At 38.1% G+C, this 433,272-nt stretch overlaps 1 protein-coding gene and 4 pseudogenes across 6 annotated transcripts; 4 read left to right on the top strand and 1 right to left on the bottom strand.

The window, feature by feature from the left end:
- Positions 1–5,872: 5,872 nt before the first annotated feature.
- USP9X (ubiquitin specific peptidase 9 X-linked) lies at positions 5,873–399,031 on the bottom strand. Of its 6 annotated transcripts, XM_037165301.2 has the most exons (46): positions 398,907–399,031; positions 146,029–146,176; positions 99,100–99,353; positions 94,653–94,798; positions 90,672–90,751; positions 89,610–89,722; positions 87,937–88,155; positions 85,929–86,044; positions 85,252–85,503; positions 84,819–84,957; positions 82,473–82,625; positions 80,987–81,091; positions 76,977–77,183; positions 75,521–75,657; positions 73,645–73,793; positions 63,774–63,861; positions 60,917–61,259; positions 58,038–58,133; positions 57,359–57,570; positions 56,133–56,373; positions 55,615–55,764; positions 54,733–54,853; positions 46,207–46,337; positions 45,743–46,021; positions 43,813–43,938; positions 42,351–42,476; positions 40,702–40,868; positions 34,348–34,456; positions 33,972–34,118; positions 33,288–33,434; positions 32,513–32,735; positions 29,777–29,997; positions 27,460–27,650; positions 22,320–22,493; positions 19,759–19,900; positions 17,847–18,600; positions 17,349–17,472; positions 16,298–16,523; positions 15,674–15,803; positions 13,589–13,774; positions 13,140–13,360; positions 12,962–13,050; positions 11,594–11,750; positions 10,996–11,256; positions 10,579–10,674; positions 5,873–9,117 (listed from the first exon to the last, which is right to left on the bottom strand). In XM_037165301.2, exons 3-46 carry the CDS (start codon positions 99,193–99,195, stop codon positions 8,980–8,982), a joined length of 7,728 nt encoding a protein of 2,575 aa, XP_037021196.2. In that variant the 5' UTR covers positions 99,196–99,353; positions 146,029–146,176; positions 398,907–399,031; the 3' UTR covers positions 5,873–8,979. The 6 variants fall into 6 exon arrangements, with proteins under 6 accessions (XP_037021196.2, XP_037021204.2, XP_037021187.2 ...); XM_037165309.2 differs by lacking the exons at positions 146,029–146,176; positions 398,907–399,031 and adding an exon at positions 125,922–126,178; XM_037165292.2 differs by lacking the exons at positions 146,029–146,176; positions 398,907–399,031 and adding an exon at positions 124,876–125,548.
- LOC119063815 (small nuclear ribonucleoprotein G-like) lies at positions 9,582–9,811 on the top strand (annotated as a pseudogene).
- LOC119063635 (cytochrome b-c1 complex subunit 7-like) lies at positions 48,419–49,296 on the top strand (annotated as a pseudogene).
- LOC119064114 (uncharacterized) lies at positions 94,977–95,075 on the top strand (annotated as a pseudogene).
- Positions 223,330–224,096, top strand: LOC119064072 (40S ribosomal protein S3a-like; annotated as a pseudogene).
- Positions 399,032–433,272: the final 34,241 nt, after the last annotated feature.

Here is a 433,272-nt window from a genome sequence, read left to right as displayed (position 1 = left end):
TTCATTGATGTGAAAGGCTTATTGTAAGAGCAGTGCTGGAGACCCAGTGAGTGGCTGGTACTCATATGAAATGTTCCTGATCTTTCCTTTTTTTTTTTTTAGATTTTATTTATTTTTAGAGAGAGGAGAAGGGGAGAAAGAGAGGGAGAGAAGCATCAGTGTGTGGTTGCCTCTCACCTGCCCATCACTGGGGACAGGGCACAACCCAGGTATGTGACCTGACCGGGAATCAAATCGCTGAACTTTCGGTTGACAGGCCGGCACTCAATCCACTGAGTCACACCAACTAGGGCTAATTTTTCTTTTTTTCCTTTCTTTTTTTTATTTAATTATTTTTCAAGTACAGTATTCTGTAGGGCTAATTTTTCAATTTTAATTCTAAGCTGAGATTTTACTGGTTGCCTTGCTTTAAACATGAAAGTTGCTTCCTGTAAGCCAGCTTTTCTTAAAAAGGCAAAAGTACATCTGAAAACCGCCAGCAAGGACATGCACACCACTAGCGTTTCTCTGACAGAATACAAATGACTTGTACACGATTAATGATGGTGCACTTGGCAACCAGAGACCAGAGCTTTCCAGTGACCCAGTTGGGACCCAATCCCCCATACTCAGATCAAGAGAGCAACTGTGATGGAATGCAATTTAAGGCATTATCAAAATAATTTAAGTGAGAAGTGTACATCATCCATAGAACTTGTGCTTCAGTTTTGATAACCATCCTCGCCTCCTTTATTTCTTCAGTGCCCAGAGAATCTTTGCCACATTATGCCCGAGTGATCGGTAGAGCAAAATTAACTTCTGATGGAAACTCATTTTAACAGACCAGAGTGAAATGCGAAATGAGAGAAATTCCTGCCCTGAGGATACCAATGTGCAGTTGAAACTCAGACCATTTCAGAAAGCTTTATAAGGAGATGCACCTTTAATCAAAATTACCATGGTAGCATTTAATGTGAATAAACAAGTTATTTTTTAGACACTTTTAAAAAAGGTTTATTTTTTTGAGAGAGAGGTAAGGGAAGGAGAAAGGGGGAAACACCAATGTGTACCTTTTGAACACACACCACTGGGGATGTGGCCTGCAACCCAGGCATGTGCCCTGACTGGGAGTAGAACCATGATCCTTTGGTTCACAGCCCATGCTCAATCCACTGAGCTACACCAGCCAGGCCAAGTTCTTTATTTTTTAATGGAGGAAAACATTCATTATGGAGATCAAACTCAAGAACCATAGACGGGTAAGTCTGCCTCATTAGTTCTAGGCATTGGTATCTGACTGGGGCAAGAACACCGAGTTCACAGGCCCCATTCCATTGGGTTGCCATCCAACTTTAAAGCTACTGAGGAAACCACATGGATTGGTGCTAGGTCAGGTAGGGCCTATTGTCACCTGAAAAAAAGAGTTGCCATTTTCTTTTCCCCATGGACCTGTGTTTTTGGAAGAGCACATCAGCATTTTTTCTTCTCGTTCCAAGTAGTGGCTACAAGAAAGCCCTTGTCTGAGCTACTTTTCAAGGTACTTATTTGCAAAATGGAGCTAAAAAAAGTTAAAGGTGTATTTCAGTTTTCAAAGTGTGACTCCACATCAAATTCATCACAAAAGCTGTTCCTCAAATGGGAGCTCACACTACGCCGATGGCAAAGAACTACTGCACTGCATGTATTGCATAATTTAAAATATGGGCTAATGTGTTATTTTAGGCAGCTGGCTTTTTAAGTCTAGACATAAAAATACAACATTTCAGATTTAACATAGACATCCATAAACAAATTCACAACACAAAAGCAAACCTTACTGGACACCCTGCCCCCCGCCCATTTACTAGCCAAATTTAGAAGGCCGAGTTTTAACAACTGCTTTTAAACCAACCTAACAGCAAACTTCAGTATCGAGTGGAAAAGTCAGGTAGGACATTATTTATGTCTTCTTTTGGTTCTAGCCTTTTATTTGCAGTTCATCCTTGATTTTAAAGTATGCATTTAATGTGAACATTCTAGTGTTAAACCAGCTTCCCTGTGATCTAAATGATTGATTACTCCTCTTACTTTAACCTCAAACTGACTTTGCATATTTTGGCACGGTGCAATGGTCATTAAAAACTTCAATGTGAATTGCATACTAATAAATTATTACTGCTGAAAACATCTGAAAATCTAAATGTTGCTCTTGGTTACCTGGCATTGTACCTTTCTAGAGGCAAAAACACAAGAGGAACAGCCTGTAGCCATTTCTGTCTTATGACGACCAGTCAAATTTTTTCCTACAATGCATTCTCCAGCCTGCCATTTCACAAGTGTATTTGGATTCTTTTCCCTGTAAGAACAGACGATCTGCTCACCTCAGTGTAAGAAGCCTATTTCAAGTACCTAAGGCTGGGATGAGTAAGTACCAAACAAGAACCCACTATGCTGTTATGTAGCACTTATTAGCGACAATTATTAAACCAAGTTTCCGTGGCTACTAGAAGGGCAAATGTTCATATTCTACTGCAAATCTGAATTTTTGGTTTTTCCTTTTTAATGAAAAAAATCCCAACCTTGGGGCAACAGAGAAGGTTAATAACCAAACAGCTTGGTATTCAAACCTTAGTAGTTTTAGCTCATGGTCTTAGTTTTTGTCAGAGTTCCTAGAGACAGGTTAAACAGACTTGGGAATCTGTGTAAGATCAGTTTTGCTGAGAAAAAAGATGGTTGAAAGGAGTCATTACTAGCACTTTGGATTAGTATTCTGAGAAGATACTCATCCAATTTAAGCAATCACCACCTAGATTTCTGATTCTGAAACAGCTTGAAAAAGCTATTCCCTGTTCACACAACAGAACACACACATTTACATCAAGAACTACGTCAGAGACACATCCTAAATGGATTAGCAATGAAGGGCTTTTTCTCAACACACACTGAGCCCTGAATGTTGACTTGTTTCCTTGGCTGCCTGCAGATGCTTCCTCTTGCTCACGGCCAGTTAGGCAATATGTAGGCAGGTCCAAATGGAAGATTCTGAACCTTCATGATGCAAATGATTCCATCTCTGGTCTCACCTAAAACACAAGATTTAAGACCCCAAACTATCTTTAATTCTGAATTCCGAAGGTGAACTCAGTGTTTTAATGGGTGGGGAAGATTAGAACCTGACAGAATGGCAGATGACTTAACAGCAATACTGTGAGAATACACTTTTAATCCTCATGCATGTAACTCATGGAAATACTTTCTAGTACCAAAGCTTCCATTTTGAGTATTTTTACATCTGTACAGTTGAGAAGTAGAAAATGAATGCAACTCTTATCTTGCAAAGCGGCCCTCACTCTACTTTTGGGGAGGGGGTAGTGGTGGAAAGGGGCAGGCCAGTTGTTATGCTCCTAACACATGGGCAATAGCTGGGACAGCTCCACTTTCTGGTGAAGCCGGAAGTGTCCTAACTTACTTAGTGTTCTAACTATAATGGATGGCAAAACTGGAGGCTACGACACAGAACTTTCTCAAGAGGACCCCTTATATAGGGTACTCCGTTAATGGTTTGACTCCTCAAAGGTTTGGTTCTATCAAGCACTGGTAAATGGCCAGCTTTGTTACTAATCATACATAAAAATAGGGCTTTTGTATTCCAATGTTAATGGGGGAAAAAAAGCAATGTGAGAAAAGCCCACAATGAAACACATTTCAAGATACAAAAAATATTCATCATGACTTAAGTTACTACCAAATGAGATCCCCCACATTTCAATATCCCTGTAAGTCAGTGATTTTGCTTACTGGAGCACCTTATAGATGGTCTGACTGGATTAAGTGCAGTATATTTTAATACTGATGGAGCAGCCCTGGCTGGCATGGCTCAGTGGATTGGGCGCCGGCCTGCGAACCAAAGGGTTGCTGGATGATTGCCAGTCAGGGCACATGCCTGGGTTGCAGGCCAGGTCCCCAGTAGGGGGTGCATGAGAGGCAACCACACATTGATGTTTCTTTCTCCCTCCCTTCCCCTCTAAGTAAAATCTTTAAAAAAATACTGATGGAGCATAAGACATTCGCAGACAGCTAAGATTATTCCCATTTTAGAGTTTTGTGTATTTAAGTGAAATGCCTTTAAAATAATCAACTGATTTTTATATGGGCCTGCAACGTTTTATGGAGGAAAGTTTTTTAGGGTGGTTTCAGAACATTTCCCTTGAGACTTTACATCCCTAAAAAAAAAAAAAAAGTTATTCAAACCTTTTACGTAGCCCCAACTTTGAGGTATACAGATTTTTAATATCCTCACCCCAGGATGTTTATTGATCTTCAAGAGCAGAAGGGAGAAACATTGGTCGGTTGGTTGCCTCTCCTATGTGTCCCGACCAGGGACAGAACCCATGACTTAAGCATATGCCACAACTGGGAATTGAACCTCTAACTAGGTCACATCTGCCAGCCTTGTATATAACTGTCCATTTTTAAAGTCTACTTATAAATGATCAGGTTACAACAAAGCAGTTCAAAATACTGGTGGCCATGTAAATTTTCTTTCAGTTAAGTGTATTCATATAGCTTAAAAAAAAAAAACAACACCTTCGAACACTTTAATCCAACTGGAGTTTCCCAAACTGCAGAACACCACTGTTACATACTGGTCTTTTGATTCTGTTTCTATAAAATACAAATAAAACCTGCGATTTCTTTAGTAGTCCTTACAGTAACACAACTTTAGGGAAGCACCAAACAGGTTTCTCTGGAAGTCACATTTCTTTGGAACAAGGGAACAATACTTTTCAGATACTAAAAAGCAGAGCAGATAGAATTTGCTAAAGAATTAACTAAATTTTCACATCTTTAACTTCCATCGAAACATACCCTGCTTTACTGCTCATTATTTAAATAAACTTTAAAATTCCAAAGTGTTCACTGAACCTTGACTTTAAGAATGAACAGATAAGCAATTAGATCACAACTCAATTTTTGAATTTAGATGTGAATATGCTACGAATATACAAAGTGAGGGCATAATGACTTGTAAACATTTCCCTTTTTTAAATTCTGTTCAAATCTATTAATACCTCTAATTTACCTTCCATTTAAAATTCTTATTTTAACAAATAAAAGGGAAAACCGAAACTTAATTTATAAAGTTTTATTTCTGTATATGTGCTAAATCTTAGGAACTGGACAATCTTCAGTCAGTCTTGGCTTGTAAAAGGCTGAGAAAGTTTGTGATTTGGGTGGTGAAATTTCCTTTTGAGACTCTGAATTTCAAAATAAAAAATTTCACTCATTTCCAAGTTTAAAACATGGAGTACCTCCCCCCCCCTTCTTTATGCCTATAGATTTGGGGGAAAAGTGCTACATTTTGCCAAAAATTAAATCGTCAGAAATACAATTGGCAGCAAGTCAATACATTTAGCACTTTCGCAGTGAATTATCACACCCCAAACCTTAGTTTTAAACACTAAACATTCACATAGGGGCAGGACCAATTTCGGTTGAGCCCTACTATGAAACCAGTACTGAATGGATTTTTTCTGTAACACAAAACTGGGGGCAGGAGAGTGCCCTCCTTGCTCGGCAGTATGTAGTACCTTCAAACTCGAGACCAAAATTGGGCACTTATAATGAAAAGGCAATTTTCTTATCCAGTTATAATTCTAAATAAGGCAGGATATATCCACCAAATTAACCACAAAATTCAGCAAAGAGTTCATGGGAAAACGTAAGCTGGAAAAATACTTAACCCCCTCCCAAACAAAAAAGAACTATTTTGGAGTAGTCATCTGAATATTCATAGACTGCTGCTTTCGTTTACAAATGTTATTCAAATAAAAAAAGGAGCCTCATCTTTTTACCACTACAAGTATTAAATACCTAAGTTGTTATCATTCACTAATAAAAGTTAATCATGAAAAAATATAAAACATTTTAATAACTCTAAATTTGTATACATAAGAGCTAAAAGACACAATGTTGGGAAATTGAGAGAAAAATCAACAAGACAAAAACCCCAAATATGATCATGTTCTTACTTCTGCCTCTACAATGCTGAAGATGAAAATTTGGTTGGTGGAGGGCTTAGAAACAGCAGCAATATGGTTTTTACGAAGCTGTACACTAAAATACTTAGATCCAACAGGGCAAAGCCCTTGTTCACACAGATTAACAATGAAAATATCTTCGGTCTTTACGTTAACAGATACTACTGTCTTCTCTAAAGTAATCATGCCATTTAGAATTCTGGGGATACTTCTTCGAAAGGAAGACTAGCGATTCCGCAACGAACATTTAAAGTAGGAAATATTTATATGGCTCAAGAAATCAGTTGAGGGATAAATAATCTTTAGGCACTTTGAAGACTTTAAGTTTAAAATGTGCCATTTATGTTCAGAAAAAGACCTTAAAATCATCACTATGTTGCTCTTACAATAACATGCATCTTAAAATTTCTGGTTATACATTAATGCTTGTTTAAGAGCTAAATATAGAAAATAATTTGCACAAACAAAAAATAACTCTCTGTTCACTCTCCCTTCAGCCTGGTCACAACACAGACCACTCTTCCTCAAACAAAGGGGAAAAATGATTCAAAAACCCTCTCCCGGCACAAGGGGACTTGTAAATTGAAAGCAATCAAGGTGGGATCTCTCCCTCTATGGAGAGAAAATTCACAGCCTATTAAAATGTCAAGTCATTAAAGTTCTATATTAAGTACGCTACATTTATTAAGAAGTGGGAAATACAAAAAAAATTCACCTCTCAGATGGTGAGATGATGTATGTATTTAATGATAGCAACTTGTCCAAATAAAGTTAACCTATTTGCTTACTGTTAAGGAAGCTTGGAAAACTTTTCAAATAAAATTATCAATTGGAATTGCAAGCGCTGTGTCCAACTTTCATTCAAACTTAAATTCAGATGTAATATACTTAAGGCAAAAAAAAAAAAAAACCAAAAACCAAACACCCAAAACAAAACAGCAAAACAAACAAACAAAAAACCCCCAGGACCTATTTTGGTTCAAAATTTCCTAGTATTACAGAAAACCTAGAAGCATAGGTGGACTACACAGAGTACTGTGAATAAGATACCCAAAGCTTTATCTGAAATACCTGCCCCTTTTAATCACAAAATAAAGCAATTTTCAATTTTGTTTCTGCTTTGTTCAGTTCCAACTACAGCCTTATTGACAAAACATTTTCCTGTTAACTGAACTTTAAAAAAATACAACCAAGCTTGTGCTCATTAAATATACATGTATATAAAAACATACAAAAAGTACAAGATTGATTATGTTAGGAAATGTTTACAGTGTCAACATCCTGTTTTCTCTGAATCTTTAGTAAAGGGCAGAAGATCAAATCTGTCTTTGCACAAAAACTCAACGTGACTAAGTCCTGAATTCTGTGTCATGCCTAGGCATGCTATACACAGAATTAGTTTTAATATGCAGTCCTTCTGGAAATTAAAACAAAACAAAACAAAACAAAAACAAAACAACAAAAAAACCCAAAAAGAACAAAAAGTAAGTAATCAAAAAAACCAAAAGACACCACAGGACAAAAAGTTCTTCTTAAATCAACTTCTATTTGTGAATCCAGCAAAATAATCTCTATAAAATAAAACAGCAAAATATTTAAATAGAATAGGGTGGACTGTGTCTGTTTGCAGGGGTATTTGGTTTTTAGACATGTTCCAAATAATTACACACATTCAAGTTACCAATTATCTTTTAAATACAGTATTAACTGATGAGCTCTTTGTCTTTAATTAAATGTTTATTCTGAAATTATGATACCTCAATTATATTAACTAACCAGTAGTTTCCTTTTTGATTAGACCCTGCTTTAATTTTTTTTGGAATAATGGAAAAGGAGCTAGGGACAACTCTTGCTTTCAAGTAAAACTGTGACTGAGTGGAAACTCAGCCAGACATCTTGGTGTAGTGGTGCACCAAGTACTGTGGGATTCTGAGGACTTCCACTTCTCTGGGATCCAGCAGAAGGAAAGTTTTTAGAAGATTCACCTAATAAGCTCTACCAAAGAAACAAAACAAGCATACCAAATACAGTCTATTAGGTTCCAAGCATCCTGACATAGCAAATTTTTGCATATTTGTTTTAAATCTTTTTAAAGTCCCATTACTGATACTTAAGATTCTTTATCCCACCCAGAAATTCAACTGTCAAACATTAAATGTAAGCAACATATGTGTAAATAACTGAAAACCGCCTGTCTGTCACATTTCTCCCCTTGTTTTCTATTTTATATTCTAGGTGTAAGAAGGAAAAGCTGAGCAATACAGCTGTCACACTGGGACAACTGCTGTCATTATGGTAATTTTTTCCTCATTGGCTACACTAACCTGGTGTGAAGCCATGCTAAATGTTACAGCATAACTAGAGCTTCAAAATGATTAACCTAATATCAGAATAAAAAGGCAATGAAAAAGACCTAGAAACAATGTTACATCACCAATTTTCCACATCAACCAAATAATTTAAAGGTTACCAGTCTTACATTGATCATAATAAAACTGACTCCAGTGGCAAAGAATTAACATGAAACTATTGGTGTGGTTGACATGGATGGGCTCTGTTTTGTTGATTTATTTTTTGTTTTTGTAAAGGAGTTGATCCAACTGCCGTGAGGCAGGCAACACTGGCTGCAGAGTGCAATGGGTATAACAAGAAAATTAACTTTTGTAGTTTTTGTAGATTTGTGAGTTTCATCAAGAAAAAAGTTTCTTGCTTAAGAATTAACAGTCAAACATTAATATACTATATACACCTTTGCCATTTACACATTAGCATCAGGCCATTTATTACAAAACACTATACACTTTCCACTGCAGGCGGGTTATATATGGACAGCAAATTTCTGCAGATAAGACAGTGAATAAACTCTCCACTCCATGTTGATTAGGAATAGTTTTTTTTAAATATTAGCCAGACACAGAAAAAGGTTGGACTGTAAGGCCTGGGTGCACAGTCTTGATGGAACCAGTTAATTATGTGCATTTCACTGATCCTTTGTCTGAGGTGGGGATACTTCTTCACTGCCTTCATAATTTTCTTGTGCTCGTTGGCCAGTTCTCTGAGGGTTGTTCATGTGATGTGCTGCTGGGCCTGTATATGGCTGTCCATGCACGTGGTTATTCTGGGAGGAAAAAAGATAGGCAGATGCTTGGATGTTAAATCTTTTTTTGGTATTAATCTTAAGCTTATATAATCATGGGCTACAGTTTGTGAAAATGTGATCACTTCCTTCATTCCCAAGACTTACAAGTAATAAAAATGGTTGGTCTAATGGTAAAAAACACTCCCCCCAAAAGGGGGTCTGAAATAGAGAAGCTAGCCTAAATACAAATGCCGAAGCTGCAAATAAGAGCAGTGAAGGTATGTATAAATCTGTGGCCAAAGTGACTTTTAGTGCCAAAAATTTAGATCTAAGTCTGACAAATATGGGATCACAGCCCATTGCTGCTTGTGGTCAGACCATTCACAATGATTTGTGAGCCAGAACACATCTATGCTACTCTTCCAAGCACCTTGAAATTTTCATATGCTTAAATCTAATAATCATATGAGGGGAGGTATCTTTGAGCTCCCTGAATAGACACCATGAGCAAGTCTCATCCTCCTGAGCTAAAAAAGTTCAGACAATTATTTTACCATTGAAATTAAATGGTGGCAAACATGTCCAAGGAATATTGTGGGGACTTGATCCCTTTATGAATCTTGTGATAGATGAATGTGTGGTGCTGGCAAGTAGTAGACAACAGAATAATACTGGAGTGGTGGTAATATGAGGCAATAGTATCATCATGTTAGAAGCCTTGGAAAGAGTATAAAGAACACCTGTGTTCACCAGAGAGATCAATTGCTTCCACATCTCCTGTTTTACTACAATATAAAAATCGAGTCTTGTACATTTTCACATTGAACTTTGTTAAATAAACTTTTGTATAAAAAAAATTAATCATGAGATCTGCATGAGCAATAACCCTGAACACAGCACAATGCTAACAAAAATAAAACAATGTGGAAGAAGCATGATTAATACATGAGCTCTCAGTATGAATTTTGTTCCTTAACCTTTAACTCCTGGACCCTCACTTTTCTGTACACTCCCATAAGCCAAGATATTTGCATTTACATTTTATAATTTGTATTATGAAAATAAATGTCAAAGGTGTATCTTTCTAACTATTCAACATACTTCTATTTTCACCCTGAAATAGAAGAAATATATGGCTATCTTAGCCTTACAGACTAAGAGTAACAGGAAATGTCATAATCTTTGTACTAAATAAATACCATCATTTTATGCTGACATGAATTATCACAGCTTCACCAACTTTCAATAGTAGTAAAAGAGGAGCACCTATTTGACCAGGAAAACACCACAGAGGCAAATTGAAACATAATGACTCCACTCTAACCATTTTTTTAATTATGCCCCCAAAACTAGTCTAGGCAATCCCTCTATTACTTTATAGGCGCACACACACACACACACACACACACACACACACACACAGAGAAAAACCAGCCATTCTTAAAATACAGCATAAAAATTGGTTCTAGGGAATAGAAACACAAACTGACCCCTATTTACCTGTTGATACTGAGATCCCGGTGAATGGGGGTATAAGGGGGCATCTTCAGGAGGAGGCGACTCATGCTCATCTGGGGCATCTTGGTCGTCTGGCTCCTAATTTTAAATATTTCAAGATAAAGAATTATGTAGGCAAATTCAAGTTTATTTTAATTTTTTTCTATTTGAAATAAATTTTTAGAAATAAACTAACAACTTTTCTTTTACTGCAGATAAGTTAAAGCAATTGAAAAAAAATCCCAATTTGGGTTCTCTTAGAAATACTTATGTCAAGCAATTTTACAGAAACTTGAAGAAGGCTCTTTCAATTAAGATCACCATGTAGTAAATAAACATTTAAACAAACAACATTTCAACATAATTTTTTACACTATCATTAGTACATAATAAACACTGGCCTATAAAGTAAAGAATTACTTTGCTTTCTTCCATTTCTATCTGCTGCACACTGGTGGCTTTTTTTACCTCCTCTGGACAGAGTTCACAAGCTTTTGCAAGTGTCATCCTAGCACTATGTGATCTCTCCAAGAAATAACCATTTGACGTTTCATTGCTTTGAACTGGAGGAGACCAATTATTGTAAGTATACTGAGGATTGCCAGTGTATGGTCGTCTTTCAAGTTCATCTCCAAGCCATTCCACGGCCCAGGTCCACTTTCTTTTAAGATCTCCATTGCCCTTCAAAAGAAAATAAAACTATATATGCAAAAGGTTTCAGAATAATTTTCAAAGTTAATGTAAAACAACTCCAAATTCTCATGGTAGGAGAAAGGATGGGCGGAGGGAGAAAGAGAGGGAGAGAAACATCTGTTTCCTCTTGTACATGTACCAATTTAGGATTAAAACTGCAACATAGGCATGTGCCCTGATTGGGAATGGAACTGGCGGCCTTTTGCTTTGGAATAATGATGCCCACCCAACTGAACCACACCAGTCAGGGTGATTCTATTCTTTTAAAACAGATTCCTTAATCCTGATTCAGATTTCCGCAAAATTATAAGGAAAAATCCCTCACCTGCAAAATCTGGTAAGCCACAGGACAATTGCTAAAGAGAGCCACCATACATTTTATACACTGGTATGCTCTTTTTTGATAGTGATTCTTAGAGCGCTGGATTGTGTCAAACAGCCCATCTCGATCATCTGGGATTCCTTTAAGTGCATTATGAATTCTGAAAGAAAACCAGATGTAAAATAAAAACTTCTAAAATCAAATAGCAACTAACAATTTATTGAGCACCTACTATGTGCCACACAGTATCTTTGATGTAGTCATGTAATCTAATGCTAGAGATAATTTGAAAATATGAATTAATGAGTTCTGGCATTTGCAATCTCCATTAAGACTTAAAACTCTATTTTAAGCATTTTTCTTATTAGAGAACCTGTTTTCAAGTTCGCTTTAATTATTATACTGAGAATTGATCTTGGATTGTTTCCCCTCAAAAAAACTATTATGCTATTGCCTATGTGGTAGGGAATTGGTAAGATCTGGTGGAGTTGTCAACTAATTGCATAGTTCATCACTATTGTATAACTAACTCCTGGAATTGAAGATGATGTATTAAGCACTTATGGTAAAAAAAACAAATAGAATAATTCTGGAAGAAGCTTGAGGGACAGTTAAGGTGGATAAAAGTTCTTAAAAAAAAAACCCAAAACCCAAAAGACCTCCAAACTTTTCACATACTGAAAAACTAATTAGAGTTGATGCTCATTCATGGATTCCACATTGGCAATTTGGCCTATTTGCGGAACTTCGTAATGGGGCAGGGGGGAGACACCCCCCCCCCACCACCACCACCAATGAAACCCCACAGAGCAAAGCCCAAAACAAAATGAAATGACACTCGTGGTGCTTTCGGGGGAAATGAGCAGAGTGGCAAATAAATTAATTTGCCCAACACACATTCCCAGCTGAAGTGGAACAAAAAGACACTGTCTTGTTTTATGTAACGTAAACAAGTGTCCTTTTTACCGTCTACTTAGTGATACCTTTTTTTGTTGATTTCACTGTGTAAAACGACTTCCAAATGTTATTTTATGTGACTAATCCTAAAACGCATATAATCTAGTCCTAAAATAAGCCCAGGGAATTATTAACAAAATTAAAATATTTACCAAACACTTATGCTAGTTTTTATTAATTAAAAACAAATCAATTCAAAGAAAAAAGTCAGTATATTAAGTATTCACATTGGGCAATGGGACAAAAGCTTAAAAGTGAAATAAAATGTAAGAAAAGGGGAACTTTTATTCATTCTTGTCTTATGTTTGTTAAAATAAAGCATTTATCAGATCTCTAAGGTGTAAACAAAATACGTGTTCACTAGCAAGTTAAGTTAGTCTAAAAGCTGGGCAAGTGACAAAAAAGGGTATCTACCTGTGAGTCTGCCAAGAGTCCTCAATCAGTAAGATTTGCAAAAGCAGATCCAGATAGGGCCGGAGTTCGTAAGTGTAGGAATATGCAACCTAAAAACAGGTAAGACACAGTGAACAACCTCTTAAAAAGAATAACAAATCAAATCATAAACACATATAGATGTTTATTTTCTTTTAACCTGCCAGAGAAGTTCACTGAGGACAGTAGATGAAAACTGAGGATTCTCCCAGCAGCAAAAACGAAGCAATTTGACGGTTTCCTCTGAGTTACTGCAATCCTCAATGATTTTCTTCACATAACTTGTTCTCACAAATAAAATGTCTGCCACATTCTGCTGAATTGGCATTATAGGTTGTGATAAATTAGGATCACCAAAAGGATTGGGCAGAGGAGGATTACCTAGAATAAAGATTTGCCATCAATGAAAAACTAATAGGCTCCTTCACAATAATACATAGCTTCCAACATACAAACACAGCTTATGGATTTTTTAAATTCTAGAAAAACAGCATAAACCTTTAGGGTCTTGTTTTATATTTAAACATCTTCAGAATTACTTTTAATCAGGTACTATATATGCCCAACAGTATTTTAAAACCACTGTAAAGAATGGAGCATTTGACTTACCATTGATTGAAGACTGCATTCTTGATGAGACATTGCAACAGCGGATCAGCTGTGACACGACTGAGTATAATTTGCCTAATTCAGCATATTGGTATTTGATTGGAGGACCTGGGCCTTCATCTAAAGACACAAGCATGAAGGTGGCAGGTACACTCAATTTCAGAAGCTGTGTCTTCTCTGCCACACCTACAAAGAAGAAGAGGGAAGAGACAAGAATTATATGAGGAAAGAGTTAAGATGTTATGGGTTTCATAAAAAGTAATTATCTAAAATATTTCCTGTAATTTTTTTACATAAGGGATTTAACCAGAACAGAAAATCTACAGAGTATTGGTTTTAAGAATTAAAATGGTTAAACAGTGACCATGACATTCGAATCACACTGGGCATAAAGAAGATAAACACTTTTTGTATGTATGGCCTGGAGAGTCTGGGGGAGTAGGGAAGCTTTTAGGAAGACGATAAAAACAAAATAAATAAATGCTCCTCTAAGTTCCCATGCCAGGTTATCTTCTCAAACTGTATGCCTCCCCTAGATAATCAGACCCACTCTGATGGCTTCAAGTTCCAGCTACTTCCATTCAGATAATTCCAAAATATTTCCAGAAGTATCTTACTGTCCTATCGAATATCTCTATTTGGGTGTCATATAGGCTTAAACTCAATGCCCAAACTGAACTTATCATTGTACTTTCCCTGTCCATGTTCTTCCTCCTATTTCCCCTTACAGTACAAAGCACCACTATCTGCTCTGTTTGTCAAACTGGAATCCTAGGTACCATTCTTAACTTAACCTCTTTAAGGCATTCCCTCTCCTGGATAGCCAAACACCAAATCCTATCTTAAGTAAAAGAGAACCACAACCTGTCCACTTCTATCCACTTCACTGCCAGTCTCCCAGCACAGGCCACAGCCATCTCTTTCTTATAGATCATTTTAACAATCTCTAGTCTTATTCCCATGCAATCCATTACCAACTGTATCCAGAGTGATCTTTCTGGAAAGTATGTCTATTTAAAACACTGCAATGGCTCATCAGTGCTCTAAGGATAAAGTCCAGAATCCCTCACACAAGGCTTATCAGAATACTGCTTACCATTCCTGACATCCCCACCTTACATCAATTTTAGTAGGACTGAATAACTTTCATTGTCTCCAATGAACCACGCTGAGTTTATTACAAGTCTTTGCATCAGCTGTTCACTCTGGATGGAAAACTAAACAAACCAATTTTCACATGAACTTCTCCATGAAGTCCCGTGTATTCCCAAATCTGGTCAGGTAGCCCTATGATACACTTTCCCAGCACTATGTACCTTCCCTATGATAGGTAGTAACACACCTTTTGGCAGTTACCATTTTATTTACTTCTATGCCCCATTAGGCAGTAGACTTATTTATAGTCATATTCCAAGGAATATAATAAATACAGGCTCACAATCTCCTATCTGAAATCCTGAGATTCAAAAACCTCTTATAAATGAATAAATGGATTAATGGAAAGTATCAAAATGTGTTTGGTGGAAAAAATCTGGCCTGAACTGACAAGAGGCTATGTACAGTCTTTACTTATCCCTTCCCAGTGTGACTATGCATGTTTCACTGTAGAAATATTAATGTGTACGATTAAGGTACTGTCTTGGTGCCAGCTACAGGCATGTTACACAATGCAGGTTATATGCATTGCCTTACCTTTCTTAAATCCAAACCATTCAGACCCCTAAAGCATACATGGCCTTAGGATTTCATAGTAAACTTTTAAATCAGATTACATTATGAACCAATGATGCGTGCTTTGTGAATGGACAATATCTAAAAAGGGAGTTAAACAAAATAAGGTTTTTGTGACTGCCTAAATTTGCCATTTCTAAGTTTGAAATGTAGATTCCACTTATGCTTGTTTGTATTATCTTCCTCCTCAACTACAAATAATCAAACATCTCCAGTATGGAAAGGTAATAGAAAATATGCTAAACCACAAAAATAGGAAGTAAATGTTTGACTGAATTATATCTTATCACATGACTTAAACAACTTTACCATTTAATACATTTAAATAGAAGTATGAAAAAATTAAATCCTTACCTAAATTGGCATACATTACAAACAAGTTGAAATACTGTTGTAAATGACGCCCATGCTCTGAAACTTCCCTTCTCAAGAGATTTAGTACTGCTCTTAGTAAGTGATCACTCAGGCTTAAGTTGTCATAAGCCTGTAAAGGATAAAACATTAGTTATTTTTCAGAAAAGATTCAGGTATGATGTAATTCTGTTTGCATAAAAAAGGGATATGCACATATAAATGTTGAATACAGGCATAAGTTTCTAGAAAAATTAATGACAAAAGTGATTAAAAAAAGTTGCTTGTTAGAAAAGGGAATGAAGACCCAAGGTAGATTTATTCTAATTCTTAAAAAAATGTTAAGAATAATCTATGTAACATGAAATGTATTATTAAGCCACATATGTAAATGAATCAACAGAGAAAATTCCGGTTTTTAAAGAGCCAATAATTACTACTCATTGCTATGAAGTACTTAATGGAATCCACAGACATCACACTGCATGGTATGTGTGCACATGTATACATTTGTGAGGTAAACATATAAAACAAGTGCACATATATTTGTGACTTCAAATTCCAGGGAACAAAATTAATTTTAAACATTTAATCATGAGGAAAAACAAAACAAAACTGGGCAATTACCTGACTAGAAGGTCCAGGAGATGCAAAAGGTGAAGGACATGGCCCATCTTGCAAGGAAAAATGTGCAATAAAAACGATAAGTTTTGCAAATGCACCCCTTACTTCTGCACTAGGGCATTCCAATAGATATTCAGAAAAGCGATTTGACACATTAAAAAGGACATTATGAGCAAACCAAAAACGTACATTCTTGCTGTGACGAAGAAGAATACACAATGCATCATACCTAAAACAAAACAGAAAAAAATCTATGAATATCATTTCAGTAATGTTTCCTACAGTATAGGGATGGGTTTCTACAAACCAAATAAAAACTAGTACTAATATTAGAATGACAGGTAAGTACTATGACTTGCTTTATTCTCAGAGTGACAAGAGACAAAATCTTGTATAGTTCTCTATAAACCTATTACCAAACACTTTCTAGGTTGAATGACAAAATAATACCTGCCGTTCCCTTAAGACATCTTACCCCTGGATAAGTAAATAAAAATTGTTAAATCAAGGTATTATAGCAGCCTTTACACTTTCACAATTAGAAACACAAAAAACTCATTTTAATTTTTTACCCTTTTAATCTATGGCAGAATTTAATATAGAAAAGTTAAAACGTAGCATTTTAAAAAATTGGTTGTGCTATATATATATTTATTTAAAGATTATCTATCTATCTATCTATCTATCTATCTATCTATCTATCTATCTATCTATCAGGGGGAAGGGAAGGAGAGAGGGAGAGAAGTATCAGTGTATGGTTGCCTCTTGTGTGTCCCCTGCTGGGAACTGGCCTGTAACCCAGGTATGTGCCCTGACTGGGAATTGAACCTCAATCCTCTGGTTCTCAGGCCTGTGCTCAATCCACTGAGCCGCACCAGCCAGGGCTAAATAATTATTTTAATACAATTTCTATTATTACTTTGAAGAGATTTTAAATTCTGTATTCCAAATCTGACAGAAGATTATCATGGCTTGGGGAAAAAAATAAAGCAGTATATTAACAGCCAAGCTAAATGCTAAGTATAATAGAAATAAAAAATCCAAAGCAACATACCAATCACTGGCAGAGCCTCGGACTACTTTCTTGGTGTGAAATCCTGTGGTAAAGAGGAACCTAGCAGCAAGCTGAATACTAATCATAGCGATTTCTTCTGCTTCAGGCAACAGGTGATCTTGTCCTATAAATAAAATGCAGGTATAAAAATCAAACTAATTTCTATATCTAAACCCCATTTTCAAACATGTTTATATTTCCAAAATCCAGAAGTCCCAACTTAAAAAAAAAAACCCTATTAGGCTAATCATGAAATAATTCTTAATAGTTCTCTAAAGCACATTTGAAACTAATGCTTGAGTCAAAATCAAATTGTTATGATAAACAAAAGCTCCTGTTCTCAAACAGCAAGACAGTATGTATGGCTCAAAGATAAGTCTTCTAAAATAAGACTTTAAAACAACCAAAGGTAAAAAACATGTTAATACCTGCTAAGAAATCCTGCAATAAAGTAAGAGTTGTGCTTTATTATTAAGAAGCTAAAGTTTTGATACTTACCTGGAGGAGGATTTAGGTAAACACTATTACATGTAAGCAGTTTTTTCATAAACTGAAAATATTCCAGACTGTACTGCATTCGGTTATGCATGAACTGTACATTCTGTTTCCGCACACTTCTCTCAATGGCTGATGGCATAACAATCTGATGGGGTCTTGTGGCGACAGTAAGCTCTGATATATATTTTGTCAACTCATCACCTTGGTCTATTGTGTCCAATCGCTCATAAAAAAGTATATAAGCATTCCACCACCTTTTCTGGCGCCTATATGACATGCGTTTCATCATGTGATCAAATACTTCTCCCATGTACTCTCCACCAAAACACTGGTTTTTCATTTCTTCGTCATCATCCATTTTGCACTCTGTTACATCTCCATCATCAAATTTATACCACCGATTTCTCTCACCATCTACACCATTTCTTTGAATGATATAAGAATAATAATGTCCCCCACTTGCTTGACCACTGTGTACAAGTACACCGACAAGCCTGTATTTCGTGCTTCCTGCTGTCTCACTTTCAGACTGCTCATTCTGTTGTATTAACTGACTCTCTGGATTTACATTATCTCCTTCCAACTTCGCAACACCTGCAACTGTGTAAGGTTCCATGTCCAGTTCTCGAGGAAATTCAAAATAATCATTGAACTTGATTGCACATTCTCTTTCCCAGTCATAGTCAAATCGTTTTAGTTGAATAGCAAGAACAGGAGGTAACTTTTTAATTAGCAACCGCTTTACAGTATCAACCTAAAATAAACAGAGCAAGTTACTAGATGCTCTTATAGTCAATCCGCTGGGAAAAAAACAACAACAAACTTTAAAATAATATTATTAAATTCTCTTAAGACCAATCTGAAATTTTAAGTGCAAACAAATAAAAATCAGAAGGTAATTCTGTCACAGTTGATATTTTAAAAACCATTAGCTTAAAACTGATATGAAAATAGCTGATGCCATGTTATAAATTGCAAAAATGATACTGTTACTCTAATAAAGGTGTAGTTTTCTGCGGGTGAACTGAAGAAAAACAGGAATAATATTGGGTAATTAGGTACTGCCCAAGTATTACAGTAACATACTTAATCCTCACACCCTCTCAGGTAGATACCCTTGAATCTTAAGGATGAAAGTTAGGAGCAGAAGAGAGATTGCCTCAAGTACCAGAGCTGTGGGTGGCAGGCAGTTATGACTTTACAACTCACCATCTCAACCTCTAATCTTTAATACCTTTCTAAGTGGTGTGTAAGATAAAAAAAAAATCACAGGTGAGATCGATGTGAGAATGTTCGGAAGCCAAGAAATATACAGAATTACTGCATGTATGTATGCATGCATGCATGCATGCATGCATGAATTATCTCTCCCAAAAAGATGGTATTTGCCCACAGATAAAAACTAACCAGGTGAATATAAAATTTGATCCAAGTGGTTTGAAAACACAAGTGGTAGAAGAAATCTTATGTGGCTAATTAGAGTAATTAACAATTTTAGCAAACTTCTTGGTCTTGACAACTAACTCTGGACATGAGAGAAGAAATGATAGGTTCTACAATTCCATATAGCTTCAAGGATTTCAACAGCAGTATGGTTGAGTATGATAAAAAATGCCTGTGTAACTCAGACAAGAAAATGTGATATTAAGCTATTAAGGCTTCTGAAATGAGTCACTCTTATCTTACTTACCTGTTTTTCCTAGCCCTCTGAGATTACTTTCTCTTAATATTCTTTCCCTGACAAACCTTTAAATCAGTTAACATCTCAACTACCCCTCTGCTACTACTATAACAAAGCAGGGTAAATAATAAAAAAGAAGGTGAATTTTGAGGACAAACAAAAAAAAAAAACACCCTTCCAAATCCACTAATGTAATCATAATGACTATAAACAAAAATGGACAATTCATACCTTTTTATTGCATTTTTCACAATGATATGCATTTGCACCTTCTAATAAATCTCCTTTGACATACTGTTCCAAAGAATCAAGAAGATTTTGGTGATTTCTAATGTCTACATTCAAAGTTGTAAAAGATTCTTCACACTCGTATCTAAAGATATTATTTAGAAAATGATAAAAAAATTATTCCTTAGTTTTCTAAACATTTCGTTATAAACATTTGTAATATTTACAACAGAACATAAAATCCTTAAGTCATCAAATATCACCAATAAATGACAGTTAACATTTAACTGTATGTGTAACATACAGTAACATTATCCAGTGGTCAATTATCCTGTGCTGAGCACGACATTAGGTTGTTTACACACTATTTGTACTAGATTCTTTGTTTTCATGACAAGCCTCCTAAAGAAATACCATCACTTACACTACAGAAATGAGGGAAATAGGGTACAAAAAGGTTAATTTGGCCAAAATTACTAGGTGAAATGGTGTTTTGAAGCCAAGTCTGGCTTCACAGCTTATGTTCTATGCAAGGGTGTCAAACTCATTTCCACCAGGGGCCATATCAGCCTCACAGTTACCTTCAAAGGGCCAAATGTTATTTCAACTCCTTAACAGTTAGGAGTAGTTACATTTACACAGTCCTAAAATTACAGTCAGCCCTTTGAAGGCAACTATGAGGCTGATGAGGACCCTGGTTAAAATGAGTTTGACACTCCTGCTCTATAGCCTACCATGCTGCTGCTTTCACCTGTCATCTGTTTAGAAAGCAGCAATTCATGCCAAAGCATTTATTAATGGCCTGAACTAAAAAATATTCCTTTTCTTTAATTGAAACCTTATTAAAGCACAAGTTTGAACGTACAACTGAATAGGGAATAAGCAATCTGAGTATGAGTCAGAACCCACCACTTAGCAATTTTCTACTAAAGGAATCTTTAGATTTGTGATGAGACATTCATAACTTTCGAACATGAGATATGGAGAACACATTATTAATCATTACATTCATTCATTCAACAAATATATTGAGAGTGCACTGTGAAAAGCACTGTGGGACAGTCAATGTTTAGGACAGTCCCTCATATTTAGGGCTTCTCAATTTTGTTAGGGAAAAAAGACAGGAACATAAATAAAAGCATAAGTGACATGAATGGAACACAAAGTAGGTATTAAGCAAATTGCTACTATTATCGGAGAATAGCCCATAGAAGAGGAAAAAAAGTTAGTTCGTTATGATTCCAGTGAAAAAGTAGGACATTCTAAGTTGAGAAGTCAGCAAATTTTTTCTGTAAAAAGGCAGATAGTAAATGTAACAGGCTTTTTTTGGGGGTGGTGATGGAGGGGGTGGCGAGGTGCTGTGAGGTACCTATGACAATTACTGAACTCTGCTATTATAGTGAAAGCTGCCAGCCAGACAGTAGGTAACTTTACAAAGACAGATGCAGGGTTGGATTTGACCTTAGGGTTCATAGTTTGTTAACCCCTGTTCTAGATAAATAATGCCCTACAACAGAGATAGGACTCTTTATATAAACTCCTAGCATGTAATAAGATAACAGTAGTTTAGTTGTGGAGCAGGTATTTGAACTTGAATGATCTTACCTAAAATCATGCTCTCAACAGTTTTACTGAGCTAACACGCCCCCCCCCCAAATTTCCACATAAATCTGAAAATTGTCTAAAACAAACCAAGAAGTAGTAGTAAGAACAGATGACTAAAGAGGTGGCTATTTCATCAGCAATTAAAAACATGTAGTAAAAATGACAGTGCTATTGTCCATCTAATATAAAACATCTTTCAAAAAAAACCAAAAGATGTCCAGGTTATGTAAACAATTATATATCCTTGATCTAAATGAACGGTTTGACCTAATAGAAATTTCTTATTCATATAGTATTACTCTCCCCAGTCATTTCCATATGTTAAAAAAGGAAGCACTCCTCACCAACCATGTTCAAATACAACCCATGACTATATGTAATACTATTTGGGCTTATAGAAAACACTAACTTACTGTGATATTTTGGCAAAAACAATCTCAAACCAACATTAATTGATAATATACAAGAGAAATTCCAAAGCAGAACTTCCATGTAACAGGCATAAGCATTATCAGTAATGAACTATTTTCAATTAGAGCCCTAAACAATTTTGCTTTTAATATAAAAAAACGAAAACAAAAGAAAAAAACCCCTAAAACATTTACTCAACTCTTATGCTTCGTGTGAAAAACATACCTTAAGGATAACAACCATAATCAATGCTATTTTAAAATACAATTATTTCATTTGTATAGGAAATACAGCTTCATGTCTGCCACTTTCTAAAGTTATTGTATGAAATACTAAAGAGACTAGAAAAGGAACCAAATTATTTGATAACAAACAAAAAAATTCCCCAAGTAGTGAGGTTTACACAGTATACATTTCATCAGTATCAGGTATTTAGTAATCAGCGGCACACTCCAGTTTTATACATAACAATTAGTAAAAATTTTATTTTTTAGTAAAGATACAGTGAAACATCAACTTTAAATGTTTAAGACATAACTAACACTTACCTGTGCGGACAGCCTTGACAAATCTTCTGATCAGCAAAGGAACCTCCTAAAACTTTACTTAGCATAGCAGGATGTCCTAAGGCTTTCAAAGCTTCATCTAAACTATCCACCAATGAATTAAAAAATTCTAAAGCATCATGTTGTTCACGTAGATTAACAGGCTCACCCCAAAGCCTAAGAAATGAATGGAATAAAATATGTAATGTGTGACACTCCCAGAATAATATATACAATATATTTGTTAGGGGGAAAAATAAAGCAATACAACTAAAAAAATGACAGCATATAAATTGAGATTTTATTCCTCAACTATGTGAGGAAGTAGAAAGAAATACATGCTCTCTAAATACAGCATGCAGTGGGGAAGTGAGGCTCAGAGTAAGAGTGGTAGCTCAGTGGAGAATTAGCATGAAAGTACTGGTATGGCTGATGCAGTGCAAAGATTAAATCTATTTACTCTTAATTTTAAATTGATTTTTCCAAACAAAAAGAAAAAACCTTGACTTGTTTTAGAGTTGATCTCTTTTGAGCAATTTAAGGACTTCAGTTAGACAAATCAATCCAGAAAACAAACTATCAATTGTGTATAGCACAAAATGACAACTGAGACTGCTAAAACAGGGGGCACTGCTGGAAACTATCATTGACAACTAATCTTGTATTTATAGATTTGTACATATAGACAACATAAATGAATTTGTTGCTTTTTGTATGTAGCAGGTAATCTCATTCCAATTACAGAGTCAACTATTAATTATAAAAGGGATAAGGTAACTTTATAATAAAGAGAACTGTTAAGATACTAAGAGATCAAAGCTATTATCACCAATAATTATATAAACTGGTAACATGTGCCTCCCAATGCAATGAGGAAAGCAAAATATTACCCATATAGTTTTCTTGCTAAAACAACAACAAAACTTTAAATCTAATCATGAAGAAAAATAATCACAAAAAAATCAATAAAGTGAGGGACATTATGCAACGCAAATGGCCTAGACTCCTCAAAAATTTCACTGCCAGAAAATCATGACAACTTAGGGCAATTACTTTAAGAATGACTAAAAAGGTTGAAAATTTTTGTGTTTCCTGCCCTGGCTGGTGTGGCTCAGTGGAATTGAGCACTAGTCTGTGAATTGAAAGGTCACTGGTTCTATTCCTGGGGCCAGGCCCCCAGCTGGAGCATGTGAGAGGCAATGGATCAGTGTTTCTTTACCTATCTTCCCCTCTCTCAAAAAATAAATACATAAATAAATTCTTTTAAAAATTTTTATTTTTGGCAATTTCTTCCAGCATGCCAAACTGTAAGTGGGGAAAAAAAAAGAAAAAGTCATAAAAGTATTTCTGGGAAATTAGAATACATACTGATGAATATTAGACATTATTAAATCAATATTAAATTTCAAGGTTGTGATAACTGTATTATACACAATAGGTAAATGTCCTTGTTCTTGGAGGACACATGTTGAGGCATGTAGTAAAGTGCCACGTTTGCAAACTATTATCAACTGGTTTAGAAAAAATCCAAACAAAAACAAAACTCAGTATAAGCATAAGCAAATGGGAGAAATGTTAAGAAGTGGTCAATCTGGGTAAGGAATGTAACACAGAGGTGATTATTATAGTACTTCTTTACCTTTTCTATTGGTTTAAAATTTTCCAAGCTAAAAATTTAGGGGAGACAGAGAACATAGGATGGTATTATTACACATCTTAAGTGTGCATAATCGATAAGCCTTATGACTGAGATGGAACAAGCTAGGGGAAGAAAGAGAACTAGAATAGTCAGAGAGGAAGTTACAGGGTGTATGCCAGGTGATGGGAGTGAAAAAAGCAAAAGCAGAGCTGGGAAAAAGGGTGGTGCATGCAAGCCAATACTAGGGGGCCTAGTTATGACGATCAGAGGAATTTTATATGGTGAGTCACAGGGAGCTCACTGTACTATAAGGGAGTGGTTTAGAAAGAAATCTAAGTAGTATCCTCCTAGGGAAAAGGGATGTTGCTCTGATTGAAGCAGGGAAGGTGGACCAGAATAACAGCAGTCTGGGAGATACCTCAAAGGGATTATAAGGAGTTTTACTTAACAAATCCACTGTTACAAAGGATTATAGCCTTTTTTATACCCAGTAAAGAGTTATGTGATGGGAGAAAAAAAGGCAGAAATCTGTACTTGAAGAACAAGTAAAATAAAAATTCAAATAAATAAATTATGATTTCTGCCAAGATGGAGGTGTAGGTGGAAACACCTTGCATCCTTGCAAAACCAAATCTAAAAACAACAAAGTTTTAACAACAATAAATGCAACCAAACCACAGAAAATCGAACAATACAGAGTCCGAAAACAACAAAATGCTCAGCTAAACCGGTAAGAGGGGCGAAGCCAGCAGCAGAGCGGGTTGGCCAAAAAGATCCCCGAACGGGGTGGTGAGCAAGCAGCCGAAGGCACGGATTCCAGGTGCAGGCTAGCTATGGGCGGACACAGGGAAGAGGCGCTGCTGGCTGTCTGCGATAGGTCAAGCATTTGCATGCAGATAAACCAGTGAAGAGGCGAGCGAGCACTGAGACCGCATGGGGCAGGGTGGCAGGCTCGCACATTTCCACTCAGATACACAGACCGGGGCAAGCGGTGGGAGGACTGGATGAGTGGAGAGGACCGACATTGCTCCCTCTCTGATCCCCCCCCCCCACCAAACCAGCGACCTGGGTGGCCCCGCCCTGGTGAGCACCTAAGGCGCCTCTCCTCCTACGTAACAGGCACAAACAGATCAAAAATGGCTCAAGAACAACTCAGAGCCCCAGAGCCAATAAATCTAAGCGATGAAGAAATAGCTAAACTTTCAGATGCACAGTTCAAAACACTGGTGATCAGGATCCTCACAGAACTGGTTGATTTTAGTCACTAATTAGAGAAACATATGAAAGCTAAACGAATTGAAATGAATGGTAATGCACGGGAAACCAATAGTAATGGAAAGGAGAGTGGGACTCAAATCAAGGGAGTAGACCAGAAGGAAGGAAAAAATGACCAAACAGAAAAATATGAAGAAACAAGAATTCAAAAAAATGAGGAGAGGCTTAGGAACCTCCAGGACATCTTTAAACATTCCAACATTCGAATTATAGGGGTACCAGAAGGGGAAGAGGAACAGTCACAAGTGGAAACCTTATTTGAACAAATAATGAAAGAGAACTTCCCCAATCTGGCAAAGGAAATAGACTTCCAGGAAGTCCAGGAAGCTCAGAGAGTCCCAAAGAAGTTGGACCCAAGAAGGAACACACCAAGGCACATCATCATTACTTTAACCAAGATTCAAATGAAGGAGAGAATCCTAGAAGCAGCAAGAGATAAGGGGACAGTCACCTACAGAAGAGTTCCCATCAGACTGTCAGCGGATTTCTCAAAAGGGACCTTACAGGCAAGAAGGGGCTGGAAAGAGGTATTCCAAGTCATGAAATCCAAAGACCTACAACCAAGATTGCTCTATCCAGCAAAGTTTTCATTTAGAATGGAAGGACAGATAAAGTGCTTCTCAGATAAGACCAAATTCAAGGAGTTCATCATCACCAAGCCCTTGTTATATGAAATGTTAAAGGGACTTACCTAAGAAAAAGAAGATAAAAAAGATGAACAGTGAAAGGACAGCAAACTCACAGTTATCAATAACCATACCTAAAATAAAAGCAAATTAAGAGGACAGCTAGATCAGGAGTGAACCATAGAAATGAAGATCACGTGGAGGGTTAGCAACAGGGAAGTGGGAGGAGAAGGGGGGAAAAGGTACAGAAAATAAGTAGCATAGACAGTAGATAGAAAATAGATAGGGGGAGGGTAAGAATAGTAGGGGAAATACAGAATCTAAAGAACTTGAGACACGTGTTCATGAACTAAAGGGGGGGAATGGTGGGGGAGGGGTATGCAGGGTGGAGGGGAATGGGGGGGAAGAGAACAAATGTAATGGCATAATCAATAAAAAATGTTAAAAAAAGGTTATGTGGTTGTACTGTGGTATGCACAGTACATGACACATGATAAGCAACAATTTTTAAAAAATAAAATGAAATCGAATTACTTGGTAAGGGTAAGTTTCCTATATATCTATGCTAGCTAATAAATGGAAGAGTAACAAAATTAAAAATTAGCCCTGGCTGGAGAGGTTCAGTGGAAGAGTGCTGGCCTGTGAATCTAAAGGTTACTGGTTTGATTCGCGGTCGGGGCACATGACTACGTTGTGGGGCTGGTCCCTGGTTGGGGTGTGGGAGAGGCAACCAACTGATGCATCTCTCACACATTCATATCTCTCTCCCTCTCTCTTTCTCCCTCCCTAAAAATAAATAAATAAAAATCTAAAAAACAAAAAACCCTGGTCAATCTGATCAAGACTCTATCTAGGTCTCACTACCTATTTAAAGGAAACAGGAAACTGAGGAAAACAAACTACTAAAATACCACAGGGAATCCTATCAACAAAATCCAGACAGTGGGAAAATTTACAGGGTAAACTACAATATTTTTTTCTTCAACAAATAATTATAAGGGTGAAAAAAATAAGGAGAGATTCAAGTCATAGCAAAATTTTGGTATTTGTGAATCCTAATTTAAAAAAACATATAGTAAAAATCAATTATGAGATAACTTGGTAAATTCAAACAATGACAAGGATATTAAGGAATTTTTAAAAGACAGGGCAATAGTATTATGGTTGTATTTTTAAAAACACATCTGAGATTTGCCTCCAAACAATTTGGTAAGAAGTAGATGGGAATATAGATTGAACACAATTGGTCATGAGTTGACAACTGTTGAAGTAGGGTAATGTACACCCCTGAGGGTTCATACATACTATTTTCCCTACTTCTAAAAAATATGAAGTTTCCAAAACAAAAATAAAAAATTATTAACATCTTCAAAGACTAAAGAATCCTGCCTCTCCTTACTCTATGACACTTCCTACTACCTCTTTTGAGGACAATGTACCAAAAAAACCCCACAACTAAAAAGTAAAGTTTAAACATTACTACTGCTTAAACACTGAACATAAATATGCCTTCTGATATAAATTTTAGAAGTTTAATGTAGTGTACTGAGATGTTCACAAAGGTTTAAGCAGTTATCCCTATTCTTATCCATTAATAGTATACCTGAACTGTTTCCAAAATCCTCTGGGCACATAGTACTGTAGTCGAGAAGCAGCTAAGTGACCAAAGATGACCTGAAGGTGTCTTAGAACACCAATATTGTACTCTTTCCTATCTTCTGTTTTACTTAATGCTGGTTTGTCTTCAAATTGTTGAGGATACCCAAACACATCATCTCTGGGATCAACATTGCTCTAGAAACAAAAAAACATCATTAATGTATAATTTAAAGTATAATAAAATATGTTGAGACAAATGCCAAACAGTTAGTGAACAAATGACCTGTTATGTCTAGTTATTTCCAAAGCATTTAACTTTTAATTTGTAAATTTTAATTTATAGTAATACTGTTTATCTCCAGCATTTCATGAGGGTTGTTTTAAAGGAATAACCCTATGTATCCAACAGGTAGATAACAGATAATACAACAGTGTAGTGTAGTGATTGTGTTAGACTGAACTGGACACACAAATGCAGGCTTTGTACTTATAAGCTAGGTAACTGTGCAAGTAAGTTACTCAGCCTTCCCAAGCTTCAGTTTTCTCATATGTAAATCAAGACAGTACATTCTTCATATAGCTGTTGTGAGGTTTATATGAGGTAACTTTTGTAGAAACCCCCCCAAAACAATCCTTTGTACACATCTGATAAGAATCTAAAATGATGTAGCCACTGTGAAAGAGAACGCCTTAATAATTAAAAACAGAATCATCACATGATCCGGCAATTCCACTTCTGGGTACACACCCAAAAGAACCAAAAGAAAGGTCTCAACATGCTTAGGTTGCAGGTTTAATCCCTCATCCAGGTGATATTTCTCTTCCTTCCTCTCTAAAAGCAATGGAATAAAAATGTCCTTGGGTGAGGGGAAAAAAATAAAAGTGAATAAAAGAAATGGGATATTATCCATACAATGGGGACATCATTCAGCCTTAAAAGGGAATGAAATTGACACATACTATTGATATGGATAAACCGGGAGGACAGTATATTAAGTGGAAGAAGCCCATCACAAAAAGACAAATATGGTATGATTCCAATTATGTCAGGTAACTAGAATAGTCAAACTCAGGCAGAAAGAGACTACTGGTTGCACAATTGTGCCTGAGACCTTTATAATACAGAAACAGACTATCTCTAGTCCCTGCTCACAAAAAACTTACAGTCTAGGGAAGTAAACAAGCACATAGACAGAAACACAAAGCAAAAACCCAAACCCCCAGAGTGAAGTGGGGTGCTAAGACAACATGAAGCAGAGGGTACAGTTTATTTGAAGAAAACAAAGGTGGGAGATATCTTATTAAGTGTATCATATTCTGTCCGCCTCATTTCCTTGTTGCCAGTATAATTAGGTATCTCTAATTGTGCTTAACTCGAGATCCTAGAGAACTAGAATATGTATTTCAATTTTTACTCAGCACAGTGGTTCTTAACCAGGTATGGCTGTAAGTAGAGTCTATGAAGCTTTCCTTTTTAAAAGGTAAAGCTGCTCAGACCCCACTCACTGAATGATGTGATTCAGTAGGTCTGGGGAAGAGTTGAGGCAAGTGTATGTTTTGGAAACCCTTAAGTGATAAAGAACTCTAGAGCAAATAGTTGTGGTGACTGCAAAGAACCATTCAATATATTTACTACAATTTGAACACACTCTGGCTTCTCCAGTTCTCACCAACACTATGAACAGAAAAAAGTAAAATAAAAAAGAAATACAGGGTAGATAGAAACATGACCACGACTGAAGTTTTACAATCTTCTCTTTAAAGAGCTATGTATGCCACAGTCACGTCAACTTCTTTGCCATTGCAACCCAACTTTTCTATAACTTTATTGTGTGTTGGATGCTCAGTAGGCAGCCTAAATTTTGTCACAAACACCATGTAATGTTTAAAGTACAGAGAAATTTGTTGCCTAAGAAGGGAGAGCTAGATTCTAGGAAAAAAGTAAAAGTGTCCTAAAGTGAGCATGGATAGTAAAACTGGAATACCATACAACTTGGAACAAATTAAGAGATATGTATTAAAAATATTAAGTAGAAAAGTGGAAATATAATTTAAACTATTATTAAAAAATGAAGATCCTTATCATTATACAAACTCCAGATTAAACACTTCACAAAAAAGTTGAGTACATTAATTGTTGCTTTAAGTACATATAAAACTACAGTAAGAATTAACTCTAGTTTTTAGTCTATGCCAGGAGGTTCTAGCTTTATTATAAAGTATGTCAATAGGTCCAATGGAAGTACAACACTCAATAACAAAGAACAGTATCTGGTATCAGAACTTCTAACTCAGAAAACAAAAAGGCTAAATATATTTACCTCATTGTCTTGCTTCTCATCCCCAGACATATCATCATCTACATCGCTACCTGTGCCTTCAATGGCAAGAATACCATTCCTGATGGATGGAATCATGTAGAGTTGCTGAATCACAGAATTCATGTAACAAGTAGCACCAGCATTTTTTAGCCCCACAAATCCTTTTGGAGGGCGGGGCCCAACAGGTGGCAGATATTCCCACTCAGTAAGTGCTTCACACGCTGAAAGAAGATTAAAAGATTCTTATAGTATGAATACAACCATTTTCTCCACTTTTAACTCTAGTAAGCTAGTAATAAATTAACATTAGTAACAATCCCACCACTTTTACAGCCACCTGAAGGCCTGCTCCAAGTTTGCAGTTCAACCTCAACAAACCTAAAACACACAGGAACATGTTATCACTCTACAGATTCTTAACCTGCTACCTGCGAACCCATGTTTCTAATCTGACATTACTTCCTTTTTTTTTAAAGATTTTATTTATTTATCTTTAGAGGGGAAGGGAAGGAGAGAAATACCAATGTATGGTTGCCTCTTGTGAGTCCCCTGCTGGGAACTGGCCTGCAACCTAGGCATGTGCCCTGCCTGGGTGGGAATTGAACTGTGATTGTCTAGTTCGCAGGCCTGCGCTCAATCCACTGAGCTATACCAGCCAGGGCTGATGTTACTTCTAATGGCAGTCTCAGTAGTCTCAGGATTCCTACACACTAACTTTATTGTTAGCTTTATAGTTTAGTCATTACGAACTTTCTACACTTGTATGTCTTTACAAGTACTTTCAAAACGCATTCAGGAATAAAATGTTATATAAACACACCAACATATCACAGCTTTAATACTAACATCCTCTGGGTTCGCATCCTGGTTCTGATGCTTACCAACTCTTTCACCTTCTTTAGGTAAGACTGCATCCTTCCTAATAAATGTAGCAGTAAGAGTACACTTGCTTTACCTAAATCTACAATGTTATTTTGAGGAGCAAAACAACAGTGAATTAGAAAGTTCTGTGAAGTTGCATATCAGCATATATCTGCCCCTCTGCCTAATACAAACCTGAAAATAACAACTATCACTGTCTATGGGATGGGTAAGATACACTGTAATATACTGAACTGAAAAGTATACAGCCAATAAATGAAAATATGTAAATATTTATGTTGATAGGGTAGAATCACAGAAATATTAAGGGGAAAAAGTTCTAAAGAACATCATTGTGTACCACATGCCAATCTGTTAAAAAAAACCAAGGAAACCTTTGTATGTGGATTTTGTATACACAGAGGTGCTGGAAGGGCAGACACAAACTGACCACAATGGTTGCAGCTATACAAGGAGACCAGGAGACTGGACTGTGCAGGAAACATACTTTTTAGTACACACTTTTCATTTGGTACTTAAATTTTTTTACCATGTGAAGAAATGAGTGACCTTTCTCTTTCTGCCATTTTGGAACATGTGGAGGTGTACTGGGAATAGGACTTCAAAAATGGACAATACATCTGGAAGGTTGTGGTCCAAAACTATTTTTTGCTGGCTACTACTGGAAGAAACATGTGGCTTCTCTTCTTAAAACCGAAGGTACTTATGCTGGAGACAAAAGTGAATTCTATTTGGGCAAGAGATACACTCATATGTACAAAGCAAAGAACAAGGTTGACTCCTGGAGGCAAACAGAACAAAACCAAAAGCATCTGGGAAAAAGAAACTCATGCTCATGTGGCATCGTTCATGCCAAATTCCAGAGCAACTTTCATGCTAAATTCATTAGATGCTAAGTCCACATGATGCTGTATCCCTTGAGGGTTTAAGCTTATTAAAAACTAAATAAATGAAAGTGAGAATTTTTTTAAAAAGCAAACAAACAAAACACCTCTTGTAAGTTATAGAAAAACAAAGCAACCAAAAAAATCTCTGCCTTACTATGCATAGGTTTGATAGAAGAGCTAAAGGTCTAACCTTTAAAGCAGTTTCATCAGAATCTCCTAAAATGTTATTTAAAATGTCACTACATTCTGAAATATAACATATAAAAAATAATTTAACATGTTCTTAAAAATCTACTAGAATTGATTATATTCTTTAACTTTATAAACAGTGGTTTTTGCTTAAAAAAAAAAGACAACTTTTGTTTGATTTCTTATTTCTTCTTTTCTGGTCATTTTTTTATTGCCCTCATCTGTGTTGAACTTCAGTTCCATTTCTGTAAGATCTGGAGTCTATAGTCTATTTCACAGGCTTCATGTAAGCATTAACTGAGGATATAAAGTGCATGAAAATGTTATGCTCTCACATTCTAGTCTTTAAAACCAAATTTTTCTTGGAGCTCATAAGAAAATAACATTTAAGGGCTTCTAAGAGATGGCCTGAAAAGTTTGCAATACATGAAATTTGTGTTTTAAGTCTGGCTTTTATTTTGACTACTAATTACTCTAAGGTTTGGATTTTATTCCAGAACTAAGATAAAATTTGTTTTGCTAAATAGTTACACCACTTATAGGAAAACATTTAACAAACATTTGAGAACTTTTGCATCAAGGCTCTTTGCTTTTAATGGCCTTAAATCCATTCACTAAAAATGTGAAACTAAACTAGTTGCTGGGGAAAAAAAAAGCAGCATGAGTTGAAGATGTTTACTAAAAACAAAACAAAACAAAACAAAAACAAAACAAAACAAAACAACACCACCACCATACAGGAAAACAGTTATTAAGACATTATATTTAAAATACTTACTAGTTATTGCTGTGCCAATGTAATACATTTCAGTCAAAGAATCTACTATCTGTTTGAGATTCCTCACACAGCCAACAGCTAATGCTACAAGTAACTCAAAACCAGCATTAATGGTAGGTGGTGAACTACAGACTGGAATAGCCTGTTCAGCTGGCAGTTCTCCATTTCTCATATACTGCAGGTAAACATTGGATGCAGGGAAGATGAAATCATCAATTAATTCCTATGAGAGTTGAGAATAAAATTATATATTAGTAATGATACAGTACATATATTTTTATGTATATATACTAAAGTATATAATATGTAGCTATAAATACAAATATATCATATATACTTGTGTGTGTGTATGTATGTCTTTAAAAAAAGAAAGGTCTCCTGTAATTTTGGAAGAAAATAACATTAAATTACTTGTCAGAACTCAAGATCTCATTATATCTCAGAAAACTCACTTGGGTTTTCTAATAAATAACTATGCACTACAATTAACCACACCCCAATTCAGGTTAAAATTCTTTTAAGAACCAAGAATGAGCTGACACTAGCACTTAACAAAATTTACATATAAAGTAGGTTTATTTCTTTAATCATATGAAAACCAAACCTTATTTTGAGTATCAGTAAAATTCACTGAAATTTTCCCTTGATTTATCACATCCTATTGATAGAAGAAACTCATTAAAGAAATGAACAAGATGCAGTTTTACAAAATAGAAAAATTAAACAGTGCTTATTTACTTTACAAATACATAGTAAAATGGAAATTTTAACTTACTTTAATGAGATTAGCACCTCCCTTTTCACAACCAATATGATACTTTTTCTCAGGAGTTTGAAAGGCCAATAACTCTTTTGTTACCCCAAGGTGGCCTTCCAAGATGGTCTCTTCAACACCTGTTTCACCTGTTCTCTTAACATCATCCTGCCAAAGAAAAACATATCAAAAGCCCAACTTATGAAAAGGAGGGATGACCTATACACAAGAGAGGGCTGAACAGACATGAAGAAATTCCCCCAAACCTTTCTGCTCTAAGCAATTTCTCTTCAGAACTTTCTAGAAGTAGGCTTTATGAATTTAAAGCTAATAGGTATGAATCTCTTCAGAAATATTCCCTTATGCTTTTAAGTATCAAGAATTAAATTAAGTGCCAGCATATTAGACGCATCAAGAATACATTTCAAAAGAAAAAAAATACTAAAAGGGCCCAAAATTCTAAAATGAAAGAAGTGGAAAATCAGTATTCCAAGGCTCAAGCACAACGAAGCATTTTACAGAAGAACTAGTAATGCACTCATCCTGCTATTCATGAATTACTAGTATCCATCAATGCAGAGTATATTTTTTAATTCTTTTTATTACTCTGGTGTTTTTCATTTACCCAAAATGCTCAAAATTATAAACTATTAATAAATTACACCATTTATTAATATGGTAAACACTGTATTAAATGCAACTCACCCTAATTCTTTTAAGCCAATCAATTTCATTATTGAGAAGAACTTCAGCATTGGGTATATTAATATTACTATTGTAAGCGTAATTAAGAAGGTGCCTTAAAAGAGTGAAGTAGTCGCCTGAATGTTTAGCTCTCTCTCTGGCTGTGCTCTGAAACAATAAAGTAGAAAAATACAAATTTACATGTCCATGCTTAGAATCCAGTTTTAAAAACTCAAAGTTAACTATATTATTAAAATAGTATGGAAATTAACGATATTTTATTAATTAAATTACAGATAGACTGCTCCAACTTTAATATAATCTAAAAGAACAAATTCCTGAATGTCCATTTTTTAAAGAACAAATTGCATTGATAAGCATTTAAAAAAAGTCTCACCCCCAAAACGGTAAAGAGCAGAGTAATGAAGAATAGCAGAGGCCTGTGTCCCATGCAACATCTGGTGCACATTAAAAAGAACTGCTCCTGTGCCACCTGGCGAACAGTTCTGAAATAAAAATGTATCACATTTAATATATTATTTTCATGAAGAAAAAACAGGTTACAATGCTGGTCTATCTTGCGGGGCAGCGAGGGGGGGTTAAAAGGGTAATTAAAAAATAAAAACACAAGTACACAAGGTTAATTAATACCCCTTAAGCCAGCAACACAGATGAATTTCGGCTGTGTGTAAAAAAAAACTACAACGTCGAATTGTCACTGATGAGTTTGAGAGACAAACCCTAAACATCCCTTTTTTTGAGAAGAAAAGACATACTCTCTTCAGATACAAGATGTTGAACTTCAGGCCAAGATGGAGGCATAGATGGAAACACTATACCTCCTCGCACAACCAAGTTTAAAGACAACAAAGTTTTAGTAACAAAAATGCAACCAAAACACAGAAAATTGAACTGTATGGAAGTCCAACAATAACGAACCATTCAGCCAGACTGGTAAAAGGGGTGGAGTCAGCAGCTGGCGGAGCCAGGTTGTGCAGGAAAAAGGGGTGGACCTACAGGCGCGTGGGCAGCAGTTGACAGATCCCAGGTGTGGAGAGGCAATAGGCAGACCCAGTGAGGGTGCAAGGCAGCTGGATGACCACGGTCACACAGACTGAAATCTGAGAGAGCGTGGAACAAGCACCACTGCCCCTCTCTGACACTGCCCCCAACATACTGTATCACAACCAACGACCTGGGTTGCCCTGCCCTGGTGAACACCTAGGGCTCTGCCCCTCCTGCGTAACAGGCAGGAACAGATGAAAACATTATGGCTCAAGGAGAACTCAAAGCCCCAGAGCCCATAACTCTAAGTGACCAAGAAACAGCCAAGTTATCAGATGCACAGTTCAAAAACACTGGTGATCAGGATGCTCACAGAACTGGTCGATTTTAGTCACAAATTAGAGGAACAAATGAAGGCTACACTAAGTGAAATGAAGGGAAATGCACAGGAAACCAATAGTGATGGGAAGAAAATTGGGACTCAAAATCAATGGAGTGGACCAGAAGGGAGAAAAAAATGACCAAACAGAAAAGAATGAAGAAACAAGAATTCAGAAAAATGAGGAGAGGCTTAGGAACCTCCAGGACATCTTTAAACGTTCCAATATCTGAATTATAGGGATACCAGAAGGGGAAGAAGAAGAGCAACAAGTGGAAAACTTACTTGAACAAATAATAAAGGAGAATTTCCCCAATCTGGCAAAGGAAATGGACTTCCAGGAAATCCAGGAAGCTCAGAGAGTCCCAAAGAAGTTGGACCCAAGGAGGAACACACCAAGGCACATCATAATTACATTAACCAAGATTAAAATGAAGGAGAGAATTCTAGAAGCAGCAAGAGATAAGGGAACTGTCACCTACAAAGGAGTTCCCATCAGACTGTCAGCTGATTTCTCAAGAGACCTTACAGGCAAGAAGGGGCTGGAAAGAGGTATTCCAAGTCATCAAATCCAAAGACCTACAACCAAGATTGCTCTATCCAGCAAAGCTTTCATTTAGAATGGAAGGGCAGATAATGTGCTTCTCAGATAAGATCAAGTTCAAGGAGTTCATCATCACCAAGCCCTTATTATATGAAATGTTAAAGGGACTTACCTAAGAAAAAGAAGATAAAAAAGATGAACAGTGAAAGGACAGCCAACTCACAGCTATTAACAACCACACCTAAGACAAAAGCAAACTAAGAGGACAGCTAGATCAGGAGTGGAACCACAGAAATGGAGATCACATGGAGGGTTAGCAACAGGGTAGTGGGAGGAGGAGAGCGGGGGACAAGGTACAGAGAATAAGTAGCAAAGATGGTAGGTAAAAAATAGATAGGGGGAGGGCAAGAATAGTATGGGAAATGTAAAAGCTAAAGAACTTAAGATACATGGACATGAACTAAAGGGGGGGGGAATGTGGGTGGGAGAGGGTGTGCAGGGTGGAAGGAAATGAAGGGGGGGAAATGGGACAACTGTAATAGCATAATCAATAAAACATTTTTTAAAAAACATGCTCCACAGTGAGCCTTCCACAGAATTTTATTCAACTGTGCTCTGGAGCAAACCCTGTAGGAATTCTGTTGCAATTACAATAAGGATACTGCTGTAGATGTCCTTTATTATTGGTAGTTCCCAAAGTGTGGTCCCCAAATCAGTAGCTTCTGGGACTTGTTAGAAATACAAATTTCTCAGGTCCCTTCCCAGACCTGCTGAATAAGAAATACTGGAGGTGTAACCCAGCAACCTAAAATTCAACAAATCCTGCAGGTGATTCTAATGTGTGCTAAATATTGAGAACCACTGTACTATATTATATTCTATGATGACCTACGAGAAAAACTTGTTTCTGGTTTCATTACTGAGAATTTTACCCTATCATTATGGATTAAAAAAATTTACATAGATCTCTCTCTAGAATAAATGCTCCCAGAGGGTAGAGACATCATTTATTTAGTCTCCTAGAATAGTGCCTGGTATATAGTAGGTGCTAAAACCCACTTCCTAAATGTATACAAGGCGGTGCTCTGCCTCCATTAGAAAGTATGCTCTTTCACAAGGCCTTGCTTTCTTGATGAGTTTCTGGTACCCAGAACAATCTATGACATATGAATCTGCTAACTAAGCATGTGTGTACCTTACAGACAGACTACATTTTGTGGATAACCATCGTATTTCTGTGTTTGTGCTAGCTGACAGAAAACTTAGAATCAAATTTGTAGTTCACTATGAAGAACTTGGCAGCATAGGTTCTGAGTACTAACCGGTCTCCTGGATGTTTTTAGGTTTCTGAAACCCACGCATGGTAAAATTAATCAGAGGGATTTTAGAAACTCCGTGAGTTGAGTTTGGCAGAACCCATGTTAATTCAAGTCAGGAATACCAATTTTCTGGGAGAAGGTCTGTAACTTTTATCAGGGCTTCAAAAGTATGCCAATCATGTTGTCTTAGTTTATTTTTTTAAAAAGTTATGTTGCCTAAATAGAGTAGAGGAAGGGGTCTATAAAGTTGGGGCCTCTCAGTTCCTAATGAAACCTCCTTCACACTTCTGTAATGCTTCAAAAGAAACCTGTTTATCAATAAACTGTTACATCTTCACAACATGATCAAAATCTGATCATTTCTCACCATTTCTACACTTCCAGTCCCTGTCATATTTTATTTGAATTAATGAAAAAGTCTAACTCTTTTCCTGTTACTATATTTTCTTTAACATATCTGGCATGTTCCTATCTCAGGACATTTACATCTCTTGTTCCTGTGCTTAAAACGCACCTTGCCTATTATCCACACGGACCACTCACTACCTTACTGTCTCAGAGCTGATTAGTGGTCACCTTTTTGGGAGGCCTTTTTTGACTATCCTATACAGGCATACCTCAAAGGAATTATGGGTTTAGTTCTAGACCACCACAATAAAGCAGGTCATAATATTTTTGCTGGTGGAGGATCTTGCCTTCCATTTGTAAAAAACATCTGTTAAGTGCAATAAAGCAATGTACAATGACATGAGGCATGTCTGTACAAAACTGAACTCCATGACTTATCCCTTTCCTTGTTTTATTTCTCTCTGTAGCATTTATTACTACTTAACATACTGTATTTTCCCCACATGTCTTCCCTTTCCATTCCCTATTCTCTTTAGTATATAGACTCCAAGAATGCATTTTGTCTGTTTTGTTTATTGCTATTCTAGTAGCTAGAATAGTGAGTGGTTCATAAAAGGTACTTGTTGATAAATTATTTACCAATGAGACTAAATGCCGTATCAAAATTTAACACTACTTAGACCTCAGCATCTAAGGCCTTCTATAAAGTGACTCCTACTAATCTCCTTTACAGTATATTATCCTACTGCTCCTCTTCGACACATGAAACCAGACTTCTCAGCTCTGCCCTGAAAGCACTATGCCAGGAGTGGCAAACTCAGATGCCTCCATGAATTAGAGACATGTGTAACATTAAGGAGTTAATAAGGCAGCGTATAAAACAAGAGGTGCTGAAGAGTGCTGGAAAAAACACATTACCTAAAGGAAATTAAATGCAATCCCAAGTGATTACAAGAAAATAAGATCAGTGTTATGATGTGGAAGCAAACCTTATCTAATGGGAATAGAGGTCTGGGAAACCTGATCTTAGGTACAGAGAAAACTCAGTATAAAATGTGGCACTGAAGTTGAAATTTATGAGTAAGCAGAAGGGCCAAATTGTGGAGTACTTATAAACCAAATGTAAATGTTCAGACTAAATTAAAAGGCAGTGGGAAGGTATGGAAAGATTTTAAGCAAGAAAACCAGACAATCATATTTTGCAATGGCTACTACATCTACAGTGTGGTTGACAGATTATAGAGTAACACCTTAGTGGAGCAACACTGGGTGTAGAAAGATTAAGGATATCGCAGTTGTCCAGGCAATGAATGCTGGTTTTAATAAAGGGCAGAAACAATATGGAGAGGAAAAAAATATACGAAGTCAAAAGATACAGGAAGTAAAAACAACAGGGAGTGATGGTGAAAGGGAGAACCCTGCCAATGCCTGCCCAGCTTCCATTTTTATACACATATACATTTTACCCAAACAGCTCACAGAATACACACACACACACACACACACACACACACACACACACACACACACACATCTCACACAGAAAGAGAAACATCAATGTCTGGTTGCCTCTCATGTGGCCCCTACTGGGGACCTGGCCTGCAACCCAGGCATGCGCCCTGACTGGGAATGGAACTCTTGACACTTTGGTTCGCAGCCCGAGCTCAATCCACTCAGCTACACCAGCCAGGGAAGTCTTAACACACCCTTCACTTTCACTCCTTCCAAGTAAAAGTAACTGATTCCTCTTCCCATTCCCAAGTACTACTTTGCTTTTTATGATACTAATTTCTGTACCAGTGTTCACTGAGGGCAACTATCTTATTTGACTTTGAACTCATTGCCAAACACATAGTAGGGACCTACATAATTTGCTGGTGGATTAAAACTACAGAGAGGCAAACTATGTAGCAGAAATAAGTTGAAACTCTAGAGAATCCTGTCACTTAAGTTTAGTTTTAGCTCCTCCATCAGCAAAGTCTACTTCTGAATTGTTGTACAAATAATGTTCAGATCGAGCTTGCTGCCTAATTCTTACAAACTGGAAATAAAGGATTTTGAACCTGCAATAGGTACTTAGCTACTTATAAAATGGAAACTGCAGAGCAGGGTGACAGTACTACAGAAAAAAAATTGCTATCTCCAGCTTTGACTTCACAAAAACTTTCCTCCCTCCACCCAAGGAATGATTGAATGGGACTAGACTTAACCTATTTATCTTTAACGGAGTTGGTTCAAGGATGATTAAAGTCTTTCCAAAAAGAAAGCAAGCTCAACCGTATTTGGGGGAAAGGGGACTCCTGTCAAAGGACTTTCTGAATAGGCTGAACTAGATGTCTTCGAGAACATTACACCAAGGAACTTCTTAAAGAGCAGTCCATTCCACTTGACCTTCTCTAACACTTTATACACAGTATCCTACTCCATTAAATCATGTACACATTAGAAAAAACAAAAAAGCTTTATCACTAGGCTTCATTTCATTTCAGCAAACTGCTTATTCTGACTTTATAGTAACTTTCCATCAGTTAACTTCTGTCATTGTTGAATGGCATGTGACAGAATAAATAAATATCCTGTGTCTTTTCACAAAATGTATCTAAGACAGATTAATTATATATAATATGGTCAGATTGAGAAAAGGTGGAAACCAACAATTTCTACAAATCCAACTGACTCACACAAAAAGCACAAAACATCACTGATTAAATGCTCTTCAAATGCAAACAAGAACTTTGTAGTCTTTATTCTCAGTGTAAAACACAAAACTTCTTACCACAAACCTGCCTTGTGATTTTCATAGCAAATTAAATGCTCCCGCATGCACCCCCTCGTAGCTAGGTATTCAAGATAGAAGTCTAATGTACCATTTAATTTTTGTAAACCAGATTTTTAAATTCAGCTAATGTATACCTCTTACGTAAAACTAAATTCTGATATTACAGAAAAATTAATTTCACTTTGAGAATGTTGGCATTTTGCAAAGACTAAACCCAAACAAATCTAGGTCAAAGCAAAACAAGGTTAAATAAAATTTTTCTAAATATTAGCATGCTACAGAGACAATAAATATTTCTGGGATAAATTTTACCAGCATAAATTATTTCTGCTTACAAAAATGAGATAAAGGTTCTTACAATTAAAAAAGATACTCACTTGCTGTGACAGTGCAATAGTAAGTCAATAATGAAAGTCTGCCAAGCCTTTTCTTTACTAAGAGCATCTAAGGCTGTTGGAATCAAGGCAAAACATAGGGTCATCACTTCCAATGCTTCACAGCAAACCTGTTCATCTTCCAAGTCCAGCTCATTGCCTGCATTGGACTGTAAAATGATAGGGACAAATTATCTAAAAATGCATTTAAGAAAAAGTTCATACAACTTCCAGCTAGTGCTTAAAACTTACCTACTGAAACAATTTGGCCTCAGCCTCTTTTATCTGCAACTCTTGAGGACCCTTGGAATAGTACGGAAGTGACTATAAGAGACAATGAAGTCTAATTCTAGTATTTTGCTACTTCCCAAGGAGAGCTGAAGGAGTACACTGACCATATCACCATGGGTTTCTTTCTCCTTTAGGTTCCTAGAGACCTTCTGATTTGTGTGCTTCTTCACCAACAATCATTCCTTTCTCAAGAGCCACTCTGGCACTGCAGTTAGGTACTTCTAACTAGTTCCATCATGTTGCTTACCTATAGTGCCATTTTATTCAAAATCAATTGTTTTAGACAATTGTTAAAAAAGGTTTTGAACATTTTACAACCTAAAATATGCTTGGGTAGGTAGTTAATAAATTCTAATCTGACTTTATAAAAAATTAATAATTACAGCATCTGTCTGGAAAAGAACAAGCATTCATACATTATATGAATGAATATCCAGCACTGTATTAGACAGATACTATAAGATATCAACATACATCATAGGCAAATCAGGGTTATGCTGGCCACAAAAGGGAAGCTCTACAGAGCCAGAGAACTTCCTATAATTTAGTTTCCTCTTCTAAATATACAGAAGTGGCTATCAGGGACAGGTACAAATGACAGGAAAAAAAAAATCAAAGAGTCAAACACACCCTCTCTCTTCTGTAAATAATTTATTTAACCTAATGGAGGGTTGAGGATGATACCCAATTTGCTGACATTCTTTCAACTTCTAACCACTTTAAGAGCATAAAAGTACTTAAATGCAGTAACACAATTGACAGCTACCTAAACCCAAATTTACACAGGACAGAAAGGAGATGAAAGAAGAGGGAATAGAAACAATCAAACCCAGTATGAGACAATTATATCTGACCCCAATTTAAAGTAGAAAAAATAGCTTTTTATTAAAAAAATAAAAAGTCATATACAGCAGGATTCTGAAGCCCTTTTATCCCCCCCACCTTTTAATGCCACCCTAGGATATGTTTATTGATTTTAGAGAAACTCTGAGGAGGGGAAGATAGAGGAAGAAAAAGGGAAGAAGAGAGAAGAAAGGGAGAGAAACACTGATTCGGATTGCCTTCTGTATTACCTTGAAGGACAGAACCAGCAACCTAGGTTATATGCCCTGACCAGGGATTGAATCTGCAACCTTTTTTGGTGTACAGAATGATATTCTGAGCAACTGAGCCACCTGGCCAGGGCTATAGAATTTTATTTTCAAAGTAAAATTATTCTCACCTTAACTATAGCTACCAGTTAATTTTCAACCTACTGAGATGCAACTGACTGGCTTTTAAAGATAGCAAGACATAATTAAGCCTCATGCACTATTAAATGACATTTATTTAAAAGAAATATATTTCTGTGTAATTCTTACCTTCTCATAAATTTTAGTGATTTCTTCATTTGGGCTAAACACTAGTTGTAATGCCCCACATCCTGATGCCCAGATAATTTTTTGTATAGCTCTAATCACACAAATATCAGGCATATATCGTGAAGCCTGCAAGACAACGAGTAATTACAACTATTTTTTTAATTTAATTAATTTTATTTAGTTATTTTTCAAGTACAGTTTTTTGTCTATTTTTCCCATCCCAGCCTCTCCTGCCCCTTGCTCCCCACCTCCCTCCCATTTCCACCCCCCTTAGTTCTCGTCCCTGTGTCCTTCCTATTTGTTCCTCCGTAATTACAACTATTGAAAGAGTATTTAGAGTGGCATAAACACTAAAAAAGAAGAAATGTTTTTTCCTTGTAAAGGAGTAGGAATGGAATGAAGCAGTAGAATTGTCTTTAGGTTTCCACGTTGCCTTTGTCCCAGGTTTTTGTGTAATAGCAACACCATAAAGTATATACTCCAAGTTATTATCTGGCCTTATACCGCTTTCAGAAGAATCTTTATTTTTTTTTAAGATTTTATTTATTTATCTTTAGAGGGGAAGAGAAGGAGAGAGGGAGCAAAATTTCAATGTATGGTTGCCTCTTGTGAGTCCCCCACTGGGAACTGGCCTGCAACCCAGGCATGTGCCCTGACTGGGAATCAAACCACGATCATCTGGTTCACAGGCCTGCACTCAATCCACTGAGCTACACCAGGGCTCAGAAGAATCTTAAGAAGACTACAATGGTGATCTAATCATTCCACTCCTAGTTTTTTTTACCCAAGATAAAAACCTGTGTCCACACAAACAGGTGCACAAAGTGTTCACAGTAGTTTAATCACAACCAAAAAAGGGAAACAATCCAAATGTCCTTTCCCAAGTATATGGATAAACACAATGTGAAATACTCATCATGGGACACTACTCAGTAATAAAATGGAATAAACTAATGATGCACACAGCACAGACAATTTTCAGTCATTATTCTGAGTGAAAGCCAGACATGAAAGAACACACAGTACACAATTCCACCTGAAATGTGAAAACTAGTATATAGTAATAAAAAAAATCAGTCATCACCTGTGGCCAGGGGTAGAGAGGAAGAATAAACTGCTAAGGGCACAAAGAAAGTGTGATAGAAATGTTCTGTGTCTTGATTGTGAAGGAGGTTTCATACATATGTGCATTTGCCAAAAGTCATTGAATTATATACTTGAAAAGCATGCTGTTTACTGTACATAGAGATGATTAAAACCAGAAAGTACTAACAGTATTAGATAAAATTCATGTTAATAAGGGAACTTTATGTACACTGAAACAATCATTAAAGTGAGTGGGTATAGGAAAATTAAGCCCTAAATTGTGACAAGGTTTATTTCTAAATTAACAGAGGATCGAAAGTAGAAAAAAAAAACAAACCTTCTAGTATTTCAGAGCTTTAAAACTTTTAATACTCACCTCATCAGATATTTGCTGAGCAAGACGAATTGACACATTTCTAAGCATGCATTCAGATGATGGATTAGGAATGCTCTGAAGGGCACTTTGTAGCACCACTGCTTGATCATGAGTAACTTGGCTGACCTGAAAAAAAGATAACCATTTAACTTGGAGTAAATAATTTATACATAACCAGACCCAACCATTTGCTCTCCATCTATCACCACTCCCTCAGGATTACCTCCCTTCCATATATATACTGTAGAAGCTGTGGAAACTCACGTAAAAAGTACTTCACATTTCCAATAGTGGGGGGGCTTCCTCCTGTGCATCCCTGTAAATCCCCCATTCTACATCAGTCCAACTCATTGTTTCTACTCTGGGCTCAGCATAACTAATAAGGGTAAACAATAAACTGAACCAGCAGGTTTCAACCCTATCTAGAGACTTAGTAAAGTATTCTACTTATTTTACATGCATGTACCTGGGTAGATCCAGCTTCCACTCACCAGGGTTATCAAATATTTTTTGAAAATTAATAAATATCAGTAATAAAAGTACAAATGTAAGAAAGGTAACTGTTTTACTTTGTAATCAAGTTTTAAAAAAGATTTATTTATTTTCAGAGAGAAAGGAAGGAAGGGAGAAAAAGAGGGGAGAGAAAAATCAATGTGTGTTTCTCATGTGGCCCCAACTGGGGACCTGGCTCTCAACTCAGGCATGTGCCCTAACTGGGAATGGAACTGGCAACCTTTCAGTTGGTAGGCCCGCACTCAATCCACTGTGCCAAACTAGCCATGGCTTATAAGTGAGTTTTTAAATCCCTAAGAATGGTGATTGCTGGGGGTGAGGGGTTATAAGGGGACTAAAAGATGATGTTAAAAAAAAACAATAAAAAATGAATAAATATTGGAAAAAATCTAAGAAGAAAGTATGCAATTGTTTCTGTGCACCTCATTAAGAACCTGTGCCAGGGATCACGATAAGAATGTGTTTTATCTGAATAAGAACCACTAATTACAAAACAATATATGACTTAGGCCATGTAAGACTAATGTTATAAATTTCTAAAATACACAGTTGTTTTATTTAACTACCCCCTACCACTTTCTATCTCTTCCCTACCACCCCAGGATTATTTTGAAGCAAATCCTTGATATGTAAAGCAAGTACTTTTAAAAAAGGGGGTGAGGTAAAGAATATTCCTTTTAAATGTAAGCACAGTATTATTATCACACCTAAAATAATTATGAATACCATTATCTCAATTATATGTGACATTATATAACATATCTAATCAACAAACATGCCAACCTCCCTGATTAAAACCTAAGCCATTTCTAAAAAAGAGTATCTATATTCCTAAGCTTTTATCTTTCATCAATAACTTAGTAAACCATCACTTACGATGCACGTTAACTCGAATTTTACTCAAAATTTAAGTCATAGTTAGACTTCTAATTAAATAGGTGTTAAATCCTGGCATGTCTTGAGAACTTTTGGTGGATCAAGGATGTTACGAAGGCCAAGAAAGACACTGAGTAAGCTCAGAACTGGAAGTTAAGACTGTTAAGACGACAACAGGTTAAACTGATTACATCTTTTTTTATTACCACCTGTGTCTTTGACATTATGCCAAATACCAGTTAATAAGTGATTTATATGGATACTTTGTTAGGTTTAAAATAACTAAAACTGAAACATGATTTAAGGGGCACAAAGAAGTATCTTCTCAAGCAAGACTATAGTCAGTGAAAAGCATTTTTACTTTTAATACAATTTAATAGAAGAAAACTCCTAAAGTAAATCATTGCTGGAAAGGAACCTGAAACAGTTTAACTTTGAAATTTATGCTTAAGAGATGCCGAAAAGTTAAACTTTAAAATTACCATCTATTATTATTATTATTATTATTATTATTAAAAGATTTTTAAAAAGTCTGTATTACCGATGTCATAGGACTGCCGCCTTCTACACCCGGCTGAAAAGCTTCTGCCACAGCTCGAACATGACCATAGCCAATGGCAGTTAGCAACAGTTTGGCTATTTTAAGAGCATTGAGGTAGGCACCCCTTCGAGTTTCCATATCCGCATTTGGTAGGAAGTTATTTCTAGTTAGCATACTCAGGACGAGGGGTAGGCCACCACTTTTCAAGAAGTGAAATTGAAAATCAGAGGAATCATCAGCCAGAGGTGCACCAGCAGGCATTAACAAGGCATAGACTACCTGGAAAAAAGGGAGGAGGACTGTGTTAAAAGGTTTTTTAAAGAAAACTATTTCCCCCTTTACCACTGCTAAAAAATTATTTTAACCACTTCAAAGATATTTCATTATAATGTTATGTTCTCCACATTATCTTAAAAAGGTCTAATTAAAAGAACATGGAATAAATTAAAAAGGAAAAAACAAACCTCTGTTAGGTATAGCACTTGTGAAGCTGAAGGACCAAAGAAAAGCGAGTCAAGAGATGGACTAAGGCTGCTTTCTCCAAGTTTGGCATGGTCTAAACAAATAGCTCTCAATTTTTCTATTGTTGTGCTATCTGTGAGAAGAAAAAAAGAGGCAGTGTAAGATGACACATTATTTGTGCATTCATAATATTTCACATTTGATATTTTAAAGACCTTTTTATTATGAAATAATACTTCAGTTGAGTTATAGGTTCAAACTCCACAAGACATAACCCAATCTGGATTGATTAAAATACAAATGAACAAACCAGGGCTCTTTAATCAGCCAACCCAAACACAAAGGAAGAGTCTATTTACTCAGACTTCAACTCCACACTCCCTCCCCACCCTCCGGCCACTGGAGACTGAAAAAATGCAATATACTTCAAAAGGAAGCAGTTCTTATAGAAAATAATGAACAGGGGAAAATGACAAGCTCTTCCCTTCAATTTCTCTATTGTTAGACTGCATGACCCTATGCATTCACTGGTTTGTTTTACTGATTTAGTAGTATCCTAGAAATTGAACCTTAAAAAGGGGATGGAGGCAGGGATCATGCCTAATGCTTACCTCAAAGTAAGCAGAGCTTTAATTTTTTGATCATATTAAATAATAAGTTTATCTAAATCACAGTGTAGAGATACCAAAGGAGAGGGTCCCCAGAATACAATTGTAAGCATTAGCTACCACTAAGATTTAAGAAGTGAATGAACTTTTAGAAAGCACTTTGATAATAGAATTATTTCCAACATAAATACCCTATGATCAAAACCTCACTTAATAAGACTTTTTTTAAGCAAAAGCTCTTTTCAAAGAATAAAGATAATGAAAAATTATTATAACTTGAATAGGCTAATTTTTACAGGCCTAGAATCAGCCTGGAAATGTTTTCAAAGAAATCTTCAATTTGTGTAAAATTGTTAGTTTTTCCTACTCTGAAGAAACACTGACACATAACTAAATGAAATAATTAAGTTATCCCTGGTATCAATTTTAATCGATGATTAAAATGACACTGTTATTTTACCAGTATAATCTCTATTACTAGCATTTAGGTTTTTTCCCCCAAAACATTTTTTACACTAAAAATCCCACCAGTCAAATATCTGCAATTATTTCATCAAGAAAAAAATACTACATACAGAAAGAACAGCAAGGTCTAAGACCTCTCATATACATACCCAAATTACTCTCTAAAAACAAACCAATTCATATGATATCTAAGAATGTCAAGGTTGGTTAAAAAATATGCTGAGCTAAGGATGGAAGCAAAACAGAATAGGAGAAAAAAGGAACAAGAGCTCTAAGAAAAGGTAGCTGTGAATTCTAAGCAAATCACTCATAACCTTGTTACCCAGATGCAGTTAGGATTTTAGGTTTTATTAAAGACACCTTAAGTCCAGTCAATTATATGATTATAGCAACATATTATTAAAAGTATAGAAAAGAGCCCTGGTTGGTGTGCCTCAGTGGATTAAGCACCAGTCTGTGGACTGAAAGGTTGCCAGCTTGATTCCCAGTCAGGGCACATGCCTGAGTTGTGAGCCAGGTCCCCAGTTGGGAACATGGGAGATGCAACCACACACTGATGTTTCTTTCCCTCTCTTTCTCCCTTCCTTCCTTCCCTGCTCTCTCAAAATAAATAAATAAAATCTTAAAAAATATATAGAAAACAATCTGCAGCAACACACAGGTTAACAGTACAAACTTTGGAGCCCAACCTCATACTTTTGAATACTAGAACTGCTGTTTAAGCTGTGCGTCCCTGGTCAAGTAACTAAATCTTTCTGTACCATAGCTTCCCCATCTTTAAAACACAGATGAAAATAGTAATTCCCTCATCAAGATGTTGTGAGGTTTAAATGAGTTAACAAGTGGGAAGTACTTATAAGAGACTTTAGAATATTTTAAGATATTAGTCGGAATTCCTAGGGAAAAAGCAGCTCTGGCTTAAGAGGTAGTAAAGCAGTATACATTTAAACTACACAGTGTCATGCAAAACTCTGTTTTCCTGATGCATGTAAGTAAGGAAAGGTCACAGAAACTCTTGAGTACAGTCTAGATTACAAGAGATTAAATGACCTACAGAGAAGAATGTAGAAATTCTAAGTTTAGCAGCAAATCATAGCAGCAAATCATAATGAAGGCACTTGACTTCACCTAAAGATTCAGAATGAAAGGAGGTGAAGGCAATGACTAGGAAAAAAAGCTACGAATCCCATCTTGGTTTTCCTCCCTTTAAAAATATACGCACATGTGCACATACACTAAATGATTACCCAATGTTTCACAGCTAGAAATAATTTATAAAAATTTCCTTTTCTTAGAGCCCCTGCTTCCCTTCTTAAAGTGTGAGTGTGTATGTGTGTAGCAACCACAGTGACAGAGTAAATTAACATTTATTAAATAATGATTAAATACCAGTTACTAGACTAGGGATTTTCCATATATCAAATAGTTTTTATTAGCCCAGTTTTACAGATCAGGATTTTAAGTCAAGTCTATTTGAGTTCACAGTCTCTAATTTAACTACTGTACTACAATTATTACTGGCCTTTTCAAAGTTAGCTACTTCAAATATAGGCACTAATCTTTGATTATATAAAACATGAAAAAAAGTACCCTCAAGTTTTCCACTTGGAGCTCCCTGGCAAGAGCTCATTGTCGCCATCTGGTGGCACTATGCTCAAATCACAAGATCAGGGATTCTGGAGTCTTGGGTCAAAGTGGCAAACAGGCCTGCTGCTGTTACAGCATGAAGCTGGTGGCTAGAGGGTGTTCAAATATGGTATTACAATGCTGCACGATTCTGTAAACCAGGGTTAATGTGAGACCATACAAGACATGTGGATGATGATGTAAAAGAAACCATAAGAAGGCTTCCTGAGAACCTGTAATAATGACAGGGTGTTTCACATTGAGAGCATTGGACCTGTCCATGAAGCAGATCTTGACTAGTAGAAAAACGAGGATAATTTCTACCTTGAACCATATGTGAAAGAGGTTATTCCACAAGGGAAAAAAAACAGAGAAGAATGGGCAAATAAATAATCATGTAATCAAAATCTGTGGATGCATCTGCCCTCAGTATTTTAATGATGATGGTTAAAATGGAAATGTACAATGTAGAACCATCTGGGTTGCAAATATATTACTTTAAATAAATATCTATTATAACTTAAAAACAGATCAGGGATTCTGAGAATTTGTTTTAAAAAGTTGTAAAGGTTGCTTTATCTACACATAAAGCAACAACTGTTACTCAATACTTAGTAAATAAAAAATACAAATACTAAACAATATAACAGAAGGGTTAAGGGAGGATTAAGTCATGGAGAGAAGGCTGTTAAGAATCTAATATTTGAGCTGATTATGAATGATCCTATAGGAATCAGGAAACAAAATGAGAAAGGTCAACATGGTGTTTACTTTACAAAAAGGAGATAATGGAAGCACAAGACAGTTTAAAAAATTATCTGGGCCAATTCTTGAACTGTATTATCAGCGATGTATCTACAAACCCACTAAAAATTGAATAACTAGAAAATATATAAACTGAATAGGACATACAAAGAGGAGATGAAGAAGGAACACTAGAAAAATGTTAGTGAATTATTGAAGGTGCAGAGGGGATGGAAGATAGCTGGCTTAGCTGAACCAAAAAGTGTTTGTGGAATAAAAGGGAGGGGAAGAAGTTCCTACAAAGTCAGCACCCCACAGATTCCTAAATAAGCTAAAATTGGCAAAGTAGTGTCAAAGTGATGAAAGTCAAAGACAGAATGAGGAACTATTCCAGAAAAAACTGAATGAGAGATGTCAACTATATTCTTAAATTTATTTATTTAATTGTTGTTCAAGTACAGTTTTCTGTCTTTTACTCCCATTCCAGCCCACCCCCCAGTGCTCCCCACCTCCCTCCCACTTCTACCCCCTTAGTTGTTGTCCATGTGTCCTTTATTCTAGTTCCTGTAAATCCTTCCCTTTTCCTCTGAAATTCCCTCCCCTCTGGTCCCTGTCAGAGTGTCTTTAGTTATATTTTCAGTGTCTTTAGTTATATTTTGCTTGCTTGTTTGTTTTGTTGTTTAGCTTCCTGTTAAAGATGAGATCATATGGTATTTGTCTTTCACTGCCTGGCTTATTTCACTCAGCATATAATGCTTTCCAGTTCCATCCATGCTGTTGCAAAGGGTAGGAGCTCCTTCTTTCTTTCTGCTGCAGAGAATTCCATTGTGTAAATGTACCATAGTTTCTGGATCCATTCATTTACTGCTGGGCACCTAGGTTGCTTCCAATTCTTGGCTATTGTAAATTGTGCTGCTATGAACATTGGGATGCATAGGTTCTTTTGGATTGGTGTTTCAGGGTTCTTAGGATATACTCCTAGCAGTGGAATTGCTGGGTCAAAAGGCAAATTAATTTTTAGTTTTCTTAGATCATATTTTGCCACATACAATACGCATACATGGTTTAGTACTAATTTCCATGTATAATTCACACTATATGTGGGAATTAGCACTACCCATGTATAAAAGTGCATCCTTATTTTCCCCCCAAAAAATGTGGATGAGAAACTGCACATTATACAGGGCAAAATACAGTAAATGTGATACAGAATTTTGTATTGGATTGTTTTGCTCTAAAACAGATTATTATAGAACTTTGGGGACTGCTGATTAGAAAATAAGTAATGAATCAATGTTAATGTTCTAGTTTAGATGGTTGTATTTTAGTTATATAAATATCCTTATTTGTTGGGAATATACAATAAAGTATATAAGGGTAATGGCACATTAGACCAGCAAATTCCTCTCAAATTGTTCCCCAAAAAGTTCTGGAATTATACTTTAACTTTTCTGTAAGTTTGTAAATGTTACAATTAAAAATTTTTTTTCCTGTACAGGATTGAATAATCTACCAAACTCCCTTCTGTCCTATACAAGATCTGTTCATTTTGCAAAGCATTGAGTTTTAGAGGAAAACAGATGTTAGAGCAGAAAACATTGAAATATGTTCATGAAAAACAAAATCCTCTGGAAAAGGATCACTAAGCTGGAAAAAGTTAAGAAAATTGACCTCAAAGCTAGAATTAAATGAAAGGAGAAAAAGAAAATCAGATTCACTAGATTCAACACCAGTAACAGATTTCAAAGACACAAAAAAGCAAAACAGGAAAAAATTAGCAAAAAAAAAAAGTACAAATCTTTTACAAATTAGGTATCTCCACGTACAGAATGTCTACCACAAAAGAGACCAAGGCACCTCATCACAAAATTTCCAAACTCCATGACAAAACCAAAAAATCACATACAAAGAAACAGAATTGAGAAGAGCTTTCTTCTTCAAATCAGCCAACAATGCCAGCTACCCAGTACATTTTCAACCTAGAATTCTATATCCAAACTACTAATCAAATGTGAGGGTTTAGCTGCATTCAGACAAATCATGTCTCAAAAACAAAAAACAAAACCACTTCCACATACACTTGCCAAGACATGTGCAGGAGGGGATGCTTCAACAAAATGAGAGGAGCACCTCAAGACAGGCTTAAGGCACAGAAGAGTGAATAGGAATCCACCATAGGAAAGCTGAAGAAAGTAGTCCCGAAAGGGTAGAAAACAATCAGATGACAGAAAAAAAAGTTGTAAGACAATCATGCAGCCAAAAGATTATGTAATGCATATAATAATGGAAATTTATTTTGAGATTATTAGACAATGTGTGGGAAGAAGTAGCAATAGATGCATAGAAAAATCAAGAAATGAAAGAAAATTATTAAATGCAGAAAACAAGTTGTCAGAAATCCAGCAAACTGATTTTTACTCCTGAAAATATACACGCTGACTATGAACTTAAGTAAAAATTGGAGAATGTGCAAGAGTTTTCAGCTACACAATAAATATCTGAAATTGACAAAGAAAGCTCTAAAAAATTGTTTACAGATGCATATACAAAAACATAAGCTACAAGTGGGGTTTTTTTAAAGGAATAAAAAGGAAACGATGCTATAAACACATGGCCCAAAATACAGTCCAGGGGTATAAAAGATTTTTTGTGTAAAGTGCCAGAGAGTAAATATTTAAGACACTGAAGGCCGCATGGTCTCTGTCACAACCACTGAACTCTGCTGTTAAGACAAAAGCAGCCACAGACAGTATGGAAATGAATGAGCATGTCTGTATACCAATGAAACTATTTATGGATACCAAAATTTAAATTTCATGTAATTTAGTAAGTCACAAAATATTATCCTTTGATTACTTCTTTAGCTATTTAAAAATGTAAAAATCACCCACAGCTTTTAATCTTTGCAAAATCAGGCTGTGAATCGGCCAACTCCTGTTTTAGTCTACCATAAAGCATGCTCCATGTAGGAGCAGGATTTGCTAATATATCCTGTTATTGTCCATTATGTACATCATCAACATCAATAGTTTTTAAAAGAAAATCCTGAGACTTCCGCCAAGATGGAGGATTAAGGTGGATGTGCCTGCCTCCTCTCACAACCAAGTTTAAGGACAACTAAATATTAGCATCAGAAAACACAACCAGAACACGGAAAACTGAACTTTTCGGAAGTCCGCTAACAACAAATTCTCCGGCCCGGCCGGTAAGAGGCAAAACCGGCGGCGGCGGGCTGAGGAGTTACAAAGGAGAACTCGTTCGACCCGGGCGCGGGCGCGGAACCCAGACGCGCGACTTTTCGGAAGTCCGCAAACAGCGAACTCTCCGGCCCGGCCGGTAAGAGGCAAAACCGGCGGCGGCGGGTTGAGGAGTTACAAAGGAGAACTCGTTCGACCCGGGCGCAGGCGCGGGGCGCGGAACCCAGACGCGCGACTTTTCGGAAGTCCGCAAACAGCGAATTCTCCGGCCCGGCCGGTAAGAGGCAAAACCGGCGGCGGCGGGTTGAGGAGTTACAAAGGAGAACTTGAACGACCCGGGCGCGGGCGCGGGCGCGGAATCCAGTCGCACGGGTTCCAAACCCAGGATTGGACCCAGTGAGCAGCCCACCGGGTGAGTGACTACGGAGGAGTCAGTGGGGAGGCGGTGGCAGCGAGTTGACTGTGGGTGCCCGGTTACGCGCGGGTGAGGGAGTGAGCGGGGGACCGGCGGCGGCGCCATTTTCCCCCCCCCCCCCTCTGACCACGCCCCCACATACAGCGTCACAACCCAGCGACCTGGGACTCCAAGGCGCCGCTTCTCTCACTTAAAGGGCCAGAACAGACCAAAAAATGTCGCAGGGGGGACCTCAAAGTCCCGGAGATAAATCTAAGTGACGAAGAAATAGCAAATCTCTCAGACGCACAGTTTAAGACACTTGTCGTCAGCTTCCTCACAGATCTGGTGGACTATAGCCATAAATTAGAGAAACATATGAAGGCTAAATTAAGGGAAATGAATGGAATTCCACAGGAAACCCATAGAGATGAAAAAAAAACTGGGACTCAACTCAATGGAGTAAACCAGAAGGAAGAAAAAAATGATCAATCAGAAAGGAATGAAGAAATAAGAATTCAGAAAAATGAGGAGAAGCTTAGGAACTTCCAGGACATCTATAAACGCTCCAATATCCGAATTATAGGGGTACCAGAGGGGGGAAAGACACAACCACCAGTGGAAAAACTATTTGAACAAATAATAAAAGAAAATTTCCCCAATCTGGCAAAGGAAACAGACTTCCAAGAAATCCAAGAAGCCCAGAGAGTACCAAAAAAGTTGGACTCAAGAAGGAACACACCAAGGCATATCATAATTACATTAGCCAAAATTAAAACGAAGGAGAGAATCCTGGAAGCAGCAAGAGCTAAGGGGACAATCACCTACAAAGGAGTCCCCATCAGGCTGTCAGCAGATTTCTCAAAAGAGACCTTACAGGCAAGAAGGGGCTGGAAAGAAATATTCCAAGTCATGAATTCTAAGGACCTACAACCAAGATTGCTCTACCCAGCAAAACTTTCATTTAGAATGGAAGGACAGATAAGGTGCTTCTCAGATAAGACCAAACTCAAGGAGTTCATCATCACCAAGCCCTTATTATATGAAATGTTAAAGGGACTTATCTAAGAAAAAGAAGATAAAGAAACATGAACAGTGAAAGGACAACAAATCCACAGTTATTAACAACCACACCTAAAACGAAAGCAAACCAAAGGACAGCTAGAGCAGGAGTGGAAACATAGAAATGAAGATCTCAAGGAGGGTTAGCAACAGGGGAATGGGAGGAGGAGATGGGGGGAGAAGGTACAGAAAACAGGTAGCATAGACAGTAGATAGAAAATAGATGGGGGGGGGGGGAGAATAGTTTGGGAAATTTAGAACCTAAAGGACTTGAGACACATGGACATAAACTAAAGGGGGGTAATGGTGGGGTTGGGGGGGCAGGGTGGAGGGGAATGGAGGGGGGAATAGAACAACTGTAACAGCATAATCAATTCAAAAAATAAATAAATTTAATTTAAAAAAAAAAAAAAAAAAAAAGAAAATCCTTACCTGGTGGCATAAGTTTCATAAGTACCCTTGCTCCATCTCTAAGAGGTGGCATATTTAAGTTGCTACCTAAGTCTGCAACTTGCCAGAGGAAAGAGATGTATCTGGGATGCAGTGACATTATCTAGAATACAAAATACACAAAACATTTACCTGTAAACTATACCTCCCCCAAAGATCCCCAAATAAATCTGTTTGTCAATAACCACACTGTTGCTTATGGCATGTCTATTCTTTAAAATAGCCTGCCTTCCCCATCTTCCCACCTTTACAAATCCTTCATGATGCAGATGGAATATACTATCCAAACCACCTCCAGTAATTTGTGTGACAACTCTTACTATTTTGTTAAACTATTTTTCTCACACATGCAAGTTAGACTCTGTACAAATAAAAGGCTGCCATGCTCACTCACAGTGGCTGGTATTGCAGCCATTAAAATTGTTGTGGGGAGGGACAGAAGGAGAAACTAAGGGAGGGAGGAGTCACTGTTTCTTTAGATGCAAGTTACATTGTGACAATCTGAGAAACAGTGCAGATATTTTCCTATAGAAACAGTTCTGAAGGAAGGATTCACTATTATGGTATGAATATACAATATGGTGGTAATTAAGTTATAATTAAGTGTATAGTGGAATAACTTTATAAAAACATAAAAAAACAATACTATATCTGTACGGGAAATGTTTTAAATTTCACGCAGTTACAATCACCTTTCAGAGGGATCCGTTATGAAGTTGATGGTTAACTATATAGTTGTTTGATATTTTGCCACATTAAATTATAAGCTTCTCAAGGGGAAAAAAACTGATTCAATATACTTTTTTATTCTCAAAGAACCTAGCACAATGCCTTGCATATAGTAACTCAAACCTATCTACTTACCACCCCAGGCAAACAGCTTTCCACTTCTGGATTGGGACCATCACTGTAATGATTACCATGGTTTCCAGGAGATCCAGTTGAGGAATCGGAAGAGCTATCTGGGCTTGAAGGCATATTGGAACTTATTTGTGTAAGTTTGGCTGTAATTAGCTGAAAATGATATATTGTGTTAGCATCAAAGACAGGGAAAAATACACAAGTTAGTGACACACTAACGAAAATCAAAACCTACACTCTATACTTTTAGAAATATAATTTATAAGTATTATCTAAAAATAACCACTTAGGGGAGGTCAGGAAAAAAACCCCACTTAATTAGTTTTGCTTTTAGAACCCCTTTTCTTTTTCTCTACTTTATTGTAGGTAACATTGATGTCTATCTTATTGTTACAATCTTAACACTTAATACAGAGCTTCACACATGATAGATGCTTAATTAACATTTATAGAACAAAATGCTGAATAATGAAATGAAAAACAGCCTCGGGTTTGATTTTCTTGAAGAGATACATACTTACCGATTTATCTTTTAAGTTTAATTGTCCAATCAACTTTCTATCATCTGCAGGATCTATCAGTTCACCGCCCACAAAGAGCTCAATTTTTGTATGGGCTACATTGGCTTTAATACGATTGAGAATGCATCGTCGTACTGAACCAATTGTGTCATTTGTATGAGACCATACATCCAAGTCATCAACCTGCCTGCCCTGGTTTGGAAATCGAACTATAAAAGAGAGGTGTTTACCACGAAAAGCTCTGGGGGAAACAAAAACCAGAACATCACATTCAGCACACTTTTAAATTGTGTTGCAAAGAAAATAAAGCTAAAAATCTAATGTTGAATATTTTGTTATAAAATAAGATAAAGTAAGTTAAGGCTACTTATATTTAGGGTCTTGAAAATAATTTACTGCTCATTTTAATTACAAATATTTTAAGTAATCTTCAAAACATATTCCATTGCTGCTACTTTTGTACCTGTGGTTACAGAAAATAAGGTGTCTAGTTTATAAAAAGTTAACACAAAAACATGAGTAACACTTCATTTTTATGCTATAAATTCCACCTCACTAAGACTTTTTAAATATGAAAGATAACTTTATCTTGAGACTAAACAAAATTGTCGAAATGTACATTTTTCTGAAAAACTTAATATAAAAATTCACCCCTGAAAATAATATTTATGTTGGTTTAAGTATTACTGCAGATAAAATACAAAAAATAAAAATCATATTTAAGGAGTAATTTTAAATAATTTCATGGTAAACAAGGAGAAATCTTTTAAATTAAATACTGATGACACTCATTCTATAAACATCTCTAAATTATAAATAACTATTTGAATTACCAAATGGTGAGACCTTTACAAGAGCTGTTAGCACATTTGAAAATATTTCTTGCTATTCTGGCTATCAAAAAGGAGTTTTTAAAAGTTATTTCCAATTACTCTCCAATTCTACTATGCTATTATTTTTAACAGTGTATATAAATGTGTCACCCAAACACTTTAACTGCACAATATCCCTGTAATACTTCCAAGGCAATAAGTCAATGGAGAAAATAATTAATTAATTAAAAGAGGAAATTACTTAATAAATGAGAATGGTCTACCAAAAACCTAAAACAAATATAATATCCTTACTGTTCCTCACTTTTCCTATACATCACTTAAAAAAATTAAAAGGCTAGGAAAAGATCAAGTGATTAAGAAATAGCACTAGTAGATCAGTTATTCACAAACCTTGACATAGGCAGAATTGTTCTTTCCTCATGATAATCGCTGTCACATTCATTTATATACTCTCGCAACACAGTTAATACTCGAACCATTCGTACAGCTTCCTGTCTTGCACAATTAATACTGTCTTTGTCGCCATCCAAAACACATAACGTGTCATAGGACGCTTTCAAACGATCAAAGCAAGACTGAATGAAGTCTTCATGGATTACCACCTACAAATAGTGGGCCAAATAACAGTTCATACTGCTTTTGAAATGTAGAAACAATGTATATATAAAAATTACTCCAATTAAAGATAGCAACAACTAATTTAAAGGTAGCCCTCAATTAACCAAGATCATATTTAACCAGCATCTATAATAAATTATAATAAAATAAAGTATGTTTTGTCAAAGAAAGCTAGAGTTCCCTAAGTATAGATATTCAAAGAAAATTTAGTCAAAATTTCTTGCCATAATTATACTCAAAATAATAACTTCAAGATCATTATTATGACAAGATTCATCCAGAAAGCATTTTATACAAGAGAAATAAGAACTAAATATTTTAGGTTAATTTTAATGAGTTAACACAAAGAAATTCCTAGTTAATTCTCAATCAAAGAAATATTCTTTACAACAAGAGAGTTCTTTGAGCAGAATTCTAATTTATGCAAATTTTAATGCATGTCAATCCTCACCTGATTGACCTGTAGCCTGGGACCAAGGTTTGTGTATATCTCTTTAAGGAGATCTATAGCTCTGCTGGCAATATCATCATTACTCTGAATCACGACCTAGGTTCAAAAGATTCAAGCATAAATACCTTCCAAGAAATATCTTAGTTGGACATTTCAACTCAAACCATACCTACACCCTGTTATTTTTAATACAGTATTCAGTAATTTCAGAATACATCGAGACAATCAAGAAAACCAAGTAAAACAGAAAACAGACCAAAAAAAAAGAATAATAAATGCAAAACCCAAGTTTTGAATAAAGAAATTTGTTTAAGAGGAGACACATTTTACTAAGGATATAATATGCTTTGATCACTACTATTATCAGTATTTTTAACTGACACAATATCCTATTTGTTTCAGGTGTACGTTATAGTGAGTCAATATTTATATACATGACAAAATGACCTCCACAGTAAGTCTAGTTGCCATCTGCCACCAAAGTCATCACAATACTGACTATTCCCTATGCTATATGTTAAATTCCTGTGACTTCTTTGTAACTGGAAGTTTGTACCACTTAATCCTCCTTCCCTATTTCATCTCCCTCAACCTCTCCCCACTCTGATAACCAAGTTTGTTTCCTGTATGTATGAGTGTTTCAAATATTATTTAACACTGCAATTTAACATCTTGATAATCAACTTGTGAAACATATTACATGTTTCACGTTTTAACTAATGTGAAAAATTCAAATTAGTTAAAAGGCAATAAAAGATTACATGAAATAGTTTAGCATAAAGGGCTACCCATTTAATTTCTACAGCTCTTTATCACTCATTTAATTGTATCAGTGGTGTTCAATTAAGAGCAGAACTCTAGGGCTGACCCCTATATAACAGGCTTAAAGAGACAGAAAGGGGAGAAACACAAGGCGAGACTACAAAGAAAAAATAAACAGGCTTCCCTAACTTCAACTAGTTTTATATCTTGAAGCACTGTGTAAATTTTTATTTTTAAAAAGGGTTTCTGCTGTTTAAAAATGTTGGAAACAGCCCTGGCTGGTGTGGCTCAGTGCACTGAGTGCTGGCCTGAGAACCTAAGGGTTGCTGATTTGATTCCCAGTCTAGAGCACATGCCTGGGTTGCTGGCCAAGCTCCTGGATGGGGGTGTTGCAAGAGGCAACTGATCGGTATTTCTCTCTCTTTTTCTCCTTTCCTTCCCCTCTCTTAAAAAAAAAGTAGAAAAGTAATCTCAATGGCAGTAGAAAATTAAAAATTATTTACAAATGTTAAAAATTCCTTACTTAACAAAAAAGTCTGAACAATCAAATACCACAGTAAAGATCTTAGGCTATCTACGGTTGGCAGAAAAATATTTCATATCGTATACTGCTGCAAACAGGTGAGACTTAGACACACAGGACTGATTGATGACTGCCAGAGGTAGGGTGGATAAAATGGGTGAAGGTGGTCAACAAGTACAAACTTCCAGTTACAAAATAAATAAATCCTGGAGATATAATAAACAGAAAGTTGACAGTAGTTACTAGTAGTATACTGCATATTTAAACGTTGCTAAAAGTAAATCTTAAAGGAGTTCTCATCATAAGAAAAAAAAGTAACTAAAAATGGTAATGAATGTTAAATAGATGTACTATGGTGATCATTTTGCAACAGATACATATAGAATCATGTTGAAAACCAGGAATGTTTTCAAATTACATCAATGAAAAATATGAGGTCTGGAAAAAGTCCAGCTTCTGTTAATATAACGAGATTGGTTTACATGACATTGATATCACCTGGCAGCCAAGGAGAGTGGAATAGAATGCACATGTGTGAAGTGGCTTCGCTGTACTAGTCAGAGGGGGGTAGTAGACGTTATTGAGAGAGCATGTGTACTGTGTGGCCACTGCATTCAAAATGACTGAGCAAGAATAGCAACAATCTGCATTAAATTTTGTGTTAAGCCTGAACATTCCTCCATGGAAACTATCCAGATGATTCAGAAGGCTGCAGCTTTGCACAACTGGTGATTGGCAGCTTCATCATGATAACATACCTTCATGCATCACATCACTTCTCATACAGAGTTTTTTTTTTTGAGAAATATCAAATCACCTGGATGACTCTACTCCACTACAGCCCAGACTTGGCGCCCTGTGACTTCTGCCTTTCCCCCAAACTAAAATCACTTTTGAAGGGATTTCAGACCATAGATGAGATCCAGGAAAATATGACAGGGCAGCTGATGGCAATTGGGAGAACTATGTGAGGTCCCAAGGTGCCTACTTCAAAGAGGACTAAGGCGTCACTGTCCTATGTACAATGCTTCCTGTATCTTCTTCAATAAATGTCTCTATTTTTCATATTACATGGCTGGATACTTTCTGGACAGACTTCGTATATTAAGGCTCAAAGGTGGAAAGATTAACCTTAAATAGACAATGATGTTTTACTCCCTCACTCACTTAAAAGATTACAAGTTAATACATTCATAATCCCTTCTACAGTGTTCTCTTCTGTCCTCTAGTTATTTTAGCACTAAATGTATAATAACATAAAATTAACACTGAAGAACAACAATCTACAACTGAAAAATAACTTCCATGGGGTGGGATGAAAGATCTGTTTGGTTAGTGCACTTATCTACACATGTGGATTCTAAGCCAAAACAAAAGAAACATCAGTGGCAGAAGGAGTGGGAAGGGAAGGGAAAGAGAAGGAAAAAAATCCAATGACAAATAACATATTAGTAAGATAAAGGTAAACTGTCAATACCCCCCAGAACAAGCACCAGAGAATTATACATACATAAAATTTATATGCAAAACTGTGATTCCTTATTTGAAAAACTGTGTCACACACAATGTTTGTAAGTTCCTACTTTTCACTTACCCTCCATAGGTAGTCTAACCCTATTAACTCCAAATCATCCATCATATACGCTCTCCTTTTTGCTACTAGTTTTCCTTCTCGACAATTCACAGCTTTGAAGAATCGCTCAAAACATTTCATCCCATTTTCAGTTAACAGGGAAGGATCAAGCTGAAGCACATTGCTTTCAAAGAAGTCCTTATTAATATCGGGATCCAAGTCGGGTTCATCCCCCATCAACTTGGAATACCACTTAAAACAGGCTTCACGGTCACAAAGATAAACTGCATTCTCTGCTAAGCATTTCCATATTTGTTTTGCCTGAGGAGCACATAGCCACAGTTGGCCATCCTTCAATAAAAATCTTGGAAAAAAACAAAAAAAATTAGTAATTAGATCTACATAATTTTTATCCTCAAATGCAACTATCTTTATACATAAGAAATCATCCATTTGTCCCAATTACATTTTAACTATAGGTAAAAAGATGTCAGTTCCTATTACATCATAAAGAAACTTATCCCTCAACTTTTATCTGGCACTAAAAAAGACTAGCTATTTATTCATCCATTTAACAAGCGCATATTGGGTACTTATAATGTGCCAGGAATTCTTCTAGGTGATTGGACTTAAAACTGAATAAAGTATTTGTTCCCTGAACTTTAAACAGCTTAGTATGTTTAGCAGTTGAGTTCTAGCATTTTGCTTATATGGCATCACTGGTAAATGAGGTATTCTACTAAATGACTTCCAGAGGTAACCAATTCAATGACATTTATTAAGAGAGTTAACATTGCTGAAATGTTCATACTTTCTATTGATCTATACTCACCACTCAGTACCTGGCCATATTAAACAGAATAACCTATATATGATTTAAACTTTGTATGTCAATATTCAACAGGATGCTTATCAATTAGTCACTAGTGTTCTCTATGGCCATTTTTTTTTGACAATTGGTTTGGTCGTTTACACAAGACAATAATGAAGGTGAACTCTGTTACAACTAAGTAAGTCTCTTCAGTTAGTTTTGACAGAAAGGTAACACTTCAATTTCATTCCAGGCAACATAATGGTGGCTCCATGACCAGTTACAAAGTATGGTAGAGTATTTTATGTCAGTAGGTTCCCTCTTCATTTCAAAGCATTTTAGGGAAGTTAATTCTAGGGTTTTTTGGTATTTCCCTAACATTGCTGATCTTAAAGAGAGGTTTTAGCACCTAGTCCTTCCTAGTTCTGGTACCTCTAATTTATATATATAAAACAAAAGTCAAATGTGATAAAATGCAGTTATTTTCAAAGTTTTGTTTTTTTTTTTTTAAGACAATAGCAGAAAATGTGTTCCAAGTAAAATTCCATTTGGAAATCCCATGTATAAAATGAAAGCAGAGCTGTTTCAGCTGCTGGGAGGATGAAGAAAGAATAGGGATAAAACATCCACTGGTGGTTCAGGAATCTTGGAGTAAGCTCCTCAGAAGCTCTAAAGCTCCAATGTAGGTTTGAAAAATCACGGGTCTAACAGAAAGAGCAAACTTTGAAGTCATACCTAGTTGAATGTGCAAGGCCATTCAATACTGGCTGTGTGATTTTAAACAAGCTAGTTTAAGCCTTGTGAATTTTGGTTTTCCTATAAATCAAATGGGGAGAACGCCTGTCTCATGGCATTGCTACAAGAATTAAATGTAAAGTGTTTAAAACGAGCCGAATATACAGTGGGTAAACTTAGGTTTCTTTCTCTCTACAGTGGGTAATGCTTAGTGAGTTGCTATAGGTCATGGAGATATAGGTGTTAATAGAACAGGGACTAGAATAGTCCTGATTCAAAACTTTGAAATAACAAAAGGGCTCCTAACCACTTTTCTGATCTAGGAAATCAAGGGATAGAACACACACCAATAAAAAAGGCTCACTAAGGTAGGGAGTTTCAATCTGGGGAGGCACGTCTTTCTATCCAAATGGTTCAAAAAAACACTTCATTTTAAACAAATGCCAAATTTCTTAAAACCTGAAGGCCCGAGTTTCTCCTCAAGTTAAAAATCATTATGTAACTACTTAAGTGTTTCCCAGTATAAGCAAGCACATAGTTCAATAAACATAATTAACACAGCCCAGGGGAAAATTCCCCAGTGTATCAAAATAACAAATGCAATTGATTTTTCTGAAGCACTGATAAAACCTTGGCATTTCCCTTAGCACTTAGGATCTGCATATAACTTTTTTTGTTTTGTGATGTGGTTGCGAATTCACAAAAGTCCATCATCAAAAATTTCAAATCTGTAAGTATATAAAGTCACTAATAACTAAGTATCAATAAACAAATTCAGCCTTGTACTAATTTAGTTTTGGCTTAAATAAATTAACCTGTTTTTCTCAACCCCAGCAGAATAATGTTATTAACATGAGACTGAACTGCCTTTATCAGCCACTGCTAGGATAAACAAGGGACCAGAGGACTCAAAACCATTTTTTGAGGCACTGGTCCAACAGCCTTTTGTCTCCATTTCCTTAGTGTCTATGATAACATTAAGGTCAGTATAGTTTTTCTAGCTGGTTGTATCAAAATATGGCAACTTGTTCTTTAAAAATAACCCTATTTCCAGCATAAACAAATATAAAGAATAGAATTCTATACAAAAGTGTACATGTTCTCTTTAAATACTGCAAAGAATTAAAACTCCGACAATTAAAATTCTAAATTTCTAATACATGAACACATAGGGAAATACTGTTTGACTTTCAGATAATGATTTCCATGGGGGATGGGTGGGGAAGGTGGCAAGGGGAACTGGCCATCTAAAAAAGACCTAAGCTATATAGCATATTAAGTTGGCATTCTTTATCTGTGTCTTAAATAGAACAGTAATTGTTTAAAACAAACCTAAGGAAATTAAGTCTTTCTTGGACTTCTTGAACATGACTATATCTGCTTCCCAGCCTCACAGTTTGTGGGTCATAGTCTTCATGGTCTGCAAATTAAAAACAGAATCATGCATTATATAATTAAATACCTACATCACTGATGGCTTTAACCAAAAAGAAATTAAGTCACTCAAAAAGTCATTAGTTTCTTATCATGAAAAGGCACCCCGAAGTTTATTAATTACTGGTGATTTCAAGTCATCTCCTATTTTTCCCACAAAAATAAATTTTCCTTTTACATAACCGAAAGTATCTGTTAAATGCGCTACAAAAATGATTCTTCATCACAACCCCTTCAACAAATCTTCATACACAACGAAGCAATTTCTGATTACAGCCTAAGACTAACTTGAGTGGTCTGTGAATGAGACCACTCAATTTCTCTTTAATTTCCTTTCTGTTACACTGAAAACTGTATTCTTGGAGAAAAAATATTGTTATAAAAAAATAAATTACATTACTAATTTCTGCCTAGAATGTTATAGTAATACAAGATGCTACTCAATATAATGAACTTAAAAGTTATCATCATTAACATGTTATATAAGAATAGTCTCAGAAATTCAAGAAAACTTACCCATCTATCATAACTATGGGTTGGTATTGGTTCCTAGGCCTAGCTTAAGTTGGACATTTTTTTAAAAAAAAGAACTAAAAAACAAAGCTAGGAAACTCTGGTTTTACTTTTATTATAACATACTGTGGGTGAAAAAGTCTGAGTGTTTGCAATGAAAGACCACAAGAAAAAAAATCTTACAAAGCACCTACTATTCTAAAAATACCATTAACAGTGGATTTTTGTTTAAATTTTTATTTTTTATTTTTGGAAAAAAGCTATATAACCTGGAAATGATCAAGTTAATTTGTGGCTTGGAACAGAAAACTGAAGGAAATGCTCTGACAAGTACCATTAACCACTTGGGAAATTGTGCAATTTTCCTTTAGCATCATATACTGGTATTTCTATATCAGATCCTGGATCTTATGGCATGTGTGTCCTAGTACCTAAAAAATTCTAATTGTGTGAAACCCTTTAGTAATAGTAAAGGTAATCAAAGTGTCCAGAAATAGTGTGATTTCTTCTCTGAACAAAATCTTGACATGTTGTAATAATGGAATATTTACTATGTTTAGCAACACCTGCTTTTGATGCTTTGAAGAAAAAACCAATGATATGACTACCTGCTTTCTACTCCCAAGCACTATTGTTATCTACCAAAAGTCCTAAACACTTATTTTTCTACTTCCATGAAAGTCATTTTTATCAGGGTTCAGGACTGAAAATACTACACTTCAAGAGGTTTTTCTAAAGAAACTAGATAGAATATCAAAGTATCTTCTATAATGTTAAAATTTTCTTTTATACGTCACTAGTCAAAGTATCTGAATAATGGACTACAGGGTCCTTTAAAAAAAAACAACAAGATGTTTGCACAGCTTTGTGTACTTGGCAGGTTCCTTTTAATAACTTGAAACTTAAGTCTCAAAAAATAATATAAGAATTCCCTTATCATCTTTACCCATATTTACCAATTATTTACATTTTGTCCCATTTGCCTTGATCACCATGTATGTGTAATTTTTCTACATCATTTGAGTTTAGTGGGAGACATGTCCCTTTACTCTTAAAGACTTCAATAACTTCACAAAACCAGTAATAATCTCTTATATAACCATAGTACTTATCAAAACAAACACTAATGGAATACTATTATTGAACTCAAGATTTCTGAAGAACACATTATTGACATTTTGGACTAGATAATACTTTGTGTGGAACTGCCCTGTGCATTGTAGGATACCTAGCAGAATCTCAGACCTCTACCTACTATATTGAAGGGGGACCCCAAAAAGCCCAGAATTTATAAAAACTTGTGTTTATTCTTACATGTTTAAACTTCAGTTATCTTCAAAGTACTTTCCCCATCTGATGCAGTACACCTACTGAGACTTCCCCCCCGCACTGCCCAAAATATTTTCGAACTCATTGATTTTGATGCCTTTTAGTGCTTCTGCCATGTTTTTATTTCACTTCTTCCACAACAGAAAACATTTCCCTTTGAAGACTTGTTTCACCCAGGGGAACAAAAAAAAAGTCACTAGGGGTTCATGCAATTTTTGGTCAAGTACAGTGTGGGCAGTTGTACCCACAAATCACCATCATGAAGTGGGCAAATGCACTAAAAGAGTCTTCAAAACAATTTCACTGAATCCAAACACAGCCTCTTACAACAATGCCAGTTGGCACACTCATAAGGGGTTCCTAGACCACTCCATCTAGCTGGGGAAGCCCCTCCAGAAGGCAGTTTCAGTTTTTTGGCCCCCCCTCTTGTGTTCTTACATTATCCTTGCCCAAACCTTCCTCTAAGTTAACCAAAAATATTCTCCAAATCCAGGATTAAACGGTTCCCTTTAGTTTACACATAAATACATGCCTTTTTATTCATTAATCTGGAGAACTAATCATCCCTTGTGTTTCTTGACCTTTTAGAAAACTGTTCTAATGTGGTTGCATATCACTTTACTTAGGGTTCTTTGATGCTTTGTGATTCAGGCTAGGCATTTTGGCAAGTACCACAGAAATAACTGTAGGTCCTGATTGTATCATTATCAGAAGAAACTTAATGTTATTTGGTGGCACTATTCATATTAACTAATCACTTAGTCAAGATGCTTTGACTAGGTTTCTCCACTATCAAGTTACTATTTTTCTCTTAGCAAATAATTTGTGGGGAGATACTTTAAGGCTGTATAAGTATCTTGTTCTAATTAAAATTTTACACATTAGTTTTAGCGTTGCCACCCCCCCTTTTAAAAACTCAGGTGCCAGCACTTTATTAAGAACTGAAACCCAAGGATCAAGAAAAGTCAAGAACTTCCCTGGCCAGGTGGCTCATCTGGTTGGAGCATTGTCCCATACACCAAAAGGTTGCGGGGTCAATCCCTAGTCAGGGCACGTACAAAGGTTGTGGGTTGGATCCCTGCTCAGAAAGCATACAGGAGGCAACAGATACTCTCTTTCTCTCTCTCAAACCAATAAACATATCATTGGGTGAGGATTAGGGAAAAAAAAAGAAAGAAAATTAAAAACAACAACAAAACAAAACAAAAAACAAGATCCTTCTATGCAAAGTAATGGAGAGGTCCTGTACTTGTGTACAAAAAAGCTTCTTGAACATGAAAACAAAGATGGGTTGGTGGTTTTCCTTGTAAACATTTAGCCCCAAACAAATACTGTAGTTAGCAATCAAAATAAGATAACCTATTTTTGACTCATGCTGCTTAACTATTAGATATCCCACTGAAAACAGGAGAAAGTAGATGAGACTAAATTAATTCATGTGTGTCTGGCTTAAGGCTAACATAAACTGGTTCTTGTCATCACAAACTACAAGTTGTCTAGAGGTCATTTCAGAACTCAGTACAAGAAAGTTCACTTTTAAAAAAGCGTCTGTAATTGAGACATAATTGAAATACCATAAAATCCACCCACTTAAAATGTATAACCCCATGGTTTATAGTATAGTCAAAGCTACAAGATTTGACTATTGCAATGTGTCATCACATTTTACTTTCTTAGTGATTTTTTAGAAAGAGAAACATTGATTTGTTATTCCATTTATTTATGCATGCATTGGTTGATTCTTGTATATGCCCTGACTAGACAGTGAACCCACAACCTTGGGGCATTAGAAAGATACTGAGATACCAAGCCAGGGCTCTACCATCATATGCCACAAAATTTTCATCACCTCAGAAAGAAAGCTTTCTTTTTTTAGCCCTTAGCTTATTTTAGACATTTCATATAACAGAAATCATATAATATGTGGTCTTTTCTGACTGGCTTTTTGTACTTAGCATATTTTTCAGGATTCATCCATGTTGTAACATTTTTTATTGCTGAATGTCTATTCAATTATATATATATATATATATACACACACACAACACTGTTTACCCATAAAATGAAGAATATTTCGGGTATCTCTACCTCTTGGGCTGCTATGAATTCATGTTCAAGGTTTTGTATGGATCTATGGTTTAATTTCACTTAATTATATAACTAGGAGTAAACTGTATGGTAAATTCTATGTTTACCATTTTGTGGTACCACAAACGGTTTTGTCAAGGTGGCTGTACCACTTTACAATCCCTCGAGCAACATACAAAAGTCTAAGCTTCTCCACATTCTTGCCAACACTTGCTGTTATCTTATTAATTCCTGCCATCCTAGTAGGTGTAGTTTCTCATTGTGGTTTTAATTTTCATGTTCCTAAAAACTAATGTAACCAAACATCTTTTTATGTGCCAATTAGCTGTTTGTCTCTTTGGAGAAATGTCCATACAGATCCTTTGCCCATTTCTTAACTGGGCTGTCTTTTAATTGTTGAGTTATAGGAGTTCTTACATATTCTGGATACAAGTCCTTTATCAAATATATATAATTTGAATATATTTTCTTCCATTCTTGGGTTATCATTTTAAGTTCAATAATATCACTTTTCCCCCAAAACAATTTTGCTTTGCCTAACCCAAGGCTACAAAGCTTTACTCCTATGATTTTTGTACCTAGGAGTTTTATTTATACTTTTAGGTCTATGGCCATTTCCACTTAATTTTTGTGCATGGAGTGAGTACTTTCTTTACTTTCTGAAATTAGATGTTCGAGGATGATCTTGTAATCACCCTGCACCAGTCCTGGAAATAGCCATCACTCCAGAGAACTATAAACTGTTAATGAAATGGACACTAGCCTATTTTTTCTTTAAATTATAAAGAACCCACTCAGACTTAACAGTACTTCACAGCTAATTTAAGAACGAGCCAGAGCTACTGAGAAAATATACGCTAACACAGAAAACAATTTGTGAATGACACTAAAAAAAATCCTTTCAAAAGGGGGAAAAAGTTATTCCTAAAACTGTCAGTTTTGAGTTTAAGAGACTGGGAAGAGTTCATTGAAGTGCCAGTCCTCAGAGAACAGAATGCAAAAGTGGGATCTACAATGAAAACGAGTCCTCCAACTCTATCCAGAAACCAGGAAAAATGGTAATTTAAACTTTTAGTTAAGTGCTCAATAAATACAATGGCAATCCTACCAATGAGATAAAAGTTTGAGTGAAAATTAAAAGGTGGTTTTATACTCTATTGTATAAACATTATTTTTAAAAAATGACTTGTTAAATAAGCACCAGAGCCTGAAAGTACAAGTAGCAAGAACACATGACTAAATATTGTTGAGACTTTTAGTAGGCTTATTACTTTATCTAAATAATATTAAAAGAGGAGGTAGAAAACAGTTAACTATACATACTACTGAGGAAATGTTCTCTTCCAAAGCTGAAGATGCTAGTGATAACATATGGGCAGGACAAATGCTTAATATTGGTGAAATAATTATCAGAAATTGAGAATATCAGTGAACTGTGGAAGCCTGATGTTATCCTCCTAAATATGTCTCACACTTAATGGGATCCATACAACATTATTATATAGAGGCAAAAACTGTAATTTACTTTAAAATTGCAAATTCAGAAATCAGTGGTTGATGTGATATTACCACAGATGGGATTTAGTCATGTGAAAAGTTTATTTTAATAGGAGAATTTTACTAGCTTAAAAATACTTTCCCCCCATATTTGAATAGATTGCCCTGGTTGGTGTTGCTCAGCAGGTTGAGTGCTGAACTGTGAACCAAAAGGTCGCTGATTCAATTCCCAGTCACGGCACAGGCCTGGATTGCGGACCAGGTCCCATGCTGAGTGCAAGAGACAACCACACATTGATGTTCCTCTTTTTCTCCCTCCCTTCCCCTCTCTCAAATAAATAAATAAATAAATAAATAAATAAATAAATAAATAAATACCTATACACTGAGCAATATTAATAAGAGCACTGTGATGGAGGAGAAAAAGTTATGAAAACTAGGAGAAAACAAAAGCTATGCTGTCAATAAATTCAGGGGAACATACCAATAGCAACAAATACTTTAAGAGGTTACTATGTGCCAGGCTTCATTCTAGCATAAGGAACTTGCCCAAGGTCATATAGTTAGTAAGTTCGGGTCAGGTTTCAAAAATCTAGGCCATATGACTATGCAGATTCACATCTTTTACTTTGTAGAGATACAAACAACATGAGGAGAAATCCAAGACTTAAATCATTCTTGTGACCATGAAATTGAGATCAACAATTTGACTAAAATGGAGCAAAAAACTTTAGTGAGTGTGAACAGCACAGACTCCCATCTTCTAACTGTCCTAACAGCAGGGTTTTCAACCTCTGACAAGGAAATTAAATGAAACACCACATGTAAATAAAGCCAAATAAAAATTAGCATTCAGAGCTTGTATGATTTACATAGCTCCATTTTGGGGAAAGGACTGAACTGGCATCTATGAGGGTTGTATACCAGCAAAAAACGATCATAACAAAGAATCAGAGTTGTGTTAAACCAAGTCCATATGCAAGTGCTTGGATGTACTACAGGCAAACATCTTGTGCCTCTCTGAAGATTTTTATTGCATTTTGCACAGAACATAAGTCATATGGTCACATGCAAGACTATGCTGACCTAATTGTCTATCACGCTGTTTAAAAGGAACTTAGGCAGTGGATTGAGCACGGGCCTGCGAACCAGACAATCGCGGTTCGATTCCCAGTCAGGTCACAGGCCTGGGTTCCCTGCAGGCCAATTCCCAGCAGGGGATACATGAAAGGCAACCATACATTGATGTTTCTCTCCCTCTCTCCTTCCCTTCCCCTCTAAAGATAAATAAATAAAATCTATAAAAAAATAATAAAATAAAATAAAAGGAACTTAGGGCTGAAATGATGAAAGATCATTGCCCAATGAGTATCAGCTCCCTGATGCTTAGACTGCTTATGTAACTTCTTAATCTACTGCCTGGGAGGACTTAGTTGGCCTACAGAGGGTAAACAGAGAGTCAACAAAATCAGTAATGGGTATCTGAAGAACTGCTTAATTTCTCAATTATATTCACCTAAATTTTATATGGGAATGTATTTAAGTGTTAAGCAAAAACCTCATGTTTTGTAAGCATGTTGGGATTTTACGCAATGCCAAGAGTCTACCTACTCTACTCTTAAAATAACGAATATTAGAAATAGCCTAATTTTTAATACATACTATGATAGGCTTCTATAGAGTGTACTATAAAATGTTAAGATTGGTATGTTCAGACTTCCACCAAGATGGAGGTGTAGGTGGAAATACTTTGCCTTCTCATACAACCAAATCCAAAAACGACAAAGTTTTAGCAACAATAAATGCAATCAAACAACAGAAAATTGAACAATACTGAGTCTGAGAAAAAGAAACCACTCAGCTAGTCTGGTAAGAGGGGTGGAGCCAGCAGCGGAGCTGGTCAGCCAAAACAGATCCCCCACCAGGGTGGTGCACAGGCAGCCAAAGGCGTGGATCCCAGGTGTGGGGTAGCGATGGGCGGACCCAGTGAAGGTGCAAGGCAGCTGGCTGACCATGGTCACACGCAGATAAGCCAACTAAGGAGTACTGAGACGGACCACCAGGCAGGCCCCAGCGCAAGGAGGCAGGCTGACCGCAGTCACACATTTGCATACAGATAAACTAGTGAAAAAGTGAGCAGTGAGACAGACTACTGGGCAGGCCCCAGCGACCGGAAGGAGCAGAGGGGACCGCTATTGCTCCCTCCCTGACTCCGCCCCCACCTACAGCATCACAAACCAGCGACCTGGGGGGCCCCACCCTGGTGAAAAACTTAAGGCTCCCCTCCTCATACCTAACAGGCGCAAACAGATCAAAACATGGCTCAAGAACAACTCAGAGCCCATAAATCTAAGCAAACAAGAAACTGCCAACCTATCAGAGGCACAGTTCAAAACACTGGTGATCAGGATGCTCACAGAACTGGTTGATTTTAGCCACAATTGGAGGAACATATGAAGACTAAACTAATTGCAATGAAGGAAAATGCAAAGGGAACCAATACTGATGGGAAAGAAACTGGGACTCAGATCAAAGGACTGGACCAGAAGGAAGAAAAAAAATTACCAAACAGAAAAGAATGAAGAAACAAGAATTCAAAAAAAATGAGAGGCTAAGGAACCTCCAGGATATCTTTAAACGTTCCAACATCTGAATTATAGGGATACCAGAAGGGGAAGAGGAACAGGGACAAGTAGAAAACTTCTTTGAACAAATAATAAAGGAGAACTTCCCCATTCTGGCAAAGGAAATAGACTTCCAGGAAATCCAGGAAGCTCAGAGAGGCCCAAAGAAGTTGGACCCAAGAAGGAACACACCAAGGCACATCATAATTACATTAGCCAAGATTAAAATGAAGGAGAGAATCCTAGAAGCAGCAAGAAATAAGGGGACAGTCACCTACAAAGAAGTTCCCATCAGACTGTCAGCTGATTTCTCAAAAGAAACCTTACAGGCAAGAAGAGGCTGGAAAGAGGTATTCCAAGTCATGAAATCCAAAAACCTACAACCAAGATTGCTCTACCCAGCAAAGCTTTCATTTACAATGGAAGGACAGATAAAGCACTTCTGAGATAAGGTCAAGTTAAAGGAGTTCATCATCACCAAGCCCTTATTATGTGAAATGTTAAAGGGACTTATCTAAGAAAAAGAAGATTAAAAGTATGCATAGTAAAATGACAGCAAACTCACATTTATTAAGAACCACACCTAAAACAAAAGCAAACTAAGAGGACAGCTAGATAAGGAGCAGAACCATAGAAATGAAGATCACATGAAGGGTTAGCAACAGGGGAGTGGGAGAAGGAGAAGGGGGGAGAAGGTACAGGAAATAAGTAGCATAGACGGTAGATAGAAAATACATAAGGGGTGGGTAAGAATATTAGGGGAAATATAGAATCTAAAGAACTTAAGACACATGGTCATAAACTAAAGGGGGGGAATGGTGGGGGAGAGTTGTGCAGGGTGGAGGGGAATGAAGGGGGGAATAGAACTGTAATGGCATAATCAATAAAATATATTTTAAAAAATAAAATAAAAAAGGACATAAAAAAAGATTGGTATGTTCAGTAACCATTATGTTCAATTCTATCTCTAACTCTTGTAAATGTACAATTTCCTTTCTATGGCTATGGAGAACAAACTTGAGCTTACAAGACAGTTTTTGATTTTGTGTGTGGGGAGGCTATGAATTTGGCATGAGAGGAATATGTACTAAGAACACATACTCTGACGTACACAGACTCAAACATAACTATCAGAAGGGAAAAGAGAAAACTGGCTGTTAAAACAGGAAACTTTACAGCAACATATTTCAACAAATTCATACTTTAAAACCAATGTAAACATGTGAATTTTTATTTTGTAGCCTTGCATTTCTCTACTTGTGAATTTTTAAATCCACACTTATAAAACTTGGGCTTGGGATTATAAGAGAACTATCATATATGTAATAGACTTAGAAAAAAAGTTTTTTCTTGAAAAGATAAAGGTGGTGGTAGTTACAAAACAAAGGTGCAAAATGAGTCAAGTACATACCTAAGAAGGCAATAACCAAATGTAGTATAAGCAAGCAAAGCCCCCAGGAAGGGAAGAAAAAAAAATCAACTTAATAAGGAGAGTGGGGAAGGCAAGCACTGACTAAAGAGCCCTGAAATGCTGACCAGGAGTTTTAAGTGTGTGTAAGAGTTAAGAGTAATGTGAAAGTGGACCATAAGCTGAAAAAAGGAATCTAAAATACATTTGTTTTTATTTCTAAGGTAACTAATGCCATCCCCTGCCCAAAGTAAAGCTGAGAAGGGAAATGCTATTATTTCTCATAATCATGTTAGCTCATAATACATACCTCTGGCATACAGCCTCATGCTTTCCATGTAAGTTGCAAGATTTTCTGCTACCAAGGTAACTAGGGCATGACTGTGCTGAAGTTGATTGATTAAGTCATGGCGATAAAATACATGGGGACTTCTCTGAGTTTGACTGAAACGAGAAGAACTTAACAATATAATTAGGCAATTAATTCTGTTGGAATCAAAAGAGCTGATATAACTAAATTCTTAGCTACTAATTTAAAAACTTAAAATGGGTTCTTTGATAACAGAATCACACTTTTGGCCATTTACTTTAATGACAAGCAATTTAAAATTAAAATGAATGCTTCAGAAAATAAAGACACTCCATCATTATGTTACACCAAAAAATACATTAATATTTTCCAGTGTCACATCAATATAAGTCTACTTAAATAAACGATTTCTACTTCCATACTATAGTAGTACCAAAGCACTTATTTTAGTTTACATAACAATTTCTAGGACTATAAAATAGAAACACTCCTTGCAAGATTAGAATCACAAAGATTATGCTGTAATTATAAAGAACTTAATTTAAAATGTTTTCAGTAAAACTTTAATAGTCATTTAAGGTACATTCTAGGATAGTTTCTTTGAAGCCAAGTTTGCCCATAAGTTATCACCAGAAATAAATCTAGTTCCTTTCAAACCTTTCATGCCACCTTCATTGAAAGTAACATTCTTACAGCCATTAACTACTGAAGTAGAGATGAACCCACTATTCCTTGGGAGAATATATAAACTACTGTGTCTATATAATAGTAAATCAGATGAAGTCACTTAAAAACGCCAGAAGGTGTTATGTACAGTTACAGTGGGCTGAACAATCAAAATATGCCCCTCAAACCAATGGTACTGTTAATTTTATATATATATATATATATATATATATATATATATATATAAAATTTCTCCAGTTTATCCCTATAGCTTTTCTGATTTCGTATTATTTTTCTAGCTTGAAAAAATCAGACAGAGGTCAATTGTTAAAAACATGGCCTTTTCCGTGTTAGGCATAATCATAATGATCTGGTGTCAGAAAGGATCTTGGCAATCATTTAATTTTATACATATAAGAAAATAAATTTCTTTAGTTCAGAGAGTCTTCACAAAATGGTAAGACTATTTAGACACAAGGGTCATAACTCAGGAATCCTGATTCCACTGTGAATATTCTCAGCACTACACCTAAAGCTCTTTTTCCCCACATTATTTTTTCCTTTTCATATTACCAGTTCCAACTCTAAAACCGAACAGTACGAGGACAAATTTTTCCAGTAACCAGAACTTGGCAAGTGAAATTATACATTTAAAGACAGCTATTGAACAGAAATTTAGATAAAATAAATCAGAAAATTTAACTCTCATTTTCTCATTTCATTAAACATACTTGCACAGTCTAATCTTTAAATTAGTAAAAAAAAATAGGTTTAGTATACTTTGAAAACTTCTGTAGTATAATGTTTCAAAGTTAATAAATTGTTAAATATTTCAGAGTGAATAAACTAAGGAAAATAATAAGGTCTGTAAGAAACATATAATATGGTCAAAAAGAGACACAAAGCTGAGAGGAAAAACTGAAACGAGAAATGAGGTTGATACAGCATATACCATGAAACTATCTAACATACTTGCTGAAAATAGATAATTCTGAACCAACGACTTGAAAGCAGTATTACTGCCCTGATTCTGATACTTCCTCATTAATAAAATTGAGGAGGTAGATATAATGAAGAAATTTTTCTGCCAAATAAACCGTTCTCTTAGCTTATCGCCTCAGTCTAATTTTCTTATTTAAGTTTGCTTTCACCAACTGACAAATAAAAATACATAAATAAAAATATTAAAAGTTTCTGTTAAAAGCCTTACCTCAAGTTTTGAGGTGCTTCACCAAACAAACTACAAATTTCTCTAATTTGTTTCAGTGCAGGGATGACCCATTTGTCATTTGTACGAAGTTCTTCTATAAAGCGATCTATCCACTGGCTCTTCTGTGTGTCACGGTCCTTAAACAATTTCAATGTTTTATATAGGTCAATATTTAAGAGAATTACACTTTCAAATTATTTTGAGAATTACAAAAATAGAGGTTCACTTCAAGTATATTGTAACTCCACATTTACTAGCAAAATTCCAAAAAGTAAAACACTGTTGTAAAAACTCAACATGACATGGACTCATATATAGGTACACAAAGGCATACATACTAAGCATTAAGCACACTTATAGAAACTTTGATTTTAAAAATTTGCCAGAAAGTGGGCATTTAGCTTTACTCAGTATTCCAGAGATTCTACCACATAATGAAATTCAGCAGTAACATATAACCCTGATAGTTACACTGCCCAGGGTTGTTTTTGGTACACGGGAGAACGTACAGAATTTATATTTTTACCAAGAAAATAATGGCATGACAACTGAGTTAAAAAGGAAATCAACAAAAATCAAAAGAAGGATATGTCCGCATGCACACAAGGAGAGAAAGGTTACAAACATGTATAAGCAGTTAAGAATTAACATTATAAAGTCAAAGTTATTTCATGTTTGATACTTTACTTTTCATACCTTATTTACTTTATTCCTTCCCCCAAGTTAGTAGTAACTAGAAAAGCAGGTTTAAATTCTTTTTTTTGGGTATGTCTCTGTTTAATGAAATAATTTAAACTCAAAGCCCACATTACTATTTGCTATGCTAAATAATGAACTGTCATGAGCAAGTATAGTCAAAACTGAGTAGCATCTAAATCATATATACCTACCTGAGCTTATTAGCTCTTGAATTTCAGTTCATCAGTATAGCAAATACTTTTAAATAAGTGAGACATTAGTTATTCAGCAATGTTCATACATGAATTAAAAGGATATACATGCTAAAGTTAAAATGCAGGGAAGCTATTGTGTAATTTGTTCACAGGGAAGACACTGAATGTTTTACTACTTAGGAAATTTTATTAATTTTTCTTAACTACACTACAAGCAAAGAAAACCTAACTTCTCTTACCTATAAAGTCCCTACACAGTTCTAACATCTCATATCTCATCTATTTGAAACTGGTATTTCAGAACCATACATTTAACAATACTAGCACTATATAACCTGTGTTGGTCATGTCGCCATTTCTCCTGAGACTAAAATGGTTTTCAGATGAAAACAAAGCTTTGAGAAAGAGACCGAAGAAGAGGAGGCAAACTTACATGAAGAAATTAAGTCAATCCTTCAGATCACTTCCAAAATAATGTTGAAAAACCTGCAACTATTCTGTACCTACGCCATTCTAATTGTGAAGAAGGGTAACAAAGTGTGAGCAAGGCTGCACACTCTTACCTGGGAACAACTGTAATCTAGTATTTTTATGTGGGCACTGAGAGCCAGGTCCATGATGTCTACCGGCACATCATCACTGTGGGCCAGATTCCACAGGAGGTTCAACACTTTGTGTGCCATCACACCATCTTTATCATCTTCTGCAAGACGACGTATCAGCTCAAGGAGCTTCTCACGTTGCTTTTTACTTGCATTTGTCCAACTTGCCTAGAAAAATAATTTAAATGATATGAAAACAACATATATTTCTCACTGCTTAAATTGTCACCAGATTAACTGTATTCATCAGAAAAGCAACATAGCTGAACACAGAATTATTCAAAGTGATAACTGAGAAATAAGGGAGAAATATCTTAGATCAGGGTTTGTCAACCTCAGTATTACTGATATTTCAAGTCAAGCAGAAAAATTATTTGGGGGGGGGATGGCTATAGCACATATTGTAGGATGTTTAGCAGCATTCCTGGCCTCCACCTACTTCTAGGATCCAGTAGCAACTTTCCCTTTTCCTGCTGTGATGACCAAAAATGTCTCCAGGTATTGCTAAGTATCTTTGGAAGGAAGAACTGACCCTGTTGAAAACCACTGCCTTATATTTGTGTGTTCATTGTGACTTTAAAATTTTATTAAAAGGTGACAACTTAGGCCCTGGCTGGTGTAGCTCAGTGCATTGAGCATGGGCCTGTGAACCAAAAGATCGCAGTTTGATTCGTCAGAGCACATGCCTGGGTTGCAGGCCAGTTCCCAGCAGGGGATGCACCAGAAGCAACCATACATTGATATTCTCTCCTTCCCTTCCCTTCTAAAGATAAATAATTTTTTTAAAGTGACAACTTGATATATAAAAATTTTCAAAATGAAAAATGCCAATTTAGAACAGTGTGCATTACACATGTGAAAACAAGTATCTGTGACAAAGTCTGTTATTAACCAAGAAAAATAAGTCCTACCTAAACACAGAAATAGTAATATAATGCTATTTTAATTAAGATAAAAGTATGCATTTCTCTAAAATGGAAAAAAGTCACTAAAATGGTATTTAAAAAATGCCTAGTTTATACAATGAAGGGAGACGTGGGGGGGTTGCTGGTGGCATGTAGTGGGTAGAGGCCAGGAACGTTGTTAAACAATGAGAAAACTATGTATAAAGTTTGGAAAATAAACTGACTCAAACTAATAGCAAACAGAAGGTTAAATTACAAAAGAGCCTTTCAATGAAATTATTACACATGTTTACAATGTGATAAATATGGAGTGTCTTGAAAGACAACTATCAGGAAAGAAAAAGATGAAGAGGGAAACTAGATTCAAAGAGACATGAAAGACATGCAACCAATTACAAAGTATGGATCCTGATTCAAACTTCAAAAACAAAGTGTAATCTGAGAAAATTCCAAGTCTTAACACTATTTGTCATTAAAAAATTATTAGTTGTTACTATGGTAATGATGTATTTTCTTCCTGTATTCACCTCTAAGGGATATATCCTAAAATTGCCTATGAAATTAGTTAATAATGCCTGTCCATACAAAGCCACCATAAGGTGAAAGACAAATTATTTGGATGTTTAAACTGATAAGGACCAGCATTCAGAATATGTTAAGAACTCCTACCAATCAGCAAGAAAAATGCAAAAACCCAGCAAGAAAAAATTGTCAGAAGACTTAAATAGACATTACACCCCCCCTCCACCCACACCAGCATCAGCTGGGTTGCTCAGTTGGTTAAAGAGTAGTCCCCAGTATGCCAAGGTTTGATCCCCAGTCAGGGCACATACAAGAATCAATCAATGAATGCATAAATAAGTGGAACAACAAATCGATGTCTCTCTCTCCCTTCTTTTCTCTCTAAAATCAATCAATAATAAATAAAATAAAGGAGAACAGAACATTATAAAGTTTAACCTTATTAGTGATCAAGGATATAATAACCAGTACCAAAATGGTGAAACATTTCACAACAAGCCAACTGTCAAAAATCTAGCTCATAAAAAGATGTGCAGAAAAGGATGTGAAACTCTGGATGGAACAATAAATTGGTATAACCACTTTGAAGAACAAGAACTTAACTTAGAAATCAAACAATCAAAAACTATAGCAGGCAAGTACATAAAGTCTAACAAACCTAAAATCATTTGGCTGTAGACCTCAAAGAAGAGCAAAGTGACCTGGGCTTTATTCTTCCTTTGAATCATTTTTAGTAGTAACTTTCAAGACACATTTCATAAGAATTGCTAGTTACCAACACTTCAAAAAAAATCATGCTCGTTACCAAATTAACAAGTACTCAATAAACATCTGTTAAGCCAGAGTGAGGGAGCAGGGAGAGAAGAATAGATAATGGGCTTTTATGGATAATGGATAATATACATCATAGATTTAAACAATTCTGTATTTAGGCCATCCTTAGAAGAGGAAGATCCAGGAAATGTAATCACAATCAACCTCCTTTCCTTCTCCCATTATGGGAGTCATCTGTCATGCACTACCAAAATTCAAAAGTCATCTCTAGATTAAAAATGAGTGGTAATTAACTTTAGAGTACCCATGAAAACGGATTTTATTTCCTCAGCTGCCTTTTGTGTACTCCAATAGATGAAAAAAGTATATAACTTTTACTTCTGTATGTATAAAAAGTATTAAAGATGCATAAAAGAGTCACTCAATACTTTGTTCCCCTCAAACTAAATTTTTTCCTAAGGCAGTGATTTACAACTTTAATGTGCTAAAGATTCATCTGAGAATAATGATTAAAATACAGTCTCCTAGGTCCCCAACTAGCAATTCAGATTTAATTGTTCTAGGGTGGAAGCCAGTAACTGGTATTGTTTTCCCACTATTCTAAAGTACATATCAAAAAAGGTACAAATATATACTATTATTACAGAACATAATGTAAACACCTATGTAACTATTACCAGAGTCAAAAATTACACATCGTAGTTAAGTAGCACTCCAGAAGCCAACTGGCCTCTTGCTCAAGTTCACATTTTTGCAATCAAGGTGTATGAAATCTTGTGACTTTGTTTCTTTCCATAACCTTCTCTTTAGGCTCATTTGTGTGGGTGAGTTGCTCAAATGTGCTCATTGTCATTATCGTAAAATATTTCATTTTATGAAAATTCCACTATTTATCCACTCTATACAGCAGTTTTTTGCTATTACAAATAATCCTCTTACATATGTTGACTGTGTATCCTGGTGCACATATGCATGAGTTTCTCTACAGCATATATTTGGAAGTCAAACTGGTGAGTCATGATAATCTTACACTTTTCCAAACGTACTGAACTATTTCCCCACCTGGTTTCACCAACTTATGTTCTCCCAGCAGTCAGAATAATTGTTATTTTTTGACATGATGCCTTTTGGATCTAATGTCAGTTGTTAAAAGACATCCCTTTATGTTCACTGCCATAAGGTGTTGTGTTCCTGACCCACAAATTTAGCAATCATCTGACTTTTTATAAACCCAATACTAGCAACTGAAGAGAGACCACTACACAGTAAGGCCTTTAAACATACATGATAACAGGTACGACTCTAGAGGCTCCTGGGTTATCCTGGAAATGACATTTCCATTAAGTCCGTGACTTAATTTCCAATCTGCCTATGTATATTAATCCTAGAATGCCAAAGTATTTATTTGTATTTGTAATCCCTTGTAGTCAGCTCTTATTTTTCACTACAACCAATCATCCTCCCCTGCAGTCCAGTAGTTCACTTGAATCTATAATAAAACCAGTAACTACTAGGGGAAGGGAATCCAAATTAACAATCTGAGGTATTTGTTATTTTCAAGGGAAGGGGGAGAAGATTCCTTATTCATAGGGGCTCTTATTATAAAAAAGGAACATCGGGTTCTCACTGGAAAAGAAAACAATGGCAGATTCCCACACACCAGAAATTGTTTAATTCCTACCTAACTATTTATTGGTTAAAAACTCGCAGACCTAATAAATTAAATCTATTAAATATAAAATAGTATTACTTCACTATGTAAAATATTACCTTAAAGCAATCAAAAAGATGATCAAGTTGTTCAGGAGAAAAATCCCACGCCAACTTTGCCAGTAGGTCATGTACATTCTTTACAATGGCTTCATGTTTTCCAGCCTATTGAAGAACCATAAATGAATGAATGAATGAATAAATAACGCATGCTAAAATTTGAACAGCAGGTTCAGTTAGGTATACTGTCTGCTGATCACATTAATTAATAAACCATTCTCATCTTCATGCGTGTAAACACAAACAGAAAAATTTATAACATTTTAAATGTTTTGGGAACTGCCATATAAAACCTGACAACTCAATTTCTTTTAACTTTATTTTTATTGTTTACACTATTACAGTTGTTCCCCTTTATTCCCCCTTTGCCCACCTCCATGCAGCCCTGGACTCCTCCCTTCCCCTCAGGCCATCACAGGGACTTCATGTAAACCTTTCATTATTGAATTTAATGTACTGATTTTAACATTGCAAGTAGGAGAAAAACAAGACACACCAGTGGTACTGTTTCAAAACTGAAACCTTAATCACTTACGGGCAAAACTGAATGTTTTCCTGGTTTCTATAGACTCAAAAACCAAAGCATTGTAACCTAGACTTTCATAGTATTTCCCAAGTGTTGTATGAGTAGAAACTTGTCATTAAGATAATAGTTTTCCACCTCTGAAACCAAAAAGGTTACTTCTCTTCTTTCTGAAAAACTATAAATCATTCAATTACAGATTTAAAAAATTTTTAAAGATTTCATTTATTTTTAGAGAGAAGAGAAGGAGGAAGAGGGAGAGAAACATCGATGTATGAGAGACACATCTATTGGTTGCTTTTTGCAGGCCCCCAGCTAGGGATGTGACAGCAACCCAGGCATGTGCCCTAACTGGGAAACGAACCAGAAACCTTTTGCTTTGTGGGACAATACCCAACCCACTTAGCCACACCAGTCAGGACTATTATTTATTTTTAGTGCAAGGGGAACAGAGGGAGAGAAACATTGGTTGCCATCCCTATGCTCCCTATGTAGGGACCAAAACTCAGATATGACCTGACTGGGAATCGAACTGGCTACCTTTTGTTTTTCAGGTCAACGCCCAACCATACTGGTCAAGGCAATTATAATTTTATACAAATAAAAATTTTATAAATAATCTAGTGATTTAACTCCCCTGCCCTGAGTTTTTTCAAGTTTATGAAGAAGCCACTTATTGATGTCTTGTATTCTTTCAACAGATATTCCTTAGTATTTTACTGTTTGCCTCTTATTTCCAATCACCTATAAATTAACAAACAAATCAAGTAGATAATGTAATATTTTTATCTTGAAAATGTTACTGGTTATTTAAAAAAAAATTCCTGACAGGATTTCTATAAACAACAAGCATCTGAACATACTAAAAGTCCTATCATATAAGCCTTAATCTCATTTCTTAACACCTAGTGTATTTCCTTAGTTTTTTAAAAACCCAAATAGTCATTATTTTAAATTCCTTACCTGTGCTGCCCAGATATTATCAAGATCTTGTAAGGTCAGAGCTTTTTCTTTGATGACAAAACGGAGAATCTTCTCCAGCTTCTCTACATACTGAGGTTGATGAAGACTATCTCGCAAGACTATGGATAAGATATTGTTCTGCTGTATCCATTCCTAAATATAATTCAGAAACTTGTTTCAAAGCAGAAATTAAAACACAGAAGCTTAAAAAATATATATCATCCATTATTCACTTTTAAACATTAGTAGGAATTAAAAACCACAACATAACACTACTGGAATATGCTTTTGTGTTGTTTTAATGCAAAATTATGAAAAATAATTTCATTTGCCATAAAGAAATGCTTCCATGTGTTATAAATAGTGAAATCATTAAGAAGATTGAACTCCAACACTTATTCAGAAAAATGTTATTTAAGTACAGCAATCACCATGGCTTAAGTAGGATGGGTACAGAACTCATTTTAGGACCTTTGGATTCCTTATGCCAGTTTTCATTTGGGTGAAAAGATACCCTTTTTATGTTTTTCTTTTATTTATCAACATGTTATACTATCATCTCCCTATCCACTAGGTTTAGTCCAACTAATCCTAATGTGGAATATATTATCCTGTTACAGAAAAGTAAACAAGTTCAGAAGTGTTGGAACTGAAATCTGAATCAAAGATGCATGCTTCCCATGTTTGTGTTCCTGTAACAAACACCATGCAAGGTTTCTTCACTGGCATTTATTTACTATCTATACCAATAGGAGAAAACTCCAATTCGTGATCCAAAAAGTAACAGTTAACACTATATGATTTTACAGTATTCCACTTAATAAGAATGCAAAGTATTTAGCCCCAAAATGTGCTAGAGAAGTATATTTCTCAGCTGGTAAAGGTCCATTTCTAATTCTAATCGGTTGCAGGCAGATATTTTTGTAAAATATCATAAAAATGTGGCAATATCAAATTGCTACAAAAGTTTTGTGACATTTATTGTCATTTCCTATACTCATATAGGACTGACAACAGTTCAAGGACCAGAACCAGACCTTAAGCCACACTCTTACGTAGCTCTATGCTTGAATTTCCACAAGGTGGATGGACTAACAGAAACAAAACCTTTCATCTACCATCTAAATCCCTAACACAGGGTCAATGTTTAGGCATCCTCTACATACCTTTTATCACATTTTAATCATTTTCCCCAATTAAACTGAGGTGACCCCGACAACGAGGACAGTTGTTGCCAATACTGTCAGATGGTATGCACTAAAGTTATACAACCAATCTTTTGAAAGTGGCATACTTCATTTTAAAACTACAATATAACAAGAGCAAAAATAAGCAAGACTACATCAAACCAAAAAGCTTCTACATAGAAAAGGAAACCATCAACGAAATTAAAAGGCAACCTACTGAATGGGAGAAAATAACTGCAAATCATGTATCTGGTAAAAAGCCAATATCCAAAATATGCAAAGAACCCAATACAATTCAACAGCAAAAAAAACAATTCAATTTAAAAATGGGCAGAAGATCTGAATAGACATTTTTCCAAAGACAATATAAAGATGGCCAACAGGTACATGAAAAGATGCTCAACATCATTAGTCACCAGGGAAATACAAATTAAAACCACAATGAGCTATTACCTCACACCTGTTAAAATGGCTATTATCAAAAAGGCAACAAATAAATGTTGGCAAAGATATGAAGAAAAGGTAACCCAATCACACACTATTAGTGGGAATGTAAATTTGTGCAAACAGTATGGAAAACAGTATGGAAGTTTATTAAAAATAGAACTACTATACAATCCAGTAATCACACTACTGGGACTATATCCCAAAGAAGTGAAATCAGTATCCCATTAAGATATGTACACTCATGTTCACTGCGACATTATAATAGTTTCCTATACAAATAGTTTCCTAAACTTTCAATGTCAAAATGATATAAAGTGCTTTAGTTCTTAAAATGATAAAACATTAATTCATGTAGTTCCCAGCAATTATATTTCCCATTTTAAAATCTTTAACTGGAATTGGTTAAAAGAACAAAAGGCTACTTCATTCATTCGGTACCAAATATTGCCCTATTTATTCCCAAGATCGTCTTTAACTACTTCATTTCAACTAACTCCACCCACAAGCTAATAACTACCACAGATGTGCTAAAATAACCAAATAATTAATAAACTGTTATTACCCAAAGTTCTCAGGATTAAGAGTCATAAATCAATCCAAACACCACATAATTTCAAGATTTTCTTTGAAATGCTGTTACTAACTTTGAGTAGAGTCATTCTAATTTTTGCCTTAGGTAGATTCATGAAAGGAAAAAAATCAAAGGACTTACCGCCATTCGTTCAGCTGTAAGCCACTCTTCTTCCTCAGGGTTACCATGACGATGAGTGTAGTATGATACACTAGATATCACCTTATTAACTTCATTCAGTGCATTCATCTTTCCATTGAAAGAAGAAATTTGCAATAATCTGTAAAAGAAAGTCAGTGTTAAATATGATTCTAAGCATCCAATAAATAATTATTTCAAGCCCTGACTGGTGTAACTCAGTGGATTGAGCATGGGCCTGTGAACCAAAGGATCTCAGTTTGATTCCCAGTAAGGGCACATGCCTGGGTTGCAGGCCAGTTCCCAGCAGCGGACGCACGAGGGGCAACCATACATTGATATTTCTCTACCTCTCTCCTTCCCTTCCCCTCTAAAGATAATAAATAAAATCTTTAAATTTTTTAAAATAATTATTTCAAGAGGTAAATAAGCTTACCTAAGTATCATTTTTAACCTAAATATTTCTAAATTTTTTACAGTTTCTTCTTGTCCTGGAACCCTTGATGCTAAATTCTTCAAAGATTTAATAATCATTGAAAGGGCATCATTTTTGGCTTCATTCTTTGCTTCTTTTTTCAGTTCTTCATCAGTTAAGTTTTCTAAAAACTGTGGAACCATTTCTATTATTGGAAGAAAGTACTTTTTCACTGTGTGAAGAGTGAGAAACTCATAGCTTTGCCCAAATGGTCTGAAATAAGAAAGGTAAGTATTATTCTTGATATACTTGATTTCTTATCATCAGCTAGGATTGAACTCAGAATAATCTATATTAACTTTAAAAATTCAAGTTATCAGGCCCTGGCTGGTAGCCCTCAGTGGACTGAGTTCTGGCCCGTGAACCAAAAGGTCGCTGGTTCGATACCCAGTCAGGGCACATACCTGGGTCCCAGGCCAGGTCCCCAGTTGGGGGGCAAGCGAGAAAAAAACTGATTAATGTATCTCCCACATCAATGTTTTCCTTTCTTTCTCCCTCCTCTCCCCTCTCTCTAAAAATACATAAATTTTTTTAATTAAAAAAATCCAAGTTATCAGTTAAAGAAATTATACTCAAACTCAATTTTTATCTAGCAATTTCTATAATTCACTGAATATTCATTTTAAAACTTAACTTACTTAATAAGAGCTGCGATTATTTGAACATTTAATGCTGATCCACTAATAAAACGATCATGCAAAATCTGGAACCCATTTAAAGTGCCGAATTTGTTGAGAAGATCCACTAGCCAACCCTGCAATACAGTTAATGAAGAAAGTTAACTTCCTGGTTTTGGGGGGGGGGGAGTACTACATAAAGTTATTTCTTGACTGAAACATACTAGAAACAGGCAATTCATTAAAAGAAAATTATGTAAAACTATCTTTAAAAAAGGAACAGAACAAAATATTGCATTATGTTTACAGTAACCCTGTCTGAGGGACATAAGCATTAAGTAGATATACAGATGAGGATAAAAGACCCTTTAAAAAGTAAAAAGATATTCAGTAACTAAGATGTTTTAATTCATTTTGTTATAGTTAACTAGTCCTTGGTATTATATTCACTGCTTTTAACTAGAACATGCAAGTTGATGCTTTTACTGACTCCTGTAAAAGCAGCCAGTTCTCATCCTAGAGGTACCACGGTGCAATAGTACGAATTATCTTTCAACAGCTTCCCTAAAGAAATAGCAGTAATTCAAAACACAATGCAACTAGGATAGGCAACAATTTGTGTAGTTAAGGCATATTTCCCTATAAAAACTTACCATGAATTAAAATATTATAAAGATTTAAGGATCAAATGTATCTAAAAATTTACATACATGTGACAACCTTTTATATCTTGCCTCCTAAAAGGCCACATTTTAGAAGCCACTGAGGGTAAAAACGAGGCAGTTTCTCTACTAAGCCTTAAGCAAAACTAATTCTGCAACTACTGAAAAACAAAAGACACATCTAAATTAGAGGTAACTGCTTTAAAGAGACAATATACTGTCTTGAAGTTTTGATATGATTTATGAGAATCTAAATCAATTAAATTCTATAATAAATTAAGTACCCTATTTCTATAAATTCATTACTTTTCTACCTTTTCATTCAGTCCTAAAAAGCTAATACAAAGCTAATAAATTCACCAGGTCCTTTTTGGCATCCAGGAATTCTAAGAAAGCACGTATTTATGAAATGTATTTTTACATCTCCTATAACTGAAATTAGACTGATATAATCTTGCCATATGCTTTTATCTGCAGTGTATGTTTATGCAATTAGGAATGCTCAGTAATTATTAATACTCAAGAGCTAGGCTTCTAAGAAAGATAAAATTTATCTTCAATCAGAAACCAATGTAAATCAAATTGTTCCCTGAGTCTCTTAGAGATTATTGACCTATACAGAAAAAGATAAAAACCAACCATTATATGTATACACTGAAGTTTTCCTGGCTGGTTTTTCCTTTTCATAAGGCCCATAATATTAAAAATGTCTCCTTAAATTCTAAAATTATAAACTATATTGTTAATTATATATTTATAATTATGTAAGTTATAATTAAGATATATTTTAAAGTGTATGCTGTTTAGGATGGTATAAAAGTTTACAGTGGACAATTTTTACATCATTCCATTTATGTATACTATGTATTTCACTGATAATTTGTTTTACTACTGCTTTCATTTATAATTTCTGGGATTTTACTTCTATGACACATTAGACATTTATAGGATATACTTGATCTTGGAGTCACAATGTTGGAAATGATTGTGACCTTGATTGAAGAAATAATCTCCTACTCTTACATACTAATCCAAATTATCACTATTTCCCAAGAGGCTGGGCAGAAGATAATGGGAACTAATTACACAGTGAAAGCTTTAAAAAATTTATGTCCAAAAATACCAATATCATATTTCACAGATACAGAACATTTCAAAAATAAGAAAAAATTTATAGCCCCAAACTATTTTATGGATTATACCTCAATAAAGTTGAAAAAAAAAACCCTCAAAACCAAAACAATGCAGAGTTCCTTTAAGAGCAGTATGAAATTATTCTTCCCCATGCTGATAGGTTTAGATTAAAGTGCTGTGACATAGCAAAACAACGGTAATTATTTAAATTTGAAAATAACAAACCAACGCACTTTTGGTGAACGAGGGTCTGGAGAACGAGCAAAAAGTTCATCCTCAGGCAACTGAACACTTGAGGAAACGGATTCACATGGACGTGTACCATTGTAGATATGGAATTTGCAATGAGGATTTAAGGCCATGGAGAGAAGTTCTAGAAGTGGAAACCAGTCTTGGGACAACTTGGCCACACATAGCTCCACCAGGCGATGAGTATTATTGATAATACACCTCTGTTATATATAAGAAGGAAAGGTGGTTTATAAGAGCAAAACAATGCAATTCAAAACAGAAATATTTTCCCATCTTAATTATATATTTTAATAAGCTTTCCATTTTTTTATATTGATTATTTGGATGTTTCTCTAAAAATGGAATCAAACTGACATATCGAAAGACATTTACATAATACCAACTTTTTTTTTATGAGTTAAATATAGTTTATTCAATAAATGGTGTTGGGAAAACTAGACAGGCACATGCAGAAAAATGAAACTAGATCACCTTTGTACTCCACGCATAAGAATAAATTCAAATTGGATTAAATACTCAAATGTTAGACATGAAACCATAAAAATCCTAGAAGTCAGCAAAATCCATAGCCAGCAAAATCTTGGACATTCCTCAGAGAAATTTTTTTTTATTTTTTATTTTTTTTAAATTTTATTTAGTTATTTTTCAAGTACAGTTTTTTGTCTATTTTTTCCCATCCCAGCCTCCCCCGCCCCTTGCTCCCCACCTCCCTCCCATTTCCACCCCCCTTAGTTCTCATCCCTGTGTCCTTCCTATTTGTTCCTCCAAATCCCTCCCCCATTTTGAAAAGCCATTTGATATGGCTTACAAAATGAAAAAGGCAATGCTCTATGTCCAGACAAGACGCAAATTATCACTGTTTTCTCTTTGGAATTTGTATGTGAGAGGCAGCATTTCTAAAATCTAAACAATATGTCAATTATCCAAGATGAAATAGATTTGCTAGGCCTCAATGCAATATTTTGACACCACTTTCAAAGTTTCCATTCCTATACTTACAGTGCATTTTCCTAGACTGAAGATCTATGTAGCGGATTTGTTTGCTACTGCCAGTCTCTTGGTGACACCACTAATTTGAGAACACTTTAAATTCTCCATTTGAGATTTTTTTTTATTACAACTACAATTTGAATTCAGACCACAGATATGTTTGAATACTGGCTTGTGGTTTAAAATTTCCGTTCTTACCTCTACCGCATGCCAAGGTTGAGGCATGTAGGTTTCTTTGCTGTCTCTGTATGGTAGATTTATTTCTCTGCCATTAACCATTTGTGTCCCAGATACAGATTACCCATCTTGGGTATTTTTCTTCTTAGTGGTACATGAAATGAGCGGTGCATCTTGCAAATTATAGCATCATTATTTTCAATAAAGTGTGGTGACTTGCCTAAAGTGGCAAGGCACTTGAGAACCCAGGAGACAAATTAAACCAAAATTTCCTAACTTTAAATCTTGCACTCATTTAAATGATCATGCTTCCTTCAATAGAAATTATAATTTACAAAAAGTATTTTAAAACTTTAGCATTTTCAGACCTTTTTAATTCAACCAATATATCAAATATATAACCCAATACACATATATGTGTGTATGAATGAGAGAAAACAGTATCATTATGTAAATCAGATTTTTAAAAGTCAAATGCAAGACTCACATGAATTTCAAACTTCCAGCCACTCACTGCTTCATCTGTAAGGATTTTAGTGAATGATATTGTTAGCCCATCTCGAAAAAATCGCTGACAGGCTTCACTTTTAACATCAAGGCCTAAGAAAAGGGGAAAAATTAATATAAATAAAACATTTCTTTGGTTGTCTTACAATGTCCAATTATACAATAAAGGGTAATAAATCATTGTAAACTTTTCACTGACAGCTAACGAATGCAGACTAGCTTTGAGGTTTTAATTATAGAAGATATGACATTTAAACCCAGTAGAGTACTTTAAAAGAAAAAAAATGAACCTTCCCTAAAATAACCCTCACAGGCCCAGATAAAAAATAGAGAGGTAGAGGAGATACATGTTCAGTGCATGTCAATAATATTTTACATATCGATGTATAGTCGGGACCTAGACCATGTCAAGGACAGAAGTCTTTAAAAATTTGCTAAGTAAATGTGTAAATGAACAAGAGGTTTGAGCAATAGAAAATAACTATAACCTAATAATGCATTTTCATAGGTTATTAGATTTAGGGAAGGTACTAAAAATATTAACTTTACAATTATCAATTGTAATAATGCCTTCAGATAATTAGAACATATCCATGGCTACACTATTTTAGAAACTGAAATGTTACTGCCATTTATTTTAATATCTAATTCCTGAAAAATGAATAGAGAATACAATACTCATCCTTTTGCTACAAAGATGTCAAGTGTACCTAAAGGAGACCAAAGTCATTTAAAAAATGGTTAGTTCCAGCCTTAAGCTTTTACTTCTGGACAACAAAAATAAAAAACAGATTCCTTTTTACTAGCGTATTGATTTCATATGTAACTTCAGAAAGTTCATGCCCTTAAAGGCTGTCCAAAGGACATGAATCCTTGCTCTAGGTATATATGATAAGCCATGGCACAAAATCTTTTGTTAGATGTTCTTGTCTAGAAATATACATTAAATGTTCATAAGAGAGGAAAAGAAAGTAAGTGTTCAGAGATAAAGTGAAAGGATACATAGTAGCCACACTACAGAAAGCCTAACATCAAAACTTACCTTTTTTACTAAGATCAATAGCAGCTTCTAAAAGCACTTCTAATTCCCCTTTTGGCAAAACTGGAACCACCCATCGAGGCCTAAGAGTTTTAAAAATATAAAAAGATATTTATTAGTGCACTAAAAGAGGTACTATATAAATGAGATGCTAATTACAATTACATCATGAAAATATTAATATTAAAATAACATTAAAATATCAAAACAAGTTTGGCAGAACATCTGCTTTGTGAGACTAAGTGCTGTTTTCTCTAGAAATAACAAGGAACTGTCAAACAAAAGACAGCTTTGAGAGAGAAAAAAATTATTTTAACAGAATAAAAATACTATATAATAATCAAACGTCGATTAAATAGATAAGCTATTGTTAAGGTTCACAGGAAAGTACTCTTTCAGGATTCAGGTGGGAAGACATTATTATGAACCACTTAATTGTCTTCAATTTCCTCATAAAGAAGAAAATAAATTGTGGCAGTGACTGATTTCTGCCTCAATTCATCATAGTTCATCAACTCTTCCTGGAGGCTAAGTGAGAGGTGAGTCTCGAAATCTCCCTCCCTCAAACAAGAATGCAGCAAGCATGCTTCCTTGGTGGTGCTTTCTCTGGTCCCAGTGAAAGCCCAACCATCTAGGATCCTTTATCACCCCTTTCCTCCTCACCCCTATCCAAGTCACCCAGGAGACCAAAAACCCCTGTTCTCACAAAAAGTAATCCATGACCACATAATCCATTAGAAACAAATGTATACCACCTTTGCCACTCTTTATTTATATTTAAAAACACCATTTGTATTTCTCTTCCCTTGAGAACTTGCAAATACGTAACTCTGTCTTAGAGTCTGCATAACAAGTATATTTATATTTTACTAAGAGTCACCAATCACCTGACAAGTATCAAAAAGCCAATAGTATGACCTTTTGCTGTAATGTCTATGCTGTAGAGGATGGTCAGAAACATTACAAATAACTTTATACAATTTTTGTTTGACTATAACTTACTGTATGCCATTACTATAGGCATCTGTCAGAATCTCACTTAACATGCTCCTTCAAAAATACCAATAAAAACAGTAAGTTAAATATATTAATATGAAAAATACTCAAGATGAAGTTAAAAAGTTACAAAATGATATAGTAAGAATCCCCTATTTATGAAAAAATCAAATATATATAGTACACATGATAGTAAATGCAAAGATAATCTGAAGACTGTACTCCTGATTGTTAATACTGATTTTTGGTTAGGATGTATGTACATAAAAAGGAAATTAAAGAACTTTATCAACATAATATTTCTATGTTTACAAAAGCATAATTATATTATTTATGTAACCAGAAGTTTCATAAAATACAAAGGGTTTCTAGTACCCCTGCCATTATACACATAATAGTGTTCACTGATTTTTAAAAAGTGAAGCAACAACAACCACAAAAAAACATTTTTTAGTAAGGCAAGTGCATATAAATATGTGTGTGTGTTCCTTATGTTCCTTTTTAGGGTTTGTCACATGTCCCCAGCACTTGCTTGTTGAGCAGAGTGAATTGGGCAGCCACATGGGGTTCCCCGATATGATCTTCCCTTATCTTCTTTAAGCCTTTTTCTTCCCTAGCTTTAAACTTTTCATTCTCTCAGAGTTCTCCTCCAAATAATCAGGAGGTTGGAGGGGATATGTTTATACTACATGTATGAAAACTTATACTCTGAACTACCCACTGAGATAAGGATCAAGAGAAACAAAGAGCTGAGACTGGTCAAGGGATCACATGGGGCAGGCTCTGAGGAACTCAATCTCTTTATGATCTGGTTTACCTCAGGGCAATGCAAAAATTTCTGAAGTCATCTAGCAACTCTAGCAACTAACATACCAGTGAGAAAAAAATCTTCATAAACTCTCAAAAGGGGAAATTAACTGAGTTCTACTTCAGAAACACACCAGCTATGGTTATCATCAATCTGAAAACTACTGACATAACTTCCCCTAATTTAAAGTCCATTAAGGGACTTGCGCCAAGATGGAGGCGTAGGTGGAAACACTATACCTTCTCTCACACCCAAGTTTAAAAACAACCAAGTTTTAGCAACAAAAACGCAGCCAAACCACAGAAAATTGAACGATATGGAAGTCTGACAACAACAAACCATTCAGCCAAACCTGTAAGAGGGGCAGAGCCAGCAGCAGAGCGGGGTCGGGCAGGAAAGATCCACTGGACCAACCCGGGCGCGCCACCCAGGTGCACAGGCAGTGGGGCAGATCCCAGGTGTGGAGTAGCAGTGGGCAGACCCACTGAGGGCTGACAGCGGTCAAACATTCGCATGCAGATAACCAGCGAAGGAATGAGCAGTGAGACTGAGACAAACTGTGCAAACCACAGCAGCGGGAAGTAGCAGAGAGGACTGCTGTTGTCCCTCTCTGACCCTGCCCCCACATACAGCATCGCAAACCAGCGACCTGGGTGCCCCCCCCCCCGAACACCTAGGGCTCCGCTCCTCATACCTAACAGGCACGAACAGAGCAAAAAAAAAAACACCAGGGCTCAAGAAGAACAGCTCAGAGCCCCAGTGCCAATAACTCTAAGCGATGAAGAAACAGCCAAACTCTCAGATGCATAGTTCAAAACACTGGTGTGATCAGGATGCTCACAGAACTGGTTGATTTTAGTCACAAATTAGAGGAACATATACATGAAGGCTAAACTAAGTGAAATGAAGGGAAATGCCCAGGAAACCAATAGTGATGGAAAGGAAACTGGGACTCAAATCAAGGGAGTGGACCAGAAGGAAGAAAAAAATGACCAAACAGAAAAGAATGAAGAAACAAGAATTCAAAAAAATGAGGAGAGGCTTAGGAACCTCCAGGACATATTTAAACATTCCAACATCCGAATTACAGGGATACCAGAAGGGGAAGAGGAATAGACACAAGTGGAAAACTTATTTGAACAAATAATAAAGGAGAACTTCCCCAATCTGGCAAAGGAAATAGACTTCCAGGAAATCCAGGAAGCTCAGAGAGTCCCAAAGAAGTTGGACCCAAGAAGGAACACACCAAGGCACACCATCATTATATTAGCCAAGATTCAAATGAAGGAGAGAATCCTAGAAGCAGCAAGAGATAAGGGAACTGTCACCTACAAAGGAGTTCCCATCAGACTGTCACCTGATTTCTCAAAAGAGACCTTACAGGCAAGAAGGGGCTGGAAAGAAGTATTCCAAGTCATGAAATCCAAAGGCCTACATCCAAGATTGCTCTATCCAGCAAAGCTTTAATTTAGAACGGAAGGGCAGATAAAGTGCTTCTCAGATAAGATCAAATTCAAGGAGTTCATCATCGCCAAGCCCTTATTATATGAAATGTTAAAGGGACTTATGTAAGAAAAAGAAGATAAAAAAGATGAACAGTAAAAGGACAGCAAAATCAGTTATTAAGAACCACACCTAACACAAAAGCAAACTAAGAGGACAGCTAGATCAGGAGCAGAACCATAGAAATGAAGATCTCAAGGAGGGTTAGCAACAGGGGAGTGGGAGGAGGAGAAGGCACAGAGAGTAAGTAGCATAGACAGTAGGTACAAAATAGATGGGGGGGTCAAGAATAGTATGGGAAATACAGAATCTGAAGAACTTGAGACATGTAGTCATAAACTAAAGGGGGGGAATGGTGGGGGAGGGGATGTGCAGTGTGGAGGGAAATGAAGGGGGGAAACAGAACTGTAATGGAATAATCAATAAAATATTTTTAAAAAAAGAAAGAAATGCAAAAAAAAAAAAAAAAAAAAAGGTCCATTAAGAAATACAGGTTCTAAGCCTTTGACAGTGACTAAGATGTTAAGAATACTAAGGAGGCAATGTGGTTACTGTGATATTCCTGTCCACTCTTGCTCTTTCTCTTTTCCACTACCAATCACTGTGCTGAGAAACTTGGGTTGCTTTTCCTGTGTAATAGGCATGTTAGAAAACAAAAACAACAACAATCAACTCACCTATTGATCATGTCATCTAACTTTGCCAGGTCAGTATGTGGAAATGCAGGTTCCTCCTCTTCAAGCTGTGGGGGAGCATCGCCCTGACCTTGTTCATCTGGGGGAGTTGCCGGGGAATTTTCATTGGAAGAATCAGGCGATGAAGTCTTAATTAAAAATTAAATATTCCATATTTAGATTTCTATAATGTATGTACATTTAATAATTCAAATACCAATGCAAATTAGGGGGAAACAGCATCAATTTTTAAGGACATGATCACTGTAAGCTGATAATGTTTCAGGCAGTCTCTGTGCCACTATACTTGAAAATAATTTCATTTAAATGCTCACTTTGGCAGCACATATACTAAAATTGGAATGATACAAAGAAGATTAGCATGGCCCCTGCACAACAATGACACAAAAATAATTTCATTTAATTCTCAACATCGTAAAGAAGCAATGTCATTTAATAGATGAAAAAATAAACTCAGACAATAAATTAACTAGCCCAAGGCTGCAAAGCTCCAATTCTGTGGTCAGGATTTGAATCTAGATCTAATTCTAAAGTTTGTGCTCTTAGTCACAATGTATACTGCTTCTCTGCTTACATTTCCCACCATGATAGAAATTATTATACAAATGGGAAATATCACATTTTAAAGATTAAAAATTTTCTGATTTATTGCTAATTTTATTCTTTCATTATTCCTTTTTAGTACGTGTCTCTCCCCCCCACACCTTAGCTGTGCATACTTTCACTGCTTAATAAACTTTTAGGATCTTAAATCCTAATTCAGAAAGATGGTATTTTCCACTTTTAAATGACAACTAATCTAAATTCTAAGCTATTTACTCATCAGTGCTTTAGTTTTTCTATCCATTGGAAGTTGATGGCCCTTTTAGAGAATGCCCTTTTCCCTATCATTTTAGCACTTACTGAACAGTTGTATAAGTAAATGCTTGTACTGAAGACGTCTAGGTACACTATCATTAATATGGTTTACTTACAGTTTATATATGAACTCACAAAAACAATTTGCAAGTAAACAGCAAACTTTTATACTTAAGATGGCAAACACTGTGCATACACTATAGAGCTAGACTTAAGGCAAAAAATAAAAATCTATATGGCAGGAAATTTAAGTGGTAGAAGCCCAATAGGAATATTTGCAATGGAAATATCCAGCTTGGGAAGTCTGGTTTACTATTTTTTTTTAAATCCACTTTCTCCTGATACATGTATTATACAAGAGTGGGCTAAAGCAGACTTAACAGCTATTCATATGCAGTTCATATGGAAAATAGTATAAGAATAAACCATGTTTGGAGTACTCAAAATTGTAAACCTACTTTTGCCCACCCCTATGTACATGCTCAGAGAAACTGTAATGACAAAAATAACAATTAAAGTACCTATAAATACCACATCAACAGGCAAGCACCAATAACATTTAAAATTATTTCCTTGCAGTCTTTATTCTATAAACAAAAAAATCCTGTGTGTGTATGTATAAATTTCAATAAAATTAGGATAATCCACTTAAACCTATGTCCTTTTCCATTGGACATTTGAATATTTTCCTATATCATTAAGAATCTTTTGGCCCTGGCTGGTGTAGCTCAGTGGATTGAGATCAGGCCTGCAAACCAGACAGTCGCGGTTCGATTCCCAGTCAGGGCACATGCCTGGGTTGCAGGCTGGTTCCCTGCAGGCCAGTTCCCAGCAGGGGATGCGCAAAGGGCAACCATACATTGATGTTTCTCTCCCTTTCTCCCTCCCTTCCCCTCTAAAGATAAATAAATTTAAAAAATAAAATCTTAAAAAAAAAGAATCTTTTATAAGTTAATTAATGCCCATACACTATTAAATGAATTAAACAAATTAAGGGACATGAAGTATTTTGCATTTTTATTACTAAGATAAAGAGCTGCAATGAATCTTTTTACATATAAATCTTTGTGTTGAACTTCAATCATTCCTCAGGATAAGTAGGATCCTGGACATGTAATTACTACAACAGTATGAACTATTTTTTTAGTGCTTACTGACATATATATTTCCAAATGCCATTCTGAAAAGTCTGCACCATCCCAGCAACAGTACCCAGGAGTGTTCACCCACAGTGCCTTTGCCAAGGCTATTTCACATATCACTGAGTTATACTATATAATACCAGAGCCCAAAATATTCCCCTGTGGGAACACCCGTTTAAAAAATATTGTACGTTAAGTGGGAAAGTCTGACTGATTTTAGAAATTCCAAAAGAAAGCTTTAAGTTGGGAAGTGATTAATGCTATAGTTTTTTCTTGGTCCAGTCATGTGAAATCTTGTGAAATAACTAAAATTCTAACATTAAAAAGTAACGAATAAGAAAATGAAGGAGGAACTCTACAGACAGTTAAGAATGTAATTTATTTTGTTCCTTTGTTGTTTAAATCACAAATCACATTCCAAAATGTAAAGATCTATTAGAACATAACGTACATGTATAATATTAAGTTGACTATCACAAACCCCAGAGCTCTAAGAATGATCAAAAAAAAAAAAAAAAGTAAGGTTAGAGTAGAGGTTTAATTTTGTCTACAGTCAGTTCATGCAAGCCAGAAACACTGCAAAAGGCATTAGGAATCCATGTAAAACGTAAGTATAAAACTTGGGGGGAAAAAAAGAAAGCAAAAGATAACTGCAACTTTAACTACTAGCTCTTGGTTTAAAAATAGAAATTTTTGGCATCCAACCTTAGACTGTGTTTAAAGAAACCTGAATACTGGCTAACAAATTTATGACACAGGAAAGACTTAACTCTTTCCAAGATCTGTGACCACATACTTAAGTACTTTTATGTCTTAAAAGTGGGAACTGGAAGGAAAAAGAAATAAAGTCCACACACTTATTTGGAAAAAAATTAAAATCAACTTGCTCACTTCTCTAAAATGGCAGGAGAGGAAGAAAGGGAAGGGAGAGGAGGGGAGGGGGCAGAGTGCTTACACAGCTCTTCTCTATCATACTCGTAATAGAGAATTATCTAATCTATTACAGCCAGACAATTAGAACTTATCCCCAAATGACAGATGGAAGTACACACCCAACAATAACAATACCTTTGCCTAAAAATTTACCCATACACAATTCTACATAAATATGTACCAAATGTAAGCAGCATGTTTGTGATTCACATGCATATCACAAGTTTTAATGTTTGTCTTATTCAGATTAACATTTTCCAATATAAAACTGCATACTTTAAAAAAGGCTGAAAATCAATTATTTAAACTTCCATTTCAAGAAATAAGAAAAAGGACAGCAATCCATATCCGAAGTTAATTCAAAGGAAAGGTTAAAAGCATACAAGTGGAGAGGGGGAGAGAATTAAAGCCAAAAGTTGGTTTGGAGAAAGTTTAATAAAACTGATAAATCCCTAGAAAAGAATGATAAGGAGATGTCATCACCACAGACACAAAAATCAGAAAATTCTCCTATTAAAGAAAAAGTTGGATGGATCTGCAATCAAAACCTTTCCACATTCAGATCAATATTTCTCTCCCTCTCTTCCTCCCTCCTTTACCCTCTCTCTAGAATCAATCAGTCAATAAATAAAAATGCCCTGGCTATTGTGGATCAGTTGGTTGGGCATCGTCCTGCAAACTGAAAGGCTGTGGGTTGAATTCCTGGTCAGGGCACAAGCTTGGGTTCCAAGTTCGGTCCCCAGTTGGAGCTATGCCAGAGATAACTGATCAATGTTTCTCTCTCATTTCAATATTTTCCTCCCTCTCCTCCCTTCCTGCCCCTCTCTCTAGAATAAATAAAAGAAAAAAAATTTTCCCCCAAACCTTTTTACAGATACAACCACAGGCCAAATGGTTAACCAGTAAAAATCTTGCAAATGATTAAATGAGTAACAGAAATCTTACACAAATTCATCCAGAGAACATAAAGAATATCACACTGTGAGTTTATAAATCAGCATAAAATCTTGTTACCAAAAATATATTTTAAGCTCTTTGCAAATATTATTTCACTCTTTTTAACTCTATGAAGTACTTATGCTCTTGTTATCTTCATTTTACAGGTGAAAAATTGAGGCTTAGAGGTTACGTAATTTAACCACTTATAAAGTGAGTATGGTACAAAGCTAAAATTTCAACACAAGCAGTATGATTTGAATCCATGCCCTTAACCACAGGCTACACTGGATGACGTGGTTCTTTGCTCCAGAATTGACAGTGTTTTAAATCATTTTAATGATGGCTGACAGTTAAGATACCAGAAAAAGAGAAACTATTAATCAAGCGTTACCATCTAACAACACTCAAGCTTTCTTTTTATTGTGTAAGACAGTAACATATTTACTTTTCTAAAATAAGTTTTATAATTATTTCACAAATTATTCAGAACATGCTCTATTATTTAAACATCCCATCACAGACATACCAATGTAACTTTAGTATCTTAAAAGTCCTACCTGATTCTGTTGGAGGGGGGGCTGGGACTGTCCATCAGGAGCCTGGCCCTGGTTGTCATTCCCTCCTACTGGAGAGCCACGAGTCGTGGCTGTCATACTCGACACAGGGCAGATCTTTGCAATTTTGTCTGCTTATGTAGTTGTCTTGAGTAAAGAAATTATAGTCCACTTATAGAAGATGAAGTACCAGCATTTGCCAGTCTTAGAAAGCTCCAATTCAAGAATAAAACATCTTGCACAGACCATTGCATAACCTACAAAGTAGGAAAAAAAGTACATTTGTTTTAGATTTAGGAAAAAAACACGAATTAAGGAACTGTTCAAAACTTAGTATTACCAGTGAATTTAGTCAGGAGAAGGTTGCTATATAAATGAGAGGGAAAAGCGAAAAGCTAAAGTTTCATTAATATTATATTCAACTTAATAAACTGGTAATAGCATATCAACTGTTAAAGAAACATTAAAGTATAACCTTATGATATAATAATATTTCAGTTTTCTCCAAGGATTCCAAAGACACTGCCAACACACTTGGTTCATCTGGATTCAATCAGGGAATGGCAAAAACTGTCTTCAATTTGCTAATGCCTTAAATACACTGTAAAAGTGTATATACTCAAGACAAAGGTAATAAAACCTGATTTTTTAAGAACTTTTCAGGAAGCACTGCACAAGTAGCATTCATCACTGATACCAAATGGTTTTGAAACAAGCTTACAAGTGGTTTTAACAGAAACTTTAAAACTTTGGAGGAATTTTCTTTGGAGAGGGTTCAAACTATATGCTATTACTCTAATACAATCGAATCTGTCAAGCGACCAAGAGTCTCCACACTTTTGGCAAGGTTTTGGCCACAGGAACTCCCACAGCTGTGACAGGGCCATAGGGCTATAGATCCCAACTGTACCAACTGACAAGGTAACGGGAATGGCATCAAATCCTCAATTCTGTATTCATTAGACTACTGGGTCTCATCCTTAGCTGCACAGTAAAATCATCTGAGGTACTTTAAAAAACACAGTGCTGATTTCCAAACTCCTCTCCTGAGTCAATGACATATATAATACATGTGAGTCGAGCCTAGAGATCAGTACTTTAAAAAAAAATAAAAAATAAAAACCTAACCTGGTAATTGATTCTAATGTGCAAACAGGTTGAGAACTTCAGCTGATTGGTTATAAGTATATATTTTGTGATATGCAAGGTGACCAAATTCCTATTTACTACAACAGTCCAGTGTTTATCTGAAATTTAAATATAATCACTTAACACACAGATGGGGTTCTAACAAGATTTTGTTATCAACGCCCTGGCTGGCGTAGCACAGTGGATTGAGCTCGGGCCTGTGAACCACAGGATTGCATTTCGATTCCCAGTCAGGGCACATGCCTGGGTTGCAGGCCGGTTCCCTGCAGGCCAGTTCCCAGCAGGGGACACACGAAAGGCAACCATACATTGATGTTTCTTTCCCTCTCTCCTTCCCTTCCCCTCTAAAGATAAATAAATAAAATCTTAAAAAAAAAGATTTTGTTATCAATTGTGTAACAGGACAAGTTCACAACTGATAACATGAAGTACTGATGAGATTAAAAAAATCTTTTATACACGAAATGGAAAATCAATTAAAAGATTAAATGATTGAGCAGCCTTTCACTTTTGCTTTCCATTTTTATACACCCTACATTACAAAAGTTATGCTATGTAGACAATCTTAAAAACCTGAAGAAACTCACCTATCTTTAGTAATTTTGGGTCTGCTGACAAATTATGTGAACAATTTTTTCTTACCACTCCAAGTATCAGCTAACCAATTTAACTTCGTTTTTTCTCTACTTCATACCTGCTCCAATCTCTTCTCTCTGCTCCCCAACCTGGCCTCAAATTCCCACTGCATACTTTCCCCCAGTGGGTGACGCTCCAATCACCCCCTTTATCTTTTCCTAGATGCCTTGTTCTTAGCCTATAAATATGCTTGAATCTTTCTTACTGACCTTTTCTCCAAAAACCTTCAAAATGAATGTCTTTGTCTCCCCTTTCACTTCTAACACTCTCTCACCAGCTGCTGTGTCTAACCTACCAAAATTGCTTAACTAAAGTATATGGATGGTTTGAAGATTAACTGCCACAGAATTACTTGCAAAGCTCTGTGAAGATGTACATTTGATGGGGGGCGGGGTGGAGAATGGGGAGAAGGTCTGATCCACAGATCATCAATGCTCTACTAACTGACAAATCAAATTCCTGCATCTTGCTCTTCTTCATTCTCAGCGTAAAGATAACTAACTGGCTGTCAGCACCCCAGTCTGTCTTATGCAGTTCTGAGCTTCCTTGGCTTATACAAGTCAGGTTTCCTTTCTACTTCTTTTTAAAGGGAAACAGGGAAGGTAGCAGAGTGAATATATTTGCTGGATAGTTGACTCTACAAGTCTGGAACTGAAGCAAAACTTGGGGGTCTTGAAAACGATGCTAATTATTCGCAAAAGGGTGGGAACAGATGGATTCATTACCATCACCTGGGAAGCCCTCCCCAATAAACATAATCTCTACCCCTTACCTTCTTCTGAGAGTTTGAGAAGTAGCATATATATTTCCAAGCGTGGGGTAAGTCCAGGAGGGTGGGGGGGGGATGAACACTGAGGCACACAAAAATTAAAGTGGTATTTTTAAGTTAAGTCTTCACCTTAAAAAAATAGTTTACACAGAATTTGGGGTATTTTCCTATAAATTAGAAAACCAACACCCTAAATGATCTGACCAAAGCACGGTATTAAAGTTAAAAAGTCTAGAATTAATTCTATCACTGTGTCCACTAAACCAACATTATCTCTTTAAAAACTCTTTCCAGCCCTGGCTGGTGTGGAACAGTGGATTGAGTGACAGTCTGTAAACCAAAGGGTTTTAGGTTGATTCCTAGTCAGGGCACATGCCTGGGGTTACAGGCCGGGTAGGCCAGGTCCCCAGGAGAAGGTACACGAGAGGAAACCACACATTGAAGTGTTTCTCTCCCTCTCTTCCCTTCTAAAAATAAATAAAATCTTTAAAAAAAAGAGTCTTTCCAGAAAGCAACCCAAGGACAAATGAACGAATAAACAAAATTAGTATATACATACAATAGAATGTTATTTAGCAATAAAAAGGAAATAAGCCAGCCACAGAAGGACAAATAGTCTGTAATTCCACTTACATGAGGGTACTTTATCCTCAGAGACAGAAAATAGGTGGTTATTATCAGGGGTTGGGGGAAGTGGGGAATGAGAACTTATTGTTTAAGGGGTACAGAGATTCAGATGGACGGTGGTGATGGTTGCATAATAATGTTAATACCACTGAACTATACACTTAAAAGTGGTTAAAACAGTAAATTTTGCTGTAATATTTTCCCCACAATAAATTTTTACATATACAGCACTGGCTGTTCTCTTGTTTTACAGTCCTTTAACATTCAGAGAACATGAGTTAAAACATCTTAAAATTACATTTTCATGTTTTGTTTATTTATGCTTAACATCCTCCCACTTACATGTATCCCAATAATCCTCTACCTATAGACAAATTAAAAACCAGGAGACAAATTATTCTACACAAAAGTATTCAGGGGATTACTTGGGGACTATCCCTTCAAAGGTTGCAGTTGAGTAACAACCCCTCTCCACTCAAACAAAATACCTTTTTCAGACCACAGAACTAAATCATTTTCTATTCCATCAGCAAAGCCTCAGGTTGCTTGCCATCCCTATCTCTTACAGAATTTCACCTTAATGTCTTTTGTTTTCTAGATTTCTATGTCTGTCAAGTTCTCCACATTTTTAGATTTCCATTACTACTGGGTAGGTATATGCCAGGTCTCACCACAGCACGCTCTGCTAGTTGTAACAGCCAACTCTCTCTATTACCACATAAGAATTGAATATGTTTTCCTCCATATGTTGGGCTAGGAGATTTAGAGTAAGAAATTGGTATGAATCAATTAAAAATGTATGGTGTCAAATATATAACTTGTTCAAAATCCCACCTCTGGCATTTACAAGATGCCTATATCTTAAAGGTCAGTAATAAGCACTCTCAATTTTTTTCCAGGTCTTTAAAACTGAGGTTACCCACAAAAATGCCATGAGAATTTTAGTGAAGGTTTTGTAAATACCAAGCACACAGTAATTTTTTTCCTTTTTATAAGTACTATGAAGGATTCTTGAATATTTAAAGAATCTGAATATTTTAAAATATAATTTGGGAAGGTTTGAATAGAAAAAAATTGTTTTTTTAAGTAACTTCTTAAAATTCCTATTTTAATCCAAAGATTAAAAGAAATGCACTGGATTCCCAACTAGAATCAATGCTTTAACTTGATTTGTAGAAGCAGTCTCAAGGCTCTAACAGGAGTTGTAACAGTGAATTTATGCACACCTAGGCAAGCTAGAACAAGCTTTCTACCAAGCCAAAGCAGCAGTATACTACACAGAACTAAAGAAACTCAGTGATTATTCAAATCATGTAAAAATCATGTAAAAAAACCACTTCCTATAAATACACTTTTAGAAAAACAACATTACTACTCCAAGGGTCGCTGTTCTCACCCCCTCCCCCGACACTCACATTTTATCAGAATGGATCTTGGATTTTCTGCTATGCAATTACTAAACTGCCTTTCAGAATACACAGCATTTTTTCATACCCAAACTTAGCATCTCAACATCCTCCAAGATGGGAAAAGCATCACTTTTACCTGGATGAAGATTGGCATTATGTTCTTTTAAATAACTTCGTATTCCATAAGCAGCACACCACTTATTAGTTATTTTAAACTTTACAGAACTAAATATTCTAGCAGCTTTCAATGGGAGGTCTTTAATACCAGAGAAACCTCAGGACAAAGAAGAATGCACCTTCTCTACCCAGTCATTTTTCTACCTCTGCTCAAATGTTCCCCATAGTCTATAATCTCTCTCTTTTTATGCAGCACACTAAAATACTCTACAAGTCCATATATATATGATACTAGCACACCAAGAATTACTTCTCTTTGTAAATTTTTCCTTTGACCCAAAAAAGTTTAAATAAAAACTCAAAGCTTAGTCATTTATGAAATTCATGCTGAGCACCTACAATGGGCCACATTGTTTTAAATAAGGGAATATTACACTGCACATCTCTCTGTTCTTGTGGAATTGACATTACAGACTGAGGATAGAGACAATAAGCAACAAGTCCAACACTCCAAAGAAATTGTTTATTTCCTTTACCAGGCATCGAAATGAATTGAGTTTCTTAGAAAACAATTTTATAAACCATCCTTAAACTCATCCATTGATATTACCTTAATATGTAAATTTTACCTATTTCTGGCTTTATGTGCTAAAATCAAAGGGAAAATTACTCAATTATATGTCTTCCTTTCTAATGCCTTTGTATCTCTGACATCCATGACCCTTGTTTTTTCTTAAAATAATTGACTCACCAGAGGCAAGAGACTAACTCTGAAACACAAGCTGTGCTTAGCTTTCACCAGACATTAGACGTCACTACTTTTTGCTGATGACTACAAAATGAAAACTAATTACAACTGTCTTAAGCAAACTGTTATTTTATAATTAATATACTAACATATAGAAGTATTTGAGTTATGTAGATTTACATTTTAATGTGAAATGCATAAACTTTTTAAAAGACTTTATTTATTTTTAGAGAGAGGGGAACGGAGGGAGAAAGAATGGAGAAACATTTACTGGTTGCCTCTGGTACCTGCCCTGTCCACCACAATACAGGCATGTGCCTGGTTGCCTCTGGTACCTGCCCTGTCCACCACAATACAGGCATGTGCCTGGTTGCCTCTGGTACCTGCCCTGTCCACCACAATACAGACCAGGAATAGAACCAATGACCTTTTGCTTTGCTGAAGGATGCCCAACCAACTGAACCACAAAGGTCAGGGCTGTTCTTTCTCTTAAAAGCATGGTTACTGTTAAGACTGCACCCATCCTTTCAATTGTTTTACCTTTTTGCATTAGAAATGCTCACTATAAATCTTAATAAAAAGCGGACCACATCATGTCATGGCCCTGTTTAAAAATCTTCAGAGATCAGAATAAAAGACCAAACTACTTCTCACTCAAACACCTAATTCCAACCTCAACTTGCAACTACTCGACCCAAAACTTGTTTTAATTCCAGTTTAATTAATTTGCCTTCTTGTTTCGTTAAAATGTCTCTCCATGCTGCTGCTGGGGCCTTTGCACATGCAATCTGCATTAATAGCCTGCAACTCTCCTAACAGAATTCATCAAGTACAGTAGAAGTCCTCAACCTCGACATCATTTCCTTACAGATGAGATACCCAAGGAACTTATTTGTATCAATTAGGCTATGGTAAAATTGGGTTCAGTTATAAGTCATTTTGCATGAAGTCGCAGAACCTACCAAAACCGTTAAGTGAGGACTTACTGTACATACTCCTATGTGAGGCTATTTTCTTTCATAGCATCTGTGTGATAATCTCTCTTCCTACCAAAAAACAAAAATAAAAACAAAACAAAAACTCCCTAAAGAAAGAGAGAAGCTATTATAAACTGTTCATCACTGAATCCCAAGGATTCACTGGCACACAATAGATAGGTAGAAAGGTGTTCAAAACTAAAAATGGGGGCTTGGGGTCGGTAGCAAAAACAGCAACAAAGTCACACCCCCTCCCGTCTCCATCAGCTCCTCTTTTATGATGGGTTCAATGTTACCTTTTCCACTCCCATTCCTACCACTCTTGGCTAGATTCCAATTTTAAGAGAATCCTGGCTGGCCTCCCCAGTACCAATCCGTTCCACATATTAATGCTAAACTAATCTCCCAAAACTTTTAATCTCTGAAACAGTTACTGGCTTCCTCCTCTCCATTTCTACCTCAGAGTATTTATTATTCAGTCATTCACAATTGGCCCAAACTTATTTTTTCAACATTGTCTCTCATTCCCCAATGTTAATACGACCACAGCCAGGCTGACATACTTCAAATTCTAAATAAAATTTTACTTATTGAGTGATTATAATAGGTAACATTTGAGTGCTAACTTTGTGTCAGACACTATTCCAAGCAAGTTGTATGTATAAATTTATTTACTCCTCAGAACAAGCCTATCATTAGCCCCATTTCAGGAGTAAAGAAACTGGGGCAGAGTAAATAAGCAGTAAGAGTAAATAAGCAGTAAGAGTGGAGCCAGGATTTCTAACCCAGTACAGGCTCTAAAGGTCTTCATTTTTAACTTCCTTGCCATACATTCATAATGTTGGAAAATAAAGAGAAAAATACCATCACTCTCACCATATCCCCACTTTAAAGATAAACTCTATTAAAATGTTTTAATGCAGAAACATACTTTATAAAACTAAATTTGTGGTTTTTCACTTAATTTATAATTTTCCAATGTTAAATATTCTGTCATCACTAATGACTACATACCACAGGCTTTTCTTCTAAAACACAAGAGCTGTATTCCTGCAATGTTAAAATGTGGCCTTTGCTTAAGAGTAAAGGCCTGTCTTTTCCAAACTCCACCAGCACTGCCATTATCATTAGCACAAGACTTGTCACTGTTACTACACATTATGATAAATTATACACAAAACCAGTCAAGGCAGCACATTAGGCACAGCACCCCTCTTCTCAGTGTGATGCTAGTTCACATCCAATCAGTGACTCAGGTTAATGCAAATGAAGATGTTTAATTAATCTTTGTTAAACTCGAATATATTACTTGAGTTAAAAGCCCATATTTTATAACTACTATTAACAGCCCCTCCAATTTTTGCCACTAAATCACTATGTATAGCCACTGCCACTTCCTATGGATAACTTCCTAGAAGTCATAACAAACAACTGCATCCTGCATTCTAAATTCTTTGTGGCAGAAGCTTATTCATTTAGAAATGCTTGGTAATTGGCCAAATACTAATTCAAAATTTCTCCATACTAATTGTCAACTTGTCTGTACACAATTAGGATATCAGAAGCTTTTATATGTATTGGGTTGGCCCAAAAGTCTGTTTAATTTTTTTTCTATAAAACAAAAAGACTCATTTATCATTTTCACCAATAACTTTATTGATTTGGATATTCTGAGTATGTTGGCTATCTCCCACTATTGGCTTCTAGCGGACAGACACCAGGGGTGCTGCCAACCATCTTCCAATACATGACAGCCCCAGGAAAGAATCATTTAGCCAAAATGTCAATAGTACCAAGAAAATTTGCAAATAACTTTTGACACATTTGATTAGTCACAGCAACTTCTCCATACACGGCATAAAACATTTTTTTGGTGTTTCAGTCGGGTTTTTACCTTTCTGGAAATAATAAAGCATAATACGCTAAAAATTTTCCTTGTTTTCTTCCATCTTCAATGTTAAAAGATGTGTACACATACACAATAACCAAAATTGCTAAGTTTTTTTTTTTAATGTACACTGACATGACAGCTATCACTACATTCTAAGAAAATTGTTTGGAATGAAGTTAAAGACAACTAAGCGCTACTAGAGCCATCATACAGAAAAAAAAAAAAACTAAACGAATTTTTGGGCCACTCCAATACATAAAAGCTTCAATACACTCCAGCACTTTACAAGGCATTCACAAACACAAATTCATTAAGTAGCTGTAGAAAACAAGTAATTTTTAAAATTAAAAATGACTTCTGAAGCTTTGTGGATACTCTCCCTAATTAAACAACAACTGGTGAAAATTATTTTTAAAGTCTTTGATCTAAAACACTTAAAAAAACAAGAAAAAAGCAAGAAATTGTCCTAAAGGTATATAGCAAACAAAGAAAACACTCATTCAAGAATATCTACTGTATCTCAGTTAAAACTGGCACTTTGAGTCAGCTCAGCAAGACAGCTGTTCCATTCCAGGTGGGTATAGCCAAGAACACAGGGCTCTTTTTACCCCAAGCCCCCAGTCAAGGTATTTCCCTAGGAGGGGAAGGGAGCTAGCATTTCTCATTATCCCCAAGTCTGAGTTGCAAAGGCTCTAATGTGGGCAAAAGCAGCTGAGAGTTCTGGGCTCTTCTATCTAGGCCACACTTGTGGAGCAGAAGCTGAACCCAGGTTCAACGCGGAGTAATGTGGTCCCAATAATGGCCCACACTCCGTCTCATTCACGGAGCCAAGGTTCCATGCCAGAAAACAAGTTGAGAAGACCAGAGACTGCTGCTCCCACACAGTACCTGCTCAAGAAGCAGTGTAACTCTAAGAGAACTAGGTCATTCAATGGTGTCAAGGTTTGGCCCAGAGGGAGAGGCAAGCCATAAGAAAACTCTTAAGTTCTCTCAAAGTGAACTGACTTATCTGAAACACAGTACAGGGAAGGTCAAGCCAAAGGGTGTACTAGAAAACAATGGAGACAGAAGCAATAAGCAATTAAGAGGCTGGATGTCCCATAAGTGCTGGCAAGAAGCTAAACTTTAAACCAGCTAGCAGTTTACCAAAAAGAACCAGAGAAGAGACAGCTAAAAAGAGATTTCCTTGAGTCAGAACAAACCTCAAAGACTAACCTCTAAGATTAACCCCTGGAAGCAGAAAAACTGAACTGAAACAGACCAAGAGGCAATTAAATCCCAGGGCATCATCACCTAAAACAGAGCAATTAGCCAACAATTAGTGGAAACTAATATGTGTGTGTGATACAAAAACAGAGAAACAGCTGAATAGAGTTATCAGGGAAACACACAAAGAAAGCCTTACTATAACACCATTGTCATCCCAGGGTGACAGAGTGCATGACTAAGGTTGTGCCCTTTGAAGAGGAATCACACAGAAATAAGACTAAGTAGTACCACCAGTCACTAGACAAATAAGCAAGCAAATAACTAGACCCTGGAAACAGAAAGTAGTGAAAAATCAGTTTCAAAGTCGCTAGATCATATGAAAGGTCCAGTTTACATAAAAAATATATATATATAAACAAAATAACCACCCCACAAAAACAAACAAACAAAAAAAAACACCAAGATGTGAAAAAAGGAAAAAAAAGTGACCACTAACATTAAAAGAAAAAAAAACCTGGCTGGTGTAGCTCAGTGGATTGAGCACGGGCCTGCGAACCAGACAATCATGGTTCGATTCCCAGTCAGGGCACATTCCTGGGTTGCAGGCAGGTTCCCAGCAGGGGATGCACGAAAGGCAACCATACATTGATGTTTCTCTCTCCCTCTCTCCTTTCCTCCCCCTCTAAAGATAAATAAAATCTTCAAACAAAACAAAACAAAAAAACACCCTCAAGAGGATACACATGTCACTTAGCAAAAGAGGTCAAAACTATTATGAGTGTGTTCCAAGAACCAAAGGTAACCGACTTAAAAGAAGTAAAGGAAAATATGCAACAGTTAGACTATCAATAAAGAGATATTAAAAACTAATAATACAGAACCAAATGAAAATTTCAGTCAAAAAGTACAATAACTGAAATAAAAATTTCACCAAAGTGATTCAACAGAAGCTATAAACTGTTGGAACAAAGATCAGCAAACTAAAAGATCAACAGATTAAGCAACTGAAAAACAGAGAAAAAGAAAATGAGAATTTCACAGAAATGTGGAACACAATTAAGCAAACTGCTGTATACATAATGAAATCCCAGAAGAAAAAAAGAAACAGAAACATTCTCCCCAAATGAAAAACATTAATCTATAAATTCAAGAAGCTGAATAAACTCCAAGTGGTATAAATGCAACAAACCAGACTGAGAACCATCTTTAAAAAATGTCAAAGCCAAATACAATCTTGAAAGCAGCAAAAGTAAATCACATACAAAAGTTTCTCTGTAAGAATATAAACTGATTTCTTATCAGAAAACATGGAATCAGAGTCAGAGGGAAGACATATTCAAAGTACTAGAGTGTGGGGAGGGTAGAGGAACAACACAAAAGTCTTTCAAAAATAAAGTCAGAGGTTGACTTCCTCCACGACAGGATAAAGAGCTTGCAGACCCAATCCCCAGTGGAAAAGCACTAGCAAGTATAATTACAAAAACAGTAGCCCTGGCTGGTGTGGCTCAGTGGACTGAGTGCTGGCTTGTGAACCAAAAGTTTGCAAGTTCAATTCCTTGTCAGGGTACATGCTTGGGTTGCAGGACAGGCCGCCGCCTACTTGGGTGCATGGGAAAGGCAACCAACTGATACATGGCTCACACGTTAATTTTTCTCTTTCTCCCTCCCTTTCCCTCTAAGAAGTAAATAAATAAAATCTTAAAAAAAAAACAAAAGAAACTTTATAAATGCATTTTTTCTCCTTTCTTAACTGATTTAAATACACCGAAAAGCTATGTATACACAATGTGTGATTAGGTCTATTACATATAGAAATACACTTCTCAATAAAAGAATAAATTTAATTCAAAATTGATCACAGACCTAAACATAAAATCAAACACTATAAAATTCTTAAGACAAAACATAGTAGTAAATCTGCATGACCTATGATTTAGCAAGATTCTTCCAGATATGGCACCAAAAAGAGGAGCAACAGATAAAATAAACATCAAAATGAAAAATGTTTGTTTCAAAGAGCACTATCAAGACAATGAAAAGACAACCCATGAAATGTGAGAAACAAATGATAAATCATGGATATAAGGGGCTCACATGCAAAAAAACACAGCAAAGGCAATAAAAATAAAAAGGCAACCTACTGAATTGAAGAAACTATTCACAAATCATGTATCTGATAAGGGGTTGATATCCAAAATATAAATAAAAGCAAAAAACAAACAACCCCCCCCAACCCCCCCCAAGATTAAAAAAATGGGCCCTCGCTGTTGCAGCTCAGCGGATTGAATGCTGGCCTGCGAACCAAAGGGTCATTGGTTGGATTCCCAGTGTAGGGCACATGCCTTGTGTTGTAGGCTAGGTCCCCACATTGATGTTTCCCTCTTTAAAAAATAAATTTAAAAATATTTAAAAAATAAGCTGATACGAATAAATATTTTCCAAAGAGGTCATACAGATAGCCTACAGATACATGAAAAGGTGCTCAACATTAATCCTGAGAAATCAAAACCTCAAACCTGCAGAATGCCTATTATCAAAAAGACAACAAATAATAAGTGTTGGTGGGGAGGATGTGGAAAAAAGGGAACTCTTGTGCACTGTTGGTGGGAATGCAAATTGATTCAGCCATTAAGGAAAACAGTATGGAGGTTTATCAAAATATTCAAAATAGAACCACCATATGATCCAGCAATTCCATTTCTGGATATTTATCCAAAGAAAACAAAAACATTAATTTGAAAACATATACAGGATGGGGGTAAAGTAGGTTTGCAGTTTTGAGTACACAAAAGTTTATCCTTGTATTATTAATTACTTATTATTTTCCATACAAACTATAAATCTACTTTTGCCCCATCCTGTATATATCCCATTATTTACAACAGCCAAGACATGGAAACAACTAAATGTCCATCATTAACTGGGTAAATAAAATGTGGTTTTTAATATCTACAATGGAATATTATTTAGCCATAAAAAAGGAAATCTTGCCATTTCCAACATGGACAAACTGTGAAGGCATTATGTTAAGTGAAATAAGTTGGACAGCAAAAGATAAACACTATATGACCTCACTTATATGTGGAATCTAAAACAAAAACAAAAAACTCCAAGCTCACATATACAGAGAAAGGAGTGGTGACTGCCTTAGGCAGGGGATGGGGGCGTGGGCAAAATGGGTAAAAGGTGATCAAAAGGAACAAATTTTCAGTTTCAGGTCATGGGGATGTAATGTACAACATGCTGACTACAGTTAATATTGTCTGATATACGAAAGTAGCTAGGAAAATAGTTCCTCAAAGTTTTCATCATAAAGAAAACATCTTTTTTAATTTTGTTTAATTTTTTGAGAGAGAAAGGCAGGGAGAAAGAGGGAGAGAAATATCAATGTGTTGTTGCCTCTTGAGCACATGCCCTACTGGGGATCACATGCCCTAACTGGGAATCACACCAGCAACCCTTTGGTTTGCAGGCCAGTGCTCAATCCACTGAGCCACACCATCCAGGGCAGGAAAACATTTTTTTTTTAAACAACGTATGGTAATGGATATTTATTGTACTTACTGTGGTGATCATTTTGCAACATATACGAATATCAAATCATTACACTGTACACCTGAAAACTAATATTATGTCAATTATACCTCAAATTAAAAAAAAGAACAAGACTTTAACAACACTATGCACACATCAACTAGATTATAGACATTCATAGAACACTAACAAAATACAGCAGAATATACATTTTGAGTGTACATGAACAAAATACATGGACTGTTTAAGGCTATCATAAAAATGAAAAGAAAACGTATTTGTTTTTAAAAGAAAATACTTGTTTGAACTTGGGCACAAAAGAAGCAACAAAGAGATACTATGAAGGCCAAAACCTTTTAAGGAAATGGGAGATAGGTGCTCAATAAAGATTTGGAAATTAACTGCTCCAAATGTAGGTATTTCTACATCTAATCTACCCTTGAATGTTTCCTTATACAATTTTTTATTTATTGATTTTAGAGAAACATCAATTTTTTGTTCCACTTATTTATGCATTCATTGGTTGCTTCTTGTATGTGCCCTGACCAGACAGAACCCACAACCTTAAGTGTACTGGGACAATGCTCTAATCAACTGACATACCCTACCCAGCCAGGAACCCCTTAAATGTTTTTTCTGTTACATTTGTGAAGCCCACTGAGTTAACAAGGAAGGTCTCGCCCTGGCTGGTGTAGCTCAGTGGATTGAGCGCAGGCCTGCGAACCAGACAATCGCGGTTCGATTCCCAGTCAGGGCACATGCCTGGGTTGCAGACTGGTCTCCTGCAGGCCAGTTCCCAGCAGGGGAAGCATGAAAGGCAACCATACATTGATGCTTCTCTCCCTCTCTCCTTCCTTTCCCCTCTAAAGATAAATAAATAAAAAAATTAAAAAAAAAAAAAAAAAAGAAGAGAAGAGGCTTCTCTTAAAAAAAAATAAAAATAAAAAAAAACAAGGAAGGTCTCTCTTCCTTTCAAAGTTATTTTTATCTTGTCACTGATACCTATATTGTTATAGTTCTGATCACTGAAACAGAAAGTTAATATTCACAATTTTCTACACTATGACACCCTCCAAATTAGGAATGTTTAGTGTAGATACAACCAGATTGCTTTTCAAGTGGAAGGTATACTTGTACTTAAATATTCCTTTATTAAATACTTACAAAGGGTGCAAGGTCCCAGTAAATTCCAGTTCCTAAACAAATCAACCTAGTGATCAAGTGAGCAATGGTGACTTAAAACATTAGACACAATGACATACCAAATGTCACACAAGATACACCTGTGTTAAATGAGAGGTTAACAACTCAGTTATCTAATAACAACTCTTATCAAACTTTATCACAATCAGTTGACACCATTAGAAGTCAGCAATCCAATCATGAAATGCTGATATAATACTCAGAAAACTAAGACCTCATTTCATTTAGTCAACATTTTAAGCAAGACAGATCATTGATAATCATCATTTTCAATGTGCATCCAGTGGGTACCCTTTTTAACCTGATTTTCCAATTAGTTATGTAAAAAAGATAACTTGAAAAAGAAACTGAATTGGAAATTCCTTTTAGTCAATGAGATTATTTTCAATTACCTATAATTTTAAAACAACAGCTTTAAGAATTCACATTACTATATAAAGTATATAATGTTTTTAGTTTATTCAATTGTAAGTTATCACCACAATCAATTTCAGAATATTTTCATCACCCCAAAAAGAAAACCCCATACCCATTAGTATCAACCATTCCCCAGTCTCTCTTATCTCACCCCAGTCCCAATGTAATCTACATTCTATTTTTATAGGTTTGCCTATTCTAGGCATTTCATATAAATGGCATCATACAATATGAAATCTTTGATGACAGGCTTCTTTCACCTAGCATGATTGTTTGCAAGGTTTATCCAAGTTGTAGCATTTCTTTTTATTGTCAAAAATATTCCATTGTATGGTACACATTTTATTTATGCACTCATTAGCTGATGTGCATTTACGTTGTTTCTGTAATACAACTTTACACATGTGATTCCATCGAGAGTGATCGAAGACAAAAACTAGCCTTTTAAGCCTGTCCATCTTCAAAATAACACTGCACTATACCATGATGACTAACACTCAAATCAAAAGAAAAATAAAAAGTGGAAGGTATACACCAAGTTACTGCTAATGAAATTTTAAAACAGAATGTTAAAGCAAAAATAAAAACTCAACATTAAAAATTTTAGAGTAGATACAAAATTAAAAAATATATAATTCAAGTATGGCACCCCCCTTATTATATTGAGACACTATTATTAAAGGAAACATCCAAAGATCGGTCATTTTTTGGACAGATCACAAATGAAATGATGCAAGAGCTGAAGGGAAGGTAACCTCATTTTTTAAATGAGAAGGGTATATTTTATGAAAGAATAATGCCCATGTGCTATTGATAAATTGAAAGTAGTAACAGCACTCATTCCCTCAAGACATTGTATAGTGTAATGGTTAAGAGTACAGACTGAAGATAAACTGCCTCAGTTTGAACATCTGCTCTGCCACCTACCTGGGTGTCCAAGCCTGACTGACAAGTTCTTTAACAGCTATACCTTGGTTTACTTATATACAAAACTGGGATAGTAGGGGATAGTAGTATCTACCTTTTAGAACTCTTGTAAGAATATAAAGAATGTATTAAGTATATGAAGCAAGTACACAGTTCCTCACATACAGGTGCTAAGTATTAGCTACTGATGTGAGAGGTTTACAAAATAGAATAAAAAATATCTAAGAACTACATTAAAACCCTGTAATTTACAACAGAGAAAGGCAATGAGAACACCAACGGAAAACATCTAAATTGGACTGGAATATACTGACATATTTTGAAATGCTGCCTAGGATTTGTTTCAAAAAAGAAGGGGTACATAAAAAAGAACAGCCATGAAATAAAGTTAGTTGACGAAAGTTTTATCTACATCTGTATGTTTGATTTCCTTAACAGTAAGTTTGGAAAAGGGGAGAAGTAAGTTAAATGAGGATAGAGAATACCTACACAAATTTCTCAGAACATTAGAGTTGTATCTTAAAGGATAAGGATGAGTAGTAGGCCAAATAAGTTTGGTAGGGATAAAGGAGAAAAGGTGTGAGAAATGGAATGGAATAGCCTTAATACAGTAAATGTAACAGTAATTTAGAATCCAACCAGCACCAGTCACCTCATGTGGCATGTATAACTTCGTTTCTCCTATCTTTTAACAGCAGGCGTTAAATTTTAACTGAGAATATTTGGCCTACTCAAAAAGTTCACCAATGATGAAAACACACGCAATGTTATCAAAACAAATCAGATATACTTAAGGATATATAAGGGTTGTTTATGTCGTCAATTCCTTAAAACATGTTTATATGGGTGAAATCTAGTTAAATTAGTTATATAATTAAAGGCGAGTAAAAAAATATTTATGAAAAATATAACTTGTTCCCCTTCACCCCATCTCTCCCCAACCGGTCTCTGGAAACTAACAATCTGTTCTCTGTATCTATGAGTTTGGGTTTTTTGGCTTGTTTGTTTTTTTTTTAAGATTATGCCTATAAGAAACATATGGTATTAATTTGTCTTTCTCTACTTCACTTAGCATTATGACCTTGAGGCTCACACATGTTGTGACAAATGGCAAGATTTCAATTCTTTTTTTATAGCTAAATAATAATAGTTATATATGCATACACACACCATAATTTCTTTATCCATTCATCCATTATCTTGCCTATTGTAAAATAGTGCTACAATGAGCATGGGGGTACATGTATCTTTTAAAGTTAGTGTTTTCATTTTCTTCAGATAAATACCCACAAGTACATTTGCTGAATCATATGGCAGTTCTACTTTTTAATTTTTTGCGAAGTCTCCATATTGTTTTCTACAGTAGCTAAACCAATTTACATTTCCACTAACAGTGCACAAGGGTTCCCTGTTCTCCACATCCTTGCTAACACTTATTTCTTATCTTCCTGGTTTATAGCTGAAGGCCATATTTTAGTCTGAAGTATTGAATCTCTCAAGAGCAAAGATCTTTCCAGACATATTCTAAAGCCAAAAATGCTTATTTTTAAATTAATACATTTAATCCCTCTTATCCCTAATAAATCGTTAAGTTCATTTTTTAAATCTCTTATTTCAAAGAATTCATTCGGCTAGTGATTTTGGCTGTAAGATTTAACAGCTGCCTACTGGTCAAATTTCAAGTTTTATAGGTAAGCAAGAATTAAATACCAGAAACACCAATAAACACATGCAAAGATTCTAGACATCATATGGCCAAGCCACAATTAGATATTCCTAAATCTCCATCAAAATGGCTACAGTAAGTGTTGATAAGTAAGAGCAGCGTGAACTACATTGCTGGTGGGATTCTAAAATGGCACAACCAATTACTTGGGAAACCTGGTTGGCAGTATCTACTAGAGCCAAACACACATACCCTATAACCCAGCAATTCCACTTCTGGGTGTGCACCAAAAGACATGTACTATAATAATCATGGCAATACTCTTTATAATTGGTAAAAACACAGTAAACAATCTGAATGTCCACCAACAATAGAATGAATAAATCATAGTATATTTCATATAATTACTACCCAGTAATAAAAAAGAAGAAATTAATCATCTTAGGTAAAAGAAGTGAGACTCAGGGATGCATTCTGTACTATTTCATTTAGTTTAAAACCTCCATGGAGTTTAAAATCAGGCATAACTAATTAATTGAAAGACAGAGTTCAGGATACTGTGGCGTATATTTTTTGGTGGAGGGAGAGGCATGAAGGAGCCTTCTGGGATGCTAGAAATTTTCTGTATGTTGATCTAAATGGTATTTATACAGATGTATACATTTGTAAAATTTTCTCAAACTACACACTTAAAATTTGCAGGCTTGGTGTATGCAAGTTATATCTCAATTAAAAAGTAAAAAATAAGCCCTGGCTGGTGTAGCTCAGTGGATTGAGCGCGGGCCTGCGAACCAGACAATCGCGGTTCGATTCCCAGTCAGGGCACAAGCCAGGGTTGCAGGCTGGTTCCCTGCAGGCCGGTTCCCAGCAGGGGACGCACGAAAGGCAACCATACATTGATGTTTCTCTCCCTCTCTCCTTCCCTTCCCCTCTAAAGATAAATAAATAAAATATTAAAAAAAAGTAAAAAATTATAGGAGATAAACCACTCAAAAGATAATGCAAACTTTCCTTGAGAATTTAAGGCATTGTTTCTCAAAGTGTGGTTCACTGATGCTTGTTTTAATTTCTAATATAGTATCACTGGATATAACCCCATATAAATAAAAACCTTTTGGGGCCCTCAATAAATATAAGGGGTCCTCAGACCAGTAAGTGTAAGAGTAACTAGCGGAGTGACATACAATTAGAAGTGATAAGCTTCTTTTGCTACTTCTCTTAGTGATGAACAACAATGATCAACATTTTCTCTGAAACCATCTGTGCCAAACAAAATTACTGCTACTAGATTTATGTGCATACTTTCATCCTCAATCAGAAAAACAATTTCCCCTGAATATATTATTTTTCCTAATAGGCTACATCACTTTTTAACAGCAGTATGTTCTTAAAGCTTAAGCTAGAATTCAGATGAAAACTCTGAAATAAAATATTGCAAATTAATAAAATATTTTGATAATGCATTTCTCCAATTTAACTTTGCTTTAACATGAGTATCAAACACCACTGCCCTGCTTTCAATACAGTGCTGTCTCAGACTCTGGCTAAAGAATTTTTGGAAATTGTTTTTTAAACTTACTGTAGCCTATGACAGGGACGGTTCTGTTTTGCTCACCTTGTACCCATTACCTGGTATAATACCTAGCACATAATATGCATTTAACATGTAACTGTTGAATTTTAAATGAAGTACAAAATTTTGAAAATCAAGAAAAATTAGACAAAGTGGAAAGCCTAAAGAAAAGTAGGTACGCTAACATTCATGTCTAAACCAGTAATTTTCCAAGGGTGATTCCATACTCAGGAACTTGTCAGAAATGCCTATTTTTTAGAGAGAGGGGAATGGAGGAAGAGCCTCTTGTACATGCCCAGACCAGGGATGGAATCCACAACTCACACGTGCTCTGACCTGAAATCTAACAGGTGACCTTTCCATATGTGGGGAAATGCCCAACCAACTGAGCCATACTAGTCAGGGCTAGAAACGCGTATTTTTGAGCCCCATTCCAGTTACTGAATCGAACTCTGGGGGCAGGGTCCAGCAATTTGTTTTAACTCGCCTTCCAGGTTTGAGGAACACTGTTCTAAACCAGGTCTGGCAAATATGGTCACAGACCAAATCCAGCCTCCTATTTTTGCACAGCCTACAAGCAGAGAATGAATTTAACACAGAAACATACCATCAATTTGATGACAAGGAACACTAACTTTAAACCCCAATCTGGCAAAATACTATTTTAATAGGCCCCCTGAAAATCTATCCTTATTAGACCCTAATTACCAATAATTTTACTGATTTTATTTTGAATTTCATCAATAAAAAGCTTACTTAATATCATCAGTTTTGCCTCTTAGAACACAAAGCCCAAAATAATTATGATCCAGTCCTTTATAGAAAGTATGCTGATCCCTACTCTGAACCCCTGGAGGTGCTATCAAGGAGAGCAACCATATCTTTCGTAACTACCTTAGAGATAATACCACTAGGTAAAAGATGATGGGTCTAATGCCTTATATAATAATTTCCATGCTCTCTCGGATCCAAGTTAATTGAGTACACTTACAGTTAGTAACTAGCTCACAGAAAAGGGATGTAACCAACAACTAACACTTACAACTCTCAATAACCACCAAAGGCAACAGGAAGGAAAGAAACATAAGTGGAATAGGAAAGGGAAAAAAGTCAAAGACCCTTTTTATTCTTCCTAAATTTTCTTCTCTTCCCACTACACAGGCTTTGTGGCTGAGGATGGGATCCAAAACTATTCAAAATCATTCCCAGAAACACAATTCCTTTGATAATGGTTGGCTACTCTGAGTCTAAAATGTTCAAATTTTACATGACTGGTCAGTTACAGAAAGGATAAACTGAAAGGGGTACATAACACATCAATTTTGTACAAGCAGTTCTAAGGTTCCTGGAGTCAAATATTCCCCCAGATTTTGCCACTGAGGCAATCAAGTTATTACTGTAAACAATGTAATATTGCATGCTACATAATATATAAAGATAAAGGACAAAATCCCTGCTTATTATCCATTATTAGGGAGAGATTTAAGTATAAATTTTATGAGTGACTACCAAAGCAATGGGATTCAAAGAATTCACTAATTAATGTGACTCATTAGATACGGAAATAGCTTCATGAAGAAGCATGCTATCTTAAGTGAAGTCACTTCACCTACTTGAAAACCAGAGTTTGACTGGATCTAAGACTCCTTTCAGGATGGCTCATCGTAAAAGGATTAGGGTTAAGTTCAGTGAGACTCCAAGCAATAAAAATGGGGGGGGGGAGGGAAAAGGGAACTCAACAAGAATATAATATGGTGAACTGACTACTCATGCAACAAATTATTATTGACAGTCTGTATGCCAGGCATTTTCTAGGTGCTAGGGATGCAGCAGTGAACCCAGGATCTTGAGTCTGACCAGATGGATGTCACCAACCTAAAAAGAATTTGGAGGACAAAATTAATCTACACTAAATAAAACAAACTTAAAAAAAAAACACAGCATAGGGATAACTTACAGAGCATCAATACAGGGAAGGAACAAGAGAAGGAGTGACACCAGAGTATGTAATATCTGGCAAAAACGAAAAGCATCACAAGCACAGTGACTCCTGAAGTGAATATGCAAGAATTCTAAAAGAACCTATTTCTACTGTACATGACATTTGGGCTCACTGGAGGAGACTGAAGCTCAGAATAAAATTCCACCTAACTTCTTTAGAGAAACTGAAAGGTAAAAGGAAAATTCCATTGGCTTATACCACAACTACGTATAAACCTAATAATTCATTCTCCTGTGAGGCACAATAATGACAAAATTATAGTACAACTTTAAAGATCAGCTAGTCCAATGCTCATTTCATATAATATAAAGCTTCTAGACATGAATAATTTCTAGCCCAATAAGTATTTGTTGAATGGATAAAAAAGAAACTAATGCCTTACTGGACATTAACGTATTAGACCTGGAACCATAACTCTAAGGTGCTTAGTAAGAGATAATGAACAAATATATATGTGTACATGTGCATAAAATTCTATGTGGACTCCTGGTCTCTCCCAACTATTCGTCCAGTGTCCGAACTTTTCACTACGTTTGTGTCTGTAATTTTTGGCAATGTGACTAACAAAACTAACCCAAGCAGGAATGTTACTGCCTAATGGTAGGACACAAACTCAAGAGTCTCGGACCTCCCCTTTCCCTAAAAGGATTGCAAAACAAACAAACCTTAAGTGCACATCAGAATTGCCTTTTGAGGTTTTTCAATGTTCTGTTTACACCCCAAATCTATTTAATTATAATCTCCAGAGAGTAAGACCTAGGCAAATTCATTTTTTTTTAAAGTTCCGTATGTAGGTGATTCTAATACAAAGTGAGGTAGAAAAATCATTATTAGACAGTGACTAAAAATAAAATTGGAAACCCATTTGCTGTAGAATATATGTATATGTATGTGTGTGTGTACTGAAGTGCACAAGACAAGCACAGAGACATTTAAAGAACAAATGTAAGACAGCTCATCTTAACAGTCTATTTTTCACACCTTATTCCTTAAAAGAGTATTACATTGGCCACTGAATTGAATAGGAACAACTGAATGATAAATTCAAACTTCAAAATACTTATCAGAAGTTTCATGAGGTCTTTTTTCCTTATAATAGACTTTATAGCATAGAAAATAGGACTACAGTAATCATTAAATTTAATAGAAGAATCTTTGACAAATCTTGTACCACATTAAGAATGCTCATAGCCCTGGCTGGGGTGGCTCAGTGGATTGAGTGGAGACCTGCACACCAAAAGGTCACCAGGGTTGGATCCCTGGTCCCCGGCACATGCCTGGGCTGCAGTGATGTTTCTCTCCTCTTTCTTCTTCCCTTCCCCCCTCTCTAAAAATAAATAAATAAAATCTTAAAAAAGAAAAACAAATGCTTATAGATTCTACATCAGCAGACTCTTTCGCACCTCTCTCAATACAAATTCAGCATAATGGCCCAAGGAAATGAAAAGAAATGAATAAAATAAGTTATTGTTATTCCGTTCATTCTATGAAATTTCCAACTATAACTATAAAAACGCAAAATGAAGCCCTTAGTTTCAAAAAGTTTTTGTAAAATTTACAGAGATTAAACAAGGTTAAATAAAACTCAGAATTCTCAAATTAAACTAATAGTCACATGGTATTAAATGTTCACTTATGAGATAACTTAAATTACTGGGAGACAAATGCCTGGATTTTACATCTTTGAAGAATGTTTAATTGCCTAATATTATTTTAATCATAAGCACACCCACCAACTAAACTATCAACCTAAACATGCTGGAAGACACATGGAAGGGAAAGATCATATTTGCTACATAGCTTTAGCATCTCCCTTGGACAACCAAGATTACCCAAATTGCAGACTACTGTCATTTTGAAATTTTAATCTGAAGTTACACTGGTATAAGAAACTCAAGTTCTAAGTGTTTTTTAAAAAATAAGTAATCAGTGTTACTTCACTAATGTGGCATAATAGTCAAAGCACCACCGGTTGAGCCTGACAGACCTCAGTCCTTCATCTGTAAAAGGGAGATAATACTATCTACATAAGGTAATAAAATGGGAAGTGTTTAACATAGACCTAAGCAGTTGAGTGGGAAAAAGAAATCCATCTTATTTGTTCACTTGAAAGTTCAGTAAGAACATGTTCACAGCTATAACACAGTGGTTTTCAAGCCTGACTGAATATGAGAAAGCACCCACAGTGCTTTTAAAATATACCTTTGCCCAGACCCCAAATCAAACCAATTCATCAGTCTCTGGGAGTGGGACTCGGGCATTTTTTTTCTTTTCTAAACTCTTGCAAGTGACTCTAATATGCAGCCAGGATTGAGGTATATGCATTAACCCTTTCCCAAATACTACTAACATTACACTTTTAAAATAAGACAACTTAGCAATAAGCACAATAGTTTTTAAAGATGCAGCTCCTCAAAAAACCAAATGAAAACCAAATTACTGTTTTTCAGTTAACATATGAGATATCAAGATTCAGAAAACATACCAGCATAAGAGGAGATTATAATGTAGGGCTGTTATAAAACATTACATTCTTTTAGAATTAAAAAAAAACCCAACTAGCTGAATAACCACAAAATCAGACCCTCCCCCATAAATGCCCAAGTCTTACAAATGAACTAATCCTTTACCACACACCCCTACAATTTTCAAACAACTTTCCATAACCTGATTTAGAACAAAGATTGGTTTCAATACTAAAATTCCAAAACTAGAGTATAAAAACTACGCTTTCAAATTTACCCTATGAAATAAAGTAAGTTAAAAGAATGCTTCCGTGTACAACTAATCAAGAACTAGCAAATTCATGACAAGTAAATTCATTTCATGAAAACATCCATTTTCAAAACCTGTAAGAACATTATTAATACCACATCAAAGAAAATTATGAGGGGATATCCATGAAATCTCTCATCTTCTTGAGAAGTTAAAATTTATTTCAAAATCCTGAAAGATAAAAGATCCAAAGTAAATCCTATTTGAGCATTCTAGGCATAAAATAAGACTCCAGACCACCAAGATATCTCAATAATTTGGTGAAAGGTATAATCTGTCCTTCAAAATTCCTTTCTGAAGAATTCAGATTCTTGTATGTACTGTTCTTGCTGTTATTTAATCTCTCCAGAAATTTTCCCTCAGAAACAGACAAGGTCAACAAACAAAAGAACATTAAGATAATACCTTGAGAATTACAACTTAAATGTTCATGCAAAAAAACATTTAAAAAGGAATAGAAAAATTTGTTGTTAAATTCAAAAGTCTTATTTTTTAGTTAAGAGAAAGCAAAAGAAAATATGATTATAAGTATTTTGAGTTCACCCTTTGTACACCAATTCAGAATATTTCTCATTTTCACTCTATCCAAACACTGAAATAACGCTTAAAAAATTAAAGTTATAAGACAAAGCACGAGTTTTAAAATTGAGAACACAAATATTGACATATTTATATATTTAATACAGGAATCTTTTAAGGAACTTGGAAGACATTAGCCGAAACCAAAATGGCAGCCCACTAAAATCAGTAGACCAGGGAAATCTAAAGGAGAGTTTGTAGTCTATTTTTATAAAGTTCAAGTGTACAAATTAAGAAAGCCAAGCTAGTCATGTTTAACCAGTCCTTACCATCTAATCACTAAAAGTACGTATAGTGAGGTCCAAGAGGAAGGTTAGGTATCTGCTGAAAAGTTTCCTAATGGACGTACTCCAATTTTTTTCTCAAAAGTGAAGATATACAAATGTTACGCAGATTTAAGGGACTCAAGGGTTTCCAGGTGAAAGAGTGCTACGGAATAGTTCCCTCCCCTCAAAATAAAGCATGAATATTTAACATACCCTCTTAAATTCAAAGACAATTTGAAGAAATTACACACACCTGTAAACTTAACAGTGGAAAATCCAATTAACGTTTCAACTATGGAACTTTCAAAAATAACATGTTTAATTTTAAGTTGTATGGGAAATACAAAAAATTCCAAGGTAAGTTCCAGTTGCCACAAAAATGCATACAAATATTACAAAGCAAGTATATACACCTGTTCCGCAACTCTTTAACTTAACATTTCACAATGAATGAAAAACGAACCATTTATCAATCCTGAATCCTCACATCACAAGAACCTGAAGGCTTTATCATTAACGAACTCGCACATGCTACTATTTTTGGCAGAAACAGTTAAAAATAGAAAGGTGGTGGGTCCAACCTAGCTTGGAAGCGATTTCGGCAACAAAACAGCCTTCGCGGCTTTGGCCCTCGTGAGGGGGGGGGGGGGGGGGGCGGCGAAGGAGGTGGAGGAGGCCGATAACCCGGCTCCGGCTCCGGCTGAGAAGCTGCGGGTTATCGCGGCAGGGTGGGGGGAGGCGGACCAGTCGTTTGGCCCGATAGCCAGGCGTAGCCTAGGCCTAGCTCTACCGCTCCAAATCACTCCACCTCAATAATGGCGTTTGGTGTCAAGTGCAATGAGAATGGAGAGAACGGCTGTCCAACTAGAAGCCGCGGGGTCCGGGAGCCACTAGCCCCAGGCGCTGACCCGAGCTCTGGGTGCTGATGCCGAGGCTGCCCGCAGGGCCGGGAGACTCCATCCTCCCACTCGGCCCCAGACAGGACGGGAAGGGGGGGAGGGGGAGGAGGAGGGACGGAGCCGTCAGCCATTTTCCCTTACAGTCCAAAACACACAGACACGCTCCCGGGACGCCGGCTCGGAGAACCCAGACCCATACTCTCGTCGCCGCCACCCACCCAACCCCGGGCCCGGTGCGGGGGTGGTGGTGGCGGTGGTGACGGACGGGCGGGGAAGCCCCCCGGCCGGGATGGAAACCCCGCGAACGCACGCACACACAAACACACACCCCTCGCCCTCCTCCCCTCAGCGAAGTCCAGCTGTTGGCCCAAGAAAAGCTCGTCCCCCGTCTCGGCTGGCCACTCACCGCACAACACAGACGTCTTCTCTTCAGAAGCAGGGCAAGCGGAGGCGGCAACACGACTCAGTCCTGGGACAAGGCCCACCAGGGTGCATCCCAGGCCCAGGGGGGACGGGCGACAAAGTGTGTCGAGAGGCTGCAGCGAGCCTCAGGACCGGGGGATTGCACACGAGCGCCGGAATTCACCGCTCACAGCGCTCGCCGTGCAACGGCGGTAGCCGCTACCTCCTCCTCCTCCTAAGCCAGCGGCGGCCCTCTTCCCCCTTTCTCTCCTCAGGCTGTGAGACTCTCGCAGAGCTCAGACAAGCTCCGAGCGGTGCGTTTCTCCTGCGTCACCTCCTTCTGCTCCTCCTCCCGCAGCGACGGCTTCACCTTCCCCTGCTCTCCGTCTCTGTCCCCGCTGCGGGCCTGGTCGCTTGGCCGCAGCTTACTGCTGGCTGTCGGCGACGACCGAAGCACCGGGCGCTGAGGCGACCGCCTCCCGTGAGAGGCGGCAGCGGCAGGCTCCCGCGAGGCCCGTGAGCTGAGCGAGGCGGGGAGGGGCTCAGAGCGGCAGAGGCCCGGACCGGCCGGGTGCGGAGACTGCAGCTCCGCCGGCGGCGGGGACTATCTTCCGCAGCCGCGAAAGCCCGTCCTCGTCAATATGGCGGATCCAGCAAACCACCCCTCCCTCCGAGAAAAAAAAAAAAAAAAGCCGCTCGGCCAGTGGCGGCGGCGGTAGCGGCGGCAGGGGCAGCAGCAGCGGTGGCTAAGAAAGCAGCACAGCGGCGCAGACTCCCACTAGCTCCAGAACCGCCCAAAGCTCTGAGGTCGCCGCCCCCGTCAAGCCCCGCCCCCACAGGGTCCGCCTCTCGTACCTCCTTCTCCTATCCTCCACCCCTCTCTCGATCAGCTGTTCCTCTGACTCGCTCCGCTCTCTCAGCTCCTCCTCCCACGTCAAGCCTGGGAGAGTGGCGCCAGCCGCCGTGGGAGCCGAGCCTAGGGAGACGCTTGGAACTCGGGGAGCTGGGGTGGGGGAGGGGAAGACAATGCGGTAAAGATAGTTCGCTCACCAAGGTTCCTTCAGCCACGCCCCTTCAGGGTCCCGCCACGACACGATACAGCGTTACTTAGGCATCGTCTGGGGAGCAGTTGTGAGGGCAGAGGTGGCAAGAGGACGGGCAGGAGTGGGAGCCTGAAAGGATCTGGCACACCACTCAAAAGGAGGAGCTAGGAGATCGGGACAGGCGGGCTACGTGGCCAGGACGGAGTTAATCGCGGGAGCCACAGCCGCGTCGCTCGGAGGCCGCTTGTTTTTGTTCCATTGTGAACCCTGGCCCGAGGACCAGTGCCCGGATGATGACGTCACTGCCCCCCTAGTTCCGGGATTGTGGGGGGAGGGGTGGCGGAAAAAGGAGATCTGGAGACCACGCGCTAGGCTGTCGCACCCGTGGTGCTAGGGGGTCCCCGCGGCGCAGCTGATCGGCGTCACGGGGCCGGTAAGCCGGCCAGGCCCGAGAGGTTGGTACGCTGGAAGGCGGCATCGATGTGAGGTTCCGAGGGCCTGGCCACCTGTTCAATACCGATAGGAGAAAGGTGTGGCTATCTCATAAGGCTGGAAGGGGGGTAGCTGCGAGTGGGCTCCCCATCCCCACCCCATGAAGCAGGTGCTCCTGCAGCATCAGTACCTGGAAGCACTTAGGCTTCCTCACAACCTAATTATTACCACTTTTCAAAGGAAAAATTACAAAGTGCCAAGGAGGGTCCCGTGCCAAATCATCACAAGTCAGTGTTACAAAGCGGAAGGACTTTATGAACCCATAATATCCACTATGTCATGGACTATTTACTATGTTTATATTCCAAACTAAGTTATCAGGTTAATCTTAAATAAATGGAATGCTTGGAACAAGTCTATAAGAGACTATCTTAGATGCCCAAATAAAGAGAAAACAAATGCAGTTTCTAGTTAATCACAGAGTTTCTTTTGACTTAATGCTGTGGACACCAAATTGTATGCAAAAATCATCGCAAAACCTCATTAAACAAATCCCTATATTTTGTACAGAATAGAGTTGAATTTACCGGTACTTACACTATACTTACACTAATTTATAATCAAGGGTTGGAATCCAAACTAATTTAGTGTGACACAGTGAGAGCACATTACTTAGTACTAGTATCTTAAATTTTAAAACCATTTGTCTATACAATTTTCACAAAATTTATCTAGGAAGCTGTCCAAAACACAAACCTCATAGCCCTAATAATTCATAACATTATTTTCTTGTTTTTTAATAATTATTTCCATGAGTGGCTTGTCCAGTAGCTTATGAGTTCCTGTAGCTTGTGAGTTCCTGAAGAGTAGACACTACCATCCATGTACACTTTAGGCTTGCTAATTGCATAGTTGTTTTATTTAATCTTCAGAACCCTGTGAAGTAGTCAGTACAAATACTGCTGTGATCACTGTCTTTAAATAAGGAAACACTAAGGGTAAGTGATTTGCCCATAATCACCACCAGACAGTATTGGTAAGCTTTGAACACATACCTTTTAACCCTATCAAAAGTACACCATTAACAAGGATGTCTGCTCTCACTAAGTCTATTGTTTCTGTTTGGGATGACGGAAACAGAAAGTGGTGATGGTTGTACAACATCGTGATTGTACCTTAAAGCTAACGAATGGTGCATTTAAAATGGTTAAAATGGCAAATTTTGTTACATGTATTTTACCACAATTTTTAAAAAGTTGGAAAAATTTGCCCTGGCCTGGTAGCTTAGTTGTTTACAGCATTGTCCCCCAAGACCAAGATTGCAGGTTTAATCTCCTGACAGGGCACATACGAGTACAAGAAGCAACCAATAAATGCATAAGTGGAGTAACAAATAGATATTTCTCCCCCCACTTTCTAAATCAATACATTAATTTTTTTTTTTTTGCCCTGGCTGGTGTAGCTCAGTGGATTGAGTGCAGGCCTGTGAACTAGAGAATAATGGTTCAATTCCCGGTCAGGGCACATGCCTGGGTTGCAGGCCAGTTCCCAGCAGGGGATGCATGAGAGGCAATCATACATTGCTATTTCTCTCCCTCTCTCCTTCCCTTCCCCTCTAAAGATAAATAAAAATCTTTTTAAAACATTTTTAAGGGGGAAAAATTCAATTTCATATGGTTTAGTCCATAAATTACACTCCCACCAGTAGTTCTAGGAGGAACCTAGCCTATCAAGTCCAGCTCACCAGCAACTCACCCCTTCCTATGCTTTGTGGAGCTACGCATTACGCACAACTTTACCCCCAGGGTGGGTGCCCTCACAGGACTGCTGGATCACTTTTGACAGTTTCCTCTCAGTTAATGGGATAAGGAAATTAACAGTTCTGATTTCAAAGAATAGGTTTAATGTCACAGCAAAGATCCTTAGATTAAAGTCCACACAGTCCAGGCCTTCCTTCTTATTCCCTTTGTTTTGGGGTTTCTCTTTCCTAACTCCTGGCTATAGCTTTGAAATTAATTTTTTTAATTTCCTGGTCCAGTCGTGGTAGGGTAAAGCCTTGTTATATTAGATTTCCTCATAAAATTTCCCATTGTGCTTTTATTTTTTCCACTCAGAAATGCTTCATAAGTACATCATTGTTTATTAGGACACTTAAAGATTTATCCAGGAAATACACAGAATTTCCTGGATAAATAGGTATTTTTTTAAAGTTTCAGGGCTATGAATTTCAAAGTTCCATAGACAAGATGGTAAATGCTGCACAAGAAGGTAAATGCTTCATACTTGTGGAAATGTCTTCTAGGTTAATGGCTAAGCTAATATAAAAGAGGAGGGAGCTTTGATAATATGTACCCTAGAGAAGGCTTTGTGATTTGAATGGAATGAGGAAAAGTCCACAAATGACTTGATATTATTTTTTATTTTTTAAGATTTTATTTATTTACTTTTTAGGGGGAGGGCAAGGAAGAGAGAAATGGAAACACTAATGTGAGATACACTGGCTCAGTTGCCCCTTATGTGCACCCTGACCGGGGACCAAACTGGCAACCCAGGCATGCGCCCTGACTAGGAACTGAACTGGCAACCTTTCACTATGCGGGACCAATGCTCAACTGAGCCACACAGGTCACAGCAATGACTTGGTATTTTTAATATAAAAATGTTAACTAAGAATCTAAGTAGAGCCCTGGCTTGTGTGGGTCGGTGGATTAAGTGCTAGCCGGAGAACCAAAAGGTCGCCAGTTTGATCCCCAGTCAGGGCATATGACTGGGTTGTGGGCCAGGTCCCAGTTGGGGGCATGTGAGAAGCAACCCATCAATGTACCTCTCACACATCCATGTTTCTCTCCCTCTCTTTCTCCCTTTCTGCCCCTCTCTCTAAAAATAAATTAAATCTAAAAAAAAATCTAAGTAGATGGTCCCATTTTATCTTTCTTCATGAAAACAGAGGGCATGGCTTGAGAGAGAACATAGGAAGAACAAAGATCACAGACTGCTAATATGCTACTGCTCATGGATATTCAATAGGATTTTGGACATCAGTGCCTAGTAGAACAGACATGCTTAAAAAATAGTCTGTCCATCCTGCTCTGTAAAAATCTCTCTGAAACCGACCTGTTCCCAGCCAAGGACTTGGATGCAGAGTCCATGGTATTATTTCACTCCTTTTACTCTATACTTTTTGAATCTCCTGGTTTTATTTAAAATGTGAAGGGCTGTATTGTATATTTTTATGTAAACCACCACAGTGCAAAATAATGTGAGCCTTTTCATTTGTTTTTACTAGTACAACCTTGCTTATTTCATCTCACCCTAAAATGTACATATTTTTCCTAGTTGGAGGGTAACAACTATGATTCTTGAGAAGCCTGAATCTTTCTGCCACCAGTTTGGGGCACAGGCGAATTGCCTCAGCAGGACTTAGGGGTACTAATTTCACTTCATTCCTGACCCTAAGCTAGTTCTAGTCAACTCAAAGCTCCTAAATAGTTGTATAGTTCAGCTCTGTCTCCGTGTCTGTCCAAAAGATTCCAAATTTTCTAAGTCTTACCTATCTAAAACACAAGCCTTATAGTTTAATTGTGGACCTACAAAGTCTACCTGATTTTCACAACCATTTCACAATCAAAATTGCACTGCACTCAGGCAGAGTACCACTTGGTAATTCAACTTAGACATCAAGTAAAATTCTCACTACATTCTCTCTACATAATTGTAGGCTGGTCAAAAGCTTTAGCTCCATCTTGTTTTTTGCTTTATCACACCCTCTTATTCTTTGCCAGCCTGGAAATCGTTCAAAAAGGCAAAATTTCAACCAACTCTTTCTTTGGCCAGAATTTCTTCAGAGTCTACTCTAATTTAGTCTAGTATTGCTTTTCCCAGAAAAAAGTAAACAATTAAGCTCTAACAGTCTGATTACCAATTTCAACTAGTGTGAAGGGAGGGTGGGAGAGGTTCTTTCCTGGTATCACCAACTAACGATTCTCCAGCAGCAGTTGGGTGTCCTACCATTTAACTCGATTTTGAACGATCTACCCAGATTCCACCTTTATTTATTTTAATATTTAACTAATACTGCTACAGTTTTTTAAAAGATTTTATTTATTTATCTTTAGAGGGGAAGGGAAGGAGAGAGGGAGAGAAACATCAATGTATGGTTGCCTTTCGTGCGTCCCCTGCTGGGAACTGGCCTGCAGGGAACCAGCCTGCAACCCTGGCTTGTGCCCTGACTGGGAATTGAACCGCGATTGTCTGGTTCTCAGGCCCGCGCTCAATCCACTGAGCTACACCAGCCACGGCTAGATTCCACCTTTATTAAGGGTTCAGTCAGTCCCACAAGACTGCCCTTCACCTCAGATGCCAATTGCAAGTCCAAGTTGTTACCTGTGCTTTTGACCAACCAGCTATAGATTGGAGGTTTCAACAACTTCCCCCTTGGGTTATAGGTTAAGGGCTCGGTCCTACGATACTGACCACCCCCCACTGAACCCCCTGCTTCAGACACCAATTGAAAATAGAGGATATTTGAGGAATGAAGGGGGGAAATAGAACAACTGTAATGGCATAATTAATAAAATATATTTTTAAAATAAAAATAAAAAATTTCTAAAAATTAAAAAATAAATAAATTCCTTGCTTTGCTTCCACCTTTTCTCTATAATAGTCTCTCCCTGAGGTCTTGCAAGTGGAACATTCCTAAACACTTCCTGTTTGGCACTGCCCAATTCAAATAGATTTTTGCTCAAATAAACACAAAAAAATTAAAAAAAAAAAAGAAAGAAAGAAAATAGAGGATATCACCTGTGTTTCCGACCAAATGGCTATAAATCAGAGGTTCCCATAATTCCGAAATTGTTCTTACTAATTAAAGTAGCTTCTTAGACCAGCATGTGAATGACCTGAGGGCTATACATCACACAGAGCTTTTTCCACTCAAGAGTGGAAAGACTAGGGGTCCAAGTTAAAGGGGTGTCCCCCTTCCCCATGACTCTACTGCAGGCTACTAAAGTTTAATATTGACTTTCTGCAAGATTTCTAAGATAGAATTCACCTGCTAATATATATTATACAAATATATAATAATATGTATAATGTATATTGCATGTAATATATAAGTATAAACATGTAACTATAAAATACATGCATTTATGTAATATCCAATGTATATATCTCATATGTAATAATAAAGTGCTACTTCTCTAAATATATTTTGCAATTCAAACTTTTCACAAACACAAGGAGGTTTTCTTTCAGCCAAAACTGGTGAGGTTTTTTGTTTTGTTTTGTTTTTTATACCAAACATTGCATTTTTGACTGCTAGAACAGCTAGTCTTTCTTGGCTCTTAGGCATATTTTTTTGCCTCATTCTTTTGGGTAAAATTTATTCTTTTCAGAAAAAATGCAAACGGTTTGTCAATCATACAGCATCAATTCTCTCCCTTCTTTCTATTTCTGGGTTCATTTCAGGACATCCTTTCTTTTTTGGGGGATTGCCCTAGGTAGTTCAGAGGGCCTGACAGCTCTGCTCTTAGGTTTGCAGACTCAAGTGCCCGTTTGCAAAGCATACGTTGCTGGCTCTCAGTTGTCAGGGGTAGAGAAAAATCAGCCAGGGGTACAGTTTCCAAATCAGCCAGTCTTTTATGCCTGGTCAAGTCCTTTAACATGGGATTATATATCAAAATAGTGATTCATGATGGCTTTATAAATGTGTGCTAGCAATGGTAGTATGACAGGTGGTATAACCAAAAGAGGCAGACCTGGTCCAAGCACTATTTTGTAAAAGGGCTTTTCACTTAGTTTGCCTAACATGGACATCAGAAGCTTAAAACCTCAGTGTGTGTCACAAACAAAACAACACTATGGTGAATGTAAGATAACACCACAAAATGTCTAGCAAACAGGAGAAAAATTTTTCTTCTATCACCAAAACCAATGACCACTATCATTTTTGTGTATTTCTTTCCAGATTTTTTGTATGAATAGTCCTTTTTTTAAAAAGCTATAGAAATAATGCAACCAAATTAAAGTTTGCAAAATTGAGAAATAAAAAATACCCCCCTAAGGCTAAAATGCAATCATTATACTAAATATAGCATAATTTATGCTAATCTTTTAAAATTGCATTTTCTTTATTTATTTTGAAAAATAGGTGTGTATACATATCTTTTTAAAATGTTCACTTCAAAAAACATTCAACAAATCTTAGCATGCTATTTAGTTTCTACATCTTTCGTTTTTTCACTTAAAATATCTTGCAGATCTTTCCTCAAGACATCTAGAGCTGACTTTTTTGACTGCATCGTATTCCATTGGGTGCAAGCAGCATAATTTGGATAGCCAGTCCTTTACTGATGCACATTTGGCATGTTTTTGAATCTTTTGCTATTATAAGAAAATGCTGACTTCCAGTTTCCGGTCCAATGTGTTAGGAACTTGGAAGTCATCGCTCCCATCCTCACAAGAAAAAAGTCAAACAGATTGAATATCAACAACTCTTGTTAGATCCATCAGAAAATTGAGGTCACAGGGCTAACTGCTACCCCCCAAAATTGAAGAGACAGGCAAATACAAAGAATCACAGCTTACCGGAGCAAAAACTTTGGAACAGAAGACTGCAGCTGGAGCCAATACCAGGGTAGAAAAACAAGCTGTAGTTGATGAATTGCTAGAGACTCAGTGTGGACAAGCTACAAAACTCCACAGGTTGTGGGGAGGCAGTTTTAGGAGGGTGGAGGTAATACTGTAAATTTTACCTCCAGGAGCTCCACCAGGTTTTCAGAGTATAGGCTGGAGAAAAATCCCTTCTAGCTGCTCAGAAGGGAAAGGGAAAGTAACTTTTTTGAAATTGCTCAGAACATTCAGTTCTCCTTAACAAATATCCGACCTCAAGGGAGACTTTTTTTTTCCACCAGTGCCTAACCACCTTGTGTATTATCAGAGATGGGGGGTAGGGGGGCTATCCTTCCATCCTTCCACATGGGGGAGGGGAAATAAATACTCAACTCCAGCCTCCTCTAGCCATCCTTTCTCACCCTAAAGGGAGGATGGAGAATGGATGAGAAGGTCTTGTCAAGGTCACCAGTCAGGGGAGGGGACCAGGCTAATTAAAAGACTGAGACCTAAGATCGTGGTTCGATTCCGCATCAGGGAACATGCCTGGGTTGCAGGCCAGTTCCCAACAGGGGCCAGTTCCCAGCAGGGGATGCACCAGAAGCAACCATACATTGGGAAAAAAAAAAAAAAAAGACTGAGACCTAATCACTCACAGGACTATAGGATGCTTCCCCTCCCCCACCCATTATCTCCCCATCACTAAAGGACCATTTACCACAGTTCCTTTCCCAGTACATCATGTTTGGCTTTCAATCTAAAATTACAAGGCATACCAAAAGACAAAAAACAGTTTGAAGAGATAGAGCATCAGAACTAAACTCAAATGTGGCAGAGATATTAGAATCAACCAGGAATTTTAAAAATTTATGATTAATATGCTAAGAGCTCTAATGGGAAAAGTGGGCAACATGTGAGAACAGATGAATAATGTATGCAGAGAATTGGAAACAATATGAATTAAAAGGAAATGCTAGAATAAAAAAGTGAAGAATGTCTTTGATGGGGTCATCAGTAGACTGGACATGGCCAAGAAACGAGCAAATGAACTTGAATATATGTTAACAGAAACTTACAAAACTCAAATACAATCAGGGGAAAAAAAGAATGAAAAATGCAGAAGAGAATATTTAAGAAATGTGGGGCAATTACAAAAGGTGTAACATACATCGATTCCAGGTTAGGGCACATGCCTGGGTTGCAGGCCGGGTCCCTGATTGGGGGTACAGGAGAGGCAACGGGTCAATGTTTCTCTCTCACATCTATGATTCTCTCCCTCTCTTTCTCCCTCCCTCCACCTCTTTCTAAAATAAATAAATAAAATCTTTTAAAAAATGAAGATGTGAAAAACATACTTTGCATTAAAAATGAATTTAGCATTATTAGATATATGCAGTTGTCATCCAATGGCTTTAAATACCATCTATATTTTGAGGGCCCCCAAATTTATATTTTCAGTACTAACCAATTTTTGAACTCTAAACATGTATATACAATTACTTATTTAATTTCTCCATGTGGATGCTAACAAGCACTTCAAAAAACACACGCCTAAAACTGAGTTCTTGATAATCTTTACCATCTCAGTATATGGCAATGCTATTCTTCCAATTACTCAGGCCAAAAACTTTGGTGTCAACAAATTCTGGTATCTCTACCTTCAATATAAAACCTGAATTCAGCCACTTCCCAACCACCTGCATTGCCAATACACTATTCCATAGCACCCTGTGGCAGAGATTGCTGCCTGCTCACCTAATCCATGGTTTCCCTTTTGTCCTGGGCACACACTTCCCAGCCTCCCCTGCCATTAGGTGTGGCCATATGATGAAATTATAAGCAATGGAATATGAGAGCAAATTTCATGTGCCACTTTAAGTCTGCCCATGTAGACCTTCCAATTATAGTTCTATATGCTTTCCTCCTCTTGCAGCTCGTTACAATGATCATGGCTCTGGTACCTTACTCGCTATCTTCAGCAAGGTACTGAAAGAAAAAGAAAAAAAGCTCAGGTAATAATGGGCTGGTTCAAAGGCAGAAATGAAACTTGGGGATACAGGGTTAGAAAAGCTGACCGCTTCTATATTCCAAATAATAAAAGACTGAAAAAGGCTTTGCATAACCAAGTGCAGGAGAAAAACTCAATTATGATATGCTGATGACCTTGCACAACTCCATGTAGGTCACATAAGAAAGGCTTGCTTGTCTGTAGTCTGACCCGACTCTTGGCAAAATGCTCTGTGATTCCTCACAGAACAAGGGGAGATAAGGGTAGGGAGCTGCAAGGAAGTTTCTCATCCCTATCTTGTGGGAGACTGCCACAAGGCCATTTCTCATTCCTCTCACTGGTTTGGGGGAGGGCAACCCTTTCCCCCTTCTCTACCGCTCTGCTATGGTACAGCTGCTGGCTTCTGTGACTGCCTATAAAACTGCTTGGCTGTGGTTTAGAATAGGCTTCTCTGTAGCAGAGGGACTTATTCTGGTGGTCTGTCATTTGCCTCATGTTCAATGTTACCCTGTGGGACTAGGGACATGGGGAGCTGACACCATGCTGATCTTGCTTATGTTGTAAGTATTATGCCATCTAAATTTATTTGGCCTCATTATTTCTTACCAGCTTAACAGCCATAATAGTGTCAGTCAACCATGCTGCAGCGTAGGGACTGCTTGATTACTTGACACAAAGACACTTTAAGACTACTCAGTTAAACCATCAACAAAATGAGAAGACAACCTACTGAATGGGAGAAGATATTCAATAAAGAGTTAATACCCAAACTTATATAAAGAACTCATACAACTTAATACCAAAAAACAAAAACAAACAAAAAAACCCCAATATGATTAAAAAATGGGATGAGGACCTGAACAGACATTTCTCCCAAGAGGACAACAGACATATGAAAAGATATTCAACATCACTAATCATTCAGAGAAATATAAATTAAAACCCCAAAGAGATACTACCTCACACCAGTCTATCATCAATAAATCAACAAACAAGTATTGGTGAGGATGTGGCAAAAAGGGAACCCTCACGCACTGTTAGTGGGAATGCAGATTGGTACAGTCACTATGGAACACAGTATGGAGGTTTCTCAAAAAATTAAAAATAGAACTACCACGTGACCCAGTAATTCTACTTGTGGGTATTTATCTGAATAAATCCAAAACATTATTCAAAAAGATATATTTATCCCTATGTTCATTAGCTGCATTATTTACAATAGCCAAGATATGGAAGCAACCTATGTATTCATCGATATATGAACGGACAAAGAAAACGTGGGCCGAAGTTGGTACAGCTTAGTTGGAGCATCATCCCATAAGGGAGGGGTTGCAGATTTGGTCCCTCATTGGAGCACATACAGGAGGCAACTGACTGATGTTTCTGATGTTTCTCTCTCTCTTTCCCTCCCTTCCCCTCTACCTAAAATCAAGTTAAAAGAAAAGATGTGGTACATATATACAACGAAGTATTACTCAGCCATAAAAAAGAATGAAATCTTGCTATCTGCAACAACTTGAATGGCCCTAGAGGGGTATTATGCTAAGTGAAATAACCCAATGAGAAAAAGACAAATACCACTGATTTCATTCACATGTGGAATCTAGTGAACAAACTGAACTTAACAAGCAAAAGAGAGACAGACTCATAGATGGAAAACAGATGACAATGGGGGGGAGGGTTAGGGGGTGGAGGGATTGAGGAAAGAGGAAAAAGTACTCATGAACATGGACAACAGTGTGGTGATTGCTGGGGGGAGGGGATATAAGGGGACTAAATGGTAATGGAAAAAACATAATAAAGATAAAACATACGCACACACACACATTGAAAAAAAGAAATATTTTACTTACCAGTAACCAGTTTATTATAAAACAATATGACTCAGAAACAACCACATGGAAGAGATGCAAAGGGCAAGGTGTGGGGAAGGGGCACAAAACTTCCATACCCTCTCCAGGAGGGCTACTCTCCCCAAATCTCAGGTTCACCAACCCAGAAGCTCTCTGGACCTTGCCCTTTTGGGATTTTATGGAGGCTTCATTACATAGTCACAATTGATTAAATGATCTGCAATTAGTGACTGATTCAACTTCCAGCCCCTTTCCCTTCTCCCCTGGAGGAGAGGGATGGGACTAAGAGTTCCAACCCCTGGCAACCAGCCTCCATCCTTAGGCCCAGTGCAAGCCACCTCATTAACAACAAAAGACACCTCAGTTGCATTAGCCACTTAGGACATTCCAAGGGTTTTAGGATCTCTTTGCCATAAAGAGGGATGAAGACCAAATATATATTTCCTATAAATTGTAATATCACAATCTACCACCAGTCTTGAAACACTGATCCCTTAAACAGCAAAACAATTACAAAAGTCAAAGGATACTAGCACATTACTAGAATCTCATTCAGTCATTAATAAGTACCCAGTCCAGCTTCATCTCATATAAAAAATATTTTCCAGGGTGAGGCCACCCAGGTTTGCAGGTTTCTGTTTGATCTTGCCAGGTTCCAAAAGCAGGAGTGGTCTCCATAATAAATGGCTTAATCTTTTCAGGCATCTGGTATAATCCAGTTATGAGACAATATTATCTCCAGCTCTGAGCCTCTTTTGAGATGTTAATATGATATTGGATTTCTCCCATTACATACCCCATTTATTCATCCCTTACCCTCAGCTACTATTTTTCCCTCTCTCCACTTAGCCCAAACTTTTCCACCTCTGGAAGGGACATTAGGTTTGGCCACTCTCCTGGCCTAGATTGCAGGCTGCAATACTAGTCTAGCAAGTGCTTCCTCCTCAGTGCACTCCTGTTCATATTAGAGTAAGGTCACACAGGCGCAAAATCAATGAGTGGGCTGTCTTTACTACCAGGCAATAGAGCTGCATTCACTGTTAGCCCCAATTTATCCAGACAGGGTAAGGCACATCCTTCCTGTCCCATCAGACCCTCAGGAATTCTGACATAAAGGTTAAAACACAGTTACAGTGTTTCTTGCTTAGAAATCATCCCTGTTTCTGGCCCTTATAGTTGCAGCCCTGGTCCTGTTACTATTGCATCAAGTAGGAAGGAAAAGTTGATGTGGATAAGAAAGAATATCAGCACCTTTCCTACCCTCACTTCCCCAGATCCACCAAATAAAAGAAAAATCTATCCAGTACAAACACTTCTTTAGCCCCAACTCATGTTCATGTTGAGTGTGAGCACACACTCATGAAGGTGTGTAAGCCAGGCCTTCATGCTTTTATCTCCTAGTTTTAGAAAACCACTGTTTTATCTGCCCATTCTAATTCTCTATCAAACTATTACTCTGAGGAGGATATCTCTGCCTATCGTTGAACATGAGTTCCAAAGTATATTCCTTGGTGGGCCATATAAATTGGTGCAGTATCTTCTGTTCAGGTCTGTGATAGCTCTCAGAGCATATGGATCTACCACCAGGTAAGCAAAACACGGTCTAGAGTTAGTGTCTACTATTGTCAGGACCCATCTGTAGCCCCCCAGGGCTATCAGCATCAGTCTGACTTGCCAGCTATGTTCAGGGCCTTCTTCCCAGGGAATCTGTCACAACCATTTTGCACTCTCTCTTTTGCTGACAGAACAGTTCTTACTAACATTTCATGCCTCAGACAGTACAAGAGGAATATGGCTAGAATCAGCTCCATCTCTGCATTGTTCCAGACCCCAATGCCTGCTACTTCATGGACTAGCTGGCTATCTCAAGGGAACACCCAGGTATAGCTGGTTGTGGATTCCAGTCACCCTCCAAATCTGGAAGAGTTTTTCTGATGGGCATCAACATGTCCTACTTTAATGCACCTCTCAAATTCCCATTGGGCCATGCCCTGAACGGGCATCCCTTTAATGGGCCAGGTTTCCACTGCCTTCCTGCCTGACCACAGGTCAGTAAAAACCCTAACAGGGGCTTTTACCACCATTCAGGTCTTCCATAACTCCTGGGAAAAAGCATGCAATTCAGACCATCAGGCTGATCTGTTTTCACTTCTTCAATCCTAGTGGTGGCCTTTCCAAATAGGATGTTGTCTATTTACCTTGGAACTGCTATCCATAAACCAAGCAGCTCTTTGTCAGTCAAAAGCCATTTATAGGGTACCGTCCAAATGAAAACAGCATTCAACAGCTTCTCACATGGATCCAGAGCCAGTCCCAGGGAAGAAAGAGGCTCCCTGCTAGTGAATATCTCCTCCGTGCATTTCCCCAGGCAGCATGGTTCTGTATAAACCATTTCCACATCATTATGGCACTCTTCTGGGCACGGCCATTCACTTCAACATCATCCTAGACATGGCTACTTCAGCTTTTAAGATCACATTATGTCCTTCTGAAATAGGGGTAACTTCAGTTAATAATTTCCAATAACAAGGTAGTAAACACCCCTCAAACAGAGATTCTTTAGTTCAAAGGACCAGTAATCATAACTAGGAGGCACTCACAGGGTCTTGCCATAAACCCCAATTTAAGCTCCACAAAGGACTGTTGCAGAGAATCTGCACTCCACCAGCACTCCAGCTTCTATTCTACACTGTGTGGGCTCCAGCAATCTTACTCATTCCCATTTAGCACATCCAATTAATACTGCTTGAAGGGCGGGTTTACATGCTTCTGTTTTAAAACACTAGGTAAGGTAAACATTCCTCAGTCAGATACAAGCCGATCCCCATAATACAATCAGATAAAGAAAGATGCATTTCTCAAAATACACAAATGCCAAATCATTATCTTGTACACCTGAAATTAATGTTGTATGTCAATATATATCTCAATTAAAAAAAGATACAACCATTTCACATAAAGCATGTTCAAATATTCCAATTCTCCTACAAACTTTTTACCTTATTTCCACCAACCCTAACACTTCTCTGTAGCCTCCATTAGGACTTCATCAACAGGTTTTGTTTTTACAAGATTAGGTATGGGAAGTGTTTTTAAGCCAGACATAATATCCATTCCCATAAAAAAAATTCAGATAGGGCCCTGGCTGGTGTAGCTCAGTGGATTGAGCACAGGCCTGCAAACCGAAGGATCACGGTTCAATTCCCAGTCAGGGCACATGCCTGGGTTGTAGGCCAGTTCCCAGCAGGGGACGCATGAGAGGCAATCATACATTGATATTTCTCTCCCACTCTTTCTCCTTCCCTTCCCCTCTCTCGAAAAATAAATACATAAAATATTTTTTAAAAATTCAGATAAAGTTGACACAACTTCTTTACATCATACTTGCTTAGACTTTTGTAATCCTACATACCATTTTATTTTTTAAACTTTCAATCTAGTTGTAGCCCAAGGAAGGGCTTCTTCACCAAAGGGTTTTGGTGCTGCAGTTCAGTGGGACTCTCATGTCAAGGAGCCCTGGGAATATCTCTTCTCCACCTCCTGATCATTTTAAACCATACTGTGCAATCACTTTAGGTTCTCAGTGAGGGGTCAAGCCAAAAGACCCTGCCCTTTTGTCAGTCTTTACCTTGATTTGATTAATACACCTAACTATTATCCCAACAGATTGCTACTCAGGTTTCTCATTGCAATTTTTCCTTCCAACTTTTAAAATGTTTCCACATGGGATAAATAGAGCAGACTTAATTGGGGCCCTTTAATATTGGGAGACCAACAGGGGGCCCCTTTGGCCCGCCCAACCTTAGGTAGTCCTATATTAAAACCTTTGTTTTAACATCAACTTCTATTTTATTCATCCCATTTCTTAATAACCATCTAAGGATTTCCAACCTGTTAGGAAGAGTCTTATAACTCTCTTTTCTGTTTCTTTTTTGCCTGTACCAATATTCGCTTTATTCACCTTCATTTCTTTCTAACCTTTTAAGTTTCCACCTAGGTGGGAAGAGTCCCTAGACTCTCCCCCTCAACCGATTCCCATTCTCTTGTTAATTAACCTAATGTTTCTATTAGCATCTGTAAGGCCTGTGAGGGAAACCCTAAGAGAGCAAATTCTATGAGGCTTCCCAAACTATTTTTCCATTTTGCAACATAAGGTTATATTAGTGCCCATGTGAAAGTGGTCTTCTTCACCACAGCATTTGCTATGACCTGAATTATGGACATATTTGGCAGGTGAATATCCCAGTTATCATAAAGTCAGTCCCACACAGCTCACAAATGAAGCATTATCAGTGGCTTCATTTGGGCTGTTCCACTTGGCGTTTATAAAAGGAGCTGGACAGTCCCTTCTCTGGGCAAACAGGCCTTCCAGTGGTCTTTTATCCAGTTCACCAAACTGTCTATGTACTCCAGGAAATAACCCTCTTCTGTGTCTCAATCACTTATAACCATCTGTGATTGCTCAATAGTCAGATGTAGGTCCTGTATCGTCAACCCAAACACGCTTTACCAATCGACAACATTCAAAACCAAAGACAGCTCTGAAATTAGTTACTCTCATAACCCATTTCAGCAGCTACTTTCCTCAGGAAGCTGGTGATACTGACCTACCCACTTTGGTTTCATTTTTTTTGATTTTACCCTTCCCCCACGTTTTTATTTGAGGCTGGCTTTGAGGCTAGTGGTCGAAACTCTTGACTCAATAAAATCTGAGCTTGGTCTAGTACCAAAGTTCGACCCAGCATTGTCTACTTTTAGTTCTGCTATTACAGATAACAATAACCAGGGGGGAGGGGGATAGAATATTTTGCCTTTTTCATACTAGTTTGCATTTCTATATGTATCCAGTAAATCAGCTCCCTGAGGGTCGGAGCCCTCTTTAGTAATATTGCAAAACAGCTGCTGCTCCACACCATGGGTGACCATGTGGACACCCAGGAATCAAGGTTCTTCATCAGTCTTCCTTTCATCCTTTCTCTTCCCAAACTACATGTTTTGGTGAGTTAGGGCCATTCTAGCAATTCCTATTTCACTGACACAAACCCTTCTGCATTCCAGAACCCAACTCCGAAGTATGTGGGAGATGGGGAGGCTACCCACACAACACCAAGCAATACTCAAGACACCAGCAGGATGTCTATGAATTCAACTCAACTCAATTCTAACAGTATCTACCTGGATATTGCATCAGATATCACCGATTAAGAAAGAATTCAGTCCTACAAGACTGCTCCAGACCCCGAACCCTCACTTCAGACACAGTCACAAGCCTATGCTGCTTAACCATGCTTCTGACCAACTGGCTAGGTTCCTGCAACCCTTCCTTGGATTAAATTAATTTGGTAGATTGGCTCACAGAACTTGGAAAAACATTTACTTACTAGATTACCGGTTTATTATAAGAGAATATGACTCAGGAACAGCCAGATGAAAGAGATGCATAGGACAAGGTGTGGGGAAAGGGCGAGCAGCTTCCATGCCCTCTCCAGGAGCAACCGTCTCCACAAATCTCCACATGTTCACCAACCTGCAAGCTCTCTGAAGCCTGGCCTTTTATGGAGGTTTTATGGAGGCTTCATTACATAGACATGATTGATTAACTCATTGGCCACTCCTAATTGAGTCAACCTCCAGCTTCCTTCCCCTCCTCTCCCCTCCCCAGAGGTCAGGGGGGTGGGACTGAAAGTTCCGACTCTCATCACCAAATTTGTTACACTGCCAAGGAGCTCCCATTCTTAGGTTCTTTCCAAAAGTCACATCTTTAACATAACAAAAGACACCTCTGTTGCTCTGTGACTTCAGAAATTCCAAGGGTTTTAGGAGCTTCTGTGAAACAGGGATGAAGATCAAATTTATATTTCTTATAAGTCACAGTATCAAAGCTCATAAATTGGAACCACATTTTGGAGGACATATTTTTAACATTTAATGCAAGCTTCAAAATATGCATTCTCATAGCCCCATCAATCAGACAAGACAAAGAAATAAAAGACATCCAAATTGGAAAAGAAGACTCACATTATTTGCAGTTGACATACTATACATAGAAAACCCTAAAGACTCCACCAAAAAACTATTAGAACTAATAAAATGACTCAGTAAAGTTGCAGGATACAGACTCAATATATAGACATCTGTTGCATTTCTATATATCAATAACAAAAGATCAGAAAAGAAAATTAAGAAAACAATCCTATTTACAATTGCATCAAAATTTAACCAAAGAGCGCTAGCTGGTGTGGCTCAGTGGATTGAATGCCAGTTTGTGAACCAAAGGGTCAAAGGTTCAATTCCCAGTCAGGGCACATGCCTGGGTTGAGGGCCAGGTCCCCAGTAAGGGGTGCACAAGAGGCAACCATACATTGATGTTTCTCTCCTCTTTCTCCTTCCTTTCCCCTCTCTAAAAATAAATAAATAAAATAATTGAAAAAATTTAACTGAAGAGGTGAAAGACATATACTCTGAAAACTATGAGACATTGAAAGGTCGGAGGTCCAGGGGACTGGAAGGAAATAGAAGAAAACATAGAGGGAATAAATGCTGATGGAAGGATACCGGACTTTGTGTGGTGAAGACACAATACAGTATACAGATGATATATTATAGAATTATACACCTGAAACCTGTATAATTTTATTAACCAATGTCACCCCAATTGATTTAATTTAAAAAAGAAATTGCACAAGCTGCAAATAAATGGAAAGATATACCTTGCTCATGGATTGCAAGGATTACTATTGTTAAAATATCCTTAATGCATAATATAATATACAGATTCATTGCAATCCCTATGGGATTCTTCTGAGAATTAGAACCAATCCTAAAATTTATATAGAACCACAAAAGACCCCGAATAGCCAAAGAAATCTTGAGAAAGACAAAGAGGCATTGTTCTCCCTGAAATCAAACTATAATACAAAGCTATAAATAATCAAAACACTATGGTACTAGCATTAAAACAGATATATAAATCAATGGAATAGAATAGAAAGCCCAGAAATGAATCCTTGGTTATATGGTCAATTTATATATATAACAAAGGAGGCAAGGATATACAATGGGGTAAAGAGAGTCACTTCAATAAATGGTGTTGGTGAAACTGGGCAGACACATGCATGAAAAAATTGAAATTGAACCACTTTCTTACACCATATACAAAAATAAACTGAAAGTAGATTAAAGACTTAAATGTTAGGCCTGAAACCATAAAACTCCTAGAAGAAAACATAGGCAGTAACTCACTGACATCACTCTTAGCAATAGCTTTTTTAATATACCTCCTTGAGCAAGGGAAACAAAACAAAAATAAGCACACGGGACTACATCAAACTAAAAAGGTTTTGCACAGTCTTCAACTAAATGAAAAGGCAACCTTCTGAATGGGAAAACATATTCACAAACGATACACCCAGTAAGGGGTTAATATCCAAACTATATAAAGAACTCATACTACTTAACACCAACACAAATAATCTGATTTAAAAATGGGAAGAGGACCTGAATAAACCAAGAGACACATGAAAAGATGCTCAACACTGTTAATCATCAGGGAAATACAAATTAAAACCACAATGAGATGTTACCTCACACCTGTCAGAATAGCTGTCATCAATAAATCAACAAACAACAAGTGTAGGTGAGGTTGTGGAGGGAACCCTTGTGCACTGTTGGTGAGATTGTGAATTGGTACAGCCACTATGGAAAACAGTAATGGAGGTTCCTCAAAAAATTAAAAATAAAGCTGCCATATGATCCAGGAATTCCACTTCTGGATATTTGTCCAAAAAAACCAAAAACACCAATTCAAAAAGATATATGCACCCATATGTTCATTGCAGCATTATTTACAATAGCCAAGATATGGAAGCAACCTAGGTGTCCACAGATGGATGAAGGGATAAAGATGTATATAATGAGTATATAATGGATTATTGCTCAGCCATAAAAAAGTATGAAATCTTGCTGTTTGTGACAACATGGATGGACCCAGAGAATATTATGCTAAGTGAGACAAATGAGACACAGAAGGACAAATACTATGTGATCTTACTTATATGTGGAATCTAAAAAAAAATAAATAACCAAGATAAATGAATAAACAAATAGAACCAGAGTCAAGGAGAACAAGCCGATAGTTGCTAAAGGGGAGAGAGTGGGAGGATAGGAATAAAAATATATATTTAAAAAATCAAACGTTATTCATCCCAGTAACATATAAATAAATGAATGAATGAATGAAACATGCATTCTCTCTGACCCAGCATTTCTACTACTCTGTATGTACCCTAGAGAAACACTCCTAAACAGGTACAAAGACACAAGGACATAGGTATTAATCATAGAATTTTGTTAATAGGGAACATAGGGCAACAGTGAAATAAACAACAGCACATTCACAGTAGGGAATATTATGCAGCACTTAAAAATGAGGTGGATCTATGTGTCCTAATATGGAATGACTTCCAAGACAAATTGTTTTAGTGAAAAAAGCAAATTGCAAAAAGATGTGCATACTATTAAATAAAAACAAAAAAATCTACAAAATATCGCCATGTGTTTTGGTGAGCATATATGCAGAATAGAACACATAAATGATAACTCATAACAGTTGTTACCTCTGTGGAGGAAGGAAGAGAAGGGAATCAGGATCCAGGATGGTGATTTGAGAGGACCTTACTCTTGTGTTTACTAACTAAACGTCCTTCAAGGACAATGACTGCTTGTATAACTAGAAATTAATTTTTTATAAAGGACATTTGACTGTGTAGCAAAAATATTGTGAAGGCACCCCCCGCCCCCGGCAACCCCGTTCCTAGCAGAGCACATATTGCTAGCTCTCCATTACTTTTCCTGAGCGCTTCTCTTGCCATTGGAGCCGGCGGTACTGTTGTAGTTGCCTTTGCCACTCATGCAGCTGCCCAGAAATGCTGGGGAATAAACCCCCAGAAGTGGCCCTCAGCCAGGAGTCCAAAAGTACATTAGCTATTCGAACAGACATAATATAAAAAATATTAAGTGAGTATAATGTCGGTAACTTCAGTGGTGAACAGAACGGTAAGGTACAATAAATAAAGTAATTGCAAAAGTAAGCTGCTATCACCCCCAGGGCTCAGGTACAAAAGTAAAGAGAATATAATTATTACAATTTAGAACCTTCAAGGAAAGGCTCCATAAGGGCTGGACCCCAGACCTCAGAAAAGGGCACCACTCACCTCATGCTGGTGTTTCTGATGGGGTTACAATGACACTTGCTCTGTGAATGTTGGAAAAGGCCAAACTGGATTCAGTTGGAGACTGGGAAACACCCCGCTGGTGCAAAAGCGAAGAGCTGCTTCCGACGCTGACCGAAATCGGAAGCTGCTAGAAAAGTAAGAGGAAAGAGAAGGGTTAAGCTCCTCAATCCTCCCCGAGCCGTGTAGTCTCCCTCTAGCGCCCCCTACGAGCAGAGCGGATGGCGGACTACCACCCCAGTAACCAAAAAGGTCATGTATAGAAAAGAAGGCTGTGTTCGGAGCTTAATAACTTAATAGCTGAATAACATACACAAAAATAGAACAGTTTCATGAGTCCCAGTTTGTTTTATCACTCAGCTTCAACAGATTACTGCTTTGGCTTTCTCGATTCATTTTTTTCGCCTCCGTATTTTTCCCCTTGAGCATTTTAAAGTAAGTCACCTAATTCCATCCATAAATACTTAAGTATCTACGAGGATACAGACTTTAAGAATACAATACCATCATCACACCTAGTAAAACTAATTCCGTAATATCATCTAATACCCAGTCTGTGTTCAGATTTTCCTGATTGTCTCAAAAACGGCCTTTTACACCCTGGCTGGTATGGCTTAGCGGATAGAGTGCTAGCCTGCCAACCAAGGGGTTGCTGGTTCCATTCCCAGTCCAGGACCCAGTGGGGAGAACCAACCGCACACTGATGTTTCTCTCCCCCCTCTCTCTCCCTTCTCCTCTGTCTAAAAATAAGCAAATAATCTTTTTTAAAAATGGCTTTTTACACTTGGTTTGCCTGAATCAAGACCCAAAGTCCAGGTACTGCTTTGGTTAATATGTCTCTTAAGTCTCTTTTAATATATAACTTTTCCTTCCCTATTTCTTTTCTCTTTTATATCATCAATTCATAGAAGAAACCATGTCATTTGTCCTGTAGAATGTGCCATATTCTAAACTTATATCCTGTTGGTATCATTTAACATGTTCTTCTGTCCCTTTTATTTTCTGTAAGGTGCCAGTAACATGTCAAGCCCTGGTTAGATTCAGGTTCAATTTTTTGGCAAGGATACTGCATAGGGTGCTGTGTACTTTCTATTACACCTCATTGGAAGGCACAATGGTGACTTTTTGTTAACTGAGGTAAAATAATTAAATGGAGGTATGCTTTACCTACAATAAAATGCACAAAAATTAAGTGAACTGCTTGGTGAATATTTACATATTCCACTTAGATCAGGATATTTATTAAAGCATTTCTATAACCCAGACCATTCCTTCATGAAATGGTGATTTTCCAATTCTGTCATACTTTTAGAGCTTGAATTCTTTTATAATGAAGTACTTTCTCATCAATTCTAGAAGCTCTGAAATACAGTCATACAGGATACATGTTTAATTTTTTTCCTTTCATTGCCAATTTTATGATTAATATGTTGGTGTCCTAGCAGCCTCCAAAAAGTGACCGTGGAGGTTTTATCTACTTTTTATTATCATTATGAACTCTTAGAGTTTTAAAATATTTGACGTATAAATATATATACTACTTTACAGTCATTATGCATTTTGATGCTCAAATTGTTCAATCGTGGGCCAGTGGAAACCCCTTAAAAAGTTGTTTTGGGGGGCCTTTAATATGACTCTTGTAGTTCTTTTTTTTTTTTTTTAGATTTTATTTATTTATCTTTAGAGGGGAAGTGGGGAAGGAGGGAAGGAGAGAGGGAGAGAAACATCAATGTATGGTTGCCTTTTGTGCGTCCCCTGCTGGGAACTGGCCTGCAGGGAACCGGCCTGCAACCCAATGACTTGTAGTTCTTAATATCTAATAGGACATGATATTCCAGGCTCCTCTTTTACATTTCTAGCCGCAGAATTGAAATTAGCCATTTCCTGAAAAGGTTCTGTATGTTTGTTTATTTTAAATTGTAGTCACTATAAACTGGATGCTGGGTATTTACTGCTATTGTGTTGTCATTTCTTTTAGGTTTTTCAGTGCACGGAACTAGGAAAGATATAATTTTTATTTTAATTAATTAATTTTTAGAAGATTTTATTTATTTGTTTTTAGAGAGAGGGGAAGGGAGGGAGAAAGAGAGGAAAAGGAACATTGATGTTGGTTGCCTCTTGCACACCCTCAACTGGGGACCTGGCCTGAAACCCAGGCATGTGCCCTACCCTAGGAATGGAATCAGTGACCTTTCAGTTCACAGGCTGGCACCCAGTCCACTGGGCCACACCAGCCAGGACAGAAAGATACAATTTTTAGAAAAATAAAAATAAATTATGAATTAATACTGCTATTCCCAATCCAAATTAAACAGTAAAGGATTTTTACTGAATTTCTTAGGTTTTGTGTTTATACCTATTTTTCTCTCATGTATCTTGGTTCTTAATGACATTAACATAATGACTTATTTACTTTATTCTACTATATAGATAGAATAGTGTCAGGGGAATCAATACCAGTGTTATCACTAACAATTAGATCACTGAATGTCATTTAAGATTTACTTGTAGTTCTTTTTGTCCTTAGGATCCAGCACACTAGGGATTTACAGTAAAAATACTATGTTTGCAAGTCACTCGAAATAATTATTCTATGTAGTTTTGTTGCCAACTTAATATATAGTTATTTAAGTTCACTTGTGTCAGTTTCTCTTTAATTAAAAAAAACTTTTAAAAATGTTTATTGATTTTAGAAAGAGTGGAAGTGGGGAGAGGAGAAACATTCATATGAGAGAAAAACATTGACTGGTTACCTACCACACATGCCCTGACTGAGGATTGAACCCCCAACCTTTTGGTCTACAGGACAGTGCTCCAACCAACTGAGACATACCTCCCAGGGCTTTTCCTCAATTTTTAAGAAAAGCTTTTTTCCTTTATTATTTTCAGTTTTTAAATTATTTTAAACAATCTTATTGTTCCAATGTGTATTAGTGATCTATTGCTGTACAACAAACCAAATTTAGTGGCTTAAAACAACAAATCTTTATTATCTCACAGTTGTTTTTTTAAGATTTTATTTATTTACTTTTAGGGAGAGGGGAAGGGAGGGAAAAGAGAAAGAGAGAAACATCAATGTGTGAGAGATCCGGTTGCCTCTCACAGGCCCCCAACTAGGCACCTGGCCTGCAACCAAGGCATGTGCCCTGACCAGGAATCGTGACCTTTGTGTCCGCAGGCCAGCGCCCAATCCACTGAGCCACAGCAGCCAGGGCTATTTCACAGTTTTTAAGGGTCAGAAATCTGGACCTGCTTAGCTGGGTGGTTCTTTTATGGTTTAGGGTCTCTCAAGAAATGTAATCAAGGTGTCAGCTCGGGCTGAAGCCATCTCAAGGCTTAACTGGGGGCTCAGATCCTTACTACATGAGACTGCTGGATAGAGTAATTGGCTTCCCTAAAAACAAGCAATCCAACAGAAAAAGTAAAACCAAAGTCACATTGTCTTTTAAGAGCCTAATCTTGGAATTTGCGTACCATCACTACTGCCAAATTCCGCTGGTCACATAGACTACAAGTATATTGCAGGAGGGAACTTCACAAAGATGTAAATACTAGAAGGGGGAGATCCTTGGGTGCCATCTTTTACACAAAGCAAAAATATAAAACAAGCTATATTCAGAGAGGTCTAGATTCCATTTCTGTGCTTTCCACATTCTGTCCCTCCTTTAATTACTTTTGCTTTACCTTTTCACTGATTTATTTTGAAAAATAACAGAAAATATGTACCTATATGTATATATCCAAAATTTACTCATTTCTGTAAAACTTTTCTGCACCTTGCTTTTTTCAGTTAATACCATATGCTACAAATCACCTAACAGCAATACACAGAGATCTTCCTCACTCCATTTTATAGCATTATTAAAGTCCACTGTATAGATATAATTTATAGTTTAAATAGAGTTTTAATGGCTTCATCATTCATTAATTCTCCAACTTTTGGAAGTCTAAGTTGCTTATAACTTACATCATTATAAATAATGTTGTAACAACTATCTCTGTATATACAAATTTTTTCTGGATGTAGGATTATTATCTTAGACTACAAGACTCACAGATAAAAACAAATTGATTAAGTCCATGGTATGAATAGTTTTTATGCTGTTAATGTATTGCTAAATTGGTTCACAAAAGAACTACACTGCTTTACATTTCTATCTACAAAGTATAGAGTGCTCATTTTCCCTGCATTCTTATCTGAATTGGGTAGTCTAATTCTTTTTAATCTTTACTATTTTGATATATATAAGTATATTCTTGTAGTGTCCATGTATTTTCGCATCAGACTTTTGTACTAAGGTAATTTATTACTCTCTATTTCAAAGATAACATTAATCTAGAAACTATAGTAAATAATTTTTACTAAATTCATTTTTCTATATCTTTAAATTTAAGTAATATTTTTCAGAGCTAGTAAATATTTAGTATTTACATGCAACACTATAATGTGTGCAAAAATTATAAAATACAACAGTGATGTGAGTCACAAAATTCAATAAAATCATTCCAGCCATTTTACTACAAATATATTAATATATTTAAAGACAGTAAAATAGTCGTTATTTTATTGGATTTATAGCATTATGATTGTTTTTACCATAATAGCTGTTAACCTCTTTCATTAAGAAAATATAAACTGGAGTTAGAGATCTATTATTCATGAACTACATATTTAGTAAATGTTTTGAAAACAGAACTGCCATGTATCCCAATAAGATAGCTATGACATAAGTTTCTAAATTCGTGTCATCATTCTTCATTGGATTAATTTGCCAAATGACTTTTTCTTCTTTTTCCTTCCTGAGTGACATTTAAAAAATATTTTTGGCACTTATACAGAATGCAATTTATAGGCCATAAAAATATTTCATGTCACAAAGTACTTTTGCGTAGCTCTTCTGCTGCTTCTGTGAATACTATTTACGAATATGTGTTTAGGTATTCTTAACACCCAGCCATTTTCCTGAAATATAAACAGACTCAACAGCAGAGCTCTCCAGGGAAGGAGTAGGAGGGGGGCAGGGGAGGGAGGTCTGTAACACCAAGGCCACCTGTAAATCTTCAGTCTCATTATCAGTACAAACTTTTAACAAACTGTGTTGAAAAGCCCTGAAAGTCTTGCAGCTGTGCTTAAAAGGAAACATTATTAATCAGTATGTTTCATGTTTTGGTCAGCAAAACAACTCAAGCCTGTTGAAATTAACCCTCACAGCACAATAGCAAAACACTGATTATATTTCATTACTTTCCAAAGCACACTCTTTTTGGACCACAGTGCAAAAACTAGCAAATATAGCCAATAAAAATCAATACAGAATGCAATACAAATGCAAAAGTACCTAATTTACAGAATGCAAAATTAGGTACTTTTTAAAGACTATAAAACTGATGAAAATTAATGAGAAAGTTAATATCCAGTATCAGTAAGGCTAGGTCTCTTCCTTCACTGCTCAGGGAAAACAAATTTTTAGAGAACTTTTTAAGGTACATCCTGGTAATCTACATTGAAAGGTACAAGGTACAAGGAGTTTTTCTGCTTTGCAGTTACATATGTAGCATTTCATCCTGAAGAAATAATTGAAGATGTGGGCAGAAAAAAAATACAAGAATGTTTATTGCAGCACAGTGACTAATAGCAAAAAGCTGGAAACAACCAAATATCCAGCATTATGGAGACCATTTCAGTAAGTTATGTCATATGCAGTAATTCGAAATAATTCTCCAGAGGTCTATTTGTGACTGGCCTTGTTAGTTCTCATGTCTAATATCCTTTTTTTCCTTTTCTTTGCCAGCAGATCTCAGAGATTGTTCAGGGCAGCAGTGTTCACTGCTCCAGACACAAAATCATGACAACGCTGTCCCCACTTTCCCTGCTTCCCCTGTACCTAGGGATGGACCTGTGATCTAGTTCCAGCCAATTACATTTTAAGAGGACATCTACTGGGGACTTCTGGAAACATTTTTGCTTTTCTAATAAAAAGGACAAATACTCTTGATGCCTGCAATCTCCTACTGCAGACCTTCTGTTAAGTGAGACTGACTCATAAGTAAGGGTCAGTCGGGTTTTCTGCTGCTTAGAGTCAAATGTCCCTAACTATGGTGGATTCTGTGATGTGCTGCTTAGATATGTTTTCATGAGTCCCAGATATTGGCAGTGCTACAGGCTGACAGCTATCTCCAGGACTTGTACTCCATTGAAGTCAGCTGCCTTGCCTACATCATGATCCCTTCCCCTTGGGGAGTGAGGGCTGGGGATGTGGGGGGTGGGGCGGGCGGGGACAGCCCCCATCTAACAACTTGGAAGTGTAAAGGCCCAGACTTCTTTCTACAATTTGGGACAATGCTATAGGGCCCTCTAAGCTACAAAGTTGGAGCCCTTGTTGCTCCTGCATCATTGCCTAGCTTGCCTTGCCGTCTTGTCTAATCCTACTTTATTTCCTTCCATCGTACATTTGATTCTGAAAACATTACCTAATAAACTTCCTGCACACAAATCTCTGCCTGAGTCTGTTTCCTGGGAAACCCCACCCACAACACTACTGACACATTTATTCACATGAAAAGATGTTCAAGATATGTTGCTAAATGACAAAACAATAGGTTATAAAACAGTATGCATAATGTCATCCTGTTTTCTTATTATATAGATTATGTATATATAGAGAAAAATACCTGGAAAAAATTTAAGAGATAATATAAAAGAATATCTCTTTAAAAGTATAGTTGGTATATAGTATTATATTAGTTTCAGTTGTAAAATATGAGAATATCTTTATGATCTTGTAATAGTAGAAAATTCCTTAAATTTAAGACATAAAAAGTGCTAACCACAAAGGCTTATACATTTGAATACACTTAAATTAAAACATGTAATCAAAGGAAACTATAAAGACAGTAAAACCATAAGCCACAAACTAGGAGACAATATTTTTTATATTTTTAACATCATAACTGACAAAAGATTGTATCTAGAATATATAATAACCTAGAAAAAGTCAAATCTAATAGAGAGCAAAGAATATGAAAAGGCAATTCACAAAAGAAAAACCATACATGCCAATAAAATACTAAGAGATTGACAACCTCGACAACTCTCAGGAAAATGGGTAAAAACATTTTTTACCCATTAGGTAGACAAAAATGAAAAAGATTGATAATATCCAGTGTTGGAAGAGTATAAGAATCAGGCATTGATAAATAATATTTTAAAATCATCTTTTTTACAAGTAATCTGGCCCAGGTTTTTTGGAGAGTAATTCTTTTTCATTTCTAAGATTTTATTTATTTATTTTTATAGAGAAGAGAAGGGAGGGGGAAAGAGAGGGAGAGAAACATCAATGTGTAAGAGATACAGAGATTGGTTGCTTCTCACGCATACCCAACTGAGGACCTGGCCTGCAACCCAGGCATGTGCCCTGACTGGGAATCGAACCGACGACCTTCTGGTTTGCAGGTTGGCACTCAATCCACTGAGCCACACCAGCCAGGGCTGGAGAGTAATTCTTAATAGCAAAAAAAAATTAAAAACCTAAATTTCTACTGCAGAATAGATAAACCATGGCACACTCTATGGGGTAGTAGGCAGCAGTTAAAAAGGAAGAAGCTGATGTATATATGTCAGACTTTTTTCAAAGTTGTACAATTTTATATTCTCACCAATAAGGTTTGAGAGTTCCAGCTGCTCTATATCCTCAACAACATTTGGGGTTGTCAGTCACTTAAATTTAGCCATGTTTTTTTACATGAAGATGACCTCAAGTGCTGTGTGATTTTTTTTTTAACTGAATTCATTGGGTTTACATTGACTTGTAAAATCAAAAAGGTTTCAAGTGTACACCTCCATAAAACATCATCTGCACACTGTATTGTGCACCCCACCTCAAGCAGTCTTTTTCCTTCCCCATTTTCCCTCTGCCCTTTGCCCACCTCCACTTACTCCATACCCCTCTTTCCCTCTGGCCATCACCACGCCATTGTCTGTGTCTTTTGATGAGCAGTTTTTAATTTTGATGAAATGTAATTTATCAATATTTTCTTTCATGGTACTACTTTCTGTGACTTGATAAGGCAACTTCACCTATCCCAAATCATGAAGTTATTCTTCCAAAATTTCCTTTTTTCAAATGTATAGTTTTTACCACTGACACATAGGTGTGTGATCCATCTCAGATTGATTTTGTGTATAGTGTGAGGTAGAAGCTGACACTCATATTGTTCCATTTCAAAACCCAGTTATTATGGCATCATTTGTTGATAAACTTTCCTTTCCCTATTGCATTGCTTTGGTGCTTTTGTAAAAAATCAAATGACTTTATAAGTGTGGCCTATTTTTAGGTCTTTTCTATTTGTCAATTTATGTGCCATACTCTCATGACTAGTGAAGTCAGGCAAGTGTAAGTCTGCAAACTTTTGTTCTTCCCTTTCAAATTCTTTGTATATTCTAGGTCCTTCATATTTCCATATACGTTTTAGAACTAGATTTTTAATATCTACAAAAATAATTGCTGGTATTTAGATATGGATTGCATTGACTCTACAGATCAATTGAGGGAGGACTGACATATTAGCAATATTGAGTCTTACAATTCAGGAACATGATCTACCTCCCCATCTATTTAGTTTTTATTTATTTTTTAACTTTTATTTATTGATTGTAGAGAGAGAAGAAAGGAAGGAGAGAGAGAGAAAGATAGGCAGACATTGGATTTGTTGTCCCGCTTATGTATCCATTCATTGGTTGCTTCTTGTATGTGCCCTGACCAGGGATCAAACCCACGACCATGGCATATGGGGATGGCAATCTAACCAGCTGGCCAGCTACCTGGCCAGGGCTATTTAGTTTTCTCTGATTTCTCTCAAAAATGTTTTCTAGCACAGAGGCCTTACATATATGTTAGATTTATTCTTAAGTATTTTATGCTTTTTTTAGATTTTATTTATTTTATTTTTAGAGAGAGGGGAAAGGGAGGAGGAACAGAGGGAGAGAAACATCAACATGTGGATACCTCTCACACACCCCCAGCTGGGGACCTGGCCCGCAACCCAGGCCTGTGCCCTGACTGGGAATCGAACTGGCAACCTTTGGATTCACAGGCTGATGCTCAACACACTGAGCCATACCAGTCAGGGCATATTTTATGTTTTTTGATGATATTATACATTAAATTTATTTTACATTCTATTTTGTGATTGTTTGCCATTGGCATATAAAAATACAATTGAGCTTTTAAAATTAATTTTGTATAATGTGACTCTGCAAAATTAGGTGATAGTTGTGTATGTTTCTTAAGGTTTTGAAATAAACAATTGATTCATTTGCAAATAGAGACAGATTTACTGCTTCCTTTCAGGTCTGTATTTCTTTTATTTTTCTCGCCTTCTTGCACTGGTTCAGACTTTAAATACTATGTTGAAAGAACTGGTGAGAATGGTATTCTTACTTTCTTCCTGCTTTTAAGGAGAAAATATTCAATATCTCACCATTAACTACACAGTTAGCTATAGGTTTTTTTTGTAGGTGCCCTTTATGGCTTTGAAAAAGGAAAAAAAGTGAATTTGAAGACAGAGAAATAGACACTATCCAAAATTAAACACACAGAGAAAAGGGAATTTTAAAAATTAAAAGAGCATCAGTGATATGTTTGACAACTTCAAGTGGTCTAATATATAGTAATTGGAGGCCATGACAGAGAGGAAGGACAGCAAAAGTACTTGAAGAAATAATGGACAAAATTCCCAAACTTCATGAAATTATAAACCCACAGATCCTAGAAACTCAACAAATACAAGAAAACTAGGATTTTATACCTGGGAAAAATATCTTTCATAAAGTAAAGCAATATAAAGTCATTTTCAAACTTATGGAAGCTGAAAGAATTTATCACCATTACCCATGCAGTACAAGAAATATTAAAAGAAGTCCTTCAGGCAGGCAGAAGGAAAGTGATACCAGATGGAAATCTGGATCTACACAAAAGAATTAAGAGTACCAGAAAAGGTAACTACATAGGTAAATACATATCTTTTTATTATATAAATCTCTTTAAAGGATAATTGATTATTTAAATGAAGATAATTACAATGTTTATATAGAAGTTAAAATGCATGGTGACAACAGCATAAAGGCCAAGAGGAGGGAAATGGCAATATATGAACTTCCAGTCAAGATGGCAGCGAAGGGAGACATGGCTCCTCACACAACCGCATCAAAATTACAACTAAAATATAGAACAACCATTCCTCAGAATTGTCAGAAATGGAGTGAAATGAATGTCTGAGACTTGATCAACCTGGCTAAGACTGTTTGACCCATCTTGGAGATCCCCAGAGACTTCGTGCCACGCAACTTATGGGCCCACCCAAGCTACTTTTTCATATAAATGATTGGTCTTGGCTCATGCTGCACCACTTCCTAAATCCTCTCAAACAAGTAACAGCTGGCCTCAGTGAGCCCCAGGCCTGGACTAGTAGCAGCCATCTCAGATTGCTTCATAGTTCAGGCAGGATGATCCAGGGCCAAACACAGGTTGGGGCTGGCCTTGGCCTGTACCACCCGGGAAACCCCCAGCACACCTAGTGAAAAGCTACAGACCACATTGGAGTACCACCACCCTGACCTTGCATGGCTGATCCTCATGGAGAGCCAAGGTCCGTGGTCAGTGGTCATAGCCAATCTTTGCAGCTGACTGGCCTAGATATATCTCTCCCATTGATCTTCAACAGCAACCAAGGCTCAACTACAAAAGGAGGGTGTACTCAGCCCACACGAAGGGTGCAAATTGAGTGCCCAGCCTGGGTGATAGGGTAGGCAGTGGCCTGGGCCCTACAGGACACTTACTACATTAGGCCACACTACCAAGACATGGAGTCAAAGCAATTCTACCTAATACACAGAAATGAACACAGGGAGGCTGCCAAAATGAGGAGACAAAGAAACATGGCCCAAATGAAAGAACAGATCAAAACTCCACAAAAAGAGCAAAACAAAATGGAGATAAGCAATCTATCAGATGTAGAGTTCAAAACACTGGTTATAAGGATGCCCCAGGTGTGGGGGCGACTTCTCTGCGAGTCCCCCCGGTGCCACGGACATGTGTGAATGAGCAAATGTGGCCGAGAGATGCTGGATCTGTTTGGGGAGGAGGAGTGGGCTGTGGTCAGTTTCTCAGGGGAGACAAAGGCCAGCAGCGGCCAGTTTCACCCAGCAGAAAAAGGCCCCGAGTACCTTCTTCCATAGCCTTTTATTGGGTTGTAATACATAGGAATACAGGGCGGCAAGGATCAAACGGTAGATAACATTTCAAAGAAATCTGAGGGCTTCAGAGTCTGAGTCAGTGTCTGTCAGGAAGAGAGTTGTAGAAACTTTGGGAGACATACCCATTTCCTCTGGGATCCTTATCATATGGATGAAAGCACTCTTAGCAGAGCAGATTTCACAGGTTTATCAGCAAGTCTTTGCGATGCCAGATTTTCCCCCAGGACACGCTCTGGCCAGGCAAGGAGCTACACCCTTCTCCATCAGGTATTCAGACTTAAGGGGATTAGAGCCAGGAAGCGTTTCTCCCAGAAGACATGGGGACTCTGGCTTTGTCAAAGCCAGGGGGCGAGAGTCCATTGCTCTTTGTTGTAGCTCCCCCGAGTCCTTCCATGAAGATGAAGGCCTCCCAAGTGATCGAGTCTGGCTTAGGTTGCCCCCCCCCCCCGCTGTGAGGGGTCTTACCCTTCATTGACTTCTGACCAAGCTCTGGGTGCAGGGAGAGGAATTGAGGCAGCATTTGCTACCAGAGACAGGCTTTGTCTCCTGCGGCTGGCATTCCAAAGGTCGTCTCTTGCCCTTAGCCACAAGGGGTAGAGATACAATTCCTAAAATCAGTCAGAGCAGTCTACAACACTCAAGGAACTTAGTGAGGACCTCAATGGCATTAAAAAGATCCAGTCAGAAATGAAGGATACACTAATTGAAATAAAGAACAATTTACAGGGAAACCACAGTAGAGTGGATGAAGCCAAGAATCAAATAAATGATTTGGAATATGAGGAACCAAAAATAATCACACAGAACAAGAAGAAAAAAGAATTAAAAAAATGAGGATAGTATAAGCAGCCTCTGGGAAAATTTCAAGAGGTCCAATACTCACATCATATGGTTGCCAGAAGGAGAAGAGAAAGAGCAAGACATTGGAAATCTATTTGAAAAAATAATGAAAAAAAACCTTCCCTAATTTGGTGAAGGAAATAGACATGCAAGTTCAGGAAGCATGGGAAGTCCTAAACAAGTTGGACCCAAAGAGGACCACACCAAGACACATCATAATGAAAATGCCAAAGGTTAATGATATGGAGAGAATCTTAAAAGCAGCAAGAGAAGAGAGTTGCCTATGAAGGAGTTCCCTTAAGATTGTCAGCTGATTTCTCAAAAGAAGCTTTGCAGACTAAAAGGGACTGGCAAGAAGTATTCAAAGTGATGAAAAGCAAGGACCAACACCCTAGATTACTCTATCCAACAAAGCTATCATTTAGAATTGAAGGGCAGATAAAGTACTTCCCAGACAAGGTAAAACTAAAGGAGTCCATCATCATCAAGCCATTATTTTATGAAATGTTAAAGGGAACTATGTAAGAAAAAGAAGATCAAAACTATAAACACTAAATGGCAAAAAATTCACAACTATCAACAGCTGAATCTTAATAACAAACTAAGCAAACAAAATCACAGAAATGGAGATCATTTGGTGGGTTATCAGCTGGAAGGGGGAAGGGAGAGAATTCGGGAAAAGGGATTAAGAAGTACACATTGGTAGGTACAAAATAGACAGGGGGATGTTAAGGAAGGACAGTATAGGAAATGGAGAAGCCAAAGAACTTATATGCATGACCCATGGACATGAACTAAGGGTGGGGGGTATTGCTGGAGGGAATGGGGGTACTGGTTTAGAGGGGGACAAAGGGGAAAAATTTGGGACAAATGTAATAGCATAATCAGTAAAATATATTTTAAAATAAATAAAAGTAGAAGTTTGAAAAATACAGAAAACAAAATAAAAAATATTTTTTTAAATGGCAAAAATTAAAAAGACTGACTATACCAAATATTGGCAAGGATTCAGAGCAACTGGAACTCTTATACGCTGCTGGTGGAACAGTAAAATAGTACAACCCTTTTGTAAAATATTTGGCAGTTTCTCAAAAGTTAAACATACTTTATGATCCAGCTGTCCTAGTCCTATATATTTACCCAAGAGAAAAGAAACCACATATCCATACAAAGATTTATACGTGAATATTCATAGAAGCTTTATCTGTAACAGCCAAACATTGGAAACAATCCAGATTTCTATCAGCAGGTGAATAGAAAAAAACTGTGGTGTATCCATTCAATGGAATACTCTTCAACATTAAAAGGAATAAATTGTTCATACATGCAACAACATGAATAAATTGCAAAGTCTTTATGCTGTGTGAAAGAAGGCATATGGCCTTGGTCAGGTATCTCAGTTGGTTACAGTATTGTCCCAATATGTCAATGTTGCAGGTTCAATCTCCATTCAGGGCACATACAAGAAGCAACTAGTGAGTGCATGAACATGTGGAACAACAAATCAATGTTTTTCTCTCTTTCTCATCAATCAATTTTTTTAAAAGGCAAATGATAATGAGTATACACTGTATGATTCCATTTATATAAAATTCTAAACAATGCAAAATAATCTCTATGACTGAGAGCAGATGACTGGTTGCTTGGGACAGGGGTGAGGTGGGAGGGGGACTGGTAGGAGGAACAACAAAGAAGCACAAGGAAAATCTGCAGAGTGATAGATATTAAATATGGTGATGATTTCAGAAATATGAAATATAACATAAAAAGCAGAATAATATATTACATAAAACTGTATATATTCTTACATATAAAACTATATACATAGTTTTCAGATATTACATTTTAAGTATGTTCAGGTTTTTATATATAAATTAACCTCAATGAAAATATGCACAGAAACCCACAGACTTGGGTTTGTCACTCGCCCCAAAACAGAATCTATGTTGCCTTACACAATCTTGACAGTAGGGAGACAAACAGTTTTGGCATGGGCTTACATTTTCAAGAGTAAAAGAAAATTCTTTTTTATTTATTGACTTTAGAGAGAGAGAGGAGACAGAGAGACAGACACAGAGAAACATTGCTTTGTTGTTCCACTTATTTATACATTCCACTTATTTATGGTTGTTTCTTGTGTGTGCCCTGAGTGGAGATTGAACCCACAATCTTGGCAAATTGGGACAATGTTCTAACTAACTCAAATAGCTGGCTGGGAAGATTTTTTTAAACCAGTAATTTATCTTCTAAGAATATTCCCCACTCGCACATGGATTCTCTTACAATAGAAAAGGGGATTCTCTTACAATAGCAAAGGCTCTCCAAACCCAAATATAGAGCAGTGGAGCAATAATTTCCTGACTGTGGCTAAATATCAAAAGGGAAGCTTTGGGACTTCCACTTTTGGGAAGATGGAGTAAATGTACTTTCCCCCAGCCTATATGTGTAACATGAGCACAAGAAGACTCTGAAAAGTGAAGAGAAAAAATTAGGGGCCTCTAGACCCAAGCAACAACATGGTAGTAAATTCCTATAGTTTTCTTTTTGTCCCATATCTCCCTGACTGGGTGCTGGAGAAGCCAGCAACCCAGAAACATCAACAGGCACAGATTAAAAAAATAAAGTCCCACACAAAGCCCATTCTTTCTAGCCAAAATACCAAGAAAAGGATAGATTAACGAGACAGAAATCTTTTAGATAATAATCATTGTACTTCAGCCAGATACCACAGAAGGTCCTGGCTGGGTAAACTCATTTGGTTAGAGCATTCATTGTCAAGATACACCAAGGTTGTGGGTTTGATCTCTGATTAGGGCACATACAAGAAGCAGCCAATGAATGCATACATAAATGGAACAACAGGTCGATGTCTCTCTCAAACAAAAAAAATTTTTTGAAAAAGACTGTGGTGCTACTCTGCCATCAAAGGCCAAGTGAGGAAGCTAGACTTCCCTTCCACCCTTGCCAGACTGTAAGGAGGTACCCCAAAGTACCCTTTCCCTTCACTCAGATGGTGTGAGAGAAGGCTTTGTGGAAAAGTAGGATTTATATCCCTGCTGGGTAGTAAGAAACCTCACACCCCTTGGTGCCAGTGGAAACCACATGGGAAGCCTGGGCTTCCACACCCACCAAGCAGTAACAAGGTGCCCCTCCCCCTCCTCTCTGGGGTGGTGTCTCAAGAGACCTAGTGCAAGATTGAGACTTCCACCACCACTTATTAATTATGAGACTACCCTCACCACAGTATCAGTGAAGGCAGCAATGAATCACCTTTAACACTCCCAGCCAGGGGTAACAGTGGAAACCTAGAGGGGAGCCTGAACTTCCACCCCTTCCTGGTAGTAATGAAAAGCACACCCTCACACACGTGTCAACAAAGGCCCCACAGAGAAACTGGACTTTCACCTCCATCTGGCAGTAGTGGGGTAGTGTTGTCACCTCCCCTGCTTGAGCAGCTCCATAGGAAGTTGCTTAAACACAGGTTTAAATAATATTTGGAATCTTAGAGCATCATGCCCCAAATGTACCTGTTTCAGTAAAAAAAAAAAAATCATTTGTTATACCAAGAACTGGGGAGATCTCAATTTGCAAGAGAAAAAACAACCAAGTGACAGAAATGTTAGAATTATCTGACAAGGATTTTAAAGCAGCTGTCATAAACACGCTTCAGTGAACAAGTTATAGACATGCTTGCAAGCAGCTCTATGTTCACTGCAGCATTATTTACAATAGCCAAGATAAGGAAGAGGCCCAAAGTGTCTATCAGTAGATGAGTGGATAAAGCAGCTATGGGACATTTACACAGTGGTATTCTACTCAGCTGTAAAAAAAACAAGAAAATTTTGCCCTTTGCAACAGTATGGATGGACCTGGGGAACATAAACCAGTCAGAGAAAGACAAATACCATATGATTTCAGTCATATGTGGGATCTAACGAACAAACTGGTCTAACAAGGAAAACAGACACTCATAAATGAATAAAAGATGACAGCTAGTTGGGGGTGGGGAAGTTGGGGTGGAAGGATTGAGCAAAAAGGAAAAAGGACTCGTGGACATAGACAATAGTGTGGTGATTGCTGGGTGGGGGAGGGATATAAGGGGAATAAATGGTAATGGGAAAAATATTAAAAAGATTATATATATTTTTAAAATCTCTTTTTAAAAAGTCTCAGCAAAGAAATCCAAGATATAAGGAAGAACAAAATGGAAATTTTAGAATTAAAATTATAGTAACTAAAATTTAAAAAAATAATGCATAGAATCAATAGCAGAATACACAGGACAGAGGAAAGAATCAGAATTTGAGGCTAGAATTGAAATTATCCAATCTAAACAACAGAGAAAACAGACTGAAAAAAAAAACAAAACTAAACAGTTTCAGAGGCATGTAAGACTATAACAAAAAATAACCAACTAATGTTCAGATCATGAGTGTCTCATAATGAGAGGAGTGAGAAGGCAGAGCTGAGATAGAATTCAAAGAGATAATGGTTAAAGTTTTCTAAAATTTTTTTAAAATTATTTATTTATTTATTTTTAGAAGGGAAGGGAAGGAGAGAAGGAGAGCAATATCAATGTATGGTTGCTTCTGGTGCATCCCCTGCTGGGAACTGGCCTGCAACCCAGGCATGTGCCCTGACCGTGAATCGGACTGCGATCTTTTGGTTTGCAGGCCCGTGCTCAATCCACTGAGCTACGCCAGCCAGGGCTCTAAAATTTGGCAAAAGACATAAACCTACAGATTCAATAAACTGAGCAAATCCCAAATAGAATAAACCTAAAGAAATCTATACCAAGGCTCCTCATAGTCAAACTTCTGAAAATTAAAGACACACACAAAAATCTCACAATCAACCAGACAGAAAGGACACTATCTATAGGGGAAAAACAACTTAAATGACTTCTTCTGAAAAACCATGGGGGCCAGAAGGAAATGGCACAACATTTTTAAGTGCTGAAAGAAAAGAACTTTCAATGCAAAATTGTACACTAGCAAAACTATCTTTCAGGAATGAAGGGGAAATCAATATACTTTCTGATGACAAAAGACTAAGAGAATTTGCCCTGACCAGTGTGGCTCAGTTGGTTGGGTGTCATTCAACAGAGCAAAAGACCACCGGTTTGATTCCCAGCCAGCGCACATGCCTAAGTTGTTGGTTCAGTATCTGGCTGGGCACATACAAGAGGCAACGAGTTGACGTTTCTCTCTCATATTGATGTTTCTCTCCCTCTCTTTCTCCTTCCTTTCCCTTCTCTCTAAATATAAATAAATAAAATATTAAAAAAAAAAAAGACAAGAGAATTTGTTGCCAGCAGACCTACTCTTATGAATGGCTAAAGGAAATTCTCTAAATAGAAAGAAAATGATAAAAGAAGAAATCTTGACCCATCAGAAAGGAATAAAAAAAACAGAAAATGTGGATAAACACAATAGACCTTCACTCTCTTCTAGAGTTTTCTAAATTATGTTGGATAGTTAAAGCAAAAATAACACTGGTTTATGTAGCTCTTAATGTATGTAGAGTAGGTATTGATATTTAAGACAATTATATTATAAGGGGGGAGGGTAGAGTTGTAAAAGGAAGTTTCCACACTTCACTTGATTGGTAAGATGTTAACACTAGTACACTAATAATTGTGTAAATATAATGTATAGATGCTCCTCAATTTATGATGGGTTATGTCTTAATAAATCCACCGTAAGTTGAAAATACTGAAGTTGACCCTGGCTGGTGTGGTTCAGTGGATTGAGTGCTGGCCTGTGAACCAAAAAGTCACTGGTTCAATTCCCAGTCAGGGCATATGCCTGGGTTGCAGCCCAGATTTCCAGTACAGGGAGCACAAGAGGCAACCACACATTGATGTTTCTTTCCCTCTCTTTCTCCTTCCCTTCCCCCTTTTTAAAAATAAATAAATAAAATCTTTAAAAAATAGCGAAGTTGAAAATGCATTTCATACATCTATCCTACTGAACATCATAGCTCAGTTTAGCCTACCTTAAACATACTCAACACAATATCCAAAAAATTCTGGCAACACAGTACACTGTAGAGTATCAGTTGTTTACCCTCGTGAATGGGTGCCTGACTGGGAGCTGTGGTTCGTTGCCACTGCCCAGCATCATGAGACAGTATCTACCATGTATTGCTAGCCTACGAAAAGATCAAAATTGAAAATTTGAAGTATGGTTTCTTCTGAGTATGTATTGCTTCTCATTATTGTATAGTCAAAAATCATAAGTCGAACCATTGCTAAGTTGGGGACTGTCTGTAATACTTAAAGCAACCAATAAAAATGCTACATAAAGAGATACACCTAAAGAACAGCATAGAAAAATCAAAATGGATTTCTAAACAATGTTTAAGCAACCCACAGGAAGTCAGGAAAAATGTTATTCTGGTGGCAAATGAGAGGCTGATGGGTGTGTGCGTATGGAATTTGCAGGGCAGGTGTGGGGGAGAGTGTAGATTTCTCCATCTGTATACCAGGGTTATTCCAGAGCTAACCTAGACCTTTTTTGCCCAAGGAAGCATAGTCCATCCCACTGCTTTGGGGTATATTGGAGGTGGGGACAGAGAGAGAAACCTGCCAAACTCTTTCATGGAGCTTTGCCTTGGGAGTTGTGGGTTGGTGAACTGTTTGTACTGCTACTTAGGAAGGCTCTTCTGGACAGCAGGCTGACCTACTGTGACACAGAAAGGGGCTCTTTGCCAAGGCTTGGGCCTGTCTAACCTTCAGTACCATAGGGGCTCCCTCCTGGAGCAGAACGGTACCTTTGCATTCTGACTACAAAAGCCAAAAGCACCTCTTTCTGTGTGATGCATACTGCTGGGGAAATGGAATTAAGATGGCTTGAAAAGGGCTTGATGCGACTTTGGCAAGGGAAGAAGCAAACTTGATATATTTGGAGCTGTGCCCTAAATGCTTAAGCAATATTTGGGTTCAAAATCAGATAACTTTGGCAAACTCTCCCTGCCAGAATATTAAGACCTATTTTAAAAGGCATCTTTAGTCTTTGAAGACTTAGAAAGGAAATGAATACTGAATTTCAGAGTAGTTCAACTTCCCTTTCATTTTATTGGCGAGTTCTTTATTCTTCTAGGTAGGTGGTGAGTTTCTGAGGTCATCTTGTAGATGACCTCTTAGGACCTGGTGGCCCTGTGTTTCTGGCTCTTCAATCCTGAGTCTCCCTGAAGAATGCCTCTGAAGACTTTCCATTATAGTTGTTTATAATTTCTATAACTTTTTAAAAAAGATTTTATTTATTTATTTTTAGAGAGAGAAGAAGGGAAGGAGAAAGAGAGGGAGAGAAACATCAATGTGTGGTTGCTGGTTGCCTCTGGTGTGCCCCCTACTGGGGGCCTCGCCCGCAACCAGGCATGTGCCCTGACTGGGAATCAAACCAGTGAGTGACCCTTTGGTTCACAGGCCCATACTCAATCCACTGAGCCACACCAGCCAGGACTCTATAACTTATTTTTATTTTTTAATTTGTATTTATTGATTTTAGAAAGAGAGAAAGAGAGGGAGGGAGAGAGAGAGACAGACAGACAGATAGAGATTTGTTGTTCCCATTATTTATGCATTCATTGGTTGATTCTCATAATGTGCCCTGACCAGGGATCAAACCGGCAACCTTGGTGTATTGGGACGACGTTCTAACCAACTGAGATTCTCGGTAAGGGCCTGTAATTTCTATACTTTTAAAAAACAAAAAAGGCGTTGGGGGTTATTTGTGTATTACATGTCATTTATTATTACAAATGTTACTGTAATCATTTCAACATCAAAGTATGTTAATATTTTAAATTATGGCACCGGAAACTTTAAATGTTAAAATTGGTATTAAGAAAAAATAAGCTATCCCTTCTGCCCTTATAGACAATATAAAGATGCTTAAGTGTAGCTGATTTGTGGAAAAGTGCTATTTTTGCAATCTTAAATCTTCCAATGTAGCTTTCCATGGATTTCCCATAATAATATTAATAGTATTCTATAGCCTTCTCTGTAGAATTCTTGCACAACTATGGTAGATTTATTTTATGCATTTAGTGGTTTTGATGTTAATATAAATTATTTCTTTTAAAGTTGCATTTTCTAATTATTTTTTATGGCACGTAAAAATGAAACTGATTTTATGTTTTGATGTTTTATGCTGTACCTTGCTGAACTTCTTTCCACATACACAACTTTTCACATACTCAGTCTGCTAAAGAAATAGTGATGGTTTTACTTGTTCCTTGCTAGACATGATTTCTCATTTATCCTTTTTTGCCTTATGTGCTGGCTACATTACAATGTGACTGAATATTCAAAGTGGACATCCTTTTCTTCTTTCAGTTTCAAAGTCTTCAATATTTTATCACTGTGTATAATTTTTGCTGTAAGGTTTTAGTAGGTATCACTTTAAGAAAGCCCATTTCTATTTGGAGCTTTCTAAGAATTTTTATCATGAATGGATGTTACTACTATATTAAATGCTTTTCATGCATTTTGAGATACTCACAATTTTCTCCTTTACTCTATTAATAGAGTGAATAGCATTTATTTTCAAATTACACACCAATCCTGTATTTCTGAAATAAGCATATCTCTTGTCATAAAAATAAAAGGCAGCCTTTGCAATTTTACCCAGACTGCGTCATGATGACTCACAGTATCAGCCTCCTAGAGCTTTAAATATTTTTGATGTTATGTGCTGGAAATACATTTTTGTGGAAAATGCATTCTCTAAAAGGTAATAACCTGAATAAGGAAAATCTGTAGAAAGGTTTACTGGTTTCTTGCATAAGGGTGTGTGTGTATGCACGTGCATGTTTGTTTGCTTTAAAACAAAATCCATAATTCTCCATCCTTATTAATGTAGATATATTATCTATTTTGGTTGTGCATTACTATATAACAAACCACAGTGAACTCAGTGACATAAAACAACTAGTATTTTATTATAGCTCACAAAGGACAGTGTGGGGTTGGCTTGTCCTGTTCAATTATGTCTGGCGCCTCAGCTGGGAGACGGAAATGTCTGGGGATGACTTGAACAGCTTGGGAAAACAATCACCTGGAGGCTTTTCGTTTAAATGTCTGGTGCCTGGGATGGGATTCTCTGAAGTCTAGGCTCAGCTGGGATTGTCTTCTAGAGTGACTACATTTGGTTCTCCTTGTGGCTTGGGTACCACAGCCTGGTAGCTTTAGGGTGGTCGAACTTCTTACATGGCAGTTCAGGGCTCAAAGAGAGAGTATTCTAGTGAGCAAGGTGGAAATTGCATGATATTTTATGGCTTAGCCCAAGAGTCAGCAAGTTGTTTCTGTAAAGGGTCAGATAGTAAATAGTTTAGCTTTGTAGGTCATATGGTCTGTCTTGCAACTACCCAACTCTGTTGTAGCATGAAAGTGGCCATATCCAGTACATAAATGAATAAGCTTGGTTGTACTGAAATACAAAATAAACTGCATCCATTAACAGTTTATTGAGGGATGCTGAAATTTGAATTCCATATCATGTGCATATGTTCCTTTTGAGTTTTTTCAACCATTTAAGAAAAATAAATGTAAAAGACATTCTTAGCTCACTGACTACAAAAACAGACCATTGCCCAGATATGGCCTATGGGGGTATAGTTTGCCAATCTTTGATATAGAATATTTCTATCCTTCTAGAATTTCCATTGTTCATTTATTCAGTTAATGCCGACCTTCACCTCTGGCCTCAGGCAATCATTGGCCTGCTTTCTGTCACTGTAAATTAGTTTTGCTCATTCTAGAATTTGATATGAATGGAATCATAGAGCATGTCTGGCTTTTATTCCACATAATGTTTCTGAGATTTGCCTACGTTGTATATATAAATAGTTCATTTTTTTTTATTGCTGAGTAGTAGTCTACCTTATGAATATACCATAACTTGTCTATGTTTCTCTAATGATAGACTTTCATGTTGTTCCTAAATTTTGACTACTATGAACAAAGTTGATATGAACATTTGTGCACAAGTCTTTGTATGTTTTCATTTCTTTTTTTTAGAAAAGATTTTATTTATTTATTTTTAGAGAGAGGGAGGAAGAGAGAGAGTAACATCAATGTTTGGTTGTCCCTCACACACCCACTATCTCACACCCTGCAACCCAGGCATGTGCCCCAACTAGGAATCAAACCAGCAACCCTCTGGTTCATAGACCAGCACTCAATCCACTGAGCCACACCAGCCAGGGGTGTATATTTTCATTTCTTTTGGGTAAGTACTTAAGAGTGGAATTGCAGGATTATATAGTAAGCATATGCTTAACTTTGGATCTGCAAGATTGTTCCCCAAAGCAGCTATAGCATTTTTTAAATTCTCAATAGTGAGATATGAGGATTCTAGTTACTTCATTCACATCCTTGTCAAATCTTAGGATTGTTAGTCTTTTTAAATTTTATCTATTCTAGTGGGAGTGTAATAGCTTTAATTTGCATTTTCCCCATAAACTAATGATGTTGAACATTTTTCATGTATTTATAGGCAATTTGTGTATATTTGAAAATATATGTTTAAATTTTTACATGTATTTTGTGAGATTGTCTCATTGTTTTAAGAGTTCTTTATGCATTCGGTAAACAAATCATTTGTCAGGAATATGTATTGAGAATATTTTCTCTCACCTTGGCCAGGTAGCTCAGTTGGTTACAGCAACATCCTGATATGCCAAGGTTATGTGTTCAATCCCTGGTCAGGGCACATGAAAGAATCAAACCTGGAATGCATAAATAAATGGAACAACAAATCTCTCTCTCTCTCTCTCTCAAATCAATAAATCAATGAAAAGAGAATATTTTCTTCAGTCTGTGGCTTGTTTTTTCATTTTCTCATTAGTGATTTTCAATGGGCAGTAGTTTTTAATTTTTATTATGTGCAATGTATGGTATTAATTTTTTCTTGTACAGTTCACATTTCTTGTGTCTTATCTAAGAAATCTCCTCTTACTCCACCATCACAATTTTCTCCTTTGTTTTCTTTTCTTTTCCAGCCACTTTTTAAAATTTTATTGATTATGCCATTGCAGTTGTCCCGTTTCCCCCACTTCATTCCCCTCCACCCTGCACACTCCCTCCCCCCACATTTCTCCCTTTAGTTCATGTCCATGTGTCATAAGTTGTTTAGCTTCTACATTTCCCGCACTACTCTTGCCCTCCTCCTATTTTCTCCCCACCATCTATGCTACTTATTCTCTGTACCTTCTCCCCTGTTCTCCTCCTCCCACTCCCCTGTTACTAACCTCCATGTGATCACCATTTCTGTTGCTCCGCTCCTGATCTAGCCGTCTGCTAAGTTTGCTTTTGTTTTAGGTGTGGTTGTTAATAACTGTGAGTTTGCTGTCCTTTCACCATTCATCTTTTTTAATTCCTTTTTCTTAGGTAAGTCCCTTTAACATTTCATATAGTAAGGGCTTGGTGATAATGAACTCCTTGAACTTGACCTTATCTGAGAAGCACTTTATCTGCCATTCCATTCTAAATGAAAGCTTTGATGGATAGAGCAATGTTGGATGTAGGTCTTTGGATTTCATGACTTGGAATACTTCTTTCCAGCTCCTTCTTGCCTGTAAGGTCTCTTTTGAGAAATCAGCTGACAGTCTGATGGGAACTCCTTTGTAGCTGACTGTCCCTTTATCTCTTGCTGCTTCTAGAATTCTCTCCTTCATTTTAATCTTGGCTAATGTAATTACGATGTGCCTTAGTGTGTTCTTCCTTGGGTCCAACTTCTTTGGGACTCTGGATTTCCTGGAAGTCTTTTTCCTTTGCCAGATTGGGGAAGTTCTCCTTTATTATTTGTTCAGATAAGTTTCCCACTTATTGCTCTTCCTCTTCGCCCTCTGGTACCCCTATAATATGGATGTTGGAATGTTTAAAGATGTCCTGGATGTTCCTAAGCCTCTCCTCCTTTTTTTGAATTCTTGTTTCTTCGTACTTTTCTCTTTGGTCATTTTTTTCCTCCTTCTGGTCCACTCCCTTGATTTGAGTCGTTGTTTCCTTTCCATTACTATTGGTTTCCTGTGCATTTCCCTTCATTTCAATTAGTTTAGCCTTCATATGTTCCTCTAATTTGTGACTAAAATCAACCAGTTCTGTGAGGACCCTGATAACCAGTGTTTTGAACTGTGCATCTGATAGGTTGGCTATCTCTTGATCGCTTAAAAGTATTGGCTCTGGGGCTTTGAGTTGTTCTTCTGCTAGAGCCATTTTTGGTCAGGTGGTGCCTGTTACATATGAAGGGCGGAGCCTTAGGTGTTTCCCAGGGCAGGTCAACCGAGTTGCTGGGTTGTGACGCTATATGTGGGGGCAGGGTCAAAAAGGGAGCAATGGCATTTGTTCTGCTCTCTCTCAGTTTTTGGTCCCCTCTGCCACTTCCCACAAGCAAATTGGGCCCTTCTGTTGCTGGTTCCCAGGTGGGTGGGCTTGTGTACATTTTAGTACCCTGTGGGTCTCTCCAACAAACTCTCCTGTGAGGCTGGGAGCCTCTCCTGGCACCTCAACCCCTGAAAATTTTTTCAATTGGTGCTTTAGGCTTTATTTCTGGCACTGGGGACCTGGGTTGCGCTGTCTGTCTCACTCCCCCTTTTTTTGCCTGGTTTCTCTGTGTGTGAATGTGTGTCCCCAGTCAGCCAACCGCCTTGCGTGCCTCACCTGGTTTGCTCACCCTCACCTGCATTTGCCAACCACAGCCTCTTCCTGCCAGGACCCCTCTCCGCTGGCTGCCAACCCCGCCCCTCTTACTGGTCTGGATGAATGGTTCATTGTTGTCGGACTTCAGTACAGTTCAATTTTCTGTTCTGGTTGTGTTTTTGTTTCCAAATCTTTGTTGTCCTTAAATTTGGTTGTGTGAGGAGGCACAATATTTCTACCTATGCCTCCATCTTGGCCGGAATTCCCTCCTTTGTTTTCTTATAAAGGTTTTACATTTAGGTCTATCATCTATTTTAAGCTAATTTTTGTGCATTGTGTAAGGTAAGGTAAAACTGCATGTTTTCCATATGGATATCCAGTGGCTTACCAAGTCTTGAAATCAGATAATGTAAATTTTGCAACATTATTATTCTTTTTCAAAACTATTTAGGCTAATTTTTTTTTTTGCATTTCCATGTAAAGTTTAGAAATGGCTCGTCAATTTCTTTAAACAAGGTTGATAGGATTTTTATTTGGATGCCACTGAATATATAGATAAATTTGGGGAGAATCAGTATCTTAACAATGTTGGACCTTTCAATTCATGAATATGGTGTATCTCACCATTTATTTATGTGTTCTTTAATTTCTTAATGCACTATTTTGAAGTTTTGGTATATAAGTCTTGAATATATTTTGTTAAATGTATTCCTATTTCATGTATTTGTATGCTATTGTAAGTGGTATTTTAAAAGTTTAAATTTCCCATTGTTTATTACTTGTATATAAACATAATCAATTTTTGTATCTTGTAAACTAGCTAAGTTCACTTATTAGTTCTAGTGTTTTCTTGTAGATTCCTAAGGATAGTCTATGCACATCATTATATCATCTATAAATAAGTATAATATTATCTGTATGCCAATATTAGTAAACTAATATTTACTTTCCAATCTGTATGCCATTTATTTTTTCTCCCTGACTTATTGCACTGGCTAGCACTTACAGTACAATATTAAATAGAAGTGGTGAGATTGACATTTTGGTCCTGTCCTTGGTCTTACTGGGAAAACCTTCATTCTTTACAATATGATGTTAGCTGTAGGTTTAGCATATTTTTTATCAAGTTAAGGAAGTTGTTTTTAATTCCTAATTTTCTGAGAGATTTTATCAGGAATGTGTACTGAATATTCTCTATCATGTGTGGGTTTTTTCTTTTGTATTGAGGTGATCATATGATTTTTCAAAGTCCATTAATATGATCAATTTCATTAATTGATTTTCAGATGATAAACCAACCTATATTCCTTAGATAAATACCACTTGATCATGTATATTATCATACATATATGAGATGAGGTCTGTCCAGAAAGTTTCTAGCCATGTAATATACCATATAATATGAAAAATAAAAACATTTCTTGAAGAAGATACAAGATACAAAAAACACTGCACAAAGGACAATGACACCTCTGTCCCCTTCAAAGTAGACACCTTGGGAGCTCACGTAGTTCTCCCAGTCACCATCAGCTGCCCCATAATACTTTCCTGAATCTCACTGATGGTCTGAAATCTCTTCCCTTTCAAAGATAATTTTAGTTAGGGGAAAAGCCAGAAGTCACAGGATGCCAAATCTGGGCTGTAGTGAGGCTGAAGTCACCTGGGTGATTTGATGTTTCATCAAAAAATCTCTACACTAGACATGATGCACAATGGGTACATTGTCATGATGAAGCTGCCAATCACCAGTTGCCCACAGCTGTGGCCTTCTGAATCATTTGGATAGTTTCCATGGAGGAATGTTCAAGCTTAACACAAAATTTGATGTATAGTCATCGCTCTACTTGCTCAATCATTTTGTTTTTCTTTTTTAAATTATATTTTATTGATTATGCTACTACAGTTGTCCCAGTTTTCCCCCTTTGTCCCCCTCCACCCAGCATTGCCAATTCCCTCAGGCAATTCCCACACTATTGTTCATGCGCATGGTTCATGTGTATGGGTCATATGTATAGGTTTTTTGGCTACTCCATTTCCTATTCTGTACTTTACATCACCATGGCTACTCTGTAACTACCTACTTGTACTTATTAATCCCCTCACCTCTTTACCCATTCCCTCATACCCACCTCCCATCTGGCAACCATCAAAACACTCTCCATATCCTTGACTCTGTCTCTATTCTTGTTTGCTTAGTTTATTTTTTAAATTCAATTGTTAATAGATAGGTACTTTTTGCCAATTTATTGTTCATAATTTTTATCTTCTTTTTCTTAAATAAGTCCCTTTAATATTTCATATAATAATGGCTTGATGATGATGAACTCCTTTAGCATTTTCTTGTCTGGGAAACTCTTTGTTTGCCCTTTAATTCTAAATGATAGCTTTGCTGGGTAGAGCAATCTTGGCTATAAGTCCCTGCTTTTCATGACTTTGAATATTTCTTGCCAATCCCATCTAGCCTGCAAAGTTTCTTTTGAGAAATCAGCTGACAGTCTTATGGGAACTCCTCTGTAGGTAACTAACTTTTTTTCTCTTGCTAGTTTTAAGATTCTCTCTTTATCTTTAACCTTTGGCATTTTAAGTATGATGTGTCTTGGAGTGGGTCTCTTTGCACCCATATTGTTTGGCACTCTCTGTGCTTCCTGGACTTGCATGTCTATTTCCTTCACTAAATTAGGGAAGTTTTCTTTTATTATTTTTTCAAATAGATTTCCAATTTCTTGCTCTTTCTTTTTGCACGCCTATGATGCAAATGCTGGAACACTTGAAGTTGTCCCACAGGTTGCTTTGACTATCCTCATTTTAGGGGGTTCTTTTTTCTTCTTGTTTTGATTGTTTTTTTTTTCCTTATTTTCCATATCATTGATTTGATTCTCGGCTTCATCCACTCTATTGTTGTTTCCCGGTAAATTGTTATTTTAATTAGTGTATTCTTCTTTTCTGACTGGGTCTTTTTTATGCTGTCGAGTTCCTCACTAAGTTCCTTGAACAGCCTTATAACCAGTGTTTTGAATGAACTCTGCATCTGATACGTTGTTTATCTTCATTTTGTTTAGTTCTTTTTCTGGAGTTTTGATCTCTTCTTTCATTTGGGCCATGTTTCTTTGTCTCCTTGTTTTGGCAGCCTTCCTATGTTTGTTTCTATATATTAGGTAGACCTGCTATGACTCCTTGTCTTGGTATCATGGCCTAATATAGTAATTGTCCTGTAGGGTCCAGTGCCACAGCCTCCCCTATTACCCAAGCTGGGTACTCAAGGTGCACCCTTCATGTGGGCTGAGTACACCCTCCTCTTCTAGTTGAGCCTTGATTGGTGTTGTTAGGTCAATGGGAAGGATTTACCCAGGCCAGTCAGCTGCAAGGACTGGCTGTTTCCACTGACCACCAACCTCCACCCTCCATGGAGGATCAGCTGTGTAGGGGCAGGGTGGTGGTGTTCTGACATGGTTGTAGTTGTCCACTGGGTGCATAGGCCTGGGGTTTTCCAGGTAGTGCAGGCCAAGGTCAACCCTGACCTGTGTTTTGCCCAGGGCCATCCTGCCTGAGCTATAAAGCAATCTGAGATGGTTGCTACTTGTGCTGGGCTTGGAGATTCCCAGGCAAAGCCAAGCTGTGAATTTAGGCTGGCTACTGCCAGTGGTGGGCCTGGGGCCACTTAGCAAGACATACAGTAGCTGGTGCTCTCTGAGTCTGGCTGTTGCTTGTTTGAGAGGATTTAGGAAGACATGAAGCATGAGCCAAGACCAGCCATTGATATGGAAAAGCTCGCTTAGTCATTTTGAATGTGATGGCCACACAGTACACATACTCACTCAATGTCTACTGCTCCCACTTGACTAGTACAATGAAGTCATCGTTGTTCCTGCATGGGTATTCTAGTTCACTGTGCTTGGCTGTCAGGTTACACTGATGTTGTACAAACTATTTTCATTACATTAATAATGGCTGGACTTTTTCCAGACAGACCTCATATACAGCTGGATTTGATCTGTTAATATTTTATTAAGGATTTTTGTGTCTGTGTTTATGAGGGATAGCATTAGCCTGTAGTTTTGTTTTCTTATAATGTCTTTACAAGGTTTGGGTGGCAGGATATTGTTAGTCTCATGAAATGAGTTAGGAAGTGATTCTCTTTGCTGAAATTTGTATTTTTTGAAATGACTAATGGATTTTTGTTCATTAGGCATGAAAATAGAGTCATAGGATTGGTAATATTTAACTCTGTAACCTGTATTAATAGTATCAAATGAGTGTGTTGAAAGATTTTAGTAGAATTAGTATTATGTCTTCTTTATGTGCTTGTTAGAATTCACTGAAGCCATCTAGGCCTAGAGTTTTCTTTGTGGATTTTTTCTTTGTGACTTTAATTTTGTAATTGATATAGGGCTTTTCTTCTTTTCTATTTCTTATTTAATCCATTTTTATAAATTTTGTTCTTCAAGGAATTTGTCCATTTCCTCTAGTTGTTAAATTTATTGGTATTAAGTTAATAACCTTTATATTCTAAATGATATACCCTCTTTTATTCCTGATATTGACAATTTATGTCTTTTCTCTCTTCTTGTTCAGGCTAGCTAAAGGTTTATCAATTTTACAGACTTTTTCAAAGAACCAGTTTGGGTTTCATTGGTTTTCTTTATTTTTTTTCTTTTCTTTTTTTTTAAGATTTTATTTATTTATCTTTAGAGGGGAAGGGAAGGAGAGAGGGAGAGAAACATCAATGTATGGTTGCCTTTCATGCGTCCACTGCTGGGAACTGGCCTGCAACCCGGGTATGTGCCCTGACTGGGAATCAAACCGCGATTGTCTGGTTCGCAGGCCCGCGCTCAATCCACTGAGCTACACCAGCCAGGACTAATTGGTTTTCTTTATTTTTTTGTTAATTTTGTATTTTATTGATTTCTGTTCCTATCTTTACTCATCCCTTGTTTCTAATTACTTTGGGCCTAATATGTTCTTTTCTTAGCTTTCTATGGTGGAAGCTTACATCATTGGTTTTAGACTTTCCTTCTTTTCTAATATAAGTATTTAAAGTTATAAAATTTCCTTATGATTTTTTCTTTGACTTATGTATTATTAAGAAGTATGTTTTTGAGCCCTGGCTGGCGTAGCTCAGTGGATTGAGCACGGGCCTGCGAACCAGAGTATCGTGGTTCGATTCCCAGTTAGGGCACATGCCTGGGTTGCAGGCCAGTTCCCAGCAGGGGACTCACAAGAGGCAAACACACATTGATGTTTCTCTCCCACTCTTTCTCCTTCCCTTCCCCTCTCTCTAAAAATAAATAAATAAAATATTTTTAAAAAAAGAAGTATGGTTTTGAATTTCCAAATATTTGGGCATTTTCCAGACATCTTTCTCTTATTGGTTTGTAACTTAATTTTGATGTGGTTAGGGAGCATGTGCTATATGATTATAATCCTCTAAAATTTATTAAGAGTAGGCCCTGACTGGTGTGGCTCAGTGGATTGGGCATCATCCAGAAATTTGAGAGGTCACCAGTTTAATTCCTGATTCCTGGACAGGGAGGCAAATCAATGTTTCTCTCCTTCTCTTTGTCCCTTCCTTCCCCTCTCTCTGAAAATAAGTAAAGAGAATATTGAAATAAGAAATAACACTTTCTGGGGACTTCTGTCAAGATGGAGATGTAGGTGGAAGCACTGTACCTTCTCGCACAATGAAGTTGAAAAACAATAAAGTTTTAGCAACAAAAATGCAGCCAAACCACAGAAAATTGAACTATATGGAAGTCTGACAACAACGAACCCTTCAGCCAAACTGGTAAGAGGGGCAGAACCAGAAGCAGAGTGGGGTAGGGCAGGAAATATCCACTGGACCTACCCGGGCACACGACCCAGGTGCTCCAGCAGCTGTGGGCAGATCCCAGGTGTGGAGAAACAGGCGGATCCACTGAGGGCTGATCGTGGTCACACATTCACACACAGATAAACTGGTGAAGAAGTGAGCAGTGAGACGGACCTCGCAGGCCCCTGTGGCAGGAAGCAGCAGAGGGGACCGCTATTGTCCCTCTCTGACCCTGCCCCCACATACAGCTCCTCATACATAACAGGCACCAACAGATAAAAACATGGCTCAAGAACAACTCAGAGCCCCAGAGCCCATAAATCTAAGCGCTGAAGAAATAGCCAAACTTCCAGATGCACAGTTCAAAACACTGGTGATCAAGATGCTCACAGAACTGGTTGATTTTAGTCACAAATTAGAGGAACATATGAAGGCTAAACTAATTGAAATGAAGGGAAATGCACAGGAAACCAATAGTAATGGAAAGGAAACTACGACTCAAATCAAGGGAGTGGACCAGAAGGAGGAAAAAAATGACCAAAGAGAAAAGTACGAAGAAACAAGAATTCAAAAAAAGAAGGAGAGGCTTAGGAACCTCCAGGACACCTTTAAACATTCCAACATCCGTATTATAGGGGTACCAGAGGGCGAAGAGGAAGAGCAATAAGTGGGAAACTTATCTGAACAAATAATAAAGGAGAATTTCCCCAATCTGGCAAAGGAAATGGACTTCCGGGAAGTCCAGGAAGCTCAGAGAGTCCCAAAGAAGTTGGACCCAAGAAGGAACACACCAAGGCACATCACAATTACATTAGCCAAGATTAAAATGAAGGAGAGAATCCTAGAAGCAGCAAGAGATAAGGGGACAGTCACCTACAAAGGAGTTCCCATCAGACTGTCAGCTGATTTCTCAAAAGAGACCTTATAGGAAAGAAGGAGCTGGAAAGAAGTATTCCAAGTCATGAAATCCAAAGACCTACATCCAAGATTGATCTATCCAGCAAAGCTTTCATTTAGAATGGAAGGACAGGTAAAGTGCTTCTCAGATAAGATCAAATTCAAGGAGTTCATCATTACCAAGCCCTTCTTATATGAAATGTTAAAGGGACTTACCTAAGAAAATGAAGATAAAAAAATAAACAGTGAAAGGACAACAAACTCACAGTTATTAACAACCACACCTAAAACAAAAGCAAAGTAAGAGGACAGCTAGATCAGGAGCAGAACCATAGAAATGAAGATCACATGAAGGGTTAGCAACAGGGGAGTAGGAGAAGGAGAAGGGAGGAGAAGGTACATAAAATAAGTAGCATAGATGGTAGGGAGAAAATAGATAGGGTGGAGGGCAAGAATAGTAGGGGAAATATAGAATCTAAAGAACTTGAGACACATGGTCATAAACTAAAGGGGGGGGAAGGGGGGGGGAGGGGGTGTGCAGGGTGGAGGGGAATGAAGGGGGAACATAGAACTGTAATGGCATAATCAATAAAATATATTTAAAAAAAGAAATAACACTTTCCCCCTCTTCATTCTGTCAAGACCTGCTTTTACTAACCCTTTCATAGTTTCTGAAGCAAAGTCTACAGTGATTTTTTACTTTTATATATCTGGTGCTTTTAAGATTCATTCTCTCTCTCTCTCTCTCTCTCTCTCTCTCTCTAAGTGGTACAAACAAACTTCACATAATTCTTCATGAAGTGGAAAGTCTCCTTTCAGAGAATCGCCATGCTTTTTACCACAATTTTTTTTAAACAATTTGATTTTGATGTGTCTTGATGTGCTTTTGCTTATGTTTATCATTTTTGGCATTTATTGTGCTATTTGCACGTATGGGTTTATAGGATTTTAAAAAATGCTTAATTTTTAGAAAAGTTTTAGGTTTACAATAAAATTGACAAGAAAGTCCAGAGATTTTTCATATTCCCCTTGCCCCCATATATTCATGGCCTCTTTCATCATCAACCTACCTCACAAGAATGGTACATTTTTTACAAAGGAATAACCATAATTTACATTAAAGTTCACTCTTGGCTTTGTACGTTCAATGGGTTTGGACAAATGTATAATGACATATATCCATCATTATAATATCATACAAAGTATTTTCACTGCCTTAAAAAATCCTCTGTGCTCTGCTTGTTCAACCCACACTTCTTCCCATCCCTGCCCGGAAACTACTGGTCTTTTCAATGTCTCTGTACTTTTTCCTTTTCCAGAATGTTATACAGGTAGAAGCATGCAGTATGTAGAAGTCTCAGATTTTACTTAGTAAGATACATTTAAGATTTTCCCATGTTTTTTCATGCCTTGATAATTCATTTCCTTTTAGCACTGAATAATGGTCCATTGTCTGGATATACCACATTTTATTTATCCATTCACCTATTGCACTTTATTGGATTTTAAAAATCAATTTTGAAAAATTTTGGCCCTTTTTTCTTTATATAGTTTTGTGTTCCCTTCTTTCTCCTCTCCTGGTATTCTAACTGCACATATGTTGAACATATATTTTCTTACAGATTATCGAGGCTCTATGTAGTGTTTCTTAGCCATTTTTCTCTTTGAGCTTTGTTTTGAATAGCTTCTGTTGCTATGTCTTCAAGTTCTTTGGTCTTTTCTTCTGTGGTGTTTAATGTAATGTTAATCTTATCCAGTGAAATTATAAATTAAAGTATTATGTGTTTCATATGTAGAATTTCCATTTGGCTCTTTGTTTCATATCTTTCACTTCTATTTTCATTCTGCTCATATTTTCTTTGACTATACTTATTTTACTTTACTATATTGATAATATTTATAATAGCTGTTTTATCATCCTTGTCTGTTAACCCATCATTCTGTGATTCTTGTGTCTGTTTCTGATGTTTTCCTATGGGTCATATTTTCCATTTTTTCCATGCTAGGTAATTTGTGATTAGATATCAGGTAATATAAATTATATATAGGTGAGTCCTTGAATTTGCCATATTACTTTAAATACTATTGGACTTTGTACTGGCAAGCAGTTATGTTATTTGTAGGTCAGCTTGATCCCTTTAAGACTTCCTCTTAGGATTTTTGAGGGTGGGTCTAGAGTGGCCTTTCCTTTAGGGCTAGATTAGCTACACTCCTAATATATGACATTTCTGGGGTCAAGGTCTCTCTACTCAGGCTGGTAAGAACTTGAAGATCTTTGGCCAAGGTGAGCTCTGAGAATTGACTGAATACAACTTCCTCGTAGTTCTTTCTACAGAAGTTGTTCTTTGCCCAGCCATGTGGAATTTCATTCTATGAATGTAGAACTTCAATGCAGATTTCTGGAATTTTTAGAATTCTGCTTACCATATTACGGTACTGACCCATAAATTTTATTTTGCAATCTGGTGCTCTGAACAACAGTGAGGGTGGACTTTCACAAATGTCCTAAATTAGGACTTCCGCCAAGATGGAGGCATAGGTGGATGTGCCGTGCCTTCTCACACAACCAAGTTTAGAGATGACTAAATATTAGCAACAGAAAACATAGCCAGAACACGGAAAATTGAACTTTTCGGAAGTCCGTTAACAACAAATTCTTCAGCCTGACCGGTAAGGGGCGAAACCAGCGGCTGGTGAGGGGTTGCAAAGGAGGACTCGGTCAGACGGACTCAGGCGCGGAATCCAGACGCATGGAATCCAGGCGCAGGGTTGGACCTAGTGAGCGACTGCGGGGGAGACAGTGGGGAAGCGGTGCTGCGTGTTCACTGTGGTCGCCCATTTGTGCGCGGGCAGACAGGCGAGGGAGTGGGCGGTTGGACCGGGGCCGGCGGGTCCCCGCGGCAAGCAGCAGTGGAGGGCGCCACCATTTCCCCGCTCTGACCATGCCCCCACATACAGCGTCACAACCCAGTGACCTGGGAGTCCAAGGTACTGCTTCTCACACTTAAAGAGCCAGAACAGACCAAAAATGTCGCAAGATCTCAAAGCCCCAGAGCCCATAGATCTAAATGATGAAGAAATAGCAAAACTCAGACGCACAATTTAAAACACTGGTCATCAGGATCCTCACAGAACTGGTTGATTATAGCCACAAATTAGAGAAACATATGAAGGCGAAACTAATTGAAATGAATGGAATTGCACAGGACACCTATAGCAATGAAAAGGAAACTGGGACTCAAATCAATGGAGTGGACCAGAAGAAAGCAAATAATGGCCAAACAGAAAAGAGTCAGGAAGCAAGAATTCAAAGAAATGAGGAGAGGCTTAGGAACCTCCAGGACATCTTTAAACGCTCCAACATCCAAATTATAGGGGTACCAGAAGGGGATGAAAAAGAGCAAGTGGAAAACTTATTTGAAGAAATAATAAAGGAGAATTTCCCCAATCTGGCAAAGGAAATAGACTTCCAGGAAATCCAGGAAGCTAAGAGAGTACCAAAGAAGTTGGACCCAAGAAGGAACACACCAAGGCACATCATCATTACATTAGCCAAAATTAAAATGAAGGAGAGAATCCTAGAAGCAGCAAGAGATAAGGGGACAGTCACCTACAAAGGAGTCCCCATCAGACTGTCAGCAGATTTCTCAAAAGAGACCTTACAGGCAAGAAGGGGCTAGAAAGAGGTATTCCAAGTCACGAAATCCAAAGACCTACAACCAAGATTGCTCTATCCAGCAAAACTTTCATTTAGAATGGAAGGACAGATAAAGTGCTTCTCAGATAAGATCAAATTCAAGGAGTTCATCATTACCAAGCCCTTATTATATGAAATGTTAAAGGGACTTATCTAAGAAAAAAGAAGTTAAAGAAACATGAACAGTGAAAGGACAACAAACTCACAGTTATTAACAACCACACCTAAAACGAAAGCAAACTAAAAGGACAGCTAGATCAGGAGTGGAAACATAGAAATGAAGATCTCAAGGAGGGTTAGCAACAGGGGAGTGGGAGAAGGAGAAGGGGGAGAAGGTACAGAAAATAAGTAGCATAGACAGTAGATAGAAAATAGATGGGGGGGCAAGAATAGCATGGGAAATATAGAATCTAAAGGACTTGAGACACATGGTCATAAACTAAAGGGGGGGTAATGTTGGGGATGGGAGGGTAGGGTGGAGGGGAATGAAGGGGGGAATAGAACAACTGTAACAGCATAATCAATAAAAAAATTTTAAAAAAATAAAAAATAAAAAAAATCCTAAATTGTTTGATTTGGTAACTAGACTTATTGTGGGAATCATTTCCAAGTATATATAAATATCAAATTGCTATGATGTATACATTAAACTAATAGGATATTGTATGTCAATTATATGTCAATAAAAATTATCTAATCTCTATTCCAATGGCCTATCCAGTAATGAATCATTATGTTTGTTTTATTTAGGTCTAATGTTTTAAGCATTACTAGACTAAATTATATAGTACAATGAAAATACAAACACAAATGTGTAATTGGTATCACAATGGATCACTTATTGGGGAAATTTTCTTTAATAATTTAGAACCTCCATTTCACCAAAGAGCGCATTTGTTATATTTGCTACTGCTGCCTGCATTGTTGGAATGGAACAAAGCTTGCATGTACACAGGGCTCATGAACAGATTAACCCATACATGAGCACCCTGCCACAGTGAGGCAATTCTTACTGAAAAAAAAAAAAAAAAGCAGATTGTTCCTAAATCAGAAGAGGAAGTTGCACAGAAGAAAAAGATATCCCAGAAGAAACCGAAGAAACAAAATTTGTAGCTCAGGAGTTATATGCTTAAATTCAACATAAAATAAAATGCTAATAAAAGTAAGAGAAGAATGTTGGTAATTTTTATTAATAAATATATTTCAAGTGTCCTTATGAGATGGACAAGTGAATTTTCTTCGATTAAAATTAAAAACAGATTATTCTATTGAAGATAAAGCACAGTGTTAGAGGCAGATTAATAATTAGCCAATTCTTAGCTGTAAGGATGAGGAAGTCAACTGGAATTATGTATTTTAAAATATAAATCAATAGATAAAGGATTATCTTAAAACATAAGTGAAACACATTTTTTTAATGTTATCTGCATGGACGACTCCTTTGGTCCAACATGTTAGCACAATTTAGTGATACTTCAAAGAATTTTGCCATGCTTATATGAGAGCACCATAACTTGGGCACTGTTTTTTTAGAGTTTACTATTCTTAATCATGCAATCAATAAAGTAAGTACCTGGATAGAGACACAATTTTTTTAATGCTCACCCAAGGATATGCTTATTGATTTTAGAGAGAGGGGAAGGGAAGGACAGAGAAGGAGAGAGAGGAATTGATTGGTTGCTTCTCCTGTGTGCCCTGACCAAGGATCAAACCTGCAACCTAGGCATGTACTCTGACTGGGAATTGAACCTGTGACCCTTTGGTGTATAGGACAATGCTCCAACCACCTTAGCCATACCAGCCAGGGCTAGACACATGATTTTAAGGGTAAGGACAATTGCTGATTTGTTTGTGTTTCTTAATCCAAATTTTTTAAATGCATTAAGTTTCCACTGTGAAAAATGCAGAAAAGATGCCAAGGAATATCTTAAGTTCAACAGAATTATTATCAATAACATTGTAGCTTTGAATTAAATTATTAAAATGTTAATTAGAAAAATTTAAATTATTTGTTATTTTACTGAGTGGAGCAGAGGCTTTTCTGAAGTATATTTTTTATTAATTACATTTTTAAAATTACTATCCCTGATTACCATATAGATGCTCAATAAATATTTTTCTTCTAAATTGAAAGTAATTAAAACTCTGAGGAAACATGTGTAATGGTTAATAGCATTAGCACTTAGTAGAGAATACTAGACTGTTGAAAAATAGGTGTTGTCCAAAAAAGCAATACATTTAATAATGCTAAATCACAACAATCATTCCAAAATGATCATGCCTTGCTTTATATTTTAAGGTTGTTTATATTGTATTTATTTATTACCAGAAAGACTACAATGATGTCGTGATGATTCTGGAGTAAAAATTCTTGTTCCACCACTTACTAGCTATGTGGCTTTGGGCCAGTCACATAATCTAGCTGTACTGCAGTTTTCTCATTCTATACCTAGACCAGCCCCACCTGGAAACTTTTTAAAAGTACAAATTCTTGGCTGCACTCCAGACATACTGAATCAGAACCTCTGGAAACAGGGCCCAGAACTACGCTTCAAAAAGCCCTACCGTCTGATGCACATGAAAGTTTGACAAGCACTGTTTGCTTATAAGCCACCGTAATACCTTCCATGACTTCTGCTAATCTGTTGTGATGTTGAGTGGTTACAGTTAATTGATTTCTTGGTATTATCTTTAAAAGCTGAAATCTTATGGCTCCATGAAATGTATATGTTGCCAATGAATGAGAAATTGTTTAAACAAAACTTCAAGCAGACTAAATTTAAGGGAGCACAGAAGACCCTCCAATAAGGGATGTACATTTTTACCAGTGGACTTGCTCCCAGTGTCCAGTTTGTCTGGTTTTAGACAATGGGATGGGACACACTGGGAGGGGATGGGCTTCACCTTGGACCTTGTGCCCTAGCTCCACGCACAAAGACAAAATTCATTCCAGCAGGTCTAACGCAGTATGGAGGTAATGACAGTAATAACACTAAAGAGTTTGACAGGGAACAATGAATAAAATGGTCAGCACGAGAGGACCACACATGGGAACAAAGGAATGGGCCCTTTCAATAAAAGGGCAGAACTTGATGATTAAGATTCCAGGGGAAGGTAATGTTCAGAGACTGAGGTGGACACACAGGCAGGGAGTCCATTTAAGGGACAACTGCCAGCAGATGCAAGGACTGCAGTCCCTGGGACAAGTACCGACAAAAGCCTGGCAGGACCCCATTCTATTGTGGGGAAATTACAAACACCAAGAGTTGGACACCCAAGACAAGGAATGCGACCACAGGTCAGGATGATGCGGGCATCCCCTTCACCAGTCCTTGCATAAGAGTCAAATAACAGTTGGGTCAATTTGATGCTGGGTTCCAAAATTGCACTGGGGGTCTCCTACAGCCTCTTATCTAAAGAAAGTGTTTGGTCCTAGGGCTGGGGTCAGACTGAGCTTGTATGTGGGTCAAAGTGGTTGGAATTGTGGGGAGAGGTGAACTACTGGCAGAGTCACACATAATCCAAAGAAGTGACTTTGATGGAGAAATTTTTCAGCCAATAAGGAGCAAAAAGGTGGCAATATGGACAAACAGACAGACTCCATGATATATAGACAACTGTGTTTTAAAAGGAAACAGCTAAGTACAAGTACACATATTGACTTTTTTAAAATTAAAAAAAAATTTTAATTTTTATTTAAAGATTATTTATTTACTTATCTTTTAGAGGGGAAGGAAAGGAGAGAGGGAGAGAAGTATCAATGCATGGTTGCCTCTCATGTGTCCCCCACTGGGAACTGGCCTGCAACCCTGGGAATGAACCACGATCCTCTGGTTCGCAGGCCAGCGCTCAATCAACTGAGCTACACCAGCCAGGGCACATATTGACTTTTTAAACACATAAACATTTTGAATAAGTAACAAATTCACACAGTTGTAAGTTCAAAGTGTAAAAAGTATATAGTGAAGTTTCCTGCATGCCCTCGTACCTCTAGTTTTCCTCCTATAGCAATGCTGTTTGATTTTTGTGTATGTATATATATTTCTCTTTTGTGTTGTGTATGCAAATGTAATGTTTACCTAAATTATAGCATTCTATATTGTCGTGTTTCTTGCTTTTTTCCATTAACATACATCTTAAATATATTTCCATATCACAGAGAGTTTCCTCATTTTTTTCACAGTTGTATGGAATTCCATGGTACCATAATTTATGTCACCAGCCCCCCATTGATGGATATGTAGGCTGTTTTTAATCTTTGGTGTTAAAAATAGCCTGATATATGCATGTCATTTCACATGTGTAAATATTTCTGTAGGATAAAACTCAAAGTGGAATTGATAAGTCAAAAGATTTGTGTATTGTACTGAAGATTGTGATAAATTTTACGAAATTAACCTTTGGGTTTATACCAATCACACCCCCCACTAGCAATTTATGAGAACTGTCAACTGAATATTTTGGCTGTGTATTGTATCTGTATGAAAAGACTGATGTGATAACTACAGAAAAACATTTCATGGAACTAGTTGCTAGCCAAAGTTACCAGGCAAGGCAATGCCAGGCAGATCATGTCTTTCATAAAGTTGTGGAATGCTGCTATTTTATTGAGGGAGTTTCATTAACTAAGTAATCTACAAATATTATAAAAATTGGACTGTTATATTTATACCCTTTATAGAGCTGAAACATGACTTATAATCCCACCACAATAACTAAAATAAAGATGTTGCTTTAGCCCTGGCTGATGTGGCTCAGTGGCTTGAGAGCCGGCCTATAAACCAAAGGATCGCTGGTTCCATTTCCAGTCAGGGCACATGCCTGGGTTGTGGGATAGGTCCCCAGTTGGGGGTGTGCTAGAGGCAACCATACCAATAATTTTCTCCCTGTCTTTCTCTTTCCCTTCTCCTCTCTCTAAAAATAAATAAATAAAATCTTTAAAAAGATGTTGCTTTACAGTTTATGAAGTATTTTCCTATACATATTTCTTAAAACCTATCTTTCTTTGAACTTAAAATCTGGGTTTAAAATAATATAGTAAAATTTAAGAACTTTGTTTCAGAAATACTAGAAAAGTCAAAAGAGAACTAGAGCAAGAAAGCATTTGTTAAATTTATACTAGCATGTTCCATGTGTGCAGGCTCAGTTGTATACTTCAGAGCAGATAATTTTCTCTCCAATAGTGTTTGGAACTCTCAGTGGTTCTTGAATCCAAGCCCATGTATTAAAAATGAATGACAGAACCATATTATCATGGCTGATTTCTGCTTTAATCATTCCGCAAAATCTTTTTGCATTCCATGACAATGAAAAATGTAAAAAGCTGTTACAAACAGCTGAGTCAAGATCTAATTCCCCCGTATGTTCACTCTTATTAAGTTCTACATAACCTATTGGCAAAGGAGATTGAATAACACATTCTGGCAGAAATGAAAATTACTGACAAACAGCTACTGGTGCTAGATGCAAAGGCATGACAAGAATCTTTCTATGGAATCTTTTATCCACCCATTTATTTAGCGTAAGTCATGTGACCATCTTTGCAGCTTGTGGGAGAGGAATAGAATTTGCTTCTGCAGTGCAGCAAGCCTTTAAAGAGGTTTTTTTTTTCCCCCTCTGCACAGTCCATGATCATGAGAATCCTGAAAAGCTTAACAGCAGGGGATAGAGCTATTCATCTGGAAAACAACTAAAGCCCACTTTTCACCAGTATATTGTCCACAGATGTTTCATAAAATTATGGATCAATAGGTAATCAAATAATCCTAGCACTGCAAAAGATATATTTTTAAAGACCATTTTAATAGAAGATTCCCATATCTGCATTTAATGATATTGGTTGTTTAAAGTCTTCCATTTATACTCTGTGATGGTGTTGGCCTCATTTCTTCCTTGTTTTTCTCTAATAGCTGTGGATAAGGGCTCACCAATGACTTCCAACTAAGAACTATTCATCCATCTCACTAGTTCTAGAAGGAAATGTGGGTGAAATTCTTTAGAACAGTGCTTTTCAAATTTTAATGTGCAAATTAACTCATTAGGGGAGATCTTGTTAAAATGCAGTCTTGATTCAATAGGCCTAGGTGGGGCCGGAGAGTTTGCATTTCTTACAGAATGCAGGTGAGGTCTGTGTGTTTTTGATCTGAGGACCACACAAGCCTGCCCTAAAATCTGAGACAGGGTAAAATTTTGACAACTATGATTCAAAATACAAAAAGCCACAGAAAAAATATAAATGTGGCTACATTAAAATAACTTGTATGCAAAACCAAACAAACAGACCAAAACAATCTTATATTGAATAAAACAATAAAAGAAAAAATGGGAAAAAATATTTGCACCTCATATCACAGATAAAGGGTTACTATCCCTAATATATGATAAGCTTTTTAGAATAGAGAAAAGATTTAACATATCTACAGAACAGGCTGAAGATATGAACAATCAATTTAAGAGAAATAAATGCAAATGACTCTTTACCATACAGAAAAGCTTGGTCTTACTCATAATAGAAATGCAAATGAAAACTACATTGAGGAAACTTCTCTCATACCAGGTTAGCAAAAACCCAAGAGTTTGACAACATTTTCTTTTGGTATTCCCAAATATTCTGTTGGAATCAATCCCAAGGATACACTATAAAAAGATGAAATTATAAATATTTATTGCAGCATTAATTATAGTAGCAAATGATCAGAAACAACAATGTCTATTGGGGCTTACTTGCCTATTGGGGCTTACTTGAATAAATTGCTACAGCTACACAATGAGTACTATTAAGTGTAATGGGGAACAGAGAATATCTCTATACACTGCTATGAAGCATTCTCCAGAACATAATGTTAAGTTAAAAGAAAGAGAGAAAAAAGAAAAGGACCTATTTACTAAGTTTATCTAAGAAAGGAGAAAGAATACAAATATGCATGCAACGAATATAATATACATATGCATATGTATTTATATTTTAAAAAGAATGTAAGGATAAACTATAAAGTAAGTAAAAGAGTATTAATACTTAAAGAAGGAGGAAGGAAATAGAGTAAAGTGACAGAACCTAGATTTTTCTGAAGATATATTGAATGACAGATTTAACTTTGTCAACACTCTACATAACTCTAAAGCAAAATTAAATTTAAAAAAATTTTAAAACAGTACCTAAAAAGCAAAAGCAAAATGAAACAAACAGATCTGCATATTGAGTTAATGGCTTAATCACACAAAAATGAATTATTTCAAGTGAATTTTAAAAGACAGTAATTTTACTCTAAGGTTCCAATGGGAGGTATCTTAAATATAAAAAGAAAATACAAAAAACCACTTAAACTGAGAGTAATATATTGTTTTTGTTTTCTGATAATACAGGGTCAGGCACAAATAATACCCCCTTTTTATTACAAAATCATAAGCATGTAATTCTGCACCATAACAATATCACATTCAAGCATACCATATGGCATTTTAGGTGAAATGTTCAAATCAAAACTTAATTATTACACCCATATTATGATGCTGTGAATCACACTCAGGCAGGTATTACTTCTGCTGGACCCTGTATTATATACATAAGGGTGTGACTCCCCCAACATGGAATTATCTTCTGGCGAGTTGACTCCTACTTATAGGCTTCCTGGGCTAGGTGAGTGTTCTAGGAATCCATCTGTATCAGTGTAGCAACTAGTGCTGTTGTGAGAGGCTCTATTTGGCTTCAGTGAAATTTTTTTGAAGATTCTTTCAACACATTTACCCATTTCATGATGGGTGATTTACGAATGCACCTGCCCATACTACACTGAGTGTTTAGCAGTTTTTGACCCCAAAATGGCATGATCCCTGTGCCCCATCCTCCCTATTCACCTGATCTCACCCCAAGCGACTATTTTGTTTGTTTGTTTCTCTGGATGAAAAAAGTCCTAAAAAGGAAATGTTTTGCTAGTATGGAAGAGGTGAAACAAAAAATGGCAGAAGTACTAAAAGGCATCAAAATCTACGAGTTCTAAAATGGTTTTGAACAGTGAGAAAAATAAGTCTCAACAGGTGTATTGCACCAAAAGGAGAGTACCTTGAAGGTGACCAAAGTTTAAACATGTAAGAATGGATGCACTATTTATTTATTTATTTATTTATTTATTTATTTATTTATATAGAGGGGATGGGAAGAAGAAAGAGAGGGAGAGAAATATCAATGTGTGGTTGCCTCCCTTGTGTCCCCTACTGGGGACCTGGCCTGCAACCCAGGCATGTGCCCTGACTGGGAATCGAACTGGTGACCCTCTGCTTCACAGGCCTGTGCTCAATCCACTGAGCCACACCATACAGGGCTGGATACACAATTTTTAATAAATAAATTTTGTTTTTATAGATATAATATTTATATCTATATAGATATAATATTTATAGATATTTATTATATATATTTGGTAGGCTAAAGCTTATAATTAATTTTGTTAATGTCAGTAGGACAGTAATAATCATCTTCTATGATTTTCAGCATAGAAGAGAAAAAATATAAGATTAAACTTTTTAATCCTGTGACTAGAAACTATCAGTGTGAATTTTATTGTTTTCTTTTTAAAATAGTAATTTCCTAGCTATAGCTAATGGAAATGCATAGCATAAATGACTACTCAGGAACATTGAGCATTTGTATTAGTCTGGGTCTAATAAGAGAAATTATTCAGTAATTTGTATAGGGAAAACTTAATAAAAATTAACCAAATTAATTAAAAATGGAGATTAGAGTAACAGGGATTGGCTAGTAAGAAATAATAAGTCTAGTCCTAGCTGGTGTGGCTCAGTGGATTGAGTGCTGGCCTTTGAAATGAAAGGTCACTGGTTCGATTTCCAGTCAGGGCACAGGCCTGAGTTGCGGGCCAGGTCCCCAATTAGGGGTGTGCGAGAGGCACTCTATTGATGTATCTCTCAAACATGGATGTTTCTCTCCCCTTCTTCTCCCTCCCTTCCCCTCTTTCTAAAAAGAAATACAGTTTTTTGAAATAATAACTCTAAATTTGGAAATAGCAGACATAAAGTACAACAGTACAATCTTGAGTTGGAACATTCAATGAAGAGTGCACATTTCACTCCCAGACTTGAGACCCATACCATGTTGGGGAGTTCACTAACATGGCTCACTGAATGATAGAGACATTGTGGTGCCCTACTAGTGCTATTCATCTTCCTTCTGGAAGACAGCCCTCTGGAATATGGCAGAAATCGACCCTCAGGGGTGCTTGGGAAAGCCACTGATTACTGGGTCTTGCTGGCAGCTATACACTGCAGGAGCTGGGCACTGGAGAAGCTGCCTGTGCTGCAGGAGACTGTGCTGCACAATGTACCGAGGGTGCAGGTGCTTGCTGAGAGAGCATACAGAACCAAAAGGCAAAACCTTTTCCTCCTGCAAAGTCTCCCTAGCACCCTCTACTGACAAATATTCTATGCCAGGTGGCTAAAAAAAAAAAAAAGATTTGAAGGGCCCAGATTCATTTTCACACAGCAGTCTAAAAGGATGAGCCTGGATCTGAGAATACATCAATAGCTGGCATGGCACTTCCTAGCACCAAGATTATTTGTCTTTGAATACCAGTTCCTACTGAAAGAAACTAGAGCTCCTTAGGGAAATAGTTGATTCTAAGTCTGAATCAGGGAAAGTATAGCATGAGTATGAAATATCTTGTCATACAAGAAGGCAAGGAAGTTACCAAAGATCACTGGGGTCATATCCAAAGGACTCAGTAGCCAATTTGAAGAGGCTCCCATTAGCGAATAATGGGACAAGTTAAGTATCAATGAAAAGAACTGCAATGGATAGGCAGACATCAAATATGTTAAATGCATAAGTGCATAATGAAACAGACTAGCAAAAATTTTCTCATTGATCACTTTCAGAGGATGCTAGAGAACCACTTTTAATTTAAAAAAATTTTTAAATTTAATTGTTGCTCAAGTACAGTTTTCTGCTTTTTACTCCTATCCCAGCCCACCCCCCCCAGTTCTCCCTACCTCCCTCCCATTTCCACCCCACCTTAGTTTTTGTCCATGTGTCCTTCATACTTGTTTCTGTGAATCCTTCCCCTCTTCCCCTGAAATTCCCTCCCCTATCCCCTCTGGTCACTGTCCACCTGTTCTCGATTTCAGTGTCTTTGGTTATATTTTGCTTGCTTATTTGTTTTGTTGTTTAGCTTCCTGTTAAAGGTGAGATCATATGGTATTTGTCTTTCACCACCTGGCTTATTTCACTCAGCATAATGCTTTCCAGTTCCATCCATGCTGTTGCAAAGGATAGGAGCTCCTTCTTTCTTTCTGCTGCATAGAATTCCATTGTGAATATGTACCATAGTTTTGGGATCCATTCAATAGATGCGGAAAAAGCTTTTGATAAGGTACAACAACCATTCATAATAAAAACACTCAGCAAAGTGGAAATAGAGGGAGCATTCCTCAACATAATAAAGGCCATATATGAGAGACCTACAGCCAACATCATACTCAATGGGAAAAAACTAACAGCTTTTCCACTAAGATCAGGAAAAAGACAAGGTTGTCCACTTTCACCACTTATGTTCAATATAGTATTGGAAGTTTTAGCCACAGTGATCAGACAAGAAAAGGAAATAAAAGGCATCCAAATCAGAAGAGAGTAAACAAAACTGTTACTATTTGCAGATAACATGATAGTGTACATAGAAAATCCTATAGACTCTACCCCAAACCTGTTCAACCTAATAAGTGAATTTAGCAAAACAGCAGGATACAAAGTCAATATCCAGAAATCAAAGGTGTTTTTGTATACCAATAATGAAACAGCAGAAGCAGAAATCAAGAAAAAAAATCCCATTTGATATAGCAAAAAGAAAAATAAAATACCTAGGAATAAACCTAACCAAGGAGGTAAAAGACTTGTATGCAGAAAACTACACAACACTGAAGAAAGAAATCAGGGAAGACACAAACAAATGGAAACATATACCATGTTCATGAACTGGAAGAATTAACATCATCAAAATGTCCATACTATCCAAAGCAATTTACAGATTCAATGCAATACCTATTAAAGTACCAATGGCATATTTCACAGACACAGAACAAACACTTCAAAAATTTATATGGAACCACAAACGACCCCGAATAGCAGCTGCAATTTTGAGAAAAAAAGAACAAAGTAGGAGGGATCACAGTACCTGATATCAAGCTATATAACAAGCTCACTGTAATCAAAACAGCCTGGTACTGGCATAAAAACAGGCATATAGACCAATGGAACAGAACCGAGAGCTCAGAAATAAACCCAAATCTCTACAGTCAATTAATATTCGACAAAGGAGGCAGCAACATAAAATGGAGTAAAAATAGCCTCTTCAACAAATGGTGTTGGGAGAACTGGACAGCTATGTGCAAAAAAATGAAACTCGAGCACCAACTTACACCATACACCAAAATAAATTCAAGGTGGATAAAAGACTTAAATATAAGCCGTGAAACCATTAAAGTCTTAGAGGAGAACATTGGCAAGATAACCATTTTTTATTTATTTTTTAAAAGATTTTATTTATTTATCTTCAGAGGGAAAGGGAAGGAGAGAGGGAGAGAAACATCAATGTGTGGTTGGCTCTTATGTGTCCCCGCTGGGAACTGGCCTGCAACCCAGGCATGTGCCCTGACTGGGAATCGAACCGCGATTCTCTGGTTCGCAGGCCCGCACTCAATCCACTGAGCTACACCAGCCAGGGCAAGAGAACCATTTTTTAAAAGATTTTATTTATTTTTTAGAGAGAACGGAATGGAGGGAGAAAGAGACGGAGAGAAACATAGATGTGAGAGAGAAACATTGATCAGTTGCCTCTAACACACCCCCAATTGGGGACCTGCCCAGCAACCCAGGCATGCGCCCTGACAAGGAATCAAACTGGCAACCTTTTGATTCACAGGCCCATGCTCAATCCACTGAGCCACACCAGCCAGGGTAAACCATTAAAAAAAACAAAACTGGTAAATAAATGGAAAAAACAAAGAATTTAACTTGTCCTTTTTTAATACAAACTGACTTCAGGATAACCAAATAGGGAATGAGGGAAAGTTTCTCTATATGGAAGAAATGAAGAGGGAATGATAGAATTAGAACAGTGCTTCTCAAAGTGTGAGCCCTGGAGTTTTTCAGGATCCATGAAGTAAAAACTGTTTTCATAATAACACTAAGATATTTACCTTTTTCATGAGGTTGACATTGCATTGATGGTGAAAAAGCAACAGTGGTTAAAACTGCTGGTGCCTTAGCATGAGTTAAAGCAGTGGTACTGATGTATTCTGTATTCTTCATGGCCACATTTATAGTAAAAAGAATTCTCAGTTTCACTTAAGAATCTCCTTGTTGATACAGTAAAAATTATTAATCTTATTAAATCTCAACCTTTGAGTACATGTCTTTATAATATTCCATATGACATATTTCCTTGGCAGAGGAAACAAAAGAAAAAATAAACAAATATAACGACACCAAGCTGAAAAGTTTATTCACAGCAAGGGAAACCATCAACAAAATGAAAAGACAACCTACTGAATGGAAGAAGATATTCACCAATGACATATCCAACAAGGGGTCAATGTCCAAAATGTATAAAGAACTTGAACAACTCAACACCAGGAAAACAATCCAATTAAAAAGTGGGCAGAGGACCTGAATAAACACTTCTCCAAAAAAGGACATACAGATAATCAAAAGACAGGAAAAAATGCTCAACATCACTAATCATCAGAAAGATGTAAATTAAAACCACAGTGAGATAACACCTCTGACCTGTCAGAAAAGCAATCATCATTAAATAAATAAACAATAAGTGTTGGTGAGAATATGGAGAAAAGGGAGCCCTAGTGCACTGTTGGTAGGAACGCAGATTGGAGCAACCACTATTGAAAACAGCATGGAAGTTCTTCAAAAATAAAAAATGGAACTGCCTTATGATCTAGTGATTCCACTTCTGGGTATATATCCAAAGAAACCCAAAACATTAATTTGAAAGTGCAAGTATATATACAACTCCATGTTCCTTGCAGTGTTATTTACAACAGCCAATATATGGAAGCAACCCAAATGTCCATTAATAGAGAAACAGATAAAAAAAAAAGTGGTGGGCCCTGGCTGGTGTAGCTCAGTGGATTGAGCATGGGCTGTGAACCAAAGGGTTGCCAGTTCAATTCCCAGTCAGGGCACATTCCTGGGTTGTGGGCCAGGTCCCTAGTGGAGGCCACATGAGAGGTGACCACACATTGATGTTTCTGTTTCTTTTTCTCCCTCCCTTCCCCTCTGTCTAAAAATAAAAATAAATAAAATATTTTTAAAAAGTGGTAGTACATATATACAATAGAATATTACTTGACCATAAAAGAGAATGAAACCATTTGTGGTTCATACCATTTGTTGACAGCATGGAAGGATCTAGAAGGTATCATGCCAAGTGAAATAAGCTCCAGACAGACAAAAACAAATAACTTATGATATCACTTATATGTGGTCTCCAGAATAAAATAAATGAACAAACAAAAAAGACTTAAATACAGAGAACAAGCCCTGATCATAGTGGCTCAGTTGGTTGGGAGCCGTCCCTCAAAGCAAAGGGTCGACAGTTTGATTCCTGGTCAGGGCACATACCTGGTTGTAGTTTTGGCCCCAGGTCAGGGTACATGTGGGAGGCAACTGATTGACTTTGTTTCACTCTCACATCCATGTTTCTCTCCGTCTCTTTCTCCCTCCTTTCCCCTCTCTTTAAAAATAAATAAAATCTAAAAAAAAAAATAAATACAGAGAATATACGGAGTCCAGAGGGGAGCGGTGTTGAGGGATGGGATAAAAAAGGTGATGGGGCCCTGGCTGGTGTAGCTCAGTGGATAGAGCACGGGCCTGTGAATCAAAGGATTGCGGTTCAATTCCCAGTCAGGGCACATGCCTGGGTTGCAGACTGCTACCCTGCTGGCCAGTTTCCAGCAGGGGATGCACGAAAGGCAACCATACATTGATATTTCTCTCCCTCTGTCCTTCCCCTCTATAAGTAAATAAATAAAATCTTAAAAAAAAGGTGATGGGATTAAGAAGTACTAATTGGTAGTTACAAATATGCATGGGGATGTAAGAAAAAGCATAGAGAATATATACTTAACAATATTGTAGTAACTATGTATGGTGCCAGGTGGGCACTTGAATTATCAGAGGGAACACTTTGTAACCATTATGAATATCTATTTGCTCTGCTATACACTGAAACTAATACAAAAAAGTGTTGAATGCAAACTGTCATAAAAAAATAGAATTAACTCCCCCTCAAAACCTAATGCTATGATATTCTGTATGATGAAATTGGAGATACAAAGAAAGCATTTCTGCTGCACACTGAAGTATAGTCATATCCCCAGTGGATGCATGAAACCATGGATAGTACTGAATCCTATATTTGCTTGTTTTTCCTATACATACATACACACCTATGATAAAGTTTAATTTATATACAAATTAAGCACACTAATAGATTAACAATAGTAACTAATAATAAAATAGAACAATTCTAACAACATATTGTAACAAAAGATGTGAATGAGGTCACTTGTTTCAGGGGATTCCTTGCTGAAGTCTTTAGATAGGTGCAATAATTTCTGTCATAACACGTTTTCTGTTCATGTCTTACACACACACACATTTAATGCCTTTTCCATCTTAACTAAGCACTTAGCATGCACTGTGGTTGTAACTTTTGTAGCTGAGGTGCAACAGCAAAACGAACATGAATTTCTTTTTTTCCTTCTTCACAATTTCACAGGTAAAAAATTTGTTCTTACCATAGATCTCATCAACCTCAGCATATGATTTTTTTCTTTCCTTATTAAGTTGAGCACTTTCACCTTTTCACTTAAAGAAAGAACTTTATGGCTTCTCTTTGGCATACCCAAATTGTCAGCATCACTAGCCTTGCCTTGTGGAGCCATTGTTAAGTAAAATAAGGGTTACTTGAACACAAGCACTGCAATGCCACTATTCAGAAAAGTGTGCAGTTTAAGACTTATGAATTGTTTAGTATGGAATTTTCCATTTAATATTTTGGACCTTGGGTAACTGAAACTGTGGAAAGTGAAACCACAGGTAAGGGGGAGTGACTACTATGTAATGGCTGTCTTGAGGAAAAGTAACTGTACAATTATTTGAGTGGAGAGCTGAACTATTCACCTTTTTTTGTGGAACAGTATTTTTATTTAAAAGAACCATGACAGGCAAACCATGGTTGTTCATTCAGCAGTATTTGGCAAACATTTTCACAAAAAGGGAAAACTTGTATCTACTACCACTGTGAGTTTCACATCATCTCAATATTTAAAGACTTTTCTGATGAGACTGGTGGTGATATTAACAAACGTGATTTTTTTGGAGATGTTTCATTTTGTGTAATGAAACATGTCAATATTTGCATAATTCAGTAAACCAATACTTTAAAAATGACTAATGCATGATGTTAAAAAATCATGGATGGATAAAAGATCTAGTCAAAGTCCATGATAGATTTTAAAGAAACAGAGTATAAAAGTACATTGATGTGGTTTCAAATTTCACATCACAGTTAACCTTTAACCTTTAAGAAACTACCAATTCTTTCTAAAAAGAATATCCACAATTATCTCTAGAGGCTGTCAAAATGCTCCTCCCTTTTCTTTTTTTATTTATTTTTTTATAATAAATTTTATTTAGTTACTTTTCGAGTACCTTTTTAATCTATTTCTCCCATCCCACCCCCCCGCCCTGTCTCCCCCCTCCCTCCAATTTTCCCTCCCCCAGTCCTCATCCCTGTGTCTTTCATACTTGTTCCTCAAAATCCCTCCCCCCTTTTTCCCCTTAAATTCCCTTCCCTCTCCCCTCTGGTCGCTGCCCACTTGTTCTCTATTTCAGTGTCTTTGTTTTTATTCTGTTTGCTTGTTTGTTTTATTCTTTAGCTTCCTGTCAAAGGTGAGATAGAGAAATATCAATGTATGTTTGCCTCTTGTGCATCTCATGCTGGGAACTGGCCTGAAACCCAGGCATGTGCCCTGACTGGGAATCGAACCTCAATCCTTTGGTTCACAGGCCTGTGCTCAGTCCATGAGCTACACCAGCCAGGGCGCTCCGCCCTTTTCTAATTACATGTCTGTGTGAGACTGGATAGTCTTCATATACTTCAACCAAAGTAACATTATCACACATTGAATATAGAAGAAGAAATGAGAATACAGCTGTCTTCTATTAACCCAGACATTAAAGAGATCTACACAAATGTACAGTGTCACTTTTCTCAGTAATTGTTTTGGAAAATATGGTTATTTTTTATAAAATACATAATTTATGCTATACTTATTGTTACTTTAAAATGAACTAATATATACATTCTAAAGTATCTCAGCCCTGGCTGGTGTGGCTCAGTGGATTGAGCGCGGGCCTGCGAACCAGACAATCGCGGTTCGATTCCCAGTCAGGGCACATGCCAGGGTTGCAGGCAGGTTCCCTGCAGGCCAGTTCCCAGCAGGGGACGCACGAAAGGCAACCATACATTGATGTTTCTCTCCCTCTCTCCTTCCCTTCCCCTCTAAAGATAAATAAATAAAATCTTTTAAAAAATTATCATTTAAAAAAAATAAAGTATCTCAAATTTAGCAATGCATATAATAAATATCAATAGAAATAACCTACATAAACAAAAGCTCTTTGGGGTCCTCAATAACTATTAAGAATTCTGAGTTCAAAAAGTTTGAGAATTTTTGAATTAGAATATCATTGTTTTCTAAATAGTTAATGAAATAATGAATCTGGGCTTTGATCATCAATGGCTACTATGTCACAGAAAAGGAGATATTATATACCTCCTGATGGAGATTTACAACATCACCCATTAAGTATTCTTGCCAAAAAAAAAATCAAACCTTACTTTAACAAAGCTTATAGATTCTATTACTAGTTTATATGAAATACAAAGGCAAGAAGAACCTGTTAAAGACACTGTGGGTATGCAATAAGCCAAACCTACCCTAGCAGGTCATTCTGTAGGAGAAATGACTCCATTTCTTCAATGAATAAAGTGCAAGGAAAAAAAGAGGGAAGAGCAAGCTACGGGCTTCTATTTCCACTGTTAGGAATGCTTTATCCTGCTTTTCCATTTGGGGAACTTTTACTCATTTTTCAAATTAAAACTCAAATGTTACCTCCTCAGAGAAGCCTTTCCTGCCTTACTCAGGCAGAATCCATTATTCTCTCTTTTATACTACAATGGCATTTTGTACAAATCTCTAGTTTAGTGCTCTGCATACTTTGTTGAGTGTCTGCTTACATGTTTATTCTGTCCTTGAGTGCCAGAACCATCCTCTCTATGCTTATGCATTTCCTAAGGCTCCACACCATAATTTTGGTTTTTAGTAGGTACTCAACAAATGCTTGTTAAATGAATGAATGGGATGGTGGTTGGGTCCATGCTCAAAGTCCACCAATCTACTTTTCATTCCTTTTCTAATACATTCTACTACTGCAATGAACTAAATTGAGCCCCTTGACTCCAAATCTATATGTTGAAGCCCTAATCTCACCAGATGATATTATTTGGAGATAGGGTCTTTGGGAGGTAATTAGGGGTCATGAGGTTGGGGTCCTGAGGGTGAGATTGTTGTCCTTGTAAGAGAAGACACCAGAGAACAAGTCTCTCTCTCTCTCTTTCTTTCTCTTGTGAAGACACAGTGAAAACGCTTACAAGAACCCAGTCATGCTGGCTTCATAATATCACACTTCCAGCCTCCTGAACTGTGAGAAAATAACTTTCTGTTGTATAAGCTACGCAGTCTATGGGATTTTGTTATTGCAGCCTGAGTTGAGTAATGCAACTACTTTTGCTCCTCCTATATCTTCAAGTTTTCACCATTTTCTTTTACCCAGGAAATCAGACTTGACAGAATGTTCTAAGGTTCTGATCATGACTATTATTGACAGAAGGCAATCTTAACAATAAGCATACATAGTTACTGAGTACCCACTCTATGGCAGGCACTGCTCTGGGTGCTCTGGTCTGAGAGTCAAGAAATCAGGGCACTGCTGTCCTGAGTTTATATGCTACTTGGGAGATGGCCAATGATCAAGTAAATCCATGAAAATAATTCCAGCTGTGGTAAATGCTATGAAAAAAAGAAACAGAACATTGTGGTGGAGAATCAGATTATGTGGGGGGAGGGGAGGAGAGTGGAGGGAACTCTGGTTAGGGTAGTAAGGGAAGAGGTGACAGTTAAGCTGAAATACAAGGGAATCAGCCATGTATGAAAATGAACTTGACTTACAGACTTTGAGGTCGATAAGTATAAAGGACCCAAGGCAAGGAAGAGCTTGTTGTGTTCTAAGTGTTGGAAGGTGAAAGGGAACAGAATTTGCCACCCACAAATATGCCTTTTGGGCATAAGGATTATCTTAAACTGGTTATTTTTAAGAAACAGAAGACACTGGAAAGCTCTGAAAAACCTACTAGAAGTTACTCTTTTGTAAGAGGCATTAACATTTATAAGGAAAATCTCTACTTGTAAGGGTGTCTCCTTCTCTGTACCAGGAAAAGAAAGATGACTAAATCTCTAGAAACTTACACATGGAGAAAGCAGTGACTTAAATGGGCCTAACAATGATATCCCTGCTTTGAGTGATAACCTGCATAACTGGCTCCTCCCCTTGCCACCACCAACATCTTTTGTCTTAGCTGGAGTTCATGTTTAAGGTAGTGACTTAGGCCATTTCAGGGATTTATTCCGTTTTCCTGGTTATCTCCCAAGTATACAGGAGTATACATATTATTAAACTTGTTTATTGTTCTCCTGTTAATTTGTTTTTCATTATAGGGGGTTCTCAACCAAGAACCTAAAAAGGTAGAGAGAAAATTATTTTTCCTCTTCTACAAAGGCTAAGGTAACTGGAAAGCAGTGAGTGCAGATGAGAGAATGTGAGATGAGAGCAGAGTGGTACAGCTCTCAGTGCCTTGTGCACAAGGGTAAGAGCTTTAGATTTCATTCAAAGAGCAATGGGAACTCTTTGAAGGGCTTCAAGCAGATAAATGACATAGTCTGATTCAGGTTTCTCACTGCTGTGTGGAGAATGAATTGTAGTGTGTGCAAGAGTAGAGCAGGGAGAACAGTTAGTAGGCTCTTATAAGAGTCCAGGCAGGAGATAATGGTGGCAGCAAAGAATGAGAGAAGTGGACCTATTGCAGATCTATTTGGAGGGTCAACAGAAACTTGCTGGTGGGTTGGATAGCAGTGGGATCTCCACATACTGCAATGTTACTGCATCCCTACAGTCCAGGACTCCTAACCTGTGATCCATGTGTCCTGGAAGATCCATGAATGCACCTTAGGAGTCCACAATCCCCCTGAAAATGTCCACAAAATTGTGTGGTCTGAGCATTGTCTTGGTGGGGATAGGGGCCCATGGTTTTGAAGACCCACTCTCCATTCTTTTCTTCTGTGTTCTCAGTCCTTGGGTTTGGCCAATGGGAATCCCAGAAAGATGGAAGAGGGTAGAGTAAAGCCAGGGATCATATTTCCTTGATTTTCTCTCTGGAAGGTCACCTCAATCTGGCTGTGTTCCTTGAGAGAAGGTCATAGATCTCAAGAAAGCCCTCTGTGTGGAACTTTTCCCATCTGGGTTCCATTCACCACTCTGTCTCCTCGATCTTTGGACCTAGGAGTGATAGTAGCCTCAGTGTACTGCACTGACCCTAGTTGGCATAGCTGGAAGCTTCCAGAGTGACCTCTTTCTTTGTTGGCTCCTTACTTCTTACTGGTTTGGGCCTTTAGGGCATTTCTCCTTACAAGGACTTGAGGAATAATTCAATGAAATACTGCCTAAAGTTCTTTGTTCACAATAAAACACTGTATGACTACAAGGGTTTTATTACTACTATGAGCTGACTGAGCTCTAGTAGGTGAAAACCTGACCAAAAGTCATGTAGGAAAAACATCTGGTAACCTGTGATGTTTACCTTTGGCCTCTCCTCCTATTTAGTTATTTGGATTAAATTTTTAAAATACAATATATAAAAAATGGTATACAACTCTCACTGAGAACCTGAAAAGGGAATGATTTCAGGCATCTGTTTTAGCCAATGGACCCCTATGGTGGCCTGTGTCTTTTCTAACACATGAGCTAAGGAATTAAAAGCCTATTTCCTCTTTAGGCTACAGCTGCACAATCTCATTCAGGATTCTACCTGCTCTGTTTTGGTCACTGACACATCTGTCTTGTCAAAAGAAGAGGAAGTTTGATCTGTAGGGGCTTTGCCTAGTACCTGAATACACTTTGACACAACTTAATATACACACCAGACATTTTCATTTTGGACCCTTTTTCTCTCAGGTTTTCTGACTAGCTCTGACAGCTGGTGGGTGGAAACATCTCACCCCCTTTGGCACTGGCTCCAGGCCAAAATGAAGATTTTTGGCATCCCTGTCCATAGAGCTAGCAGCTTCTCTGAATTACACATTCAGATATCCCTCAACAAACAGTTCTCTCTACCTTTCAAGTGATATCAGTGTTTCTGCAGTCTCCTCTCTTAGATAAATCCCACCCACCCCTTCTTGATCATCTTGGCCAACTTCTTACCAATTTCTACTAATAAATGTTCCCTCTGGTTCTGACTTTTCTAAGACATCCGTGTCCTCCCCTACTCTTCTTCTCTTAAATATCATTCTCAAGGACATGCTCCTACCTTGTTTTCCAGAAGCCTCTCAGTCAGTATATGTTATTGTCACCTTTACATCCCAACTCATCTTAGTTATGATGCAGGTGTAATAACAGTTCACATAATGGAGAGTCCATCATACTGTGGGAAAATCAAGTTGCTTTGTGTCTGTAGCCACAAAATTTTGGCTGAATAAATTTGAAGTGTTATAATGTGTAGGAGGTATGGCTACTACTTAAGGTTAATTTTAATTACTCACCCATCTTTTCCCTAAATTGGTTCAATTTAACTACCTACTAGAAATTGCTTCTTAGGACTCCTGGCCAAGATGGAGGCATAGGTAGATATACTTTGCCTTCTTGCACAACCAAAAGGACAACAACAACTTTAAAAATAAAAAATAACCAGAACTACCAGAAAATTGAACTGTATGGAAGTCTGACAATCAAGGAGTTAAAGAAGAAACATTCATTTAGGCAGGTAGAAGGGGCAAAGATGGGCAGCCAGGCAGAGAGGACTAGTGGCAAAATGGCAGATGGAGGACCAGGCAGGCGAGGAAATGACTAGTGGACCACACAGTCCACATTTGCATGCAGATAAACCAGGAGGAACAACTGAGGAGTGAGATAGACCATGCAACCTAGGGTTACAGCTTAGGGAAATAAAGCCTTAAAAACTCTGGCTATAAAAACTTGTGGGGGTTGTGGCAGCAAGAGAAGCTCTTAACCTCACAGGAGAGTTCATTGGAGAGACCCACATGGTCCTAGAATGTACATTGGGTGGTCCAAAGCCTGCCCACCCACCCAAAAATCAGCACCAGAAGGGCCCAATTTGCTTGTGGGTAGCGGAGGAAGTTACTGAAAGCAGCCAGCTGAGTGCTAAGCAAGCAGCATTGTTCCCTCTCTTACCCATCCCCCACAGGCAGCACCACAATGCAGTGATGTGGGTTTCCCCACCCTGGCCAATACCTAAGGCTCCCACCCTTACAACCTAACAAGTGTGCTGAGACAAAGAAACATAGCCCGAATAAAAGAACAGATCAAAGCTCCAAAAATAAGTGATGAAGAGATAGCTAACCTATCAGATGCAGAGTTCAAGACACTGGTGATCAGGATGCTCACAGAAATGGTTGAGTACGGTTGCAAAATAGGGGAAGAGGTGAAGGCTATGCAAAGTGAAATAAAGGAAAATGTGCAGGGAACCAACAGTGATGGGAAGGAAACCAGGACTCAAATCAACGATTTGGAGCAAGGAAGGAAGAAACATTCAACCAGAGCAGAATGAAGAAACAAAGATTCAAAAAAATTAGGTGAGGCTTAGGAACCTCTGGGACAACTTCAAACGTTCCAACACCCAAATCATAGGGGTTCCAGAAGGAGAAGAGGAAGGGCAAGAAATTGAAAACTTATCTGAAAAAATAATAAAGGATAACTTCTCCAATCTGGCAAAGGAAATAGACTTCCAGGAAGTCCAGGAAGCTAAAAGAATCCCAAAGACCTTGGACCCGAAGAAGCACACACCAAGACACATCATAATTACATTACTCAAGATTAAAGAGAAGGAGAGAATCTTAAAAGCAGCAAGAGAACAGGAGACAGTTACCTATAAAGGAGTTCCAATAAGACTATCAGCTGATTTCTCAAAAGGACCTTACAGGCAAGAAGGGGCTGGAAAGAAGTATTCCAAGTCATGAAATGCAAGGACCTACATCCAAGATTGCTCTATCCAACAAAGCTATCATTTAGAATGGAAGGGCAGATAAAGTGCTTCCCAGATAAGGTCAGGTTAAAGGAATTCATCATCACCAAGCCCTTATTATATGAAATGTTAAAGGGACTTATCTAAGAAAAAGAAGATAAAAATATGAACAGTAAAATGACAACAAATTCACAACTATCAACAACTGAACCTTAAAAAAATGAAGCAAACAACTAGAACAGGAACAGAATCACAGAAATGGAGATCACATGGAGGATTATCAGTGAGGAGGGGGAGAATGGGGGAAAAGTACAGGAAATAAGAAGCATAAATGGTAGGCACAAAATAGACAGGGGAAGGTTAAGAATAGCATGGGAAATGGAGAAGCCAAAGAACTTATATGTACTACCCATGGGCATAAACTGAGGGAGAGGAATACTGGTGGGAGGGGGATGCAGGGCAGAGGGGAATAAAGGGGAGAAAAAAATGGGACAACTGTAATAGCATAATCAATAAAACATATTTTTAAAAAGTAGAAATTGCTTCTTGATTAGGTTGATTTGTCCTGGAGAGAACATCAGGAGAGAGAAATTCCAACCATTTTAAAGAATTGACATCCTAGGGTGACCCCTTCTCTGAACATAATTATCTTTCACTATAGCCTATGTTGTTTGCCTCCATGCCTATGATTCCATAGTCATTATCTCCCTGGAAATACAGGTTTTTTTTTTCTTGCTAAGGTCAGTATTAAAAAACAAACCAAACCAGACTCAAAATAATGGCAGGAAATGTACTTTAAAATAACAAGGTAACAAGTTAAAATTACTAACACAATCATCATGAACCCTGGCTGTCCATTGACAGTTATGCTTAGACAGAGAGAGCTGTAATGATCCAGAAACCTGACAGACATAAGTGAAGGGCAGAATGCTATAACTAGCACCTGGTTATGGTGACATCCTAAACACTCAGGAACAGGGTCAGGAATTCAGCTGGACGCCCAAAGTAGCAAAACCATCTGGTTTGACATATTTGAAGTTTTGTTAGAATTAGCACCAGAGACAGGTGCAATAAGCTGCCTTTTCAAAGTAATGGGAGCACATTGGCTTAAAGAAACTTCATTGAAGTAAAATGTATGCACAGAAAAGTGCACAAATCTTAAGTGTATGCTCAATGAATTTCACAAACTGAGAATGCACATGTAACCAGCACCTAGATCAAGGAACAGAAAATGACCAGTGAACCCCCCAAAATTACTCTTTTGGTTCCTCCCGGTCACTATCCAACCCTTGTTCCCTCCTTAGCACTTCTATCTAGCATACTTTATATTTTACTTGTTTATTTTACTTATAATTTATCTGCTCAACCAGAACGTAAGCTTCACGAGGGCAGAGATTTGTGTTCTCTTTTGTCAAGTGCTGTATTCCCAGCTGTACCTAGCACATACTTATCATTCAGTAAGTATTTGTGAAAAGAATGGATGAAATGCCATAATAAGAAATGCAAAAAATAAACCCAACCACCAAGAGATGAATGGATAAAGAAAATGTAGTATATCTATACAATGAAATATTATTCAGCTATAAAAAGAAATGAAGCACTGACACACACTACAACATGGATAAACCTTGGAAACATAATATGAAGTCAAAGAAGCCCAACTTAAAAGACCATATATTGTATAATTCCATTTATATGTAATGTTCACAATAGGTAAATCTATAAAAATAGAAAGTAGATTAGTGGTTGCCTATGGCTGGGGGAGTGAGAGAATGGAATGACTGCTTAATGCATAAGGGCTTTCTTTTGGGGTCATGAAAATGTTGTGGAACTAGATAGAGGTGATGGCTGTACAATATTATGCATGTACTAAATGCCACCAAATTGTACACTTAAGGATGGCTCATTTTATGTTAGGTGAATTTCACCTCAATAAACCAAATTTTTAAAATATCCTAAAATGAACAACACCTGTTGAACATCTTTCCATTCTCCTTCAGAAAGAGTGAATTCTGGTCACTGGATAATCCTTTGTGTGAGGAGGGTGATAGATATGTAAACAAAAACCTAGTAACTGGGGTAGGCTAAATTGCTCTATGTAGCAAGGGGAGGGAGAATTTCTAGTCATAAGAGCTGGAAGACTGGAGCCAGCAGAGTTGAGTGAAGTTACATGAGGAAAGAGAAAAAGATATGGAGGCTGCAGGGCCAAGAGAAAAACAATTGGGATGAACCAGTTAATGGGATTCTCTAGTGAAATGCACCTTTTTTGTGGTGTTAAGGATAATTTCTGAATACAGTAGGCAGTGTTAATAAGTTTGGTACTTTTGAGACATGTTTGAAATTTCTTAAAAAAAAAGGGAGGAAAGTGGGTTTGGCTGGGGTGAGGGGGAGTAGTGGTGGTGGGGAAATGCAGACAACTGTAATTGAACAACAATAAAGTAATTTAAAAAAACTTCTTAAAAAGAAAGACTCCTGAATCCAGGAAGATAAAGCATGGTAGGGGTTGAACAGCAGCCCCCAAAAGATGTATCCATGTCCTAATCCTTGGACCCTGTGAATGTGACCTTATTTGGCCAAAAGGTGTTTGCAGATGTAATTAAACTAGAGATCTCAAGATGCTGAGATTACCCTGGATTATCTGGGTGGGCCTGTAATTTCAATGACAAGTGTTCTTAGAAGAGAACAGCAGAGATTCGAAACAGACAGAAAAGGAAAAGACACAGGCCCACAGAATTGAAGATATTAGGATGGAGGTAGAGACTGGAGTACAGTGATGTGACCACAAGCCAAGGAACACGAAGGAATGCCAGTAACTACCAAAACCTAGAAGGTATATGGCCTTGCAGACACCTTGATTCTGACATTCTGACCTCCAGACTATGAGAGCATAAACTTTTATTTGAAGCCACCAAGTTTGTAGTCATTGTTATGGCAGCTCCAGTAAACTAATACAGGCCTCCAGGAGTAAATCCAACAAGTTGGAGGTGAAACACATGCAGAGCCAAGAGTTTGGGTCCCTGAGGATCCAAGGAGCAAAGAAGCCTTCTTTGTGTCCATGAGATAAGCTGGTGGTTTTCTGGTTTCTAGAGTGGCCCCTGTGTGTGTGTGCTCACATGACACAGGGCAGTAGAGGAAGCCACGGACTGGGGCTGACTGGCTCCAAGCATTTTATATCCTTTGGTCATTGTCAACATTAGTGCTGAAGGAATGGGTGAATGCTCTGGACACAAGTGAAAGTGAGAAGACTCTGAAACAGAAGCTGAAGAGAAGGCAATCTATATTTGCTTGGTGGAAATACAAATTTCCTCCTCGGTGAGTCAGGCTTATTAATTTAGAGTAGGGAGGGAAAATTGGCAAAATCTGCCATCTTTTACTTGATAAAATGATCAACAAGCTACCTGAGGTGGCCATGTTTTAGTAACACTGGATGAAAATGCTTACTGAGGACTTCCGCCAAGATGGAGGCATAGGTGGAGATGCCATGCTTTCTCACACAACCAAGTTTAGAGACAATAAAATATTAGCAACAGAAAACATAGCCAGAACACAGAAAATTGAACTTTTCGGAAATCTGATAACAACAAATTCTTCAGCCTGGCCGGTAAGAGGGGCAAAGCCAGCAGTGGGCGGAGCAGGGCTGCACAGGAAAACTTGGTCAGACGAACTCAGGTGTTCAGATCCCAGGTGTGGGGCTGCAATGGGCGGACCCAGTGAGTGACCCAGTGAGCGACCGGTGGACGCAGCGAGGGCGCAGGGCGGCGGGTTGACTGTGGTCTCGCATTCATGCGCAAATAGACCACCGAGGGAGTGGATGGTGAGATGGGACCGAGCAGGCCCCAGCAGCGAGAGGCAGCAGAGGGGGCCACCATTTCCCCACTCTGACCCTGCCCCCAAATACAGCGACACAAACCATCGACCTGAGTGGCCCGCCCTGGTGAACATCTAAGGCTCCGCTCCTCATACTTAACAGGTGCCAACAGACCAAAAATGGATCAAGAAGATCTCAAAGCCCCAGAGCCCATAACTCTAAGCAATGAAGAGATAGCAAAACTTTCAGATGCACAGTTCAAAACACTGGTAATCAGGATCCTCACAGAACTGGTTGATTTTAGTAACAAATTAGAGGAGCATATGAAGGCTAAACTAATTGAAATGAATGGTAATACACAGGAAACCAATAGTAATGGAAAGGAAACTGGGACTCAAATCAAGGGAGTAGACCAGAAAGAAGGAAAAAATGACCAAACAGAAAAGGATGAAGAAACAAGAATTCAAAAAAAATAAGGAGAGGCTTAGGAACCACCAGGACATCTTTAAACGCTCCAACATCCGAATTATAGGGGTACCAGAAGGGGAAGAGGAACAGTCACGAGTGGAAACCTTATTTGAACAAATAATAAAAGAGAACTTCACCATTCTGGCAAAGGAAATAGACTTCCAGGAAATCCAGGAAGCTCAGAGAGTCCCAAAGAAGTTGGACCCAAGAAGGAACATACCAAGGCATATCATCATTACATTAGCCAAGATTAAAATGAAGGAGAGAATCCTAGAAGCAGCCAGAGATAAGGGGACAGTCACCTACAAAGGAGTTCCCATCAGACTGTCAGCTGATTTCTCAAAAGAGACCTTACAGGCAAGAAGGGGCTGGAAAGAAGTATTCTAAGTCATGAAAGCCAAAGACCTACAACCAAGATTGCTCTATCCAGCAGTTTTCATTTAGGATAGAAGGACAGATAAAGTGCTTCTCAGATAAGATCAAATTCAAGGAGTTCATCATCACCAAGCCCTTCTTATATGAAATGTTAAAAGGACTTACCTAAGAAAAAGGAGATAAAAAAGATGAACAGTGAAAGGATAGCAAACTCACAGTTATTAACAACCACACCTAAAACAAAAGCAAAGTAAGAGGACAGCTAGATCAGGAGCAGAACCATCGAAATGAAGTTAACATGGAGGGTTAGCAACAGGGGAGTGGGAGGAGGAGAAGGGGGAAAAAGGTACAGAAAATAAGTAGCATAGATGGTAGGTAGAAAATAGATAGGGGAGAGGGTAAGAATAGTAGGGGAAATACAGAATCTAAAGAACTTGAGAAACATGGTCATAAACTAAAGGGGGGAATGGCGGAGGTGGGGGGTGCAGGGTGGAGGGGAATGAAGGGGGGAATAGAACAACTGTAATGGCATAATCAATAAAATAAAAAAAGAAAATAAAAAAAGAAAATGCTTACTGAGAGAGATCAAAGGTGGAAGATGAACAAGTTTGATTTTGAAAGAACAATGCCACAGAATGTTTACATATGTGCAATCCATTATAAAAAGAGCATTAAATTTCAAAATTCTTATGGTTTCATGTCCACTTGTTTACAACTTAAGTGAAATTGTTTTAATCTACTTGTTTATGACAAAGATGAAAAAAAGTTGCTTTGATATAAGAATGAAGTCAGTCATGCCAGGATGTCATCATTCTACATCTGTTGTTGTTGATAAGCAGTCAGCAGTCCAGCTGGTGAGGGGCCCCACTGGGGGCTTACTGATAAGAACATATGGAGAAACAACCATGGCAAGGGGACATTTACACTATAAATACTGACAGTTTGTGAGGACTATTTGAAAGTTTTGGTTTGGGCAGGGTGACTCTTCACTAACCTAAAAATTCTCTGAAGACCCTTGAAACATTTGCTCCTACCATAGTCAGGACAACTCATTGGTCAGTAGTGATATTAAACTGTATCACAGCAGTTTCTGGAGTGATAACCTTCACAGCAACTCAGCTTGTCCATTAACACTGGAGTTTTCATTTCCTAGCAACAGCTCTAGCAAGAAGGGACTTTTACCTTTTCACTGGCAGCTGGAAATCAGCTCTAGGTTAGTTGCCGACTTTCCCTATTGCCTCCTTATATAACATGGTATACCTCCATGTCTTAGTTATTGTAAATAATACTGGAATTAACATAGGAAAAACATATATCTGTTCAAATAAGTGTTTTCAATTTTTTCAGGTAGATACCCAGAAGAGAGATTCTTGAGTCCTATGGTAGTTCTAGTCTTAATTTTTTAGAAACCTCTCTACTGTTTTCCATAGTGACTGCACCAAATTTACATTTTCAACAGCAATGTATGAAGCTTCCCTTTTCTCCACATCCTCACCAACACTTGATATTTCTTGTCTTAATGATAATAGCTATTCTAACAGGTGAGAGGTGGTACCTCATGGTTTTGATTTGCATTTCCCTTATAGCTAATGATGTTACACAACTTTTCATGTATCTGTTGGCCATTGTATATCTTCCTTGAAAAAGTGTCTATTTGGATCCTCTGTCTATTTATTTTCTATCCTCATACAAGGATGCTTATTGATTTTTGAGAAAGAGAGGAAGTGGTAGGGGGGAGAGAGAAAGGAATGTCAGTATGAGAGAGAAACATCAATTGGTTGCCTCCCATACCCGTTCTGACCAGGGATTGGAACTTTTGCTGTACCTACCAGACGATGCTCCAACTGAGTGACTCAACCAGGGCCTTTGCCCATTTTTAATGGTATTATTTGTTTTTGTTGTTGTTGAGTTGTGTGAGTTCTTTATATAATTTGGATATTAACTCCTTAAAGAAGAAGTGGTACATATATACACAGAAATACTACTCAGCCACAAAAAAATGAAATGTTGCCATTTGTTGCAACACAAATTAATCTTGAGAGCATTATGCTAAGTGAAGAAAGTCAGATGGAAAAGTACAAAAACCATATGATTTTACTCATGTGGGAAATATACAAAAAGTGATGAATTAACAAATAAAAAGAAACAAAATCATAGATAGACAAGCAGAATGGTGGTTACCAGAGGGGAAGAAGGGAAGAGGGGGTAGGAGGAGGGCATAGAGGGTAAAGGGAGCCAAATATATGGTGACTAGACTTCCTGTGGTGATCACACAATAGAGTGTATAGATGTATTACAAAGTTGTACACCTGAAATTTATATAATGTTATTAGCCAATGTTATCCTAATAAATGTCATTCAATATTTTAAAAAAGGTATACCTCAGCCCTGGCTGGTGTAGCTCAGTGGATTGAGCACAGGCCTGCAAACCAAAGGATCACGGTTCAATTCCCAGTCAGGGCACATGCCTGGGTTGCAGGCCAGTTCCCAGCAGGGGACATACCAGAGGCAACCATACATTGATATTTCTCTCCCTCTCTCTTTCTCTTCCCCTCTGAAGATAAATAAATAAAATCTAAAAAAAAAAAAGAAAAGTTTAAAAAAAAAAGTATACCTCATATTAAATTTGCACTTTATTTCTGTCTTCTCCCCTTGCCTGGAACAATAGTATAATTAATCTGCCATTTGACTGGAGTATGTAATTTCTTTATTTGGCTATTAAGACATACCCTGTGTACCACTCGCTTGTGAAATGATTATAATTACTACAGCAAACCTGTGCTAAATAAACTGCTGGCAAAGATAGACTCAGTTTCTGAGCATAACTTTTGCTGCCACCCAAAACAAAAGAAAAACAACTGTTTTAAAACTTCCTTTTTCTGATTGTTGTGAAGCTAATTAGACAGGAGAAAGGAGAGGATGTTAGATATAATTATTTATTTAGCCTTAAAGCCTTGAGTATACACTTGAGCAATACCAGGATCTTATCCTTTTGGGTTTTATGTTTAAGAATCCTTGGAGCCCAGGCCAGGTAGCTTAGTTGGTTAGAGCATCATCCCCATACACCAAGTTTGCAAGTTTGATCCCCTTTCAGGGCACATACAAGAATCGACCAATGAATGCATAACTAAGTGGAACAACAAATAGATGTTTCTCTCTCTCTAAATCAATAAATAAAAATTTTAAAAAGAAGCCTTGGAAATTAAATTGTCTTTCCTCCTGTTCACATGTAATTGTACACTTTGTTTTAAAAACCGTATTTCCTATTAAGACCCACTCCCTTCTCTTTTGATTCACAGAGGATAGTTACTTAGAGGATATAGACTTGGCTGATTATTTTCTTTGACTAGGTCTTAAGGAATTATGGTAAAACTTAATTGAAAATTTCTGGACTGCAAAAATAACTCCACTTCCATTTCCTTCTCCTCTTCCATTTATTTATCTCATAAAATCAAGATAAAGTTTATCTTCTCAGTTCTTCCATTTTCATCCCTTTCCCCACCTTGGTCTATATGTAAGGCATACATTATTCATCCTCTAGTTCCTTTAATAATCTCTCTTCCTCTCCCAACACCCACGGTCTATAAATCAAGCACCTGGGATATAGATACTAAATAGAAGGTGGAATTCTTCCCTACAATCTGGGATGTTTCTTTTCTTATGTTATTTTTCGTTTAAAGTGAAGCACAGTATTGTTATCAGTCAGGATTTAGACAGGAAAGCAGAGCCACAATGAGTATTCTAGGAATGAAACCTTTCACAGACGTAGGAAGAACTTGGGAAGTGAATGTTTGAAAGGGGGAGGCAGAAGATCAGAGAGTCAATAGCCACTACTGGAAGAATTTGTGAAGTTGGACAAATCAGAGATTTCGAGAAAGTTCAAGAATCCAGGTGAATCCAGCTGCCCAAGTGGAGCAGTGAAGGGGGAGTTCATGTAGAGGTTTATGGGAAGCTGTGGCCTCTGTGTAACTCTTGCTTGCGTGGATCCACAGCCATGCCCCTGGTGGTGGGCCTGAAGCCATTGTTGGCTAGCAGAGCCAACAGTAGGGAATGAGAGCTGGAGGTGGAGCAGGAGAGCTGGATGAGCTAGAATCTTTAGGGAACCCCTGTTTCTGTCCATCACTCTATCTGATGCAAAAGCTACCAAGAATAGTGACTGCTGCTTGCTTTCTGCATTACAATTCTCACAAAAGCTCCTCTTTTGGCCAACTTTAATCCAGAATCATACAAGGGAGAGGCTTCTAGAAAACATAGTTCCTTGCCATATCAAGTTCCCACAGCCTAACACCCACCATGATAAACAAAGTGGCATCACAAACAAAAGCCATTTTCAAATTACTCCTCCATTCTAATGTCCCTCAGCTCAGAATTCAGAATGCATAAGTGTGTCATCCTTTTTATGATGGCCAAATAAACCTACTTTTGTTGCTGCTAGACCTGACAGGATACTGTTGTCCAGAGTGCATGGCATCTACTGAGAAGCTCCTAAGATTCCTAGTTGTGGCTCTGACTCATATGTGTTATATGTACTCACATGTAATGTGTTACCCTGGGCAAATTCCTCTCTGTTGTACCTCTTATTTCCTCAACTGTAAAATGGGCAGAATTGTACCCAGTTGGCATTTGTATAGTCCAAATTAGATAGTGGAAGTGAAAGTACTTTATAAACTGGTAAATGCCACAATGATTGTAAATCTCATTATTTTAAGTAATATTTTTCAGCTTGGTAAATGTTTAGAGATTAAGAACAAAAGACATGCTGAAAAGGAATATTGAAGTGAATCAGTTAATGAATGAACATGACTTGGCATCATAGGAAAAAATTTAAAGTGTTGGTGAGGATGTAATTTCAGATATGGAAGCTGCCAGAGAATATCTTTACTCCCAAAAGTGAGCATACTCCATAGACCCTCATCAGTGGCATGATAACCCAGAAGTTTCCCTCCCTCTACTGATACCTGTTTATTTTATAGTTAACAAAGAGTAAGGGGGATATCATTATCATCATCATCATCTGCCTGAAGACCCAGGACACACTGTAATGGAGCACTATTGATAGGACGGAGATTAGTGTTGGACTCTCAGGAGGGTAATTTGGAAGTTTGGTTTATGACCTAGTAATTCCACTTCTGTGAGTTTATCTGAAGGATGTGTTCTAATATGTATAAATGTATAACTGCTAGGCGCTTGCATTCTAGAGGTGAGAAAACTTCATCTCAGAGGTCTTACATCGAAGAAAGCACCTGTAGGAACCTTCATGGTACAGTCTAATTGGGGGGAGGCACTTTGATGGACATAAGGTAAATTAAGAGTTAACAAGAATGTGTGGAGCTCCTTCTCTGTGTCAGTCCCTCATCCAGATTATAAGAATACTGCAATAAATAAAACAGACCAACTTCTTCCCTAATGGAGGAGAGAGGCAACACAAAAGTGGACAATGTAATCAAATGTCAAGTTAAATATCTGAGGAAAAATACAGCAGTATCAAGGATTAGAAAATGATGCAGGTGCCTTTTTAGATAAGTTGGTGAAGGAAGACCTCTTTGAGGAGGTGTCATTTACTCAGCAACATGAATGAATGGAGGTAGGAAGCTACACTAATATTTAGGAGCACAAAATTTCAGGAGGAGGAAGAACAAGTGCATAGGTTCCAAGATGAGAAAGAACTTCTTTATTCAAGAGACAGTAGGGAGGCCAGTGTGGTTGCACCACAGAAAGCAAGGAGGGTAGTAGCTGAGGTAAGAGGCAGGCTGATGTGGGTCAAGTCAGATGAAAAGTTTTGAACTGAAGTGTCACTTTTTCTGGCTTAAGTATTGAAAAGGTACTCATGGAGGGTAAATTAAAGATGGGCAAGAATGAAAGCAGAGAGACCTGTTAGGGTCTATTGCAGTGATCCATAAAGGAAACTATCAGGATGCTGGAACCAGGGCAGGTTAGTGGTGAAGAAGGTGAACAGTAGTCAAAGCCAGCATACACTCAGAAGGCAGGGCTGAGAGGGTCTACTACCAGATCAAATGTGAGGTGTGATAGAAAGATGAGAAGTTAAGGATGACTCCACAGTATTGATGAGAGCAAGTGGAAGAATGGAACTGCTATTTATTGAGATGGAGACTACCAGGCATGGAACAGGTTTGGGAGTAACACAAAATTTAGTTTTGGAAAGATTAAGTTTGAGATGCATTTAAGCATCCAAGTAAGGATGTTGAGCAGTCAACCGGGAATATGAGTCTAGAGGTCAGGGCAGAAGATATAAATTTGAGAGTCATTAGTAAATAGAAGGTTGTTATTAAAGCCATTAGATTGGATAAGATCATACAGGAGTGAGTAAAGATAGAAAAAGGTCTAAAGTCTGAGTCCTAGAACATCTTAATGTTTAGAAGTTAGGAAGAGGAGAATGAGACAGTCCTGCAGAGACTGAGGGGTGGCCAGCAAGGAAGGAAGAAAATCAGGAGAAGGTAGTGTTCTAGAAACCAAATGAAAAAATGTTTTAAGGAGTAAGTGGTTTCTTGGGACGTGGGAGGGATTAAATAATAAAGTAGGAGGCATTTGGAATTTTCAGGGCTACTAGATTGAGGAGGTGAAGAATTTAGGTACACAGGAAAGAGAAGACATGAGGAGGTCAATGGACATAACAGAAGTTCCAAGGAACATGGCAGGACGTCAGGGTCCACGAAGAAATATCAATAGGAAGTCCCCATGTGGTGGAGAATGGCTAGCACCTTTCCAGAAGGTCGGTGCAATCTCTACCAAAATTCTAATGATATGTTTTCATAGAAAAAAACCCTAATATCTGTATGGAAGCTCTGGTCAGTTAAATCAGTCAGTTAGACCACCGTCCTGATATGCCAAGGTTGCACGTTTGATCTCTGGTCAGAGAACATACAAGAATCAACCAATGAATGCATAAATAAGTGGAACAACAACTTGATGTTTCTCTTTCCCTTCCTCCCTTCTCCCTTCCTCTCTCTAAATACCAATGAAAAATTTTAGAATTTATATGAGGCCACAAAAGACCCTGAATAGCCAAAGCAATCCTGAGAAAGAAGAACAAAGTTGGAGGCATCACAAATCCCAATTTCAAACTATGCTACAAATATATAGTAACCAAAACAAGGGGTAAAAAAAGACTCAGAGACAAATGGAGCAGAATAAAGTGCCCATAAATAAACTCTCACATAGATGGTCAACTAATATTTGACAAGGGTGTCAGGAATACTCAATGGGGAATAGTGTCTTCAATAAATGGTGCTGGGAAAACTGGGTAATCACATACAGAAGAATGAAATTGAATCTATCTTACCCCACTCACAAAAATTAACTTGAAATGGATTAAAAACTTAAACATAAAACCCGAAATTGTAACATTGGTCTTGGTAGAGATTTCATGGATATGGTATCAAAAGAGCAAGCAACAAGAGAAAAAATAAACAAGTGAATCTACAGCAACCTAAACCCTGCTACACAGCAAAAGAAACAATCAACAAAATGAAAAGGCAACCTGTAGAATGGGAGAAAACATTTGCAAGTCATATATCTGAGGGAGTTAATATCCAATGTATGTTAAGAACTCGTACAATTCAGGGTAGCTTTCTGACTTCTGGCCAAGATGGTAGCATAGGTAAACATGGCTTGCCTCCTCACATAACCACATCAAAATTACAACTAAATCATAGAACAACCATCACTCAGAATCGTCAAAAATCAAGTTGAATGGAAATCTGACAACTATGGAATTAAAGAAATCACATACATCCAGACTGGTAGGAGGGGTGGAGACACAGAATAGGCAGGTCTCACGTCCATGTGTGGTGGATAAAAATTCGGTCCTTTTTTATGCTGTTGAGCTTCTAAGTTCATTGACCATCCTTATAACCAGTGTTTTGAACTATGTATCTGGTAGATTGCTTGTCTCCATTTTGTTTAGTTCTTTTTCTGGAGTGTTGATCTGTTCTTTCATTTGGGCCATGTTTCTTTGCCTGCTCATTTTGGCAGCCTCCCTGTGTTTGTTTCTATGTATTAGGTAGAGCTGCTCTGACTCCCTGTCTTGGTAGCATGGCCTCATGTAGTAGGTGTCCTGTAGGGTCCAGTGGCTCAGCCTTCCTTATCACTCAAACTAGGTACTCAGGGTGTACCCCTTGTGTGGGTTGTTTACACCCTCCTCTTGTAGTTGAGCCTTGATGGTTGTTGGCACGTGAATGGGAGGGATTACCCTCAGGCTAATCAGCTGCAAAGACTGGCTGTGACTACTAACCACTGACCTCTGACCACTGTGGAGGATCAGCTGTGTGGGGACCTACCCCACAGAGCAGGATTTACTTCAGTAGGGCTCTGGTGTCCGCTGAGTCTGCCCTTTGAGTGTGTCACTTGTGGAGCTGGTTAGATGGTGGTGCTTCGACAAGATCTAAAGCTGTCCTCTGGGTGCACTGGCTCTGGGGGATCCTGGGAGGTGTAGGCCAAGGTCAGCTACCACTTGTGTTCTGCCTGTCCCCCAGCCCCCTCCCAGGCATGAGTTACACAATGATCTGCAGATGGCTACTACTTGTGCTGGGCTAGGAGGTGCCCAGGTAAGGTCAAGCTATGAACCAAGTTTGACTGCTGCTAGTGTTGGGCCTGAAGATACGGGGCTCACTGAGGCCAGATGCTGCTTGTTTGAGAGATTTTAGGTAAATCTAAGCATTAGTCAAGGTAGGCCTTTCCTATGGAAAAGCCAATGGAAAAAGTTTGGGTGGGCCTGAAAGTTGGGTGGGGCAGGGTGTCAGGGAATTACCAGGGTGGGGCAAACAGTGTGAACCAGGTTGATGGAGTATCAGACTTGGTGCACGCCTGGTGGCTCTGTGAGGGAGGGCCCATCGAAGGAACAATGGCTTCTACTAGAACTTCTGTCTAGGAGAGAACTGAGCCCCCAGCTCTTGCCCTGATGCTGGACAATTCAGTTCCTCCTCATATGTTTCTGGTGCCTTTCAAGCTGATGGAGCTCAGAGGGAGTGAGTCCATGTCAGTCAGTGCAGAGGCCCTTTAAGAGGAACTGTCTGAGTCCTGGCTGGTGTAGCTCAGTTGGTTGGAACGTCATCCTGAGACAGAAGGGTTGCAGATTCAATTCCTGGTCAGGGCACATACTTAAGTTGTGGGTTTGATTCCCAGTCTGAGCACATATGATCCCTGGTCTAGCACATACAGTGGATGATCAATCAATGCTTCTCCCTCTCTCTAAAGGCAACAAAGAGAGTATCCTCAGGTGGGGATAAAAAAAAAAAAAGAGGAACTACCTGGGACTCCAGAAGCCTCTGTCTCCCTCAACCTCAATCCTTGCTGGTTTTTACATCCAGACAGATGTTATGGGAACTTCTTTCCTGGCACTGGAATCCTGGGCTAGGGTACCTGGTGTGGGGCTGGGCCCCCTTGCTCCTCAGGATGGACCTCAACAGCAGAGATATCCTTCCCAATTTTTATCTGTCACATGTGGGGGTGGGAGTAGCCCATTCTGTGTCTCTGCTAGTCTCAATGTGGCTTCTTTAAAAAAATTCACTAGTTGTAGGTGTTCTAGTCAGCTCAATTTCAGGCAGTTCTGAATGATGGTTGTTCTGTAGTTTAACTGTAATTTTGATGTGATTGTGAACTAAAAGAATATGTCACACACACAGAACTAAAGTCAAAGGAAAATATAAAATTAATTTGAAAGCTAGATGGGTAATTCAACCGAGTTCTACTTACAAAGCATGTTAGCCGATTCATACTCTAACTCAGGACACTTTCTGGGCACAGGAGAAGTGCAAACAGCAGATAATTTTCTCCCTCTCTTTTAGGACAATGAGGTAGGATCTAGAATTAATCAGTGTCAGAAAAGATTCGATCTGTTTAGTTTATCATTCATTTAATAATGCCTTATGAAGAATTAATTTCCTGTTACCAACACAAAACTAATGCAATGCATTATGATGCAGAGTGAGAACTGCTATGTGAGTCAGTCGTCCTCAGATTTGTGGACAAAATAAAGTATTTTATTTGTTAGGTTACCATATTTGGGTGGTTTGCTCACATCAATTGATAATCTGAACATGCTCCAAACCCCTCAACCAGAGGAGCCCCTAGGGAGGAAGGCAACTTCTCTCTCGTGTTCCCTCCATTTTTCAGTGGCTTCACCATCCTCCTAGATTTGAAACTTATGAAGTCATTTCTTTCATACTTTTTCCCTCATCTCCCAGGACTGGTCAATTGCCAAGTCTTGTCAGTTCCATACTGCTTTTCTCTGCTTCCTCCTCTTCTAGCTCCCTGTTATTATCCTTTCCCTCTTCTTGCCTGGATTATCACAGTAGTCTCCTAAATTCTTTTGCTGCCTCTAGGCTGCCTCATTCCAATCCTTTGGCCTCTAAATCTTTATTGGTTTTCAAAGCCTAAACACTAGCATTCAAAGTCTTTCCTAGTCCTTACTTTCCTATAATGCAGTGGTGTTAAACTGATTTTCACCGGGGGCCACATCAGCCTCATGGTTGCCTTCAAAGGGCTGAAATAATTTCAAGACTGTATAAATGTAACTACTCTTTAACTGTTAAGGAATTGGAATTACATTTGGTGACATGAGTTTGAAAATGAGTTTGACACCCCTGCTATAATGGTTAACTGTATGTATCAACCTGGCTGGGCTATGAAGTGCCAAGATATTTGATTAAACATTATTCTGGTTGTTTCTGTGAGGGCGTTTTTGAATGAGATTAACATTGAAATTGATAGACTTTGAGTAAAGCAGATTGTCCTGTAAATATGGGTGGGCCTCATCTAATTAGTTGAAGGCCTTGATAGAACAAAAAGATCAGCCTCCCCTGAGCAAGAGAGAATTCTCTAGCAGACTGCTTTCATACTTCATTGCAACATTGGTATTCCTGGTTCTACAGTAGATAGCCTTCAGACTAGAACTGTACCATTGGCTCTGCTGGATCTCTGACCTATTGGCTTTTGGATTGGAACTGCATCATTGGCTTTCCTGAGTCTCCTGTCAGCTCACCTCGAAGATTTTGAACTTGCCAGCCTTCTTAATCATGTGAGGCAATTCCTTATCTATCTATCTATCTATCTATCTATCTATCTATCTATCTATCTATCTATCTAATCTCCTATTGGTGTCCTATTGGTTCCGTTTTCCTGGAGAACCCTGACTGAAACACTCCTAACCTTGTGTCCCACTAAGCCCCTTTGCAAAACTGACCTTACATTTAAATTAGGGAACATGGGTAGTAATCAAAAAATATATTAACAAGTAAACTCTAGAGTATTTTAGAAGGTGAGAGTTATAATAGAGCAAGTGAAAAAGGAGTATGCAAAGGATCAGGAGTTGAAGAGTGTGGATTGCAATTTATAATAGGGTGGTCAGGGTAAGCCTCCCTGATAAGGTGACATTTGAACAAAGACTTAAAGGTGAGAGAGTTAGTTATGCAGATATGTGGGGGAAGAGAGGTCCAGGCAACATTATTTGTTTTACAATGAACATTATTTGTTTGTTTGTTAAAAACAGCCATTTTTATAAAAGTAATTATTTTGACTTCTATCATAATCTATTCATTTTGCCTGTTTATGAACTTGATATAAGTGGAATCATACAGTCTGTACTCCTTTGTGTCTGGCTTCTTTCACTCATCATCATATCTGTGATATTTATCCATATTATTGTGTGTCAGAAATTTGTTCTTTTTTGTGGCCCTGCATTATCTATTGTATGAATATACCAGCAATGTATTTATCCATTCTCCTGTAGATGGACATTTAGGTTGTTTCTAGTGTTGACTAGTACACTGCTGCTGTGAATATTCTTATACATGTATTTCTCATGGGTATTTCTGGGTCTTAAAATAAGTACAGGTTTAACTTTATTAGATACAATAAAAGTCTTTACCACAGTGGTTGTATTAATTTATACTCTCACCAATGACATATTAGAGTTCCAGGTGCTGTATAACCTTTGGTTATCAGAACATATGTATAATATACAAGATCTAGCACAAATAATGCTACTTTTTAATTATAAAATCTTTTATTACAAAATCATAATCACATAATTCTGAAACATAACAATATCACTCTCAAACACACCATATGACATTTTAGGTAAAATGTTTGAATTAAAACTATAAATTATTACACCCATATTATTACCCTACCAACCAAACTCTAGCAGGCCTTACTTCTGCTGGACCCTGTATATATTATATATACATCTATTTAAGGTATACAATATATAGATTTATACATTCATATCGCAATATGATTGCCATTGTAGTGTTAGCTAAAACCTCTATTGCATTACATTTTTGTTTCTTCTAGTGTTGGGAACAATTAAGATCTAACTTTTAGCAAGTTTAATGTTTATAATATAGTTTTGTTGTCTATAATTACTGCACTGTATTTTAGATCTCTAGAACTTATTTATCTACTAGTTTTTACCCTTAGATATCTCTCCCATTCTTCCACCTCCTTCTTCCCCCAAGCCCCAGTAACCACCATTCTACTCTCTGCTTTTACAAGCTTGTTTGTTTGTTTTTTAGATTCCCTATATAAGAGATATCATATATGTAAAAATCTTTAGGACTGGTGCACTTCACATACAATAATGCATGTATACTATACCTCAATTTAAAACAGTTCATTCAGCAAAGTCAGGTTTTGAATGTGAAGAAGTCTCAGGAATATTTTCACCAGTTTATTCTGTCATATAATATTTCTTTTTTATGTATATCCAAAGGTGATATATGATAAAAACAGACATCTACATGACTCCAAAAGAACTCTCTCAATAAATATAAAATAAAATTCTAAGTGCTCAAAGACATATTTGTATCCACACATATTCAAATGCAGAGGGACTGCACATTATCCCCCATTTCCAAATAAGATAAAAAAAATACCCAACCAACTCATTAAAATCTATCCCAGAGAGCACAATGTTGAAGTGTCATCTGTGAGGCCTTTAACGTACTGTACACAGAGGGGTTGGCAGGTAGATTACTGGGTCTTTAAAGGCTAACCAAGGTCACCGACAAGTATTTGATTAAGGTCAATGGTCAAGTTACCTTGACAGCTTTTAACTTAGTTATTTCTAGGCTTCAGGCTCCTGGCTCCACCCTGGAAGACACTTCTGTTGTGGCTTCATGGAAGACACTTTTGTTGTGGCTTCATGGCAATGACCAGCTTGACTCTGCTCCTGCCCATGCTCTACCCACAGGATCTGGGACACACTGGTACTCTCACTCACCCTCTAACTACAACCAGCCCCACAATTCTCTTTCAGCCGTGTTCTGTCTTTCTTCAAGTGCTCTGGAATCAGACACCTCAGCAAACTCTTTCAAAACCAGTAGAACATTGACCATATTTCACAACCTTGGGGCCCAGTGTGTAAAGTCACTCCTTATTCAGGATTTGAAAAGAGAGTCTTACCTCAAAGTCTTACCCAAAGACAGGGCATTGACTATGGAGTTCAATTCCAATTGACCCCCATGAGCGGACTGTGGTAATTTAAATTTAATTTGATCATTCTTTTTAAAATCAAGATGACTTTAAAAAAATCAAGATAATGTTCATTTAGTTTTACATAAGCACTAGGGGCCTTTCTTGCATTTTAATCCAATGCTCCAAATCATTATTTGGCTTTACATTGGATTCACAGATAAAACGTTTGGGTTATTTTTTCTCACTGAGATTTGGTATATTATTTGTTCCTGACCCATGTGATTTCCAGGTATCTAAAATGTATAAATTATTTATGGTCTAGATGATGATATGACACTATCCTGCATCTCAAAATGTTTTGTACTTTTGCATGCACAAGTGCTCAATTACAAAGTTCAGGTTGGTCTTTAGGTACCAGTGTAATAGCCCAAGGCATTTCTGATTACAAATAAATCAGTTTTCAGCAACCTTTTCTTTCCCATTTTGGCTTTCATTGCTTAGAATTAAAAACTATTCTTCTGTGGGAGCTACTAAGCTAAAGGAGATAAAAGGGAAGAAAGTTCCATTTATTTCTCTTGCCAGAGGGGAAATGTTTTTCTTGTCCAAATAAAAAGTTTCCAAGTTTCAAAATAGAAGCTGTGAATAGATTGCTAACCCCCCCAATACTCTTTTTGTCTACTTTTTTTTTTGTAGTAATAGAAACCCTGAAGTTAAGAAGGTAAAATGGTTTCCCAGAAGAGAGACTACCTTACCCAGCTTCCTTTATAGCTAGGTATGGTCATATGGCTGCATTCTGGTCAACCATACACGAGCAGAACTGATATGCGCAACTTGTAGGCCATGATCTTAAAAGGGCAGTGTTTGCTACCCTGTTGCTCTTCCTCTTTCTTGGTGGCTGGAAGAGGGATATGCTAATGAGCCATCTTGGACTACGTACACAAAGCTTTACCCAGACATGGCAATTCCGTAAGACAGAGGAGCCTGGGAACCACCATGGTGCTGACAAAGCAGTCCTGGACTACATATGCCCATATGTTAACATGAGGGAGAAATAAATTGCTTTCTATCACATAAATCATTATTATTTTGGTTACCCGAGACAACAACTAAAATTATATTCTAATGAAAAACACTTAAGCAGAATTTTTGATTAAAAGACTAAGAAAATGATCAGCACAAATTCTCCATTTCCCATTTACAGCTGAGGGTTGGAAAGAGCACTGATGTATTTTTCTTGATATACGGTCACAGACATTTCTGGCCTAGATGCTTGAAGAAAGGCCCTTGTAAGTCTGAGGTTAATGGTCTTTTTATCTCCTCTTAAGACTGCACCAGCAACCAGTTCACCACCAAGGATCTTAACTACACACTAAAAAGCACTGCAAACATATCAGAAAGGGTCTCAAAAAAGTCAGGAAGGTTCTCAATGTCATCAGAAAAAGTGTCAAAACATAAAGGGTCTTATAGGTGGCGGAAAAAGTCTCAATGTCCTTATGTATATAAGGATGGATCTCAAACAGGTCACGAAGACACACATTTGTCAGTAAGTGGATTAAACAAGTCAGGAAGAACCACAAATAGGTAGGAAAGGGTCACAAACATGTCAGGATAGAGAAGTCAAAAAGAGTCTCAAAAAAGAAGGAAGGGCTCTGAGCAGCACAATGGGGTTTGGCAAGAATAAGTGCCTTACCAAAGGCAACAAAAAGGGAACCAAGAAGAAAGGGGTAGATCCAATTTCTAAGAAAAATTGGTGTCATGTAAATGCACCAGCTATGTTCAATGTAAGAAATATTGGAAAAACACTAGTCACAAGAACTCAAGGAACCAAAATTGCAGCTGATGGCTTCAAGGGTCATGTTTTTGAAGTGAGCCTTGGTGATCTGCAGAATGATGAAGATGTATTTTAAAAATCTAAGCTAACTATTGAGGATGTTAAGAGCAAAAACTGCTTTACTAAGTTCCATGGCATGGATCATACCCTGTGACAAAATGTTCTTGATGGTCAAAAAATGGTGGCCCATGATGGAAGCCATTGTCAATGTTAAGACTACTGAGGATTATTGGTTTAATCTATTCTGTGTGTTGGTGTTACTAAAAAATTCAACAGATTTGGAAAAACGTTTACACTCAGCACCAAGAGGACTGCCAAATCTGGAAAAAGACAATGGAAGTCATTAATAGAGGTGCAAATGACTTGAAAGAAGCAGTCAATAAATCAACTCCAGACAGCATTAGAAAAGACGTAGAAAAGATATGCCAATCTATTTGTCAATTTGATGATGTTTTTGTTAGTAAAGTAAAAATGTTGCATGAGTTTGAATTGTGAAAACTCACAGAGCTTCATGATGAAGGCAGCAGTTCCCCTACAGCTCCTAGGCTACAAACCTGTACAGTATGTTACTATATTGAATACTATAGGCAACTGTAACACAATGGTGAGCAGTGTATTTGTGTAATGCATTGTGCTACGAAGTTAGCATGGCTACAAAGTCATTAAGGAATATGAATTTTCAGCTCCATTATAATCTTAAGGGACCCCCATTGTATATGCAGTCTGTTGTTGACTGAAATATCATTATGCAGTACATGACTACCCACAGAATGGGTCTCACACATACAGAAAGTATGTCAGAAAAGGTCTCAAAAAGTCAGGTAGGAAAAAAATTCATCAGGAATGTTGTCAAATATGTCATAAGTTTTGGTATGCTGTACTTTCATTTTCATTCAACTGAAAGTATTCTCTAATTTACTTTCTGATTTACTCTTTGATACATTAGTTATTTAGAAGCATGTTATTTAATTTTCTCTTATTTGTGAGTTTTCCAAATTTCTTTCACTTATTGATTTCTAATATTATTCTACTGTGGTTAGAGAACATACTTGCTATTATTACAATCTTTTTTTTAATCCAATCTTTTTAAATTAAGGTTTCTTTTATGGACTAACATATGGCCTAATTTGGAGAATGTTTCATGTGTACTTGAGAAGGATTTATATTCTGTAATTGTTGCATATAGTCTTCTATAGGTATCTGTTTAGTCCTAATTGATTTATAGTGCTGTTCAAATCCTGTATTTCCTTGCTGGTCTTCTTCCAGTTAGACTTTGTGCCTAACTGTCTTATCCATTTTTTTAATTATATATTTTTTGTCTTTTTAAAATTTTAAAAAAGATTTTATTTATTTATTTTTTAGAGAGAGGGGAAGAGAAGGAGAAAGAGAGGGAGAGAAACATCAGTCTGTGGTTGTCTCTTATGTGCCCCCTACCAGGGACTTGGCCTGCAACCGAGAAGGATTTATATTCTGTAATTGTTGCATATAGTCTTCTATAGGTATCTGTTTAGTCCTAATTGATTTATAGTGCTGTTCAAATCCTGTATTTCCTTGCTGGTCTTCTTCCAGTTAGACTTTGTGCCTAACTGTCTTATCCATTTTTTTTAATTATATATTTTTTGTCTTTTTAAAATTTTAAAAAAGATTTTATTTATTTATTTTTTAGAGAGAGGGGAAGAGAAGGAGAAAGAGAGGGAGAGAAACATCAGTCTGTGGTTGTCTCTTATGTGCCCCCTACCAGGGACTTGGCCTGCAACCTAAGCATGTGCCCGGACTGGGACTCGACCAGGAGACCCTTTGGTTCCCAGGCTGGCACTCAATCCACTGAGCCACACCAGCCAGGGCTGTTTTATCCATCATTGAATGGAGGCTGTTAAGGACTTCAGCTATTATTGTTGACTTGTCTATTCCTTCCTTAATGTTTGTCAATTTCTGCTTCATGTATTTTGTGTTTTTTAGGTGCATATATGTTAACAATTGTTATATATTCTAGATGTATTAACCCTTTTATCATTATAAAACATACCTTTTTATTTCCAGTTACATTTTTGTTTTATAGTCTGTTTTAATTTTTTAATTTACTGATTGATTTGAGAGAGAGAAAGGTAGAAGGAGGGAAGGAAGGAGGGAGGGGGAGAGAGAGAGAGAGAGAGAAACACTGATTCATTGTTCTACTTATTCATGCATTCATTAGTCGCTTCTTGTATGTGCCCTGACTGGGGATTGAACCCATAACCATGGTGTATGGGGATGCTACTCTAACCAACTGAGCTACCTGGCCAGGGCTTATAGTGTATTTTGTTTGATATGATTCATCATTCCTTCCCACCATCAGCCAGTGGCAATAACTAATCTACTTTCTGCCTCTATAGATTTGCCAATTACGACATTTCACATAAATGGAATCTCATAACACATGGCCTTTTTGTCTGGTATCTTTCCTTTAGTAAACTGTTTTTCGAGATCAATTCATGCTGTAGTATGTATCAATAATTCATTCCTTTTGTGGCTGAACAATATTCCATTTTATGGGTATATCACATTTTATTTACCCATTCACCAGTTGATGAATATTTGGGTTGTTTCAACCTTTTGGTTATTATATAATTAATGCCACTATGGAAATTTGACCACAAGTTTTGTGTAAACTATTTTCATTTCTCTTAGAGTAAATACCTGGGAGTGATATTGCTGGATCATATGACAAGGAAGGGTCATAGATAAAATAAGAAGGGTCTCAATCATATAGGAAGGGTTCCAATACATCAGGAAGTGTTGCAAACATATTATGAATACTCTTAAAGAGAGAGGAAGTGTCTCAGATACACTGGAGATCATCTCAAACAAGGCAGTAATAATCATAACAGAGGAAGATTTCAAAATATGCTAGTAAGGGCTCCAAACTGAGGTAAACATCTTAAATACATCACAAAGGGTCTCAAACCTCAAGGAAAGGTATCAAATAATCAGGAAATGTCTCGAATTTGTTTAAAAGGGTCTCAGAAAGTAAGTAGGGTCTTTAAAATATGAGAAAGGGTCTTAAGTAGTTAGGAAGGATAGCAATAAGTTAGGAAAGGTCTCAAATATATCAGGAGTCATCTTACCCAATCAGGAAGAGAATCAAATAGTTGGGAGGAATATCTAACACAGTACAAGACTCAAGCAAGTCAGGAAGGATCTGAAACAGTAAGGCAGGGTCTCAAATTAATCAGGCCAGGTTTAAAATATGTCTCTAGTCATCCTAAACAGGCAGGCAAATTAGAAAGCTTCTTAAATACATCAGAAGCACTTTCAAATCTGTCGTAAAAAGTCTCAGACATGTCAGAATGGGTCACAGAATGGGTAGAGAGAAAATGTCTCAAACTCATCATAGATCATCACAAACAAGTCAGAAACAGTTTCAGAGTAGTTAGGAAGAGTTTCAAATAGCTCAGAAAGTATCTTAAACTCAGAGCAACAGTCTAATAGTCAGAAACTTGTCAGGAAGAGTTTCAAATAGATACATAGAGGTCTCAAACATATCATGAAGGGCCTCACACAAGTCATGAAGAGTCTCATACAAGTCAGAAGGAGTTTCAAATATATCAGACAGTGCCTCAACATCATAAAAAAGGTGTGAAACAGCCCTGGGTGGTGTGGCTCAATGGATTGAGTGCCAACCTGAGAACCAAAAGGTCACTGGTTTGATTTCCAGTCAGGACACATGACTGGATTACAGGCCAGGTCCCCAGTTGGTGGTGTGTGAGAGGCAACTGATTAATGTATCTCTCATGTATTAATGTTTCTCTCCCTCATTTCTCCTTCCCATCCTCACTCTCAAAACAAACAAACAAACAAATAAATAAATACTTTTTAAAAAAAGTTTTAAGCAGGAAGAGCCTAAACTTTGTAATGGCTTCAAACATCTTTCTTTTCTCTTTCAAGAAAGGTGTCTTCAGACAGATCTGAAGATCTGTCTTCAGATATTTCAAGAGAAAGGAAAGATCTGAAATACATCATGAATCCTCTCAAACCAGACTAGGAGGTTCTCATAACAGTAAGGAAGAACTTTAAAATTTGTCAGTAAGGTTTACAAACAAGTAGAGAATTGTCTCAGGGAAGTCAGAAAAGGTTGCTAATATATGTTGCAGTCTCAAAAAGTTTTGAAGGCTCTCAAGCCTTCCAGGAAGAAACTTAATTATATAGGGAAGTTTCTCAGATACATTAGAAAAGTCTCAAATACATCAAGAGGAGTCTCAAACATAATAGGAAAGGACTGGAGCTTGTCAGGAAAGATCCAGAAGAGGGAGGAGAAAGTTTCATATACACAAGGAAGCATCACAAACAGATCTAGAAGTTTGTCAAAGTAGTAAGAAAAGATTATAAATAAGTCAGTAGATTTGGGAAGGGTCTAAAGTAAGTTAGAAAAAAATCTTATAAATGTGAGAAAGAATTCCAAAAACGTTGTGAAGAATCTCAAATATGTCCGGAAGAATCTCAGATAGGAAAGGAAAGTTCTCAAATCTGTCAGGAATAATTACAAGGACACAGGAAAAAATCTCAAATATGTCATTAATGGTCTCAAATACTCAGGAAATGTCTCAAAGTTACATCAGGAGAATTATCCAACATATCAGGAAAAATAGAAAATGTGTCATATTTGAGAACCTTCCTGTCTCAGACAGGGAGAAAGAGATCTAAATATCTCTGGAATGGTCTCAGGTTTCAAGTAAATTGAGAAGGGTCTCAAGCAAGTAAAAAAAAAGAAGTTCCTAATATGTCAGGAAGAGTCACAAAGAAGTCATGGATACTCTAAAACATGTCAGGGACGGATTTAAATACATCAGGAAGGTACTTAAAATGTGAGGAAGAGTCTCAAACATGATAGCAAGGGTCTTAAACTTCTCAGAAATAGGCTAGAACAGAGAAGAAGAGTTTGATGTCAGTCCACAAGGATTCAAAGTGGTCAGGAAAAGCTTTAATTTTGTCAATAAGGGTATCAAACAAAAATAAAAGGTCTTGAATACATCCAGAAGGGTATCAAAGATTTCAGTAAAGGTCTCAAGTAGAGAAGTGTCTCAGGCATGTCACAGAAGTTCTTAAATATGCCATGAAGAGTCTGAAACAAGTCAAGAAGAAGACTCAAAGTTTTCAGGAGTCTTAATACACAAGGAAGGTTCTTAAACACAGCCTTAAGGGCCTCAGACACATAAGGATGAGCCTTAAATTTGTCAGGAAGTGTTGGAACAGAGAGAAAGAGTCAGGAAATATCTCAAATAAGTCAGGAAGGTTCTCAAAGTACTTAAGAAGAGTAATTACTAAGTTGGTAAGGGTCTCAAACAGAAAAGTCAGCTATGAGCGTCGCCATGTTAAAAATGGTCTCAAAAGTCAATAAGGGTATCAAATACATCAGGAAGAATCCGAACTACATCAGGAAGAGTAGGAAACATGTTAAGGATGGACTCAAAATATCAGAAAATGTCACAGAAAGGTTAAGTCTCAAATACATCAAGAATCTTCTCAAACAATTCCATAAGTGCCTCAAAGTCTTCAGGAAGAGCTTTAAAGACATCAATGAAGGTTTCAACAGAGATAAAGGGTCTCAAATTCCTCAGGCACAGTTTAAAATACATTTGGAAGGGTCTCAAAAATGTCCGAAAGATTTTCAAACAAGTCAAGATGAGTTTCAAAAGGTCAGGAAGGGTGTCAAATCAAGGAGTCTCTCACAATGTTAGAATGAGCCTCAAATAGGATAGGAAGAGTCTCAAACATGGTCTCCAAGTTGTCAGGCAGAGTTTTAAATATATCTGGAAGGGTATTTCATTCCATACAGACAAAAAAGTTTCCAACATGCATGTCGAAGTCCTCAGCACTAATCTTAAATACATCAGGAAGGGTTTCAAAAACATCAGGATGGGTCTCAAGTACCTCAGGAAGTATCTCAATCAAGTCAGAACTATTTCAAACATGTCAGGAAGGGTCTCAAACAAGTTAGGAAAGGTTCCATACAAATCAGGAAGGGAATCTAATTCCTCAATGTCTGAAAGAAGAAAGGAAGGGTTTTAAAAAGTCAGAAAGTCTAAAACAAGTCAGAAATCTTCTCAAATATGTCAGTAAGGTCTTAGCTTAGACACAACAGATCATTTCTAAGGAAATACTTTCAAACACTTTTTCATTATGATGATGATCCTGAGTCTCTGGTTGTATGCTCTGATGTGCTCAGAACTTCAGAAAGGGCCAAAACCAGAAATATGTGGCTGTTTTTTCTCCTCTATCCCCCTCCCATATTTGCTTTATGGCCATCTGATAGCATGCCACACTCTTTTGACAAAACTTCTAGGTCATGGTCAAAGAGCCAAAGCCAGTGTTTACTTCTTTCTCCATGCATTTATATCACAGCTGTCAGCTGGGATCTTTTCAATGGCAAAAGGAATCTAAGATTAGAAGCACCTACGGTTTTTCTAAAGGACCTTTTTGGGTTTGTTTGTTTATTTGTTTGCTTTTGATAACCTATCTTATAACAAACTTAATAGCACTCAAGAATTCTTTGCAAAGAAATTTAGTGAGCAGAACTGCCATCATTTTTTAATACAAAACCAGGAAGGGGTCTTGAGTAGAAATTAAACCATGTCATGCCTGTGATTAGCAGTTTACACCCTCTTTCAGTGGAAAATAAAGTGTTCACCATAGCTGGATTCTCCGCCTCCTTGTTTATAAACGTGACTGGGTCTCTTTATCAATCATTTATTTATTGTAAATCTCCAGTCAGAAGCAAATGTCTGTCTTTACGTAAAACTCACATTGCCCAAACTTGCCACTAACTTTGTGCTTTTTAGCTCTCTGAAGTAGCAACAAGAAGGACAACAACAAACCCAACTCTCCTAGACTATATTTTAGATAGTCAGACAAAATGTGAGAGTCTGTAATTGTTGGTTAAAGGGTAAGAGAAGGTATGTGAAAAGATGTTATGTCTTAAAAGTAAAGAATTAAGGAAATAATACCTTGGAAAAGAATACTAATAGTTCTCAAGTCTCAAGAATTATTGCATGTGAGAATTATATATGACAAATTGTATTGTATTATAATTTGTCAAAATAATAACCACAATAATTAAAATAGTTGATATAATGTGTTCTCATAAATTATTTTTGAGAACCACTGACTCATGCCAAGGTGTTTTTGCAGTGAACACTTAGTTCTGCCCTGGTTTCTCCTCCCATCTAGCCTCTGGGTGGTGGGGGCTAGGCTCTGATTCCCCAGGCCTTGGCTTAGTCAGCTAGGGTGGTTCAAAGACATATACTGAGTACTCTTTTGGTATATTTCTTTGAAATCTCTATCTTTATCTATGCACCAAGTATTGGGGAAAGTAATGTGGTGAATTAAAGATGGCTACAAATTCTTTGCCACTCTCCTCACTAAGAGGTGGAATTTATTTCCACTCCCATTGTATCTGTGCAGGTCTTGGGATTCTTTAACCCACAGGAATGTGGCAGAAGGACACTGTTTCATTTACAAGCTCTGAGAACTGGCAGCTTCCATTTTGCTCTTGGGGCACTTCCTCTCCGAAGTCAGCTACCATGAAGTGAGAAGCCCTAGTATCACAGAGAGGCCATTTGTAGGTAATGTGGACAACAGCCCTAGCTGAGCTCCTAGTGAACAGTTGACATCAACTGCCTACCATATGTGTGATCCATCTTGCTTGTTCCAGCCCAATTCAACCAGCAAATCACTACAGACCCAGATGATAGGAGAGTTAAAGAAGCTCCCAGTTGAGCCAAGTCAACCCACAATAGATAACTGAAATAATTAAGAATTAGCTACTCCTAATAGTTATAGAACACTTCCAGGTATTGTGCCAAGTGCTTTGTATTCTGTATTTTATTTAATCCCCCAAACAACCTTAGGAAAGAGGAGCCATTGTATTATGTGTTTGACCAATGAAGAAACTGAGCTTCATAAAATTTAAGTAACTGACAAAGTGAGTGAATAGTGGTGCCAGAACTCAAACTCAGGCCTGATTTCAAAGCATATTTCTCTGCCCTCAAAATGATCTGCTTTAGATTAATCAAAAGGGAATTCCCATGCACTTTGCTAGGCAAAAAATATTGATCTGCATTAAAAAAACATACTCAGGGCTCAAAAATGTTCCAAAGAACATTTAAAAAAACTCTTTTTACTCTGGAACATTTCCAAACATATATATTAGTAATATAATACTGGAACCACCATGTACCTATCACCTGGCTTCAACAATTATGAACAGATGGATAATCTTTTTCAAAAGATATTTTATAGGACTTCCGCCAAGATGGAGGCATAGGTGGATGTGCCATGCCTTCTCACACAACCAAGTTTAGAGACAACTAAATATTAGAAACAGAAAACACAGCCAGAACACGGAAAATTGAACTTTTCAGAAGTCCGTTAACAACAAATTCTTCAGCCTGACTGGTAAGGGGCGAAACCAGCGGCTGGTGAAGCGGGATTGCACAGGAGGTCTCGGTCAGCCGGACTCAGGCACGGAATCCAGACGCGTGGAATCCAGGCGCAGGGTTGGACCTAGTGAGCGACTGAGCGAGCCACCAGGCCAGCGACCTCGGGGGAGACAGCGGGGGAGCGGTGCTGCATGTTGACTGTGGTCGCGCATTTGTGCGCGGGCGGACAGGCGAGGGAGTGGGCGGTTGGACCCAGCCCGGCGGGTCCCCACGGCAAGCGGCAGTGGAGGGCGCCGCCATTTCCCCGCTCTGACCACACCCCCACATACAGCATCACAACCCAGCGACCTGGGAGTCCAAGGCACCGCTTCTCACACTTAAAGGGCCAGAACAGACCAAAAATGTCGCAAGATCTCAAAGTCCCAGAGCCCATAGATCTAAGCCATGAAGAAATAGCAAAACTCTCAGACGCACAGTTTAAAACACTGGTCATCAGGATCCTCACAGAACTGGTTGATTATACCAACAAATTAGACAAATATATGAAGACGAAACTAATTGAAATGAATGGAATTGCACAGGACACCAATAGCAATGAAAAGGAAACTGGGACTCAAATCAATGGAGTGGACCAGAAGAAAGCAAATAATGGCCAAATAGAAGAGTCAAGAAGCAAGAATTCAAAGAAATGAGGAGAGTCTTAGGAACCTCCAGGACATCCTTAAACGCTCCAACATCCGAATTATAGGGGTACCAGAAGGGGGAAAGGCACAGCCACCAGTGGAAAACTTATTTGAACAAATAATAAAGGAGAATTTCCCCAATCTGGCAAAGGAAATAGACTTCCAAGAAATCCAGGAAGCTCAGAGAGTACCAAAGAAGTTGGACCCAAGAAGGAACACACCAAGGCACATCATCATTACATTAGCCAAAATTAAAATGAAGGAGAGAATCCTAGAAGCAGCAAGAGCTAAGGGGACAGTCACCTACAAAGGAGTCCCCATCAGACTGTCAGCTGATTTCTCAAAAGAGACCTTACAGGCAAGAAGGGGCTGGAAAGAGGTATTCCAAGTCATGAAATCCAAAGACCTACAACCAAGATTGCTCTATCCAGCAAAACTTTCATTTAGAATGGAAGGACAGATAAGGTGCTTCTCAGATAAGATCAAATTCAAGGAGTTCATCATCACCAAGCCCTTATTATATGAAATGTTAAAGGGACTTATCTAAGAAAAAGAAGATAAAAAACATGAACAGTGAAAGGACAGCAAACCCACAGTTATTAACAACCACACCTAAAACGAAAGCAAACTAAAAGGACAGCTAGATCAGGAGTGGAAACATAGAAATGAAGATCTCAAGGAGGGTTAGCAACAGGGGAGTGGGAGGAGGAGATGGGGGAGAAGGTACAGAAAATAAGTAGCATAGACAGTAGATAGAAAATAGATGGGGGGGCAAGAATAGCATGGGAAATATAGAATCTAAAGGACTTGAGACACATGGTCATAAACTAAAGGGGGGGGGGTAATGGTGGGGATGAGGGGTAGGGTGGAGGGGAATGAAGGGGGGAATAGAACAACTGTAACAGCATAATCAATAAAAAAATAAAAAAATAAAAAAAATAAAATATTTGATACATCAAGGAATAAAGACGAGAAAACTGGAAACAAAACAAAACGAAAAAGATATTTTATTGTTTATGTTATTACCATTGTTCCAATTTCCCCCATTGCCCACCTCCACCCATCCCCACCCCTCATTCCCACAGTCAGTCCCCACACCAGTGTCCCTGTCCATGGGTCATGCATATCTATTCTTTGACTAATTCCTTTACCTCCTTTCAACCAGTCCCCACCTCCCCCCTTCCCTCTTACAGCTGTCAATCTGTATTTTATATTCTATTTAACTATGTATCTCTAAAAATAAAAAAACTATTTTTTCAAATATAACCATTATCATTATCAGGGCAAATGTGTCAATTTTTTTGGCCTGTACAAACATATTGACAGTTTCTTACAACCATACGAAATATTGACAGTTTCTTAATACCACATATATACAGTGTTCAAAATCTTCCACATTACCTCATAATTATTTTTTTATAGTTGGTTTTGTTAAAAAACAAAATCCTAAGTGTTAAATTCTTATTATTGTTTACAAGACTTCATTTGAGCCAAAATGACAACACATATCAGGGAGCAAAATCTCAAATGTTCCCCGATTTCCTATTTTGAAACACAAGATACTGGGAGGAAAAAGATAGGCCCACATCCTCTTTGAGGGTGCCAAATTGAACCCACATTTCCCATAGAACCAGACTAGTTCTTAGGTACAATTCACAAAAATAAAATCAGTTATTCATACAGCATTCCTGAGAATCTATGCCCATTTTAAGTGTATTCAAATATTTTGTATTTTGCAATAAAGCCTTTAAATTTTTCTAAAATAATTTTTAAAAATTTTACTTGTTTATTTTTAGAGAGAGGAGAAGGGAGAAAGAGAGGGAGAGAAACATTGATCGGTTGCCTCTCAAGCATGCCCCCCAACTGAGACTGAACTGTATCCCACACATGTGCCCTGACCAGAAATCAAACCAGCGACATTTTGCTTTGTGGGACAATGCCCAACTGCCTGAGCGACACCAGTCAGGGCAAGTCTTTTAACACTTCAAAATAATTAAAAATAAAATTCAACCAAATTAATTTGATCTAATTGTTTTTATTAAGGGATACATGAATTGGACAGTATCCCATCTTACAACTAGAATAGGGCTCTGAGGGCTTGTACAAATGGAAAATTTTTACAGGGAGAAGAATGGGGCAAGGGAGCTATTAATCAAAGGAGAGAAAGGATTATTTTTGGTCTCAGACAACTTTTCTTTGGGACCAAGAAAACAAGAAAAGTTTTTATCATGCAGATTGCCTCTTCTTTCTATGGGAGATGAAGAGGGCCCATGTGACAGATTAACTTTACTTGACCAGAAAATTCTACACTTGTTGATTAAGATTATGTTTCTGGGAGAGGTTGAAACTACAATTAGATCAGGTATAGAATCTAGGTTTACTACCATGGGCTTTTAGCATGAGTGATGCCATTTTTGGCTTGTGGCTTTTTCTTTTTTTAATTTGTTCAATTTTTATTTATTTTTTTTTAGAGAGAGAGAGAGATGTCAATTTGGTGTTCCATTTATTTATGCTTTTATTGGTTGATTCTTTTATGTGCTCTAACTGGGGATCAAACCTGCGACCTTGGAGTATCAGGATGACACTCTAACCAACTGAACTATCTGGCCAGGGCTGTAGTTTTCTTTCTTTTCTATTCATTCTATTCTATTCTATTCTATTCTATTCTATTCTATTCTATTCTATTCTATTCTATTCTTATTTCATTTCATTTCATTTCATTTCATTTCATTTTATTGTTGTTCAATTACAGTTGTCCCAGTTTTTCTCCCTATTGCTCTCCCTTGTCCCGCCTACGCCCTGTTCCATCAGTCAATCCCCACCCTGTTGTCCATGTCCATGGGTCCTTTGTACATGTTCCTTGATGACCCTTCCCCTTCTTTACCCCATTATCCCCTTCCCCCTGCCCCCTCCCCTCTGGTCACTGTCAACTTTAACAATTTCTTTAAACTAGGAACCAGACAAGGTCCCTCACTGCATGTGGTTGATATGTCTCTTGTGTTTTTGATAGTTACCCCTTCATCTTTTATTCTTGTTACTTGTTTGCTAGAAAAAAAAATGGACACATTTGCCCTGGAAAATTTCCCACAGTCAGTATCTGGCTGACTGCATCCATCTTTCTATTGTGCTTTAATATATATTTTTAAATGCTGTATTTTCTATAAATTGGTAGTTAGATTTAAAGGCTTGATCAAATCGAGGTTTGATTTTACTGACAAGAATACCTTGTAAGTGCTATGGCATACTTCCTGTTGCGTCATATCAGGAAGCCTGTAATGTCTGGTTGTCTCACATTTAGTGATGCTAAGATTAATCATTGGATTCAGATGTTATTAGTCCCTCTTTTAAAGTTCCCATAAACCAGCAAGAGAAAAGCGATTAGTTACCTACAGGGAAGCTCCTACAAGACTCTCAGGTGATTTCTCAACAGGAACTTTGCAGCCAGAAGAGAATGGCACAAAATATTCAAAGTGATGAAAAACAAGGATCTACAATCAAGATTACTCTACCCAGTAAGGTTGTCATTTAGAATCAAAAGAGATACAGAGTTTCCCAGATAAGTAAAAACTGGAGTTCATCACCACCAAAGCAGTAGTATAAGAAATGTTAAAGGAATTTAAGAATAAGATAAAAATTAAAAATATTAATAAGAAAATACCACAAAGAAAAATCTCACTGACAGAGGCAAACATATAATAAAAGCAGTAAATCAACCAACACTAAAGCTAGCACAAAGGTTAAAAGTCAAAAGTAGGAAGATCATGTATAACTACACAGTAAATTTAGGGACATACACATGCAAGAAGTAAAAAATAATGACAAAAACATAAATGTGGCACAAGTAAAAATGGTAGTGATTTTAGAATGTGTTTGAACTCAAGCAAACATCAACTTAAAATAGACTGCTATAAACATAGCTTGGTGTACATAAAGTACATCATAACCACAAACCAAAAATCTACAAGAGATATACAGAAAATAAAGGGAAAGGAATCCAAACACAACACTATAGAAGTTATCAACATATAAGAGAAGGGAGCAAGAGAACAAGAAATAAACAGAGAACTAAAAAAATTTAAAAAATAATAAAGTGTCAATAACTACATATCTATCAATAGTTACTTTAAATGTAAATGTATTAAGTGCTTCAATCAAAAGACAATGTCTTGTTACACATATACAATGGACTACTACTTAGCCACATGAAATCTTACCATTTGCAACAACATGTATGCACCTAGAGCATATTATGCTAAGTGAATTAAGTCAGAGAGATAAAAACAAATAGCATATGATTTCACTTATGTGTAGAATCTATAAAACAAAATAAATGAACAAACAAAAGGGCAACAAACTCATAGATACAGGAACAGACTGATGGTTACCAGATGAGAGGGGGATTAGAAGGGTTTGGTGAAAAAGTTAAAGGGATTAAGAAATACAAATTGGCAATGAGAAAATAGTCATGTGGATATAAAATACAGTTTAGAGAATATAGTCAATAATATTGTAATAAGTATATATGGTGTCAGGTAGGTGCAAGACTTATCAAGAGGTAATAGGGGATTCAAGAGTTGGGAAATTTTAGTTTAAGGTAAATTGTTCTAAGCCTAGTAAGTAATGCATATATTAAAGCTACTGTTTCAGAAACTACAGATAAGGCCCATCCTGGCTCAGGAGGGAGACAGCCAACCTCCTGGGACATTGCTAAAGATTGCCTCCTGGGGACAAGTGGAGGCATTTGTGCCAATGTGTTCCGGGAGAGACAGACAACTGCCTGCTCCTTGGGAACAGCTAACCGCCCAGGGCAAGAATACTGCAGGTTTTTTTAAATCTAATTTTCCCTGAATTTCAAAACCCCTCACCTCACTTTGTTCTCTGTTATAAAAAGGCTGGCTTGGAAGAAAATGTAAGACAGTCCATTAGGGTATGAACCTGCCATCTCCTCAGATTGCCAACCATCTGAATAAAGTGCCCTTAAAGATTCAATACCTGTCTCTGTTTATTGGGTTCGGTATGTGATAGGCAGCAAGAATACTGTTTTTTTCTGATTTCAGAGGAACATGTTGTATGTTATATAAATGTCTAACCACTATGCTCTACATCTGAAACTGATATATAATGCTATATTATATGACAACTGTAATTGAAAAATAAAAAAAATTAAGTTCCCATTAATCTTTCACCTAATGAAAAACATTGCCTTGATCCATTATTTCATTGTCTTACAAATTTGTGAGATTCTATTTCTGTCACTTCTTCTACCGCATTAGTGAGAATTTTTCTATAATAAAGAATTCTCTCAACTTCCGGAAATTGGAGGTCGCTGCAGCGGAGTGGGGTGCTGGTATGGAGAGTGACGACTTCCGCCAAGATGGAGGCATAGGTGGGAGCACTGTACCTTCTCCCACAACTAAGTTTAAAAACAACAAAGTTTTAGCAACAAAAACGCAGCCAAACCACAGAAAATTGAACTACGCAGAAGTCTGACAACAACGAATCATTCAGCCAAACCAGTAAGAGGGGCAGAGCCAGCAGCAGAGTGGGGTAGGGCAGGAAATATCCGCCAGACCTACCCAGGTGCGCGACCCAGGAACGCCAGCAGCTGTGGGCAGATCTCAGGTGTGGAGAAGCAGGCGGACCCACTGAGGGCTGATCATGGTCACACATTTGCACGCAGATAAATCTGTGAAGGAGCTGGCAGTGAGACGGACCTCACAGGCCCCAGAGCCAGGAAGCAGCAGAGGGAACCACCATTGTCCCTCTCTTACCCCGCCCCCACATACAGCATCACAAACCAGCGACCTGGGTGACCCCGCCCTGGTGAACATATAAGGCTCCGCTTCACATACGTAACAGGCACAAACAGATAAAGACATGGCTCAAGAACAACTCAGAGCCCCAGAGCCGATAAATCTAAGAGATGAAGAAATAGCCAAACTGCCCTGGCTGGTGTAGCTCAGTGGATTGAGCATGGGCCTGTGAAGCAGACAATCGTGATTCAATTCCCAGTCAGGGCACATGCCTGGGTTGCAGGCTGGTTCCCAGCAGGGGACGCACGAAAGGCAACCATACATTAATGTTTCTTTCCCTCTCTCCTTCCCCTCCCCTCTAAAGATAAATAAATTAAATTTAAAAAAAAAGAAATAGCCAAACTTTCAGAAGCACAGTTCAAAACACTGATGATCAGGATGCTCATAGAACTGGTTGGTTTTAGTCACAAATTAGAGGAACATATGAAGGCTAAACTAATTAAAATGAATGGAAATACACAGGAAACCAATAGTAATGTAAAGGAAACTGGGACTCAAATCAAAGGAGTAGACTAGAAGGAGGAAAAAAATGACCAAACAGAAAAGGATGAAAAAACAAGAATTCAAAAAAATAAGGAGAGGCTTAGGAACCTTCAGGACATCTTTAAATGTTCCAACATCTGAATTATAGGGGTACCAGAAGGAAAAGAGGAACAGCCACCAGTGGAAAACTTATTTGAACAAATAATAAAGGAGAATTTCCCCAATCTGGCAAAGGAAATAGACTTCCAGGAAGTCCAGGAAGCTCGGAAAGTCCCAAAGAAGGTGGACCCAAGAAGAAACACACCAAGGCACATCATAATTACATTAGCCAAGATTAAAATGAAGGAGAGAATCCTAGAAGCAGCCAGAGATAAGGGGACAGTCACCTACAAAGGAGTTCCCATCAGACTGTCAGCTGATTTCTCAAAAGAGACCTTACAGGCAAGAAGGGGCTGGAAAGATGTATTCCAAGTCATGAAATCCAAAGACTTACATCCAAGATTGTTCTATCCAGCAAAGCTTTCATTTAGAATGGAAGGGCAGATAAAGTGCTTCTCAGATAAGATCAAATTCAAGGAGTTCATCATCACCAAGCCCTTATTATATGAAATGTTAAAGGGACTTACCTAAGAAAACGAAGATAAAAAAGATGAAGAGTGAAAGGACAGCAAACTCACAGTTATTAAGAACCACACCTAAAACAAAAGCAAACTAAGAGGACAGCTAGATCAGGAGAGGAACCATAGAAATGAAGATCACATGGAGGGTTAGCAACAGGGGAGTGGGAGAAGGAGAAGGTGGGAGAAGGTACAGAAAATAAGTAGCATAGATGGTAGGTAGAAAATAGAGAGGGGGAGGGCAAGAATAGTAGGGGAAATATAGAATCTAAAGAACTTGAGACACATGGTCATAAACTAAAGGGGGGGAATGGTGGGGGGGGGGGTGTGCAGGGTGGAGGGGAATGAAGGGGAGAATAGAACAACTGTAATGGCATAATCAATAAAATATATTTAAAAAAAGGGCCCCTTATAAACATCAACAAAGTTGCTGATATGAAACAAGTGCTTATTAAAAACTTGAATTAATCATTATTGATTAATGAATTGATCACTTAATCTCTAAAGTATATATAAATAATACAATCTTTACAACTTAAATAAATCTTTTATTTTAGAATAGTTTTAGTTTTAAAGAAAAGTTGTGAAGATAGCACTAATGGTTCCCATATACCCCCTTTATACTGCCACGGTATATTTGTCACAATTAATGAATCTATTAATTTTTTATTAACTAAAGTTCATACTTTATTCATATTTTCTTAGTTTTTCCCTATGATCATCTTCTGTCCCAGAGTAGATCCAGGATCCCACATTACATTTAGATGTCATGTCTCTCTGTGCTCCTCTTGGCCGTGACAGGACTTTTCTCAGACTTTCCTTGCTTTTGATGACCTTGACCATTTTGAGTAGTACTGGTCAGGTAATTTGTAAAATGTTCTTTACTTGGAATCTGTCTGGTGTTTTTCTCAAGATTACACTAGGGTCATGTGGTTTTGGGAGGAAGACCACAGAAGTAAAGTACCATTCTCATCATATCATATCCAGGGTACATACTATCAACATGATTTATTACTATTGGTGTTGGCCTTGATCACCTCGCTGAAATAGTGTTAGGTTGCTCAACCACAAAGCTAGTCTTTTTTTCCCTTCCATACTGTCCTCTTTGGAAAGATATTACTATGAACAATCCATATTTAAGAAATGGGGAATTATGCTCCACCTCCTTGAGAGCAGAGTATCTACATAAATTATTTGGAATTCTTCTGCTTGGGATTATTTGTTTCTTTTCCCTATTTAATTACTCAATCATTTATATCAGTATGTATTCATAGACATTTGGGTTATAATCCAATGCTGCTTTATTTATTTTGTTTCTCCAAATGTTCCAGATTTGGCCTCTGGGAGTTCATTCATTTGACTCCTCTGTCCTTTTGACATAGGCCCTACTATGTGTGAGTGTGTTTAGCACTTCCTTAGCTTCTGGCACTACAAGATGCTCTAGGCTCATTTTGTATATTCCCAGCCCCAGCTTTAGAATCAACCATTTCTCCAAGGATCCTGAGTTCCTTTCTAAGTTAGAAAATGGTATTAGAAAACAAGATCTAGGCACTCAGTATGCTCATTGCCACTGGCCTATCATCATTTCTAGGCACTCTCTGCTAATGGAGCAACGAAATATATGTGTGTATATTTACATATTTATAAATATTTCCACATGTATCCACTTACCTCTATTAAGTTAAACATGATATTTCCATCTCCATGGAGATAGCTCCAACTCTAATCCAGTACCACATGGATCATTCCACTCTTCTCTTGCATATCTGTAACCTCCTGCTCTGCCAGTGAGACACATGGATTCTATGATCTGCCATTTATTTACTTAATTGCTCACTTCCAGTATACATGTACAGCAGCATTAGAATTACCAACCTGTACCCCCATGAGAAAACACTTTAGCAACCAGAGTGTAGTGCTTATATACAGTTCCTTTTGTATTTAGTCTTACAGTATACACCCATTCCCAACGTTATTTAGGTGAGCATTTTCTACCCTACCACCTTCAGTGAAGTTATTTCATACATTTGTGATGCAGTCAGATATTTTTGTCATAGTCAATATTCTATGCTGGGATCCCTTGCCTCCTAAATGACTTAATTTTTTTCATACATTAAGATTTACTCTTTATTTTGTAAAGTTCTATGGGTTTTGACAAATGCATATTATCATATACCCCCCCATTAATAGTATCATACAGAATAATTTCATTGCCCTTGTGCTTCATTTATTCAATCCTTCCTCTATCTGAAAGGCAAACACTGATCTGTTTACAGTCTCTCTAGTTTTTCCTTTTAAAGAATATCATATAAATGGAATCATACAGTATGTTGCCTTTGCAGACTGTCTATTTTCACTTAGCAATAGGCATTTAAGATTATTCCATATTTTTGCATGGTTTGATAGCACATTCCTTTTTATCATTGACTATCCATTCACCTACTGAAGGACCTTTCAGTTGTTCCAGTGTTTGGTGTTTTTTTTTTAATTTAATTTATTTATCTTTAGAAGGGAAGGGAAGGAGCGAGGGAGAGGAATATGAATGTGTGGTTGCTTCTCATGTGTGCCCTGCTGGGAACTGGCTCCTGCTGGGAATTGGCCTGCAACCCAGGCATGTGCCCTGACTGGGAATTGAACTGTGAACTTTTGGTTCACAGGCCCATGCTCACAGTGTTTGGTGATTTTAAGTAAAGTTGCTATAAACATTAACGTGCATGTTTTCGTATGGATATAACTTTCAAATCAGTAGAATAAATGCCTAGGAGCAAAACTGCTGTATTGTACAGTAAGACCACATTTAGCTCTGTAAGAAACTACTAAATAGTCTTCCTAAGAGGCTGTACTATCTTTGCATTCTCACAGCAGTGAATGAGAATTCCTGTTGTTCAACATCCTTATTAACAATTGTTACTGTCAGATTTGCAGATTTTAGGATTCAAATAGGTGTTTATTGGTATCACATTGTTAAATACAGTCTTTAGTAGGACATACTGTTTCTCTTGCTCTGATATTTTATGCTGCTTTCTCCTTGGGGACTTCTGGGCTTCTTGGTATCATTTATGTAATAAGATTTTTAGCTTTTCCAGATTTTTTGGTGGACAAAGAGCTGCCTTGGATACATCTTTAAGTGTACTGTGCATCGCTAATAAGGATACTATAGCATTTCTCTGTAATGAAGGTAGTACTTCCTCACTCACAGCCCTCAAAAAACACAGGATTGAAGGTGCAGTTCCAAGTTTTTGAGGGCAACTGGCTGGTCTAAATTATGATGCCCAAAAAACTAAATTTCTCCAGAAACTAAAATATGGTTTGGTCAAAACAACTTCTGAACCCTTTCCCATCCATTTCTGCCAGCAATTCAAAATTCTGTCTTAGCCCAAAGTTACGGTATAATGCAGTTACTACCCACCCAGAAGTAGCTCGGCAAATTCTTGGCCATTAGGTGGCCTTTGGGGGCTCACCAGTTCTCTCGTCACCTTTTGTTCTGACCAGCTGGCCATGTCCACAATGGCAGCCGTAGGTGACTCATACTAATACAGTTTATCCTGAATGCCCCACTTAAATATATTTCTATAATAAAATAAAGCACAGAAATTTACATAAAACACATATAGATAATAGTGAATTATTATAAGGCCACACGTTCATAACTATCATCCAAGTGAAAAAATGCACTTTGTCAGCCACTCCAGAAGTCCCTTCATGTCCATGATCCTGATTTTTATAGTAATAATTTCCTCATACTTCTTTATGGCTTCATTATAGGTGTGTATTCTTAGACATTCCAGCTTAGCCTTGCTCATTAAAAAATTATTGACTCATCTTTTAACTCTCTTTTAATCTACAGGTTCCCACTGCATCCCTTTGTTTTCCTTGTAATTTACCTGTTGAAGAATATGGACAATTTAACCAACAGAGTTTTCTATAATTTAAATTGTGCTAATGGCACTTTTTAAAATATATATACTTTTTATTTTATTTTATTTTTTTAATTATGTATTTATTTATCTTCAGAAGAGAAGGGAAGGAGAGAAGGAGAGGAATATCAATGTATGGTTGCTTCTGGTGCATCCCCTGCTGGGAACTGGCCCCTGCTGGAAACTGGCCTGCAACCCAGGCATGTGCCCTGACGGGGAATTCAACTGTGATCTTTTGGTTCACAGGCCCGTGCTCGATCCATTGAGCTACACCAGCCAGGTACTTTTTATTTTATTGATTATGCCATTACAGTTGTTCTATTCTCCCCTTCATTCCCCTCCACCCCTGTCCCCACCCTTCCCCCCTTTAGTTTATGACCATGTGTCTCAAGTTCTTTAGATTCTATATTTCCCCTACTATTCTTGCCCTTCCCCCTCTCTATTTTCTACCTACCGTCTATGTTACTTATTTTCTGTACCTTCTCCCACCTTCTCCTCCTCCCACTCCCCTGTTGCTAACCCTCCATGTGATCTCCATTTCTATGGTTCTGCTCCTGATCTAGCTGTCCTTTTACTTTGCTTTTGTTTCAGGTGTGGTTGTTAATAACTGTGAGTTTGCTGTCCTTTCACTCTTCATCTTTTTTTATCTCCTTTTTCTTAGATAAGTCCCTTTAACATTTCATATAGTAAGGGCTTGGTGATAATGAACTCCTTGAACTTGACCTTATCTGAGAAGCACTTTGTCTGTCCTTCCATTCTAAATGAAAGCTTTGCTGGCTAGATCAATCTTGGATGTAGGTCTTTGGATTTCATGACTTGGAACACCTCTTTCCAGCCCCTTCTTGCCTGTAAGGTCTCTTTTGAGAAATCAGCTGACAGTCTGATGGGAACTCCTTTGTAGGTGACTGTCCCCTTATCTCTTGCTGCTTCTAGAATTCTCGCCTTCATTTTAATCTTGGCTAATGTAATTATGATGTGCCTTGGTGTGTTTCTTCTTGGGTCCACCTTCTTTGGGACTCTCTGAGCTTCCTGGATTTCCTGGAAGTCTATTTCCTTTGCCAGATTAGGGAAATTCTCCTTTATTATTTGTTCAAATAAGTTTTCCACTGGTGGCTGTTCCTTTCCCCTTTCTGGTACCCCTATAATTTGGATGTTGGAGCGTTTACAGATGTCCTGGAGGTTCCTAAGTCCCTCTTCATTTTTTTGAATTCATATTTCTTCATATTTTCCTGTTTGGCCCTTTTTTCTTCCTTCTGGTTCACTCCCTTGATTTGAGTCCCAGTTTCCTTTCCATTACTATTGGTTTCCTGTGCATTTCCCTTCATTTCAATTAGTTTAGCCTTCATATGTTCCTTTAATTTGTGACTAAAATCAACCAGTTCTGTGAGCATCCTGATCACCAGTGTTTTGAACTGTGCATCTGAAAGTTTTGCTATTTCTTCATCGCTTAGATTTATGGGCTCTGGGGCTTTGAAATCTTGGGCCATTTTTGGTCTGTTGGCGCCTGTTAAGTATGAGGAGGGGAGCCTTAGGTGGTCACCAGGACGGGGCTGCTCAGGTCCCTGAGTTGTGATGCTGCATGTGGGGGCAAGGTCAGAGCGGGGAAATGGCGGCCCCCCTGTGCTGTTTTCCAATGCTGGGTAAGGAGCGGAGCCTTAGATGTTGACCAGGGTAGGGCTGCTCAGATGGCTGGCTTGTGACGCTGTATGTGGGGGCGAGGTCCGAGCAGGGAAATGGTGGCCCCCTCTGCCGCCTCTCGCCGCTGGGGCCAGCTCGGTCCCTCTCACTGCCCACTCCCCTGCCGGTCTATCTGCACACAACCACAGTCAACTCGCCACCCTGTGCCCTCGCTGGGTCCGTCGGTCACTCTCTGGGTCACTCACTGGGTCCGCCCGTTGCAATCCCACACCTGGGATCCGCACGTCTGAGTACGTCTGACCGAGTTCTCCTGTGCAATCCCATTCCGCCAGGTGCTGGCTTCGCCCCTCTTACTACTAGTCAGGCTGAAGAATTTGTTGTTATCAGAATTCCGAAAAGTTCAATTTTCTGTGTTCTGGCTGTGTTTTCTGTTGCTAATGTTTTGCTGTCTCTAAACTTGCTTGTGTGAGAAAGCATGGTGTCTTCACCTATGCCTCCATCTTGGCAGAAGTCTCCTAATGGCACATTCAAGCCACATTTTACATGCAGTCTGTCCCAGCTTTTCTTGACAATAGTCAGTCAGATTCAGAGGTTTGAGCAGACTGAGGTTGGATTTCTTTTGCAATGCTGAGTTCTTCCTCAGGAGATACATAATGTATGGTTTTGTCTCTTTTTGTAGTATTCACAGCTGTTGGTTCTCATTACTTAATTAATTTATTGAGCATTGAAAAATAGTGATAATCTAATTCTATTGTTTTTTTATTTCCATTTACTAGTTGGGATAATTATAAAGAGATGCTTTCATGATATACTATTTGGTTATCAAGTGATACAGTTTATATAGGAAAAGCAGAATATATATTTCATTTTTTCCCTGTATTTGTTTTCAAATGATGAATTGGTTGCCTTACATCCTCCATGGTGGTTAGTTTTAAAATCTCACTATGAATTTAAAAATTTAAACATACTTAATGCATTTAAATCCAAAAGTTTACCATTTTAACCATTAAAAAAAAATAAGTAGCAAGATTTTTTTTTAATTTTATTTATTTATCTTTAGAAGAGAAGGGAAGGAGAGAAATATCAATGTATGGTTGCTTCTGGTGCATTCCCTGCTGGGAACTGGCCTGCAACCCAGGCACGTGCCCTGACGGGGAATTGAACCACGATCTTTTGGTTCACAGGCCCATGCTCAATCCACTGAGCTACACCAGCCAGGGCTCCATTTTAACCATTTTTAAGTGTACAGTTCTGTGGCATTAAGTGTCCATTGCATTTTCATACTTACTAAAGTTCAAATTGTCTCATTTGTTCCATTTTTTAAAGTCTTTAAATATTTCTTAGTCCAGAGCCTGTTGAATGAAATTAGGAAAACCCTTTTCCCACAATTGCTTTCTTCTTAGGTCCCTACTTTCCAATCAGCACAAGCAAACATTAGCCAAAGTGAGAAGTGAAACGCTCCACCTCGCAGATGCTGTCTGCAATGTCACAAGTTATGACTCACATTTAGCCCAGAGATTGTTGCCAGAGTCAGCAGGAGGGAGACAGGCTCTATCAGTGTGCCAGGTCTCAGGTTTTAAAATTGATACAGTTTAAACACTGATGATGTTTAAATCTGAGCTGATTTTTTTCTATCCTGCATATATGCTTTATTAAGACTCATGACAAGAATTTTAATGTATAAAAATGTTTGAGTTTTGAATATTTGGACATCTTTAAAAATTGAAAAATATTGCATGTGGAACTTTCCGTTTTGAACTTTAACCTAGACTTCATCAGCTGAGCAGACAGCTGCAGAAAGCTTGTACAATATAGTTAAATGGACAAGTTGTCATAACCTTTATCCATTTCTCTCCTTTTGAGTAAGTTGATTTCCTATTTTAATTTCCCCCATCTTCCTTCTGGGCTTACCCACTCAGTTGGACAAATAGTTGGGAATGCAGCCGAGTGTATAAGGAAGCATTACAAGTTTCTTCCCTAAAGTCTACAGGAAAAAAATTCATAAGGAAATCAAAGCTCATACATAGTGAATTTCAGAAAAGTAGAAACAACATCCATTAGAACCCATGTATAACTGCATTAGATGTAAGAAAGTCCTGTATCAGGCACCATCCCAAAGTGCTTTGAAAATTATACACCAAAGTACTCCAGTATTATGATACCACTGTCTTAACAAGTACTAGAGTAAAAAAGCTTATTTGGAGTAGCAGTGACAAGAGATTGATGACCATGTGACATAAAATACTATTTTCAAGTCTATTTATTGAGACTAAAGAATAAATAGAAACCATTAATTTATTTATTTGACAAATATATCTGAAGTGTCAATTAAATATGTCTTGTGCCCAGAACTGGGAATATGGCTGTGAGATTTTCTCATGGATCTAATGGTTGAGAGGAAGAAGCGACTAATGTCAAGAATTATGAAGGGTCTGTATGTATGTATGTGTGTATATACACACACAATGGAATAGGATTCAGCCATAAAGAGAAGGAAATTCTGCCATTTGTGACAACATGGATGGACCCTAGGGCATTATGCTAAGTGAAATAAGTCAGACAGAGAAAATCAAATACTTTATGATCTCACTTATATGAGGAACCTAAAAACAACAATAGAAAACAAACTCATAGAAAGAGGTCAGATTTGTAGTTATCAGAGGCAAGGGTTGGGGATGGTTGTGGGGGTGGGCAGTGAGGGAATAACTCAAGGTGGTCAAAAAGTACAAACTTTTAGTTACAAAATAAATAAGGTCCTGGCTGGTGTGGCTCAGCGGATTGAGCACCTGCCTGTGAACTGAAAGGTCACCGATTCAATTCCCAGTCAGGGCACATGCCTGGATTATGGGCCAGGTCCCCAGTTTAACAAAATAAATAAGTACTGGGGCTGTAATGTACAACATGATAACTATAATTACACTACTTTATGGTATATTTAAAAGTTGCTAAGAGTCAATCCTAAAAGTTCTTATCATAATGAAAAACATTTTTTGTATCTAGATGAGGTGATAGATGTTAATTAAACTTAGTGTGGTAATCATTTTGCAATATATATTTGTCAAGTCACTATGCTGCACATCTTAAACTTATACAGTCTATCTCAATAAAACTGAAAAAAAAAAACTGTGAAGGGTCTGAGATTTTTACCCCATTAACTTGCCACAGTTTTCTGGATGCTGGTAGGAGACATGTGATTTCTGGGTCAAAGGCAAAGAATTCCATTACTCATGGCACAGCAAGTAGCACAAGCATGAGTGTATTTTCATCAGTTCCCTTTGCCTGCCCCTCCAAAGTATGGGAGGATGATGTGGATAGGCTCAGATGGATACCTATACACACAGTGGATGGCAGTACAGGAGAAACATTTTAAGGTTAGGGAACTTGAATCTTTTAGAATAGGTGGTTGGGATGCTTCCCTTTTGCTCTGGAGGGAGATGTCATCTCTATTTTCCAAGCCTGTTAGCTATACAAACATCTATGAAGACAGACTGAAACAAGCCAAGGCCAGTTTGGATCAGCCAGCATAGGTAACCACTCCCAGATAAGTGAATGAGCCTCAGCAAGACCAGCAGGGTTGCCTCACTGGCCTCCAGCTGACCCCAGAAATGTGAGCAATAAGTTCTGTTGCATATCACTGAGGTTCTTTGTTACACGGCATTAATGTAGGAATAAACAACTGATACTGTCACCAATGGCTTCTTAATTCCAAAATCTAATTTATCTTTCCATTGTAAACAGAGCTCTCCTTCTGAAATACAGATCTTATCAGAGCAATATTCTATCTAAAAGCTTTCAACTGCAAATTGTAACACATACATGGAATCCAAAGTTCTTGCTGGTCTGATTCCCATTTTCATTTTCAACTTCACCCTTTACCTCCCCCCCATCCTATTTTTTGCTTAGGGCATTCCATTCACATAGACCATACAAATTTTCTGCATTAAATAAAGAAAAACAAATTCTTTAGAGCACTTTTTAAGATTGTAAAAGTAACTCATTTTAGTAAATATGGAAGTGCAGAAAAGTATAAGATGATAACCAGTGCAACCTTCCCACAGATCTTTTTGCATATATGGTGTATATAATGTTAGGCACTTTTCAAAAATTGTCACTAGGTGTAAAGATATTTTCTATTTAGAAAACTTGGAGAAATAAAACCCTAAACACCACCAATAATAATATTAACAGATAAATAAAAATACTAAAAGTAATTACAGTATTCATGATAGACAATGAGTTAATATCTTTACCACATAAATAGTTCATACAAATCAATTAAAAACTGTATATGCATTAATAAAAAAGGCAAAGAACAGAACCAGGCAATTCCTGAATAACTACAAATGGCCATAAACCAAACCAAAAAATATAAAGAACTCATATAATTCAATAGCAAAAAAACAAACCCTGATTAAAAAATAGGTAAAGGACCTCCTGAATAGACATTTTTCTAAAGGAAGCATAGGAATAGTCAACAGGTACATGAAAAGCTCAACATCACTAGTCATCAAAGAAATACAAATCAAAATCACAGTAAAATATGACCTCACACCTGTTAGAATGGCTATTATCAAAAAGACAATAGATAAGTGTTTTAGAGGATGTTGAGAAAAGGGAAAACTCACGCACCATTGTTGGGAATGTAAATTGGTGCAAACATTATGGAAAACAGTACGGAGGTTCCTCAAAAAATTAAAAACAGAACTATTGTATGATCTAGTAATCCCACTACTTGGTATATAACCAAAGGTAATGAAGTCAGTATCTCATAGAGATATCTGCACTCCCATGTTTATTGCAGCATTATTCATAATATCCAAGATATGGAAACAGTTTAAGGGCCCATTGATAGATGAATGGATAAAGAAGATATGAGATATGTGTGTGTCTGTGTGTGTATGTGTGTACAATGGAATATCATTCAGCCTTTAAAAAGGAGACCCTACCATTTGTGATAAGAATGAACCTGCAAAAATTAATTCAAAATGGATCAAAGACCTAAATATTAGATCTAAAACAATAAAATACACAGAAGAAAACATAGGTACTAAACTTATGAACCTTGGTCTTAGAGAAGATACTCACTTTCATTAAGGTGGATCAGTTCTAACCACCTTTCCCACATTGCCATGAGGCACCATTTCCAGTAAGTTCACAGGTGGGTAGAATGCCCAATATTTCTATGAACAATTCTATATTCACTTCAATTATTTTTGTTACTTTGAATTCCCTCTTTATTTCTGGCACCTACATATTTTCTTAGTTTCAAGCTTGGCAGGGCATTAAATTTCATTTTTGGTGATATATTATTTGTAATTTTTCTGTCTTTGTATGGGATTTTGTTCAGTTTGCCATTGGTAGGGAAAGGTTAAAAAGTTGATATAAGCAGTTCTTTTCCTCCCCACTGAATGTTTCAATGTCAGCTTAGTAGCCTGGCCCTGGTGGCTTTTAGTCTTTGAGGAAGTGTTTTTAAGAAGAGCTTCAATATCAGTCCTCTTGATTGCACAGAAGACACCATTACATAGAAAACTATGAACATGGAGGACTTGGTTGCAATGCTTCTAAAAAGTCAGATAATCGAGAAATTTGGTTTGCTTTATATTCTGTCTATATGTTAGAGAGTGAAACATGAAAAAATATCTGCCTACATAAGTATAATAATATTATTTTAATATATTCAAATTAAAAATTGCAGGTGATAAAAAGCACTGTTTTTTAATTTAATGGAGAAACTTTTTGTCCTTGTTACAATTAATGATGTCTTAGATTTGATGAAATATAGGATATAATGAACTTTGACAGGGCCAAGATGGAGGCATAGGTGGAAATACTGTACCTCCTTGCACAACCAAATTTAAGGACAACAAAGATTTAGAAACAAAAACAGACAGAAAATTGAACTGTACTGAAGTCCGACAACAACGAACCATTTACCCAGCCAGACCCATAAGAGGGGTGGAGTTGGCAGCCGGTGGAGAGGGGTCTTGGCAGAGAAAAGCAGTGGCTGTCAGACCAACCCAGAGAGCTGGGGGACAAAAACCCAGTAAGGCTGGCAAGGTGGCTGGCTGACCTGGACACACATTTGCATGCAGAGAAACCAGGCAGGTTTAAAAATGGTCAGTGAGACAGACCGTGCAACCCAGGGCCCCAGTGATGGGAAATAAAGCCTAAAAGCACTGGTTGGAAAAGCTTTTGGGGGTTGAGGTGCCAGGAGAGGCTCCTAGTCTAACAGGAGAGTTCACTGGGGAGACCCACTGGGTCCCAGAATGAACACAAGCCCACCTACCCAGGAACCAGCACCAGGAGGGCCCAATTTGCTTTTGGGAAGTGGCAGAGGGGACCAAAATCTGAGAGAGAGTGGAACAAATGTCACTGCTCCCTCTGTGACCTCGCCGCCAGTCACAACCCAGCTACTGGGCAGACCCGCCCCAGTGAACACCTAAGCTATAGCCCCTCATACGTAACAGGTGCAAACAGACCAAAACATTATGGCTCAAGCACAAGAACAGCTCAAAGCCCCAGAGCCAATACTTTTAAGTGACCAAGAGATAGCCAACCTATCAGATGCACAGTTCAAAACACTGATGATCAGGATACTCACAGAACTGGTTGATTTTAGTCACAAATTAGATGGAAAAATGAAGGCTACACTAAGTGAAATGAAAGAAAATGCACAGGGATCCAATAGTGGTGGAAAGAAAACTGGGACTCAAATCAATGGAGTGGACCAGAATGAAGAAAGAAATAACCAAACAGAAAAGAATGAAGAAATAAGAATTCAAAAAAATGAGGAAAGGCTTAGGAACCTCCAGGGCATCTCTAAATGTTACAACATCTGAATTATAGGGGTACCAGAAGGGGAAGAGAAACAGCCACAAGTGGAAAACTTATCTAAACAAATAATAAAGAACTTCCCCAATCTGGCAAAGGCAATAGACTTCCAGGAAGTCCAGGAAGCTCAGAAAATCCCAAAGAAGTTGGACCCAAGAAGGAACACACCAAGGCACATCATAATTGCATTAGCCAAGATCAAAATGAAGGAGAGAATTCTAGAAGGAGCAAGAGATAAGGGGACAGTCACCTACAAAGGAGTTCCTATCAGACTGTCAGCTGATTTCTCAAAAGAGACCTTATAGGCAAGAAGGGGCTGGAAAAAAGTATTCCAAGTCATGAAAACCAAAGACCTACATCCAAGATTGATCTAGCCAGCAAAGCTTTCATTTAGAATGGAAGGACAGATAAAGTGTTTCTCAGATAAGGTCAAGTTCAAGGAGTTCATTATCACCAAGCCCTTACTATATGAAATGTTAAAGGGACTTATCTAAGAAAAAGGAGATAAAAAAGATGAAGAGTGAAAGGACAGCAAACTCACAGTTATTAACAACCACACCTAAAACAAAAGCAAACTAAGAGGACAGCTAGATGAGGAGCAGAACCATAGAAATGGAGATCACATGGAGGGTTAGCAACAGGGGAGTGGGAGGAGGAGAAATGGGGAGAAGGAACAGAGAATAAGTAGCATAGATGGTAGGTAGAAAATAGACAGGGGAGGGCAAGAATAGTATGGGAAATGTAGAAACTAAAGAACTTATGACACATGGACATTAACTAAAGGGAGGGAATGGGGGAAGGGAGTGTGCAGGGTAGAGGGGAATTAAGGAGGGGAATGAAGGAGGGGAAATGGGACAACTGTAATAGCATAATCAATAAAATATATTAAAAAATAAAATAGCAACAAAAAAACGAACTTTGACATATCAATGAAAGAGAAAAAATCCGAAGTCACTTTTAAAGAAATACAAATAGCACTAGAAACATGAATAGATACTAATGTTCATAATTGTAAAATTAAAAATTAAATGCCATTTTGCCTATCAGGTTTACCTAAGACCAAATACAGTATGGATGAGCATATGAGTAAATAGACACCCTCAAAGTTTTGATGGTGCATTAAACTCTTTTCAATGGACAAATTGATGTCCTTAAAGGACAATTTGGTGAGGTCTATCAAAATTAGGAACACAGATTTTGTCCAACAATTCAGCACTGCAAAATTATCCAAAGATATATCCATACATATATACAGATATATCCTCAGAGAGAGGGTCTTTGCATGAATTTTAATCATAAAAACAATTTTATTGTTAATGACTAGTTGAATAAATCATTGGACATCCAATCAACACAATATTATCCAGTCATTTCAACTGAGGTGGATGTTTATAAGCTAACAAACAAATACCTTTAAAATATATTTTTGGCAAAAAGAGACCAGGTTCAGAATGGTCCCTATGTATACAAATATATAAAATGTGCTGTCATTTGTGGAAGTCGAATATATATGCACAAATATACACACACACACACCTCACACACAATTTTAGAGGAATACACCAGTAATGGTTTTTATTTTTCAATCAAAACACTAGTTCCCCCTGCAAAAAAAAAAAAAAAAAAGACTAGATAAAAGATTATGTGACATTTTGGATTTTGAAGTAAGTAGTAGCCTCTGGCAGCTTTTGTTACGTGTACACAGTGATTCATATCTGTATGATGAAGCTGACATCTATTTACCTTGAGCCTGTTTATCATCTTGTATACATCAGGGGGGAAAAAAATCCCACCCCCACGGCTTTGCAATTACTTTGTCTATTTCAGTCAAAGGTGACTTCTATGCTCAGTGCTCTTACAGTTTTGTAGGTATGTCAGGGATTTTTCTATTGAAAAATTCAGTCCTGGTTTTGGATTTTGTTTTTTCCTCTCTGCATAGCTTTTCTCTTTGATTATTCTTTGGAAATATGTCATGGGGCTCCACCCATTAAGATAGATATTTCTATTTGCTCCTCTCCCTATGCTCCCAAACATGCTGCTGTTAGGGAGTACTGTAGAAAGCAATGTCGTCACTGCAGCTGGAATGTGTCCTGTCTTTCTGCTGATTGTTAACACAGGCACTATTATTTTTGCCCTTGCCTGAGTTGAATGATTTATGAGTAACCTATTTAATTTTTGGAGCACTTGACATTTTTGACCTCTCATCCATCAACCTTTTAGAAGTACTTTGCTTGGTAGATTGAAAGAGTGTTTCATTCCATGGCAGATATTTCAGTTTTCCTTGAAATACTGCCTGGAGTTTACCTATGATAGTTATCTAAGAGGTAAGCAGATGGCTTTCAGAGGTAGGCACAACCAGGACACTGCCAAGGATGTTTGTGAAGAACAATGTTCCAGTTTAAGCAATATCCCTGCTAGCATTAAATTCTTACAAAATAACTTTTCTATTTCTTACACATTTTACTTTTGTCATAATGGTAAAACTAACAAAAAAATCCTAAAATTATCTTCCTTAGAAAGAAATAAAGTTACATCTATTTAAAAAAACAAATAAATTTTAAAAATTGCAAAAAAAAAAAAAAAAAAAAAAGAACCCGGAAAACATCATGCTAAGTGAAATAAACCAGATACCAAAAGAAAAATATTTTAAAATCTTACTTATAAGTATAGAAGCAGAGAATAGAATGGTGGTCACCAGGGGTGGGGAGGTGAGGGAAATGGGGAGCTGTTGGCTTAAGGGTATAAAGTTGCAATTTCAAAGGATGAGTAAGTTCTAGAGATCTAATGTACAACGTGATGACTATAGTTCATAACACTGTATTGTATACTAGAAATTTGGTAAGAGAATACATTGCAGGTTCTATTACCACACACATGTGCACACACACAAATGGAAATTATATGAGGAGATGGATCTATTAATTAGTTTGGCTATAGTAATCATTTCACTGTGATGTAGTAATAATTTCACTATGTTATTTCAAAACATCATGTTGTACATCTTAAATATATACAATATTTATTTAAAAAGAAACCAAATAGAAATGACAAAATTCTCAAATAGAAAATTGACTAAATTAATTGTGATATATTCAATCAATGCGTAATTATATGACCATTAAAATAGTAAAATAGAGCTATATGTATTGACATGGAAAGATGCATCGATATGTTGTTAAGTGAGAAAAGTGGGTTACAGAACTGAATGTTTCATATGATTGCACCCACATATATGTGTTGAATCTCTATACAATATTTCTTTAAATATAACAAGATGGGGTGGGTGGTAGAATATCTCTGGGTGGTGGAACTATGTTGGGTTTTTCTTTGTTTTTACTTTATAATTTGTCTAAAATGAAATATGGATTACTTGCATATTTAATTAGGGATAAATGAAGGATCGACTGGTGTTTTCATTATTTTTAAATTATATTTTCTTACATTTGTCATATTCACTTGTAGCTAACAGAACAGAAAGTGGTTGTGCAACTTCAAAATTACTCTCAAGTTGAAAATCTTTAGACCTTCCTTAACATAGTCCTTGGTGGCAGCCTGGGTCACTGAGCCCTGAATCTCTGTGAGAGACTTTCAAGACTCCCAACTATGGCATCTGTTCAGAGATTCCACTTTGGTCAAGCACAGTTCATTTGACAAGATTTTAGAACAGTGAGTTTGTTTGTTAAAAGGGGAAGGACTTAAAAATAAAGTGGCATAGCATTTCCCATAGGAAAATTCTGATGCCTTCCTCTTTGAGAAATCATACTCTTTACCTTCTTTTAGCCTTCCTGTATTGTTTTATTATTACATAACCAATTAGTCTAAAATTTAGTGGCTTAAAACAACAATAGACTTCTGGTCAAGATAGAGGTATAGGTGGGGACATTGTGCCTCCTCCGACAACCAAATTTAAGGACAACAAAGATTGAGAAACAAAAACACAACCAGAGTAGACAGAAAACTGAACTGTATCAAAGTCCGACAACAAGGAACCATTCATCCAGACCGGTAAGAGGGGCAGAGTTGGTGGCTGATGGAGAGGGGTCCCAGCAGGAAGAGGCAGTGGTTAGCAGAACCAGATTTGGGGAGGAATCAAGTAAACCCAGTGAGATGCACAAGGCAGTTGGCTGACCAAGGACACACATTCGCACATAGATAAATCAGGCAAAAAACGGGTGGTGAGACAGACTGTGCAACCCAGGGCCTCTGCAATGGAAAATAATGCCTAAAAGTACTAACTGGAAAAACTTTCGAGGGTTGAGGTGCTGGGAGAGGCTCTCAGCCTCAAAGGAGAGTTTGTTGGAGAGACCCACAGGGTCCTAGAATGTACACAAGCCCCCCACTGGGAACCAGCACCAGAAGGGCCCAATTTGCTTATGGGAAGCAGCAGAGGAAACCAAAACCTGAGTGAGTGCGGAACAAGCACCATTGCTCCCTCTCTGACCCTGCCCTCACATACAGTGTCACAACCTAGTGACCGGGTTGCCCTGCCCTGGTGAACACCTAAGCAAAAATGGGCAGCAAGACAGACCACACAACCCAGGGCCCCAGCGATGGGAAATAAAACCTAAAAGCACCGACTGAAAAGGTTCTGGCTTGTGGGAAGCAGCAGAGGGGACCAAAATCGGAATGAGCATGGAACAAGCACCATTGCTCCCTCTTTGACCTCACCCCCACATATAGTGTCACAACCCAGCAACGCGGCTTGCCCTGCCTCGGCGAACACCTAAGGCTCTGCCACTCATACATAACCAGTGCAAACAGACCAAAACATTATGGCTCAAGCACAAGAACAGCTCAAAGCCCCAGAGCCAATACTTTTAAGTGACCAAGAGATAGCCAACCTATCAGATGCACAGTTCAAAACACTGGTGATCAGGATACTCACAGAACTGGTTGATTTTAGTCACAAATTAGATAGAAAAATGAAGGCTACACTAAGTGAAATGAAGGAAAATGCACAGGGATCCAATAGTGGTGGAAAGAAAACTGGGACTCAAATCAATGGAGTGGACCAGAATGAAGAAAGAAATAACCAAACAGAAAAGAATGAAGAAATAAGAATTCAAAAAAATGAGGAAAGGCTTAGGAACCTCCAGGGAATCTTTAAATGTTCCAACATCCAAATTATAGGGGTACCAGAAGGGGAAGAGGAAGAGCAACAAGTGGAAAACTTATCTGAACAAATAATAAACAACTTCCCCAATCTGGCAAAGGAAATAGACTTCCAAGAAGTCCAGGAAGCTCAGAAAGTCCGAAAGAAGTTGGACCCAAGAAGGAACACACCAAGGCACATCATAATTGCATTAGCCAAGATCAAAATGAAGGAGAGAATTCTAGAAGGAGCAAGAGATAATGGGACAGTCACCTACAAAGGAGTTCCTATCAGACTGTCAGCTGATTTCTCAAAAGAGACCTTATAGGCAAGAAGGGGCTGGAAAGAAGTATTCCAAGTCATGAAATCCAAAGACCTACATCCAAGATTGCTCTATCCAACAAGGCTTTAATTTAGAATGGAAGGGCAGATAAAGTGCTTCTCGGATAAGGTCAAGTAACTAAATAAAATTTAATATTAAAAAAAAAGAAATATGAACAGTGAATGGACAGCAAAGTTATAGTTATTAACAACCACACCTAAAACAAAAGCAAACTAAGTGGACAACTAGATTAGGAGTAGAGCCACAGAAATGGAGATCACATGGAGGATTAGCAACAGGGGAGTGGGAGGAGGAGAAGGGGGGAGAAGGGTCAGAGAATAAGTAGCATAGACGGTGGGGAGAAAATAGGGGGAGGGCAAGAGTAGTGTAGGAAATGTAGAAGCCAAAGAACTTATGACACATGGACATGAACTAAAGGGGGGGAAGGTGGGTGGGAGGGGGTGTGCAGGGTGGAGGGGAATGAAGGGGGGAAATGGGACAACTGTAATGGCATAATCAATACAATATATTTAAAAAACAATAACATTTATTATCTCTTATGGTTGAAACCAGTGGGTCAGGGACTCAGACAGGGGATAAAAGAGACAGCTTGTCTTTGTTCCACAATGTCTACGCCTGAGCTGGGAAGACACAATGACTGGGAGCTAGAAGGAACTGAATGGCCACTCACTCACATATCTAGTGGCTGATGATTTGATGGCTGTTAGAGCACCTATATGTCACCTCCTCATCTGACCCATATAGCATGGTAGCTGAATTCCAAGAGCAAGTATCAAAAGATGGGTATAGATATAGATATAGATATAGATATAGATATAGATCTTATAGATCTTATAGATCCTATAGATCTTATAGATCTTATAGATCTATATCTATATCTATATCTATATAAAGTCAAAGCTGTGTTCTTTTTATGATTTAGGCTTGGAAGTCACATCAGCAATCATTTCCACCATACTCCATTGTTGGTATCAGTCATGAGCCTCCACCCAGATTCCAGGGAAGGGAACACAGACTGCAATCCTCAGTGGGAGGGAGGCCAATGACACATTCAAAGAAGAGTGTGTGGGATGGGATACATATATTGATACAGCCATATTCGAAAAATACAATGTCACACTTTCCAAATTTCTACAGGAACTCTCTTGGGTTTTATATCTATATTTATAAAAAAGAAATTAAAAACTCAAAGCACTTTCTTCTCTTTCTTCTTTCTCTCCACTTTTTACCTTGCTCCCTCTTGTCCTTCCTTCCTTTTAGTTATAAACAGCACAACCATTAGTGAGTTATAATTTCACAGTGTGAAGTATTGCCAGCAAAGTCATTTTTGATGGTTTTCTTGGCATACCCTAAATAATATTTTTTGCTATGTTTACATTTTACTTTCCACATTGCTACATGAAGTCTGTCTTTCCAACCAGTCTTTTGTCATATCTTACCCAGTTATTTTCAAAAAAGACTTTATAATACAAAAAATCACAAGAATTGGGACAATTTATTATTTGACACACTCACTATGTGCCAGGCACTGTTCTAAGTAGACTATTTACAAATATTAACTTGCTTAATATTTACAACATTATTCTCAACTTATAGACAAGGAAACTGAGTTACAGAGAAGTAACCTGCCCAGAGTCACAAAGCTATCACATGCCAGTGCCAAGTATCAAACCCAGGGCATCTGGCTTCCAAATCTGTACTCTTAACCACCACATTGTATTGCCTCTCTATCACTGTTCTAATCCATCAGCCCTATTATTAACTTGAGCAATAAGAAATATATAGCCTCTGAAAAAAACAAGAACTTTCAGATGTACAAAATAATGGGAAGCTATGGAAATATGCCTGGATGCCTGGGACAGGCCCGGGAGGGAGGGGTTTGTAGGAGCCCCAGTCCTGCCCCAAGCAGGTCAACAAAGAATGGTATCCCTCCCCAACCACAATCCTCCACCCCCTGCCCCAGGGTGCCCTCTCACTAGCCTTACCACTCCTAGTGAACTTTGCCCCTGAGTGACTAAGACCAGGGACAGAAGTTTGCTAGATCTAATGTGGTGAAATATATAAGAAATTCAAAGCATTTTGTTAATATTTTATAATTTTTTCATAGAACTTCTGTAATGAGGTATTGCAATTGGAAAGAGACAATGAGATTTAGAGTGACTTCCTCACATCTCATAGTCAAAGGACTTCTGAGAAGTGGACGAATTCTGCAGACATCAGGCCTTTGACTTTTACCACTGCAAAGTAATCTCCTCTGAACAGCTTCTCCCAACAATATCAGGTTTCCTCAGTCAAGTATTTAGGAGGCTGCTGATGAGTCTAATCAGGAGGGACATCTTAATAACTGAAGTCACATTTGATGGAAAAACTCATAAAGAAACTTTGAGTGATTGAGGGCATCTTGTCAGAATTCTAGCTTCAAACATGTGTGATGCCACATATTTGGAATTCTGTGATGAGAATGCAGAAATATTTCAATAAAAGCATAAGAGAGGTTTATCTAACTCTTATAATACAGTGTTTTCTATGGAGAAACAAGTGTTTGCAAAGGAGAAACAAGTTTTCCATTAGCTGGAAAGCACCATTTATTCAAAACAGTAAATGAGTACTTATTAGTGGTATAAACAGAGATATAAAATGGATCCATGAGGCAGACTTTCAGAAAGCCAGGGGCAAAGGGAGAAAGGGTAGAAGAACTAGAAGAGAGAAAAAATTTTTTAAAGATTTTATTTATTATCTTTAGAGAGGAAGAAAAGGAGAGCAGGAGAGAAATATCAATGTATGGTTGCCTCTCATGAGTCCCCTGCTGGGAACTGGCCTGCAACCCAGGCATGTGCCCTGACTGGGAATCAAACCGTGATCATATGGTTTGCAGACCCGTGCTCAATCCACTGAGTACACCAGCCAGGGCGAAGAGAGAAATTTTATAAAAATATGCAGTAATGTCTTGAACATTTGTCATGGAAATCTGGCTGATGAAGGATTCGAAACAAAACAAAACAAAACAAAACAAAACAAAACAAAACAAGAGTAAGGAAAATGCTACAAGGAATAAACTGCTGGCAATGTGGTCAATATAAATGAAAAGTTCCAAATCTTGTTGTGGGTGGGGGTGGGGACTTGAGGATAGCTGGTTGGGGTCAGATTCAGGGTAAAAAAAATAATAGCAAAGAAATGAGCAGAAAAGAAAAGATGAATAAGGAGAGAAGAGAAAAAGCAAAGAAAGCACGCTCCTCAGGAGACTGACCAAAATAGACATATTTAGTTTCACCTGAAGAAAAATGGAAAGAAGGGTCCATTAACAGTATGCAAGCAAAAGGCCCTGGCTGGTGTAGCTCGGTGGATTGAGCGCAGGCCTGTGAAGCAAAGGGTCACCGGTTCAATTCCCAGTCAGGCCACATGCCTGGGTTGCAGGCCAGGTCCCCAGTAGGGGACACATGAGAGGCAACCACACATTGATGTTTCTCCCCCATTCTTTCTCCTTCCCTTCCTCTCTCTCTAAAAAAAAAATGAATAAAATATAAAAAAACAGTATTCAAGCAAAAGAATTTGAGGAGAGATGATTTTAATTATTTAAAAAATGGAGGCCTTTCAAATTACCTGCAAATTCTAGCTCTGTGAATTATAGAGGACAGAAGCTCTGGATGTTGTCACAGGAATGAGCAGCTTCTATGATTTTCTATCCCAGAAGTCAGTCACCTGGCAAAGCCAGTGGGCAGGATCCTGACTGCCATTTTTTAAGTGCTCCAAAGGCTTAGGGTGATGCTGTCAGTGAGGGAATGTGTAAGGCCATGAAGAAAGCATTGGGATGGATGAGTAGGTTGGTTGGCAAGAACCCCTGACCACCTGGCTGCAGATATCAGAGTAGAGGGTCAGCCTTCCTGACTCCTGGTCTTAGAGAACTTCATTCCCTATTGTTATGTCGGCTTGATGTCTATCTGTTGGCTCAGACTTCCCCAAACTCGAGGGCAAATTCTGGCTTTAGGCTGGACTATCTCAGGAGCCCTAGCCCTATATGCTAGGATCCAGAAACAGCACATCCTTGCTGTTTATGTCATCTTGATCTTGGGCTTTTTGTCTCTCTAACTAAAAGCCACAGTTCTACTTTGCTTCTCTTCTGGTAGATTTGTTCTCTGTATTCAAGGCTCTGCCTTGGGTACCTGTCTGTTTCTTAAAACCCTTTAAGGTTGAAGGCACTGACTTAATCTTGCTAGGTTCCCTCACAGAGTCCAGAGTTACACCCAAGCCCCTTCTCAGGGATTGGCCCCGAATACTGGAGACAGATGACTCTGTTACTTGCTCCCCATCTCTCCTCTTGGCTCTCTAAGCATCAGCTATGCTTGAATTCCCATCATATGCTCTGAGCACCTTTAGGGACATTTTGTCTACCCAAGGCTGGCCATCCTGATGCTGGTTAGATCACACAGTCAGCCATGCTTTGACATAGCTGTCAGATGCCATGGGCTGCCTGCTATATTGGACTGCTCCCATTCTACAAGCTGGGTCTGTGCCCCATATCCCTACAGATGAGTCTGTCCCACAAGCATCTGTGCCATTCCAGGGAGTGAGGGAGCAGTTTGAAGTTTTAGTCCATCCAGTCTGCCCCATTTTACTGCATTGAACCTGGTCATTCCAGGTGGCTTCTTTGACATAATATATATTAGTAAAATAGGATGCCATTTTACTAATAGGGTTGTACAGAGATGGGCAAAAATAGGTTAATAATAATAATTATTATTATTATAAATACGATTATAAATGATAATACAAGAATAAACTCTTTCATGTATTCACAACTGTAAACCTACTTTTGCCCAACCCTGTGTATATAACTACACTAGAGTCAAGAAGACTAGAGTTTAGCAGTCAGAGATGTGACAGAAACATTGTCAGTGCCCCCCTCACAGCTCTTTGGCACTCCCTCTCCCATGTGTAAGGCTTCCTCTGGCAAGCACTTGTGACTCAGCCTGTGTACTTTCTCTCAGCTATGGGCAGGGCAGGGCAGGCAGGAAATGCCAGAGAGTTAACACCCTTAGGAGCAGCATAGGAATTTAAGATAAATACCTTAGCTTCTTTTCTTCATTGTGAGAAGGTGACTAGATAACCCCAAGGTGTGCTCTATACTATCTCTGAGCCTGCCAGTGGGACTGAATTTCTGTTGCCCATAACTGTAACCTGCTCAATAACTCACTTTTTGACTTCCTTCTTTTCCCCATTTCAGTTTTCCACTCCCTTCCTGGTATTTCCTGAGATCACCTTCCCTCACCACCAAAATTTGTGCCCAAATCCTGTCTTGGTGTCTGTTTCTGGAAGAGTCCAAAGACAAGAGGTCTCATATTCAAAGTTACAGATTTAATTCAGTTCCTGAGAAAGCACACCTGCTTTGAACACTAGCATAATAATATACTTTTTATAATGTATTATGAGAGGAAAAAAGTAACAAAGTTCTCTGTGAATAGCACTTCCTAGCCTCTGTAAATAGCACTTCCTATCTGGGTCATGTGGACTATACTGGCCTTTGAGATGTTAATAGATGTTATGAGATTTTGGGGTCAAATATGCTTAGGCTAAACAAAATTAAGCAGATTGCCTCACTTCAGTATTCCTGTAGTCATTAGGAAGTTAATGGGCCTTGTAAATTTCCCAAAGTGCAGGCTACGGGGTTCCAAAATTGCCTGGCATGTCAGGGAATACAGTTTAGGAAATGTCTTGGCACCCAAACTACAGAATTAAGACATAATATTGAGAAGTACATGAGGCAAGGTTTTCTGCTAAGGACAATGCCGCATTTCAGGGCACTCATATTTTCTTTCATGTCTCAGCTAACTAGAGAGACAGCCATCTATGGGCTGACCTCAGATGTTCATATTTCTTTTACAAAGAAAACCAGTTATTTAGTTTGTTTGATATGAATGTTCATTGGGAAGAAAGTCAGAGAAACTTCTTCCTTAAAGTGTGATCTGTGGACCATCAGTATCACCTAGAAGCTTGTTAGGAATGCTGAATCTCAGGTGCCATCCCAGACCTATTGAATCATAATTCACAATTTTACAAGACCCTCAGGTAAATACTAGGTACATGAATATTTGAGAAGCACTGGCCTAGAGGTCAATTTATTCAACTTCCACATGACAGAGGAATCTCCTCCAGGGTAACCTTGGAGAGTAATTGGTCATCCAACTTCTGCTTGAATATTCCCAATGATTGGAAACTCGCTACCTCACTGAATTATTAGAGAACAGATTCTTCTCCTGAACAAAACCTATTACTCTGTACTTTCTACTCCTGGTTCTAGCTCTATTTTTGGTAGGGATTGCAACAAAACAAATTGAGCCCTTCTATAAAACAAGCTCTTGGATATATGAAGTCAACTATTGGGCCTTCTCAAAATTTTGTCTTTTCCTGGTTAAATGTTTATTCAATTTTCAAATATTTATAGTCCATCAATTATGTGCCAGCTACTGTGTTAGGGCTGATGGATGATACAGCAATGAACGAGGCAAGAATGATCCTTGCTAACACGATACTCATTGTCTAGAAAGGGAAACAAAATACATACAAATTCACTTGTTTTGACTTCTACTTCTGGAAGGATAGAGTAGAAGTACTTTTCTTTATTCTTCCCACTAAGTACAGCTAAAACCCCTGGGTATTATATATAAAATGAACGTAAGAAGATTCTGAAAGGTGGAGAGAAGGCAGACTGTCTAAAGACCTGAGACCTGAGGAATGACTTGGCAGTGAGTTCCCCAGGTTTTCTTTTTGCTTCATCTATCCTTCTGGATACTGGAGATGCTGGTAACCTAGAAGTGCCAGCCTTTACCAGGCTGTGAGGAGGGGCTCCAAGCCTCCAACATGGGGTGTTAGAGAAGGCCAAGTGGGGAGCCAGGACATCCATCCCTAGTTGGTGGTAACAAGGCCCCACTCTTTGGTGTCAATAGAGATTCTTTGGGAGATTCTGGATGTCCGCTTCCACTCACCAGTTATGAAAAGCCCCTTTCCCTCATTGGGGAGGTATCAGAGGAGATCTGCTGGAGAATCAGGACTTTAACTACAGCTGAGTGGTAGCGAGGCCATTCTGTACTTGTGTTAACAGAGGCATAGTGGGGAGCAGTAAGAAGGTCCCCTTCCACCTCTTAGCCAGAATCATATTAGCAGAGACCTAATGGGGAACCTCAACTTCCATCCAAACCCCAAAGTAAAGGGGCTTATCCTCACCACTTCTCCAGTGTCAAAAGACACTGAGTGGAAAACGTGAGCATTTAGGCTTACCACCCAGTAATGAGGCAACATTCCCTATCTCTGGCCAGACTGCTGCCAGAGGAGGCCTGGTAAAACACATGATTTTAAATAAAATCCTGAGGCTCATTAACACATACTTCAATAGAAAATCACCCATGAAGCCAAGAACCATGAAGATTTCAATTTGAAAAATACAATCAATAGAGGTGACAAAAATATTATAATTACCTGACAAGGATTTTAAAGTAGCCACCATAAAAATGCTTCAATAAGTGCCCTGGCTGGTGTACCTCAGTGGATTGAGTGTGGGCCTGTGAACCAGACAATCGTGGTTCAATTCCCAGTCAGGGCACATGCCTGGGTTGCAGACCAGTTCCCTGCAGGCCAGTTCCCAGCAGGGGACGCACAAAAGGCAACCATACATTGATGTTTCTCTCCCTCTCTTCTTCCCTTTCCCTCTAAAGATAAATAAATAAAATATTTTTAAAAATGCTTCAATAAGTAATGAATGTGCTTGAAACAAGTGAAAAATACAAAGTCTTATCAAAGAAAGCCTTAGCAAATAAATACAAGGTATTTGTAATAGCCAAGTGGTAGAAACAGCCTAAGGGCCCATCAGTAAATGAGTGGATCAAAAACCCATGGTACATTTACACAATGAAATACCATGCAGAAGAAAGAAGGACCCTACCCTTCCTGACTGTGTGGATCGAACTGGAGAGTATTATGCTAAGTGAAATAAGCCAGGTGATGAAAGGCAAATACCATGTGATCCCACCTATAAGTGGAACCTAATTAACAAAACTAACCAGCAAGCAAAATAGAACCAGAGACATGGAAATAAAGAACAAACTGACAGTGACCAGAGGGGAAGGAAGGAGAGAGATAATGGTGGAAAGAAGGAGAAGGGTCAAGTCAAGGAACAACTATAAAGGACCCATGGACACAGACAATGGGAGGACTGACTTTGGGAGATGGGGGTGGGCAGGGCAGGGGAGAGTAATGGGGAAAAATGGGGACAACTGTAATTAAACAACAATAAATAAAAGAATAATCAAATCAAATTTTTAGAACAGAAAACAAAAAACACAATGAATGGGCTCACAGCAGAATGGAAATAATTATGATCTTAAGATATAAATAGAAATTACACAATCTGAACAAGAGAGAAAAAACAGACTAAAAAAAAGAATAAAGCCTAAGGAATACAAAAGACTATAACAAAATATCTAACTTTTGTCATTAGAGTCTTGAAAGGTGAGGAAGAAAATATTCAAAGAAAGAATAATTTAAAACTTCCCAAATTAGGCAAGAGATCTATAGATTAAGAAGGTAAGTGAACCTCAACTAGGACAAGTCTCAAGAAATCCACACTAAGAGATGTCATAATCAAACATCGAAAAGCTAAAGACAGAAAAATTCTTGAAAGCAGCCAGAGAGAAGTGACGCATTATCTATAGGGGAAAACTATTAAAATTACAATGGATTTTTCATCATAAACTGTGGAGGTCAGAACAAAGTGGCACAGCATTTTTAAGGCTGAAGGAAAAGAACAAACTGTCAACTCTGATTACTATATGCAATGAAAATATACTTAAGGAGTGAAGGAAAAAAACAAGATAATCTCAGATGAAAGAAAACAAAGAGAATTTGTTGCCTACAGATCAACCCTAAAGAATGGCTAAAAGACATTCTCTAAACATAAACCATATAATAAAAGAAGAAATCTTAGAATATCAGGAAGGAAGAACAAAGGAAAGAGCAAAAATAGGAGTAAATACGATAGATTTTTCTTCTCCTTTTGAGTTTTATAGATTATGTTTGATATTTAAAGCAAAATTATGACATTACCTTATATGATTCTAAATGTATATAAAGGAAATATTTAAGACACTTATAAGTTGGAGAATGTAAAGGGACACAAGAGGAGATAAGGTTTCTATTGGTAAAATGATGACACTGATAAGACTGTGCATTTGAGAAGAATATGTATTCTGCTGCTGTTGGGTGGAATGTTCTGTATATGTCCATTAGGTAAATTTGATGTATACTGTTGTTCAAATCCCATTCCCTTGTTAATTGTCTGTCTGGATGTTCTATCCATTACTGAAAGTGAGTCATTAAAATCTACTATTTTCATGTTGTCATTCTCCAGTTCTGTCAATGTTTGCTTCATATATTTAGGTGCACTGATTTGGATGTGTGCATATTTATAATTGTTACATATTCCTGGTGAGTTGATCCTTTTATTATAATGTAATATCTTTCTTTGTTGATTGTGACAGCTTTTTTTTTTTTTTTTACTTAAAGAAAGTCTATTTTGTCTGATATAAATGTGGCCACCACTGCTCTGTTTTGGTTACCATTTGCAAGGAGTATTTTTCCCATGCTTTCATTTTCAGCCTATGTGTATCCTTAAATCTAAAGCGAGTCCTGTAGACAGTATTTGGATCTTATCTTTTTTTTATCCATTTAGCCACTCCATGTTTTTTGCTTGGGGGAGTTTAATGGAGTTACATTTAAAGCAATTACTGATATGGAAAGACTCACTACTGCCATTTTGATCAATGTTCACTCACACAGGTGTCCAACTTGCGGCCCGCAGGCTGCACATGGCTCAGGATGGCTATGAATGTGGCCCAACACAAAATCATACACTTACTTAAAACATTATGAAATTTTTCTGTGATTATGTGTGGCAATGTGTTTAATGTGTGGCTCAAGAAAACTCTACTTCCAGTGTGGCCCTGAGACACCAAAAGGTTGGACACCCCTTGTTTACTGTTTGTCTCTTTTTTCCTTGCTGTCTTCCTTTGTGTTTCATTCATTTTATTTCCTTTGTGGTGCCATGCTTTTTTAAAAAAAATTATTTGATTTTATTGATTATGCCATTACAGTTGTTCTATTCCCCCCTTCATTCCCCTAACCCTGCACCCCCCCACCATTCCCCCCTTTAATTTATAACCATATATCTCAAGTTCTTTAGATTCTATATTTACCATACTGTTCTTGCCCTCCCCCCATCTATTTTCTACCTACCGTCTATGCTAGTTATACTCTGTACCTTCTCCCCCCTTCTCCTCCTCCCACTCCCCTGTTCCTAACCCTTCATGAGATCTTCATTTCTATGTTTCCACTCCTGATCTAGCTCTCCTTTTAGTTTGCTTTTGTATTAGGTGTGGTTGTTAATAGCTGTGAGTTTGCTGTCCTTTCACTGTTCATCTTTCTTATCTTCTTTTTCTTAGATAAGTTCCTTTAACATTTCATATAATAAGGGCTTGGTGATAATGAACTCCTTGAACTTGACCTTATCTGAGAAGCACTTTATCTGCCCTTCCATTCTAAATGAAAGTTTTGCTGGACAGATCAATCTTGGATGTAGGTCTTTGGATTTCATGACTTGGAATACCTCTTTCCAGCCCCTTCTTGCCTGTAAGGTCTCTTTTGAGAAATCAGCTGACAGTTTGATGGGAACTCCTTTGTAGGTGACTGTCCCCTTCTCTCTTGCTGCTTCTAGGATTCTCTCCTTCATTTTAATTTTGGCTAATGTAATGATGATGTGCCTTGGTGTGTTCCTTCTTGGGTCCAACTTCTTTGGGACTCTCTGAGCTTCCTGGATTTCCTGGAAGTCTATTGCCTTTGCCAGGTCGGGGAAATTCTCCTTTATTATTTGTTCAAATAAGTTTTCCACTGGTGGCTGTTCCTTTCCCCCTTCTGGTACCCCTATAATTCGGATGTTGGAGCATTTACAAATGTCCTGGAGGTTCCTAAGTCTCTCCTCATTTTTTGAATTCTTGTTTCTTCATATTTTCCTGTTTGGCCCTTTTTTTTTTTCTTCTGATTCACTCCCTTGATTTGAGTCCCAGTTTTCTTTCCATCACTATTGGTTTCCTGTGCATTTTTCTTCATTTCAATTAGTTTAGTCTTCATATGTCCCTCTAATTTGTGACTAAAATCAACGAGTTCTGTGAGTATCCTGATCACCAGTGTTTTGAACTGTGCATCTGAAAGTTTTCCTATTTCTTCATCACTTAGAGTTATGGGCTCTGGGGCTTTGAGATCTTCTTGAGCCATTTTTAGTCTGTTGGCGCCTGTTAAGTATGAGGAGCGGAGCCTTAGATGTTCACCAGGGCGGGGCCGCTCAAGTCGCTGGTTTGTGACCCTGTATGTGGGGGCGGGGTCAGAGCGGGTAAAAGGTGGTCCCCTGTACCACTTCCCGCCGCTCAGTCCCCTCTCACTGCTCACTCCCTTGCCGGTCTATCTGTGCATGCATGCGTGACCACAGTCAACCTGCCACCCTGTGCCCTTGCTGGGTCTGCCCGTCACTCACTGGGTCGCTCACTGAGTCGCTCACTGAGTCACTCACTGGGTCTACCTGTTGCAACCCCACGCCTGGGATCCATGCGCCTGAGTCTGTCTGACCAAGTTTTCCCGTGCAATCCCGCTCTGCCCACTGCTGGCTTCGCCCCTCTTATCAGTCAGGCTGAAGAATTTGTTGTTATCAAACTTCTGAAAAGTTCAATTTTCTGTGTTCTGGCTGTGTTTTCTGTTGCTAATATTTTGTTGTCTCTAAACTTGGTTGTGTGAGAAAGCACAGCGTCTCCACTTATGCCTCCATCTTGGCGGAAGTCTGGTGCCGTGCTTTGATTCTTCTCTTATTTTCTTTTGTGTATCTTTTATAGGTATTTTCTTTGGGGCTACTAAGAGATTTGCATGAACATAGTTACAACAATCTATTTTGAGCTAATAACTTCAATCACGTATAAAAATGCTCCACTTCTGCTTCTCCCCCTTCCACTTTATGTTATTGATGTCAGAAATTATATTTTTTATTTTTTATAATTTATTTAAATTGTTGTTCAAGTACAGTTTTCTGCCTTTTACTCCCATCCCAGCCCACACCCCCAGCCCCCCCCACCTCCCTCCGATTTCCACCCCCCCTTGTTTTTGTCCATGTGTCCTTTATACTTGTTCCTGTAAACCCTTCCCCTTTTCTCCTGAAATTCCCTCACCTCTCCCTTCTGGTTACTGTCAGCCTGTTCTCTATTTCAGTGTATTTGGTTATATTTTGCTTGCTTGTTTGATTTGTTGTTTAGGTTCCTGTTAAAGGTGAGATCATATGTTATTTGTCTTTCACCACCTAGCTTATTTCACTTAGCATAATGCTTTCCAGTTCCGTCCATGCTGTTGCAAAGGGTAGAAGCTCCTTTCTTTCTGCTGCATAGAATAGAAATTACATCTTTTATACTGTGTATCCATTAGTACTTTTTATAATTATAGTTATTTTTATACTCTTGTCTACTAACTTCTATGCCATAAATAAGGTGTTATACACACCACAGTTACAGTATTACAGTATTCTCTATTTGTTTCTATATTTACCTTTACTAGTGGTCTTTATACTTTCATGTACCGTTGTGTTGCTATTTAGTGTATCTTCATTTCAACTTGTAGGACTCCCTTTAGTATTTCTTGTAAGACTGTCCTAGTGGTGATGAACTCCTTCAGCTTTGTTTATCTGGCAAAGTCTTTCTCTCTCCTTCATTTTTGTTGGACAGTTTTGGTGAACACAGTATTCTTGCTTGACAATTTTTTTTTTTTTTAGTCCTTTGAATATATCCCTTCTGGTCTGCAAGATTTGTGTTGAAAAATCCACTTATACTCTTACTGGGACTCCCTTGAATGTGATGAGTTATTTTTTTCTTGCTGCTTTCAAAATTCTCTCTTTGCTTTTGTCTTTTGAGAATTTGATTATAAAGTGTCCCTTGAGATTCTTGAATCTGGATGCCATTTCCTCTCCCAGATTTGGGAAATTTTCGGTCATTATTTCTTTAAATAAACTTTCTGCTCCTTTCTGTTTTCCTTTTGGGTCTACCATGCCTATATTGATCTGCTCAATAATGCCCCATAAATCCCTTAGTCTTTCTTCACCCTTTTTTCGTTTTGATTCTTTGATTAGGTTATTTCTAATGAACTGTCTCTTGAGTTTCTGATTTTATTTTCCTGCTTGATCAAGCCTGTTGTTGAACCCCTCTAGTGAATTTTTCAGTTCAGTTATTGCATTGTGCATTTCCAAAATTCTGTTTGGTTCTTTATTATATTTTCTATCTCTTTGTTGATGTCATTTTGTTTGTACATCATTTTTCTGAGCTCATTCTGCATCTTTATGATAGTTATTTTGTATCACTTGTCAGATAATCCACTTTTTAGGGTCAGTTTTTTGAGATTTATTTTGACTTTTTGATTGGGCCACCCCCCCCCCCCATTTCTTGATATTCCTTGTAACTTTGTGTGGACATCCATTGATATTTGGAAAAAATAGCCACTTCTTCCATTCTTTACAGACTGGCTTTGTACAGGGAAAGGCCTTCACTAATCAGCCTGGCTAGAGATTATGGGGGCCTCTCAAATCTTTTCTGTGGATATGTCTTCTCTAGACTTATGCATTTGATTTATAATTAAAGGGGTTTGTTTGTTTCTTTCATTCAGGAGCTTATAACCTCTGGCTTACTCTGGTATCTGTCTGCTCTACTGTGGGTCTTCTGAAGCAGCGACATGCCAACTAGTTTTTTTTTCCCCTAGCAGTCCCCAGGCATCCAGGTTCTGTCAGCAGTTCAAGTTGTGCTAGACAGAAACTGGTCCCTTGGGAAGTACCCTGACAAGGCAGAATGTGAGATGCATGCTTCTACTCTTCTTTTTTCCACCTGAAGGAGAAGCTGGCAACCCATATTGACCTCTGTCTATTGTACCACAGGCCCTCCAGAGCAGCAACAGGCTACGCTGATCTTTTTTGTTCTCAGTAGCCACCAGGCATCTAAAGTATGCTAGGTCCCATCTGTGCTTGAGACAGAAAGCAGTCCCTTGGCAGCCCCCTGAAAAGCTGGAACACTGGACATATACTCCAGTCTTCACTTTCCCCCTGGGGGAGAGGCTGCCAAAGCTGTATTAGCCTCTGTCTACTGTACTGCAGGTCCTCAGGAGCAGAAGCATGCTAATTAGCTCTTTTTTATTCTCAGCAATGCCAGACATTTGAAGTATGCTGGGTCCTGTCAGCTCTCTGAGACAGATGAGACAGAAGCCAGTTGTTCAGGTAGACCCTGAAAAGTCAGAATGTTGGATATACAGTCTAGTCTTCTCTTTCCTTCCCCAGGGAAAAACCACGAGCTGGGAGCTTCCTCACAATTATGTGGCACTGTGCTGGAGGGAGAGACTATGGTGAGTGGGTGCCACAAAATTTCCTACCAGCTTCACTGTAGTTGATTTCAGGCTTGCCTGGGGGTACAAGAGCCTTTTAACTGGTTTTTGGATTTCTCATAAAGGGAAATCATGTATTGTTGAATTGCTGTCTCCTTGGTAGTTCTCAGACAATGACTGACTGTGCTGAGAGCACTAGGCCCTTGACATGACTGTGCAAATACGGAACCCCTATAATGGGCAATCTTTGCTTTAGAGCTTCTGCCTATTGTATTGGCTAAGACTGTCAGATCTTCGTGGCATTCTCCCCCTTCTATCTTTCACAGGATAGACTGCCAATACATTTCTTTACTTCAACTCTGTCTTAGCATCTGCTTCCTGAAAAGCTCAACTAATAAGCAAATATGAGATCAGTCTCATTGGTCTGCCTCATAGTCTTCATTCTTGGCTGACACTGTTCACTTAATGAACACCCTCTAGGGAAAGTTGTTCAATTGTTCTCTTTCCAATCCATCCTTCACCATCACCAATTTGCTTGTGGCAAAGATTGGCTGGTTGTTCATCAAATCTATCAATTCTTCTTGGGAACATTACTAGACTACGTTTCCCATCCTCTTTTGTAGTAAGGTAGATATAAAAATAATACATTTATTTTCTTCTCTTGATATTTGTAGTGCTTCAAGTATATTGGAAAAAGCATATGATGGCTTTGAGATGTATGGTCAGTGTTTCCCTTATCTTAGTTCTCTCATCTAGAAGGGATCACATTTCAACAAGCTATTAAAAAATGAACTTTGAGAGACTAAGTGGAGAGATATGCCCTTGAATGGCAAAGTAAAATAATATCATGTTGGTTTGCAAGACCTAACTAGGAACTCTTTAATTGGATGAAGAGGGATTAGAGTAATTATTCATCACCACCACCATCTGGAGGTAATATTAGAGTGTTCATTACCACAGGGCTTCATTAACAGAAGTACTTTAGCTTATAAGGCCCTGGATAGGCTCACCCCAGAGAAACCCATCTCCCTGTGGTGCCTGCCCATGAATGGTGAACCAGTTATTGTTCTGCAGTGAAATCTTAGATATTGGTTATAAAATTGAAAATACTATTTATCCTCTCTGGGAACGACTTGTATCTCACTGTTCTAACCTGTGCCAAATTAGCGATGAAGCTTCAAATGTCTTAATTACTAATGTTATTCCAGAGGCACTGATATTGCAGAACATTATTTGTGGCATGTCTAATGATCCTCCATCTGCCCCCAGATCTATGAAATTTGCCACCTAACTGCTGCAGCATCTCTTTTTTCTTGCATAAGCAATATTTTATAGTATAATTTCTATAGTAATGGCTGTGGAAATGACAGAAGTTAATAACCAATCTAAACTTTACCTGGAATAGCACCAGCATTTTTGCTTTTGTTATGCTGGTAGTTTAACACTTCATTTTCTTTTATGAGTCACTTAATTTTTAATTTTTTAAAGATTTTATTTATTTTTAGAGAGAAGGGAAGGGAGGGAGAAATAAAGGGAGAGAAACATCAACATGAGAGAGAAACATCCATCAGTTGCTTCTCACACGCACCTCTACCAGGGACAGAACCTGCAACCCACGCATGTGCCCTGACCAGGAATTGAGCTGGTGACCTTTTTCTTTGAGGAATGACACCTAATCAATTGAGTCACACCAGTGAGGTCTTATGAGTCACTTTAAAATAAACTATGTTTATTTAGTCAAATGTTTGGCCACTTTAAAATTTTTATTATCTTCCTTTTTATAATTATCATACATTAAAGCAGACTTTTTTCTTTGGTATACAATTCTATAAATTTTAAACCATATATAGATTTGTGTAAGTACCACAATAAAGATACTGAATAGTTTCATCACCCCCATAACTTCCTCATGCTGCCCCTTTAAGTCATACCCTCTCATTCTAAACACCAATGTTCTGTTTTCTGTATCTTTAATTTTATAATGTTGAGAATGTCACATAAGTGGAATTGGACAGTATGTATGTAACCTTCTGAAACTGACTCCTTTTGCTCAGCACAATGCCTTTGATATTTACCCAAGTTTTTGTGTGTAAAATAGTTTACCTTTTTATTGCTGAGTAGAATTTTATTATTATGTATGTATCACATTCAGTTTGTTAACCCATTCACTGGTGGAGGGACTTTTGGGTTGCTTCCAGTTTGGGGCAAAAGAAATAGAGGGGATATAAAAATCAATGTTCAGTTTGTTTGTGCGAGCGTAAGTTTTCATTTCTCTGGGGAAGAGGTTGACGAACATCTGTAAAGGTCCATTTTAGGCTTTGTGAGCCATGTAGTCTCTGTAACATATTCTTTTAAATAAAAAACTCCTTAACATTGTAAAAAGTATTCTTAACCTGTTGGTCACACAAAGGTAGAACTTTGGCTTGATATGACCTACTTGCATTAGTTTGGTGACTCCTGCTTTAGGGCAAATACCTGGGAGGTGGATTGTTGGGACAGATGGTAAGTACATGTTTAAATTTATAAGAAACAACTGCACTGTTTTTCACAGTGGCTGTACCATTTTGCATCCCTACCAGCAGTATATGAGAACTGCCATTATTCTATAATCTGGCCAGCACTTGGTATTGTCAATATTCATTTGTTTTAGCTATCCTAATAGGTGTGTGGTAGTATCTCACTGGGATTTTGTTTTTCATTTTCCTAATAGCTAATGAAGTTGAGCATCTTTCCATGTGCTTATTTTGCATTTATATATCTTTGGTGAAAGTTTGTTTATGTGTGTGTTTTGCCCATTTTCTAACTGGTTGTTTTGTTACTCTTGAGTTAAAAAAATATATATTCTAAATACAAATCCTTTCAAATCCTGTCAGATTTGTGGTTTGCAAATATTTTCTGCCAGGCTATAGTTTGCCTTTTCGGTCTCTTAAGAGGATCATTCACAGAGAAAAATTTTAATTTTGATGAGTTCCAATTTATCAATTTTTCCTTTTATGGACTGTGCTTTTGGTGTCAGTCTAAGAATTTCCTGAATAGGCCTAGGTCCTAAAGGTTTTCTATTAATTTTTCCTAAGTGATTTACAGTTTTTAATTTAAGTCCATTTTCATTTGACTTAGTTTTTGTATAAGATGTGAAGTTTAGATTGAGATTTTTTAAAGGTTTTATTTATTTATTTTTTACAGGGAGAAGGGAGGGAGAAAGAGAGGGAGAGAAACACCAGTATGTGGTTGCCTCTTGTGCACCTCAGATATGACACCTGCCTGCTGGCTCTGTGGCTCTGTTGGGCGGGGGGCTCAGAAAGGGACAATGGCCTCTGTTCGCCTTGCTGTCTGATAGAAAACTGTCCTCCAGCTCTCTCCTTGATGCCAGATACTTCAGTTCCTCCCTGTATGCCACTGGTGCCTTTCAAGCTGCTACCCTGGTGCTGGAGCTCAGAGGGAGTGAGTCTGAGTAAGTTCGTGTGTTGGCTCTTTATGGGGAACTGCTATGGACTCCAGAAATTTCATCCACAGACTCAATCCCTGTTGGTTTTTGCAGTCAGAAGTTACAAAAACTTATCTTCCTCGCACTGGCAGTCAGAAGTTACAGGGCTTATCTTCGTGGCACTGGAACCCTGGGCTGGGGGGCCTAGTGTGAGGCCTACTGGAAATAGTTGTCAGACTTCCATTCAACTTGATTTGTTTAAATTTAAATTTATTTATTTTAATTGTTGTTCAAGTACAGTTTTCTGTCCTTTACTCCCATTCCAGCCAACACCCCCCAGTGCTACCTACCTCCCTCCCATTTCCACCCTCCTTAGTTTTTGTCCATGTGTCCTTTATACTTGTTCCTGTAAACCCTTCCCCTTTTCCCTTGAAATTCCCTCCCCTCTCCCCTCTGGTCACTGTCAGCCTGTTCTCTTTTATTTATTTATTTTTATTTATTTAATTTATTTTTTATTTAATTGTTGTTCAAGTACAGTTTTCTGTTTTTTACTCCCATCCCAGCCCATCTCTCACACTGTTCTCTATTTCAGTGTATTTGGTTATATTTTGCTTGCTTGTTTGTTTTGTTGTCTAGGGTCTTGTTAAAGGTGAGATCATGTGGTATTTGTCTTTCACCATCTGGCTTATTTAACTCAGCATAATGCTTTCCAGTTCCATCCATGCTGTTGCAAAGGGTAGGAGCTCTTTCTTTCTTTCTGCTGCAGAGAATTCCATTCTGTAAATGTACCATAGTATTTGGATCCATTCTTTTACTGATAAACACCGAGGTTGTTTCCAACACTTGGCTATTGTAAATTGTGTTGCTATGAACATTGGGCTGCATAGGTTCTTTTGGATTGGTGTTTCAGGGTTCATAGAATATAATCCTAGCAGTGGAATTGCTGGGTCAAAAGGCAGATCCATTTTTAGTTTTCTTAGAAAATTCCATACTGTTTTCCATAGTAGTTGTACCAGTCTGCAATCCCACCAACAGTGAACTAGGGTCCCCTTTTCCCCACAACCTCTCGAACACTTGTTGTTTGTTGCTTTGTTTATGATGGCCATTCTGACCAGTGTAAAGTGGTATCTCTTTGTGGTTTTAATTTGCATCTCTCTGATAGCTAGTGATATTGAAAATCTTCATGTGATTCTGGATCCTCTGTATGCCCTCCTTGGAGAAGTGTCTGTTCAAGTCCTTTCCCCACTTTTTAATTGGGTTGCTTGTCTTCTTAAAGTGGAGTCGTGTAAGTTCTTTGTATATTTTGGAGATCAAACCCTTGTCTGAGTTATCATTGGCAAATACGTTTTCCCACACAGTTGATTCTCTTTTTATTTTCATACTGTTTTCTTTAGGCACGCAGAAACTTTTTATTTTGATGAGATCCTATTTGTTTTTTCTTTCCTTTATGTCCCCTTGTTCTAGGGAACATATCAGTAAAAATGTTGCTGTGTGAAATATCTGAGATTTTCCTGCCTATGTTCTCCTCTAGGACTTTAATGGTGTCACAGCTTATATTTAAGTCTTTTATCCACCTTGAATTTATTTTTGTGTATGATGTAAGTCGGTTCTCAAGTTTCATTTTTTTTGCACATAGCTGTCCAGTTCTCCCAGCACCATTTGTTGAAGAGGCTATTTTTATTCCATTCTATGTTGCTGCCCCCTTTGTTGAATATTAATTGACTGTAGAGATTTGGGTTTTTTTCTGGGCTCTCTGTTCTGTTCCATTGGTCTATGTGCCTGTTTTTATACCAGTACCAGGCTATTTTGATGACAGTGGCCTTGTAATACAGTTTGGTATCAGGTATTGTGATTCCTCCTACTTTGTTCTTCTTTCTCAAAAGAGCAGCTGCTATTCGGGCTTGTTTATGGTTCCATAAAAATTTTTGAAGTATTTGTTCTATGTCTGTGAAGTATGCCATTGGTACTTTAATAGGTATTGCATTGAATCAGTATATTGCTTTGGGTAGTATGGACATTTTGATGATGTTAATTCTTCCAATCCATGAACAAGGTATATGTTTCCATTTGTTTGTGTCTTCCTTGATTTCCTTCTTCAGTGCTGTGTAGTTTTCTGCATACAGGTCTTTTACCTCCTTGGTTAGGTTTATTCATAGGTATTTTATTTTACTTTTTGATATAATAAATGGCATTTTTTCTTGGTTTCTGCTTCTGCTGTTTCATTGTTGGTATAACAAAACACCTTTGATTTCTGGATATTGACTTTGTATCCTGCTGTTTTGCCAAATTCACTTATTAGGTCGAGCAGTTTTTTGGCAGAGTCTATAGGATTTTCCATGTACACTATCGGGTCATCTTCAAACAGTGACAGTTTTGTTTCCTTTCCAATTTGGATGCCTTTTATTTCCTTTTCTTGTCTGATTGCTGTGGCTAAAACTTCCAATACTATATTGAATAGAAGTGGTGAAAGTGGACATCCTTGTCTTGTTCCTGATCTTAGTGGAAAAGCTGTTAGTTTTTTCCCATTGAATATGATGTTGGCTGTAGGTCTCTCATATATGGCCTTTATTATGTTGAGGAATGCTCCCTCTATTTTCACTTTGCTAAGTGTTTTTATCATAAATGGGTGCTGTGCCTTATCAAATGCTTTTTCTGCATCTATTGATATGATCATGTGATTTTTGTCTTTGCTTTTGTTTATATGATGTATTACATTTACTGATTTGCAAATATTTAACCATCCTTGCATCCCTGGGATGAATTCCACTTGGTCATCGTGTATGATCTTTTCAATGTATTGTTGGATGCAATTTGCCAATATTTTGTTGAGGATGTTCGCATCTATGTTCATCAGCGATATTGGCCTGAAGTTCTCTTTCTTTGTTGTGTCTTTGTCTGGTTTTGGGATTAGGATGATGCTGGCTTCATAAAAAGAGTTTGGGAGTCTTCCATCATTTTGGATTTTTTTTAATAGTCTTTGTAGAATATGGGTTAGCTCTTCCTTAAATGCTTTGTAGAATTCTCCCGAATTCTCTTGTGAAACCGTCTGTTCCAGGGCTTTTGTGTGCTGGGAGTTTTTTGATTACTGCTTCAATTTCATCTGCTGTTATTGGTCTGTTCAGGCTTTCTGCTTCTTTTTCATTGAGTTTTGGGAGAGTATATTTTTTCTAGAAATTTGTCCATTTCACCTAGGTTTTCAAATTTCTTGGCATTCAGTTCTCCATAGTAATTTCTTACAATCCTTTGTGTTTCTGTGGTGTCAGTTGTAATCTCTCCCCTTTCATTTCTGATTGTGTTTGTTTGGGTCCTCTCTCTTCTTTTCTTGATGAGCCTACTTAAAGGCTTGTTGATTTTGTTTATCTTTTCAAAAAGACAGCTCCTGGATTCATTGATCTTCAGAATTGTGCTTTTAGTCTCTATGTCATTTAATTCTACTCTGATCTTGGTTATTTCCGTCCTTCTACTTGCTCTGGGCTGTCTTTGATGTTGTCCCTCGAGTTCTTGCAGGTGTAATGTTAGGTTATTTGTTTGAAATGTTTCTATCTTTTTTAGGTAGGCCTGTACTGCTGTGAACTTTCCTCTCAGGACTGCCTTTGCTGTGCCCCATAACTTTTGGGTTGCCATGAGTTAATTTTCATTTGTTTCCAGAAACTTTTTGATTTCTTCCCTAATTTCATTCTTGTCCCATTCATTGTATAATAGCATGCTATTCAATCTCCATGATTTTGAGTGTTTTGTTTTTTTCCCCTCGGGGTTGGTTTCTAGTTTCAGTCCCTTGTGGTCAGAGAAGATGCTTGGTATGATTTCAATTTTCTTGAATTTGTTGAGGCTTGTTTTGTGTCCTATCATGTGGTCTATCTTTGAAAGTGTTCCATGTACATTTGAAAAGAATGTGTATTTAGCTTCTTTTGGACGAAGGGCTCTATATATATCAGTTAAGTCCATTTCATCTAGGGCATTGTTCAATACTACAATATCTTTCTTGATATTTTGTTTGGAAGATCTGTCCATTTTTGACAGTGGGGTGTTGACAGTAGGGGTACTATAATTGTGTTGCTGTCAATATCTTTCTTGAAGTCCTCTAAGATTTTCTCTATATATTTGGGTGCTCCTATGTTGGGTGCATTCAACTTGATTTTTGATGGTTCTGAGTGATGATTGTTCTATAACTTAGTTGTAATTTTGATGTGGTTGTGTAAGGAGGCAAGCAGTGTTTCTAGACTGAGATATTTTTATCCCCTGCTAAAGATGTACCATGTTGAAAAAGCCATTTTCCGTCTATTAAATCGCTTTTGCAACTTTGTTGAAATTCACCTGTATACACATCTCTGTATCTATTTCTGAGTTCTCTATTTTGTTCCACGGATCTATGTGTCTATTAATTAATGTTGTCTATTCCCCTCCAGAATACCACATAATTTTGATTGATGAAGCTCTATAATGTCTTAAAATCAGGTAGTATGTTCTTCCAACTTTATTCTTTTTTCCCCAAAATTTTAGCTATTCTGGTTGATTTGATTTTCCACATAAATTTTAGAATAAAGTTGTTATATCTAAAAAAACATACCCTGGGATTCGATTGGAATTGGGCTACACTTACAGATAAATTTGGGGAAACTGACATCTCTTCTATGTTGAATCCTTCAATTCGTGATGACAGCATGTCTCTCCCATTATTTCTGTCATTGATTTCTTCCATCAGCTTTTTATAGTTTTTAGTATACAGATCCTATATATTACTTGTTAGATTTACACATAGATATATTTCATTTTTGGAGCCATGTAAATAGTATTTTAAAATGTTTTGGTTTCCAAATCATTAGTACATAGAAACATGACTGCCAGATTGTTAATATAGAATATTATTGTGCATTGACCTTGTATCCCATGTTATTGCTAACTTTCTTATTCTAGAAAAAATTAGTTGAGGATTCCTTTAGGTTTTCTCCATACACAATCATGTTTCTTGTGAATAAGAGAAGTTTCATTCCTTTCTTTTCAATATGTATGCCTTTAATTTTCTTTTTCTTGCCTTATTGAACTGGCTAAGACTTCCAGAATGAAATTGAATAGGAGTGGTGAGAATGTATTTCCTTGCCTTATTCCTAATCTTAGAAGAAAATGTTCAACCTTTCATTACTAAGAATGATGCTTGCTCTAGGGTTGTTTTGTATATGCCTTTTTTCATTTTTTAAGATATATTTTATTGATTATGCCATTATAGTTGTCCCATTTCCCCCCTTTGTTCCCCTCCACCCTGCATACCCTCTCTCCATTCCACCCCTTTAGTTCAATGTCCATGTGTCACAAGTTCTTTACCTTCTACATTTCCCACACTACTCTTGCCCTCCCCCTATCTATTTTCTACCTACCATCTATGCTACTTATTCTCTGTACCTTCTCCCCCCTTCTCCTTCTCCCACTCCCCTGTTGCTAACCCTCCATGTGATCTCCATTTCTATGTTTCCACTCCTGATCTAGCTGTCCTCTTAATTTGCTTTTGTTTTAGATGTGGTTGTTGATAACTGTGAGTTTGCTGTCCTTTCACTGTTCATCTTTTTTATTTTCTTTTCTGTAGGTAAGTCCCTTTAACATTTCATATAATAACGGCTTGGTGATGATGAACTCCTTGAACTTGATCTTATCTGAGAAGCATTTTATCTGCCCTTCCATTCTAAATGAAAGCTTTGCTGGATAGATCAATCTTGGATGTAGGTCTTTGGATTTCATGACTTGCAATACTTCTTTCCAGCCCCTTCTTGCCTGTAAGGTCTCTTTTGAGAAGTCAGCTGACAGTCTGATGGGAACTCCTTTGTAGGTGACTGTCTCCTTCTCTCTTGCTGCTTCTAGAATTCTCTCCTTCATTTTAATCTTGGCTAATATAATTATGATGTGCCTTGGTGTGTTCCTTCTTGGGTCCAACTTCTTTGGCACTCTCTGAGCTTCCTGGACTTCCTGGAAGTCTATTTCCTTTGCCAGATTGGGGAAGTTCTTTATTATTTGTTCAGACAAGTTTTCCACTTGTTGCTCTTCCTCTTCCCCTTCTGGTACCCCTATAATTTGGATGTTGGAACATTTAAAGATGCCCTGGAAGTTCCTAAGCCTCTCTTCATTTTTTCAAATTCTTATTTCTTCATTCTTTTCTGTTTCTTTCTTCCTTCCTTCCTTCTGGTCCACCCCATTGATTTTAGTCCCAGTTTTCTTTCCACCACTATTGGATCCCTGTGCATTTTCCTTCATTTCACTTAGTGTAGCCTTCATTTTTCCATCTAATTCGTGACCAAAATCAACCAGTTCTGTGAGGATCCTGATCGCCAGTGTTTTGCACCATGCATCTGATAGGTTGGCTATCTCTTGGTCACTTGAAAGTATTGGTTCTGGGGCTTTGAGCTGTTCTTGTGCTTGAGCCATAATGTTTTGGTCTGTTTGCATTGGTTATGTATGAGTGGCAGAGTCCTAGGTGTTCACCAGGGTGGGTCAACCCAGTCACTGGGTTGTGATGCTCTGTTTGGGGGCAGGGTCAGAGAGGGAGCAATGGCATTTGTTCCACTCTCTCTTGGGTTTTGGTACCCTCTGCTGCTACCCACAAGCAAATTGAGCCCTTCTGGTGCTGGTTCCCGGGTGGATGGGGTTGTGTATGTTCTAGGACCCTGTGGGTCTCTCCAATGAACTCTTCTGTGAGGCTGAGTGCCTCTCCCAGCACCTCAGTACCCAAAAGTTTTTCCGGTAGGTGCTTTTAGTCTTTAATTACTGTTGCTGGGGCCCTGGGTTGTGTGGTCTGTCTCACTGTCTGTTTTTTCACCTGGTTTATCTGCCTGTGAATGTGTGTCCGTGGTCAGCCAGTCACCTTGTGTCTCAGTGGGTCTGCCCATTGCCACCCCATGCTTGGGATCTGCCAACTGCTGCCCACATGCTTGGGTTGGTCTGGCAGCCACCGCTTTTTCCTGCAGCGACCCCTCTCCGCCGGTCGCCAACTGTACCCCTGTTACAGGTCTGGATGAATGGTTCATTGTTGTCGGACTTCCATACAGTTCAATTTTCTGTCTGTTCTCGTTGTGTTTTTGTTTCTAAATCATTGTTTTCCTTAAATTTGGTTGTGCGAGTAGGTATAGTATTTCCACCTATGCCTTCATCTTGAGCAGAAGTCCCCTGTATATGCCTTTTATCAGGCTGAGAAAGTTTCTATTTTTAGTCTGCTGAGAGGTTTTTGTTTTCGTAAATGGATGTTGACTTTTGTCAAAGAATTTTTCTACATTATTTGATATGAGCATGTGAATTTTTCCCCAATAGCCTGTTGATATAGTGGATTACACTGATTTTTGCACACTGGATGAGCCTTGCATTCCTAGGATAAATTCCACTTGGTTACAGGGTTTCCTTTATATATTCCTAGACTTGATTTACTATTGTTTTCTTTATGATTGTGTATATTGTCACAATGCATTTTTTAATTTTTTAAATTTATTTATCTTTAGAAGGGAAGGGAAGGAGAGAGGGAGAGAAATATCAATGTATGGTTGCTTCTCGTGAGTCCTCTGCTGGAAACTGGCCTGCAACCCAGGCATGTGCCCTGACTGGGAATCGAACTGCGATCTTTTGGTTCACAGGCCCATGCTCAATCCACTGAGCTACACCAGCCAGGGCAACAATGCATATTAATATGTTGTTTTCTTTTCTTGTAATGTTTTTATTTGGTGTTGGTACCACAATAATACTGCCCTCATAAAATGAATTGGTAAGTGTCCTCTTTTGTTTTCTGAAAATGATCATGTTAAAGTGGTATTTATTCTTTAACTGTTTGGTAAACTTTGCTGGTAAAACTATCTGAACCTGGAGCTTTCCTTTTTCAAAACTATTTAACCATGTATTTAATTTTTTTAATAGTTATTTGACTATTCAGGGTATGATTTTCCTTGAGTAATTTTTGGTAGTTTTTACTTGAGGAATTGGTCTATTTAATTGGTCAAATTTTGTCTATGAAAGTATCCACAATATTCCCTTATTACCCTTTTAATGTATACAAAGTTTGTAGTAATATTCTCTATTATTTATGATAATGATAATTTGGGTCTTCTCTCTTTTCCTTATCAGTCTTGTCAGGTCTTTTTTATTGATATTTTCAAATGACCAGCATTTTCTTTCATTTTCTGTTTTCAATTTTATTTCTGTTCTTATCTTTGTTATTCCTTTCCTTTTGCTTGCTTTTCTTCTAGGTTTTTTAGAGTGGAAGAATAAATTACTGAACTGAGATCTTTCCTTTTTCCTAATATCAACATTTGATACTACAAATACCCATCTAAGTACTTATTTAGCTTCATCCCAGTCATTTTGATATATTATAATTTCATATTTGTTCAGTTAAAATATTTTCTAATTTCATTTGAGATCCATGAATTATTTAGGAATGTGCTGCTTAATTTCTTATTGGAAACTCTTCTGTTATGATTTTTAGTTTGTATTATAGTCAGAGAACATACTCTATGATTTTAGTCCTTTTAAATATGTGGAGGTTTGTTTTATGACTCAGGATGTGGTCTGTCTGGATGAATGTTCCATGTGTATTTTTTAGAAAAGAATGTATTCTGCTCTTATTTGGGGGGTTTTTACATAAGTATCAGTTAAACCAGTTTATTGATAGTGTTGCTCAATTCTATATCCTTTAGTTTCTACTAGTTCTATTGATTATTGAGAACAGAACATTGAAGTCTCCAAATATAATTGTGCATTTCCCCTTCTTAGTTCTGTCAGTTTTGCTTATTTTGAAACTTCATTTTTTAATTGGTATATGTATACCATTCACATTTCATACAGTTATTGATATGTTTGCATTTAGGTTTATTATTTTATTATTTATTATCTGTTTGTTCATTATTTTTTTTCTGTTTCTATTTCCTGCCTTCTTTAGCATATTTTGAACATTTTATTTCATTTTAATTTATGCATTATGGTTTTTTTACTATCTCTTCGTATAGGTTTTTTTTTTTTTAGTGGTTGCTCTTGGGATTAAAATATACATACTTAACTTTTTACACTCTATTTTGAATCAATATTTTACCCCCAAGTAGAATGTAGAAACCTTACCATCATATAGGTCATTTTACCTTCCTCCCTTTATACTGTGGTTGTTTTATGTACTACATCTACGTACATTGGAAATCCCATCAAACAATGATACGGTCTTTGCTTTTAATCATCAAACATACTTTAAAGAACTTGAGAGTTGATCTATTTTTTAAAGATTTTATTTATTTATTTTTAGAGTGAAGGAAGGGAGGGAGAAAGAGAGGAAGAGGAACATCAATGTGTGGTTGCCTTTGACGTGGCCCCCACTGGGGACATGGACTGCAACCCAGACATGTGCCCTGACCAGGAATCAAACTGGCGACCCCTTGGTTCACAGCCTGTGCTCAATCCACTGAGCTATACCAGCCAGGGCAAGAGTTTGTCTATTTTTATGTAACCAGATATTTACCATTTCTATTGCTCTTTCTTCACTCCTTGATGGTCCAAGTTTTTAAATATATTTATTTATTTTAATTTTTAAACATTTTATTTATTTATTTTTAGATAGGAAGGAGAGAGTGAGAGAAACTACAGTGTGTGGTTACCTTTCCCATGCCCCCTACTGGGGCCCCGACCTGTTCTGCAACCCAGGCATGTGCCCTGACTGGGAATCAAACCAGAGACCCTTTGGTTCACAGGCAAGTGCTCAATCCACTGAGCCACATGAACCAAGGCCAAGTTTCCTTCTGCTAGTATTTCCTTTCTGTCTGAAGAACTTCCTTTAGCAATTCATTTAGAGAAGTGGTACTGGCAATGACTTGTCTTAGTTTGCCTGACAACATCATTGTTTTACCTTGATTCTTTTTTTTTGTTTGTCTCTTTATTTTTTATTTTTTCAATTACAGTTGACATTCAATAGTATTTTATATTAGTTGCAAATGTATAGCATAGTAGATAGGTATACAATTTGCAAAGTGATTTCCCTTGCTGGTAATTCTAATACCCACATGGCACCTTACATAGTTATTACAATATTATTGATTACAGGGTGGGGCAAAAGTAGGTTTATAGTTGTTCATATGGGAAATAATATAGTAATTAATAAATAATAATACAAGAATAAACTGTTTTGTGTACTCACAAGTGTAAACAAACTTTTGCCCTACCCTGTATATTCCCTATGCCGTACTTTACAACCCCATGACTATTTTGTAACTACAGAAATACCATATTTCTTTGATATCTAGTGTTCAAGAGTTTTTATAAATTACTGGCCACCTTGTTAGTTCTTCTATAAATTGCCTAATTATTATATCTTTGCCTTTTGAAAAATGGGTTTTTATCATTTAAAAATTTATTTATAGGAAGTCTTGATCATTTTTGGTGATGAATCTTTGTTCTGTTATACATATTACAAGGAGTTTCTCCCTTATCAAGACTGTCACTTACTTGTCTTTTACTCTGTTTATGGGGTATTTTCCATACAGAAGTTTAAATTCCAAATGTAATCAAATTCTATGGATTCTGAAACTTGTGCCTTGTTTATGAAACTTTCACACCCTGAGATCATAAAAATATCCTCTATATTTTCTTATAATGCTTATATTTATTTTTATTTTTCCTATCTTTTAATTGAATTTATTGGGGTTACATTGGTTAATCACATTATATAGGTTTAAGATGTGCAATACTCTAATACATCATCTGTATATTGTATTGTGTGGTCACCACCCCAAGTCATGTCTCTTTCCATCACCATTTATCCCACCCTTCCCCTCTCCTGCCCCCCCCCAACATTTCCCTCTGATAATGACCATATTACCTTGATTCCTTTTTAAAAATATTTTACTTATTTATTTTTAGACAGAGGGGAAGGGAGGGAGAAAGAGAGGAAGAGAAACACTGATGTGTGAGAGAGACATCCAATGGTTGTCTCTCACATACCCCTGACTGGGGACCTGGCCCACAGCCCAGATATGTGCCCTGAGTGGGAATTAAACCAGTGACCTTCTGGTTCACAAACTAGTGCTCTATACACTAAGTCACACCAGCCAGTGCTCGCCTTAATTCTTGAAGAATACTTCCATTGGATATAAAATAATGTGTTGACTTTCTTTCAGCACAAAAACTGTGTCACTTCCTTTTCTCATCTCCATGGTTTCTGATAAATCTGTAGTCATTCAAATAATTGTTCTTAATAGGTAATACTATATTTTTTGCTTTCTGCTTTTGCAATTTTTCCTTTGTCTTTAGTTTTCAGCAGTTTGAGTAGAATGTATCTGGGTATGGATTTCTTTTTGTTTATCTTGTTTGCATTCATCAAGTTTTTTTGAACCTGGAGGTTTAGGTCTTTCACCAAATTGGGGAAGTCTTCAGTCATTATTTCTTCAATTTTTTTTCAGCACCACACTCTTTCACCTCTCTTTTTAGAACTCAGATGACATAAATTTTAGCTTTTTGTTATTCTCCCATAGTTCCCTGAGGTTCTGTTCATTTTTACAGCCTTTGTTCTCTTTCTGGTACAAACTAAAAAAATTCTACTGATACACACTTAAGTTCAGTAGCTCCTTCCTCTATACTTATCATTCTGCTATTGAGCTCATTCTGTCAGTTTTTTACAAAAGTTATTTTATACCTTAAGGGGCTCCAAACTCAACCAAATTTTGCTGTTCAAAGCTCAGCTTTGTCCTTTGTATCTTCCACAAAGTGCTGGTTTGGGAAAATCAGTCATCACTGAAATATCAGTAATAATTAAAAGTAGCCAGTATAAGAACTACACAAAAATATTCTTAAGAATAGAGGTCATGGCTAAAAAAAGGCCAAAGAGCATACACCAGAGTAGTTTGCCATGGAAAAAAAATTAAAACCATGATCAAAGATTATATAAGAATTCAAAACATGTAATAAAAATGAAACCTGTGAATCAGCAGCTTAAACAGAGACAAAATAGCTCAAGAAAGAAATAAGATAAATGAGATAAACAATGAGTTGGCAATGTTTAAAAAAGAAATGGAGAAAATATAGAAGCAAAGGAAAAACTGAAGGTCATATTAGAAACAACAAAAATAAAAAGTGGTGTTGCTAAAAAAAGCCATGGGCATGAAATAAAGACTTGAGAAAAGGGATCAAAATGAATGAGAATATAACTAATAGGTTTTTAAAGTTTAAAAGGATTAAAAAGAAAATGACATATGTAGAGAACCAAGGAGATCTACCAGATGTATAGTTGTTGTTTCTGAATAAAATAATAGATTAAATAAAACAACATCAACAAAGTTGTTAAAAAATGTAATTCAAGAGGAAGTTCTAGCCACGATGGAGGTGCAGGTGAAATCACTGTTCTTCCTTGCATAACCAAGTTTAAAGACAACACAGTTTTACTAATGAAAACGCAACGAAAACACAGAAAATTGAAATACACGGAAGTCTGACAACACTGAACCGTTCAGCCACACCAGTAAGAGGGGCGGAGCCAGCGGCAGAGGAGGGTCCAGCAGGAAAGATCCCCTGGACTGACCCAGGTGTGCGGGGGAGCCGTGGGCGGATCCCAGGCATGGGGTAGCAACGGGTGAACCCAGTGAGGGTGCAAGTCAGCAAGCTGACCACGGTCACACATTTGTGTACAGATAAACCAGGTGATGGAGCAAGCAGTGAGACATACCGTGCAGGCCCCAGCAGCAGGAAACAGCAGGGGACCGCCACTGCCCCTCATTGATTGACCCCACCCCCACATAAAGGGTCACAAAGCACCGACTGACTTGCCTCACCCTGGTGAACACCTAGGGCTCTACTCCTCAAATATAACAGGCATGAACAGACCAAAACATGGCTCAAGAAGAACTCAAAGCTCCAGAGCCAATAACTCTAAGCGACCAAGGAATAGCCAACCTATCAGATACACAGTTCAAAACACTGGTGATCAGGATCCTCACAGAACTGGTTGGTTTTAGTCACAAATTAGAGGAACATATGAAGGCTAAACTAATTGAAATGAAAGGAAATGCACAGGGAACCAATAGTGATGGAAAGGAAACTTGGACTCAAATCAAGAGAGTGGACCAAAACGAAGAAAAAAAATGATCAAAGAGAAAAGTATGAAGAAACAAGAATTCAAAATAATGAGGATAGGCTTAGGAACCTCCAGGACATCTTTAAACGTTCCAACATCCATATTATAGGGGTACCAAAGGGCAAAGAGGAAGAGCAATAAGTGGAAAACTTATCTGAACAAATAATAAAGGAGAACTTCCCAAATCTCGCAAAGGAAATGGACTTCCAGGAAATCCAGGAAGCTCAGAGAGTCCCAAAGAACTTAGACCCAAGAAGGAACACACCAAGGCACATCATAATTACATTAACCAAGATTAAAATGAAGGAGAGAATCCTAGAAGCAGCAAGAGATAAGGGGACAGTCACCTACAAAGGAGTTCCCATCAGACTGTCAGCGGATTTCTCAAAAGGGACCTTTATAGGCAAGAAGGAGCTGGAAAGAAGTATTCCAAGTCATGAAATCCAAAGACCTACAACCAAGATTGCTCTATCCAGCAAAACTTTCATTCAGAATGGAAGGGCAGATAAAGTGCTTCTCAGATAAGGTCAAGTTCAAGGAGTTCATCATCACCAAGCCCTTACTATATGAAATGTTAAAGGGACTTATCTAAAAAAAAGAAGATAAAAAAGATGAAGAGTGAAAGGACATCAAACTCACAGTTATTAACAACCACACCTAAAACAAAAGCAAACTAAGTGGACAGCTAGATCAGGAGTGGAACCATAGAGTTGGAGATCACATGGAGGGTTAGCAACAGGGGAGTGGGAGGAGGAGAAGGGGGGAGAAGGTACAGAGAATAAGTAGCATAGATGGTAGGTAGAAAATAGATGGGGGAGGGCAAGAATAGTATGGAAAATACAGAATCTAAAGAACTTGAGGCATGTGTTCATGAACTAAAGGGGGGATGGTGGGGGAGGGGGTGTGCAGGGTGGAGGGGAATGAAGGGGGGGAATAGGATAACTGTAATGGCATAATCAATAAAATATATTTAAAAATGTAATTCAAGAGTTCTTCCAGAAATAAGACTTGAATTTTACCTTGAAGGAATAAATCTCTCGCAGGTAAAATTGATAGTGATATAGTAACTTCAACACATAACCTAATGAAGTTAATGGACTTCAGATATAAAGAATCCCATGAGAATCCTTCCAAATAAACGAAATTGTTTCTGAATGGGAAAAAATACATCTGACTTCCAGCATCACTATAATAGCATTCAACATTAGAAGATGGAGGAGTAATGCCTACCAAGTCTTCAGGGAAGGAGAATATGTGCCAAGCCAGATTGCCATCCAAGTACAATGGCACAAACAGAACCTTTTATAGTTCCCAAGTGCCTTTATTGAAGACACAACTGTCTGATAGATTTCTACCAACAGATATAATAATAAAAATGAGTAGGAGTGATCAATGGGTCTATTAAAAGCTAAAGCAACTATAGAAAGAAAATTGCATGTAAGTGTTATAAATACTGTGATTATATAGGTAGAGATAATAATATAGCCAACTACATTCTGGAGATCTTGGAGGGGAAAAAATCTAAAGGTAGTGTATGCCAATTTCCTTATCTTTCAAGAATTATTAAAAGCCAATGATAGAGACGTAAGTATTTTTCTCTGAAGGTATAAGTTCAGTTTAAGAAACTTGTTATGTGTAGACACTAAAGAACATTTATTTGAATAATTTGTTTTTAAATGATTTTAGATTTACAGAAGAGCTGCAAAGATAGTACAGAGTATTCCTGTATATTCTTCACCCAATTTTCTCTAATGTTAACATCTTTTATAACCATTGCTATGGTATGAATGTTTGAGTCCTCTCAAAATTCATATTTTGAAATCCTAATGCCCAAGGAGATGGTATTTGGAGATGTGGCTTTGTAGGGAACCACTTCACAAGGCATGGAAATGTAGCTCAGCACCCATGTGGAAAAACAGTGGGGAGTGAGTTGGCACGCAGGACTGGGCCCACAAAGATCTCCTGTGGGAAATCAGGCCTGCTTTATACCTAGGTTGCTTTGTAACCTCCTCTTGCTAAAACTCTCTCACCTTGAGTTCAGGCAGCAAATGCTTACTGCATATCTTTAACTTCCTGAAGTCTGTACTAATTCTCCCAAGGACTGAAGTGTAACCAGACCTGTTACTCTTATCATTCCCTTACATTTGCAACATTCTTCCTTGTTAATCTGTAAGAAGTAATCAGTAACAACCCTTCTGTTGCTATCCATAAAAAGTAATTACCTAAAGCAAACCTAAGTATAACGAATGAAAACTTTCTTTGATGTATTCTATTAAAAAACCAACCCTGTCAAGGCAAGGGTTGGCATGCTCTCCCCCTGACAGAGTGGCTGTGTGGTCCCTTTTCCTCCACAGGACACGGTAGTCCATGTGAATTTGTCTCATCTCATCCATAACTCTGTGGATACTGCGGGCAAGTGTCCGTGTCAGGGCTTAAGTCCCGACACTGGAACTCTCATAAATGGGATTAGTACCAAAAAAAGAGGCTCCAGAGAGATTCCTAGCTCCTTTGCCATGTGAGGACACAGAAAGAAGGCATCCACTATGAACCTGGAGTATCCACTATGATCCTCCACTATGAAGAGGAGGATCATGCTGGTACCTTAATTGTGGACTTCCAGTCTCCATATGGCAAGAATTGTTTATAAGCTACCCAGTCTGTGGTATTTTGTTATAGCAACCTGAATGGACTGAACAACCTTGGTACATTTATCAAAACTATGAAATGAACACTGGTGTGATACTTAAAGCTAAATTACAGACATTACTTGAATTTTTCCTTTTCTCTTTCAAGCTCTGATCCAGGATACATTGCACTAGTCTTTACGTCTCCTTTGTCTCCTCCAAATTGTGACAATTTTTTGGCCTTTGTCTTTAAGAAACATTAATTTTTTTTTGGCAAAAATGAGAAAGAGAGGGATAGAAACATCAATGTGTGGTTGCCTCTCACACACCCCCCTCCAGGGACTTGACCCCCAACCCAGGCATGTGCCCTACACTGGGAATCAAACCAGCGACCTTTTTTTTTTTTTTTTTTGCAAGCGGGCACTTAATCTACTGAGCCGCACCAGCCAGGGCAAGAAACATTTAAGGAACATGTATGAAGACCCATGGACGAAAACAATTGGGGAGGAGGACTAAAAGTGGAAAATGGGGATGGGTAGGGCAGAGGAGAGTAATGGGGAAAAATGGGGACAACTATAACTGAACAACAAAATTTTTTAAAATCTTTAAACAGAAGAAAGTAGCAACAATAATTTAATAAATCCCTATGGACTTCAACAGTTATCAATATCTTGCCAATCTCGTTCTACTTAGCCACCACTCCAATATGTTTTGCTTCTGGAGTATTTTAAAGCAAAATCAAAACTATATAATTTTATCCATAAATGTTTCAGTGAACATCTCTACCTAATACAGACTTTGGAAGTAATATAAATACCATATCACTCTTACATCTAATAAAATGAACAATAATTCCTTAATATAATCTCATCCCCAGCTACATTCAACATCCTTTAATTCTCACAAAGATATCATTTTCAGATATTTTGTTCATATCAGGATCCAAGCAAGGCTCATATATGGTATTTGGTTATTATAGCTCTTAAGTTTCTTTTATTCTGTAACAGCTCCACCTCCGTTTTCCCCATACCATTGATTTATTTAAAAAACTGGATCATTTATCCTGTAGGATATATTATACTCTCATTTTGTTAATTGCTTCTGCAGGGTGTCATTGAATTCATTCTCTATTCCCTGTGTTTCCCGATAATTGGTAGTTATACAGGCTTGATTAGGTTAAGGTTTTTACCAGGCAAAATATTTAATAGTTGATGCTGTGTACTTCACTTCACATCAAGAGGGAAATAATGTGTGCTGTCTCTCTTGTAGTGAGGCTAAAATTGATTGGTGGTATCAAATGGTGTCAGCCTGATTCATCCATTATAAAGTTTCCTATCAATCTTTCCCCTAATGGTTTAAACATCATTTATGATCATCCCTAAGATCCGTAATTTTATTAGGACCTGGAAAAATGGTGATATACTAATTTTATCATTATTCTGCATATTATCTGGATTTCTTCTGAAAAGAACATTTTTCACCAACTGTTTGGTTACTTAAAAATACAGTTCATATACAGGAAAGGCCAGATGTTTCATTCTTTTTTCTTAAAAAAATAAAAACTTTCACCCTTTTCAACAATATCCCCAAATCTCCAAGAATTACAAATTGCCAGTTATAAAAATATTCATGGGGATGAAAATACAGCATAGGGAATATAATCAATAATAATGTAATAACTATGTATGGTGGCAGATGGGTACTAGTGATCACTTTGGGGTGATCACTTTGTAAGGTATATAAATATCTAACTACTATGTTGCACACCTGAAACTAATATAATATCCTATGTCAACTAAAATTGAAAAATAAATTTTTAAAAATCATGAATGCCTAAAATAAATAATAAATAAAAACCAACTTTTAAAACAATGAATTGGTATTTTAGCAACTTCCAATGATGACGAATGAGCTTTCTGAGTTTTTGTTTTATTTTTTTAGTATTATTGTGAACTCATAAATTTAAAAAAAATTGATGTTTAGAGGGATTGAGATGGCCACGGAGTAGGACAGAGCAGATTCCAGTTCCTTGTACACAAGGGAGAGAAACCTGTCCAATTGGCAATCGGCAGAGGAGAAGCCAGCAAGCTAGCAGTTGCCCAGCATATATGAAAATAAGGGACCAGAAATCTCGACGGTCATGGAGGAACCAGACGAGACACAAACAACTTGAAAATATGAAAAGACCAGAGCTGGACCCATAAAAGAGGCCTCCCAATAGTAGAGTCAGAGAGACAAATTGCACTTTGCTGTAGGAGAGAAGCCACAAGTTGCTGCATATTTGAGTAGGTGGAAGCAGAGAACCACAGGATAACCGAAAGAGACTGCACCACTGAATTTCACAGGCATTCCACCACAGAAGTTCACACCATAAACCCGGGGAGTCAAAACAGATTAAACTAAGAAGCTGAGGCTAACAAGAAGAGTCTCACAAACAATGGGAAGACAAAGAAACAATCCCCAAATGAAAGAAAAGAAGGAACCCTCAGAAAGAATGTTAGATGAAATAGAGGCAAGTCAACTATGAGATACTGAATTCAAAGCACTGGTTATCAGGAAGTTCAAAGAGCTCACAATGAGCTACCAGAAACTACAAGGGGAGCTACAATGATCTCACCGCGAACTATATCAACATGAAAAAGGAAATGGAAACTATTAGCAAGGGCCAAGAGGAAATGAAGAATACAATTTCTGAATTGAAGAACAGAGTAGAAAGTATTAAAAGTAGAGTTGATGAGACAGAAGATCCCATTAGTGAGTTGGAGGACAAAGTAGAAAGCATCTCACAGAAAGAACAGAAAAGGGAAAAGAGGCCCAGAAAGAATGAAGAGGGATTAAGAGAAATGTAAGACAGTATGAAACATAGTAATATCCAAATAATAGGAATACCAGAAGGAGAGAAGAAGAACAAGGGATAGAAAATGTATTTGAAAGAGTAATGAGAGAAAATTTCCCTAATTTGATAAAAGAAAAAGTCACACAAATCCAGGAATCACAGAGAGTCCCAATGAAGAGGAACCCAAGGAAGCCCACTTCAAGACACATCATCATTAAAATGGCAAAATTCCAAGACAAAGAGAGAATCTTAAAGGCAGCAAGGGAGAAAAAAGAAGTAATATACAAGATAGCTCCAATAAGGTTAGCTTCTGACTTCTCAATGGAAACACTCCAAGCAAGAAGAGAATGGCAAGAAATATTCCAAGTAATGAGAACCAGAGGCCTACAACCAAGGCTACTTTATCCAGCAAGACTCTCAATCAAGATAGAAGGCCAAATAAAGAGCTTCCAAGACAAAAGAAGACTAAAAGAATACACCTCTACCAAACCACCTCTACAAGAAATACAAAAAGGACTGCTTTAAGGGAAGGAAGGAAAAGAGACAGACAGAGAGTAACACAGGTACAAAAATGGCAATGAATAAGTACCTACCAATAATAACCTTAAATGTAAATGGATTAAATGCTCCAATCAAAAGACACAGAATAGAAGCTCAATGGATAAGATAGCTCAATGGCACAGATAGCTCAATGGATAAGAGAGCATGACCCTCACATATGCTGCCTACAAGAGACCCACCTCAGGACAAAAGACCATCACAGACTAAAAGTGAACGGCTGGAAACAAGTTTTCCAAGCAAATGGACAAGAAAAAAAAGCTGGGGTAGCAATTCTTATATCACACAAAATAGACTTCAAAAAAAAGGGCCATAAAGAGAGACCCAGAAGGTCACTTCATAATACTCAAGGGAAGAATCCACCAAGAGGACATTAACATCATAAATATATATGCACCCAACATAGGAGCACCCAAATATATAAAGAAAATCGTAGAGGATTTCAAGAAACATATTGACAGCAACACAATTATAGTAGGGGATTTTAACTCCCCACTATCAAAAATGGACAGATCTTCCAAACAAATTATCAACAAAGATACTATGGTATTAAACAACACCCTTGATGAAATGGACCTAACTGATATATACAGAACCCTTCATCCAAAAGAAGCTAAATACACATTCTTTTCAAATGTACATGGAACATTTTCAAAGATAGACCACATGATAGGACACAAAACGAGCCTCAACAAATTCAAGAATATTGAAATCATACCAAGCATTTTCTCTGACCATAAGGGACTGAAACTGGAAACCAACCCCAAAGGAAAAAACCCAAAACACCCAAAATCATGGAGACTGAAGGATATTCTATTAAACAACGAATGGGTCAAGAATGAAATTAGGGAAGAAGTCAAAGTTTCTGGAAACAAATGAAAATGAACTCACAACAACCCAAAACTTATGGGACACAGCAAAGGCAGTCCTGAGAGGGAAGTTCACAGCAGTACAAGCCTACTTAAAGAAGATAGAAACATTTCAAACAAACAACCTTACCCTATGCCTGCAAGAACTTGAGGAACAACAACAAAGACAGCCTAGAGCAAGTAGAAAGTAGGAAATAACCAAGATCAGAGCAGAACTAAATGACATATAGACTAAAAGCACAATTCGAAGGATCAATGAATCCAGGAATTGGTTTTTTGAAAAGGTAAACAAAATAGACAAGCCTTTAAGAAGGCTCATCAAGAAAAGAAAAGAGTGGACACAAATAAACACAAACAGAAATGAAAGAGGAGAGATTACAACTGATACCACAGAAATAGAAGGGATTGTAAGAAATTCCTATGAAGAACAGTATGCCAAGAAATTTGAAAACCTAGGGGAGATGGACAAATTTCTAGAAAAATACAATCTTCCAAAACTCAATGAAAAAGAAGCAGAAAACCTGAATAGACCAATAACAGCAAAAGAAATTGAAGCAGTAATCAAAAAACTCTCAGCCCATGAAAGCCCTGGACCAGATGGTTTCACAGGAGAATTCTACAAAACATTTAAGGAAGAGCTAACCCCTATTCTTCACAGACTATTCCAAAAAATCCAAAAGGATGGAAAACTCCCAAACTCCTTTTATGAAACCAGCATCATCTTAATTCCAAAACCAGACAGAGACACAACAAAGAAAGAAAACTTCAGGCCATTATCGCTGATGAACATACCTGCTAAAATCCTCAACAAAGTATGGGCAAATTGCACCCAGCAATATATACAAAAGATTATACACCATGACCAAGTGGGATTCATCCCAGGTATGCAAGGATGGTTAAATATTTGCAAATCAGTAAATGTAATAAATCACATAAACAAAAGCAAAGACAAAAACCACATGATCATATCAATAGACTCAAAAAAAGCTTTTGATAAGGTACAACACCCATTTATGATAAAAACACTCAGCAAAGTGGGAATAGAGGGAACATTTCTCAATATAATAAAGGCCATATATGAAAGACTTACAGCCAACATCATACTCAATGGTCAAAAACTAAAAGCCTTTCCATTAAGATCAGGAACAAGACAAGGATGTCCACTTTCACCACTTCTATTCAATATAGTACTGGAAGTTTTAGCCACAGCTATCAGACAAAAAAAATAAATAAAAGGCATCCAAATTGGAAAGGAGGAAACAAAACTGTCATTGTTTGCAGATGACATGATAGTGTATATGGAAAATCCTATAGACTCTACTCAAAAACTGCTTGAACTAATGAATGAATTTGGTAAAACAGCGTGTTACAAAATCAATATCCAGAAATCAAAGGCATTTTTATATACTAACAATTAAACCAGAAGAAGCAGAAATCAAGAAAAAAACACCATTCGATACAGCAGAAACAAAAATAAAATATCTGGGAATAAACCTAACTAAGGAGGTGAAAGAACTATATGCAGAAAACTACACAACACTGAAGAAAGAAATCAAGGAAGACACAAACAAATGGAAACATATACCTTGTTCATGGATTGGAAGAATTAACATCATCAAAATGTCCTTACCACCCAAAGCAATTTACAGATTCAATGCAATACCTATTAAAGTACCAATGGCATATTTCACAGACATAGAACAAACACTTCAAAAATGCATATGGAACCATAAACAAGCCTGAATAGCAGCTGCTATTTTGAGAAAGAACAAAGTAGGAGGAATCACAATACCTGATATCAAATTGTATTACAAGGCCACTGTCATCAAAACAGACAGGTACTGGCACAAAAACAGGCACATATACCAATGGAACAGAACAGAGAGCCCAGAAATCAACCCAATTCTCTACAGTCAATTAATATTTGACAAAGGGGGCAGTAACATAAAATGGAGTAAAGATAGCCTCTTCAACAAATGGTGCTGGGAGAACTGGGCAGCTACATGCAAAAAAATGAAACTTGAGCACCAAGTTACACCATACACCAAAATAAATTCAAGGTGGATAAAAGACTTAAATATAAGCCATGAAACCATTAAAGTTCTAGAGGAGAGCATTGGCAAGAAAATCTCAGATATTTCACGCAGCAACTTTTTTACTGATATGTCACCTAGAGCAAGGGACATAAAGGAAAAAATAAAGAAATGGGATCTCATCAAAATAAAAAGCTTCTACATGGCTAAAGAAAATACTATTAAAATAAAAAGACAGAAGATGGAGGCATAGGTGGATATCCGTGCCTTCTCACACAACCAAGTTTAAAGACAACTAAATATTAGCAACATAAAACACAGCCAGAACACAGAAAATTGAATTTTTCGGAAGTCTGTTAACAACAAATTCTTCAGTCTGACCGGTAAGGGGCGAAAGCAGCAGCTGGTGGAGCGGGGTTGCACAGGAAAAGTTGGTCAGATGGACTCTGGCGCGCGGAATCCAGGTGCAGGGTTGGACCTAGTGAGCGACCCAGCGAGCGACCTTGGGGAAACAGCAAGGGAGCAGGACTGCGGGTTGACTGTGGTCGAGCATTCATGCAAGGATAGACAAGCGAGGGAGTGGGCGATTGGACCGGGATCCAGCGGGTACCCGCAGCAAGTGCAGGGAGGGCGCCGCCATTTCCCTGCTCTGACCCTACCTCCACATACAGCGTCATAACCCAGCGACCTAAGTGGCCCTGCCCTGGTGAACCACCTAAGACTCTGCTCCTCACCCAGCGGCAAGAAACAGCAGAGGGGGCCACCATTTCCCCACTCTGACCACGCTCCCACATACAGCATCACAACCCAGCGACCTGGGACTCCAAGGCTCCGCTCCTCATACTTAACAGGCGCCAACGGACCAAAAATGGCTCAAGAAGATCTCAAAGCCCCAGAGCCTATAAATTGAAGCGATGAAGAAATAGCAAAACTCTCAGATGCACACTTTAAAACACTGGTGATCAGGATCCTCACAGAACTGGTTGATTATAGCCACAAATTAGAGAAACATATGAAGGTGAAACTAATTGAAATGAATGGAATTGCACAGGAAACCAATAGCAATGAAAAGGAAACTGGGACTCAAATCAGTGGAGTGGACCAGAAGAAAGCAAATAATGGCCAAACAGAAAAGAGTCAAGAAGCAAGAATTCAAAGAAATGAGGAGTCTTAGGAACCTCCAGGACATCTTTAAATGCCCCAACATCCGAATTATAGGGGTACCAGAATGGGGAAAGGAACAGCCATGAGTGGAAAACTTATTTGAACAACTAATAAAGAAGAATTTTCCCAATCTGGCAAAGGAAATAGACTTCCAGGAAATCCAGGAAGTTCAGAGAGTCCCAAAGAAGTTAGACCCAAGAAGGAACACACCAAGGCACATCATAATTACATTAGCCAAAATTAAAATGAAGGAGAGAATCCTAGAAGCAGCAAGAGCTAAGGGGACAGTCAGCGGATTTCTCAAAAGAGACCTTACAGGCAAGAAGGGGCTGGAAAAAGGTATTCCAAGTCATGAAATCCAAAGACCTACAACCAAGATTGCTCTATCCAGCAAAACTTTCATTTAGAATGGAAGGACAGATAAAGTGCTTCTCAGATAAGATTAAATTCAAGGAGTTCATCATCACCAAGCCCTTATTATATGAAATGTTAAAGGGACTTATCTAAGAAAAAGAAGTTAAAGAAACATGAACAGTGAAAGGACAGCAAACTCACAGTTATTAACAACCACACCTAAAACAAAAGCAAACTAAAAGGACAGCTAGATCAGGAGTGGAAACATAGAAATGAAGATCTCAAGGAGGGTTAGCAACAGGGGGAGTGGGAGGGAGGAGAAGGGGGGAGAAGGAACAGAAAATAAGTAGCATAGACAGTAGATAGAAAATAGATGGGGGGCAAGAATAGCATGGGAAATATAGAATCTAAAGAACTTGAGACACATGGTCATAAACTAAAGGGGGGTAATGGTGGGGACGGGGGGTAGGGTGGAGGAGAATGAAGGGGGGAATAGAACAACTGTAATGGCATAATCAATAAAAAAATTTTAAAAATAAAAAGAGAAAAAATAAAAAGACAACCAACTGTATGGGAAAATATAATTGCCAATGATACCTCGGACAAGGGTTTAATCTCCAAAATATACAAAGAACTTACACGACTCCACTCTAAGAAGACAAATAACTCAATTAAAAAATGGGAAAAGGAGTTGAGCAGGGACTTCTCCAAGGAGGACATACAGAGGATCCAGAGACACATGAAAAGATGTTCAATATCGCTAGCCATCAGAGATGCAAATTAAAACCGCAATGAGATACCACCTTACACCAGTCAGGATGGCTATCATAAACAAAGCAACAAACAACAAATGTTGGAGAGGCTGTGGGGAAAAGGGGTCCCTAGTTCACTGTTGGTGGGAATGCAGACTGGTACAACCATTATGGAAAACAGTATGGAATTTTCTAAGAAAACTAAAAATGGACCTGCCTTATGATCCAGCAATTCCATTGCTGGAACTATATCCTAAGAAAACTAAGATACCAATCCAAAAGAACCTATGCACCCCAATGTTCAGAGCAGCATAATTTACAATAGCCAAGAGCTGGAAGCAACCTAGGTGCCCATCAGTAAATGAATGGATCAAAAAATTATGGTACATATACACAATGGAATTCTATGCAGCAGAAAGAAAGAAGGAGCTCCTACCCTTTGCAACCACTTGGATGGAACTAGAAAGCATTATGCTGAGTGAATAAGCCAGGTGTTGAAAGACAAATACCATATGATCTCACCTTTAACAGGAAGCTAAACAAGAAAACAAACAAGCAAGCAAAATAAAAACCACACTGAAATCGAGAACAGGGGGAAAGCGACCGAAGGGGAGAGGGGAGGTAATTTCAGGGGAAAAAGGGGAAGGATTTACAGGAACTAGCATAAAGGACACATGGACAACAACTAAGGGGGGTGGAAAGGGGAGGGAGGTGGGGGCCACGGGGGGTGGGCTGGGAAGGGAGTAAGAAAGAATACTGTAGTTGAAAAACAATTAAAAAATTAATTAATTAATTTAAAAGTTGATGTTTATTAATAAACTGCAACTGTCTGTCATTTTGATGTCCAAATGATTTCATCTTAAACCAGTGGGAGTGCCTTCAAGTTGGAGACTTTTTGACACAATCCCTGTAGTCATGGATAGTTTCTCTGCTTATTTTGTACACTTCCTATCTTTGTGTAGAGTCAGCTATTTCTCAAAGGAGTCCTGTTTCCTTTAGGTAAACATGGTATTTAGAGACCACTGTTTTGGTATTGGTATGTTCACTGCTCTGAAGTCACCATTGTATCTAAGCCTTTTCAGTGTACAAAGCTAAGAGATGCAAATTTTTTGGAAAAAAATTCTAAATCATAAGTTTATACTGAAATTTCCAATTAGAAATTTTGATTAAAGGGCTTATACTTAATTTACTTGATTTTATATTAGCATCTCTTTTGTCTTTTGTGGAAAATATTGATTCCTAACAACATTAATTAATTAGGCTTATCATGTGTGTGTGTGTAAATAGCAATACTAATGTTACTAAGACTACTGAAAGCAGTTTGAGACTTTTTAAAGAATTCTTTGTCTGTAGGGTATATTCCACTAGGTTTGTATGGTCAAAACACTATACTTAAAAGTAATTTTAAAATATTATTTTTCACTGTGAGAGCATGCCACAATCTGATGCATAAGTGCCTGTGATTTGCATGACCCAAATCATAGCCAAACCCTTGTTTCAAAGAAGCCTTTTATATTTCCAGACTCCACACACTGATAGGTGTGTTGAATAAGTTAATCTGCCAAATCTACTTCTATAAGGTTATAGGTAAGAGATTCGAGGTGGTCTGCTAAAAGTTTAGTGGAATAGAGGATCAGGAAGTGTGGTGACAAATTAGGATACCTCCTTTGGGGAAGTGAGGAGAAACAGATTTAGTGACATGGAGAGATTTCTGATTAGTGTTCAGGACCCATCTGAGGAAAAAGAGCCACAATTCTTAATAGCACTGTTTGTTCAATTACATCTGGCAGTCCAGGTAAGAGGAAGAGGAGAATGGGCTTTGTATTGGTGGGAATGTAAAAGAATAGGGGACTTAAGATGCTGAATTGCTGACATTAGAGGAAATCAATGTGATATACCATGAAGCTCTACATTGAAAAAGAGAGTAAGTTAAAATAGAAAAATAATGATACACACTTGCAGTGAATCAGACACTGTCCTAAGTACTCTACATCTGTTAACTCATTTAATCCTTACAACATGTTAAGGCAGGTATTATTATTATCACCTCCATTTTACAGATAAAGAAACTCAGATCCTGAGAGGTTAATTTGATCAAGATACATATCTAGTAAGTGGCAGAGTCAGAATTTAAATCCAGCAGTCTGGCTCTAGAGACAGAAACAATGAGACATTATTTTATGCCCATAATCTGGCAAAAATTATAAAAGCTACAATGCCTATAAATGGTGAGGATATGGATTAAACAGTACTCTTGTACATTTTTGGTGGACCCTGAAGTATTATGGCCATTTTTAAAGGTAATCTTGTAGCCCTGGCTGGTATGGTTCAGTGGATTGTGTGCCTGCCTGCAAACCAAAGGATTGCTGGCTTGATTCCCAGTCAAGGCACATGCCTGAGATGTGGGCCAGATCCCCAGTGGGAGGTGCGTGAGAGGTAACCACACATTGATGTTTCTCTCCCTCCCTTCCCCTGTCTAAAAATAAATAAATAAAATCTTTTAAAAAAGTAATCTGGTAACATTTGTTAATGTTAAATAGTGCATTTCCTTAATAAACCAACTCTTAAAAATCTGTTACATAGGAAGGAAAGTACTAATAAGTAAGGACATGTGTAAGAGGATGTTTTATTGCAGCATTGCTTATAGTAGTTTCAAAAAAATCAAACACCCAGTGAAAACTTGTCAACAGGAAGAACATAGTACATCCATACCATGAAAATTGTGCAGCCATTAAAAAGGATGCATTAAGGCTACACCAGGTGGCATGAGGGAGTTCCATGAAGAATTATGAATTGAAAAAACATAAACCAAGATACAAAATTGCCAACACAAGAAAAGGAGTAAATTTGAGTATCATCATTTTGCAATGAGTTAATGAACCTACACATCAATTATCATGGCTACTAACATCACAAAAATTGGCAACCAGACTCTTCATGCTTTCTGAAGGAAAACTACACCACCATCTATCAAGTAGTAATAAAAATTGGACCTAAATCTGATTAAGCCTCTAGAACCAAGTATAAGCTTCCACGAAATACAAAGTACAAGGCATGTTAAAATAGACTGTGGGAATAAAATCATGAAAATCTAGACTGTGGGAAAATGCTACAGGACAAATGTTTTGTGTTTTTTTTTAACAAATGAATTGCAAAAAAAAGAAAAGTGATAGACGGAGAAATTATAGATTTAAGAGACTCAAAAGACATCAACCAATGCAAGGATTAGCCTTTATTTGGATCTTGATTCAAGCAATTAAAAAAATGTATGATATTTATTGGGCAACTGGAGGTTTGATATTGATTGGATATTCAATAATATAAAGGAAGTTTTATTTATTTATTTTGCTATTGTTTTGTGGTTTGAAAAGAATTCTTATCTTTTAGAGTTGCATATGAATTACTGACAGATAAAATATGTCTGGCATTTGCTGCAAAATAATAAGGAAGCAGAGTGAGTAAAGCTATAGATAAAATGAGATTGGCTCTAAATGGATAACTGTTGATGTTGGATGATAAATACGTGGGGTTCACTATACTAGTCTCTATTTTTTAAAAACATGTTTGAAATTTTTCCATGATAAAGTTTTTCTAAAATGTTGTGGGAGGAGTGCTAAATATATTCCATTTGCCTCTCCAGAGCTACTCTCTACCCTTCTCCTCTACGCTTTGTGCCTGGGAAGCTGAACTTTATGGATGGTGCCTGTGCCCTCTGTGTGGTTAGGAAAATGGGATACCTGTAGGAGATGGAAAGATGAAGGAAAGCTGGGGTTTTTAATTTCCCAGGCTCACTCTCTGATGAGTCACAGTGAGCTGGCTTCCTTCTGTAATCAATCACAAGCCTTAGCTCCTGCCAGGGCGCTCTCCACTCATCTCGTTCTACTGCTGGTCTCTCTTCCTGCTGGAGGGTAATGCCCTATCCCTAGTGGTTTCCCTATACTCTGCCCACACTTTTATAAATAATCCCTTATTAAACTCTTCTCAAATGACCCAATTTGTGCATGCCATCTGTGTTATGCTGGGCCTCATCTGATGACGGAAGATAATTAGCTGCAACAGGCAGAATCAGGGGAGGAAGCCCAGATTAGTGGGAAGAAGGCAGTTCAGGGGATTGAAGTAAGGAGAAGCAGCAGAGGACAGAGGTAACAGCCAAAATATCTAACAACTGGTAGACCATAGGCACTAAACAGTCAGAATGGACTCCAGGTGTAAACAACCAGTATTGATATTAGTATTGGTACATTTCACTGAATTTCAGTTCTTCCTGTGTTGGATTCAGATCTGTAGGACAGGATTGGTTGTGTTATTTGAACTCAAGTTTTCCCAGATGGTTGTAGCCTGGTCATTAGTGGGACCCTCAGATTCTCACATCCCAGGAGAATCTCAGTTGCCAGCAGGAGCCTTGGTGCAGCTGGAAAGCCTTGGTGGCCTCTGGGAAAATAGCACTTAAATTCTCCCCAGGGAGCTGGGGCAGGGTGCAGGAAGGTAGGTGGTGGCTCCATTAAAGGATAGTGCCCAGGCTGAAAAATCCAAGCCTGGGGGCATGGGAAGAGTCTCCTTCCCAGGCTGATATCCTGGTTCTACAAAGCAAAGGAAACTGGGTTGGGGTGGTGGGTAATTCTACAAAGATCATGTGCTTCTCTAATTCTATTGAGCCAACCCCTCATTTTAACTTTAAAATACATGAATTTAACATTTTATATAGCTGATAGTTCAAAGTGGTTCAGAAAGAAAAAGCATAACTAGATTGGTGTCCTGCTAATGCTTGCCCCCATTTGTTTAGTCCCCATCCTCCCCAAACTAAGCAGCCACAGTAACCTTCCAGAAATTTTTTTAAAATGCAGGTGTGAGTAAATGTGAATATACATCCTCATTCTCCTCCTTTTAATATGACACATGCTGTATTCTCCTAAAAAAACCTATTGAAGATCTTTCTATATCAATACATACAAAGCTTCCTGGTTGTTTTGTTCCAGCTATGTGATATTCCATTGTACAGTAAAGTTTTTAATTATCCCTATTGATATAAATTTAGATTGTTCCAGTCTTTTCCTGTTACAAACAATATACACATGTTGAATGAATGAATGAGCAAGCAAGTGAATGTTCAAATATATAACTTTGTACACGAATCATTTCCCATGTCTGCTAATATATATGGGGTAAATTCTTTGAAGCAAAATTACTAGGTCAAAGATCATGCTCTTGTAATGTTGATAGATACTGCTAAATTGACTTTCGTGAAGGTTGTGCCAATTTACACTCCCACATGGCAATGTCTGAGAGTGGCCAAGGCCCCCTGAAGACAGCTGTGGCAGCGGTGGGATGTCCTCTACAGTTGCCTTCATTGAAGTTAGTGCTCTGTGGGATCCATCTACACAGCTGGGCAATCTCAACAACCCTCTTTGATCCCAACATTCCTGAATCCAAGCCAGATCTTCTATTTTAGTTTTCTATGGCTGTGTAACAAATTACCACAAACTTAGCAGCTTAAAACAACAGGAATTTATTACTCATAGTTTCATTGAGTGAGGAATCCTGGTACAGGTTAGCTGGATCCTCTCCTCAGGGTCTCAATGTGACCAGGCTGAATCAATGTGCCAGCCAGACAGGGCTGTGATCTCATCTGAGGCTCAGGGTCCTCTTCCAAACTCATTTGGGTTGCTGGCAGAATTAATTTTCTTAAAATTGTAGGATTGAGATCCCCATTTTTTGGCTGGCTGTTTACAGGGGATCTCTCTCAGCAGCTACAGACTGCCCTCAGGTCCTAGCCATGTGGCCCTCTCATAACATGGTAGCTACATCTGCAAAGCCAGCAGGAGAATCTCCCTCCAGTCTGCTATGATGGCAGAATCTTACATGATATAACCTAATTGATGGAATGATTATCCCACCATATTCACAGATTCTGTTCATACTCAAGGGAAGAGGATGATACAGAGTGTGTATAACAGGGGGCAAAAATTCAAGGGGGCATCTTAGAATTTTGCCTACCATACCTTTATTTGTTTCTGAGCCCAGTTTTGCTCAGCTGTTGGCTTCAGCATGTCTTCTGGCTCCTGCTGACACGGCAGCTATCCCTGGTTCAGGATTCTACATAACCCCCACTCAATCTTTGTGTGCACCAGGGTCCCACCTGTTTGGTCCTTGCCTAGAATATGCCTCAGTTTACTGATTAATGGCTACACATCCATACTCTTCTAAAGACCAAATCATTTACTAGGTGGCTGTCTGTTTGTCTGCTTCCAGCATTAAATGTCCCTCCCTCAGCCAAGCAATGAAGGTTGGTCAGCCCTTCTGGGGTAGGATACAGAGTCCGTGGAAGACATGGGCCAAACACTAAGCCCATGAGTACCAACCATACAGGCCTCTTCCTTGCCCCTCTTCCCTCTTCTTCTTCAGAATACTCAATTTGAAGGGGGCCCACACTGATTCATCAATGCCACTATCTTCATGATTGTGCTTTGAAAATGTATTTCTCCCAGATCTTTTGCTCCTCACACAGTCCCCTTTAGAATTTGAATGGCTAAATTAGTAGTACAACACATCATTTTAATACACATTTCCTAAATTTCTTAGGCTTACCAAAAAGAAATAATGGTTCCAGGAGTCTCTTTAACAATCTCTCCTGTCCATCCCTCCTCTTCTAGCCCTTACTTTTCTACCAGCCTTCCCAACAGAGCATCACAACAGGAGTTACACAGCCTGCCCCCCCAAAACCTTTTTAATCAATTTTTATTGTTGATGCTAATACAGATGTCCCCCACTCCCCCTTTTCTACACTCTGTGAAATTTCTGCCAAAACTTGTCTTAGTTTTTGCAACTGTATTTGTAATGCTAAAGGCATTCTTCCCCAAAGAGAAATATTTTATGAGTCATCAGGAGACTTTTATCATGTAACCACATCTGAGACCATAGCTGTTTTCTCTCTAAGAAAATTTAGATATTTTGAAAATTTAGCTAGATAGGACTGAGATGTTTTCATCTGCAAATTCCTCTTTGGTGCAGATTAAAACTGTGTTAATCTTTTCCTATATAAATCACTATAGTTAAATTACACAACATGCAGAGCACTAAGAGAGGTTAAGTCCTTTATGACTGGGACTAAGAATACCAGATAGACATTTCCTACAAACTCCCATCTTGCCTTCACTGATGACTCCCAAGTTTACAAAGAGTAATATATGAAGAGTCATCCTTAAATCATCCATGTGCAAATATTAATATCTCCATATTAGGTGCCAGGGTTGACTTTAAAGAAAGTGGCAAAATGTGCACCTATCTCCCTCTTCTACTAACTTGCCACCATGCCTGAATTCACACCGTTAGACGCTTTCATGTTAGCCTTATAGGCTTTTTGCTCTTTGGGAGTCCCTCCAGGTTATTTTTTTAATTAAATATTTTATTATGAGATCACTGTAAATTTAAATGTAGTTGTAAGAAATAATACAGAGATTCCATGTATTCTTTACCTGTTTTCCCCAAATGATAACACCTTGCAAAACTATGGTACAATACCACATCCAGGATATCAGCACTGCTATGGTCAAGGTAAAGAACAATTCCATCATCACAAGAATCCTTCATATTGCCCTTTTATGGTAACACCCACTTTCCTTCCATGCCATCCCTCCTTGACCCATGGAAACCACTAATCTCTTCTCTATTTCTATGATTTTGTCAACAAAGCTATATAAATAGATTTATACAATATATAGCATTTTGATATTAGCTTTACTGTAGATCCATCTAGGTTGTTATATGTATCAACAGCTTATATCTTTTCATTGCTGATTGGTATTTCATGGTATGGTTGTACCACATCTGTTTAAGTATACATGTTGAAGGGCATATAGGTTGTTTCCAGTTTGGGGCTTTTATGAATAAAGCTGCTATAAACATTTATATACAGGTTTTGTGTGAACATACATTTTCATTTCTTTCATATAAATGTCCAGGAGTATAAGTGCTGGGTCATGTCATAAATGCATATTTAGTTTTGTAGGAAACAGCCAAATTGTTTTCCAGGGTGGCTGTATCATTTTACATTCCCAGCAAGGTCTGAGGGATCTAGCTATTTTGCATGATCACCAGCATTTGATGTTGTCATTATTTTTTTCTTAATTTAGTTATTTATTTTATTGATTATGCCGTTACAGTTCTATTCCCCCCTTCATTCCCCTCCACCCTACCCCCCGTCCCCACCATTACCCCCCCCTTTAGTTTATGACCATGTGTCTCAAGTTCTTTAGATTCTATATTTCCCATGCTATTCTTGCCCCCCCCATCTATTTTCTATCTACTGTCTATGCTACTTATTTTCTGAACCTTCTCCCCCCTTCTCCTCCTCCCACTCCCCTGTTGCTAACCCTCCTTGAGATCTTCATTTCTATGTTTCCACTCCTGATCTAGCTGTCCTTTTAGTTTGCTTTTGTTTTAGGTGTGGTTGTTAATAACTGTGAGTTTGCTGTCCTTTCACTGTTCATGTTTCTTTAACTTCTTTTTCTTAGATAAGTCCCTTTAACATTTCATATAATAAGGGCTTGGTGATGATGAACTCCTTGAATTTAATCTTATCTGAGAAGCACTTTATCTGTCCTTCCATTCTAAATGAAAGTTTTGCTGGATAGAGCAATCTTGGTTGTAGGTCTTTGGATTTCATGACTTGGAACACCTCTTTCCAGCCCCTTCTTGCCTGTAAGGTCTCTTTTGAGAAATCCGCTGACTGTCCCCTTAGCTCTTGCTGCTTCTAGGATTCTCTCCTTCATTTTAATCTTGGCTAATGTAATGATGATGTGCCCTGGTGTGTTTCTTCTTTGTTCACCAGGGCAGGGCCACTTAGGTCGCTGGGTTATGACGCTATATGTGGAGGCAGGGTCAGAGCAAGGAAATGGCGACACCCTCCACTGCTGCTGGCCACTGGGGCCTGCTGGCTCCCGTCCAATTGCCCACTCCCTCGCTTGTCTATCCACACACGAATGCGCAACCACAGTCAACCCGCAGCCCTGCTCCGTCGCTGTTTCCCCGAGGTCGCTCACTGAGTTGCCCACCAGGTCCAACCCTGTACCTGGATTCCGCGCGCCTGAGTCAGTCTGACCAAGTTTTCCTTTGCAACCCCACTCTACCAGCTGCTGCTTTCACCCCTCTTACCAGTTGGGCTGAAGAATTTGTTGTTATGAGACTTCCGAAAAGTTCAATTTTCTGTGTTCTGGCTGTGTTTTCTGTTGCTAATATTTAGTTGTCTCTAAACTTGGTTGTGTGAGGAAGCACGGCATCTCCACTTATGCCTCCATCTTGGCGGAAGTCCCTTGGTCTAGCCTGATGTTGTCATTATTTTTTATTTTAGCCGTTCTAATGGTTTAGATTTCCCTAAAGGCTAAGGATGTGGAACATCTTCTTGTGTACTTATTTGCCATCTGTATATCCTCTTCAGTGAAATATCTTATGTTTTTTATACATTTTCTAAGTGGATCATTTATTGTTTTTTTTAACTACTGAGTTTTGAGAGTTCTTTGTATATTTAAGATACTGATCCTTTGCCAGATATATGGTTTCCAAATATTTTCTTCCTGTTTGTAGCTTGTCTTTTCATCCTCTTAGCAGGATCTTTGCCAGAGAAAAAGTTGGTTTTTTTTTTTAATTTTGTGTGGCCTAATCTATCCATTTCCCCTTTATTGCTTGTGCTTTTGGTGTCAAGTCTAGGATCTCTTTGCCTAGCCCTACATCTTGACATTTCACCAAACAGGATATACACTAGCTTTATCTGCAAAGTTAACTACTACCCTAACTTTTAATAGTACGGATTACTGCAGGCCGTTTTTGCATTTTATGTAATGAATCCCTTTAAAAATAGAAATATCGTACCTCTGGAAAATGTAATGCCTTAAGATGTCATTGGCCAGCACCTTATAATAGATTAGGTTATTACATAACTTTTATGTTTAATAATAAATTTGATAATAGTATTACAAAATATTTTAAAGTTTATAAGAGCCTTTCCCATGCTTTATATTATTCGATCCTCACGTTTTTATGAGGTAGATTATATTATTATTCTCATTTAAAGTAAGAAAATTGAGGCTCAGAGAAGTTAAACAATTTGTCTAAGGCCACCCAAGTAATAAGCAGAAAGATTTAACAGCTCTACAAGGAAGGGAGCTTCTTTGGCTCCGTGCCCCACCCCTTTGTATCAATTTTAGAGAAGGTTCTGATTGGCTGTGATTTGGTCATGTGACCACCAAATACCTGTTAAGCAGGGTAGGGGGCAGGGCACTAAGACTGACCTGCTTACCAGGGTCATGTGGACTTAGGGAGGGATCTTCATGTGACTCAGAGGAAGAAATGAGAAGCCATGTTGGACAGACAGAACTTCAGTTACCACAGTCCCAACCCGGTAGGGACAAAACCAGTTCTACCTAGTTCTTAATTTTTATGGGAATGCTAAAATATCCAAAATCTCACTTTCTATATCCATATTTTTATGACTCATTTTAACAGTTCAGAATCACATTTTGTAAAATTTGGAATGGACTACAGAGAACATTTATCTCATTATATAGATGAGGAAAAGAAGGCTTAAAAGAAAATATGTTGCCCAATTTCACATAAATACTTGCTTTGGGTGTTTTTCTCCATTTTCATTTATTATAAGAATATTATGAGAATAACAATTTTAATGAAAAATAATGCAAAATGCAGGATAAGTAAGTTCTAGAGATCTGCTGTACAACAAATATGTTAAGAAGCCAGATCTCATGTTAAGTGTTCTTACACAACAAAAACAAGACCCAAACCAGGAAACATCACAAAAGAACACAAGGAAGTTTTTTTAAATTAAATATTTTATTGTTGTTTTATTACAGTTGTCCCAACTTTGCCCCCTTTGCTCTAGTATGTTGATTGTGGTGATGGTATCCCAGGTATATGCTTATGTCCAAACCTATCAAGATGTACATATTAAATGTATGCAGTTTTTACATATTGATTATACCCCAATAAAGCTAAAAAAATGAAAATTTTTATAACCTCAATACTCTATACAATAAATATTTTCATGTGTATTGTAGTCTTTATGAAGATGCATATATACTTAGACATAGTTGTAAATGGGGTACATTGACTTTCAAAAAATGTTAAAAGGCCACCTGTGCATTATTGTTTAACAACTACTAGTGAAAGGTTTTCTTAGGCTCCACCGAGGAACAAATGCCAATCAACCACAAAGTTAGGCAGTATAGAGCACTGGCAGTTTGTGCACCCGGGTGAGGTTCTCCGGTCCACAGAGTGAGGCCGGGGAAGTTGCGCCCAAGCAGGGAATATGGTGGGGTTTTATTTTGGTTGGCTCTCTTCATGGGAGCTGGGGATTGGTCCCCTCTGAACAAAGCAGCAATATATTATTGGTGGTTCTCCTCAGGCTCAGGCTGCTATGCCGATATCCGTTTTGGCAAAGCCTGCCCTTTTGTTCTTCTGGTTTGATGTCAGCTGTCTTTTCTGGGTTGTAGTTCAGCTGCCATTTTGTCCTACCCTGCCCATCCTAATATTTAGCATATTTCTTTTATTTATTACCATATTTCTATATTGCAAAATTTGCAGGTAACTGGCCTGTACCTGTCACCTGGTAGGAGGTGGAAACCCCATGCACAGTGGGAGCACTTGTTTTTCTCCTGCTTCTCTTAAGGTGGATCAGCACCTCTTCCTGGCTTAGAACTTTGACCTTGAGCAAAGTTGTGGAATGGGTGGAGGCCTCTGGAGTCCTCCATTTCTCCCTGTTAGAGCATATTATTCTTTCTCCAGTGCTGTTCTACATCCTCAGCTCTTCATCTACTGCCTCTTCTTGGGGCCTGTACTTCCACTCAGAGTGTTGGCATCTAATGCCTGCTCAAGGACTCAGTGATTGTTTTGATTTCAGCAGAAAATCATTCAAAGTGCCACCTCTCAGGGGCATCATCATTTGAGAAGGGGACCCTTCTAAGACAGGAAAGTGTTCCTGAACTAAAGAAATAAAGGAAACCTGTTTTTAGAGGGCCTTCTATTAAAAGGCCTGCCACAGTTCCTGGGGCTGCAAAGAGTAAAACCCAATCCCCGCCTCCAACGAGTTCAAGTTCTCAGCTTCATTCCAGGTGCCTGTAGTAACCTCCAGTTATTTATAGGCTGCCCCATCTCTGGTTAGAACAATAAGGGGTCCTTGGACTCTCTATCAGTAGGCCCTGTCAGATAAACCATCTGTATCATTCCAGGTCCTGGCAGGAAACAGATGGTACCCTCAGATTGGTAAATTGAGATGAGTTTAATGGACTATTTACAAAGGCATATCAGAGTGTAGAGAAGCCACAAAACTGAAGGAGCAGAAGGTGGGAGTGGTTACTGGAATCTCAAGGGACAGTTCTGTGAAGAGGGCCTTTTGACAGGAGTGATGGCTTTTGGTTCAGGCATGCAACCAGCCAGCCCTCAGAGACCCAGTCAAGAGGAGGAAATAAATACCCTGATCTCTCTCCATCTCCTAGTGGTGGCCAAAGGCAAGTGGAAGGCAGAGGGCATAGGAGCCCATTGACAAGAGTCCAATGAGGTTAGCTTGCAGGGGTACAGATGGTAAAGAGTAGAGTGGATCTAGAGTGGCAAGAGGAAGCCACCTGACATACTGTCTGCATTTAGAAATACTCTGTTGCAGTTTTGCCCAGGGTGGTTTCTCCCTACACTCCCAAGGGTGAAGGAGATGTGAGAGGGGTTTTGGGTGTTCTCCTGTCCTGAGTAGTTCTAGCAGAAGAAGGTGGAGCAACATCAATGATCCTCTTCTGCTTGGGCTCTTGCATTTTCTCTCTGTTCATTGTACACTATCCACAAAAGGCCATGTTGCCCGGGAAGGAGGGTATCTGCTGTGGGCCCCTGCCTGTAGGCAGGGGGCTAGCTTCCTGCACCCATCCTGCCAGCTCTGTTTCTTGTTCCTTGTCATGCCCTTAGTAATGAGCTGCTTGTGGAAGTGGGCTGCCAGAAACCCCCTCTATGGCAAAATGCACAGGATCACACCCTTATCTGATTCCCTCAGGTTCCTCATGGCTTCTGGAAGTCAGGATGCAGTTCTCCTGTGTTTGTGAGGACTCCATCTAGACTGCCTGCTTCCCTGAGGTGCCCACTTGTGCTTTCTCCACCCCTATGTCCCAGCTGCCCTTTGCTCCCTCTCCTTTTCCAGCTCAGTTCTTTATTCCTAGCCTGCAATGTGGGATCTGCTCTTCCTCTCTATAAAACTTAACCAGTTTATAATTTAATAAAACAGGGTGTTCATTTATAATGAAAAATATAAAAAGACTGGATTCATGGTTCATTTACAAGAAAACTTTTCTCCATGTAAGACATGACAGAAGGAGATATGGGGGGTGGCTAGGATACATGAGAGACTTTCATTATCTACCTTTCTATACATCCACTTTTCAAGGATTTTACTTATTTATTTTTAGAAAGAGAAGGGAGGGAAAAAGAGAAGGAGTGAAACATCTATGCATGCATGACAGATACATCAACTGGTTGCCTCACACATGACCCCAATTGGGGACCCGGCCCACAACCTAGGCATGTACCCTGACTGGGAATCAAATCAGTGACATTTTGGTTCACAAGCTGGCTCTCAATCCACTGGGCCACGCTAGCCAGGGCTATAAATCCACTTTTACTATTTGAAGGTTTTAAAAAAATATTCATGCATTACTTTTGAAAATTTATAACACTATTTAAAAAAAGAATTGAGGCTAATCATAACCAGTTACTTTGAATGATATATACACAGTAGAAAAGCACAGTACAAATTGTAGATGCATTACACAAAAATGACAATGAGAGCTAGGGCAAGGCCACTGAAGAGGGATTTCAGATTTCTTGCTTTAAGAGGAGTTGGGCCACACATATTTTCCAAGCAATGTCAGGAGTTTGTATGGAGACCTGAGTTAACTAGTATGGGTGTTTGATTTATTTTCATGATGGTCTGGCATCCTGCATGTGTAGGTGATCTGGGATGCTGTGTGATCACCATCCCCCTAGTTGGCGTTCAATGTGTCCTCACCACTTCCTGGGAGACCCCACTATAGCATTGAAGCTTCCACATTTCATTTACTAGGTGATGTTGTGGACTGACAGGCAGAGGAATCATGCTTTATACTCTGGAGTCATTTAAATATTAACTGTATGCCAAGAAATTTGAAAACCTAGGGGAAATAGACTCATTTCTAGAAAAATACAGTCTTCCAAAACTCAATGAAAAAGAAGCAGAAAATCTAAATACACCAATAACAGCAAAAGAAATTGAAGCAGTAATCAAAAAACTGCCATCACACAAAAGCCCTGGACCAGATGGTTTCACAGGAGAATTCTACAAAGCATTTAAGGAAGAGCTAACCCCTATTCTCCACAGACTATTCCAAAAAATACAGAAGGATGAAAAACTCCCAAATTCTTTTTATGAAGCCAGCATCATCTTAATTCCAAAACCAGATAGAGACACAACAAAGAAAGAAAACTTCAGGCCAATATCGCTGATGAACATACATGCTAATATCCTCAACATAATATTGGCAAATCGCATTCAACAATATATCCAAAAGATTATACACCATGACCAAGTAGGATTCATCCCAGGGATGCAAGGATGGTTCAACATTCGCAAATCAGTAAATGTAATACATCACATAAACAAAAACAAAGACAAAAATCACATGATCATATCAATAGATGCGGAAAAAGCTTTTGATAAGGTACAACACTCTTTTATGATAAAGACACTCAGCAAAGTGGGAATACAGGGAGCATTTCTCAAAATAATAAAGGCCATATATGAGAGACCTACAGCCAATATCATACTCAATGGGAAAAAACTAAAAGCTTTTCCACTAAGATCAGGAACAAGACAAGGATATCCACTTTTACCGCTTCTATTCAATATAGTATTGGAAGTTTTAGCCACAGCATCAGCAAGAAAAGGAAATAAAAGGCATCCAAATAGGAAAGGAGGAAGCAAAACTGTCACTGTTTGCAGATGACATGATAGTGTACATGGAAAATCCTATAGACTCTACCCAAAAACTGCTCGAACTAATTAATGAGTTTGGCAAAACAGCTGGTTACAAAGTCAATATCCAGAAATCAAAGGCATTTTTGTATACCAACAATGAATCAGCAGAAGCAGAAATCAAGGAAAAAATCCCATTCAATATAGCAAAAAGAAAAATAAAATACCTGGGAATAAACCTAACCAAAGAGGTAAAAGACCTGTATGCAGAAAACTACACAGCCCTGAAGAAAGAAATCAAGGAAGACACAAACAAATGGAAACATATACCTTGTTCACGGATTGGAAGAATTAACATCATCAAAATGTCCATACTACCCAAAGCAATATACACATTCAATGCAATACCTATTAAAGTACCAATGGCATATTTCAGAGACACAGAACAAACATTTCAAAAATTTATATGGAACCATAAATGACCCCGAATAGCAGCTGCACTTTTGAGAAAGAAGAACAAAGTAGGAGGGATCACAATACCTGATATCAAGCTATATTATAAGGCCACTGTAATCAAAACAGCCTGGTACTGGTATAAAAACAGGCACATAGACCAATGGAACAGAACAGAGAGCCCAGAAATCAACCCAACTCTCTACAGTCAATTAATATTTGACAAAGGGGGCAGTAACATAAAATGGTGTAAAGATAGCCTCTTCAACAAATGGTGCTGGGAGAACTGGGCAGCTACATGCAAAAAAAATGAAACTTGAGCACCAACTTACACCATACACCAAAATAAATTCAAGGTGGATAAAAGACTTAAATATAAGCCGTGACACCATTAAAGTCCTAGAGGAGAGCATTGGCAAGAAAATCTCAGATATTTCACACAGCAACTTTTTTACTGATATGTCCCCTAGAGCAAGGAATATAAAGGAAAGCATAAACAAATGGGATCCCATCAAAATAAAAAGCTTCTGCATGGCTAAAGAAAACAGTATTAAATTAGCAAGACAACCAACTGTATGGGAAAACATATTTGCCAATTATACCTCAGACAAAGGTTTAATCTCCAAAATATACAAAGAACTTACATGACTCCACTCTAAGAAGATACCCAACCCAATTAAAAAATGGGAAAAGGACTTGAACAGACACTTCTCCAAGGAGGACATACAGAACATCCAGAGACACATGATAGCTCAATATTGTTAGCTATCAGAGAGATGCAAATTAAAACCACAATGAGATACCACTTTACACCAGTCAGGATGGCTATCATAAACAAAGCAACAAACAACAAATGTTGGAGAGGGTGTGGGGAAAAGGGGTCCTTAGTTCACTGTTGGTGGGATTGCAGACTGGTACAACCATTATGGAAAACAGTATAGAATTTTCTCAGAAAAATAAAAATCGACCTGCCTTTTGACCCAGCAATTCCACTGCTAGGATTATATCCTAAGAATCCTAAAACATCAATTTCAAAGAACCTATACACCTCAATGTTCATAGCAGCACAATTTACAATATCCAAGAGTTGGAAGCAACCTAGGTGCCCATCAGTAAATGAATGGATCCAAAAATTGTGGTACATATACACAATGGAATTCTATGCAGCAGAGAGAAAGAAGGAGCTACTACCTTTTGCAACAACATGGATGGAACTGGAAAGCCTTATGCTGAGTGAAGTAGGCCAGGTGCTGAAAGACAAATACCATATGACCTCACCTTTAACAGGAAGCTAAACAACAAAACAAACAAGCAAGCAGGAAAAAAATACCAAAGACACTGAAATAGAGAACAAGGGGACAGTGACCAGAGGGGAGAGGGAAGGGAAATTAAGGGGAAAAAGGGGGAGGGATTTGGAGGAACAAGTAGGAAGGACACAGGGACGAGAACTAAGAGGGGTGGAAATGGGAGGGAGGTGGGGAGCAAGGGGCGGGGGAGGCTGGGATGGGAAAAATAGACAAAAAACTGTACTTGAAAAATAACTAAATAAAATTAATTTAAAAAAAAATTTGGTATGTATACCAATATGGACATTTCTGTCTACATAGATACCTAGATGTAGATATGTAATGTTTTACCAAATGCATGTTAACCTTTTCTTTATTGAAATTATATCTTGAATATTTTACCATGTCAGTAAATTTAGATCTATGTTATTCTTACTAACTGATACAGAGCATTCCATTGTTTGGATATCTTGCATGGATGACTTTATTTTTACAGTCCTATGTGGATGAGTATTTAATCTGTTCCCCAGTGTTCAACTATTATAAGCAATATTACAGGAGACCTTTTTGGACATGCCTTTTTGTACGCTTGTGTGATCACATCCATAGGATGAAGTTGTAGAATTAAAATTGAGAGGCAGCCTGAATCGCGGGCAAGGGTGTGGTCAGCGCAGTGAGGCTCCCCAAGGCCTATTCTCTGTGACGTCACTGACAGTCTGTGTGATCTTGGGCATGTCGTTTAACTATCTGAAAGTCTGTTTTTCTTCTGAAAATAAGATTAATAATAATCATATGCACCATGTAACATTATAATAAGGATAAATAATATATAAGGTATTTAGAACAACTGTGAGATAATAAAAGTATACATATTGGTCAAAAAAACTAAATAAAATTAATAAAAAAGGAAAAAAAAAGAAAATTATTTAAAAAAAAAGAACAAGGCTATTCCTAACCAAAAATCTAAGCATGTAATTTGTTTCTGACACTGTTCCATCATCTTTTATTACCCTGTCTACCATTCTGAGGACAGAGGGAGACAACTGTGAACATCCATAGGCCTATCCTGAGGAGACTTGCTTCTAGAGAGACTTGCTTCTTTTTCTCCCTCCCCTCCATACTTTCAGACAATTGGTTTGCTGAAGTTCTGGTTACTGGCCTCCCAAAGGGAACAAAGCTAAGAGGCTAGCAGTAAGTGTTGGTTAAGGCTGAACCTGACCAATTTTGTGAGGTGTGGGAGATACTAGGTTGTGTGAGTTAACAGTTAACTAGGGATACCTGTAGATTTGTGTGAAGAACAATAGCTCAGCAACTTTGAAGAACAAAACTGAAAGTATCTTACCCTAATGGGTATTAAAACTTGCTATGAAGCTAATGTAATCAAAGGAATAGAGCACTGGCACAAGAACAAATAGATCAGTGGAATAGAACAGAGAAGAAAGTAATGGATTTTATGGGAACTTAATATAGTGTATAATAAAGGTAGTGTTTCAATTCAGTGATAGTTTATTTAATAAATGGCACTGGAATGGCCTATTACATGGAAAATAAAGTCAGAACCCAATTTTTTAGTTACGGACGGATTAGATGCAAAAGTAAAAGAAACAAATGTTCAGGAGGAAGTAAGTTTAGGAGAATATTTATATAATATTTAGGTAGAGAGACCTTCCTAAATAATACAAGAAACTCAGAAGGCATAAAGGAAATGAAACAGATTTGATAATGTAGAAAATTAAAATTTTCCAGTGGTAGAAGACACTGAAAAGTTAAAGGGTAACTAATAGGCTGTGAAAAATAGTTGCAACAAATTTCAAATAAAAGATTAATATCCATAAACTCCATGAGATGAACTACATGAAATTACTGATAATCAACTGTTTTTGATCAAAAAGAATGATAATTTCAGTATTTCAATTCAATACATAGAGCTTGCTTTTATTTAATTCATGTTTGCAAGGGAGGGCTTCCATACATTGATAAGAAAAAGACAAACTACCAGAATAAAAAGTGAAGACTATATAAATAGGAAATTCAAAGAAAATGTATATAGCCAATATATAAATACATGATTATAAGTATATAAATAAATATATATACATATTCATGTATAAAAGTGAAAGTTAAAATAATAGGAGGATGGCTACTATCAAAGAAACAGAAAATAAGAAGTGTTATGAGAAATTTAGAACCCTTGTATACTGTTGGGAAAAATGTAAAATGATATGGCTGTTATGGAAAACAGTATAGTGGTTCCTTTAAAAGTTAAAAATAGAATTACATATGACCCAGTAATTCCACTTCTGGGTATATATCCAAAAGAATTGAAAGCAGGCTCTCAAAGAGATATTTGTATAGTGATGTTCATAGCAGCATTGTTCACAATAGCTAAAAGATGGAAGCAACCCAAGTGCCCATTGACAGATGAATGGACAAACAAAATGTGGTATATCCGTACTAAAGTGGGTTTCTGGACCTAATTCTAGCATGGGAGAGGTTCGCCCCCAGTAAATAATTCTCAGACACCAGCAAGGTGTCCAAGAAGTTAACTCAGCTATCTACTGAGAGATAGCATCAGATTCCACAGGTTAAGCATTCAGTCATACAATACTCCCCCTCCACACATACACACTTCAGACACCAGATGCAAGCCCAGCTTACCTGTGCTTCTGATCAACTGGCCATAGATTGGAGGATCCGATGGCCTTCTCCTTGGGTATAATTACTTTGCTAGAGCAGCTCAGAGAACTCAAGAAAAAACTCATTTATTCACTATATTCACTAGATTGTTGATTTATTATAAAAGATATTAAAGGACACAAATCAATAGCTAGGTGAAGAGATACATAGGGCAAGGTCCTAAACAAAGGAGATGTGAAGAAATTTATTTAGATGTGCTTAACAGTTAAATCAGTAGCCTTTGAGTAAAGCAGATTACCCACCATAATATAGGTGGGCCTCATTCAATCAGTTGAAGGCTTTAAGTGAAAAGACTGAGGTCCCCTGAAGAAGGAATTCTCAAAACTGCAACATAGAAATCCTGCCTGAATTTCCAGCTTGCCTGGCTTACCCTGTGTGTTTGAACTCAGATGGCAACACTGACTCTTACCTGAATTTCCAACATTCCAGCAGATATCACACTTGTCAGCCCCCACAATCATGTGAGCCAACTCCCTAAAATAAGCCACCTCTTTCTGTGTATGTGTATATGTATGAGTGTGTGCAGATAAATCTATATATAGATATACCTATATATAGAGAGAGATAAAGCTATGCAGATTATATACACACATGTGTATATGTATACACATGTGTGTATATACACACATACATATACATATGCACACATATCTTATTGGTTCTGTTTCTCTGGATAACCTTGACTAATACATATGCATTTGTATGTATTTATTTTTTATTGATTTTTGAGAGGGGGAGAGAGAAACATCAATTTGCTATTCCGCTTAATCATGCATTCACTGGTTGCTCCTTCTGTGTGCCCTTACTGAGGATGGAATCCACAATCTTGGCATATTGGGACAACACTAACCAACGGAGCGATCTGGCCAGGGCCATTTGTATATTTTTATCTGAGCATGAAGAATGGTGTGAAAGAATATAAACCAAACTTAACACTTGCGAACTCAGGGGGTGGGATTAGGATGGGGAGCTAGAGGTTTTCCTGTGTCCTATGCTTTAACTGGTTACAAGGTACATGAAATACCTTTGCAAGTAAACCAGACAGAAAGAGAAAAAACCCTGTAAGTAATGTTGATTATGTAGCTACATTATGGAAGTCCACATTAAATTGGGATAGGGCTCCTAAATTCTCATTATTAACTAACATTTTTTAAGTACTTACTATGTGTCAAGGGTGAACAAGACTAGAAACACAAATGTCAACAAACCATGATTTCTATTCTTTTTTTTTTAGAGAGGGGGAAGGGAGGGAGAAAGAGAAGGAGAAAAACATCAGTGTGTGGTTGCCTCTCATGCACCCCCAACTGGGAACCTGGCCTGCGACTCAGGCATGTGCCCTCACTGGGAATTAAACCAGTGACCCTTTGGTTTGCAGGCTGGTCAGCGCTCAATCTGCTGAGCCACACCAGCCAGGGCCATAATTTCTATTCTTGAAGAGCCCAGAAATTTGCAAGAACTGGTACAACCAAAATGTCTGCATTTGTTGACTGTTTTACTGTGTATTTAATTAATTAAATCTTTGTTCTAGCTGGTCTCAAACTGTCATCCAGCATAGTAGGTGGTCTGAGAGGCCATATGGGAACAGTGCCAATGTTCATACAAAAACAGTTAGAATGACAATAGTACAAAATATGTTTTGAGAGAATTTAGTTGAGTTTTTTTAGTTAATTAAGCTCAGTTTTATAACACACAGATGAAAGGACTGAGGTTGGGGGTCAGAAGAGTTTCCTATTTGAGGATCTCTTTTGAATTTATTTCCTAATGTAGACACTAAAGAGGGAGATTAGAAAACTGTACAGAGTAAGCCATCAAGTGAATCACAAGGGTGGAACTAGAATTCAGCCCTATGATGACCAGCTATAATAGTTTGTTGGTACATTTTAGGTCTGGGTTAGTAAGGTCAGCCCTCCAGAGGCTGTGATTACTTCCTGTGGCATGGTTATATTTTAGAATGTTATGAGGCCTTTAAAAAAATTAAATTCCCAGACCCCCTTTGCAGAGATTCTGATTCAGTATGTCCTCCCTCCCACCCTCATGAGTATTTACCTCTCAGATCTCTAACTGATGAAAGTGTAATTGACTGTGGGCCCCACCTGCAGCCTCTGAAGTTGACACAGAATGATGTTGAGGTCATCTTCCCACAGGCTGCTCCCCACCAACCATTAAATGTAGCAAGGATACTAAGGCAGGCCCAGTCCAGAGAGACAGGCAACTTTGACTCAAGGATTCCCCTTTGGCCTTGCCAAAAATTTCCTTAGACCGAACTGGGGTCTAAGATGCTTCCTTCCTTCCTTCACTCTCTCCTTTACAGGACAGACTTGCATGGAGGTCTGCTAAGTTTCCCAGTCTTTTCTATTTCATCTTATTTTCTTTAATAAGATACTTGCATGTTTTATCCCAACTTCATATCTGCTTTTCTGAAGATCTAAAAATTATTACAGTCTCTCTCTTTCTTCCTCCTTCTTTCCCTTGATTCCTTCTTTCTGTACTACAGGCCAGCTATCCTGGAGGTGCTATAGATTAACACTATTTGCTCCATATTTTCAAGGTATGCACAGGCTATTAAAGGAGACATGAAAATAAATAATTATAACACAGTGAGATAAGGGCAATGTTAAAGTTATGCATAAGGCATTAATTAGCAGGTCCCAGAAAAGTGGTATCTAACTCAACTTGGAGCTAAAACAGAGAAAACCATCGAATAAGAGTGAATGAGTCAACAGGTGAAAAGAGGCTGAGCAGAGGGAGGGGTAGAAAGACATTTCAGTTTCTTGTGCTGCTGGGGCTGATATTTTAAGGCCAAGAGTCAGGAGAGGAAGCCAAAGAGGTGAGCAGGTGCTGAACACTGGAGGGCTTTGGATGCTACCCTGAGGGTTTGGCCCTTATCTTTGGGCCAGTGTTCCCCAAATGTTGGTCTGGGCCAGGCTAAATGAGAATCATAGAGCACCCTATAAAAATACCACCCAGAGAGAGTGCCCAGCCATAGGCAATTAAATATATATTTTTTCCTCTCAGTTTCTATCAAAATTTATCCCTTTAAGCTCTAGGGAGGGGTAAAAAATTCCCTAAAGAAAGTTTTTTTCATATTTTCTGAAGAATTGCTTGACTAGTCTCCCTTCATTATGTAGTACAGTGACTAGGCCATGTTGTTCTGGGAAAAGTTTTTGATGTTGTTTGTTTGGTTTGGTGGTTAAAAAGGTTTGTTTGTTTGTTTGTTTGTGGCTAGGCAAAACAAGAAAGGCCCTGTTCATGGTTTTTCCTGCAACAATTGAGCTGTGGGCTTTCTATTGTCCCCCTAAGAGAGCTGGGATACTTGGGACCATCTTCTCCCCTAATGATTTCGGAAAAAGGGCTCATGCAGGCATCCAGGGTGGCAGAATCAGAGGGCACAGTTTCACCCTACTTCCCTGCCTTGGTCCAGGTATTTCAAGGAAAGAACTTCCCTCCAATACGCCTCGCCTTCTTGAGCCTCCTCACTCTAGAATCGAGATCACTGCTATCCTGATCTTATGAGGCCTGACCCTATAATAGGTCCCATCCTACCACACTGGGGGTGGGAGTGGGGCCAAGCTAGCTGACAACCATGAAAGAGCTTAGGCCCAAGGGCCCTGGAATGCAATGAAGGATGGGTAGTTTCTGGTGATGGAGCCACTGACAGAAGTGGAGGGAAGCTGCATGAGCAGGGAATGGGAGTTCAGATGGTGCAGAATGAGTCTGAGGAGCTGTGTGATCACAGAAGAGCATTCAGGCTAGCAGTTGCATGGGGGAGTTTAGGACATAGAGGAGTGGCCTGGTCTGGATACGGGTATTAGGGAGAAAAGTGACCATTGGATAACATAGTAAGAGATGGCCCAGGAAGAGGATATAGAGTAAGAAGAGAGGGGGGAACATCAGCATTTAAGGTGCAAAGGGAAGTTCTTGGACAATAAAAAAAGAATGGTTCAAAATATACATAAATAAATATATATATTTAAAGCAAGTAAATATTATCAAAGCAAATGAACTAACACTGAATCCTTACTCGGTGCCAGGCATTATTCTTAATCCTTTATCTGCAATAATTCATCTCCCACAGGAATCCTCTGTGGTAATCCATAGCAGATGCAACTGCCTCTATGTTCCTAAGGGCTCTGCCCAGAGTATGGCTGGCTAGAAGTACCAAGGATTTTAACAAACCCATGACCAGCTCTCAACCAAAGACTATGTATGGCTTGTTAGTGCATAAATACCCCAGCTCCCCCACTCACGTTGTGGGATGACCCTGCAGCTCATGTTCTACATAGTTTCCTGGAGTTCCCCAGTGGGAGTAGGCCCCATGTTCTACAATTGTACTTTTGCTGGATAATCCACTCTTTAATGCCCTCACTCTGTGGACTCACTTCCTTACTCCACCTACCCATGTTTTTCTTCACCTCCCAAATTAACTACTTGCTCTTGAACCCTTGTCTCACAGTCAGCTTCTGTAGGAATTCAAACTAAGATATAAATGAAAGATCACAGAAAATCTGAAAATAAACCATTAGAGGAATATAAACATCTAAATGTAAATAAAAAACAATCATTTACATATAATGGTTAGTAATCATCCACTCTCCGGGCTTAACAAGAATGTGTATTTAAACTCACACTAAATCTTTTATTTCTTTTATTTTTAAAATTTGTTTTATTAATTATGCTATTACAGTTGTCCCATTTCCCCTCTTCATTCCCCTCCACCCTGCATACCCCCTCCCACCCACATTCTCTCCCTTTACTTCATGTCCATGTGTCATAAGTTCTTCAGCCTCTACATTTCCCATACTATTCTTGCCCTCCCTGTTTATTTTCTACCTACCGTCTATACTTATTCTCTGTACCTTTTCCCCCTCTCTCCTCTCACTCCCCTGTTGCTAACCCTTCATGTGATCTCCATTTCTGTGGTTCTGTTCCTGTTCTAGTTGTTTGCTTGGTTTGCTTTTGTTTTAGATGTGGTTGTTAATAACTGTGAGTTTGCTGTCTTTTTACTGCTCATATTGTTCATATTTTTATCTTTTTCTTAGGTAAGTCCCCTTACCATTTCATATAATAAGGACTTGGTGAACTCCTTAACCTTGACCTTATCTGAGAAGCACTTTATCTGCCCTTCCATTCTAAATGAAAGCTTTGCTGGATAGAGCAATCTTAGATGTAGGTCCTTGCATTTCATGACTTGGAATACTTCTTTCCAGCCCCTTCTTGCCTATAAGGTCTCTTTTGAGAAATCAGCTCACAGTCTGATGGGGACTCCTTTGTAGGTGACTGTCCCCTTATCTCTTGCTCCTTCTAGAATTCTCTCCTTCATTTTAGTCTTGGGTAATGCAATTATGATGTGCCTTGGTGTGTTCCTCCTTGGGTCCAACTTCTTTGAGACACTCTGAGCTTCCTAGACTTCCTGAAAGTCTATTTTCTTTGCCAGATTGGGGAAGTTCTCCTTTATTATTTGTTCAGATAAGTTTTCCACTTGTTGCTGCTCCTCTTCCCCTTCTGTTACCCCTATAATTCAGATGTTGGAACATTTAAAGATGTCCTGGAGGTTCCTAAGCCTCTCCTCATTTTTTAAAAAGATTTTATTTATTTATTTTAGAGGGGAAGGGAAGGAGAGAGGGAGAGAAATATCAATGTGTGGTCGCCTCTTGTGTGTCCCCTGCTGGGAACTGGCCTGCAACCCAGGCATGTTCCCTGACTGGGTCTCCTCATGTTTTTGAATTCTTGTTTCTTCATTCTTTTCTGTTTGGTTGTTTCTTTCTTCCTTCTGGTCCACTGCATTGATCTGAGTCCCAGTTTTCTTTCCATCACTATTGGTTCCCTGCGCATTTTGCTTCATTTCAGTTAGTGTAGCCTTCATTTTTTCATCTTATTTGCAACCAAAATCAGCCAATTCTGTGAGTATCCTGATCACCAGTGTTTTGAACTATGCATCTGATAGGTTGATAATCTCTTGGTCGCTTAAAAGTATTGGCTCTGGGGCTTTGATTTGTTCTTGAGTTTGAGCCTCTTTTTTTTTTTTTTTTTTTTTTTGGTCTGGTCCCACCTGTTACATATGAGTTGCAGAGCCTTAGGTGTTCACCAGAGCAGGGCAACCCAGTTGTTGGGCTGTGGCACTGTATGTGGGGCGATGTCAGAGAGGGAACAATGGCACTTGCTCTGCTCTCTCTTGGATTTCAGTCCCTTCTGCCGCTTCCCACAAGCAAATCGGGAACTTCTGATGCTGGTTCTCGGGTGGGTGGCCTTGTGTACATCTGGGACCCTGTGTGTCTCTCCAGCGAACTCTCCTGTGAGGCTGGGAGTCTCTCCCAGCACCTCAACCCCCACAAGTGTTTTTAATCAGTGCTTTTAATCAGTGCTTTTAGGCTTTATTTCCTGGCGCTGGGGCCGTGGGTTGCGGGGTCTGTCTCACTGCCTGTTTTCACCTGGTTTATCTGCGCACAAATGTGTGATTGCGGTCTGCCAGCCTCCTTGCGCACCTTTCTAGGTCTGCTCGTTGCCACCCTGCACTCAGGGTCTGCCAACTGCCACTTTTTCCTGCCGTGACCCCTCTCTGCTGGCTACCGACTCAGCCCCTCTTGATTGTCAGACTTCAGTACAGTTCAATTTTCTGTCTGTTGGTTGTTTTTTTGTTTCTAAATTTTTGTTGTCTTTAATTTTGGTTGTGTGAGGAGGCACAGTATGTCCACCTACACCTCCATCTTGGCCAGAAGTCTCACATTAAATCCTTTAAGAAGCAAAACTCTTCCAGGATCATAAACACCACTCAGGGTTTTTTCTCCTTTACCAGGCATCAAAGCCTTTTCCTCCCTTTTGTATTAGAGGATAAAGCCCTCCAAATACCTCCCCCCAAAAATATCGGCTTAAAAAGAGCTAAAGTTTGCTTCTCCAAATCCTCTACTCAGACACAGCTGTTATCTGATTTTAGGGGGATCCTAGATATTCCCATTTGCAAATCTGAGCTCATTAGAAAATAAAATTTTAAAAACCATAAAAAGGCAAAAATATATTAAAATGATCTCTTTCTATATACTCTCTCAACTTATTAAGCTGTTTTTCTAAACACTGACGACTAGGCATCCTACCAATATATTTTGTTTTGTGTCGATTATGTGAATCAAGCTCAATGAAACTTTTCCTACGTTGCAGTTTTTAAAATGTGTCAGAATATACCACCAAACAACAAAAATAATGTCAAATAAAATACCCTGTATTAATTTTTTTAAATCATGAAAATATAGCAGGATAAAGGACCAAGTGCTAAGAAAAGAAGAAAAATTAGTGAAATGGCTAATTGAAATTTTGGTGGTACTCCTTTATTATTTCCATTAGTGGCCATTAATTGGCTTAAAACAGCTCTTTGTGACTCACAGTTATGATAAAATTTCCTAAGTCTTGTGTTTTGTACAAGGGAATCTGGTTCAGTCAGCACTTTCAATTACCAGCCATGTTGTGGGTTTTATTAAACAAATGAATACTCTTGAGAAGATATAAACAAAAGTATATATTTGCTATTTGTTCCACCTGATTAGTGTAAAACATGCAGTCAAGATATTTGGAACAACTTACTATTTAACTGATAAACATTGCTAATAAAGCCACCTCTGTTGTCTTGCATGAAAATGTATATGTTTAAGAATATTATGAAAGATGCTATTGATATTTTAAGCCTGGAAGGTAGACTCTACATCTTGAGGTCTGTAAAATCCTTTTACATGTAAAAAAATTCTTGCCATTGTATTTGAATCTGTTATGGCATACAAAAACAATAAATATCAATTTATTTAATATCTATTTGATACTATAACTTTGGGTTTTTATTTTCCTTTGATTCAGTTCAATAAACTTTAATGTTTAAATTTCTATTTTTGTAGAGAGTCACTGGTAAATTAATTTCAAATTGTTTTAAAGGCTGCTTTAATATCGATTGGCTGATATATATGAGATATACATAAAAAGGATTGAATGAAACAGCATGGAAACTGTAATAACATACGAAAGCAAAAACAAGGACCAAGATACATTCAGTGCATATGGTGTGCCAGTCATTCTTTACATGCACTATCTCATTTTAGTCTTATAATTAGTCCTTGATGTGAGTATCATTATTATCCCTATTTTAGAAGTAAGAAAACAGGCACAGGGAGGTAAAACTTGTGTAAGGTCATACTGTTAGGGGTGGCAGAGCAAAATTCAAACACAGCAGCCTAGACTGGCCTTTGGTGCTAGTTTGTAGTTAGCCATACCCGAGCCAGCAAAAATCAGTTGTCTCAAGTAATTACCAAACAAATATGAGAGACCAAACCTAAATATGTGTCTATACTTATTGAGACATTCTTAACTAATAACCTTTGTTTTACTTTCCAATTTGCTTTTATTTATGTCAGCTTTGAAGCCAACTTCACGTCAAAGGAATTAATCACTTAAGAACAAAGTTTAGGGGCAGGGGTCACTTAGTTTTGCCAAATTCCAAGGATGCTAGAGGTTGGCTGAGGGGATTTTGGAAATGGCCTGGCTATATAATAATTTATTGGTCCCAGTCTTGCCTCATTGTTGTAGTCCTATCTTCTTCTACAGCCTTCATTTACCACTGTACTAGGCTGAATAATGTCACCCAAAGATCTGTCAGGCTCTAATCCCTAGAACCCATGAATGTGACTTTATTTTGCAAAAGGATCTTTGCAAATGTGATTAAATTAAGGATCTCACCATTATGAGATTATCCTAGATTATTCAAGTGTGCCCTAAATGCTATCACATTTATTCTATAAGAGGGAGGGGCAGAAGGAGATTTCACATGTTCACAGAAAGAGAAAATGGTGTGAAGATGGAGGCAGAAATTGTAGTGATATGGCCATAAGCCAAAGAATGCCTGCAGCTACAGTAGCTGGAAGAAACTGGAAGGTATCCGTTGATCCCTAGAGCCTCCTGAAGAAGTGTGGCCCTGCCAACATCTTATATGGGCCAGTGATACTGAATCCAGACTTTTGGCCTCCAAAACTATGGGAGGACAAATATATGTTGTTTCAAGCCATCCACTTTGTGGTCATTTGTTATAGCAGCCACGGGACACTAATATAACCACTAAACCCCACTGAGACCTTATGTTCCAGCTTTGAAGAAAAAAACAAAGTCCTATTTCAGTGTGTGGTTTTATCAAGCACATGGGCACATGGACTACAATTCAGGATTTTCCTCAGTGACTAACATCAACACAGAACATCACTGGTATTGCGGTATTTCCTAAGCCATGTATCCCTTTTTAGCTTTTGCCTGCTGCTGTTGCTTCTGCCCTGGATCGGTCCACCTGTGCAAGCATCCCATGACCTTAGAAGGTCAAGAAGAGTCACTGTGTTTTTCTAATGAATGGGACATGCCATATTTCAGATGTCCCTGAGGCAGTGCATAGAGGGGTTAATAACAACGTGGTTCTGGAACTCTATGTACTTTCTGCCTTAGGATTGCATAACAAATGAAAAAATTTTTCCATGTCTCTGGCTGCCTGGCACCTCTGCACACCCTCCCCATGTTAGGAGAATTTTGTATATTTGCCTCTCAAGGAAGAAGGCAGAAACATAGTCACAAGTGGAAATCTTATTTGAACAAATAATAAAGGAGAACTTCCCCATTCTGGCAAAGGAAATAGACTTCCAGGAAATCCAGGAAGCTCAGAGAGTCCCAAACAAGTTGGACCCAAGGAGGAACACACCAAGGCACATCATAATTACATGAGCCAAGATTAAAGTGAAGGAGAGAATCCTAGAAGCAGCAAGAGATAAGGGGACAGTCACCTACAAAGGAGTTCCATCAGACTGTCAGCTGATTTCTCAAAAGAGACCTTACAGGCAAGAAGGGGCTGGAAAGAAGTATTCCAAGTCATGAAATCCAAAGACCTACATCCAAGATTGCTTTATCCAGCAAAGCTTTCATTTAGAATGGAAGGGCAGATGAAGTGCTTCCCAGATAAGGTCAAATTCAAGGAATTCATCATCACCAAGCCCTTATTTTATGAAATGTTAAAGGGACTTATCTAAGAAAAAGAAGATAAAAATATGAACAGTGGAAGGACAACAAACTCACAAATATTGAAAACCGCACCTAAAACAAAAGCAAACTAAGCAGACAGCTAGATGAGGAGCGGAACCATAGAGGTGGAGACCACATGGAGGGTTAGCAACAGGGGAGTGGGAGGAGGAGAAGCGGGGATAAGGTACAGAGAATAAGTAGCATGAATGGTAGGTAGAAAATAGGGGGAGGGCAGGAATAGTGTGGGAAATATAGAATCTAAAGAACTTGTGACATGTGGACATGAACAAAAGGGGGGATGGTGGGGGAGGGGTGTGCAGGGTGGAGGGGAATGAAGGGGGGAATAGGACAACCGTAATGGCATAATCAATAAAATATATTAGTTTTTTGTTTCCTATGCTTTAAATCTAGTATTTATTATTATTAGAGTTATTCAAACTCCTAAATAGTCAATCATTTCTACAAGGCTAAAAATAAAAAAAGAACAGTCCTCTAAAGCCCAATGCCCTGGTTTTCTACTCTCCAGAGGCAACCATTTGATTTTCTCTTACATGTTTCTTTTGGTATTTCCCTTCATATCACTAAATAACATGCTTATAGTGACAACTCTTGCATTGTGCAGTGTGGGCATTATCTATTGGTGGCTCAATTTGAAAAATAAAGTTTTTGAGGATGCTGGAAAGATGGTGATGGAGTAGGACGGAGCGGATTCTAGCTCCTGTACTTGTGGGTGAAAATCCTGGCAGATCTATAGAGAAACAGCACAATAAACCATTGGTTACCCAGCATTTATGAAATTAAAAGACCAGAGATTGTGATCAACACTGAAACACCAGACAGCGGCAGAGTCAGCTACAGGAGCTGGGACACAGGTGGCCCCTGTGCCGCCACCATAGCAACAGGCCTGGGAGCTAGAAAGTCAGGTACAGGAGCCGGACACTCCAAACCCCTGTGCCGCTTCCATAGCTACTGGCCTGGGCAATGGAAGAGTCAGTTACAGGAGCTGGGACACTGGAGGCCCCTGTGCCGCCACCATAGAGACGGGCCTGGGCACTGGTGAGCCTTCTACGGGAGCCGCGACACTCCAAACCCAAGTGACGGTCCTTGGCGCCAGAGGAGTTGGCTACGGGAGCCGGGACACTGGAGGCCCCTGTGCCTCCGCCATAGGCACGGGCCTGGGTGCCAGGGAGTCAGCTACAGGAGCCCGGACATTCCAAACCCATGTGAAGGTCCTGGGCGGCAGAGGAGTCAGCTATGGGCGCCGGCACATTCTCAGCCCATGTGCCCCTGCCATAGCGATGGGACTGGACGTCGGGGAGTCAGGTACTGGAGCCAGGACACTCTCGGCCCCTGTGCCGCTGCCGTAGTAACAGGCCTGGGGGCTGGAGGAGTTGGCTACTGGGGTCGGGACATTCAGCAGTGGTAGGCGACCAGCGCGGGGACCAGTGCAAGGACCAGCATGAGAGTAGGTGGAGATGGAGAACATCAAGATACTTGAAGGAGTCTGCACCACTGACCTTAACAAGTATCATACCACAAAATTTCACACCATAAACCCAGGGTGTCAGACCAGATCAATTTTAGAAGCTGAGACTACCAAGAAGAGTTTCAAACAATGGGAAGACAAAGAAACAATCCCCAAATGAAAGAAAAGAAGGAACCCTCAGAAAGAATGTTAGATGAAATAGAGGCAAGTCAACTATGAGATACTGAATTCAAAGCACTGGTTATCAGGAAGTTCAAAGAGCTCACAATGAGCTACCAGAAACTACAAGGGGAGCTACAATGATCTCACCGCGAACTATATCAACATGAAAAAGGAAATGGAAACTATTAGCAAGGGCCAAGAGGAAATGAAGAATACAATTTCTGAATTGAAGAACAGAGTAGAAAGTATTAAAAAGTAGAGTTGATGAGACAGAAGATCCCATTAGTGAGTTGGAGGACAAAGTAGAAAGCATCTCACAGAAAGAACAGAAAAGGGAAAAGAGGCCCAGAAAGAATGAAGAGGGATTAAGAGAAATGTAAGACAGTATGAAACATAGTAATATCCAAATAATAGGAATACCAGAAGGAGAGAAGAAGAACAAGGGATAGAAAATGTATTTGAAAGAGTAATGAGAGAAAATTTCCCTAATTTGATAAAAGAAAAAGTCACACAAATCCAGGAATCACAGAGAGTCTCAATCAAGAGGAACCCAAGGAGGCCCACTTCAAGACACATCATCATTAAAATGGCAAAATTCCAAGAGAAAGAGAGAATCTTAAAGGCAGCAAGAGAGAAAAAGGAAGTAACATACGAGGGAGCCCCAATAAGGTTAGCTTCTGACTTCTCAATGGAAACACTCCAAGCAAGAAGAGAATGGCAAGAAATATTCCAAATAATGAGAACCAGAGGCCTACAACCAAGGCTACTTTACCCAGCAAGGCTCTCAATCAAGATAGAAGGCCAAATAAAGAGCTTCCAAGACAAAAGAAGTCTAAAAGAATACGCCTCCACCAAACCAGCTCTACAAGAAATACGAAAAGGACTGCTTTAAGGGAAGGAAGGAAAAGAGACAGACAGAGAGTAACACAGGTACAAAAATGGCAATGAATAAGTACCTACCAATAATAACCTTAAATGTAAATGGATTAAATGCTCCAATCAAAAGACACAGAATAGAAGCTCAATGGATAAGATAGCTCAATGGCACAGATAGCTCAATGGATAAGAGAGCATGACCCTCACATATGCTGCCTACAAGAGACCCACCTCAGGACAAAAGACCATCACAGACTAAAAGTGAAAGGCTGAAAACAAGTTTTCAAAGCAAATGGACAAGAAAAAAAAGCTGGGTAGCAATTCTCATATCGGACAAAATAGACTTCAAAAAAAGGCCATAAAGAGAGACCCAGAAGGTCACTTCATTATACTCAAGGGAAGAATCCACCAAGAAGACATTAACATCGTAAACATATATGCACCAAACATAAATGGAACCCAAATATATAAAGAAAATCTTAGAGGATTTCAAGAAACATATTGACAGCAACACAATTATAGTAGGGGATTTTAACACCCCACTATCAAAAACAGACAGATCTTCCAAACAAAATATCAACAAAGATATTGTGGCATTAAACAAAACCCTTGATGAAATGGACTTAACTGATATATATATAGAGAGCCCTTCATCCCAAAGAAGCTAAATACACGTTCTTTTCAAATGCACATGGAACATTTTCAAAGATAGACCACATGATAGGACACAAAACGAGCCTCACAAATTCAAGAATATTGAAATCATACCAAGCATCTCCTCTGACCACAAGGGACTGAAATTGGAAACCAACCCCAAAGGAAAAAACCCAAAGCACCCAAAATCATGGAGACTGAATGGTATGCTATTAAACAACGAATGGGTCAAGAATGAAATTAGGGAAGAAATCAAAAAGTTTCTGGAAACAAATGAAAATGATCTCACAAAAACCCAAAACTTATGGGGCACAGCCAAGGCAGTCCTGAGAGGGAAGTTTATAGCAATACAGGCCTACCTAAAGAAGATAGAAACATTTCAAACAAACAACCTTACCCTATGCCTGCAAGAACTCGAGGAACAACAACAAAGACAGCCCAGAGCAAGCAGAAGGAAGGAAATAACCAAGATCAGAGTAGAATAAAATGACATAGAGACTAAAAGCACAATTCTAAGAATCAATGAATCCAGGAGTTGGTTCTTTGAGAAGATAAACAAAATAGACAAGCCTTTAAGTAGGCTCATCAAGCAAAGAAGAGAGAAGACACAAATAAACACAACCAGAAATGAAACAGGAGAGATTACAACTGACACCACAGAAATAGAAGGGATTGTAAGAAATTACTATGAGGAACTGAATGCCAAGAAATTTGAAAACCTAGGGGAAATAGACACATTTCTAGAAAAATACAGTCTTCCAAAACTCAATGAAAAAGAAGCAGAAAATCTAAATACACCAATAACAGCAAAATAAATTGAAGCAGTAATCAAAAAACTCCCATCACACAAAAGCCCTTGACCAGATGGTTTCACAGGAGACTTCTACACAGCATTTAAAGAAGAGCTAACCCCTATTCTCCACAGACTATTCCAAAAAATACAGAAGGATAGAAAACTCCCAAATTCTTTTTATGAAGCCAGCATCATCTTAATTCCAAAACCAGATAGAGACACAACAAAGAAAGAAAACTTCAGGCCAATATCGCTGATGAACATAGATGCTAAAATCCTCAACAAAATATTGGCAAATCGCATCCAACAATATATACAAAAGATCATACACCAAGACCAAGTGGGATTCAACCCAGGTATGCAAGGATGGTTAAATATTTGCAATTCAGTAAATGTAATAAATCACATAAACAAAAGCAAAGACAAAAACCACATGATCATATCAATAGACTTGGAAAAAGCTTTTGATAAGGTACAACACCCATTCATGATAAAAACACTCAGCAAAGTGGGAATAGAGGGAGCATTCTTCAATATAATAAAGGCCATATATGAGAGACCTACAGCCAATATCATACTCAATAGGAAAAAACTAAAAGCTTTTCCACTAAGATCAGGAACAAGACAAGGATGTCCACTTTCACCACTTCTATTCAATACAGTATTGGAAGTTTTAGCCACAGGAATCAGGCAAGAAAAGGAAACAAAAGGCATCCAAATAGGAAAGGAGGAAGCAAAACTGTCACTGTTTGCAAATGACATGATAGTGTACATGGAAAATCCTATAGACTCTACCCAAAAACTGCTCGAACTAATTAATGAGTTTGGCAAAACAGCTGGTTACAAAGTCAATATCTAGAAATCAAAGGCATTTTTGTATACCAACAATGAATCAGCAGAAGCAGAAATCAAGGGAAAAAATCCTATTCGATATAGCAAAAAGAAAAATAAGATATCTGGGAATAAACCTAACTAAGGAGGTAAAAAACCTGTATGCAGAAAACTACACAGCCCTGAAGAAAGAAATCAAGGAAGACATAAACAAATGGAAACATATACCTTGTTCATGGATTGGAAGAATTAACATCATCAAAATATCCATACTACCCACTCACTACACATTCAATGCAATACCTATTAAAGTACCAGTGGCATATTTCACAGACATAGAACAAACACTTCAAAAATTTATATGGAACCATAAATGATCCCGAATAGCAGCTGCACTTTTGAGAAAGAAGAACAAAGTAGAAGGGATCACAATACCTGATATGAAACTGTATTACAAGGCCACTGTAATCAAAACAGCCGGGTACTGGCATAAAAACAGGCACATAGACCAATGCAACAGAACAGAGAGCCCAGAAATCAACCCAACTCTCTACAGTCAATTAATATTTGACAAAGGGGGCAGTAACATAAAATGGAGTAAAGATAGCCTCTTCAACAAATGGTGCTGGGAGAACTGGACAGCTACGTGCAAAAAAATGAAACTTGAGCACCAATTTACACCATATACCAAAATAAATTCAAGATGGATAAAAGACTTAAATATAAGCCGTGACACCATTAAAGTCCTAGAGGAGAGCATTGGCAAGAAAATCTCAGATATTTCACGCAGCAACATTTTTACCAATATGTCCCCTAGAGCAAGGAATATAAAGGAAAGCATAAACAAATGGGATCTCATCAAAATAAAAAGTTTCTGTGTGGCTAAAGAAAACAGTATTAAATTAGCAAGACAACCAACTGTATGGGAAAATATATTTGCCAATGATACCTCAGACAAAGGTTTAATCTCCAAAATATACAAAGAACTTACATGACTCCACTCTAAGAAGACAACCAACCCAATTAAAAAATGGGAAAAGGACTTGAACAGACACTTCTCCAAGGAGGACATATAGAAGATCCAGAGACACATGAAGAGATGTTCAATATCATTAGCTATTAGAGAGATGCAAATTAAAACCACAATGAGATACCACTTTACACCAGTCAGGATGGTTATCATAAACAAAGCAACAAACAACAAATGTTGGAGATGTTGTGGGGAAAAGGGGCCCTTAGTTCACTGTTGGTGGGATTGCAGACTGGTACAACCATTATTGAAAACAGTATGGAATTTTCTCAGAAAAATAAAAATGGACCTGCCCTTTGACCCAGCAATTCCACTGCTAGGATTATATCCTAAGAATCCTAAAACATCAATTTCAAAGAACCTATTCACCACGATGTTCATAGCAGCACAATTTACAATATCCAAGAGTTGGAAGCAACCTAGGTGCCCATCAGTAAATGAATGGATCAAAAAACCGTGGTACATATACACAATGGAATTCTATGCAGCAGAAAGAAAGGAGCTACTATCCTTTGCAACAACATGGATGGAACTGGAAAGCATTATGCTGAGTGAGATAGGCCAGGTGTTGAAAGACAAATACCATATGATCTCACCTTTAACAGGAAGCTAAACAACAAAACAAACAAGCAAGCAGAAAAAAAAACACCAAAGACACTGAAATAGAGAAGGGGACAGTGACCTGAGGAGAGAGGAAAGGGAAGTTAAGGGGAAAAAGGGGGAGGGATTTGGAGGAACAAATAGGAAGGACACAGGGATGAGAACTAAGGGGGGTGGGAATGGGAGGGAGGTGGGGAGCACGAGGCAGGGTAGTCGGGGATAGGAGAAATAGACAAAAAACTGTACTTGAAAAATAACTACATAAAATTTAAAAAAAAGAAAAATGAAGTTTTTTTCTTTCACTGTTTCCCCTTTCTTTGCTTACCACATACAGCCAGTCTTTCCATTCCCCATCCCTCCCATATAGATATGTCATAATTTGGCTACACCAATATTCATTCTTTATATTACTATGATTATGCAAATGTAATTATGGCTAAGTTGTGCGGTACCCCATGATTACTTTTCCTTGCTTGCTCAACTTTTTCTTTTCCCTGGAATTAAATTTTAAATTAAATTTTCCTGGTTTTCCCATTTGTGTAGTTTCCTATATATTTATTGAAGCAAGACTGTAAGGAGCTAGGAAAATTCCTGAGCAAGTGGAATGGAGAAACTGAGACAGGAAAATCAAACAAGGCCAAACAGTTTGAGCAACTTGCAGCTAGCTGGTTAATCACAAGAACTTACCTCCCCTTAACCAAGGGCACTTGAGAGTGAATGGCTTGTACCTCTCCTCCCTAACCAGAGAATATATAGTTTAAATCTCCCTGGCCTTGGAAATAAAGAACAAATACCTAATTAAGGTCATTTGTGCCAAGGACAAATGAAGTCAGGGAAATAAATAACAAAAAACCCCATTAAAAGCTGACAGACCAAAGATAAAAGTAAAACAGTATAGCAGGCCAAAGAATATCCCCAAACTCCCTATGTACTCATTTTGATGCATCAGCATATTAAAATGCAACTAGAAAACTAATGTATGGTCTGCTAAAATCCTCCCCTAAGATTCACAGCTGCAGAAAGAAGATAAAAAAACCCCTCGGAACAAAGTCACAGCAAAGGCTCACCCTAGAGCAGGCCCATGCCCCTTCCCGGGTATGAACTTTTATTTACTCCCAAGGAGACTTGCAGCTGGGGGACTAGTGGGCAGTGGCAGCTTGAGCTGGGCTTAACCTGTGATTCTGTGTCCAGGGCCACCTTTCTCTGACTTCCAGGTGAGTTTATAGCATCCCCACCTTGGCTTACTCCTTTCCCATGACTTTTTAGGGAGCCAAAGCAGCCCCTGCCTAGGCTCTCTCTGGTTACTTCTTCTATCTTAAGTCCTTCCTTTGTTTCACTGTACCCAGCCTTAATAAATATACTCTCAAAGTCACCTGCACTGATGTTGTGAAATCTTTCCTACACAAAGTCAAGAGCCCATATACTACAGGCCAGCCTGAGGCAGACCCACTACTGGCCAGTGCCTGTCCCATGACACATAATAAATTCATCCCCTAAATCTCCCTTTATAGTCTAAATCTCCTTTCAAATTGTTCAAATTCATTGACTATTCCATCAATTTCCTGTTCTTGAAGAGTTCTTTCCTGACGTACTCCAATTTATATCTATAGCTCTCTATCCTCAGGTTCAGCTTCTGACTTGGAGTTTCCTTTCACTATAATTCTGGGAACTTCTTTCTGTCACCTCTCTTTTGAGTTACATCCCCCTATTTTCTATGTCTTTCTTTTTCTTGGTTCTATCTCTTGTTTTGATGCAACAGTTCCAGTAGCTTCTGAGAATTGGGTATAGGGGAGATAAATTTTTGAGGCCTTGCATATCTGAAAATGTATAAACTATCCTCACATTAATTAATTGTTTTGAAGGTATAGAATTCTAGGCTGGAATTCATTTTCCTTGGCAATTTGAACACTTCATTGTCTTCTGGGTTCCAAATATTGTTGTTGATAAGTTCAGACCCATTCTGATACATAACCCTATGTAATTCATTTTTTTCTGAAAAAGTAAGAATTTTGTCACATAATGAGAAGTCAAAAAGTAGGAAAGTTTCAGGATTGGTTAATTCATCAAAGGCCCAGGTATGTTCCAGTTTATGCTCTCCCAACATCAGTTTGTTGTCTATAGGCTGTTTCCCCTCATGGTCATAAGATCGCTGCCACAGTTTCAGACATCACATCCAGACATTACACTATGTAGTGACAGAAGAGTCATCTTTTTCTTTTGTGTGTTTTTAAAATTTTTTATTTATTTATTTTTAGAGAGGGGGAAGGGAGGGAGAAAGAGAGGGAGAGAAACATCAATGTGTGGTTGCCTCTCACATGGCCCCCACTGGGAGACCTGGCCCACAACCCAGGCATGGGCCCTGACCAGAAATCAAACCAGCGACCCTTTGATTTTCAGCCCGTGCTCAATCCACTGAGCTACACCAACCACGGCTCTTTTGTGTCTTTTTAAAAGTGAGAAAACCTTTCCCAGAAATTCTCACTGACTTCCCTTCCCATATCTTTGGCCAGAGCTGTCACAGCCTGTGTTTAATACAATCACTGATAAAAGGGAATAGGATCACTCTGATTGACTTGGACAATCATGCTGGAATAATGTCCCTTTTTATGAAGAACAGATATCTGAACAAAATTAGGATTTTGTTAGCAGGTAAGGTGTGGGATGTCTGTTGGCTAGGCAACCAACAGTCTGTTATAGCATGGTACCTGGCACATAGTAAGCATTTTATATATATATATATATATATATATATATATATATATATATATATATATATAATAGTTTGTATACATATATATATATAAACTATTGTGGTTAACTCTTTTTTAAAATACATTTTATTGATTATGCTATTACAGTTGTCCCCTTTTCTCCCCTTTATTCCCCACCATCCTGCACCCCTCCTACCACCCGCATTCCCTCTCCTCCTCAGTTCATGTCCATGGGTCATTCATGTAAATTCTTAGGCTTCTCCATTTCCTATACTATTCTTAACTTCCCCATGTCTATTTTGTACCTACCATTTATGCTTCTTGTTCCCTATACCTTTAACCCCATTCTAACTCCTCCCCCTCCCCGGTGATAGCTCGCTGTGTGATCTCCGTTTCTGTGATTCTGTTCCTGTTCTAGTTGTTTGCTTAGGTCATTTTTTTTTTTTTTTAGGTTCAGCTGTTGATAGTTGTGAGTTTGTTGTCATTTTACTGTTCATAGTTTTGATCTTCTTTTTCTTAGATAAGTCCCTTTAACATTTCATATAAGGGCTTGGTGATGATGAACTCCTTTAACTTGACCTTATCTGATAAGCCAAGGCAAGAATCTACCTCCAAAATTACTCTATCCAGCAAAGCTATAATTTAGAATGAAAGGGCAGATAAAGTGCTTCCCAGAAGGAAGCGCTTTCAGTGGAGGTCATTTGGGAGAAGATGGCTGAGGTCTTGATGTTTAGTAAGCCTTTGCTTAAACCCTATTTTCAACACACGCATAGGGTCCCATTCTCAACAGTGCTTAATGTCCGTAGTCCAAACACCTTCCACCCCCAGAGAATACACCTCAGTATGCAGGTGGTGTGGAAGGAAGGATAGGGGACTTAAGAGTTGGAAAATTTTAGTTTAAGTAATATCTAATAAGCTTAGTAATCAATGCATGTAAAAGCTTTTGTTTCAGGAACTGAAAGTATGACCCACCCTGACTCCAGGAGACCATAAGCAGTCTCACCTTTGTTTCCCATGAGGACTGCAAGCAATTCAAGATGATATCTGAGCCATTGTGCTCCAGGGTGAGATGACCACTGCCCAGGACACAGCAAAAGACCACCACCTGGGGCACAGCTTAAGACCACCCAGGGTGAGAATGCTGAGGTTTTTTTTTTTTTAATCCAATTAACTTTTCCCTGAATTCCAAACCCCTTACCTACACTTTGTTCTCCTTATAAAAAGGGCCATTTTAAAATGGAATTTAAGATGGTCTGTTAGGGTATGAACCCACTATCTTCTCGAATTGCCAGCCATCTGAATAAAGGGCCCATAAAGATTCAATTGCTGTCACTGTTTATTGGGTTTACTAGTGACAGGCAGCCTGAACTCTGGTGTCTTTTCTGGTTTCAGGAACAGTAGTTGTCTTGCTGAGGTTGAAGATTTGGGTTTCAACTTGCTCTAATACCAGTACTGCCAGTTCTTAAGTTATTGTCTCCCAGTTCTAAGCCCAACTCTTCTGTACTCATCTTTACAACACTGTGGTCAGGACTCTGAAAACCACAGTAATTTTGCCAGCTGTTCCCTATTAGGCTCTACCCATAGAGGGCAACCGAGGGAAAGTGGAAGGCTGGGGAAATAAGAAGAGCAAGCTACTTCCTGTTTTCTTCCTACTGCTGTAAGCAGCACCCAGCAATGCTTCCACTGCAGTAGCCCGTCCTTCCTCCAGCAACAGTTCAAATGCAGGTTTCTCTGACACTCACAGTACCAGCTTCATCATGCCCCCACACCAGCCCTAGCTGAGCAGCAATTTCTCACAGGTCTGGGTTCAAGCCTCATGGGTCCCTACTCTAAGCTTCTAGGTTCTAATAACTCCATCCTTTTTTCCCTTTTTTTCTTCCAGCCCTGGGAGTGATATCTTGGAGTTCTCTTTTTACCCTTTTAGTTACCTAGTTAAGAGTTCTTTACCATTAAATTCCTTCTGTTGAAATAATTGGTGTGGTTTCTGTCTCCTGACTAGATCCTGACTGATACACCCACTTTCTATGACACCTCTTCTTTTTTTTCCAGCCCCACTGATACCCCACATTCAGAGATATGGGTTGCCTCCAAATCCTGAGTCTTTCTGGAGTTCCACACCAGCAATTAGCTTGCATCTTGGTATCCCTACCCTCTTGAGAAAGTTAAGAGTTGGCCTCTTCTGGTCTGCTGGGTCAGTAACTGCTCATCCATCTGCCTTCTTCTAAAAGTTTGTTGTTGTTTTCTCTGCCAATCTCTTTGTCTCAGTAGAGTTTTGTATTTTTATAAAAAAATCTCATTGTCATAATGAAATTTGGAAGAGGAAACTCATTATTTTATTTTTTAAAAAATATATTTTATTGATTATGTTATTACAGTTGTCCCATTTCCCCCGTTCATTCCCCTCCACCCTGCATACCCTCTCCCTCCTATATTCCCCCCCTTTAGTTCATGCTCATGTGTCTTAAGTTCTTTAGCTTTTACATTTCCCATACTATTCTTGCCCTCCCCCCTATTTTCTACCTGCCATCTATGCTACTTATTTTCTGTACCTTTCCCCCTCCTACCACTCCCCTGTTGCTAACCCTGCATGTGAACTCCATTTCTGTGGTTCTGTTCATATTCTACTTGTTTCCTTCATTTGTTATTATTTTAGGTGTGGTTGTTAGTAATTGTGAGTTTGCTATCATTTTAGTATACATGTTATCTTCTTTTTCTTATATAAGTCCCTTTAATATTTCATAGAATATGGGCTTGGTGACGATGAACTCCTTGAACTTGACCTTATCTGAGAAGCACTTTATCTGCCCTTCCATTCTAAACAAAAACTTTGCTGGATAGAGCAATCTTGGTTGTAGGTCTTTGGTTTTCATGACTTGGAATACTTCTTTCCAGCCCCTTCTTGCCTGTAAGGTCTCTTTTGAGAAATCAGTTCACAGTCTGATGGGAACTCCTTTGTAAGTGACTGTCCCCTTATCTCTTCCTGCTTCTAGGATTTTCTCCTTTATTTTAATCTTGGCTAATATAATGATGATGTGCCTTGGTGTGTTCCTCCTTGGAATCTCTGAGTTTCCTGGATTTCCTGGAAGTCTATTTCTTTTGCCAGATTGGGGAAGTTCTCCTTTATTATTTGTTCAGATAAGTTTTCCACTTGTTGCTGCTCCTCTTCCCTTTCTGGTACCCCTATAATTCATATGTCAGAACGTTTAAAGATGTCCTAGAGGTTCCTAAGCCTCTCCTCATTTTTTTTTTGAATTCTTGTTTCTTCATTCTGTTCTGGTTGAATGTTTCTTTCTTCCTTCTGGTCCACTCCATTGATTTGAGTCCCAGTTTCCTTCCAATCACCATTGGTATCCTGTGCGTTTCCCTTCATTTCACTTAGTTTAGCCTTCATTTGTTCATCTTATTTGTGACTAAAATCAACCAATTCTGTGAGCATCCTGATCACCAGTGTTTTGAACTGTGCATCTGATAGGTTGGTTATCTCTTGGTCATTTAAACTTATTGGCTCTGGGGCTTTGATTTGTTCTTGTGTTTGAGCCTCTTTTTTTTTTTTTCCATCAGGTCTGGCTTGTTATGTATGAGTAGCAGAGCCTTAGGTGTTCACCAGGGTGGGGCAACCCAGTCTCTGGGCTGTGACACTGTATGTGGGGGCGGGGTCAGAGGAGAAACAATGGCACTTGCTCTGCTCTCTCTTGGATTTCAGTCCCTTCTGCCGCTTCCCACAAGCAAATTGAGAACTTCTGATGCTGGTTCTCAGGTGGGTGGGCTTGTGTACATTCTGGGACCCTGTGGGTCTCTCCAGCGAACTATCCTGTGAGTCTGGGAGTTTCTCCCAGCACCTCAACCCCCACAAGTGTTTTTAGTCAGTGTTTTGAGGCTTTATTTCCTGGCGCTAGGACCCTGGGTTGTGCAATCTGTCTTGCTCCTTGGTTATCTGTGCATGAATGTGGGACTGTGCCTGATCAGCCAGCCACATTGCACACAGTGCCCCGCTTCCCAATCACTAGGTCTGCCTGTTGCCACCCCACTCCTGGAGTCTGCCAGTCACCGTCTGGGTGCCTGGGGTCTTCCCAGTGCCACATTGCACTACCAGGATGCCTTGCACGCCTGGTGTCACTGCTTCCTGTGCTGCAACCCCTCTCCGCTTGGCCTCCGACTCCGCCCCGCCTACCGGTCTGGATGAATATGTCTATTTTAACTCCTTGGTTGTTGGACTTCCATATAGTTCCATTTTCTTTCAGTTTTGGTTGTTACTTTCTTTCTGAATTGTTGTTGTCCTTATTTTGGTTGTTTGAGGAGGCACAGTGTGTCTACCTATGCCTCCATCTTGGCCAGAAGTCTCATTACTTTTAAAAATAAGAAGAGACTAATTTTTAGAGGGAATGACAACAAATTTGGAGAAAATATTTCCACAAGAAGTGAGGGTGTTGTTTTCTCTGGGTAAGGAGAGTGGAGCAGGATCCAGGAAGAGGCAAATGGGGAACTTCTTTTACTCTATTTTGAAATCCTGTATATGAGTTTCAATCATTCTGTGCATGATAAATTTCACAATTTTTGAACAGGTAAACATTGGCATATAACTGCTATCAGGTAGTATATATTCAGCTGCAAAGAACAGAAGGTTGACCACAGAGGTACAGTCAAACAGGAGTATATTTTTCTCTCATTATAAAGTTTAGGGGAAGGCAGTCAAGGACTAGTACAATGTCTTCGTGGTGCCATGAACACAGAGGCTCCTGTTAGCTTTGGGTAAGACCATCCTTGGCTTTTGTCTTTACGTTGCTTAGATGGCTATTTAATCGCTGAGTATCACATCCACATCCCAGGAAGAATGGTGAAGAACAAAGGCAAAAAGCCAAAGAGACAAACTGAGTTGGCCCCCCCCTTTAAAAAGCATTTCTTGTATACCTGAAACTAATATTATACTATATGTCAGTTATATCTCAATTTAAAATAAATAATAAAGTTAAAAACAAAAGTGAAACCAGGACATCATATATTTAAATCATGATTAAAATTTATTCTGATAAATAAAAAGTAAAAACTAAAATTTGTGGGAAAGTGTATGGAAAAAATGAGACCAGGTTATGCTTAATTTAAGAAGTTTACATTTATGGATAACTAAAATGGCTTTCCAGACCCCTGGCACTATTTCCAAAATGTTCTTGCTCTTAGGTTATTTCCTGTAAACTACAGAGTGCAATGTACATGAGTAATTGTCTCACAAACTATGCTTGGCCCTGTGTGTCTTGGTTCTGTGTTGTAAATACAGAAGAGCAAAGGCACTATTATGAACAATATTAAGTCATAATATTGAGGCAGAATTTGATGTTACCTATTTATGGTCAGATTTAAAAAATTATATCATAAGCACTTGCAAAATTTGCATAGGTAAGTCTGCCTAAATGTATGCTCATGAAAACTGGATAATGGAATTCCAAGTAGTCCCAATTTTTTCTTATAAACCCAGATCTGTGTAGTGCATACCCTCTCTCATGTTACTAGGAGGCAAATACAAACATTACATAAATATTTTAGTGCTCCTTTGAAATGTAAACAATAAAAATAAAAGCTTTCCTGAATGGTCCAAGCAGCAACTTTGCTCATTTCTCAATATTTAAGATTCTTGTCACAGGCCGCCCCAAACAAAGAAATCTGGAAAGGTGATATTTTTACCTGGGCACATTGTCACCCTGAACAAAACCAGAGCCAGTGAGGAAGGATGGTTTGTGAGAATTATTGGAGTGGGCTATTGCCATGCTGTGAGTCCTCCTCCCTTGCCCAGGAGGAGGGAGAGGAGATACAGTCTAGGCACAGTGGATTGTATGTAGGCAACTAACAGCATCTGCCACAGTTGCCATAAGGACTACAATAGACAATATTTATAGAGCGCCTAGCACAGTGTCTGGCACAGTGTGATCACCTGATAAGTCCAAACCTCTTTTAAAACTATTTGTCCCTAGATGTCTAGTCCATTAAAGAGGAAAACCACCCTGATCAGTGTGGCTCAGTTGGCTGGGTGTCATCCCAGAAAGTGAAACACTGCTGGTTTGATTCCTGGTCAGGGCGCATGCCTGGGTTGCAGGTTCCGGACCCAGTCAGGACGTGTACCAGAGTCAGCTGATCAATCTTTCTCTCTCACATTGATGTTTCTCTCCCTCTCTTTTCCCCTCCCTTCCCCCCTCTAAAACTAAATAACATCTTTTAAGAGTAAAACAAAAAAATGAACAAGAGAATCTAACAGATAATTTCAGTAATACTAAATATAAGAAACACTGCTGATTTTTAATGGTTAGTGTTGTGGGTTTTTTCTTAGTTCATGATTGCACATAAAAAGATATGCAACTTCTTCCATGGAGAAAGTCGAATTCATAAAAGGTACATGCAGCTCAGTATGTGAGGGAAAACATAAGCATGTACCTTACTTTGCTGTAGCATACTTACAGCTTTCTTTTAGTTCCATCTCCAATCTGGAAAAGGGAATTCCCTCCATCTTTCCATCCCTTTTTGGTCACCTACTAACTCTATTTATAGTACCTTATTCATCTTTTTCTGCACTAGAACCCTGTGTTCTCTCTCCTCTGATTGGTATTTATTTGGCTAAGAAATGAGTATTAATAATGTTATAAAGAACAAGATGGCACTAAAATGTTTGCTGTGTTAATTAGAATGCTTTCGGTTGCAAGGAGAGAATACTTGACTAAAACTGGCTTGAAAATAATGGCATTTCTTAATTCATATAGTATGTCTAGAAATAGGTCATTCCAGAGTTTTCTAACACAGTGGCAGAACATTATCAAGGATTTAGGTGTGTTTTTTTTTTCTTACAGTTTCCCTATCTTTAGTATGTTGAATTTTATCTTCAGTTTTGCCTCATGATAACAATATGGCTGCAGCTTCAACCATCACATCCTTACAAAATAGCATGGGGGGGGGCAACAAAAAAAGGGAAACATTTCCTGTCTTGTGTTCCAAGAGTAAGCAAAATTTTCCAAACTTCCCCCATCAGACTCCCCCTCAGATTTCTTATTTTTTCCTGTATTCTTTTAAATTGAATTTATTGGGATGACATTGGTAAATAAAATTATATAGGTTTCAGGTATACAATTCTATAAAACATCATCTGTATATTGTATTGGAGAAGACTATTGTGTGTTAACCACCTTAAGTCTCCTTTCATTACCATTTATCCCTCCCCTTTACCCACTTCTATCTCCCCCCAACCCCCTTCCCCTCTGGTGATCACCATACTGTTGTCTGTGTCTCTTTAATTTTTTTTACTGTGTTTAACACCTTTATTTTTTTCACTCAGCCCCCTAACCCTCCTCTCCTCTGACAGCTGTCAATCTGTTCTCTTTATCTATGAGTCTCTTTTTGTTTGTTAGTTTATTTTGTTCATTAGATATCACACATAAGTGAATCATATGGTACTTATCTTTCTCTGACTAGCTTATTTCACTCAGCATAATACTCTCCAGGTCCATCCATGTTGTGGGAAAGGGTAAGATTTCCTTCTTTTTTATGGCTAAGTAGTATTCCATTGTGTGAATGTATCACAGCTTTGTCATTTACTTATCTACTGACATCCTCTCAGATTTCAATGGTCAATTTTGGATCATATACCCATGCCTAAACCCACCAGACAAAAGGAATGAAATTGTCCTAAATGCCTGGGAGTGAGGGGGAATACTTTCCCTGAGCACATGGCTGTAGAAGGTGAGTCTAGAAGGAGAAATGGATTTGGGTGGGTAACAGTATCTGCTGTACTTGGTAATTTTGAACTACTTCAAAAACAAAACAGTGCAGGAAATGCTTGAAAAGAGGTAAAGGTGGGAGGAACACTTTGGCTGGTTTTCCTGATTCCTTCATGGAATTATTTCCAACTTTTGACATGGGAAGCCTTATGTGTGGTTTTACAGTACGTTCTTTCAACTTACCTCCCTTACTCCAGACACCTGGCTACTGGGTACTACAACTTGGGCTGTAGCCTACTTTTGCAGTTTGGGTTAAACTGTTCATTCCAAATACTAAACAGACCAAACAGTGTTAATGGAGCTATAAACTCTAACCTGACTTGACAAGGGGCCATGTTTTATTGTCTTAATCTGCCCAATGTATCACCACAATCCTTATCAGCTTTGCACGACCTCTTTTGTTAATGCAGTCTTGTCTCATCTACTCTTCCTTAGACCAAAGGACTTTATACAAAGGGGAAGAAAACCAGTGCCCTTTAAAATTCTTGTGCTAGGGCCCTGGCTGGTGTGGTTGAGTAGAGTGAGTGCTGGCTTGTGGACCAAAGGGTTGCCAGTTCAATTCCTAATCAGGGCACATGCCTGGGTTGTGGGCCAGGCCCCCAATAGAGGGCGTGCAAGAGGCAACCACACATTGATGCTTCTCTCCCTCTTTCTTCCTCCCTTCTCCTCTGTCTAAAAATAAGTAAATAAATCTTGTTTAAAATTTTTTTTAAATTCTTGTGATAGGTCTTTCACATGGTCATTTTATTTGACTCTCGCAAGAACCACCAGAACTAGATAATGTCATTCAAGTCCAGATAATGAAATAACCTCTCAATCAAGTATTACATTTGCGACTCAAACCCAAGCTTGTTTCTTTCAAAGCTCACATCCCAGACCAGCAGGTAGAAATTTTCCTGACTCTTCACTTCACTCTTTGTTTTGGTACAGTCTCACCTCAGTCTTTCCTCAATGGGAGGAAGGAGAATAAATCTGGAATCAGAACACCTGGCTTGGGGCCTCAGCGTCCTCATGAAATTGTACCTCTGTGACTTCAGGCAGGGCAGGTCACCTCACCAAACCTACTATTTGATTTAGAGTTAGGTTATTTCACCACTCTGGACCTTGAATGATAATATCTACTTCTTATGGAAATCAAATAAAATAGACATGTGAAATATCTAGCATAGACTTTAGAAAAATATATACTCTCACTAGTCAACATGTGAATAATGAAAATATCTACTTTGTAGGGTCACTGTGAAAATTAAGCAAAGTAATATATCTGAATTCTTTTTATAAACTTCAAGTACTACATGAATGTGGTAAGTCATTATTCTGGATGGATTTACTATTTACCAACAGAAAATGGGAGTTTCCTGATGCTGTTTTGCACCAATATAAGAGATATCATATTCCAAAATGAGTGTGGGCAGGTGCACAAAAGCAGACTTTATAAGACATGCTCAAAGACTCTCAAATACCCTCAACGATTTAAATTATAAAGGGATCAAGAGAAGGAAGGAGGATTTGTGAAGAGGATTCTTTGGAGAAGATTATTGCCATGCTATGAGCATCCATCACATACCAGGCCCCCAGCCTGGGATGGAGGGAGAGGAAGAACTGCTCCCTAACCTCCAGCCTCATGAGAGGGGGCATTAAAGGGACCCCTTAAAGAGGTTGTGATGTGTTCCTTGCAGTTGGGGAGGCAGGACTGGAGCCTGAGTTAAGACAGTCTATGGCAGTGGGAGACAGGGGCTGCTCTGGAATCAGTCAGGACTCCCATATGTGGGAGCCATGGGAGGCAGAGTCAGGCTGGGGCCTTCTTTTGTTAACCTTTTTGGAAATATAAGATATATAATAAAGTTTGCAAAATAGGTTTACAGCTTGATGAATTTTCATCAACTGAAAATCCCCATGAAACCAGAAATTAATTACCAACATCCCATAAGCCCTGTGTGAGTACACAGGGAGTCCTTTCAGTCACTATTACCATCCCCCAAGACTAAACACAATCCTGATAGCATAGATTAGTTTTGCCTTTTTTTTCTTTTTTATATAAATGCAATCATACAGTGTATACCATTTAATGCCTGGCTTCATTTGCTCAACAATATATTTATAAGATTCATCATATTGTTGTATGTAGTTGTAGATATTTTATTCTCACTGTTGTATAGCATCCCATTGTGTGAATATTCCAGTTTATTGATCTATTCTACAGTTGCTAGGCATTTGACTAGTTTCCAATTTGGGGCTATTATAAATAGCTATGGACATTCTAGTATGTCTTGTGATAAACATAGGTACACATTTCTCATGCAGATACACCTAAAAGTGGGGTCTCAGGATCATTAAGGGTGGTATTTGTGAAATCTGGAGCAGTTTAAAGTCTTGCCCAAGAAAACTTCTTGAACAGAGTGTGAATTCAAAAATGAGATTCTAGGTAATGTGTCCCTGCCCCTACCCCCACCCTCTCACCTCAGTCCCAGAGCTAGGGGCCAAAAGGAAGGTGACAGTTGGAGAAACAGTATATGGTCTGAATCATACTGAGTTGAGCTGCAGTCAAAGGGATCCAGCAAGCCCTGGCTCATATGGCCTGCAAACCAAAAGGTCACAGGTTCAATTCCCAGCCAGGGCACATGCCTGGGTTGCAGCCCAGGTTCCCCAGTTGGGGGGCATGCAAGAGGCAACCAATTGATATATTTCTTGCGCACTGATGTTTCTTTCCTCTTTCTCCCTCCCTTCCCTTATTTCTAAAAAGTAAATAAATAAACTCTTGTTTAAAACAAAAGGGACCCAGCAAGGGTGCTTGCCAAGAGCCCCATGGAGGAAGCCTTGTGCTCAGGAACACAGCCCAGCCTATAGAAACATCTGCATCTGTATGGTCCTATCACAACATGGGTGTTGTGACAGGATGGTGCTGAAGAGGCCAGCATGTGGGCTCCAGTTCCATCCTGGTTTTCATCTGAGCAATTCTATTCCCTGTTTGTGTAACCTTGGAAAGGTTATTTTCCCTCTCTAGGCCTCACTTTTCTCATCTTTCTGATGTGTGGCTCCTTTCTGCTCTGAATGAACTTCTAAGAATTACCTGTGTTTTAAACTCCTTGAAAACAGGGATGTCTTCTCTTTCTCTCATATTCCTAGAGAGCACCTAAAGCTATACACACCTATGGGCACAAAGGTTTAGTGGCTGACAAAAAGCTTGCAATTTCATTTTCTAAAGAAAAACCTGCTTTTATGAATCTGGTGATGCACATAATGAGGATTAAATTGGCACGTTAAAATTAACAACATGGTATGTGCCTATCCAAATACAGATGTTACATTGCACACTGACTTTATGGAAAAATCCATTTTCATTCTTGTCACATAACTGATCTTCTCTAAAGGAACAGAGCAAAAACTGTCTGTGCATTGTAAATTTATTGACTCACTATTTTATCCAAGGACATTGGGTAATTAGAAGATTCTAACATAGACCCAAAGAATTCTCTTCATCTGGGAACATTTTTTTATCACTTGCTACTGCCTTGTTCCTAATGCTTAGCATTTAAAGGTTATATTTTTTAAAAAAGACTCCAGACATTATGTAGTCACTGTCTGGAAAAGCATTATATTTCAACAGGATATTATCACTCAGGCAGAGAAATCATTTTTACTGAGTAGGAAATTATTCCATTGTGCAGTTATTATTCTAGCAATTAGAAATCACATTGTGTGGCATATTATGAGACCTTCTCATTGAAGTGTTATTATACTGTTCATATTTAAAATGTGAGGCTGCAGAGAGAAAGAGGATTTTTAAAAATTAATTAATTAATTAATTAATTAATTAATTTTTAGAGAAAGGGGAAGGGAGGGAGAGAGGGAGAGAAACAGGGATCAGTTGCCTCCCCCACGCCCCCTACTGGGGACCAAATCTGTAACCTAGGCAGGTGCCCCAACAGGGAATCCAACTGGCAACCTTTTGCTTTTCAGGATGACATCCATTCGACTCAGCCAAACCACTCAGAGTGAGAAAGAAGCTTTTTCAATAGAAGCATGAACACTCTAGAGAACTCAGGCAGCTAAGCAGGTGAGCCATAAGGTAATTTTGTTTCTTAGGAAATTGTTTTGGAGTTCCCCTGAATTTCTCTGTCTTACTTCACCCACCAGCAGCCTTGGTTGCTTGTATTCATTACCTTTAGCCAAGGAAAATTTAGCTTGGCCCCCCCCTAGGGTTTTATATGGAACTGACAACTTAAAAATTGGTATGGTTCCAAAAGTTTGTTGGAAACTCTGTCTTAGAATTCAGAACAAATTTCCTCGGTTTGTTATGAATGGCTTTGGTTCCCAAACAGGCCACCAGAGCCCATTTCACCCATAATGAAGTGAGACTGAAGTATTAATGATAATCAGGAAACCAGTTACTGAATAGAGTGTTATTTACCTGTGAAAAATCCACTCTAAGTTCCAACTTGGGAGAACAGAAATGTAGCTTGCCTTCTCTCTTCCCTACTCCACTCTGTAGTCAGAAGTGGGAGTTCCTACAGCTTGAAGGTTTGGAGTATGCAAGGCAGGAAAAGGAGTTGGAAGATGTCCAGGAGGCTGTGAGCAGAGGCAGGGGCTTCCCAGCAGTGACAGAAAGAAGAAGGGAAAAGGAACAGGGGTGGGCCCAGCAGTGACGCAGCACTGGAGGTGGGAATATTTATAGCTTCAGCTACAATTCAGCTACAATTCTAAGGAAAGTCCCTGGACTAAGGTATGGTTTCGCTCATGGAACATTAATAACTTGGGTGGTTATAATTGAGGGACTGTCCCAACCAATACACATCAGGGAGTATTTCAGATATAAAAAAGATATATGGAATGTTATAACACACACCCAGCTTAAAGTATAAAACATTTTGGATATAGCTGGAGCCCTCTGTGTACCTCATCTCACTCTTATTCTCTCTACCCCTAAGACAACCACAAATTTGATGTTATAATTTCTGTATTTTTACATTTTTAGTACATATATGTCACATATATACATATTATATATCCTATAAGTTATACCCTACTATAAATCATTAGGGATATATATTTTAACTAAATGATTTAGATACTTTTGCATATTTTAACATTCTATATATTACAGCATACTCTATATATCCTTCTGCAACTTGCTTTTTCCTTCCAACATTATGTTTTAAAAATCAGTGTATCCCTGACTGGTGTGGCCCAGTTGGCTGGGTATCATCCCACAAAGTAAAAGGTCATGGGTTCAATTCCCGGTCAGGGCACATGCCTAGGTTGCAGGTTCAATCACTGGTCAGGGCACATGTGAGAATCAACTGATCAATGTTTCTCCCTCACATCAGTGTTTCTCTCCTTCTCTTTCTCCCTCCCTTCCCTTCTCTGTAAATAAATAAAATATTTTTTAAAATAAGCCTATGTTGATAATGTGGCTCTGGGTCATCCATTTTAACTACTGTATATTATTCCATCTTATAAATAGACATGGAACCCAGCAATGCACTCATTCCTCTTTTCTTGCTTACATGGGATATTAGATTCTTAATTCATATCCAGAGCAACACCCTTTCTAAGGGCCAAACTGTTAGGTCCCTCATCTAAGCCCTTCCTCCTGGGCCTAGGAGAAGCTTTGTTAAAAATGGCAGGCTGCCTGGTAGGTATGGATTCAGAACATTATCTGACCTTGAGAGTTTGTCTTTGCCAGGGGATAAGGACTGAAGAATTGCCTCTATCCCTGGTGGCAGGATGACTCATGTACCTGGAATTCCCTACCCCTTTCCCCTGGATGGAGGCCAAGTCATGCTGTCAACATGCAATTAATTCACTCTTTAAAAGGGAAAAGGAATCTTCAGGATTTAATACAACAGAATCACACAATGCAAGAACTACAAGAGTAGTTTGTCCCTTCCCCCGTCCCCAACACCTCAGTATAGGACAAGATATATTTGGGCAAGAGCCAAACCAACCATCTGAGATTTCAATGAAGCAGTTACTTGAGGTCTTTCTAAGAGGGACAGAGGAGTGAGATTCAACAAGAAAAATAAGCAGAGTGCTAGAATGGATGATAATCACCCTTGTTGATTAGTCACTGGCATTTAGAGCCATCTCTCTCTCTCTCTCTCTCTCTCTCTCTCTCTCTCTCTCTCAGCTCAGCTCAATAGGTCAGAGAACCTCCTGGCAAAAGACTTTGTCCCAGGATTTCTGGCACTCCATTTCTGGCCTGTGTCAAGCATTCCTTGAGAATTGTCTGGCCAGTCTAGTGCTGGCGCCTGCCACATTGTTCTTTACAGAACCTTTGAAGTAGGAAAAGAGCTTCTTTAAGTTCTAACCAATGGCTTTGACTGCATGGAGGCTGCTATTTCATCCCAGTTGGCTGCTTTCCCCAACACCCCTGTAACATACAGGAAGGACCTGAAAAAAGGCTGAAAGGTTAGAGGTGACATGAATGCTAGAGATATTGCAGCTCAACACCTGATTTGCCAAGTTAGGTGCCAAGTGCCTAGAATATGCCAGACTCTGTTCCAGGAATACAGTGATGACCAAAACCAGACAACCCAGACATAGCCTCTGCCCTCTTGAAAATCACATTATAGTGCTGAGTGGGTGGGGTGACCAACATTAATCAAACGATCATTCAAATGTAAAATACACCATGCTATGAGCCAGACTTAGGGAGGTCAGAGAGGGTTTCCTTAAAGAGGTGATGCTTGGGCTGAGATGTAAACATGAGTAGGTGTTAATAAGGCAAAGAGGGGAGAGAGAGAATAGCAGGGGGATAAGATGGTACATAGCAAATAAAGAAGACCCTTTCCTCTTTTACATCAAATAAAGAGAGCAGAGGTGGTGATGAACCGGGGGGGGGGGGCAGGGGCCATACCACATGGAGACCTGAAACTATGTTAAGTATTTTGGTCTTTATCATAAAAGCAATGGAAAGCCATTGAGGGGCTTCAAATGGGGCATGGACATTATTGGAACTAAATTTTCAAAACAATTTTTTTGACTGTTGTATGGAGGACCAACTGGAGAGGAGCCTCACTGTGACATTATTTTAGGTAATTTGGGAGATATTTAGGAGGTTAAATCAACATGACTTCATGATGGTTTGAACACAGGGGTAACAGGGAGGTGGGTGTCAAGGAGAATTCACAGGTTTCTTCAATGGGTGCTGTTGTTGAGTGAGATGGAGACCACTGAAAGAAGACCAGGTTTTTGACAGAGGATTGAGTATTGAGTTTCAGGTACCTTTATGATATCTAAGAGGAGACACCTAGCAGACCCTAGCTGATTCTATATGGGTCTGGGGTTGAGAGGAGAGATCTAAGATCTGACAGAGCTGGAGATCTATGTATCCTTGTATCATCTGCAGAAAAAGGCAGTGATTCAGTCAGCATTCCAAAAGAAAACAGATGGTACAATCAAATTAGGATAATTCAATGAGGATTAATAAAAGGACTATATTAGGTTTCTGCTGCATAACAAAAAATACCATAACCTCAGTGGCTTAATGGAGCAAACATTATATTTCTAGCTCAGTTCTATGGGTTGGTTGTAGTTCAGGTGATTTATGCTGGGTTCAGCTACACCAGGCTGACTCCAGACTTCAAGTCTCATTCATGCTGTTCCACAAACCTGGACCTCTCAGGGAATGCTGCCATATCAAACACTCAGACTTAGCCTCTGCTCTTGGCTGGTCAGGCATCCAATAGAGGGCTTGGTGAGGAAAGCCTCTGTTGTGGCTGTTATGACACTGAGTTCAGAAGATCATTGAGGAAGCACCAGGGTAGCTAGCTGGAGGAAGATGCTGATTGATATCCAGGGATGGATTGCCCAGTCTACCTAATTATTATTTTTTAGAGTTTTTAAAAAGATTTTACTTAATTATTTATTTTTTAGAGAGAGGGGAAGGAAAGGAAAAAGGAAGAGAAACATCAATGTGTGGTTGCCCCTCACATGCCCCCAACTGGAGACCTGGCCTGCAACCCAGGCATGTGCCCTGACTGGGAATCGAACTGACAACTCTTTGGTTTGCAGGCCCGTGCTCAATCCACTGAGCTACACCAGCCAGGGCCACCTAATTATTGAGAGCTTCCTCTGCAGTAGCTGCCCTCTGGTGGAAATTTATATGGATGTGAATACTTTCATATGTTGGGCTTAGTCTCAGAGGTCCATCCACACACTTTTTCTAATCTTGTTCTTTCCAAGTCACTGACCAATTGGATAACCCACTAGTTATTGCCTACAACTGTGGATACAGTATTCTGGCCATCTCAGTCCCAACAAAGTAAACAACTAAATATTCTGCCTCCTAGGAGAATTTTCCTTCATCATCATTTTCAGAGTCATGGCTAAATGGGGTATATAGTACGGCAGTCATTCACATCTAGCTGGTGCCAGCACACCATGCAGACCCATTAGGGAAGTGGGCCCAGGCCCTTTCCTCCTCTGATAACAGATCATAGGAGATGGAGGCAATGAGGCCATAGATATAACTGAATGAGGGGCAGAGTAGCAGTAAAAAGTAGGTACCATGGGATCTGAACCACCTGCTCGTGCAGTTTTCTCTTGCTTTTCCAACATGCTAAGGCCTGGTTTCATATATTTCACTTCTATTTTATAATGGGAAACTGCTATACACGTCCAGTTTTAGTTCTGGGAGATTAGCTAACACCCAGTTCATAATAATGGCCACCAATTATGAAGAACTTAACATATGCTACTGTGCTTTACATCCTTCTCACATTTTTCATAATTCACTCATTCAGTCCTCATCCTATAAGAGGTAGATGGGTACTGTCATCTTTACTTTAGAGATGTGAAAAGAGGATCTCAGAGAAGTTGAAATACCTTGCCCAAGGTCACAGAGCTAATAAGAGGCACAGAGGCAAGACTCAAATACAGAGATTTCTGACTCCAGAGCTCATCTGATGATGCATGATAAACAGATACATAGATAGGTAGATAGTTTTGATGAGGAAAAAAGTCCCTAGCCTTATCTTTTAGGGTGTTAACTAGAATCACGGACTTACTTACAAGAGGCCTTAGGGCAGTGATTAGTCGGTTGCAAGCTGAAACTAGGAATTCTCACATAGTTGCCCTGGCTCCCAGGGCACAGAGCCACCATGGAGAAGCCCAAGGGTTAGCCTGGCCATAGATCCTCTCTCTTTCAGCCCTCACTTCTTTGAGGAATTTCTAGGCCTCCTGAGGCAACCAACAGTACATGTTTTGAAGTCTTTTGAATGAGCATCACTGGGCCAATTTTTACTGTAAAATTCAGAGTTGCATGTTGAATGATTACCTGTTGAAATAATAACATTTTGGATATACAGTATTGGGTTAAATAAGATATATTATTAACATTTATTTCATTTAAAAAAAGCCCTGGCTGGTGTGGCTCTGTGGATTGACCATCAGCCTGTGAATCAAAAGGTTGCCAGTTTGATTCCTGGTCAGGGCACATACCTGGGTTGTGGTCCATGTCCCCCATTGGGGGTGTGCGACAGGCACCATGGATATAAGGTACTAAGTCAGCAGTTCTGAGGGTAAGAACCTCAATACCAGAGCAGGAAGGTAGGGGTGATTCCCAGAAAACCAGAGAGGTGAGGGGAATAGGAATATACTAAGCAGAAAGGTGCATGAACTAATTGGCATCTACTCAGTGGGACTTCTGAAACCAGACTGTACTAACACTGATGCTCACACATAATGCTGGCCATGACAGCCAGCACAGGTGATTCAAAGAAGCCAGCACAAATGGTGCAACACTCTGGGCTGTTTTATTATAGAATGAATTGTGTTATTCCCCATCCCCCTTTCCTAAATTCATATGTCAAAGCCCTAAACCACAATGTGACTGTATTTGAAGATAGGGCCTTTAGTAAGGTATTACAGTAAAATGAGGTCATAAGGGTGGGGCCTAATCCAGTAAGACTGGTGCCTTTAGGAAAAGAGGAGGAGACATCAGAGAGCACCCTCTTTCTCCCCACTTGTACAGGCAAAAGGCCATATGAAAGCATGGCAAGGAAGAGGCTTTCTACGAGTAAGGAAGAGAGGTCTCACTAGAAATCAACACCAACAGCACCTTGATCTTGGAGTTCCAGCCTCCAGAACTATAAGAAAATAAATTTCTGTTGTCTAAGTCACCTAGTCTGTGGTATTTTGTTATGGTAGCCTGAGCACACTAATATAGTGTTCTTATTAAATTCTAATTTAAGCTAAAGTGTGATTTCTCTGAAATTAGTAAAAGGCTTTTCTGAAGTACACTTTTAGAAAAGAACATAGGATAAGATCTTTGGTATCTAGGGCCAAGCACAGAGTTCTGACATCTGACACCAAAAGCATGAACCTCATCAAAATTAAAAACTTTTGTTCTTTGAAAGTCTATATGAAGAGGATAAGAAGATAAGCTAAAGCCTAGGAGAAAATATTTGCAAGCAACATATCTGACAAAGTACTACCATCTATAATATATATTTTTAAAATCTCAAACCCCAAAATTAAGAAAACAAACAATCCAATTAGAAAATGGGCAAAAGACATGAAGAAACACTTCACTGAAGAAGTATACAGATGACAAATAGGCACATGAAAAGATGTTGAACATAATTAGCCATTAGGGAAATTCAAATTAAGACCACAATGACATACCACCATACACATATCTGAATGTTTACAAATGCTGAAGAAGATACAGAGAAAGTGCATCACTCATATATTGCTGGTGGGACTAAAAATAATACTGGCACTCTGGAAAATAGTTTCTTAGTTTCTTTAAAAATTAAATGTGCAATTACTATAAAACTCAACAATTGGACCCTTGGATATTTTTACCTGTACATGAATGTCCATAGCAGCTTTATTTGTAATAACTTAAGATGAAAATCAGCCCAGCTGTTCTTCAACAGATGAATGGTTAAACAGATTGTGGTATTCCATGCAGTGTATTATTTCATACAATGGAATACTACTTAACTAAAGAAACCATTAGCAAGACAAAAAGAGAATATTCACCACTGATATATCTGATAAGAGTGTAATCTCCAAAATATACAAAGAACTAATACAACTGAACACCAGGAGGACAAACAATCCAATTTAAAAATGGGCAAAGGACCTGAACAGATCCTTCTCCAAAGAAAACATAGAGAGGGCCCAGAGAAATATACAAAATGCTCAATATCACTAATCATCAGAGAGATGCAAATTAAAACCACAATGAGATATCACTTTATACCCATCAGATTGGCTACCATCAACAATGTGTTGGCAAGGTGTGGAGAAAAGGGAACCTTAGTGCACTGTAAAAAATTTTAAATGGAACTCTATTTTGACTCAGTGATTTTATTTTTGGGAATATATCCTAGAAATCCTGAAACACCAATACAAAAAAATATATACACCCCTATGAACATGGCAGTGTTATTTACAACAGTCAAGATCTGGAAACAATCTAAGTGCCCATCAGTAGATGAGAGGATTAAAAAGCTGTGGTACATTTATACAATGGAATACTACTCAGCAATAAAAAAGAAGGAACTCAGCTTTTGCAACAACATGGATGGACGGGGAGAATATTATGCTAAGTGAAATAAGCCAGTCAGAGAAAGACAAGTACCAATATGGTTTCATTCATATCTGGAATCTAATGGACAAAATAAACTACAAAAAAATAGAAACAGAGGCACAGTTACATGGAACAGACTGACAGCTGTTGGTGGGGAGGGGGGGACTGGATGAAAAAAGGTGAAGGGATTAGCCAAAGAACATATATATACAACCATGGACATGGACAATAAGAAGGGGATTGCCCGAGGGAGCAGAGAAGGGCTGGGTGGAGATGGGCAAAGGGAGAAAAATCAGGGACAACTGTAATAATATAAACAATAAAATACAATAAGAAGAAATGAATTATTGATACACAAAACAACTTGGATGAATCTCTAGAGAATTATGCTAAAAAAACCCCAGCTAATCCTAAAATGTTACATATTGAGTGATTCCATTTATGTACCATTTTAGAAATGACAAAGTTCTAGGTGCCCGTCAGTAAATGAATGGATCAAAAAATTGTGGTACATATACACAATGGAATTCTATGCAGCAGAGAGAAAGAAGGAGCTACTACCCTTTGCAACAGCATGGATGGAACTGGAAAGCATTATGCTGAGTGAAATAGGCCAGGTGCTGAAAGACAATACGATATGATCTCACCTTTAACAGGAAGCTAAACAACAAAACAAACAAGCAAGCAGAATAAAAACAAAGACACTGAAATAGAGAACAGGGGGACAGTGACCAGAGGGGAGAGGGAAAGGAATTTAAGGGGAAAAAAGCAGAGGGATTTGGAGGAACAAATAGGAAGGACACAGGGACAAGAACTAAGGGGGGGTGGAGGTAGGAGGGAGGTGGGGAGCACAGGGCAGGGAGGGGGGCTGGGATGGGAGTAAAACACAGAAAACTGTACTTGAAAAATAACTAAATTTAAAAAAATAAAAAGTTCTGAACAGGTTAGGAAAAAAAAGAAATGACAAAGTTTTAAAAATATAGAACGAATTAATGATTGCATGGGTTCAGGGGCAGAGGTGGTAGAGAGGTGAGTATGTACAAAGGGGCAAGAGGAAGGTCCTTGTGGTGATGGGACTGTTTAGTATCTTGACTGTGGTGGTGAATACATGAGTCTATACAGGTAATAATATTGTATAGAAATTAACACACACACATACACGAGTACAAGTAAAACTAGGGAAATCTGAATAATATTAGTAGATTGTATCAATATCAGTATCTTAGTTGTGATGTTATAATACAGTTTTCCAAAATATTATCACTGGTGCAAATTGAGAAAAGTATACATGCGATCTCTCTGTGTTATTTCTTAACTGTATGTGAAGCTATACTTATTTCAATAAAAACTTCAAGTAAAAATATGTATTACTTATTGTGGGATAAAGCAAAATGTTTGAAAGCTACCACAGTGTTTTATAAGTAACTCAAATTTCCATTCTCCACACAAAATTTTTATTGTTTCTTCCTCTGAGCTTCCACTGTAGTGCTTATTGTTATTGTTTCATAATTGTATGTAGACTGTCTCCTGACACACTGAGCTATGGAATGTAAGGGCCATGATTTATTCTCTGTAACCTAAGTGCTGGCTCCGTTTAAGCTTTAATATGCTCTGGTTGAGTTAAATTATTCAGCTCTATATATACCATGGAGTTTTGCTTATAATAAATCTTCAATAAATTCTGTTTTTTAATTTTTAAGAATTGTATTCATTTATTTTTAGAGAGGGAGAAGGGAGAGAGAAAGGGAGCAAGAGAATCATCAATGTGTGCTTGCCTTTTACATGCCCCCCACTGGGGACCTGGCCTGTAACCCAGGCATGTGCCCTCACTGGGCATTGAACTGTCAACCCTTTGGTTTGCAGGCTGGCACTCAATCCACTGAGCCACACCAGCCAAGGCAAATTCTGTCGATTTGCACTAAGTTATAGTGTAGTGCATCAGACGTCTTTTTGCTTTATTTCTCAGCAGAGATGGGGAGGACTCCAGATTCAAGCAGCATTCTTCTCACCAGGATGAAGGTAGTGACAGTGAGGGCATTTCTGGGGCACAGCTACCTCCCATTCTAAGATACCATGAGTTGACCATCAATTTAATAAGAGCTTTTCAGGGATAAGGGAGAATTAAGTGGTACATTTGATTCCAGAAATGTTAAAATGTAAGGTCGCTGTGTCCCTCTGACTCAAAATATAATGGCAATGAAAGAAAAGTGACCTTACAGTCTGGAAACCTGCTTTTTTTTGTCCTGGGAGGCACAGATTGGTTTCCCAAATTGGATACTGTATTAGAAAACAAGAAAGGAAAGAAGGAAAGAAAGAGAGAGAGGGGGAGAGGAGAAGGAAGGAAGGAAGGGAGGGAGGGAGAGAGGGAAAGAAAGAACATTTTTCTCAAGTGTAGGAGGTAACTATTGCAGAAAGGAGCATGTCTGAAGTGAGTGAGTTATACCATATGAACACCAAAAATCTGGAGTGTTTTCTTAGCTAATATTACCCACTAAACCAAAGGGTGGAAGATTATGCATTCCTGCTGGCTGATGCTGCTGACAGCATGCTGTTTGGACAGAATCCCGGAAACTGCTGGCAGACACATAATTTCTCTTTAACTCCTTAACTGCTAGTACATTCATTCTCCTTGTCTTTCCAAATTCAGGCCACCTTAAGGACTCTGTTAAAATCTTCAGGATAGTTCTTGCTAGGTATGACTAAAATAAAATCACTTCCTTCTATGGGATGATTTGGTTGCTCCCCCAGTTTCTGGCCCCTTCAAAAAAATTCATCTCATTGGTCAGAAACAGATACTTGAAATTCCTCTTTGGCAAAAGGAATTCTCCTTTTCAGCCTTCACTTTTAAATGCAAATAATCTCAGAGTGAGGATACAATTTATTGTAATATAAACCAGTCTGTCAGATATTAGCTATGAATTCTTTCTCACACAAATACAATACAAAATGAAAAAAAAAGTATGAATAAAAGACTATATTAAGGACCACGGCCTCTAGATCCTGACAAAGAATCGTTTTCTTTGGCCACTCATATTCTGGCATTTGTGGAGAAAGGGTGAAGTGCTGTAATTTTAAAGTAAAGTTCAAAGCAATGACTGTTTCAGGCACTGAACTCAGTATTAGAAATAGAAAAATAGTTTCTACCCTTGAGGACCTCATGATGAAGTACAGGGAATAAAATAAGAGAAGGACAATTATAATATAAATACTAAGTGCTGAAAAATAGCAGAATATATCACCCCAAAATATACGATTGTGATATAAGGATAATTTTAAATTAAAGGCAACTGAAAAAAGGCTAATACAAGAAGAGCTCTCTGCCCTCCCCCATTTGCCTAAAAGCAGAACATACACTTGTAATGGTGTCCCCACACCCATCTACAAGAAGGACAAGAGTTAATCACTGGAGACAACTTTAGATCCTTCTTAGCCCAGAGACATTACTGAAGGAATCTTCATAACAAACTTTACTAACTAGATCTTATCTTCCATTATTAGCTGCCCCCCATATATTTGCCTTCCCACAATTTGCCACCTTAGAAACTCAAAGTCCTTTATCTTTGTTTTGTTAATTCTCTAAATATTTATTGGTTTTTTTTTGTTAAAATGCCATACAAGCCCAAGTTCTAACTTCCCCTCTTTGAGTGCTCCCATGTGTATGTGTAATGTATGTGCTAATAAACTTCTGCTAGCCCCAGCCAATGAACCGAAGATAGGTAGAGGGTAAAAAGATAGGTGGAAAAAAGTGAACCTTGACCTTTAGTTGGTATCACACACATAAATTAACTTTAAATGGCTCAAAGACCTTAACAGTAGAGCTAAAATTATAAAACTTCAGGAAAAAGAATTAGAGAAAATCTCCTCAGTTTTAAGATTTTTTTATTTATTTATCTTTAGAGGGGAAGGGAAGGAGAGAGGGAGAAAAACATCAATGTATGGTTGCCCTTCGTGCGTCCCCTGCTGGGAAGTGGCCTGCAGCCTGCAACCCAGGCATGTGCCCTGACTGGGAATCAAACTGAGATAGTCTGGTTCGCAGGCCCGCGCTCAATCCACTGAGCTACACCAGCCAGGGCTCCTCAGTTTTAAGATAAACACAGATTTCTTAGATAGGAAACAAAAAACACCAGACACAATAAAAAAATCATTTGAGGAAATAGACTTAGTCAAAATTAACACCTCTGCTTCTCAAAATACAGTATTAAGAAAATAAAAAGACAACCAACAGAGAGTACCAGAAAATATTCATGATTTATCTATTAGACAAAGGACTTGCATGCCGAATATATATACAGCTGATCTTTGAACAACATGGAGGTTAGGGGTACCAATTGCCTGCACAGTTGAAAATCCAAGTATAACTTCTGACTACCTAAAAACTTCACTACTAATAACCTACTGTTGACTGGAACCCTTACCAATAACATTAACAGTTGATTAACACATATTTTATATGTTATATGTATTCTAGACTGTAGTCTTACAATAAACTAGGGAAAAGAAAATGTTAAGAAAATCCCAAGGAAGAGGAAATAGAGTATTATGTGTATTAATTAAAAAAATACAGTACTATATGTATTTATTGCATATAAGTGGACACATGCTGTTCAAACTCATGGTTGTTCAAGGGTCAACTGTATAAAAATTCAACCCAATAAATAAGAAACAATACAATTAATGAATCAGCAAAAAATCTGAAAAAAGACTTCACACACAAAAAGGCATACAAAATAGATGACATGAAAAGATAGTCAACATTGTTAGTGATCAGGGAAATGCAAATCAAAACCACAATGACATATCACTTTACATCTAATAAGATGTCTGTAAAAAAAAAAGCCCTAGAATATAGTAAGTGTTGACGAGGATCTGGTAAAATTGGAACCTTAATATATTGTTGGTGCAGCCACTGTGGAATACAGTTTGATAGTTCCCTGAAAAGCTGAACACAGAATTACTAAATGACCCAGAAATTCTATTCTTAGTTATGTATCAATACATATAACTGCAGCACTATTCACAATCATGTAAAGATGGTAACAATCCAAGCACCTACCAGTGGATGAACAGATAAATAAAATGTGATATATCAATACAGGGAAATATTATAGTCATAAAAAGTAATGACACATGCTACTATATGGATGAAATGTGAACACATTATGCAGAGTGATATAACCCAGACACAAAAGGATAAATATTGTATGATTCCACTTAACATGAAATAGCAAGAATAGGCAAATTCATAGAGACAAAGGAGATCAGAGAATAGGGAAAAGGGAGAATGGGGAGTTGCTGCTTAACAGTTACAGAATTTGTCTGGGATGATGAGAAGTTTTGGAAAAAGTAGTAATGGTTGCACAGCATTGTGAATGTAATTAATGCCACTGAACTATATATACTTAAAATGGTTAACATGTGAACTTTTAAAAAAGATTTTATTTATTTATTTTTTAGACAAAGAAGAAGGGAGGGAGAGAGGGAAAGAAATATCAATGTTTGGTTGCCTCTTGCATGCCCCCTACTGGGGACCTGGCCTGCAACCCAGGCATGTGCCCTGACTGGGAATTGAACCCATGACCCTTTGGTTCGCAGGCTGGCACTCAATCCACTGAGCAACACCAGCCAGGGCAACATGTGAATTTTTATGTTGTTATATATTTACCATAATTAAAATTTTTCACTTATTTATTTATTTATTTATTTACTTATTCTCACCTAAAGGTGGTTGATTCTGAAAGCTTCTTCAAGCAACCTATGTCCCTCCTCATAGTCTTGGGACTGACCCACTTTATCTGAGTGCAAAGGACCATAGAATACTGGGTTTTAATATCATGATCCTTTTTATTCTAGAAGGCAGGCATTTTGAAGGACCTACTTTTATTTATTTTCACTTTTACAAAATTTATGTCAAGTCCTACAACTAAATTTGTCTCAGTAAATCATATTGGCATAGTCTTATTTCATATTCCTAGAATTCAATTGCTAATGTCTATCAGATGTGACATTTATAATAACTATTTGCTCAATAAACCTAAACCAGGCTAATTTTTTTAATGACAATTTTTTTGTAAAAGACTGAATGAAGAAAACTAATCTAAATGGTATTTTACTTTATGTAGTCTTTGTTGGAAGACCATTTGCCATAGGTCTTTCATGTTTTTATGCATTTTACAAGTAAGGTATTGATTGTCCTTTTTTCTGGACTACCTTTTTAAGAGCATTTATAAAGAGCATTCAAGTACACCCTTGAACAGAGTGTCTCCTTCCAAAAAAAAAAAAAAAAGGACAGGCAAGCTTACTGTCCAGTATAATAATGTTTGTGAAGCAAAGGGCAAGCATACTTACTATGCAGTATATTCTTTTTAAAGTTTCTCTCTGAAGTGAAGGGCAGGCATGTTTTCTGCCTATTATGAAGGTTCTAATTCTCTAAGCTCAGTTTCTCTTCTGAAATGCAACCCACTGCATGTACAGGTGTCACCTGGTCCTCTTTAGGTTGCCGTGTGAGAATTTGTGAAGCAGGCATACACATTTGGCTGGTAAGAGGACAACATCTCCAGATCGATTCAGTTGATTTACATCAATAGAAAAAGACCATCATGGTATCAGCTCTCTGAGTCCTTTGTCCCACAGGATGACACCAAAACAAAGGAGACCAAATTACAGGCAGCATGAGTGGTAGGAGTCATTTCTATACTGCAGCTAAGTAGCTTTATAGCTTGAAGCTCCACCCTAAGGGAGTGGGGGCAAGGTGGAATGTATCATACCTTAGTGGTGATAAGAAACTCTCACTACAGCTTCCCTCAGGATAAAGAGGCAGAGGAGAACTGGCCCTGAGGCAGGTCCTCCCAAGACTGCCTGGGGGATCAGAGTCTTTAACCAAGGCATTGGTCCCCCTGCAGTTGAGCCTTGCCTACATGGCCTGTGGGACATATGCAAGGTTGTTGGGGTAGTGGCACAGAGAAGTTCCCCTGCAGAACTGGGGCTCAAGGAACTGGTGCAAAAATTACCTGGCTACTGCTATTGCTATAGTAGTAAACATTCCTTCTCTGACCCAGAAGTTCCATATTTTCCACCAGAATCCATGAAACTGTGGCAGATAACTTGTTAACTTGTGAGTAGAGTCAAATCTCAGACATTTCATAGCTCTTGAGAATTTTGGTGATAAGGATGAAGTGCTAAAACATGGCTTTCTAGAAAAGGAAGTATGAGAATGTTTTGAATAAATTAATAGGATTTGAGGGAAGTCCATGAGAAATGGGAATAAATATATTGACCAAATTGTCTGCTCAATGAGGCACTCTATGATCCTCTACTTTAATGCCTGTTAATGAGGAGGAATTGGAGAGGTGGATGTAGTCTGAATACGAGGAAGTAGGCTCAAAGATAGCTGCCCAAATGGTGCCCTGGTTATATAAATCTCTTACAGGTGGGGGGCTTCCTCACCAAGTTGGTTAGCCTCAGGTATGGCCCACTATAACAACCACAGTAAGATTTGTACAAGGTGCATAAAAGATTCTGCACTTTTTTCACATAATAGTTACACAGATGTATGAAAGCAGGGGAATTTGTGACCATTATGGGCAGAAATCAGGCAAAGCATTAGAAGTTTGGCTGGTTCACTTGGGAGATGAGAGAGTGGAGCTAATGATGCTTGTCAAGGGAAAGGCAATAGCTAGGCTGTCTTCTGTCTCAGCACCTCCAGTGGTCTATCATGTCTGCCTTAGATCTACTAGGAGAAGACAGTGAAAGGTCTCAGGGTTTTTTGCAGTGGGTCCTGGTTCCCTTAAGGGAGCTTTTGGACTCTCAGGTAGATTTTCCTGAAACAGACAAACTACCATAGGAAACCACAGACAAGGCATTGACTAGTCTTTAGTCTCTTACTGCCTAAGATTGGCTTTACAAATCTGGTGATGGTAACCCATTGGAGAATGAGAAACTGACCCAATAAAACCTAGGTAGGTTCTTAGTCAACCCCTCTCCTAAAAAAAAAAAAAACTCCTTTTTATGTAAAAACCAGGTGAGAACATAGATGTTATATTGGTGATGGTGCAGGACATGACCCGTATTAAGGTGGAATCTTCAAAGATTACTGCTGTGCAAACCAAGCCCGTTTCAGCCAGGGGGCACAAACACAGTAGCTCCAGATAGGAAGTCATATGGTTATGACTAGTGAGTGAATGGGTCCCCAAAGCTAAAATCAGTGGTGTCAGCTATAAGGACTTTGCTGCTCAATGTAAAATGTTGGGTGGGCTAAAAACATTGGGAGTTTGGCTGCACCATGAGCTGCTGCCACACTACTCAAACACCAAACCTTTTTTATTTCACGGCACAGAGCCACTCTTTACCACTATGCCCCCAATCTCTCTTGCCTCCTCTACCACTTGGCCACTTTAAGAAGAAAGATGATAAGTGGGGCCAAGACTTCTGGTCAAGAGTAGGTAAATGTTGTACTCATCTCCCCCAGTAACTGCTTCAAAACTACAACTAAACTACAAAACAACCATCACTGAGAACCACCTAAAATCTAGCTGAACAGAAGTCTTATAACTAAGGATATAAAGAAGCAGCCACATCGAGACTGGTGGGAGAGGTAGAGGTTTGGGACAAAATGGGCTTGTCCCACACCCATGTGTGGTGGTTAAAAATTGGGAGGGATATCTCAGCATCAGAGGTCCCTCCTGAGAGCAAGGTGTCCCAGCCCTGGGTCCCAGTGCTGGAAAGAGAAGTCCCCGTAATTCCTGGCTGCGAAAACCAGCAGAGATTGTGGCTGAGTGAGACAGAGGGTTTCTGGAGTCCCAGGCATTCATTCCTCTTAAAGAGCCTGCACTGCCTTACTCATTGACAGACTCACTCACTCTGAGCTCCAGCAATGGGACAGCAGCTCAAAAGGTACCAGGGACATATGGGGATGAACTGAAGCATCTGACTTTAGGGAAAGATCTGGCAGAGGAAGCTTTTTCCCAGACAGAAGTGTTGGCATGGCCATTGTTTCTTTGCTGAGCCCTCCACCTGCAAGCACAGACTGGCACCATATCTGAATTTCCATCAAGTCAACTAACACTATTCTCCCTACTCTAGTGTTTCCCCAAGGCCCCATCCTACCCAATCTGAGGGCCCAAGCTGCTTTCAGTGGCTTTTTTATACAAATGGCCTGTCTTGGTTCATCCTGCAGACTTTCCTAAAATCTCTCAAAGGTTCACAAACCCCAAGCAATCAGCATCTGACCTCAGTGTGCCCTGTACCTCTTGTTAAGCAGCCCAGCTCCAGAAAAAGCAGAAGCTGGCCTTGGTTTGCAGCTTATCCTTTCTTAGGCACCTCCAAGCCCAGCAAAAGTGGCAACCATCTTCAGATCACTTTGTTGCTCATACTAGGTGGCCCAGGCAGGGCACAGGTAGCAGCTGACCTTGGCCTGCATCTCCCAAGAGGCCCCAGAAGCAACACACTGTTGGCTAAATTTGGATGACACCAGAGCATCACCCAATCATTTCTACAAACAACACATTCAAAGGGCAGATTTAGCAAGCACCAGAACTCAGCTAAAGTGAATCCTAATATGTAGAGTCAGCCCCCACATAACAGCTCCTCCACTGTAGTCACAGCCAGTCCTTACAACCAATCAGCCTGAAGGCAAATCCCTCCAAACGGCAATCATGGCTCAACTACAACAGGAGGGAACACATGACCCACACAAGAGATACACCTGAGGCACCCAGTTCAGGTGACCAGGGAGACTGTGTGATTGGGCCCCACAGGGTACCTACTACATAAGGCTACTGTACCAAGACCAGAAGATATAATAGCTGTACTTAATACATAGACACAAACACAGGGAAGCAGCCAAAATAGAGAGACAAGAAAACAAGTCCTAAATGAAAGAGCAGGATAAATCTCCAGAAAAAGAACTAAATGAAATGGAGGCAAGCAATCTACTGATACAGAGATTAAAACAATGAATACAAAGATGCTCAAGGAACTTAGTGAGAACTTCAACAGAATAAAAAAGGACACAGAAACCATAAAAAAAGAATCAGTCAGAAATGAAGAATGAAATTCAGTGGAACCTTGGTTCTTGAACTCGTTCAAGAACCAAATTGTTCGAGATGGGAAATGTTCAAGAATTAAGATTTGAGTTTATCAGCATGAAAGGGCTGTTAGGTTGAGAACCAAAATTCTGTTTGATAACTGGGATTATTTTTGGGGGGGGGGGAAACTTGGTCAAGAACCAAATTGCTGGAAAGAGGGGAAGATAGAGAGGAATAGGATGGAGCGGATTTTAGCTCCCGTATTCGTGGGTGAAAATCCTGGCAGATCTACAGAGAAACAGCGCAATAAACCATCAGTTACCCAACATTTATGAAATTAAAAGACCAGAGATCGTGACGGACCCTGAAACAGCAGACAGCGGCAGGTCAGTGGGGTCTTGGGGACTGGAGTAAAGACAAAAGCAGCAGCGGTGGGGGCCCACGCCCTCGGCCAGGCGGCCCTGGTGCTGCCTCTGCGGTCAGGGTCCAGAGGCATCAGTCTGAGACCAGCACCAGAGGTGTCTGCCACAGGAGCCTGAGCACCCAACGGCCCCAGTGGGCGACCAGCGCTGGCCAGCAGCTCCCTCACTCCCCGTCTAAGAAAGGCTGGATAACACCAGGCAGAGACCTGTCTGCTTGCCTGCTTGCTTAACAGGGAGGGTTACAAAGACAGAGGGCCGTGTTCAACTGCAGACTCTGTGGTTGCTAGCCCAGGAGAATTGAGAGGCGCACTGTCGTCACCAGACTGGCAGGGGATTGGGCTGGACTGAGAGGCAGGCTGTCTGGAGAGGTTTTATTTTTTTGAAAGTGGACTAAGGTGTTCTCCTGCCACGGCAGCTTGGCTTGCTTCCCACCCAGCCTGGCTGTGATCCAGGGGGAAAGCGGAGGCATTTCAGTCCCTGCCACAGGACCGGGAAGCACCTCGCCAGTTTCATGGGACCTAGGCAGCCTAGCAGGTGCGCACAGGCACAGAAGCAGTTGAGTTCCACCATAGGACTGGGAAGGACTCTGCCAGAACCCGTGGGACCCAAGCAGCATGGCTTGTGCGGGCGCCCACACCCCCGTCTGGTAGCCTGGCTGGTGCACACACTTGCGTCGGCATCCCAGCCCACAGAGAGGTCCTGCTGCAACCAGAAAAACCAGTCTGGACAGTTTGAAACCGACAAGGGAAGGTTTTTGTTGTTGTTGTTGATTTTTTCCCCCTTTCTTTAGTAACTTTTTTTTAGTAATCATATATTTTTTAATTTTATTATTGCTTTATCTTTCTATACTTTGTTCCTCTCCTTTCTTTTTCCCTCTTTTAGTCCTTCCTCCTTTCCTCTCAAACTTATCGCTTTTGCCTCCCTTCTCCTGCCTTTTTGTTTGTTTGTTTGTTAGTTGCTTTGTTTTCTTTTACCCACAAGAGACACAAACAACTGGGAACTGCAAAAAGACCAGAGTGGGACCCAAAGAGGGGGCATCTCAGCAGTAGAGACAGAGAGACATATTTCACTTTGCTATAGCAGAGAATCCACGAGTGGCTGCATATTTTTTCACTATTCTCACTTCTTTTATATTTTAATAGTATCTTTGTATTCCTCCTCTTTCTGTATAGGCTTCTTAGTCTTGGCTGGTTATACTGTATTATTAGACAGGTTTCCCCTGTTCTTTCCTCCACAGTGTTTTGCTAATCCTCTATACTTAACGCCACTTGTTTTCCTTTAGCACACTACCAAAAGCTCTATACCCCCTACTCAGACAAATCGCATCGAGTTTGTTATATGATTGCTGCTCTAATATTATTGTAATAATAGCTGTTCTATACAACTGTAAATACTTCACAACCCATCTCCCAGAATTTAGCCCATTATACAGGTTCCTGAATTCTATTACTGTAGTGATTAACTCTATTTGCTCACACACTACACCTATTTACTATTCTTTACTCTCACCTTACCTCAAATCTGACCACCCGGCAAACTCATTGCTTTCTAGATCCAACTGACAACCATTCCCTCCCAAACAAGAGACTTATCTTTTGTCTATCCTTTCTCAAAAGTGGTAAGTTGGGTTGAAGAGTACAGTTAACACTATATATAGCCTAAAGATATTCTATCTCTTCTCTACTGACTGTGACTGTAAATATCATAAAATACTCTTCTGCTGTCATAAATCATTTTGCCTCCCCCACCAACTGATCGCGCGCGCACACACACACACACACACACACACACACAGAAAGTAGGTGGAAGCGGAGAACATCAAGATACCCGAAAGAGACTGCACCACTGAATTTCACAGGTATTCTACCACAGAAGTTCACACTATAAACCCAGGGAATAAGAACAGATCAATTTTAGAAGCTGAGGCCAACAAGAAGAATCTCACAAATGATGGGAAGACAAAGAAACAATCCCCAAATGAAAGGAAATGAGGAAGCCTCAGAAAGAATGTTACATGAAATAAAGGCAAGTCAACTATGAGATACTGAATTCAAAGCACTGCTTATCAGGAAGTTCAAAGAGCTCACAATGAGCTATCAGAAACTATAGGGGAGCTACAACAATCTCACCACAAACTATATCAACATGAAAAAGGAAATAGAAACTATCAGCAAGGGACAAGAGAAAATGAAGAATACAATTTGTGAATTGAAGAACACAGTAGAAGGTATCAAAAGCAGGATCGACAAAGCAGAAGATCGGATTAGTGAGTTGGAGGACAAAGTAGAAAACATCTCACAGAAAGAGCAAGAAAAGGAAAAGAGGCTCAGAAAGAATGAAGAGGGATTAAGAGAAATGCAAGACAATATGAAACATAGTAATATCCGAATAATAGGAATACCAGAAGGACAAGAAGAAGAACAAGGGATAGAAAACCTAGTTGAAATAGTAGTGATGGAAAATTTCCCTAATTTGATGAGAGAAAAAGTCATACAAATCCAGAAAACACAGAGAGTCCCAATCAAGAGAAACCCAAACAGGCCTACTTCAAGACACATCATCATTAAAATGGCAAAATTCCAAGACAATGAGAGAATCTTAAAGGCAGCAAGAGAGAAAAAGGAAGTAACATACAAAGGAGCTCCAATTAGGCTAGCTTCTGACTTATCAATGGAAACACTCCAAGCAAGAAGAGAATGGCAAGAAATATTCCAAGTAATGAGAACCAGAGGCCTACAACCAAGGCTACTTTATCCAGCAAGACTCTCAATCAAGATAGAAGGCCAAATAAAGAGCTTCCAAGACAAAAGAAGACTAAAAGAATACGCCTCTACCAAACCACCTCTACAAGAAATACGAAAAGGACTGCTTTAAGGGAAGGAAGGAAAAGAGGGAGACAGAGAGGAACACAGGTACAAAAATGACAATGAAAAAATACCTATCAATAATACCCTTAAACATAAATGGATTAAATGCTCCAATCAAAAGAAACAGAATAGTCCAATGGATAAGAAAGCATGACACACACATATGCTGCCCACAAGAGACCCACCTCAGGACAAAAGACCATCGCAGACTCAAAGTGAAAGGCTAGAAACACATTTTCCAAGCAAATAGACAAGAAAAAAGCCGGGGTAGCAATTTTCATATCAGACAAAATAGGCTTCAAAACTAGGGCCATAAAGAGAGACCCAGAAGGTCACTTCATTATACTCAAGGGAAGAATCCACCAAGAAGACATTAACATCGTAAATATATATGCACCAAACATAAATGGAACCCAAATATATAAAGAAAATTTTAGAGGACTTCAAGAAAGATATTGACAACAACACAATTATAGTAGGGGATTTTGACACCCCACTGTCAAAAATGGACAGATCTTCGAAACAAAATATCAACAAAGATATTGTGGCATTAAACAACACCCTAGATGAAATGCACTTAATTGATATATATATAGAGCCCTTCATCCCAAAGAAGCTAAATATACATTCTTTTCAAATGCACATGGAAAATTTTCAAAGATAGACCACATGATAGGACACAAAACGAGCCTCAACAAATTCAAGAAAATTAAAATCATACCAAGCATCTCCTCTGACCACAAGGGACTGAAATTGGAAACCAACCCAAAGGAAAAAACCCAAAACAATCAAAATCATGGAGACTGAATGGTATGCTATTAAACAACGAATGGGTCAAGAAGGAAATAAGGGAAGAAATCAAAAAGTTTCTGGAAACAAATGAAAATGAACTCACAACAACCCAAAAGTTATGGGACACAGCCAAGGCAGTCCTGAGAGGGAAGTTTATAGCAATACAGGCCTACCTAAAGAAGATAGAAACATTTCAAACACACAACCTAACCCTACGCCTGCAAGAACTCAAGGAACAACAACAAAGACAGCCCAGAGCAAGCAGAAGGAAGGAAATAACCAAGATCAGAGGATAATTAAATGACATAGAGACTAAAATCACAATTCGAAGGATCAATGAATCCAGGAGTTGGTTCTTTGAGAAGATAAACAAAATAGACAAGCCTTTAAGTAGGCTCATCAAGAAAAAAAGGGAACAGACACAAATAAACACAATCAGAAATGAAAGAGGAGAGATTACAACTGACACCACAGAAATAGAAGGGATTGTAAATTACTATGAAGAACTGTATGCCAAGAAATTTGAAAACCAAGGGGAAATGGACACATTTCTAGAAAAATACAATCTTCCAAAACTCAGTGAAAAAGAAGCAGAAAATCTAAATACACCAATAACAGCAAAAGAAATTGAAGCATTAATCAAAAAACTCCTATCACACAAAAGCCCTGGACCAGATGGGTTCACAGGAGAATTCTACAAAGCATTTAAGGAAGAGCTAACCCCTATTCTTCACAGACTATTTCAAAAAATCCAAAAGGATGGAAAACTCCCAAATTCTTTTTATGAAGCCAGCATCATCCTAATTCCAATACCAGATAGAGACACAACAAAGAAAGAAAACTTCAGACCAATATTGCTGATGAACACAGATGCTAAAATCCCCAACAAAATATTGGCAAATCACATCCAACAATACATCAAAAAGATCATACACCGTGACCAAGTGGGATTCATCCAAGGGATGCAAGGATGGTTCAATATTCGCAAATCAGTAAATGTAATACATCACATAAACAAAAGCAAAGACAAAAACCATATGGTCATATCAATAGACGCAGAAAAAGCATTTGATAAGGTACAACACCCATTTATGATAAAAACACTCAGCAAAGTGGGAATACAGGGAGCATTCCTCAATATAATAAAGGCCATACATGAGAGATGTATAGCCAACATCATACTCAATAGGTAAAAACTAAAATCTTTTCCACTAAGATTAGGAACAAGACAAGGTTGTCCACTCTCAGCACTTCTATTCAATATAGTATTGGAAGTTTTAGCCCCAGTGAGCAGACAAGAAAAGGAAATAAAAGGCATCCAAATCGGAAAGGAGGAAACAAAACTGTCAGTATATACAGATGACATGATAGTGTACATGGAAAATCCTATAGACTCTACCCAAAAACTGCTTGAACTAATAAATGAATTTGGCAAAACAGCAGGTTACAAAGTCAATATCCAGAAATCTAAGGCATTTTTGTATACTAACAATGAAACAGCAGAAGCAGAAATCAAGAAAAAAAATCCCATTCGATATAGCGAGAAGAAAAATAAAATACCTACGAATAAACCTAACCAAGGAGGTAAAAGACCTGTATGCAGAAAACTACACAACACTGAAGAAAGAAATCAAGGAAGACACAAACAACTGGAAACATATACCTTGTTCATGGATTGGAATAATTAACATCATCAAAATGTCCATACTACCCAAAGCAATATACAGATTCAATGCAATACCTATTAAAGTACCAATGGCATATTTCACAGACAAAACACACACTTCAAAAATTTGTATGGAACCACAAATGACCCCAAATAGCAGCCGCAATTTTGAGAAAGAAGAACAAAGTAGGAGGGATCACAATACCTGATATCAAGCTATATTATAAGGCCACTGTAATCAAAACAGCCTGGTACTGGTATAAAAACAGGCACATAGACCAATGGAACAGAACAGAGAGCCCAGAAATCAACCCAACTCTCTACAGTCAATTAATATTTGACAAAGGGGGCAGTAACATAAAATGGAGTAAAGATAGCCTCTTCAACAAATGGTGCTGGGAGAACTGGACAGCTACATGCAAAAAAATGAAACTTGAGCACACACTTACACCATACATCAAAATAAATTCAAGGTAGATAAAGGACTTAAATATAAACTGTGATACCATTAAAGGCCCAGAGGAGAATATTGGCAGAAAAATCTCAGATATTTCACACAGCAACTTTTTTACTGATATGTCCCCTAGAGCAAGGAATATAAAGCATAGAATAAACAAATGGGATCTCATAAAAATAAAAAGCTTCTTCGTGGCTAAAGAAAACAGCATTAAAATAAAAAGACAACCAACTGTATGGGAAAACATATTTGTCAATGATACCTCAGACAAAGCTTCAGTCTCCAAAATATACAAAGAACTCACATGACTTTACTCTAAGAAGACAAATAACCCAATTAAAAAATGGGAAAAGGACTTGAACAGACACTTCTCCAAGGAGGACATACAGAGGATCCAGAGACACATCAAAAGATGCTCAATATCACTAGCTATCAGAGAGATGCAAATTAAAACCACAATGAGATACCACTTTACACAGGTCAGGATGGCTATCATAAACAAAGCAACAAACAACAAATGTTGGAGAGGTTGTGGGGAAAAGGGGACCTTAGTTCACTGTTGGTGGGATTGCAGTCTGGTACAACCATTATGGAAAACAGTATGGAATTTTCTCAGAAAAATAAAAATCGACCTGCCTTTTGACCCAGCAATTCCACTGCTGGGATTATATCCTAAGAAGCCTAAAACACCAATCCAAAAGAACCTATGCACCCCAATGTTCAGAGCAGCACAATTTACAATAGCCAAGAGCTAGAAGCAACCTAGGTGCCCATCAGTAAATGAACGGATCAAAAAAAATTGTGGTACATATACACAATGGAATTCTATGCAGCAGAAAGAAAAAAGGAGCTCCTACCCTTTGCAACGGCATGGATGGAACTGGAGAGCATTATGCTGAGTGAAGTAAGCCAAGTGTTGAGGGACAAATACCAGATGATCTCACCTTTAACAGGAAGCTAAACAACAAAAGAAACAAGCAAGCAAAATGAAAACAAAGACACTGAAATGGAGAAGGGGGGGGGGATGGCGACCAGAGGGGAGAGGGGAGGGAATTTCAGGGGAAAAAGCAGACGGATCTAGAGGAGCTAGTATAAAGGACACATGGACAACAGCTAAGGGGGGTAAAAATGGGAAGGATTTGGGGAGCACGGGGGGTGGGCTGGGAAGGGAGTAAAAGGCAGAAAACTGTACTTGAAAAATAATTAAATTAAAGAATTTTAAAAAAAGAACCAAATTGCTCAAGATAGGAGATATGTTTAAGAATTGAGGTTTGCAATTAGAAAATGGGAAAAGGACTTGAGCAAACACTTCTCCAAGGAGGACATACAGAACATTCAGAGACACATGAAGAGATGCTCAATATCATTAGCTATCAGAGAGATGCAAATTAAAACCACAATGAGATACCACTTTACACCAGTCAGGATGGCTATCATAAACAAAGCAACAAACAACAAATGTTGGAGGGGTTGTGGGGAAAAGGGGTCCTTAGTTCACTGTTGGTGGGAGTGCAGACTGGTACAACCATTATGGAAAACAGTATGGATTTTTCTCAGAAAAATAAAAATCGACCTGCCTTTTGACCCAGCAATTCCACTGCTGGGATTATATCCTAAGAATCCTAAAACATCAATATCAAAGAACCTATGCACCACAATGTTCATAGCAGCACAATTTACAATAGCCAAGAGTTGGAAGCAACCTAGGTGCCCATCAGTAAATGAATGGATCAAAAAATTGTGGTACATATACACAATGGAATTCTATGCTGCAGAGAGAAAGAAGGAGCTACTACCCTTTGCAACAACATGGATGGAACTGGAAAGCATTATGCTGAGTGAAATAGGCCAGGTGCTGAAAGACAAATACCATATGATCTCACCTTTAACAGGAAGCTAAACAACAAAACAAACAAGCAAGCAGAAAAAAAAAACCCAAAAAACAAAGACACTGAAATAGAGAACAAGGGGATAGTGACCAGAGGGGAGAAGGAAGGGAAGTTAAGGGGAAAAAGGGGGAGGGATTTGGAGGAACAAATAGGAAGGACACAGGGACGAGAACTAAGGGGGGGGTGGAAACGGGAGGGAGGTGGGGAGCAAGGGGCGGGGGAGGCTGGGATGGGAAAAATAGACAAAAAACTGTACTTGAAAAATAACTAAATAAAATTAAAATTAAAAAAAAAAAAGAATTGAGGTTTGAATGCAATTGAAACGAATCATACATTAGGAGGAAACAACAGTAGATTAGGTGAAGCAGAGGATTGTATGAGTGGTTTGAAAGATAAAGTAGCAGGAAACACCAAAGCAGAACAGCAAAATGAAAAATGAATTAAAAAAAAATGAGGCACAGTAATGGCTGTATCATAGGAGTGTCAGAGAAGTAGAGAGTAAAGAATTCAAAACCTTTTAGCCCTGACCAGTACAGCTCAGTTGGCTGTGTTGTCAGCAAAGCAAAATGTTGCTGGTTTGATACCCAGTCAGGACACATGCCTGTGTTATGGGTCTGGTCCCCAGTTGGGGGTGTGTGAGAAGCAACCAATCGATGTTTCTCTCACATATCCATCTTTCTCTCCCTCTCTTTCTCCCTCCCTTCTCCTGTCTCTAAAAATAAATAAACTCTTTTTTAAAAACCAGGCAAATAGTCCTGGCCAGTGTAGCTCAGTGGATTGAGCGCAGGCTGTGAACCAAAGGGTCACCAGTTTGATTCCCAGTCAGGACACATGCCTGGGTTGTGGGCCAGGTCCCCAGTTGGGGCCACGTGAGAGGCAACCACACATTGATGTTTCTCTCTCTCTTTCTCCCTCCCCTTCCCTATTTCTAAAAAAATAAAATAAAATCTTAAAAATAAACACAGGCAGATATTAAACCAAACTTTTTTTTGACATGTACATTTAAAAAAAAAAGAAAGAGAAAACCCATTTGAAGTCATAATGACAGAAAACTTCCCTAACTTGACACAGGAACTAGACATATATGCCCAGGAACCACAGAAAATTCCAACCAAGATGAATCCAAAGAGGCCCATACCAAGACACATCATAATTAAAATGCCAAGGGTAAAGACAATGAGAGAATCTTAAAAGAAGCAAGAAAAAAGCAGTTAGTTACCTGCAAGGGAGCTCCCATTTGACTTACAGCTGATTTCTCAACAGAAACTTTACAGACTAGAAAGAATTGGCACAAAATATTCAGTGATGAAAAGCAAGGACCTACAACGAAGATTACTCTACCCAGCAAAGCTAGCATTTAGAATCAAAAGACAGATAAAGAACTGCCCAGACCAAAGGATCAAAGATATGAACAATAAAATGGTAATAACTATATATCTGTCAAAAATTACTTTAAATGTAAATAAAGTAAATGGTCCAATGAAAAGATACATGGTGGCTGAATAGATAACAAAATAAGACCCTTACATAATGCTGTCTACAAGAGACTACTTCAGACTAAAAGACACTCACAGAGTGAAAGTAAAGGGATTGAAAAAGCTATTTCATGAAAACAAACAAACAAAAATGCTGGTGTAGCAATATTTATACCAGACAAAATAGACTTTCAACCAAAGGCTCTAACAAGAGACAAAGAAGGACCCAGCAATTCCAGTTCTGGATATTATCTAAAGAAATCTAAAAGACTAATTTGAGAAGACATATACATGCATATGTTCACTGCAGCATTATTCACAATAGCCAAGATATGGAAGCAATGTAAGTGTCCATCAGTAGATTAGTGGATAAAGAATAAGTGGTGCATATATACAATAGAATATGACTCAACCATAAACAGAAAATAAATCTTTCCATCTGCAACAACCTTGATGGGCCTAGAGGGTACTGCACTGAGTGAAATAAGTCAGACAGAGAAAGACAAATGCCATATGATTTCCTTATATGTGGAATTTAAAAAAATAAGTGAATGAACAAACAAAACAAAAACAAACTCATAGATACAGAGAATATTTTAATGGTTGCCAGATGGAAGGGTGGTTGGGGGGATGGGTGAAAAAGGGGAATGGATTAAGAAGTAAAAATTGGCAGTTATAAAATAGTCATGGACATGTAAAGTGTAGCTCAGGGAATATAATCAACAATATTGTAATAACTATACATGGTATCAGATGGGTACCAGAATTATCAGGGTGACCACTTCCTAAGTACATAAATGTCTAATCAGTATGCTGTACACCTAAAATGAATATTGTATGTCACCTGTAATTGAAAAAAAATATTTTAAAAAACCCCATGGGGCCAAGGTTCTACTGATCCCAAGTAGGGTTGAAAACTACATGTACCCATCCAAGGGGAATTTGGAGAAAGTGGTAAATTGAAACTTTAATGGCTGTGTTTAATGCAGATGTCCTATACTACCTGGCCCTGGGGAGGAAAAGGCCCTCAGATCTAGGTAATGGTGATTAGTCAGGGCTGACAATAGAGAAGGAAATCTAACTTATCAGTGGGGCTCATTAGGCCAATATAATATAGTGTTATTGCTTCTTCATTGAATGTTCAGTAGGAAGTGATGTGCTATATGCCTGTCACATATGTGCCAGAGAAGATTTTTATATTGGGAAGAGCAGCATAGAGAGAAACACTAGTGGGAAGTTGTCTTGGTCAGTTCTGGCTGCTATAAAGAACACCATAAACTGGGTGGCTTATAAATAACAAACATTTATTTATCATAGTTTTGGAAGCTGGGGAGAAGTCCAAGATCAAGGAACTGAGATTCATTTTCTGGTCAGGACCTGCTTCCTGGTTTTTGGAAGATTGTCTTTTTGCTATATTCTCACATGACAGAAGGAGAGAGGGAGCTTTCCAGTGTTTCTTTTATAAGGGCACTAATCTCATTCATAAGAGTTCCACCCTTATGACCTAATCACCTCCAGAAGGCCCCACCTCCTAGTACCATCACATTGGGGTTTAGGTTTCAATAAATTAACTTTTTTTGGGGGGGGATACCAATGTTCACTCTATAGCAGAAGTGTAGGGGGGCAGGGTGGGGAAAAAAAAAAGAAGTGTAAATAGCTTCTTAATCCACCTCCCTTCCTCTTCTCTGGTAGTTCACCAGAAGCTAAAGAACTCCAGGAAGAGAAAGACAAGCCATATCCTTGATTAAGGGCTTAAAGGAAAGGCATCAGAGTTGGTTAAGTAATGTGATATCTAAATACAACAACCCTGAATGGCCAATTAAAAAAGACTAACCAGAGCTAAAGGCTTATAGCTGATTATTGCCAACTGATTTCAATTGTTGCTCCTATAGCCCTGGCTGTTCCAGACCTTGTGACTGCAAGGTGAATCCATTAGACAGGCTGATGACACTTGGTATGCTATCTTAGACATTACTAACACCTCTGCGATCTTACAGACACTTGACAATCAAGATCAATTCGTATACACATAGCAAGGCCTCCTGTATATGTTTATAGTAAACTCCCAAGGGCACTAAAGCTTCCTTGCCATTTGTTGAGTCAGGATTTAGCATGAATTGCTCTACCACTTGATTTCCAGTTTTCACTATATGGATGATGCCTTCTTGGCAAGTTAAAAACCTCAGTCTCAATGACCTCCATGGTGGTGCTATCACACCAGGAGGGTAGCCAGGAGGAGTAGCTGATAAACTTAACATAATTCAGTGGCCTCCTCACCAAGCAAAGTTCCTTGGGACTAAGTGTGTGGATTTATAACATCCAATTCCTTTGGTATTCATTGGAAAAGCTGCTGTCCATTTGGCCCTCCAAACTAAACGGGAAGCCCAGCACCTTATTGGACTCTTGGACACAGTTATGTGGCTCACTCAGCAATGTTACTTTTATATTAGTTAATCTGTTCATCATCATCCTTTGAATGGGGCTTATTCCAACAGACTCTGGAGCTGTCCTACAAGCTATGGTGTGCTCTCTACCTTTAGGTCGCATAAACGTAATGATCATGAGATCATGATAAATGATTTTACTGATTAGGCTCTCTGGCAAAGGGAGGCAGCCTCTGTCCAAAAGTATCCTTTGAGGTTTTGGATTAATCACCTCTCTGACATGGCTGCTAGAAACAACTCTTTGGAAAAGCAGCTATTAGCTTGCTACTGGGCTCTTGTCAAAACTGAACACCTGAGCCATGCAGGCCTTGTGACTCTTTAGCCTGATATCCCTTTTTGGGGATGGGTCAACTCAAACTCCATGACTCCATGACCTCAGGTGAGATGCGCCCAATAAGCTTCACTAGTCAAAAGGAAATGGTATATTCAAGAAAAAAGTTGACCTGGCCCAAGCAGTATCTCAACTTTATGTGGAAAAGTGACAGCTATCCATCCCTTTGAGGGGATAATTTATTCCCCACTCTGTTGCCTGAAGCAAAGTCACTGGCACAATGGGACCCTTGATTCACAGAAGTTCTTCTAATGGCTAGGTCTTGTTCACTGATGGTTCTAACTGAAACCAAATGGTATACACTGGGATGCTGCAGCTATTTAATCTTACTACCAACTATGCAGAACCAAAAATGAACATGACTCCACTCGTGGGCAGAACTCAAGGCCACTCTCATAGCTCTGACCAATACTCCTTTGACAAACACTGCTATTTTTTAACTGACTTATTGGTTGTTGCCAATGGCCTATTTGCTTATTCTGTCACTCGGAAAACTATAAAGACACCCCTCTTGGGGGCCATATGCTATGGAAACAAATTATGATCAAACCATCTGGGTCACTCATGGAAATGCCCATGGAAATGTCAATTCTCTGATGAGATCATGTGAAAATAAAGCTGCAACTCAAGCCTGCACTGCCCAGATTATTGACATTGCTGCTGAAATCAGACATGGTAACACATCCACCCTCATCATACTGGGCACAAAATAAAGAACTTTATGTTTCTGACGCAGAGGCTACCACTGCATGCCAGACTTATGACTCCTGTCAGACACTGAAGCATTTGTCTCACGATGAGAGAGTCCACATTACATGGGACATTGACTCCACCTGTTCCTGGAAAATTGGCCATATTGGACCTTTGAGCCCCTTTTAGGCCTATTCCTAGGGACTCACTGCTGTTGACATTTTTCCAGGTTACCGTCTTGCTGTCCCGTTCTGAGCAGCTAAGTCCAAATACATCCCCATGGCCCTTGAAGCTAATCTCTGTCATGTGACCAGCTTCCCAGACCATTTGCACACTGACAATAATGCCTCTTTTGTGGCAAAAGCCACACACAATGGGCTGATTGTTAGGATATTCAGTAGTCTTTCCATTCACCTATCATCCACAGGCATCTGGTATCACGGGGTTTCACCAGCCTCCTCAAAAGCTGACTTTCAAGGACTTCTGACTCTATTTCCCTCACCTCCTCCTGGTCTATACATCTTAATAAGGCAGTGTAGTCACTAAATGCAGTTGCCCCTGAAAAGGGATCATTCCTTCTCAGCTACTTCCTGTGGAATGATCAGATCAAAAGAGATGGGGTCATTAGAGACCTATTTTGAAAACCTAGGACTCCATTCTGACCATTTCTGGGCATGCTTCTTTCTTCCCCTAATGGCAATTCCAAGCCAATGATTAATACACTCTCTGGGTGGCGGTTTAGCCCAAAAAGGGCCCAGAGGATTAAAACTTAATTATAGTTCAGCCATCCACATTCTCTTATTGAACTGCCATGGTCTATAATGGCTCCAAGTTTCTTTTAAAAAAATATGATGATATATGTTAACTAAACTTACTATGATACTCAATTCACAATAAATGTCACGGTATTATGCTGTACACCTTAAGCTTATATAGTGCTGTATGACAACTGTATCTCAATAAAACTGCAACAAAAAGGAACTGATGAAATATAAAAGTAATTGACTGTCTACTTTGCTTTAAGTCACTTTCACATGCCAGTATCTAAAACCAAAGTAATTTTCTAAACGTAATTCTTAGGCCTGCTTTATTCTTTACTTCCTTGTTTCCATGCCTCTTATCTCTTAATGTCAGCTGACTTGTGGACATCTGAAACAACAGATTTGATGGAAGGAGGGGTGATGACCATAATCTAATCCATGCCTTATGCTTGATCCATTATTCATCTTAGTGTTTAATAAAAAGGTCTTAATGGTCTTTAAATAAACACTAAATAAGAGATTTATCTTTTGGGTCCAGAAACAATTGGATTTTCCAACCATGTATGGCTTTTAATGCTTTTTAATAAAACATTTAAAAAGTATTTTTATTGATTTTTAATATATTTTATTGGTTATGCTATTACTGTTTTCCCTTTTTTCCCCCCGTTTATTACCCTCTGTCCTGCACCCTCCCTCCCACCAGTATTCCCCCCGCTTAGTTCATGTACACAGATAGTACAATTAAGTTCTTTGGCTTCTACATTTCCTACACCACTCTTAACCTCCTCTTGTCTATTTTGTACCTACCATTTATGCTTCTTATTCCCTATACATTTTCCCCCATTCTTACCCCTCCCCTTCCCTATGAGTTCTGATAACTCTCCATGTGATCTCCATTTCTGTTCCTGTTGTAGTTGTTTGCTTAGTTTAATTTTGTTTTTGTTTTTAGGTTCAGTTGTTGATAGTTGTGAGTTATTGTCACTTTACTGTCCATATTTTTTACAACTTTCTTTCTCTGAGATAAGTCCCTTTAACATTTTATATAATAAGGGCTTGGTGATGATGAACTCCTTTAACTTGACTTTGTCTAGGAAGCACTTTATCTGAGCTCCCATTCTAAATGATTGCTTTGCTGGACAGAGTAATCTTGGTTGTGGGTCCTTGCCTTTCATGATTTTGAATACTCCTTTCCAGCCCCTTCTTGCCTGCAAGGTCCTTTTGAGAAATCAGATGATAGTCTTATGGGAACTCCTTTGCAGGTTACTGTCTCCTTTTCTCTTGCTGTTTTTAAGACTCTCTCCTTATCTTTAATCTTGGGTAATGTAATTATGATGTCCCTTGGTGTGTGCTTCCTTGGGTCCAACTTCTTTGGGACTCTATGAGCTTCCTGGACTTCCTGGAAGTCTATTTCCTTTGCCAGATTGGGGAAGTTCTCCTTCATTATTTGTTCAAATAAGTTTTTAATTTCTTCTTCTTCCTCTTCTCCTTCTGGCACACCTATGATTCAGATGTTGAAATATTTAAAGTTGTCCTGGGGATTCCTAAGCCTTTCCTCATTTTTTAAAATTCTTGTTTCTTCATTCTGCTCTGGTTGAATGTTTATTTCTTCCCTGTGCTCTAAATTGTTGATTTGAGTACTGGTCTCCTTCCCGTCAGTGCTGGTTTCCTGTATATTTTTCTTCATTTCACTTTGCACAGCCTTCGCTTTTTCCTCTATTTTGCAACCATACTCAATAATTTCTGTGAGCACTGTGATTAGCAGTGTTTTGAACTCTGCATCTAATAGGTTGGCTATCTCTTCATAGCTTAGTTCTATTTTTGGAGCTTTGATCTGTTCTTTCATTTGGGCCATATCTCTTTGTCTGGCATACCTGTTACATATCAGAGGGCAGAGCCTTAGGTATTTGCCAGGGCAGGGCAACCCACTTCACTGTGTTGGAGTGCTGTGAGGGAGGGATCTGAGAGGGAACAATGAAATGCCTCTTGCATGGCTCTCTGCTGGCTTTCAGTCACTTCCCCCACTACCCACAAACAAATCAGGCATTTCTGGTGTTGATTCCTAGGTGGGTGGGCTTGTGAACATTCTAGGACCCCATGGGTCTCTTCAATGAACTCTCCTGTGAGGCTGGGAGTTTCTCCCACCTTTGCAACCCTCACAGGATCTTACAGCTAGAGGTTTTGAGGCCTTATTTCCCCATGCTGAAACCATGAGTTGCATGGTCTGTCTCGCTCCCCAGTTGTTCCTCCTGGCTATCCACACGGAAATCTGGGATCACCTGGTCCACTAGTTGCCACCTTGCCAGCCTGGTCCTCCATCTGCCACGTTGCTACACATCCTCTCAGCCCCGGCTGCCTATCTCTGCCCCTCCTAACTGTCTGGATGTATGTTTCATCATCTTTTTCTTTTTTAATGTTCCTTATTTAATTCCTTGGTTGTCAGACTTCCATAGAGGTCAATTTCCTGGCAGTTCTGGTTGTTTCGTTTTTAAATTTGTAGTCCTTTTGGTTGTGCAAGGAAGCAAAGCATATCTATCTACATCTCCATCTTGGCCCAAAGTTCTCTTTAATGATACATCTAAAAATCTTTTAATTTATTGATTTGAGAGAAAGGGGGGAAGGAAGGAAGTGTAAAGAGGGAGAAGCAGAGAGAGACAGACAGACAGACAGACAGACATTATTGTGTTGTTCCATTTATTTATGCATTCACTGCTTGCTTCTTATCCTTACTGGATACAAGGAGATCCAGTAAGAATACAAGAAGATCTAACTTGCAATCTCATCATAGAGGGACAACTCCAGCCAACTGAGCTACCTGGCCATGGCAAAACTTTTTTTTTAAATATATTTTATTGATTATGCCATTACAGTTGTTCTATTCCCCCCTTCATTCCCCTCCACCCTGCACACCCCTGCCCTACCATTCCCCCCTTTAGTTTATGACCATGTGTCTCAAGTTCTTTAGATTCTAATTTCCCATATTATTCTTGCCCTCCCCCCTATTTTCTACCTACCGTCTATGCTACTTATTTTCTGTACCTTCTGCCCCCTTCTCCTTCTCCCACTTCCCTGTTGCTAACCCTCCATGCGATCTTCATTTCTATGCAAACTGGCTGTTTCTTGCCTGAGGACTTGCCTGATCTAGCTGTCCTCTTAGCTTGTTTTTGTTTTAGGTGTGGTTGTTAATAGCTGTGAGTTTTCTGTCCTTTCACTGTACATCTTTTTTATATTCTTTTTCTTAGATAAGTCCCTTTAACATTTCATATAGTAAGGGCTTGGTGATGATGAACTCCTTGAATTTGATCTTATCTGAGAAGCACTTTATCTGTCCTTCCATTCTAAATGAAAACTTTAATGGATAGATCAATCTTGGATGTAGGTCTTTGGATTTCATGACTTGGAATACTTCTTTCCAGCCCCTTCTTGCCTGGAAGGTCTCTTTTGAGAAATCCGCTGACAGTCTCATGGGAACTCCTTTGTAACTGACTGTCCCCTTATCTCTTGCTGCTTCTAGAATTCTCTCTTTCATTTTAATCTTGGCCTAATGTAATGATTAATGATGATGTGCTTTGGTGTGTTCCTTCTTGGGTCCAACTTCTTTAGGACTCTCTGAGCTTCCTGGATTTCCTGGAAGTCTATTTCCTTTGCCAGATTGGGGAAATACTCCTTTGTTATTTGTTCAAATAAGTTTTCTACTGTGGCTGTTCCTCTTCCCCTTCTGGTATCCCTGTAATTCGGATGTTGGAATGTTTAAAGATGTCCTGGAGGTTCCTAAGCCTCTCCTCATTTTTTTGAATTCTTGTTTCTTCATTCTTTTCTGTTTGGTCATTTTTTCCTTCCTTCTGGTCTACTCCCTTGATTTGAGTCCCAGTTTCCTTTCCATTACTATTGGTTTCCTGTGCATTTCCATTCATTTCAATTAGTTTAGCCTTCCTATGTTCTTCTAATTTGTGACTAAAATCAACCAGTTCTGTGAGCATCCTGATCACCAGTGTTTTAAACTGTGCATCCGAAACTTTGGCTATTTCTTCATTGCTTAGATTTATCGGCTCTGGGGCTCTGAGTTGTTCTTGAGCCATGTTTTTATCTGTTCCTGCCTGTTACGTAGGAGGAGGTGTTCACCAGGGCGGGGCCACCCAGGTCGCTGGTTTGTGATGCTGTATGTGGGGGCAGGGTCAGAGAGGGATAATGGTGGTCCCCTCTGCCACTTTCCACCACTGGGGCCTGCACGGTCTGTCTCACTACTTTGCTCCTTCACCGGTTTATCTGAGCTCGAATGTGTGACTGTGGTCAGCCCTCAGTGGGTCTACCCACTACTCCACACCTGAGATCCACCTACGGCTACCTGCGCACCTGGGTTGCGTGCCTGGGTTGGTCCGGTGGATCCTTCCTGCCCGACCCCGCTCTGCTGCTGGCTCTACCCCTCTTACCAGTTTGGCTGAAGGGTTCGTTGTTGTCAGACTTCCATGTAGTTCAATTTTCTGTGGTTTGGCTGCATTTTTGTTGCTAAAATTTCGTTGTTTTTAAACTTGGTTGTGTGAGAAGGTGCAGTGCTTCCACCTACACCTCCATCTTGGTGGAAGTCCTCTCCCATGGCAAAACTTTTGATGCCTTTAATATAATTGTTTTCTCTATTCCCTTCAATCTTTGCTTGCAAACTGGCTGTTTCTTGCCTGGGTTCATCTTTTTCTTATAATACCTTGTTAAAGCAGAAGGGAGAAGCCACTACACATTAGTTTTCTGGCTTTTGCCCTAGAGCTGGTGGCTTGGTAGGTAGGAGGTCTGCCATCCAAGTTAACATAAGTAACAACTGTACCAGTGCTTTTAGAGTCCTCAGCTTTCTAGCTTGCACTGTTTGTTTCTTCATCATATACTATATGCTACCTAGGCATTAAGTAGATGGTGAAAAATTTAGACTGCCTGGTATGACTCAGTGGGTTGAGCATTGTCCAAACCGAAAGGTTTCCGGTTTGATTCCTGGTCAGAGCACATGCCTTGGTTGCGGGGCCAGGTCCTCAGTTGGGAGCATACAAGAAGCAACTGATGGATGTTTCTCTCACACACTGATGTTTCTTTCCCTCTCTCCCTTCCCCTCTCTCCAAAAATATATAAATAAAATCTTTTCTTTTAAATTTAGGTTTTTGTTGTAGTAGTGTTCTACTTTCATGGTACCGATTCCTGTATTAGTTAAGGAAGGCCTAGTTGTGAGAACAGTGAGGCCTCCTAAAATTTGTGGGCTTAAAACACAGTTTATTTCTCTTATGTCATATTCTGAGCTGAGGGTTCTAGGTCTCTACACAGATCTGTCATCTTTAATAGATTTTCAAGGTCACTTTAGTCATTTCCATTTCATTCAGTGGGACAGGCGAACAAAGGATTATCCAGAGCCAGGAAATGTCTCTTAAGCAATAGACTTGTACTCATTACTTTGCTCAAATTCCAATGATTAGAGCTTAATCCTATAGTCACATTTAGTTTCAAGGGAAATTAGCTGGGTACACATATATTGTGTATTGGTTTAATACGATTTCAAATCTACTTGTCTACGACTTACATTAAGTTGTTTTAATCTACTTGTTTATGACAAAGGCAAAAAAGTTGCTTTGATATGAGAATGGAGTCAGTCATACCAGGATGTCATCACTCTACATCTGTTGCAGTTTTTAAGTACTCAGCAGTCCAGCCGCTGAGGGGCCCTGCTAAGGGCTTATTACTAAGAATATGTGAAGAAGCAACCATGGCAAGGGGACATTTACACAACAAATACTGACAGTTTGTGAGGACTATTTGAGTATTTTGATTTACATGAGGTGACTCTTCAATTAACCTAAAAACTCTCTGTAGATGCTTGAGACTTTTGCACCCGTCATGGTCAAGGTGACACTGGTCAGTAGTGGTGTTAAATTGTGCAGCAATTTCTGGAGTAATAACCCTTAGAGCAGCTCAGCCTGTTCACTAACATGGGAGTCTTCGTTCCCTAGCAACAGCCTAGCAACAGCCTGGCAACAAGGAAATTCACTTTCACTCTGACAGCTGGAAATCAGCTCTAGGTTGGCCACATCATTCTGGAGTCCCTCTTTGTATAAAAAGATACATCTCATATTAAATTCATACTTTATTCCTTCATTTCTCCTTGCCTGGAACAATGGTGTGATTATTTTGTTATTTGTTTGGACTATGTTATTTTTTATTTGGTTTATTAAGAGATATTATCCTGTATGCGATTGGCTTGTGAAATTATTATAATTCCTACAGTGAACCTGTGCTAAATAAATTGCTGGCAAAGATAGGTCCAGGCTCTGAGTATGACTTTTGGTACCTCCCCAAAACAAAACAATATATCTCAGTTACAATAATGGAGAAAATAGTTTTTCGTGAAAAGCCAGCAATTTCCATTACAGGATATAATTTCCAACATGTTATTTAAATTGACATTTTAAACTAAAATGTACATCACTTTTGCAAATGCATCCAATGGATTCTAAATCCTTTAGTGTTTTAGTATCTACCATTGTCCATTAAAAAAAAAACAAACTTGAATAGGTTTTCTAATAGCTGGATATACTGCATTGTTTCTTTCTCTTAGATGTCATAATTCCATTTTACTCCCCTACAAAATGTTATATTAATGTAATGTACTTTTAGGTTTTAAAAATGTTTTATTAATCATCCTACCACAGTTTTCTGAAATAAAATATATGTGCATATATATATATATATATAATTCAATAAAGCTGGGAAAAATATATGTATATTTAGTATACCAATATACATATATTTATTTTTTCGTTTTTATTTTATTTTTAAATATATTTTTTATTTTATTGATTATGCCGTTACATTTGTTCTATTACCCCCATTCCCCCACCATTCTCCCCCATTTAGTTCATGAACATGTGTCTCAAGTTCTTTAGATTCTATATTTCCCCTACTATTCTTACCATCCCCCCATCTATTTTCTATCTACTGTCTATGCTACTTATTTTCTGTACCTTCTCCTCCCTTCTCCATCTCCCACTCCCCTCTTGCTAATCCTCCACGTGATCTTCATTTCTATGGTTCACTCCTGATCTAGCTGTCCTCTTAGTTTGCTTTTGTTTTAGGTGTGGTTCTTAATAACTGTGAGTTTGCTGTCCTTTCATTCTTCATCTTTTTTTATCTTCTTTTTTCTTAGGTAAGTCCATTTAACATTTCATATAATAAGGGCTTGGTGATGATGAACTCCTTGAATTTGGTCTTATGTGAGAAGCACTTTATCTGTCCTTCCATTCTAAATGAAAACTTTGATGGATAGAGCAATCTTGGATGTAGGTCTTTGGTTTTCATGACTTGGAATACTTCTTTCCAGCCCCTTCTTGCCTGTAAGGTCTCTTTTGAGAAATCAGCTCACAGTCTGATGGCAACTCCTTTGTAGCTTACTGTCTCCTTATCTCTTGCTGCTTCTAGGATTCTCTCCTTCACTTTGATCTTGGCTAATGTAATGATGATGTGCCTTGGTGTGTTCCTTTTTGGGTCCACCTTCTTTGGGACTCTCTGAGCTTCCTGGATTTCCTGGAAGTCTATTTCCTTTGCCAGAATGGGGAAGTTCTCCTTTGTTATTTGTTCAAATAAGTTTTCTACTGTGGCTGTTCCTCTTCCCCTTCTGGTATCCCTGTAATTCGGATGTTGGAATGTTTAAAGATGTCCTGGAGGTTCCTAAGCCTCTCCTCATTTTTTTGAATTCTTGTTTCTTCATTCTTTTCTGTTTGGTCATTTTTTCCTTCCTTCTGGTCTACTCCCTTGATTTGAGTCCCAGTTTCCTTTCCATTACTATTGGTTTCCCATGCATTACCATTCATTTGAATTAGTTTAGCCTTCCTATGTTCTTCTAATTTGTGACTAAAATCAACCAGTTCTGTGAGCATCCTGATCACCAGTGTTTTGAACTGTGCATCTAAAGTTTGGCTATTTCTTCATCGCTTAGATTTATCGGCTCTGGGGCTCTGAGTTGTTCTTGAGCCATGTTTTTATCTGTTTGTGCCTATTACATATGAGGAGCAGAGCCTTAGTTGTTTACCAGGGCGGGGCCACCCAGGTCACTGATTTGTGACGCTGTATGTGGGGGCGGGGTCAGAGAGGGAGCAATGGCGGTCCTCTCCATGCTCCCCCTGTTTATCTGAGCGCAAATGTGCGAGCCCTGCGCCCTGCGCCGTGCGGTCTCAATGCTCGCCTCTTCACTGGTTTATCTGCACAGGAATGCTCGACCAACCGCAGACAGCCAGCTGCGCCTCTTCCCTGTGTCCACCCATAGCTAGCCCGCACCCGGGATCTGCACCCTGAGCTGCCTGGGCACCACCCTGGTCGGGGATCTTTTTTGGCCAACCCAGTCTGCTGCTGGCTACGCCCCTCTTACTGGTTTAGCTGAGCATTTCATTGTTTTCGGACTTCGTATTGTCAATTTTCTGTGTGGTTTGGTTGCGTTTATTATTGTTAAAACTTTGTTGTTTTTAGATTTGGTTGTGTGAGGACACAAGGTGTTTCCACCTACGCCTCCATCTTGGTGGAAGTCCAATGTACATATATTTAAATTTAAATGTTTCTGTGACCAAAAGGCTGTAGGTATTAAATAAGTGTCCTTCTAGATTAAATTATCATTATAATAAGTAGTACCCAACTGAGCAAAACAACATAAGTTTATTACAGATTTAAAAATTAATAATTAAACCTTTATTTAAAACACAACATCTATTAAGTTGGATAGACGTCTTCTTAATAGTGTATGTATCCACTGATGAGTTTATTTATTGCAAAAATGAGACAAGTTCAACAGCCATTATACTCCCAGTTTTAATTTTTATAGATGCAGACATTGAGAAAATTTATTCATATATATAGTAATAATGGAAGAGTTTTGTTTCAGTAACATCAATTCTTTGAACTCCTTGTCTCAGGGAGTATAGGGAACAGGAGACTATGATGAGGGTATATTCAAGGTAGAAAATTTAACAGAAAACCCTTTTCCTGTAATGGTGGGACCCTAGAGGAAGGGCCAACATGTTGCCCAACTATAGGGGGCACCTCCATTCACACTGTAGCCTACAGCATATTCACTGAAAATGTGAATTTTCTGGAGTTAAACAATATGGAGGCCCCACCCAAAGAATCTGTACCTTTCATATAAAGGTGAACCAGAAATATACCTTTACCATAGGGAACATTAAAGAAAATAGAATATCTTGGGGTTTTTGTAGAAAAAATATAAAATTTTATTGAGATATTGAAGATCTAAATGAATTGAGAAATCTATCATGCTCATAGAGTAGAAGACTAATATTGTAAATATACCACCTCTTACCCAAATGATCTATAAATTTGATGCAAAGCCAATTAAAACCCCAAGAGATTTTTTTGCAGAATCTGAGAAGGTGATGTTAAAATGTATATGAAATGCAAATGGACAAGAATACTTAAATTACTCCTGAATAAACAAAGCAAGGAGAACTACCTTGCCAGGTAAAAAGTTAATATAAAGGTACAGTCATTAAGGTAGTATGTTATTATACTACAAAGAGACCAATGGAACAGAACAGAAAGACTAGAACTAGGTCTACACAATCATGGACCTTTTATACAGAAGAGGTAGTATTCCATATCACTGAGAAAAAATGCACTTTACGATAAATGATCTGAGGTCATTGGAAATCTGTGTGTAAATAGAAAAAAAAAGAAGTTTTTTTTTTCTTGAACTCCTATCTTACACCACACACAAAAATAAATTCCAGGTATACTAAGATACTGCCAAACAAATGTATGCATCTTTTTTTTCTTTCATGACAAGCCAGAGTGGGATATTTTTGGTTAGATGGGAAGCATTCAGATCCCTTCTCATTTGTTTATTTCAAAGATGGCATGTGCCAAACACAAATGGACTGTCCTGGTCATGTACTTCTCCAATCCCTGTCCTAATCTCTGGCTTCTATAGCCTGAGGTTAAGGCAGGGACAGGAAGAGGAAACCATCTCTGCTTGCAATGCCATGGCAACCATATCTAGTTCTGCTTTCTCTGTCCCAGCCTTAGCAAGAAAGAGTTGGTTCCACAAAGCCATGACCATACGAGCAGCGTCAAGGAAGGCACTAACAGTTATCTGGAGACATCCAGACTAGATCAATCTGGTCAATAAATCTGTGTGGGATCAGATGTGGCTTTCTCCACAACCCAGATTTACTCAATAAATGCCAATCTTCTCAATCTCAGAGATGGTAGAAAGAGGAGGTAGAAAGAGAAAAAAACACTAAGGTCCAAATTCCTAAATGGTTTGAACTTATACTCTCAACAGGCTGGGACTGCTACACTTGCTGTGCTTCCATCTGTCACTTTTCTTCCTGCCTATTAATTGAAGAGACAAACTTCTGAGGAAAGGGATGATGACTCACCTGGCATCCCAGGCTTATGTAAGGGAGGCATCGCTGACTGTTGTCTGAACTAGGGAATTTTGCCTCTGTACCTGGCTCTGTCATTTCAAGGGAGTCAGGGCTGAGAACAGCTAGACACTTCCTTCCTCACACCCAGAGGTGGGACTGTTGTGAATTTCTGGTACAGAGATTAATTCCTCTCCTGCAGACTTAGTCCACTGCAGGGGTTGCAGTGAAATCAACCCTGTCCCAATCATCTATCCCAAATGTTGTCTGTTAACCTTTGGCTCCATGCTCACCTTCTCTGTTACCCTAGGGCTGGAAGCCTGCAAAGCACATTTCCCATACACATTCCTCAGCAAAGGCCAGCTGAGTTCTGGTTGAGTTCTGAAAACAGGAGGCAGTCACATCATATTAGAAGGCAGTGAGAAGGAAGAAGCCATTGTGTTTGTAGAGAAGCTGTGGCAGCAGTGGTCCTGGTAGTATCAGTAGTAAGTATGCGCTAGTAAGCTTCAGTCACTGGGTGATAGCAGCTTCCCCATATCTGGCCAAGACAGTCTCCCCCTGGAATAGCAGCAGTTTCCTACGCTCTGAGTCACACCAACCTCTTTTACTCCTTTAACACTTGCAACACCTTTGTAACCAATCCCCTGCATTAAAGCCCTCTCCACTTGAAATACCCAGAGTAGTTCTTGGCTGGAAATTGACTAATATATTAGCCTTAAAACACTCTTATTCTCCCTAAAACCTCATTTGAAAAATGTGTACACCAACTAAATAAATGAACGTTAATTGAGCACTTATAAAATTCAAAGCAGAGTACTGTCTGGGATATAAAGATGCATAAGACTTCACTCCTAACAGTCTAGAAGAGATTATTAGAACTCCACAGATAACTAGTGTAAGTTGGAGAAAGATAAATGCCATAAGGACATATTTCTGAAACCATGAGATCCTTTCTAAACATAGAGTACAATAACAATATTAATAATAGCAAGATGCTAGGTGTCACTTCATTTGCCCAGAGGAAACCTGGAGAAAAGAAAACCAAATGTAGGAAGAGTAAAATTCAGATAGGTCTCAGCAATAGTGGAAAGACACCGGACTTGGCAGTGTGTACCACAGTGTTAACTTTGGACTTGTGGATTAAAGTCTCAGGAAGCTCTGCTTTTTATGGACTTCAGGTCCCCCTACCCCATGCTGCTCCTTGGCCTGGAGGATAGTGCTAGCTGACAACAAATCTATAAGCCACACTGAGTTGTCTATCCTCTGGCGTGGCTGGCTGGAAATTGTGGGAGAAAGGGGGCAGGGCCTTTTATTGGAGTGCTCTAGGATGAAGTAAGAATAGAGCCTCTGTACTTTGGCCATTTTGTGACCCAGCTCCCGGAAACAAGTGATTTTGTTTTCAATCCAGTGATCTATCATTTAGGGAGAGGAGGAAGAAAAAAATGGACAAAATGTAAATGTAGGAAGATTTTTTTTGATCTCTGGATGTTACCAAGAAATCAAAGTGATTTAGTATAGAGCTGAGTCAGAGGGAATAGTAGGAGGCTAGAAGAGTATCAATGGGATCTCTTCTTCCTAAGGCCTAGGAGGCTGTACTCCAAGCAGGGCATCAAACTTCTGAGGCCACCTTAGGATCATCCAGGAAATCCCAGCCTTCATTAAGTGGACATTTTCCCTTCATCCCATAGCCTCCTCCATTTGCCATCTGATATATGAAGTCTCCTGAGATAGAAAGCATTTATATCTTGACTTTTTGGACATTTTTCCCAGTTCCAATGTTAATGCAACTGCTCCTAGGCCTTTCCTCCCTAGTGCAAATAAAGAGTTTTAAAAGGTAGACTTCACTGGAAATAAAAAGAGAGATCAAGACACATAAAGATGTGGACTCATCTTCTAGAGAAGATGGAGACAAAGTTGCCTCAGGAAATTTTTGAGAAGGGGAGGTTGACAATGAAAGTCAACTCTACATTTTGGTCAGGACTGGCTTCAGCAGCTGGGTGTTGCACAATGATCTACAGGCCAGAAGTGCCACAGAGTTAATGCCCCCAGGAGCAGCCCCAGTGAATGAGGGATGGGAATTGAATTATAAATACTGCATGCGCTGTACCCACCTGTACCATTCTCCATCACCCTGTCAGACATGGCAGGTACATGCTGTGTCATGAATGATACATTCCTTTGCCTCTAATTGAGGAGTCTCCCCTCTTCTGCCAGCATCTATTAATCTAGGCTAACTTGTTAGCTTACAAGTAGGGCAAAACCTCAGACCTTTCACAGTTCTTGAAATTTATATCATGTAATTTTACATATGTATGTAATCTCTATGCACACACATCTATTAAATATATATTTTATTGATTATGCGACTACAGTTATCCCATTTCCCCCCTTTCATTCCCCTCCACTCTGCACACCCACTCCCATTTCCTCCCTTTAGTTCATGTCCATGTGTCACAAGTCCTTTAGCTTCTACATTTCCCATACTATTCCTGCCCTACCCCATATGTATTTTCTACCTACCATCTATGCTACTTATTCTCTGTACCTTCTCCCCCCTTCTCCTCCTGCCACTCCCCTGTTGCTAACCCTCCATGTGATCTCTATTTCTATGGTTCCACTCCTGATGTAGCTGTATGCTTAGTTTGCTTTTATTTTAGGTGTGGTTCTTAATAACTGTGAGTTTGCTATCCCTTCACTGTTCATCTTCTTTATCTTCTTTTTCTTAGACAATTCCCTTTAACATTTCACATAATAAGGGCTTGGTGATGATGAACTCCTTGAACTTGACCTTATGTGAGAAGCACTTTATCTGTCCTTCCATCCTAAATGAAAGCTTTGCTGGATAGAGCAATCTTGGATGTAGGTCTTTGGATTTCATGACTTGGAATACTTTTTTCCAGCCCCTTCTTGCCTGTAAGGTCTCTTTTGAGAAATCAGCTGACAGTCTGATGGGAACTCCTTTGTAGGTGACTGTCTCCTTATCTCTTGCTGCTTCTAGGATTCTCTCCATTTTAATCCTGGCTAATGCAATTATGATGTGCCCTGGTGTGTTCCTCCTTGGGTCCAACTTCTTTGGGACTCTCTGAGCTTCCTGGATTTCCTGGAAGTCTATTTCCTTTGCCAGATTGAGGAAGTTCTCCTTTATTAATTTGTTCAGATAAGTTTTCCACTTGTTGCTCTTTCTCTTCCCCTTCTGGTATCCCTGTAATTCGGATGTTGGAATGTTTAAAGATGTCCTGGAGGTTCCTAAGCCTCTCCTAATTTTTTTGAATTCTTGTTTCTTCATCCTTTTCTTTTTGGTCATTTTTTTCCTCCTTCTGGTCCACTCCCTTGATTTGAGTCCCAGTTTCCTTTCTATTACTATTGGTTCCCTGTGCATTTTCCTTCATTTCACTTAGTGTAGCCTTCATTTTTTCATGTAATTTGTGACTAAAATCAACCAATTCTGTGAGCATCCTGATCACCAGTGTTTTGAACTGGGCATCCAAGAATCTATTTCTTCATCACTTAGAGTTATTGGCTCTGGGGCTTTGAGCTGTTCTTCTTGAGCCATAATGTTTTCCTCTGTTCGCACCTATTACATATGAGTGGCGGAGCCTTAAGTGTTCACCAGGGCGGGCCACCCAGGTCACTGGTTTGTGACGCTTTATGTGGGGGTGGGGTCAGAGAGTAATCATCGCGGTCCCCTCTGCTGCTTCCCGCCACTGAGGCCTGCGTGGTCTGTCTCAGTCTCACTGCTGGCTCCTTTGCTGGTTATCTGCACTCGAATGTGTGACCTTGGTCAGCCCTCAGTGGGTCCGCCCACTTCCTGCATGCCTGGGTAGCACGCCCAGGTGGTCCAGTGGATCTTTCCTGCACGACCCCAATCTGCTGCTGGCTCTGCCCCTCTTACCAGTTTGGCTGAATGGTTCATTATTGTCAGACTTCCGTATAGTTCAATTTTCTGTGGTTTGGCTGCATTTTTGTTGCTAAAACTTTGTTGTTTTAAATGTGGTTGTGAGAGAAGACAGAGTGTTTCCACCTACACCTCCATCTTGGCAGAAGTCAATAACATACTCTTTTTTGACTTCCTTCCCTTCTTTTCTCATGACCCCATTACCCCACTGGTATTTTCTAGATTCACCTCCCAAATAAACAATCGACACTCAGATTCTTGACTAAAGGTCTTCTTAGACAACACAACCTAAGACAATATATTCCACAGATGTTTGTTCAACCACCCTCAAACTCTTGCCTGAAAGAGAGATTAATGCAAGTTTTTACTAGATTTAGTGGACTGAGGGACAGAGTGAGGAGGCACAGGAAGGGAAAGTCTGAGGCTTTTTTATGCTTGTTGGGAAAAAGGTGCTCCTCATAAGCCTCATCACTGACTCTCTTAGCTTCTACCATCTTAGAATGCCTTCACCCTTTCTTTCCATTGACTTAATCCCCAAATAACATACTTATTTAATGACTGTGAAATGGTTTACACCCCATGGATAATGGAGTGCAGTGATTAATGTGGGATGTGGTATATTCTCCTGAACAATGAATTACAGTAATAAACACTCATCAAATACTGAATAGGAAACACCAAAAACTATTTAGTTTTAAAAAGCATTCTGGTAATAGGTGCAAATAAATAAAAGGCAGAGTCAAATTAAAATGCAAAGTAGCAACTACACAAATAACTATATAGGAAGTATAAGCCAGCAGGGGCCTTAAAGATAGAGAGCATGGAATTTGATTTGAAATATTTCTTCATATGCATAATAAAACATGCTATTCATAATAAAGTATTCTGCAAAAGGTAATGAGTAGAGCAAATTAAATTTTAAATAATGATGCTTCTAAAAGGCAGTTGGACCTTTTAAAAAGTATACATTAAAATTAAAATGAACTACTGTTTTGGGATGACCTTTTAAAAGATCTTTTACCTCCTACCTGGAAAGTCCTCTTTCACTTCCTCAACTCTCTGTCTATTCAAACCCTCTGCAACTTTCAAAGAATCAGCTTAAGTGCCCCATGCTCCAGAGACACCTCATAGCATTTACTATCTTTACTACTCATTTTGGCATTTAATGATAGCTACCAGTTAGTGAGCATTTATTATGGAGCATTTATTATGTGCCAAGTCCTGAACTAAATCTTCTGGGACAATCACTTCACTAAATACAAAAATTCTTAAGGTAGTTACTACAATTATCTCTATTTACATAAAAGAAAATGGAGACACTGATTAACTTTTTCAAGATCACAAAGTGGGTTGCAGAGTTAGAATTCAAACCTGGGTTTTTTTAATTCTGGGACACACTATAGTCACGTGTCACTGAACAACAGGGATATGTTCTGAGAAATGTGTTGTTATATGATTTAGTCATTGTGCAAACTCCACAGAGTATATTCATACAAACCAACATGGTATAGCCTACTTCACACTCAGGCTAAGTGGAAATGAGTGTGATGGTGTCCAGTCACATTCCAAGGTTTGAGAAATTGCAGAGCCTGACAAGTACTTCCTATCCATTAGTAGGTAACTGTGGTTTTATGAAAATATTATTTTTCTCAATTAATATGTATTATTTTTTCAAATACCGAGTAAATGTTCAGGACATAAGTACTATTAACTTGTTTGGATCTAACTACTTAATAAATGGAACTCTTAGATATTTATTTTGACCTAGGAGCACCAGGAAAAAAATTAATGAACTCTGTGAACCAAGAAAATTTGGGAAGTTCAAGCAGTTCTTGGCTTCCAGCTAGTGTTGCTAACTTATGCAAGGAAGTGAACAAATGGAGGAGAGAAGGTTGGATGAGAGTATGTGTAGTCTACAACTGACCTATTTTAGAAAATTTCTGGGCCATCCTTTCTAGGATCCAGTGAGACAGTGGGGGTAACTATGTGAGGCAATGGATTAGCTTGATTATGGCAATTATTTCAATAATGTATACATATATCAAAACATTCAGACATGCACCTTAAAGGTATTTGATTTTTATTTGCCAACTGTACCTCAATTGAAGGAATAGAACCCTCCCCTGGAATTAAAAAATCTTTAAAAACTGAATTGCTTTTGAAATTGTTTCTTGAACATTGAACTGACATTTCTTTGAAAACAGCACTATGTTAAAAGTGGGTCATGGTACAGCTCAGCTTTATGTGGGTTATATACACAACCATTATTTGTTTTAAAATAATTTACGACATCTCCTATTTTCCTCAGTTCTAGGAAGAGTGGGCAATACTGCACAGTTTAATAATAGCTTGTGTCACACAGATACCCTGAGAATTAAGGACAACCCTTTATAAACCTACGTTCTCTATCAAGACTCATTCACATGATAGATTCAACTACTAGGAATTCAGTTATTTTCTTTAATTAAATTACTTTGTGATTCCTTCCCCTTTCTCCATTCATTTCCCCCCTTCTCAAATTAAATCTAAAAATAGTTGTAAGTGCAAATAAAGTTGAGAACCAAGGCAGAAAATTTTACTCTAAATATAAATTTAGCTTTAAAATCTATGTTAAATGATGCAAATCATATTCCAGATCATATGTGGAAAATACACATTACCATGCTGATGAGAGAATGTTCAGATAGCTTTTTGGTATTTGTGTGATTATCAATTTTGACATTACCAGGTGTATAGCACTTTGATCATCTTATACAAATGAAAACCATTACTGAAATTATTACCTACCTTCAAAATTTCTTCTTCTATTTTTATATTCCTGTCTAATTCATCCTTACACAACCCATCTGAAATGACCATTTTCAATGGTATTTCTTTTCTGTTTAAAATATCTGCGGGTAACACTTCGATAGCAATAAGCACATCTAGTGCCAGAACTTTCTAGAGATTATATCCCACTAAAAAGAACCAGGGTTCCTTGGAGAAGAAGATGATTATAGGCTAAAGTAGGAAGAGTAATAAGACGACTTAAAATATTTTGTGCCACAAAATACGGAAGTACTCAAAGATTGATGGGGTCATGTAAAAGGAATATAGAAACCAGCCTGAAAGGGCTCCCACTTGCTAAATATGGGACAATTTGAATATCAAAATAAATAATGATTGGAATAGTAGTAACATATTGAATAAAAAGGTATTGAAAACAACACTAGTCTTTTAAAAACTGAAGGGAGGAGGAGCAGGGAAAGTTGTTTATAGAAGAATGCTAACTCATAAATAAAAAGTGTTAGAATTAGAAAACATTTTACAATCACCATTGTAATAATTACTTCAAGGAAGAATTGTCAATATATGTAAAAATCGTTGAGTAAAAGACTGTTAGGGAAGAATATATTAACACAGTCTCAAAAAACCATTAATTACAATGACTACGAAGAGAAGAAAAGGTACCTTTATAAATGAGGAGGTCTGGTACACAGCACTTCAACCAAATGATCGAACTTAACGTCACCAAATTGACATCACGTGTTCTCTGCTCTGATACACTCAGGATACAAATCACATATGATGTACTCCTGTGGGGAAAAAAATAAAGGTTTTAGTCATAAGAAAGTAATAAGACAAAAAATTCAGGAGCATTATGCAAAATAGTGAACCTGGACTCTTCAAAAATGTCAATCTCATGAAAGATTAAAAAAAGTTCAAGGGGACTTCTGCCAAGATGGAGGCGTAGGTAGAAACACCTTGTGTCCTCACACAACCAAATCTAAAAACAACAAAGTTTTAACAATAATAAACGCAACCAAACCACACAGAAAATTGACAATACGAAGTCCGAAAACAATGAAATGCTCAGCTAAACCAGTAAGAGGGGCGTAGCCAGCAGCAGACTGGGTTGGCCAAAAAGATCCCCGACCAGGGTGGTGCCCAGGCAGCTCAGGGTGCAGATCCCGGGTGCGGGCTAGCTATGGGTGGACACAGGGAAGAGGCGCAGCTGGCTGTCTGCGGTTGGTCGAGCATTCCTGTGCAGATAAACCAGTGAAGAGGCGAGCATTGAGACCGCACGGCGCAGGGCGCAGGGCTCGCACATTTGCGCTCAGATAAACAGGGGGGAGCATGGAGAGGACCGCCATTGCTCCCTCTCTGACCCCGCCCCCACATACAGCGTCACAAATCAGTGACCTGGGTGGCCCCGCCCTGGTAAACAACTAAGGCTCTGCTCCTCATATGTAATAGGCACAAACAGATAAAAACATGGCTCAAGAACAACTCAGAGCCCCAGAGCCGATAAATCTAAGCGATGAAGAAATAGCCAAACTTTAGATGCACAGTTCAAAACACTGGTGATCAGGATGCTCACAGAACTGGTTGATTTTAGTTACAAATTAGAAGAACATAGGAAGGCTAAACTAATTCAAATGAATGGTAATGCATGGGAAACCAATAGTAATGGAAAGGAAACTGGGACTCAAATCAAGGGAGTAGACCAGAAGGAAGGAAAAAATGACCAAACAGAAAAGAATGAAGAAACAAGAATTCAAAAAAATGAGGAGAGGCTTAGGAACCTCCAGGACATCTTTAAACATTCCAACATCCGAATTACAGGGATACCAGAAGGGGAAGAGGAACAGCCACAGTAGAAAACTTATTTGAACAAATAACAAAGGAGAACTTCCCCATTCTGGCAAAGGAAATAGACTTCCAGGAAATCCAGGAAGCTCAGAGAGTCCCAAAGAAGGTGGACCCAAAAAGGAACACACCAAGGCACATCATCATTACATTAGCCAAGATCAAAGTGAAGGAGAGAATCCTAGAAGCAGCAAGAGATAAGGAGACAGTAAGCTACAAAGGAGTTGCCATCAGACTGTGAGCTGATTTCTCAAAAGAGACCTTACAGGCAAGAAGGGGCTGGAAAGAAGTATTCCAAGTCATGAAAACCAAAGACCTACATCCAAGATTGCTCTATCCATCAAAGTTTTCATTTAGAATGGAAGGACAGATAAAGTGCTTCTCACATAAGACCAAATTCAAGGAGTTCATCATCACCAAGCCCTTATTATATGAAATGTTAAATGGACTTACCTAAGAAAAAGAAGATAAAAAAGATGAAGAATGAAAGGACAGCAAACTCACAGTTATTAAGAACCACACCTAAAACAAAAGCAAACTAAGAGGACAGCTAGATCAGGAGTGAACCATAGAAATGAAGATCACGTGGAGGATTAGCAAGAGGGGAGTGGGAGATGGAGAAGGGAGGAGAAGGTACAGAAAATAAGTAGCATAGACAGTAGATAGAAAATAGATAGGGGGATGGTAAGAATAGTAGGGGAAATACAGAATCTAAAGAACTTGAGACACGTGTTCATGAACTAAAGGGGGGGAATGGTGAGGGAGGGGTGTGCAGGGTGGAGGGAAATGGAGGGGGGGAAATAGAACAAATGTAATGGCATAATCAATAAAAAATATATAAACCTGGCTGGTGTAGCTCAGTGGATTGAGTACGAGCCTGCGAACCACACAATCACGGTTCGATTCCCAGTCAGGGCACATTCGTGGGTTGCGGGCCAGTTCCCAGCAGGGGCCAGTTCCCAGCAGGGGCCAGTTCCCAGCAGGGGGTGCACCAGAAGCAACCATACATTGATATATCTCTCCCTCTCTCCTTCCCTTCCCCTCTAAAGATAAATAAATAAAATTAAAAAATATATATCTACATATATAAAAAAATAAAATTAAATTTAAAAAGTTCAAGGATTATCTTTAAAAGAAAGTAAAGTGATATGCCAACTAAATGTACTGTGTGGTCTTTAACTGGATCTTGGTAAAATAGTATAAAGGACACTGTTGTTATTGGTATAATTGAAATAAGATGACAACTATCAACAAATTAACCTAAAAAAAGTAACAAAGCAAAGTAGTAGAACATGAAAAGAATCACAGAAATGGAGATCACAGGGAGGGTTACCAGTGGGGAGGGAGAGGGGGAGAATGGGGGAAAGGTACAGGGAATAAGAAGCATAATTGGTAGATACAAAATAGACAGGAGGGGGTTAAGAACAGTATAGGAAATGGAGAAACGAAAGAACTTATATGTACAACCCATGAATGTGAACTAAGGGGAGTTAATACTCATGGGTGGGGGTGTGCAGGGCAGAGGGGAAGAAATGGGAGAAAAAAATGGGACAACTGTAATAGCATAATCAATAATAAAATATATTTTAAAAAGAAAACTAAAAAATGAAATTTGAATATGAATGCATATTAGATAACAGTATTATATCAGTGTTAAATTTCCTGTGATAATTTTCCTAGGTGTGCTAAATGTATTATAGTAATGTAAAAGAATATATGTTTCATAAGAAAAATATGCTTTAAGCAAAATATAACCAGAGACATTGAAATTAAGAACAAAATGACAGTAACCAGAGGGGAGGTAGGAGGGGATAGTGGGAGGGAATAGTGAGAGGGGATAATGGGAGGGAAGGTGGGGGGGAAGGAAAGGGGGAAGATTTTTCAGGAACATGTATAAAGGACACATGGACAAAACCAAAGGGGGGTAGGATCAATGTGAAAAGTGGAGATAGATGGGGTGGGGGGAGTCGTGGGGGTAAAAAGGAGATAATTGTACTTGAACAACATTAAAAATGTGGAAAAAAGAAAAGTATGCTTGAAATATGTATGGGTGAAATGTTGAGATATCTGAAACTTACATTTAAACCTCTCTGATATTTCACACAAAGGGGCATGTGTGTGTCATGCACGCACACACATATTTGCACAAAAATATATTTAAATAGAAAACAAATTTGGCAAAGTGTTAACAACTGGTAAACTTAGATAAATAGTATAGCCTTAGATAAAGGGTATTTTGGGTATTTGTTATACTATTTTCACAATGATTCTGAAAGATTAAAAAATTTCAAAATAAAAAAAGTTCGAAAAAGAGGAGTACGTAAAAAATAAAATAAAAAATATGCTGAGCCAAAGATAAAATGCTGTAGGTAAAGTTGTGATGGGCAAAGTTAGGTGTACAGAAAGTACAAAGTCTAAATCTATGACTTTTCTTGGCTCTATGCTTATGAGTATACTCTTCTACATCTGAATATTCTATCATATGCCAGCTATTCTTTAAATTAAAAATGAAACACACTTCCGTAATGTTAGGATCATAAGCTCTTGACCTTGTATCACAAGAAAAAAGGCAGATGACAAATTCAAACACTGTAACTTAAGCTCTTTCCTACAGACATGATCTCCAGGCCCTTCTTGTTTGAAGGGCTGACTGAATTTTATTTTCCTTGGCTGTAGGTTTGTCATGGGGATAACAACACAGTTCCCACAGTCTAGGAGGAGAACTAGATGCCAGCAATTCCAGTCATTTTGAAATGCACTTTGGAAAGTTAGAGAAAATATCTTATCTAGTTTGCAAGGCTTCCTTCCTCCCATATTTATATTTATAAACCTTTTCTGGGCATATTCTGCATCTGACTCCTCTCCCTTCCCTCATGGTTTTCCCCTGTCCTGGTGACCTAGAAGAATGCCATTGTTGATTTTTTTAAAGATTTTATTTATTTATTTTTAGACAGAGGGGAAGGGAGGGAGAAAGAGAGGGAGAGAAACATCAATGTGTGGTTACCTCTCTCATGCCCGCAACTGGGGACTCAGCTTGCAACCCAGGCATGTGCCCCAACCACAAATTGAACCAACAACCCTCTGGTTCACAGGCCGGCACGCAATCCACTGAGCCACACCAGCCAGGGTGCCACTGTTGACTTTTTATGTGCGTCACCTGTGAGCATAAATGTGTATTCCTTCTTCCAGCCTTTGCTCATTATTTATTCACATATGATAATTATTTATATAGGTCACTTTATTTTAAATGATAGTTTTACAAATGTTTAAGCAGATGAGCATTTGTATTCTAAAGGGCAGGAGAAATGAACAATAGATACAAAATGTAGCACAGACAGCCGGACTACGAAAGAAAGATGAATACAGACCTGGAATCTCTTCTTGTATCTTCATCATCTACCCTTTCCATTGGCCTGATCTGTTTTCAATGGCCTTTTACTACTTTAAATACTCTCATGATTGTTTTGGATTCTGCTACCTTGAAAGTGAAGCAAGGTTTCCTTCCTATTTTAAAGTAGGAACTACAATGACTACAGACCATGGCTAGCCTTACTAAATTCGGCTAAGAGTTATCAATCCAGACTAAGCTGGGCTCCTGATTGGTCATTCAACTTTTACTGAGCACTCCACTTTTAGTCAGGCACTATGTTTGGCAGTGGAGGAAAAGAATGACTGAGACACAATCCTAACTTGATGATTCAAAATATTACACATCAGGTTCATGATGGTCTCATGTAAAGATGAGCAATAGGGAGAAGATGGTTCCCACCACATGGATGTGAATGCATCATTTAGGAATTGTGTTCATCTGCTAGTAACACACACTCAATAAGGGATGGCTTAAATAAATTGGGAGGTTATTTTTCTCTTTTGAAGTCGTCCAAGTCCCAGGCCTCTCCTATCTTGCTGCTTTGCCTTTCATAGCATACAACTTCCACCCTAAAGTTTGCCTCGTGGTTGCAAGATAGCCAATGCAACTCTAGCCATTTTGTTTGCATTCTAGGCTGGAGAAAATGGGAAAAGAGCAAAGAGATGGGGCAACAAAGGCACTTTTCAGATAACTACCCCTTTTTTCATGACTTAGTTGCATTTTTTAATTAAATTTATCAGTGATATTGGTTAATAAGATTATATAGATTTCAAGTGTACACTTCTATAATATATAATCTGTATATTGCATCATGTGCCCATCACCCAAAGTCAAATCATCTTTTGTCACCATAAATTAATCAACTCCCTTTTAAAAGAACTTCTTCAAAATCCCCAACCAAAACTTCTGTTTATATCTCATTAGCCAGAACTTAGTCATTTGGCTATTCATATGGTCAATTAATATTTGACAAAGGAGGCAAGAACATACAATGGCGTAAAGACAGTCTGTTCAATAAATGGTGTTGGGAAAACTGAAAAGACACATGCAAAACAATGAAAGTAGACCACCTCTTACACCATATACAAGAATAAACTCAAAATGAATTAAAGACTTAAATGTAAGACCTGAAACCATAAAGCTCCTAGAAGAAAACATAGGCAGTAAAATCACTGACATTTCTCTTAGCAATATTTTGTTCTGATATATCTCCGTGAGCAAGGGAAACAAAAGAAAAATAAACAAATGGAACTGCATCAAACTAAAAAGTTTCCATACAGCAAAGGAAACCATCAACAAAATGAAAAGACAACCTACTAATGGGACAAGATATTCACCAAAGATACATCTCATAAGGGGTTAAAATCCAAAATTTATAAAGAACTCACACAACTCAACATCAAAAAACCAAACAATTCAATTTAAAAAATGGGTAGAGGACCTTAATAGACACTTCTCCAAAGAGCGCATATAGATTGTCAACTGACATATAAGATGCTCAATATCACTAATTGTCAGAGAAATGCAAATTACAACTACAATAAGATACTACCTCACATCTCAGAATGGCTGTCATCAATAAATGAACAAATAGGAAGTGTTAGCAAGGATGTGCAGAAAAGGAAACTTTTATGTACTATTGGTGGGAATGCAGATTGGTGCAGCCACTGTGGTATCAAAGTTCCTCAAAAAATTAAAAATAGAAGTACCATATGACCCAGCAATACCACTTCTGGTATATAGCTGAAGACACCCAAAACACTAATTCAAGAGAATATATGCACTCCTAAGTCCATTGCAGCATTTATAATAGCCAACATATGGAAGCAACCCAAGTGCCCATTAATAGACAGGTGAATTAAAATGTACATATACAATGGAATTGTTACTTGACGGTAAAAAAAAAAAAAAGAAATGTTACCATTTGCAATGCATAGATGGACCTAGAGGATGTTGTGTTAAGTGAAATAAGTCATTGAGAGAAAGATAAATACCATATGATTTCATTTGCATGTGGAATGTAAAGAACAATATAAATGAACAAACACAATAAGGGCTTTGCTTACATGTAACATAACATTTAGATTAAAGATAAAAAATAAAAAAAACAACTGGATATCCATATATAAAAAATGAACCTTTATCTAAGTCTCATACCTTCCTTCAAAATTAATTCAAAGTGGGTCCCATATATAAATGTAAAACGTAAAACTGTAAACCTGTTAGAAAGAAGAGAGGAAAATCATTATTGTCAGTTAATGAGGCAAGGATTTCTTAGACAAACATTGTAAGTATAATCCATTAAAAAGGACTTATATCCAAGATATATAAAGAACTCTCAAAACTAAACAACATGAAAACAACCCAAGTTTTTTTAAACATATTTTATTGATTATGCCATTACAGTTGGCATAATTCCCCTTCATGATCCTCCACCCTGCACACCCCCTCCCCCACCATTCCCCCCTTATAGTTTATGACCATGTGTCTCAAGTTCTTTAGATTCTATATTTCCCATACTATTCTTGCCCTCCCCCTATTTTCTACCTACCGTCTATGCTACTTATTCTCTGTACCTTCTCCCCCCTTCTCCTCCTCCCACTCCCCTGTTGCTAACCCTCCATGTGATCTCCATTTCTATGGTTCCTCTCCTGATCTAGCTGTCCTCTTAGTTTGCTTTTGTTTTAGGTGTGGTTGCTAATAACTGTGAGTTTGCTATCCTTTCACTGTTCATATTTTTTATCTTCTTTTCCTTAGACAAGTCCCTTTAACATTTCATATAATAAGGGTTTGGTGATGATGAACTCCTTGAACTTGACCTTATGTGAGAAGCACTTTATCTGTCCTTCCATCCTAAATGAAAGCTTTGCTGGATAGAGCAATCTTGGATGTAGGTCTTTGGATTTCATGACTTGGAATACTTCTTTCCAGCCTCTTCTTGCCTGTAAGGTCTCTTTTGAGAAATCAGCTGACAGTCTGATGGGAACTCCTTTGTAGGTGACTGTCCCCTTATCTCTTGCTGCTTCTAGGATTCTCTCCTTCATTTTAATCTTGGCTAATATAATTATGATGTGCCTTGGTGTGTTCCTCCTTGGGTCCAACTTCTTTGGGACTCTCTGAGCTTTCTGGATTTCCTGGAAGTGTAGTTCCTTTGCCAGATTGGGGAAGTTCTCCTTTATTATTTGTTCAAATAAGTTTTCCACTGTGGCTGTTCCTCTTCCCCTTCTGATATCCCTGTAATTCAGATGTTGGAATATTTAAAGATGTCCTGGAGGTTCCTAAGCCTCTCTTCATTTTTTCGAATTCTTGTTTCTTCATCCTTTTCTCTTTGGTCATTTTTTTCCTCCTTCTGGTCCACTCCCTTGATTTGAGTCCCAGTTTCCTTTCCATTACTATTGTTTCCTGTGCATTTTCCTTCATTTCATTTACTTTAGCCTTCATTTGTTCCTCTAATTTGCGACTAAAATCAACCAGTTCTATAAGCATCCAGATCACCAGTGTTTTGAACTGTGCATCTGGCTAGTTCAAGAGGTTGGCTATCTCTTGGTCGCTTAGAGTTATGGGTTCTGGGGCTTTGAGCTGTTCTTGAGCTATAATGTTTTGGTCTGCTCGCACCTGTTACGTATGAGTGGCGGAGCCTTAGGTGTTCACCATGTTGGGGCAACCCACATTGCTGGGTTGTAATGCTGTATATGGGGGCGGGGTCAGAGAGGGACAATAGCGGTCCCCTCTGCTGCTTCCTGCCCGCGTGGTCCCGTCTCACTGCTTGCTCCTTCGCCAGTTTATCTGCGCACAAATGTGTGACCATGGTCAGCCCTCAGTGGGTCTATCCATTGCTACTCTACACCTGGGATCTGCCCACGGCTGCCTGCGTGCCTGGGTCACATGCCCAGGTTTGTCTGGTGGATCTTTCCTGCCCGACCCAGCTCTGCTGCTGGCTCTGCCCCTCTGGTTTGGCTGAAGGGTTCATTGGCTGGTTTGGCTGAAGGGTTCATTGTTTTCAGGCTTCTGTATAGTTCAATTTTCTGTGGTTTGGCTGCATTTTTCTTGCTAAAACTTTGTTATTTTTAAACTTGGGTGTGTGAGAAGGCACAATCTTTCCACCTACACCTCCATCTTGGCCAGAAGTAGCCAACCCAACTTTTTTTAAATAAGCAAAACTTAAACTATAACCCAGCAATAACATTCCTGGATATTTATTAGAGAAATTAAAATCTGTATCCACACAAACCTGTACACAAGTGATCACTGCAATGTTGTTTGCAAACAGCCAAAACTTCGAACAACTAAATGTCCCTCAACAGCTGAATGGTAAACATATTGTGGTGCATCTATACCATGGAATAATTACTTAGCAATATAAAGCAATGAACTATTAATACATGTAACAACTTGGATGGATCTTGAGGGTATTATGCTGAGTGGGGAAAAAAAGCCAATGTCAAACTGTCACATACTATATGATTTCATTTATATAGCATTCTCAATATGATAAAAGTATAGAGATGTAAAAAAAATTACTGGTTACTAGGAGTTAAGAATAGTTGGGGGAAGTATGTGGTTATGACTGTACAGGGGTAGCACATGGGAGATATTTGTGGCAATGGAATAGTTCTGCACCTTGCTTGAGGTGGTCATTACATAAATCTTCACAAATCACAGTATAGCATAGAACTATATATATACATTATATCAATGTCAATTCCTGGTTTTGATATTACACTATTATGGTTATGTATGATGTAACTATTAGGAGAAACTGGATGAAGGGTACATGGGACCTCTTTATACTATCTTTGCAACTTCCTGTGAGTTTAGTTATTTCATAATAAAAAGATTTTTTAATAGCAAAATATTTGAACAAGCACTTCAACAAAGAGAATAGTCATATGGCAAATAAGCACATGAAAGTATGTTCAAAATTATTAACTGTAAAAGAAATCCAAATGAAAATCACAAGGAAATACCACTACACACCTATTAGAATAGCCACAATAAAAAATACTGACAATACCAAGTACCAACAAGGATGCAGAACAACTAAAACTCTCATTACTGGTTGGAATGCAAACTGGTACAACCACTCTGAAAACAGTTTGACATTTTAAAAATAAAGTTGAATGTACATTTAGCATATGATCCAGCAATCCCACTCCTAGGTATTTTCCTAGAGAAATAAAAACTTATATTCACCCCCAAATCTGTACACAAGTGTTCATAACAACTCTATTCCTAAGAGCCAAAACCTAGAAACAACCCAATGTCCTTCAGCAAGTGAATGAATAAATGAATGATGGTACATCCAGAGAATGGAAATGTACTTGGGAATAAAAAGGAAATAACTATTGACAAACACAAAAACATGAGTGAATATCAAAGAAATTGTGCTCTGAAGTCTCAAAATGCTATATGCCATATAATTCCAAAACACAAAACTATAGTGACGGAAAACAGATTAGCAGTTTCCAAGGGTTGGGGTACAGCAAGGGCATAAATGTAAAACAGAGAGTCAGCAAATGTCTTCTGCAAGGGCCAATAGTAAATATTTTAGGCTTTGTGGCCATATATGGTCTCTTTTGCATATTCTTCTTTATTTTTACTTGTTGCTTTTGTTCTTTTCCTAACACTTTAAATATTTAAAATTCATTTTTAGTTTCTGGGCCCTAAAAAAATAAGCCATAGTCCAGTTTTATCTTGGGTATAGTTTGCTGACCCATGGAGACAGCACAAGAGAGTCTGGGGTGGGATATGTGGTATCATTGTTCTGTATCCTAACTGTAGTGGTGGTTACACAACTCTATAGTTGTGTTAGAATTCACAGAAGTGCATGCATACAAAATGTCAATAATACTGTAGATTAATTAAGAAAAACCAGTTACTTATCAGACCAGTTCATTTCTGTCACAAGAGATCAAGGATGGACTTTTCCCTATGTTAGAGATCAAGAAATCTTTTTAAAAGATATGACTTCTATCTATTCTACTTACAAATTATTTACTGTAGTAAATCCCTGAATGAAAATGGCACCATTGTGTGACATAATTAATTCAATGAATTCAGTTATGATGATGACAACTGTTTCTTTGAGGAGAGGAAAAGCATGTATTATTCTCTGTCATAGATTAATATATTTATTTATCAATTACAATAATGCCCAGTTTATTAGCAGAGCAATGAACATTTAAGCTGAAAGTAGTATGAGTTTCAGTCTTTAAACAGCCATTTAAGCTGAATTGCTTTAGAATAAGGTGCTCTTGTCTCAGAAATTATAATTTGTGTTACAGAGAATATGATCTTTCTTAAGTTTTCCCAACTAGAGAAGAGAACCTCGCATTTACTTAAATGCTCTGGACAAGAGGTTCACTGTCCCACAGCAGTAGCAGTTTTCCCCAGACCTTGGTTACTGTCACAGAGAATATTCAGCATACAGTATTTAAAGACTGAGAGTACTGACTTCTGTGGCTAGCCAAATAAATGAATTTTAAATGCTTCTTTGAAAATGGTCTTTAAGAAAATAAAAATATTTAATCTTTAGTAGTGATCCTCACATGGTGGGTGTGGGTACCTCAGGGTTGGGGATACTTTAGGAAATTATATGGCCTAATTCCAGAATCAGTGACCTAGTAGGCCCTAGAGGAAAGGTTACACCTAGATGAAAGGTTTTGCCTTTCATTTAGGCACTCCTTCAAACTATATTTTTTAAGTATGTACTTTAAGTAATCATGATAGAGGATGGAAAGTTTTCCCTGCATTTTACTCTGGATGCAAAAAAAATGTCAAAACTAACCATAAAACCTGAAGCAAAGAAGGGCAATGGATTTCTGTATCCCCATAGAATAGTATGATAACTAATGGCTGAATTGCCATTTTTCTCTGCACTTCATTTGGCACCATCTCTTCCCATCATCCCCAAGTACTGCCCCACACTCCAAGTGCTTATGGTTATGTGACAGACCTTTTACTCCTTTATGCCCATAAAAGTGTTTATGCAGCAAGAATTTTTTGGGCACCTACTATGTTCCAGGAAATAGTCTGTGCTTCACATACATAAGCAAACAAAAGTCTCTGCCCTCACAGAGCTTGCATTTTAGTGGTAGGAGGTAGAACACATACAATAAATAAAGTAAATAAGTAAATTATATAGTATATTAGATACTTTTGGATTTCTTAAGAAGACTGGTTAGCTAGGTATCTTTACTAAGTTACTGGTAAGTTAAATTCTCCATTCTCTTTTACATAATCAATTCCCCCCTCTTTATAGCCTATTACATTAGTATGCTTGTAAAGAAGACATTATTTCTCTAATCTTAAAAGGAAAACCTCTCTTTATTCATTCTGTTCTTACTATAGCAGCCAACGTTATCCTAGTAAAACAAAAGGCAGATGATACCACTCCCCCGAACCTTCAGTACCTCTGTAGCTCACTCAGAGTCAAGTTCTAAGGCCTTACAGTGAGCTTGACATGTGCTGCCATCAAGTATACCTCTGTGGCCTCCTCCCTCTCTCTCTCCTTCAATGCCTTTCCATAAGGTCTATTTTTGTTGTTGTTTTTTAAGCGTTTTAAAATTTATGTTATAGAGAGAGGGGGAGAAAGAAAGAGAGGGAGAGAAACATTGACTGGTTGGCTCTTGCACGCCCCGAACAGGGGACCTGGCCCACAACCCAGGCATGTGCCCTGATTGGGGATTGAACCAGTGACGTTTCAGTTTGCAAGCCAGTGCTCAACCCACTGAGCCAAACCAGCCATGGCTGTTGGAGCACTGTACCTCCTTGCACAACCAAAATAAAGACAACAAAGTTTTAGTAACAAAAACACAACCAAAACACAGAAAATTCAACTGTACATAAGTCTGACAACAACGAACCATTCAGCCAGACCGGTAAGGGGGGCGGAGCCAGCAGCTGGCAGGCGGGGTCACGCAGGCAAAAGCAGCTAGACCCACCCAGGCACGCAGGCAGCGGTTGGCGGATCCCAGGCATAGAGTGGCAATGGGCAGACTCAGTGAGAGCAAAAGGCGGTTGGCTGACACATTCACGCGCAGATAAACCAAGCAAAGGCATGAGCCGTGAGACAGACAGCACAAACAAGGGCCCCAGTGACAAGAATTAAAGCCTAAAAGCATCAACTGGAAAAACTTTTGGGGTCAAGGTGCCAGAAGCTCCCAGGCTCACTGAGAGTTTGTTGGAGAGACCCACAGGGTCCTGGAGGGTACACAGGCCCACACACCCAGAAGCCGGCACCAGGGGTGCCTGGTTTGGTTGTGGGAAGCAGCAGAGGGGACAGAAATCCAAGAGAGAGCAGAACAAATGCCATTGCCCCTCTCTGATCCCGCCCCCACATACAGCATCACAACCCAGCAATGTGGGTTGCCCTAACATGGTGAACACCTAAGGCTCCGCTGCTCATATGTAACAGGTGCGAACAGACCAAAACATTATGGCTCAAGAACAGCTCAAAGCCCCAGAGCCAATAATTCTAAGGGACCAAGAGATAGCCAACCTAACAGATGCACAGTTGAAAACACTGGTGATCAGGATGCTCACAGAACTGGTTGATTTTAGTCGCAAATTAGAGGAACAAATGAAGGCTAAAGTAAATGAAATGAAGGGAGATGCACAGGAAACAATAGTAATGGAAAGGAAACTGGGACTCAAATCAAGGGAGTGGACCAGAAGGAGGAAAAAAATGACCAAACAGAAAAGAATGAAGAAACGAGAATTCGAAAAAATGAAGAGAGGCTTAGGAACCTCCCGGACATCTTTAAACGTTCCAATATCTGAATTATAGGGATACCAGAAGGGGAAGAGAAAGGGCAACAAGTGGAAAACTTATCTGAACAAATAATAAAGGAGAACTTCCCCAATCTGGCAAAGGAACTACACTTCCAGGAAATCCAGAAAGCTCAGAGAGTCCCAAAGAAGTTGGATCCAAGAAGGAACACACCAAGGCACATCATAATTGCATTAGCCAAGATTAAAATGAAGGAGAGAATCCTAGAAGCAGCAAGAGATAAAGGGACAGTCACCTACAAAGGAGTTCCCATCAGACTGTTAGCTGATTTCTCAAAAGAGACCTTACAGGCAAGAAGGGGCTGGAAAGAAGTATTCCAACTCATGAAAGGCAAGGACCTACATCCAAGATTGCTCTGTCCAGCAAACTTTCATTTAGAATGGAAGGGCAGATAAAGTACTTCTGAGATAAGGTCAAGTTCAAGGAGTTCATCATCACCAAGCCCTTACTACATGAAATGTTGAAGGGACTTGTCTAAGAAAAAGAAGATAAACAATATGAACAGTGAAAGGACAGCAAACTCACAGTTATTAGCAACCACACCTAAAACAAAAGCAAACTAAGAGGACAGCTAGATCAGGAGAGGAACCATAGAAATGGAGATCACATGGAGGGTTAGCAACAGGGGAGTGGGAGGAGGAGAAGGGGGGAGAAGGTACAGAGAATAAGTAGCATAGATAGTAGGTAGAAAATAGACAGGGGGAGGGCAAGAATAATATGGGAAATATAGAATCTAAAGAACTCGTGACACATGGACATAAACTAAATGGGCGGGAATGGTGGGGAGGGGGTGAGCAGGATGGAGGGGAATGAAGGAGGGAATAGGACAACTGTAATGGCATAATCAATAAAATATATTTTTTAAGAAAAGGAGAAAATCTTAAGGACATTGATTAGGAAGATTTGTTAGATTTGATCCCAAAAGCATGATTCATAAAATCATGTTTGTTTATAAACAAATTTTTATTAACAAATTAATAAATCAAATATTATCAAAATTTAAAAGTTTTGCCCTGTCTTGTATGGCTTAGTGGATTGAGCACCAGCCTGCAAACCAAAGAGTTGCTGGTTTGATTCCCAGTCAGCGCACATGCCTAGGTTGTAGGCCAGGCCCCCAGTGGGGGGTACATGGGAGGCAACCACACATTGATGTTTCTCTCTCTCTATTTCTCCCTCCCTTCCCCTCTCTCTAAAAATGAATAAATAAAATATTTTAAAACCTTTTGAATTTTAAAAAGATCACTAAGGAAATGAAAAGCCATACACTGGGAGAAAATACTTGTAAGTCACATATCCAGATAAAGAACTTGTGTATTCAAAATATACAAAGAAGGTTTATAACTCAAGAAGAAAGCAACCAAGCCAATTTTATAAATGGAAAAGAGCTGGACTTCTTCCCTACACCTAAACAGGATTGTTTGTTAAGAATGATTAAGTAGGATCCAGAATTTCACTACATAATACCCAAAATATCCAGGATACAAATGAAGATGATTCATCATACCAAAAACCAGGTCAACTGCAACAGATGCCAACACTAAGATGATTCAGATGTTGAAATTATCTGTCAAGAATATTAAAACACCAATCATAAAAATACTCCAATGGGCAATCATAAACACTCCTAAAACAAATGAAAAATGAGAAATTCTCAAAAAATAAAACAAATAGAAGATACTTTAAAAGAACCAAAGAAATTGTAGAACTAGAAAATACAATTACTAAAATACAAAAACCTCATTGGATGGGTTTAATAGTAGACTGAAGAGGATGGAGGAAATAATCAGTGAACTCAAAGACAAATAAATGGGGGGAAAGGTGAGACAATTGTAATTGAACAATAATATAATTTTTTTAAAAAAGGACAAATCAATAGAATTTCCATAATCTGAACAACAGAGAGCTCTTACATTTAGGTCTTTGGTACACTGGAATTAATTTTTGTATGTGGTGTGAGATTGATCCAAATTCATTCTTCTGCATGTAGATATGCAGCTTTCCCAGCATCAATTGTTGAAATGACCAATTGATTTTTTGACAGGGGTGCAAAAACAATTCAGTAAATGACAGTCTTTTCAACAAATTGTCCTGGAACAACTGGGCATCACAGAGAAAGAAAAGAAAGAAGTGAGCCTTAACATAAACATCACACCATGTACAAAAATTATTAAAAATGGATCATGGATTTAAATGTAAAATGTAAAACTATGAAACTTTTAAAAGAAAACATAGAAGAATTTTCAGGACCCAGGACTAAACAAAGAGTTCTTAGAAATGACACTAAAATCACGTTCATAAAAGAAAAATATTAAATTTGACTTCAGATTTTTAAACTTTTGTGATGTGAAATACTCTATCAAAAGGATGAAAAGGCAAGCTACAGGATAGTTGAAAATATTTGCAAACCATATATCTGTTAAAAAGCTTTCTTTGTGGAATAAGTAACTTAGAAAAAATCCAATTATAAAATGAACAAAATATATGAACAGACATTTCACCAAGGAAGAGATACGGATGACAAATAAGTACATGAGAAGATGTTCAACACCATTAGTCATTAGGAAAATGCAATTTAAACCACAATGAGCTATTATTATATACTTATTAGAAGAAGGGGAGTTCCAGCCAAATGGAAGTGTAAGTAGAAATGCTTTGCTTCCTTGCACAATCAAAAGAAGGATAACAACCAATTTAAAAACAAAGTAAACCACCAGAACTGCCAGAAAAGCAAACCGAATGGAACTCTGACAACCAAGGAGTTAAAGAAACATTCATCCAGACCAGTAGGAGTGTGGAGACAGGCATCTGGGCGGGTGGAGAGGACCTGCAGCACGGTGGGCAAGGAAGGGGTGGTGTATTGAAAAACCAAAGACTCAAAACCTTTAGCTGTAAAATACTGTGGGGGTTGTGAAGGCAGGAAAAATGCCCGGTCTCACAGGAGAGTTCATTAGAAAGTGGGGTTATAGTGGAGACAGCAGCATTGTTCCCTCTCTGACCCCTCCCCCACAGGAAGCACCACATCACAGCAAAGACAGTTGTCCTGCCCTGGCCAATACCTAAGGTTCCATCATCCCTTAAAACATAACGGGTGAGCTGAGACAAATAAATGGCCCAAAAAATAACAGATCGTAACTCCAGAAAAAGCTAAGTGATGAGACAGACGATCTACCTGATGTAGAGTTCAAAACACTAGTAATCAGGATGCTCACAGAATTGATTGAGCTTGGTCCAAAATGAAGGAAGAAATGAAGGCTACACAAAATTAAATAAAGCAAAATACACAGGGAACCAACGGTGAAAGGAAGGAAACCAGGACTAAAATCAAAGATTTAGAACAAAAGGAAGAAATAAACATCCAACTGGAACAGAATGAAGAATCAAGAATTCAAAAAAAAATGAGGAGAGGCTTAGGAACCTCTGGAACAACTTTAAGTGCTTCAGCATCTGAATTATAGGGCTACCAGAAAAAGAAGAGGAAGAGCAAGAAATTGAAAACTTATTTGAACAAATAATGAAGGAAAACTTCCCAACTTGACAAAGGAAACAGACTTCCAGGAAGTTCAGGAAGCCCAGAGAGTCCCAAAGAAATTGGACCCAAGATGGAACAAACCAAAGCACATTATAATTAAGTTATCCAAAATTAAAGATAAAGGGAGAACCTTAAAAGCAGCCTAAAGAAAGGAGAGAGTTACCTACAAAGGAGTTCCTATAAGACTAGCAGCTGATTTCTCAAAAGAAACCTTATAGGCAATAAGGGGCTGGAAAGAAGTATTTGAAGTCATGAAAGGCAAGCACCTACATCTGAAATTACTGTATAAAGCAAAGCTATCATTTAGAATGGAAGGGCAGTTGAAGTGCTTCCCAAATAAGGTCAAGTTAAAGGAGTTCATCATCACCGAGCCCTTATTATATGAAATGTTAAAGGGACTTATCTAAGAAACAGAAGAAGATAAAAAACTATGAACAGCCCTGGCTGGTGTAGCTCAGTGGATTGAGCGCAGGCCTGTGAACCAGAGGATCACAGTTCGATTCCCAGTCAGGGCACATGCCTGGGTTGCAGGCCAGTTCCCAGCAGAGGATGCACTAGAGGCAACCATAAATAAATAAATAAATAAATAAATAAATCTTAAAAAAATATGAACAATAGAGGGACTTCCGCCAAGATGGAGGCATAGGTGGATGTGCTGTGCCTTCTCACACAACCAAAATTAGAGAAAAATATTAGCAACAGAAAACACAGCCAGAACACGGAAAATTGAACTTTTCGGAAGTCCGTTAACAACAAATTCTTCAGCCTGACCGGTAAGGGGCGAAACCAGCGGCTGGCGGAGCAGGGTTGCACAGGAGGACTCGGCCAGACACACTCAGGCCAGCGGAATCCAGGCGCAGGGTCAGACCTAGTGAGCGACCCAGAGAGCAACCAGGCGAGCGACCTCGGGGGAGACAGCCGGGCCCGGGGCTGTGTGTTGACTGAGGTCGCGCATTTGTGCGAGGGTGGACAGGCGAGGGAGTCGGTGGTTGGACCGGGCCGGCAGGTCCCCACGGCCAGCGGCCGTGGAGGGCGCCGCCATTTCCCTGCTCTGACCCCACCTCCACATACAGCGTCATAACCCAGCGACTCTGAGTGGCCCGGCCCAGGTGAACCACCTAAGGCACTGCTCCTCTGCACCCAGCTGTGAGAAGCGGCAGAGGGGGTCGCCATTTCCCCGCTCTGGTCACGCCCCTACATACAGCGTCACAACCAAGCGACCTGGGAATCCAAGGCGCCGCTTCTCACACTTAAAGGGCCCGAACAAACCAAGAATGGTGCAGGAGGATCTCAGAGCCCCAGAGCCAATAAATCTAAGCGATGAAGAAATAGCAAAACACAGACGCACAGTTTAAAACATTGGTGATCAGGATCCTCACAGAACTGGTTGATTATACCGGCAAATTAGACAAATATATGAAGGCGAAACTAATTGAAATGAATGGAATTGCACAGGACACCAATAGCAATGAAAAGGAAACTGGGACTCAAATCAATGGAGTGGACCAGAAGAAAGCAATGGCCAAACAGAAAAGAGTCAAGAAGCAAGAATTCAAAGAAATGAGGAGAGTCTTAGGAACCTCCAGGACATCTTTAAATGCTCCAACATCCGAATTATAGGGGTACCAGAAGGGGGAAAGGCACAGCCACCAGTGGAAAACTTATTTGAACAAATAATAAAGGAGAATTTCCCCAATCTGGCAAAGGAAATAGACTTCCAGGAAATCCAGGAAGCTCAGAGAGTCCCAAAGAAGTTGGACCCAAGAAGAAACACACCAAGGCACATCGTAATTACATTAGCCAAGATTAAAATGAAGGAGAGAATCCTAGAAGCAGCAAGAGCTAAGGGGACAGTCACCTACAAAGGAGTCCCCATCAGACTGTCAGCAGATGTCTCAAAAGAGACCTTACAGGCAAGAAGGGGCTGGAAAGAGGTATTCCAAGTCATGAAATCCAAAGACCTACAACCAAGATTGCTCTATCCAGCAAAACTTTCATTTAGAATGGAAGGACAGATAAGGTGCTTCTCAGATAAGATCAAATTCAAGGAGTTCATCATCACCAAGCCCTTATTATATGAAATGTTAAAGGGACTTATCTAAGAAAAAGAAGTTAAAGAAACATGAACAGTGAAAGGACAACAAACTCACAGTTATTAACAACCACACCTAAAACGAAAGCAAACTAAAAGGACAGCTAGATCAGGAGTGGAAACATAGAAATGAAGATCTCAAGGAGGGTTAGCAACAGGGGAGTGGGAGGAGGAGAAGGGGGGAGAAGGTACAGAAAATAAGTAGCATAGACAGTAGATAGAAAATAGATGGGGGGCAAGAATAGCATGGGAAATATAGAATCTAAAGGACGTGAGACACATGGTCATAAACTAAAGGGGGGGTGATGGTGGGGATGGGGGGTAGGGTGGAGGGGAATAAAGGGGGAATAGAACAACTGTAACAGCATAATCAATAAAAAAAAATATGAACAATAAAATGAGAACAAATTCAAAACTATCAACAACTGAACCTAAAAAACAAAGAAAGAAAACTAAGCAAACAACTAGAACAGGAACAGAATCACTGAAATGGAAATCACATTAGGGGTTATCAGTGGGGAGAGGGACAATGTGGGGGGGGAATTACAGGGAATAAGAAGCATAATTGGTAGGTACAAAATAGACAGGAGGGGGTTTAGAATAGTATAGGAAACAGAGAAGCCAAAGAACTTCTACGTACAACCCATGAACATGAACTAAGTGTGGGAGGAATGCTGGACAGCGGTGTGGTACAGAGTGGATGGGGGATAACGGGGAGAAAAAATTAGGACAATTGTAATAGCATAATCAAAATATACTTAAAAATTTAAAAGTTTTAAGAAAAAAATTAATAGAACAGCTAAACAAAATATAACAATAAAACCAAATGTTGGTGAGGATGCAGATAAACTGGATCGCTCATACACTTGTGGTAGAATGTAAACTGGTACAGCCTCTCCAGAACACAGTTTGGCAGTATATTAGTTTTCTAGTGGTGCCATAGCAAATTACCATACACTTGTTAACTTAAACAGCAGAAATTTATTTTCTCACAGTTTTGAAGGCTAGAACTCCAAAATCAAGGTGTCAGCAGGGCGGTGCTCTCTCTGAAGACTGTAAAGAATCTTTCCTTGCCTCTTCCAAGCTTTTGGAGGCTCCTGGCAATTGTTAATGTTCCTTGGATCATATCTGCATCATTCCAGTCTCTGCCTCCATCATCGCACGGCCTTCTTCCTTCTGTGTATCTCTGTGTCTAAATCTCCTCCTATCTTTTATTCATCAAATCTAGTCATTGGATTTAGGACCCACTCTAATCCAGTATGACTTCATTTCAACTATATTACATCCTGATTAATGAATGAACCTAAAAATACTCTACCTCCAATTTCCCCTTCCAATTTTATATGTCGTTGCCAATATAATTCTGTCTTGTTTTTAATACACTGAAATTAATCATTATTGTATCTTTGTTTTTTAGTAGTCAATGCCTATTTATATTCATCTGTACATTTACCCATTTCTTTCCCACATATTTACAAATTTATTTGTTTACTTCTTGCATCCTACACTGTCCTTTATGACTAAAAATATTTCCTTCCAAAGGGAAACCTTCAGAGGTTCTTAGGGTGGCAGTCTGTGAGTGGTAAGCTCCTTCTTTGTCTAGAAAATGTCTTTATCCTTCTTTGAATACAAAATTTAATCACATGGTGTGGCGGCCATGAAAACATGCCATTCAGATCTCTTGCTATGGGAGTGTAATTGACAGATGGCCTCAGCTGCTGCACTCTGAGTCTACCACTACATTAGTATGGAGGCCACCAAGGCCACGCTTCACACAGGCTGCTCTCAATCAGTGATTAAGCATAGCAAGGATATTAAGACAGACCCATTCCTGAAGACATGTGATGCTTCCAAATGGCTCCTTTGGCTGAAGGATTCCTCATCAGCCTGGCTGAATCTTTCTTAGGACTGCACTGCTATCTTTAAATCTGCCTATGCAACCCTTCCTCATTGCCACCTGTCAGATCTGCACTGTGGTCTGAAGACTGTTCCCACCCTCTGGGGTTTCCTCCCCTTTTACACTCCCAGGCATTTCCTCCAATCAGTCTCTTGCATGTCCAGTCCCATCTTCACTTGTACTTCTCAGAGGACCTGGACGAACGTACATGATGCACAAATTTACACATTTGTAAATCAAAACAATATAAATATATACAGTACTAAAAGTATAAGTCCCACCTTTGCCCACATCTACTGTTTTTTGCACCTTAACCACATGCACACAGATGTATTACTTTTTTATAACATTTTCAAGTATCATATATTGCTTGACTTTTTAATGAAAATATTATAAAAGATGAATACAATCTTATTTCCCTTTTTCTTACACAAACTTAGCATACTATACACACTGTTCTTAGTCTTATATATTTTATCTTTCAAACCTCTTAAACGTCTTTAAATATTTTCAATCTTAGTGTCACAGAATTCTGAAATATTTCCTTAAATCTGTCTATTGTTCATTTACTCTTTTTCTATGTGTCTAATTTGCTTTTTAACTTATCCATTGAATTGCTTTTCAGTACCTGTATTTTTTAATGTGACGGTTCATTTTTATTTTATTGTTATTTTTTTACATTTTAAAATTTTAGTTGTTGTTCAAGTACAGTTTTCTGCTTTGTACTCCCATCCCAGCCCACCCCCATCGCTCCTTGGCCTTTTGGCTAAGATCAAGTGTAGTATTTTTTTTTAATCTTTATGTTTCTCTGGTAATTTTTCCTAATCTATCTGGGTTTTTTTTCATAGTGTCTTATTCTTAGTGTTTTGAACCTTATTTTAGTTTTCTAATTATCTAAAATGTATTTATTTTGTATTCTCTTTCAAATGTTATTGTATTATCTCTTGTTTGAGGAGCTCTAATCTTTTCACTTAATATGCCTGCTGATTTCTGTTTGTTGTAAGTTATTTCTTTGTAAGGCCTTACAATTTTGTATTGTAAGTTCAACAATGGATAGTTTACTTTTCTATGTGTATCTGATTCTTTGCACTTTTCCTAGGTGTATCAATTAGGGTCCAGTCATCAGTCAGAAACCATACCAATAATTTGAACATAATTAATAAAAGAATTATTAAAGAGTTAAAGGCGATTACTAAAAGGATAAAAGAAAACTCTGAAGAACACAGAAATAGCATTAGAGGGAGCAGCTACCATCTCTAAGTTGAGGGAGAGGATCCAAGGATGCAAAAACACTTAAAAAAGCACCGTTCCTCAGGGCCCTCCCCCCATGGCTAAGACTTAGGCCTCATCAGAGAGTGTGAGTTGCAGCCCACTGGATTGTGGAAAAGTCTAAGGTGTCACAAATCAGAGCTGGTCCACAACTGGCTGTCTAAGGCTGGTGATCAAGGAGCTGCTCACCAGGGTGCTGGTGAGTTGGGGCTAGTGAGCTAGGGCCAGAGAGCAAGGAGCTGCCTGTTTGGGTACCAGGGAAGCTCATTATGCGCATGTGTTTGTGTGGGTGTGGGTGTGGGTGACACTGAGTCTCTTGCACACTACTGGCAAAGATGCCGCCTGCTAGTAATCTGGTCAAAACTGCTGAATGGTAGGCACTACTACTTGTCTCCTGCACACCAATGACCACTGCATCATAGATTCAGGGGAAAAAACACAAAATTACCAGACCAGAAAGAGGAGCTCTTGCCTCTGCTATGCTTTGCACTGTTCCTCCAGCACCCTCACTTGACAAAGCCTGATATTACACCATCTGGCAAAGAAGAAATGTTTAGAAGGGCCAGTATCACAAAGCAGGGCAAAGAAAGGTGGATTTAGAGCTGAGAGGCAGCAAACTGATAACTGGTACATCAGGTTCTTGAGGAGGTATCATGGGATCAGGACCAATATTTATGTTACTTTTATAATGTTAGATTACCGAACATGTGGGTAGTATAAATTTGGACTTCGAATGCAGAAGAGGCATATCCCTTCAATTCTGATTTTTGAGGGAGAGTCTCTTCCCTCAAAACCTCCCATATAGCATTGTCTGCTTGTAAAGGTAGCCTCGCTCCTATGTGGCACATAATAATTACATAGTCATCACAATGTCCATGCAAAAGTACTTCTGTAATTTAGTACTGAAAGAATTACATTACAGATTAATTCAGATAGCTGAAACCTATCTAAAACCTCTTATTGCTCACAATGCCAAATTCATTACAGGAGCAAAAACCCATAGAGAGAATAATAAGGTACCTCAAAGAAATATAAGCAGAAAACCAAGAATAATCATAAAAGAAAGTTAGCACACTCCCCACATGAAAGAAACAGTTAACATAGCAAGCCAAAGAAGACTTTAAAATTAGGTATAATATCCCCAGACACATTCTACAGGAAAGTGCATGATGGAAAAGGTATAACTAGATCTTTTAGAAATAAAATATATGACTACTGAAATCTTAAAAACTCAAGAGATATGCTAAAAGAATAACAAACACACCCTAATGATATTAAAAAATATTTACTGACTACCATGGCACAAGTATCAAACAATCAGAATGTACCCAGTAACACTTGGAACAATATACTCTAACACTGTATGCTGGATTAACTTCAGCCTTAAACACAGATGAAGACCGAGCCAGGAGATTTTTCCAGAATACTGTACATAGGAAGAAAGAAATGAAAGGTATAAAGAGACACATCAAAAGACATGGAATATGGATCCAGAAAAAAATAAATATCCACATAATAGTGATTCTTTGTGAATAAAACAAGGTAGTGGAAGGGAAGGAACAAAGAATAAATGTTATCGGACCTCAAAAGAGACACTAGTCTTTAGGCCACTAGCTATCACCAAGTACACAGACGGATTTATTTCTATAAAATCCTTTATCTATATACATTAAGGTGAAAATTTGATCTTATCATTTAGAGAAAATCCTAAAAGCACTCAGAGAAAAAACAGACTGGGTACCCACAAAGAAATGAGATTAAGGCCCTGGCTGGTGTAGCTCAGTGGATTAAGCATAGGCATGCAAACCAAAGTGTTATCAGTTCCACTCCCAGTGAAGGCACATGCGTGGGTTGCAGACCAGGTCCCCAGTAAGCAACACATGAGAGGCAACCACACAGTGATGTTTCACTCCCCCTCCTTCTACCTCCCCTCCCCTCCCCTCCCCTCTCTAAAAATAAATTTAAAAAACATATATTTAAAAAAAAGAAATGACATTAAAGGTGCAACAATGGACACTGCAAGACAGTATATCGTAAGTTCTGAGGGAAAATTGTTTTTTTTTTTAATTTATTGATTTGAGAGAGAGGGAGAAACATCGATTTGTTGTTCCACTTATTTATGCATTCATCGATTGCTTCTTGTATGTGCCCTGCCTAGAGATCAAAACTGCAACTTTGGTATATCAGGATGAAGCTCTAACCAACCCGCCAGGCAAGTGAGGAAAAACCATTGTTTTTTTTTTTTTTAAGATTTTATTTATTTATCTTTAGAGGGGAAGGGAAGGAGAGAGGGAGAGAAATATCAATGTGTGGTCTGCCTCTCGCATGCATCCCCTTCCTGGGAACTGGCCCACAACCCAGGCATGTGCCCTGACTGGGAATTGAACCATGATCCTTTGGTTCACAGGCCCACGCTCAATCCACTGAACTACACCAGCCAGGGCTGGAAAAATTCTTTTGATACTAGAATTTTATACCAAGCCTCATTAGCATTCAACCTTGAAGGCTAAATGAAACACTTTTGCTTAGTACCTCTAAATTGTTTTCTCCCAGACCCCAACAACTGCAAAATTTCTCAGTGTCTAGATATGTAAACTACTTTTTTAAGAATTATTTGAAGTTGTACTATGGCAAAATAAAAACTGGTCAAGAAGGAAGAAAAAAGAAGACAAATCTAAGTAAACATTGCTGGAAAAAACAACAGTCCCATTGAATACCCAGGTGATCTCAACATGTGAGGGACACAGGTAGAAAACTAAATGCATGTTAAGGTTCTTATTTTGGTGGGATAGGGTGTGGAATTAGAGAAAAAGATGCAGATATTTATTAATGTTACATGCTTTTGAAATATACATTTAAATAAAATAACAAGAACAATTGTATGAAACACAGAATTCAGATTTGTAGCACTATATTCGCATTATGCTCAGTTAGGTAGGCCCATCAGAAAATGGTCCTTCTATTTTTAGGATCTTTAATCTCAATTTGAAAAAGAACTATTGGAAAAGTAAATAATAGCTAACGTTTATTAAATAGCTATTTTTGTGCCAAATTCTGTGTTAAGTATAATTGTCTTCCTCTTCTTTAACTCACCAGAAGCAGGAGACACAGATGGGTATTTCATAGACATAATGGGATATGAAAACACAAAACACAATATACAAAAAATGCTGGCAATACAGTACACTGCAGAGCAGCAATTTTCAACTGGTATGCTACAAAAAATTTTAAAATATGCAACACCTGATCACTTTGTCAGGGCTACTGACCTCTTTTCCCTTAGATTTTCAAATTAAAAAATGACAATAGCTACTACAACAGCCATCCTGTGTGAATGAATCAAAATTATACCTATTTTTTGTCAGATCGGCAAAAAATGTACTTTTTGATGTGCCGCATAAGTTTAGTAGTTTATGTGTGTCATGAGATGAAAAAGGTAGAAAATCACTAAAGTATTGGTTGTTTACTCTCTTGATCATGTGTCTGACATATCACTAACCCAGGAAAAGAACAAAATTCAAAATTCAAAGTATAGTTTCTACTGAATACATATCATTTCACACCATCATCAAGTTGAAAAATTGTAGTCGAACCATCGTAAGTTGGGGACCGTCCCTATTTTATATGTATTATTTCATTTAAACCTAATAAAATTACACGAGAGGGAAAGGGTCCTTATTCCTATTTCACTGGTGAGAAAATTGTGGGATAGGGGTAGGTATATAACGTACTCCAGTAAGTTAGTATTTGAACCCAGCCAGCCTGACTTCTAATCTTCTTATGCACTATTTTGCTGCCATATTGACAAAGCCTTCAGCTTTAGTAATTTATTTAATAACTTTTTGAGCACCTCTGAATTACAAGGCAGTGGGTGAGTAAATGAGGGGAGGCTACTAGAGGTAAATAAGACATGCCCTCTTTAGTTAGTGGGTATATAGAGAAAGCAATATGATAGTGTTAAGAGAATGGATTTTGGCATCAAGAGAATGGATTTTGGCATCAGACAGAGCTGAGATTGATTTTTCACTCTAGCACTTACAAGCTGTGTGCTCTTGACTAGTTACTTAATTTTCCTAAGCTGCCATTTCAACAACTATGGAATGAGAATAACAATAGTACCTACCTTATCAGGTGGTTGTGAAGTTTGAGATATCCTATGTTAAAGTATTCAAGTTATTGCTATTTGAGACAATAATACCATATTTTGCCATGTATAATGTGCATCCGCGTTTCTGGCCCAAACTTTCAGGAAAAAAATCTTGTTTTAATTTTTAATTCAATTATTTATGTATTTTTAGATACTTGTTTTTTTGTATTATAAAGAAATTTTAGCATTTATTTCTGAACATATTATGATACAAGAAAGTTTATAAATAATTACAAAACACAAGAACAGGTACAAGGTATTTCAGGTACTACCCATGTATAATAAGCATCCTTTTATCCCTCAAAAATGTGGGCAAAAAAGTGTGCATTATATATGGCAAAATATAGTAGTGTGTCTTGGGAATTCACAGATAATTTTCAGTCAGGGAGATTAGGGAGTTCATGGGAGAGATTATATTTGAACTAGGTTGTGAAGAACAAATAAAATGTTTAATATGTAGAAATGGGAAAAAGGTCTATTCAGGCTGAGCTAATAGCATGAGTAAATGCATGGAGGCAGGAAATTAAATTGAGTCAGATCATACAATACACTAAAAGAAATATTAGCATATAAAGCTTGAACATGCCTTTGATTTGTATTTTGGCAAAATAAATGAAAAAAAAAAGGAATACTGGCAGACAGAATTTCTTTTACTACCTCCTTAATTTTGGTACCCCATGTCTCACTGAATAGAACAGAAGTTACACGTGTTTCACATGTGTTGGTAGGCTAACCCAATTTTTGTACCCATTTGCTTTGTGCTGCCTCGTCTGCATTCTAGAGGCTACAAAAAGCCTTGGTTTCCCAGTCTCCCTCACAGCCAATAACGGCCATGCCTCACAGTCTGGCTAATGAATGAACCATAAGAGGAAATTTGTTGAAAGGCTTCTGAGAAAGTTTTGTTTTATAATAAAAAAGACAAAGATCCTGGTAGCATTTCTTTTTCTCTACTTCACACCATGTCTGGAATTGCAGCAACCATCCTGTGACCATGAAGTTATGAAGCAGAGGGTCTTAATCTCCAGATACCTTCTCTGTTCTTGCAGCCAAAATCATTCCTAGCTCATACAATGGGAGATATGAGATCTGTCTAGAAGGTATCCAGCCATGTAATATGAAAAACAGAGAAATTTATTGAACAATACACAAGATAGAAAAGACACTGTACACAGGACAATAACCCATCAGTCCCCTTCAAAGTAGGTACCTTTGGACCTCACATAGCTCTCCCAATCACCATCAGCTGCCCTCTTGTATTTTGCTGAATCTCATCAATGGTCTGAAAACTCTCCTCTTTCAAAGGAGCAGCTGAGTCAATCAATCAATCCTCTTTCAAAGGGCAGCTGAGTCAACTGGGTGATTTGATGTTTTGCCAAAAAACTCTGCACAAGATGTGATGCATGAGTGGGCATGTTGTTGTGATGAAGCTGCCAATCATCAGTTGCTCACAGCTGTGGCCTTCTGAATCCTCCAAATAGTTTCCAAGGAAGAATGATCAGGCTTAACGCAAAATCTTATGCAGATTCACTGTTCTCCTTACTCAGTCATTTTGAATGTGATGGCCACACAGTATACATGCTCACTGAACAGTGGCCACACAGTACACATGCTCATTGAACAGCATCTACCACCCCCACTGACTAGTACAATAAAGTTGTCATTGTTCATGCATGTGTATTCCAGTCCACTCTCCTTGGCTGTCAGGTTACATCCATGTTGCACAAACCATTCTCATTATATTAACAATGGCTGGAATTTTTCTGGACAGACCTCTTATTCTACCTTTGAGTTTTTAAAAATAAAATAGAACACCCTGGCTGGTATCTCAGTTGATTACAGCATCATCCTGATATGCCACGGTTGCAGGTTCTATCCCTGGTCAGTATACATGCAAGAATCAATGAATGTATAAATAAGTGGAACAACAAATCAATGTTTCTCTGTCTCTTCCTTCCTCTCTCTCTCTCTAAAATCAAGACATTAAAAAAAAACCTAGCTTTTACTCAGGCAGAGTTTCATTTATTCTATTTTTTTCACAACAGTGCCCAGTCCCAATGAATTTGAAACCTAATCTAGTATTTGGCTGAGGTCAGTCTAGAACTGGAAAAGTCTGTAAATGGGCTGTGACAATTACATACCAGAGACAGATGAATTTAGTGTTCAGTGTCACTATTCATCAATACAGGTTTCCACATGGTCTCTTAAACCTACTTATTATTTGTTCTATCTGGAAAAGTGTTCTGTTGTCAAACAGAAAAGGCTTTGACATAAATAATAACCTATAATATCAGAATAATTGAATGCAACATCCATAAGGAGGAAATAACTGACTGATATTGAAATTCAGCATGACATAACTGTTACTTTGCTGCCAAATAAAAGGCAATGTAGTCTAAATTTTCTGCTGTGTAAAAAATAGTTATACAATGATTCTGGGAAATGATAAAAGCTTAACCTAATGCCAGATTTCAAGATATAGATTCATCCACATGTATTTTTATATCTTGGTGGCCCTAAAAGTCAAATAGTTTGGATTCAATATAGTCTAGGTTCTAATTCAAAAACTACATTTCCAGTTCTTTGGTTTAGCAAAAAGATATAACTCTGAAAAATTGAGAAAGCATATAAATGAAATTACTGAGGAATTAACAACCTCTAATATTTGGCAATCTTATTTCAGACCATGACTTTGTGAATATGCTGCAAACCATTACCTATCCCTTAACAATACCTAATTCAACAATCTTTTGATAACATTCACAGGAAAGAAAGAATTTTGGCAAATATAAAATAAAAACCAAAGTTATAATTCACATTTCCTTGAGGAGCATTGTTTTCTTTCTAACTTTGCTCTTAGCTTAGAATTGGAAGTTTCCTTCCCTTTTGGCTCACTGTATCTCTAGAAATAATGGGCTAAATTTTTTAAAGTAAGGCTAATTTTACACAAATCTTTCCATTGTTTTATAGAAGTGGGAGCCCACCACAGTCTCAAGCATCCTTGCATGGCATTGCTAAGTGTGCCACTAAGACCTAACCACTAAGACCGATACTAAGTAGTTTTTAATAGAGTCACATATAAATAAGTTGGTCAAGGTGACCAAAAGATGACTGTGATGCAGTCATCCCTCCCCCCCCCACAAAAGGGGACTGACTTATTTGATGCTTGCTACAAAACATGCTGAGCCCTTTGCCCTGGGGTTCTCAGCTGTAATGCAATCCACTATATGTGTAGCCTATCACAGCCTCCTGAGACTTGGGGGCATAGAAACTGGCACCACCATGCTGATGCTCCTACTAGTTTGTATGTTATAATAAAACATTTATTCTGATTTATAGAATCTCACTGTCTACTTTTACAGCATCTGTGGAAACAGGAATTTTATACTGTGTTAACCCAATCACACTATAAGAATAAACCTGTACAGCAACAAAATCAGGTTCATTGACCCACTGCAATTTGGAAGATCATACCAGAGGCACCATGGGGCATTTCATCAAATGAAGGAAAAGATAGAGAATTTGGGGGAAGAGTAGAGTTTACATGAAATTTAAATGAAGCCATGTTTTCATGGCCCAAAGGAAGGTTGTGTGTAATGGGATCAAGATCAACTCTAAGTGGCAATGTAAACTCTTGGATTCCTTAGAATCTACAGAGTTAGAATATATGTAGAATATTGAACCCAGAATCCCTACCTGAAGCTCTGTACCCAGGGTGAAAATTGCAGCTGCTTCTGTAAGTCAGAGTGACTTATGTCATTCAGGTAAGGAAGAAATGTTTTAGTTTTAAAGATATATTTTTAGATAGCGAAATTTCTTATAGTCCATGCTTTTAGAGAATAAAATTTCTCAGTGAGTATCACAGCAGTAGTCACCCAAAGAAGGTGGTTATTATGACATTTTACATCTGCAAAATGTCCTTGGGAGAAATATTGTTTTCTTGTTAACTGTGTAGTCACAATTTTTAAACCCCAAGCCCAGCTATATACATATTAAAACCACAGTAATGATTAAAAGTGATTTTTAGGAACTTTAAGAAAATGAGAAACTTTTGTCAAAATTATTCAAGAGTTTCTTAGAAGTACAAAGAGTAAAAAGAATATTTTTGGTCTTAACAAAATAAGTCTTATGACTTTTAAATAAGTCGTATCAGAAACCACTGTTATCTAGGTGGAGAATTACTTGGTTGTTTTACATAAGAGAAAACTGAAATCTAATTTTACTTTTTTTGTATATCATCTATGTAATAATTTTCAAGGTATTTATATACCTTTTGAAATAAATAAATCTATCAACATTTACTAAACCCTTAATAATTTTTACCACTCATATGCCCTTTAAAATTAACCTTAGTGTACTTTTATAACAAGATAAGATTCATATAACATAAAATTAATGATTTTAAAGTGTACAATTCAGTGTCATTTAGCGCAATCACACAGGTGGGTCCTAGTCCCACAGATGTGTCTTCCTCATATGAGGAGATTGTGGCCATACCTTTAAGGGCCATTGTAGCGCCCTCTCCTAGAAGGAAACTCTGACACTTGTGACAACATGAACAAAACTTTGAGAACAATATGCTAAATAAAATAAGTCAGATATAGAAAGGCAAATACTGTATGATCTCATAAGTGGAATCTAAAAAAGCCAAACTCATTGAAACAAAGAGTAGATTGGTAGTTGCCAGGAGCTGGGGGTGGAAGAAATGGAGAGATGTTATGATATAAATGATGGCCAAAATGATACAAACTTCCTGTTACAAAATTAGTAAGTTTTAGGGATCTAATATATAGCATGATACCTATAACTGACATGTAATGTGTACTTGAAAGTTGCTAAGAGAGTAGATCTTAAATGTTCTCACCACAAAATTTTTAACAAGGTAACTATGTGAACAAAAACATACTGAATTTTAGCATAGTTAGAAATTTTTTAGATTATATATTTGTGTAAGTTTTTTGAGACATTCTCATTTCAAAGCCTGAAAGCAAAATTGTTAAAATATTTGATGCTTCTCTTTTATAAGCAGTTATAATTGAGTTTTCCTTGTGTGCACACAATGCCTGCCCCGCCCCCACCTGAGGACATGCTCAATGATGCTACAGAGAGGGGGAGGAAGGGAAAGAGGGAGAGAAACATCTATGTGAGAGAAAAACAATTGGTTGCCTCTTGCACTTGCCTGGACTGGAACTGGGAACAAACCCACAACCTAGGCATGTGCCCTGATAGGGAATCAAACCTACAACATTTTGGTTTATGGGATGATGCTCTAATCAACTGAGCCACACCAGCTACGGCTGGAGTATTCTTTATAAAATTTCATATTTTAAACAACATTTATTTACTTATTTTTAGAGAGATAGGAAGGGAGGGAGAATGAAAGGAAGAGAAACATCCATGTGTGAGAGATACATTGACTGGTTGCCTCTCAGATGCCCCCAATCAGGGACCTGGTCCACAACCCAGACATGTGCCCTGAATGGGAATCAAACTAGTGACCCTTTAGGTTGCAGGCTGGCACTCAATCCACTGAGCTACACCAGTCAGAGCGGTTTTCTTTTTTTTTTAATGTTGGTTTTAAACACTTTACAAATTATAAAAATGTTTTTAAAATATGAAAGATTGAGTAGATATATCTTAAAGGCTGTTCATTAGGAAGGAAAAAAGATCTGGGCCTTTAGTTGATTATCCAATCTCAATTTTAAAACTTTGTTTTATGTATATTCTCACACACAGAAAAGAAGAGAAAGAACAGAGCATAGTGAACTCCTATCTGTCCATCATCCGGTTTAACAATTGTCAACATTCTGCCAAACTTACTTCATCTACATTGCCCAACTATTTTTCTGAAGTATTTTAAAAGAAATCCTAGTCACTTCATTTCACATGTAAATATGCAAAGTCATTAAAGTGTTCTCATTTTTTCTAGGTTGGTCAAACCATACTTACAATGTTGTGAGTTTCTTCCCTAAACTCCATTAAAGGAGCATCTGGAGAATGAGTGCAGCTTTTGCGTTTGCTCCCCATTTTAAAGGAATTGATTTTAATCTTCTAAGAAGAAATAAGAAACTACATTCCAATTCCTCTCCCACTCTTATGTGTCTGAGGGGTACCTGTATGTTCCAAAATAAACTATATGTATCATAATTTCATTTTTCCATCAAAAGGGCTTAAAAGGAAATGTATTTTGCTCCATATTTTGCAGTCAATTTGTTCCTTTATTTCCCCACTCCAAAAAACTTTAAACCTTTTTTAAAGGTTTTAAAGAAGGTTTTAAGGTTAGTTATTTACTTATTTTTAGACAGAGGAGAAGGGAGGAAGAAAGAGGGAGAGAAACATCAATGTGTACTTTCCTCTCCTATGCCCCCTACTGGGGACCTGGCCTGCAGCCCAGGAATGTGCCCTGACTGTGACTAGAACCAGCAACCCTTTGGTTTGCAGGAGGGAGCTCAATCCACTGAGCCACACCAGCCAGGGTTCCAAAAATCTCTATACTATGTAACAAGGGAGGTTGAAACTTATCTCTGAAACATAAAGATTACATATAGTAGAAGCCTAATAAACCTGGTCAAAATTAATTAATTAAATTTGTACCTTTAATTGAAATCAGATTGACTGCATGAAAGATCTGAAGTGTTTAGGTCAATTTAAGAGCTGAGAACAAAATAATATTCAACGTAAACTGTAACTGGAAAAAAATTTTTTAAGTAGCTGAGGAAATATGCTACAGTGATAGCATCTAGTGATGACCAACTAGAGGAACAATTGAAAAGTGTGAGGGCAAGAAGTATGTACATATACTACAGTACCAAATGGTGTACTGAAGGCTTTAAAATTATAAATTACATTATTTTCAAAAGTGTTTTGGGTGTGAGTCATTCTTTAGTAATTCAGCCAAACATTCTAGCATTTTCTTTCCTCCATTCATTTCTTTAAAATATTTTTTTATTTATTCATTTTTAGAGAGAGGGGAAGGGAGAAAGACAGAGAGGGAGAGAAACATCAATGAGCAGCTGCCTCTCGTGCACCCCCCACCAGGGATCTGGTGGGAAATTCAGGCATGTGCCCTGACTGGGAACCAAACTGGCAACCCTTTGGTTCACAGGCCAGCATTCAATCCACTGAGCCACACCAGCCAGGGCACCTCCACTCATTTCTTTTACTAGCACTTACTGTATTTTCCTGGTGACTATACTTGACATTTCACTTATGTTAGCTGCCCGATCTCCAATTCAAGCATATCAAATCTCACAGTCCTATTCCCATATTTTCACCTTATTTTCTTTTAGAACATCCTTTTAAGTAACTAGTTGTCAATTTTTAAAGATATCTATTCAAATTCAGAAATTTCAATGAAATCTAATCTGATGGGAGTGAGTGACTTCCTCTTTCCTAAAACAACCCACCCGCCCATTATTTTCTCTATTGTTTGCAAGGTGGTTGTACTTTCTGTAAATAGAATCTTACTGCCAAACAGAATAAACACCAAAAGGGATGGTGTACGTGTTTAATATTTGCAATAAGGCAGAATTAAAATCCAATAAATATCACACAGAATCAGAATCTGAGTGTTAGAAGAAACCTTAAGGACCATGTTGTACAACCACCATCTTTTGTGTGTATGTGACGACCAGCTTTTTTTCCCCAAGAGAGCAAAAACCTTCAATAAAACAAATAAAAACAACCGCACAAGAAATGGTAATTCTAGTTAACTTGTAAAAAAAAAAGTGTTTGTTCCCTTGAGGTAACCTGTATAGGACGAATGAGTCTCTGCTCTGCAACAACTGCACCTGTTGGTGTTATATGTAATCCTAATGGCTTTCGACAAGTACCACGGTGACACTCTGTAGTAAATGTGCTTTAGGACCCAAAACAGGAGGAAGTAAGCAATTTCACTCCGTAGGTCACACGTTTAGAAAGCCAGGGAATGACCTTCAAGAATGACTACACAGGTAGAGACTAACGAGAGTATTTTAACTTTAGGGACAGCAACAGCGTCTCTGATACCTGAGAGTTACCATTAGGAATGTGCAAAAAACTGAAAGGGGTCGCAGAAATGAAGGTTTTTTAACAGTGGATTTCAACTTAAGCTGCA

This window comes from Artibeus jamaicensis, unplaced genomic scaffold (assembly GCF_021234435.1).
Source record: "Artibeus jamaicensis isolate MK-2021 breed Jamaican fruit bat unplaced genomic scaffold, CSHL_Jam_final contig_60, whole genome shotgun sequence".
NCBI lineage: Eukaryota > Metazoa > Chordata > Mammalia > Chiroptera > Phyllostomidae > Artibeus > Artibeus jamaicensis.
Note: the sequence above shows the minus strand (reverse complement) of the source record. Positions and strands in the feature narration are given on the sequence as shown.

What these genes read in the sequence shown, in the direction of transcription:
- USP9X (XM_037165301.2), bottom strand. Translation starts at nt 99,195, where the DNA reads ATGACAGCCACGACTCGTGGCTCTCCAGTAGGAGGGAATGACAACCAG. An exon ending in GAAGCACCTCAAAACTTGAG is followed by an intron (nt 73,794 to 75,520) that starts GTAAGGCTTTTA and finishes TATATTGTTAAG; the next exon opens with TTCTTCTCGTTTCAGTCAAA. An exon ending in TAAACTTAAAAGATAAATCG is followed by an intron (nt 55,765 to 56,132) that starts GTAAGTATGTAT and finishes TATCATTTTCAG; the next exon opens with CTAATTACAGCCAAACTTAC.